This window comes from Lygodium microphyllum, chromosome 17 (genome assembly GCF_053477565.2).
Source record: "Lygodium microphyllum isolate KBCC chromosome 17, Lygodium_microphyllum_v1.1.10, whole genome shotgun sequence".
Taxonomy (NCBI): domain Eukaryota; kingdom Viridiplantae; phylum Streptophyta; class Polypodiopsida; order Schizaeales; family Lygodiaceae; genus Lygodium; species Lygodium microphyllum.
In genome coordinates, this window is record NC_141151.1 from 121074140 (window position 1) to 121650855 (window position 576716).

The window sequence follows — 576716 nt, forward strand, 5'->3', positions numbered from 1 at the left end:
AAACCCATATCTCACACCTAGTTTAGAAATCAACAAGAGGGATGGTTCAGAATGAGTATACTAGTGATGGTGCATTAGTGTGTCTCAACCCATCTAGCATAGATGCAAGAAGGAAGGCCAAGGAGCCTTGTAGTGAAGTGCACCAAATGGAGTGATGTGTGTGTAGTGATGGGGAGGCCTATCCCATGTGTGCATAAGAAAATGAAAATGTACCTAATGTTAATTGTCGTAAGGCTCCTCAATCCTCACCTTTCAATTGATGAAAGGGAAATCAATCATGCTCAATCCCCTCTCTATCTTACGCTCTGCTGATAGATATAGGAAGGCAATCAAGTTCCTCACATTCATTAATGTAATCCTCACTTCCACTTGTGCGAAGGTTGTATGCCTTATGTGCAATTGATGGAACAGTGCATTCCACTATGTGCCAATATATGTGTATGAAGGAAGGCTAGGGAGCCTTATAGTGTCGTGCACATGAACAGATTGTGTGTTGTGCATTGAGAGGCCTAGCCCATGTGTGCTGAATTTAAAGGGCAAAGACTGGTTATCAACCCTTTCTTTGTCTCGCACTCACTTGAAAAATACAAAGGGTAACCCAATGCTCACATCCCCATCCGATTAGGATAATAGTTTACATCACTCAAATGATTGGTGATGAAGATCGGCTTCATCTGGTTGAGGATATCAACTTGTATTGACTGATGAAAAGGCATACCCAAGGAGATAGCAAACAGATCTGGAACTTCGATTGTAGGTGAGAGATGTCATCTACTATAAGAGTTAGATACACTAATGGAGTTACAGGATACAACACACCAAGGGAGATGGCTTTAGAACTATATCCTAAAATTTCAACTAAGGAATCAATTGATTTATACTGTGGGTGTTGCCACCTTTTCCACAGCTAGCTTCCTATCCAAGGGTGTTTGCTATCTTTTCTTAGAACGAGACCTGTTATGACAAGGAATTTCTTCCTATTTTTCCATAACAAGTTTTGATTTTGTTTAGTTTTTTCTTCTTTTTTTCTCTACTCGTGAGGGTGTTTCCACCTTTTCTTGAAGAATAGGTCGGCATGATAGGGACCGAAGTCCTTTTCTCCCATGACTAATTTTTATTGTTGTTGTTTTTTTTTCCTTTTTTGTTTCTTTTTGTTCACAAGGCTAGAGCATTACTTATTAGAACCATCTATATCATCTCAATAGGATTGAATAGGAAGGTAATCAAAAAGAAGGCAAAGGTAGAGGTGAGGGGCTAACATAATGGTGCCACCCCATCAGACTGAGAATGATGGACATTGCATGAGAAGTAGGAAGAAGCGACGCCTTTGAAGGAGAGGAATTGTCAGCTATGATTGTCAAGATCCCCAAGGAGGGAAGTACTTCTTTAGGCAATAGCCATTAATTAGGAAGGGATCATCAAAGGTGTCCACGGCCTGTATCTGAAAGAAGCCATTAGGGTTGAAAGAAAGTACCTTATACAGGCCCATCCAACACTATTGTATTTTCCCTAGAAACTTGCCATATCTTGAATCATAGGCCAAGATTAAGTCACCTTCCTTAAATTCCTTATTATTAATGAAGCTCTTGTGATAAGCCTTCCATCAAGCCTATGTGGCTTCCATACACTCTAGAGCCCTTCAACAAGTCTCATCCAAACATTCCAAGTGTAGGAGATAGTGTTGTAGGTATTCATCATCACCTAGGTGTTCTTTCATAGCCATACACAAAGAGGGTAGCTCTAACTTGACAAGGAAGAGTACTTATGTACCGTACACCAACTAGAAGGGTGATTGTCTTATAGTAGCCTTATGGAGGAAGGTTTTGTATACCCAGAGGGCCTCTTAAGTTGATCATCTCAATCACGGTGATGTGTAATAATTGTCCTTGTTAGGATCAAACAAAGGCTGTGATCAGTAGCTTTGACTTGGTTGTTGGAATTGGGATCGTATGGTGTGGACTTACGATGGCGAATCTTATAAAGCCCTCTTAATTCTTTCATAAATTTGTTGAGAAAGTGAGTGCCTCTATCATTGACTAGTACTAGGAGACTGCCAAAATCGGTGATGATATACTCATATAAGAATAGGGCCATGTTGTTTCCATCATCCCGCTTCAAAGCTTTAGCTTTATACCACTTTGTGACATAATTTGTACAGACCAAAATGTATCAGTTTTGCTTCCTTTTGGTTGGCAGATCGATGGAGATAATGAAATCAATGCCCTACTTCTCGGATGGATTTAGGAGAGACTCCGAAGATGCATTTATCAAGGTTGAGATAGATCATATACTCTTGGCATCTATCAAAGCTGTTAACCCTCAGACAAACCCTCAAACAAACAATGTGGAAAATCAGAAAAATCTAAAGCAGAAAGATGAGGCCAAGGCAAAAGTGAAACGAAAGACGAAGACGTGCCAAGAAAAATATGGAAACACAAGAAGTGCAGAAAAGTCCTAAATCAAGGAGAAAGGTGCACAAGAAAAAGTGCAAATCAATACTTTTGTAAAAGAGCAAAAGGCGCACTATGATTTATTTTAAGAGTGCGTACAAATTGTAAAGGTAGATGGGCTGTAGGAAGGAAGGTAGGAAGATAAGAGGACAATGGAAAAAATGGCCTAGGCTATAGCCGGCCATATAAAAAGGGGATGACCACCCAAATGGGATTTAGGGCTTTGTATATAAAGTTAAAAAGATGAATGAGAGCTCATTCTTTGGTGTGTGGCAAAGTGAACTCTCTCTTCTCTTCTTCTTCTCTTCTCTTGCTTGCTTGTGACTGAGTGAGTGAGGAAGTGTGAGTGAAGGAGGGAGGGAGTGTGTGAGGGTGAGAGATCTTGAAGGTGAAGCCCTCCTCCTTCTCTTCTCTTCTTCTTCTATTCTCTTCTCTTGTCTCATGCAAGGCTATGGAGGATGGAGCTTGGAGATTGAGGTTTGAGGATGCTTGCGCTTGCATCAAGAATTGTAGAGCTATCGGAGTTCTTGAGAGAGGAAGCAACTCAATCGGGCATCAAGGTAGCTCACTACACTCGTAGAGAGGGATGGTTCATTGGCTATGTGAGAGGTAGCCATTAGTGCTTGCTTGAAATGCTTGATGGTCTATGGGTCTTGGCGGTAGAGCTTGTGCTTGTCTCTACAAAAGCACTGCTCCAGGTGTCGCCAGTGCTCATGGATTAGGCTATAGATACAAAAGTCATCTAGGTATACCTCAATAAAATCATACATGTGATTTTGGAATGCGACCATCATCACTCTTTGAAATGTAGCAAGAGCATTACAGAGTGCGAACGACATCACTCTGTAAATATAGGTCCCCTATTCTATTGTAAAAGTTGTTTTGGATTGATCTTCTTCTGCAATCTGGACTTTATTGTGTCCACTATTGAATTTGTTGAAGAGGAAATACTGTTCATATCTAGCCACTGTGTCCAATAATTGATCTATGAAAGGAATAGAGAAATGATCCTTTTTAGCCTTGGAGTCCAACTTGTGGAAGTCCACACATATTCACAGCTTTCCATTATTTTTGGGTACTACCACGATGGAAAAAACCCATTCACTATTGGCAACTGCTTAGATATACTCGGCTACAAGAAGTTTCAACAGTTCGACTTTCACTAGGGCTAAGTAATTTGTATTCATATGCCTTTTTCTTGGCCTCATAGACTTGGCATGAGGCTCTAAGTCGATGTGACGTTAATACACTATAGGATCAATCCACTTTAGATCTTTATATGACCATGCAAACACGTCCAGGTTCTCCTTTAAAAGGTCATGCATGACCAACAACTCCTCTTCTTGAAGACTGGTTACCACCTTCAGGTGATCTTAAATACCATCTATATCCACGAAAGTGACAAGAACCATCTGAGTTTTGTTTGGGTTGTAGGACTGGTAGTTATTGGCAAGGTGTATCATCATCATCCTTTCTTGAGAAGGGTAGATTAGGGCGACAAGAGCCACTACTAAAGGAAGACTAATTTTGATTAATCCATTTTTTATGGATATTTTGCATATAATGTAGTTCATTTACTAATCCAAAAGGTATCAAATTCATTTTGTCTAACAACATGGGCTCTTTATCTTTTGTAGCCTCTAGAACTTCACACTCATTTGTATCCTCTTTAGGCTAGATAGATTCTTCCAATGTGCTTTCATAATCTTCTTTTGTACTAGCATCATTGTCATCTTCAAACTCTGTCTTTGTCTCAGTAGGGGCTTTGCAAGAGAAGAATAGATTCTCTATTGTATCTTCTGATTTTGCTTCTATGTCTAACTCTACTTCTATCTCTGGCTTTGTTATGGCTATATAACAAGATAAACAATACATCCATACCTCTATCTCAATGTTAGAGGTGATTTCAAAAGTCACTCCTAGTTTAGGTAATAGGTATTAACCTATTGACAAGAACTTTGCTTCTTTCGAAACTTAGATTACAATGCCCATTGTCAGGGATTGTGCCTCTACTTTCTTGGGAAAAATATATTATTCATCTATTAATGTGCCATCTGTCACTTCGTTGGTGGAGGAGTCTGTTAAGTCTTTGATGGAAGTGGATCCTTTATCTTTTTGTGAGCCATACAACTTCAACACCACTTTTTTGGGTCATTTGGCTATGATTTTGTTAAAATATGTTGAGCTTGAATTGGCCTAATCTTGAGTTGTGAGGTATTAGAGAGGAGCTTCAAGAGTAGGGTTACACTTCTCCAGAAGAAATCTTGTCAAGATCTTGTCCGGTTGAAGAGATCTAAGAGCTTGAGGCAAGATAGGTGCAGGGTGGCTATGGCTGCCACAAGGTTAAATGGAGGAGAAGGAGTAGGAGATGAGCTCCTAGACTTAACCTAAGCTAGACTAAGCTCAATCTGAGCTAGAAGAGAGTAGAATGGAGCTCGAGAAGCAGTGCCATGCTCTGATACCATGTTAAAATATGCAGGATCTAGAGCATGGCTATGGTGGCTTGTAAGCATAGACTAAACTCATGATGACATTGACTGAAGACCACAACTATTACACAAGTGAATTAGGTTCCAAGATGGAAGCTTGGACTCATAAACACAATCTTGTGTAGGATTGACAAAGACAAGACACTTAATTGAAAGTAAAAAGCATCATGACATTGTATTCATTCTATATGAAAAGTGGTAGTCAAGTACAATGCTTTATAGTTGTTGGATGGCTACAGTTTTCCTCTCTATGCATATGGGATTCAATTTGCTTGCATGTCCTAAGCCCAGAACTTCCTCATAATACAAAGAGGCTACAATAGGTGTGATTGCAAATATCTCAACACCCCTCCTCAATCACAACCAGAAAGTACAAAGTGTGTAGAGACTTTAGTGAAAGTAGCACTTGCAAAGTGTGGGCACACCATAAACATGGCAAAACACCATAGGCTATTGCAGAAAAGGCTAAGTGTGGGTACACAAACATGATGGTCATCCAGAGGCTGTAGTAGGGGCCTTATAGAGGCTGTACTACAAGGCTACATGAGGAGTTTACAAGCTTATGATAAAGACATTTGGGCTAGGCAATACAAGGCTAAAAAAGTCAGTAAAAAATAGGATCAAGGATTGGGCCCTTGTGGTTTTTAGCATTTCTTTTGACATAGATCTTCAATTCATTGCAGTTCTTCTTGTCAAGCTTCTTGTACTTGTACTTCAATTTGTTGCCACTTCAAAGTCTTCATGATTTTTATGCTTCTTCTTCTTATTATTTTCTCTTTGATCTTTTGGTCCTCTTGATCTGCTTCTTCATTGACTTTGCTTGCACCAGTTGTATCAGTCTTTATGTCCATGTCCCCCTCAAGCAAAGGTATCATATTTTTTGAGGCAGCGGAAATGACTTCAAAATCTTGCACTATCTTCAAGGTAGAAGGCATTTCTACAAATAATGATAGCACTTTAATGCTCTCAACTTCATCATTCTCTACAAGTAAGACAAGCAATTCTTCCATATAGTGTTGATAAGAAACATGAGGCATGCTACTCTTCCTGAAGTGTATCCACATAGAAATATTCTTGCTTGTCATCGACATGACCCGAAATTAGTACCCACAACTAACAATGAGTTGATATTATTATGTGTCAAAAGACACAAGCCATGATAGTGTGAAAACACACTCTGTAGGTACTATGTTTGAATTAGATGTTAAGCTCAAATGTCTTGTTGCTTGCTTCAAGTCTACAAGATCTCTCCTTCTTACTGATTTGTTGATCTGGTTAGGCAGTAGACTTGAGTGGTAGGAGCTTCAGTGAGCTTGAGAAAGTGTAAAGGATGAAATTTGGAGCTTTGGCTATGGAGTCTGAATTAGGGTTTCTAACCTAGGCCTTTTTTTCTCTTCTGTGTGCACTGTAGGCTGAACTATTTCAAGAGCTTTTTTATATGGCAAGGAAGCTTAGGCGATAGGCTACCAAAGCCCTATCATGGCGGCTAGCACCGCATCGTGTAGAGAGAGCACGAAAGCGCATAATCGGACTTCGCCATTTTTCTTACAGCAATCGCGTGTTTGTGTAATGCTGGGCTGAAACGACGCCAATGTTGGGACATGATGTGCCATGGAGATGCGCCTGAAGATAAGAAATGATTGCTCAAAAGGGAGCATGAGGAATAAGGGCCTAGAAAGGGAGATCTAGATGCTCAAATTTGGTTGGGTTTGTCTAGCTATGGCACAATGTTGAGCTTGAAATGGCCTAATCTTGAGATGTGAGGTGACAGAGAGGAGCTCCAAGAGTAGGGCTACACTTCTCCAAAATAAATCTTTTCAAGAACTCATCTGGTTGAAGAGATCTAAGAGCTTGAGGTAGGATAGGTGCAGGGTGGCTATAGCTGCCACAAGGTCAAATGGAGGAGAAAGAGTAGGAGATGAGCTCCTAGACTTAACCTGAGCTAGACAAAGCTTAAGTTGAGCTAGATGAGAGTAGAATGGAGCTGGAGAAGCAGTGCCATGCTTGAATGCGCTTTGATACCATGTTAAAATATGCGGGATCTAGAGCATGGCTATGGCGGCTTGTAAGCATAGACTAAACTCATGATGGCATTGACTGAAAACCACAACTATTACACAAGTGAATTAGGTTTCAAGATGGAAGCTTGGACTCATAAACACAATCTTGTATAGGATTGAGAAAGACAAGACACTTAATTGAAAGTACAAAGCATCATGACATTGTATTCATTCTATATGAAAAGTGTAGTCAAGTACAATGCTTTATAGTTGTTGGATGGCTACAATTTTCCTCTCTGTGCATATGGGATTCAGTCTGCCTGCATGTCCTAAGCCTAGAACTTCCTCATACAAAGAGGGTACAATAGGTGTGATTGCAAATATCTCAACAGATTTAGGTTCCTTTGAACCAATCCATCCATGCTCTTGCTTCAAAAAGCCATGATCTTCCCAAAAGCAAAGGGTATGAGATCCCATAGGAGTTTGGTTTTACTACCAAATAGGTTAGCCAATAGTCTCTTCCTACCAGGGTTGTCTTCACATATGGGAGAATACCCAAAGGCTTGATTTTACTTTGGTTTGCTAGTCTTATAAGCCATTGTGTAGGTTGCATACCTTGTAAGCATAAATCTTTCATGATTACATCCATCATTATGCTCACTGATGAACCTCCATCAATTGATACATCCACAATAACATATCCTTCGATCCAAATGCCAACTTCTAGAGTATCAGGATCCAAGAATATGTTAGCCACATCCACTTCTTTTATAGGTTCTAGAGCTTCATTAGACTTGGGGATAGTTGTAGGAGCAACCCTTAGGCTTCTCCTTCTTCTCAATGTGCCTTTGAATTTCTTTCAGCCAACTAGGGGACAATATCAGCAACTATTAGAATGTTAGGTATGATTTAAAGGTATCTAGGTCTTTAAGCAAGTCATATTCTTTGATAGGATCCATGAGCTTCTTCAATGAGCTAGGGAATGCGGCAACACCCACTTTTATCTTTTCTTTTTCCTCTAAATGCAACAATATTTGCACTTCTTTCATCACTAGGGTAGTTTTGTATCCTCTATCTCTTGGACCTCTGATCCTATCTCTGTATCCTTCTATAGTATTGGATTGATGTGTATTGTACTGCTATGTTCTATATTGTTCGGTTTCTCTTTTGGAAGATTGAACTTCACCATTTTTTGGCAGAGGGGGTATGTTCTCTTTTGGAACTATGGATTCTCTTTTCTTGGCATGTGTTTTTGCGACAACTTCCAATTCCACCAAGTTGGAAGTAGGTTATTGGGTCTTCTGTTGTTAATGGTATTGGCTTTCACAGGAGCTAGATTGTGATAGTCTTTTGTAGTGTGGCCTTCTCCTTTGCATCAATTGCACAAGGGTTTGCAATCCATGGACCTTCTAGTGTTTGGGCAATTTGGTGAGATATGTCCCTTTTCTCCACATGTATAACACTTGACTTTTGATCTTTGGCCATTACCAGAGACTGTCGTCCTCTATAACCTTGAGAGAAACACCTTATTGGGAAAAAATTAGGACCAAAATCTCTAGGCTTTGGTTCAATATCTTGGGTTTCCATTTTGGATTCCAATAAGTTGAATCTTGCTTTCTCATCTTTTTTCCTTCTTTCATGCATCTCCTTTAGAGAGCTTATATCCTTTGTATGGTTCTTCCTTAAACAATACAAACAAAAGGCCCCAAGAACAATTGGTTTTTTAGTACATTTAGTGATTAAATATCCCACCTGATGGCACTTTTTGTATCATGTATTAGATCACATCACATCTCTTCCACCTCTTGCAGGACTGGATATGTTGGCAGTATTCACCTTCAATGTCTGTAGCTCTTCTCCAATCACATCCATCAACTCTTTCTTGATGCCTATGACTGAATTGAAAAAATATTCCTTCAAATTTTCTCCTCCTAGAGTACTCATAATAGGATTTTGCAAAGCCTCCGTAATCACTACATAGACTAGTTGGGTTGATCTAGAGGGTCCTTTGTTTTGATTTTGATTTAGAGCTCCTATTGAGACTAGCAATTGTTGGTTATAATTGGTAGGATTCTACTATTATTATTGAGTTGCCATTGGGAAAACTGTTTGATGCCATTATTATTATGATTAAGCCATCAATTGAGGTACTATGGTGGTCTGCGGCCCCACTATGGATTCTGTGCACTATAGTATGGTACTCTTTGCAATTGAGGATAGGGGTAGAAAATAGCCCCTGGGAATGCATTTGGTGGTTATACTATTCCTTGCATGGGAGGAGGTAAGACTCCACTTCCTAAGGTCATTGACAGCCTTACTTGAACTTCATCATACAGACTTGCACCTTCTACTACAGTTTGTAGGTTGAGTACTCTTCTCAGTTTCATAACCTTACAAACTTCTAATTATAGGACTAATTAAAAAATCCATTCTGAATGCCTTCGTCCAAGTGATGGTTAATCCATCTCTCTAGTATGAATTCCATTCTAGAGACATATACTTCCACCACCCATTCACTTTAGGACTGACTTAAGTTCATGAACTCCTCTCGCATCTGCTCTTCAAAACCTTCACACCTAAATTTAGTGAGGAAGGGCAACTTCAGGTCATCCCATGTGCCAAAAGTTCATGTTGCTTGTCTCTCATACCACTGAAATGCCATGCCTTTAAAAGTAGCAAAAAACATCACCAACCAATCCTTGGGGATTTTGGAATTGTTGGCTACACACATTACCATGAACTCAGCTATATGAAGATCAAGGCCTTCATTGTACTCTCCCTTAAAGATGGAAAATGGAACTACATTTGATGGCCTGTCCATCAATATTTCTAGGACGGATCTTACTAGGAAGGAACCTTGAGTCACCATGGGGACTTTTGCAAAGAGTGCAGCAAGGGCATCAAAGGAGGCTTCTATTGCTAGCTTATTCTCAGCTTTGATTTCTTCCTTCTCTTTTCTCAAGTACCTGTGGATGCATTCTAGTGCTTGCCTCTTGATCATGTCATTCATCAAGGAGTTAGCTCCACCCAATTTGACTATACTCAACAAAATAGAATCAGAAGGGCTTCATTTTGTGGAGGAGACTCTTGCCAACATTTCTTCTACTTCCTTCTTTTCAACATCTCTAAATTTGGCTTGCATTCCACTATAAAGAGGAAGATATTTAGTTCTCAAGGTACTAAAGCTCATTTTTCTTAGGATTGTCATAGTGCCATTGTCTTGATAATATCAACTTCAAAGGGATTCAATTGCAAAGGTTGTGAAGAACACTATCTACTAGCTTTTAGTGGGTTACCAATTGAACAAACAAAAGGTTATCAATGCACCAAGCATCCCACATATCTTGCTGTTGAGCATCTAGGAATAAATTGCAACTCTTTTCCTTCTTGTTTTTGTGAAGTTCAATTGACCATGACTCTTGAAGCTTTTTACAATCTCCCACTTGATGATGTTTGAAAATTCTCCAAACCAAATCTCCCATGGATGGTCATTTTCTCTATTTTTACTTTACTTTTCATCGTTGCAAGAAACAATTGGCTATTGTGATACAACTTTTTGTAGCTTCAAAAGACAGTGAAATCAGTCTCACATAGGGCTCACATCAAGATAGTGACATGCTTCCGCCATTGAGGGATGCCCTTCTTGTAGAAACTAGCTAAGGAAATGAAGATCTCCAATTCTTCAATAATTGCAGGGATTCTACAATCTTCCATTGGTTTTCTTTCTCTTCAACAATGCCAGTTGTTCCATTTTCAGCTTTTGTTGGTACTTGTTGATGGCAAATTTCCCGACTATGCACCAAAAACATGGAACTCCAAGAGAGACACCAAGAAAACGGAGAATCTATTGCAAGAAAATCTATTTGTCATCAACAAGCATTATCTTCATATTTTAATCAACCACGAGAAGAAAAACAATACCAATTTTTTCAAATCTTCACGCATCAACATATAGTATTTCTCCCACGAATTTATCACAACAGAACTTCAACACATTCTTCATATTCTTGATAGAATCCATCAAAAAACCAAGAGAACACAAAAGAAAACTCCACTTTGAATGGAATTTTATCACATAGATTTCATATTCAATTTCTTCATAGTATTCATAGTCTCTCTCATATAGATACAATGTTTCTCAAAGAAAATTAGCTGTCTCTCATACTCTATATCTCTCACATATGCTCTCTCTCAATAGTATATTGGAACAATGAAGAATAATCATCCATAATACTTCTTTGGTTGTGGATGTCCCTCCCAATAGATATGTTTGATATGAAGGGTCATTAGAGCCACTATAGTGTCCTTTTGTAGCTCAATAGTGTCACTATCACTTCAATCTTTACTTGAGTCTTCAGTAGCTACTTTTTCTACTTCTTTGAGCTATTTTGAGCTTGTATTCATCTCTTTCCAAGATTAGAAAACTTTCCCAAGCTACACATACATCCCGTAGAGAACACTTATAGAGGTATACAAAACAAAAACAGAACAGAGATAGAGGCTCTACTAAATGTCAACAGAGGGTTAATAGTACCATACAGAAGCTCATTAGAAAGCATTTAACTCAATTAAAACCATTTAAAATCATAAAGAATTATTCAGTACTCTTAAACTCCATCAATCATCATTTTAACCTCTCATATAGAAAGAAATCAAAATAAAACATAAGCTAAACAGAACCAATTAGAACCTATCAAGCACTCAATAGAACCTTTCAGCACATTATATCTCCACTCAAAAACATCATGAGCTTCCTAAACCTCTCAACCTTATCCAAAACTCTCTAAAAAACTTCCAAACCAATTAATCATCATTCAAATTATACAAAAATCACCAAAAAAATCAACCAAAAACAGCCAAAACATAGTCATATTAACCCTCAACAATTCAACTCTTGCTTGAGTTGAATATTTCGTGCTTTTGTCAAGGAAGTTCATCACATGGAACTTTCATGAAGGGTAGAGATTGGATTTTCAATGTTCTCTTCCATTATCACAAAAATGATACAAAACAATAAGCAAGTCTTCTGCAACCTTACATAACAAGTGCATAGCAATACACCAAGTGACCTTTTTGACTAATTGCTCAATAGTAAATGTATCATGCAACTTTTTTGCAGATAATACTTATGTTTTCTTCCTAGCAAACACCTCAAAAAGTAAAAATTCATAATCTACAACTTGTGCACCCAATTTCAATCAATACAGTCAAAATCGCAATATATCCTAAAATTGTTGTCCACAACCTTGTGACTCTAAAATGGGGCCTAAAATGACCTCAAATGCTCACACACAAAATCTCACAGCAATTTGATATTTTCACTCTTGCTTCTGATGCCTCCACAAACACTATCCAAGAAAAAGAGTGGAAGAATGGGAGAGCTTCCTACCCATTGCTTGGTTGCTCAAATATTTCCTTCTTCTCCTTCACTTTAGCCTTCAAAACTAGTTGCAATGGCGCTACTCTGATACCATGTCAAGGATCATATGGTGGGGAGGACTTGCTTGAGCTACTGCACCAAATACGCCATACACAAAAGAGGAACCTCACTCAATGACACAAGACGAGAGATGGATGTCAAAACGTTTCCTTACTCATTTTTTTTTTCTTCTTCCACACACAATACAATGTACACAAAGTATAGATAAGATATAACATAAATAAAGTGGCCTACTAAGTCAAACAATGTATAACTAACTATACTTATCGACTGGCAATATAACTATGCTAGCTACCTATAAGTAGATGCAACAACCTAAATATAATAAGTGATAAGTTAGTGGCATGTGAGGATCATAATGACCACTGACATGCTAAGTGTAGACATTGTCGCACGGAATATATGCGCAAGAGTTCGTAAAAGTTACTCAGACACTTTGTGAGATGGGAGCAAAGAATGATGAAGAGTACTCAACACGAGATAATTACTCAGAAGAAGAAGTTTAGATATAAGGTGAATGTGGAAACATACTCATTGATTAAAGATATGGTCAAGATACATGTTCAAAAGACTCATGGTCAAGGGGAGTTAAAGAATATGATCAAAAGACACATGAAGAATTCGAGATAGATCTTGTGATGAAAAATTGTTTATTGATATGGTGTCGGGTAGCAAAGACAAAGAGGTCGTTGTAGAGAAATTTTCCATGTTTCTTTTAAGCAGGCAAAGGATCACTGGCCAATCAAAAGAGAAGGTCGTGATCACGATTTGAAGAAGGTGGAATGTGATTGATGGAGAGAACTTTGAGAAGGGTGAGGAACTCAACGCTCAAACTCTATAGCCTCTCCCACAGAACTCGATGACAATCTTCAAGGAAGGCGAGGAGCTCAAAGCTCGAACTCAAGCCACTCTCATTGAATTTCATGACGAGTACTTCGAAGAGGGCGAGGAGCTTAAAGCTCAAACTCAAGAGTCTCTCTCCTAGAACTTGATGCGAGATCTTCAAGGAGGAAAGGAGCTCAAGCTCATACTCAAGCCATCCCCATGTGAGGTCTTCAAGGAGGTGAGGAGCTTATAGCTCAAACTCAAACCACTCTCATAGAACTTGATGGAGAGGCAAGGCTCCTAACGCCTCCCTTTTATAGATTTTCTCACATGTTCGTGCTTTTGCTTTCTTGAAAAAAAAAACAAGCCTAATATTTTTTTTTTTAATGTGTTGCTTTTATTTCAAGAATAAAAGTCTAAAACATTTGTCAAAAATTAAAGCCTCAAAGGCTTTTTAAAATGAATAGCCTTTACACTTTAAGGCTTTCAAGCCTCCACCATGTCACATAACATTTAGAACGCCACCTCTCAAGGGTCAATGAGCTACGCCATGTTGCATGTCTTCTGCAGCCATTTTTCTCGTCATTATCCAGTCATATTGCATGTCTAACGTGTCAACTTGATCAAATGTCATCAAGCCACAATTATCATTGTCTTCCCAACATCAATGGCAGTCAACACTACCTATGCTACCACCTTGGTTGTTCATCAATAGTGCCCTTGAATCCTCTGCGTCAACTGTGCACCAATACACCATCCTTATCCTACTTGCCATATGTGTCAGTCATTCAATAGCAAGGCAAATTGCACTACTATATTATCTTGTACTTTAGTGGCTCATTGTGAATTCTTTACGAGGACCATGGTACTCAACAGGGAAGCCATTTATGAAAAACTTTAGGGTTGGGTAACCACATATTTTGAAGCAAGCTTGGAGTATTTCTCAACGTTCACTTTTGCAAGAACAATTGGCGGAGTGTTATTCACAAGTTTGGTAGCTACATCATCCAACCTCCCTGAATTCTTGCAAAAAGAAAGTTATATAAGCATCTGCCTTCTCATCATTGAAGTCGTAAGCTTCAGAGCTCTTCAAAAGGTCCATAATACACTTCTTGTCCTCGATGACCTGGCTATTATGCTACAATAGTAGGACTTTTATCAAAATCAAAATGTTCCATAGTCAACTTTGAAATGGAGAACCTACTGAACATTAAGAATAATCAAGCTTTTCCTTACTCAATAATTGATTTGTAGTCCACCCAATCTTTAGATCTCTCCAAACCTTCTTTCTCAATGCTGAAATGGCACACCTAACAACAATCCTTCTAGCTTCTGATGTCTCAATCAGTTCTTTATTTTTGCTTGATTACTTTCATAGCAGTAACTCAAGAACAATACACACGAGCTTTGAGGTTGTTAACGCATAATCTGATATCAAGCCTATACCACAATATTCGACAACTACCACCAAATTCTAGCTCAAACCTTGAAACAAAACAAACTTGAGTCGACACTTGACACTTCAACAATAAGGCTCTTAATCTTCACAAAGAGCATGTCAAGCCTTCACTTTCACATATGTGTGTCCCTCTGCTTTGGGTTGATCACTTCAACAAGTGTTACAATGCAATGTGCTCTGTTAAAAAATATGCTATGAAATAGAACTTTGTGCTCATCCACTCATGATTAGAGAAAATATCCAATGTTTGATCTATGCAATATATTCAATCAAACAATGCTCACATGAAAATTATAAATGCATTAAAGAAAATGTGCATAGCCTATCTACATGTGCTCGTGCGTCATGCAAACAAAAAGACACACAAACGGGTGAACAAATTCCTAAATACGCTGACTAATGAGATCAAAATCCTGGCGAAAAACTTCGCCCTCAGGTTCACAGTGGCAGACGCGCAGCATCACGACATTCGCCCTCTCCAAACCTACACATCCTCCAGATGGGCCACAACTACCCATCCTCATCACTGCCAAACTCGATGGTTAATGTGATCTCCTCATCTTCTTTAAAAGCATCTGTAATATCCACATCCTCATCTACATCATCTCCTACCTCTCAAATCCATCATAAATTTCATCATCCAACTCCTCAACTGCATAGGATGCATCATCTCTTCTCTTGAACAACTTGATTCTCTTCCCTGCAATTGGAATCTGCAAGGCCGTACCATCAAGCTCTACTAAGGAATACATAGCATTGTCATGGACATGCTGCACCAAATAAGGCCCAAACCATGATCGTGAAACCTTGTGGATAGCACTATACTGGTTGTCTAGACTACTGTCATAGACCAACACCCAATCTCCCTCCTCAATCTCTCTAGGTCTCAATCTGTGTCTGCTATCAAATCGGTCTTTGTTGCAAATTTTGGCCTCTTTGAATTTCTGAAAAGCTCTCTCGATATCTTCAAATCTCCTCTCCAATTGATGAATACAAAGAGCCAAAATATCCTCTCTAGTCATCTCATCTTGCTACCATGGTAAAGCACTCCAAGTGAGTGTGCAAGTTTCTGTAGGCATGATTGGTTTTTATCTATACATAAACTCAGCTGGCATATATCCTGTAGTCACACTATGGGTAGTGTGATCAACCCATAAGGCGTAAGGCAACAATTTAGGCCACTCTTTGACCCCTGCCCTCCACATGCTTTGGCCAAGGCTTTCACAATCGGCAAATGACCTCTCTCGCTCTTGAAGTCTTCATTTGCACACATGTGTGTCCCTCTGCACACGTGTGTCCCTCTGCTTTGGGTTGATCACTTCAACAAGTGTTACAATGCAATGTGCCCTATTTAAAAATATACTACAAAATAGAACTTCGTGCTCATCCAGTCATGATTTGAGAAAATATGCAATGTTTGATCTATGTCATATAATCAATCAAACAAAAAGACTATGAATGCACTGAAGAAAATGTGCCTATCCTATCTACATGTGCTCATGCACCATGCAAACAAAAAGACACACACAATGGTAAACAAATTCCTAATGACACTAACTAATGAGATCAAAATCCCAGCGAAAAACTTTGCCCTCAGGTACGTAATGGTGGACGTGTAGCGTCATGACATCCATCCCCTCCAAACTTGCACATCCTCCGGATGGGCCACAACTACCCATCCTCATCACTGCCAACATATGGACCCATCCAACCAAGCAGTCTATCATCAACGTCCACACATGTTGAGCTTGCCATCTCAACAGTGTTGAGCTTTGCAGCAATTGTAGCTCTCATATTACAAAGTAGTGCTATATTAGCAGTACAAGCATAATGGATGGTTGATGAGATATTCTAAAAAGACCCAAAATCCTTTTTTTTCTCAATATAGTATATGATGAAAACGTATATTTTGGCCTTTGGATCCAATCTCTTTCTCCACTCATTATGCACATGAACATATGAAATACAACCAAACACTTTCAAGTGTGATACATTAGGTTTCTTGCCTATTAAAAAATCTTTGGGACTATACCATGAACTACAATTGTGGGAGTTCTATTCATAATATAGACAAATTAAAAATACTTGGATAGACCTCGAAACATGTATGCATAGATTTATGTAGGTTTCTTTGAAGTTGTGCCAATTACATCACCATAAAGGGAGGATATTTGGCAAATATATGGCACTCAACTACTTGCTTTGGGTTGTTTGTCAACCTCCACCTCTCTAGTTTTCTATCTAATTTGTCCTACTACGTTATCATCTTCACTATGCCCTCTTCAAAATGGTCCATGTGATAAGACTAAGGCTATCATCTGTACCTCTAGGTATCTATCGCATGAATCCATATGTAAAATGCATGCTCACCTCATTTTTTTGAGGTGCTCCTTAACATACCATATGGTATAAAAGGATGCACTCCTTCAAAAATTCCATCCTTACTCCCTTTGATATGGTTTATGTAACCAAACTTTCAATCATTTTGAGTTTGCAAACTCATTGTCACAATGAAGTTTGGAATCTTAACTAACTTGGCTTAGTCCATATTCTAATTCCAAGTTTTCCTTTGTGAAACAAAACCTCGTTTGAATTGATAATGCTACTTGTGATGTTGACCACCTCTCTACAAAAAATATACATAAATCAAGTAAGTATGCAATTAGGAATAACAAATTGAAAATCATGTAAAAGAATAAAAATTTTATTTTTTATGTGTACAACACTCTGATGGTGCTCCAATGTTGAACCATTCTAAAGTAGTGTTCACTTTTTAACTTCTCCCATAGTTAAAAGTGGTGTGCAACTCCTAAATATTGTATGATGGAGCAACACTTTTGTAAGTGTTGAAGCACCACTTTTCCATTAGTAGTGAATCACTTCAATCAACTTTGAAGTGCACCATCACATTATTTTAGTGGTTACAAACCATTTTGAATGGTTCTTCACCAGTTTTAAGTGGTGGAGAAAAACTATAAAAGATTTGATTGGTAGCACTAATATAAAGTGATATTGTACCACTAGCAAGTGGTGCTAGAAATATAAACTAAAATAGCACAACTTTAATAGAGCATTATAATGGTTATATATCACTTTCAAATGGATTTACTCCAATTTTTACTAGTGCATTACCACTAAAAAGTGGAATCTACCACTAGAAAGTGGCATAGTGGACAAACAAAGCTGAGTAACACACCAATTTATTTCAAAATGGTCATGATCATACACCACTTTCAAGTGGCAAACTTCTACTTTTTGTTAATATTTGACTAAAAAACTGAAAATCCACCACTTGAAAGTGGTCTTGGATGAATTTCAAACAATGGAGCACCACATATTTACATCATAATAGAGGTTGCACAGTAATCTATACTCCACTTTAGATTGGTAATCATGAAAAAAAGTTAAATTGCATAACTAAGAAGAAATAACACTACTTGAAAGTGGTAGTGTAAATTCAAAAAACCATTTTTTGATAGTGGAATACCACTTTCAAGTTGTATAAGACCACTTATAGTGTTGGATATGTCTTCCAAGTGATATGTGTACCCAGTTTTCAATTGTTTGGATCTCTCTTGTCCTTACTGTATCCATTTTGAGTACTAGAACCACTTTTTAGTAGTGAGAATCACTTTCTAGTGGTAAATTATTTCCTTTTACTGGTAAGTACCAATTTTCAGTGGTTTGAATCACTTTGGGATGCAGCAATTTTTAGTGATGGGACCAGCTTTAAGTAGTGAGTACCATTTTTGGTGGTAGACTACTCGTGTTTAGTTGTAAGTACAACTTAAATTGAGTATTAATTTTCATTGGGCCAAACCATTTATTAGTGAAGCACTTCTTAGTGATAGATCGCCATTTTTTGGTAGTAAGTACCACTTTCAGTGGTCATAACCAATTTTTAGTGACATGCATCACTTTTTTGTTGTATGCACCACTTTTTAGCTTGTTGGGTACCACCTTTAAGTGATAGCATACCACCTTTTAGTGGTACCACTTTTAACTAGTTCTCATCACTTTTTCTTGGATCAATTTTTAGTGGTGTGTGCCACTTTTAAGTGGAAGGTTACCAATTTTTATTGTATGTGATAAGTTTTTAGTTATTAAAGTCTAGTTTATAGTCATCAAACACCATTTCTGAGGGGTGTTGGGAATTAAATGTCACCACTTAGTAGTGGTTCTTCATGTTTGGACCATAATACTATTAAGCTATAGAACACCATTGGAAAGTGGAATTTTTTGCATTAACAAAGTAAAGTTTATATTTGGACATGCCTATTATATAGTCTTGAGACCCTACTATAGTCATTGTACATTGTCACCACTTAAAAGATATGTATAATGCACAATGATTTTTATGTGGTAACATAGCAAAGTTGAATTTGTACCTACCTATTCTATCGTCTTGAGATGTTACTATATTTACCTCTTCTATAGTCTTGACACCATACTATAGTCATCTTCCATCGTCACCACTTAAAATATACAATGTGTGATGATACTTTCTATGGTAACACAATTTTTTTTAAATTTGTGCATACATATTCTATAGCCTTGACACCTTACTATAGGGCTATAGAAGAGCCGTCACTGTTGAGAATCAGCAATCACACTCACTAAAACAGCCTCTTTGTATGGAACTTTAGGGTCAAGGACATGCAGGCTAACCTATCCCATATGCACAATGGTGCCTACTGTAGTTTCCTACTTTCCTATAAAGCATTGTACTTGCTTCCTTTTCTTAATGCAATGATAGTACTCTTTTCTTTTCAGTGAAGTGTCAATGTCATTGTCCACATACACAAGATTGTGTTTATGAGTCCAAGTCTCAATCTTGGAACCTAATTCACTTGTGTAACAAACAATGTCTTTGTCTTCTCCATCATGAGTCCACACTTCTCCTTTCATCCACCATAACTCACTGCCATGCTCTAGATCCCGCATTTCTCACATGGTATCAGAGCCCAATTGGGCATGGCATTGCTTCTCCAGCTTCTCTTGATTCCTCTCAACCTCAATCTAGCTCAATGTCAGCTCATGACTTCATCTCCCAACTCTACTCTCACTGAAGCTTCCATGGCAGCCATAGCCAGCAGCACCCTGTCAGATTGAGCTGCTTATATCCCACTCCACAGGTCAAATCTCTTGGAGCTTCCTTCTGGAAAAGTATTTTCCAACTCACAAAGCTTCCCTGTATCACATCAATCCATGACATTTGGCTATCTGAAGCTCAGCATTGTGAAAATTCTCAATCTTTGCTCTGTGTCTGCCATAGCCAGGCAGGACCTACCTCACTTGGAGCTTCAATAACTTCTCAACCAGGCCACTTCAGCTCTTGATTCCTTCTATGGGATTGTTCTTCTACTCAAGGCGCTTCACCCTGGCACATAAATCAACCACATTGTTGCGCCCTGACCCCGGCATTACAGAAATTCGTAATTGTTGTCATGAACTGCGCCGAATCTGATCAAGCTACCTGCGTGTGCCATACTGCCTGCAATCTAATCGATTTCCATAGGGTTTTGATAGCCCATGAAGTAAGCTTCCTAGGCATGTAAAATTTTTTAAAAATGATCAAGTATAGCTCCTGCAATCTAAGAAAAACCAGGCCCCTGTCTCAGAAACCCTAATTCCACCATAGCCAAAATCTCCCAAAACTCATTTTTTTCATTTTCTCTCTCCTAACACTCAACCCAAGCCTCTCTCACTCTAATCCATTGACCCAGCATCAAATCAAGGAGGGGAAGGACTTGAGAAGATTGAAGAACGACCGAACGATCCCGAACAAGAAGAATCAAGCTCAACATCAACATTGACATAGTGTGTTTTCACACTGTCACTAACTGTGTCTCTTGACACACTGCATTCTACTCTTCTACTGATAAAATCTCATAATTCTGGTGTTGATTTGCTGCTGATCTTGCAACCTCAACATGGGAAAAGACTCTCCAAATGCTCGATTCAAAGGAGTCGGGTTTCACACCTGGCAAACCCGCATCAAGCTCATCTTGATGAAAAAGGGTCTCTGGGCCATCATAAATGGCAAAGAGAAGAAACCTCGGGACACGGACCTTGCAACTACTTGGCAAAAGAATGATGACAGAGCCCAGGCCATTATCAAACTGGAGCTAGACGACAGTTATATCCACCATGTGGATAACTGTGAGACCTCACAGGATACATGGAAAAGACTTGACACCCTGTTCGGTGCACAATCTAAATCATCAAAGTATGGTCTCCTGATTGAGTTCTTCAGGCTTGAAATGAAGTCCAGCACATCACTTGCCACACATCTCAATTACATGGAAGGACTCCTAACCCAACTTGCAGGAATCAACATTAAAATGGATGAAGATGTTTGCATCAGTGTTCTACTTAAGAGTTTTCCTCCTGAATATAATAATGTATCAACAACTTTAATCAACATGCCAAATCCTGAACTTGTTGATATCCAAGCATCACTGTTAGAAGAGGAAAAGAAGCTAAAAACTAAGGAAGAACCAAGTATCTCTAGAGATGAGCATGCATTATATGTTGGCAATAGGTACAAAGGCAAGAAGGATCAGCTCTTCTGTGACTTCTGCAAAAGGACCGGACACACCGGGAAGTTCTGCCATGCAAGAAAGAGATCCCAAAAGGCCTATCTAGTCACAGTCAAAGAAGAAGAAGAAAATGGAGCAAAGGAAGAAGAAGATGAAGATGAAGACCACCAGGATCGGAAGGACAAGACTCATCAGTCCTTCTACTCTCATAACTCTGATAGACTGTTTTAAAAGCCTTGTATTTCCTTGCCCTAATGCTTCCTGCCATAAGCTTTGTAAACTCCTTATGTAACTTGCCATTACAGTCCCTGTACACTTTGTGAGGCCCCTGTTACAGCCTCTGGATATCCATCATGTTTTGGTGCCCACACTTAGCCTTTTCTGCAACAGCCTCTAGTGTCTACCATGTTTGTGGTGTGCCCACACTTTGCAGGTGGTTCTCATTACAGCCTCTACACACTTTGTGCCTTTCTAGTTGTGATTGAGGAGGGGTGTTGAGAATCAGCAACAATCACACTCACTAAAACAGCCTCTTTGTATGGAACTTTAGGGTCAAGGACATGCAGACTAACCTATCCCATATGCACAATGGTGACTATTGCAGTTTCCTACTTTCCTATAAAGCATCGTACTTGCTTCCTTTTCTTAATGCAATGATAGTACTCTTTTCTTTTCAGTGAAGTGTCAATGTCATTGTCCACATACACAAGATTGTGTTTATGAGTCCAAGTCTCAATCTTGGAACCTAATTCACTTGTGTAACAAACAGTGTCTTTGTCTTCTCCATCATGAGTCCACACTTCTCCTTTCATCCACCATAACTCACTGCCATGCTCTAGACCCCGCATTTCTCACAATCACAACTAGAGAAAAAGCTTGTATAAATGATGACTATAGCCCCAAAAATCCCATACCGTTTTATACCAAATTTAAGCACAAACTGATTTCAACATGTTTTCATACATGAATCTTGCCACATTTAAAGATACTGATTATGCATGTCTCTTTTATATTGCAAGGATACAAATTACGTAAATTTGCATACATGCAATAAACATTTCTTGCTAGGTGACCCTTGTGCAATGTTCTTTCTCTTCCAAGGTGCACCCTTTCCTAGATCTGAGGAAGAACCTTTTGTAGCTTGGTACTTCATCCTGAAGATAGTCACAAAATATAATATATTTATGATAAATGATGATTCCTATAATATTTGTATGATGAATGATTATTCATATAAATAATCATAGAAATACAATATCGTGAGAAAAACCCTTTTGAAACTTGAATGATAATTCTTCTAAGCATGCATGCAATTTGTAATATTTGCATGATGTAAATCTTCAAAACTATATGTAGTCACACATATACTGACTGTGTGTTATGCACAACAAAGGGCCAAAAATTTCAAGAAGTAGATCAAAGGATACTATCTCCTACTTCAAAGACGTTTCTTTAGATAGGAGAGATCTCTTAATGGAGAGAGAGAGAGAGAGAGAGAGAGAGAGAGAGAGAGAGAGAGAGAGAGAGAGAGAGAGAGAGAGAGAGAGAGAGTAATGAGTAGTTTCCCACCATGGGAGAGATAGAAATCCCAAAATACTATATGAGAGATATGGAAGAGAAGAGTGAGAGGGAGAGAGAGGTGGAGGTGGAGGTGATATATATATATGTATATATATATATATATATATATATATATATATATATATATATATATATATATATATATATATATATATATATATATATATATATATGAATATATGCACCCATTATGATATTGGTATCTGAGTTGTATTAAACACAGTGGCCTTTCTTTTACATAGTTTGAAATCTAGTGCTTTTCTTAAAGTAAGCTCATGTTTTGAGTGACCACTATTCATAATATGCCAAAAAATCAAATTTTCCACATCCCAACAAAGCTTAAAGCTTTTTGCATTTGATGGATCATACCTTTAAAGTTCTAAAAAGAGTAAGAACTTCACTAGCACAAAAAGTCAAGTAAATGCTATTTTGTTGCAACTACTCATGAGTTAGAGCCCTTTTGATGACTGTCCTAGCCCCATGAATACCCATCATGTTCTCCCTTCCTATCTACCAAGAAAAAAAATTCCAAGTCATTTTCATGCCATTTAGACCCCAATATCTAGCAACAAAGTAAAAGAATCGATTTGCTTTAAATTGTAAAGCTACACCATTTGACCAAGCCTAGTGAGATTACAAAGGATTAGACCCTTAAATGGTCATATTAACATGATTTCTAAACCACAAAAAACTTGAAAAGTGCATCCATAATCATGCAAGTTATTGTGTCAAGAAACTAGACGTGTATATTGTGAACATGAAGTGCAAATTTACTTGCTCTTTTGAATGCTTAAGTACTATAAATTTCAAGTTTTTATAAAAAATAAATATTTTATGAGATGATAAACTCACTAGCCACCCCACAGGAAAAAAAAGGGAGTTGCTAATTGCAAAACTATGCCTATAGTCACAATCCTACAACAGGTGGCTCCTTGGGTTTTTTAATTTGCCCCTATGGATGGGCATTATTTTCATGAATTGAACCCACATATTGTGAAAGTGAACACAAAACAAGATAGTTGAGACAATGAAATATTGAAAGACCAAATGATATTGCTCTTTACATTCAATATGTACATGAGTACAAATAAGGTTGTGAAAGCCAAGGTTTGGCTTGCATACAATATATGAGAACTCAAAACTCCCATATCCTAACTTGGATTATAGAATACAAGTTGAACAACCTAAGAAAGTAAGTATCATCCACCACCCTTGGCAAAATCATTCAATTGACTTCTACTAACTTTCAAGTTTCTATCTTTAATGTCTTCTACCTACACAAATTAGACATCTTACGTATCAGTATTAGAAAAAACAGCATAATGCAATTAATAAGTATACTATCTCAAATAATTCAAAACTATAGTTAAGAACCACAAGTGATCAATGTCACTTGATGTAAGAGTAAACTCTTCAAAATTTTCGAAGGGAACTAGTCAATCATTGATATGTTGCTATACCTTGATATCCAAGAAACGGGGGTAAGGACTTAACAATGTAATTTATTATTGCACGTGAGAGCCATATTTGGCTTAAACCCACCCAATGATATGCAAGAATAAAGTAAAGCACACTTCATCCACCATCACTCTTTGCAAAAATTTGAAGATGTGTTAGATCATCTTTCCAACCTGCTTGATAGAGCCAAATTGTACAAGTCTATGTACACTATATGCTTATCAAGGTCACACTTCCAAGTGTATCCCAAGCTACTCAATATAAGGAGATGGACATTACATAGAATCCCATAAATGATTGAACTTCACGTTCTCCATATTGCAATCCTTTAAAAAAAACAATAAATTTAACTCATGAAGTTACATCGTGTAATAAATAGATAAGTTCAATATGTACATACAAAATACTCTCAATTATAACCATAAGAATAAGTTATCCATAAGGCTACCCTACATAATAGTAATCATAACTTTCTAACAATGGCTTGGATCAAGATGATGTTTGAAGAAAAAGTAGATTTTATCATCTATTTTATAAATGTGTAGAGTAAGTGAGTCAAATTATGAGTGTAGATAGCCTAGATAGAGTTTTCATTAGATTGCTGATATTTTCTCTACACCCTAACTAGAAAATTGCCGATAATACTAACATAAACACTACAAGGGAATGGGGACATAGCGACACTGGTTTGCAACGCAAAATAGTGGCATCACTATTTTCATCGCAAATAGCATCACTAAATTGATTAGTGATGCTAATAGTGATGCAAATAGCGATGCCTCTTAGCGATACTAACTATGAAGTTGATAGCAACGCTAATTGCAATGCAAATAGCGACACCAGTGTGAGAAAAAAAAGCGATGAAAACTAGAGTGCGGCATTTGCCACGTACGTTTTTTAGAGAGAGTGAAAGAGAGAGCAAGAGAGTTCATTGCCGAGAGAGAGAGAGAGGAAGAGGGAAAGAGAGAGAAGAAGATCTCCTCACTGCTATTGCTATTGTATGCGAAGAAGAGGGAGAAGTATGCAAGGGAGAAAGAAGGGACATCGTGAAGAGGAGGTGGAAAATAATTCATCCTCGAACCTTTGTGGTAGGTACATTGCATCTTCTTACTTTGTTTTTGTGTTTTTTCCTTTCGTTTTGTTGTTTTTCTTTGTAATGAGATGCATTAAAAGAGAGAGAGAGAAAGAGAGGAAAGGAGAGCGGGAGAAGAAGGAAGGAAGAGGAAGAGAGAATGAGAGAGTGAAAAAGAGGAAAGGTAATAGAGAGAGAGAGAGAGAGAGAGAGAGAGAGAGAGAGAGAGAGAGAAACAAGATATGAAGGGAGAGGAAGGAAGAGGAAGAGAGAAAGAGAGAGAGAAAGGGGGAAAGGGTAACAAAGAGAGAGAGGAAGAGACAATTGAGAAATGAAGGGAGGGAGAAAGGAGAACAAGTGAGAGAAAAAATGAGGGGAGGAGAGAAACAAAGAGAGAGGCAACAAAGAAAGAGAAAGAGAGGAAGAAAGAGAGGGGGAGGGAAAGAGAAACAAAAAATGAAGAAAGAGGTGTAAGAAAAGGGTGGGTTAAGGAGAGGAAGGAGAGAAAAGAAAAGAGAAGGTGGGGGAGAAAAAGAGGCGAAGCTAGAGAGCAAATGAGAGATAGAGAGAACAATAAATAGAAAGTAAGAGAGAGGGAAAAAGAAAAACAAAAACACCAAGAGAATTAGAGAGAATGTAATGATAGTAAAATAAAGGGAGATACAAGGAGAGGTGGGGAGAGAGGTCTTTCAATGTCCTTGTTTGATAAGTTTTTTATTTTCTATCTTTCATTTTAATTGTAACAAGATGTGTTAATTGAGAGTGGAGAGGAAAAGAGAAAGAAAGAGAGAAGAAGGGAGGGAAAGAAAAAGATAGAAGAAGTGAGAGTGGGAGGGAAGATGGGGGAGAGAAAGAAATATTGAGAGAGAGGGGGATATATATATATATATATATATATATATATATATATATATATATATATATATATATATATATATATATATAGAGAGAGAGAGAGAGAGAAATTGGGGTGGAAAGAGAAACAAAGAAGGATGAAGGGAGCCAAATGGAAAAAGAGAGATGGATGAAGGGAAACAAATAAAATAAGGAAAGAAAAAGAGGAGTAGAGATTAAAACAGAGGAAGATAACCAATGAGGGAAACAAAATCTATTGTTTGTTGTAACATAGACCAAATGGAAAACGATGATGGTCGTGATGTCTAAGATTGTGAGATGTATCTTAATCAATGTGTTCTGTGTCCTTGCACTCAATGCAAGTTGGCAATCAGATGAAAGCATCATTTGTCCATAGAACACGTAGGATGATGCAATGAGTTTCAATCGAAGATCATTAATCGGGTGATCTTAAACTTTGAGCGAATGGTAAGAAAAGTGTGCATCAATCATGCTTTACATTCTCAAAGTAATTGAATATCATATACAAAAATATTAGACATACCCATGAAATTTGTACAAAGAGATGATGCTTCATCCTAAGGAATGCACCTATTGCCGCCCATTAGAAAAGTTTGTGGGCGTGCGATGGATGGATTTCTTGAGCCGATACACCAATTGGAGGGCACACCATAGATGATACCCTCGATACCAGAGGGGAAACAATGGGCCATTTGGACCTTTCTCTAATCTTGGAGCTAAGAAAGAGGGAATGATTGATGCATTAATGCCCATGGTCAAGGCCGAGTCATCTGATCCACTGAGAGAAGAAGCATCTATGCCATTATATGATGGGTGTTGAGTATCTCGCCTTGAAGTCACTACTTGTGCTCGTAAGTGTGCATGTAAAGTATGGGTGGAGTGATGTGAGTGTGACCGAGTTGTTCAAGTATATTGTATGCTTTGTTGATTTTTTAAACTCTATTATAAAATTAAAAACACTTCTTGTGCTCTTTAAGGCATCTTCTAATTTTTTTCAGATTGCTAAAGTATCATATATTACCATCTCAAAACATGATGCCTAAGTCTTGTGATGATGCACGATTTTTTGGTGCTACAAAAGCTTGGCATAGACTACAATAGCATATGTGCATGTGTCAATGATTGTGTGCTATTTTGAGGAGACTACATGACTATAAAGAAATCTCCAAAGTGCGGTGCTTACATATATTGACATGACTTGCAAGGGAAGACCATCCCTCCTCATAAGGTTTTCAGACACTTAGCCATGGCTAGCATTGAAGCTCCAAGCTCTAGGTCTTCAATCCGGGCTGAAGTAATGCCGAGCCAAGCTCCATGATCAAGCTCTAATCCAAAGCTCTGATACCAATTGAAAGGTAAGAAGGATCGAAGCTTGCTTCGAAGTGAGCTATAGCGGAGAGCAAGAGCAAGAAGAGAGAGAGACACAAATGGGAACTCCAATAGTCACAATGTGTGACCGGGCCTTCCTTTATTCAAACTATCATTAAAATAATATAGAATATAGTGATAGTGACGGGTGCCCGCCATCTGCAATGTGTAGTGGTGGGTACTATCATTGTAGTAATACACAAGCGGCTAGGTAGAGGCACCTTTACCCCCAATAGTTGTATTTGCAATAAAAAAAGAGTTCGTGTGAAGCAAATTATTAGGTCTATCCACATCCTATGGGTATGATGTGTTCCCTCAGGTGGTTTGCTTTCTCTAAAGATGACCAACTGTCAAGGATTTGACATAAGATATGCCAGGTTTGTCTTGATGTTGATTGCAAGTAGCCTCAATATTTCACTATTTATTGTCTACTCGATGTTCATAATGCTTTTCATTTGTGATAGTTTGTACTACCCATCGCGATTGCGGGGTGTCTCACTCTAGAAATACGTGAGGTGGTTTACAAATTGTCCACTTTAGTGCAATAGATCTCATAGAAGGAGTTCAAGACATCCTCTATTAAATCTGCAATGGGGGGAGTGGTGGAGATGGTCTATCTCTTTGAGAGGTACCTGCCCATAAGTATGCTCATGATATAAACTCGCCTCCTAGTGCATCTTGTAGATGAATTGGATTTTGTGGGACTCATCTATATGTGATGGATGTTCTTCTTGGAGTGCTTCAAGAAAACTTTGAAGGGCTTTGTGTGACAATGAGCTTGGTGGGAAGGTAGCATGGTTGAAGGTTGGCTAGTGTCGAAGGCATTAGTGCATATTTTAGAGTGGCCTACCAATGGTGGATTTAGACAACAATATGCTATGATCACTAAAGGACAATGATAGACTGATCGGAGATGTGGTGGTTGGAAATGAAGTAGAAAAAATGATGTATACTGCCATGGAGGAGAAAGTGAATTGTTTTTATATGCATCCATGGAGAAGTGGCTTGCTGGGTATGAGCAAACAAGAAAAGACTGAGAAGAAGTGCAATCAGAATTTCGATGTAGTATATGCCATCGATTGATTCGACATCCTAAGGGCATGGAGGAGATGCCATAGTTTATGTCTATGTGGTGGTTACATGGAGCTTTGATTGTAGCTTCTTCTAAAGGGGTAGAGGTCTCTACTGAGGAGTGTGAATTCTTAAGGAGATGTAGTTCAAAGATGACCACATGCTTTATTTGCTATTGTATCTAGATTTCATGTGTAACAACTAATCTAACCATTTTAGTCTACAATAAAAAATCTACAATGCGGTGTGATTGTGTGGGCAACATTTCTATGTTGAATGCATCGAAAAAATGCGCTCCACAACGAATTGTGGTGTCATGGCAAAGTTCAAGCAAGAGAGTCTATGGCAAGTTGAGGATCTGAATACTATGGTAGGTGAGATGGAGTATTATTAAAAACTTGCAAAGTGTTTATTTGAGTGGATTACCGTAGCTTCTCCATGATCATATTTGGCATACAATGATTTAAAGTGTTGTTGGAAGGAGCTGGGGCAACCATCCGACGAGGTCCATCTAGATTTCTAGAAATAGATTCCAAGAAAAGATGGACAGATCTATGCAACGTGTTTGTCTTGCTTGTCAGGTCATTTTGAACAATGCATGACCTATTTTTTAAATTTTACCAAGACACGAAACAATCCCAAATATTGATTCGCTCTTATATGTCATATTGAACAAGTAATCTTCTATCCAAATCCCCAATAACCTCGATGGTGGTATGTTGTGCCGTCAACTCCTCGGAGTGCACGAGTGTATGATGAAAGAAATATTCCTAGCATAGACAAGGAGAGTATGTAGGTGGAGTCGTTGATATTGCTAGGGGTGGAGGGCACAGAGGGCTTAGAGCATGTAGGGGAGGCACGCACGGGTAACGTAGATGAAAAGACAGGAGGCCAAGAATTTTTTGAGAATAAAGTGGAATCATCTTTCTATGGTGACCTGTCTAGACCTTCCAATATATGCCAAGTTGTACCAAGAGATTGACATGGGGCTATAGGCCAAGCAATATTTGCATCCGCTTACTGAATTCGTTGATGATTCACTTTTAAGGGTACTTTAGTATATACATTTTAATTAGTAGCATTTTTTTCAAAGTTATATTGTCGTGCTTTACCTAAATCTTTATATTGATTATGCTAACATCATTTTCTATCTATACAGGGTTACCCTTGACGATATCTAGAGAGAGCAAGATGAGTTGTAGGAGATATTCACATGTATATCTTCAGATCGAATGGTTTGATTTATAGGTATGGCAAACCAAGAGTCTTAAGTATCCTATTTACAATCCATAAGATTGCATGACACAGAATGCATCATAACTCTCTATGCATGTGTTCACATTATGCTAATGTTTGAAAGAAACCATGAAACTCATGTGTGCTCCCATAATTATTGAGAGTAATTAAAGTTCTAATTCTAAGTGCAGCAAGCCCAAAGAGAGCTCTCATAGGGCCAAAATCATTTTTCCAACACAATTCTCTAGAGAGCTAGTTCATCCTAAAGCATCTATAACTCCCGCATGCTGACACTAAATACTACCAACCTTGACAAGAGGCTTTACTAGACCTTAAAACCCTTCCCAACACTTACACATAATGAAGGTTACCACCAAGTTTGAAACGTTGCACAAAATTAAAGCAAGTTGATACACGGCTCTATAGCTATTAGCCCTCCATTGATTGAGTCTCCCTTTTCCATTTCCTTGTTTTGGAGAGGCAATTGCTATACTGTGTCAAGTTGGCCAAATGAAAGCAAGTTTGCACAAAAGAGGAAGCACTTGATCCACTATATCAAGTTGGTGGAAGGTTAATATGCATAGCTAGTGATGCACTCCACTGCAAAATTTGTGATGGAGGCAGTTGCTGCATTACATCAAGGTGATGACAAAATGGTATGAGAACATCTTGGAAGTTGGTGCACTGAATCAAGTAAGGCTCCTGATCCGGGTCTTTTACAACCCGGATTATTACCACAAAATTTGGCCAAAGCCCCTATCAAGAGCTTACCATATCACTTTGGGTTTACTCTTCAAGCACTAGGTATGCTACATTGCTTCTCGATTATGATAACTCTAGCAAATGGGGGGAACAAGTTCTTAGGAGGCATGTCAATGTAAAGGGTAAAAGGGATGGTTATCTTAGTGAAGTTGAAAATGGATTACACCTAGGAGTTGAGTGAGTGCATATATTTTTTCAAAGGACTAGCCTCCAACTACACATGGGCTCCGTCTGCATCACTAAGATTTGGAATCTATCACCATCATTAGAGGACACCTCACCCTAGCACACAAGTCAATATTCACATCATGGTATCACTTGGATCTTGCACAAAAGCTTACAAGCATGGACCCCTTTTGTTACATGCTTATATGCATTTATATATATATGGGGGACTAAAGTCAAAGCAGCTTTTGGAAGTCATTTTTTATCATCTCAATAACTCCCAAGAAAAAGCGAATTTCAAGAAAATTCCCACGTTGCCCGATCGGTTTCGACCTGGTCTACAAAGTTGCAGAAAAACTTTTTTCAGATTCTTCACGGATTTGAAGTTACGAAGGCGCAGATTACTGGCTATATGCAATTTGCTTTTCTCTTTCACCACACCAACTTTCCACTCTATCCTTCTTGTAAATATATTATAATAATGTGCTTTGGGCACCCACCTCTTGTAATCTAGCTTCATTTCTCTATTTTTTCTACCACCACTCTTGGCTTCTTGCATGATGACCAAGGTGGGGACTTGTCCCATCCACTATTCTCCATATTTTCAAAGATGCCATATATCATCTAGGATTATGTTAATCAAGAAGATTAGCTTAATCTAATCCCTCATGGAGGCTATATAAAGAGCCCATGGAGAATGAAGAGGGGGGAAGAAGGACAATGACAAGCCCATGAGAGCACTCTAGAATAACCTCATGCTAGTCCATCTCTTTGAGGTGAGCTATGAGTGAGTTCTTTTATTATGTAGCATAATGGCAAGCTTTCTCTACCTCTTCTCCTATTATCTCCCTCTCTTCTCATCTTCTCATTCCATGTAGCATAATGGCAAGCTTCCTCTATCTCTTCTCCTATTATCTTCCTCTCCTCTCATCTCTCTCTCATATTCTAATATGGTGTCTAGTACATATATTCTCACATGTAAATTTGCGTCTTGGTTCTCTTGATTCTCTTTGAGAAAAAGGATGTCCTAGCCCATCCTCCCTTTGGCTAGATGGTGCCCCTCTTTAGTTCTCTTAGTGAGGATTGGAGGTTGGATGGGTAAGAGGCAACCCGTTCATCATTTCAGCCCTCATTTTTTGTGCCCCCGCTGAGGACATTCTCAACCACAATTCTCTACCTCCGTATGTGGGACGATACAACACATGGTGGTGCATCCTCTACAACAAGTGCCCCAAGTGGCTCTTCTCCAACGCATTCACCAACTTTTTTTTAAGCTGGTCGAATTCCACAACTCCCACAATGGTCTCCCAAGGAAGCCCAAGAAAGGAAGTATGCCTATCGGATGACGGCACGTATGCAGGTAAAAGGTGTTCACCTTAGAAATTCCATTCTCTCACAACGGAAAAAATCATGTTGCCATCAATTGCTAGGTTCTCATAATTGTGTTGAGTGTTTTGCAAACAAAGTGAAGGCCCTTCCGAGAGGTCCTCGTCTCCAAATCATCAAATCCCTCTCTCTCTCTGGCCTAATCCACATCAAAGGAGGACAACTATGTATAAACTGTGTGGAGTTTTGTAGAAATGCAAAGTATGGAGACTACCTTCAACTTTTGTTAGCTCGAAGGTTGGGTGTGGTTGAAAAGGTGGCCATCACACCTTATGAAATATATGTCGCTGAGGATGGACACACTAAGGCAAGAACAATCACTGGTGAGCAAATTCTCTGTATAGCAAAGTTGGTGGGTTCCAGAAAGAAAAACTCTGGGGAAAATCCTTCATAATTCAAGAAAGTGCATTCCCTTTACTCCCTTAAGTAGTCTCCACTCATAAATAATAATAATGGCCCGAAATTCTACACCTTCCTCTCTGTACAAAACATCCGAGTTAATGTATGCATCAGTAGGAAGATTTTCTTCCAGCAGCATCTTGTCATGTACTTTGGGGCTGAAAGATTAAGGGAGATTCTTGTATCACCAGAACCTATAATCTTCCCAATGCTAGACTACAATGCATCCTTCAATGTACATGTCTTTATCTTATTATAATAGTTTCTCATGAATCACCATGAGTTGTATGGACCTATCCGTCCACTTGCTATGCAAACTGTGCATATTGTAGCTAGCACAAAGCTTAGATTCCAAGGCATTATTAGAAGCATACTGGGGCCTAGACGTCTTGCTGAAATCAATGCATCTGTGAACCCATTCATCTTTGTACTCTACTAAGGCAACATGGCATTTCCAAGTTTTTTTGGGCACAAAGGAGATAAAGCTCTAGACTTTTTGGATGACTTAGAAATGGCCTTCCTAGTCACAGGCCGGGATGATGAAGCAACCAAAGTACGGGCCTTCCCTTTAGTTCTAAAGGGTGATACTCGAGTGTGGTATCAAGCTCTCTCGGAGGCTACAAGGGGTAATTGGGAGGATCTCAAGACCGCATTCATGCACAAGTACCAAGATATAGAGCCACCTGAAGATATTTGGAGACAACTCTTAGATCTTCGCCAAACCGTAGCAGGAGAGTACCAAGCCTATGAAGGCATGTTTATAAAATTATGGGATAAATGGACAACCTCCTTAGCCGAGGGAGAAGGAGTACCTGATTGCCTTAAGAAAGATTGTTTTCTAGCCGGACTCCATCCTCTACTAAGGGAGAAGGTCAAAGGAAAGTTTCCCGCATCCTATGAAGAATCACTCACTTATGCCAGGGAGAAAGATAGAAAATTGAAGTATCAAGCCCAGTTGAAGGGGGGAGTTGAGCCCATGCAGGTTTTACCAACCATGCCAAGGCCTAGAGAAATAGCAGAGGCCCCACCTGAACCGGAGATGCCACAGCAAGAGCTCCTACAATGCATTACTAATCAACTTGAAAGCCTTTCATTAAATTTGGTGCAAGGAGTGCGGCCCCCTCCCCTCATAAATGAAGGCAATTGAGGTCCAAGGAGGCAAGAAAGAGAGTATGTTTGCTATAATTGTGGGAAGACTGGCCATGGTATGTACTTTTGCCCTCATCCTAGGTATTTTCCAGGAAATGGGTTCCAACCAAGAAGGAGGGGACAACAAGTGACACCACCTAGGGAAAGGTTTGTTCCACTGAATCTAAGGCCTCCACCGCCGATTCAAGTTCTCCAACATCCTCGACCACTTGCAGAGGTGCCGCCCTTTCCTGTCCAACCGCCAAAGAATCATGATGTTAGGATAATTAGTTTAGATGAGAGTGATGTCAAAGGGAAGGCCAAAGTAGTAGAGGTTGAAGCAATGCCCGTGAAAAAAGCCTGTAGAATTGAGAGAATGGAGCCTACACCACCAAAGGAGGTTGAAAATATGGAAGAGGAGGCAGAGTCATCAATGGCTGCAAAGACACGCAACAGTAAAAAGAGGAGGGCTCGCTCACGCTGACACATTAAGCCAGATGATTTTTCCATGGGTAAAGGTACTAGAGCTTATGACTTGCTTGCTGATGTGAGGAATCAAGGGCCAAAATTTTCATGGCCACAATTACTACATCTATCTCCAACAGTGCGACGACAATGGTCAAAGATGGTAAGCATTAGACCCATGAAGAATAGACATATGAATGCAATCCAGGCTAGAAAGATGAAAGATATTGTACCTCTAGTGGAAGCCAAAATCAATGGGCAGAGAGTGTCAAAGACATATGTGGATGGAGGTGCAGAGATTTGTGTCATGACGGAAAAGTTGATGCATCGTTTGGGATTAGAAGTAAATGAAACTACTAAATTTGGGGCCAAAATGGCTAACAATGTAGTAGTAAATTGTTTGGGAGTTATAAAGAAAGTCAAGGTAAAGGTGTGTGGAGTGCAATTGGAGCTTGACATGTATGTGATGCCAGTGAAGGGGGATGGCTATTCGCTCATTCTTGGGCGACCATGACTAATGGGAATGAAAGCATGACAAGATTGGGAGACAGGGGCTTTAGAGCAAAGGCCACAAAAGGGACTGCATAAAAAATGGAAGAGCACTATCTACAACATGAAGGAGGGCCGACAAGAGGATCTTGTGTTAGAGACCACCGCTGATGAATGGAGTTCCAGCGAGGGTTGGTCATCTATGACAGAGGGAGAGTCTTCTAATGAGGAGAAAGAAATCTCTCTAGAAGTGATGGGGATTACATTAAAAGGGCCTTCTAGTAGTGAAATTCCACAGCAGCTTCCAAAGGTCGAGAAGGAGGGGTTAGAAAAAATGTTGGCTAAGGATCTATCAGTTGAGGAGAAGGCAGCCTACATGGAAGTGGTGATAAAACACTCTACACTTTTTTTTTCTAATTATGAACACGTCACAGGTGTGATAGCAGTACAACATCACATTAATCTAAAAGAGGAAGCACGGCCAGTGGTGCAGCGACTACAATGATTGGGAGTAGTTCAACAAAACGCTCTACTCACTGAGGTGCAACAAATTTTGAAGGCAGGCTTCATCTATCCAATAGGGGACTTAGAGTGGGTTTCACCTGTGGTGGTGATACCCAAGAAGAATGGAAAATGGAGGATTTGTGTGGATTACAAGCCGCTAAATGCTGCAACTAAGAGAGATCACTTTCCTCTTCCCTTTCAGGATGAAATACTCAACGAGGTGGCCGAGCATGAGAGATACACTGTTTGTGATGGGTATTCAGGTTATTTCCAAATCCGAATAGTTGAGGAGGATCAACAGAAGACCACCTTCATTACACCTTGGGGTTGTTTTGCTTACAAAGTAATGCCATTTGGATTAACAAATGCCCCAGCTACCTTCCAACGATTCATGAATTATGTCTTCCAATCATATTTTGGAAAATCCATCAGGGTCTTTATTGATGATTTTTGTATTTATAGTTCTAAGGCTCTACATCTAGGGAAGGTGGATGAAGCTTTCAACCGACTCGCACAAATGGGGGGGCAGTTAAACCATGAGAAGTGTCGCATTGGCGAAAGCAATGTAACTTTATTAGGGCATGTCGTAAGTGAGAGGGGCATTGAAGCAGATCCAAACAAAGTTAAGGCCCTATTGGCAGTGCCATCACCATCTTCTGTGAAGCAACTAACCTCTTTCATTCAGAAGGTGCGATATATGGGACAGTTCATTCATCTCCTCTCCCAATTAATATTTCCACTGCAACAGTTAGCCCACTCTGAGGAGCTCCTGTGGAGTGATGAAAGCGAAAGGTGCTTTCACGAGGTGAAGAAGGCTCTTAGCACCCTTCCTATAATTTTACAACCTTGCTGAGATCAAGAGTTTTTTGTCAACCCGAGTTTTGGGGAAGATGCTCTAGGGGCAGCACTAATACAAAAGGATGCTAAAACTGGCCTAATGAGACCGGTTTACTTTTCTAGTAGAGTAATGACAGCATCAGAACGAGGGTACAAGATGGTCGAGGTGATGGTTTTGTCTCTAATGTTTGCTATAAGAAAGTTTCGTCCTTATCTTCTCCCTAGGCCATTCACAGTGATCACGATGGAAGAGCATTTTCCCTATGCCTTACAGCACATGGATGTTTCAGCCAAAATCGCTAAGTGGGTGATACAACTCCAAGAGTTTGACTACACCTTCAAGGTGGAGGATTCTACTCGAGCTTGCCTAGCTAATTTGTTGACCCATAGATGTCATCAAAAGAAGGAAAAAGTGAAGGAAAAGGTAAAAGAGGAGACATCTCCTTTTGAGGAGCCGCCACAGGTGGGGAATGCCCATGCCCTCTACTTTGATGGGGCATACAAGTGTATTAAAGACAAAGCGGCAGCAAGAATAGTGGTGTTCAGCCCCGAAGGTGACAAACTTTATGGAGAAGATATCAGCTTGGAGGATGTCCATTCTAACAATGAGGCAGAATATCAAGCCTTGCTTTTAGGTTTGAGGTGGTGTTTTTCACATGGTGTCACTCGACTTAATGTTTTTGGGGATTCTATGCTAATTGTTAAGCAAATGAAAGGAATCTGGGCTTGTAAAATTGATAACTTAGCAGTGAAAATGAGAGAAGCTAAAACTCTCACGAGAAAGCTACAGAAATCCCAAATCTATTTTGTGCCAAGGCGCACAAATGGTGATGCAGATGCTCTAGCAGCTGAAAATTTGAAAGAGGTAATGGTGGGCATCATTACAGTAAAGTTTCCCTTGTTTCAGGGTAAGTTTCAACTACAAGACGTGCTTTATTTTCTTGAGCATGGTGAGGCACCTACACATATGAGTAAGAGTGAGAAAAGGTGGCTGGCTACTAAGGCCACTAAATACCGCTTGATAAATGATGTGTTGTATTGCAAAGGAAAGGATGCAGTGCTTAGAAGGGTGCCAACAATAAAGGAGATTATGGATGTGATTAAGAGCTGCCATGAGGGGGTTTGTGGCAGACATTTTGCTCAAGAAATAACCAGCAAGAAGATTCTCCAAGCCGGTTTTGTGTGGCCTAGTCTACATCGAGATGTGCAACATTGGTGCCGCCCTTGTGACGATTGCCAAAAGGCCGGACCAAGGAAGCTAGTGCATGAGGAACAAAATCCCATAACTACATATGGCCCATTTGAGAAATGGGGGATTGATGCAATAGGGCCACTCCCATGAACTCAATCTGGCAAGGAGTACATCATAATGGGTGACTACATGACGAGGTGGGCAGAGGCTTCAGCAGCTAATAGGATCACAGCCCAAGAAGTGGAAAATTTTGTGTTTGAAAATATTTGTTGCAGATTTGGCACACCTTTGGAAATTATATTTGATCGGGGTCCTGGTTTTAGGGCGAACCTAGTAGGGTAGCTAATGGAAGGGCTAAAAATTAAGCACAGGCATTCTACTCCCTACTATCCACAGTGTAATGGTCTGGTCGAAAAAGTGAATGGGCTGATTTGTAAGATAATTACCAAGCAAGTACACATGCACCCCAAGCACTGGGATAAAAAATTGAGTGCAACTCTTTGGGCCTACAGGACTTCATTTAGAACCTCACTTGGCTATACTCCATTTCACCTCGTCTATGGCCAAGAGGCTTTGCTTCCTATAGAGATGGAACTGGCCAGTTTGCATGTTTTAGTAGCCAATCGAGAGAAGAATCAAGATAAGAAGTTAGAGGATAGGATCTTGGATCTAGAGAGGCTGAAGTTAGATAGAGAAGCAGCAGTCCAACACTATTCCATGCAGGCTGAAGAGAGGATGAAGACATTTAATAAGAAGTTGGCTAGCAAACACATAAGGGAAGGATCACTTGTGCTACGCTATGATAACCGCTTTGATAACAGAAAGGATGCTAAACTTTTGTTCAAGTGGGAAGGGCCATTCATGGTCATAAGGAGATATCCAAATGGCAGCTATAAGCTAGGTGACATGGATGGGAAGGTTCACAAGACAAGGGTAAATGGATGGTGACTGAAGCCTTATTCTCAAAGAAATATGAACACTTTGGAGCAGTCATTCAATGAAGAGCCACCAATGAGGGGGTGCAGTCCTCCTTGCTCTATTGGACCATCATTATCAAGCTAGAGGCATGAATACCTCTAGCCTAAGGGGAGGGCTAATGATCCGGGTTTTTTACAACCCGGATTATTACCACAAAATTTGGCCAAAGCCCCTATCAAGAGCTTATCATATCACTTTGGGTTTACTCTTCAAGCACTAGGTATGCTACATTGCTTCTCGATTATGATAACTCTAGCAAATGGGGGGAACAAGTTCTTAGGAGGCATGTCAATGTAAAGGGTAAAAGGGATGGTTATCTTAGTGAAGTTGAAAATGGATTACACCTAGGAGTTGAGTGAGTGTATATATTTTTTCAAAGGACTAGCCTCCAACTACACATGGGCTCCATCTGCATCACTAAGATTTGGAATCTATCACCATCATTAGAGGACACCTCACCCTAGCACACAAGTCAATATCCACATCATGGTATCACTTGGATCTTGCATAAAAGCTTACAAGCATGGACCCCTTTTGTCACATGTTTATATGCATTTATATATATATGGGAGATTAAAGTCAAAGCAGCTATTGGAAGCCATTTTTTATAATCTCAATAACTCCCAAGAAAAAGTGAATTTGAAGTTGCAGAAAAAACTTTTTTCAGATTCTTCACGGATTTGAAGTTACGAAGGCGCAAACTGCTAGCTATATGCAATTTGCTTCTCTCTTTCACCACATCAACTTTCCACTCTATCCTTCTTGTAAATATATTATAATAATGTGCTTTGGGCACCCATCTCTTGTAATCTAGCTTCATTTCTCTATTTTGTCTACCATCACCCTTGGCTTCTTGCATGATGACCAAGGTGGGGACTTGTCCCATCCACTATTCTCCATATTTTCAAAGATGCCATACATCATCTAGGATTATGTTAATCAAGAAGATTGGCTTAATCTAATCCCTCATGGAGGCTATATAAAGAGCCCATGGAGAATGAAGAGGGGGGAAGAAGGACAATGACAAGCCCATGAGAGCACTCTAGAATAACCTCATGCTAGTCCATCTCTTTGAGGTGAGCTATGAGTGAGTTCTTTTATTATGTAGCATAATGGCAAGCTTCCTCTACCTCTTCTCCTATTATCTCCCTCTCTTCTCATCTTCTCATTCCACGTAGCATAATGGCAAGCTTCCTCTATCTCTTCTCCTATTATCTCCCTCTCCTCTCATCTCTCTCTCATATTCTAATATGGTGACTAATACATATATTCTCTCTTGTAAATTTGTGTCTTGGTTCTCTTGATTCTCTTTGAGAAAAAGGATGTCCTAGCCCATCCTCCCTTTGGCTAGGTGGTGCCCCTCTTTAGTTCTCTTAGTGAGGATTGGAGGTTGGATGGGTAAGAGGTAACCCGTTCATCATTTCAACCCTCAACTCCAAATCGGTAGAAATATGCAGTGCATGAAGTAGGGGCCAAAGTTTGCACACTGTCCCGCTTAGAACCCAAAGAAGCCGAGTGGATCACCGGCTGATTTCTCTTTCTCAAATGCCTCAAAATACTGGTAGATGATAGTCACGGCGAGCAATATTCCGGTCCCGGAATCAATGGCTCCCATGAAGTCAGCCACCACTGTCAATAGATCGATACACATGCCACTGAACGACGCGGCTGTAGGGATGTAGCGATTGAGCTCTTTCTGCAGGTTGGACTTGCGATGGCCTGACATCACCATCTGCTGCTCCTTCAACTACTTGGCAACATCCCGCACGGAGGCTCCCCACACACAGGAACGGCTTGACGAGGTGAAGCACGCGGAAGCCGGCTCCCCCGCCACCAGGCCCAGATGCTCGTCCGGCCCCTTGTGTATTTATGTTAGACATACCTATGTCTAGCCACTCTATATCCTCTATCAGTCTGTTTGTATGAGGAGCCTATGCATATACCTTGCCTATATCACTAATCCAATCTAAACCTAAGCCTAAGCTTAAGCTCTATCTTACTACAAGCCTAGCCCTAACACTAACCTTTAATGTAGTATAAGCCTAGTATATATTGAGTCTAATTCTAATTTAAGGTAAAGAATATAGAGAGTAAGATAGGCTTATACATCATGTGTTACTTCTATAAAAATAAGTTGTATTTAGTCATTTTGTGGATTCTCATTAATTTTGGCCTATTTGTAGTACAATTCTAACTTTTTATATGTGTGATGATCATATTGTGCTAAACAAACGATAGTAGGCAAGTAATTTGTTTTGCTTTTGGTGAGCAAATAACTAGACAAGTATAGAGATGTAATGATTGTAATATTGATCACTAGTGGAGTGCAATGTGAAATTATTACTATTATGGAGATTGTTATCACATAAAGCTATTTATATGCTTTAGCTTTAAAGCGATTGTACTCATCTATTTAGAGTGCATTGTTGTCTCTATTTTCTTTTATGTTATTCATATTCATTAAATTTTTCATTGATTAATTGTAATTATAATATTAAAAATAAAAGATTAGAGCTAAGTTGAGGCTTATGTTAGAACTAATCATTTCGAGTGCGATTGAATCATCCTCATTTACACTATTTGCTAGTTATAATATGCTTTTGTAATTAATTCGGCTCAATTTTCCATTGCAATCATCACTCTGATACCATCAAGTTGATTCTTACACATGGTCTATGATCATAACAGCAAAGTAATGGTTGAAGTATTGGTGTAGTGAACCACTAAAATATTACACCATATACTTCATAGATTATCTTAAGGGACTGAGAATTAGCAAGATTAGTTGAAGAAGTTGATCTCTCACTTGTGCACAAGTAACTAGCTTATTGACGAGTGGAGTGTTGTTCCCATTGCATCGAGTAGCATTTTTCTCACTTGGCTATAGGTTGAGGTGTACATGGCATCTCCCCTACATCATAAGTACCTACATGAGTCTCATCTTGCAACATATCTGCAAGCTATCAATATTGTATGGGTATATATTTGCATCAACCATGGCTATGCATGAGCATTCACCACATTGGTTAGTACCCTTGAACCACACTATCTTTTCCCTCTTCATCATGCGGACCACACATTGCCTTTTTCACTCAACCACTTAAGCACCTTAGTCCACTCAACTACTATGTAGATAGGCCACATGATTGTTTAGCCACATTGGAGAACTCGATCACTTGAAGCACATCGTCCTAACTACTTGGAGCACTTTGGCCACATGTTTAATTAGACAAAAATTCAAGCACACTCTTCCACGTGCACATACTCAATCACATAGTCACATAGTTGCACTTTATTTCAATCACTTTACCATCTCCACTCTCTTACCCTTGATCACGAGGCACCCTCTGACCACATTGAGAACTTCATTTTTTTATGACAATAACCTCACTCAGCAATTTAGGCCACATTAGGCACTCATGAATCACTCTAGGTAGCATTAGCACATGATTATATAATACTTAGACACTATACCACCATCACACTCTACTACTTAGTGCTCATAACATAGTGATGTGGATGGTTTTGGGAATGGGAATGGGGATGTGGACTAGAATTGCCCTCCTTTGTCACCATCAAAGAGCGCTCTTATAAGTGGATGGGATTGGGATGTGTGTTGGTTTGAGGATAAGCTAGGTCTAGGATGGCAAGCTAGAAAATGGCTATCCCATGTCATTATGGCTCATAGCATTTTACTAAAAGAACACCTTAGCCACTCGATTACTTAGACATATTGAAGCACATGATTACCTTATGCACTTAGGTAATATATAAGGCCAAATTTTTACGATTCTTGGACAAGAGTGTAAACACATTCACACATTGTAGATGCGTTTGTACACACACTTTTTTAAAATCTGAACTCTTCTTCAAGCTTCTATCTGGTTCTTTGAATATGATATAGCTCTCTTATAGATTAGAAACCCTTCACATTAGCAAATGTTATAGGAAAAAAGATAGCATGCAATCTATTGATTTCAGGGGGGATTAGAAGAATAAGGGTATATAGCACATGAAAGACAACGTGGAACAAGAGGTTTTACTAATGGCTAGTAGGGTTTTGCATGTTTTCTACCTAATTAGCTATCAAGCCAAAGAAGCTTTGTAGGACCTCCATCGAGGCAACATGATGCATATAGATATCATCAAGATAAGGTTTCTTAAAAATGACATCTATGTTGGTATTGCCCAACTCTATGCATATTCCAAGTGTGTTGCACTCGCAAAAGGAAAAGAAGTGTTTGACAAGTTCCCAGAACCAAAACACAAACTCTTGGAGTGGCTTGATCACTAGAGATAGGCAAAGCATGGACATGGTGTTGAAGCTTTGAGATATTTTGGCATTTTAGAGGTGAGTGTCACTGTTTTCTACTCACCTCCTTCTCTTCTGTGATCATGGACATCACCCCCACATAAGCTTTTTGTGTCATCCTAAACAATCTCATTACCAGGGATTGCGCTTAATATTTCACAAACTTGATTCCTCTTTTGTCCATAAATTCATAAGGATCAACAAAATTGACCGCCTTATTAGCAATTGGTATAAATGTGATAGCTCACCCATAGCTAAAAGATCTTGATAATCCTTTTTAGAATAGTAGAAAGGCGATGCAAAAAACTACATCACTCTAGAGTATGCACAAATGCTCTAGAACATTAGAAAGGTGATGCCAAAAACTACATGACTCCAAAGTAAGCACAAAAGCTCCAAATTAAGCCAACAAACCAATACAAAATTTAATATTGCACTTGTTGGTTGCAGCTGCCAATTGGTTGCTCTTGCAACTGCCTAGTATATACTTCAATCCAATTCAAATCACACAAGCAGCTAGTATAAATGTGACAGTTCACCCATAACTAAAAGATATTGACAATACTTTTCAAAACAACAAAAAGTTGATGCCAAAAACTATACATATCTTCAAATACATCCATGTTGAGGTATAAACTTCAGAAACATATCTTCAATGTGTTTTACAAGAATGAAACACCGAAGAGTTGGAGAATAGATGACCTCCAAACACAAGTCTTCAGTCTTTAGGTACTTCTACAGTAAAAACATAGCAACTCCATCCTCCTCATTGTCCATCCTCCTCATTTTGTCTATGTCATTGGTCATGGCTTTCTTCCCCTTAGTCTTGCTTTTCTTAGGGAGAGGAAGGGTAGCCACACATTATTGGGTGCCACTACACGCTTCTTTGTTCCCCGAGAGATTGGAGGTCGTTGAGGTAATGGCACAATTGCCTCATGCTGGTCTAGATTGTAACCTTGGGTAGAGAAGGGTTGAACTCCTAGTAGATTGTGTAGCTTGAGGTGTTGACCTTGGTAGCTTGAGAGAGAGATGCACCGATTCACATTGTCATAGAGAGAATGCACCTAATTGAGAGAGAGAGAGAGGCGCCAGGACCGTTCCCATGGTCATGTGCCCCAAGGAGGTCAAGGGCCCCTAACCCCTGCCCCTGCCTGCCCTGTTCTACCTCCCCTCTCCTGTTTCCATGGCCGCAGATGGCAACACCTCCCAGCATCGTCATGGCCACGAGGAGGAGGACGATGCCCACCTCGACGAGTCCCCCCCTCCACCCTGGGGCGCGACACCGCTGCTTCCGTCCGTGTGTGCACGTGTGTGGCTGCAACAGTCACAAGCCATAGCCCGCCATCGTTGATTGTACCATCGGCCATTGGCTTGCATTTTCCGTTCCTTGATCCTTCACGGCATGCCACTCGCATCTGGAACAGTAGTGTAGGACTCCTCATGGATCGTCTTGTAGCATGGTCGTGGATCGCCTTCCTCCTGGATGGCCTTCCTCCTGGATCGCCTTCCTCCGTGGATCGCCTTCCTCCTGGATGCCGCAAGCTGCCATGAGAGCCCTAGCACTTGCGGCATTGGTTTTGCACAGGTGGATTCGCAGCAACTCGTAGCAAGCAACAGACCAAGTATCAAAATCAGTTATGGCGACGCAGCAGGAGTCACAGCGAAGGTGCAGAAAGAGAGGATCGACAATTCCCCGGTGCACGATGGTGGTATCACCAAGACGGCATCCAAGGGGCCTAGAAGAGTGGCCATATCCACTGTTTCCCTCCTCACCCTCGTCATGGCAAGGGCAACAAGTTTAGGTGCGTTGCCATTTTTCCTTATGGACTTGCAGGCACAATGGGCCAGGATATGCAATGGTATTGCTGCAAGTGTAATGCTAGCAGCTAGCTTCGACCTTGTCCAAGAAGGACAAAAGTATGGTGGAGGCACATGGGTTGTTATGGGCATCATTGCCGGAGGATTCTTCATTCTTTGTTGTCAAAAGTTTCTGGAAAGATATGGTGAGGTTAGCATGTTGGATCTCAAAGGAGCTGATGCAAAGAAGATGATGTTGGTTATTGGCGTCATGACACTGCACTCTTTTGGTGAGGGTTCAAGAGTGGGAGTCTCTTTTGCTGGCCCTAGAGGGCTTCCGCAGGGGATTATGGTTACACTTGCAATTGCAGTGCACAATATTCCAGAAGGATTGGCTGTGAGCATGGTTCTGGCATCTCGTGGCATTTCTGCTCAAAGTGCCATGCTTTGGAGTATTTTCACCTCTGCTCAAAGTGCCATGCTTTGGAGTATTTTCACCTCCTTACCTCAGCCTTTGGTGGCAATTCCTGCTTTCATGTGTGTGGAAGCATTTCTAAAATTCCTTCCATCGTGTATGGGGTTTGCAGCAGGCTGTATGATATGGATGGTTCTAGCTGAGGTTGTACCTGATAGCCTGAAGGAAGCAAAGCCTCAACAAGTAGCTTCAGCTACAACACTTTTTGTTGCATTTATGGACTCTTTAAGTGCTGCCATGGAGAACTTTGATGAAACCCCTAGCTTTGGTAATCCCGTTTTGGAAGAAGGGAAGCTTGGAAGGAGCGATGGCAGCGAAATCAAGACCTCTGCGAGCATACAGAGTAGATGATTAGCGACCAACGGAGAGGTTGAAGTGCGCATCTATGCATCTGCTTCCATTGTTTTGTCTTGTTCTAAAATGCTAATAGTTACTTACCACTAAACGCCAGGAAGGAATACTTTAAGGTAAAGTAAAGTTGATCCTCTAATATCTTTATATGTGTGCATTTCCTTTGGCTTACAGTTTGCCTCGTTTTGGTCATGTTTTGAGTTCAAGAGTAGTTTCTCAAGCTGATTGTTATCTATGGTAGTAATTCAGGGTACTCATTGTGAGAGTTTCTTAATGTATTGACTTTTACTCAAATTCATGATGATCGTCCTCGTTCGTTATTCCATTGATTAGCGTCTATATTCTAGCTGATGATACATTGCTTCGTTTATATTCTTTATTCTAGCTGATGATACATTGTTTCATTTATGTTCTTTCCAGCTGATGAGGGCATCAAGAGTGTATATCATCAAGAAATGGCTTCTCGTGGCATAGTTTATGATATGGATATTGATCCATACAACAAGATAGCACATTAGGAGAAATATGGACTCTCTTTTTTGCCCCTTAAGGGGTTTCTCTCACCTCTCTCTCTCTAAAAAGAGATTCCAAAATAATATTATAAAAAGAGATCTTCTACAATCAAGCAAATCTCATTTTTGTGTTCTCAATAGATTTCACCTATTATTTTATTCCCAAACTGCAGGATAAGGTCACTTTTTCTCAAAATCCTCATAACTAAAAAAATACAATTCTATTTTTTCTAAAAACGTAGCCAATCATTCTTTAATGCCCTCATGACTCTTTAATGCCCTCTTTAGTGCCCTCATGACTTTTCAATCATTCTCATTCTCGCTTCTTAAAAGGGCGGAAGTTAAAAAACGATATAAAATGACGTACACATCATATTTTAAGATTATTTTTTACCCAGAGACACCTTTTTGACTCGAGAGTTTCCTTGTAAATTTTCATCTTTTTTGGACAAGTATATACCTATTTCTGGGCATTTTTTCATTCCCTCAGAAAGCTCTAGTTTTGTCCCAAATTTTGTGCATTCTTCTCTTTCCCTCCAGAATATGGTTTCTTGCATACGAGTTCTTCTGAAGCAGCATTGAGGAGTAGTTTTGATACCATTTGTTGAAATCAAAGAATCTCTATCTACAACACACTCTACCCTGCTACAAGCCATCTTCCTCTTCAGAAATATGCAGTAAGAAATCTCCGTCTTCAACAGTCTATACTACAAGCAATCCAGTGATAATGGAGGTATCTTTATTTTTTTAATCTTTGTGATGTTATTATTCTTCACAGTTGTTGTTCAGTCCTTAAGCATCAATTCATAGAGAGAGAGAGGGGGGGAGAGAGAGAGAGAGAGAGGAGGGGAGAAGGGGGGACAGAGAGGACTGTGTGAGATGAACAAAGAAAATAAGTGATAGAGTGACAGATAGTAAATTAGGGTAGAAGATAAGATGGTGTTATTGTTTTCCACTAGCCAAGCTTCAGTATGAATGTGTTTAGGGTTTCCTTGATGAATTTTTGTTGAGAGAGAGAGAGAGAGAGAGAGAGAAAGAGAGAGAGAGAGAGAGAATATTTTGGATAGAACAGAAGATAAGATTTGATGCTAATTAGAGGTAGATTAAAAGCCAAGATTACAGGCTAATTAGGGGTTGATTAGGGTCTATCAAGACTAAAAGCAAGAGAAAGAGACAAGAACCAACTGGGTTTTAAAAAAAACACAGATATAGTGAATCAAAGGGGTGTAGTTCTGCGATTTGAATGTTAATCCAAGTTAACATTTGCATACTTTTTTTTTTGCAGAATGCAGGTGCAGGATATACCAAGAGAAAGAGAGATATTCACTTTCAATTGGAGGATGAATATGCACCAGTGTTCAAAAGAAGTGTGGAAAGAGATGATGCAATAAGATGCAGGATGCAACAAGAAAGAAATGCAGGGAAAAAAAATGTGGACCTTTGGGTTGATGGGTGCATTTATCCACCCGATCCACTCACTCGAAGGCCACCACAATTTGAAGGGCTTACATCATTTGTAAAGTTTGCTTGTGAAGGCAATGAAGGATTGTATGGATACACATGCAGACTTGTCACACAAGGATTAGAAGGGGCTCATCAAACCTTGACAAATATGCAGACAAGATTACAAGGGAATATGCAGTCTTTGATGGAAAAGGATAGATTATTGGCTGAGAAGGATAGAGAGAACTAGAACCTACAACAAGCAATGTCTGTCATTGAAGATGATATGCATGCTACACACGTGCAGAATATGGAGTTACAGTCTAAAGTCAATGACTTGGAGAAGGAGAATCGAAACATAGAGAGGAAGCTCACAAAAACTTTGGAGATTGGGCCCACTTTAAAAACCAAAGAGGCACGTTGGCGCATCCGATCCGTTAAACCAATTGGCCAATTAGCCAAAGGAAGTGGACAATATCATAGACGGATATATGCTCAATCTACTACAATGAGAAATATGTTTCCTCATGCAGAGAATGATACTATTGCCAAAGTCCTTAGCAAGAATATGGTCAAAAATGCATTGGAAAATCGTAAATTCAGGGACATTGTGGATGGTGTTGCTAGTGAACGTCTTAGGGGTGTGAGCAACTTGTTTACTGCTACAGATGCTCAGGGATTATGTGACAAGGTGGGAATGAGTTCTGAGTCATATAGTATGCTCTATCAACAATTGGATACAGGTTTTAAGCAAGTCTTCAATACTAAGCGAGTAATGCCTCTGCCAAAACCATTTCACGTGAAGAAGGCTCGAAAACAACTAAATGAGAAAGTTTTAGAACTAATTGGTGAGCCTACACATCTGGAACACACACACATATTGAAGTATGGTTCCAAAGAAGTTGCCTTTGTATTGAATGCATCCAACAACTTTGTATTGGATATATGTAGGGTTCAGATTGCTATGGTCAAGTTTTACAATATGTCTATGGAAGAATGTAGAGGCAAGCTTAAGTTTGTCCTCAAACTTGATGAGAGTGAAATTATCAAGGGGCAAAAACTTGAGCGTGTGAGTATAACACTTATGAATCGAGCATTGGATCCCAACATCGATGAAAAACATCCTTTATACTTCAGTGTACAATCGGAGAATGAAATATGGTGGCTTGCAGCATTTGAAGTACCAAAGGAGGACCATGAAGTAAAAGTTTTTTTTAACCTCACTAATATACCCAGTGTTATTCAATAGCAAAATAATGGAGCAGTTTTACACGTTGAGGGGTTTGGGGACTATCAAGTTGAATGGCATCTTGCAGGTGATTTAAAAACATTGAAGTGTATGTTTGGTTTATCAAATGCAGCAAATGCAAAATTTTCGTGCATATACTGCATGCAAACTAGGAAAAAAGGGAAAGAAAGAATGGCTTGACAAGGCAGGACAACAGGGTGCTCCGACACGTGATCAGAAAGTCATGAGAAATGGAATACTAATTCCAGTGGATCCAAACTGGCGCCCTATTTTGGAAATACCACTAACAAGGGTTCACTTTTGCACATTGCATTGTTTGGTTAGAATAATTGAGAAGCTAGTATATGAATATATATGCTTTGCATACAAGATGCAGCCCGTGTCAGAATCTGATGCTACATGCAAGAAGGTAGAACAAGTCCTCTCTAAAGTTGGATTGCACGGAGGCCAAGTAGAAATAAAAAAGGACGAGAAAAAATCGGGGAAGAGTGGAAATGTTCCTTATAAACCATGCTTTGGCGGACCCAAGGCTAGGAAGTTTTTATCTCCACCTCGAGATGAGGAAGGCAATATACTAGTAAAACAACCAGAGAAGTACGAAGCATGGAAAAAGTTGCACCTTGCTGTTTCAGATTGGAGCAATGGGGGATGAATGAGGATTGTGAAGGCAGAAGTGTGGATACACCTAGATAGATTAGCAGCTCTCTTACAGAAGTTGGGTTTTATGGATGGTGATGCCAATGCATTTAAAGAGACAGCTGCTAAATTTCATAAGTCCATGGTGGAGGCATGGACTACAAATAGCATAACACACTACATGGTCAGTATTATCACCATTGCAAAAAAAAATCATCATTTCGAATTACTTTGTGTTTCTAATCTCTTTTCTTGTGCAGCATATACTTGAAGCACATGGTCCATACTTTGCAGATCAAGGAAGTTTGGCAATATGGTCAACTCAAGGCATGGAAAGATCTCACTGGCAAGCTCACTGTGCTTTTCAAAAGGCAACTGATCATGGAGGTGGCATCAATGATTCCAATTCTATGAGGCAATTATTCCAATGGTGGTATAGGAGACTAGAGATATGATACGAGGAAAAAGAAAAGAAGTCCAAAACATCTCAAGCAGAATCTATAAGTAGGGCAATATATGAAGTGAGAAAAGCAAGATATGAAAACAGCACAGCTAGACAACGGCACGCAGAATGGTTGGCAACCCAAGAGAGAGATGGCAAAAAATGGAGACCTAGATAAAGATAATAATTTTGATGCATTTAGAGTCCACAAGAGAGCACAAGTCCCAAGGATATGACACATCAATACTCATATCTCTAGCATGAGATGTCTTATAAATTTTCTTTATAATTTCAAAGGTTTGTCACTATATTTTTCAAAGTCGATTTCGAACTTTGTTTTTTAATTATGAAAAGTCGATTTTGAAATCCTAAGACAAAGATATGAAAATTCTAAACATTGGAACATTCATTGGCCTAGAGAGAGAGGGAGGCCATGAGGGGGGTGTCAGGAGATAGAGAGAGGTAGGGATGGGGTGGAGAAATGAAATGAAATGATAAATTTAAAATTCATTTACACCACAGTAAGTTTGAAAGTTTCGTATTTAAGTCGTCTCTCCTTTCATTTTTTCCCATTGCTCTCCACTCTACCCTCCACCTTTCTATCCTTCATCATCACAGCCATGGCACGTTCCAAGCTTCCTATCAAAAAGGCGCCTGCGAGAGCAAGAGCTCAACACTCTTCCGAATCTAGCGAGCCTCTGTGAGTGACAAAGATCCCCTGGTGACCGATAACGGTGGCCCTACTGCAGCCAATAATGGTGGCGCTACTGTGGCCAACAATGGTGGCCCTAGTATGGTCGATAATGATGGTTCGCCATTGTCCAGAAATGGTGGTCCACATGCTTCAGCTCGTAATACACACCCTCCAACACATAAAAAGCGAAGATGGAGACCAGGCACAGCTGCGCTACGCAAGATAAGGAAATTCCAGAAGAGTGCCGACTTGATTATTTCTAAGGCACCATTCTCCAGGTTGGTGCGAGAAATACTGCAAGATCTACAGTCAGGGCATCATCACAAGTTCTTTTCGAGGAACCAGGCAAGGAATGTGGTGCGATGGTTAAGCCAAGCCTTGCTTGCTCTCCAAGAAGCAGTTGAAAGCTACTTGATTGATCTAATGAGTGATGGTCAACTTTTAGCCATTCATGCCCGACGTATCACTATTAAGCCCATAGATCTGGTTCTTGTTCACAGGCTCCGCAATAACAAGGATGCATTTAATCTTAATGTCAACAATATGCTTTGAGAAGCTACCTTGTAATTGGATCTATGTTTTTAGCTCAGGTTTGGTTGTAGATTGTAAGGAGCTTAGTTTTGGGTTATCTTTCCAGTAGACCTTCAAGTATTTGATAGTAGTGGCCTGCAAAATGGAGCTAAATTTTCCCTAGCTCTAGTTGTTCTTGGTGCGATGCACTATCTACCGTGTATTTCATAGTTTCGCAATGCTAAATCCAATATGTGATATTCTATTTTGACCATGTTTCTCATTGTGTGAATTTTCAAGTCTCCAATTTTGTAAGTAGTTTTGTTGAGGATAAATTCAATGTGCAACCACGTACACGTCGGTGATCAGTTGTACATGGGCCGATGCACTATATCCTTACTATATTTAGTGGTTTGGCAACAGTATATCCGATATGCGATACTCCATTTTACCCATGATTTATTTTTTGTCAATTTTTAAGTTTCCAATGTTTCGCATTGCGAGGTTGACAATACATTTAATCTGCAGTTGCACACACTCATTATCAATACATTTAATCTACAGTTGCGAGGTTGACAAAACATTATCAGTGCAGTATAATGCAGTTAACGCATTTTCAAAAAAAGATTGAACCGTCAAATTTATAAATCGGAATCTGGTGAAACTTCACCCTCATGCTGGGCATTAGAAAAACTCATTTATATTAAAAATTTGGCCCCATCAGAAGCCTCTGGGTCACCTGTCCGGAGGCTCGTGTCTGGGGCCTTGAATCTGGGGTTTCAGGGCCCCAGACGCGAGCCTCCGGACAGGTGATCCAGAGGCTTCTGTTGGGGCCAAAAAAAATTTGAGTGGTTTATGTGTCCTTGAGGAGCCTACAGGTAAAATTTCATGTGAATCGGAACACTGGTGATATTTTTCCTAAGCGTGGATTCATTAATTGAAATTTTAGGGTTTTTGAAAAGTTTGGCTATAAGTTTAAAGTTTCACCTCATTTTACACATTTCACTTTTGAGTTCTGAGTTCTCTCTCCTAGAAGACATGGTACGCACCAAGCAAGCGGCCCGGAGATACCCCCATGGAAATTCCATACGGCAGCCACGTCCTCCAGCTCCACCACCACCACCACGACGCTAGCATCGCAAGCGTCGATGGAAGCCAGGCACAGTGGCTCTTCGCGAGATCCGCCACTACCAGAAGACCACTCACCTCCTGATACCGAAGGCTCCATTCCAGAAGTTGGTGCGGGAGATCATGGAGGGCATACTGATCAGGAACAATAGGAACCAGTTTCCAGATACATCACGCGTGAAACAATCGAATCGCTGGACTGCCCAGGCCCTCCTCACACTAGAAGAAGCTGTTGAAGCCTACCTCATCGACTTATTTGGAGACTCAGTCTATGCAGTGGTGCATGCAAGGAGGGTCACTGTCACCGACAGGGATCTGCGGATAGTCAGGTTCTTTCGGCGATGGAAAGATAGTCCTCGCGGAGGTCAGCAAGGATAGAGGTGTACAACTCAAAAGCACATGGAATGTAGCTTCTGAAGACATTTTGTAAAGCCTTGGTTGTAATGGACCCCATGTAAAATTGTTATTAATACAAATACAAAGTTTTTGGCGCGTCTTATTTTTGTTTAGTCGCTTGATATTTATTTTATTTACATCGTTGAGTTATCGTTACATGCGTTCAAACAAATACATGTTGCGCACGAATTCGATAAAGCACTGTATATTAAATTTAGGGTACGAATCGTGTTACGTATAAATTCGACAAATAAACGTAACATTCAAGTTTAAAAAAACAGTAAATGACACGTATCACAAACTACATTGCACGCGAATCCAACAAACATCAGTTTTCATTACTTGAAGAGAAGATTACAAAGTGCAGTACATCAGTGATGCGATATCAGTAGGCAATAAGTACATCTATTCTCTCCTAGGCTTCGTGGAGCTAGGCTCCCCATGGTCAGAGCTATTCTTGATCATAGGCAACAATACATTTTGCTCCAATAGTTCCTGTCTAATGACAGTGGGGTCTTCAACACCGGCAACCATGCCACGGGCCACCATGGAGAAAAGTGGGCCAGACCTAGTACTCGTGAATAAGTAGAGAAGCTTCGAGCGTCGAAGCAACACTACTTTCTCCAGGCTGGAGTTGGTCGAGATGGTCTTGAAGGGCCCAGCCTTTGTAAGTGCCCGCAACTTCAAGAAGTTCTCGGCAAAAGCAGGGGAGCATGTCTTATGAAATACAATAATTTCGTTGACAAGCTGCCCAACATACTCCTTCAATGCCGAGTCTTGCACCCTTCCTTGGCTACCAGATCGGCCACCCTGCCTAGATGAAAACTCATCTATATAGACAATCTCCTGCAACACACAAGTTCAGTATCAGACTCACTATGCATGGAGTGTGCTAAAGATATATAAATCATATTCATATGAAACTTAACCAGTAGGGCCTCTAGGGCATCGGGAGCACACACATATGTTTTTGTCGGGATCGGGCCCCCAGATGTGCCCTGGCCGGAGGCTCGCATCTGGGGGCCTGAATCTGCGGCCAGGCTCGCGTCTGGGGGCCTGAATCTCCAGATTCAAGCCCCTAGACGCGAGCCTCTGGCCAGGGCACATCTGGGGGCCCGATCCCGACAACAACACATGTGTGTGCTCCCGATGCCCTAGAGGCCCTACTGGTTAAGTTTCATATGAAACCGAGAACATTACCTTCTCTGCATCATCTATCTGCCGCTGTAATGGAGCATCCAAGTCTGCTCCTGCCACTGGGCTGCCCTCGTCTCTCTCCTGGGTAGGCACTGCATAGTCGGGTCGAGGACCAAAAAGGCTTTCCTGCAATCGCTCGAACTCCTCATCAGAGATCTGATACTATGGCGCCGCATCCTCAATCTGCTCCTGGATGCTCACAATGGCAGAGATGTCATCGATGCTCGTGCCATCATAATGAGCCACCTCATCAACATGTGGTGGGGCATCCTGTAAATCAAAATCTATGAAATCACTAGGTGCATCACGCACCATGATACAGTATAGTTCTTCTTCCCTAAGCTCCAACAACTCTAGCACATCCTGCATGAGTAGATATTCCACCCCCTCGATGGTGATAGCATGGAGAGAAGAGAGGGGTGGCTCTTCGCTCGTGGGCATCTCATCAGGGCAGGGAGGTGGGTGCACAATGGCCAAGCTCTGTGCTGCCTCAACACTCAGATCGAGAGTGATCTCCTCAGGCTCCCTCTCAAAGTACTCAAATAGTGGCCAAGAGGGTGCGTCGATGTCCTCGTCACTGTCCTCTTGCACCTCAGTGCACATAACATATATGGCAAAGGCGGCATCCCTCTCAATGAGATCCATCGTGACGTGGTCCTGTGATGAGGTGGGCACTGCTGTAGTGCGGAGATGTTGCCCCACATGCACCAGGGCTCAACTTATCACCTTTGCATGGTTGGATCCGGCACACAAACTATACAAAAATCCATGGGAACCCACCTGAGAGTGGAGTCGGGAATAGAGCAAGTGAGAGGGTTCACTGCATCACAAAACGATGCTAGTATACTAGAGTCAGGGTCTACAGCGGAAAGCGAGCTCTCTAGACTCAAGGTCACGCAAAACCTAGGGTATATCTGGTCCCCTATGTGCGCGTAGCATGTGGAACTGATCCACGCGGCGAAGGCGGGAGTGGTAGCCATGGCACACAAAGAGAGAAGGAATGAGAGCACAAGTGTAGGGAAGTGGAGAATGAAAGTGAAAATGAGTTTGGAGTTATAGCTTTTATGTGTCTAGGGTTTTAAATAAAGGTTCTTTATAAAGTTATTAACTCTAAAGTTTCAAATTAAAACTCTTACCTTAGTTTCTTTATTTCAGTACTTTAAAGTCACTATTAAAATTACTCATACAGACAAACGCTTCGTTCTACATTATTATATCCTTGAATATGTTTGGGTCGCTGAGTATATTCAAGTCTAATGAGAGAAAATATATAATTTTTTAAAGAAAATAAATCTAAAAGGCCTTGAAATTCCCTTTGGATCCAATTTAATATTAAAATGTAAGAAACGAGCAGCAGAGATGCGCTACAATATATCATTGTGCAAAGACAATATTCTCTAGATTATAGACCTCTAACCTGCAATTTAATTATGATTTTTAACTGCACGATTGAGTAATTACAGTATGTATTATCGCACGCTTGGATCACAGTAAACTAAAATTTAAAGTACTCAGAAGTTCAAAAAAGGTATGTATTCGCTCTTTATAAAGTTTTTTTACAAGGATTCCACTATCTCAAGGATATGTGGAGAAGCACATTGTTTACATGTCATGGATTGCTCACTACGAGTCCTGACTTTTCTATTATCTAACTTGAAATAGAAGTTGTAGAGGGGCTCACTGGACATTAATTGGATTTCTTGTCTCAGAAAATAAATGGGCCAATGACTCTCTGCACTGACTACGAAAGGATTATGACCACTCCACAAGATTACCACATCTACGAGCGCTGTATGTGTGTCATCTCGGATATCTTGATCCAAGCTGATCCACTCCCCTCGCAAAAGTTGCCATCTTCTATATCGAAAGCGAATGCACAGAGTTTGTCTAGCAATGAAATACCTATAATAAAAACAAAAATAATGGTAAGTGATCAACGCGACTAACATAACAATTCATCTAAGCGAGACCTATGTCAATTAAATCAAGGTATGCAAAGTAGTAAAAAAGTTTTACCTGAATGTAATATCAGATTGGTTGACCCTGCACTCAATTGTCTCATTAAAATGTGTTCTTTTGACTTTCCAAGACTCACCCAATAGCTGACTCATCCATTCCTCGGATGGACACTTGCATTGATAAGTAATCTTTGTTTTCTTCAAAACATCACATGAACCAAACAAATGTGCAAACAATGAGAATGGAATAAACCAACTAAGATGCACATCTTTGGAGCCTGTGGTGGGTTTCATAGCACTATTGATGTCAGATTTTATCTTCGACTTGCAAGCTCCTGACAACTCCAAGCTACCAATGAACCATTCACCACTAGACTGTGGCGGCAATGGGACATGCTGCAATCTCTGGCTTTCTACCACATACAATGAATTATAAAAAAATATATTTTGAGTGGCAAGTTGACTTGTAGAGGTATTATCATAGATCAAAGAACCTATCTCTTCATGCCAAACATGTATCTTGCCGCTTAAACATTCCACATTCTACCATTCATGCAAAGTCGATGGATATAGAGCTGTCAATCAAACAAGACTGAATTAGAATATTGCAAAGACTTTTAAAAACAACTCTGATACAAAAGAATAATCAATGATAAAATTTAACAACTTACTGTTTTGTTTATAATTTGCAATGTTATTCTCGTCGTGTACAGAGATTTGTTTATGCGTATAAACATGTTGAATCAACACTTCTGTTACTGCACTTGTGCCATTAAACACTTTTCTGAACTCTAGAATTCTACCTTTCCAATGTTTGCTAGGGTTTGCAACATCCTTGCGCTTGACCTTGAAACTCCCTCGAGTACTTGGGTGCATCAAAATCCAATCCAACTTATAATACTTATCACAAATCCAATTACCGCCATTATCTTTCCTGTTGGAGACCTCCACTGCAAGTATGCTACTGATATTTTTCCTCCGTGAAGACATCTGTAACAACCAAATACAAAATTTACATATCAACATGTGTATAATTTGCAAATGTTCTCTCCAAATGAAATTAAATTTAAATGGATCAATTTAAAAAAGAAACATTGTACCTATAATTTCTTTCACAAAGATCCCTAGATATGTTGAACAAGAAGTTGACTTATAGCAAGACCATTGTTCCTTCACTGACAGATTCCTGTAGTACAAAAACAAAAGAAATATTGGGTCAACGCATACATATAGCTTATATAGGCTTTGTCCAAATGCGTTGAAATTTAACCATGGAACAGTAGTAAAAAATGGCAATATACTTGTGGCTTTCTCTGCAAAAAATCCCAAAGATGTTGTAGAAGTTGAGTTCTTAATAAATCATTGTTCTTCACCCTCGGAGATTCTTGGAGTAAAAAAACAAAGGAAAGCTCAGTATGCATGTAACTTGTATACATTTTGTCTAAACGAGATAAAATTTAACAGTGGAGCAACAAAAAAACAAGACAATATACATGTAACTTTGTTTACAGAGAAACCCTAAGATGTTGAAGAAGAAGTTGAGTGTTCAAAATCCCAAAGATGTTGTAGAAGTTGAGTTCTTAATAAATCATTGTTCTTCACCCTCGGAGATTCTTGGAGTAAAAAAACAAAGGAAAGCTCAGTATGCATGTAACTTGTATACATTTTGTCTAAACGAGATAAAATTTAACAGTGGAGCAACAAAAAAACAAGACAATATACCTGTAACTTTGTTTACAGAGAAACCCTAAGATGTTGAAGAAGAAGTTGAGTGTTCAAAATCCCAAAAATGTTGTAGAAGTTGAGTTCTTAATAAATCATTGTTCTTCACCCTCGGAGATTCTTGGAGTAAAAAAACAAAGGAAAGCTCAGTATGCATGTAACTTGTATACATTTTGTCTAAACGAGATAAAATTTAACAGTGGAGCAACAAAAAAACAAGACAATATACCTGTAACTTTGTTTACAGAGAAACCTAAGATGTTGAAGAAGAAGTTGAGTGTTCAAAATATCACTATTCTTGGCTGTAAGAGACTCCTAGAGCATCAAAACAAAAGAAATTACATGTCAGAGAATGCACATAACTTGCACAGGTTTTCTCCAAACGAGATAAAACTTTACCATAGAACATCTATGGAAGAGAAAAATATACCTGTAGAGTTTTGTGAAGAGAATCTTAGGGCTTTGGTAAAACAAGCTCTGCTCTCATAAAACACATGAAACTCTTTCTGTGCTTGTGCAAAGCAAATGAAATTTTACAGGGTTACAGATAGGGCAAGAAACAGTGAGGCTGTAAAATTTTGAAAGAAGAAGCGGGGAAAGAGATATGACAAATTTGAGTTCCGCCTAAGAAAGAGGGGGAAACTGAAAAGGGGAGAAAAGAAAAGTCAAACATAAAAAATAAGAAAATGAAAATTCGAGGCACAAACTTCCAAGAAGTGACAGCTTTGTACTCCCCTTTTCCCTTATTTTATTGCTGAGGGAAGATTTGGTCCAAGATATGGCTAGAAGATTCATGTTACATGAATCTGGAATCCCAGCTCTCTCATTGGTTAGGCCTATATTTGTTTATTCACTCCTTAAGGGGCAAAAAAGAGAGTCCATATTTCTCCTAATGAGTAACTGCTGGACAAGTTGGAAGTTCTTTTCATGGAAGGTTACCACAATTTTTATATCGAAACATGATTGGCTAATATGTTAAGTTATTTGTCTTGTATGGTTTCGAGATAAGAAGCTGAACATGCTCAATCTTGCTAGTGGAAAGTCTGTAAGATGCTTCAAACCAGAAGGAGAAGTTGGTGAGCCCATAAAAGTATGAACAATGAATTCCTTATTTTCACCTGCTCAATTTACTATCAGATGGTGTAAAGAACAGGGAAAAAAATTATGTGTGTTTTGATGTTTTATAAATGGTGCATAAGATTAAATTGATGTTGTTTTTACAAGGATTTCTACTCTCTTCAAATAAGAAAGCTCAATATAATAAGGATTGAACCTTGTTCTTCTTAAGGTTGACCACTTGAAGATAATTGGCAAAGCCATATCTCTTTATATCTCACTTTTTCTGTCTGCAGATTTGCTACTTTTGATCTTTAAGACATTGGGTTTGTGTACAATATTTGTCATCATAGTTTCTAATGTCTTTTGCCCCTTTCTGTGGTAGGTTCGCATTGATCCTAGTGGGTCATAAGTAGTCTGATCACATTCTGATAAGAGCATGCACATGTATTGCATATCAGATGGAAGCATTTTATCCCTAGGGCAAGGTCATGCTGAAGTAATAACAGGGATAGCTTTCATGCCTGATTGCAAGCGGCTAATATCGATAAGTTTAAGGTGGCCTTTAGAGTTGTATATATGCTGACCTTGGCTTCTTTACTATAACTTTTTCACTTGGTGAAGCTAATTTATGGTTTTCAAAGAGTTCAATGGAGAGAGTTGCATATTTGTTTGGAGGCTTCCTAATCTTCTGACTAAGATGATGTGGAAGTGCTGTAGTTTTGACTCAAAAGGGCAACTAAACAACACTTCTTCAAACCCCTTGAGACATGACAAGTCTCAGACACAAGAGTTGGATGCTTCTGGTACTCTTGTTGCTACAGGACCTCAGCTTGCAAGCAGTACAACTCCTGCATTTAAGTTCAGTGTGTCCATGTTGCCGCATTGGGCACAGGCCAAGGTTGCAGAGACCATTCTAGAAAATAATGAGGGTGAATCAGAAGATTTAAGTTTTTGTTCTTTTGAATCAATATGGGAGGCCAAAGTTTGTAGTGCAACATGTTTTTGAAATACTGACATCAACATATACGTTAATAGGAATAAATATGGAAACTCCAGCTAAATTTTTATGATGCCTTTGGTGCCCAAGAAAATATCTTGCTTCAGCTGGATTTCCATATGATGGTTTAGTTTGCCTCTGGGATTTCAAGTCTGCAGCATTGATAGCCAAAGTCAGAGCAACAACTATATCCATGCCAAAAAGTGGGATTCATGTTGCTTCAGATGGAAGTTTTTTTGTTACAGCAGGTGCTAATCACTTGAAACATTGGACTGTCAGGTCAAATGCAGGACATCAATGATCTGGAATAGGCTCAGGTCTTGTCCTAGATGGGAGAAATGTTCATATTGGTAGTCTGTGTGAAAATTCTTTTGCGGTAGTAACATCTTGAGAAGATTCACGAGATGGAGATGTCCAACCGGTTTATGCCTTGACCTGCACAGGCATGCCCAAGCAGGCTTTAACCAATTTTTTCTGTTTGGCGCTGTTCTCAATTCTGCTACTAATTTAGTATAATTAGTGAATTGAGGATTGTGGTTGACACATATGATGTTCAACAGGAATAGTATGCCTTCTACATTGTGAACTTGCATTGAAAAAATGGGTTAATCTTAAGGTATCCTTTGATATGCAAGCAAGGACCTCTCTGTGGTTGCCTATCTGCAAACATCAACAACAGTTTTAGCTACTTGTTGCACGTTCGACAAGGCCATGGTTTAGCCATTTCAAGTTTGCACATTGCTTTTGCATGCAGTGATGGTATTGTGCAGATTTTCATGCTTGAGTCTCTTGCATTTACTGCAACTTTTCCTTGACCAGCGCCATTTGGATTCCATGACTTGACAGATACAAACACATGCTCCTGAGTCCTACCTTGCTGCACATAATGTAAATGGGATCTCATATCCTGATGCTGTTGCTTGTCAGTTTTATTTTGAGATAGCATTAGTGAGTCCTTACATTGAGAAGAAACTTAAAGCTGTTAGGCATAAAGAGCTTCATTTTTTAGAATACATTAGTCAGGTTTCTCTTCAATCACTATTTTTACATCAAATATTTTGGTTCTTCCAGTTGTTGTATATGCCGATCATAGTTTCTTTGTTTGGGATATTGAGAACTTTTCAAAGGTCAGGACCTCTATTCTCCTATTGTTCAAGCCTATGCTTCTTAGAAGTTGTTAAGTTCTCTATTGAGTGGAAGACTAATGGTATCTGTAGCCTCTTTAACACTGTCTCTTTTGTGACCTTGGGAGGGTTTGTAGTGCTATTAAAGAACTTATAAGTAACAACTTAAAAATGCTTGGGGAATCAGAGGACATATTTGAATGCATTGCATGTATCCTCTTTGTCATAGGTTAGATCTAGCATGATACATAGCATGTATCACTTCTCTATTCTGAAGTATTTTTGAAAAAGGCCATGGTAGTTATGCATCGTAGTTCAAAAGAATCATACTCTATCCTCTGATATGGTCATGTGGGGAATCTCCCCTAGCACAATGTACCCCCCTCCCTTGTTGCTTATAGGCACATATCCCACTCATGTGCTAATGAGTCACCTTCTTCCTTGAAGGAAACAGGGAGTGGAAAGGAATCACCTCATATTTAGACCTAGTCCCACCCTCTCGATTGATCAATGCCAAGTTTGGATTAGTTTTGGGTTGCATGAAAGTGTATCTTCCATGTTGGGTTGTTTTTCGCCCATTTTGGGTTGTTTGGGGGCAGATTTGAAGGATAACTTAGTTGTGAGTAAGGGATAGGTGCTGAAGCTCTAGGATAGCAAGGCAACTTGATGTTGAGCAGATTCTAGGGCTACAAATGACAGGATGCCCTAAAAACGAGGTTATTGACAAGTGTTGGTGCAGAAATTAGGGTTTCAGATAGTAGAACCCTAATAACCAACAGGTGACCTTATTTTTTATCTTTGAAACAACAGAGGTTGCTGTTACTACACTTTCTTAGCAGCATATTGAATTTCTCTCTCTCCTCTACTATGTTCTGCCTCATCTTAGCAAATTTGAAGATATTCAACATTGTTTTGCTGAAATCAGGCCTTATTACTGCTGTAATTAGGGTTTTTCTGTTGTCTCAAGAAGTGCACCATTGAATATTGGTCATTCTCAGTTTTGCTCACCTGTTTGAAGGTGGACAACTCTTATATGCTCTTGGAGGTTCGGCAACAATGATGGGTCAGTGGCTTCTTTTGCTTGGCTGGCAAGCATTGGAGAAATATAATCTTCAAGTTGCACTTAGTGTACAGTGGCTCATGGTGCAAAAACAAGTTATAATAAAAGATACAGTCATTGGAAGTTTAAGCCTAGATAATGTTAATGTAGTAGAATAGGGACAATTTGGATTTCACATTATAGTTTGCTGCTTAATTGGCAAAAATTCTATTATTCACTTTTACTTTATTGAAATCACTTTTTAAATCAAGTATTTTTCTATTATTATTTATAGTAAAAAATATTAAAATGACATTCTATGAGATTTGATTATGTCATTATATGCCTCCTATATGCTAAGTTTATATGATAAAGTTACTACATAGATGTGATATGTCATAATTTCTTATATGGTAACTTTTTCGATGAAGTTACTATATAGATAATGTCTATTTCTCAAGTTACTATATAGTAATTTTTTTTATAAAGTTATTATATAGATAGTTATGATAATAAACTTCCTATATAGTAAGTTAACCAAAAAAAGCTTTCTATATGGTAAGTTAACTAGAAAAATGTTTCTATATTGGAAACTATGTTTCTAGATTGGCAATCTAGTAAAGTTTGATTTTTCCTATATTAGACTCTTTCTAGTTATGTGGAAATCTAACTGGAAAATTCTCTTTTTTTTCCTATATAACAAGTGGTTTAGAGTTTCTTGTGAAGAGGTTTGAGGAGCACCACAACTTTCCCCTTCTAGAAAAGCGCAGTCTCAATATGTCCTACGACCATATTCGTGTGTACATGTGTCTGGTCCAGACAGCACACAAGCAACCCTCGTAAGACGCCTGCCTACCTGAGACTACTGGAGCTTGCTGTGAGAGTACTGGGAGCCCCGACTGAGAAGAAACTGTAAAATCTCACATCAACCTCAACCACTCCTCCAAAAGGAGGACTGGAGTGGAGCTTGCTGCGTGACTGGCAGCCGGCCGAGTCCCGACCGACTGAGAGGAAACTTAGTGCCTGCCTTTTGGTGCGTTTGGACGCTAGGATGATCGCTCGCCTATTTAAGATCAGCTCATGCCGGCATTATGATTAGTACACCGCTTAAGCTTATACTGTTGACGTTGATCGCGAGCAGCAGCTGGAGTCGACTACCTACTGAACTGATTTATAAGGTCTTTTGCCTCGCTGTGCGCACTACGTCGAGTCCGTAATAATTATTATACGTAATACGTATGGACGACGTGGTTGATCAGCCCAGGTATCTACACTTATAACCATCCTTAAGAAGAATGAAACTTGCTTAATAATAAGGAAACTACTAGTTCTACTTTGTAGGTAGCTTTTAGATGCCTCAAGTAATACAAGCTTTCGCTCCCCTAGGTAAGAGCATGAGTAGGTGGCTCATAATTTGGTGTCCATGGAACCCAATACTGACACTACATTATAATTTAGCTTCTTGATTCTTGTGAGTTTAATTTTCAAGTAGGGTGGATGCCAATTGGGCATCTCTATCATCAAGGGGTGCACCTACAAGAAATCGTCTATATAACATGTGTTCACAGAGTATTCAGAAATAGCCTTTCCTCACATGCTATAAGGCCATAAAATGACCCCATTTAATGTATTAAATATACAATTGCTTTTCATATTGTAATTTCAAAAATCCTTTTGTAAATATAATCCAGTAATTTTACTAAATAAGATACCATTTCTTTTGAACTCACATGGTATCTTATATATCCTATAGGGTGTACCCCCGGATCTCTACTTGACAAATTAACCTATTGTTGAAATTACTTTTCAAGTAGATTGGGCTAAGGTGAATACTAGTTACTTGGGCATCTGTACTTGTCAAATTCATCTTCAAATAGACTCGTGTGCTTGAGAAACTCAATAAAATAGACCATGTAATATGTACAGTCCTATTTAGAATGCAAGAACCTATATTGTTTTTGTCAAAGAGATACAACGTAAATGGAATTGTGTGCTATTATTCAGTAATTGTTCAGTAATTTTTAAAGAACCTATTATTCAGTAATTGTATGCTTATTCGATAGAAGATGGAAGTCATTGTAGAATCAACTGAAGTAGCATTTTCATCAAGAGTAGAGGGTTTGAGGATAATCCTTCAAAAGTAGAAAACTCGGTATTGTACTTGAAGTGAACTTGATTTCATTGCATGCCTCGTCTCACTCAATGTGATTGCAAATGTCTCTCATATTCCTAAGTGCTTTGGTAGCCATTACAAAAGGTGGATTTATCTTGCTAGATTATAACATAATGCATAGAGAATGCTTGGGTAAAATAAAAATGGAGCCTTGGAAGGTCCACCTATAAGAAATCATCTATATAACATGTGTTCAAACAATATTAAGAAATACCCTTTCTTTAAATGCTATAAGGCCTGCAAATAACCCCTTTTACTTACTAAACTTTCAAAATTTTTCAAATTTTAATTTAATAATCCATTTTGTAAATATAATCCAGTAAATTTTACTAAATATGATACCCTTTCTTTTGAACTCACGTGGTATCTTACACCTTATATGTTCTATATGGTGGACACCCGTGAATGGAGCCCCAAATACACCTAGGACATGAGATATGTAGGTAATATCCTCCACATTGTGGCCTTTATGCAGTCATTCTAGGGTGAAGATGTGGAGATCGCACTAGCATGGTGCTGATGTGGCAACAAAGATGTAGGATGGTGATGCAAGTTGCACTTGTACTTGTGAAACTATTATGATAGGGTGTGTTTACCAAGGATGCACTATGTATAAATAATATGATTAATGCAAGGTTGAGTTGTATCTTTGACACGTTCTAGGCAAAACAATGTTTGAAGTCTATATGGTATATGCTAGGCATGATCACCATGTTAGAGCTTCTATCACATAAAGCCAACATAGATGAATCTTTTAGATTAGTTCTGGGTAGTGGATGGTACTCAAAAGCTTTGTTGCTTTATGAAAATAGATTTTATGTAACTAAAAAGGCTAAGTAAAAAAAGCTTAAAGGCCCCTCCCCTCAGTTATATAGATCCACCAAGAGGGGATTAGGTGATCATCCAATCTTCAAGGCCATTAATGCATGGAAGTTTAGAGTTGAAGAATTTAAGGAGAGCATGATGAGAGCTTTATGGAGTACAAACTAGTGCTAGAGAAAACACTCAATGGGCAGTGGTTTGAGGATTGAGGATGGAAGGTAGAGCCTTCCATTGGACATCATGATGTAAGATCTATATTAATCATTGAGTCTTCTGATCTATCACATTTTATTTCCCTATATCTTGATTTAATCACTTTATCTTGCCAGATAACAACATAATGCACATAGAATACTTGGGTAAAATTAAAATACAGCCTCAAATGCACTTAAGATATGACATATCCAAGTAATATCATGGGCAGCATAGCATTTACAAGGTCATTCTAGGATATTGAAGAGGTTGAGATGGCACTCATATGGCACTGATTGAAGCTACCTCCATGGCCACATTTACAAAGAGTTATGTCAAGTGATGCATGTGGAATCCACTTGATGCGATACATTACTCCATGCTTGCAATGGTTGACAAGCTTTCTAATGTGTCATTGAGGTCTAAAAGGATGAGCTCTTAATGCACTACATGGGCAATAAGCATGAGCAAAATGAGATGGTCTCGGCAACTTAAATGGCTATTGGTGTGGCAAGGAGGGATGTATCATGGTGTTGCATGTTACACTTGTAGTAGTGAAACTCTGATGATAGTATATTTGATGGATAAACATCAAGGAGACACTATGTACGAATAACAAAATTGTGTATTAATGCAAGGTTGAGTTGTATCTTTGGCATGTTCTGGGCCATACAATGCTTGAAGTCTATATGATGTCGGCTAGGCATGATCACCATGTTATAGCTTCTATCACATAAAGGCAATGTAGATGAATCTTATAGCTTAGTTCTGAGTAGTGCATGGTACTCAAAATCTTTAATTCTTTATGAAATTAATTTTATGTAACTATAAAATCTAAGTTAACGTAGCTTAAAGTTCATTTCCCTTAGTTATAAAGATCCACTACTGGGGGGTTAGGTGATCATCAAATCTTTGAAGCCATTAGAGCATGGAAATTCCTAATTGTAGCAATTCCAATTAAGTAGAACATGATGAGAGCTTTGTGGAGTACGAACTAGTGAGCCTAGAGAAAGCACTCAAGGGGCGGTGGATTGAGGATTGAGGATGGAAGAGGTAGAGCCTTTCATTGGACATCATGACATAGAATCTATATTAACATTGAGGCTTCTAATGATGTATTACATTTTTTTTCTCTTTTTTTGTCACATTATCTACTTTTACGTGGTTTCCTAGTATTAGCTATTTTATACTAAGAACAAAATGATTTTGCATCTTTTCCATGATGATTTATACATACATTTTGTTTGTTTTTCTCACCTTTGTGGTTAATGAGAATAAAAGGAGTGCTACCAGAGTCATAACCATTGGTCAATTGCCATTAATGGTTCTATAAGATACTAGTAGTGACCTCAACGGCCTTGTAAATCACTAGTATAAGCAATAACTAAAATAACTACACTTATAACCATACTTAAGAAGAATTAAAATTGCTTAATAATATAAAAACTACTAGTTCTACTTTGTAATTACCTTTTAGATGTCTCAAGTGATAGAAGCTTTGGATCCCCTAGGTAAGAGCATGAGTAGGTGGCTCGTAATTTGGTTTCCATGGTTCCAGACCATATATCCTCTATAACTTGATAGTCAAGAGCAATACATGGGGACTAATTTATCAAGTGTATGGCAATAGTAACTATCTCAACCCAAAAATAGTGTGGTAAGCCTGCCTAGTTAAGCATACTATGAACTCATTCCTGAATTGTTGTATTCATGCACTCAGCCATACCATTCTCGGATGGGGTGTATGAGGCAATCAACCGATGCTTAATACTCCTCTCGCAACAAAATTGCTAAAAAGCTTTAGAGACATACTCACCCCCATTATCTGGCCTTAGGTATTTTAGCCTATACCTAGATTGATTCTCAATGAAAGTAAGCCAACACTAAAATGTAGCCAAGACTTTCGATTTTTGCTTAATAGGATATTCACAGACCTTATGTGTATATTCATCAATGAAGGTAACAAAATATTTCACACCACCTAATGACTTGCAGGGCATGGGACCACATACATCCAAATGAATGAGAGCCAATGACTCACCCATGCGTGTCATACCAGACTTTTTATGCATATTACATGTCTGCCTACCATATAAACAATGAGCACAAGAGTAAAAGAACTTATAGTCAAAGGGTGGAAGATATTACAAATGGATAAATATTTTCATTCCTTTCAGGGGCATATGCTCAAGGTGACAATGCCAAAGAGATACATATGAAACTGCATTCACTACCAAAATATGGTCAGTTGATCCAGATACAAGCAGGGGGTAGAGAGTATTGGATTTAGCACCATCATGTGCAATGACAAGCTTGCCACGGGTAATCTTCCATGAAGAATCACCAAAAGAAACTACATAAGCTATGTCACCCAAAGTACCAGCAAAGATAAGGCTCTTTGTGAGAGTTAGTACATGATGTACATCATGAAGAGTAAACATGAAAAATGAACCAAATACCACCAATACCAACTATCTCCAAGTCCATATCATTACCCAAGTGGACATATCCAATCAGACTATGATAGGTGTGAAACCATCAGCCAACACTCAGCATACCTTGACAAAGCATCACTCATCTATGAAGTATCAAGAGAAGAAGCTACTATTATGAAATTATCATCGGAATTAGTCTACACAATATCAATCTCTTCAATCTTAATGCTTGACTTGCTAGAGACAATTTTGCAATTATCATTTTTGCCATGTACTTTACCATTCCTCTTTTCCTTGTGTTTGTCCTTGCATATTTTATGGCACTGTGGCCAAATATGTCTTGATTTTCCATAGTAATGGCAAGTAAATGAGGGTTGATGGCCAGGGGACCTACTATAAGACTATTTGCGTCATTGAGAGCGAGATTGTTTGAGAGTCTCTTCCACAACACACATTACTACTCCTACCATTATTGCCTCTTGTCAAAGTATGAGAGCTACGAGAAGCATCGACATTCTTTTTGTTAAACTCTTTAGTCAAGAGTACATCTTCTACATCATACAATTGTACTCCATCAGTAGGCATGTTGACACACATAGCAATACAAAATGTATCCCATGATTTAGTGTTGAGGGCTGAATTGACTTATTTTTTGGACTGATTTTTGTTGTTTTTGTGAGCTAAATGGTTGATGTTGAGGGCTTATTCATTGGTTTTTGTTGAGTTGAAAGTATTTTTGAATATTTTGGGATAGCTTGAGTATGTTTGAGAAGCTCATGATGGTTTTTGGTTGGGATATGATGTTTTCATAGGTTTTGTAATGAGTCTGTTTGGTTCTAATAGGGTATGTTTTGCCTCTATTTTGATATGATTTCTTTCTAATTGAGGGGTTGGGATTGCGAATAATTCTTTTAAGGAATGATTGAGAGTGTGTTGGATGGTTTGAAGTGGTTTTGGTTTGATCTGTACGGTTTTTATGCCTTTTTTCAACCTTCTCTAGTATTCTCTAGAGCTTCTATCTTTGTTCTGTAACCTTGTGTTTGCTTCTGTATCTATTTTGATGGATGGATGTTTAGCTTGGAAAATGTTTTTCAATCTTGGAAGCAGAAGAATAAAAGCTCAAAATAGCTCGAAGAAGCAAAAGAAGTAGTTGAAGAAGACTTGAAGTGAAGATTGAAGTGATAGTGACAATAGTGAGTTTTCAAGGGACATTGTAGTGGCTTTGGTGACTCTTCATATCAGACATACCTCTTGGGAGGAGCACCCACGATTAAGAGACAATTATTGAGGGTAATTCATTATGATTCCAATGTACTGTTGAGAGAGAGCTTATATGAGAGAGAGAGAGTATGAGGGATAGTCAGTTTCTATGAGAAACATTATATATATATAAGGAAGACTATGAAGATGATGAAAGATGAATACTATGTGATGAATTCCATTTAAAGTTTATCTTTCCTTTGTGTCATTATAGTTGTTTGATGGTTTCTATGTAGAATATGTTGAAGATTTGTTGTGATAAATCCATGGGAGAATTGATATATTTTGCTACGTGAAGATTTGTGAATATTAGTGTTGTTTTCCTTATTGTGGTTGATTAAAATATGAATAGCATGCTTGTTGGTGTGACAAGATATATTTTTTTGCAGTAGATCCCTTGTTTTTCTTGGTGTTTCTCTTGGGGATCCATGTTTTTTGTTAAAGTTGGGGAACATTGTCATCAACAACAAGTGCTAACAGGACTGAAAATGGAAGAAGTGGCACTATTGAAGAGGAATAAAGTAATGGAAGATTGTAGAATTCTTGCTACTGTTGAAAATTTGGAGATCTTCATTGTCAAAGCCAACATGCCCTTATGTAGACGGGATGGATTCTTATGTACAATTAGGCTCGCTTATTTATTTCAAATAATGTTTGAGTACATATGCTCAAGTTTGGTTTGCTTTGGTTCTTATTTCTTGTTTGTGTTAATTTGGTTTCGTCATATCCTTGTTGGTAACTCTAAGCACAATTGAGTGCTAACCTTTGTCTTGTGAGGCATAACTTGTCTAATTGAATTTATTTTCTCTCTAATTATTGTGAGCATCCAAAATAAGTTGTAGGCCACACTTGAAATGGGTGCAAAGTATTTCCTTTGGCAATATACTTGTGTAATAAAATTACCAATTTAGGTGGTAGAAATTAAACTTGACCCCCCCCCCCCTAACATGAGTATGACCTACTAATTATTATGGTTGTTATGAATGACTATCATATAGTAGTCTGGTAATCTAATTATTTTGATGCAATGATGATTAGTAAATGCTAAATGTTTGAAAGTAGGTAAAAATTATTGTAGCTCGCTCTTGTGATGCATATGTAATAATTACTATAGATAAAGTGATTCTTATGGTTATAGTTGAGACTATTTTGTATGAACATGTTGGACTAATCTTATAGATAAAGTGATTCTTATGGTTATAGATAAAGTGATTCTTATGGTTATAGTTGAGACTATTTTGTATGAACATTACTAGATATAACATCATGAGTGAAATTTAATTTTCTTTTTTAATAATTGCGATATGGAGAATGTGAAGTTTAAACATATATGGGATTCTCGTGTCAAGAAGAGGACAAGAGAGAGAGAAGAAGAGGAGAGAGGGAGTGCATAAGAGAGAGAAAGACTCTAGGAAGAGAGCGAAAGAGAGTGACAAGGAGAGAGAAATACTAGAAAAGGAGAGAGAATGACAGGAAGAGAGAGGAAGAAGCCATGAAAGCTTGGAGAGAGAGGTGAAGATGAAAAGAGACTTGTATTATTATCTGATGGTCAAAAATCAAGTCCCTAACACCTTATATACCAGCCACCAGTGTAGCTAGTATTTCCCCATTATTAAATCCCCCTCTCTTACATTCCATCCCCACCCGAAAGGTTTTTGCCATCAAAAACAATTTGGGCACTTGTGATAACTAGGCACAAGAGCAGATCGGAGTACTACTCTACTACATTATTACAGAGGTATACTAATGAATGAAGAGGTATTATTGTGTATGATGGGTCATTGGGTTATGTATGATACATGGGACTTATTGAGGAATTATAAAAATGAATTTTTGACCCAAATTTCTTGAGTAAATGCGAGCTGCAGACAATGGACATCAAGTTATTTACTACAGGGCCATGTTGTAGTAAATCTGCCATAACTTTCTGTAGGAGACTTCGATCAGGGTGCACCATATCTCAAAATAGAGCTCTTGAGGAGTACTTTCAGCCCATGTATGATGTCCATTGTTGTCCATAGTACAGAATAAAATCTAATTTGAAAGAAAAAGTTGTCTGCAATCAATCTGAGAGAAAACATGGCCATAGTTACCTAGATTTCAGCCAAATCTGCTTCTAGTAGGTATGGAAACTCTTCCAAAATTGAAGGTGGCCTCCAAGAAGCTTCCTCAAGTGGTAAGAATTTGCCACTTAATGAAGTATTCCCTGATGGAGGGAGAGCGAAGCTTCTTTTCTCTTTGTCCTATGACTTGCTCGAGTATGTATTGAATGATGCCTTCTTCATCTATCGGTGGTAGCTCCTCAACATAGTCCACTAATGATCCAATGAAGGGCTTCAATTGACTCACATGGAAGACATTATGAATCTTTGTGGATGGGAGCAATGCCAACCGACATGCCAAGTCTCCCACTCTTTTGACAATCCGGTATGGCCCATAGAACCTGTGAGCTAACTTGTTGCTGGACCCATCCTGAAGGGTGGCATATCTGGACTTGCGCACCTTAAAAACACCAAATCCCCTTCTTGGAACTCAACATCCCTTCTTTTTTCATCATCATAAAGCTTCATTTGATCCTGATATTTCTTCAAGTTGACTTTACAATGCTGAAGTAAGGCATGAATTCTATCCAACTTCTCCTTGCTTTGTGGGTTTATCTTATCATTGAAGATAATCGTAGGAAGGGGCGGGCACCTTATAGACGTACAACGCCTCAAAAGGTGAAACTCCAATGCTAGAGTGTGTAGAGTTATTATAAGCAAACTCAGCCAAATGCAACCATGAGTCCCAAGCATGCTGCACATCATGACAGAAATGCCTCAAGTAAGTTTCCAGTCACTTGTTAACCCTCTCTGTCTAGCCATCGGTCTGTGGGGATGGTAAGCAGTGGAAGGGGCTAACTAAGTGCCCATAGAGCTGAAAACTACATGCTAAAAGTTACTCATGAAATTAGCATCCTGGTCATGCATAATGACCTGTGGTAAGTCATGTAATCTGAAAACGTGTTCCATGAATTGGCTAGCTACTTGAGAAGCATTATATTGAGTCTTTGTAGGAATGAAATGGGCTGCCTTGGTGAGTCTATCCACAACTACATAGATGTTGTTCCATCCTTTTTTGGTCACTGGTAAGCCGGTAATGAAGTCCATAGTAATGTGTGTCCATTTGCCTTCGAGCATTGGCAATAGCTGAAGTAAACTAGTTGGTTTTAAGGTGTTGTCCTTGTTTTGCTGACATGGCACACAGCTCAAGACAAAATCTTTTATATCCTTCCATAGGTCCTTCCAGTGAAAGCTCTTAGCAATCTTGTCATAGGTTTTAAATATGCCCAAATGACCAGCTGTAGGTAAGGAATGCATCTCTTGCATGATCTTTTGCTTGAATGGAGAAGTGTATGGGATGGCAATCCTGCCCTAAAACCATAAGAGGCAATTCTTAAGCTGATATGGAGAATTTTCTTCCACATGCACTTGCTGTAATTTTTGGAAAATGTGGCTAAAATCAGCATCTAACAAATAGGCCTCCTGAAGCTCTTCTATCCAATCATTATGAAGTTCCATGGTGACCAAAACTTTACAGGCCCACATTCTAGATAACGAATCAGCAACTACATTATCTTTTCCCTGTGTATGTGTAATGTCAAATTCATAGTTCTGCAATGTAGCTACTCATCTGCGTTTTTTGGGGGTAAGATTAGATTGAGAGAGGAAATACTTGAGGACCCTATGGTTTCTCTTGACCCTAAATCTGCTTCCATACAAGTAGTAGTGCCATTTCTTAATGGTTTGAAGGATGGCTAGCATCTCTTGGTCATATGCATTCATGGTCATCTCATTTTCAGCAATTTTGTCTCAAATGCTATAATCCCATGCTCATGTAACAATACAGCCCCTATGCCTCTACCACTGGCATCACACTGAATGGTGAATTCTTTCAAAAAATCTGGGCAAACCAAGATGGGGGTTAAGGTAAGCAATTCCTTGAGCTGATTAAAGCTCTTATCAGCTATGACGTCCCAAAAAAATGCCTCTTTCTTAAGCCTATCAGTCAAGGGAGCTGCAATAGTGGCATAATACCTAATGCCTAATGAATCTGCAATAGAATGATGAGAGACCAAGAAATCCTCTAAGTGAAGTGGTATTTGCAGGTGTGGGCCAGTCTTTTATACACTGCACTTTCTTAGGATCAACCCTAATTCTATCTTCACTAACAATGTGCCCCAAGTATTCCACTTTTGTCTACATGAAAGAACATTTTGTCTCCTTGGCAAAGAGTCGATGCTACCTCAATACATCAAACACCTGCCTCATATGCCAAAGGTGATCCTTTAGTGATGTACTATAGATGAGGATGTCACCAAAGAAAACGAATATAAATCTAAAAAGAAAGAGCTGAAGTATTTTGTTCATTAAGCTCTGAAAGGTGGCTAGTGCATTAGTTAACCCAAAAGGCATAACCAAGAAATGATAAAGCCCTCGATCATTCTGAAATGTTGTTTTGACCTCATCCCCTATCCTCATGCGGGCTTGGTGACCTCAAATCTATCTTTGTAAAGTACTTATCCCCCTTGAGCTCATCTAGCAAGTCATCTATGTGTGGAATGGGGTACCTATTCTTCAAGGTGATCTTATTAAGATCCCTATAGTCTATGCAGATCTTAAAAGATCCATCATTCTTTTTTAACACTGGGGAAGCATATGGTGAAGAACTAGGCTCAATAAATCCCATGTCAAGTAATTCTTTGACTTTTTTACCTAGACAATCTGTAAGGTGGCTTGTTCACATGCTTTGACTGAGGCTCCAGATCTAAAGGATGATCAACCACCCTATTAGCAGGGGTAGTGCTGTAGGTACTTGGAAGAGATCCTTGTACTCTTCTAAAAGAGTTCTCAATGCTGAATTCTTTACTATTTTAGTGGATTGATCTGAATTTTCTTTATTTAATTGCACTACAAGGATTTGGAACCATCTCTTGAACTCTTTATTGAGTTGTTTGTTGGTAATGAGTTGAAATTCACTATTATTTTGAATTCCTTGCAAGTAAATGAGTTGTCCCGCATTGACAAACTCCATATATAGCAAGGAAAAATCCATGGTTCTAGTGCCCAAAATTTTCAGCCAATCACAACCCAAGACAACATCTATGGGTCCCATTTCCAGTGCAATTAAATCCATTTGCTGTCCAAAATTTTTGGTAAGCTAAATATGAACAGCAAGGCATACTTGAGTGCTAATTTCTTCATCCCCATTGGCAACTTGCACCTTCAATGGCTACTATAAATCAGTGGAAAACCACTTCATGCTATCCATGACTACTCTATTAATGAAACTATGAGTGCTACCACTGTCTACAAGTATAAACACATCCTTCCCATGAGTTTTGCACTCAATACGCAATGTATTAGGGCTTTGGGATCCTGTCTAAGCATCCATGGATATGATATAAATAGTGGCAGCCTGTATTTCAGCATGTGGTTCATTCTTTCCACCCATATCCCATGATACATGACCACCGGGGTCAAAAGGAAAAGAGTCAGCAGGGTCAAAGAACTCTTCTTGACCAAACTCTTCATCAGCATCATCCATTTTTAGTAGTCATCATAAAAGCATGTGCATCCTCAGGGTCCTCCTCTGAGTCCTCAAATACCAACATGCTGTGAATATGTGCCTTAGCATTTCTAAAAGTACATTTTGAGGCATGATCAGCTATATACTTCTCGTCACACTTGAAACAAATCCTTTTTTCCTTTCTTTCTTTATAGAAATCCATGGGAATGGACTTTGGACTACCAAAGGCTGAAGCATTTTTATTCTTGATGTCCCCTTGCCTATTATCCATTCTCAAGTTGTTTGATGTCCTGAAATTACTTTGTGGTCTTGAGGCATTAAAAGTGGGGTATGTGGGGATCTTAGGAGTGTTGAATGGCATATTACCACCACCATAACTTGCCCCAAACTGTCATGGCCCCTTACAATACCTCATTGCTACCCAAAATGTGATTGCATAGGTCCTATTTGCTGCCCAAACACTGGTTGAGATGCCCCTCTTTGTTGTCCATGCTGAAATGAAGCATCCCGGCAATACTTACAAGAGTACCTCTCAGCCAACTCAATAGCTTTGAACAAATCCGATGGATTTTGAGCTGAAACATCAGCCGTCGAGAGTTGGGGATCTAGCCCATACACATATTTTTGTAACTTGGCATAATCACTAATCGACTCAACATACATGGTAAGGTTGAGGAACTGATTTATGTATTCTCTAACAGTAAGACCACATTGTTCAAGGCCATACCATTAGTGGGCAAGCTTTTCTTTCTCCACTGGCAAGACAAATACTTGCACCATGAGTGCCTTGAATGCTGCCCACAAGTCTACTTTGCCGATTTTCTCTTTTAATGTACCTCCACCATGTATGTGCAAATCCTTCCAAGTGGATGGTTGCAAAATGGATCTTTTGGTCATCACTACGGGACAAGATGTCAAAATAATCATCAAGCGCCACTCTTCCAATTTAGCTGGAGATGACGATTGACCATTTAATTTTGAGAAAATAATCATTTCTCTCATCTCTCTTTCATGATTAGGTGGTTGTCCCATATATCCAAACTGAGGCTAATCCATGTGGCTACCCAAAAATGATCCATTGTTAGAGTAATTTCTACCAAAAGGTGGTTGAACTCGCGTAGATGGCATGGGCCCTTACGATGGCTGGAAATTACCCCTCATTGCATTGTTCATGGGCTCTTCTTGCCTATGTGAAGGCTCTCCCTGTTCAAAAGTGATATTAGGGATGCTCGCTCTCCCCAAAATACCTTGGGAGTTCATATTTGCTGCATTCACTAATGGGCCAGTCACTCTTTCAGCATTCATACCCAACCTATCCTCATATTCCTTCCCTTTCATTTGGAACTCCATCCACTTTGTGAGTTGGGTAGCAAGGGTGTCCAGAGTGGTCTTCATTTGACCAATGCCTTCCATTAATTCTCTATGCCTCTTAGCATGCCTTGTCAACTGAGGGTGTTAGTGAGCGCGTTGAGGCTCCCCACATCATGAGAGTAATCTTCATCTTCCACCTCAGGGTTAGTTTCAGTCCTCGGGACATGTGCATTCCTTATTTGTTGCTGGAGGTCATCATTTGCCTTAATTTTTCCCATGTTCCCTGCCATGGCTAAGTGTAGTCCCGTTAGACCCCCGCTCACTGTTTTGCTTGTAACTTGAGCTAGGGAGCTCCGATTGACCCATCTTTTGGTTCAAATTGGAGCTAAGGATCTCCTCTTCAAAGAAAGCACAAGCACGCTGTTACATTTTTATATAGAAAATTCTATAACAACAAATCTATAGTTGTTTTATGCAGTCCTGCACCCTATTTGAGAGCAGTAGGGGACTGTTTTGGCCTATAAGGAATGGGTAGTGCCCAACTAATAGGGGGGAGGGTTACTGAGGTTTGCAAACACTCTTTGGGGGACTGCTCTTCAATGCTAGTACTCACTCTTTACCTCTATAAAACCGATTGAAAATGTCTACATCACCCTCCTCTTGTAGGAATTCAAGAGAGATGAAATATGATCCCCCGTCTATTTGTATGTCTGCAACCACTTCTCCCATGGCACCATACATTGCTTCAGCATACATACACATGATCTACACCATAACATCACTACTGAGTATGAAAATGAGCATTCCCATGACCGTACCACTCACATATGAGCATCATACGTGCACTGTTTGTTGCATTCACTATCATAATTGCATACATGACTACATGTGTATCTAAATATACATATTAGCATTGATTCTTAGTCATACATCATTGAAAATACATCAGTGGTACATCAATATGCCATATACATTAGTGGCATAATCCCAAGTACATCAATATGTCATAGACATCAATGGCATCATCATGACATGCCAATTCTCACTGTCCCCAAAATATCTCTGCACCTGCAAATATGTTCGAGCTCTGGATCACTAGGAGGTAGGCAAAGTTCCCCCCGGGCTGGCAAGTTGTGCACCCCTTCAGGGTCTTTGATGGCAAGGGCAGGTCACACCTCTTTTGTCTTGCCACCTCGCCTAGCATCAGGCTTTTCCTCACCCAGAATATACATGGCAGGCATTTATTAATTAAATACCCAGCATGAGATGCATTTGAAAGTAGGAATTAAACATTTTCATGAAATGCATGGAATGGAAAATTTTGGTCAATGGTAGGGCTTACCAAGCAGTGACTCATTGCTATCTCACCTCATTTACAATGGATTTCAAAGATTAGTTCATGCTCAAACAATCATCACAAGTCAAGGGATTAGGGTGAGGCAATCACTAAATAGTAGTGAAAATTTTCAGCATAGAATGGACCATTTTCAATGCAAGAAAGCCTAAAAGAGGACTGAGATTAAATTGGTAGCATGTAAGAACTGAAACCTTCAATAAAATGCATGATTGACTACTTGAATCTCTCCCAATAATAGGCTTTTTGACTCAGCAATAGGATGGAAATAAAATAGAGTTCTAGAGTCAATTACCTGTTTGATTAGTGAAGAAGGGCTGAGAATCAGTGGCCAATATCCCAAGGTTGCTCTCCAATGCTCCAAATACAGGCTTCTTGATGCTTGCTTCTTCAAAGATTCTTGTAGGCACAAGCTCCTTAAGACAACATGTAGGCTAGGAGTGGCACATGGTTTTGTGGGACGTGAAGCCACTAATAACCCACTTTTAGATGAGAGCATTGCCAATGTGATCGCCAAAATGGCCAAATGTGGGTCCCCTTTAGGAAAGCAGGAGAGGCCAGGAAGTTCTCTTGAGATATGTACACAAGAGGGGAATACACAACATCCTAATGAAGCATCTGCTCTACTGGGATTAACTCCTCAGAAATAATATCTGCTGAGTCAAAATCTTACAACGAGTTTTTTGTTGAAGAACTTTGACAACGGATATTGCAAAACTTGGTGAAGCCGATCCAGTAAGACATGGGCAGAAAGAGGATCAGGATGTAACTGAGGCCAAAACAATGTTGCATACCCTTTCATGTTTTGTGCTTCCAGACCACCGAAGGCTTCAACTCGTACTCTGTGATTAATTTGTTCTCAGAGTTTCTCCTGGAGATGAAAGCACAAGTTTTATTTTTGCTTCAAAGATATGAGGAAGTTGTCCAGTTGTGTGAACAAAGTCTGATCTCTACAGAAAGAAATCATGGTATTGGTGTTATCGACCAGCAAGATGCTATTTCAAATGAGGCATCTTCAAGCATTGAGAATGCATTGCTTAAACTTTGGTGTTGGCGAATGATTGGCAAATCTTTGTTTCATTTGGGCAAGCCGGAGGAGCCGCAGAATGGCAAGGAGCCGTCCATTCAGTCCAGGGTTGGTCAACAAGATCATCCTTACTATTAGGAAGTTGCTTGCCTATTGCCTTCAAGAATAATTATTTTTCGTCTTCTCAAAGCGGCTGCTTTTTCTTCTTCTTCTTCTTCTTCTTCAACAAGCACGGAGGATGGCCAAAGATAAATCCCTTCCTCCACAAGTAGCCGAGAGAAAAGATAAAGCCGAAAGATGGAAGATGAACAAACACACGGATGTTTATTTCTTGTCTTCTTCTTCTTCCTTTCTTTCTATTCAAGGAGACAGAACCGTCTCTAGCAAAGTTGGAAGGTGTCCATAGTAATGTTGATAAGGTCCCGTCACTTTGTATGAGTAGTGCAGAAAATAAGCTTGTTGCATATAGGGAGATGGCTGGTGGAGCTTTCACATCATTGCAGAGTCAGTCAGGGATGACAAATGAGAATAGAACAAATGCTATCGAATTTTGGGTGGATTCATCCAATGAAACAATTGTGTTTGGACATGGCAATCATAATGCAAGAAATCTCTTCCATTTTCTCTGGTGTAGCTTCCTCCATTTTTACCTCCGGCTTCTAAAAATGTTGCATGTCTTCTTCTTGGAAATGTGTCTTCTTCTTTACCTGAAGTTCCTGGATTTGTGTGACTCAAAAGGAAGAACTTAAATGAAGTGTGGCTAACTGGATCAAGAACCTGAAATGCTCTGATACCACTTGTCAAAAAGAGGACAGGAGAGAGAGAAGAAGAGGAGAGAGGGAGTGCATAAGAGAGAGAAAGACTGCATGAAGAGAGAGAAAGAGAGTGTCAAGGAGAGAGAAATACTAGAAAAGGAGAGAGAAAGACAGAAAGAGAGAGGAAGAAGCCATGAAAGCTTGGAGAGAGAGGTGAAGATGAAAGGAGACTTGTATTATTATATGATGGTAAAAAATCAAGTCCCTAACACCTTATATACCAACAAATGTAGCTAGTATTTTCCCATAATTAAATCCCCCTCTCTTACATCTCCTCCATGTGATGACCACCTCCTTATATTTTGTAGCTTGGGGTACACTTGGAAGCTTAACCTTAATGACAATATAGTATACATAACTCTATTAACAAGTTGGAAAGATGGTTTGACATACCTTCAAATGCTTGCAAATAGGGATAGTGGATCAAGTGTGCTTTTCTTTTTTGAGGTATATCATTGGGTGGGTTTAAGCCAGTGGTGGGTTTCACCTGCAATAAGAAACTACGTTGTTAAGTCATTATTCCCTTCCTTGGACATCAAGATACATGAGCTTGTCAATTACTACTAGCCACTTCCCTTGGAGCCTAAACTTGCGAAAAAGTTTGAAAAGTTTACTCCTACACTAAGTGACATTGATATCAAATACCTACACAACTAGGGTGCGTAGTTTGTATTTCATGCACAAATATAGACAAACACTCTTAGTTCTAGTATAATTTGGTTCTTGGTTGCAATTTTGAAATATTTGAGATAGTATAATTATTAATTGCATTATGTTCTTTTTTATATTGTTGATATGCAGGGTGTTTCATTTATGTAGGTGTAGAAGACATTGAAGAGGGACACATAGAAGTTAGTAGAGTGAATAAAATGATTTTTCCAAGGATGATGGATGATACATACTATCTAAAGTTGAATAACATGTACTCTACAATCTAAGTTAGGATCTGCAAGCTTTAAGTTCCTATATATTGTATACAAGCCAAACATTTGCTTCAAAAATATTATGTGTACTCATATATATATGGAATACAAAAAACAATACCATTTAGTCTTTCAATGTTTCATTATCTTAACTATCTTATTGTGTATTCATCATTTGTGGATTCGATCCATGGAAATTATATCCATTTCAACACTATATGGGAAAATTAAAAAACCTAGGGAGTTACTTATTGCAGAATTGTGACTGCAAATACAATTCTATAATTAGTAGTATCTTTTTTTCCCCTTTATGATTAGTACTTTTATTATCCCATTAAATTGTTGAGATGGCAAGCTGAACATGCGTAGACATTGATGATGGACCATGTGGTTAGATGGGTCACATGTCTACACTTAGTATATTGGTGGTCATTATACCTCTAACATGGCCATTGACTTATCACTTACTATGCACTATTTGACTTACTAAACCACTTTCCTTTATATTGTATCTTATTGTGTGAAAAAGAAGAAGAAAAACCAATAAGAAAACATTATGGTTTCCATCTCTTCTTTTGTATTCTTTAGTGAGCTTTCTCTAAATGTGTGTATGGTGTGTGTTTGGTGCAATAGATCAAGTAAGTCTCAGGGGGATTACTTATGAATATATATATGTATCATGTCTGTTCAAAATAAGGGGTTCAAAAAACATCATTTTTATACATTTATTACATATATAAGGGTGTCATATAAAGGGGTTACTTACAGATTTAATAAAAAAGAATTGTGTTTTATTCAAGAAAAGCTCACAAATAAGGATATCTAGAAATTGACTTTGAATGCACGTGATATAGTGGATGCATACATAGTAAACCCCTTGAGAAGCAAGTCCCCCCAACCACGTGATTCCTAACATGGTATCAGAGTGGTGCCATTGAGAGAGGCTAGTTTTAAAGGCTAAACCAAAGCAGAAGAAGCAATGATTTGAGCAAGCAAGAAACATGTAAGAAGCTCTCAAAATATTCAACTCTTTTGATCTAAGGTCATTTCAAGTCCCGTTTTAGACCCGCAATGTTGCAGACAACAATTTCAAGGTATAGTACGATTTTAGTTGTGTTGACCAAAAGTGGGTGCATAGGTTACAAATTTAAAATTTGTAAGTTTTTAGGTGTTTGCTAAGAAGAAAAAATAAGTTTTATTTGCAAATAGGTTGCAGATTACATGTACTATTGAGCAATCAGTGAAAAATGTTGCTGAGTGTATTACTATGTACTTATGAAAGGTCATAGAAGACTTGCTTGCTATTTTATATCAATTTTGTGATATTAATGGCATAGAACAGTAGAAACCCCATCATTGAGAAGCTAGAAAGAACAACTACCCATCATGGAAGTTCAATGTGATAAACTTTCTTATTGAAAAATGCCTCTTTGAGTTTGTTTCAGGTCACAGAAAAGGAGCCAGAGTTGAGTGACCTTGCCATTATAAATGAATTAAAGGCATGGAAAAAATGAAATGCAAAAGACAAAATGGTGATGTATTGGTTATTTGCACTCATTGATAATCCTATGCTAGGCTATATCAAATATGCAAAAAGTTCACATGCAACATGGACCACATTTGAAAATATTTTTTTTGTGAATACAAAGGCATAGAAGATTCAGCTCAAGCAAGAGCTAAATACTTTGAAGAAAGGAAAAATGGCTGTCAATGAGTATGTTTTGAAGCTAAGAAGCATTGCAGATGGGTTGAAAGCAATTGATGCAATGCCTGATGATGATGATGATTTGGTATCATCTACTTTGGACAGTCTTAATAATGACAAGTCTTGGAAATCATTTGTTATTGTATGTATGAAAGCCATTTCCAGATTTTGATGAGTTAGTCTTTCTCATGATAACTGAAGAGATCAATATGCAAGTCGAATCATTAGAAAAAAGTGGTAAACATGTCCAACCATTCTATTGCAGTTTAAGGAGGGAATGTTGTAGGTCCTCTTCAAGATTCTGTGGTATGGGACATAGTAGTGATAACCAATAGAATAAGTTAAATCAACACTTTAGTAAACATGCAATTTTCAAGAGACCATGAAAACTTTAGAGGCAAGGGGAGCTCTAGAAAAAGAGACAGATGGTAGAACAGAGGTTCTATAAATTATGGTATTATTTTTCATTATTGTGGAAAATAATATTATATTATAGCCCATTGTTATGCTAAGAAGTATGATATCTTTAATGGTAAATTGCAACAAGGAAATTATGCATTATTTTCATAATACAATGAAGACAAAAATGAGCATATGTTTGTTATGCGGCATATGATGAATGTTGTTACAAGAAAGCAGACACATGATGATGTATAGTATGTTAATTTAGATACATCTAATCATATGACTAACCATGTTGAATGGTTTGGAGGGATCAACAAATCCATCAATAGCCGGACTTTCCTCAAAGTCCCAATAAGAATACCAAATTGATTAAAATCCATAGTGGGCTTAATCCCTTATAGTGTTTTGCACCTCTTCCTTTTGTTCCTTTCTCCTCTTTGTCTTCTCTTCCCCTATATCTCTCTCAATCCAAAGAAAAAATGTCAAAATACAAACTTTAATTACCCTAAATAGACATTTCATGTTTCACATACAAAGATATCTTAAACCAAAACCATGTAATCAAAGGAAAAAAAGAAATAGAAGGGTTTCTTAACTATCTTCTCTTGCTTGATGGCATTGAAATTGAGAAGAGAAAGGAAGTTTTGATCAAAGTGATTCGAAACTAGTGTCAATATATCCATCAATATAAGTACCAATGAATTTTTTATTTGTATCACTATCACCATCAATATACATACCTATTGTCGTGACACTATACATTTACTCTTGTAAAACCTTGGAAGGAGGACTCTTGTCAATTGATTAGCAAGAATAAAGTCAATGCCACTTTTACATGTTTTGGTTTTATTAGCAAAGTAGATCGTATCATACAGATGGATCGCTTGATTTTACTTTCTTCAATGAGATTGAATAAGAATATGAGGAAGAAGAACTTAACCACCATGAACTTTGAAATATGCTTGCATGCATGCGAAGGAGAAAAGAGACCATTGACTTAATCGACTTTTGATGGTATTAAAAAATGCAATCTAATTCATGTGCTTAATATTAAATATGTTCCAAATCCAACTAGAGAAGGAGATAGTTGTAGAGTTTAATAAAAATCAAGCTTACAAGCTGATTTTGGGACACACATGAGATTATTCAAGAAAGCCCTTATAGTTAGTTGATTTTCAATGCAGTAGATGGCATATAACATGAAGGAGTAGTGTATTCTTCTACATTTTAATCGTAGTAGGTGGTTTCTTCTTCCTTACTATGTCAGTGGCTTCTTCGTGAGACTCCTCTTTTGGGTGATCTAGACAATATATTTTGCCCTATTGCCTATATACCATATGTAGAGTGATCAACAACATTATTGTGAAGCTCACAAAGTATTGAAGGGTTATACATCTACACAATACATGCAACTTGTGTACTATAGCTAGTGTTTTAGAATCTTTAAAGAAGCTGAGAAAAAGCAAGCATGCTTTTTGGTAAATGGAGGTATGCTTTCAAAAAATGGCCTACTTTGGGTGGCATGGAGAAAAAACGTGGAAAGAGGAGGAAAACTGAGGCTGCCGCTATATTATTGTCAAAGGAAGGAGACAACAAACATAAACAAGGGTAGAGTACTACTAATTTTTTGATCATAGCAACCACTATAGTTCAAAAGTCTACAGCTCGTAGTCATTGATTGGAAGGAGGGAAGCTTGTACTAGCCATTGAAGGATTGTAGTTTCCATAGCTGAGAGAGTAGCCATGCATCCCTTTCTATACATCATGAGAAATTGAAAAATGATGATAGGCCTAATACATATCAAGTGATTGCATAAAATCGTGTGCAACCATGAACTAGACACTGATAGTCTTTTAAGGGATGTTTCTCCATCACCATCTCTTTCTCAATTAACATGTCAAATTTTATGATGAAGCTCCTTCATTAATCATCGTCATCAAAAAATCATGCTACAACCATTCTAAGCTCAAAGGAAGCAGACCATTAAGTGACAATGCTTGCAACAATCAATGCTGAAATCAAAGTTAACTTTGTATCTAATGAAGAAGGTGATGAAGGTGGCTATATGACAAGTGGAGTAAGAGAAGAGCTGGCATAAATTATCCTACAAAGGATGACATGAACCAAGAAGGAGCACACTATTGATAGGGGTTGGCAGTCATATTTCTACTGCATGAAGTAGTGCCATTTTCTTGAATTGATTATAGCATCAAAGCTTTAAATTCCCTTTTTTGATTCACAGGCAAAGAATAGGATAAATTTGTATCAACCATATTTCCAATACCACTATAGCGTGATTTCTTTGTGCCTTGGTTACTTATACATAAGCTTTCAAATGACTGAATTAAAGAGAAACATACATAATCATTCATTTCTTCTTTGCCTCCACTTTCATTCCCCTCATCACAAACAACCTTAGAAATATTTGTGCCTAAATCAATATTGAGTTCTATTTTTCCTCTTCTATCCATTAATCCAAATAGTTGCTATTACAATCATCCATTAAGTAGAGGGAGAATCATTACTAGAGAGAAGATTCATCATGAGCAAGGATAGTATAAAGCTTGAGCTTCTAAATTTTACAGGGACTCTCACTTGGAACTAATTGTAGTCTCACTTCTATCTTGCTTGACTTCTTATCCTCTATGTATATGTGGCTCAATGTGATTTCCCTTTGGCATTTCTCATAAACCTCACATGAAAGCCACATCTAGATTGTCATCAAGATGGGAGAACTTCCTCTATTAGCAAGTCCACTAAAATCCAGTGATGAGTTGAAGCAACTTCTATGGACTTTTAATGCACATATGCAACAACAAAAACAACATTAGTAGTAGAGTAGATGCTACAACAGATACTAAAATAGATGTAGCTACAAGCCAATGCGAAGTATGAGGTTGTGGTAGCTATCATGGCTATGGAACTTGCCCCTATTGCGATATGAGTCTCCATCACAATTATTATTTCCATTTCTACCATTTGTTCCTCTATTAGTTAATGCATGAGAAGTTCGTGTTGCATTAATATTCCTTTTGTTTACTTCTTCTATTGATAGAGCACTCTCTACATCACTATATTTAAAACCACCCACAAGGAGGGGGTTAGCACTCATAGCAGTGTAAAATGTATCCCATGATTTCAAGTGTGACAAGTAAGAATAAGTACTTTATATTATCCTCAAACTTGATGTCCTACAAAATAGGCTAGTTGAAAATAAAGTGGAACTCATTCAAATGAGTAGACATAAATGCCCTTCTTCATATAAAGGTTTAGAAGCTTCTTCAACCAATATAATTGAGATACAAGACTCTGCTTGTCATAAAGATTAAGGATCTTCTTCCATAAATCATATGCACCACCCTTAGTAAATGTAATGTTAAAGTGCGCCTACTTAGATAAAGATAGTATGATAGTGTACTTGCATAACTCATTAAGCTCATTCTTTGTCTTCAATGGCCTAACATGCTTCTTATGCACCAAAACTTGTCAATATCTATATCTTTCAATATTAGAAGTTTTTACCACCAAGCTTCTCAATGTTTAAGATAGAATTATCAATTGATGCATGAGAAATATTTGCCATAGTGATTGCAAATGATAAGACAATGGGCTACTATAAACATGGCCAAGCATCCCCAAAATTAATCCAAATGGATAAGAAAAAGGGTAGGAAAAAGTGAGGGTATAGATGTCCCACGAATTGCAAGCAAAAGAGTACCAAATCAAGTGTCTTCTCTCTAAAGGAATGCTCAAAATAGTAGTTATAGAATTGTTGTAATAAATGCAACAATGTATATCAATCCAATTGTGGGAAGATAAGCAAGATAGTAAGCTCCCATTGCTAGAGATATCCAGGTAGCAAGTAGGATATAAAGAATGTAGCTTGCAGTGAATAGACATAGATCATTAATACCAAAGATTGTCTCAAACTCAAAGTGTCAATAAAGCATACATCCCATAATAAGCATATATATCATGCATTAAAATATCTCAAGAGCAACCACAAAGATCTATCGAATGCACAATGGACGAAGCAAAGAGAAATGATACTTAGTATATAAGCAATATGCATGTATACATCATTGAAAAACTATTGAGAAAGATAAGTGATAGTGTCCAAAGCATATAAAATAAAATCAACCCACAAGCAAATGTAACTACATGAAATGGCATACATGAGAGCATAGACATAAATCAAAAGAGTCCCGCTATCGAAAAGAATCAAGCTCTACCAAGCAAAAGACAAGTTTCTCCCACTGGAAGCAAATTACGAATGATAAGTGAGTAGGCCACGCTCAAGCATATATATCAAATCAACTAGAAAGTCCAAGTGCATCAAAGATACATCTGGGAGTGCATGAGTATCCAATAAACCTTCAATGTCCATAAGTGAGAAATTAGTGAAGCTCAAACCAACTAACCAAAGAGCAAGTACATTAAATGTAGCTCAAATCTAGTCATAACCATATCTAGGATCAAACATTAATACCAAGTATTAACACATATATGTGGTATACCCAAATAACGTCAAGACACAATAGACATAATTTTTCATGTAAAATAGCTTGTTGTCCACACTATTACAACAATGAAAAAACCTATCAAGCCAAGCAAGCTCAAAACATCTCAAGAAGGAATCCAATACATCCTCCAATGATCCAACATAAAATGCATAAAATGAGTATAAATGAGTCCCAAATAGTGAAACTATCCTACCCAAGATCTATACATAGCAGGTTGCTCTATGTTTAGAGTTAATGATTGAAAAATGCCACTCAATAGGGAGATCAAATAGGTGCTTTCAATGTTGGGGAGGAAGCCAAAGGACTTACCAAGTGCTAGAGCTCAAGTATGAGCTAAGAAACATTGCAACAGCGGCTTGAAAAACACCCACAATTCATGATGATATGGCTAATGATCCTATTACACATCCCCTAGATGTGCCACATTATTTAGCCACCCTAATCAAACACCGATATGATCATCCAAAAACCAAATATATGCATATTCAACTACCCACCAGGATCATAAACCCAAATCACTAGCATTCTCAAGAATACATGGTAATCCCAATCACTTCTACCCAGATCATAAGGCACTGAAATAGGATGAAGATTCCATAGTAGGTGAGAAACAATTAATCTTATCATCAATGCAACAACTTCAAGATCTACACACCCATTCTCTTGCAGACACTCAACCATGTATCTCCAACATATCCATGAAACACTATCTTTTAGCAAGAAGTAAGAACTCTCCATTTCCAATCTTTAATTCTATTAATGTCTTTGTTGAAAACTTATTACCAACATTTGTAGGATCTCTCAAACTTGGCTACTTTGAATCCCTCTTCATCTACCCATCACTATTTGAAGGCAATGGATCTATAATTGGTTTCACTTTTATATCCACAATTTTGTACTTAGTATCAATCTTGGCCTCTCTATACTGCTTTGGAAAACTCAACTCTTGCTGCATATGCACAATACACAAATCTATTAAAATAGTCAATTGTTTACTCTTTTGACTACATAAAGACCATCCCTATACTCTCTTTACTAACTTAAAATCGACAATATACTTTGTTGGCCAAGATACGCTAGCCCTCAAGATCACTGGTAACTGAAAATGGACAACCATATTTTATATTTGGTGAAATACTTCAGCACCACTCAACTCTATTTGTTAAGATTCCTCAATCTCTAACTCTCTATGTTACATAAAATCTGTAATCACAAAATACATGTCCAGGAAATACACTAGTACAATACTAGAACTACTCAAATCCTCAAGTTTCAACATATCCTCAATCACTCTCGTAGTATTTTCACAAGTCAAACCATCATACATACCATCTATATGCTTATCATTATGCAATATGTATGTTTTTCTCGACTCCTCTTTTCTGCTTATGTATTGCCTAGTAACTCTAGGCAACTCTATAACTATCCAAAAAGAAACAGAGCTTTGTGTAGTGCCAATATGTGTGCAAGGCTATGTATAGTATATACATATATGTAGCTTATACATGTGTGTAGCCTATGCATAGTCTATGCAATACATACAATTATGCACATGAATATGTATAGCCTATGTGTACCTATGCATATGCATATATATAAGCATATACACACACATACTCATGCCTTTATACATAAAAATGCATGCATGCATATGCATTGTCTATGCATATGTATACATATACACACATATATATGCACACACACACGCACACATCCATACATATGCGCATGTGTAATCTATATATATGTATGTGTGTAGCCTATGCATGTGCGTAAGTTATGTATAGTATATGTATGTGTATGCTATGCTAGTCTATATGTGAAAGATAGAGTCCTAGTGGAAGCACACAAGTAGACACAAGAGCTGTGGCACAGAGAGAGAGAGAGAGAGAGAGAGAGAGAGAGAGAGAGAGAGAGAGAGAGAGAGAGAGAGAGAGATCATATACTGTGGGAACTCCAACAATCACAATGTGTGATTAGCCTTCCTTTATTCAATAGCCATTGAAAGAATAAAGAATAAAGTGATAGTGATGGACACATGCCACCTATAATGTACATGTGTGTGGTCATGATGTGTGAAGTAAATGTTGAGATTCAAGCTCTCAATTGTCTACCTTAGTTGAATAAGGTTAAGTCACACTGACTCAACCATGATTAGAATTAGGTCTATTGATCTTTTGTGTGTAGTACACATAGTTGACTTTTAGTGACTATGTTGATGAAATGAACTGACAAGGAGCATGTCTACTACCCTTCCTGCATGTGCTTTTGTCCATCTATCTCTCTGAATGCTAATATGGTATCAATCTATGCTTGCCACGAGGGACTTGCTTGTGATAAGCTCATCTGCTTTGCCCATACATTGCGTAGGAGCAGCATTATCAAACTTGAGCGTGTGGTGATCAGTGTTTGCCTGATCTCCCTCTGTGAACGATCAAATTTGAGGTCCTAGTCACATGGGAGGAATCTTTGTCAGCATGACTAGAAGCTGAGAGAGCTGAGTTGGACATAGAGTCAGAAGCTATGGGATCATCATCATCATGGCCAATGCCTCATTTTGGCATGCAAGCAGTCCAAGGAAAACAGCCACCAATGAAGTTGGACTCAGAAGGGCTCGTAATGAGAGCAGATGCATCGAGTATAGGCACATTAGGACCTACTGGGGCTGCTATACAATCCAATGGAAATTGGTCGTTGACCCGAAAAGGTGTCGTTAAATAGTCTATTCCACCAGCATTACTATGTAAGCAACAACTCCCTAGAGTGGTCATTGAAGTAGATGAGCCACAGCTACTGCTTCTGCAAGTCTACCACATATATTATACTTGGAGCTACTACTTGTAAACAGGGAGCAGGACTTGGCAACTTAAAGTAGAGGTAACTTGAGGTAGCACTCTGAATTGAAGAAACAGCACACTGTTGCTACACAAACAGATGTCAAGCCAATGATAGAGCTTAGACCTGCATAATCATGATGATATTAAAGCTCCAGCTTTCCTGAATTGTGATCTGAAACAATAAAATTCAAAATTGACTTTAAGCCTAGGCCAAAGTCGTTAATTGTAACTGTTGTAGCAATCTTGGAATTTGTGTCCACTTTGAGGCTATACTGGCTACAGACCCATTGTTGATGCATGTAAAAGCTTTGCTGGAGACAATTTATGCAGCAGTAGTGAATGTATCAAGTGAGGCTTGAAGATCTGTACTTGATGCTCTCTTATACACTGGCAGTGATTAATGGCAGCCCATTGCTGATGAATGGCATACTTGTGGAGAGTATGATGACTGAGTAAAGCTCTCATGGATAGGTCAGAAATGCTATGATAAATAAGAATGTATCTGAGCAATCAGTTGAAGGAATACTAAGTATCTATTTCCGACATGAATTGGATTTTATGCAGTCATATAAGCTGAAATCTGTGCAATTTCATAATTGAATATCTTTGTGGAGTTCAGGGGTGCTGATTGCAGATTGTTGTCAGTCATTGAATGATGTGTATGCCTACATGTCTACTGATCAGACAATGCTACTTGGTTGGAATGTTATTACATTTAGATGCTTTGCACATGTTTGGAAATGTATGATATTGTTGTGAGCTAAAATCTATTGGTTTTGCAAAGTTGTTGGAGGCAGTGTAACTGCAGTTCAATGGGAATAGAAGCACATGTACTCTCTAGAAATGCAATAGTGGTTATTGCTGCAGTTTTATAGTAAAAACCGGTTGCATTACAGGGTATTGGAGTACATTGCCTCTGCTGGTATTTTGGGAAATTGATTGGTTTAGTAAAGGTAGAATGTTGTGATCATTAAATGCTCAGTTTTGAATTGATTTACTATAATTTTTGCAATGGGGCTGACTATTAACAGTTTGTGGCAAGCATATGTGGCATTGTTGCCTATAGAGCTAGACAAACATTTGTGGCCACATGTTTGGAAATGTATGATATCGGTGTGAACTAAAATTTACTAGTTTTGCAAAGCTAAAGACCTTGAAAATGGCAAACACAAGAGATGGTGAAAAGCTGGACTACAACAATTTTGTTCTATGGAAATTCAGGATGTCTAATTTTTGATTTGGAAGAGGCTATTGGGACCTAGTCTCACAGGTCTTGAAGATGAGCCCAAGCTACTGGAGGATAGACCTCCAACATAGGATCAGTTAAAGACACACATGACTTGGTTGGAAAAAGCTAGCAAGGTCTTGCATTGGCTGTCATTATGTGTGTCAGACACAAAGGCTATGCAAATCACAAACTGTACTTCCCCAAAAGTTGCTTGGGACTTATTGATGAAGAATTATGGGCATGTCACTCATGCGAGAAAGACACAACTAAAGCAAAATTTTAGTCACATATCTAGGAATGGAAGGTCTATTGAAGACTATGTTAGTGAGATCAGATCCATTGCAAAACAACTAGGCTCAATTGGAGCTGAAGTTGAGGATGATGATTTGGTGGCTACTACCGTCCATGGACTTGGATAGAAATATAAGTAGTTTGACACTTCCATTTCAGTGCGTTAGGAGCAACCTGACTTTGATGAACTTGTAGCACTTATATTGCATGAAGAAGTGAAACTTGGACTCAATACAAGTTCTAATGGGTCTAAAAACAACAGGGACAGTGTCTTCTACTCCAATCAAAGGGGTAGAGGTGGAAGAGGAAGATCAAACTTTAGAGGAAGAGGTGCTAGAAATGCATATGCAACCCGTGGACAGCAAGCTACTGGATGGAAAATTAGGCAGCCTCAAGCAAATAGAGGTGCCTCAAATGCTCGTGGAAGAGGGGGTTATTCAACTAGAGGAAGAGGCACTTGGAAGCAGCCTCAAATGACTCATGGACAACAATCAAATGCAAATAAGGATTTCCATTACTGTGGCAAATACGGGCATGTAGCTAAGGATTGCTACAAGAAAAAGAATTATTAGAGAGCAAGAGGGAAGCAACATGGTAAGTATGCTTCTTCTAGTGGTATGCAGGAGGATGACAGGTTATATTCTATGCAACATGTGAAGAAAGGGTTGCCTACACAAGGCAAAGCAAATGATGTATGGTATATAGACTCAAGGGCATCTAACCACATGACTCCTCATGGAGAGTGGTTTGACACATTGGTAGAACATGCTGATGGATATGTTTGCATAGGGGATGATATGCAACATGACATTATGCATATAGGCATTGTTCCCTTGATGATGCATGGTGACAGAAAAAAGAGTCTCTACGATGTGTTACATGTACCTCCATAACCAAAAACTTGCTTTCTGTGGGACAAATGGATAAACAGAATCTACAAGTTAGATTCAATAGAGATGGATGCTATATTGAAGAGTATGGTCAAGGATGCAAACTCATTGCTAAAGGCAAAAGAAATGGCAGGATGTTTACATTGGATACGAAAATTCTAGCATTGAATGCTGCTATGTACTCACATGACAATGCCGCAATAAGGGACATTGAGATATGGCATAAAAAGATCGGTCATGTAAATGTTCAAAAGCTAAAGAATATGCAGCATAAGCAAGTTGTACTTGGACTTCCTAAGTTCAAGCATGTGGAATTGGGACATGTATGTCAGTCTTGTCAATTTGGGAAGCAATCAAGGCTTCCATTTATGAGGCATGTAAGCATTACTACTAGACCATTACAGCTTGTACATTCTGATGTATAGGGACCCTCATAGAATGCATCTCTTGGGGGATCACATTAATATGTGTCATTCATAGATGACTATAGTAGGTACACATGGTTGTATGTGCTAAAGCACAAGAGTGATGGCATGGATGCTTTTTAGGATTTCAAGAGATATGTGGAGAAAGAATTGGCTTGCTACATCTCATGCTTGAGATCTGATAGTGGTGGAGAATATGTTTCTAAAAACTTTGATCACTTCTTGGCAACTCATGGGATTAAAAGGCAATTGACATATAGGTACACACCACAACAAAATGGTGTGGTAGAAAGGAAAAATAGGGTGATCATGGAATTGGCAAGATCCATGTTGAATGAAAAAAGCCTACCAAATGCATATTGGACAGAGGCTGTAATGACTACAGTGTATGTCATGAATCATACACCAACAACAGGTATACACGAGGTGACTCCTCAATGAGAGGCTTTATGGGATAAAGCCGGATATTAGCCATCAAGTATTTGGATGCTTGGCATATGTACATGTTCCAGATGAAAAAAGGAACAAGCTTGATCCAAAGGCAAAAAATGCCATCTTTATTGGGTATACACAAGATAGGAAAGCATACAAATGCTACAATCCTTCTACTCATGAGACATTGGTCTCAAGAGATGTGGTATTTGATGAGTTGAAATCATGGCACGAGAAGAAGATCACCTTGCTGAATGATGATGATATTTGTCACGAGACTTATGTACATGCAGGTACAAATGAAAGTGCAAAAAATTTTGGGCCTTCTAAAGATGCTACTTCATCAATTAGTCCTTGGACAGGTAGGTTGAGGACTTCAACATCTTTGTCCATTGACACATGTATGTCAATGAGCGGGAGAAATGTGGATAAAGGCAAAGGCAAACTTGATTATGTTACAGGGCCACTCATTGGTTATGATTCACACTGAGAGCTTGGATAGTGAGTTTGATATTCCATCAGTTGTGACTCTTGGTGTAAGACATAGATATGTACCACCTCATGAGAGAGGAGAGTCTCATACTGCACCTCGGTTGAAGAGATCAAAAAGAGTCAAGAAGCTTGTGGATAGGCTTACATACAATGGTTATATAGTGAGGCACTATGCATATATGGCAAAAGTCACTAGCTTCAAGGAATCCACAAAGTTTTCTAAAGCTATCTTGGATTATCATTGGTGCAAGGGAATGGATGAGGAATATTCAGCATTGGCTAAAAATGACACTTGGGATTTGGTTGATTTGCTTGAAGGCAAAATGTCTATTGGTTGCAAATGGGTATACAAAGTGAAGTGCAAATCAAATGGCACATTGGAAAGATACAAGGCAAGACTTGTGGCAAAAGGGTATTCACAACAATATGGTCTTGATTATGAGAAAACCTTCAGTCCCATTGCTAAAGTGGCAACTATGAGGAAAGTGATTGCTTTGGCAGCATCTAGAGGATGGAGTATGTATCAAATGGATGTGAAGAATGCTTTTCTCAATGGTGATTTGGTTAAGGAAGTATACATGGATCATCCTGAGAGCTATGTACATCCAAATTTTCCTACACGTGTGTAGATTGAAAAAAGCATTATATAGGCTGAAGCAAGCACCTAGAGCTTTGAATGCTAAGATAACTGCATGCTTACAAACACTTGGTTTCACTATGGGTAAGGTTGATCATAGCCTATTTACAAAGAAGACAAGGGTTGGTTACATGGTATTAGTTATCTATGTGGATGACTTGATCGTTACAGGTGATGATGTCACAGGAATTGAAGAGATCAAGGAAATGTTACATGCTGAATTTCAGGTCAAAGATTTGGGTGAACTGAAATATTTCCTTGGGATTGAGGTTGTCTCTACATCTCATGGTACTTGGTTGTTGCAGAAGCAGTATGCACAAGACATGTTAACCAAGTATGGTATGTTGGATTGCAAGGCTTTGAGCACTCCATTGGAACAAAATGTTAAGCTACTTGTAGATGTTGGTCATTGAGAATGTCACTATGTATAGACAAATGGTGGGTAGTCTGATTTACCTTACCATTACTAGACCAGATATTAGCTATTCAGTTGGACTGATTAGCCAATTCATATAGAAGCCTATGAAGCCACACTTGGATGCAATGAGGAGGATCTTGAGATATGTGAAGGCTACATCAGATTATGCTCTATTCTATGAGCATGGTAAGCCTTTGGAGCTTATAAGATATACAAATGCTAACTGGGCAGGAAGTGCCTATGACTGGAGATCTACTAGTGCGTATGAATTTTCCCTTGGTAGTAGTATGGTCAGCTGGAGCAGTAAGAAGCAACCTACAGTTGCTCTCTCTAGTACCGAGGCAGAGTATAGAGGTGGTGCATTAGCTACATGTGAGGCAACATGGCTCATGAAGCTTCTTGATGATTTGGCCATGTAGGAAGTCAGGCCTGTGACACTCTATTGTGACAACATGCGTAGTGTGCTCCTAGCTAGTAACCCTATCTATCATGATAGGACTAAGCACATTGAGGTACACTATCACTTTATCATAGAAAAAGTGATTGTAGGTGACATTGATTTGGTCCATGTGAGGATAGAGGACCAAGTTGCAAATATATTTACCAAGTCATTGGGTAAATATAATTTTGTGCACTTTAGAGAGCTATTTGGAGTGAAACTTGAGCTTGAGGGGGAGTGTTGAGATTCAAGCTCACAGTTGTCTACCTTAGTTGAATAAAGTTAAGTCACACTGACTTAACCATGATTAGATTTAGGTCTATTAATATTTTGTGTGTAGTACACACAGTTGACTTTTACTGACTATGTTGATGAAATGAACTAACAGGGAGCATGTCTGCTATCCTTCTTGCATGTGCTTTTGTCCATCTTTCTCTTTGAATGCTAATAGCAAACACATGGCGGTATAGGCACATGTGCCTTTACCCCCAACAACGTCCTATCTAAAGACAAATGTGCCTTGAGTGAGGAGAGAACAAGAAAAAAAGTGACAAAGTATAACAAGATGAGGAATAGATGTCATCTCATCCTAGTTGAAAGGTAGAGCCTGAGTGGAAGCACACAAGTGAAAGCAAGTGCAAAGCAAGAGCTATGAAGGATAGAGCAAGAGAGCAAAGAGAGAGGCATCACATGTCAAAACTCCAATATTCACAATTTGTGATCGCCTTCCCTTATTCAATAGCCACTGAAAGAAAAGAAGAATAAGCAATAGTGATGGGCGCACTATGCATATACATGCATATACACATGCATAAATGTATGCATAACCTATGTGTATATATGTATATCTAATGTGTGTGTGCAGTATGTGCATGTGTAGGCTATGTGTAGTGCATGCATATGTGCATACTATTCATAGCCTATGTGATACACATGTTTATGCATATGCATAGCCTATGGGTATATGTGTGCATTGCGTATGTACCTATACATATGCTATGCATAGCTTATACGTACGCATATGCAAACATATATATGCATATGCATACATATATTCGCATATGTATATACACATGCATAGTTTATGTGTATGCATACACATATGCACATATACATGTATACATATACATACATGCATGTGTATGCATGTGCATAGCCTATGCATGCATATAGCCTATACCAATGCGTGAATGTAGCTTATTTGTATATATAGCCTGTGTGTAACCTATTCATATACGTACTCCATGTCATCCACAATACAGGATGTGTTTTATCAATGTATTTGATAATCTAGTTTCCAATGTTGATGTGGATGTGGGTATCATCTCAAAATCATGGCCCAATGTTGAGAGAGATAATGCAGCATGTGAGAAATACTTGGCATTAGAGGCATACGCTTTTTTTAGGCATCCCCATTTTGTGGCTAAGCTGTACCACTATATGACTAGCCTATGTCTTCTCAGCTACAAATAGCCTCATAATCTCCAGTTAACTACTCCATTGTCTCCACCATGGGAGCTATTGCTAGAGACTAGCAATAGCCATACATACAAGTGTAGAGGGAGGAGTTGGGGTGGGGGATATCTAGGATTTTTTTTTGGTGATGATCATTGCCCCCTATTCCAAGAGACTAGCAATAGCCATAGATACAAGTGTACAAGGAGGAGTTTAGGTAGGGATATCTAGGAAATTGTTTTGGTGATGATTGTAGCCCCCCCTCCACCACAGGTAGCCTAGCAACATGAAGACATACCAGCAAGCAAATTGAAGGAAAATGAGGTGTGCCTCTCTCCACAAGTAACCGAGCAACATGAATTCAAACCAGCAGCAACAAACACATTGAAGGAAGACTAGGTGTGTGCTACGATTTGGCTAGCAAGGGTAAGGCCAATAGAGATTTCTTTAAATAGTTCACCAAGTAGGACCCAACTAAGTTCCAAAAAATCATTACTATTGTGCATGAGAACTTTCCTAATCTTGTGCATTTGAGGTTTATGGACCACGTGGCATAAGAAAGGATATGAAAAACTGTTGCTAACAAGAGGTCCTTCCTTAAAGCAAGAGCAATCGAAAACACGAGGAAGGCAAAATGTTATGTACCAATAACAATTTCTATGTGTGGTCTAGAGTTGGGTTGAAGCACAAAATAGAGTGGATTGTACAAGCTTCAACCCACAATGCAGGGAGGTATCTAGATGGAGTAGTTTGGATTATTTGATTTCATATTAGGAGAGGCATCGATCTATGGGGGATGGAGTTTGGAAATATCTACATTTGTGATTGATTTTGTTGATACTTGTAGTATTTTTATTTTACAATTAAATGTTTAAGGTAGAAATCTCACTAGTTAATATCTAAAGGAGGAGAAGTGGCTTAAAAGCATCATCACACCATGTTTGATACATGGACACACTTATGTGAGGAAGGAAGGTGTCATTGTAGAGCAAAGAGTGTGAAATATGATTAATAGAATTTATTAGGTCATGTCCTTTGATATTCACATTAGAAAATCTTAATAATTTTAGTTGTTTCTAAGTTTCTATTTTCCACATCTATTGGGGCAGCAACATAAGGAGGTGCAAAGAGAAGAAGGGAGCCAAGAGGAGGTGATGGGGAGGGTGGTGTGCAGGGTCAAGAGGGGCGCGATGAGGAGGAGGATGAAGAGGGTGCTAAGCAAAGGGAATCGATGAGACATCCTTCCATGAGTTATGATCCATATATATAGTACAATACACAGGTTGCTCCATATTGGAAGCCACAATAGGTGATTTTGATCTAGTGTGAACATTTTCTTATACCCTTTTATATACTTATAGTAATATAAGAAAAATTATGACATTCTCATTCTTGTTTTATATTTTCATTGAATATTTTCTTGTGTCAAACAATGTTATTGTATATACTGTTTAATATAATTTTTTTTAACTTACATAAACAATGTCCAATGAGCACGCAAAAAGTAGGCAAAAAATGAGGGAATTGTCAGTTGCAAAAGTGGCTCGCAATTCTGCAACTAGTAACTCCTATGTGTTTTTACTTGTAACAATATGTGAAATTGTATGTGGAGCACATTTAAAAGACCATTTGAACTATCCTGAAAACTACAATTTGAATAGCATTTTAAAATGCTTTAAAAATCATGCTTACTATTCATAAAATATACATGGTTGTAGATGGTGGTGTTCTAACACGATATTTAGCACAATCTTATATGCACCCCCTAAGTTTTTTTTTTAAATTCAAGAAATATGTAAATGTGGTCTTCCAATTGCTTACTTCCCACCCATGCCCTAATCATTGAGAAAGTATAAAGCATGGTTCAATAAAGATGTGCAATAACAAAGTTTTGACAAGGGACCTAGTTCCCCTATATTAGCTCAAAGACCATAAACGATGCTAAAATTTAGAGGAATGGAACCCTACTAAGTTTGTACTATTAGCTAGACCAAAAATGTAGAGCTAGAGACCATAAAAGAGGACGCAATCGGATACTTTAATGAGTCTATGTCAAGAAATATTATCCCCCCAAGTTATCCAAGCCATGAATCACTCTTAGAATCCATCAAAAGCATGGCTACTAATAATATTCAATTAAAGCCCCAACAATAAGACCATATGAACCAATGCAAGCTTAGAAAATTATGATTGGATTTGTCATGTGATCATTAACTTAGATGAGGATAAGAAATGGATGGTACCACTAGTCTACCTCAAGATTAGGTTTGTCACAGTCAAGGAGACCATTGTCAATGTGTTCATTGATAAAGTCTTGGATTTTAACTTTCTAGCCTGCCAAAATTTTGAACCAAATAAGGGTATCCTTTGTTATTTTCCTCTAATGCCAAGCTCAATCCATATGGATGACAACCCTACATGGTATTGGGAAAATATAAATTGTTGGTGTCTATAGAAATGAGAGCATCTTCATGCTCTTCTACATTCTCTCAAGCAAGAAAGATATACATAAAATCTTCCTAGGTTGACCATCCAAATTTCAAACCAAATGTCAAGGTGACTATGTAGAAAAGCATGTGCACTTAACCTCTCTTAAGCCAGAGTGATATCTACCTTCAACAAGGAATATCTAGCCATCACATGTCCACCGTAGTGAAGAACACTCAACCACCCCCCTCTAGTAAACAAAATCAAACCTTAAGAGAGCAACTACTAATACCTAAGAAAAGAAACTTCAGGGAGCAAACCACCCCCATCCAGTAAACAAAAGCAAACCTTGAGGGAGAAACTACTAATAGTTTAAGAAAAGAACCTAGCACCCATGATCATTTCAAGAACCAATAGTCCAATCAAAGCTCATGCTAACCTTTAATTGCTCCCCAAACATGTAAAAATGCTCCAAACACCCCACCTAACACATGTAGGTGTCCATGGGGCACAAGCAAGACCATCTTAGGTGGTATGCCTTTGTTTCCATATAAGTGTCTGAGGCCCTCCTTGTGGCACACATGTACTACAAGGGCAATCATGTTTGAATACCCAAAGAAAATCACTCGTGCCCTCTAATCCCCTTGTTGCACAACACATGATGCAAGACATTGCAAAAGCACACCACCTCCACTAGGTAGCCTAGGCCCATAATGGAAAAAAAGAAACCTCAACATGCAATCCAGGTTTATAGACCTATGCCAAAATAATCTCTACCTAAGGTAGATCCATTATAATACAACTTCAAGGACCCATGCCCGTGCCACCCCCAAGAGGGTATATTACAACCAGCAAATCATATTGTAGAGTGAGATCCAATGCATCTAAACAAGAGAGTTGAACCCATGGAATGAACTCTCAAAACATGCTTCCAAGATGGCCATTATGCTAGCCCATGAGTTCATGAATTTTTTGAAAGAAAACCCACCCATAATCAACTTTACCAAACCATAGCCACTACCTCAACTAAATCCTCAAACTATGGAACAATCTATCTATCAAATGACAGCCTCCCTAATTGATTAAACTAATCTTTCAATGGCTAACTCCTTTTCCTAGTTGGATGCAATGCTTCGAATTCTTTGTCAAGCCTATGAGATTATGAATTTAAAAATTGATGTGAGGGCTAGATGGTCAAGCTAGTCTCATGATGGAAAACCACATAGGAAGAGCAAAAATATATCTTCTCCAAGAGCATATAAGAACTCCATGTTGAAGATACCCTTTCCTTGTGCAAGTTTGTAAAGATGACGAAAACTCACACACTGCATCATACATATCTTGTACAATTTCATGTTGAAGTTAACCTTTTGTTGACATACAATTTTGTAAAGATGTCAAAAAGCCACATACTCCATTGTGCATGCTATATATTAAAAGAAGACTTCAGGTTTTTGCAAGAAGAATTTCATGGTCTCTTGCAAGGATTTTATGTTCTTGGGTGATTTATGAGCTTTGGTTTTCACGGTTTAATGCTTCATTGTATGGGAAAATGGCTATAAAGGTTTGTACTACTTGTTTCTACTGACTTCAACATGGTTTGATGCCTCACTAAGGAACTCCACTCAACACTATAGTCCAGGAATCAGTGAGTTGTGTGTAGTAAATCATCAAGATGGCTCAATATTTTTCTTTATTCCATGGAAATTTTGAAGAAGATGCTAGCAAGTTTATTGACCAGTTAGATATTACTTGTCTTATAAAGAACAAACACGATCCCAAGTTTATGCCTAGGACTTGTTCCTATTGCAATTAAGGTGAAGCCAAGCAATGGCTAAAAGGTCATTGGACTAAAAAGCAAGGACATGAGTTGCCTTAAGAGGTCATATATGATGTTAAGAAAGGAAGATTTTTATAGCATTATAGGAAAGTGGAAGACTTGAGTGAGTTGTGGCATTATATTTTAAGTCTTTTAAAACAAAACTCTTTGCAATATTACATTCAACTCTTCAATAGAACTTGTGAGTATTGTCATCAAGCTCTAGGAAGAGGACAATCTCCTCATATGCTTAAAAAAGAAAGACTTATTATGAGACTTTCAATGACATCTCAAGGTTAAGTTGGAACCAAAACCAATTTCAACTTACTAAGAATCAATGAATTTGGAAAAAGAAAAGATTGAAAAGTTTCCCCCCGAAACAACTCAGAAGGAAGGTGTAACAAAGTAATCAAGAGAATGAGCAAAGCGTGATTTTATTTTATTTTTTGCAAAGGGTGATTTTTTTTCTTTTTTTCCAACTAGTCCAAAAAAATGTCCAATTAAGGAGAGAAATGCATGAAGTTGTTGCTATGTTTACATGTTTGAGTCTTAATATTTTAAGTGTTGGTGGTCAAGAATGAGTGAGAGGATGGCAACCACCCCATCTAAGACAAGTTCAAGAGCAGGGGAAGGTGAGAGGAGATCAAGGCCATGTCCTAGGAGGCTATCAACAATGATACAAGTTGTACCAATGTTTCAATTGTGGGGGAATGGAATCATACTAGACCTAACTCTAATAAGCCACTATGGCGGGAGTTGATATGTTCCCTCTTCCAAGAAATCTTACCAGGCATGCAAATGACTATAGTGCTTAATTAAAGATAACCCTAGCCTAAGTAGGTTTACCCCTGAAGAGAAAGGGAAGTAGAAATGGGTGAGACTCATCCAATTTTTGCATCCGTTCATTTAGAAGAACAAACGTGATGCCAATCAAAAGATCCAGTGACAAAAGTGACGGAAATGGACCAAGTCAAGTAAATAAGGGAAAGAAAAAAGAGGACCTAATCAACCAATAAAAAGAAAAGCAAACCTAGAAGATAATACAAAGCTAAAGACTTACCTTTGGGAGATGGCCAATCGAATTATTGTCTACAAAGTGATCGTATTGGTAGAAAGGATGATATTACCTATGATCAAGTGATGGATCTTTGTCGACATCTAAGGAGAGATTAGAAGATACTTGTCAATCCTCCCAAGGAAAAGAGAGGAATGGGGATGGTCAAGTTACATTCTGTTGTAGACATACTAGCCATTTTTCCTATTGTAGATGCTAGGCATGAGGGGCATTTTAGTGGTGAAGCCTATATAGGTAGGGGAGTTCAAGTTGGTGTTATGACTCAAAGCTTTTATGGAAAGTAGGGCTGGAGTTAAATAGGGAAATGGGTCATAGAATTTGCTTGGCTAACTACAAATCAAAATGCTTGGTATGAGAGGTAGGGGTGTCTTGTATAAATGCCAAAATAGATTGTCATGTGATATCAGCTAACTTGTGGCTTTTCTACTTATTTTGGGTAGACCTTGGTCAAGGGAATCAAGCTACAAGATTGAGATAAATGAAAAATAACCCTTGTGGATAAAAGAGGGGTGCTATTAAAATTTAATATAATCACAATGAGGAATGTGAAGGGTGAAGCAAGAGAAACAAGAGGGAATTACGAGTGTGGATGAGGAGAGTATTAAGGATGAAGATAGTGAATCTGTCAATAGTGAAGATGTAGGAATACTTTTTCTAGACAAGAATAAGGAAAACAATACGAGACAACTAGAAGTGATTGAGAAAAGGAGTATGGAAGAGATGGAGTCTTTCCTACATCCAAAAATTGACTCACAAGAAAAATTTGTGAAAAAATGTCATCTATTAACTTTGAGCAAGAAACTTCTCAAGAAGGCTAGCTAAGTGTCTTTAAATATTCATCACTTTGTATGAAGAGATTCGAGGTTTCAAAGGCGAGGATTTTTGCATCAATCTAAAAGAAAAAACGAACCCTATTTGTCAAATATTATGCCTTTAAGTATGGAGTAGCAACTTGCATCAAGGGAACAAATTGAAAAGCTACTAAAAGGAAACATCATTTACCCAATTGATAACTCTGAATAGGAAATTTTAGTTGTGATTCAATCCAAACCATTTGGGAGATGGTGAATATGTATTACAAGCCACTCAACACTACAACCAAAAGGGATCATTTTATCACACCATGGGGATGCTACTGCTATGGGGATGCTACTGCTATCGGCTACTACCCTTTAATCTCACAAATGACCCCATCTACACCAAAGGGGATCAAATTGAATATTTGCACAATTCCTTAATAAGTTTACTAAAGCCTTTATGGTTGATATTTGTGTATATTCCAAGTAGAGCCTTGCATTGTGGAAAACTTGAGTTGGTTTTACGCCCCCTTGTTATTTTAAAAGTATTGGTTTGGTCAATTATTCTTTGTCTCTATATCATACATACTTGGATATATCTTGTAGACCATTGAAAAATATAAATTTTTATTTGATGCATAATATTCTAATTATTAATTATTTTTTAAAGATATTCCAAATCTTAAGATATCCTTAAGTCAAATTTTACTTTGGCCACCCTTGTAGTTTTCTTTATTGTATCAATTGGAAACTATCATTTTTTAACTCCCACAAAATGTTCTAGAATTATGTTATCCATTGACTAAAATTCACTATGAAAATAAGATAATTTTTATTTTATTGTGGATTTTGTCTATTTGCCACATGATTTGTGACTTTGTGATACTAATTTCATTATGTGTGGTAGATACATGGAAGGATACTAATGTGCATTATGATGTGGTGAGCAGATTATTATATAATTAATCTTTAGGTGAAGCTATATAGTAATCATAATTTTTAATAATATGTATTTATATTATATTATGTATTAAAATTATTATTGTATTTGTGACTTATAAGCTTAAGCTTTTTTAATGGTGATTTTGAATAATATTTCTCTATGGAATGCTTTGCTATTTTCTTTATGTGGTTCAAGTTTTCTTGGCTTTCTTTAGAAAACTAGTAGAATCTTAGCCAAAACAATAGAACAAGGGAAAGACTTAGTTTTGTCGTGTCTCCCTCATCTAGGTTTGAAATTCAAAGCTCTTAGAGTCATTTTGGAGGTTTTAACATGTTATGAGGTTTTAGCATGTTATGAACGTGACAGTGATGTCAAAACATCAAGATTTGGTAAACAATTTTTTTTTTATCGACTATAGAAAGCTACATCGAATCCCTTAATATATAAAACTCTATAATTTGATTGATTTTAATTTTTTTTTGTAGCCACATATAAGATATGAATGTAATAGGTATATAATTAATATTTCATAACAGATGATGGCAAATCATGGCTTTTGTCACGGGAGAGGTTCGGCCATATCATGTGTTTTCTCTTATTCTTTCTAAATTTCTTAGCTTATTCAATTCTTTTATATTTCGTAATGTTGTTTGTATTTAATATTTGAGATATTAGATTTACCACATGGTCTATTTTGCAAAAAGTGTAACCCTCTAAGTTATATTTATATCAGTATAGTAAATACATATATCCTATTGTAAATCTTTAAATCAACAAAATCATTGATTATGTTGAGTTGTTCTTATAATTGTGCATATGTTGATGTGTGGGTTGCTCAATGACAAAATGTTGTGTTATTTTTGTATTCCTTAAAAGGTAGAATGTGCATAACATCTCCCTAAAAAAACCTAAATTATTAGCAATAATGAGGTCTAGAATGTAACTCGTTACAAAATGATTTTTCTTAATTAGAATAAAGAAAATTTTATTCTCAAAAAATAGAAAAAAAAGTATTATATTGCTTGCAGTTCTAAGTATAATAAGTGGTAATAGGGCCATCCCTCTATCTTCTTCTAATGTGGGACTATTTTTGTCTCTTCATTAAATATATCAAGGCTCATCTTCTCTCTTTTTGATTATTAGGATCTCTCTCTCTCTCTCTCTCTCTCTCTCTCTCTCTCTCTCTCTCTCTCTCTCTCTCTCTCTCTCTCTCTCTCTCTCTCTCTCTCTCTCTCTCTCTCTCTCTCTCTCTCTAAGCTACCAAGCTCTCTTCAATCACATGCAATGTATTTATTTAATTACCTATCCTTATATTCATTTCCTTCAAATTGAAAAGCTTACAAAAGTATCCTATTTTTTTAATGTATTATACAATTGGTTCATAGAATTTGCAAGATATGTTTTGAGACAAATCCTTTGATGCCAATGTTTCATATTTTGACTAGAGATATTAAGAAACATTTTGAAAAGTGAAACTATGCTTCCTCTTTTAGATGAAAGGACATCAAAGTAGGGTGATTAGGACTTGACCTTTTGATACAGTGTATACGTATGAAGGTTGGACCAACTTACTTGAACGTCATTGGTGACAACCTAGTTCCTCTACCATCATACACATACATGGACACATTTTGGATAGTACAATCCATGTAAGATTTTCTTTTTTTCTCACATATACACATATGTACATATAACTTGCAAGATTTCAATTCTCCATTTTTTATATCCATACACAAAATGCCCACATACGCATGCAATCAAAGAGTCCCCCGTTACCCTTCTTGTATGTGTTTTAATACTATGTTCGTATTAGAGGAAGATAAGAAAGTGTTCACCTTTTCTTTTTTCTGCAAAAGGCTCAACATTCAAGATGTGTACTCACCATTTTCATTTGCAAAACATGAAATTCAAAACACGAACTCACCATTTGCATGTACAAATGCATATTTGTGTGTAAGTTGGTTAGAAGTGCTATGCAAGTTTATCCCAATGTATTTTGTTACTTAAGATACATATTATCCTCAAAATTAGTGAAGGATCTATTATCACTTGACATTTGAAGTAGGCCCAAAAAAGGTAAATATTACTTTGGAAATTCACTTTTAACCATAATTCGATCATTTTCTCACCTTAAGAAAGTCTTTGAACCTTGCACTACTCTTATCTGAGCATGCCCTAGAGATAACATCATCTTGTTTAGAGATGGTAGCAAAGAATGGCTTCAACAACATTGTTAACAAGCCTCTTGCCAAGGTTGCCAAACAGCATAAAATGGATGCCACAACCCCATAGCCACTTCCAATCTTTAGAAACTATCATCCAATGTCCTCTTACCTACTCACAACCATACATGACATTGAATTAGGTTCATTCTTCTTTGCATCTACCCCAAGTGCTAGATCCCTTTTGACTGTGCCTATGTGATCAACCTTGGGACTTCTAGTTCGACAAAAGAGGATGTCATTAATTCAAGTATCCATTGTGTCCAATAGCTCTTATGAGTTCTCAAAATACAAGGAAGTATGGTGGATGGGGAACAAATGTTGAGACAATGAAGGTCTAAAATGAAGCCAACGGAGCAAGGCAAGCTAGGAATGTCTCAAAGTATCCCTTTACCAGTCAAATTAGCCATATCAAATGAGAGTTGGTGATTGAGTGGAAAAATTGATCCTGAAGATGATTGTTCCTCCTACAATAACAAAACTGGAACTTATGGGGGTGATTGTAAGTGGGGAGGATGGCTTTTCTTTAACAAGTATGACTACCATTATTATCTACTTCATATGTTACAAGAAATATATTGTAAGCTTGTGTCCAATATGACTTCACTCAAAGAAAAAGACAAATTAGTAATATAGTCTTCTCAAATCCCACCAATTTGTGGGACAATCAGGGGTCAACCTCATGGTTCTATGTGTTGGGTAAGGTTCATTATAAAATGAGAGCACACTCATTTTGAGATTGTGCCTTAAATTTTGATGTCTATGCAACAATATGGCTCCTCTACCTCATGTTCTATGAATGCCAGGAGCTAGCATTAACTCATAGCCCAATGTTTGCAACTTGCTTTTGTCTCAATCATCTACTTTACTAATATGGTCCTCCTAACACCTTCACTACAAAGTGACAAACAACATTTACTCATTTGGTAGGTTGCAGGAACCTCTTAGCTTATAGGCACTATCAATGTGCGCTCATAAAGTTTTAATTGTGAACTTTTTCGTATTGCTACCACATGTTCTAAACACAAACATCTAGAGTGGAAATGCCAACTCTTTTTTGTGAGAATTTTCAGTTTTCAATCCATTTCTTTGAGCTATTCTAGAAACCCGAAAAAAGAAATGCTGATGCAATTACCTAGGATCAATTTGCTTTTAAGATTTTCCCTACCGAAGTTGGTGCCTTTTTATATGATCTAAAAATATGTAGTGACTTATCAACTAGTATAATGCATGTAGTATGTTGCAAGAAAATGATTATACACTTTCCACACCATCAAATATATACATCTACACCATCAAGTATGTAGATAGGTGTGTTATGACCCTCATAGTATTTGAGGTAGGATCAACAAATCCGAATAGAAGAGGTAATCCCTAAATTTGCAAGTCACTAAAACAAAATGCTTTATTGTAGCCATCTAAGTCACATTGAATAATTAGAGTAAATGATGTGTTTTATCATAACCCTCTAAATCAACAAAAGCCTTAATTATGTTGAGTTGTTCTTATAATTGTACATATATTGATGTGTGGTTTGCTCAATGACAAAATTTAATGCCTTTTTTGTCTTCCCTAAAAGAGAGAGCATGCAAAACATCTCCCTAAACGAGCGAAAGTAATTAGCAACCTCACAACATTCTTCCTCTATAATCATACATACATGTATATATTTTGGATATTATGATTCATGTTTAGAATGCTTTTTTCTTCTCACACAAATATATATAGATAAATCACCAAATATATATGCACAAATACTTACAAATTAAATTATCATTTTTATATACCCATATACAAAACACCCTTGTATGCATGCACACGAAAAGTCTATGACATTTGTTGATCCTCCTTTACCTTTGTTATATGTGTTTAAATGCATTCTCGCCATTTGCATGTGCAAATGCATATGCGTTAAAGTTGGTTAGAAGTGTTTTGGAGGTCCTTCTCGATGCAATATATGTTACTAAAAGTACATATTATATTCAAAAGGTCCTAAGAGTGTAAATACTGTTTTTGCAATTCATCTTTATCCATAATCATATCATTTCTCTCCTTAAGTAGGTATTTGAACCTTACTCTACTCTTATCTTAGCATTCCCTTATTATAATAACATCTCCTTGTTTATCTACTGAATTTGGCTTGTCGTTCAACTCTCGAAAGTAACCCTCCTTTCTCATTGTGCATAACGCGGAACATGGTTTGCAAGGATTTCATGTTGTGTGAGTAAGTCGTTTGTGTGTGTTGTGGGACTTTGGATTGTTGTGGGTTCATTTGTTTTACACGCTACGTACATAGAGAGAGAGCTGAAGCTCAAAGAGAATGGAGCTAATTTGAAACCTTGAACCTATGGGGAGATACATTTCTAATCTGAAGGTGATTGACATATATTTGCACATATGTTTTAAGTATTGACTACAATGAGCGGTACCCAAGTTCAAGCTTAAGCATAGGTTCATAAGGTCTATACCCTATTTCTAGTGCTCCTTTCCCCTCAAGACTCCTGAGGTAGATAGAGCAATTAACATTCTTTAGTATTGCTTGTCACATTGAGAAATGACACTTTCAAATACCCCTGCCCTTTGCATCAATAAATAAGATACTCCTCATTTCTAAATGTCAAATGAGTAAATTGAGCCTATCCTCACATCTTCACTATCGTTCATAACTTAATAAATAGTGTACATTGTATGTGATCACCCTTTAAACAAAATATTTGGCCAAGATTGTAAATCACTTTACAAACATTACAATCACATTTGTCCCCTAGGGCATGCAAAGTCTACTTACTCTTCAAGACAAACCTTCCAATGACCTTGATTTCTTGTCCCCTAGGGCCTTACCTCACATTCCCAACGCAATGTACCATAAGGAGCCATCTTAAGTCAACCAGCATCCAATTCTTCGCATGCTTTTTAGGAGGCCTTGCAAGTTAACTTCTTTCTCGTGCATTCTAGACACGAGCTAATTTATAGAAGGTAAGCAGGCCAAACATTCCCACCACTACTCTTCAAGCAATCCCTTACATCTATCTCATCATTCATTGAACATAAGTAGTGAACCGTAACCTATGTTCAATAGCGAGCATCATGGAGGAGCACTAAAGTCCACATTAGCACTCATCACACGTGCAATGTTACTGGAAGGAAGCCTGAAGGGCTTAACCACGGGTCGGAGATCACGTGTAGAGATAGCCAGGGGAGCAGAAAGGATGAGGAGATGAGCCATGAAAGTGTAAGCGAGAATGGCATCCTAATGCAGAAGGCGAATCCAGAGGCAACAAGGAGCTCCATGTGGAACAACGAAAACACTGGAGTCAAGCTAGGCGCTGTTGAAAATAACAAACCAGGCGGGGACGGAGGATGGCAAGTGCTTTAAAACTCGGAAAGGCAATGCAACACTAGATAAGCAAAGGATTTGAAATCCCGAGGAGTACTTTGGCGAGGGCCCTTCAATGAAAAAGGATCGGTGGTGAAGCAAAGAGAGGCCTCTCTGCAAGGTAGGTTAATGGAGGAGGCTTGTGTGTTAGATTGATTCAGGAAAATAAAATGCATGCTCACAGCGGAAACACCTTCTCTCGTGGTGAATACTTGTGTTTTATAAGAGGATTGGAAGGGAGATTCTGCATGCACAATGATCATCAGGGCATGCTGGAACCCGAGAAAGGAACTTGGCTCACAAGATGGGAGATAATTTATAGTTATCATCAAATGGGAGAGGAAAGGAAGACATGCCATAAATGTATATGGGTACAGCAAGATCTGATTTAGGAAAACGCTTCGAGATGGACTAGCAAGGGCTGCTGTGCGCAAAGGAGTAATGGGAGGCGACTTTCAATACGGTGCTTGATGCAGTTGATGCCTCCACATTGGCAGCACAGCCAATTCGACAGGAAATGGATGCGAGCTGTGGAGAAAACGATTTTGCTAAATATAAAGGATTATTTGGAACCAAAGGAAGGGCAATTGACATTAAATTCATTGAGTCGCCCCCATTTATGACCGCTTAATCTTTGATACACTCGCCAATTAAACTAACTCTCAAATCCCTTGAATTGTGCAGAGTCCTAGAGCAGCACAAACGGCTTATTGCCACTGCAAGACATTTCAAACAAGTCACCTTTCCCTACATGATAGAAGGTGCAATTAATGTATTTAAGGAAGGTAAAGAAGCAGGAGAAGAGGACCCCTAGAAATGGTTCTTGGGAAAACCCCAACCATACAGTAGACTCCAAGATGTATAGATACGTGAAGCCGAAAGAAAGGAAATGGAATGGGTAAGGAAAGTGCTTGAAGCTATGCCTGAAAGTACTAAGGAAAAAATTAGTAGCACTAGAAGTGGACCTACTGCAAAGCGCAACCAATTAGACAAGCTACCTTGAAGAGGGAAATTGAGAAACTTGATCTCATTTATAGTAAAGGGACCTCATTTATAATCAAGGGCTGATCCGGATTCCACAATGCATATCTCATGAGTTCATCAAAAGCTTTAGTAGGCAAAGACTAAGGAAGAGCCTAGTAATTCTACAAGAAAATGGGTCATGGATAACAAATCAAAGGGAGGTAATCAAGAAGTGCAAGGGTTTCTTCTACTCTTTATACCAGCAAAAGGGAGGTATGGACAAACAGGATATGGAAAAGATACTAGGACTGGGAAGTGTAGTGTCCTAGGAAGACAGAGCAAGACTGATTTAGGACTTCCTTGTGAAGGAGCTACATTACACAATGAAAAGCCTGGGGACTAGAAAATCTCCAGGTTATGATGGTATCTCTACAAAAACGAAACATATTTGATGTGATATTAGAGCCTATATGGTTGAGCTGGAGAACAGTAGTTACTTGGAGAGCTCCCACAATCATGGACCAAAAGTGTAATCTCTCATATCCCCAAACAACAATAGTGCTCAAAGATGGGGCACAAGAGACCATATCCCTCATGGATACAGCATACTAGGTATCTGCAAGAGCGTTAGCAAGAAGACATGCATTAGAATCACTTACTTAAAGATTTTCAGTCAGTTTCGCTGGGTCATGGCGTGTATGAGGTATACAAGTTCGACAAAAAAGGAAAAGCAATGAATCGGCAAGCTGAGGCACTCTGTGGGAGAAAGCGAGGGTCACCCCCTTTTTAATTAAGGAAAGTCTCGAAATTCTCTTTCAATTATGAAGGTTCCTTTGCCCTAATAGCGCCATAGCTTCATCAAGGGCATGTCCTTAGTGGACAATATGCTAAAGGTAATCATGTCTTCCAAATGGGTAGCAATGTCTAGCCAAAACGTTGTGCATTTGCATATTGATTTTGAAACAGCTTTTGATAAAATTAGCTGGAGTAAAGGAAAACGAGTTTCCCCAAAAGCCCCATCCCAAAGGTACTTAGGTGAAGAAACATTTCATGGCTTGGGTGATTCGACTGTCATTGACAGTGGCATTTGGAAGGAAGGAAGCTTATGGTGCTAGCCAAGATGGGAACATACAAGGTTGAGAAATGGCTGGATGATAATAATAGTGCGATTCCAATCAAGCACAGCTTACGAAGGTAGGGTTTAACCAAATCATTTTAACCAAGCTGAGATTTTTTAGCAAGAAAAATCAAACCCAATTATGGAAGAACATGCCAGGATATCAATCTCAAGATCCTGCCCCTAGTGGGGGGAAAGGAATGCCATTTGGTTTAAATACAGAGACAATGAAACTGCTGCTAGGCACAAGGAAAGAAAAGGAACAGGAATGTAAACTGGAGGAAGTCCTGGTCACATGTAAACTGGAAGAAAGAGGCCTAACTAACGAGAACTATATATGTGGATCAAATAAATCAATGAGACATCTCTTCTAGGATGGATGTATTGCTACTGAAGAGGCATGATATCCTCCTGCACCTGAGTTTCAAGGTGCAAAATGCTAGAGGTATGCAGGCTTGCATCTTTGGATAAGCACTCATATGCAGGACAATCAAACAGATGGGGTTTTGCACGCTGAAAATCCCAGTGCTGCAAGAACCATGGGAAGCTAGGAATAAGCTTATTCATACACTGGATTCATACGCTGGTATTGGAGTATGGCTTGTATGCTAGGTAAGACGTACAGATAAATTGGATCTGGCTAGTCTATCTCAGATCTTACTCCAGGCTGGATCCTTATTTTGTATGTAACTGGTACATCTCCAAATCTTAAAGCAAGCATATCATAACTGGTAAGTTTGGACAACATATATCCAAAACTATACTTAAAAGTATCAAGATAACCTTCGTGCCATCTTGCTCACCCATACAAAAAATCACAACCACAACATCAGCCAAGACCTCCTTTTAGAATAGAAGCTTCTTTTAGGAAAAGACAGGTGTAGAATCAGGTCAAGTCCTTTTCCCTTCTAATACAGATTCTCTTGTGATATTTCTTGGCATACAGACCAGTAATCAGTTATGGCATGACAGTACAAAACTCCAAAGGCAATCAATATGAAAGATTACATTGCAAACAAGATTGTTCTAGCTAGACAACCATAAAAGGTGTTGTCAAGCAAAGCTTATCTAACAACCAACATGTAACAGGGTGTTGCATGGGATCTCATCATATGCAAAAAATAATTAAAAGTCAAAAGAACTCTACATGATCAACCAGCTACAGAGAAAAGATGTAATCATCTCCAACAAATTGAAGGGAAATTTTTCACGATCAAACTCACTGAAGGTTCCCTCCATTTAAACAAACTTTCAAAATGCTGCCATGAAAAAATAAGAGGATCTTTTGCGATCAAACAGACTCGAGCTTTCCTCCAGTTAAACAAACTTTTGAAATGCTGCAACAAAAGAAGAAAAGCATCTACCTAGAAAAACCAAGTGCTATCAACAAGATTTGCAAAAGCATCAATTAAACGAAGGTACAGACTTCGTACCAAAAATCTCCTTACCATCGAATATAATGTGAAGTATCTGTCTGTAAGCCTGAATTGTGGCATACATACACAAAAAGATCCCCCAATATTACATTTTAAAAGGCTTTAAAGGCCTGCTTCATGCCCAATGGTTCCAAACATTACCCGTTACTAGAAGGCATGGGAATCAAAGACGATCTTTGACACATCTAACAGTATGCATAAGATACAATCCTAATAAATTTCTGAATGTGATCATTCCCTGCTAATAAGAAATGTCATACATACTTGATGCTCATAAATATAAACGAATTCAGAAACATTTTCCTGTCTCACAATTATATGACAAAAATAGCATACTAGTTTACATCTACCAATGCCATCTGGCTCCCAAGAAAAATACCCTTCAGAAATATCTGCTAGAAATTCATTGTCTTCATACACGCATCTGAGAATATTTGGCTACTATTCATGCTTCACAAAAACAGTGAGAAAAATTCCCTTCAGATATCTGCTAGAAATGCATTGTCTTCATAATCATATCTGAGATTCCAAATAGAATCTGCCAGAAATGCAGCCCAACGCCATTGTATCATTAAAACTGCTTTTCAAATGAGCACCTTGCATAGGCATCATGTGCCCATTCATTTTGTCCCAGTCCCTCTATTTCCTCCACTTCATACCAATGCATATTAGATCCCAAAAACAGGAAATCAAACACACAACAGCAACCACAGATCAATGTTGAACGAGATTTTATTCATCATTCTGCATGGTATGAGTACACCACTACTGTTTCATCTCAGGTCTTTATTCCCTGGACTCGCCTTCACCTATCTGCTTCAGGCTGTCAAATGCAGAAGCAGCTTGAAAAATTAGGCATGAAATTAGACATACACAGCAGCTTCATAAACTAATTGTCACACGATCTCCTATACATCATGCCACATTATAGAAAAGTGATGGAAGCACATTCCCAACAATGCTACTTCATTGAAGCATCCAAGTTGTCAAAAAGAGACTCCTAACAATCATATAGTTATTCGAGTGTTCCTAGGTTTCCAGTAGTGTAATTATAAACCCTCAGTACATGCCTAAGAGAATGCTGTGAAAGGCAAAAAGGATTGAAAAGATGTGCATCATGTAATCCCTTCAAAAGCAATTAAGCCTTGATACAGTGTCAGAGATATTCACACCATGTGAACTCTTCTCTTTAGCCTGATTCAAAACTTTAGGGGACCATCATGAACCAATATACAGACTTTATTAATCAGATTCACATGGAGCTTGTGTATCCAGAACCTGTTTGCATCTTTCTTCATTAATCAGATTCACATGGAGCTTGTGTATGCAGAACCTGTTTGCATCTTTCATGTCTCCACTTTTGGAGAAGTCAACTGTCGCAAATTGTATTTGGCATACTCCTTGTATTTTGTCACCACTCCTATGGTACATATTGTCTGCAGCCAGAAAAGATTCTCTCTTTTTCCGTAATAAGAAATATTCTCTCTTTTTTTCATAATAGCAAAATTTCCTCTCTCTCTCTCTCTCTCTCTCTCTCTCTCTCTCTCTCTGTGTGTGTGTGTGTGTGTGTGTGTGTGTGAGAGAGAGAGAGAGAGAGAGAGGAGGATGAATGTCGGAAACAGTTTCTTACAGGTTAAGCAACAGCAAAAAACAAGTTTCACACAAAACAAGGTTAATCTAGCTTGAAACAAGTACAAAACCAGTTTACATGAAATATAAGGGGAGACGAGTCACTAAAGTAGGATTGATATTACGACAATCCGACCATATTATATAGATAAAAGAAAAGTTAAGCCTCTTCCTAATTTTTGAGCAGTTTATAGGCTCAACTTTCTTACCTCCAACAAGCTAGGTTTCTTTTCCCTTCTTTGAGACTTTAAAGTTTTGTTTGTAACACGTTTTGTTAAGCATAAAAAGCTTGTGTATGAGATGTTGTCCTATGTTTCAAATTGTAGAAAACATGTTTCTATGCAACATTTGTTAGCGATGTACAGATTATGGCTGGCCAGTCTCTTTATGGCCCCATTATTTGTTGTTGGCCGACCTGATTATCATTTTCTTTTATTCCATCTCGTTATCATCTTATACATGCACATTGCATCCTGCTAGAGGGACAGAGACTGGCAGCACTTTACTGGTTGCCCACAGCCCGTGCATTTCTACACACTCTTGTGCTTTGGTATAAGGGTTCCATTTCCTGAGTTCATTATTTTTGACTTCATGTGTTCTAGTTCTTTTGTTCTGGTTCTTCGTGTTTACAACAACTTCGTCTTTTTACTACTATTGTTCCACATTCATCAAACATGGTGTCAAATACTAAGTTCTTGGTTCCGCTGTTGTTCTGTGTTTCTAACTGCTGTTTCAGGTCTGGGCCTCTTCGCGACTGCTGTCAACTTTGCATTTTTCTGCTATTGACATCTGGCTGGCCTCGGCACCTCACCTGACAGCTGGGCAGCAGTTTTCAGCTGCTCAATGGCCTTGGAATTATAAGGACTCCTAGATTATATAATTGTTTGTATTAAGTGCCAAGTCTTCTCCAACCTTTGGAAATTTCTTTGGAAAAAGCAAGACAGCCTCCCCATAAATTTTATTGCTGGATTACCTAGAACAAAGAGGGGGCACAACTGCATACAAGTAATTATGGATAGGTCTGTTAGCCTGCTCTTTATCATTCTCAGTCTGTCATCTCCTGGTTGTGAGCTCCTGTCAGAGTCTGACAGGAGACAGAGGAGCTCTGTCAGTCATTTTAGTGGCTGTCCCGGTTAGCCAGCAGCCTGTGGGTGTCATACAGCCCAAACTGGGCTGTTTTTCTGCAGTCGGCCCATTTTCTGGGCAGGTCGGCCAGATCTGGCCAAAGTCGGCCAGATCTGGCTGGTCGGCCAAATCTGGCCAGGTCGGCCAGATTTGGCAGGTCGGCCAGTTTTCTGGCCTGGGGGCTATATATAGCAGCCCCCCCAGTCATTCCAGCATTGTGCTCTGCAGGTTCAGCACTGCCTCCGTCATCTCCGTCTCTGGCATTGGTGCTGCCATTGCTTCCAGTCTGTCCTGGTCCCCTCACTGACGCTCCGGGCTGCGTGCAGGGACTGCTCTGTCCATTTCAGTGTATTCAGCATTCATCTTAGTCAGTGCAGACTTTCTTCCTTCTTTCTCTGCTTTCTCTCTCCTCTCCTCTGTGTTCGTGTTCTCCTTCCGTTGAGCACTCTCACATGGTATCATCGCCTGATTGAGAGCACGGAGGACATACCCTCAGGAGTGAGATACCCTACTGCTGCTGCCAACTGATCAACAACTGCCAGGCGACTTCTACAAGAGGCCTTTCAGCCTGCGTTTTGCTGCCCACGCTGTCTGCAGAGGCTGCCACGTCATCCAGCGACGCAGAAACCTTGCGTTTTCCACCAGGCTGTCCCTCCTTCTGCTGGGCAACCTCCCTACAGGCTGCATTTTCCTGTTCTGCTGGTCGCTACCACTCCAGGCGGCACATTTCCTGCTGGCGACTTCTGTCCGGGCTGTTCCCTGGTGCTGGTGGTCTCTTTTCTGGTGCTCGACATCAGTTATCTTTGTGTTTTGCAGATCCAGGTGTTAGTAGGCATTCTTTGCCTGCGTCTTGGTGGTTGGTGACCACATTGCTGGTCATATTTCGGCATCGGCACAACTTTCTTTGGTATTTTGCAGATTGGAAGATGTCTTACCAGTTTTCAAGCTTTGATGACTCAGAGGATGAACTTCTTTCTCATCATTCCTCTGAGCAGAGGCGGGATTATCGTGAGGTTCGACGTCGGGAAGAACCTCCTCACACTCGTCCTTCTTCAGTCCATGCATCTCAGAGGATTCCATCTACCGCGAAGGTTTCTTCCGTGAAGACTGCTTCAGATGTGCGGATGCCTTCTTTGATTCCCTCTATTCAAGTGCCGATTCTCCCTTCCTTTCCGAAGGAAGATAAGTTGGATGGTTCCAACTACTCCCTCTGGTCATGCAAGGTGGCCTGCATCCTCGATACATTTGACCTTTGGGAGCTTGTTTCTTCACCCATCGACCGTCCCCCCGTGGATTCGTCCGATGGCACCTCTCTTGACCGTGCAGCCTTATTGGATCGGCTCAACTCTCGAGCTCGTTCCTTTCTTTTTATGAGTCTCCATGATTCTGTTCTTGTACATGTTCACACGTTACAGACCGCGGCGGAAGTGTGGACGAAGCTTGCGTTTTTGTATCAGCACAAGACATTTGCCCACAAGATTTCCTTGGAGAAGAAGTTGCGGATGCTCAGTCTTGATGGTTCTCCTTCCATGAAGGAGCACATCACGAAGATGGAGGATATGCGAGGCGAGCTAGCCTCTCTTGGTCGTCTGATATCGTCTAAGGATATGGCGATGATTCTGTTGACTCAGCTGCCATCACCCCGTTATGATGTCTTCTACACCAGCCTCATCACTTCGAGGACCCGTGAGACACTCCTATGGGAGGAGCTTTCCCCGCTTGTCTTGGAGCATGACGAGCGACTCAAAGAGGTGGGAGCCAATGGCTCCACCAAGGCATTTACGGCCGGCACAGGTGGTGGCAAGAAAAAGAAACAAAAGAAGGAGAAGGCCAAGGACAAGAACAAGAAGGATGCGAAGGAGAAGTAGCCCAAGTGTCCCCATTGTGGGAAGGGCACTCATCCCGAGGAGAAGTGTTGGCAGAAGTATCCCCATTTGAAGCCTAAGGAGAAGGACTCGAAGGCGGCCCCAGCCACAACAGAATCTGCATTTGTGCATGTCTTTGATGAGGAGGATACAGCCCTAGCTTCTACCACACAGGAGAAGCCTTGGCTCGTTGACAGTGGAGCATCTTCACATATGACCTTCCGTCAGGATTGGCTTCAGGATCTTCGTTCCAGAGGGGGTACTGTCACCATTGGTGACAATTCTCTTGTCCCTGTTCGAGGCGTGGGGACTTTACCTATGTTTTCTGACAGGCGGTCTTCCTCCGCCAAAGTTCTCTATGTCCCTGATTTGGGTTTTGACCTATTATCTGTGCATGGCCTTACTCAGTTAGGTACCCGAGTCATTTTTACACAGGATGCAGTCACAGTGGAGGATGCTTCTACAGGTGATGCTCTTTGGACAGGTACACAGGAGGGTGGGCTTTATACGCTCACAGCCTTGGCTGCGCGGACTTCCCACGAGCTTGGGCTGCTTTGGCATGCTCGGTATGGTCATTTGAACCTCGATTCTCTTCGCCGGGCTTCTAGGAGGAAGATGGTGGAGGGACTTCCTGATTTCCCTCCTCTTCACACTTTGTGCCCTAGCTGCTTGAGAGGCAAGCAGCACCAGCAGCCTCACCCTCAAGTTGCTTCTAGGAGGGCTACTTCTCCGCTTGAGTTGGTTCACACCGATCTTTGCGGACCTATGGGCACGGCCTCCCTTGGGAAGGCCAAGTATTTGATGCTGATTGTGGACGACTTTAGTCGTTATGTGTGGCCTTATTTCTTGGAGTACAAGAGCGGGGCGTACTCCCGTTTCTGTGAGTGGCAGGTGTTTGTGGAGACCCAAACGACTTCCAAGGTTCGTGGCGTTCGAGCTGATCACGGTGGCGAGTTCACTTCTCACCTTTTCTCTCAGTTTTGCAGGGATCATGGTATTCGGGTGGAGTATTCCCATCCGAACACACCATCAGAGAATGGTGTGGTGGAGCGTGCGAATCGGACCATGGTGGAGATGGCCCGATCTATGCTAGAGCATAGGAGTCTTCCTCATTTCCTTTGGGGTGAGGCGGTGGCTACAGCGGTACATATTCGCAACCGCTCTCCGACTTCGGCGTTACAGGACATGACTCCGTATGAGGCTTTCTTTGGGAAGAAGCCTTCTGTGTCCCATTTTCGCATCTTTGGGTGCGATGCTTTTGTCCATGTGGACAAGAAGAAGAGAAAGACGAAGTTCGACTCTAAGTCGAGAAAGCTTATCTTCGTTGGTTATAGTACGACCACGAAGGGATATCGGCTCTACGACCCGACCACGCAGAAGGTTGAGGTGAGCAGGGATGTGATCTTTGATGAGGCTTCGGCCTCTGAGGATCCGATTGATGGTTCCATTACAGATGTTTCTTCGTCTTCGACAGACCCCCCCCCCCCACCTTCTCTCCCTTCACTTCCTTCCAGGATGCCCCTTAGCAACCCCCCTATTCCTCCTCCTTCGGCTTCCCTTTCCCCTTTGGTGGATGTGACTCTGTCTTCTACAAGCTCTTCCACCGCCACTTCGGGATCTTCACGGGATACACAGCCTTCTTCAGATGCGGAGGATCTATCTTCACTCGGTGAGGGGGAGTCCCTCTCCGATTTGGGTGCTTTGCAGGTTCCGGAGAACCCCCGGTCTCCCTCACAGCAGCAGGAGTCTCTCAGGATTCCTTTATGGTATCGCCGGCTCATGCAGGATTCAGGTGTTACTCACTTTCCTGCTTCTTCTACAGGTCCACGTTGATCAGCACGTTAACAGGCCCAACGGGACAGTTCACTATGTGTGAACTATGCTCTTATGTCACAGATTCTTCACGATTCCGAGCCTTCCACTGTGGAGGAGGCTCTTGCACAGGATATTTGGAAACAGGCTATGCAGGCCGAGCTCGATTCCATCGAGCGAAACCATACGTGGGAGCTTGTTCCGCGTCCCGCGAAACGGAAGGTGATTGGTGTGAAATGGGTCTTTAAGACCAAGTATCTTGCAGATGGCTCCTTGGACAAGCATAAGGCTAGGCTTGTTGCCAAGGGTTTTGCACAGCGTGCAAGCTTGGACTACTTCAAGACTTTTGCTCCTACAGCCAGGATGTCCACTATACGAGTTCTTTTGGCTCTTTCTGCTCACCACCGTTGGCCTGTCTATCAGATGAACGTCAAGTCTACTTTTCTGAATGGCGTTCTTGAGGAGGAGATTTATGTTTCACAACCTCCTGGTTTTCTTGTGCAGGGGAAGGAGGATTATGTCTACAGGCTGCGGAAGGCTCTTTATGGCTTGAAGCAGGCTCCTCGTGCTTGGTACCAGCGGATTGACCGCTTCTTTCTACAGAGTGGCTTTGCGCGCTCCGCTTATGATCCCAACCTCTACTTACAGGTTGTGGATTCTCTTTCAGTGTTCCTTATCTTGTATGTGGATGATCTTATCATTACAGGGAGCGACACTCAGCAGGTGGAGCATACACGATCCATTCTTCAGCAGGAGTTCAACATGACGGATCTAGGGATCCTTCACTTCTTTCTAGGCCTGGAGATCTATCAGATGGCACAGGGCATTTTTATCTCGCAGCACAAGTACATTTCCGAGCCTCTTTCGGAGTTTGATATGGCTGAGTGTCGGCCTATCTCATGCCCCATGGACCCCGAGTCCAAGCTTTTGACAGCTGGAGTTCCCCTTCCAGATCCCACCCGTTACAAGTGCCTTGTTGACTCTCTTATCTGGCTGCTTCACACTCAGCCGGATATCTCTTTTGTGGTGACTTTATTGTCTTCTTTTATGCAGACTCCTACCCAAGTTCACTGCCAGGCAGCCTTGCGAGTTCTTCGCTATTTACAGGGGACTTTATTGTCTTCTTTTATGCAGACTCCTACCCAAGTTCACTGCCAGGCAGCCTTGCGAGTTCTTCGCTATTTACAGGGGACTCGATCCTTCGGGATCATGTATGGAGATGGGATTACCCTTTCTGGATGGAGTGATTCTGATTGGGCAGGTGATGTGGATTCGAGACGCTCCACTACAGGTTATGCTTTCACCCTTGGATCCGGTGTTGTCTCTTGGAGCAGCAAGAAGCAGCCTACTGTGGCACTTTCTTCTACAGAGGCTGAGTATCGGGCCCTATGTTCGACCGCTATGGAGGCAGTTTGGCTCCGTCGCTTACTCACGGAGATTGGCTTTCCCTAGACCGGACCTACGGAGCTGCGCGTGGATAACCAGAGTGCTCTTGCTCTGGCCAAGAACCCGGTGTTTCATGCTCGCACGAAGCACATTGAGGTTCAATATCACTATGTTCGAGAGTGGATCGTGGATTCGGAGCTGGTGGTGGTCTATTGTCCTACGGCGGACAATGCAGCTGATCTCTTTACGAAGCCTTTGCCTCAGGCTTCTTTGCTTCATCACATGCGGTTCTTGGGTCTTCAGACTCTCCCAGGATCTAAGAGGGGGTGTTAGCCTGCTCTTTATCATTCTCAGTCTGTCATCTCCTGGTTGTGAGCTCCTGTCAGAGTCTGACAGGAGACAGAGGAGCTCTGTCAGTCATTTTAGTGGCTGTCCTGGTTAGCCAGCAGCCTGTGGATGTCATACAGCCCAAATTGGGCTGTTTTTCTGCAGTCGGCCCATTTTCTGGGCAGGTTGGCCAGATCTGGCCAAAGTCGGCCAGATCTGGCTGGTCGGCCAAATCTGGCCAGGTCGGCCAGATTTGGCAGGTCGGCCAGTTTTCTGGCCTGGGGGCTATATATAGCAGCCCCCCCAGTCATTCCAGCATTGTGCTCTGCAGGTTCAGCACTGCCTCCGTCATCTCCGTCTCTGGCATTGGTGCTGCCATTGCTTCCAGTCTGTCCTGGTCCCCTCACTGACGCTCCGGGCTGCGTGCAGGGACTGCTCTGTCCATTTCAGTGTATTCAGCATTCATCTCAGTCAGTGCAGACTTCCTTCCTTCTTTCTCTACTTTCTCTCTCCTCTCCTCTGTGTTCGTGTTCTTCTTCCGTTGCGCACTCTCACAAGGTTGATCAAAATGGCTAGTTTTATTCTGAGTTCATCCAATTTTAACCACAAAACTGGCTAATTTAAACTTGGCATGAGTATGGCAAATCATCTGCAAACTAATGGGCAAATCAAAAAGGTTAACCAAGTCCTTGAAGATAAGCTTCATATGTCTGCAAGTAAAAGGCAAACTAATTGCGAAGAATACTTACCTGTAGTGGAGTTTGCATATAAGCGTGCCATGCACTCTTCTATCAGCTCATGCTGATGTAGGGGTTTCAGCCTAGAGCTCCCTTTGCAATTGCAAGGAGAAGGATCAAGCAACCAAAGATTTCTTAAATAGATATGAATGAAATGCTAAAACTAGCACAAAGGAGCAAAGGAAGGCACAAGATAGAGCAAGAACCTATGCTAACCTACATAGAAGACCTCTTGGAAGGAATACAAGAATATATCCAAAGGTGCTTCAGCAATCAAAACTGTGAAAACAAGACAATGTTCAAAGCTGTCTCATAGTATTGTGGTTCATTTACAATACTTAAGAAGAAGGTGAAGTGGCTTACAAGCTCCAAATTACTGCCACAAGTAAGATACATTTAGTTATTCACATCAGTAATTTGAGGAAAAGGTTGGGTAAAGCTGATAATCTTGTTTAAGGAATGAGATAGCGGAACTCCTTGACAAGCAATCCCTTCCACATAAGCTTAAAAGAATTTTAGATGTTAGTAGTAGACGAACTAGAAATGTTGTTTACCAAGAGTTTTTAGAAGAGAGTTCAATGGATTGTTCAAAAAAAGTTTCCAACTTCACAGTTAGACCTTTGCAGTTCTGTTTTGAGGATTTAAACAATTTTTAGGAGTGTGACGTTAATTAAAGTCCTAATATATTAATGTGATATGTACAAGGAAACACTTTAAGGAGTTGTGACCATACATACATACATACACGTGTATATATATATATATGTATATATATATATATATGTATATATATATGTATATATATATATATATATGTATATATATATGTATATATATATATATATATGTACATATATATATATGTATATATATATATATATATGTACATATATATATATGTACATATATATGTATATATATATATATATATATATATATATATATATATGTACATATATATATATATATGTACATATATATATATATATATATGTACATATATATATATATGTACATATATATATATATATATATGTACATATATATATATATATATGTACATATATATATATATATATATATGTACATATATATATATATATATATATATATATATATATATATGTACATATATATATATATGTATATATATATATATATATGTACATATATATATATATGTATATATATATGCATATGTATGCATATACATATGCATATGCATACGTATACATATGCATACGTATACATATGCATGTATATGTATATGCATATGCATATGCATATGCATATGCAATATGTGTGTGTGTGTGTGTGTGTGTGTGTGTGTGTACATATATATATATATAGATATATACATATATATGTATATATATATATATATATATGTATATGTATATGTATATGTATATGTATACGTATACATACATATACGTATATATATATATATATGTATATATATATATATATATATATATATATATATATATATATATATATATATATATATATATATATATATATATGTATACGTATATATACGTATATATACGTATATATATATATACATATATATACATATATATACATATATATATATACGTATATATACGTATACATATACATATATATATATATACATATATATATATATACATATATATATATATATATGTATATATATATATATATATACATATATATATATATATATATATATATATACATATATATATATATATATATATATATATATACATATATATATATATATGTATATATATGTATATATATATGTAAATATGTATAGATATATGTATATGTATACATATATATACATATATATACATATATGTATATATATCCACAAGGTCTAGCCAGATACAACTAACAACACACAAGGTCTAGCCAGGTACAACAACACACAGGAATGATACATGTGGCCAAGGGCTTAGGCAACTTAATACACAATCTCTAACCATTTAATGAGTATGCACAAGCTCTAGCCATTTAATGTGTGTGCACAAGGATTAGAGCCCAGTGGGTGATCTGGCAAGCATGCACCACACTTGCTAAGGATCAATGCAATTAATCACAAAAAGGGTCATGCCAAGGCTGAGAGGTGAATTATGCGACTCACACATTCTTTTCTCTCTATTCTCTCTATGCACAGATACTAACCTACAGATCAGACCAGCAAAAGGAAGCCAATAACACAACTTTTCTCTTGTCAGAGTTCATCATACAAACAAGGCCTGGCTGTCCAAGGGGCATCCATTGCCAATACAAGTAAAATCATTGCTCATAGAAGCTGGTTCATGATCAAGCTGATCCAAAATTCAATGATGATGACAACAGCCTAGACGGAGAGCTGTTGGTGGAGTTATTCCCAGACTGTGGGGAGCTGTCTAGGACTGAGCAGATGTATTGTCAGCTGTGCAAAGACAGATATCTGGCTGCTCAGCAAAGGTTATTTTTGCCTAGGCTAAGCTGTCTACAGCCAGGCAAAGCTGTTCTGGAGCTCTTTGAGCAGTTTTGGGACTCTTTCTAGCTGTTAAGCTGATGTTCCGAGCTTATTAGGGAGATCTGTCACAACAGATTTTGTTAGATCAGGTACTTCGGTCAGGCAGGTTGATTTCATGTGCCTGCGTGGAATCTCAGTCAATTTCATTCACATTTGGTGTTTCTGGTTTCAACTGGTGGGGAGGTTGGACGTAGACCCAAAAGGGCAGTAATAATGATAAAGAGATATCACAAGGGGCACCAAGCTTTGGGGCCACTCTATCTTTGTGTTCTGATGTAGGAGCATTCTAGCCCCACTACTTATTATTTTCTGTTTTTTCCTGAAAGTTTGTGTTTAAGACTGAGTGCTTGCACAGTTAAGATTCACTGCCCTTTGATTTACCCAGAGGCCTGTTTCAGCCAGCATGTTCAATTCAACCAGTATACATCATTCACACTAGGACCATTTCGACAAAACATGATGTCTTTCAAAAGGTAGCAGCACACAAACTTGAAGAAAACAAACCTTAACAATTTGGACTACAATGGTCTTGTCTGGATTCTTGAGATCAACTGAATGAGGCTGTTCCACTAATTTTGCAACTGCATTTATGATTTCCATCCTGTCTAAGCTTGTATTGGCACGAGCTTCATAAACAACTGCAAACTACATATATAGATCAGCCAATTAAAAGCTCTGCAAGAGAAAATCCATTTTAAAAACTCTTCCAACAGCTGTCTGCCTAGCATGCCTACCTTCAACGCTTGTACTTTTTCTCCACTGGGGAAATGCTGTAATAAGAAAGGCTTTGCTGCGTTTCTTACTTCATCTGCAGAAGCATAACAAGTCATCTCCACTGGTAGGAACCTTAAACAGAACCTGCAAAAATACAATATTTACTGTACAGAGTGAAAGCCTCAAACTCACTCTTTCACCAAGTGACAAAGTATTGTAATGGTCCTAGAAGTAAGTTAAGCTTACTCGTGCATAAGTGATTAATAATGGCTAAAAAAGTCATATTATGACAAGATGGACAAAGAACATGTCGGCCCACTCACATTCCTACATCAATCCAACAGGAAAGAGTTTACGTTCACAAACCTTGTGAGAGGTTTCCTGAACTTGGCACATTCCTGCATGATTTCTTCCACAACTTGATTTGGTCCCTTTGCATTAGCCTTGCCATCCTCTTCCTTCAGCATTCTTATGAATACTATACCAGAGCATCCAGTTTCAAGGCTGGCAAACTGAGCCTGTGAACATAATCAAGAAAAATTTTATTCCTCCTTGTATCACCAGAAAAAACTGCAATTCCTACGTTTATCACATAAAATTTACAATTCCTGCATTTATCACATGGCAAAGAACTACTTTTCACACCAACCAGTCACTGCATAGGATGATTTAGTAGCGAATGTTTTCACATAACATGATCTAGTAGCAAATGCTTTCATCATCAAAATTTTGATGACCACATACCCAGTGTTCGTTATCTGAATGTTAAGGGATCAGATAGATAGAATTTGAAAGAGACCAAAGTATTTGTTCCAAATATAGAAGTTCGTCCTGAAAAGAGACCTCAGAACTGGACCTGGTCCAAATGGAGTGTACCCAAAAATCTAAAACTGGAAACTGTTCTTGCAGACACAACCTAATCGCATAGCAAGCAACAAAACCTCTAGAAATCTTTAATATTTTGCTTGATTAAATGTTTGCCAAAACACTCACCCAAGTCACTCCATCGACCTGATTGAGGAGCAATGCTTTCACAGGTGCAGACTGTTGGAAGTGTGATAGGCTTGAGAGGTTGGGAGAAAGAGAGAGAGAGAGAGAGAGAGAGAGAGAGAGAGAGTGTGTGTGTGTGTGTGTGTGTTTACAACATCACAAGATCATGTACTTCATAACAAGACAATGTAAAGCATAAAACAAGTGCAATCAGGAAAAGTGGAAAGCAACTCAATAATGATGAAGATCGCAAAACAGCTACCCCAAAGCGAGCCATCAAGTACACTTGACAAATTGGAGTCAAGAGTGTGACCAAATGGTCTTGAGTTCAATTCCTAAATCCACACGATCATTTATATAGAAATAAAACAAGGAGATTTGAACCCAGATCAGCAGGTTTGACAAAACAAGTAGCTTACCACTGGGGTAGCCACTTGATTATGAAAAAAGAGAGTTCTTGCAAATATAGGAAACAAAGCTGAATAGCAGACAGATACAGTGATGTAAATATGTAAAGCTAGAGCCTCAATATATAGGCCATGGTACACACCCAAACCTTTGACCCTACCTTTTTTAATACTTGGTGGTGTAGAAGGTGTTCACACCTATACACACACAATAACACATAGTAGTATGTGTTCTCACATGGAGGCACAATATTCAATGTACCCCCTTCGGGTCATGGGTGGCTAAACCCATGACTCGAAACATATAAGAAATCGAAAGGTTTTACCTCACACAAAGCAATATCTGATCTCATATGACGAATTACTAATCTCATAATCCAAAGGTGCATGTGAAATGGCCAAGATACCATATGCTTCAGCTATTAGCAGTTTGATGTATGCATTGCTTTTGCAATGGGAGTGGTTAGCAGATACATGGCAACCCCTGGCAAGAAGCATTGGGATGCATTGAAAGGTATTATGAGATACCTCAAAGGCACAAAGGAGTTGTGCATCTGCTTTGGAAAGCAAAAGGCATCTGTTGTTGGCTTTACGGATGCAGACTATGCTGGTCATGCGGACTACAGGAAGTCCACTTCTCGGTATGTGTTTACTTTCACAGGAGGAGCAATCTCTTGGATCTCCAGGCTACAAAAGTGTGTTGCATTGTCTACTACAGAGGCAGAGTATGTGGCTGCCACTGAGGCATGCAAGGAGGCTTTATGGCTTTCACGTCTGGTGGGAGAGCTTGGCATCACAGTGTTGCCTGTTCTCCATTGTGATAGTCAGAGTGCTATCATGCTAGCACGGAATCCTCTCTTTCATGCAAAGACAAAGCACATACAGGTGAAGTACCACTTCATTAGAAATGTACTTGACAGCAAGAGCATTGAGCTTGTCAAAGTACATACAGATGATAATCCTGCAAACCTTCTCACGAAGGGTCTTCCAGCAGAGCAATTTACTCATTGCCGACAGATGATGGGAGTTGGATAGATATATTTATTTCAGCTTTGTACATACCTAGACTTAGCATATTCTTTTCTCCTCTTAAGGCACATTGCCTTTAGGTGAGAGGTTGTTGGGAATAAAGAGCCATCATACCTTTTATATGTGCACGGGTGTAAACACACCTTAGCACATTGTACTTTCATACATATATCTATCTAAAAAACCTAAAGTGGTACACTCGTCATTGTACCCACAAGTCGTGCTCACTCTTCTCACTACTCTGTACTCTCTCTCTCTGTCTCTACTGCTGTGTGTAAGCACTGCGTGTCTTGATCCTCGCGCCACCAAGCGTAATAGATGATACACACATGTAATAACAAGTCAACGTACATTGTTAACGCATGTCAATAGCACACACGTCAACACACAGCACTCAATCAAGTCAATGAGACAGGTATTGACAACCACAATGCTACCGATAACCTTCTAGGATAATCACAATGAGCAGACACACAAGCCAATAGACAACGCATATGACTAGTCACCAACAAAGTAGGTAACACAAGATCTCTATACAAATGCCACTAACTATCAACACAAGGATGCAAACATGTCGTGCATATCGCCTTCCATGAACCTAAACATCTAATACCATGTTAGAAGAGCAAAACACACAACAAAATAGTGAAAGACATAATATTGATGAAAGAGACAATACGCAAGATGTAACCGGAAATAGGAATCCACTATGACAAGAGTACACAATGGTTGAGTGCCAGTTCACACACTCCACAAGCTCCCTCTCTCAACACCAAGAATCTACAAGCACAAGTGTGATAATGAACCATGGCCACACTCCCTCCTTTTATGGACAAAAATAAAGGAGTTTTCCTACCACAAAATAGGCTAACCAATTACCAAATAAAGAACAAAGAGAGTGCCCATATTTTAGGCTATCGGCACCCGTGAAAATGTGGTATGGCCACTTTTAACAGCAACTTATTCTCTTGATAGTTAGAGTGATGATGCTAGCAGATTCTGATTTAATTGTATTTATTTTACATTTTTGAACATTGTATCTTCATCCGCATTCTCAGGATGACTTGATTGTAAAAGGGTGCTTGGGAAAGTGTACAATTCTCCTGCGAGGGCACTATCCAAGTGGCATCGTTGCATAGCATTTTGTGTGAGTATGACATCTTGCATCTCCCTTTGCATAATTCCAGTGCATTGGCATTTTGTTCATGTAAACGTACATCTGTGCACATTTATCCCGTTTCCATCACCTTGGAGTGGTTGTTCTTAACGAGATAAGAGAAAAATTCATACAACTCTAAATCCACCATATTCGTGGCATTCCCATGGCAATCTCTAAAGGCGGTTTCCTCTACTTGCTTGCTTGCTTTGCTTGTCTTGGTAGCTTATTGTCCTCTTTTTTTTGCCTCTCCACATACTCACCATATGTTTGTTACACACTCCACTGGCCTATTCCTTCATCATCAACATTCAATAGTGGTAGGGATAGCCTGTTCATTTTATGAGAGCCTTTGGGTCCAACTACTGGTCCCCCTTTAATTAACTACCACCTCCCTTTTTGAAACAATCCTCATCACCAATAAAAATTTAAAAAACGAAAAAAAAAAAGTTCATTGTGGTTCAATTCACCTTGGTAGGACTTGGTAGACCACTAGGCAACTGGCATGCGCCCTTTGTCCGATGCGTTGGCATCTCTAGAATGACCATTTGCACTTTTTTCAATACCCTAGCTAGTTTGGGGTGGGACGCCTTGAGGTAAAGCATATCAAACCCAAAAACACTCAAAAATTTGGATTGGCCTTCCTTTCTTGCCCAGTTTTTAGGCATGAGAGGGGGTGTTGAGCTAACATAAGCAGTACATGCTAAATTAGCTACTTAAACAGCCCCAAAAATGCTTAATTAATCAAAATCCTAAAATAGTGTGTAGTTCGAGAGAGTTTTAAAATGGTGTGTGGTATGAGGTCTCGAAACTTTCTACAAATAGATAGGCTTCCCTACATTCAATTCAATCTCGTTTTTGCAAGTTTCAAGCCCTCTAGCTTTGCTGCCCACACCCCCTTCCTGGCAAACATCTCATCCGAAGCTGCCCATTGCTGTCTACATCAATCTAGCGCCTATTACCAACCTCCAACCTACCGTTCTCTCACTTTCCAGACATCGCCTTGTTGATCTAGCCACATAGTTGCTATGTTTGCTACCTAGCAACCCCTATTTACAGTTGTCAATGGCTACTCGACCACTTTCTACTGCTAGCAATCATCCAAAGACTATCACCCTATTGTTTTTGTTGTCACTTGGCTAGGAGGACCACATTAGCATTTGCACTTGCAGTTTTTCTATTGTTGTCTAGTTTTTCTCTCTCCTCAGGTACCTACGTTTTGTCTTTCTCTCACCTCACTGCCCATCTACATCAAATCCAACTTCCATAGCTATGTTTGCTAGTGTTCGACCCTCGAAGGCTGCCTTACTATGTTTTCGAGATCCATTCGGAGTACAACACTCTCTCTACCTCATTACCTCTACCTTAGTCCTTAAGACACAAGAGTTCGAGGTTCAATATTCATTCACTACATAATGTGTTTGCTACATAAGCATTATATTTTTAGTAGGCATTCACTTCAATATGCTCTATGTTCATTGTCTCTGAGTTATCCCAACCCTAACTGTGTTCTATCAGTTTGTGCATTGCCATACAATTGGTTTTGTGTTTTCTATGTTCAAAGCATTTTTCACACTCCCACCATCAATCCCTCCCCTTCCTTCCAAGTTACCCCTTGGCACTCCTTCTTCGTCTACGACTCCCCCTCCTTCCTCTTCTTCCTCACCTTCTCCCCTTCCATCCTTGATGGCTTCTTCATCTACTAACACATCCTTGCATGTTTCTACCCCTTCCCCGTCTCCTCAAGTTTTCTCTGGGGAGGGATTTGTTGAGCTAAATTATGCATTACTTGCTGATTAGCCTCTTAAACAGCCCCAAAACACACTAAAAATGCTCTTTTAGAGTAAAACCCTAAAACGGGGAGTGGTTCGAGAGACTTCAATGGAAACCCTAAAACGAGGAGTGGTTCAAGAGAGTTTAGTGGAAAACCTAATTTTTGGGGCGCCCTTCCACATCCATAAATAGACAGGCTGCCCCCATTTAGCCATTATCCTTGTTTGCAGGTTACACCATCCCACACACCCTCTGCTGCTGTTGGCGACCAATTTCCAGCCTGCAACCTACCTCCATTTGCTGTCCAACCATCATCAACTGCAGCCACATTATCTTCAACCTGTCCATTGCTGTAGGCGACAGCTCTCAGCTACTGACGACTGCTCCAGACTATCCCAGATTGCTGTTCAGCCTGCTGTCCATCATCTCCAGGGTCAACCAGCCTACGTTTTCGGCATTACAGGTCCTAACACTCTCAGACACTATTTCAGCCTGTTGTATACAGCAGACTCTGCACAGTTTCCAGCCTCTGATCGGTGGTACACTGCTGCGTTTACCAGTTTCCAGCCTCTAGACTGCTACGTTTTGGTGACCAGCCTGCTGCCATTCACTACTCAGCACTCCTACACTAAGACTAGTGGTCACAGACTTGGGATCCGTCTTCGGTGGACATCACACTCCGACATTGCTCTGCCCTTGAGCACACTGTGCACTCTTACATTCATTTACAGCATTCATTCACTTCAAAGTTGTATCCTCTCTCCCTTCTTCTGTTTGTGTTTGAGCTTTTTAGTTTGAGTTTTGAGTTTTGCATTTAGGGTTTGAGTTTTTGAGTTTTGCGTTTAGGGTTTGAGTTTTTCCCTCTGTGTCTGTGTCTCTCTCTTTGTGTTTCTATCGTGGTCGTACACTCTGTGTGTCCTCAGTGCAAACCCTCGCAGTTTCCTTCACATGGTATCAAAGCTGGTGCTCTTGTAAAGAGTATTTTGCGGACATTGTGGAGAGCTAGTCTTTGTGCGACGCACACAAAACGACTCGTAACCGAATCACAATGTCCCAGACACCTTCTTCTCCAGTCCCTATGATGTCTTATCAAGCTTCTCCATCATTGGAGGTCCTAAGACAGCATTATGGACTCGGTGAGGAGGACGACACTCCACCTTCACCAGATTTCACTAACATGACAGAGGAGGACTTTGAGGAGTACTATCGCAACAAGTATGGTGATGTTTACACCCCTCCTACTAGTTTTGCTACCACATTCGGACCGGTTGGCGAGGCTGGCCACCTCTCTGATCATGGAGAACATATGGCATTCCGAACGTCTGGCAATCCATCTTTATCATCTTAGCCAGGTCCAATGTCAGGTTTTACAATTCTTTTGTGTTGCATGAATCAAAACCCTCGTCTGTTTTTTCTTTTGAGGTACAGGATCCGAATGGCTTTGCGTATGTGGACTTCAATAGAGGGGGCTCATGAAGTAGACGAAATTCAAGTACATCTACAACTTCTGTTTCATTTGAGCATGTCACACACACTTCTCACTTCCCTCCCATCCCACCCTCTTCTATATCACACCTCTCATCATCTTTCCAAAACCTTGGATTACATTCCACATCTGCATCACACACTCTAGTGGTTGGATCTTCCATCTCCGCTCCTAACACCTTTTCGTTCTCCATCCCATTCTCTACCTCTTTGCACCATGGTACTTCGTTAGGGAGAATGCCACCCTTTAACAGAGTGCCTCTCACCTTTCAGCACATGAGCACACCCATAATTCCTAGGACAACTATGATAGGCATCCCCCTCACTATCCCAGCTTCACATCTCCCATGACCAATCATACACAGGGGTTTCCATCCTCGGCTTATGGTGTGTCTTCACACTCTCCTTGGGTTCCACCTGCGCAAGGATTCCCATCTTCTACTCACCGTGTTCTCTCCCACCTCCTTGGGTTCCTCATGTGGCTACCATGAGCACACATAATTCCTAGGACATGAGCACACCCATAATTCCTAGGACAACTATGATAGGCATCCCCCTCACTATCCCAGCTTCACATCTCCCATGACCAATCATACACAGGGGTTTCCATCCTCAGCTTATGGTGTGTCTTCACACTCTCCTTGGGTTCCACCTGCGCAGGGATTCCCATCTTCTACTCACCGTGTTCTCTCCCACCTCCTTGGATTCCTCATGTGGCTACCATGCCCATGCCTAGTAAACCCATCCCTACCTATGGATCCACCTTGCACACTACACGCATGCTTGGTGGGCACTCTGGGGCCCATTCCCAAGTGTACTCCACTCCCCCATCCTACCCACACTACACTTTTTCACACTATCCATCTTCGAGCACTACCACTCTTGTTGCAACGGCCAAGAATGCCTTCACGGATAAGACACGTTTCAACGAATCACATTTCACAACTTGGTCTAATTTCATGCAACAAGTGCTTGAGTCTCAGGGTCTTTGAAACCTCGTCATTGGTCTAGAGCCTATGTCGAACCCTCGAATAGCTCACCCTGATTATATCCATCAATGGAGAGCCCGCAATGCCACAACCAATGTTGAGCTGATACAAGGATTGCTTCCTGAGTTTCACTCTCAATTGCAGCACTTCCATCTCGCGTTAGAGCGTTGGAGTCACCTTCTCAACCGCTATGCGGCTCGAGATCATACTCGGCCCATCAATCTCGACATTGAGCTTCAAGAGTTCTCTATTAAGAAAGGGGATGATCTGAAATTCAAGCTGTCTGAATATAGGCGGTTACTTGCCGAGTTCGCCACTATTGGCTCTCCAAAGTCAAATGACGATCAGGTTTCATTCTTCTTGAATAAGTTGCCCAACAAGTACTTCAATTTCATTCAACACATCATCTCCCAACCTAGATTGCCAAATTTCTATGAGTTTAAGTGCCGATTCTTGCGTTACGCAAGGCTGTATGCTCAAGTCCATAAAAAATCCTCATCACAACTTTATTCAGAGCAGAGAGGGTTGGTTGCCTCTTCTTCGGGAGAGACAACCACTAGTGGCAAGAACTTGCTAGATACGAAGGCAAGCCAATCAAAGGGTGACTGCTCTTCCTCAAATAAAACCAAAGAATCTAGACCTATCTGGCAGCATCTCCCTAAGAAAAACCGGTTTTGCACACATTGCCAGAGAGCAGGCCATGTGGACAAGGAGTGTCGCTCCAAGGCCCAAGGTCTTCCACCTAAAAAGCCTCAACATAACGCTGCGACTGCACAGTCCAATGGAGCTACACTCTCCGCTCTTGCTTCATCTGCTCCTTCAGCACCCGTTGTTGCTGTTGTTGGACATGTGGCTCGAGTACAGCCTTAGCGGCCCATCTCTTTCACTATCCCTGAGGGATTGGCTGATTGGTTTGCAACTTCCAATCTGGTTGCACTTCATGCATCCATCTCACCTTCCTCCCCACCTCATCAAGCATTCCCTTGGCAAAGCCCTACTATTCGACGTATGCGCTGGTGGCCACCTTCTTCGACTCGCATGCCTCTAGGTCTTTTTGGATATCCTAGGTCAGTCTAATATTCATTTTTCGCACTCTTAGACTCGAGCCCATAGGATTCATTATCCTTAGTTTTTTCCATTATTTTGTCTACCACTGCATTTACTCACAAACATACTCATTCATTGCATTTATTTTGTGTTTGATTTTCTTTCTGTTCTGTTTTGCTTCGGAGCATCTCACCACTAACCTCTGTGTTTACAAATTCACATCTCTTTTGCAGGGTTTTGTCTTTCAATGTAGGGCTAACTTGCAGATTGCTTTGATCCTCCCTGGGCTAGAGACGTTGGGATGCACACCATTCCTTTCATGGTTTCATCATCCTAGGAGTGCTTGCCCTTCTTCCAACATGGCAGTTTTTCCTCCCGAGGCGGATCGTGTAGCATCTCTCTCCATGCTATCATGGCGGTGACTTCTACCTTGCACTTCTACCGGGGTACTTCATCCACTTCATTTTCTTTCATTCCTTATGGTTCTCGGCACCATATGAAAACCGACATCAGGCTCTTCTTCCTTCTTCAGCATCTACATTCAGGTTGAGAGGGGGTTTCTACCCTTCTTGGTATTCTACAAGCTTCAGTACTTTGTCTTCAACATCGGCTTCTTCCCCCTATTGTACCTTACCCTTTGTATTGCATGATTACATCATCCTTGTACTAGGACACTTGGGCAAGTGAACAATTTTCCCACGAGGGACACTGTCCAAGTGGCACTTGCTGCATGAGCATTTTTCAATATGTAGCATACTTTGCATCTCATTGTGCAGAGCACCACTTATGCGAATCCTAAGTTGTTTCCACTGTCGGCTATTGTTACTGCACCACCATCCTTCTTCATCACATGGATACCTCATCACCTATTTTTCCTCGTCATCGACACCCTGAGTGGATGGATTACCTTGTACTGTTTTGTGATGTGTTGGGTGTACCCTCCCTACTCTCGTCTTCTCGGTCACTTTTACTCAATCGCGTCTTCTGGGTCACTTTTACTCAATCGGCCGCATCCCATCAAATTTACTTCACTTATTCAAAAAAAAAAAAACACCATGTAGTTCCATCCGCCTTTGTAGGGCTTTGTAGGCCACTGGGCAACCGACCTGAACCCTTTGTCCGATGCCTTGGCTGCTTTGGGGTGGGACGCCTTGGGGTACATAAACATCACAATGGCTAGACTAACTTTTCAGCTCAATTTTGGGCCTGAGAGGGGGTGTTGAGCTAAAATATGCATTACTTGCTAATTGGCCTCTTAAACAGCTCCAAAACACACTAAAACTGCTCTTTTAGAGTAAAACCCTAAAACGGGGAGCAGTTCGAGAGAGTTCAACGGAAACCCTAATTTTTGGGGCACCCTTCCACATCTATAAATAGACAGACTGCCCCCATTCAGCCATTATCCTTGTTTGCAAGTTACACCAGCCCACACACCCTCTGCTGCTGTTGGCGCCCAGTTTCCAGCCTGCAGCCCGCCTCCATCTGCTGTCCAGTCATCATTGACTGCAACCACATTATCTTCAGCCTGTCCATTGTTGTAGGCGATATCTCTCAACTGCTGGCGACTGCTCTACACTGTCCCAGATTGCTGTTCAGCCTACTGTCCATCATCTCCAAGGTCAATCAGGCTGCATTTTCAGCATTGTAGACCCTGACACTCTCAAACATTGTTTCAGCCTGCTGTTTACAGCAGACTTTGCACAATTTCCAACCTCCGATCGGCGGTACACTGCTGCATTTACCAGTTTCTAGCATCCAGACTGCTGCATTTTGGTGACCAGCCTGCTGCCATTCACAATTCAGTACTCCTACACTCCGACTAGTGGTCACAGACTTGGGATCCATCTTCGGTGGACGTCACACTCCGACACTGCTCTACCCTTGAGCACACTGTACACTCTTGCATTCATTTACAACATTCATTCACTTCAGAGTTGTATTCTTTTTTTTTCGTAAAAGGTAATTATATTAATTACGAAAAAAATACAAGATTACTGGATTACAAGATACATGATGACCCAAAGCCATCATGTGAAGAGGTTCTCTCTTTCTCTCTCTCTCTCTTTTTGCTGATTACAAGATACACGAGGGCCCTAGGCCAATGTGTGGGGAAGCCCCTTCAGAGTTGTATTCTCTCTCTCCCTTCTTCTATTTGTGTTTGAGTTTTGAGTTTTTGAGTTTTGCGTTTAGGGTTTGAGTTTTGCCCTCTGTGTCTGTGTTTGTCTCTGTGTTTCTGTCGTAGTCGTACACTCTGTGTGTCCGTGTTATCAGAGGCTCATACAGAACTTAAGAATCACTGAGTTCCCTGAGACACCTCTTGGTCCATGCAAATCAGCTAGGTTTTAGGCCCAATGAGATAATTCACTCTGCATGAACTATGCTCTTATGTCACAAATTCTCCAGGATAGAGAGACTACTACACTTGATAAGGCTCTTGCACAAGATATTTGGCATCATGCTATGCAAAGAGGAGCTCAATTCCATCAAGCAAAATCAAACTCCGGAGTTGGTTCTGTGTCCATGGAAGTGAAAGGTGATTGGTGTGAAGTGGGTCTTGAAGACCAAGTACCTTACTAATGGTTCCTTGGACAAGTACAAAGCTAGGCTTGTTACCAAGGGTTTTGCTTAGAGGGCAAGTTTGGATTACTTTAAGACGTTTGCACCTAAGACTCAGATATCCTTCATTTGAGCTATCTTGGCTCTTACAACCCATCATCACTGGTCTGTTTACCAAATGGACGTCAAGTTTGCCTTCTTGAATGGCACCCTTGAGGAGGAGATTTATGTTTCAAAGCCTCCAAGTTCTCTAGTGCAAGGGAAGGAGGACCATGTCTACAGATTGTGCAAGGCACTCTATGGCCTAAAGCAAGCTCCCAAGGCTTGGTACCAGAGGATTGATCAATTCTTCTTATAGAGTGGCTTTCATCGATCAGCTCATTACCCCAACCTTTATTACAAGGTTGAGGGTGACATGTGTTTTGATCATTTTGTATGTGGATGATTTTATCATCACAGGAAGCAATTCGCAAAAGGTTAATCAAACTCAAAAGATTTTGAGACAAGAGTTTGAGATGACAAACCTTGGGATCCTACACTACACTTCTTCCTTGGTTAGGAGATCTATCAAATAGTAGCAGGCATTTTCATTTCCAAGTACGGGTACATATCCAAGTTACTTATGGAGTTTGGTACGGCCACGTGTCGGCCTATTTCTTGCCCCATGGACCTAGAGTCCAAGCTTTTGGCAGCCGGCAATCCCCTTACAGATGCCACCTAATATAAGTGACTTGTTGGCTCACTGATCTGGCTCATTCACACTCGGCCGGATATTCCTTTTGTGGTGGCTTTGCTATCTTTTTTCATAAAGACTCCTACTCACAATCACTGGTGAGTAGCTTTGTACGTTCTTCATTATTTACAAGGGACTCTATCCTATGGGATCATGTATGGAGAGAGGGTTAATCTTTCTGGATGGAGTGACTCCTGGGCAAGTGATGTGGATCCAAGACAATCCATTGCAAGTTATACATTCTCCCTTGGATCAGGAGCTATCTCTTGGAGCAGTAAGAAACAGCCTAGTTTTGTTGATTATATTTTGTCTCCGACACTCTCCAACTTTGATGCTGCCATCATCATCATCATCCTAATTTGGTGCCCTTACTAACACTACAAGCTACGTGCAAGGACTGATCAATCCTCCCCTTGTATTCAGCACTCTTCTTCAGTCAGTGCAAATTTCCATCATCTATTGCCGTGTGTGTGTGTGTGTGTGTTTCATTTCTCACTCTCACAAACACCACAATATCAATAGGCTGAAGCAATAGCCACTGTTGTCCACATCCTTTATTAATTACCTACCTCATCCATCATTCGTATGATACTTTTTTATGCTTACTTTGGTCTCAAACCAGATGTGTTTTATTTCAAAGTGCTCAGGTGTGATATCTATATTCACATCCCGAAGAATCAAAGAAGTTTGAGCTAGCTTCCAAAAGACAAGTGTTCGTGGGATATAGCTCGATGTCATAGGAATACAAGCTTTATAATCCCATTTCATGGAAAATCTATACGAGTCGAGATGTTCAGTTCATAGAGTTTCTAACTACAAAGACAAGTGCTAAGCATCCCATTCTTAGAGATCCATGTGATAGTTGGGCACCCAAGCTAGTGCCTCTGGAGCCTATGCCACCTCTTGAGGCTCCACCATCAATGGAGGGAGAGATTGCATCACCACCAGATTCCCCCATTGAGACACTCTCAATGGATGTTTCAAAGACTTCATCAAAGACACTGACTAGTGCTCCGAATGGAGCATGAGCCGCCTCCTCATTCAGTGCATGATACACTTTATGATGCAGGAATTGAGGGAGTTTCTAAGAAGTGGCAGCTACAAAATGGCCCACGTCCATCTTGGAGGAACCAAGCCTATTCCACCAAGCTTGTTCATATTAACTATTGTTTGATGATTCTAGCATGTTCATAGGGAAGTGTTACATGTTAGCAAACAGGTCAACTCATGTGTGAGACTAAGCATGTATTGTGGGCTCGGCAGATTATGTAGATATTTTAGGTTAGGCATGTTTACTATATAGCATTTTATGCTTTATAGCATTTATTGCTGCCAATTGACCAACATTAATGCTGGCCGACCTAGCATATTTTATGGCATTATTCATGCATATATATTCTTGGTTCCTCCTCAATCAATCAGTTCACCACTTGGAGGTCCCGTGGAGAGAGGAGCTAGTGCCAATGCCCACGCAGCCAATGACTCACTATTGTATGCGACAATCTCGTGTCTGATATATGGATTCCATTTTCTGAGCATACATCTGAGTTCTCATTTGTATTGTGTTCTCTCTTTCTTTCTTTTCTTTTCTCATCTTGTGCTCAGCAGTCTATTTCAGCACATGTTTATGCTTCCATTGCTACACCACTTCTGACATGGTATCAAATTTCGGGATCTGCGCTCCTGCTGTATTTTCTTTGCTGATTTCAAGACTGTTTTGACCATTGCAGATTAGGCGACTGCAGCTCCAACCATGTGACCTGTTTTACCTACGTTTTTGCTGACGTTAACATCCATACAACCTGTTTCAGCCCCTCTACTGCCTATGTGTCAATTCCAGCCTGTGTTCTGGTGTTTGTGCATCTCCTCCTGGCTGGGCGACTGCATTCTCGGGCCGTTTTTGCTGTTTCAGGCAGTTTCTAGCTGATTTTTTTGCTTTTCACAACAATCTTCTTCTTGTTTTGGTCTGATTTTGGTGAATATTGCATGTGAACTCTCATTTTCTGCAGTCTGTGCTTGTGGTTTGGCTGTGTTCCCTCTCCAAATACCTTCTTTTCTCTACTTCTCTTCTAAATCCTCTACAAATGGCTCCTCCGTGCACATCCATTGATGATAAGTTACATGGATCTGATTATCTTACATGGAATGTTAGGATGAAGGCTTGGTCTATACAAAAGCGGTTATGGTATGTGGTTTGCGGAGCTATTGAATGTCGGCCTTCTCCTGTTCCAGCTGATTTTGATAAAGACAACCATGAGGAAGTAGTGCTTACATGGGATTCGAACGATGCTAGTGCTTACTTGGCCTTGCTTCGATGTATTTCCAAAGAAGTCCCACCGGTGGTTACCTCCTATAGGACATCTTCTAAAGTATGGACGAAGTTGTAAATGTTGTACATAGCACCTGCCACAATGAGGGCCGTTACTCTTTATGGACAACTCCAACAAATTCCATTTAAGACCAAAGATATCATCCAATCTTTTCTACTTCGTGTAACCCAAATCCAAGACCAACTTTGGTAAATGTAGTCTACCCTTCCAAGGCTCATATTATTGGACTCGTACTCTTCAAAATCCCTCTAGTGTTTAATGGACTGGCAAATGCTTTGAGAGTGCAGACATCATCGACTCTTGTCAGTTTTACACATATGACCTTCCTTTTTACAAGCCTTATCTAGTCCCCTAATGAATCCTCTTGTCTTTTGAAATTCACCTATTCCTTCCAATTTGACGATTATCTCAAGATATTCCTCCAGATATGTCAGCAGAGGTCTTCCCTTTTGTCTGACATAATCCCAATCTTCCCGATTTCTTTCCATTTCATTTTCAGGAAGGATTCAAATTGAGCCCAAGTTTCAGGTATTTTATTTGCCTCCTTTAAAGTTCGCCACCATTTACGCGCCTTTGGCCCCAAAGTTAAACTGACCTCCAATGCCTGGAGATGTGGTGGAGTATTTTTAAGTTTGTGCAAATCTTCCCATTTTTGGAGAAAATTAAAGACAGTGTCTTTATTTCTATCTTTTTCCTCCCCGTGAAACTGAGGGGGTTTCATATCTTTTAAAACTGGATTATCCCTCAACTTGTGGTGGGGTCAAATCTTCCCATTTTTGGAGAAAATTAAAGACAGTGTCTTTATTTCTATCTTTTTCCTCCCCGTGAAACTGAGGGGGTTTCATATCTTTTAAAACTGGATTATCCCTCAACTTGTGGTGGGGTTCCTTAGGATCTCGCATAGTCACATCCAAATCTTTCGATGAAGATGGGATATCCAAGGTTTCTATCTTATTTTTATCCCTTTCTAATAATAAAGTTAATTGAGATTTTATTTCGGTGAGTATTTGAGTTAAAAATTCCATTTGAACCCCCTGTGCTTGCACACGAGCAGTTAGATCATCAAATTGTTCTCGTGTGGCAAAAAATTCTTCCCACTGTTCTTATATCTCCGTTTCATGGGGATCTACTATAGGGTGGTCCCCAAAACTAGAACCCTCAATTACTCCCTCTCTCCCTTTCCCTTCCATTAATACACTGGAATTGGAAAGCAAATATAAGAAATTTGCGTACAAAGTGAAATACTTCCTTGGTTATAGTGATAGGGCAACTGTTGCTGGATTTTAATAATAACCCCGAAGAGTGAGGAATGATTTGTCTTTCCCGAACTGAACCGGTTATGCTGAAAATAAAGCTTATTGGTAGAAACACCTAGTAAGGAGGGGACTAAATACACCCCTTCTTAATGGTCACGTGAACCATCTGTACGCCTTCTACATGTGAGACTGGTCCGACTGGCTTCATCCGTGACGAGTTTGACTGCCGTCCAATTACTGCTCTCACGAAATCAATCGTGTATGACTTATTCCGGCCAGTATGACATATGACGTGTGACGTGTGGGGCACCGTCTTCACGTTGTATGACTCCCTACGGCCAATATGACGGATGACGAGTGACGTGTGACGACCGTCTTCATGGAAGACCCGTGTAATGTATGGGGTACCGTCTAGTCGCCTGACCCGTAACGTATGGGGTACCGTCTAGTCACCTAACCCGTATGACGCCGAAGAAAGCCTTCGTGAGAAACTGACGAAAGCAGGACCCGACGGCTGAAACAGGACCCAACGGCTCCGGCGACTGAAGCAGGACACGATGGCAGCTCTAATACCAATGATACGCTGAGCAAAAATGAAAACGTGGAAACAAGTTAAAACCAAACTCACTAAGAGTTGATTTCAAGATGAATAGTGACACGAGTCTCGTTTCTCCTCCCAACCTTGCCTAGATAGTTGCTGGCAACTCTCATCGTGATCCGACTGCCAGCCGTCAACCTTTAGTGAGTCCTACTATTCTTGGACTCTAGTTCATTCTAGGCTCCCCTAAACCCCGTTTAGGTGCCCAAGGCCCCCAAACAGTCATCCCTCGCGCCTGTTTCCCGTAATTTACCTTATTAATATAACACTGTAAGACAGCTTCATATGTATGGTCGAAGTTATAGTTGATGTACGAGGCTCCTTCCACCATGAGGGCTCTTACTCTCTATGGTAAGCTCTAGCAACTGCAATTTGAACCCAAGGATACGATCCAATCATTCCTACTTCGAGTTACCCAACTCCAGGACCAACTTCACACTATGCAGTCTGCCCTATCAGAGGCACATCTTGTTGGTACGGTACTCTACAAGCTTCCTCGGGAGTTTGATGGAGTGGCAAATGCCTTACGGGCGCAAACATCTACCACTCCTATCAGTTTTCTTCATATGTCCTTGATGCTACTTGAGCATAAGGCTACTTAGCAACTACAAGGGAGGCTTCCGTCACATTATGGAGGTTCCGGTGAGGCTCTTGCCGCTTCAGAGAGGGGTTTGAAGACAAAGAAGTCGAAGGCCCAATGTTACCACTATGGCAAGAAAGGTCATTTAAGGAAGGACTGCAAAGAGTTAGCGGCTTCCAGGAAGAAAAAGGAGTAAAAGACGAAGTAGGATGTGCACTCCTCTAACGAGTCATCATCTGCCTCAAATTCTAACTCACCTCCTCCAGCGAAGGTGCAGTCCAAGGCACGGAAGGCATCCTCTTCTTCGAATCGTGGGAAGGACTTAGTGGCCCCTTCCTCAACTGCTTTCTAGTGGTGGTAATACGGTCATCCCTCATGACTCTCCAGTGCCAGAGAGGGAGTGTGAGAGGGAGCTTTCTAGTGGTGGTAATGCGGTCATCCCTCGCGACTCTCCAGTGTCAGAGAGGGAGTGTGAGAGGGTGGTGAGATGGGGCAGCCGTGCTTCATCTATATTGCTATACAGATGCATAGGATCCAAAGAGGGACATCCCTAACGCATTGACCGAAGTCTGGCAGGTACAAATCCTAGAGCTAGGTTTGACATCCAAGTTCATGATGGGCTGGTTATTTGACACAGAGCAGGTGGCTTTCGTCCGGAGCTCATATGAGGGGACACTTTGGCGGTCTAGCCAAAGAAGGGGAATCCATGGTCACTTATGCGTTGCAGCATTGGTGACATGATGGTTACGTATGCTACATCAGAGGCATTGTTGACAGACATTGAGAGTTGCTATGATCTTCTCTATCTTCAAGAGCTGGTACAATCGACATCAACATCACGTTCTCTCCGAGGCACCTTGGTGGTGGCTTGCGCACCCACTACTTAGGTATCCATGGTTCTACTCTGATGGACATTGTTGTATGTACTATGATGCGACATTATCACTGTATATTGTATTGTATCAGATCACCCATAATCTGAGTGAGGGTGTTAGCAGATTAGTCACTTCATGGTTGAGTCTGTACTGATGGTACAGTAGGCTAGGCTCAGAGATTATTTAGGCATTTTATTTGCCATTGTTTATTGTGGTTTGGCATTATTTGCACCCAATTGGCCAGCATTTAATGCTGGCCGAGCAATCATATTTTAGGCATTTATTTGTCCTATATATTGTCAGAATCCCTCCTCCACATTCATTCATCACTTGCCAGTTCTTGGAGAGAGGGAGCATGTCCCAGTGCCTCCACAACCGGTGACTCACATTGCTTCTATACTATCTCATGTTTTGGTATATGGATTCCATTTCACGAGCATACATCTGAGTTCTCATCTGTATTGTGTTCTCTCTTTCTTTTCTTTTGTCATATGTTCAACACTTTATTTCAGCACATGCTTATGCTTCCATTGCTGCACCACTTCTGATAGTAAAGGCTCCTGATGTCCTCATCTAACTCAGACTAAGGCTCACAAGCAAGAGATGACCACACAAGACACACGACTGCTAACAACTCTAACATGGTATCAAAGTAGCATACAAGCACTACCTGATCATAGGCAAATCTGAAGGGGAGATTTCAACACAACACTGTGAAGGAAATTGCTAGGGTTTGCACTAAGGACACACAAAGTGTACGACCACGACAGAAACACAAAGAGATAGACACAGACACAGAGGGCAAAACTCAAACCCTAAATGCAAAACTTAAAACTCAAACACAAACAGAAGAAGGGAGAGAGAGAACACAACTCTGAAGTGAATGAATGCTGTAAATGAATGTAAGAGTGTACAGCGTGCTCAAGGGCAGAGCAATGTTGGAGTGTGACGTCCACCGAAGACGGATCCCAAGTTTGTGACCACCACTCGGAGTGTAGGAGTGCTGAATAGTGAATGGCAACAGGCTGGTCACCAAAACGCAGCAGTCTGGAGGCTGGAAACTGGTAAACGCAGCAATGTACCACCGATCGAAGGCTAGAAACTGTGCATAATCTGCTGTAAACAGCAAGCTGAAACAGTGTATGAGAGTGTCAGGGCCTGCAATGCTGAAAACGCAGGCTGGTTGACCATGGAAATGATGGACAACAAGCTGAACAGTAGTCTAGGACAGTCTTGAGCAGTCGCCAGTAGCTGAGAGCTGTCGCCTACAGCAATGGACAGGCTGAAGATAATGTGGCTGCAGTCGATGATGGCTGGACAACAAATGGAGGAGGGCTGCAAGCTGGAAACTGGGTGCCAACAGCAGCAGAGGGTGTCTGGGCTGGTGTAACCTGCAAACAAGGATAATGGCTGAATGGGGGCAGCCTGTCTATTTATAGATGTGGAAGGGCGCCCCAAAAATTAGGATTTCTACTAAACTCTCTCAAACCAGTCCCCGTTTTAGGGTTTCCACTGAAATCTCTCGAACCACTCCCCGTTTTAGGGTTTTACTCTAAAAGAGCATTCTTAGTGTGTTTTGGGGCTGTTTAAGAGACTAATCAGCAAGCAATGCATATTTTAGCTCAACACCCCCTCTCAGGCCCAAAATTGAGCTGAAAGGTTAGGCCAGCCATTGTGATGTGTATGTACCCCAAGGCGTCCCACCCCAAAGCAGCCAAGGCATCGGACAAAGGGTGCACATCGGCTGCCCAGTGGCCTACCAAGACTACAGAGGCAATGGTTATATTACTAAGGGAATCCAAGTAGTCACCCCAAAGAGGACAGGGTATTGGACAAAGGGTGCACGTCGACTGCCTAGTGGCCTACCAAGCCCTACAAAGGCGGATGGAACTGCCTGGATTTTTATTTTCTTTGAATAAGTAAAGTCAATTTGATGCGATGCGGCTGATTGAGTAAAAGTGACCCAAAAGATAGGAGTAGCAAGGGTACATCACAAAACTGTAAAAGCTAACCCATCCACTCAGGGTGTCGATGACGAGGAAAAATAGGTGATGAGGCATCCATATGATGAAAAAGGATGGTGGTGTGGTAACAACAGCCGCCAGTGGAAACAACTTAGGATCCGCGTAAGTGGTGCTCTACACAATGAGATGCAAAGTATGCTACATACTGAAAAATGCTCATGCAGCAAGTGCCACTTGGATAGTGTCCCTCGTGGAAAAATTGTTCACTTGCCCAAGCGTCCTAGTACAAGGATGCTGTGATCATGCAATACAAAGGGTAAGGTACAATAGGGGGAAGAAGCCGATGTCGAAGACAAAGTGCTGAAGCCTGTAGAATACCAAGAAGGGTAGAAACCCCTCTCAACTTGAATGTAGATGCTGAAGAAGGAAGAGGAGCCTGATGTCGGTTTTCATATGGTGCCGAGAACCATAAGGAATGAAAGAAAATGAAGTGGATGAAGTACCCCGGTAGAAGTGCAAGGTAGAAGTCACCGCCATGATAGCATGGAGAGAGATGCTACACGATCCGCCTCGGGAGGAAAAACTGCCATGTTGGAAGAAGGGCAAGCACTCCTAGGATGATGAAACCATGAAAGGAATGGTGTGCATCCCCACGTCTCTAGCCCAGGGAGGACCAAAGCAATCTGCAAGTTAGCCCTACACTGAAAGACAAAACCTTGCAAAAGAGATGAGAATCTGCAAACACAGAGACTAGTGGTGAGATGCTCCAAAACAAAACAGAACAGAAAGAAAATCTAACTCAAAATAAATGCAATGAATGTGTATGTGTGTGAGTAAATGCAACGAAAGACAAAAAAATAGAAAAACTAAGGATAATGAATCCTATGGGCCCGACTCTAAGAGTGCGAAAAATGAATGCTAGACTGACCTAGGGTATCCAAAAGGACCTAGAGGCATGCGAGTCGAAGAAGGTGGCTACCATCGCGTATGTCCAGTAGCAAAGCTCTGCCAAGGAAACGCCTGACGAGGTGGAGAGAAAGGTGAGATGGATGCATGAAGTGCAACAGGATCGAAACCTGCAGACCAATCAGACAAAGAGATGGGCTGGTGAGGCTGTACTCGAGCCACATGTCCAACAGCAGCAACAACGTGTACTGAAGGAGTAAATGAAGCAAGAGCGGAGAGCGTAGCCCCACTGGATTGTGCAGTCATAGCGGTCTGCTAAGGCTTTTTAGGTGAAAGACCTTGGGCCTTGGAGCGACACTCCTCGTCCACATGGTCTGCTTTCTGGCAATGTGTGCAAAACTGGTTTTTCTTAAGGAATTGATGCCAGATAGGTCTAGACTTTTTGGTTCCATCTGAGGAAGAGAAGTCACTCTTTGATTGGCTTGCCTTCGCATCTAGCGAGTTCTTGCCACTAGTGGTTGTCCCTCTCGAAGAAAAGGCAACCAACCCCCTCTGCTCTAAATAAGGCTGTGATGAGGATTTTTTGTGGACTTGATCATACAGCCTTGCGTAACGCAAGAACTGGCACTCAAACTCGTAGAAGGTTGGCAATCTAGATTGGGAGATGATGTGTTGAATGAAATTGAAGTACTTGTCAGGCAACTTATTCAAGAAGAATGTAACATGATCGTCATCTGACTTTAGAGAGCCAATAGTGGCGAACTCGACAAGTAACCACCTATATTCAGCCAGCTTGTTGACTTTCAAATCATCCCCTTTCTTAATAGAGAACTCTTGAAGCTCAAAGTTGAGATTGATGCGCCGAGTACGATCACAAGCCGCATAGCGGTCGAGAAGGTGACTCGAATGCTCTGACGCGAGCAGGAAGAGCTGCAACTAAGAGTGAAACTCAAGAAGCAATCTCTGTATCAGCTCAACATTGGTTGTGGCATTGCAGGCTCTCCATTGACGGATGTAATCATGGTGAGCTAGTCGAGGGTCTGGCATAGGCTCTAGACCAATGACGAGGTTCCAAAGACCCTGAGACTCAAGCACTTATTACATGAAATTAGACCAAGTGGTGAAATTTGACCCGTTAAAACGTCTCTTATCCGTGAAGGCATTTTTGGCCGTTGCAATAGAAGTGGTAGTGCTCGGAGATGGATAGTGTGAAAAAGTGTCGTGTGGGCAAGATGGGGGAGTGGAATACACTTGAGAATGGGCCCCAAAGTGCCCATCAGGCATGCGTGGAGTGTGCAAGGTGGATCCATACGTAGGGATGGGTTTACTAGGCATGGGCATGGTAGCCACATGAGAAACCCGAGGAGGTGGAACGAGAAAACGGTGAGTAGAAGATGGGAATCCCTGCGTAGGTGTAACCCAAGGAGAGTGTAAAGACGCATCATAAGCTGAGGATGAAAACCCTTGCGTATGAGTGGTTATGGGAGATGTGAAGCTGGGGATAGTGAGGAGGATGCCCATCACAGTCGTCCTAGGAGTTATGGGTGTGCTCATGTGCTGAAAGGTGAGAGGCACTTTGTTAAAGGGTGGCATTCTCCCTAACGAAGTACCATGGTGCAAAGATGTAGAGAATGGGATGGAGAAGGAAAAGATGCTAGGAGTGGAGATGGAAGATCCAACCCCTAGGGTGTGTGATGCAGATATGGAGTATAATCCAAGGTTTTGGAAAGATGATGAGAGTTGTGATATAGAAAAGGGTGGGATGGTAGGAAAGTGAGAAGTGTGTGTGATATGCTCAAATGAAACAGAAGCTGTAGATATACCTGAATTTCGTCTGCTTCGTAAGCCCCCTCTATTGAAGTTCACATACACAAAGCCATCCGGATCCTGTACCTCAAAAGAAGAAACAAGCGAGGGTTTTGATTCATGCAATACAAAAGAATTGTACAAACCTAACATTGGACCTGGCTGAGATGATGAAGATGGATCGCCAAACGTTCCGAATGCCATATGTCCTCCATGATCGGAGAGGTGGCCAGCCTCACCAATCGGTCCGGATGTGGTAGCAAAACTGATAGGAGGGGTGTAAACATCACCATACTTGTTGCGATACTACTCCTCAAAGTCCTTCTCTGTCATGTTAGTGAAATCCGGTGAAGGTGGAGTGTCGTCCTCCTCACCGAGTCCATAATGCCATCTCAGGGCCTCTAATGATGGAGAAGCCAGATAAGACATCATAGGAACTGGAGAATAAGATGTCTTGGACATTGTGATTCAGTTACGAGTCGTATTGTGTGCCTCGCACAAAGACTAGCTGTCCACAATATCCGCAGGATACTCTTTACAAGAGCATCGGCTCTGATACCATGTGAAGGAAACTGCTAGGGTTTGCACTGAGGACACACAGAGTGTATAACCACAACAAAAACACAAAGAGACAGACATAGACACAAAGGGCAAAACTCAAACCCTAAACACAAAACTCAAAAACTCAAACCCTAAATACAAAACTCAAAACTCAAACACAAACAAAAGAAGGGAGAGAGAACGCAACTCTGAAGTGAATGAATTCTGTAAATAAATGTAAGAGTATACAGTGTGCTCAAGGGTAGAGCAATATCGGAGTGCGACATCCACCGAGGACGAATCCCAAGTCTGTGACCACCAGTCGGTGTGTAGGAGTGCTGAATAGTGAATGGCAGCAGGCTGGTCACCAAAACATAGCAATCTGGAGACTAGAAACCGGTAAACGCAGCGGTGTACCACCGATCAGAGGCTGGAAACTATGCACAGTTTGCTGTAAACAGCAGGCTGAAAGTGCCTGAAAGTGTCAAGGCCTGCAATGCTGAAAACGCAAGCTGGCTGACCATGGAAATGATGGACAGCAGGCTGAACAGCAGTCTGGGATAGTCTGGAGCAGTCACCAGCACTGAGAGATGTCGCCTACAGCAATGGACAGACTGAAAATCATGTGGCTGCAGTCAATGATGGCTAGACAGCAGATGGAGACAAGCTGCATGCTGGAAATTGGGCGCCAACAGCAGCAAAGGGTGTGTGGGCTGGTATTACTTGCAAACAAGGATAATGGCTGAATGGGGGCAGCCTGTCTATTTATAGATGTGGAAGGGCGCCCCAAAAATTAGGGTTTCCACTAAACTCTTTGGAACCGCTCCCCGTTTTAGGGTTTTACTCTAAAAGAGCATTTTTAGTGTGTTTTGGGGCTGTTTGAGAGGCTAATCAGCAAGTAATGCATATTTTAGCTCAACAAACACAAGGCTGTATTTTCAGCGTTTGAGGCCGAGCAAGAGGGCTGCACATCAACATAAAGCTAAGGCGAGCATGGACATGGGGGAAAAGAGCATATTTGTTGAAGTTGTTGCCGATTTTTGGAAGGCTGTGTTTTGAGCTTTCAACTGCAGATTTTACCTTTTTACCACCTTTGGCAAGTGAAGAAGGAGCTGACAATGAGAGAAGAGCCCTAGTAGGCTGTGTTCGCACAATCAAAGGGCTTTCTTTTTATGTTTTTACAGGTATTATAGGTGTAGATGTCTTCTAAGGCAAACACAGAGTTTCAGAAGATTGTGGACCGGAAGGTACCCGCCATCCTATCAACTCTTCCATTAGATCAAAAGCTCAATGGTGAGAACTACTACATTTAGCATGTTATAATGCTTGCCATACTGGAGTCCTATGATTTGGCAAATCATGGAGTTGGCAAACTTTTTATTTCATTAAGATACGAGTTCAAACCTTCTAAAATAGACCCTTTGCAATTGGCAAAGGTTCAAGCACATTGGACAAATTGAATGTCCACATCCGTTCGTTTCTTTCTTTCATACACTACAATCATGATTGCCCATATAAAGCACCTGACGATGGCTAGGTATATATGGATAGAGCTTGATCAAATGTACAACAAAATGACCGTTATGAAACGTGTTTCCTTGGAGGTACAGATGAGAACCTTGAGCATCAACAAATCACCTTCTATACAAGAGCATGTGAACAAGCTAAGGCAGCTATAGATGCAAGTGCAGAACTTAGGGAAGGTGATTACTTGTGAAGACATGTCAATAACACTCCTTTCACAATTACCACCTAGATTCAGTGCATTTTACTCCGCTTTGATTGCTTCACGGCAAACAGAGACTCTTCGTCAGGAGGAGTTGGGTCCTATGGTTTTGGACGAGGAGGAGCAATTGAAAGGGCAAAATGCTTCCATATCAGAGGCATTGACAGGTCAATTCTCTCAGGAGGAGGGGAAGGACCAAAAGGAGAAGGAGGATGGCACACCTAACGACAAGGAAAAGTAGTCCACTTGTCACATCTGTGGCAAGTCAGATCATTGGAAGAAGGATAGCCCCAACAAGGAGAAGAAGGAGAAGTCTTCAAAGGATTCGGGAGCAATAGCTGCTCCCTCATCAACTACCTTCCTCCACTTTGAGGTGGTTGAGGCATCGACCCCTAGGGCTTTTAATGTTGCATTGACAACCCCACACCCTCGTGAGTGAATTGTTAACACTAGTGCCTCTCACCACATGAATCCTTCCACAGCAAGTGTTGCCCATTTGTGGACATGGGCAAATTCTCATTGGCGATTGCTCTTCTATCCTATTCAGAGGAGGGGTAACATGCAGCTTATTCCAGATAGATAGGATAGTACTCATATTTCAAAGGTGGTTTATGTGCCAAGCTTGGGTTACCATCTTCTTTTGGTGCACAAGGTTTGTGCCCTCTGCCTCTTGGTTGAGTTTGACAAGGATTTGTTTCACGAGAATGCAATCTACAAGTTAAGGTAACCTTCTGCCTTGACTTCTCTTCTTCTTACCTCCTAGACACAGCCCGAGCTGTGTTATGCTTAGTTTAACCACCTAAATTATGACTACCTTCAAAAGGCGTCTATCCAGGAGACAACTTATTCAAGGTATGCTCATTATTGTGGTGAGCCAGCAACCATGTGTCTCCTGCATTTGTGGAAAACAGCATCGTAATGCCATTCCTAGCAAGGCTTCGAGGTGGTCTTCACCACCCTTGGAGCTTGTTTCTATAGATCTTTGTGGACCCATATGGACGGAGTCCCTGAAGGGGAGCTTATATTTCATGATGATTGTGGACGATTTTAACAGGATGACATGGGCTTATTTTTTGCACCTGAAGTTAAACGCTTTCTCCCACTTCAAGGATTGGTTACTTTTTGAAGGGAACCAATCGGGCCGGAAACTTAAGACACTACAATCGAATGAGGAAGGAGAATTTGTTTCTAATGAGCTTGCTAGGTTTTGTGTAGATCATGTTAGCAGTCATGTTTGTCATGCCTTGTCATCTCCTACCTGTGAGCCTCGGTCTGAGTCAGACGAGGACATTAGGAGCTCTGACATGTCTGTCATGTGTTATGATGGGGGAGGATAGTCACTCTCGACTGGCTCTCTTAGGATGTGTATTTCTTTTTAGCCTCTTTTAGTGGGCAGCCACTGGCTGCCCGGCCACTTTTTGGTCACTGTTGTGGGGCACCCATTTTAGGGCATTTTTAGGGTTAGGGTTAGGGTTTGTCATTTTGCCTATTTATAGGCAGCCCCCCTTCCCACCTGATCACTTGTCTTCTTGCAAATTCCGACACTCCTCCCCCGTGGTGGTGCTGCCATCATCATCAACCTGATCTGGTGCCCTCACTGACGCTGTGGGCTGCGTGCAAGGACTGATCCTTCCGCCTTCTCGTTTGTATTCAGCATTCATTTCAGTTAGTGCAGATTTCTCTTCCTTATTTTCTGCTCTCTCTCTCTCTCCCCCCCTCCGTGTTCGTATCCCCTCTTCTGCAGCGTACTCTCACATGGTATCAGAGCCGAAGGAGAGTACACGGAGCTGAGATTTACGCAGGAAAACACCCACAACTTTGCGTTTGCTGCTGCCGTCTCTTCCCCAACAGCCAAGGCGGCCCTTCCAGGAGGTCACCATCCTTGCGTTTGCTGCAGGCGCCCCCCTCCAAAGGCTGCCACGTCATCACAAACCACTTCATGCTTGCGTTTTCAGTCAGGGCGGCCACTCCTACAGCTGGGCGACATTCCTCCAGGCTGCGTTTTGCTGATCTGGCTGTTATTCCATCTCCAGGCGGCTCTTCTCCTGCTAGCGACCTACTCCCAGGCTGCGTTTTGGTGCTGGCGGCTTCTGTCTTGGTGCTATTCATCAGACAACCTTGCGTTTTGCAGCTCCAGGTGTCTGTAGGCCTCCCCAGTCTGCGTTTTGGTGATTGGTGATCAAACTGCTGGTCATTCTTCGGCATCGGCAAAGTTTTCTTTGGTGTTTAGTGTTTTGCAGATTGGAAGATGTCTCATTAGTTTACGGGCTTTGATGACTCAGATGATGAGCTTTTGTCTCGACACTCATCTGAACGGAGGCGTGATTTCTATCACGAGGACCGTCGTCCAGAGTGTATTCCTCTTTCCCGTCCCCCTTCTATTCATGTATCTCGGCGAGCCCCTTTCAGTGGGCCGAAGATGCAGCCTTTGGTACCCCCTGTACAGGTACCCGTACATCCTCAGCTGCCCAAAGAGGACCGGTTGGATGGCTCCAACTTTTCTCTATGGTCCTGCAAGGTGGAGTGTATCTTGGACTCCTTCAATCTTTGGGAGCTTGTTTCTGTTCCTATTTCCCGGCCTAAGGTGGATCCTGCAGATGGGACATCTATGGATCGTGCAACCTTATGGGATTGGCTCAATTCTAGAGCCAGATCTTTCCTCTTTCTGAGTTTGCAGGATTCAGTCCTTGTTCATGTTCACAGGTTGAAGACTGCAGCAAACGTGTGGAGAAAGCTCGCGTCTCTCTATTAAGAGAAGACGTTGCCCACCGAATATCTCTCGAAAAGAAGTTGCAGATACTCGCTATTGATGATAGTCCTTCCATGAAGGACCACATCAATAGATTACACGATATGAGGGATGAGCTTGCATCCCTTAGTCGGACGATATCTTTTGAAGACATGGCTATGATTCTTTTGACTCAACTGCCATCACCTCGGTTTGACTCAGCTGCCATCCCTGCTTGTCTTGGAGCATGACGAGCGACTCAAAGAGGTCAGTGCTAGTAGATCCGACTCCACTAGAGCAACAAGAGAAACAATTATGCTTTCCGCTCTTCACATGCATTGACCGTTAGAGGTAACAGACATGGCAGGCATGATAATGATCATAAGGGCAGGGACTCTCAGAAGTCCAAGTCTAAGTCACGTGGTCGCAATAAGTCCCGTGGATGGAAGTCTGATCTTACCTGTTATTATTGTGGGAAAGCAGGACATATTAGGCCGCAGTGCCATAAGATGCGCGATGACAAGAGCAAGGAAAAGGGAAAAGAGAAGAGAAAGTGTAGGAAAAGTCTTTTGAGCATAGTATTATACCTGCAAAGTCCAGTGTGAAGATAGAAGAGGTTAATGTCATGCATACCACTAATTCAGATGATGATTACATACTTGTAGCTTCTTCATGTGATGCCTTACAAGCTTCTGAGATACATTCTATGTATGCACTGTGCTGGCTCTTGGATTCGGATGCGTCATTTCATGTGACACCCTATAGAGATTGGTTTCATATCTATCATACCATGTCTGGTTTTGTGCATCTTAGTGATGACAGGTCTCTTGACATTGTGGGCATTGGAGATGTTAGACTGCAATTTCCTTCTGGCAGTTCTTTTGTTTTGCATGATGTACGCCATATACCTGCGTTGACTCGCAACCTTATGTCAGCTGGACAACTTGATAATGCAGGGTATTTTGTATCTTTTGGAGACTCTGCATGGAGATTACTCGTGGCAGGCTTGTGCTTGCAAGAGGTGCCAATTCAGATAGCCTCTATCCTTTACTTGTCTCTAGAGCTACATTGGATCATGTTTTTGTCTGTGGGTTCTATTCCCCATGTATCCCTTTGGCATGCTCGTTTGGGGCATATGTCTCTTAAAGGAATGAAAATGCTCCATGCTTTGCAATATCTTGCGCCTTTTGACTCTTCGCATTTTGATTCTTGTGATCATTGTTTGTATGGCAAGCAGACTAGAAATACGCATAAAAAGTCGGGTAAAAAATAAATGGGTGAGCCCTTGGCTCTTGTGCACTCAGATCTATGTGGGTCCATGCCCTATCAGTCACTCGATGGGGCAAAGTACTTTGTTACTTTCATAGGTGATTACTCACGTAAGGTTTGGGCTTATCCCATAAAGAGAAAATCCGATATCTTAGACACATTTCAGCATTGGCTTGCATTGGCAGAAAACTAGTCTGGGAAAAGACTAAAATGCCTAAGGTCAAATATTGGGGGTGAGTATGTATTACGTGCTTTTGAGTAGTTTTGTGATGAGCAAGGTATTAAGCGTCAATTGACCGTCCCTTACAACCCTCCCCAGAATGGTATGACTCAACGTATGAATAGAACCATTCGGGAAAGGGTCCGTAGCATGCTTAGCCAGGCTGGCTTACCGCTGCACTTTTGGGTTGAGGCAATTACTACTGCAGTGCATCTCATTAACAAGTCGCCTAGCAGTGGCATTGACTTTCAAGTTGCAGAGGAGGTATGGGCAGGCAAGTCCCCCCTCTTATGATCATTTGCGTGTCTTTGGATGTGAGGCCTTCTGCCATGTGCCCAAGGACAAACGCAATAAGCTGGATCTTAAAAGTGTCAAATGCATTTTCATTGGCTATGGAGATGCAGGAGAGATGGGTTACCATCTATGGGATCCGCAAGTGCGAAAAGTGATCCGCAACCATGATGTCATCTTTCATGAGAACAAAACGCATATGCAGCCTGAGAAAGTGGTTAAGGTACGCAGAGTTATCTTTCAAGAGAAGCCACATGCTCCCGTTCAGCCCGCTCCACAGCCAGCTAGACAGCATGCAACATCCCCTGATGCTCATGGCCTAAATGTTAAACATGCTAATGTTAGACAGAATGTCAGTCAAGCAGTAGAGCTTGGGTTGAGGCATTCTACTAGAGATAGACGACCTCCTGACCGTTTTGCGCCCTCTATGGATTATGTACTGGTTACAGATGCGGGAGAGCCTCTCACTTATGATGAAGCTATGCACAGAGGTAATTGTCACTCTTGGGAGAGGACTATGCAGTCTGAGCTTGACTAATTGCATAAAAATCAAACTTGGGATTTGGTTTCCTTGCCTCAAGGTAAGAAAGCTTTGCCATGCAAGTGGGTGTACAAGCTGAAAAGTATCCCTTGCCATGCAAGTGGGTATACAAGCTGAAAAGTGGAAGAGGGCTATGCAGTCTGAGCTTGACTCATTGCATAAAAAATCAGACTTGGGATTTGGTTTCCTTGCCTCAAGGTAAGAAGGCTTTGCCATGCAAGTGGGTGTACAAGCTGAAAAGTACCCATGGACACCCTAAGCCGTTATACAAGGCTCGATTGGTTGCTAAGGGTTTTAAGCAGGAGCATGGTGTTGACTTTGATGAAGTCTTTTCTCCTGTGGTCAAGATAACCACCCTACGCTTAGTCTTGGCCTTGGTTGCACAGCTTGACCTAGACTTGTACCAGATGGATGTCAAGACGGCTTTTTTACATGGACACTTGCATGATGAGATTTACATGGAGTAGCCTAAGGACTTTACAAACCCTGATTATGCAAGACATGCAAATAGTAGGAAATCCACTTCTGGCTATGTGTTTACTTATGCTAGAGAGGCTATCTCTTGGATGTCCAGGGCGCAAAAGTATACAGCTCTTTCTACTACAGAGGCCGAGTATATTACAGCCACAGAGGCTTGCAAGGAGGTTATCTGGTTAGGCCATTTGATTGCAGACCTTGGTATGATAAATGTTATGCCTACACTAGATTCGGATTCTATGAGTGTCATTCAGTTGGCCAAGAATCTGGCCTTCCATACGAAGACGAAATATATTGAGATGAGGTATCACTTCATTCACAAGGTCGTTGAGGACAAGTCTGTTGACCTTGTCAAGATTCCGACTTAGCAAAATCCTACAGACTTGCTCACAAAGAGCCTCACTACCGAGTGCTTTGCCTTCCTCAGGAGATTGATGGGCATTGGATGAGATGACGTCTTTTTCCTCATCCTGTTGTACATATGTACATGTTGTACTATCTTTTCTTTTTTCTCTCTCACTGGAGTAGATTCGTCTTTAAGTGGAAGGTTGTTGGAGGTAAAGGTGCCTTCGCCTAGCCGCCCATGTATTACTACACTAACAATACCCGCCACTACACTGCAGGTGGCGGGCGCCCGTCACAGTTACTTATTCTTTATTTTTTTAGTGACAGTTTGAATAAAGGAAGGTTTGGCCACACATTGTGATCATTGGAGCTCCCACTTTGAGTTTCACTCTCTCTTGCTCTTGCTCTCCATCCGCCATAGCTCTTACCGCCAAGCTTCTTTCTCTTGGGTTACACTTCTCTTTCACTTTCATAACAACATTATTTGGTATAGACACTTAAATTACAAGTGCACAAGCAATTGACACTATAGATCCAAGTTGTATGGATCACTTGGATTTCTATTCAAGTATTGTTCAAATGCTTATATTCACTCACCATCCCGAGGTTAATATTGTATTTGAGGAAGCTATGCTTACTTCATCTCCTTGATTCATTCTATTTATACTAGTCCTACTTGAACAATGCATGATACTCTTTGTGATACTCAGTTTCAATGCATGTTCTTGTGGAGTTTCATAGAGACGTTCATAAGATTTCTCGCCCAATATTTAATAATTGTGTGGGGGATTCAAACATTACAAATATTCTTATTATATAGCAGGGTGACTACATTTCAATTAAAAAATTTTCCAAGATAGTACAATTTACGATTTACCTCACTATAAGATGAGACATAGACTATTTCAATGCATGACATTTCAATCTCATTGCATGGTACTCAAACTACAAAGGGGCCATTCTAGTCCCAAAGGAGGCCATCTAATCCACATTCCAAAATAGGCTACCCAATCCTTAAGTGGTCATTCTTGTCCCAATCTCAAATGGTAGAAGTAGGAACCCTCCTTGTCCCAAAAACTAGGAAAGATACTTGAAAGAAAACATTGTGGGATACTGAAGAGGGATGTTTAGATGACAACAAATAGCACTAGAGAAACATAACTAGGAGCCAATTGAACTCAATTTCAAACCCAAAAAGGACCTTAGAAACCATTACATTAAAATTATATGACTAAGTCATGTTTAGATCAGTAGTGTAAAGACAACTCAAAAATTATTGCTAGGTATCAACAAAACCATATCACAATGAAGTTCAACATCATTCAATTGATAAGGTATTTCTATTGACTAGATTTCTAAGATAAACAGGCGGACAGAATGTCATCTAAGAGTCTACCTCTTATTTTTTTCCAAGTGAGTTACATAAATGTTTTTTAATAGTCAAAGTATATATATCAAATGAAGCTCTTGAAAGAAAATTTGGGCATCTTGATAATGTTTATCACATAGGCATAGCTATAAATGACATGTTCACAAAAAAGTGACAATAAGGAGCCAATAGATTGACACTCAGGGATGCATTGTTTTAAGGTTTTACAACATTCAAAGTATAAAAAGATTTACACGGCTCAATTGTTTGACTCGCGTAAGCTTACATGTAATGTGAAAATTTTTGAATTAAGACTTTAAGTGGCTAAGGAGCAACATCATTTTTGCAAAATTTTCACAAAATTGGGATGGGGTGCCCTTTCCTTTTGGGGGGCATCAATTTTTTGGCCATTTACCCTAGCACTCAATTGGCTGATAAATGTGTACTTACTACAATAATCTAAAAATGGGAGATACCTTGATGAGCTCAAGATATAAACTACCTAGCAATAGCTAATCAGTCTTTTATTCAATAAACATATGAATGCACCTTGAAATGCCTCAATAGCTCCCATGTAAAAGTAGCAAGCAACATTAAAACACTTTGCATTAAAGAAATAAAACTATTTTGCCATAAAAGATACTCAATACCTGATTATTGTCTCTTAACTCATCAATCTCTTGTTCTAGCAAGGCATCAATGTTGCTGCCCTTTCCTGTTGACTGAGGTGGCTCATCAACATCTGTTTTTTCAGAAGTTTTGTCTTCAGCATTTGCTTCGGGTGAATCCCCAACATTTGTTTTCTCAACAACACCATCTCCCCTGTCTAGATCAGATCCATTGGAATTTGCAGGTGGTTTGTTACAAACAATATCTTGCACTTCTGTTTTCGAGACTGAAGTAGGAATCAAGTCATGTTTCTCTGTGCTTCCTTGCTCGTGCAATTTGGCATAAAACTGTTGTCCAACAGAGGAGACATTCAATGCTGGCTCACTTAACCAGTAACTCTTAATAGTGGCATTGGCCATAAAATTGTGCAATAACGAATAAAATACTCAAAAGGTGCTCGTTAGGACATTTCCAAATACAGCTTTACATATAACATTATTGGTTATGAGACATTGTGAGCCATAGCTGACGTTTAAACCCAATGCTGTAAGTTGTCTTTTGCCTTGCCATCCATCATCCACTCTTCAAGTTACAATTTGAGATATCATGAAGCCTCACTATTGAAGTCGATATGTGGATAGCAAACAAAATCAAATGCTCAATGCAGAGAGTTGAAGCCTATCAACATGACAAGTTCTCTAGCCATCCAAACTTGAAGTGCAAACAAGCACACGTCTCCGTCAAGTATCCCAACAAAATTGTCAAAAGTCCTAACAGCCAGCTTCCTGTGAGTTGCTCACTCGTTCAATAAGCGCAATGGCTTCTCTACAACTTTGACGCTCTCTTCCACCATCACAGGTGATGAGAAAGCCCTGCAAACCGGCATGAAGCTCCAATTCCTTCTTTCGCTTGGAAGAAGCCTGCACCAGAAGCGCTAAGCCGTTAGTGGAGAGAAGGGGGAATGATTGGGACGTTCATGGACACTTTGATAGGCAGGTCTCACATGAGCGAGGTACTTGGCAGAACGCTTCTTCCCACCTCGTCCCGCCTGCTTCTGCGCAGACGGAGCGGGGCTCGCCATAGCCTTTAGACGAGCAGAAGTTTAGCCAATTGCACCTACGGTGTTCTAGCTAATGATCTTCGCTTCGAACGGGACGATAGATTCAAAAATGGCCTTTTAAGGGTTTGTATAGCAAGGTTACAACGTTTGTTTTGTCATTGTTTTATGAAATGTAGGTGTGGTTACATGTCGAGCTATACTATTGCTAGGAAACATACTAGGGCATATTGAATGTGAGGGGCTTGTGATGCTTGTGATTTGTTGAGGCTTAAAAGTAATCTAAGCAAAATCATTTAAAAGTTAAACACAACCCTTGCAAACAATTGACTATAATGACATGAGAATTGAATGGGGGTGGCAATGAGGACAATGGCACTCATTCCAAGGTTGGTGTTCTCTCTCTCTCTCTCTCTCTCTCTCTCTCTCTCTCGTAGAGCACATGGGGAGGAGAATCTATATTGCTTTTTGGATTCTCACACTCTCTTATGTGGTGCCACAGGCCTATGGTATGCATTTGCATTGTCAACTCATTGGACTATTCCAAGCCTAGAGAGGGATGTCAAAGGAGATTATCAACACCATTGAGTTGAAGGTGGTTTGCCCACTCTCTCCAAGCTATCTATTGATGCGGTATCAAATTATGTTGATAGGTTGAGAGGAGATGCATCTGGTCTTAGGGATGTCAAAGGAGATTATCAACATTATTGAGGTAAAGGTGGTTTGCCCACTCTCTCCAAGCTATATATTGATGCGGTATCAAATTATGTTGATAGCTTGAGAGGAGATGCATCTGGTCTTAGGGGGATATGGATAGACCTTGATCAAATGTACAATAGAATGACCATTATGAAACATGTTGATAGCTTGAGATGAGATGCATCTGGTCTTAGGGGGATATGGATAGAGCTTGATCAAATGTACAACAGAATGACCATTATGAAACATGTTCCTTTGGAGGTACAAATGAGAACCTTGAGCATCAACAAATCACTTCTATGCGGGAGCATGTGAACAAGCTAAGGCAACTATATAGATGCAAGTGTAGAATGCAAGGAAGGTGATTACTTCTAAAGAAATTGTGATAATGCTCCTTTCACAATTACCGCCTAGATTCAGTGCATTTTACTCCGCTTTGATTGCTTTAGGGCGGACAAAGACTCTTTGTTGGGAGGGGTTGGGTCCTATGGTTTTGGACGAGGAGGAGAAATCGAAAGGGCAAAATGCTTCCATATTGTAGGCATATGGACAAGTCAATCCTCTCAAAAGAAGGGGAAGGACCAAAAGAAGGAGGAGGATGACAAACCTAAGGACAAGGAAAAGTGGTCCACTTGTCACATTTGTGGCAAGTTAGATCATTGGAAGAAGGATTTGCCCCGATAAGGAGAAGAAGGAGAAGTCTTCAAAGGATTCAGGAGCAGTGGCTACTCCCTCATCAACTACCTTCCTTCACTTAGAGGTGGTTGAGGCATCAACCCCTAAGGCTTCTAATGCTGTGTCGATAGCCCCACACCCTCGTGAGGTGATTGTTGACAGTGGTGCCTCTCACCACATGACTCCTTCCATAGTAAGTGTTGTGCATTTGTGGCCTTCACATGGGCAGATTCTTATTGGCAATAGCTCTTCTATCTTATTCAGAGGAGGGATAACATGCAGCTTATTCCAAATAAGCCAGATGGCACTCATACTTCAGAGGTGCTTTATGTGCTAGGCTTAGGTTACCATTTGCTTTCGATGCACAAGGTTTGTGCCCTCAACCTCTTGGTTGAGTTTGACGAGGATTTGTTTTAGATTCTTGATCATGGATTGAGGCAAGTGCTTACTTTCGGCTACACATACAATAGAGTCTATAAGTTAAGGTCTCCTTCAGCCTTCACTTCACTTCTTCTTACCTCTTAGACACAACATGAGCTCTTGCATGCTTAGTTTGGCCACCTAAATTATGATTACCTTCAGAAGGCATCTATCTAGGGGACAACTTATCCTAGGTGTGCCAAACATTGTGGTGAGCTAGCAACCACGTGTCTCCTCTTGCATCTATGGAAAACAACATCGTGATGCCATTCCCAACAAGGCTTCAAGGTGGTTTTCAAAAGCCTTGGAGCTTGTTTCTATAGATCTTTTTGAACCTATACAGACAGAATCCCTTAAGGGGAGCTTGTATTTCATGTTGATTGTGACCTTGTGCTTTTCTCAAATGCTCCACAATGTTGCAATGGCATCTAGGTGCATTCTATGACTTTTGTTAGAACAAGAACATTATGACAAACATTGAGAAGACTAAGGTTATGGTATTCATAATTCAACACCTCCACTAAGTGAATTAGACAATAGCTAGTTCCTTAGCTTAACTATGGTTGGGAAACGATCAAGTAGAATAGGTCTAGAATGTGCCAATTTGGGGACTACTTTTGCATAGCTAGAATTCAAGATGAGGAGAGCAACAAAGGATAAGCTAACTAGATGTAATGGTTCATTGGGAGCCATGGAGAACCACTATGCATAGATACAACTCAAAGAGCGTTGGAAAAAGCTCCATCCCCTTAATATATTACTTGCATAGACACTCCTATTTAAGAATTGAGCCTTTACTATAGGAGGAGGAGACCTACAATAGACTAGACATGGCCTTACAGGGGGAAGTTTATGATGGGTGATAGTAGATGGAGGGACCCCTAGTGATTATGATCTCTTGAATCAAGAGTGTTGTTGCATGAGATACTCACAATAGAGATAGGGAAACCTCCTATCATGACTAAGGTGTCAGAAGTGGTGTAGCAATGGAAGCATAAACAACATGCTGAAATAAACTGTTGAAACACAATACAAGAAAAAATAAACACAAATACAAATGAGATCTTAGATGTATGCCCGGGAAATAGAATCCATATCGAACACGAGACAATAGCATACAACAGTGAATCATCGGTTGTGTGGGCACCCTGGCACCGGCCCCTCTCTCCTTAGAAGAATCCACAAATGATGGTTGAAGCACACCGGAGGAGGAGGAGCCCTAGCAATATATAGGCATAAAATGGGAGCAATAAATGTAGTCGGCCGGCATTAAATGCTCCCTAGCCCTAAAAAGGGCACCAAAAAATGCTAGTAAAAAACTATATAAAGGCCACAGCCTCTGCAGCATAGACTCACCCTGAGCTGACTAATCTGCTAACACCCTCTCTCAGATCAGGGGTGAGCTGATACAATACAATAGTACAATGATGGGGAATCATAAACTATACAACAAAGAACCACCAGAAGAACCATGGATATCCAAGATGTGAGTGGCTAGCCCACCACTAAGATGCCTCAGAGAGTATCTGACGTCGATGTCGATCATAACATCACCGCTTGAAAATAGAGAAGAATCATAGTAACTCTTTGTGTTATGTCACATATGTCACTAAGGACATACAAGACCAATGTGCCAAACATGTCTTTGAACATGTGATCATGGAATCCCCGCCTTCAGCCAAAACTGCCAAAGTGTCCCCTCATGGGAGCTTAAGACGAAAGCCTCCCACTCTCTGTCAAGTAACCAGCCCATCATGAACATAGATGTCAATCCCAGCTCCAAGATTTGTCCCTACTAGACTTCGGTCGATGCATCAGGGATGTCCCTCGTTGGATCCTGTGCATCTATATAGACATATAGATGAGGCACAACTGCCCCATCTCACCACCCTCTCACACTCCCTCTCTGGCACAGGAGAGTCGTGAGGGATGTCCTCATCACCACCACTAGAAAGCAACTAAGGAAGGGGCCACAAAGCCCATCCCACGATTCGAAGATAAGAATCCCTTCCATGCCTTGGACTTTGCCTTGGCTAGAGGATCGGAATCGGAATCTGAAGCAGATGATGACTCGTCGGAGGAGTCCGCATCTCGCTTCGTCTTCTATTCCTTTTTCTTCCTGGAAGCCGCTAACTCTTTGCAGTCCTTCCTTAAATGACCCTTCTTCCCACAGTGGTAACACTGGGCCTTTGACTTCTTCATCTTTGAACCCCTCTTTGAAGCTGCAAGAGCCTCCCCTGAACCTCCATAATGTGACAGAAGCCGCCCCTGTAGTCGCAAAATAGCCTCATGCTCAAGTAGCATAGATGACATGTGAAGAAAACTGACAGGAGTCATAGATATCTATGCTTGTAAAGCATTTGCCACTCCATCAAATTCCCGAGGAAGCTTGTAGAGTACCATACCAACAAGATGTGCCTCTGATAGGGCAGACTGCATAGTGGGAAGCTGGTCCTGGAGTTGGGTAATACGAAGTAGGAAGGATTGAATCATATCTTTGGATTCAAACTTCTATTGTTGGAGCTGGCCATAGAGAGTAACGGCCCTCATGGTGGAAGGAGCCTCATACATCAGCTGTAACTTCAACCATACATCTGAAGCTATCGTACAGGAGGTGATTGCTGGTAGGACTTCTTTGGAAATACATCAAAGCAATGCTGAATAAGTTGAAAGGTGAGAAGAATCGAAGCTTGCACTCGAGAGCTATGGCGGGAGAGCAAGAGCAAGAAAGAGAGAGGCAAGAAATGGGAACTCCAACAGTCACAATGTGTGACCGGGCCTTCCACGAGCATCATCCGAATCCCATGTAAGCACAACCTCCTCATGGTTGTCTTCATCAAGATCAGATGGAACAGGAGAAGGTTGTTGAGGACGTGCCACAGTTCCGTTAACCACATACCATAACCGCTTCCAAATAAACCAAGCCTTCATCACCGCACTCCACGTGTAATAATCAGGTCTATGGAGCTTGTCATCAGTGGATGTGGATGGAGGAGCCATTTGGAGAGGATTAAGAAAAGAAGTAGAGAAAAGAAGGGATTGGGAGAGGGAACACAGCCAAACCACGAGCAAAAACTGCAAAAAGCAAGAGTTCACATGTAGTATAACCCAAAAACTAATCAATATAAGCCAAAATCTGCTACACAAAGTCAAAAAATTAGTGGAAATCTGCTAGAAACAGCAAAAACGGCCTATTTTGCCAGTCACCCAGCCCAAAATCGTGTTGTAAATAGCAAAACGCAGGTTGTGCACTGCCTAAACAGGTGTAGGGAACTGTTGCTAGCAGCTTGAGGAGGAAAACATAGGCAACAAGAGGTGTTGGACAGGCAGGTGATGCATATGCTGATCAAAACACAGAGTAGGGAAGCCAAAATCTGGTCACAATCAGGTTGACAGTAGTTGCCAGGGTAGCAGAGGGGTAAATCAGTCTTGGAATCGGCAATAAAACATAGCAGAAACACAAAACCTGAAAATTGATACCATGTCAGAAGTGGTGTAGCAATGGAAGCATAAACAACATGCTGAAATAAACTGTTGAAACACGAGACAAGAAAAAGTAAACACAAATACAAATGAGAACTTAGATGTATGCCCGGGAAATGGAATCCGTATCGAACACGAGACAACACCATACAACAATGAATCACTGGATGTGTGGGCACCTTGGCACTGGCTCCTCTCTCCTCAGAAGAATCCACAAATGATGGCTGAAGTACACCATAGGAGGAGGAGCTCTAGCAATATATAGGCATAAAATGAGGGGAGCAATAAATGCAATCGGTTAGCATTTAATGTTGGTTGACCAGCATTAAATGCTCCCCATCCCTAAAAAGAGCACCAACAAATGCCATAAAAAATACTATAAAAAGGCCACAACCTCTACACCACAGACTCACCCTGAGCTGACTAATATTCTAACATAAGGCCCATGTAAGGGCATAAATCCTTAGGACTCGAATTTTAATAGTTGCTTAGTTTTTTTACTTTGATGTACGGATATAGTTACTTGAGATCAACCTATCTAAAAGTGACCATAAAGGTCATGTGGTATGTTACCTATATTATAAGCAATTGTCTTGATATTCGAGCAATTATATCTCTTGAGATCAGATGAATGAAATCAAAGTAGGGAATGACAGCGCCATGCTTTGATGGTTGCTATTAGTGATTAATCTTTGATTTTGTGTATTGTTTCCTAATTATCAAGGTTATTCTTTATGCATTATGTGTTCATAAATATTCTCGGGTATGGCTGTTGGAATTTGCGTAGGAATTATGTCAGTGTGATGAAGTCTAGCATTTCATCATATTTTCGTGTTCTTGTATTTTGTGTTGTGGGTTGAATACCTAGAACACTTTGGTGATCCTGCCAGCTTCATGGGAAGCCTCCTTATGATTTAGGCATCATGCCTGGAATTGATTTTCTAAAAGATCAGGTTGTGGGTTTCTAGAATGCTAATGGCATTGAAGGTTTACGAGGCACCTTTTATGGGCAACATATATGTCACACAATTATCCATATCTATCAAACCCAATTTTGACAAGAAGCAAACCTCGGGAGATAAGGGAGGCATTAGCAAGGCAACATCAGTAGGAAGTTTTGTTGAATGATGCAGGAGTAATAGGAGGATTAGGCTGGCTAGATGATGAACAATTTGCAATTAATAGATAGGGTTATTAGGATGTGGGTCCCTTTGGGGGTACTGTGACGGTATATAATTCTCCTACTAGTTCTAAAGAATCTCCTCCAACTCCTCCAACTCCTCCAACCCCTACAAGTTCACCAAATGTTTCAAAGGATGAAGAACCATTATTACCACCTAAGGATCAGGATACTCCTCTTAAGTAGGCATTGAGAAATTGTAATTTCAAAAGCACAAATAATGAATCCAAATCAGCTTGTTACCCCAAAAGTGAGAGCTTCTAAGTTTTCAGGAAAGAAGAAGGAAGATCCTAATTATCATGTGACTCAATTGAGACAAGCTGGACATCCAATGGATTCAACCAAATGTATGGTGATCAGGTTAAGAAGTAGCAATTTGCAACCACATTGAAAAGCCATGGATTGGTTTAGTAGTTATGGTATGGGAGCATTTAATATATATCATACATTGAAAATTGAATTTTTAATCAGGTTTAGAAAGGATAAAGCCCTTGGAGATCATTTGAGGAAGATTAAGAAAATCAAATAGAACAATATGTTGGTTGAAGATTATGCTTGGAAGTTTAAGAACCTACTTAATAGGTTGGATGTTGCAGATGCACCATTAATAGATACTATGATAAGAGCTGCTATGAGGGTTGAAAAGAGGTTAGGTACTTCTAGGTCAAAGACTCGAAAGGATGATGACTCTTTGGATTTAGATTCAGATTCAGGATCAAAAAGTGATACTGCAGAGGAGGAGAGTGACCACAATTCATAATCAATGATTTTAGTGACTCAAATGATTATGAGTTTAGAAAGAAGAAGCACAATAAGAAGAAAAAGAAATCACTTTCAACCAAGGCTAAAAGTAAGAAGGAAAAATATAAAACTAAGGAAAAGACTGTGGAAAGTAAAATGGATAAGAAGAATAAGCAGATGTTGAAAGATTTAGGTCTTTCTAACACTAAGAAGAAAGAAAAATATCGTGAAATTTGCCAAAGGAATGGCCATGAGACTCGAAATTGTTGGTACAATGCTAATGTCAGGATGGCACAACAAATGCCAATGATACAGCCTATGCCTAGACCTATGCAACCAATTGCAGTTAATCAGGTTATGTTTGACATAGTACCTCAGAGGCCCTTTAGGGGACTAAGAAGAATGTAGGCAAGACAACCTTGGGGAAATTTTCAGGCACATCAACAAACTACTCAAATGGGAGCATGCCATTACTATGGAGGTCAAGGGCATTTTGTTGGACCTAACTCTGAGCTTTAGGCAAGGCATATGACTAAGAGAGGAATGCTAGTAGCAAGGTCTTGCAATGATGGAAGACCAGCAGGAGCATCTCATCCACAACTCCTACCTGCCCCTATTGCAATAGTCCTCATAGAGCTTCCTGACCAAAATGAGCAAAGGCAATCTCTGGAAGGTTAAGATATTGTTGGTTATGGTAAAACATATCCCGAAACAGCCCCCAAAGGGACAGAGGATGTGTTAAGAAAATTAAGTGCTATAATTTTTCATGTTGAATGTGATTGTTCTAATTGTATTAAGGTTGAGGACTACCTTGATGAAACTTTGGTATTAGCTATTACTCGAAGTCAAGTAGGTCCAAAGCTTGATTGGTAGGAACAAGAGAGGACAAGGAAAAAGGCCACAAGGCAAGTAAAGAAGTTGCAAAAACTTGCTAAAAAATAAGAATTTAAGCAATTTGATGATGAAAGTGATTCAAGAATTCAGATTCCTGAACAACAGGAGCATTTTCCTGAGCAACAAGAGTATTCTCTTGACCAGCAAGATCAGTTTCATGATCAGCAGGAATAGTTTTTTGAAAGTACAATTTTTGGAAAGTTACAACAAGGAGGTTCAGAAGAGCTATTTCAAGCTCTAGCAAAGCATTCTTTAGACTTAACTTTAGAACATATTTTGGATTTAATTCCAGGGTTTAAGGAAAAGCTGTTCTTGAAGATCAAGCAAAAACAATAAGAAGTGTTTAATAATAAAGCAGTTTAGGATCAGGTATTTCCTAACTATCAGCAGATAGTTATCCCAACTCAGCAAAAGAGGTGGCGGATTATCAAGTCCCTACAATTCAAGTGGAATATGCTAGAAGGAATAATGATGATGTATTGTTGGATGGTGGATGTAGGATTAACATACTGCCTGAGCATATATATTTGGCAACAAAGCAAGAGGAATTGTTTCTAGCCCCATTTTAGGTTAGAATGGTAGATCAGACAAGATTATAGCTTTTGGGTATTCTATGAAAGCAATTGTTTAAAGTGGCAGGTTTGAAGTTTAAGGTAGGTTTTATGGTTTTAAGGATGTCAGAAATTGGAGATTCTTATAAGATGCTTTTGGGCAGACCTTGGTTCAAGTTGTCCAAGTTGAAACATGACTGGGAAAATGATTATGTATGTATTCCTCAGGGGCTCAAGGAGATTTGATTATACACAATCAATAAAGTCATGCTGAAAAGTTCTACTAGACCTATGGTGGTTCCGACTATTAATGTGGTTGATGAGGTGGAAGATGGTGAAGAAGAATTATTTTTGCAAGCAAATCTCTTTGTAGTTCATGTCTTTGAGATTGATCTTGATGGCATCATTTGAGAATATCAAGAGTCTCCTATAACTTGGGGAAATGCAGTTTTGGACCAATAAACTAGTCAATCTGTAGTTCAAAATCTGTTTGGACAACGCTCATTCAGTTTTCTTGAAGCTTAGAAGAAACTTGAATTTTAGGAGAGGTTAGGGAATAAGGATAATAAATTGATTTGGGACTCAAGAATTGGTCTTCCTAAAAATAAGTTGGGAAAAGAATATGAAAATTAGCAATCTAAAGATGTTAAGGAGAAGGATGACTCTGATATGCATGAAGAGGAAGGACAGAAGGCTATTCTTCAAGCTAAGCAGAGGTATGAGCATACTATGAGAAGATCTGCAAGGGTAGTTGAAGATGAGGTTCAGGAGGTTAACTTAAATGAGCAGGGGGAAGGAAAACCCATCAAAATGAGTATTCATGTAGAGGAATCATTTAAACATGACCTTAGCAAATTATGTTAGGAGTTTCAGGATGTTTTTGCTTGGGACTATATAGACATGATAGGTTTTGATCTGGCAGTGTGTTAGCACAGGATAAACTTGAAAAATGATGCTAAGCCAATTATTCAAAAGCGGTATAGAATGAACCCCAATTATGCTAAGCAGGTTAAGGAGGAAATTGACAAGTTGTTGAGGGTTGGATTTATTAAGCTAGTCAATGAGGTGACTTAGTTGTCTCCCATTGTTGTAGTGCCTAAGAAGAATGGGAAGATCAAAGTTTGTGTGGATTGCAAAAAGTTGAATGCAGCTACAATTATTGACCCTTTTCCAATTCCTTTTACTAATTCCTTGCTTAATGATGTAGTAGACATGAAATGTATAATTTTCTAGATGGGTTTTCTGGTTATAATAAAATTAGGATGCATCCACATGGTATGAATAAGACTGCTTTTATTACAGAATGGGGAGCTTGTGTTAGTACAATGATGAACTTTGGCTTGAAAAATGGTCCTCTTGAGTTTCAAGGAGCTACTCACAAGACTTTTGAGCCCTATTTAATAACTTTTATGAGGGTCTTTATAAATGTTTTTTGTGTATTTGGAATGAAAAGGGATCATTTAAAGCATCTTATTTTATGTTTTGAAAGGTGTAGAAAATTTGGCATGTCTTTGAATCCTTTCAAATCAGTTTTTGCTGCAAAGCAGGGTGTACTTTTGGGACATATTCTTCCTAAGGAAGGTAAAGACTCCAACCAATGTGTAGGAGGTCACGAGATTTGTGAATCAAGTGAAATGGCATAGCGTGTATTTGAGATATTTGTCTCATATTTGGTTCCCTCTTACTAGATTGACTAAAAAAGGTATGCAATTTGTGTGGATGGTAGAATAGGACAAGGCTTTCAATGTTCTTAAGAAGATGCTTGTGGTGGCTCCGATGTTGCAACCTGTTTTATGGGATTTACCTTTTCATGTATTTGTTGATGCTTCCGATCTTGTAGTGGGAGCAATGCTTATGCAGGACAACGTACCTGGATGGTTTAGACCAATTTGTTATGCTAGCAAAAGATTGAATACTGTTGAAAGGAATTATTTAGTTATTACAAAAAAGAGAAGCACTTGGGATGGTTTTTTCTGCGCAGAAATTTAGACATTACTTGTTAGGAAATCAAGTAATCTTTCATGTGGATCATCAAGCATTGGTTTTTTTTATAAACAAACCTCAGTTAATAGGTAGGCTAGCTTGATGGATGTTGTTGTTGCAAGAGTTTGATTTCAAAGTTATTTATACTTGTGGTAAAGAGCATGTAGTGGGGCCAATTATTTAAGCAAATTGGAGAAAGATGACCCTGAAGTTGGAGTTTCCGATCAACTTCCGGATGCTAAAATTTTTGAATTTTAGGTTCTTGATCTTGAATCATATTATGATCAACTGTTGCATTTCTTGAAGGAATGGGTTATGCATGCACACCTTACACAACTGATCAAAGACAAAGGTTGACATTAAAGAGTAGATCATTTCAAGCCATTATGAATACTTTGTATAGAAGTAGATAATGTCTTGAGAAGATGTGTTCATGAATACAAATAGCTAATAGTCCTTCATGAGGCTCACTCTAGATTGTCAGATGGTCATTTTTTTTGTGAGATCACATGCAAAAAAATATTGCAAGTAGGTTTGTGGTGGCCTACTATCTTACAAGATGCTCATCAATATGCCAAAGAGAATGTTTGCAATGTTTGAAGGAGGGTTAGCCTCTTGATAGGGATATGATGCAAGATCATCCTGTATTGCCACTTGAGCCTTTTCAGAAGTGGGGAATTGATTTTCTTGGGCCAACTAAGCTAGTAGCAGCAAAAAGGACTAGAAACAAATATATTTTGGTTTGTACGAACTATTGTACTAAATGGGTTAAAGCTTAAGTATTGAAGGATAATAAAGTAGCTAGTGTGGCTAAGTTTTTATATTCTAACATTATGACATGATTTGGCTATCCTTTAGAGTTAATTTGTGATTGGGGAAAGCATTTCCTAAATTAAGTTATCCAAGTATTGACTATTAGGCATATGATATTACATAAGAAATCTACCCTGTATCATCCTTAGGCAAATGGGTAAGCAAAAAGTTCTAATCAAATTTTAATTCCAAATTTAAAGAAGATTGTTGAGGATAACAGGGAAGATTGGGATGCGAAGCTTGTGGGCTTTTAGAATTTCATATAAGGTGACAACACGACTCACACCCTTCAGACTGGTGTATGGATTAGAGGCTATGCTACGTATGGAATTTGTGGTGGTCTTAGAGGTATTTGGACCACTATCTAGAGTGATGAACATTCCATATTAATGTTATTATTGACTATTCATTTTCAAGTTTCATTGGTATAGAGAGCATCTAAAGCAATCCCAAGGGAGGCACCTTATGGATGTACAATATTACATTCTTACAATCTCTTTAGAAATACTACCACATCAAATACTTCAAAGCACACATAAGATTGAGATGTGGATCAAACATGGGGAACTAGCTTGGACAAACCACAAAGAGGCATAAATTGTGTAGCCCATGGCTTACTAGTTTCCATCCTCATTGAGATACCACTAAGGATATAGATTATGTTGGTATGCTCTTGAGCAACCCAACCTTGATGATTTAGCTTATTTGTGTTTGATAGAACCATGAGGGATGTCATGGGAGGATTTTGATATTCTTCTTCCCTCCACATCCTACAATATCATTCCACCATGTTTGCCATACATGTAGAATGTCTCTGGTAGCTATCTATTGCTCCCTAATTGCATGTTTCCTTTCAGTTATACATTCACTCTACTTGGGAAACATGGTAGGTCCATGTTTTGCAAGTAGAGGGGTGTGTGTGTGTGTGTACATGTTTGGATTAGTGTTGGGTGGCTGTCTAGTGGCAACATTGAAGCATGTTGGTGTGAGCTCATTAGCTACCTAGCAAGCTCTATCCACCCATCGAAAGCCTAATTCCTAAACCCCCAATCCCCAAATTGCTACCTCAAATCTCTCCCCTATCCCCTTTCAACCCAAAAATCGTAAATCACTCCCTAACTTAACCCCACATGAAGACCATGAGCCCCCTAAGTCCTAACACCCCAATCCCTTAAAGCACTAGACCCCCTCCCCTCAACAAACTATTAAACACCCCTTCCCTAAAGAGCCTAACCCACCCCCAAGCAACTGAACCCATCCCTTTTTAAAGACTTGGATGTGCCCCCCCTCTTCCAAACCTATCTTCTTGTGCCCAAATGCCTAACTTGTGTACCACTCCAAATACCCTAATCCTACAACCCTTGAACCTAAAACCCCACCACAAAACCCTAATACCAATTCTATTGCTTTCCCCACAGCAAAAAGACCTTAAGTTTGAATGTCCCAATGAGAGAGAGAGAGAGAGAGAGAGAGAGAGAGAGAGAGAGAGAGAGAGAGAGAGAGAGAGAGAGAGAGAGAGAGAGAGAGAGAGAGAGAGAGAGAGAGAGAGAGAGAGAGAGAGAGAGAGAGAGAGAGAGAGAGAGAGAGAGAGAGAGAGAGAGAGAGAGAGAGTCACCCCAAACACCCTAATTATGCATCCTTCTCAAACATAAATCCTCCATAAGATTACTCCCTCCTTTGTACCCTTTTTGTCCAAAACCAAAACCCCCCCACCCAAATGGATTGTCTAACTATACTCTAAGAATGTGACCCCTTTCACCCTCCATAACCAAAAATTATTTCCCTAAGCTTGCATCCCTCCTCCAACCACCCCAAAAACTCTGACCCTAAACCTTTCACCCCCTCCCCTTCACAAATGAAAGATTTGACCCCCAACCTAAAAAGCATAAGTATTTTCCAAGTCCTAATCACTTGGGCTCTGTGGATATGCATGGTCACGTAGATAATGAGTACCTTAATTTTGTAGGTTACTATAGAGATACATGGCCTTCAAAACTCCTAATCACTCTTAGGAAACACCCTCTTATCATGACTTACTTGTGGTATGATGTCTAGTCAATTGTTAACATCTTTTTTTTCTTGAATAGATGCTTTATGCCGATAATCTATTAACATTGAGCATCTTTTTTGTGGACACAAAGTGTTGATTGTAGCATTGATTTTGCATTGCATTTTTCCATTGTATTCATGTCATATTCCAATGGTATGAAATGCCATTTGGTTGCAAGAATGGGAGGAGGTGATCAACACCATTAGCTATAGAGATTAGAGGAGAAGGTTGGTAGGGAGATATGGAATGAAATGATTTGTTAACGTTGGAGGAAGGCACAATGACCTATGAGACCACAAGTTACAACTATCTGAAAAATGATACAATTGTGTAATGTTAATGAGGATGAGGATGATGCATGTGATAGCCACAAGGAATGGGGGCTTGGAAGTTGGGGATACGTTATAAAGGTTAATAACAGCAGACCTTGATAATTCTTAGCCGTCCGATTCAATCGTCGCCTTCTCCACCAACACCCTAATAAGCTTAGATGGATACCAAACTAGAAGGTGGCTCCATGAATACATCAAATTCTAATATCCCGTTGGACAAAACAATAATACGCTTACAATCTACAACAATGGACTCCTAGGTTCTTTCCATTGTGATTTGAGTCTCAATAGACAATTTTTCTTATTGATTATTGTTTTAACATCTATAGTAATACCTTAAGTAAACTTAGACTCAGTGGAGTCTTGCATGGATGATTCATGTATGGATGCTAACTAGTCCTTAGATCTACTTTGTGAACTTGACTAAGTAAATTGAAATTGAAAGCTAAATAGGGATGACATAACCCTAGTGTCCAACAAAGGAGGAAATATCAGGCATAGTTAACCTGTGTGGTACTAAGTGTACTCTTAGAAAACTCTAGAAAATTTATTCTCATAGGAAGGTGTTATGAGGATCGATTACCTTGGTATGATGACATTAGCTATCTTGGCCTCTTCCCTTGATAATGAAACTTTATAGGATTTATGTATTATGAACAAAATAATAAGATGCCACACTCTTTTAAAGAGAACTCATAAATTTCTTAGTTTGATTGAGAATGCACAAAAGGATTTTCTTGGAAGTGTTAAATTGCTATGTTGATAGCTTTGGAAAAGAGATGGCTTCTAGTGGAAAAATAGATTGTTTGCTTTACTTTTGTTTGAATCTCGAGAATCCCCTAAGGAGGAGAGTTGTACTTGCTTCGAGTGGTTGTCAAACAAGGATTTGATGCACAATGAATCACCTCCTTGATTGCACCACGAAAAGATAGAGCTACATGAAAATTATCTTAGGAAATATTGTAGAGCCCAACCTCGTGTCACTTTGGGGGGGTTGAGTTGAGACTTTGCCTCATGGGTAGACTTAAGTAAGCCTAGGCAATGATGCCTGTGATATTCCAAGGGAGTTTCAAACAATGTTGCCTAGGACCCAAATTGTGTCGTCAAGGGTAGGTTACAACAGAAAACCTAGTTGGTGGTATTATAAGTGGTAAAGTGGACCTAGAGGGCCAAAAAGGTACATATCATCTAAAGAAATTCTTGGTCAGTTGTTGAGAGATAGCCTCGATCTCATCCCATGTAGAGAAGAAGGTAGAGGGCCTTGCTCACAGCCAAGTAATAATTTATTAATGGATGGATGGATGGAGAGAGAGAGAGAGAGAGAGAGAGAGAGAGAGAGAGAGAGAGAGAGAGAGAGAGAGAGAGAGAGAGAGAGAGAGAGAGAGAGAGAGAGAGAGAGAGAGAGAGAGAGAGAGAGAGAGAGAGAGAGAGAGAGAGAGAGAGAGAGAGAGATTGTTAATTAAATTATATTTTCTTTATCATATTAACAAGGGGATGCACATCCATGTAAGGCAAGTTAGTAAACATACGATAATTATAGCTAAGAAACAAGTGGTTTGAAACAACATGTAAGATGTTTTTGAAATATGAATCCACCAGAGGAAATTAAATCATTTGACTTCCTACCAAAAGCTTGTATGGGATTTTACCTAAGATTGGCGATTCGTCATCACATAAGGAGGACCAGTTTGGCATTAGTTGTTATGTGAAAAATGGCAAGAGTGACAATATATCAAGGTTTAGCCTATATATTCTAGGGATGATGACGATGAGGATTAATATGTTGAAATCCATATGTTAAAGAAATATGGCCGACCTTCAAGGTCATGTATTGCATATTGAATAAGACAACATCAATTGATCTATAGTACTATATACCATTGTTAGCTTCATGAGAAACTAATGTGAGGGGTCTCAACTCAAGTCAACTTGAAAGTGTTTGTTTATTTAGTGTAATATACCCCCTTTGTAAGTAGATTTATCATGGAAATAAAACTTGTGAATATCTCCCCAAAAACACATGAACCTCATAAAACAAGTTAATTTGGCTAGTAAGAGTTAGCTATTTTGGTAATCAACTTAGTAAGTTAGTTGTTTAGTTTATTAGTTAGTTAAGTTAGAATAGTTATTAAACAAGCTATTCAAAAAAGAAAACTAGTCTTAAGGGTAAAATGCAAGGGATTCAATAGGTGGTGGTGGCTAGTAATGGCCATAGTTGGCCAACCTTCAAGATCATGTACCGCATATTGAATAAGTCAACATCGATCAATCTGCAGTATTATACACCATTGTTAACTTCATGAGAAATTGACATGAGGGATCTCAACTCAACTTGAAAGTTCTTGTTTATTTAGTGTAATATACCCTCTTTGTAACCAGATTCATCATGGAAATAAAACTTGTGAATATCCCCCCCAAAACATATGAACCTCGTAAAACAAGTTAGTATGGTTGGCAAGAGTTAGTTATAGTTATGTTGGTAACCAACTTAGTAAGTTATGTTGGTAACCTTCTCATCTTTCTATCTTTGTTTCTTGTGATGTATGTCATGGAGATGTGAGGATGTTGAAGGACCTTCCTCAAACATAATCAACAAATCCAAATGCACGAATGACATCTACAAGATCCAAGTTTTCCATGTGCAATTCTATTTGAAATATATTTAGGATTTTTATAAAAATATCATCGTAAATAGATCGAACAAAGGATGAGTTGAAATGGCAATGCCAATGTGTAAAGGCTAGATCTAGTTGACATCCTCTAGAATGCTAGGGCTAGCTAAGGATGAAGCCTACATATAATATGCATGTTTTCTTATGTAGCATATTGTGCTAGTGTAGACATATTAGGGTCTCATTAGGGTAGACACTAAGAAGGGAAAGATATGGTACTAAAGTGAAATGATGGGGAGGACTAGCTAATAGGTGGAAGTAAGGCTATTTCTAGATCATGATAATGACACCATTGTAAGATGCAATATGAAGATTAAAAGGTTTATACCTAGGTATAATTGAAATCACCCCAATGAATAGAAGATTGTCTTCAATATCACCCTAAGGCAAAAGCCTTGGAACTGTTGGGACTAAGTCTAATGAAAGGGGAAAAGACTGGAGGAAACTGCGTGGATGCATGCCAAAATGATATTACCTTATTAGGAAGTGAATTGTTTAGAGTTGTGCTTGATTTCCTAAGCTAGTGGGGATAGTCAAAATAGAAAGACAAATATGTAATGTTTTCTTGAACCATATCTTATGATTGCATAGAAACTTTGTCATTGATGATAGGGATTATGCATTGGTGTTGTTGGGATAGTCGATTTCTTGAACCATACCTATGTCTATATGGATATGTGGTTGGTAAAGATAGGGATCATGTGATGTTAGTTCAAATTGATGACCATTATTCATACATGAATGTGCACTTATTAAAGATAGGGATCATGCAATGGTATTCTATTCAAGACAGTCACGAGCAATACTCCACCACAAATTCAAGGTAGATTTAAGTATTGTCTTTATGAATAATAGTAGACAACCTATATACCCTATTTAGAATAGTCCACAATAGTCACAGAGAGCCTAGATCATTCCTCTAATACACATCAAGAGCTTTAGCCTATGATCTCTAGTCTTTTCTTGTGCTTTCTCCTTGATTCAACATGCAACACTTAGCCTTTTTCCTTAATGTTCTCTCCAATTTGAAGGTAGCCTATTGGCACTTGAAAAGTACGGTGCAAATCAAGGAAGTAGCCTTGGTGCATACACACTACAAACCATACTCAAATCTAGTCTAGGGTCATTAATCTTGTCCATTGAGCTACCTCGGAAAGGTACTTGAAACTTTTCACTCTCTAACTAACATGTAAAATCTACTTCAACTTCCTGATTGATATGAATAGATTATAGTGTGTATTCAACATGATATTGGTAAACCATTGGACATAAAAACACATGACATCCATCCCCTCTTAACCAACACATCCTTGCATCCTTGAGCATGTGCCATAGATCTTAGTCATGATCATAATTAAGATTATTGACAACATCCTCATTGTCCTCCTCTTTCTCTTTTGTACTATCTTGAGTAGTTTCAATGCCATACTCTTTTTCTTCGTAAGTGGTAGAATCTCTTCTCTTGAATAGTTTGGTCATTTTTCCAACTATAGGCATCTTCAACTCTATTCCATCAAGCTTGTTGTAGCATTATTATACACATATCATATTGTAAGGACCAAACCATCTCTTGGAGACCTTGATGATATTGTGCTAATTACCCAAACTATTGTCATACATAAGTACACAATCTCCTTCTGTAACTCTCGATCAATCTATGCCTCTTATCAAACCTGCCTTTGTTTGGTAGACTAGCATTCTTTAGTTTATTACAAGCTCTATATTCTCTAGTCTTCTCTCTAACTTACAAACTCTTAGAGCTAGCAACTCTTCTATTCATTCATATTTCCCATGGTAGGACATTCCATGTGACAGTCACTTCCTCTATTGGCATGATCAATCTATGCCTATACATAAACTCTATAGGCATATGTCCTGTTGTAGAACTATGAGTACATCGATCAATCCATAAAGCACACGAAAGTAACTGTGGCTACTTTTGTATCTTTTCTCTGTATGCCTTTGCTAATGCTTTGACAATCAGTGGGTGATCTTTTGCACTCTTTGTGTTCCCTTCAGGATCTTATGCCAATGTAAGTGCAAGCTCGAAATCCATTCTAGAGAAGAAATCTCTAGCCTCATCCACATTCAACTCTCCTTTGTCAGTTGTGAACTTACCTACACATTGATATATCACATTCTCTAATAAAAACCTATATATGTACCACTAGTTGCTTTTGTTCTCAAACCTTAGCCTTAAAGTTGATTTGTGAGGTCCTCTCGTGTAAGCATAATATATCTCATTTGTCATAATTTCATAAGTACGATCACTAGACTTACAACCCACTTGTGATGCATAAAGAGAGGATAAGTAGGATGCAAACCATCATGGCATCTCAAAAAAGAATACATCTAACACGTATTACAAGTCCCAATAAACTATAAGACATCTCTATATATGGCTTTCCACCAATCTCTCTCTTTAATCTTTTCAAATGTAGCCCAAACTCCTCTATGATAAGTCCATAGACTCTGATGAAACTTACATATAATATGTAGTTGAGTAGCCTTGTTTCACAAAATGAGTTTCTCTTTTATGCTTTGGGTACTTCCAAAGATAACCCTTCTTCAAGAAATAACTAGATACCTTTTTTTTGATCCTCTTGAAACATTCGTTTGACCATCCATCTCATCTAGTTAAGGTATTAAAATATTGTCCAATCTTCAACTAATTCCCATCATATAACTATTTTTAAAAAGTTTCTACAAAAGAGAGAATACATTTATGATCAAGTGCAAATCTTGTAATTTTAACCTCTTCATCATCAACCATCATATCCTCATTATCTTCATACCTTGCTCTAGATAACATTTCAACCACTAGTTATCCTTGCTACACGTCAAAATTTAGGATTCATGGATTTAAAGTAGACACTCCACTATAACTTATTTTTTTGATTGATTGCAAATACAAAAAGTGCATCCTTGTTCGTTGTTTCACACATTGGGTGAGAGAGATCCCCCTTCCAAAAGTGGGTAGAAGTTCACCTCTTTAGTAGGTAAATAATAGGTCATGTCATGTCCAATATATAAAGAATTATGAAAGCCCAACCCCTAAAGAAGTACTTTGCTTGGTTAATACTTGCAAAGTGGGCATATGCCATTTGGTGCATAAGCAAGTTGAGCTTTAATGAAAGAAACCACTACATTTGATGCAAAAAAGAAAAAACAAAGAATCCTCAAGCATACAATATTGAGATGAAATACATAGGAATTACCTTGATGGTATGGCTTGTCAGACCATCAAGTTTGATAGTACACTTTTTTACTTGAGGTTTCCTTTGTTGAGGGGGATTCTTACGTTGAACCTCATTGTAGTGATTGTGGCAACTTTCATGGGTTGAGGCTTTTGCAAGTCAAGAGAGGGCTATTAACAATGTGGATAAAGCAAAATGTCTAAGGTAGAAGAAAAGCAAAAACACACAACTCGTACCTTGAACATGCACAAAAAACAATAACGAAAGCTAAAATAGGCAATTCAATTATTACTTTTCCTCTAAAAAAATGAGAAAACTTGTAATAGGATTGCCAATCTACCATGCTGCTCTTTTCGAGAGTCCAAGCATACACCCTTTATACATGCGTGCATTTGCATGAAGAGAATCCACATATGCTGAAGAAAAATTCATAGCGTCTTGTTTTGGGAAGGCAACCTTAATAATCAATTTGCACTATAATCATTTATAGCATTTGACAACTTCACTTGTTTTAGGTACACCAATGATAAGACATATAAATTGGCACCATGATCTGCACTTGTGTGAGAAGAAATTTGCAGCCTGTAAATTGGCTGTACATAGACATATCGATGTAGCTTGTTGGCCTGCAGTACATGATCTCCATTTGTTATCAACTCTACATATGGGATGTGATTCTCAATTAAGAAGCTTGTTGGCCTGTAATGCATGATCTCCCCTGGTTATCAACTCTACATATGGGATGCGATTCTCGAGTTTTAAAAAAAAAAAACTTGGGCATCAAGATTTTAGGTCAAATTCGGTGTCGAGAGCTTGTTACAGACCCACTAATGCGATTATCTGGATGGAACAGGCGAGCGGCTACACGGCAGATATCCTTGGGGGTAACAGCTTCAACAAGTTCATTCTCTGTGAAGAGATTTTTGTAGCTCCCTGTTGTCGCCTCATATTTACAGAGCAACTTTGCCATGCCTCGACTGCTTCCAAATAACTCCTGGTGCAAAAAACGCACGATCAGCCCCACCCCACATGATCTGATCCCCACATTATACGATTCTTTCTTCTGGGACCACAGCATTTGCACGAAGGAAGAGATCCTAGCGCTTTCATAGCGGCGTCGCTATGCGTTTCTTGGGGCAGTGGCCTCAAGAAATCATGCTGGTTTAAAATCCCACACAGTCTTCCATCCCATTTCAATACTAATTTACCCTGAAACTGTTGCCTCGCTGACAAGCCTTCGATGGAGAACTTCTTACCAATAGACTTGCACGTGATGCTTTCTTAACACGGAAAAGTTCTTCTTGTGTCGTCTCGCAGGATGCAAGAAGCTCTAGTTGTTGATGCAGGATTCCAGCCAACGACTTCCCCTCAACGCCTGCTTTTTGATGCCCCGCAGACCATTGGAAAAATCCATAAGGCAAACGAGCGTGAGAAGAATATATCGATACATGAAACAACCAATCAAAAAGCCAACCAGTTACAACTGATTTTAGTGCATGAAGTATCCCTATGCATCATTGGACAACTCACAAGGCATAAAACAACAGCAATATGCAAGGAGACAACATTTATGTTGTCCTCTCGGACGTCTCCACGAGACCCTTGAGTGATGTAAACCCGACACATACCTTTGCCAATGCATTAGTAAAGAAAATCTCTCTCGTTAAACTTCCAAGATAGTATCGAGCCACTCTCACAAGGGCTGGGGTCAAGTTTTCCTGGGGTTGGTTGGTTTCTCGAATCTCCACTAATCTGAATTTCAGCAGATGGGAAAGATGGCCTTCTGTTTGGATGGGCTAAATTTTACATTTTTTGGCTGTCTTGACATCTTTGTAGCATCCTGTTTTTCATCTACAGCAGAAAGGCATGATTCTCCACCTGAATGCCTCACTCATACCTTCTCCTATGATGATATACATCAGTAGCAAATTAATGAAGTAGCTCTGCAACCAAAAAAAAGACGTGTTCAAGTAATTCTTAGTGCAAAAACATGCCATGGCTGGGAGCAAGTAACCTGTATCGAATATTAGATTCTCAACCGTGGATGTCCAAGGCAAGTCACATAGTTTTTCTAGCCAAAGTGTTGTCCTTTGTGTCAAGCATCTGAAGGATAGTAGAAGTCAAGAAAAAGAAAGAGGCAGACCAGCAGTAAGAAGTAACGAGGGATTTCTTCAAAGAGGGGACCGATGGTTAACCCAATTGCTGGAAATCCAGTGTTCAAAACTGCAAATGTGGTTTCTGGGAAGTCTCAATCCCATCAAGCAAATCAAATTGAAACACATTCAATAGGGCTTCTTTCTAGAGTCAAAAATGGAAGGAAAAAGCAAGGTTAAAGTCTAGACTATCCTCACCCTTTTCTCAATTTCTACATTCTCCCTTTTGGTGGGTTCAGGGCATTAAGGTGGTGCAGAGCAGCGTAGAACCACTGTGAATTCAGAAGGAAGAAATGAACTCCTTACATCTTTATAGTTGGCATTAAGCCTGTATCACCAAACATATTTTTTTACGTTTATGATTTGTGGCTGCATTAGTCTTCATCAGAATCTTCATTAGTATCACTCTGATCTTTGGATGCTTTACTTCCCTTCTTTTTGGAGGTCTTTGAGGGAATGCTTCCATCATACAAAACAGTTGAAACTAAACCTACAAAAATGGAACACGATACCAGGGCACCTATTCTATGTTGAGGATCTCAGGGTGAGGTCCTGCAGATTTGCGGGTCTAGACCTTTCTCAGCAGGACAGGCAGCTAGAGACTTGGATCAGAGCCTGCAGGAGATCAGCTGCTCCCTCAGAGAGGTCATGATGTGGAGAGGAGACATGGCCTTCTAGAGAAAGAGAGGACTGCCACAGCATTACCGGCAGCACTCTAGAGGGAGGAGGAGAGATGTCCAAGATGTCAGAATGACTAAGGCAGGGTGAACTAATAGTTGAGGAAGTCCTGCAGCTCGAGGATACTGCTCGTTATATTTCACTTGAATCTATATTGGTTTTTGACTATAGGACTAAACAATCCCGTTGGACCGTTTATCTTTGATATTTGGTCAAGTGGAAGAACCACCTAACGACGAAGGTTACTTAAGAGTTGGTACATTCATTGAAGAGTCATTTTCCCCACTTTGTTCTTAAAGATATTGCTGAGGACAGCAATCATTGATAAGAGGGGAAGTGTTACATCCTTGGACATTTGGATGGGTGCTGGTAGCATTGGTCACAGTGGTCATGGAGAGACTTGGTGTGAATGCACTAAGTACACTTTAGGGTTAGGGTAGTTGAGTCCTATTTATAGGACTCAAGGCCCTATTGTGCACATTATTGTATGATTACTAGTCTTGGATTCTTGACTCATAGGCCAATGCGTCCCTACATCAAGATGGTATGGGCATGGTTGTAATGCTGTTGTGTTGCCAGCTTCCAAGCTCGGGGATGGGCCAATTTGGCTCTATGGCTAGGAGGTAACTTTGATATCCAACCCCTGTATGTTCATGGATAGAGCTTGTGTGATGTCTCGCATGCAAGTTGGATCCTACGTGGATATTTCAGACTGATTGTGTGGCAGAGTACCAAGTGAGTGAAAGTATGAGTTTTTTTTTTTTTGGGGTAATGCGATTTTTATTCTCTTTGGAGAGAGATACCGTGAGGGTCTAGACTCTACTTGCAAGTTTTGAACTTAACACACCCACAGAACTCAACCCATGTACCCCACCATTGAGCTATGACCCCATTGGTATGAGTAGATATTTGATGATCCCCTTTTCAAAGGTGGAACTTGTGAAGGTTTTACTAGTGTTGCTCCTAGGAAAGTGGGCAGGTGATGATGGATTGGACAAGGCTTCTTCTTGAGCTCCTAGGACTTGGTCAGCACAAGGCTCCTTTAAGTGTTTTGAGGGATCATGACATCAAGAGCTTTGTCAGAGAGGTGGTCTAAGGGATCGATTCATCTCATCGGAAAGAAAGCAAAGACAAATTGGAGACTGGAGACCAATCACTTTGCTTTGAACTGCATATAAGATCACCACTAAAGCAATCAATCTTAGACTATCTCTTCTTATGTGAGAATGCATCCATCCTACCTAGACACTGGGTTTTTCACAAGTCTAGAATCTTGGACAATATTTTCATTGTCTAGAAAACCACAGCTATTGTGTGATCTAGGAGGCGAGACCTCATTGTGCTACTTCTAGATTCAAGAAGGCTTGTTGATTGGGAGTTCTAGAGGGCATCATGTTGAAGATGGGTTTTCTTGATGAGGTGCTTTACCTGGCTAGTGCATGACCTAGAGAACGCTGAACAAGAAGTGATATACCACATGGTTGCATAGAACTTGGGTTGGCAACCACTGCTCTTCCTTCTAATGAAGGTCTTGTTACCCTGCCTATTTTAGCATGTCAGTCTGTCATCTCCTGGTTGTGAGCTCCTGTCAGAGTCTGGTAGGAGACAGTGGAGCTTTGTCAGTTCATTCAGCATTTGTGTGTGTTTGTATTTCCTTCTCGGGTGGCAGACAGCCCATTTTAGGGCATTTTCTGCAGGTCAGCCAGATTTAGGGCCAGTTGGCCAGTTTTGGCTGGCTGCCAGCAGGTCGGCCAAATTTGGGGGGTGGGGGCTATGAATAGCAGCCCCCCCAATCACTCACACGCACTCTCTTCTGCAGATTTCGGCACTCTATCTCTTGTTCCTCTCTGACATTGGTGCTGCCATTAATTTCAGCCTGATCTGGTGCCCTCACTGACGCTCCGGGCTGCGTGCAGGGACTGATCAGTCCACATTATTGTATTCAGCATTCATTTCTCTCTCTCTTTTTTTTCGTGAAGATAATTGAATTAAGTAGTAAATATTTACATCAGACCATCAGGTCAGCATAGAAATAACAGACAAACTCTCGCGCTCTGGAGATATTTACGTCAAGCCTGCAGGCTATCAGAACAACCCAAACAACCTATTACATGAGTAGCACTAATAAATCACACAGAAAGGACAGCTGGAGTAGAGCTAACAATAGCCAGCCAGGGAGCAGCAATATCCGGAAGAACTAGGTTAGCTGACATCATAGAAGAGATTAGCCATAACACTAATCCACACACACGGGTCACATGCCCATGGATGCCCAAAGCTGAATAAAAAATAAAGGCATTCCGAGTACGCCATATATGCCACAAGGCTGTCCATCTAAGGAAACGGAAAAGCCAAGAATAATCTGAATGCAAAGAAGACAGAGGACATATTTCCCATAATCCATGAACGAGCTGGTATGTGGTGCTGAGTCACCAAGGACCACACTCGGGAAATGAAACTCTAGATTTGTCGCGCAACAAGGCAAGAGATAGAGAGGCGAAGCAATGTCTCATCACATGTAGTTCAGAAAACACAACGAGCTGCAGAGATCTTTCGGGCACAAAGCACATCTCCCGTTGGAAGACCTCCAATGAGCAGCCTCCACATGAATAGTTTACCTTGATACAGAACCTTAAAACTTCCAAAGTTGGATAAATATTTCCCGCCACTTCTTTTTGCTATCCCGAAGATGCCATAATTTATTAATTTTCCCAGTGACCCATCTCTTGGCTTCCACCATCTGATGATATATTTGATTAGCTAACCTTTTCTCAAAATCATTAGGAAGCACAAACATCCAGTCACGCCATGGATACAATGGCTGTAATGTAGGGAAAGGAGAGAACCTTTGAAGACTATCCTGTATGGATGATCAAATGTCACTATATCCATGAGGCACCCTAAGCACTGACGAATATGCTTGAAAGAATAAAGATGGGGCTGCCCAGGAATAACACCGTCAAGGATTGTCTTCAACCCCAACCGAGCCATCCAATTAAACTTGTCTTGTTGCAAATGTTTTTGTGGCCAATCCAACAACCTTGAGGAAGCCAGTATTTCTCCTTGTAGCGAATTTTCCTCCTTACGAATATCAGGAGGGTGCCAAATTGCAAAACGTAGCATCTCCTGCCAGGATGCAATCAAATGAGAAAGGAGAAAAGACTGGGAGACCTTAATAGGGCTCATGGCATTAAGCACATGCCACTAGGAACCATGAATAACTGTGCTACCATGAGAGATGCCTGTCTTTTCTATGAAGAATTTAGTAATATTTGACTAAGGATGACTCTAAATACATAGACTTTGGAAAAGGGATAGCCTCAAAGCGGCCATATGCAAATTAACATCCAACAAAGCTGCACCCACCATCCTTTTCAGAGTAGTCACATGCTGCCACGAAATCCATACTTGACCCAAACGATTGCCTTTATTTTTCCATAGCCTGAATCTGATAGGTCGAACCAAATCCAAAAGGGACTTTTTAGTCCAAGGAAGCAATGGCAGAAAGAACGAAATCATATTGATCATAATGCATTGAGTTACTTTTAGTCTAACGTGTAGAGGCCAGCTCTAAGATTTCTAGTACATGAACTTGTCATGAATCTAGGAGGCCATCCAATCCAGCAAGGCACGGGGAGCTACCTCCACACTAACGTGTCTGGTTATATTGCCCCTTGGGATCACAATTCCATTCCAGCCCAAGGCCTGTAGATCATTCTCTGTACATGAGAGAAGGGTAGATTTTTGAGTATCAATATGAAGACCTGATGCCAAAGCAAAAAGATTCCATGCCACCATTGCCCGATTGACATTAGTGTGATCAGCCTTGAGGAACATAGCAGCATCATTTGCCAAAGATTTGACCCACAAGCTGGTTACCGCAAAGAAGAGATAAGCCAAGTATCTCACCTTGAGCTGCCAACTGATCCAATAATGAGAGCATTGGGTGAGTTACCAAAGCAAATAGCAAGGGGCTGAGAGGATAGCCTTGCCGAAGAGACGGAGATAAGGCAATTTCCTCCATAATCCCTCCATCAAGAGCAATAGGAGCTACAACACCTTGACTAATGGTATCAACCAGAGAAATCATACGGGGACTGAAACCCATTGTAGACATTAATTGCCACAAAAATGACCAGCTAACATGATAAAATGCCTTCTCAATATCCAGTTGGAGCATAACAACCTGTTGGCTAGAAGCTTTGGCATAGTCAATTTCTAGTTGAACATTCAAACTGTTGTGCATGATATTTTGACCTTTAATGAAACCGTATTGATGTGGATGAACAAGGTGCAGAAATTGCAATTTGTTGGCAATAATTTTGGAAAAGATTTTAAATAACGACCCCATAATAGAAATGGGTCTCCATTATTTCAAAGAGGTTGGAGAGGGAACCTTGGGCAACAACCGAATGACAACAATCTTCCAATCTAAAGGTATCATATCAGAATTCCACACTTGTTGACACAGGCGAGTTAATGGGTCCTTAAGCAGTTCCACATGGGCTAAAAACAGCTCATTAGGAAGCCCATCCTAGCCAGGACTTTTCCTTTGAGGCAAGTGGAACATCACTTCTTCCACTTCATCTTCTGAAATATCAGCCTCCATTAAGTTCACCCATTCAAGTTTGACCTGATTACTAATCAGGTCACAAATATATCTTCGAGCAGAGAGAACAACATCGGAAAGAATCTCTTGCGGACCCAACAAGGACTTATGAAAGTCAACAGTCATCTGAATGATGGAGGCAGGATCAGTCACCATATCACCTTGCCCATTCTTTAAGCACATAATATTTTCCCAGGCATATTTCTGATGCAGACGAGCAAAAATTTGATGAGTTTGACAGTTATTATTATGTAAAGCTTCGGCTTTGGCCAACAATTTGTATTTTGCATATTCCTCTTCTTGAAGAGATTGAACCCTGCCTTTCAACCATTCAATACATGTGAGCAAGTCTCAATGGAATCCCTAGTCTGACACAGAGACAAGGAATGAGACAATAAAGATTGAGCATGTTGCAATTCAACTCACGGGTCTTTGGCTCATTTCCAAGACCAAAGGGTAATGATCTGACAAAACATGCTGTCTTTCCACCCACATATCAATGACTGTAGGAAGAAAAGAGTCACTCTGGCAAATGTAGATCCTATCTAGTCTAGCCTAGGTATTTGGATGCTGAAAAGAATGATAAGTATATCCGGCTTGTGATGGGTATGTCCAAGACCATATGTCCTGTTTCAAAAATACCGCTGTAAGAGCATTCCAAGCTTGTCGCTCAGGACCATCCATAACCGGATGCAGAGAAGTCTCCTGATCTCTAGATACACATGCATTAAAATCTCCAGATACACATGCATTAAAATCACCCATGACAAAGCCTGGACGGGCCATGGCAAGGCAGTGTAGGTCATCCCAAAGCTGATGACATTCCCTTGCAGTAAAAGGAGCATACACCCCTACAAACCACAAAACCTATCCCCCATAAATTATTTCCAAAATCACAAATAGGCCGCGAGGGTCCTGAGAAACCAATGATGGTTGCAAGGAGGATTTGACAACCAATATAACTCCCGATTTATGTGGAGCTCGACCACTAAAAGAAACTACATAATCCTTGTATACATAAGAAGATCTAGCCAAAGCGTGCTATTTATGCTCCACAACACAAAAAACATTCCAATTACCAGCTAACACAACTTTCCACAACGGATACTGCTTGCTGCCCGAAGAAATACCTTTCACATTCCACAGAGCAATTTTCATGATCAATCACAAATGAGAAAAACTATTGAACCACCGCTTTCCCTTTCCCTTTTACATCCATAGCCTTGGCAGCTTGGAATCTCTCCATTTCACTTCGGATAACATCTATAAGATCTGCCCTCTGCATACCTGCAATCGAAGCATGGGAAGGAAATTGAAATTGCTGGGAACGGAAAACATCGCGAGGAGGCACAAGCCTCCCATGCGCATCGAAGCGCAAAGCAGAATGAAAAGTCCTTTTATCTTCCACTGTCGAAGCACGCGGAGATTGAGGTTTCATATAAAATCCCCTACCTCTGCATTGAAAGGTCTGAGCGATTGGGGGTGGTGGAGGATGGCAAGGAGTTGAGCAAGAATCCTGTCTGGCATTACGATGAACCACAGTAACCCAAGAATCCTCTTGAGGAGACAAATTTTGCCCACCTTCGGACCATGTTAGGAGAGTTGCTCTGGATTAGCTCCTACGAGCTTCTGGATCATTTGCTCAGGGTGGTGGTCTTGCATTTCCATGTTTGGATCCATAGGGCATTGTACTACCTCCATATTTTTGTCGCATTCCAAAATGAAATGGCCCAACTGGCCACATCTGAAAAATGACCTGCAAAAGTACCCCATTTCAACTCAAACACCAACGTTTGTAACACTGAAACCTCAAAACAAATTTTTTTCGGGCAAGGTTTCCCTATATCCCAAAGCATACATGCCCTATTCCGATTGCGGGAAGCCAGCCAAGGTTCCACCAAAACCTCCCCAAGGGTTCTCAAAACCAAAGGGAGGAGTCTCCAAAGATGTGTAGGGAAATCAACCACCTCTACCCAAATTGGGCATGCCTATCTCAACACCTCCTGAAACTCAGCCATGGGCCTCCAAGGGACCACATGAACTATTTGCCCATCCATAAACAAAGGAATGCATTGTATAATAATAGCCCATACTTCCGCGGAATGAAAAAGAACCTCAAAGAACCCCTTCGGACTATCATAAATCTCTTCAACCAGGGAGACTTGCATACGCCCTAAAGCATCATCTGGGCATTGTTCAAAACTAACAAGCATGGATTGCAGCCAAGCACAAATTCTAGTGATCAAAGGATTCCTTCCAATAAAATAAAAGATGGCTGCCCTCTCATGGAAAGCAACAATCTCATGTAAGACCAAGTCGGTTCCCATGACTGCAACTACTTGATCCCCATCCGGTAATGAGTTAGCTTTATCCTCATTACAATGGACATAATCTGACATAAGATGATTGGCAGTGGTTAGCATGAACTAAAGAGACCCATCAGGTTGTGAGCACAAAACATGAACCTTGGCTGAGGCAAATTCGGGCCTAAGACCAGTTCTTCAACTAACATCCTCATCTCTCTCTCTCTCTCTCTCTCTCTCTCTCTCTCCATGGTGGCCTCCATGAGCTCCCAATCCAAACAATTATATGCCTTTTCAAAATAGAAGAAGCACATGAGGTCTTGGTTTGTGAAGCAAGAGTGGTGCTCTCTCTCTCTCTCTTTTTTTTTTTTCCGTAAAAGGTAATTGTATTAATTACGAAAAGGTACAAGTTTACATGATTACAAGATACACGATGGCTCTACCCCATCGTGTGTAAAGAACACACTGTCTCTCTACAAGAACTAGATGACCAAAGAGTTACAAAGTCATGGCAAAGACGCAGAGGAAATTGCCATATGCCAGGGACGTAAGTCCTCCCGAGAGAGCATGTCAGAGTGCCGGAGAAGATCTATCTGCCAATACAAGAGACCTTTAAGCCTAGCAATATGACACTGAACATTATAGGTGGAATAAAAAAGAAAAGCATTCTGAATGGTCCAGTTATGCCAAAAGCCCCAATATCGAAGAAAGTGAAACACGATCTTCATATGTGGCTGTGTCGGTGTGGGGTATTTGGGCTGCACAAAAACCCAATCAAACGAGCGTAGCAAGAACCAACCACCGCTCGCCAAACGGCTGACAAGAATGACCAGATTTTCTTAGCGATGGGGCAAGAAATAAATCGATGACGGGCAGATTCCACACTAGTGGTGCAAAAGAAACAGTTTCTGTTGGAGATTCGACGCTTGGAAAGAGCTGAAGCAAGTGGAAGACCACCAATCATCACCCTCCAAAGAAAGACCTTATATTTGAAGGGTGTCTTGTTCAACCAGCCCTCCATCACAGTTACCCTCCACCATGACCGGGATTTACGCAATCCCCATAGAGTATTAGCTTGAGTAACGAGCCATTGATGATCTTTAATCAGAAGATGATACACCTGGTTAGCTGAAGCCTTTTCTAAATTCATCCAGCCTGCAAAGTCCCAGTCCTGCCAGGGACGATCCGAAGCAAGGGCAAGAAAGGGTTGTTTGCTCTGGAGCACCATCAAAAGCTATTCCCATAAATGCATGTATCCACGCGGGATCCTGAAAAGCCTCCTGGCTGTACAAAACGATATCAACACATTGCGACTGGCAAGGGTGGCATCCGTGACTGAAGTTAAGCCCAAACGTGCCATGCGGTTGAATTTTGGTCGAAGCTCATGTTTACCTTCCCACGAAAGTAACCGCGAGACTGCCAACAATTCCAATTGAAAAGAATTAGTAGCTAAGCGATCCTCCACTGGATGCCACTGAGCCTTCCAGAGGACAAGTCTCCAGGAACATACCAAATGGGCAAGCAGAGATGAAGAAGAACTGGAGAACCGAGAATCGGCATTAAGAACATGCCACCAAGAACTCCGGATTTGGGTATTACCATGCAGAAGCCCGTGATCCTCAAGAAAATAACGGGCTATAACGACCCACGGATGATGATCTGAGCACATGGCGCGGAAAGGAGACCAACGGAGTGCCAGCATATGAGTTTGGGCATCTAAAATAGCCCCTCCACCCATGCGTTTGGGGGTGCACGCATGCGACCAAGAAATCCAAGAAATGCCTGCATGCAAGGAATCCTTCTTCCATAACATGAAACGAATAGATTGAGTAAGAGCATTCAGTGTAGTAGTAGTCCAGGGCAGCAATGGCAAGAAATATGTGAGCATTGGCAACATAATTGTCTGGGCTACTTTGAGGCGAACATGGAAGGGCCAGGCTTGAGACTTCCAATACAGAAACTTAGCCGCCAGTTTCTGTGAAATCCACTGTAGTAGTTGCTTTGGGGGAACATCAACACCCAAAGGGTACCCAAGATGCCTGACAATGGAGCCACGGGGAACAACCATTCCCTGCCAGTCCAATGACTGCAAATCCGACTCCGTGCAGCTGAGAATGGCTGATTTCAAAGCATTGATGCGAAGACCGGAAGCCTGACCAAAGAGAGCCCAAACATCTAATGCTTTGCGAAGGTTATCCTTGTCTACACGCAGAATCATAAAGCTGTCATCAGCCAAGGATTGACTAATGAAGTGCTGCCCAGAAGGAAGCGACAATCTAGCCAACTGAGTAGAAGCTGCCATATGAGATAACATCGAAAGAACTGGATGAGTCACAAGGGCAAAGAAGAGAGGACTCAAAGGGCACCCCTGTTTGACAGAGCAGGCAAGGACAAATGGCTCGGTAACGCCTCCATTCAGCATGACTCGCGAAGACGCCGCAACATTGATGGTGTAGATCAGACGAGACATCCGAGCACCAAAGCCCATAGTAGACATAAGTTTTGCAATGAAAGACTAGTCCAGATAATCAAAAGCCTTTTCCAGGTCCAATTGAATCAGTACGACCCCCTGATTAGAATGCCTTGCATAATTAATCGCCAGTTGTGCATTTAATACATTGTGCAGAATGTTTCGGCCCTTAATGAAACCATATTGGAGAGGATGCACAATGGCAGGAAGATGCTTATGGAGCCGATTCGCCATTACTTTGGAAAAGATTTTATACATAGAATCCATCAAAGAAATTGGGCGACAATGTTTCAACATAGACGGCGAAGGAACTTTTGGAAGCAGTTTAATAAGTCCTTTTTTCCATAAGGAAGGCATGATCCCCGTTTCCCACACCTGTTGAAACAAAGCCGTCAATGGTTTCGCCAATTGGGTAGCGAAAACCTCAAAGAACTCATTGGTGAGACCATCCCAGCCAGGACTTTTATCCTTGGGCAAGTGTAACAAAACATCCATAACCTCCGCCTCACAAATATCTGTCTCCATAGTAGCTTGCATGTCCTGTGGAACCTGATTGCGGACTAGATCATAAAAAACTGAATGGGCATGAGTAATTTGGCCTGAAGGTGGAGAAGTGGAACCAAGAAGGTCGAGGAAATAATTTCTACACATATTCACAATAGTCTGCGGATCAAGGACCATTTGACCTTCTGCATCCTGGAGTCTAGTCATATTCTCTCGAGCAGGAGAGGCATGGAGAGCTTGAAAGAACTTATGAGTCTGACAAGCACTATCTTGCAAAGTCTCTGTCAGATGTTGCAATTTGGCCTGCTGATAAGATTTCAACTGAAACTCTTTAATAAGATCAGCCACACGCATTGCCAGTGACAGCAGAAATACATCATCTGGAGTGTTCACCAGCAGAGAACGAACTAAAGCCAGCACGTCCTCCGCTGCTTGTTGACGCCGCTAACAAAGAGAGGCATGATGGATCCCATACTGCCGAGCAACCCGCTGCACATTAGAGAGCAATCGCTCAAACGAAGCAGTGCCCTGAGAGGAGAAGTCCAATAAGAATCTATCAATCAATTGCTGCATATAGCCCTGAAAGATTGCATGCTTCAAATAAGACGAGTTGAAATGCAAAGGGAGTCTATCCAGAAATTGCTTAAAAGGTGCAATGGGTTGTGCAAGTAGCTTAAGCTGTAGAGGGAAATGGTCCGACAAGGCATATTGTTGTAACGCTTTCATTTCGAGCATCTCAGGAAGGAAGTCATCATTCTACATGATGTATATGCGGTCCAACCGCGACCATGTTGTTGCATACTGGGCAGAATGGAAAGTAAACCTTGTAGAAGAAGGGTGTAGCCAAGACCAGAGATCTTGCTTAAGAATGGCAAGAGCCAACAAATGCCACATACGACTTTCCGGCGCATCCATTACCGAATGCTCTAATGTGGACTGCGAAGAATCAACACACATATTGAAATCCCCCATAAAAAAACCTCGTCTGCCAAGTGACAAGGAAGTCTGCAAAGTATGTCAAAGCTCCCGGCGAGATAAAGGATCATTCGGAGCATAGAGGCTAAGTAACCATAAGATCTCTCCTTCGAATAAAATTTCAATCACCACAAAGCGGCCATGTACATCATTTTTAATAAGAACATGCTGGTATTTTTCATGTACAATCATGAGCACACCAGAATAATGCATGGCATGTGTCCCTGCATAGAACAAACGAAAGCCATGGCAATCCACAACTTTTCCTGCTTCATCGTGACTCTTGTGCTCAACAGCACACAAGACATGCCACTGATTCTCATGCAGTACAGTCCACATGGCATGTTGCTTGTGGCGAGAACAAATTCCTCGCACATTCCACGTGGCTATTTTCATGTGTAGTCAAAAGAAAATTAGATACAAGGCACAACTTACCTCGATTTGACATTTTCTGCGAGAATGTCCAGGACTCCCTCACCCATTACGAGAGAGAGAGAGAGAGAGAGAGAGTATATTAAGGTCTCTAAAAGGCCAATGTGGCCTATGAGACCAAAGCAATACATACAATGATGGTGTGTTTCTCATCTGGAACGAGAAAAAGATGAAAAACATGCCTATAAGACTGAAAAAGAGAATGAAATAGTGTCCTATAAAAGGGAAACATGTCAGTGATTTGAAAGTGAGAGTAGAGAAAGGAAAACTCTCCATCAATGATATGTCTGTTCTCTAGGGAGGTGTATCTCTGCATGGTTCACGCGCCTCGGCATTTGTCTCTTGTGGCGCTCAATGATGGCTTTGGTACTTCGCTCGTATCATACGTGAGATCATCATGACCAGTGGTCTTTCCATATGCTCCCATCCGTCATAGTATTCCTTCTCTGGTCCATCCTGGTCTCCCAAAGGCTGTCTCCTCGTGTGAAAGAGACTCGGACCCCAAATAGCTGCCCCATATAGGAGTGTGGGTGTAACCAGGGTGTCAAAAAGCCATAGTTTGGTGCACGGCTCATGAAATTGTATGTGAGCACATTGCCTCTCCAATGCACCTAAGGCTGCATATGCTTTTGCCAAATGAGCCTCTGATGTCTCTCTCCAAGAGAACTGTGGTCCCTTCAATGTGACCCCCAAATAGACATACTGCCTAACCATCTCCATTGGCTCTCCATCAAAAGTAAACTGGTGCTCAGCTCTTGTCACCCAAGCAGCTGAAGTGTTAAATACCATAACTTTAGTTTTCCCAAGGTTCACCTTAAGATCTCTATCTCTGCAAAAAGCTGATAATGCATCCAAGTGTCTATTTAGTCCCTCAGGTGAGTCAGATATAAGTACAATATCATCGGCATAAAGCAGTAATGGTATCAGCACTCCATCTAGGCTGGCTCCGGCCCCACCAGTCCTATCCACATATTCTGAAATTTCATCTATATACAGCCCAAATAGTGTCGGTGAAAGTGGACAGCCTTGTTTCACCCCAATGGTGCTATTGACTGTATCTGAGATGCCCTCAGGTGTTCGTACTCTGCCTGTCACTATCTCATACAAGGCATAGATACTCCACTGTATCTCTACGGGCACATCAATGTTTTGCATTCTTCTCATGAGTCTAGCACGTGGCACAGTGTCAAAGGCCTTGCAAAAGTCCACAAAACAGCAATAGATCTTTTTCTTGAATGGTTGCCCTCAATGTAAAGATATGGTCTAGAGTTGTATATCCCCTCTTGAAGCCAGCCTGGCCTTTTGATCTCAGGCCATGCATCTCGGCCCATTCACTCAATGCTTGTTCCACGATAAAGCCATATATCTTGGCCACCATGTGTCCAATCATGATAGTTCGGTAGTTACTAGGTAGCGCAGGGTCTCCACTCTTAAAGAGCGGCACAATAATATGGTCTGACCAATAGGTTGGAAATCCCTCACAAACTGCCCTATTAAAGATGTGAGCCAGCGTTGGTGCCAGAATATCACACGCATGCGTGAAGTGTTCAGCCACTAAACCATCATGATCTTGGGCTCTTCCATTTTTCAGTTTCCATATGGCATTCCTCACTTTTTTTTCTGTGAAAAATCTGCAATTTGCTGGTCTTGAGGTTGAGGGGAGTGGCATAGGCTCTTGGCCAGGAATATCATAGAGTGTGCAAGCATATCCATGCCAATCATCCGGTCTAGTAATTTGTAGGGGTGGCTGGTTCTTGTGCATCTTTTTCCATGCTCTCTTGCTGTCCTGCCCCAAGAACATGGAATACATTTCTGTTTCTAGTTTGCTCAGGTATTCTCGCTTCTTTTTGCGTACCAACCGTTTGAAGAGTGTTCGAGCATGCTTATGTGTACATATGCCAAGTGCCATCTCTCGCTAAAAACGTGCTCGTGTCTCTCTGCACTCATCATCATACCAGCCATTCTGTGGGGCATTACCTCGTGGAGGTTTATCTGACGGTGTAGTGTGTGGGAAAGCGTATGCTGCTGAAGTGTGTATTATCTCGGCCAACTGTCCTGTAAACTCATCCAGAGAGGCCTGTGTGTCTAGCTCCCTCAATGCATCTCGCACAGTAGTGCTGTATATGTGTGAGGTCGCTTCCACAAAAGCATAGCGTGGTAATTTTGGTATGTGTGACTGTGCTTCATGTATATGCCCATATTGCATTGTGAAAGCTAGAATAGCATGATCTGCTATTAATCCAATTGGTCTGTTTGAGATTTCAAAGCTTTTTATGTCAGGTAGCAAGTTGGGTGATCCAATCAAATAGTCCACTGTGCTTGACCCTTTCTTGTTATTCCAACATGTGAAGCCATTAGATCTTGGCCACTTTGGTAGCCCGTTAAGGATGGCCATACCATGTGCACTTCCCAATGCCAGTAGGTGTGTTCCATATTTTGTTATCTCTCTATCTTGGGCTGATCTAACTAATCCCACTTCATCTAATGCAATATCTCTAAACATCTCATCACTAGTGTCAAAGAAAGCAGATTGGTTGTTTTCTGTGTGTGCATTAAAGTCTCCTGCTAGTAGAACATCCCCAATTCTCATGTATCCCATTATGTCCTCATATAGTGGTGTATATGGGGATGCCTCTTTAGGGGCAAACTTAGAGTATGCAGGGGGAAAATAGCATATGGCAATATACATGTCTCGAGTTCTGCTTGTACGTAACCTGATCCACATGTACCTTGGCTCTACATCTCTATGTACCACTTGGACTGTATCTCGGAGCTCTTCTCTAAATAGAATTGCCACACCTCCTGATCCCCTCGTCCCTCCAGGCCGCCTAGGCTAAGGGCGATATACACTTTCCCATCTATATCCATATACATCAGGTAGATGGTTGTCTTTACATTGATGTGTCTCAGTATACATAGCAATGTCTATCCCTTTGAAAGTATCCTCAAAATAACCTGCATCTGTCTTAAGGGAGCCATTGCAATTCCACAGTGTGAACTTCAGGGTCTTATAGGCCGCGCACGATCATGCCGTCCTTTTCTCTGTGATGATGACTCTTCCATCTCTGTATACAACCCATTTACCTGCTTTCCGTGCCTCTAGAACACGTGGCATATTTTCCCTCCTGTGGGCTAACTGGACCAGGGTGAGGTCTTCATCTAGGTAGATCTTTTCTCCTTTGAGAGCGATCCTCTTGGAGAGGAAGGCTCTCTTCTTTTCCAAGTCTCCAAACTTCAAGATGAGGACTTTTGTTTTTGTGTCAGCTTTCCCGACTCGCCAAGCCCCAATGATGGGTACATCTGTAGCCCCAATTTTGGTGGCAAGAGCTGTAGCATCTTCAATTGGGGAGCTTTTCTCATCTAGTCCAACCACTCTTACGTGGAGTGCGCGTGCCCATCTTTTTGCCTCTTCTTCCAAGGTGGCATTCATAACTTCCACTTTGTTGCCATGCATTCCTTTGTTTTTTTTTGCCACATCTATCCATTCTGCATTTTCTTTGACGGTATTCTCAAAATTCCCCATTTTCTTTTGGGTGCCTTTCACCACACTTGCATAGGTGTGCATATCCTTTTTTAAAACATCCATTTCTTTTTTGTAGTTCCAATGTGGTTTGTGGTTCCTTTTGTGCGTCCAGTTTCTTTTTGCATTCCTCTAGTTCTTCTTGTAGATTAGAGATCAATGAGTCTTTCTCTGCCATGTGTGCATCCAATGTTTGTTGCATCTCCTTTTTAGTTCTTCCATCATTTCAGCTCGAACCCGCTCTTGTATATTCTTTTCCATTTCCTTCCTCATGGTACGTATTTCAGCACGGAGTATGGTCAACATCTCCTCATATAGTGTTTCATTAATTTTGCGGGATGTCTTCCCATATCTACTCGACCCTGGAGAGACATTCCAATCTTGGGTTTTACGCCCATAGGTTTTGTATCTCGTGTTCTTTGGTAGTGTATGAAACATTGTCTCCATGGTTGGTTTTGTGATTCCTTCATTGTTAGTTTCTTCCATCATGATTATAGTATGTGCTATAGCATAAAACTGTTTACAGTCTGAGTAGAGTAGTAAACCAGTAACATAAACTATCACTCTAGCATGAACTGTCAGTATATCATAAACTGTCAATGTGACTGCATCATAAGATATGACTGTAGCATGAACTGTCCATGTAGCATAGAACTATCAATCTCACATAAACTGTCACTGTAGCATGAAATGTTAATGTGCGTTAGTCTGAAATCACGCAAGTCTCCAGTCCACACAACATGCAAGGTTCACATCAGTCTGAGTACATTTGCAATCTCAGTACATTTACAGTGTCTGCATTCATGTCAGTCTCAGAGAGTCTACAGATTTCTTATACAGTCACAATCACAACCTAAAACTGTCCCATTGGTCCTTGCGTATCTCTGCAGATACTGCTCACAAGACCCACAGGTACATCCCGTCACTGTTCATTTAGTGCTTATTTATCACTGCTGCCACAGTACATTGGTCATTGCTGCCACAGCACTCACTCGTCACTGCTGCCACAGTCCGTTCGTCACAGTGCATTCGTCAAACTACATTCGTTAGACTTCATTCGTCAAAGTACACTGCTCTGCCAGATACGTGTGCTGGTGTCACGTCTGTCTTGTCTGCATTCGGCTCATCACGCCTGTTGCGTCAGCATCCGTTCGTCGTGCCCGTCACACCAGTGCCACGCAGCTCATGATCCCGTCACACCCGTCTTGTCAGCGTCATGCCCGTCACGCCCGCCAGTGTCATGCCCACCACGTCACGCCCGTCATGCCAGCTCCCCGTCGCGCCAGAGAGACGTCATGCTAGCTCCCCGTCACGCCAGCTCCCCGTCGCGCCAGCTCTCCGTCGCGCCAGAGAGAGAGAGTATCAGAGAGAGAGAGAGAGAGAGAGAGAGAGAGAGAGAGAGAGAGAGAGAGAGAGAGAGAGAGATGGCGACTCTGCTTGTGATGGGACGTTCCTGCTGCGGCGATCTTCCCTGCACCCCCTGATCGTCTAGGGGAACGCCTCGACCCAGATTCGCTGCGCAAAACGTGCACACAGAGCGAGAGAGAGAGAGAGCAAGAGAGAGAGAGAGAGCAAGAGAGAGAGAGAGACAGGGATAGAGGATCATGGAGACGCGCGCCCGCCGCTTAAGCTTTTTTCTGACGCGTCTGGCCTTGCCATTGTCGGGGTCGCGTGCCCTTGCATGGGCGTGCGCCGCGGGGCCCTCTGCCCGTTGCGTGCCCTTCACTGGCCCGGCGACTGTCCTTGGCGTCACGCCTTGCCGCCTGTCTCTCCTGTACAATATGGCTGGTATGGATCTAGCTTTTATAGACCAAACGGTCGCAGCTGTTGATCCGGATTCTGATATCGAGGAACCAGAGGATTTGGTTCCGTGCACAGAGGAGATGCCCCTTGGTCCTGACTTCCAGCCTGTGGGAAAACGCACCAAGTATACTTCGGAAGAGACAATGGATCATCAGGATCGTTCCTATGCTCAGGTTGCTTCTGATTCTGTGGACTGTGAGGATGTTGACTGGGAGCATTTGCTGGAGTTTGCCAATACTTTGCTTGGCGATTATGTTCAACATAATTAGGAAGTCTTTTCTGACTCTGCAAAACTGAAGATGTTTTGGAAGCCACAGTGGACCCGGAAAATGTCTTGCCCTCCTTTTCAGTGTTTTATGAATGCGCTGTGATACTCTTCTTCACTGGTAGGATCCCACAACTTTCCCGTATTCGCCAGTGGCTGCACAGTCTGCTACAAGGGGAATGTGTTGAAGAGATTTTTGTTGGGCCCCGAGGCTTTTTTGAGGTGCTATTGAAATCTGAGACGCACCGTGCTGCTCTCCTATCTAAGCTGCCATTTTTCTTTGATCGCTGTTTGGTCCATGTTGTGCCATGGCGCCCAATGGCAGATTTTCAGTGCCTGCTGCAACGTGAATGGCCTGTGTGGATTGAAGTGGAAAACTGTCCGGCTGTCTATTGGCCACTGTTAAAGGACGCCATGGCCGCTGTGGGCACTGTTCTGGTCCCCCCAAGCCTAAGGGCCATGAATCGTAACCGTTTGTGTATGTTATGGGACACTGCTAGGAAAAGGTCTGCTTGGTTACGTCTTAATTGCTCTGGCATGCATCCTTTACACTTTTGTCGTTTGAAATGGGGCAACTTTACAGGACATTGCTTTTCGTGTGGAAAATTGGGGCATTTTATGGCCGAATGCCCAGAGAAGCACCACACTTCAGATACTGAGTATGTTGCGCTGCCCATGGAAGATATGGTGTGTGATGCTCCATCGCAGGATGCCACTCAGTCACCTAAAGTTTTGGATAAAGGTAAACAACAGGTTTCGGGTTTGGATTTCCGTGGCAATGACTGGGTCGATGTACGCGCAAAAAAGGCAACAGGCTTGTTGCTGGCATGGTGGATACTATGCCTACTGCCTCACAAGATTCCATGCGTACTTATATGCGCAGGAAAGAAATGTTGTCTTCAGAGCACTCTGCTCCTGCTATGGTTTCCTCTGCTCCCCGTCAACAGCCCACTAGGAGAGTGTATTCGGATGGTCCAAAGGGTCCACCTGCTAAGCTGGCTTTTGATACTAGAGGTAACGTCATACTCTCTCTCTCTCTCTCTCTCTATCCTCAACATGGTGTCCTCCATGAGCTCCCAATCCATACAATTATATGCCTTTTCAAAATAGAAGAAGCACATGAGGTCTTGGTTTGTGAAGAAAGAGTGGTGGACTCCCAGAAAGGTGAAGATTTTTTCCAAGATGCTATGCTCTCCAACAAAACCAATCTTAGTGGGATGAATAATGTCTCGCATCAATGGGGCTAACTTAAAGTCTAATCACCTTTGCAAGGATACTGTAGGCATCAACCTTTATTCTGTAATCTCCAATTTGTCCCCACCACCCTTAGGAATGAGATGAATCAATCCCTCAAATAGTCTCTCTAGCATATCTCCTCATGCCATAATCTTTTGAAAAGCTGTAACCACTAATAAAATTGCAATAGTTCAAGGACTGATCCAAACTATCTTCTCTTGGACACTTGCCTAGGGGTAGGGCCAGGAATGCCTTCTAACTCCTCTTCTGTAAAAAGAGCCAGCAACTGCATACTCATCCGGTCAAACCACTAATGGACTGCCCAAAACCTACCGAGACTACAAAGGTGATGGATATTGTTTTTCACATAGCCCTATTTAAAGGGTCTTTCTTTTTCTTTTTCATGGCTCTTATTGACAATAAGGGGCAATATTAAACATCCTCCATGAGCAAAATTTATGTAAATGCAAGGCTATGTTGATGAGGGAATAGCTGCCATGAAAACTCTATCATACTAGGCTACCTCAAAGTGAGATGTTGCAAATGTGTTGGATGTGAGTCAACTGGTCATTTGACAAAGTAAAAGGGAGGTATGCACAGATGCAAAGAGTTTTCATCCTTGGATGAGCACCTCCCTTTTACATGAACACACTGCCAATGCATGTGCAAGGGATAGAGCAAAATGTTATGCTCAAACAAAATTTTATGCAAGCTGTAGTGATACTAGTTGAGCAATGCCCTCAAAGGGGAATTATTCACTTGCTCAATTGCCCTTTTACAAGCATGAATCATCAACATGAAAACCGATGATGATACAAAGAGTATGAATAAGTCAATACAATATGACCAAGATCCTGTAAGCACCAAGGGGAGGATAACTCCCCCTCTCACCCAACATGTTGATGGCAATGGGGGGAGGAGAACCACCCAAAGAAGAAGAGTGACACACATGTGTAGCTGAAACCTATGAAATAAATAGCTGCCATGGTAGACTCAAGGAAGGTTGTAACTTGGCCTTGGAAGAATAAGCTTTCATGCTGGTAGCCCAACCAAAGAGCGCAACCAAGGTAGGAAGTCCCAAACTATCCAAGTTTCCCCTCTGAACAAAACGGTGATTTGAGTCTTGTGGAGGTTAGTTCCAAACTGAAAGCACAAATAAGTAGCATAACTACCACAAGAGACTGTACAACACACATACCTAAACTTCAATGAAAGTGATTTAGGTGCTTTTATAGGTGTGTATAGTTTGAGTTGTTGGTGTTTAGAAGGATCCCCATCCCCAAACCGAAAGCAAGCCAAAGATGTTAGGGTAAAGTGAAGGTGCACTATGGCTAGCCCTAGGTGTGTATGGTTTGTATTGTCGGGGTTTAGAAGGATCCCCACCCCCATAGAGAAGTTAGGCCAAAGAAGTTAGGATAAAGTGAAGGCACACTGAGGCTAGCCCTACTAATGTTAAGAGTGATGGGGTATTGAACGGTGTCACAAACATCTAAACCAAGTAAGCAAGGAGGCTATGCAAAGAGGGTCTTGAAAGCTCAACCATCATGTCGCGCTGTTGTCCCCCCGCCCCGATTACGCGCCATTCGACTGATCGCCCGTCCGATCGCGCTCCGACTGTTCGCCCGCTGTCCGATTGCTCGCCCCGCCCCGAGTGTTTGGCCTCTTGTCCCGACTGATCGTGGCCGTCCCAGCACTGTTCGCGCCTCCCAGTGCTGTTTGCGCGCCCTTGCCAACGTTGTGTAACGGCCGCCTGTCTGCCGTTTCCCCCTCCTACCTGGCTGTCCCCCTGGTTGGCCGTTTCCCCACCCCCCCTCCCCTCCCCAACACCCCCCCCCAACCCCCCCCCCCCCCCCCCCCCCCCCCCCGGCGCTTTCCCCCTCCCCTCCAGTTGCTCCCTCCCCTTGCAGCAACTCCCCATTCAGCAGCACAGCAACGTGATAGGTAGGTTCTCCCAGAAGGGACGGGCAATGGAAACCTTTGGTCAGACACCAGCGTACTCATCGAGTGCCCCCCAGTCGAACACCTTGCACGTAGTCCTCTCTGAGGAGCAACTCTTAGCCGTCCGAGCTAAGGAGCTGGAGCTAATGGAAACAACAATTTATGGTCAAGTAGTAGAACATTCCCCAGCTAGGGCCCAGCTTCGGGATTGGCTCCACTCCACGCTGAGCATCGGCACGGCGCAGATCATGGAGGCGGTCCTATTGGGCCAAGGGATCTTCATGGTCCGCCTCAGTTCAGCAGATGCAGCTCGCGAGCTACTCGCCAGTTCACGATATGCATCCACGAAGGGGGTCATATACATGGTCCCTTGGTACAGTGGCTTCACTGTGGAGGCGTTTGCACTCCACAACAGGTTTCTTCGGCACCCGGTCATACTCCTCTTCCCCGGCCTGCTGGCAATTGAGTACCGCCAGTTGGTGGAAGACTTTGGGAGGCTCTTTGGCACTATCCTTCCCCCCCTTGTCCGCCCCACCAGACAAGACCGATCCCCCCCATTTTCTCCACATGAGCCACAGACTGCCTCGTCGGAGCCCCCACAGGCCCCTTACCCGCCGCCCCCCCCCCCCCCCCCCCCCCCCCAAAACACCCACCATGCATCTCTAGCCATCCCACCATAGCTCGATCCACTCCACCCCCATCACCCCCCCTACTGAGCACCCCCCCTGATCCGCACCTAGGTTAGGTGAGCCCCCCCAGACCCACTCCCCCTCCTCCCACAAGAGGTGATGAGCCACACACACCTACCTCCTCTGCACACCAGCAGTCCCCCCTGTCCACACAGCCACCAGCTCATCTGCCCCTGCCACCCGCCATACTTTCCCGAGACAGGCACAGCTGCTGCCACAAGAGTTTTTTCACAGTGGCCCATGGTCTTACCCGCGAGTTGCGGAGCGCGGAGTGTTCCCACTACCTCTAGAGGTGGGGATCTTCGTGGTTCGTAAGTCAAGGAGGGGCAAGGTCCACCTATTTGCACCACCGGATGGACCAAACTACGCTTTCTTTTTTTAGTCATCCTTCTCAGAAGAGTGGACGACTATACAGATTGAGGAGGAATTGAAGAGTCAGGTGGCAGATCACATCTCCTAATGGAAGGGAGATGAAGGACTAGCACTGTTCGCACAACAGTGGCCAGGTTGCATGATGGACATTAACTGGTGGGTTGGCGTCGACGTCCCGCATTTGAGCATTATCTTTCGAGCCCCCCCACAGTGGGGAGCGCCGAGGGACGTGATTGAGTGGCCCCCGGCACAGGCAGCCCGCTTCTACCAGTGTACAGAGTCGCGGTTTTCAGCATGGCTGATAGATGCATTGATAGTACCACTTGGAGCATCTATCACCCCTATGGTCCGGCCGAGGGCCACCATGGGGGACTAGAGCTCACCATCCAGACCGGCGGCAAAACGTACCTGCATGCTTCGCAGTCTTTCTTCCTCATTTGCAGCTTCCACACCGAACCGATGCATGTTCGATCAGTCACAGGTTTCCCCATGAGCCTACATCTTGCATCCTGGAATGTGAACAGTCTCCACTATAGTGGGGCGCGTGGCTCGAGGAAGCTGATTGTCCGGTAGGAGCTGCAGCCTGCCCTCGCCGAACAGATAGACATCTTGCTACTACAGGAGCACAAGCTCACCCTCGCCCAGGCTTAGCGGGTTGGGAAGGTACTACCGGGTAGCTCGCATACTTATTGGGAGCAAGCCATAGGTGCCCAGGGCACGAGCGGAGGGGTATGCACCTCTATTGGCCCGAGTCTCACTATCTGTGTACGAGACCACGGGACGATAGTGGCAGGAAGGGCTCTATGGATCAGACTGGATATTGGGGACTCGTGTATTGGAGTCCTCAATGTCTATGCCCCTACGGAGGTTAGGACACGCAGCAGGTTCTGGGTGGAGACTGTAGATGGACTCCCAGAGGTGGATTCCTGGATTGTTGGAGGAGATTTCAACAATCTGGAGGCTTTGGAGGACCAGCAGAGCAGAGGAAGAAACTACCAGGGCATGGCTGGGGAGGAGCAGGAGGCATGGGAGGTCTTTTTGCTTGCAGTTGGAGCACGGGATGCCTGGAAAGACCCTGCCTTCCACAGGAGGGAGAGGTCATTGGACTTTTCTTGGGGTTACAGGTCGCTAGGCGGAGCCTTGCTAGAGCGGTTGGACAGGTTTTATGTGGGAGAGTAGGGAGGTTCTCGTGGAGGCCAGATTGAGCAGTTGGCAGGCACCACACTATTTGATCATTGCCCAGTTCTCTTGGCACTTGATGCCCCAACATCCGCCCTAGATACACGATCTAGAGGAGGCTTTCCATACACAGGATGGGCAAAAATGCCCGGGGGAGGATGGCCTCTCTAAGGCCTTCTTCACTACCTACTGGGAGGTGGTGAAGGATCCCCTACTGAGGGCTTTCCAGGAGATATTCAACTCAGGACAGATGCCAGGGAGGATCTCGACAGGCCTTATCAGTCTTCTCCCCAAAGGGGGAGACCGATTGGAGCTATCCCAATGGAGACCGATCACCTTATTGTTAGTGGCCTATAAGGCTCTAGCAAAGATGATTGGTAGACGATTACGCCATGTGCTTCCAGACATCATTCATGACACACAGACAGGCTTTGTCCAGGATAGGAGCATCCTAAACAATGTATTTACATTCTTTGAGGCGACAGAGTGGGCTCAGCACAGTGGGCAAAGACTGGCAGTACTACTATTGGACTTCAAGAAAGCATACGACAGGGTGGACTCGGATTTCCTAGAGGGTACCATGGTGAAGTTAAAATTCCCCCACGCTTGGATTCGCAGGGTCTGCGGCCTGTACAAATCAGCCACCAGCAGGGTTCTCATAGGCGGAAGGCGAGGGGAGGAGGTCCGACTGGAGAGATCGGTCCGATAGGGATTCCCCCTGGCCCCATACCTGTTCCTACTCTTCGCAGAGGCGATGTCTCACTTCCTTAGGTCATGTGTGAGTGGACTACGTGGCCTCCGACTTCCAGTGAGAGAGGAGACTGAGTTGTTAGACTCAGAGTACGCAGACGACATAGGACTCTACATAGAGGACGATGAGGTGATGCTAGAAAGAATGAGGCTGGCTCTTGAGGTGTTCTGTGTTGCAGCGGGTGCGAAAATCAACTCGCGAAAGTCGGTTGGTTTCCTCACAGACCCGGACTCCGGCACGGAGTGGGGAGTCCACTTGGGTTTTAGATGGGTGAGCAGAGGGCAGACCGTTTGATACCTGGGGTTCCAGGTGGGACTTGATATCACTCCTGCCCAGCAATTTCTTCTTGTTCTAGACTCTATTAGGAGGAAACTGACCTACTGGAGCATGGCTCGTCTCTCTCTAGCCGGTCGAGCCCTGGTGGTTAACCAGGTCCTCCTAGCGACGGCCTGGTACATCGCCTTGTGTTGGTGTTTCTCCTCATCGTGCGCAAGGCAGCTTCATCGCCTGGTGCGGAATTTCCTTTGGTCGGGTTCTGATGGCTCCAGAGACTCCAGGGCCAAGGTAGCGTGGGTGACCATCATACGACATCGATCAGAGGGAGGGCTTGGGATCATAGACCCAAAATATCAGAGTATGGCCCTCTTGGGCAAGCTAGTTGTCCGCGGTCTCACACTAGGCGGGCAGACCTGGAAGGTCTTACTGCAAGAGGGCCTTCAGGACTGCAAACCGAGGCTTGGCGGGGAGTGGAGGCCGTCCCTAAGATGGATCTTCACTTCAATCCAGATTACCCCGCCCAGATCACCTTTCCTGCGGAGCCTACTCCGCATGTGGTAGGGCCTCCGTAAGGCCCTACTCCAAAGCCCCTCGGGTTGCCAAGAGGAAATAGACCGTCAATCGGTGATTTGGAACCTCCAGGTCAAAGATAGGGAAGGGGCACAGATAGGTGAGCGTCCCCACATCCAGTGGGCTGGGTGGGAGGCCGGCCCGGCTCCTTCCATCAGGACATGGCGAGAGGTGTATAGGATGGTAGACAAGGAGGTGCTACAGCGAGTATCAGGGTGCACGAGAGGAGTGGAGTTGAGGAGAAGAGAGATAGACGCAGCAATACCTTTGGAGTGGCTTGCTCTCCCGATACGAGAACCAGTAGAGGCCGGGGAAGTATGGGCAGCCAGGTTCTCTCCAGCAGGCATCCCTCTTCAGGTGGCAGGTAGAGTGGGTGGCGCCCCCCAGGGGACCTTCTTTGATGTTCAGGAGGGGGGACGTCTGACCCTTGACAGAGGGCAACAGGATGAGGGGATTGCCACCCTTTCATGGAGGAGGATTCGGGTGGTGGGTCTTCAGGGGAAGACTTGGCGACTAGACCCCTATGTTTTTTGGATGGAGCTCAAGGAGTGGCGCCTTTGGATCTGGGAGGGTAGACCACTTGATGAGCTAGAGTGGGATCCAGGAGAGTGGCTGTGGCCGGCCTCTACGGTTGCAAAAAAACCACCCAGGTTCCTAGAATACACTGCCAAGATTGGCAGACATGTACTGATGCAGGAGGATATGGACTGGGCGCTGTCATGTAGCAGGCACTGGGCGGAGCACAGCATCACGGAGCCCTTCCGACTGATCTTCTGGCGCCGCCTATGGGATAGCTGGAGGCCGAGGAGGGTGTTGTATTTTTTATGGCTGGTGGCACATGGAGGATTAGCAGTGGGAAGCTGGCTTGCCCAGATGCAGAAGGCGGGAGGTTGTAAGCGCTGCACACAGCAGCTTCTAGAAACCCCAAAGCACTGCCTTTGGTCTTGTGAGGAGGCGCAGCTGGTGTGGAGAGGAGCATGCCGTATCCTTGGACGTATAGCCCCCAGCCTCGGGTATATTTCATGGGGAGCTTTCTGTTGGCAGGTAGTTAGCCAGGGCCGGCACCTTCTATATGAGGCCGGGATGCAGGACACGATCTTCATGATCAAGGAAGGGTCATGCGTAGTGGTTGGTGTGGAAGCCCTACCTATCCGACAGGTACTGGAGCCCACAGCAGACTGCTTAGAGATATGGGAGATCATAGGGAGTCTTACTGGATGGCATATCTGGAAGGCGCGTTGCCAGGTGGCCTTCGGCGGTGAGAGACTCTCAGCACCTGCGACCTTAGCAGAGCTATGGACCTCCATCATTCACTCCCTCCGCGGCCAATGGGGTCAGGTGCAGGGCGAGTCCAGGGCTCGTCAGGAGCTCCGTGGTCACTTCATACATACCTGGGGCGGCCAGGGCCTATTCTTCGTGATGTAGGCAGGCAGTCCCATTTGGCGATATACCCCTCTCCCATGGCTTCTTGCCCCCATCCCCCCTAGACCGCCTTGAGAGGCTTGTATACATGATGTAGTGGTGACTTTGCATCAGCTCGAGTTTAGTCTGTTGAGCATGAGCACTCTGTTGTAATCAGTTTTTTTTGAGTAAAATAATCAGCCACATTCTACAGGAAAAAAAAAAGGAGGCTATGCAATCCATTGGATCAGAGGGTCTTTTGAAAAAGTAGGCTCAATCACTTGTAGCTGTACACTAGATGTAGATGGAAATTCTGAAAGTAAAAAAGATGTTGCATCCAATCTATCCTCAAGGTAAACAAAGAGTTCTGAGGAAATGACCTGCTGCATAAAATTGAAATATTTAAGTGGAGCTTGTTCATGAACAAAGTGACTTGATTGTTGCCTCACTTTGGTGGGCTAGTTGTGACAAATTCAACGTGTAGATGTCGACACTCTAGCAACTTGACAATCAAATCATCCCTCTTAGTGATCCTTAACTCTTGGAGTTCATGGTCAAACTTGCTATGTTGGGTATGATTGCGAGCTGCATAGCAGTCAACTAGGTGTGCCCAACGCTCAAATGCAAGATCAAAGTGTCAAAGTTGTTAGTGAAACCAAAGAATAATGCCCTGCATGAGCTTGACTATGGCTATGGCATTTCTATTGTGCCAAGAGCAAGCTACCTTAGAGGAGAACCATCGGGGTTAGGTTGGGGTTCCCGCCATTGAACAAGTTCCTTAGGAATCCAAGACACGCTTCATCAAAATTGACCAAGCAGTAATGTTGGACCATCGAAATGAATCGTATCTATAAACACATTCTTGGTTGATGTACATGCACGGGTGGTTGTGTGAAGAGTTGGATAGGTGGGTGGCATAGAATAAAAGTGGAAGTGACTAGGTGCTACATGTAGTATGCAAGTGCCTACTATGGTGAATCTAGCTGTATGCCCCAAGGAAGGTGATTAACTAGATTGGCCCACTGGGTATTCATATACTGGCAAATTGTGTAGCCATTTGTGAGATGGGAGGGTTGGGTGGAGCTTGATGCGTGGGTGGGATACACTCATACAAGTCCCCATCGATGCCTTGGTTTAGGAGTGGAACTTCCACCATCGCTGCACTAGAACCAACCAGCTGAGTGATAGCAGTTTGACCTATGGCCCTATGGGATACATGCCTATTGGTGTGGTAAACCCTTGTGTGGTGAATTGTGGAATAGAGGAATGTGTGTACAAAGCTGAAAGATTTTATGAGATGTGGGTGATGGGTTGGAATTGTGAATTTTGAGTCTGAATTAATGATGATGAAGCGAGCATGATTCGCAGAGGTATTACTTGATCTCTTTCTATATTGGTGGCAGCAATCAGGACAACTTCTGGACAGTCTGTCTTGAGCAGAAATGCGGCATAAAACCAATCTACTAAATTGCAAAATACAACTGCTGGTATGCATGCGACAAGCTGGGGAAGGTCCAGAACAGCAAGGCGGAAACTGATGAAACACAGCAGCTGATCCACACAGGCTGCAGTCACCTACTGTATACTGAAGTCGCTTGCTGTAGACCGCCTCCAAAATCAGGTCATGGCAGACTGGACAGCTCTTGAATGCATGGAGCAACAGCCAGTGAAGATCCTCCACTATCTTGCAATGTCCTTTGAAAGGGTTGTAGGCAGCAATGTGACGGGGAGAGGCTGAAAGCTGAGGACTGAAAGTGAAAACGATTAGGATGAAGGATGCACAAACACAAGACTCCTATTTATAGGAGATTTTGGGGCATTGTCCTACTATCAAAAGTAAAGCAATTTATTTTTGGTAATTTTGCATTAATTACTTTTTGTGGCTGTTTTAAGGAGCCTAAATTAAGGATTGATGGGGAGGGGCTGAAAGCTGAGGGCTGAAAGTGAAAATGATTAGGATGAAGGATGCAGAAACACAGGACTCCTATTCATAGGAGATTTGGGGGCATTTGTCCTACTGTCAAAATAAAGCAATTTCTTTTTGGTAATTTTGCATAAATTGCTTTTTGGGGCTGTTTTAAGGAGACTAAATTAGGGATTAATGCACCATAATTATGTTTTAGTGCAAACCCCTAATATTAGTGGCTCAACAGGGGGTCTACTCGTGGATCCTAGCAAAGTTGTATAGTGCTTTGTAGCCACCTGCCTTGCCTCCTGAGGACCCTATGCTATGGATCCATCCACTCTCCTAAGTCTCCGCACTCCTTGCTTAGTGTCTAGGCCTGTAATATAAAAAAAGTCTCTATTATCTCTATCGTGTGACTAAGTTTAGAAGGAACCTCTCATTTGAAACCTGTATTATAATTAATATCCTTACTTCCTTCATGTTGTCGATTTCTGCCCTCGCAATATGCATTCTCTCAACTACTAATCTGCAGCCTGGATGTCTCTCCTCCTACTTCTGGAGTGCAGCCATGATGCTCAGGCAATCCTCTCCCTCTCTAGAAGGCCTATCTTTTGCTCATGGCCACCTGTCTAAAGGAGCTGATCTTGTGCAGCCCTTCATCCAAGTCTCTAGCTATGAAAGGTCTAGATCCCTAAATCCATGCGATGGAGTCTCTAAGATCGCCATTGTGATATAGGTGCTTTGGAATCATTACATTGGAGTGGGGTCCTCACTCTCTCAAAGAGAGCTAGCTGAACTGGTGATGATCCAAGAGAGTCGTACTAGGAATGATGTCCACTAGGCTACATTTGTTGCAAGCTTAGTCATCCACATAGAAACAGTCGATCTTGGAGAACATCCTAGCTTCTGCTGCCCAATCTCTCCTAGAGAACTCGAGTGAGTTTGTGGATCTGCCAAACATGATTGTGAACCAAGGATCCTCTCCTTTGAGCCAAGATATAAGCTCCTCCTAGGCAACCTACTCTGTTTCACTAAGAATCCTTGTGTAGAACTGCCTCTCCTATCCTCCAATGCCTCTACCATGTACCAACCTACTATCTGATGGGTGACTAGAGGTTAGGATTGATTAAGGGAAGTCGAGAATTGTCTCCTGTCTCATGGGTTTTTTAGGGTATAAATGATGAGCAGACCAATGAGTGCATCCACTCTCACAAAGACCCACATGGCGCACTCTGGAACCACACTGGCCTGCTCTTGTATTGTCTGTGTCCGAGAGCCATCTAGAACTCTATGCGACCCATAACTACTGCCTAGTAAGTGTAGCTTTGCCCTAGCAAAAGCTTCCCACAATATCAGAATATCCTTCCTATTGAGAGTTGGTGCTCTTATAACATGAGGAAACCCATCGATCCTCCCACTAGTGCTCTATTGAAGTCCTATCTCATGACGTCGTGCTGCTCTGGCCTTGCATGAAAAATCATCCTCTGAAGCCTTGTACATTCCATGAGAGGATCCACATGGGGTGCGTCCAAGTCTCTGGAACTGGCATGTCTCTGCAATCCGTGATTGTCTCCCCATCTCCTAGAGTACACTCTTCCAATCTCACCAAATAGTGCAAGACGTCTCACCATATTCTAGAATTGCTCTCATTAGTATTGTTCAAATTATGCAACTGGATAACAACCAAAAACATGGTGCTGAATATTTAAATGTTAAGCCCACCATACATCTATAGCCCAGTTGATATGGTACTTGGCAATGATATTTCATGTCACATTGAATCCTTGAAGCAAATGCCTGGTTCTGAAAAACCACCTGAACCATCACAAAACCCTCCCACGTTGAATTTTGTAATAGCCAAGGACTACAGGAAGAGACTTTGGCTGAAAGCTAAAACAACCAAAATTACCCTTGACCAACCTTTCACTGGTGGCAGATATGTTGGCGAAAAAGTTAGTAGGACCATGTAATGCACTGGACCCAACTTCTACATCATCCAACTGTTTCTCCACATTGACACAACCTCTCCTTGACGTTTAGCAACATGTAGGCCAATTGCCAATCTTTATACTGCAATCAACGTGGCACATGTGCACTCACCATGGCTCCTCATATGGGAGCTTTAGCACAATCTTCATTTTATTCTACTACCAGAGGCTAGGGCATTCAGCGCATATATACAGGACACTTATTCTTAACATAAATCTATTATGATCTGACTGCAAGCAATAAAAGACTTTATAATTAACAAATTGTAACTGTAAATTATATAACAATAATTTCTCCAATATTATTGATGAAGAAATCAAAGTATGCGCTGATCCTCTAGATTATCTTTTTACACCTTCCTTGTGGGACTATTCTGTGCAAAATCGTGTACAGAAGAATGAATGTAGGTTGAGATCTAAGGAAGAATGTACCCTACAAAAAGTCAAAAAGTAGATAGATACATGCTACCTGCTGCAGGTACTCCATAGACCAAAAAGAGGCAAGGTCTTTGATCACCAGGGTATGTGTCACTTGAAGTCGCCGATAACGCTTTGCCTTCCAAAATTAGATTCTGCATTTAAGATCAGACAGCATGAGTTTTTGTCTCAAAATACACTCACAATCAACCTGTTCACTTCAAATAAAGGAATAGTGCACATGCTGAATGGCCCATATACAACCTGATGGGCTGCAATATAATCAATGGGTTAGATGGGAAGAATGCTTGAATAAATAAGAATGATGGATGCGCAACCATTTTGCTTTGTTAAGCATTATTAGTTCAGGTTAATGTGCACTAGTAAATCAGCTTGTGACTCAGGTTGGCTACAGCTATATAAGCATTAGACGTGCATATCCATGGATTGGCAACTGTGTGTATGTTGATGGGTCTGTAACATCTGTACTACATTTCATTAGGTACTCACTCTGTAGAAGTGGCACAGACGGCCTCCACTTAGAAGCTCATCAATAATGGAAATAACAGGATCTTCATTCGAAGATGCAGCTGGCCTGTAATAACCTGTTATGAAACCAAGGGAATCAAAATTATGCACATTCACAACCCAACCCCACCCACCGCCCCGCGCCCCCAAAAAAAAAAAAAAAAAAAAAAACCTGTGCTGCACCGTGCAAAGAAGATAGAACATTATCCAAGATTCAAGCAACCAAACAGGAATTCCAATCTACTGCAAAATCAGGCACCTCAAAAGAACACTATCCAAGACCCAAGAAACCAACAGGAACTCCAATCTACTGCAAAATCAGGCAGTTCAAAGCAAGAGAGAGATGGAACAAGCATCAATGTTGATATTTATGAGACACACACAAACAATGGTAGCCTCTTATAGGTCAGAAACAGGGCACAGAATCACAAACTTTATGGCCAAGTTCAGTGGTTCACGGTGTACAAGCACCCACATTACAACTTTATGTTCAATTTGATGTCTACCAACCCAGAATAGCTCCTTGGCAGGGATATCTCTTCAGGAACAGTGAAAACAAAGCAGCTCTCCATATCTGATATGATGGCATCCTCATGGTCAAAGTCTTTGTCTAGAAACACCAAGCTCTCTATCCAAGGCTTGCACAACAAGAGCATCAAGATCACAATCCTTTGCAACTCCAAGCTATGTGGGCAAGTGGAACTCTTTGGATCAATTTTGGGGAGGTCTTACTCCATGATGCTTCCAAATGCAAGGCCTGACACTCCAGAAGTCACTTCCACACCTCCATGAATAGCTTGAAACTACAGGGCCTTTGATGTGAGCATGTACGGATTATGCAGCACCATCCAACAAGCAAACTCAACCACCACCTTGGCTTCACACTCTCCACCACAAAAAATGGCCAACACCTCAGCCTTTTCCTTCATAATCACTGACTTGGCTTCCAACAATGCAAGATCAGTGCCTCAACCACCTCCTCTCTCAATTTGCACCATCCCAGCCTCTTTCTGGTCAATGATGCCTCCATCTCTCCTTCCTTCACTGCCAAGACCCTCTCTACTTAATAATCACTCTTCTTATAAGCCTCACCAAGGTTAGTATGGCAGCCTATTCTTTCTTGCCTTCAATTGTGTTGATGATGCTTTTGTTTTGATGTTCTCTGTTTTTGTGTTTAGGGTCACCACCATAGTGCTTTTCCACCCATGTCTGCCAATTGGGACATCGGTGCTTTTCGTCACCTTGCCACCATAATAGGCATCAACGGCAAGTGTTAAGACTCCACCTCATCATTATCATAGGCTTCTGCTCTTTCAGCTCAGCACTGGGTGATGCTTTTAGGGGCATCATGCCTTTGCCGTGTACATCATTGCAGCTCCATGCCTCAAGGCTGCCACCTTGTCCACAATCTCAAATTATCCATCATGAACATATTTATCATGTCAATAGGCATTGATACAGCATGCCTTGCAGTCATCCCACTAATCAGGAAATTCACTTGAAGAACATGTCAATGTTGAGGATCTTCTCATCAACTACCCATGTCTCAATCACGTGAATCCATCATTGCCACTAGTGCTGACTAACATCATGCATACATTACCCCAAGCATACCAGCTTTGAAACCAACCAATGGGAATGATATTTGGACTTTCATGCTATCAAAAACCACCCCATGATAGTACACCTACTCCCAATGTCAAGACATCGAGGCTCCAATCACCAACCATAGTCTTGCATCAATTCAAATTCTTGGAATAGATACTTGTGGCTCCAAGAAAAGCCTTGCTAGTCATGGGAGAAAACCATGGAACTCTTCCCTACAATAGCACAAGGAAACTTGTTGCTAAAGACATCTAGATTCTTCTTGCCAAAAGGCACAAAACCTTGTGAGAGGTTGAGAGGATCGAAGCTCAACTAAGAGTGTAGTAGACAGTGTGGAGAGTGAAGCAGGACACCCAATGCAATAGACTACAAGAGTGTAAATTGAAAGTACAAAGTACAACCCTTAAACCTTAGGGTTGTAGGGGGTGTTCACACCTGAACACAATAAGTGCCCGTAAGTGTGTGACATAGGCACATACGAAAGAATAATATATAAAATTGGGGGGAAAAACCTCTCGTACTGAGAGTAAAAAGTGCCCCTGTGTCCTATTGATCACCGACACTCCTCTGTGAGTATAGGCATGAGTGAAACCCAACAAACCCTCCTGGAGTGAAGAGTGATCAAAAGTACAAGGATCATCCCCACCACCAAAGGAGATCAAATTTAAAGCATTGCGAAATGCTTCAAATTTGTCATGAGGAAGAGCTTTGGTGAAGATGTCTACCACATTATTGGTGGTAGGAAAATAGACAAGGCTGATTCCACCTGCACGTAGCCTCTCTCTGACAAAGTGATAATGTATCTCAATGCGTTTCGTGCGTGCATGAAACACTCGGTTTCGTGCTACTGCAATGGCCCTCTGACTGTCATTGAACAAAGGAGTAGGCTTCGTAATAGATACATCCAGATCAGCTAGCAAGTGCCTAATCCATAGGCATTCAACAATGGTAGTGAAAGCCACCTTGTATTCAGCTTCACATGATGATGTGGCAACATTGGATTGTTTCTTGCTAAGCCAAGATATGCAAGATGAGCCAAGAAAGAAACAATTGCCACTAGTGGAGTGATGTGAATCATAATCACCAGCCCAATCAAAATCACTGTAAGCACGTAACTGCAATGGTTCCCTCTTGGCATAAAGCAATCCAAGAGATCTAGTACCCTACAAGTAATGAAAGACACGCTTAACAACTTGCTAATGTGACATCTGTGGCTGATGCATATATCTCCCCAAGGCTGAAACTGCAAACTGTATGTCTGGCCTAGTGTTGCATAGGTAAATAAGGCATCCAACTACTGGAGCATATGTGTGTAGATCAAACAAATCACTGTCATCATGTAATGACAGCTTTAGTCCAGGTTCCATTGGTGTACAGACTAGCTTGCAATCCTGTAAGCCAAACTTCTCAAGAAGTTTACCAATGTATGTTGACTGTGATAAACCAATACCTCTAGCATCATGTATGAACTGAATGTCCAAGTAATAATGCAAAGACTCCAAGTCTGACATCTCAAAAGTTTGCTGCAAATTTTGTTTAAATGCTGAAATCTGATCAGCATGTGTCCCTGTAAGCAAAAGATCATCAACATATAGACAAATGATCAGCATGGATCCCCCCTCTTTACATATGTAAAGGGTAGACTCAGATGAGCTGTTTATAAAACCTTGGCTGAGTAAAAAGGCATCAATATTTGCATACCAGGCTCTAGGACTTGTTTCAAGCCATATAAAGCCTTTTTCAGCTTGCAAACCAAGTGTTCATATCCCTCAACTGCAAAACCAATGGCTGCTGTACATATACTTCCTCATGAAGTTCCCCATGTAAAAATGCAGTTTTAATATCTAACTGATGCACAGTCCATCCATAATGGGCAGCCAAAGCAACTATAGACCTGATGGTAGTCATTCGAGAGGTAGGAGAAAATGTCTCCTCATAGTCAATGCCTTTCTTCTGGGCATAGTCTTTGGCTACAAGCCTTGCCTTATATTTGTCAATGGATCCATTTGCGTTCCGTTTCAGCTTGTAGACCCATTTTGTTACAATGGCTTTCTTCCCAAAGGGCAAAGACATTAAATCCCATGTTTGATTCTTAATGATAGAATCAAATTCAGCTTGCATTGCTACCATCCAATGTACACTTTGTTGTGCATCCTCAAAACATTCAGGCTCCTCATCATCAACTATACCTGTTGCCATAACAAACTCTATGGTATGTGTAGTATCATGCATACGAGCTTGCCTTCTAGTACGACCAGCCATGGGTGCATCCAAATGACTATCTTTCATAGTCTCTAAATATCATCTAAGCATTTGTCTTGCCTGTTGACTTTGCATAAGCTCTTGCTGAATTTGAGTTTTAGCACTTTGCTGATTATTCAAATCAGCCAATGGCTGATTTCCTGCATTTTCCAATGGAGCAGTTGGCCGAACATTAAGTTCACTTGCTGAAACTCCAGTTGAATCACCAAGTGAAATGGGCAGCAGCCCTTCAAATACTTCATGGGCAGCCTGATATGTGTCAAAACCTTTGCTTTCACTACTATATCCCACAAAAATGCATTTGACAACCTTGTTATCCAACTTTTTTCTGAGTACCTGGGGAATGTGTGCATATGCAAGACACCCAAAGGTACGAAAGTGCCCAATATAAGGTTTCCGGCTGTTCCATGCCTCAAAAGGCATAATATTCTTCAATGCTCTGGTGGGGCATTTGTTTATGGCAAGTACAAATTACAGCTTCCATCCAAAAACTGTGTGGCAAGCTCTTTGCTTTCAGCATACATCTGGCCATCTCCATGAGTGACCGATTCTTCCTCTTTGCAACCCCATTTTGCTGTGGAGTATAAGCAGTAGTGAACTGATGAACAATGCCATTTTGCTTCAAAAAAGAATTCAGCAAAGAGGATATATATTCCACCCCTCGGTCCGAACGGAGAGTCTTTATTTTACAACCAGATTGGTTCTCAACAAGTGCTACAAAAGCCAAGAATGCATCATACACTTTACACTTTTTCACCAAAGAATAAACCCAGTAGAAGCGAGTAAAGTCATCAATAAAAGTCACAGAATAGTAACATCCACCCAATGACTTTGTCTGCATAGGCCCACATACATTTGAATACACTAATTGTAACATGGCTGTGGCTCTAAAACCAACACCATGGGGAAATGAAAATCGATACATTTTTCCCAAAATACATCTTTCGCACAAGTGCTCAGGAGGTCTCTCCAGTAGAGGTAATCCATCTAGCATCTGTGTATGTTGTAAAAGTATTAAGCTACCATAGTTCACATGCCCCATCCGAGCATGCCATAACTCTCCCTGTATCATAGCAGGAGTAAGAGTGGATGCCAAGTACGTTGACTGATCAATTGAAAGAGCATCCAACTCATATAACCCATGACATAAAGTGCCAGTCAAGACTAAAGTCGTGTTCCTTGTCTCTCACCATACATCTATCATCATCTTCAAAGGTGACCTGCAATCCACAACATGCCAAAGCAGAAATAGAGAGTAGATTCTTCTTTATACTTGGCACAAACACAACATCCTGTAGGCGGAGAATATAGCCATTAATGGTTGTGAACACAATCTCCCCAATACCTCTAACAAGATATGATGCATTGTTGGCACACTGTACATACTTGCCAACTAGAGTTGCACCAACAAAAGCAAATAAATCTCTGCAAGATGTAATGTGCCTAGAAGTACCACCATAAAAAAACCAAGTGCTTGCATCCTCAGTAGAGCTAAATGCTCGATCAGCCCAAGAAGAGTCATAATTGCATGTGTAAAAGCAATAGTCCCTGACTGCAACAAAGGACATTGACTCAGTAGCAGTGGAAGGAGCATAAAAAATAGACATCCTTGACTTCTTTTTCTTCTCCTTGGCGATGCGCTTTCTACACTTAGTGATGCAGTGGCCTGGCTTCTTGCAATAATGGCATTTTTTCTTCTTGGCTTGCGTGCCCCCTTGTTTTGTATTTCCCTGTGAGGTGCCTGGAGTCCCAGAGCTGTGCAGAGCATTCTTTACTTGGTTGCCTTTGCTCTTCTATCTAGCCATAAAAGCTTGCTCAAAGGCTATGACATCCACACCACTATTTCTTCTTGTTTGCTCCTCCTCTAGAAGTAAACTGACTAACTGAAGAAAGGAAATAGGCTGTGGGGCAATCCTCATTGTGAGGTTTAGGGTAGTATGAAAAGCCAAGTACGAAAGAGGTAATGAGTTCAATGTAGTAGATATCAGTTGTGTATCTAAATAGTACTCATCGACATTCATAAGTTGCTTACACAAGTGCTGAATTTTGTTCAAGTGATCCTGCATGGAATGAGCGTAGGCGTGAGTGAAACCCAACAAACTTGTCCTCCATCGCTCTCCATATATTGTCCATGTGTCAGTTTTCTATCCCTAGTCCCACTTACGGCCTTGGGAAAAAACCTCACACTCACATTGGTGGTTTGCTGCATTTGGATCCATTCTTGGAGGATGACACTCTCCAGCACTCTCTCAGCCCGCTCCCACAAGAGACAATTGGCTGTTGGACAGCCTCGTCTCCTTGAGCATCCTTCATTTGTATCATTTCCTTTTATCATTCATACATTTAACATCCATTCATTCATCAGATCTTCTCCTTTTTCATTCTTGTCTTAGTTCACTATGTGTTAGTCGTGTTCTTATGAAGTGATGATCTTATCTTTGTGAAATTCACTTCCTTAGGACAAGAGAAGTGTGCACTGTGACCACCACTTAACACCTCCACGAGCTCTTTCCTTGCTGTTGATAGTTACCTATCACAAAATGTGGCCCGCTTTGAGACCCTTTTTAGCAGAGCAAAAGCATGGAGAATTTAACAATGATTCCCACCATTCCACCAGCACTTTAAGTCTCAAAAAAGTGGAAATTCGCAAGCATGGCTACCTTCATTTCCTCTTCAGATCATCTGCGTATGGTTGATGGTTCCATTACAGGGGTGCATTCTAGGTTCAAGATAAAGCTACAGGTTATTTCATCAGTTGCTAACATCAGGTCCAGCTACAGCTGACCTACAGAACCTCCTCACATGAGGTCCAGGCCAAGATACACTTAGAGAGGGATAAGAGGAGACAAAATCTTAGAGATGCCAGATGGAGGTTGAGCTTGAGGAGCATAACACATTCAGATGCCCTAATTTTGGAGCTTCATGATTTTTCACTTAATTGGGTTTCTGAACATAATCAGAATACAAAAGGCTTGTTTAGAAACTAGGAGTCTCTTCTAATCAATTTACAGAACGCACACCCTTAATTACTTATCAGAAACTGGTGGGGCAATAATTTTTTTTAAATGCCTACGAATGCAAAATTTGTATACAACAATCCATTAGCCTCCAAAAGCAATGCATAGTATGGTTCTCAACTATGTAAAGCTTTGAAATGTTGTATAGACCTTCCATATAAAATGGTTGTGCAGGTAACTTCATACTAAAGAATCGCTGGCCATTTGTCCTGACAACAGTATCCCACTCATGTGCTTCATGCCATTGATTGACAACTGGTACTTGAGTATTTGAGTTTTTTCTGTTCAAACCCCAGCCACCAAAGTATTGTCTTGCCAATGATTCTACCTGCATTTGAAATTGATGTCAGTCAATAAATTGAACATCACTAGGTGGTTGTATACTTACATACTACCAAGAATCTCGAGCATAAAAGTGGATCTCAGTTATCAAAGCATGATTCAGCACAATGGCGCCATTTAAAATACATAAAGGGTTTGTAAGACAACTATTTCTTGCACTTGTAAGAAATGTGTGAGAAGAGCTAGAGCTACTGCTGCCCTCATGATCACCTTCATTGGCCCCTTTCATCTGTATCTTATCTAATGTCCTCTCTTCACTTAGCTATCCCCCTTACACATAGAGCAGGTCAGTCTTGCAGAGATTCACTCTTCCCAGTTTCTAGTCAAAGCATGAGAAGGGATCTCAAAAGGCAATTCTGACCTGCAGATATGGTAAAACATGCTAAAGAGGATCTCTGCTGTAAGTAAATTGTAGTGCTTAGGTGGCGACCTATGTGGTAGATGTAAGAAATATCATGACCTTGGTTTTCCCAAGGTTCAGATGAGGTCCTATGCCTCATAACAAGAATGCAATGCTTCTAGGCATTGTGGCATTTGACAGTTTCTGTAAATGGAAGACACTGGTGGAGAATCAGTCCATATATAGGGTTCAGGCTGAGAATTCTGATCTTGGTGGTGAGTTTGGCTCCTCAGCTTTTGAGAGCTATTGCAGGCAGCTCGATATTTTGATGGAGCTTGCCAATGCTGTTTCACCATTTGAGAACAGTTTTCTGAAGCTGCAAAATATGACCATGTTGGAGATGGTGTCATCCATGCTGGAGCACAAAGGGCTTCCTCATTCCCTTTGGGCTGATGCTATTGCCACTGTGGTTCACATCCAGAACACGTTTCCCACTCCTTATGTTCCTAGTAAGACCATGTATGAGACCTACTTTGGACACAAGCTCTTCATTGCTTATTTCAGAGTTGTTGAATGAGATGCCTATGTTCATGTGCCAAAGATAAGGAAGGGAAGTTGGATGCCGAACCCAAGTGGTGCATTCTTATTGGCTATAACCAGGAAATCCTGTGCTACAAGCTCTTTGACCTTGACACAAGAGAGGTGATCGTCAGTTTAGATGTTTGTTTCATGAGGATCCTTCCCGAGGATCCTTCCCTACCTTCCATCTCTTCTCCTTCAAATGGTGCATCTACTGCCAATAGTCCTTTCACTTCTTATCCATAGAATTCACTCTCCCACTGTTTATCAATGCCCCACCCCCCTTTCACATCATCCCACTGTCTCCCTACTCCATAGATTCTTCTTCACCTCCCGCAATTGTCTTCTTCTCTGGTAGTTCCTTGGATCCTCTACATGCTTCAAAGGGGGGTTCAAATTTTGGCATGGAGATTTTCCCTGATATAGGAGTTCCAGAGGTTCCAAAGGTTGATTCATCTTGTGGTTTTGATAGCTTGTTGCATTGGTTCCTTTCTAGAGACATACATATGTTGGATATGCTCAATAGCCCACCCTCGTAAGGCACCACCAATGATCCATGCTGTTCATAAGTCCCCATAATGAGGAGAAGCACATGTGAGCCCAAATATTGGTTGTCCTAAGCTCAATGTCAGATGAGCTCTATGTGATTGGATGCTAAACAAGTGACTTCGTATATCGCTCGTGCCCCCCTACCACCTTCGTTGGCTAGAAAAAGGTCCTCTAAGAACCATGATCCATCTATTTACCCTTTCATAGTTCATCCAGTAAGCTTAAAGCTCTTCACGTAGAATCCATCTAGATCGCCATCTAAGCTTCATTGTGGAAGCATATGATTGGACCCAACCATCATTATATCACTTTGTTTGGAAATAAAGAAATCTCACTTCTTCTATAACTTGTTGTGTGCTCCCTGTTCTTTATTCAAATTCTGTACACCATGGCATGTAATTTTATATGATATTACAGCCTAGGGGGCCATAATATTGAAGAGTCCAAGCGATGCAAGGGCTTCAACATAAAAAAGGAACAATACCTACATCAAAAAGGGATTCTGACATATAAGAACATAATGTTGTTGCACCAGGGGAGCCTGCGGAGTCCGGACTGGGATCGCGATTTGGACGTGATCAGCATGCTGGATAACCCAGCCCGAAATGGACCGCAAGATCCTGAAACGGCGGTCTGCCCTTTCCATTCCGGTCTGAAACGGCCGGCTGTTTCGGGGCTTCTGAAATGGTGTTTCGGGGTACACTGATGTCCACCAACCTGAATCAAAGGCAAGTTAGGTGGTGCAAATGTTGAGAAACCACTCCGTTAGTTTACACACTTCATTTACGGTTTCACATTGACAGCCCCAAAAAGCGCCGGTGTCCTCATTCTAGTAACTTTTTCAATAGGCACCCACACACTAGTGCGCCACCCTAGACAATTTACAGTTCGACATTGACAGCCCCAAAAAGGGCCGGTGTCCTCATTCTAGTAACTTTTTCAACAGCCGCCCACACATTAGTGCACCACCCTAGACAATTTATGCCTATAAATAAGCCGTCACTTCATTCATTCTACACCCACTTTAGTCGTTCTCGACCCCTCTTCCTTTGTCATCAAACACCCTTCCCTTCTCTCTCCAACCCTTTGACATTGTGGTTCGTGGTTCATGGCTTCCTTCCACCTTCTTCTCTCTCTACTTCAGACGCCTTGGTCCAACATTACATTTTGCATTTTGGAGCTTTCGCACATCATGGCATCAGTTTTACACATCAAGCGACACCATCTCTCACTTGGTGACCATCTAAAGGCCTACGTTTGCGACTTCTCCACTTGGCATCAGCATTCTCCACCTAGCAACAACATCCTCCTTGTTAGGTGTCTGTGTCCTCACCCCTTGCATCAGCCCTACACAACCCAAGTCTTTGCGTTTTGCAGCTTAGAGACATCCTCCATTATCTAGCATCATCATCTTGTATCTGGCGTTAGCATTGCCTAGAGACATCCTCCATTATCTAGTGTCATCATCTTGTACTTGGCATTAGCATTTAGGCAGCTCTCCTTGCGTTTGACAGCTTTGACACACTCTGGAATTTGCATTTGCTGCCCAAGCCATCTCCTTTGTATCGCAAGACTATAGTTCACTCCCTTGACAGCTGGTGATCATCTTCATTTTCAACGGCATTAGAGGATTGCAATTCACTCCCTCCACAGCTGTCCTTTACCTTCCAATGATTACTTCGATAGCCCACTGCTCGGAGGACTGCATTTTGCTTCCTTCACAGTGCAGATTCCTGTAGATATTGCTGCCTGAGTTAAACAAGACAGTGCAGTCATCTTTTGAGCTTCGGCTCCGCTATATCAGCTTTTCTTCTCATAGCATGATTTTGATATTAGATGTTTCTAAGTTTCTCTTCTCTCTTAGTGTTTGCCTTACACACATAGTGTTTCTCCCCACAAAACCTACAGTCTTTCTGCATTGTCGCATATCTTGACATGGTATCAGACCCCACCTATTATTTTGACATGGTATCAGAGCCAGAGGCACTCGGTAAGCCATGAAGATCCTCTGCATTAGAGAAGGCAAAGACAAGTTGTGGATTTAGTATCATCTACTGATTTTTCCCCTTCCATTGCATCACCAGGAGATAGAGATACCTTTCTCTTCCTCTCCCACCCACCGTCCCTTTTTACAGGTTGACACTCCGGTGCAATGAGTTTTCCACAGGCAAATGGACAGACCACTGGATACTCCTCTTTCAAGATCACAAGACCTCCACTGATGCTTGTTGATGTGGACCTTTGCTTCCTACATCCCCAGAGTATATGCATCTGCCTGCTTCCTACATTGCCAGAGTACATGCATCTACCCCTCGGCACTTATTGTGCCAGCTCTCTCTTTTAGGCCACAAAGTTTTTTCTGCACCAACTTTCAAATTTTTATACTCAAGGCATTAAGACGCATCCGATGCCCACTAAGTCCTCTCGAGCAAAAGGAGGATTGTCGGGTGCCATGACCTCCTTGCGAATAGTCACAATGTGCTATGAAGGTTGCTTCTACTTTTTCTAGGGTTTTAGGAATGCCACCTCGGCAACCTGCGGTTTTGCAATCGGCTCCATTGAGAGACGGTGTTTGTTGGATATCGTCCCCTTGATAGTCCGCTCCTTCGAAAGATAGTGGGTGTTTGATACCTTGCATAATCTTGGTTTCATAGTCCACTCCATTTAGAGACAATGACTATTGCCCACCCTTGGATCAACATGAGCCTATTCTTTCCCCACCCTTGACTTCTTAGGTTCAAGAGGCCACCTCTGGGAGTTCTTCAACATCCTTGACACCCCAGATACCTTCTTCGGCATGACTGATGGCACTTTGTTCGTCATCACATGATTCAAAGTCCGTGATCCATGAGTTTTTAGATTCCCTATCTCTCGTAGAGGGGGATTCCAAGGGGGATGTACTCTCTTTGCCCTTAGAGAAGGTTCCTACTTCTTCTTCAGCTTTAGAGGGGCCCCTTGCATCTCCAACCTTTGAGGGGGCACCTCCTCATCACAAAGTTTTTCATCCACCCTTTAGTCTTTGGGGATGGTTGCATTTGAGTAGTCATTTCTCCTATTGATACCTAGGATCTTCAGGACTTGGAGGTTCAACCGTGACTTGGTAACGAGGCTTTCGAATTCCTTTCAGCATGGAGTTACAGAGCTAGTGGCTTCTCTCCTTAGGTGGAGTTAGGTTTTACATTTCATCCAGTCTATTGTTTCTTACTATAGGTCACCTTTCAAATGGAAATCTTAGATCTCCCGGATACTCTACACCTTCTTTGTATCTCTTTTTGCTCCTCTTTCTTCATCCCTTTCTGGGCCTAAGAGGGGGCATTGAGAAACCACTCCTTCAATTTAGACATCTCATTTAGAGTTTCACATTGATAGCCCCAAAAAGGGCAAGTGTCGTCATTTTAGTCACTTTTCAATGGGTGCCCACACAATGGTGCACCACCCTAGACAGCTTATGCCTATCAATAGGCCATCCATTCTTTCATTCTACACCCACTTTAGTCATTCTCTACCCCCTCTTCCTTTGTCATGAGACACCCTTCCCTTCTTTTTTTCGTAAAAGGTAATTGTATTAATTACGAAAAAAATACAAGATCACTTGATTACAAGATACATGACGACAATCTAAGCCATCATGTGAAGAGGTTCTAAGTACTACAAGTTACAATGTCTTGGCAAAGACGCGGAGGAAATTGCCATATGCCAGGGACGTAAGTCCTCCCTAGAGAGCAAATCAGAATGGTGGAGAAGAGCTAACTGCCAATACAAGAGGCCCTTAAGCCTCGCAATATGCTGCTGAACATTATAGGCGGAGTCAAAAAGAAAAGCATTCCGAATGGTCCAGTTATGCCAACAGCCCCAATATCGAAGAAAGTGATACATGAGCTTCATATGTGGCTGTGCCGGAGTGGGGTATTTGGGCTGGCCAAAAACCCAATCAAAGGGGCGCAGGGTGAAACCAACCACCCCTTGCCAAACAGTCGACAAAAATAACCAGACTTTCTTAGCGATGGGGCAAGAAATAAATCGGTGGCGGGCGGATTCCACAGTAGTGGTGCAAAAGAAACAGGTGCCATTGGAGATTCGTCGCTTGGAAAGAGCTGAAGCAAGCGGAAGACCACCAATCATCACTCTCCAAAGAAAGACTTCATATTTAAAGGGTGTCTTGTTCAACCAGCCCTTCATCACAGTTGCCCTCCACCATGACCGGGATTTACGCAATCCCCATAAAGCATTCGCTTTAGTAACTAGCCATTGATGATCTTTAATCAGAAGATGATACACTTGGTTAGTAGAAGCTTTGCTTAAATTCAGCCAGCCTTGTAGGTTCCAATCCTGCCAGGGATGATCCGAAGCAAGGGCAGGAAAGGGTTGTCTGCTCTGGAGCACCCTCAAAAGCTGTTCCCATAAAGGCCTATATCCACGAGGGATCCTGAAAAGCCTCTTGGCTGTAGGAAACGATATAAGCACATTGCGACTGGCAAGGGTGGCATCCGCAACTGAAGACAAGCCCAAACGTGCCATCCGGTTGAATTGTGGTCTAAGCTCATGTTTATCTTCCCACGAAAGTAAACGCGAGACTGCCAGTAATTCCAATTGAAAAGAGTTATTAGCCAAGCGATCCTCCGTTGGGTGCCACTGAGCCTTTTGAAGGACGTGTTTCCAGGAACACACCAAATGAGTAAGCAGCGATGAAGAAGAACTGGAAAACCGCGAATCAGCATTAAGAACGTGCCACCAAGAACTCCGGAGTTGGGTATTGCCATGCCAAAGCCCATGGCCCTCGAGGAAATAACGGCGATAGCGACCCACGGATGATGATCATCGGAGCACATGGCACGGAAAAGGGACCAACGAAGTGCCTGCATGTGAGTTTGGGCATCTAAAATAGCTCCGCCGCCCATGCGTTTGGGGGTGCACACATGCGACCACGAGATCCAGGAAATACCTGCATGCAATGAGTCCTTCTTCCATAGCATGAAGCAAATAGACTGAGTGAGAGCATTCAGAGTCGTAGGAGTCCAGGGCAACAATGGCAAGAAATATGTGAGCATTGGAAACATAATTATCTGGGCTACTTTGAGGCGAACATGAAAGGGCCAGGCCTGAGACTTCCAATACATAAACTTGGCCACCATTTTCTGAGAAATCCACTGGAGAAGCTGCTTTGGGGGAACATCAACACCCAAAGGGTATCCAAGATGCCTGACAATGGAACCTCGAGGAACAACCAGACCCTGCCAGTCCAAGGACTGCAAATCCGACTCCGTGCAGCTTAGAATGGCTGATTTGAGCGCATTGATACGAAGGCCTGACGCCTGACCAAAGAGACCCCAAACATCCAATGCTTTTCGAAGGTTATCCTTGTCCGCACGCAAAATCATAAAAGTATCATCCGTTAGGGATTGGCCAATGAAGTATTGTCCTGTAGGAAGCGACAGTCCGGCCAACTGGGAAGAGGCGGCCATATGTGATAGCATGGAAAGAACTGGATGTGTCGCAAGGGCAAAGAATAAAGGGCTCAAAGAGCACCCCTGTCGGACAGAACGGGCAAGGACAAATGGCTCAGTAACACCTCCGTTTAGCATGACTCGCGAAGACGCCGCAGCACTAATGGTGTAGATCAGACGAGACATCCAAGCACCAAAGCCCATAGCAGACATAAGGTCAGCAACGAAAGACCAGTCCAGATAGTCAAAAGCCTTTTCCAGGTCCAGTTGAATCAGTACCACCTCCTGATTAGAATGCCGGGCATAATCAATTGCCAGTTGAGCATTCAATACATTGTGCAGAATATTTCGGTCCTTAATGAAACCATACTGGAGAGGGTGCACAAGGGCAGGGAGATGCTTATGGAGCCGATTCGCCATTACTTTGGAAAAGATTTTGTACATTGAACCCATCAAAGAAATTGGGCGCCACTGTGTCAACTTAGATGGCAAAGGAACTTTTGGAAGCAGTTTCATAAGTCCTTTCCATGAGGAAGGCATGATCCCCGTTTCCCACACCTACTGAAACAAAGCGTGCAATGGTTTCACCAGTTGGGTAGCAAAAGCTTCAAAGAACTCATTGGTGAGACCATCCCAACCCGGACTTTTATCCTTGGGCAAGTGTAACAAGTCGTCCATAACCTCTGCCTCACAAATATCTGACTCCATAGTAGCTTGCATGTCCTGCGGAAGTTGATTGCGGACCAGGTCATAAAAAACCGAACGGGCCTGAGTAATTTGGACTGAAGGTGGAGAAGTGGAACCGAGAAGGTCGCGGAAATAATTCCTGCACATATGCACAATAGCCTGTGGATCCAGGATAAGGTGGCCTTCTGCATCCTCGAGTCTGGTCATATTCTCTCGAGCAGGAGAGGCGTGGAGAGCTCGAAAGAACTTATGGGTCTGACATGCACTATCTTGCAAAGTCTCTGTTAGATGTTGCAATTTGGCCTGCTGATATGATTTCAACTGGAATTCTTTAATAAGTTCAGCCACCCGCATGGCCAGTGCGAGCAGAAATGCATCATCCGGAGTGTCCACCAGTAGAGAACGAACCAAAACCAGCAGGTACTCCGCTGCCTGTCGACGCCGCCGACAAAGAGAAGCATGATAGATCCCATACTGCCGAGCAACCCGCTGCACATTAGAGAGCAATCTTTCAAATGACGCAGTGCCCTGAGAGGAAAAGTCCAAGAAGAATCTATCATTGAATTGCTGCATATAGCCCTGAAAGATTGCATGCTTCAAGTAAGACGAGTTGAAACGCAAAGAGAGTCTCTCCAGAAATTGCTTGAAAGGTGCAATGGGTTGTGCAAGCAACTCGAGCTACAGAGGGAAATGGTTCGACAAGGCATATTGCTGCAACACTTTTATTTCGAGCATCTCAGGAAGAAAATCATCATTCTGTATGATATATATACGGTCCAACCGCGACCATGTTGTTGCATACTGGGCAGAATGGAAAGTAAACCCTGTAGAAGACGGGTGTAACCAAGACCAGAGATCTTGCTTAAGAACAGCAAGAGCCAACTCATGCCACATACGACTTTCCGGCGCATCCATTACCGAGTGCTCCGATGTGGACTGGGAAGAATCAACACACATATTGAATACACCCTTCCCTTCTCTCTCCAACCTTTCCACTACCCTCACACACCTTCCGAAGGACATTGTGGTCCGTGGTTCATTACTGCCTTCTACCTTCTTCTCTCTCTCTTTGCTTTAGGTGCCTTGTTCCATCATTAGGTTTTGCGTTTTGGAGCTTTCCTGCATCTTGGTGTCAGTCCTACATAGCTGGTGCAACACCCTTCCCTTCTCTCCTACTGATAGGCGACCACCCCAAACACTACATCTCCTAATGATAGGCGTTACCAAGGTACAATATCAAGAGGCATCACAATTGATAGAGCTACAACGCTACGTACAGCACGATGCCCAAGAGTACCTACTTGGCAACATAGGCGTGCCCATATGAGCCACATTCGCATCACGATTGCTCGTTACAGAGGCAAATTGGCACGGTGACTCAGTCGCAGGTAGCTTGTAGAGTCTTGGTGGGTTCCATAGATTGAGGGGGAGATACCCTATAGTCTTGATCTTTTTAAACTTAGTTTTTTCCAACTTTTTCAGTTTCCATACTTCTCATTCCAATATACCATGTAAACTTACACATAAATCTATCTCTTATTATCTAATGAGAGATGATTATACCGGTTGTCTTGGTTATGGTCTCATAGGCCACTCTAGCCTTTTAGAGACGTTAATAGATCTTTGCTGAGGCGAGTACAAGCTCAATCACCAAGACCCTCAGTCCGCTTATTGTTCAAGCATTTCAAGCGTGCACTAATGGCTATTTCTCACATAGCTGACGTGCTATCTATCTCTAGGAGTGTAGCGAGCTTACCTCCATGCCCGATCGAGTTGCCTCCTCTCTCGAGCACTTCGGTAGCTCCACGATCCAAGTGCAAGCTTCAAGTGAGCTTCATCCTCAAGCTCCACACTCCAAGCTCCATTGCCGTGAGCAAGACAAGAGAAGAGAAGAAGAAGAGAGGAAAAGATGGAGAGCTTCTCCAACATGGTCCCTCACCCTCACACACTCATTCCCTCACACTCTCACACTTCTTCTCTCAAGCACAAGCTCAAGCAAGCAAGAAGAAGAAGAAGAAGAAGAAGAAGTAGAGGAGAACTACTTTTAGCCACACACAAGAATGAGCTTCTTATCCACTTTTCAACTTTATATACAAAACCCTAAATCCCTTTTGGGCGGTCATCCCCTTTTTTACATGGCCTAGGCCCTTTTTCCCGTTGTCCTCCTATCTTCCTAGCTTCTTTTCCACCGCCCATCTACCTTTTCAATTTGCACGAGTGAGAGCCCGACACTCTTTAAATAAATCCTAGTGCGCCTTGCACTCTTTTACAAAAGTATTGACTTGTACGTCTTTCTTCTTGATTTGAGACTATTTTGTATTTCTTGTGTTCCGGATTCTTCTTTGGCGCGCCTTTTTCTTCCATTTCACTTTTGTCTTAGCTTTGTCTTCTGCATTAGATATTCCGGATTTTCCACCTTGTTTGTTTGAGGGTTAACATTACCTCCCTCCTAGATGAGTGCCAGTCCCATGGTACTCACCATCGTAGGTAGTAGGCTTTGGCATACATCGAAGACATGGGTGGAAGAGATATCTATGGTTGCCTTGGAGGAGTTTTGGTGGTGGTGCAGATGAAGGTCGTTGGGGGCATGTTATTGGCCTGGGTGGTTGGTGGTTGGGTTGTTGGAGTTGGGGATAGGACTGTTCGTTGTTAGGAATTGCACTGATGGCTAGCATAGGTGTTGGTTTGTGGGGATTCTGCATTGTCAAAAGATGACGTACCAACAAGATAGTAGGGTTTGCGGGGAGGAACACGGAGTGAACTCGGAAAACATGGAGAAGAGAAGAGAAGAGAGAAGAAACTTTGATGAATGAAATGATGAAGTTTTGAATCCTGGAGTGAATGTGATACAAGGGAATAAGGGTGCTGTAGCACAAGGAAGATGATGAAGACAGCCACGAACCACGAACCGCAATGTCCTCCTGAAGGGGTGTGAGGATAGTGGAGAGGTTGGAGAGAAGAGGTGATGGACTAAATGAATCAGCCGTGAGGAATGAATAAGAGAGTCGCCTATAAATAGACACAGTTAGTCTAGGATGGCGCCCCTTTTTGGGGCTGCAAACCCTAAACGCAAAATGTAGAAATGCAAAAATGCAAACTGCGGGTGAAGGGTTTCTCAACACCCCCTCTCAAGCCCAAAATGGGGAACAAGAGAAGAGTGAGGTGGAGATGCAATGCTACATGTTGAAGAATGCTCATGCAGAAGGTGCCACTTAGACAATGTCCCTCGTAGGAAAATTGTTCACTTGCCCAAGCGCCCTAGTACAAAGATGATGAAAATATGCAATGCATAAGGAATGTCGGACTTTGTGTGGTGCCGAGAACCATAAGGATATGCCTGTACTCGATCTCGGGAGGTGGCTCCATGCTAACCAAGTGACCAAGGCAAGAAGAGAAGAGGAGGAAGAAGATGTAGAGGATCCCTACGATCCAAGATTTCCAACGGAAAGGGAACCTGAAGTAAAGAACAATAGATAGAGTGAACTAGAGAACCTGAAACTCAACCTCGGGAGAGAAGCCACTAGCTCCGTGCATCCATGCTGGAAGGAATACGAAGGCCTCGTCACCAAGTTGCGGTTGAACCTTCAAGGTCCCGATCTAGGTGGTACCTGAAGATCCTGGGTATCAGTAGAAGAGATGACTAGTCAAAGACAGCCACTCCAAGAAAGCAGAGAATGGATGAAGAACTTCATGTGGAGTAGGTTTCCCCTCTGAGGTGGGAGGTGGAGGGGCCCCTGCTGAAGTCGAAGAAGAAGTAGATACCTCCTCTGAGGGCAAAGAAATAACATCCCCCTCTGAATCCCCTTCTGAAATAGATAGGGAATCCAAAAACTCATGGATCACGGACTCCGAAATATCTGATGACGAAGGAAGTGCCACTGATTGTGCTGAAGAAGGTATCTGGGGTGTCGAAGAGCTCCCAGAGGTAGCCTCTCGAACTTGAGTAGTCGAGGGTGGGAAAGGGCGGGGCTCAGAATGAGCAAGAGGTGGGCAACAGTCACTGTCTCTCAGTGGAGTGGACTGGGAAGCCGAAGAAGAGAAAGGAGTTGATCAGCCACTGTCTCTCAAAGGAGCAGACCGATGAGGAGACGGTATCAAACAATCATTGTCTCTCGATGGAGTGGACTGCAGATCCGTAGGTCATGGAAGCCACTGTACCTGCAAATAAGTGGGAGAAGACTGCCGCTCGCATTGTGACGGTCTCCTGGAGGTCGTAGTGTCAATTGATCCTCCATGTGCTGGAAAGGACTTAGTACCAATCGGATGTGTTTTATTGCCTTGAGTATAGTACTCTGATAGCTGATGCAGAACGATCTCTGTGGCCGAGAAAGGAGAGGTGGCACAAGGAGTGCCTGGTGAAAGATGCATGTACTTTGGAGGGATGGGGAGCAAAGGTCGAAGTCGGCAAGCATCTGTGGTGTGTCCGGTGATGCCACAGTAGGAGCACCCAATAGTCTGGATATCTGTTGGTAAAGAAGCCATGGATACCAGTGTGCCTTGCTGAAGAAGGAGAGGTCAGCCACCATGAACCACGAACCACAATGTCCACCTCAAGGGGTGTGCAGGTAGTGTGAAGCACGAACCGCAATGTCCCCCTCAAGGGGCTGGAGGACAGTGGAAGGATTGGAAGTGAGTTGCCAGTGGGAGGAGGATGCGGCTAGCAGTAAGAGACTGCAACCAATAGAAAAACGCATGTGAGGAGAGAGAAAGACTAAAAACGTAGGCAGGATAGCTTGCAGGAGAGAGAAAGACTAAAAACGCAGACAAGATAGCCTACAAGAGAGAGAAAGACTAAAAACGTAGGCTGTAAGAGAAAGAAAGACAAAACGTAGGCAGCAGGACTGTGATGACATGGCAGGCTATATGGCAGCAGGTCTCCATAGGAATAGCAGTCCCCCGGTTGGAATCACCTCCAAATTGTGTGAAGAGGGCTGGAAATCAGGTGCCAACTAATGGAGACAGCAATGGACAGCTTCGGTTGAGATGTCCTCTGCAAACGGGGTGTAGGCAGCAAGCTGAAACACCTGAAATCTGCAAAAACGAGATTTTGATGCAGCGGAAGAAAAAGAGAAGTGGATGCTGAACCCGCCACCGGTCTTTGTCTTCACTGGAGTGGAGGATCTTCGCTGCTAGGCGTGTAGATCCAACTCTGATACCATGTCAAAAGATGATGTACCAACGAGACAGTAGGGTTGGCGGGGAGGAACACGGAGTGAACTCGGCAAACATGGAGAAGAGAAGAGAAGAGAGAAGAAACTTTGATGAATGAAATGATGAAGTTCTGAATCATGGAGTGAATGTGATACAAGGGAACAAGGATGCCGTAGCACAAGGAAGATGATAAAGACAACCACGAACCACGAACCGCAATGTCCTCCTGAAGGGGTATGAGGGTAGTGGAGAGGTTGGAGAGAAGAGGTGATGGACTGAATGAATCAGCCGTGAGGAATGAATGAGAGAGTGGCCTATAAATAGACACAGTTAGTCTAGGATGGCGCCTCTTTTTGGGTCTGCAAACCCTAAATGCAAAACGCAGATATGCAAAAACGCAAACTGCGGGTGAAGGGTTTCTCAACAGCACATGACGATTCTTTGGTGGGCTTGTATGATGAGAAAGGACAAGAGTTCAGAGTTGAGTGTTGATGAAGAGCTGTTGGTACTTTCATTGGAATCGTTATTAATGCCTGCAATTGAAAATCTCTCATATGGTCTCTCCCTAGGGGTTGGTGCTAGTGTTCTTATTGTGTGCACAAGACGTAGTTTGATCAGTTTGGGAGACAGGTACGAACTCTAAGCAAGCTGAGAGTAATGGCCTGCACTTGAGGTCCCAAACTGTATATAGATTGTGGTTCAAATAGTATGTGAGTGCCCGTGTATACTTAGATATTACGTAGTTAGAAGATCGCTCGTTTGGTTCCTCGTAGCAATGTGTGGATGAAGCAAGGGTTCAATATGACGGAAAAAGTTGTCGATGTTGAGGAGAAGCACACATGAAGGTTTGTTGAGATATCATTTGTGATTTTGACAACACGATTAGCATAATTGAGATCATTGACACCTTAACTTTTGGTAGCTGGTGGCTACTTGTATTGTTCGAAGAGTACGGTGTACTTTCCATGGTCTTTCGTGCATTGCTTGCCACTATTGATTGTAATGGTATTGAGATGGATGAGAAAAAGGAGTCGTGCAAATGGGTCAGGGTGACAAGTCTAACCATTGACGAGACAAGCTCCCTAGGTATGTCCTGCCCTTGATGTGCCCTGAACAATTGTGGGGGATGGTTAAGGGGCTAGGGGACTAGGGACAAAGCTAGCCAACCAAGGTCACTGGATATATCTAATTTGAGAACCCCTAGGTGTTGTGTTGTGATTGTGGGGTTTTTTGTGATAGCAGGAATACAACCATTGCAATACGTTGAGACTAGCAACCTTTCATTTGGATTGGGAAATGTCGAGATCTGAAGGCTGTGAAGATGGATATTACAATGATGATTATGTTACTAGCCTCGATGCTAGAGGAACAATTGTTGAGATGGATAGATACACTTGAGATTTTGCAAACTTCTTTGTAACATGTGAGATATCGGTACAATTGAGGTAGCAATTGCAATGAGCCAAATATAGAGTTTGGCCAAGAAAGAGAGAGTAGCCACTGACTATGCTTTGGGCCATGCTCAAATGCAATGTGGGCGTTCTACAAGGGTAATTTTCTCTTTCAGCAGTGGGGCTTCCATCATGGCTCTTTGTTCTTGGTATTTCTGTTGCTTTTCTGTAATGGCTCTTTGTGGGGTTGGGTGGTCTTGCGGTAACTTTGACATTGAACGCTTTCGTACAGAGACCTGTGTCGTCCTGTATCCACTCGACAACTCGTGAGAGTACACGCAAGTCATACACTTCAACTATAATGAACAAGCACAACGCAAAGAGACATCACTTATCTGAATCCCATGGTGTTGACCTAGATGTATGTCACCTACGCTTGATTATCTTTTTTTGTTAAAGACGTGAAATGTATTAGAAGTAGGTACGGAAAGTTTGTATAGTCGGGGAATCTGTCCCTTTTAACTACTTAAAAAACAAAAAATCATGGCAAGATAGCACTTGGTAAGCATCTTATACAAAATAGGGGCTATTCTATTTGAATGAGGCGGGGTGAGTTCGGATGACCAGACAACTGAGGTACTGCATGCGAACCCTTGTCCTGATCCATTATGTGGGGGGCCAGAGTTTGAGCAATCGGGGAGAGTTGCACATCTTGATTCAGGCTAAGGGCAGTGGAGGCATCGGCCGGGATCCAAATGGTGTAGTCCCTGGCTGTTGCCGTATTCAGAATGCTCTGGAACAGTTCAACAATTTCATTCTTAATTTTTGCTTCTTTTTCCTCCTTCGAGCATTTGGTGCCCGAGCATCTGGGAAAGGTCTGCTCATCAGGGGTCACTATCCTCCGAGCATTCCTTTGAACCTTCATCTTCTTGGTTTGGGGAAGAGTTCTTGCGTTAGGCCTACATCCTGGGCATTTCTGCTTTGGGCCGCATCTCGACAAATACCACTTTAGGGTGGGCACGTAACATTCCAGTGGCGGAGCTTGCGCCATGTGCTCCCTTTTGCGGAGAAGAGCCTCCTTGCAAGCTAGTGGCATGGGGTGCTCCGTGACTGGTGACTGTTGAGGAACCTGCAAAATGTGGACCAAGGGTTAGACCCTGAGGCAGGACAGAGCTACTTGCATGAGCGGAATTAAATAGCGGGTTAACGTGTGCATATGACGAGGAGTGGAGCGAGGCATACAGTATTTGCTGTAGAGGGACGGCCCCTGTGATGATACTCGTCCTGCCTCAAGTGTGGGGTGGATTCCAGCCAGTAGCAAATCTTCGCTCATGCCAAGTTGTGTGGACTAGCCGTGATGGAATGGATGGAGTAGGGCTTGTCCCCAGAAGAATAGACCGAAAAGGGGAAAATCTTGTAGGAGGGTGTTGGGTATTTCATTCATGCCTCACTTACGCCTACGCTCACATAGGAGTGTTGGTGATTAGTAGGACACTAGGGCACTTTTTACTCTCGGTAGGAGAGGTTTTTTCCCCCATACTTATGGTATTATTTCGTATGTGCTTATGACACACTTACGGACACTTATTGTGTTCGGGTGTGAACACCCCCTACAACCCTAAGGTTTAAGGGTTGTACCTTGTACTTTCAGTTTAAACTCTTTCAGTCTATCGCATTGGGTGTCGTGCTTCACTCTCTATTGTTTACTGGTTTTCTGTGCTGAGCTTTGATCCTGTCCCATCTCACATTTGGTATTAGAGTAGCCTTGGCTCTGTTCAGTCTCTGCGGCAGCTCCTGCCCTTACTCTACTCGCCAGCACCAGTGTTGCCCGTCTCTAGCAGCTCCTCGCCCAACGCCACTGCCCCACCTACCCTCTGGCCATCGTACTTGTCACCTATAGTGCCCCGCCACCAGTCCTGATGCGACACCCCCTTCGCTACGTCAGTTGCTTCGCTCGTCGACTGTGCCCTTGCTTTGCCCCTCCCCTGCGCTGTTAGTCACTTCGCTCATCCATAGCTATGACGCCCGCCTGCTCGCTTGCGATGTTCCGCCCGACAATTCTCACATCACCGGTCGCACGCCCAACCAGTACTCGCCATATATCTCTTGTGCCGCCCGTCAATGGTCCACAACTGGTCTGCCTACCTAACACCAATCAACCCGCCGCACACATGCCGCCAGACAACTCGTAATTTTTTTGGTATATTAAAAAAAATTCCAATTGCAATTTCTAGAAGCAAGGGTTCCTATGCCATAGGCATAGCATTCAAAAATGTGTCTGGGACACATTGAATGCAATTTTTGGACACATTCATAAATTTGTTTTGGGGCTTTTATGTTTTCTGGAAATATTGGCATATGACTGCAGTTATAGTCATTGAAAGACAATTTTGACAAATCCGAGGCAAGAAATTTTGGGGATTTTGTTGGTATAGTGTTGTTGAACATTGATTACATGTTGGACTGCGTGCATAACAGACAGTTTTGACAGAGCGCACCTTTGTACACTAATTGCAAAAAGTTATTTCCTGCAATTTCTGGAAATTTTCAGATTTCCAGTATAGTCCTGCTTTGACATTGCTCCTTTGCATCTTTATTTGGTAATTGAAAATCATGGCAAATCAAGGAGGAGATGTTTTCACCTATGTATCCAAGGAGGACAGATTGGATGCAAATAGCTATTCACTTTGGTCCTTCATGATGAAGAATGTACTTATGGCAAAAAATCTTTGGGATTATGTCAGTGGAGAAGAAGCTAGACCTGGAGTTGTGGCTCCAACTACTCCTCCAGGAGGATGTGCACAACGGGCACCTCAGCTTGCTCCACTTCAACCACTTCCCCAAAGAACAGTAGCTTAAAAAGCATGGGATACACGGGATGCATAGGCTTTATCACTGATTGCATTGGCAGTTCAGCGATCAATCATCCACCACATTCGTTCAGCAGCTTCTTCATGAGAAGCTTGGCTAACTTTGGAGCAGATGTTTGCAGACAAGAATGAGACTCGCATCTCTTTCTTAAAGAAAGAGCTAGAGACATTGAAAATGGATGAAGGTGATTCTATTCAGGATCACTTGAATAAAATTCAGGACTTGCGAGAGCAACTCATGAATGTTGACGAGTACTATTCGGATGCATAGATGACATCTACCACTTTGAACTCATTACCTCCTTCGTACTTGGCTTTTCATACGGCCTTAAACCTCACCATGAGGATTGCCGCACAGTCAATCACTTTTCTTCAGTTAGTCAGTTTGCTTCTAGAGGAGGAGCAAACATGGAGGACTAGTGATGTGGATGGTATAGCCTCTGAGCAAACTTTTATGGCTAGATAGAAGGGTAGAGACAGCCAAGTAAAAAATGCTCCGTAGAGTTCTAGGACTTTTGGCACATCACAGACAAACAAAAAACAAGGGGGCACGCAAGCCAAAAAGGACAAATGCCATTATTGCAAGAAGCCAGGCCACTATATCACTGAGTGCAGAAAGTGCATTGCCAAAGAGAAGAAAAAGGAGTTGGGAATGTCTATTTCTGATGCTCCTTCCATTGCTACTGAGTTCGCGCCCTTTGTTGCAGACAGGGACTATTGTTTTTACACATGCGGTTATGACACCTCTTGGGCAGATCGAGCATTCAGCTCTACTAAGGATTCAAGCACTTGGTTTTTTGATAGTGGTGCTTCTAGGCATATTATATCTCGCAAAGATTTATTTGCTTCTGTTAGTGCAGCTCCATTTGGCAAGTCTATACAGTGTGCCAACAATGCATCATATCTTGTTCGAGGTATTGGGGAGATTGTACTCACAACCATTGATGGCTCTATTCTCCGCCTACTACAGGATGCTTTACTTGTGCCAGGCATAAAGAAGAAATTGCTCTCTTTCTCTTCTTTGGCACGTTGTGGATTGCAGGTCACATTTGATGATGACAGATGCATGGTGAGAGACAAAGAACACATGACTTTGGTCTTGACAGGTACTTTATGTCATGGGTTATACGATTTGAATGCTCTTTCAGTTGATCAGTCAGTGTATTTCACATCCACTCTTACTCCTGCTATGATACAGGCAGAGTTATGGTATACTAGTATGGGGCATGTGAACTTTGGCAGCTTGATGCTCTTGCAGCGTACGCAGATGCTAGATGGATTACCTCTACTGGAGAGACCTCCTGAGCACTTGTGCGAGAAAGATGTATTTTGGGAAAAATGCATCGTTTTTTGTTTTGCCGTGATGTTGCTTTTAGAGTAACAGCCACGTTGTAGTTAGTGCATTCAAATGTATGTGGACCTATGCAGACAAAGTCATTGGGAGGATGTTACTATTTTGTGACTTTTATTGATGACTTTACTCGATTTTGTTGGGTCTACTCTCTGGCCAAAAAGTCAGAAGTGTATGATGTATTCTTGGCTTTTATTGCACTTGTTGAAAACCAGTTTGATTATAAAATTAAGACTCTTCAATCGGACCGAGTGGGGGAATACATGTCCTCTATGCTGAATTCCTTTTTGAAGCAGAAGGGCATTGTCCATCAGTACACTACTACTTATACTCCATAGCAGAATGGGGTTGCAGAGAGAGAATCGATCACTCGTAGAGATGGCCAGATGTATGCTAAAGGCAAAGAGCTTGCCTCACAATTTTTGGATGGAAGTCATCATGTGTGCTGCCATGTTTTGAACAGATGCCCCACCAAAGCTTTGAAGAAAATTACACCTTTTAAGACTTGGAACAACCGGAAACCTTCTGTTGGACACTTTCGTACCTTTGGGTGCCTTGCATTAGCACATATTCCAAAGGTACTCAGGAAAAAGTTGGGTAACAAGGCTGTTAAATGCATTTTTGTGGGATATAGCAGTGAGAGCAAAGGCTATAGACTCTATGATCCTATTTCTAAAAAGGTGTTTGTCAGTAGGGATGTACTATTTGATGAAAAATCAGCATTGTCCCTAGCTGGTTTAGGCACATATCAAGCTGCCCAGGATGTATTTGAAGGGCTGCTGCCCATTACATTTGATGATTCAGATGGAGTTTCAGCAACAAGTGAACTCAATGTTCAGCCAGCTACTCCTTCTCAATGTTCAGCCAGCTACTCCTTTGGAAAATGCAGAAAATTAGCCATTGGCTGATCTGAATATTCAGCAAAGTGCTGAAACTGAAATTCAGTAAGAGCTTATGCACAGTTAGGAGGTAAGACAAATGCCTAGATGGCATTCACAGACTATGAAAGATAGTCATCTGGATGCACCCATGGCTGGTCGTACTAGAAGGCAAGCTCGTATGCATGATACTCCACATACCATGGAGTTCGTTATGGTAGCAAGCATCCTTGATGATGAGTAGCCTGCATGTTTTGAGGATGCACAATAGAGTGTGCATTGGATGGTAGCAATGAAAGTTGAATTGGATTCTATCACTAAGAATCAAACATGGGATTTGGTGTCTTTGCCATTTGGGAAGAAAGCCATTGGAACAAAATGGGTCTACAAGCTGAAACGGAATGTAGATGGATCCATTGACAAATACAAGACAAGGCTTGTAGCTAAAGGCTATGCACAGAAAAAAGGCATTGACTATGAGGAGACATTTTCTCCTACTTCCCGTATGACGACCATCAGGTCTATGGTTGCTTTGGCTGCTCATTATGGATGGATTGTGCATCAGTTGGATATTAAAACTGCATTTTTACATGGGGAACATCATGAGGAAGTATATGTACAGCAGCCCATTGGTTTTGCAGTTGAGGGCTTGGAACACTTGGTTTGCAAGCTGAAAAAATCTTTGTATGGTTTGAAACAAGCTCCTAGAGCTTGGTATGCAAAGATAGATGCTTTTTTGCTTAGCCAAGGGTTCATAAACATTGAGTCTACCCTTTACGTATGTAAAGAGGGGGGATCCATGCTGATCATTTGTCTTTATGTTGATGATCTCTTGCTTACAGGGACACATGCTGATCGGATTTCAGCATTCAAACAAAATTTACAGCAAACTTTTTACATGTCAGACTTGGGGTCTTTGCATTATTACTTGGGCATTTAGTTCATACATGATGCTAGAGGTATTGGGTTATCACAATCAAGATACATTGGTAAATGTCTTGAGAAGTTTGGCTCACAGGATTGCAAGCTAGTTTGTACACCAATGGAACTTGGACTTAAACTGTAATTACATGATGACAGTGATTTTTTTCATATACACACATATGCTCTAGCAGTTGGATGTTTTATTTACTTATGCAACACTAGGCCAAACATACAGTTTGCAATTTCAGCCCTAAGCAAATATATGCATCAGCCACGCATGTCACATTAGCAAGCTGTTAAGCGTGTCTTCCATTACTTGCAGGATACTAGATCTCTTGGATTGCTTTATGCCAAGGGAGGACCACTGCAGTTACATGCTTACAATGATTCTGATTGGGCTGGTGATTATAATTCACGTCACTCCACTAGTGGCAATTGTTTCTTTCTTGGCTCGTCTTGCATATCTTGGCTTAGCAAGAAACAGTCCACTGTTGCCACATTATCACATGAAGCTTAATACAAGGCAGCTTTCACTACCACAATTGAATGCGTATGGATTAGACACTTGCTAGCTGATCTGGATGTATTTGTTACGGAGCTTACATTATCACTTTGTCGGAGAGAGGCTACATGCAGGTGATATCAGCCTTGTCTATTGTCCTACCACCAGTAATGTGGCAGACATCTTCACTAAAGCTCTTCCTCATGAAAAATTTGAAGCATTTCGCCATGCTTTAGATTTGATCTCCTTTGGTGGCGGATGATCCTTGTACTCTTGATCACTCTTCACTCCAAGGGGGTTTGTTGGGTATTTCACTCATGCCTCAGTTACGCCTACGCTCACATAGGAGTGTCGGTGATCAATAGGACACTGGGGCACCTTTTACTCTCGGTAGGAGAGGTTTTTCCCCCCAGACTTATGGTATTATTTCGTATGTGCTTATGACACACACTTACGAGCACTTGCTGTGTTCAGGTGTGAATACCCCCTTACAACCCTAAGGTTTAAGGGTTGTACCTTGTGCTTTCAGTTTACACTCTTTCAGTCTATGGCATTGGGTGTCTTGCTTTACTCTCTACTGTCTACTGGTTTTCTATGTTGAGCTTCGATCCTGTCCCATCTCACAGAGGGGATAACGCCCCGTCTGCACCCTCAGAGGTGTTGGCCAAGGCTTCCAATGGCAGCAATGAGGGCTGCATGCCCTCCATTTGGAAGTGGAAATGGTTACACAACTTCTAGAAATATGGTGAGGGGAGGACCTGGGGAGCTCAGCTTGCCAAACCCAAAATTTTCTTCCTGCACTTGACTATCATTGTTGTGTGTGTTGGTATTACTTATACACAGTTACAAAACTCATTGTTTATTTATGTACACATTTATAAATCCATGTCACTTCGTGAAGATAAAAACCAGTTATAGAACTCACGATTGTACTGGAGTGTGGCACACGCATCCAGTACTCGTGGCAGCTTACTCAATATCAACAGATATTTCGCAACATCGAGTAGCGTGGTACATTGTCCGAGTTTACTTGCAACACATAGCTCCTCCTCAGTGAGAGTCTCATCAACCAGAGAGTTCTCTTGGCTAGTTCCGTCTAAGTCCATACCCTGAATGGCAGTCAGTACTCCGAAAGGAAGTTGGCACCACATAGGTTGGGTCTCTTTGAGATCGCCATTTGTCCAATCGCTCCTCTAAGACTATCATAATTTGGGCTCCAAGTTTGGCCATTGTAGTGTGGTTTTCAAACCAACGTTTTTCAAATTGACTTGGACCCTTTGATTGTCGCTTTAGTTACTCTATCTCTAAGAGATTTGGTTGGCAAAGCGCTTCGTTGAATGTCACAGTTGGGCGTAGTTTATCGGCCTCCTTGTCAGATATGAGTTGCATACGTTCATATAGGAGTTTGTCATAGTGGTCGTTAAGATATTCCTGCTCTTCCCAAGATAGAGGATATGGCAAGTATTCCTCAAGCTGCTTCTTAGGGAATGTACCCATGTCTGTAAGGACGTAGACACGTGCGAATAATTTGAGTTTAGTATCCAACTCAGTTAAGCATTCTGTGACACTTCTATGTTCAATGACGGCTTGCTCGGTTGCTATCTCATGCAAGGTTCTGGGAGTTTCCTTACGCTTAAGCATGGTTGGGGGCTCAGGCCTAGATGAGCAGGATTGGTCAATGCTAGGATTGCTTATGTTCTCGGGGTTTTCATGTTTCTCCTGAGGCTTTGCTGCTATTGTGTCATGGTTCTCCTCGGATGTGACTGGTATACTTTTGTCAACCTTTTGTGACAGTGCTGTATCCACTCTTGATTGGTCAATACAAGTTCTATTGCTGTCGGTGGATTGAGTATTGCAAGCAACCGTTGATGGTAATGGTTGCTTTGGCTTATCAGAACTCACGGATGTGTCTGAGGTTTCACCGCTGTTAGGAGAGATGGAAATGGGTTCATTCATGGGTGGACCCGATGCTTTATTCCTCAGCTCTTCAGTACTCTTGGTCTCAATCTTCTTGGTGTCTACAATCACGTGTAATTGCCATTGTTTTCGTTGTTTTCTCCTCTTTTTCTTGGGTAATTGAGGTGTATCCTTCAAAGATTCTGGACCTTGAACTAAGTCAACCGTTGATATGCTTGGTTAGGCCTCAACCCTCTCTTCCTCTAATGTGTCCTCATGGGATATAGCTGCGGTCTGCTAAACAGCCTTGCTAGGTTGTGAGGGTACAACTGCCTCTCTTTTTGGAGAGTCTAGCTCTTTAGTTAATTCCCCTCCGTTTAGCTCCTCATCTGATTGCATTGGAAGTTGCTCCTGGTCGGGCGTTTGCTCTAGGCTCTTGTCCTTACCCATTGTTGGAACATGCCTCCATGTGCAGGTGTTATGTTTAGAGCTGTTTTTCTCTTGCTCAGGAGGTTTAAGTGACTCTAGTGTAGAACCAAGAGACAGTTTAGGATTCTTGTCATGTAGGCTTGGACAGAACCAACTGAAGAAGTCAGGGTTGTATTGATGGGAAGCATAGAGATCTAGGATTACAGGGTCTTGAGTGAGGCAGAAGACATATGCGCTAACATCAAGAACCATACTTCCTACTCCTAACCTGCTAGCCACGTGTAGATCTTCTTCTAGAAGCAGTTTATCATACAAGGGATGTTTTTGGACAGAGACAGGAAGCTGGACGTCATGGATCATTGCCAACACTCGTAATGAGGTTGGGGCAACGTACGTGGGATCGGTTATTGATGTCCAAAGGGCTTTCCTTTGCTCAGCGAGTGTCATTAGTCGGTTGCCAATTTTGGCTGCCAAGTTAGAGTACCATTTCTACACAAAGTTACCTTGTCCTTTCCCTTTTCATTTGATTGATTCGAGCTCTTTCTTGTTTGTCTCACATTGAGCAGTATAGAGTGAGGGTATCAAGCGCAATTCTCTAGCTGTGGCTTTTGGGATGTTCTTTATGACTTCTTCAGCAACAGCTACATAGCGGGAGCAAACATGTTGTTGCTTGTCCCAAGTCAGGGCTTCGGCTATGAGATTTGTGTGCTCTGATGTTGGCCTTCCAATGTCCACATGGACGAACGCACGTGTGATGGTTGTCAGCCTGTGATCAAGCTTCATCAAGCACTTCATCTCTAGTTCATTGGTCAGATGCACCATCTCCTTGGCCAGATCTTCGAGAGATTTCTCCTCAAACCTAGGCTTCAAGTGCTTCAGCCGTACTGGAGGTGTCAAGGATGTTGGCTATGACACCTCTTCCACAGGTGAATTGCTAAGGACACGTTCCGCAAGAGGCATCATCACGACCAAAGGCTACGACTGCTGTGATTCCTGATTGGAAGTAGTAGCGGCTAGTTTAGTGGACTGGCCAATATTGGTAAACTGCAGTATTAAGTCCTTAAGTAAATCAGAAGTGACCGTGTCTTTTGTTGCCCTTTGTGCATTCACTTATGCAGATCGAGCATCAGTTGAGCTAGTCACAATGGATTGCATAGGCATATCCTCAGGCTGAGAGCTAAGGGTGGTGTCATGTCACGCATCTTGGACATTTGGAACCTCAGATGGAGATTGAGATAGGAATTGAGCAGGTGCACTTGACGATTGCTGTCGTGCCTCCTGTGTCCGTTTAGAAAAAGAGGGTGTAGGAGACTTGGGACTCCTAAGTGGACTTGACACTGGCTGGAAGATTTTCCCATTGTTTAACGATTGTGCCATTTACTTTGTTGAGCAATTAGCCTTATCATGAGCAACATTGTGCCCGTGGTGCTCATTATCTTCTTGGGATGTCAAAGGCTCCTTGGGCACTAGTGGCTTTTATTTACACTCTACAGTCACATCTGATATCCGCTTGTTAAGCACGCTTGGCTAAGGATCTACCTTTCATTTAGTCCTGTTTGGTTTCTTGATTTCAATCGTAAGGGGCTTAGTCACTCCAATGCTATTGACTCGAGACTTGGTTTTTCGTTTAGATTTCCTCCTGCGCTTCTTTGCTTTTGATACAGTCTGTAGTTCAGCTGACAGAGGTGGTTTAGCAGGGGGTTTTGACACCCAAATCCATCGGTTACCTGTGTAATACCCTTAAGCATGTAGCAATGCTTTGGATATCCATCGCGGCATTGTGTTGGCTCTCCATCTATTCCTTCGTTTGTAAGGCTTGGGCTTCTTTTGTGGTCTTCTACGATATTTGTAAGTCCAAAGCCTATCCTTGGCATTGTCGCCTGACCTTGTTTCAAGCATGGCCTCACTCACTAGTTCTCTTTGTTCAACATGCACTTGTATCAACTCTTTCAACAAGTCCTTGCTCTCATCACTAGCCGTATCATGAGAAACATTGTGCCTGTGGTGCTCATTATCTTCTTGGGAAGTCAAAGGATCCTTGGGCACTAGTGGCTTTTTTTTATACTCTACAGTCACATCTGATATCCGCTTGTTAAGCACGCTCGGCTGAGGATCTATCTTTCGAATAGTCGTGTTTGGTTTCTTGATTTCAATCGTAAGGGGCTTAGTCACTCCAATGCTGTTGACTCGAGACTTAGTTTTAGTTTTCCTCCTGTGCTTCTTCGCTTTTGATAGTTTGTAGTTCAGCTGACAGAGGTGGTTTAGCAGGGGGTTTTGGCACCCAAATCCATCGGTTACCTGTGTAATACCCTTGAGCATATAGCAATGCTTTGGATATCCATCGCGGCGTTGTGCTAGCTCTCCATCTATTCCTTCGTCTGTAAGGCTTGGGCTTCTTTTGTGGTCTTCTACGATATTTGTAAGTCCAAAGCCTATCGTTGGCATTGTCTCCTGACCTTGTTTCAAGTATGGCCTTGCTCACTAGTTCTCTTTGCTCAACATACACTTGTATCAACTCTTTCAACAAGTCCTTGCTCTCATCACTAGACTTACTTGGTATATCAGAATGTTTCTTGCCCTTCCCTCCAGGTTTGATGAGGTCACCCTTACTAAAGGTTGTGATTATCCTCACACCTAGTAGTGTCAAGTGTATCCTCTGTGCTACGTAATTAGCCTCACACTTTTTCACCCTTTTGAAGGGTCTTCCTAGGAGGGTTTCCTTTCCACAATCAGCACTATTTGGGGGAACATGGAATATGATAGGCAAGCTTTCAACCTCAATGGTTACAAGGATTTTGCACTTTCCGATAAGTGCTTGTAGGTGTCTCCCATAAGGATTAAGAGTTGCATCAGTTGGTATGAGCTCTGGTTGGCCTAGTAGGGTCCATGCTTCATAGGTCAAGATATTAAAATCAGCTCATTCTCGATGAGAACATCAACACAGTGCTCCCTTTTTGTAGTGAGTTTGACCCTAAGATAAGTAGGCGGTACTATGTCTTCATCTTTCGGGTCTTGGCTTATAAATTTAAGCCTTCTAATACATGCCCTTGAGTCCCCGACTGCACAACCCAATGTGGATTCTCTACTGATATCTTGGGTCGTCTGTGCAATGCCATTCAAGGTGCATCTATCGTTAGGATTGTCATTTCTAGTCATCCTCCCAGTTGTAGCTTGGCGTTGTTCCGTTCCGCTTTGACTAGATGCAGTCTGAATGCAACATATACATGCTTTTTTGGTGTGGCTTTTTGCCCTTGTTGGCTAGATTGGCCCATTGAGGTTCTAGGGTCTCTATTTGTCTTTGTTTGGGTATGGGCTTTTGGTTGCTATTTTATAAGTGAGAATCTATGTTTATGTAGAGACATCACTACACTAAGATCTAATTTGGAGGACCTTTCACAGCGCGCGTTTGCTCTCCAGTCTACTTGGGGGAGATGCAGAGGGGCAAACCCTCTGGCCCGCAAGGCCGTTACGCTAAATACTATATACGATTTGAAGGACCCGTTCAAGTTTTGAACTACTTGCTCTAGATCTCAGCCTAGTGATAGATCTATGATGTGCTTTTAGCTCTATATGGTCTTTATGTCGGTTTCAAAATCTACACATTAAAAATCCAAATTTGGCCCAACAGGTCCGAATCGCAAGGGCCAAATGTTCGATTCGGCCTGTCTGAATGGCCGAGGGCTGAATGAAAAAATAGCCAAATGCAATTGGGCCGAATGTCCGATTCGGCCAGTCCAAATGGCGGAGGGCCGAATGAAAAAATAGCTAAATGCAACTGGGCCAAATGTCCGATTCGGCCAGTCCGAATGTGGTTATTTGAGGGCCGAATGGCCGAACGGTAGTGGACCAAACACAAAGTTGGTCCGAATGGTTGACTCGAACGGGCCAAGAGGTGGGTGTCTGGGTCAGCTCGGTCGAGTTGTCAAGGCCGAGGGCCGAATATAAAGTTGGTCCGAATGGTTGATTTGGACGGCCCGAATGGTCGACTGAGTGGTTTGTCCAAATGGGTTTGGCCGAGTGATCGAATACCTCTTCAAACTCCCTCGCTTCCTACCTATCTACCTTAAGCACTGGTTCGGGAAAAACCCTACTTCGATGTTCGATTCGAAGCATGCAAATGCTCAAGGCTTGAATCCATTGGTTCTGGCAATAGAACAAAAATGTAGGGACAAGCACAAGCTCAATCACCAAGACCCACGGACCACTTATTGTTCAAGCGTTTCAAGCGAGCACTAATGACTACCTCTCACATAGCCGACGTGCTATCTATCTCTAGGAGTGTAGCGAGCTTACCTCCATGCCCAATCGAGTTGCCTCCTCTCCCGAGCACTTCGGTAGCTCCACGATCCAAGTGCAAGCTTCAAGCGAGCTCCATTCTCAAGCTCTATACTCCAAGCTCCATTGCCGCGAGCAAGAGAAGCGAAGAGTAGAAGAAGAGAGGAGAAGACGGAGAGCTTCTCCACCACGGTCCCTCACCCTCACACACTCACTCCCTCACACTCTCACACTCCCTCTCTCAAGCACAAGCTCAAGCAAGCAAGAAGAAGAAGAAGAAGAAGAGGAGAGCTACTTTTGGCCACACAAAAGAATGAGCTTCTTATTCACTTTTCAACTTTATATACAAAACCCTAAATCCCTTTTGGCTGGCCATCCCCTTATCTCCTTTTTTACATGGCCGGCTGGGCCCTTTTTCCCATTGTCCTCCTATCTTCCTAGCTTTCTTTCCACCGCCCATCTACCTTTACAATTTGCACGGGTGAGAGCCCGACGCTCCTAAAATAAATCTTGGTGCGCCTTGCGCTATTTTACAAAAGTATTGACTTGTGCTTTTTCTTGTGCGTCTTTCTCCTTGATTTGGGACTATTTTGTACTTCTTGTGTTCTGGATTCTTCTTTGGCGTGCCTTCGTCTTCCATTTCACTTTTATCTTAGCCTTGTCTTTTGCTTTAGATTTTTGGAAATTTCCACCTTGTTTGTTTGAGGGTTAACAATCTTTCTTTCTTTCTTTCTTTCTCTCCAACCTTTTCACTACTCTCACACACCTTCCAACAGACATTGTGATTTGTGCTTCATGACTGCCTTCCACCTTCTTCTCTCTCTGCTTTAGGCACCTTGTTTCATAATTAAGTTTTGTGTTTTTGAGCTTTTCCCCACATCTTGGTGTTAGTTCTACATAGCTAGCGACATCATCTTTCACCTAGCAACCATTAGACAACCTATGCTTGGGACTTCACCACCTAGCAATTAACATCCTCCTCATATGTCACTCTCCTCACCCCTGGTGTTGGCATGACACACTCTAGGTATTTACATTTTACACCCTAGGGAAGTTCTCCATCGTTTGCGTCATCATCTTGTACCTGGCATTAGCATCTGGGTTGCTCTCCTTGCGTTTGACAGCTCCAACACACTCCAAGATTTACGCTTGCTAACGAGGCCATCTCCTCGACATTGGAGGATTGTGGCTCGCTCCATCAACAATTGATGCTCATATTCTTCCTCTCCAACAGCATCATAGGATCGCGGTTCGCTCCCTCGACAATTATCCTTCAACTTCCAGTGATTACTTCGATAGCCAATTGCCCGGAGGACTACATTTCGCCCCCTTCACAGTGCAGATTTCTAGAGGTGTTGCCGCTTGATTCCAATAGGACAGTGCAATCATCTTTTGCACTTCAGTTCAACTATTTCAGCTTTCTTCTCATAGCATGATTCAATGCATTATCATCATCTTCTCATATTTCTGAGTTTCTCTTCTCTCTCACTATTTTCCGTACACACACTATGTTTCTCCCTGCAAACCCTACAATCTCTTTGCATCATTGCATATGTGAACATGGTATTAGAGCATATTTGTTATTTTGACACAAATGACACTACTTGGAAGTCCAAAACTACATCTATTCTTGATTCTTATAAATGCCGAAACCTATAGAATACCAAGAAAGGGTAGGAATCCCCTCTCAACCATGGATGTTGATGCTGAAGGAGGAAAAGGAACTTGATGTCGGTCTTTATGTGCTACCGAGAACCATGAAGAAGAATGTGGATGAATGCAAAGATAACTACAACGGGACCTAGAGAGTGGATATGGGGAGATCCATTCACAAAGACGCCTACAGATATTTCCTTTTTTGGACACACCACTAGATTAGGGATGATAAAAATGAGCAAAATTAAGGTGGTGCACATAATGACTCATCAATGGGCTGCACAAAGTATATCATTGTCTTTCCTTGTTGACTTTTGAAGGAGATTGGAGGACGGTTATAGACCAAGAAAATCTTACTCTTTCTTTGGTTACTAGGATATAGGAGTTCAGCAATTTGTACCTTGCTTGGCTATGGTAGAGACCATGCCCCTTGTGTTAGCAGCACAAGGAGCCAGAGGAGATAGAGACATTGCACTTGGGATTGCCCTAGAGCTAAGTGTTGGGTATTTGACTCACGCGTTACTTACGCCTACGCTCATATGGGAGTGTCGATGATCAGTAGGACACTGGGGCACTTTTTACTCTCGGTAGGAGAGGTTTTTTCCCCCAGACTTATGGTCTTATTGTTGTATGTACTTATGTGCTTATGTTACACACATTTGGGCACTTAGTGTGTGTCGGGTGTGAACACCCCCCTACAACCCTAAGGTTTAAGGGTTGTACTTTGTACTTTTAGATTACACTCATTCAGTCTATTCTCTTGGGTGTCGTGCTTCAACTCTATCTCTCACTCTCACACTGTCTACTGAATCTCTGCTGTACCTTGATCCTCTGTTCTCACATTAGGTATCAGAGCTCAGCTCTGAACTCAGCTTCAGTCTTCAGTCTGCAGTCTGCAGCACACGCTAGTTCAGCTCCAGGCCGTCAGCTCCAGCCGCCAGCACCAGACGACTCCTCTGCCCTGCGCGCTGCTCCAACAGTCAGCGCGCAGCACTGCCCTGCCCAGACGCCACCTGTACCTGCACGCGCCCTGCCCAGGCACTGTTCCTCTGAGTGCAGCCTTCGCACGAGTGTCCGCCTGTAGTCAAACTCTGTCAGTCTCGTCAGTCCGCCTGACATCAGTCTCGTCACGTCACGACTGACATCAGTCTCGCTCATGTCAGCAGCTCGCGCGCTGTTCGACAGCGCAGTCTTCGTCAGACGACGCCCGTTAGACCACGCGCAGCCTGCCTGCCCGCCTGCCGCCGTTTTAAAACGTTACGTCAGCAGCCCGTCGCCTGCCCAGTCCACGTCCCTCAACGAAAGCACTGCGACGACTGTCCTGCGCCCGCCAGTCAACGTCCTGCCCATCGTTTTGACCACGCGCAGCCTGCTCGTCTGACGACCACGTCAGGTAAAATTTTCAACAATTTTTTTTTAAATTTCAGCCCAGAACACAGTTCTGGAAGCGGAGGTTCACACGCGACAAGCACAGAACAAGTGGGGGGATAAATTCCATGCAAATTTCTGGACTGGATCGTCAGAAATTTTGGGGCTTTTGTGTATTTGGAGGACAGTTGCATTTGAACTGCTGATACAGTCACAGAAAGACTGTTTTTGACAGAAATTTCGGCAAAAATTTTGGGGATTTTGACATGATAGTGTTGCAGTGCACTATTTGCACCTTGGGAAGCGTGCATTAAAAGACAGTTTTCTGACAGAGTACGCCCTTGCACATTAATTGCAGAAACGTATTTGCTGCAATTTCTGGAAATTTGCAGATTTCCAGTTAATACTGCTTTGACATTGCTCATTTTGTCTTTGGAAATTTTGTCATCATGGCAAATCAGGGAGGTGATGTTTTTACGTATGTATCCAAGGAGGACAGACTGGACGGAAACAACTATTCCCTTTGGTCATTCATGATGAAAAATGTATTAGTGGCCAAGAATTTATGGGATTATGTCAGTGGAGAGGAAACTCAACTGGGAGTTGTAGCTCCCGCTACTCCTCCTCCCCATGGCGCACATGGACAACGGGGACCTCAGCCCGCTCCACCACAACCACTTCCTCCAAGAACTGTAGCTCAAAAAGTTTGGGATACCCGTGATGCACAGGCATTGTCGCTGATTGCTCTGGCAGTTCAGCGGTCCATCATACCTCATATCCGTTCGGCATCTTCTTCACGAGATGCATGGTTGACTTTGGAGCATATGTTTGCAGGAAAGAATGAGACTCAAATCTCTTTCTTGAAGAAAGAGTTGGAAACTCTGAAGATGCATGAAGGTGATTCTATGCAGGATCACTTAAACAAGATTCAGGACTTGAGGGAGCAGCTCATGAATGTAGATGAGTATTTTTCGGATGCACAGTTGATATCCACCACCTTGAATTCCTTACCTCCTTCGTACTGGTCTTTTCATACTGCATTGAACCTCACCATGAGGATTGCTGAGCACCCACTCACTTTTATTCAGCTGGTTAGCTTGCTTCTAGAGGAGGAGCAAACACGGAAAAATAGTGGTGTGGATGCTATAGTCTCTGAGCAGGCTTTTGTGGCAAGACAGAAAGGCAAGAACAGCAAGGTGAAAAATGCTCCACTGAGTTCTGGCACTTCGGGCACATCGCAGAATCAGTCACAAGGGGGGACGCAACCAAAGAAAGGAAAATGTCATTATTGTAAGAAGCCCGGCCACTATATCACTGAGTGCAGAAAACGCATCGCCAAAGAGAAGAAGAAGGAGTCAGGAATGTCTGTTTCTACTACTCCTTCCACTGCTAGTGAGTCCACGTCCTTTGTTGTGGACAGGGACTATTGTTTTTACACTTGCAGTTATGACATCTCTTGGGCCGATAGAGCACTTAGCTCTACAGAGGATGTTGACACTTGGTTCTTTGACAGTGGTGCTTCTAGACATATTACATCTCGCAGAGATTTGTTTGCTTCAGTTAGTGCACCTCCCGTTGGGAAATCGGTACAGTGTGCCAATAATGCATCATACCCTGTTCGTGGTATTGGGGAGAATCAGCTCACAGCCATTGATGGCTCTATTCTCCGCCTGCAGGATGCTTTGTTTGTGCCTGGAATAAAGAAGAATTTGCTTTCTATTTCTTCTTTGGCACGTTGTGGTATGCACGTCACTTTTGATGATGACCGTTGCATGGTTCAAGAAAAAGAATGCATGACATTGGTCTTGACAGGATCTTTGTGTCATGGTTTATATGAGTTGGATGCTCTTTCAGTAGATTAGTCAACATACTTGACATCCACTCTTACTCCTGCTATGATACAGATGGAGTTATGGCATGCTCGTTTAGGGCATGTAAACTTTGGCAGCTTGATGCTTTTACAGCGTACTCAGATGCTGGATGGCTTACCTCTCTTGGAGAGACCTCCTGAGCACTTATGCGAGGGATGCATTTTGGGGAAAATGCATCGGTTCTCATTTCCTCGTGATGTTGCTTTCAGAGCAACAACCAGATTGCAGTTGGTGCATTCGGATGTTTGTGGGCCTATGCAGACCATGTCATTGGGTGGTTGTTATTATTTTGTGACATTCATTGATGACTTCACACGTTTTTGTTGGGTCTATTGTTTGAAAAAGAAGTCAGAAGTGTATGATGCATTTTTGGCTTTCAGTGCACTTGTTGAAAACCAATCTGGATGCCACATTAAGACTCTCCGTTCGGACCGAGGGGGGGAATACATGTCCTCTATGCTGAATTCTTTTTTGCAGCAGAAGGGCATAGTACATCAGTATACTACAGCTTATACTCCACAGCAGAATGGGGTAGCAGAGAGGAAAAATCGGTCACTCATGGAGATGGCCAGATGTATGCTGAAGGCAAAGAGCTTGCCTCATAGTTTTTGGATGGAAGCAGTCATGTGTGCTTGCCATATTTTGAACAGATGCCCTACCAAAGCCTTGAAGACCATCACACCATTTGAGGCTTGGAACAGCCGTAAACCTTTGGTTGGTCACTTTCGTACCTTTGGGTGTCTTGCCTATGCCCATATTCCACAGGTACTTAGAAGAAAATTGGACAACAAGGCTGTTAAGTGCATTTTTATGGGATATAGCAATGAGAGCAAAGGCTACAGACTCTATGATCCCGTTACGAAGAAGGTTTTTGTCAGCAGGGATGTTGTTTTTGATGAAAAATCAGAATTATCCTTGGCTGGTTTGGACACATATCAGGCTGCCCGTGATGTTTTTGAAGGGCTGCTGCCCATTACTTTTGGTGATTCAGCTGGAGGTTCACAAAATGAACCTAATGTTCAGCCAGCTGCTCCTATGGAAAGTGCAGAAATTCAGCCATTGGCTGATCGGAATACTCAGCATCATGCTGAAACAGAAATTCAGCAAGAGCTTGTACACAACCAGGATGCTAGACAGCTACCTAGATGGTATTTGCAGACTATGCAAGATAGTCCTTTGGATGCACCCATGGCTGGTCGTACTAGAAGGTAAACTCGCTTGCATGATTCAGCACATACCATGGAGTTTATTATGGCAGCAAGTACTTTTGATAATGAAGAGCCTGAATGTTATGAGGATGCACAACACAGTGTGCATTGGATGGCAGCCATGCAAGCTGAATTAGATTCTATTACTAAGAATCAAACTTGGGATTTGGTGTCCTTGCCATTTGGGAAGAAAGCCATTGGAACAAAATGGGTCTACAAATTGAAAAGAAAAGCAGATGGATCCATTGATAATACAAGGCACGGCTGGTAGCTAAAGGCTACGCACAGAAAAAGGGCATTGATTATGAGGAGACATTTGCTCCTACTTCCCGTATGACGACCATCAGGTCTATGATTGCTTTGGCTGCACATTATGGTTGGACAGTACATCAGCTAGATATCAAGACTGCATTTTTACATGGGGAACTTCAGGAGGAAGTTTATTTACAGTAGCCCATTGGTTTTGCAGTTGAAGGCTCAGAACATTTGGTATGCAAGCTCAAAAAGGCACTATATGGTTTAAAACAAGCTCCTAGAGCTTGGTATGAAAAGATAGATGCTTTCTTGCTTGGTCAGGGGTTTCTAAACAGCTCATCTGAGTCTACCCTTTACGTATGTAAAGAAGGGGGATCTATGCTGATTTTATGTCTTTATGTTGATGACCTTTTGCTCACTGGAACACATGCTGATCAGATTTCAACATTCAAACAAAATTTGCAGCAAACTTTTGACATGTTTGACTTGGGAGTTTTGCATTACTACTTGGGCATCCAATTCATACATAATGCTCGAGGTATTGGGTTATCACAGTCAAGGTATATTGGGCAGCTTCTTGAGAAATTTGGCTTACAGGATTGCAAGCCAGTTAGTACTCCCATGGAACCTGGACTGAAACTGTCATTACATGATGACAGTGATTTGTTTGATATACATACATATGCTCCTGCAGTTGGATGTCTTATCTATCTATGCAATACTAGGCCGGACATACAGTTTGCAGTTTCAGCTTTGAGCAGGTATATGCATCAGCCACGTATGTCACATTGGCAAGCTGTCAAGCATATTTTTCGCTACTTGCAGGGTACTCGTTCTCTTGGGTTGCTTTATGCCAAGGGGGGACCACTGCATTTACATGCTTACAGTGATTCTGATTGGGCTGGTGATTATGATACACGTCACTCTACTAGTGGCAATTGTTTCTTTCTTGGCACTTCTTGCATTTCTTGGCTTAGCAAGAAACAATCCACTGTTGCCACATCGTCATGTGAAGCTGAATACAAGGCAGCTTTCACTACCACAGTTGAATGTGTATGGCTTAGACGCTTGCTAGCTGATTTGGATGTATCTGTTACTGAGCCTACTCCATTGTTCACTGACAGTCAGAGTGCCATTGCAGTGGCACGGAACCCAGTGTTTCATGCTCGCACGAAACACATTGAGATTCACTATCACTTTGTCAGAGAGAGGCTACATGCAAGTGATATTAGCCTTGTCTATTGTCCTACCACCAGTAATGTGGCAGACATCTTCACCAAAGCTCTTCCTCGTGACAAATTTGAAGCATTTCGCGATGCTTTAAATTTGATATCCTTTGGTGGCGGATGATCCTTGTACTCTTGATCACTCTTCACTCCAGGGGGGTTTGTTGGGTATTTGACTCACGCCTTACTTACGCTGTGTCGGTGATCAATAGGACACTGGGGCACTTTTTACTCTCGGTAGGAGAGGTTTTTTCCCCCAGACTTATGGTCTTATTGTCGTATGTACTTATGTGCTTATGTTACACACATTTGGGCACTTAGTGTGTGTCGGGTGTGAACATCCCCCTACAACCCTAAGGTTTAAGGGTTGTACTTCGTACTTTTAGATTACACTCATTCAGTCTATTCTCTTGGGTGTCGTGCTTCAACTCTGTCTCTCACTCTCACACTGTCTACTGAATCTCTGCTGTACCTTGATCCTCTGTTCTCACACTAAGGAGGTTTGGAGGAGAGCCCTTAAAATGGTGTTTCATGGTATTGTAAACTCTGTGGTCATTACATCGAGGACAATTGCTTGGGTCATAGTTAAAGACCCAGCTTAAGCATATAAGGATGTACATGGGTGTCTTGCTTATCTTGTCTCAAGGGAGCTTGTGAGTGAAATTGCCATGCCAAAATTCTCATAGATAATATGGACTCATGGGCATTGTCACATGTGGAAGCTCATAGCTAGCATTTTTGCTTGGTACATATGGACCATGAGATCCATGCCATAGATTTATTGAACATATCTATTGAAGAAACTCTCTCCAAGATTTGGAAAGGGATAGCTCTATTGGAGATGGGAGAGGATACAAGCAATTTGGAGATTGCGAGGAGGAGAGATGCTTTTCTCAGGACTTGGAATTCTAGCACTTTCTTCCATTGTCAATCCCATATGGTCTCATACTATAGACCTCTCAACTCATTATTCATTTAGACCTTGTAACAAATCTCATTAAGGCCTTGTAATGCACTTTCCTCATTGTATATCTTTTGGTAGGGAAGTCATTTACACAGTTGCTTTGTACTTTGTATATTGATTTGGGATACTTTGTTTCCAATAATTTATTAATAGACTTTTGTCTCCTTTGAAAATGAAAAGGTTTAAGAGCCAACTGTGTTGAGATGTCAACAACTAGAGTTACATCACCATTGCCAAAAATCTAGTGTTTTGTGTGTACCAATCATATAGAGATTCAGTTTTATTAGGTGTATGACTTGCCCGAGGATGCGATAATGGAGTCATGGTCTACAATCCAACACATGAGAATTGAGCAAATATCTTCAGCAAGACACTTATGAAGGATTTGCTGTAAGTCTATCTTCAAAAACTTGGCATTTGGTGAAGGAAGTACCTTACTTGCAAGTGGACATTAAGGAGGGTTGCTAGATATGATCAATGCCCTACCCTTGTAAGGTGGCACCAATGATCCCTGGTGCTCAAAGTTGTAAGGCCCCCATCATGAGGAGGAGCCATGTGTGAGCTCCCACATTGGTTGAGTCTTGACTTGTATGCTAGATAAGCTCTATGTGACCACATGGTAAAAAGGTGGCCTATGAGTCTAGCCTATGGGCTAAATGGAGCAATTAAGGTGGTAGCAACTCAATGCACATGGCATTGAGTTTCAAGGTGTGGAAGTTATCAAGGATCCCTATTTTGGGTGTTTGGGATTAGATTTCTTTAGGAGCAACCTATTCTACTATGGTGCAACAATTGTAAGTACTCTATCTAAGCCACGAGCGCATGTTTCATTGTTGAGTGCCCTCACCACCCTGTCCTTTTGACATTCATGCAAGGGATCGGTTCTTTGTGTTCTCTTCTTTTACTCTCTCATTTGTATTCTGCTTCCAAATGTGCACACATAATGATAACACATCAAAGATTGGAAAATTTTAAGCATAAAATGTATGAAGGCAACCACAAACACTTAAGTTGCACCATCTGGCATCTCAGAGTTACATAGATAAATCTTCAGCAAGCATTAAAGACTACTAGAGCCAATGAATATTGCACTATCTAAGTATACAATCATGCATACAGTCATGGCTGCACAACTAATATCCTGTTTGTGTAAAATTTGAACACTTAAGATGGACATCCATAGATACAGTTGTGAGGTTCCCCAAACCTCACAACACCCCAGCAACCTTTTGCTTTGAACCACAGATCTTGATTGTAGCATCACATCATCACCAAAGCATTGGCCCTTAATTCCTTTGGAATGAGTGTTTCTTCAGCTGCATTTTATACAAGTGTATAAATTGCGAAGAGGAAAATAATGTAATTATTTCTGGCTAGAAGAACAAGGAATTCAAGTCAGTCGAACTGCCAGAACAAGATGAACAAATAAAGAAAAAAACCTCTGCCGCATTGACATCCCCAACCTGTTGAGCAACAAAGACAAAAACCTCTTAGTCTCACACAGTGTAGTAACTTAAGTTGGGATCTCAAACATAAGAACAAGGACTGATAATGGACATTACCACTGCACACGTTAACATTTCTGGGGTGTAATTCTCCTTAAAAAACTGATTGACCTCTCTCCTGCCAATATTCTCAAAATCAGAAGCTGTGGCCAAAGGTCAAGGCATACATTATGGAATTCCCCAAAGCAAGAAGATAAACACTCTCTTGATATCCGTGATGGCAAAGGTCTTTACAGTCAAAAACATAGAATGCACTTAGCCAAAGCAGCAACTCATTCAGGAAAGTTCACTGCCAAGCTGTTTATACAAATTAATGGTTTCTTTCACCAACATGTTTTAGAGTTGAATTTTTGTTCACAAACAGCCTGTAACATTCTATCTACTTAATACCTCTAAAGTAAAGACCTGTAGCACCAAGCTCATGACTTACCCGGAATCAATCTCTGTGCTGAGAGGGTTGACCAGGTATGGGACCACTTGTAAAGTCCTATGAATACAAAGGAAAAGTGAAAAGATGAGAAACCCAAAGCTCCTAAACAGAGATGTAGTAATGCTTATAGAGGTATAAATCTTGTATATGCCTGATGTAATGTCTGCTCATCCCAACACCTCTTTCATAGGTCCTGAAACATCTGTTCCAACATAGAAAGACTCAAGTGTCTCAGAACGCATTTCCTAAACAGAGATGTAGTAATGCTTATAGAGGTATAAATCTTGTATATGCCTGATGTAATGTCTGCTCATCCCAACACCTCTTTCATAGGTCCTGAAACATCTGTTCCAACATAGAAAGACTCAAGTGTCTCAGAACGCATTTCCTATGGTGGGCAATCATGGCATAGATCAGTTGCTGATGTGGCCCATGGGAAACTCTGGTGCTAATCTATGGCATCACAAGGCTGGCCTGGCCTCAAGCATCCATCTCATGAGCTGCTGTAGATCTTCTCCCCCATGTGGGGAGTGAGGTATCTCAGTAGGTGTCACTTATGGAGGGTGATGATGGACTGGATCTGCCGGTGATAATGGCACTGTGGTTGTCTCTTAGGGATTTGGGGTATCTTGCCATCCTACAAAGAACTGTCACTCACTCCAAGGTAACATCTGTGATGAAGATATTGTCTAGCCTAGGGGTACAGTTGTGAGAATGGAGATGGAAGCTCTCACCTGAGAGTACACAGTAGACAATGGAGGGGGTGAGAGTGAAGACATGGCACGACACAAATGTTAAGGTATATTCACATCCGAAAGGTGTAAAGTACGGTAAGTGACCAACTGTGTGACATAAACATGCAAAATAGAGAATAATGTAACTGGGGGGAAAACCCTCTTGTTAGGAGAGTAAACAATACCCCAATGTCCTATTGTGGATCATCGACACTCCTTTGTCAACGTAGGTGCGAGTCAAACGTAACAAACCCCTCTGGAGTGAAAAGTGATTAAACAAGATCAAATTTAAAGCATTGCGAAATGGTCCAAGCTTGTCACGAGGAAGAGCTTTGGTGAAGATGTCTCCCACATGGTTGATGGTAGGACAGTAGATAAAGCTGATATCTCTTGCATGTAGCCTCTCTTTGATAAAGTGATAGTGGATCTCTATGTGTTTCGTGAATGCATGAAACATTGGGTTCCGTGTCACGACAAAGGCACTCTGACTATCAATAAACAAAGGAGAAGGCTCCGTGGCAGATACATCACAATCAGCCAACAAGCGTCTCAACCATACACATTCAACTATAGCAGCGAAAGCTGCCTTGTATTCCGCTTCACAAGACGATGTGGCAATAGAGGTTTGTTTCTTGCTAAGCCAAGAGATGCAAGATGAGCCAAGAAAGAAACAATTTCACTTGTAGAGTGACGTGAATCATAATCACCAACCCAATTTGAATCACTGTAAGCATGTAATTGCAGTGGTCCCCCCTTGGCATAAAGCAGTCCAAGAGTCATAGTACCCTACAAGTAACGAAAAACATGCTTCACAACTTGCCAATGTGACATGCGTGGGCTGTACATATATCTGCTCAAGGCTGAAACTACAAACTAAATATCCACGCTTGTGTTGTATAAATAAATGAGAAATCTAACTGTTGGAGTATATGTGCGAATGTCAAACATATCACTGTTATCATGCAAAGATAGCTTGAGTCCAGTTTCCATCCGTGTGCTAACTGGCTTGCAATCCTAGAAGCCAAATCTTCCGAGGAATTTACCAATATATCTCGACTGAGACAATCCAATGCCTCTAGTATCATGAATAAATTGAATGCCCAAATAGTAATGCAAAGACCCCAAATCTAACATTTCAAATGTTTGCTGCAAAATTTTCTTGAATATTGAAATCTGATCAGCATGTGTTCCTGTGAGCAGAAGATCATCTATATAAAGACAAATGACCAGCAAGGATTTCCCCTCTTTGCATACGTAAAGAGTAGACTCGGATCGGCTATTAATCAACCCTTGGTTGTGTAAACAGGCATCAATTTGTACATACCAAGCTCACAGAGCTTGCTTCAAACCGTACAAAGCCTTTTTCAGCTTACATACCAAATGTTCAAATCCCTTAACCACAAAACCAATGGGCTGCTGTACATACACTTCTTCTTGAAGTTCCCCATATAAAAATGCACTTTTAATATCAAGGTGGTGCATAATCCAACCATAATGAGCAGCCAAAGCAACCATACACCGGATGGTAGTTATATGGGATGTAGGAGCAAAGCCTTTGCCACAAGCTTAGCTTTGTACTTATCAATGGATCCATCCGCTTTTCTTTTAAGCTTATAGATCCATTGTGCCAATAGCTTTCTTTCCAACGGGCAATGTCACTAAATCCCAGATTCTTTATGATAGAAACAAATTTAGCTTGCGTTGCTACCATCCAATGCACACTCTATTGTGTATCCTCAAACCAATCAGGATTCTCATCATCAAGTGTGTGTGTTGGCATTAAAAAATCCATTGTATTAGCATGATCATGCAAACATGCTTGTCTATAGTGCAACCTGCTATAGGAGCATCCAAATGAATATCTTGCATAGTCTACAAGTACCTTCTAGGCATTTGCCTAGCTTCTTGATTATGTACAAGCTCTTGATGAACCTCCAATTTAGCATCTTGTTGAATATTCAGATCAGCCATAGGCTGAATTTCTGCATTGCTTAATGGAGTAGTTGGCTGAAGATTTTGTTCATTTGTTGAAACTCCAACTGTATCACCAAGAGAAATGGACAGTAACCCTTCAAATACATCATTTGCAGCTTGATACGTGTCAAAACTAGCGAGGGAGAATTCTGATTTTTCATCAAAAATCACATCCATACAGACAAACACTTTCTTGGAAATAGGGTCATATAGTCAATATCCTTTGCTCTCACTGTTGTACCCTACAAAAATGCATTTGATAGCCTTGTTGTCCAACTTCTTTCTTAGTACTATGAAAATATGAAAATAGCAGTAGTATACTAATAGGCAATGCCTTTCTGCTTCAAAAATCTATCTAGCAAGGAGGACATGTATTCCCCCCTCGGTCCAAATGGAGAGTCTTAATCCTACAGGCAGATTGATTTTCAACAAGTGCAACAAAAGCCAAAAATGCAATATACACCTCTAACTTTTTCATCAATGAGTAGACCTAACAAAAACGAGTAGCTCATCAATGAAAGTGACGAAATAATAACATCCACCAAATGACTTGTTTGCATAGGTCCACATACATCTGAATGCACAATCTGTAACCTGGTTGTTGCATTAAAAGAAACATCATGAGGAAAAGAGAATCAATGTATTTTTTCCAAAATGTATCTCTCACAAATATACTCAGGAGGTCTCTCCAAGAGAGGTAAGCCATCTAGCATCTGAGTACGTTGCATAAGCATCAAACTGCCATAGTCAACATGCCCCATTCGAGCATGCCATAACTTTGCCTCTGACATAGCAGTAGTAAAATTAGATGCTAAATAGATTGACTGATCAATCGAATAAGCATCTAACTCAAAGAGTCCATGATATAATATGCGAGTCAATAACAAAGTCAAGAATTCTTTATCCTTGACCATGCATTTGTCATCACCAAATGTGACCTATATACCACACTTTGCTAAAGAAGAAATTGACAATTCATTTTTCTGTCCCTGGCATATATGATACATCCTGCAAACAGAGAGTAGAACCATCAATGGCTTTCAAGAAAATCTTCCCGACACCTCTAACAGGGTAAGATACATTGTTGGCACATTGCACAAATTTACCAACATGAGCTGCAATAACAAAGGAAAACAAATCCCTATGGGATATAATGTGCTTAGAAGCACCATTGTCAAAGAACCGAGTTCTAGCATCCTCAGTAGAGCTAAATGATCTATCAACCTAAGAAAAATCATAACTGCAAGTGTAAAAACAATAGTCACAATCTATAATAAAAGACACGAACTCTGTAGCAATAGAAGATGCATAAAAAACAAATATCCCTGACTTCTTCCCCTTTGCAATGCGCTTCTTACATTCCATGATATAGTGACCTAGCTTCTTACAATAATGGCACTTGCCCTTCTTGGCTTGTGTACCCCCTATTTCTTGTTGCTCTGTGAAGTACCTGAACTTCAAGAACTCTGCGGAGCATTTCTAGACTGGCTGCCCTTGCCCTTCTATCTCATCATAAAAGCCAGTTCAGAGACTACAACATCCACCCCATTGTTTTTTCTTGTTTGCTCTTCTTCTAGGAGCAAACTAACCAATTGAAGAAAGGTAAGGGGCTACGGAGAAATTCTCATAGAGAGATTTAAGGCCATGTGAAATGCCAAATAAGAGGGTGGCAAGGAATTCAAAGTAATAGAGATCATCTGTGCATCAAAATAATACTCATGTACATTCATTAACTGCTCATGCAAGTCCTGAATGTTATTAGGATAATCGTACATGGCATCAACTTTATCCATCTTCACATTCTCAAGCTCCTTTTTCAAGAAAGAGATGCGCGTCTCGTTTTTTTCAGCAAACATCTCAAGTGTGAGCCATGCTTCTCGTAAAGAAGCATCAGACCTTATATGCGGGATTATAGACCGCTAAACTGCCAATGCAATCAGTAACAATGCTTGAGCATCCCGTGTGTCCCAAGCCTTTTATGTAGCTGATCTTTGGGGAAGTGGCTGAGCTGGAGTTGGCCTTTGACCACGTCCTCTTGGGGAAGGTGTTGCAAGAGCCACAACTCCGGGATGAACTTTTTCACCACTAACATAATCCCAAAGATTTTTTGCAATTAGCACATTCTTCATCATGAAGGAACATAGATAATAGTTATTGCCATCCAATCTATCCTCTTTGGATACATATGTGAATACATCACTCTGTCCTTGATTGGCAATGGTAAATGCCTCTGTTTCAAAGAACACAAAAGCAAGAACCAAAGCTGGAACAACCTGGAAATCTGCAAATTTCCAGAAATTACAGCATACACCAAGCTGTAATTAGCAGAACTGTATCACACTTGATTACAACTGTCCAATTTATATGCTGTCCATTGCACAAACAGTGCTCAGCAGCACAACAAATGCAAAAGCCCCAAATTTTTGCTGTCCAAAATGCACAATTTCAGTCTATTTCAGACTGAACCTGCAGTACATGTGCCAATGTCTGCTAGATACCCAAAAGCCCTAAATTTTCTGACCCACTCCCCAAAAAAAATCTACAATGTGTGTGCCGGAAAGCACATCCAAGAGCAAAGATGCACTCCTCGAGCAAAAGCCCCAATCTGTCGTTTAGATTTCTAAATAAAAAATAGATAAATATCTCCTTTTAGCTTCTATGTTGGCAGCCTAGTGGGGTAGGGGGATATTGGCATCCTAGAGGAGCGGGAGGTAGCAAGTGGGCCTGGCGGATAGGGGCATTGGCACTGATAGGAGAAAGGTGGGCCTGCAGGAGCACACAACAATGCACAAACAGGGGGCAAGTAGCGCTGTTGGGCGCTGGCACTGCACGGCGCTAATGCAGCACCGGAGGCGCTGGTGCTGCTGGCATAGAAGGCGGCGCGCGCCGCAGGTGGACCTAGGGGCCCCCACAACCAGACCAGGAGGGTAGAGCTGGTGCTGGTGGTGTGAGTTGCAACAGTTGGTGGCGAGGCTGCAGCAGTGGACTAGGAGCTACTAGCGAGCGAGCCTGCAGGGTGGTAGGCCTGGACTGTTGATAGGCTGAAGATAGAGGCTAACGAGCCTGGAGAGTTGGACCGTGCCAAGCCTGAGCTCTAATACCAAATGTGAGAATGGAGATGGAAGCTCTAAATTGAGAGTACACTGTAGAAAGTAGAGTGAGTGAAAGTGAAGACATAGCAAACATGCGATGCAATTCCCAAGTGTGTAAGTAAAAGTACAAAGTACAACCCTTAGACCTTAGGGTTGTTAAGGTACGTTCACACTTGAAAGGTGTAAAGTATGGTAAGTAACTGAACTGTGTGACATAAATACGCAAAATAGAGAATAATGTAACTTGGGGAAAAAACCTCTCGTAAGGAGAGTAAACAGTGCCCAAGTGTCCTACTGCGGATCACCAACACACCCCTATGAGTGTAGGCGTGAGTCAAACCCAACAACAACATTATGGAGGCAATGGGTTCTAGACACACTGCCCATCCCAATAAACAAGCCTGTTAGGGCTCTCTATCTAGGTGGATTTCCTCTCTTGAGTGTCTCTCTGTGTCACCAAAGATCCAATAGGTTTAGTCCTGAACATCTCTGGTCCTCAAGCTCCATGACCTGCCTTAGGGATCCAATAGGTTTAGTTCCGAACATCTCTGGTCCTCAAGCTCCATGACCTGCCTTAGGGATCCAAAGCCCTCCTATAAGAGGCAATAGTATCAAATCCGCAAATGTACGGCTTGTTGAGCTAAAAATCAATTAGCTTCTTTGAAACAACCCCAAAATATACATAATTAATCAAATTACCAAAACTGCCATTTTAAACAAACACCTTCCTACGGAGTTTCTATGCCCCATAAGCAAAACCACAATTTGGGAGGATCCTTTTACAACTATAAATAGACAGGTTGCCCACCATTCAGCCCATCCTTGTGTGCAGGTTTCTTACTCTACCATGCAGATTTCAGCCATCAGCCGCCTACCATTTGCTATCCAGCCATCAACAATTACAGCCCATCAACATCCAGCCCCAAGCAGCTTGTTCCAACCATCACCGTGATATTTGGAGGTCCCCATCTGCTATGTTTGCTGCTTTATTGCATGCGCCAGCTGTCCATGTCATCATAGCACTTATTGAGTGTGTATTTTCAGCATTTGGTGCCAGGCGACAAGCTGCTGCCGTCTTTCCCATTAGGTGACTACTGCAACACCTCTGTTTCGTTGTCTAGAAAATGCTTGTTGAGAAACCACTTTTTCACTTTACACAATTCATTTAGGGTTTCCCACTGGCATCCCCAAAAAGAGCCGATGTTCACATTTTGGTCACTTTTTCAGTGGGCGTCCACATAGTGGTGCACCACCCTAAACAACTTATGCCTATAAATAGGCAATCACTTCATTCATTCACACACCACTTCAGTTATTCTTCACCCCCCTTCCTCCGATACTCTTCCCTCTCCATGCCACTGCTACCCATATCCCTATCACAAGACATCACAGTTCTTGACCTTCTTCCACCATCTCCTACCTAGTGTCATCATTCCGGCATCTAGCAACACGTTCACCTATTCCACATCTTGTGTCACCATGGCATCTGCATTTAGTAATTTGGAAAGCTTCACACACCTTGGCAACCAACTTGGCGTCAGGTTTTTGCATTCAAGCATTAGTCTCCACCTACTGGCGTCATCATCCGCTTTGCATTTGCCATCATCAAGCATCACCTCCTCATCTGGCATCATCATCTCTCCCCTGACGTTATCATCTAGGCTGCTCTCTCTACGATTGAAAGCTCCGACACACTCTGGGATTTGCATTTTGCTACCTAGCCTCTCCTCTAGAAGTCTGCAAGGAAAGGCTTTGATATACCCTGGGCAATCCAATGTTGAGCTACAACTAGCACCACTTTGATCCTATTCATCTATATCCTACTCTCCAACCTAGTTGTATATGTCACAAGGACATGTTTTTTGAATGCTTTGCTTAGTATTTGGCTTAGGCATTAATCCAATGTGCACATATGAGGTGCACATGTAATGTGCAAAGCCAATTAAATCACAATGGTGGTCCAAGAACCTTGAATTTGTAGTGGGTGTGGTGTCTAAAGCAAAAGTTGTAATAAGTTATACAAGGTAGGTACTAGTGGGTGTTTGGTGTCCATTTTGGCCTCAGCATTTAATTGGTGTTGGCAGCAGTTACAACCCACCTCTTGTGACAGAAATCAGAAATTTCTCTCTCCCCCTCCTCTTCAAACAATTCATTTGCAGTTCTCAGCCATTCCAAGAAAATTTCAGCCATTGAAGGTGGATAGCAATAAGATTTGCTGCTGTAAACCCTAATTTACGATAGAATTTAGGGTTTACCAGCTACCTCAGGTCTCATGCCAAAAAATTGAAGGCCTAGTACTTGAAATCAGCAGCTGAAAATTGGGCATTTTCAGAGATTTCAAGAGGCCAGCCCATCCCAAATGAATTTGGGGCTAGATTTGACTAGCCAAGGGTTGATTGAAGGCAAGGTTGTCAAGTGCACATATTCTCTCTGCTTGTGGCTACCACTGCAAGAAGGATCTCTCATCTAGTGAAGAGCTCAATCCATGTCTACGAAGTATCTATGTCAATCTTCCATTTCTAGGTTACCACCTCCATAATGCTCTCCATTTTGGCTCTAGTCCCCCTTGATGTCTTGAAGTCTTTGTCTCTATACATCAGCCAACACCTCAAGAAAGGCAAATCACTTCCCCATTGTAGAAGCTACACCCGCAAGATGGGAGGATCCTCTCTCCAATGGTGTGGCCTTGTTGCTGAGCTGAAACTTCTTCCTCGACCCTCACAATGCTTGCACAAGGTAGAAAGAGAGAGGAAAGAGAACACACGAGACAATGAAGGAGAAACTAAATTTTCTTGTGACATGAGATATTATACACATAATAATATAGGTAGTTTGCACCCTTTGGCACCAGACAAGGGTGATTTCACTTTGCAAAACATGGTGTGCCCTTTCACCACCTAACACCTAGTGCGCATGAGGGATTAATTGTTTACAATTGAGAACCCACTATTCCTTTAATTGAATATCAAATGTCTTATCCCTTTAACTATGAAGTACATGCGATTACAAATAGTGGAGAATGATGAACAACAAAGATAGTAATCTTGATTTGGCATTGATTCACCAAAATATTCTTCAATAAGCTTGTCCAAGACCATGCTTCTTGCAGGCTCTGCATCTCTAGGTGGTACATTCGGTCTTCTCTTTGCATGGTATGCCCCCTTTCGATTACTTCGTCCTTGCAAAAGTCATCCTCTTGAATCTTCTTTAGAAGTACACCTTTTGATATCCATGCCTTGAGTCTCGATCCTCATTGATGATTCACTTTGCATCATGTTGGTTTAATCCTCTATTTGAATACACTTGATGATTGCATTTGGCAACTACATCTTGACATGGATAGAGTGATGGATGCGATGCGATAGATACAAAGATATAACTTATCTGATTTCTCGAAAAAATATGAGGACATTATGTTGATACTAAGGTACATAAGGATATATATGTATGTTTATATTATATGTGTGTGTGTGTGTGAGAACAGTAATTGTAATACTAAGGTTGATTAGGCTGTATATGTGTGCTGATGTATTGGATGGCATAAATGATGACAATAGCAATGTGTTTGATAAGGTTGACATTCGTGGGGCAGCCATGGATGACATTGGCAGATTCAATGTACGCGACAAGGTGGAGGACTGCTGGCAGATGATCGGCAGCCCCATGGACAGCTAGCTGGCTGGCTATTGAATAAGCAGGCCATAGATTGCCTGGCTAGTCATTGAACAAGGGTGCTAGGATGTAGATGGTTTGTTGACACCAATAAGGGTGTATTTGGAAGTAGATGTGCAAGATGACGCATGTGCTTGATGTCGGGCAAAGCATGTAATAAGAGACACAAGTGTGCTCTTCTTTGGATTGGAAATTCATAGGGATCAGCATATGTAGGATCACCATTGTTGTAGGGCCTTGCGGCCGAGTTAAGTGCTGTCAGTTCCTGTGGTTTTCTTGCATCGATGAGTATCGAATTTCAGCATATTTGACTTCTGGCTTTGACTAGCGAGGACATTTCAAATTGCTTTCGTGGTGCTAGATACACTTTATCTCTACCCTTTGGGGCTTAAAATTCACTACTTTGAGTGTGTCTATGTATGCTTGAGAGTGTGGATTCTGTGTATTTGGATGTTTATGCATGGTTTCAAAGAGGATTTGCTGACCTATTCAGCTTTGCACTTTTGTTTGAAATGTACAAAGAGGCTTGCTTTTGACATGTATACTTCTTGTGGATAGTACTTGTGCGGAAACATAGCAGTTTTCTGAAAGTACATTGTATTTACGCTTGCTTTGCTTTTGTTGGTTTGAATTATCAATCCAAAAAAAAAAACAAAACAAAACATCAATTAATTAATCATGTCAGGCACTAAAGATATGCCTTTGAATGACATTGATGTAGAGGAAGAACCTCTTATGCATGATGACAAATTGCCCTCTTCATCTAATGATGTGCATAATCGTCTTTCTAGTTTGGAAGGCACTATGCAAGTTTTGCTTGAACAAATGCAAATTTTAACTCGAAATGCTTTGGATAAAGGCAAGAGACCTTTAGATGAGAGTTTACCTGATGCATGTATGCATGACACACAAGTTATACATGACTCCTCCATAGTCGTTCCTCCGTTGCCAGACGCCAAGTGGCAGCTTAAAGACCTTAGGCCGCCTAAGTTCAATGGCATGGCGGCACAAAGGACTGCAAATGCGGTGGAACAGTGGCTCTCTAAATGGGAGCAGTGTTTTAAGTTATACCATATTCATGAGGATGCTTTAAAGATACAACAAGCTACATATAATCTCATGGATGCTGCTCACTGTTGGTGGCGGAAAATCAAGCAGGATCATGCAAAGCCATCTACTTGGATTGCATTTAAGACATTGTTTTATAATAATTTTGTCCCTCCAGATGAGCGGACAAGGGCTCTAGATGTGTGGTTCTTCATAGCTCAGAAGAGCTACTCTGTCCAGGAATATGCAGACAAGTATAGAGAGATTCTGTTAAGGTCCTTGAACATATTCCTGACTTTTTGCAAGTGCATAAATTTGTCATGGGCTTAAAAGAAACCTTAAGGCCACTTGTCAGGAAGGAGAGATGTAAACCTTGAATGAGGTAGTGAAGCTTACATTAGTCCTTGAAGATGGGAAGGCCCAGAGATTTCCTTGGACTAGAGGTGCACGCCTTGTCATTACTCCTGCAGTTGAACCTAGTGCTCCTCATGCGAACGACACTAGAGAAGTGCATATGATCAAGACTGTGACAGGTACCAAGAGGAAGGTATCTACTATGGCTGAGAGAGCTTACAATAAATCCATGCTCACTCCACAACAAAGGGAGAAAGCAATGAGAGAAGGACTCTATTACGGATGCCTGAGGCAACATAAATTTAAGGCTTGTCCCAAGAAGGCAAGAGTTAGTGCTCAAATGGTGCTTAATCCAATGCAGGATGTGGATAAGGCGAGAGATGACCTAGATGAGTCACCTCCACATGACTCTGGCTATCATGAACAGATCCTAGCCGTCATAGTAACAAAGAAAGTACCAACTGTGCCAGATGCAGTGTTATCACCTAAGGCACAAAAGGGGTACCAGTTTGTTGACACTGAGCTCATTGTAATGAAAAGCATAGTGGCAGGATGCCCTATGCGTATTTTGTTTGATACGGGCTCTTCACATAATGTTATTAGCTCTAATCTCGTCAAGAAGCTGAAGCTCAAGACTACCCCTTTAGAATATAGTTATTCGGTAGAGCTAGCTGACGAGATGGGTACAGAGACATGGGATCAGCGAGTTGTTGACCTCCCTATACAGACCCAGTCCTATGAGGACAGATTGGATTTTGAAATTACACAGCTTGCAAGATTCGACCTAGTGTTGAGCAAGCAGTGGCACGCAAAGAAGAAACCTATCATTGACTTCCCTTCTCATATTTATCAATTTGAGCACTAGGGCCGACGATTGTTGATTTGCGGAGAACTGGATCTCCAAGAAGCGAAGATTCTCTCGATGACCAAGGCGCTCAAGATTGACTGTAAGTCTCTTTACTTTTGTTATATTTTAAATATTTCTGAATGTCTGTCAAAGGATGACATGGATAAAGATGGACGTTCCACAAGTATCCCTTCAGCCTTGTCAAGTAAAATAAGATCCAAATTTTCTGATGTATTTAAATCTGATCTACCTCTTGGTTTATATCCTCGTAGGAACGTGGAGCATAGGATTGAGCTCGTCCCAGGAGCTGATCCAGTTGTTGCTAGACCCCCGTTCAAGATGAGTCTACAGGAGGAGAATGAAGTTCATAAGGTGGTGGATGAGTACTTAAGCAAAGGATTGATTAGACCTAGCTTTTCACCCCTTGCAGCCCCTGTTTTACTTGTAAAAAAGAAAGATGGTTCTTTTCGAATGTGTGTAGACTACAGGGCTTTAAATAAAATAATTGTCAAGCATAGATATCCTATGCCTCATATTGATGATCTCTTGGATACTCTAGGTGGTGTTCTATCTTCAGTAAGATTGATTTAAAAAGTGGTTATCACCAGATTAGAGTAAGAGATGAAGATATTTCTAAAACTGCTTTTAGAACAAGATTTGGTCAATATGAATATTTGATTATGCCTTTCGGTTTAACAAATGCTCCTACTACTTTTATGATGTTAATGAATGATTTACTAAGACCATACATGGGCAAGTTCGTTGTAGATTTTATTGACGATGTGCTTGTGTATAGTAAGAGTATCCATGAACATGAGTCACATTTGGTGACAGTCTTTGAAACTTTGCGGGAAGCAAAACTTTATGCTAACCCAGACAAGATGATTCTATGTTTAGCAGAGATAGAATATTTAGGTCATATTGTATTTGCCGATGGGATCAAGATGGACCCCAAGAAGGTTGTTGTGATACTTAACTGGCTGACACCCCAAAATGAAACAGCTCTTCGTTCCTTTTTGGGATTGTCAAGATCCTATAGGAGATTTATATATGCATACTCGTATATAGCTGCTCCTATGACAAATTTATTGCAAGATTGGGTGCCCTATGTGTGGACATCAGTGCAACAAGAAAGTTTTGAGGCTATGAAACAAGCAGTTTCTACTACCCCTATTCTCAAGATAGTTGATCTTGAGAAACCATTTGTTTTAGAAACAGATGCAAGTAGCATTGCGATAGGTGCAGTCCTTAGCCAAAAAGGCAAGCCTGTAGCTCTTGAAAGCAAGAGGCTTTTCCCAAGCCAACATAATTGGCTAGTTCATGAACAAGAGCTTCATGCTATTGTTCATTGCCTTAAAGTTTGGCGGCACTATTTATATGGTGTAGATTTTAAAGTTCATACAGATCACCATACCCTTAAGTATTTTTGTAGTCAACCAGATCTTCGAGGGCGCCAAGCTCGATGGGCTGAAATGATGCAAGAATTTCATATGGAAATTCTATACAAGAAGGGTAAGGATAATGTTGTTACTGACGCATTATCTCGTATAATGTATCAAATGAGCTTTACAATTTTAGAAAGCTCATTGCTTCAAGAAATAAAGGAAGCACAGTTAGAGGACTCTTATATGGCAAAAATTTATCAGGCCATAGAACGAGACTCTTTGATTAGGGATGGACCAGATACTTATGTTTTATTACCTACTGTTATTTCTGATAAGGCAAGTTCATTTAAAAACTTTTCAATTGAGAATGATTTTCTTAAACGAAAAGGCAAGATCTGTGTTCCTAGTGCACGGGAACTATGAAAGAAAGTTTTGTTTGATAACCATGATGTGCCTTGTGTAGGACATCCTGGTATTGATAAGACCATACAGCTTGTTAGGACATTTTGGTAGCCAAAGTTGGCCAAGGATGTGTGCCAATATGTCCAACAATGCTTTCAATGTCAAGTTAATAAAGCAGAAAGGGTGAAGCCACCAGGTCTGCTAATGCCATTACAAATTCTAGAATCTAATTGGAAAAGTATTTCCATGGATTTCATTGTCAGCTTACCTAGAACCCAGAGACAAAAAGACACTATCCTAGTGATAGTGGATCGCTTCAGTAAAATGGCTCATTTTATAGCCACTCACGAAAGTGTGGAAGCTCCACAAGTCGCAGATTTGTTTATTGATCATGTGTTTAGGTTGCATGGTCTTCCTACGTCCATTGTGTCTGATAGGGATGTCAGGTTTAACGGTCATTGTTGGCATCATGTCTTTGGTTGTTTAAAAGTATCTTTAAACATGTCAAGTGGTGATCACCCAGAAACTGATGGTCAAACAGAAAGGGTCAATCACATACTAAAAGACATGCTGAGAGCATATGTATCTGATAAACAAACAGATTGGGATATGCATTTGTCTTTGTTAGAATTTGCGTATAACAACAGACCTCATAAGGCGACAAGTTTGTCTCCTTTTGAAAAAATTATGGAATGAATCCAAGTTTTCCTAGTACAGTAAGATCATATGAGAAATGCCCAACTTCGGCAGAATTTCCTACTGACATAAGGCTAATATTAAAATTGCTCAAGCCAAGTTACAGCAAGCTGCTGATAGGGCTAAGCATTTTGCAGATAAGAAAATGTCAAGTAGAATCTTTGAATAAGACAAAAAAAAAATTATCCAAGTACCAACCAAGTCGTCTAGTTTATCAACTGGCAAATGTCCAAAGTTATCTCCAAGATATTGTGGACCGTGGAAAATTATTCAAAAGCTAAGTGATGTAGCTTACCGATTGGAACTTCCTCCTGGATGCCATGTTCATCCAGTGTTTCATGTTAGCAAATTAAGAAAGTATATCTCACGTGATGATAATCTAATTGATGGTATGGTACCTTTGCAGGAATAGGATTCAATTGTTGACCATGGACCGGACAAGATACTAGATCGGAAAGAGAAACGGTTGCGTAATCGTACTCTCCACGGGTATCTAGTTGCCTGGAAGGGTCTACCAATTACTGATGCTACATGGGAATCAAAAACTTGGATTCAACGACACTTCCCATCACTAATCATTGAGGACAAAGATTTTTGAAAGGGGGAGAGAATGTCAAACATAATAACCTTCGACCGGGCAAGTAGCCCAAGAAGGCCATTAATTAGTGTGTCCCGGACAAGGGCAAGAAGTGCCAAGGTCCGAAGCTCGGGGGATACCCTCAGATTTCTTGCTAAATTGGGCAAGACTTGTCTATTTGGGAACACCGGTCAGGTGCACCATGAAAACAGGCCCTAGAGACCCGATTAGAAGGTGGGAAGAGGGTATATTTGGTTGGGAGGTGAGTAAGACACACAGGAAATCTTCTTCTCTTTCTCACAGAGAAGCTGAATTTGCTTGTGAAATGAGATAACATACACATAACAATATAGGTAGTTTGCACCCTTTGGCACCATACAAGGGTGATTTCACATTGCAAAACGTGGTGTTACCTTTCACCACCTAACAAGCCTCTCTTTGTCTTGAGTAGCTAGTTGAAGAGAAGTAGCTGCCTCAACTTCTCTTCAATAGTGGTTGGGTCAATCTGGTGAAGGCCTGTACATACTGATCTCCATGCCCATATAAGAGATGCAGCAAATCTGATCTCCAAACTATTCCCAAGCCCTATAGCTCAGACGTGCAGAAATATCCAATGTGTGCTAGACTGCCATGGTTCTCTTTGAGCAAGAGCAATGGTCTCTAATCTCCATAGTAGTAGGCTCTTCTACAACTCCTCACCCAGAAGAAGGCCCCTCACAATGAGCTCCAGCTTCAATGCTGTGCTCTGACTGTCTGAATCAATAATCCCCAAACCGCCCCTAGATATCACCTGAACGATGACATCCCAAGCTACCTTAGACCTTGCAAGACTACCATCTTCACCAAACCAAATGAAATTCCTAATGAGTTGCTTAACCTGGTCAATGCATGACCTAGAGGTAATATACCACATGGTGGCTAGCAAAACTTGGTTTCCCACTACCACCCTCCCTGCTAGTGATAATCTCGTTGTGTTGCAATATGCCTTATCCTAAGTAGTAACTTTGCCAACTGCTGCTCTCAGGAAATATCCATGCCCATATGATAGTCTAAGTACCTCACTGAGAATTTAGATTTTCTTAAACTTACTATTTATTTCTCAAACAGTTGTATCATTTTACAAACAGTTGTAACTTATGGTCTCATAGGTCACTTTGGCCTTTGACAGACATTAATAAATCATTTCATTTCTCCCAAGCTATGGAGTTGGATGAATGATAAGAAGATAAAACAAGAAGGGCTCTCCAAAGTTTGCACAACCAAGAAAGAGCTCTTTGTTCATTTTTACATAATATACGGCAGGATGTATCCTCAAACTTTTAGTCCATCCCTTGTCCAGTTCCAATACCAAACTTTAGGCTAGACCTTCATGGCTTGCCACAGACTCTTAAAAAGCATGCACAAGATTCCTCCTTTTAGCCTGTGGGGTAGTTCAATAGACACATGCTTGCGGGACATTTTAGTTTCACCAGCAAGTTTACGATGTTTCATGGGGAGTGAGCTCAGCAGTTGGATTATACAATAAACATTCTATGCATGTTGTGGATTTTCTAAAATTAATTCTGAAATGTTATAGGCAGCTAGTCACAGAACTAAAAAAAATGAATAGAGATGGAAGTTAAAGAGACATCAGAGCCTCAAATATCTACAAAACTTATTCCATTAATGTTTTGCCTCCCGCCTTGATCTCTTCCTACTATTTTCAACACACGGCCTTACACATCAGAGCCTTAAACATCTACAAAACTTATTCCACTAATGTTTTGCCTCCCCCCTTGGTCTCTTCCTACTATTTTCAACATCTGGCCTTAACTTACTATTTTTTCGCAGTTGCTATCTTTGGCAGCTGTTATTGTTGGTAATTATTGAAATATGATAACAATTCACTTGGAAGATCTAGTGCCTAAAATGCCAAATAATCTTGGGAGGAGGGGAGCAGTCCAGTGGCTTCATAGATCTTGAGAGGGTGGCAGAGTATGCAGTATGCTGTTCAAATCAGCAGACACAACATGGAAATTTCTTACTCCAATGTGGCCACAAAAAAGGTTTTCCTTCCATTTAGAAGAGGTGTCCAACGTGTCGTTTCATCATGGCTGCTGTTTTCTAGATTTAATCAGATAGATCCTGTACTGTCTTTCAACTTTAATCAGATGGAGCCTTTATTTGCAACCAGAAAAAAAAACGCAAACAAGCCAGAAGACCAAATGCTGGAAGAGAGGACTAGCCTGCAGAGAAGACCAACCTTGGAACTGATTAGATTGCTTGAATCTGCTTACACAGTATTTACTAGCTTGAAAATACAACCTAAAGGAAAACTCTTAAAAATGATCCACAACATCTATCGTTGCATATTATTGGCAAAATTCAGCAGCTAGCCTATTCTATCCAACTACTAACATTGAGAGGTTTACGCACATGAATCTTTCTTGAACTTGGATGTATAAACTGCCATACATATGTTGCTTGTGGAAGTAAACAAGACCCTTCTGAAACCATAAAAGGTAAGAGTGCAACAATTCTGAATTCTTCACCCAAGAAAGCCTAGAATGTGAGATGAGGCCCAGATAGTTGTATGTGCATACAAAGGTTTATTGTCCCTTGTACACCCGTCAAAAAAGTATTTCACCTTTAGAGCTAGAGACTTCTTTTTTTTGCACGTAAAATGTGACTGATTATATTACTCAAAAAAACTGATTACAATGGAGTGCTCGTGCTCAACAGACTAGCTGGAGCTGATGCAGAGTCACAAGTACATCATGTATACAACCCTCTCAAGGCGGTCTGGGGGGGGATGGGGGCAAGAAGCCATGGAGGGGGGGTGTATCGCCATTTGGGGCTGTCTATCTGCATCACGAAAAACAAGCCCTTGCCGCCCCAAGTACGCATGAAGTGACAATGGAGCTCTTGACGAGCCTTGGACTCGCCCTGCACCTGCTCCCAATGGCCACGGAGGGAGTGGATGATGGAGGTCCAGAGCTTTGCTAAGGTCGCCTGTACTGAAAGTCTCTCTCCACCGAAAGCCTCTTGACACCGTGCCTTCCAGATATGCCATCCAGTAAGACTCCCTATGATCTCCCATACCTCAGAGCGGTCTGCTGTGGGCTCGAGTACCTGGCGGATGGGTAGAGCCTCCAAACCAACCACTGCGCATGACCCTACCTCGATGTTGAATATCATGTCCTGCATCCTAGCCTCATGCAGAAGGCGACGGCCCAGGCTGACTGCCTGCCAGCAGAAAGCTCCCCATGAGATACATCCAAGGCCGGGTGCTATACGACGAAGGATGTGGCATGCTCCTCTCCACACGAGCTGCGCCACCTCACAAGACTAGAGGCAGTGCTTTGGGGTTTCCAAGGACTGCTGTGTGCAATGCTTACAACCTCCCTCCTTCTACATTTGGGCAAGCCAACTTCCCACTGCCAAGCCTCCATGTGCCACCAGCCATAAGAAATACGATACCCTCCTCAGCCTCCAGCTATCCCATAGGCGGCGCCAGAAGGTGTATCGGAACGGCTCCGTGATGCTGTGCTCCACCCAGTGCCTGCTACGTGATGGCGCCCAATCCATATCCTCCTACATCAATTCATGTCTGTCAATCCTGGCAGTGTACTCCAAGAACTGCGGTGGCTTCTTGGTGACTGCAATGGCTGGCCATAGCCACTCTCCTAGATCCCATTCCAACTCATCAAGTGGTCTGCCCTCCCAAATCCAAAGGCGCTACTCCCTGAGCTCCTTCCACAAAACATAGAGGTCCAATCGCCATGTCTTCCCCTGAAGGCCCACCACCTGAATCCTCCTCCACCACAGGGCAGCTATCCCCTCATCCTATTGCCCTATGTCAAGGGCCAAACGCCCCCCCTCCTGAACTGTGAAGAAAGTCCCTTGCGGGGCGCCGCCCACTTTACCTACCACCTATAGGGGGATGCCTGCTGGTGAAAAGTTAAAACCTAGCGGTCGAAACTTCCCTGGGCTCTATCGGCTCTGGTATCAGGGGAGCAAGCCACTCCAAAGGTATTGCTGTGTCTATCTCCCTTCTCCTCAACTCCACTCCTCTCTGGCAGCCTGACACTTGCTACAGTACCTCCTCGTCCGTCATCATGTACACCTCCCGCAATGTCCTGATGGTAGGCCTTGCCACATGCGGAGTAAGCTGCGTAGGAAAGGTGATCTGGGGTGGGTGATCTAGGCTAACATGAAGATCCATCTCAGGGACGGCCTACACTCACTGCCAAGCCTCGGTCTGCAATCCTAAAGACCCTCCTGCAATAAAACCTTCCAGGGTTGCCCGCCTGGTGTGAGGCCATAGACAACTAGCTTGCCCAAGAGGGCCATACTCTGATACTATGGGTCTATGAGCCCAAGCCCTCCCTCTGACCGATGTCGTATGATGGTCGCCCATTCCACCTTGGCTCTGGAATCCCTGGAGCCATCTCACCCTAACCAAAGGAAGTTCCGCACTAGGCGGCGAAGCTGTACTACACAGGATGAGGAGAAGCACCAACACGAGGCAATATACCAGGCCGTCGCTAGGAGGATCCGGTTAACCACCAGGGCTCAGCTAGCTAGTGAGAGGCAAGCCGTGCTCCAGTAGGTCAGCTTCCTCCGAATAGAATCAAGGACGGGAAGAAACTGTTGGGCGGGCGTGATATCGAGTCCCACCTAGAACCCTAGGTACCGGATGGTTTGCGCTTTGCTCACCCATCTAAATCCCAGGTGGACACCCCACTCCGTGCTAGAGTCCGGGTCTATGAGGAAACTAACCGACTTTTGCCAGTTGATTTTCGCTCCCGCAGCAAGACAGAACACCTCAAGAGCCATCCTCACTCTCTCCAGCATCAGCTCATCCTCCTCTATGTAGAGTGTTGTGTCATCTGCATACTTTGAGTCTAACAGCTCAGTCTCCTCTCTCACTGGAAGTCGGAGGCCGCATAGTCCACTCACATGTGACCTGAAGAAATGGGACATCGCCTGTGCAAAAAGCAAGAACAGGTACCGGGCCAGGGGGCAGCCCTGCCCTACCGATCTCTCTAGCCGAAACCCCTCCCCACGCCTACCACCTATGAGAATCCTGCTGGTGGCCGATCTGTAAAGTGCGGAGACCCCGCGAATCCAAGCTTGAGGGAAACCCAACCTCGCCATGGTGCCCTCTAGGAAGTCCCAACCCACCCTGTCATAAGCTTTCTCAAAATCCAAGAGTAGTACGGCCAGTCTAGGATGATGTCAAAATCCAAGCTTTCTCAAAGAAGGTGAATACATTGTCTAGGATGCTCCTATCCTGGACAAAGCCTGTCTGTGTGTCATGGATGATGTCTGGAAGCACGGGGCGTAGTCATCTACCAATCATCTTTGCTAGTGCCTTATAGGCCACAGACAAAAGTGTGATTGGTCTCCAGTGGGAAAGCTCCAACCCGTCTCCCCCTTTGGAGAGAAGACTGATAAGGCCTGCCGAAAGACTCCCTATTATTTGTCCTAAAGTGAAGATCTCCTAGAAAGCCATCAGTAGGGGGTCCTTCACCACTTCCCAATAGGTAGTGAAGAAGGCTTTAGAGAGAGGCCTGCCGAAAGACTCCCTAGCATCTGTCCTAAAGTGAAGATCTCCTAGAAATCCATCAGTAGGGGGTCCTTCACCACTTCCCAATAGGTAGGGAAGAAGGCCTTAGAGAGGCCATCCTTTCCCGGGCATTTCTGCCCATCCTGTGTATGGAAAGCCTCCTCTAATTCCTTCTCTGTGAAGGGGACTAGGAGGAAGCGTCCCATCTTCTTTGAGACGAGGGACGAGATGTGATCCCAAACCTGCTATCTACATTGCTGCCCTCTAGTTGAGGCTGTCTCCTCCTCGAACAGGTGACTGTAGTAGTTAGTGGCAATCTCCATCACCTCGTCTAGGCTAGAACGAGTCCTCCCATACTGATCTCGAAGGCTGCATATCTGCTCTCCTGAGGAGCGAGGCTGGTGCACCTGGAAAAACTCCCTGCACATCGTATCTCCCTTCCGCACCCAAAAAGCTACTGAGGTGCAGAAAGAGAACTTCGAGCGCTTGTCCTCTAGGCCAGCAATGGCTGCTCGCGTGCACACATCCTGTGCATGGAGGGTGGGATCCCCTGGTGCCTCCTGAAATAATCTCTAGGTGGCTGCAAGGTCCCGCCAGAGTGCTCTCTCCTCCTCCCAGCTCTGCTACCTGGCTTGTATGGCTACCTCTTGCTAGATTTTGCTCGACTCGGCTAGGGCCTTTGCAACCTCCTCTGCGATTCGGTCCCTCTTGCCCCACTCCTTGGCCCAAACCTGCTCTATCTGTCTCGTCACCTCCTCCCTCCTATAGATCGAGTCGGGGATCCAACAGACTCGTGTGTCTAGGGCAAAGGCTAGGGGATCTAGTGTTAGGAGAACTAGGCAATGATCAGACAACGTAGTGCCTGCCAACTGCCCAATTTAGCCTCCACGAGAGTCACCCCATTCTCCAAAATACAACCTGTCCAACCGCTCCAGTAGGACTCCACCTAGCCGCCTGTATCCCCAAGAGAAGTCTAGCGACTTCTCCCTCCTGTGGAAGGCAAGGTCTCTCCAAGCATCATGTACTCCTACTACCACTAGAAAGACCTCCCATGCCTCCTGCTCCTCCCCAACCATGTCATGGTAGTTTTTGCCTCTGCCTTGTTGGTCCTCCAAAGCTTCCAAGTTGCTGAAATCTCCTCCAACGATCCAGGAGTCCACCTCTGGGAGTCCATCCGCAATCTCCACCCAGAACCCGTTGCGTGCCCTAACCTCCATAGGGGCATAGACATTGAGGACTCCAAGGCACAAGTCCCCAATATCCAATCTGATCCATAGAACCCTCCCTGCCACTATCGTCATGTGGTCTCAACACAGGCGGTGAGACTCGGGCCAATAGAGGTGCATACACCTCCACTCTTGCCGTTGGCACCTATGGCGTGCTCCCAGTAGGTGTGCTAGCTGCCCGGGAGTACCTTCCCTACCCATTGGGCCTGGGTGGGAGTGAGCTTGTGCTCCTGTAGAAGTAAGATGTCAATCCGTCTGGCAAGGGTAGGCTGCAGCACCTACCGAACAATCAACTTCCTGGAACTGCCCCACTGTAGTGAAGACTATTCACATTCCAGGATGCAAGGTGTAAGCTCATGGGGAAACCTGCAACTGACCAAACAAACATTTGTTCGGTGTGAAGGCTGCTGATGAGGAGGAAAACTATGGGCATACAAGTACGCTTTGCCACAAGTCTGGACAGTGAACTCAAGTCCCCCATGGTGGCCCTCGGCCAAACCAGAGGGGTGATAGATGCTCCAAGTGGTACTATCAATGCATCTATCAACCAAGCTGAGAGTCATGACTGTACACTGGTAGAAACGCGCCGCCTATGCTAGGAACCACTCGATCACATCCCTCGGAGCTCTCCACTGTGGGGGGGCTCGAAAGATCATGCTCAAGTGTGGTACCTCGGCTCCAGCCCACTAGTTAATGTCCATCATGCAACCAGGCCACTACTGTGCAAACAGTGCTAGTCCTTCGTCTCCCATCCACTGGGAGATGTGGTCCGCCACCTGACTCTTCAAATCCTCCTCAATCTATGTCATCGTCCAATCCTCTAAGTGAGAGGACTGAAGGAAAAAAGCGTAGTTAGGTCCATCCGGTGGTGCTAGTAGATGGACCTTGCCCCTCCTTGACTTATGAACCACGAAGATCCACACCTTTAGAGGTAGTGGGAACTCTCCATGCTCCACAACTCTCAGGTAGGACCATGGGCCACTGCGGAAGAACTCCTATGGCAACAACTATGCCTGTCTCGGGAAAGTGTGACGGGCGGCAGGGGCAGATGAGCTGGTGGTTGCATGGAACGGGAAACACTGTTGGTGCGAGGAGGATGTGGGCATGTGTGGCTCATCATCACCTGATGGAGGAGGGGGGGTGGGTCTGGGGGGGATCTCCTGAAACGGATACAGATCAGGGGCGGTGCTCGACAAGGGGGGTGGTGGGGGAAAAGAGGGGGATCGAGGGATGGAGGGACGGTCGCAGGTATGTGCTGGGTGTGGGTGGGGTGGGGAGGGGGGGGGCAGCTGTGGACCACGGTCAGTGGGAGGGGGGCGGGGGGGCATGGGAAATGGGGGAGGAGGGGTGTGGGAGCTGTGGGATCTCATGTGAGGTAGTCTCTGGTGCAGGTAATGGATGTGGGGGACTGCGGTCCTATCGGGTAGGGCGAGCTAGGAGGGGCTGCGAGGTGCTCTGCCGAGGGGGCGTTGCTTGCCCTCTTGCCCCCCTGCTGTTGAGGCTAGGTCTGAGGGGCTGTCTGCGGCCCCCCTGCCATCTCTCTCTCTGTCGTCTCTGGACCCATGTGAAGCCGTCAACGTCCACCTATGGGCCTGTCGACGGAGCTGTCTTGGCTCCGAAACGCGTACAATCTGCTGCCTGATGCCCATAGTCATAGCAGCACAAGCACTGCCCTAGTTTCCCAGTCACAATGACCTCTTGCCTAAAGGGGTGACCTCCAGCCTCAATCTCCAAGAACTTTGGTATGCTTTTTGTGTCTTTCACAGCCACTCGTACCTTTGGAACTCCTATAGCTGTCACTGCATCCGCGAAGGAAGCAAGAAGAACTGTGCCAAAGAGCCGACCAAAGTCCTCCACTAACTGCCGGTACTCTACTGCTAGTCTAGAGAAAAGTAGGGTGACTGGGTGTCCAAGAAAACTGTTGTGGAGCGCAAAAGACTCCACTGTGAAGCTGCTATACCAGGGAACCATGTAGATGACCCCCTTCGTGGAGGCATAGGGCAAGCTCTCCACTAACTCATGGGCTGCGTCCACAGAGGTGAGTCAAACCATGAAGATCCCTCAGCCCATGAGGACTGTCTCCCTAATCTGCGCTATGCCAATGCGCACCGTGGAGTGGAGCAGATCCCGCAACTGGGCCCTCAATGGGGAGTGTCCAACGACCTAACCAAAGATCGTTGTTTCTTTCAGCTCCAACTCTGTGGCTCAGATGGCCAAGAGCTATTCCTCAGAAAGGATGATGCAAAAGGTGTTTGACTAGGGGGCACTCGTGTATGCACCAGTGTTTGACCAAAGGTTTCCATCGCGCGTCCCTACTAAGGACCTACCACTCACTCTGTTGCACTGTCGGAGGTGGGGGGGATGTTGCTGTAGGGGAAGGGAGCAACAAGAGGGCTGATGGCAAGTTGGGGGGTTTGGGAGGGGGGGGGCGTGTGGTGGTGGTGGTGAGTGTTGGACACTGCTGTAGTCCAACTCCGTCTTGATGGCGTGTAGTTTTAGTTAAGCACCACTCAGTTTTTCCTTTTTCAGCCTATGACAGGAAGGCAGAGGGATCAAGCCAACAGGCGAAAGAAGAGGGGTGGGTTCAAGCGGGGGGGGGGGGGGGGGGGGGGGGTGGGGTGGGGGGTGGTGTGCGGGGGGGCCCACGCCAGGGAGCAGCACTCCCCAGGGAGGGGGAGTCGGTTGGGGGAGTAGACGGAGTAGAGGCGGGGGGGAGTAGACGGAGAAGATGCGGTGGAGAGTAGATAGAGTAGAGGCGGGGGAGGAGGCGGAGTAGAGGTGGGCGGGGGGGGGGTGTGCGGGGGGGCCCACGCCAGGGAGCAGCACTCCCCAGGGAGGGGGAGTCGGTTGGGGGAGTAGACGGAGCAGAGACGGGGGGGAGTAGACGGAGAAGATGCGGGGGAGAGTAGATAGAGTAGAGGCGGGGGAGGAGGCGGCGGGCAGTCTGTGCGGGGGAGTAGACAAGGCAGAGGCGGGGGAGTAGACGGAGCAGAGGCGGGGAGGAAGGCGGCGGCTAGTCAGTACGGGGGAGAGAGCGGGGGAGTAGACATGGCAGAGGCGGGGGACCATGAGCGGTAGGCGGGGGGGAGGGGAGGGCAGGAATGATGGCAGGCGGAGCAGCAGCAGCATACGCAACGGCAGGAGCTTACGTATCTATACATCCTCTATCAGCAATTGGGCAGCAAAACCATGGAAGTGGGAGCTAGAGACTTCTACTATCCTCAACAAGCAATAACACAGTGCTGCATCAAAAGTAACCAATATTTGTGCCCATGAAACTATTAGAGAGATTATGAAAGCTTGTAGTGCACCATGAGACAAAAGAAGAACAAGTTGCATTTCGTGTATACAAGAGGAAAGACATGTCTCAGCAATCAAAACACACAAAACAATCACATGAGAAATATTTTCTTTGGAAAACAGGAGAAATGGAACTTTGATAAAACCTAATCTAGACTTGAGCTTGTTTCAGTTAGATGTGTCTTTATGATTCGGCATACTACAAAAGCACGCAATTGTGATACTTATTAACCTTCAAAGCATAGTCAAATTCACTGATCACACTTTTCAAGGCTCTAAATTTGCAGGGATAATCAAAATGGATACGGTATCCTATTACTGGACGCCTATAGGGAAACCCTGGAAAACCCATCTCCAGAAATGTTTCTGTGAATCGACCATATGCAGCATTGTCAATTCGCAGCCTTCGCTCTTCTTTGATAACCTGAATGAGACAACTTTGAAATAAATCAGTCTCTCTCTCCCTCAACAGCATGATAACTTTATGTCTAGCATAGCTTTATCTCAGATGTCTTTTGACAAGGTCTGATAAAACTATTGGTTTTTCTCACAACTTATCCTTTTGTTATGTTTTTCATGTAAAATAATTGCACTTCTACATTTATGCTGGATGCTAGTTTCCTATTGGATTGCTAACATTGCCTAGTAGTGAGGTCCAGTCAATCAATGTGGCAAGGGAAAATGACCAGGAGTTCAAGATTCCTCTTTCTAAGTTTTAAAGCCTGCCACCTAACTTTTTCCTGCTTAAAATAATGACAGGTTTTCATTCTATCATCTGATCAGAATTTGAGAAACAAAAAGATTAAATTGGATGGTTTATGAAATGCCAAGGTCCACTATGTACCACTGCCTAGCAGCGGGAGGTGACGTTTGGATCAGAACATGTGTTTCTCCTTTGGCATTACAATGAAGAAACCAGTGCAGAAAATATTTACATGTGGAACAAATGAGCACGACATTGACCATAGTTAAGAGCATACAGGTGCTCTGGTGTCACACAGTAAGTACTACACTTCATCTGACATGGTCAGAGAAAATGACAGAACTCTACCTGCTCCACTATAGAAAGGACTAGATAGTTGGCACAGACCAGATAATAGAATGCTACCTTCTCTGTTATAGAAAAGACTAGGTAGTTGGCATGTGCAAATACCATTTGCCTTAAGTGGATAGAGCTCTAGCCTTGGTTAACTGAAGTGAACAGAGCTCTAGCCCCTAGATAACATACCTGGTTTGAAATCCTGTTGGGAGTTAATCTAAAGGCTCCAGTCATCCTAAATGAACCTAGGATGACTTACAAACCAAAAAGGTGCACGCTCACTGCACAGAGACATCAAGGACGTGTTGTCACATAACAAACAAATCTTTTCTCTGCTTTTCTCATCTTAGAAAATGCCAGGCAAGGAACATAGACTGTTTACACTTTTCATGTGTGCCCAATTCACAAAATGACAAGAAAGTCTATTATCGGAATAGATATTGACTCCAACTTACCAATCCCAGGCACACATACCCCATGCCACCACAGCATGGTGAATGCACCACAATCATAGATAAAACACCACATCCCAAATAGCCAGAATGTCACCAAAAATTTTAACTCCATAATAATCATCACATATCAACAAAACAAAACTGCAGAACAAAGTTGGCCTCCATAAATCACAATAAGCTCAACAGAAGAAAACTGAAAATAACTCAACAAAATTAAGAAGCAAAAGATACACATGAGCAATTGAGCCAAAAGAGAGAATAATAAAAATGTTGATCAGGTGTATGGTTTGAGCAAAAGGAATTAACCCATAGAGCTTCACAACAAATATATACTGATGAATAAAGTTGAGTCCCTAAATCACAGAGGCAATAAGCTCCATAAAAGAAACTACAAGCTTACATAGCTCAACAAATTGAGAAGCAAAAGAGATTGGCAATGATTCCAAAAGGGAAGGTGTTCTCTTTTGTTCTTTTCATAATAGGTAATTATATTAATTAGAAAAAATACAAGTACAAGAGTGCAAGAGTGCAAGATTACAAGATGCAGGATGGCTCTAGTCCATCGTGCATAAAAGATACAAAGTCATAGCAAAGGAACAGAAGAGATTGCCGTATGCCATGGAACTAAATCCTATCTGACCAAGATATCAACATGTTGTAGAAGGTCAAGATTGAGGAAGTCCCTCAAGCTTTGCAACACGATGCTAAATGCCCAAGGCAGTATCAAAATGATGTATTGCGAGTGACCCAAATATGCCAAACCCCCAAAATCTGAAAAAGTGAAACAAAATCTTCATGTGAGGCTATGGCAAACCATTGTATTTAGCTTTTTCAAAAACCCATTCAAGCGGACACATCCTTATGCCCATCTACTGCAAGCCAAATGTCCAATAGAAGGGTCCAAATCTTTCAAGCAAAAGAGCAGCAAATGAATATGTGACAGGAAGACTCCACTCCAATGGCATAGAAGAAACAATTCCCATTAGATATACCATATTATGTATACCTCTACAATGAGGGGCCGACACAAGGGGAAGGCCCCCCACCAAGATTCCCCAAATGAATACCTTGCATTTGAATGGCATCTTGTTGATCCATCCCTCCATTATTGTCAATTTCCACCAAGCTTTAGATTTGTGCAATCCCGAAAGAGAATTGGCTTTGGTGGTGATCCATGCACGGTCTCTCATCAAGAGATGATGGATCTAATTAACTGAAGAGAACTAAAGGGTCAAATGTCCTACAAGATCCCAATCCCACCAAGGGTAATAAGAATCCAGAACAAGAAAGGGCTGCTAGTCTTGCAAGAGCTCAGAGACTCTACCCCAGAGATCACTATAGCTAGGCGGTACCTAAAAGATTCTTCAGAAGCTGCGAAAGGACATCTAGGTGCCTCAGGGGAAAGAAAGGCGTTCTTTTTTTTTTCGTAATGGATGTTATATTTATAAAGTACTAAACGACAAAAGAGTTACAAAATGTCATGGCAAAGACGCAGAGGAAATTGCGATATGCCAGGGAAGTAAGTCCTCCAGAGGGAGTAAGTCAGAGTGCCGAATGAGATCTATCTGCCAGTGCAAGAGACCTTTAAGCCTAGCAATATGTCCCTGAACATTAGAGGCTGAATAAAAAAGAAAAGCATTATGAATGGTCCAATTGTGCCAACAGCCCGAGTATCTAATAAAGTGAAACAAGATCTTCATATGTGACTGTGCCGGTGTGGGATATTTGGGCCACACAAAAACCCAATCAAAAGGGCTTAGTGAGAAACCAACCACCGCTCGCCAAACAGCTGACAAGAGTGACCAGATTTTCTTAGCGAGAGGGCAAGAAATAAATTGATGACGGGCCAATTCCACACTGGTGGTGCAAAAGAAACAATTGCCATTGGAGATTCGATGCTTGGAAAGGGCTGAAGCAAGAGGAAGACCACCAATCATCACCCTCCAAAGAAAGACCTTGCATTTGAAAGGTGTCTTGTTCAACCAGCCCTCCATCACAGTTACCTTCCACCATGACTAAGATTTACGCAATCCCCATACAGTATTAGCTTTAGTAACTAGCCATTGATGATCTTTAATCAGAAGATGATACACCTGGTTAGCTGAGGCCTTTTCCAAATTCACCTGGCCTGCAAGGTCCCAGTCCTACCAGGGATGATCCGAAGCAAGGGAAGGAAAGGGTTGTTTGCTCTGAAGCACAATCAAAAGCTGTCCCCATAAATCACGGTATCCACGAGGGATCCTGAAAAGCCTCCTGGCTGTACGAAATGATATCAACACATTGCGACCAGCAAGGGTGGCATCTGCAACTGAAGTCAAGCCCAAACGTGCCATGTGGTTAAATTTTGGTCTGAGCTCATGTTTGCCTTCCCAAGAAAGTAATCACGAGGCTGCTAACAATTCCAATTGAAAAGAGTTAGTAGCTAAGCGGTCCTCCGCTGGATGCCACTGAGCCTTCTGGAAAACCAATTTCCAGGAACATACCAAATGAGCAAGCAGGGATGATGAAGGACTAGAAAACCGAGAGTCTGCATTAAGAACATGCCACTAGGAGCTCCGAATTTGGGTATTACCATGCATAAGCCCGTGATCCTCAAGAAAATAACGGGCTATCAAGACCCATGGGTGATGATCCAAGCACATGGCACGAAAAAGAGACCAACAGAGTGCCAGCATATGAGTTTCAGCATCCAAAATAGCCCCACCACCCATGCGTTCTCTCTCTATTTTTTTTTCGTAAAAGGTAATTGTATTAATTACGAAAAAAAATACAAGATTACTTGATTACAAGATACATGACGACAATCCAAGCCATCATGTGAAGAGGTGCTAAGTACTACAGGTTACAATGTCATGGCAAGGATGCGGAGGAAATTGCCATATGCCAAGGACAGAAGTCCTCCGTAGAGAGCAAATCAGAACGATGGAGAAGAGCTAACTGCCAATACAAGAGGCCCTTAAGCCTCACAATATGCCGCTGAACATTATGGGTGGAGTCAAACAGAAAAGCATTCCGAATGGTCCAGTTATGCCAACAGCCCCAGTATCGAAGAAAGTGATACATGAGCTTCATATGTGGCTGTGCGGGAGTAGGGTATTTGGGCTGGCCCAAAACCCAATCAAAGGGGCGCAGTGTGATACCAACCACCCCTCGCCAAACGGCCAACAAAAATAACCAGACTTTCTTAGCGACGGGGCAAGAAATAAATCGGTGGCGGGCGGATTCCATAGTAGTGGTCTAAAAGAAACAGGTGCCATTGGAGATTCGTCGCTTGGAAAGAGCCGAAGCAAGCGGAAGACCCCCAATCATCACTCTCCAAAGAAAGACTTTGTATTTAAAGGGTGTCTTGTTGACCCAGCCCTCCATCACAGTTGCCCTCCACCATGACCGGGATTTACGCAATCCCCATAAAGCATTCGCTTTAGTAACTAGCCATTGATTATCTTTAATCAGAAGATGATACACTTGGTTAGCAGAAGCTGTGCTCAAATGCAGCCGGCCTTGTAGGTCCCAATCCTGCCAGGGCTGATCCGAAGCAAGAGCAGGAAAGGGTTGTCTGCTCTGGAGCACCGTTAAAAGCTGTTCCCATAAAGGCCTATATCCACGAGGGATCCTGAAAAGCCTCCTAGCAATACGAAACGATATAAGCACATTGCGACTGGCAAGGGTGGCATCCGCAATTGAAGACAAGCCCAAACGTGCCATCCGGTTGAATTGTGGTCTAAGCTCATGTTTACCTTCCCACGAAAGTAAACGCGAGACTGCCAGTAATTCCAATTGAAAAGAGTTATTAGCCAAGCGATCCTCCGTTGGGTGCCACTGAGCCTTTTGAAGGACGTGTTTCCAGGAACACACCAAATGAGTAAGCAGCGATGAAGAAGAACTGGAAAACCGCGAATCAGCATTAAGAACGTGCCACCAAGAACTCCGGAGTTGGGTATTGCCATGCCAAAGCCCATGGCCCTCGAGGAAATAACGGCAATAGCGACCCACGGATGATGATCATCGGAGCACATGGCACGGAAAAGGGACCAACGAAGTGCCTGCATGTGAGTTTGGGCATCTAAAATAGCTCCGCCGCCCATGCGTTTGGGGGTGCACGCATGCGACCACGAGATCCAGGAAATACCTGCATGCAATGAGTCCTTCTTCCATAGCATGAAGCAAATAGACTGAGTGAGAGCATTCAGAGTCGTAGGAGTCCAGGGCAACAATGGCAAGAAATATGTGAGCATTGGAAACATAATTATCTGGGCTACTTTGAGGCGAACATGAAAGGGCCAGGCCTGAGACTTCCAATACATAAACTTGGCCACCATTTTTTGAGAAATCCACTACAGAAGCTGCTTTGGGGGAACATCAACACCCAAAGGGTATCCAAGATGCCTGACAATGGAACCTCGAGGAACAACCAGACCCTGCCAGTCCAAGGACTGCAAATCCGACTCCGTGCAGCTTAGAATGGCTGATTTGAGCGCATTGATACGAAGGCCTGACGCCTGACCAAAGAGACCCCAAACATCCAATGCTTTTCGAAGGTTATCCTTGTCCGCACGCAAAATCATAAAAGTATCATCCGCTAGGGATTGGCCAATGAAGTATTGTCCTGTAGGAAGCGACAGTCCGGCCAACTGGGAAGAGGCGGCCATATGTGATAGCATGGAAAGAACTGGATGTGTCGCAAGGGCAAAGAATAAAGGGCTCAAAGAGCACCCCTGTCGGACAGAACGGGCAAGGACAAATGGCTCAGTAACACCTCCGTTTAGCATGACTCGCGAAGACGCCGCAGCACTAATGGTGTAGATCAGACGAGACATCCAAGCACCAAAGCCCATAGCAGACATAAGGTCAGCAACGAAAGACCAGTCCAGATAGTCAAAAGCCTTTTCCAGGTCCAGTTGAATCAGTACCACCTCCTGATTAGAATGCCGGGCATAATCAATGGCCAATTGGGCATTCATAACATTGTGTAGAATATTTCGGCCCTTAATGAAACCATACTGGAGAGGGTGCACAAGGGCAGGGAGATGCTTATGGAGCCGATTCGCCATTACTTTGGAGAAGATTTTGTACATTGAACCCATCAAAGAAATTGGACGCCACTGTGTCAACTTAGATGGCGAAGGAACTTTTGGAAGCAGTTTAATAAGTCCTTGTTTCCATGAGGGAGGCATGATCCCTGTTTCCCACACCTGCTGATACAAAGCCTGCAATGGTTTCGCCAGTTGGGTAGCGAAAGCTTCAAAGAACTCATTGGTGAGACCATCCCAACCCGGACTTTTATCTTTGGGCAAGTGTAACAAGACATCCATAACCTCTGCTTCACCAATATCTGACTCCAGAGTAGCTTGCATGTCCTGCGGGAGCTGATTGCGGACCAGGTCATAAAAAACCGAACGGGCCTGAGTAATTTGGGCTGAAGGTGGAGAAGCAGAACCGAGAAGGTCACGGAAATAATTCCTACACATATGCACAATAGTCTGTGGATCCAGGATAAGGTGGCCTTCTGCATCCTCGAGTCTGGTCATATTCTCTCGAGCAGGAGAGGCATGGAGAGCTCGAAAGAACTTATGGGTTTGACATGCACTATCTTGCAAAGTCTCTGTCAGATGTTGCAATTTGGCCTGCTGATACGATTTTAACTGGAATTCTTTAATAAGATCGGCCACCCGCATGGCCAGTGCAAGCAGAAATGCATCATCCGAAGTGTCCACCAGCAGGGAGCGAACCAAAACCAGTAGATCCTCCGCTGCCTGTCGACGGCGCCGACAAAGAGAGGCATGATAGATCCCATATTGCTGAGCAACCCGCTGCACATTAGAGAGCAATCTTTCAAATGACGCAGTGCCTTGAGAGGAAAAGTCCAAGAAGAATCTGTCAAGCAATTGCTGCATATAGCCCTGAAAAATTGTATGCTTTAAGTAGGACGAGTTGAAACGCAAAGGGAGTCTCTCTAGAAATTGCTTGAAAGGGGCAATGGGTTGTGCAAGCAACTCGAACTGCAGAGGGAAATGGTCCAACAAGACATATTGCTGCAACACTTTTATTTCGAGCATCTCAGGCAGAAAATCATCATTCTGCATGATATATATACGGTCCAACCGCGACCATGTTGTGGCATACTGGGCCGAATGGAAAGTAAAGCCTGGAGAAGACGGGTGTAGCCAGGACCAAAGATCTTGCTTGAGAACAGCAAGAGCCAACTCGTGCCACATACGACTTTCCGGCGCATCCATGACTGAGTGCTCCGATGTAGACTGGGAAGAATCAACACACATATTGAAATCCCCCATGAAGAAGCCCCGTCTGCCAAGTGACAAGGAAGTCTGCAAAGTCTGCCAAAGCTCCCGGCGAGATAACGAATCATTCGGAGCATAAAGGCCAAGTAACCATAGGATTTCCCCTTCGAATAAGATTTCAACCACCAAAAAGCGGCCATGGAATGGCCACGCTTGCGACTTCCAATACATAAACTTCGCCGCCAGTTTTTGTGAAATCCACTCCAGCAGGTCCTTTGGCCGTACATCCATCCCCAATGGGTATCCAAGATGCCTGACAATGGAGCCACGGGAAACCACCTGGCCCTGCCAGCCTAATGACTGTAAATCAGGCTCCGTGCAACTGAGAATAGCTGACTTAAAGGCATTGATGCGAAGACCAGAGGCCTGAGCAAAGAGCGTCTAAACATCTAATGCCTTTCGAATGTTGTCCCTGTCCACCTGCAAAATCATAAAGGTGTCATCAGCCAAAGATTGGCTAATGAAGTGCTGCCCCAAAGGAAGAGACAACCCTGCCAGCTGAGAAGAAGCCGCCATGGAGGAGAACATTGAAAGGGCAGGGTGAGTCGCCAGGGCAAAGAATAGAGGACTCAAAGGGCAACCTTGTCTGACCGAGCGTGCAAGGACAAATGGCTCTGTAACCCCACCATTGAGCATAACTCTTGAAGAAGCCGCAGCACTAATGGTGAAGATCAATCGGGACATCCGGGTACCAAAGCCCATAGCAGACATGAGATCTGCAATGAAAGACCAGTCCACATAGTCAAACGCCTTTTCCAAGTCCAATTGAATCAATACCACTTCCTGACTGGAGTGCCGCGCATAGTCAATAGCCATTTGCACATTTAAGATATTATGCACAATGTTGCGGCCCTTAATGAAACCATATTGGAGAGGATGCACAATAGCTGGAAGGTGCTTGTGAAGCCGATTCGCCAGCACTTTGGAGAAGATTTTATACATCGAGCCCATCAAAGAAATTGGTCTCCAGTGTTGCAGCTTTGACGGCGAAGGGACCTTTGGAATCAATTTGATAAGGCCTTCTTTCCATAAGGAAGGCATGACCCCTGTTTCCCAAACCTGCTGAAACATGACCACCAATGGCTTCACCAACTGCGTGGCCGAGTTCTCAAAGAATTCATTAGTGAGACCATCCCAACCAGGACTTTTATCCTTAGGCAGATGCAACAAAACATCCATAACCTCCTCCTCGCAAATATCCGCCTCCAAAGTGGCTTGCATATCAAATGGAACCTGCTGGCAGACCAGATGATAGAAGACCGAGCGGGCATGCGTAACCTGGCTAGAAGGCGAGGAAGAAGAACCAAGAAGTTCCATAAAATAATTTCTGCACATATTGACAATGGTCTGTGGATCAGTGACCATGCGACCTTCCGAATCCTGGAGTCTAGTCATATTTTCGCGAGCCGGAGAAGCATGCAAGGCGCGAAAGAACTTATAAGACTGGCAGGCACTATCTTGCAATGTGTCAGTCAAGTTATGTAGCTTGGCCTGCTGATAAGATTTCAACTGAAACACTTGAATAAGATGGGCCAAACGCCTCTCCAGTGACAACAGTACATCATCATCTGGGGAATCCAGGAGCAAGGAACGGACCAAAGCCAGTAAGTCCTCTGCTGCATGTCGACGTCGGCGTCAAAGAGAGGCATGATGAATCCCATACTGCCGAGCAAACCGCTGCACATTAAAGAGCAGCCGTGCAAATGAAGCCAAGCCCTCAGAGGCGAAGTCCAATAAGAACCGCTCAATCAATTGCTGCATATAGCCTTGAAAAATTGGATGCTTCAAATAAGAGGAGTTGAAACGTAAAGGCAGCCTATCCAGCAACTGCATAAAAGGTGCAATAGATTGTGCCCGCATCTCAAGCTGGAGGGGGAAATGGTCCGACAACGCATATTGCTGCAAGACCTTCATTTCCAGCATCTCGGGAAGAAAATCATCCCCCTGCATGATATACATTCTGTCCAACCGCGACCAAGTAGTTGCATATTGTGCGGAATGAAAAGTAAACCCTGAAAAAGAAGGGTGAAGCCACGACCAAAGATCTTGCTTAAGTACGTGCAAAGCAAAGGAATTCCACACCCGGCTTTCCGGCGTATCCATTACCGAATGCCCTGAAGTGGACTGAGAAGAGTCAACACACATATTGAAATCTCCCATCAATAACCCCCTTCGGCCAAGTGACATGGAGCCCTGCAAAGTCGACCAAAGATCCCGTCGGGATGTGGAATCATTCAGAGCATAGAGGCCCAGCAACCATAAAATCTCTCCTTCAAATAAGACTTCGATTACCAGAAAGCGGCCCTGCACATCATTTTTAACAAGAACAGGCTGGTATTTCTCATGGACAATCATCAGCACGCCCGAATAGTGCGTAGCATGTGTCCCTGCATAAAACAGACGGAATCCATGACAATCCACAACTTTTCTGCTTCACCATAACTTTTGTGCTCAACTGCACACAATACATCCCAGTGGTTCTCATGCAAGACAGTCCACATGGCATGTTGCTTATGGCGAGAGCAAATTCCTCGCACATTCCACGTGGCTATCTTCATATATCTTCAAAAAAGGAAGTCAGGAACGAGGCGCCTGTTGCCTCGATTTCACCTTTTCCACAAGAGCATCCAAGACACCCTCATCCAGAAAATCAGCCAATACTGCAAACGAATTCTGGCGACCTGCTTTCGACGTAGAAGGAAAATCCACTGCCTTGGGAGTGGGGCGGGGATAACGCCGATCCCAGGGTGTAGTCACATTACCTTTTGTATCAAACGCCAGCTTAGCAGGTGGGCCCTTGGGGCCGTCTGTATAGACTTTCCTTGTAGATTGATTACGGGGGGCAGACGGGGCCATAGTACGCGCAGCATGCTGTGAAGTGACCATTTCTTTCCTGCGCGTATATGTGCGCACGGAATCCTGGGAAGCATTAGGCCCAGGATCCGCCAGGCCTGCATCCAAATTTTTACCTTTTTTTTGACGTGCCTCAATCCAATCAGTGCTACGGGAATCCAAACCCAGGACCTGTTGTTTGCCTTTATCCATGACATTAGGTGGCTGAAGGGCCTCCTGTGTCAGGGCATCAAGCACCATGTCATCCTTGGGCAACACAACCTGCGCATCCTCCGAAGACGGTTGCCTTTCAGGGCATTCAACCATAAAATGCCCCAATTTACCACATGAAAAGCAGTGTCCCGCAAAGTTGCCCCATTTCAAGCGAAAATGCAAAGGATTCATGCCACAACAATTGAGGCGAAGCCACGCAGGCCTTTTCCTGGCCGTGTCCCATAACATGCATAAACGGTTTCGGTTCATAGCCCTGAGGCTTGGGGGAACCAGCACTGTTCCCACAACCGCCATCACATCCTTCAACAATGGCCAATAGACCGCCGGACAATTTTCCACTTCCACCCACACTGGGCATTCTCGTTGAAGCAAACGCTGGAAGTCGCCCATAGGGCGCCATGGTACAACATGGACCAAGCGGCGATCAAAGAATAGTGGCAACTTGGACAGGAGCTCAGCTCGATGCGTTTCCGATTTCAACAGCACCTCATAAAAGCCGCGAGGTCCAAGGAAGATCTCCTCAACACACTCCCCTTGCAATAAATGGTGCATCCACTGGCGAATATATGAAAGCACTGGGAACCTGCCAGTGAAGAAAAGTATAACTGCACGGTCATAAAACACCGAGAAGGACCGCAAGACTGATTTCGGGTCCACCGTGGCTTCCAGCACATCATCCGTTCCCGCATCAGAAAAAGTTTCATTATTATGCTGAACATAATCGCCAAGCAAAGTATTGGCAAAGTCCAGCAAATGCTCCCAGTCAATTTCCTGCGAATCCACACGATCAGAGGCAACCTGCGCATAGGAACGTTCCTGAGGACCCATTGGCTCGTCAGAAGTATGCTTGGAGCGTTTGCCTGCAGGCGGCAGTTCAGAACCCGGAGGCAGCTCCTCCGTGCATGGCACCATATCCTCCAGCTCCTCTGTATCGGAATCAGGGCCAAGGGCTGCCACCGTCCGGTCTAGAAAATCCATATCCAGGCCAGCCATACTGTTGTCTTCTTGCTCTCGCTCTCCCCCCTCTCTCTCTCTCTCTCTCTCTCTCTCTCTCTCTCTCTCTCTCTCTCTCTCTGTGCAAGTCCCACAGACCTGCAAATCAGGGAACCACCCGGCTGCAGCAACAGGACTACAACGGGGCTCCTGTGGAGAACAGGACAGACACGCGCAGATGAACCGGGGCGCACAGTAACAGGTCAGACACAGGTGAGGCTTCAACGCAGCTGCATCAGCCCTGCACGTTGATGCAGAGCAGTCAACCACAGACGGAGTTCTCTGCACAGGTCAAACGTCGACGGGGCAGGCGTCACGGGGTCAGGCACATGGCAGGCGTCGAGGGGGCAGATTTGAAGGGCGCTGCTCACTGGTGCAGAAACAGCGACCAGCGGCGGATCTGGCGAGCAGATGTCGGGCGTCAACGGAGCCTTTCGATAGAGGGCGCAGGTTAGGGCGACGGCAGGGGGCACGATTCACAGGCCAAACGGGCAACGGTAGCAGGTCGGACAGGACTGGGCGACGTCAGGGGCCGTAGTCCACAGGTCAAACAGGCGGCAGCAGGGCAAGGCGCACAGGCGATGACACGGCTCCACGCACGCTCGCCATTCTCTCTCTCTCTCTCTCTCTCTCTCTCTCTCTCTCTCTCTCTCTCTCTTTTGTAAAAGGTAATTGTATTAATTACGAACAAAGGTACACGATTACATGATTACAAGATTACAAAAGGCACGAGGGCCCTAGGCCAACGTGTGGAAAATCCCAGTACTAATCAACGAAAAAGGTTACACCAATCATGGCAATGACCCAGAGGCAATTGCCATATGCCAGGGAAGTAAATCCTCCCGAGGGAGCAAGTCCGAGTGCCGAATGAGATCTATCTGCCAATGCAAGAGCCCTTTAAGCCGCGCAATGTGTCTCGGTACATTAGACGCCGAATCAAAGAATAAAGCATTGCGCGTGGTCCAAAAGTGCCAACATCCCCAGTATCTGAAAAATTGAAATAAGATCTTCATATGTAACTGTGGTGGTGTGGGGTACTTTGGGCACACAAAAACCCAATCGAAAGGAGTAAGGTCGGACCCCACCACTGCGCGCCAGACTTGCGACAAGAGTGACCAGATATTCTTGGCGAGCGCGCAAGAAAGAAATCGATGTCGGGCCGATTCCACAGTAGTGGTACAGAAGAAACAATTGCCATTGGAGATTCTACGCTTGGAAAGGACCGAGGCAAGAGGAAGACCACCAATCATTACCCGCCAAAGAAAGACCTTGCATTTGAAAGGTGTCTTATTCAGCCAGCCTTCCATCACAGTTGCCTTCCACCATGACTGCGATTTCCGCAGTCCCCAAACAGTATTAGCTTTCACACCCAGCCATTGATGATCTTCAATGAGAAGATGATACACCTGATTCGCAGAGGCCTTTTCCAGACTTAACCGGCCTGCAAGGTCCCAGTCCTGCCAAGGACGATCCACAGCTAGGGCAGGAAAGGGTTGCCTACCCTGAAGCTCTGACAAAAGCTGTTCCCATCAACCACGGTATCTACGCGAGATTCGAAAAAGTCTCCTAGCAGTCCGAAACGATGCGAGGACATTCTGAGTGGCAAGGGTAGCATCCGCAATCGAAGTCACACCTGAACGGGCCATGTGGTTAAATCTCGGTCTGAGCTGATGTTTGTCTTCCCATGAAAGTAATCTCGATACTGCCAACAACTCCAACTCAAAGGAGTTAGTATGCAAGCGGTCCCCCACTGGATGCCAACGGGCCTCTTGGAGCACCACTTTCCAAGAGCCGACCAAGTGCAGTAACAGAGAGGAAGAGGGACTGGAAAATCGAGAGTCAGCATTAAGAACATGCCACAAGGAGGCCCGAAGTCGTGTATTACCATGGCGTAGCCCGCTGTCCTCAAGAAAATAACGGGCTATAATGGTCCACAGGTGATGATCCACACACATGGCACGAAAAAGAGACCAACGAAGAGCCAACATATGAGTTTCAGCATCCAAAATAGCTCCACCACCCATGCGTTTAGGGGTACATGTATGTGACCATGAAATCCACGAAATACCTGCCTGCAGTGAATCCTTCTTCCATAACATAAAACGAATGGGGCGAGTGAGAGCCTTCAAAGTAGTAGGCGTCCACGCCAGCAATGGCAGGAAATACGTTAGCATTGGCAGCATAATTTTCTGAGCCACTTTGAGGCGGACATGGAATGCCCACGCTTGCGCCTTCCAATACATAAACTTCGCTGCCAGTTTTTGTGAAATCCACTCCAGTAGTGCCTTTGGCCGTACATCCACCCCCAATGGGTATCCAAGATGCCTTACAATGGAGCCACGGGAAACAATTTGGCCCTGCTAGCCTAATGACTGTAAATCAGGCTCTGTGCAATTGAGTATGGCTGATTTAAAGGCATTGATGCGAAGACCTGAAGCATGACCAAAGAGCGTCCAAACATCTAATGCCTTTCAAATGTTGTCCCTATCCGCCCGCAAAATCATAAAGGTGTCATCAGCCAAAGATTGGCTAATGAAGTGCTGCCCCAAAGAAAGAGACAATCCGGCCAGCTGAGCAGAAGCCGCCATTGAGGATAACATTGAAAGGACCGGGTGAGTCGCCAGGGCAAAGAAGAGAGGACTCAAAGGGCAACCCTGTCTGACCGAGCGTGCAAGGACAAATGGCTCTGTAACCCCACCATTGAGCATAACTCTTGAAGAAGCCGCAGCGCTAATGGTATAGATCAATCGGGACATCTGAGTACCAAAACCCATAGCAGACATGAGATCTACAATGAAAGACCAGTCTACATAGTCAAAAGCCTTTTCCAAATCCAATTGAATCAATACCACTTCCTGACTGGAGTGCCTCGCATAGTCAATAGCCATTTGCACATTTAAGATATTATGCAGAATGTTGCGGCCCTTAAAACAACCATATTAGAGAGGATGCACAATAGCTGGAAGGTGCTTATGAAGCCGATTTGCCAGCACTTTGGAGAAGATTTTATACATCGAGCCCATTAAAGAAATTGGTCTCCAGTGTTGCAGCATTGACGGCGAAGGGACCTTTGGAATCAGTTTGATAAGGCCTTCTTTCCATGAGGAAGGCATGACCCCTGTTTCCCAAACCTGCTGAAACATAACCGCCAATGGCTTCACCAGCTGGGTGGCCGAATTCTCAAAGAATTCATTAGTGAGACCATCCCAACCAGGACTTTTATCCTTAGGTAGGTGTAACAAAACATCCATAACCTCCTCCTCGCAAATATCCACCTCCAAAGTAGCTTGCATATCAAGTGGAACCTGCTAGCGGACCAGATGATAGAAGACCGAGCGTGCATGCGTACCTGGCTAGAAGGTGACGGGGAAGAACCAAGAAGTTCCATAATATAATTTCTGCACATATTGACAATGGTCTGCGGATCAGTGACCATGCGACCTTCCGAATCCTGGAGTCTAGTCATATTTTCGCGAGCAGGAGAAGCATGCAAGGCGCGAAAGAACTTATGAGACTGACAGGCACCGTCTTGCAATGTGTCAGTCAAGTTATGCAGCTTGGCCTGCTGATAGGATTTCAACTGAAACACTTGAATAAGATGGGCCAAACGCATCTCCAATGACAGCAGAAATTCATCATCTGGGGTGTCCACGAGCAATGAACGGACCAAAGCCAGTAAGTCCTCCATTGCATGTCGACGTCGCCGACAAAGAGAGGCATGATGGATCCCATACTGCCGAGCAACCCACTGCACATTAGAGAGCAGCTGCGCAAAGGAAGCCAAGCCCTCAGAGGCAAAGTCCAATAAGAACCGCTCAATCAATTGCTGCATATAGCCCTGAAAGATTGGATGCTTCAAATAAGTGGAGTTGAAACGTAAAGGGAGTCTATCCAGCAACTACATAAAAGGTTCAATAGGTTGTGCAAGCATCTCAAGCTGGAGGGGGAAATGGTCCGACAATGCATATTGTTGCAAGACCTTCATTTCCAGCATCTCGGGAAGAAAATCATCCCCCTGCATGATATACATTGGGTCCAACCACGACCAAGCAGTTGCATATTGTGCGGAATGAAAAGTAAACCCTGAAAAATAAGGGTCAAGCCAAGACCAAAGGTTTTGCTTAAGCACGTGCAAGGCAAAGGTATTCCACACCCAGCTTTTCGGTGCATCCATTACCGAATGCCCTGAAGTGGACTGAGAAAAGTCAACACACATATTGAAATCTCCCATCAATAAACCCCGTCGGCCAAGTAACATCGAGCTGTGCAAAGTCGACCAAAGATCCCGTTGGAATGCGGGATCATTCGGAGCATAGAGGCCCAGCAACCATAAAATCTCTCCTTCAAATAAGATTTTGATTACCAGAAAGCGGCCCTATACATCATTTTTCACAAGAACAAGCTGGTATTTCTCATGGACAATCATCAGCACGCCCGAATAGTGCGTAGCATGTGTCCCTGCATAAAACAAATGGAATCCATGACAATCCACAACTTTTCCTACTTCACCGTGACTTTTGTGCTCAACTGCACACAATACATCCCACTGGTTCTCATGCAAGACAGTCCACATGGCATGTTGCTTATGACGAGAGCAAATGCCTCGCACATTCCACGTGGCTATCTTCATATATCTTCAAAAAAAGGAAATCAGGAACAAGCCGCTTGTTGCCTCGATTTCACCTTTTCCGCGAGAACATCCAGGACACCCTCATCCAGAAAATCAGCCAATACTGCAAACAAATTCTGGCGGCTTGCTTTAGAGGTAAATGGAAAATCCACTGCCTTGGGAGTGGGGCGGGGATAACGCCAATCCCAGGGTGTAATCACATTACCTTTAGTATTAAACACCAGTTTAGCAGGTGGGCCCTTGGGACCGTCTGCATAGATTTTCCTCGTAGACTGATTACGGGGGGCAGACGGGGCCATAGTACGCGCCGCATGCTGAGAAGTGAACATTTCTTCCCTGCGCATATACGTGCGCACGGAATCTTGTGAAGCATTAGGCCCAAAATCCGCCAGGCCTACATCCAACTTTTTACCTTTTTTTTGACGTGCCTCAATCCAATCAGTGCTACGAGAATCCAAACCCAAGACCTGTTGTTTGCCTTTATCCACAACATTAGGTGGCTGAAGGACCTCCTGTGCCGGGGCATCAAGCACCATGTCATCCTTAGGCAGCACAACTTACGCGTCATCGGAAGACGGTTGTCTTTCTGGGCATTCGGCCATAAAGTGCCCCAATTTACCACATGAAAAGCAGTGTCCTGCAAAGTTGCCCCATTTCAAGCGAAAATGCAAAGGATGCATGCCAGAGCAATTGAGGCAAAGCCACGCAGGCCTTTTCCTGGCCGTGTCCCATAACATGTATAAACGGTTTCGATTCATAGCCCTTAGGCTTTGGGGAACCAGCACTGTTCCCACAACTGCCATCGCATCCTTTAACAATGGCCAATAGACCATCGGACAATTTTCCACTTCCACCCACACCGGGCATTCTCATTGAAGCAGGCGCTGGAAGTCTCCCATAGGGCGCCATAGTACAGCATGGACCAAGCGGCGATCAAAGAATAATGGCAACTTGGACAGGAGCTCAGCCCGGTGTCTTTCCGATTTCAACAGCACCTCATAAAAGCCGCGGAGTCCAAGGAAGACCTCCTCAACACACTCCCCTTGCAATAAATGGTGCATCCACTGGCGAATATGGGAAAGCACTGGGATCTTGCCAGTGAAGAAAAGTATAACGGCACGGTCATAAAACACCGAAAAAGACCGCAAGACTGATTTCGGGTCCACCGTGGCTTCCAGCACGTCATTAGTTCCCGAATTAGAAAAAGTTTCATTATTGTGCTGGACATAATTGCCAAGCAAGGTATTGGCAAAGTCCAACAAATGCTCCCAGTCAATCTCCTACGAATCCACAGGATCAGAGGCAACCTGCACATAGGAACATTCCTAAGGACCCATTTGCTCGGCAGAAGTATGCTTGGAGTGTTTGCCCGCAGGCGGAAATTCAGAACCCGACGGCATCTCCTCCGTGCATGGCACCATATCCTCCGGCTCCTCTGTATCAGAATCAGGGCCAAGGGCTGCCACCGTCCGGTCTAGAAAATCCATATCCAGGCCAGCCATACTGCTGTCTTCTCTCTCTATCAGGACACACAGCCAAGGGCAACTCTCTCTCTCTCTCTCTCTCTCTCTCTCTCTCTCTCTCTCTCTCTCTCTCTCTCTCTTTTTCGTAAAAGGTAATTGTATTAATTACGAAAAAAGGTACAAGATAACTTGATTACAAGATACATGACGCCAATCCAGGCCATCATGTAAAGAGGGGCTAAGTGCTACATGTTACAAAGTTATGGCAAGGGGGCAGATGAAATTGCCATAAGCCAGGGACGGAAGTCCTCCCTAGAGAGCAAATCAGAATGCCGGAGAAGATCTAACTGCCAATACAAAAGGCCCTTAAGCCTCGCAATATGTCGCTGAACATTATAGGCGGAGTCAAAAAGAAAAGCATTCTCTCTCTCTCTCTCTCTCTTTGTCTGTACAGGAGTACACAGGTCAGGTCAGGTCGATCCTGCGCAGGGTCGTTTTGCAAGGTCCAGCTGCAGGCAGGGTCCAGTCGAACCTGCGCTGCCCTGGGGAAATGGACCAAGTGACACGCAGGGCAGGGCGGCGCACACGGCAGGGCGGGGCGACGCGCAGGGCAGGGCAAGGCGGCGGGCAAGGCAGGGCAGGGCGACACGCAGGGCAGGGCGGCGCACAGGGGCCAACGAGGGGAAGCAGACGCAGACGAAGGAAGACAAGCACACGAAAGAGGCAGTCGCAGACGACACTGGGCTTAAACGTGGAGCCCCAGAGCTGCGACCTGCGCAACCACAGGCGGAATCCGCAGGGGCGACTATAGAAACCCTAGACGGGATCCCGTCGTATCCCCACCAGCATGCTCGCCATCTCCGCCATCGATTCTCTCTCTCTCTCTCTCTCTCTCTCTCTCTCTCTCTCTCTCTCTCTCTCTTTTTGTAAAAGGTAATTGTATTAATTACGAAAAAAGGTACAAGATTACATAATTACATGATTACAAGAGACACAAGGGCCCTAGGCCAACATGGGGGAAATCCCCGTACTCATCCACGAAAAAGGTTACACCAATCATGGCAACGACCCAGAGGCAATTGCCATATGCCAGGGATGCAAATCCTCCCGAGGGAGCAAGTCGGAGTGCCGAATCAGATCTAGCTGCCAATGCAAGAGCCCTTTAAACCTGGCAATATGTCTCGGTACATTAGAGGCCGAATCAAAGAGAAAAGCATTGCGCGTGGTCCAAATGTGCCAGCATCCCCAGTATCTGAAAAAGTGAAATAAGATCTTCATATGTAATTGTGGCGGTGTGGGGTACTTTGGGCGCACAAAAACCCAATCGAAAGGAGTTAGTGAGGACCCCACCACCGCGCGCCAGATTTGCGACAAGAGTAACCAGATATTCTTGGCGAGCGGGCAAGAAAGAAAACGATGTCGGGCCGATTCCGCAGTAGTGGTACAGAAGATACAATTGCCATTCGAGATTCGACGCTTGGAAAGGGCCGAGGCAAGAGGAAGACCACCAATCATTACCCGCCAAAGAAAGACCTTGCATTTGAAAGGTGCCTTATTCAGCCAGCCCTCCATCAGTGTTGCCTGCCATCATGACAGCAATTTCCGCAGTGCCCAAACAGTATTAGCTTTCACACCCAGCCATTGGTGATCTTGAATGAGAAGATGATACACCTGATTAGTAGAGGCCTTTTCCAGACTCAACCGGCCTGCAAGGTCCTAGTCCTGCCAAGGACGATCCACAGCCAGGGCAGGAAAGAGTTGCCTACCCTGAAGCTCCAACAAAAGCTTTTCCCATAAACCACGGTATCCGCGTGGGATCCTGAAAAGTCTCCTAGCAGTCCGAAACGATGCGAGGACATTGCGAGTGGCAAGGGTAGCATCCGCAATCGAAGTCACACCTAAACGGTCCATGCAGTTAAATCTCGGTCTGAGCTGATGTTTGTCTTCCCATGAAAGTAATCTGGATACTGCCAACAATTCCAGCTGAAAGAAGTTAGTCTGCAAGCGGTCCCCTACTGGATGCCAACGGGCCTTTTGGAGCACCACTTTCCAAGAGCCGACCAAGTGCAGTAACAAAGAGGAAGAGGGACTGGAAAATCGAGAGTCAGCATTAAGGACATGCCACCAAGAGGCCCGAAGCCGTGTGTTACCATGCGTAGCCCGCTGTCCTCAAGAAAATAACGGGCTATGATGGTCCACGAGTGATGATCCACACACATGGCACGAAAAAGAGACCAACGAAGAGCAAGCATATGAGTTTCTGCATCCAAAATAGCGCCACCACCCATGCGTTTAGGGGTACATGTATGTGACCATGAAATCCATGAAATGCTTGCCTGCAGTGAATCCTTCTTCCATAGCATGAAACGAATGGGGTGAGTGAGAGCCTTCAAAGTAGTAGGCGTCCACGGCAGCAATGGCAGGAAATACGTTAGCATTGGTAGCATAATTGTCTGAGCCACTTTGAGGCGCACATGGAATGGCCACGCTTGCGACTTCCAATACATAAACTTCGCCGCCAGTTTTTGTGAAATCCACTCCAGTAGATCCTTTGGCCGTACATCCACCCCCAACGGGTATCCAAGTTGCCTGACAATTGATCCACGGGAAACCACCTGGCCCTGCCAACCTAATGACTGTAAATCAGGCTCTATGCAACTGAGAATGGCTGACTTAAAGGCATTGATGCGAAGACCAGAGGCCTGACCAAAGAGCATCCAAAGATCTAATGCCTTTCGAATGTTGTCCCTGTCTGCCCGCAAAATCATAAAGGTGTCATCAGCCAAAGATTGGCTAATGAAGTGCTGCCCCAAAGGAAGAGACAATCCTGCGAGCTGAGCAGAAGTCGCCATTGAGGATAACATTGAAAGGACCGGGTGAGTCGCCAGGGCAAAGAAGAGAGGACTCAAAGGGCAACCCTGTCTGACCGAGCGTGCAAGGACAAATGGCTCTGTAACCCCACCATTGAGCATAACTCTTGAAGAAGCCGCAGCACTAATGGTGTAGATCAATCGGGACATCCGGGTACCAAAGCCCATAGCAGACATGAGATCTGCAATGAAAGACCAGTCCACATAGTCAAACGCCTTTTCCAAGTCCAATTGAATCAATACCACTTCCTGACTGGAGTGCCGCGCATAGTCAATAGCCATTTGCACATTTAAGATATTATGCACAATGTTGCGGCTCTTAATGAAACCATATTGGAGAGGATGCACAATAGCTGGAAGGTGCTTGTGAAGCCGATTCGCCAGCACTTTGGAGAAGATTTTATACATCGAGCCCATCAAAGAAATTGGTCTCCAGTGTTACGGCTTTGACGGCGAAGGGACCTTGGGAATCAGTTTGATAAGGCCTTCTTTCCATGAGGAAGGCATGACCCCTGTTTCCCAAACCTGCTGACACATGACCGCCAATGGCTTCACCAACTGCGTGGCCGAGTTCTCAAAGAATTCATTAGTGAGACCATCCCAACCAGGACTTTTATCCTTAGGCAGGTGCAACAAAACATCCATAACCTCCTCCTCGCAAATATCCGCCTCCAAAGTGGCTTGCATATCAAGTGGAACCTGCTGGCGGACCAGATGATAGAAGACCGAGCGAGCATGCGTAACTTGGCTAGAAGGCGAGGGAGAAGAACCAAGAAGTTCCATAAAATAATTTCTGCACATAGTGACAATGGTCTACGGATCAGTGACCATGCGACCTTCCGAATCCTGGAGTCTAGTCATATTTTCACGAGCCGGAGAAGCATGCAAGGCGCGAAAGAACTTATGAGACTGCTAGGCACTATCTTGCAATGTGTCAATCAAGTTATGCAGCTTGGCCTACTGATAAGTTTTCAACTGACATACTTGAATAAGATGGGCCAAACGCCTTTCCAGCGACAGGAGAAAATCATCATCTGGGGAATCCACGAGCAAGGAACGGACCAAAGCCAGTAAGTCCTCTGCTGCATATCGACGTCGCCGACAAAGAGAGGCATGATGAATGCCATACTGCCGAGCAACCCGCTGCACATTAGAGAGCAGCCGCGCAAATGCAGCCAAGATGTCAGTGGCGAAGTCCAATAAGAACCTCTCAATCAATTGCTGCATATAGCCCTGAAAAATTGGATGCTTCAAATAAGAGGAGTTGAAACGTAAAGGCAGCCTATCCAGCAACTGCATAAAAGGTGCAATAGATTGTGCCCGCATCTCAAGCTGGAGGGGGAAATGGCCCGACAACGCATATTGCTGCAAGACCTTCATTTCCAGCATCTCGGGAGGAAAATCATCCCCCTACATGATATACATTCGGTCCAACCGCGACCAAGTAGTTGCATATTGTGCGGAATGAAAAGTAAACCCTGAAAAAGAAGGGTGAAGCCACGACCAAAGATCTTGCTTAAGTACGTGCAAAGCAAAGGAATTCCACACCCGGCTTTCCCGCGTATCCATTACCGAATCCCCTGAAGTGGACTGAGAAGAGTCAACACACATATTGAAATCTCCCATCAAAAACCCCCTTCGGCCAAGTGACATGGAGCCCTGCAAAGTCGACCAAAGATCCCCTCGGGATGCGGGATCATTTGGAGCATAGAGGCCCAGCAACCATAAAATCTCTCCTTCAAATAAGACTTCGATTACCAGAAAGCGGCCCTGCATATCATTTTTAACAAGAACAGGCTGGTATTTCTCATGGACAATCATCAGCACGCCCGAATAGTGCGTAGCATGTGTCCCTGCATAAAACAGACGGAATCCATGACAATCCACCACTTTTCCTGCTTCACCGTGACTTTTGTGCTCAACTGCACACAATACATCCCACTGGTTCTCATGCAAGACAGTCCACATGGCACGCTGCTTATGGCGAGAGCAAATGCCTCGCACATTCCACGTGGCTATCTTCATATATCTTCAAAAAAAGGAAGTCAGGAACGAGGCGCCTGTTGCCTCGATTTCACCTTTTCCGCGAGAGCATCTAGGACACCCTCATCCAGAAAATCAGCCAATACTGCAAACGAATTCTGGCGACCTGCTTTAGAGGTAGAAGGAAAATCCACTGCCTTGGGAGTGGGGCGGGGATAACGCCGATCCCAGGGTGTAATCACATTACCTTTTGTATCAAACGCCAGCTTAGCAGGTGGGCCCTTGGGGCCGTCTGTATAGACTTTCCTTGTAGACTGATTACGGGGGGCAGACGGGGCCATAGTACGCGCAGCCGGCTGTGAAGTGAACATTTCTTTCCTGCACATATACGTGCGCACGAAATCCTGTGAAGTATTAGGCCCAGGATCCGCCAGGCCTGCATCCAACTTTTTATCTTTTTTTTATGTGCCTCAATCCAATCAGTGCTACAAGAATCCAAACCCAGGACCTGTTGTTTGCCTTTATCCACGACATTAGGTGGCTGAAGGGCCTCTTGTGTCGGGGCATCAAGCACCATGTCATCCTTAGGCAGCACAACCTGCGGATCCTCGGAAGACGGTTGCCTTTCAGGGCATTCGGCCATAAAATGCCCCAATTTACCACATGAAAAGCAGTGGCCTGCAAAGTTGCCCCATTTCAAGCGAAAATGCAAAGGATGCATGCCAGAACAATTGTGGCGAAGCCACGCAAGCCTTTTCCTGGCTGTGTCCCATAACATGCATAAACGGTTTCGATTCATAGCCCTAAGGCTTGGGGGCACCAGCACTGTTCCCACAACGGCCATCGCATCCTTCAACAATGGCCAATAGACCGCCGAACAATTTTCCACTTCCACCCATACCGGGCATTCTCGTTGAAGCAGACGCTGGAAATCGCCCATAGGGCGCCATGGTACAACATGGACCAAGCGGCGATCAAAGAATAATGGCAACTTGGACAGGATCTCAGCTCGATGTGTTTCCGATTTCAACAGCACCTCATAAAAGCCGCGAGGTCCAAGGAAGATCTCCTTAACACACTCCCCTTGCAATAAATGGTGCATCCACTGGCGAATATGTGAAAGCACTGGGATCCTGCCAGTGAAGAAAAGTATAACTGCACGGTCATAAAACACCGAGAAGAACCGCAAGACTGATTTCCGGTCCACCGTGGCTTCCAGCACATCATCAGTTCCAGTGTCAGAAAAAGTTTCATTATTGTGCTGGACATAATCGCCAAGCAGAGTATTGGCAAAGTCCAGCAAATGCTCCCAGTCAATCTCCTGCGAATCCACAGGATCAGAGGCAACCTGCGCATAGGAACGCTCCTGAGGACCCATTGGCTCGTCAGAAGTATGCTTGGAGCGTTTGCCCGCAGGCGGCAGTTCAGAACCCGGAGGCATCTCCTCCGTGCACTTTGGATAGAGCAGTGGCACTTAGCCGGTCTAGGCACCCACGTCCACCCGGACGAAGGCCTAGACATCCACACCACAGACAAATTAAAGCCATCATTGAGCGCCACAGGAGACAGATGCCAAGACGCCTTAGCTATGCAGAGATACACTTCCCTAGAGAACAGACATATCATTGATGGAGAGTTTTCCTTTCTCTACTCTCACTTTCAGATCACTGACATGTTTCCCTTTATGGGACACTATTTCATTTCATTTCATTTCCTTTTCAGTCTTATAGGCATGTTCTTCATCTTTCTTCTCGTTCTAGATGAGAAACACACCATCATCATTGTATGTACTGTTTTGGTCTCATAGGCCACATTGGCCTTTTAGAGACGTTAATATACTCTCTCTTTTTTTCGTAAAAGGTAATTGTATTAATTACGAAAAATACAAGATTACTTGATTACAAGATAGTTGATGACACTAAGCCATCAAGAGAAGAAGTTCTCTCGCTCTCTCTCTTTCTGATTACAAAAGGCACGAGGGCCCTAGGCCAACGTGGGGAAAATCCCAGTAGTAGTGTACTAAAAAGTTACACGAATCATGGCAACGACCCAGAGGCAATTGCCATATGCCAAGGAAGTAAATCCTCCCGAGGGAGCAAGTCAGCATGTCGGATGAGATCTAACTGCCAGTGCAAGAGGCCTTTAAGCCTGGCAACATGGCGCGGTACATTAGAGGCCGAATCAAAGAGAGAAGCATTGCGCGTGGTCCAAATGTGCCAGCATCCCCAGTATCTGAAGAAGTGAAATAGTATCTTCATATGCAACTGTGGCAGTGTGGGATACTTCGGGCGCCCAAAAACCCAGTCGAAAGGAGTTAGCGAGGAGCCCACCACAGTGCGCCACATGTGCGACAAGAGTAACCAGATATTCTTGGCGAGCGGGCAAGAAAGAAAACGATGTCGAGCTGATTCCGCCGTTGTGGTACAGAAGAAGCAAGTGCCATTGGAGATGCGACGCTTGGCAAGGGCCGAGGCAAGAGGAAGACCACCAATCATTACCCGCCAAAGAAAGACCTTGCATTTGAAAGGTGCCTTATTCAGCCAGCCCTCCATCAGCGTTGTCTGCCACCATGTCAGCGATTTCCGCAGTCCCCAAACAGTATTAGCTTTGTCACCTAGCCATTGGCGATCCTGAATAAGAAGATGGTAGACCTGATTAGTAGAGGCCTTTTCCAGACTCAATCGGCCTGCAAGGTCCCAGTCCTGCCAAGGGCGATCCATAGCCAGGGCAGGAAAGGGTTGCCTGCCCTGAAGCTCCGCCGACAGCTTTCCCCATAAATCACGGTATCCGCGCCGGATCTTGAAAAGTCGCCTAGCAGTCCGAAAGGATATGAGGACATTGCGCGTGGCAAGGGTAGCATCCGCAACCGACGTCACACCTAAACGGGCCATGCGGTTAAATCGCAGTCTGAGCTGATGTTTGTCTTCCCATGAAAGGAGTCTCGATACTGCCAACAATTCCAGCTGAAAGGAGTTAGTCTGCAAGCGGTCCCCTACCGGGTGCCACCGGGCCTTTTTGAGCACCACTTTCCAAGAGTCGACCAAGTGTTGTAACAAGGGGGAAGAGGAGCTGGAAAAACGGGAATCAGCATTAAGGACATGCCACCAGGAGGCCCGAAGCCGGGTGTTACCATGGCAGAGCCCGCCGTCCTCAAGGAAATAACGGGCTATGATAGTCCACGGGTGATGATCCACACACATGGCCCGAAAAAGGGACCAACGGAGAGCCAGCATATGATGTTCTGCATCCAAAAGAGCTCCACCACCCATGCGCTTAGGGGTACATGTATGCGACCATGAAATCCAAGAAATGCCTGCCTGCAGAGAATCCTTCTTCCATAGCATGAAACGGATGGGGTGAGTGAGAGGCTTCAAAGTAGTAGGCGTCCAGGGCAACAATGGCAAGAAATACGATAGCATTGGGAGCATAATTGACTGAGCCACTTTGAGGAGGACATGGAAAGGCCACGCTTGCGACTTCCAATACATAAACTTTGCCGCCAGTTTTTGTGAAATCCAGTCCAGCAGGTCCTTTGGCCGTACATCCACCCCCACTGGGTATCCAAGATGTCTGACAATAGAGCCACGGGAAACCACCTGGCCTTGCCAGCCTAATGACTGTAAATCAGGCTCCGTGCAACTGAGAATGGCGGACTTAAAGGCATTAATGCGAAGTCCAGAGGCTTGACCAAAAAGCGTCCACACATCTAATGCCTTGCGAATGTTGTCCCTGTCCGCCTGCAAAATCATAAAGGTGTCATCAGCCAAAGATTGGCTAATGAAGTGGTGGCCCAAAGGAAGAGACAGCCCTGCCAACTGAGCCGAATCTGCCATGGAGGATAACATTGAAAGGACCGGGTGCGTCGCCAGGGCAAAAAAGAGCGGACTCAGAGGACAACCCTGTCTGACTGAGCGTGCAAGGACAAAGGGCTCAGTAACCCCACCATTGAGCATAACTCTGGATGAAGCCCCAACACTGATGGTGTAGATCAATCGGGACATTCGGGTGCCAAAGCCCATAGCAAACATGAGATCTGCAATGAAAGACCAGTCCACATAATCAAACGCCTTTTCCAAGTCCAATTGAATCAATACCACTTCCTGACCGGAGTGTCGCGCATAGTCAATAGCCATTTGCACATTTAAGATATTATGCAGAATGTTGCGGCCCTTAATAAAACCATATTGGAGAGGATGCACAATAGCGGGAAGGTGCTTGTGAAGCCGATTCGCCAGCACTTTGGAGTAGATTTTGTACATGGAGCCCATCAAAGAGATTGGTCTCCAGTGTTGCATCTTTGACGGTGAAGGGACCTTTGGAATTAGTTTGATAAGGCCTTCTTTCCATGAGGAGGGCATAACCCCCGTTTCCCAAACCTGCAGAAACAAGACCACCAATGGCTTCACCAACTGAGTGGCTGAGCTCTGAAAGAATTCATTAGTGAGACCATCCCAGCCAGGACTTTTATCCGTCGGCAGGTGCAACAAAACATCCATGACCTCCTCCTCGCAAATATCCGCCTCCAAAGTGGCTTGCATATCCAATGGAACCTGCTGACGGACCAGATGATAGAAGACCGCGCGGGCATGCGTAACCTGGGTAGAAGGGGAGGGAGAAGAACCAAGGAGATCCATAAAATAATTTCTGCACATATTGACAATGGTCTGCGGGTCAGTGACCATGCGACCCTCCGGATCCTAGAGTCTGGTCATATTGTCACGCGCCGGAGACGCATGCAGGGCGCGAAAGAACTTATGAGACTGGCAGGCACTATCTTGCAATGTGTCAGTCAAGGTATGCAGCTTGGCTTGCTGATAAGATTTTAACTGAAATACTTGAAGAAGATGGGCCAAACGCCTCTCCAATGACAGCAGAAAATCATCATCTGGGGAATCCAGGAGCAAGGCGCGGACCAAAGCCAGTAGCTCCTCTGCTGCAGATCGACGACGGCGACAAAGCGATGCATGGTGGATCCCATACTGCCGAGCAAGACGCCGTACATTAGAGAGCAACCGAGCAAATGAAGGCAATCCCTCAGAGGCGAAGTCCAATAAGAACCTGTCGATCAATTGCTGCATATAGCCCTGAAATATGGGATGCTTCAAATAAGAGGAGTTGAAACGTAACGGGAGCCTATCCAGCAACTGCATAAAAGGTGCAATAGATTGTGCCCGCATCTCCAGCTGAAGGGGGAAATGATCCGACAACGCATACTGCTGCAAGACCTTCATTTCCAGCATCTCGGGAAGAAAATCGTCCCCCTGCATGATATACATTCTGTCCAGCCGCGACCAAGTAGTTGCATATTGTGCAGAATGAAAAGTAAACCCCGCAAAGGAAGGGTGAAGCCAGGACCAAAGATCCTGCTTAAGAACATGCAAAGCAAAGGAATTCCACACCCGGCTTTCCGGCGCATCCATGACCGAATGCGCTGAAGTGGACTGAGAAGAGTGAATGCACATATTGAAATCTCCCATCAAAAGCCCCCTTCGGCCACGTGACATGGAGGCCTGCAAAGTGGACCAAAGATCCCGTCGGGATGCGGGATCATTCGGCGCATAGAGGCCCAGTAACCATAAAATCTCGCCTTCAAATAAGACTTCGATAACCAGAAAGCAGCCCTGCACATCATTTTTAATAAGGACAGGCTGATATTTCTCATGGACAATCATCAGCACGCCCGAATAGCGCGTAGCATGGGTGCCTGCATAAAACAGACGGAATTCATGACAGTCCACAACTTTTCCTGCTTCACCGTGACTTTTGTGCTCAACTGCACACAATACATCCCACCGATTTTCATGCAAGACGGTCCACATGGCATGTTGCTTATGGCGAGAGCAAATGCCTCGCACATTCCATGTGGCTAGCTTCATATCTCTTCAAAAAAGAAAGTCAGGAACGAGGCACCTGTTGCCTCGATTTCACCTTTTCCGCGAGAGCATCCAGGACGCCCTCATCCAGAAAATCAGCCAATACTGCAAAGGAATTCTGGCGACCTGCTTTAGAGGTAGAGGGTAAATCCACTGCCTTGGGAGTGGGGCGGGGATAACGCCGATCCCAGGGAGTAATCACATTACCTTTGGTATCAAAAGCCAGCTTAGCAGGAGGGCCTTTGGGACCATCAGTATAGACTTTCCTTGGAGCCTGATTACGGGGGGCCGACGGGGCCGTAGTGCGCGGAGCCTGCTGTGAAGTGACCATTTCTTTTCTGCGCGTATACGTGCGCACGGAGTCGTGGGAAACAGGAGGCCCAGGATCTGCCAGGCCGGCATCCAACTTTTTACCTTTTTTGGAACGTGCCTCAATCCAGTCCATGCGACGGGAATCCAAACCCAGGACCTGTTGTTTGCCTTTATCCATGACTTCCTAGGGCGGAGCATCAAGCACCATGTCGTCCTTGGGCAGCATAACCTGTGCATCCTCCACAGACGGTTGCCTTTCAGGGCATTCAGCCATGAAATGTCCCAATTTCCCACATGAAAAGCAGTGCCCCGCAAAGTTGCCCCATTTCAAGCGAAAATGCAGCGGGTGCATGCCTGAACAACTGAGGCGAAGCCAGGCGGGCCTTTTCCTGGCCGTGTCCCATAACATGCATAAACGGTTCCGGTTCATTGCCCTGAGGCTTGGGGGGACCAGCACCGTGCCCACAACCGCCATGGCGTCCTTCAACATTGGCCAATAGACCGCCGGACAATTTTCCACCTCCACCCACACCGGGCATTCTCGTTGAAGCAGACGCTGGAAGTCAGCCATGGGACGCCATGGTACAACATGAACCACGCGGCGATCAAAGAATAGTGGCAACTTGGACAGGAGCTCAGCTCGATGCAGTTCTGATTTCAACAGCACCTCATAAAAGCCGCGGGGTCCAAGGAAGATCTCCTAAACACATTCCCCCTGCAATAAATGGTGCATCCACTGGCGAATATGTGACAGCACCGGGATCCTGCCAGTGAAGAAAAGGATAACTGCACGATCATAAAAAACCGAGAAAGATCTCAAGACTGATTTAGGGTCCACCGTAGCTTCCAGCACATCATCCGTTCCCGCTTCAGAAAAAGATTCAGTATTATGCTGGACATAGTCGCCAAGCAGGGTATTGGCAAAGTCTAGCAAATGCTCCCAGTCGATTTCCTGCGAATCCACAGGATCAGAGGCCACTTGCGCATAGGAACGTTCCTGAGGACCCATTGGCTCATCAGAAGTGTGCTTGGAGCGTTTGCCAGCAGGCGGCAGTTCAGAGCCTGGCAGATCAGAACCCGGAGGCAGCTCCTCCGTGCATGGCACCATATCCTCTGTCTCCTCTACATCGGAATCAGGGCCAAGGGCTGCCACCGTCTGGTCGAGAAAATCCATATCCAGGCCAGCCATACTGCTGTCGTCTCGTTCGCGCTCTCTCTCTCGCTCTTGCTCTCTTTCTTTCCTGTACAGCGGAGCTGTCCAAGGACAGATTCCACAAACACAGCCAATGAAACCGGAGCTTTACCTGTCAGCCTGAGTCGAGGCCTGTCCCAAGAACACGTGGGGCAGGGCGCAACCCTAACCGTGCGAGGGCCTGAGGGTGGAACACAGATCTGGCAGTCGATGGCAGCGCGGGATAATCGGGGGCACAGGGCAGGGGCCTCGCCAGCAGAAACCCTAAACACAGCGGGCAAACGAGCAAAGTGCTGGTGCAGAGCCCGCCACACAGGTAGACGACAGCAGGGCAGGGGCCGTTGACGTTGGGCTGTCCAGCAGCGGGGCGGGGGGCTCAGTCGCGCCCGACGGAGCGTGGAAGCTGCGGAACAGGGCGGCAAGGGCAGCCGCGGGCGACGGAACAACAGAGGCTGGCGACGGGCGGCAGTCGACGGAACAGCAGCAGCGGGCGACGGGCGACGGGCGACAGGCGACAGGACTGCAGCCGCGGGCGACAGGCGACGGAACGGCAGGGGCAGGCGACGGACGACGGCGAAACAGCGGCTGCAGGCGACGACGTGGACGGGCTATGGCGGCGCGACAGGCACAGGCGACGCGATCTCCATGGCGCGCTCTCATTCTCTCTCTCTCTCTCTCTCTCTCTCTCTCTCTCTCTCTCTCTCTCTCTCTCTCTCTCAACAAATTCAGGGAAAAAACACACACACAGACACACAGAATCGATGTCACTATCAATTAAACACTCGATCATCTAACCTGGCGAGCCATGAGATTGCAGCTGCTGCTAGGATGGAAATCCCTGCATTTTTGTCTCTAATATATACTCTCTCTCTCTCTTTCTCTCTCTCTCTCTCTCTCTCTCTCTCTCTCTCTCTCTCTCTCTCTCTCTCTCTCTCTCTCTCTCTCTCTCTCTCTCTCTCTCGATGTCTGTGGAAAGGCAAGGCTGCACTGTCTCCGTGTGCAGGTCGCAGAACCCAGAGGCGCAGGTTCAGCCACGAACAGAGGATACGGCCTCTCGCGGGGGCAACGACCACGGCGGCTGACTGGCGAGGGCAGCGTCCGACAGGCGAGGGTGGCGTCCGACAAACGAGGGCGGACAGCTCTGGCAGGCGATGGCGGCTATCAGACGATGGCGGCTGACAGGCGACAGGGTAGCAATCGTCAGGGGCGAGTGAGAGGACAGGCGACAGAGCAGGCAGTCGTCAGGGACAGCCGTTTCCTTGCAGTATCCCATAACATGCACAAGCGGTTATGATTCACAGCCCTGAGACTGGGAGGGACCAGAACCGTGCCCACAGCGGCCATAGCATCCTTCAATAGCGGCCAATAAACAGCCGGACAATTTTCCACTTCTACCCACACAGGGCATTCACGTTGCAGGAGGCGCTGGAAATCTGCCATCGGGCGCCATGGAACCACATGAACCAACCGACGATCAAAAAACAAAGGCAGTTTAGACAGGAGAGCAGCACGGTGCGTCTCTGTTTTCAAGAGGACCTCAAAAAAACCTCGGGATCCAACAAAAATCTCTTCAACACATTCCCCTTGTAGCAGACTCTGCAGCCATTGGCGAATACGGGAAAGCAGCGGGATGCGACCAGTGAAGAAGAGTATCACCGCGCGATCATAAAATACCGAAAAGGAGCGTAGGACAGCTTTTGGGTCAACGGTAGCTTCCAGAACATCGTCTGGAGCAGAGTCAGAGAAGGCTTCTTGATTATGTTGAACATATTCACCAAGCAGAGTGTTGGCAAATTCCAACAGATGCTCCCAGTCCACCTCCTGAGAGTCCACAAAATCCGAAGCAACCTGCGCATAGGAACGATCCTGAGTAACACCTATCTCTTCCGGGGTATGCTTGGTACGTTTACCCACAGGCTGGATGTCAGGACCCGGGGGCAATTCTTCAGTGCACGGAACCATATCCTCCGGTTCCTCAGCATCAGAATCCGGGCCAAGTGCTGCCACCATTTGGTCTATGAAATCCAGATCCAAACCAGCCATCTCTCTCGCTCTCTCTCTCTCTCTCGCTGCCAAGAACTCTCTCTCTCTCTCTCTCTGCCAATCGCTGCAGGAACAGGCGGCAGGCAGCTGAGATGCAAACGGGTGGCTCACAGGTCGCAGTCCCACAGGGGTGCAGTGTTACGCACGCTGGCCTTCGTCACACAAGCAGCACACGCGCAGGCGCACGGTCGCACTTTCGCTGTGTCTCTCTCTCGAACCAGGGCGACCCCAAAAGGAAGGTCGCAGTCAGCGAGCAACAGGGGTCGACGGGTAGTCACAGGACGACCAGCGCGTAACACTGTGGCGATGGGGCAAAACGGACCCGGCAGACGCCTGAGGAGAGAACTCAGGCAGGGCGCAGCTCGCGCTGACAGGTGACGGCAGGGTAAGGGGGGTTAACAGGCGACGACAGGGTTAGGGCGAACAGGCGATGCAGGGCGGACGGGCAGACAGGCGATGCAGGGCGACGGCAGGGTTAGGGCAAACAGGCGATGCAGGAAGGACGAGCGGACAGGTGACGGCCCAGATCTGACGGCAACAGGGCCGACGGGCGACGACCACACGCAGGTCAGACGGCCGGCGGCAGGGCGGAATCCACCGTCGCGTGCTCTCTCGCCATCGCGTTCGTCAGACGTTTCTTTCTTTCTCTCTCTAGGTCGTCGTCTCTCTCTCCGCCATCGCCTCCTCTCTCTCTCTCTCTCTCTCTCTCTTTTCGTAAAAGGTAATTGTATTAATTACGGAAAAAAGGTACAAGATTACATGATTACATGAGTACCAGAGACAGAAGGGCCCTAGGCCAACGTGTGGGAAATCCCCGTACTAATGCACTAAAAAGGTTACACCAATCATGGCAACGACCCAGAGGCAATTGCCATATGCCAGGGATGTAAATCCTCCCAAGGGAGCAAGTCGGAGTGCCAAATGAGATCTAGCTGCCAATGCAAGAGCCCTTTAAGCCTAGCAATATGTCTCGGTACATTAGAGGCCGAATCAAAGAGAAAAGCATTGCGCGTGGTCCAAATGTGCCAACATCCCCAGTATCTGAAAAAGTGAAATAAGATCTTCATATGCAACTGTGGCAGTGTGGGATACTTTGGGCGCACAAAAACCCAATCGAAAGGAGTTAGTGAGGACCCCACCACTGCGCGCCAGATTTGCGACAAGAGTGACCAGATATTCTTGGCGAGCGGGCAAGAAAGAAAACGATGTCGGGACGATTCCGCCGTAGTGGTACAGAAGAAACAATTGCCATTCGAGATTCGACGCTTGGAAAGGGCCGAGGCAAGAGGAAGACCACCAATCATTACCCGCCAAAGAAAGACCTTGCATTTGAAAGGTGCCTTATTCAGCCAGCCCTCCATTAGCGTTGACTGCCACCATGACAGCGATTTCCGCAGTCCCCAAACAGTATTAGCTTTCACACCCAGCCATTGGTGATCTTGAATGAGAAGATGATACACCTGATTAGTAGAGGCCTTTACCAGACTCAACCGGCCTGCAAGGTCCCAGTCCTGCCAAGGGCGATCCACAACCAGGGCAGGAAAGGGTTGCCTACCCTGAAGCTCCGACGAAAGCTTTCCCCATAAATCACAGTATCCGCGCGTGATCCTGAAAAGTCTCCTAGCAGTCCGAAACGATGAGAGGACATTGCGAGTGGCAAGGGTAGCATCCGCAATCGAAGTCACACCTAAACGGGCCATGCGGTTAAATCTCGGTCTGAGCTGATATTTATCTTCCCAAGAAAGTAATCTCGATACTGCCAACAATTCCAGCTGAAAGGAGTTAGTCTGCAAGCGGTCCCCTACTGGATGCCAACGGGCCTTTTGGAGCACCAGTTTCCAAGAGCCGACCAAGTGCAGTAACAAAGAGGAAGAGGGACTAGAAAATCGAGAGTCAGCATTAAGGACATGCCACCAGGAGGCCCGAAGCCGTGTGTTACCATGGCGGAGCCCGCTGTCCTCAAGAAAATAACGGGCTATGATGGTCCACGGGTGATGATCCACACACATGGCACGAAAAAGAGACCAACAAAGAGCCAGCATATGAGTTTCTGCATCCAAAATAGCTCCATCACCCATGGGCTTAGAGGTACATGTATGTGACCATGAAATCCACGAAATGCCTGCCTGCAGTGAATCCTTCTTCCATAGCATGAAACGAATGGGATGAGTGAGAGCCTTCAAAGTAGTAGGCGTCCATGGCAGCAATGGCAAGAAATACGTTAGCATTGGTAGCATAATTGTCTGAGCCACTTTGAGCCGGACATGGAATGGCCACGCTTGCGACTTCCAATACATAAACTTCGCCGCCAGTTTTTGTGAAATCCACTCCAGCAGGTCCTTTGGCCGTACATCCATCCCCAATGGGTATCCAAGATGCCTGACAATGGAGCCACGGGAAACCACCTGGCCCTGCCAGCCTAATGACTGTAAATCAGGCTCCGTGCAACTGAGAATAGCTGACTTAAAGGCATTGATGCGAAGACCAGAGGCCTGAGCAAAGAGCGTCTAAACATCTAATGCCTTTCGAATGTTGTCCCTGTCCACCTGCAAAATCATAAAGGTGTCATCAGCCAAAGATTGGCTAATGAAGTGCTGCCCCAAAGGAAGAGACAACCCTGCCAGCTGAGAAGAAGCCGCCATGGAGGAGAACATTGAAAGGGCAGGGTGAGTCGCCAGGGCAAAGAATAGAGGACTCAAAGGGCAACCTTGTCTGACCGAGCGTGCAAGGACAAATGGCTCTGTAACCCCACCATTGAGCATAACTCTTGAAGAAGCCGCAGCACTAATGGTGAAGATCAATCGGGACATCCGGGTACCAAAGCCCATAGCAGACATGAGATCTGCAATGAAAGACCAGTCCACATAGTCAAACGCCTTTTCCAAGTCCAATTGAATCAATACCACTTCCTGACTGGAGTGCCGCGCATAGTCAATAGCCATTTGCACATTTAAGATATTATGCACAATGTTGCGGCCCTTAATGAAACCATATTGGAGAGGATGCACAATAGCTGGAAGGTGCTTGTGAAGCCGATTCGCCAGCACTTTGGAGAAGATTTTATACATCGAGCCCATCAAAGAAATTGGTCTCCAGTGTTGCAGCTTTGACGGCGAAGGGACCTTTGGAATCAATTTGATAAGGCCTTCTTTCCATAAGGAAGGCATGACCCCTGTTTCCCAAACCTGCTGAAACATGACCACCAATGGCTTCACCAACTGCGTGGCCGAGTTCTCAAAGAATTCATTAGTGAGACCATCCCAACCAGGACTTTTATCCTTAGGCAGATGCAACAAAACATCCATAACCTCCTCCTCGCAAATATCCGCCTCCAAAGTGGCTTGCATATCAAATGGAACCTGCTGGCAGACCAGATGATAGAAGACCGAGCGGGCATGCGTAACCTGGCTAGAAGGCGAGGAAGAAGAACCAAGAAGTTCCATAAAATAATTTCTGCACATATTGACAATGGTCTGTGGATCAGTGACCATGCGACCTTCCGAATCCTGGAGTCTAGTCATATTTTCGCGAGCCGGAGAAGCATGCAAGGCGCGAAAGAACTTATAAGACTGGCAGGCACTATCTTGCAATGTGTCAGTCAAGTTATGTAGCTTGGCCTGCTGATAAGATTTCAACTGAAACACTTGAATAAGATGGGCCAAACGCCTCTCCAGTGACAACAGTACATCATCATCTGGGGAATCCAGGAGCAAGGAACGGACCAAAGCCAGTAAGTCCTCTGCTGCATGTCGACGTCGGCGTCAAAGAGAGGCATGATGAATCCCATACTGCCGAGCAAACCGCTGCACATTAAAGAGCAGCCGTGCAAATGAAGCCAAGCCCTCAGAGGCGAAGTCCAATAAGAACCGCTCAATCAATTGCTGCATATAGCCTTGAAAAATTGGATGCTTCAAATAAGAGGAGTTGAAACGTAAAGGCAGCCTATCCAGCAACTGCATAAAAGGTGCAATAGATTGTGCCCGCATCTCAAGCTGGAGGGGGAAATGGTCCGACAACGCATATTGCTGCAAGACCTTCATTTCCAGCATCTCGGGAAGAAAATCATCCCCCTGCATGATATACATTCTGTCCAACCGCGACCAAGTAGTTGCATATTGTGCGGAATGAAAAGTAAACCCTGAAAAAGAAGGGTGAAGCCACGACCAAAGATCTTGCTTAAGTACGTGCAAAGCAAAGGAATTCCACACCCGGCTTTCCGGCGTATCCATTACCGAATGCCCTGAAGTGGACTGAGAAGAGTCAACACACATATTGAAATCTCCCATCAATAACCCCCTTCGGCCAAGTGACATGGAGCCCTGCAAAGTCGACCAAAGATCCCGTCGGGATGTGGAATCATTCAGAGCATAGAGGCCCAGCAACCATAAAATCTCTCCTTCAAATAAGACTTCGATTACCAGAAAGCGGCCCTGCACATCATTTTTAACAAGAACAGGCTGGTATTTCTCATGGACAATCATCAGCACGCCCGAATAGTGCGTAGCATGTGTCCCTGCATAAAACAGACGGAATCCATGACAATCCACAACTTTTCTGCTTCACCATAACTTTTGTGCTCAACTGCACACAATACATCCCAGTGGTTCTCATGCAAGACAGTCCACATGGCATGTTGCTTATGGCGAGAGCAAATTCCTCGCACATTCCACGTGGCTATCTTCATATATCTTCAAAAAAGGAAGTCAGGAACGAGGCGCCTGTTGCCTCGATTTCACCTTTTCCACAAGAGCATCCAAGACACCCTCATCCAGAAAATCAGCCAATACTGCAAACGAATTCTGGCGACCTGCTTTCGACGTAGAAGGAAAATCCACTGCCTTGGGAGTGGGGCGGGGATAACGCCGATCCCAGGGTGTAGTCACATTACCTTTTGTATCAAACGCCAGCTTAGCAGGTGGGCCCTTGGGGCCGTCTGTATAGACTTTCCTTGTAGATTGATTACGGGGGGCAGACGGGGCCATAGTACGCGCAGCATGCTGTGAAGTGACCATTTCTTTCCTGCGCGTATATGTGCGCACGGAATCCTGGGAAGCATTAGGCCCAGGATCCGCCAGGCCTGCATCCAAATTTTTACCTTTTTTTTGACGTGCCTCAATCCAATCAGTGCTACGGGAATCCAAACCCAGGACCTGTTGTTTGCCTTTATCCATGACATTAGGTGGCTGAAGGGCCTCCTGTGTCAGGGCATCAAGCACCATGTCATCCTTGGGCAACACAACCTGCGCATCCTCCGAAGACGGTTGCCTTTCAGGGCATTCAACCATAAAATGCCCCAATTTACCACATGAAAAGCAGTGTCCCGCAAAGTTGCCCCATTTCAAGCGAAAATGCAAAGGATTCATGCCACAACAATTGAGGCGAAGCCACGCAGGCCTTTTCCTGGCCGTGTCCCATAACATGCATAAACGGTTTCGGTTCATAGCCCTGAGGCTTGGGGGAACCAGCACTGTTCCCACAACCGCCATCACATCCTTCAACAATGGCCAATAGACCGCCGGACAATTTTCCACTTCCACCCACACTGGGCATTCTCGTTGAAGCAAACGCTGGAAGTCGCCCATAGGGCGCCATGGTACAACATGGACCAAGCGGCGATCAAAGAATAGTGGCAACTTGGACAGGAGCTCAGCTCGATGCGTTTCCGATTTCAACAGCACCTCATAAAAGCCGCGAGGTCCAAGGAAGATCTCCTCAACACACTCCCCTTGCAATAAATGGTGCATCCACTGGCGAATATATGAAAGCACTGGGAACCTGCCAGTGAAGAAAAGTATAACTGCACGGTCATAAAACACCGAGAAGGACCGCAAGACTGATTTCGGGTCCACCGTGGCTTCCAGCACATCATCCGTTCCCGCATCAGAAAAAGTTTCATTATTATGCTGAACATAATCGCCAAGCAAAGTATTGGCAAAGTCCAGCAAATGCTCCCAGTCAATTTCCTGCGAATCCACACGATCAGAGGCAACCTGCGCATAGGAACGTTCCTGAGGACCCATTGGCTCGTCAGAAGTATGCTTGGAGCGTTTGCCTGCAGGCGGCAGTTCAGAACCCGGAGGCAGCTCCTCCGTGCATGGCACCATATCCTCCAGCTCCTCTGTATCGGAATCAGGGCCAAGGGCTGCCACCGTCCGGTCTAGAAAATCCATATCCAGGCCAGCCATACTGTTGTCTTCTTGCTCTCGCTCTCCCCCCTCTCTCTCTCTCTCTCTCTCTCTCTCTCTCTCTCTCTCTCTCTCTCTCTCTGTGCAAGTCCCACAGACCTGCAAATCAGGGAACCACCCGGCTGCAGCAACAGGACTACAACGGGGCTCCTGTGGAGAACAGGACAGACACGCGCAGATGAACCGGGGCGCACAGTAACAGGTCAGACACAGGTGAGGCTTCAACGCAGCTGCATCAGCCCTGCACGTTGATGCAGAGCAGTCAACCACAGACGGAGTTCTCTGCACAGGTCAAACGTCGACGGGGCAGGCGTCACGGGGTCAGGCACATGGCAGGCGTCGAGGGGGCAGATTTGAAGGGCGCTGCTCACTGGTGCAGAAACAGCGACCAGCGGCGGATCTGGCGAGCAGATGTCGGGCGTCAACGGAGCCTTTCGATAGAGGGCGCAGGTTAGGGCGACGGCAGGGGGCACGATTCACAGGCCAAACGGGCAACGGTAGCAGGTCGGACAGGACTGGGCGACGTCAGGGGCCGTAGTCCACAGGTCAAACAGGCGGCAGCAGGGCAAGGCGCACAGGCGATGACACGGCTCCACGCACGCTCGCCATTCTCTCTCTCTCTCTCTCTCTCTCTCTCTCTCTCTCTCTCTCTCTCTCTTTTGTAAAAGGTAATTGTATTAATTACGAACAAAGGTACACGATTACATGATTACAAGATTACAAAAGGCACGAGGGCCCTAGGCCAACGTGTGGAAAATCCCAGTACTAATCAACGAAAAAGGTTACACCAATCATGGCAATGACCCAGAGGCAATTGCCATATGCCAGGGAAGTAAATCCTCCCGAGGGAGCAAGTCCGAGTGCCGAATGAGATCTATCTGCCAATGCAAGAGCCCTTTAAGCCGCGCAATGTGTCTCGGTACATTAGACGCCGAATCAAAGAATAAAGCATTGCGCGTGGTCCAAAAGTGCCAACATCCCCAGTATCTGAAAAATTGAAATAAGATCTTCATATGTAACTGTGGTGGTGTGGGGTACTTTGGGCACACAAAAACCCAATCGAAAGGAGTAAGGTCGGACCCCACCACTGCGCGCCAGACTTGCGACAAGAGTGACCAGATATTCTTGGCGAGCGCGCAAGAAAGAAATCGATGTCGGGCCGATTCCACAGTAGTGGTACAGAAGAAACAATTGCCATTGGAGATTCTACGCTTGGAAAGGACCGAGGCAAGAGGAAGACCACCAATCATTACCCGCCAAAGAAAGACCTTGCATTTGAAAGGTGTCTTATTCAGCCAGCCTTCCATCACAGTTGCCTTCCACCATGACTGCGATTTCCGCAGTCCCCAAACAGTATTAGCTTTCACACCCAGCCATTGATGATCTTCAATGAGAAGATGATACACCTGATTCGCAGAGGCCTTTTCCAGACTTAACCGGCCTGCAAGGTCCCAGTCCTGCCAAGGACGATCCACAGCTAGGGCAGGAAAGGGTTGCCTACCCTGAAGCTCTGACAAAAGCTGTTCCCATCAACCACGGTATCTACGCGAGATTCGAAAAAGTCTCCTAGCAGTCCGAAACGATGCGAGGACATTCTGAGTGGCAAGGGTAGCATCCGCAATCGAAGTCACACCTGAACGGGCCATGTGGTTAAATCTCGGTCTGAGCTGATGTTTGTCTTCCCATGAAAGTAATCTCGATACTGCCAACAACTCCAACTCAAAGGAGTTAGTATGCAAGCGGTCCCCCACTGGATGCCAACGGGCCTCTTGGAGCACCACTTTCCAAGAGCCGACCAAGTGCAGTAACAGAGAGGAAGAGGGACTGGAAAATCGAGAGTCAGCATTAAGAACATGCCACAAGGAGGCCCGAAGTCGTGTATTACCATGGCGTAGCCCGCTGTCCTCAAGAAAATAACGGGCTATAATGGTCCACAGGTGATGATCCACACACATGGCACGAAAAAGAGACCAACGAAGAGCCAACATATGAGTTTCAGCATCCAAAATAGCTCCACCACCCATGCGTTTAGGGGTACATGTATGTGACCATGAAATCCACGAAATACCTGCCTGCAGTGAATCCTTCTTCCATAACATAAAACGAATGGGGCGAGTGAGAGCCTTCAAAGTAGTAGGCGTCCACGCCAGCAATGGCAGGAAATACGTTAGCATTGGCAGCATAATTTTCTGAGCCACTTTGAGGCGGACATGGAATGCCCACGCTTGCGCCTTCCAATACATAAACTTCGCTGCCAGTTTTTGTGAAATCCACTCCAGTAGTGCCTTTGGCCGTACATCCACCCCCAATGGGTATCCAAGATGCCTTACAATGGAGCCACGGGAAACAATTTGGCCCTGCTAGCCTAATGACTGTAAATCAGGCTCTGTGCAATTGAGTATGGCTGATTTAAAGGCATTGATGCGAAGACCTGAAGCATGACCAAAGAGCGTCCAAACATCTAATGCCTTTCAAATGTTGTCCCTATCCGCCCGCAAAATCATAAAGGTGTCATCAGCCAAAGATTGGCTAATGAAGTGCTGCCCCAAAGAAAGAGACAATCCGGCCAGCTGAGCAGAAGCCGCCATTGAGGATAACATTGAAAGGACCGGGTGAGTCGCCAGGGCAAAGAAGAGAGGACTCAAAGGGCAACCCTGTCTGACCGAGCGTGCAAGGACAAATGGCTCTGTAACCCCACCATTGAGCATAACTCTTGAAGAAGCCGCAGCGCTAATGGTATAGATCAATCGGGACATCTGAGTACCAAAACCCATAGCAGACATGAGATCTACAATGAAAGACCAGTCTACATAGTCAAAAGCCTTTTCCAAATCCAATTGAATCAATACCACTTCCTGACTGGAGTGCCTCGCATAGTCAATAGCCATTTGCACATTTAAGATATTATGCAGAATGTTGCGGCCCTTAAAACAACCATATTAGAGAGGATGCACAATAGCTGGAAGGTGCTTATGAAGCCGATTTGCCAGCACTTTGGAGAAGATTTTATACATCGAGCCCATTAAAGAAATTGGTCTCCAGTGTTGCAGCATTGACGGCGAAGGGACCTTTGGAATCAGTTTGATAAGGCCTTCTTTCCATGAGGAAGGCATGACCCCTGTTTCCCAAACCTGCTGAAACATAACCGCCAATGGCTTCACCAGCTGGGTGGCCGAATTCTCAAAGAATTCATTAGTGAGACCATCCCAACCAGGACTTTTATCCTTAGGTAGGTGTAACAAAACATCCATAACCTCCTCCTCGCAAATATCCACCTCCAAAGTAGCTTGCATATCAAGTGGAACCTGCTAGCGGACCAGATGATAGAAGACCGAGCGTGCATGCGTACCTGGCTAGAAGGTGACGGGGAAGAACCAAGAAGTTCCATAATATAATTTCTGCACATATTGACAATGGTCTGCGGATCAGTGACCATGCGACCTTCCGAATCCTGGAGTCTAGTCATATTTTCGCGAGCAGGAGAAGCATGCAAGGCGCGAAAGAACTTATGAGACTGACAGGCACCGTCTTGCAATGTGTCAGTCAAGTTATGCAGCTTGGCCTGCTGATAGGATTTCAACTGAAACACTTGAATAAGATGGGCCAAACGCATCTCCAATGACAGCAGAAATTCATCATCTGGGGTGTCCACGAGCAATGAACGGACCAAAGCCAGTAAGTCCTCCATTGCATGTCGACGTCGCCGACAAAGAGAGGCATGATGGATCCCATACTGCCGAGCAACCCACTGCACATTAGAGAGCAGCTGCGCAAAGGAAGCCAAGCCCTCAGAGGCAAAGTCCAATAAGAACCGCTCAATCAATTGCTGCATATAGCCCTGAAAGATTGGATGCTTCAAATAAGTGGAGTTGAAACGTAAAGGGAGTCTATCCAGCAACTACATAAAAGGTTCAATAGGTTGTGCAAGCATCTCAAGCTGGAGGGGGAAATGGTCCGACAATGCATATTGTTGCAAGACCTTCATTTCCAGCATCTCGGGAAGAAAATCATCCCCCTGCATGATATACATTGGGTCCAACCACGACCAAGCAGTTGCATATTGTGCGGAATGAAAAGTAAACCCTGAAAAATAAGGGTCAAGCCAAGACCAAAGGTTTTGCTTAAGCACGTGCAAGGCAAAGGTATTCCACACCCAGCTTTTCGGTGCATCCATTACCGAATGCCCTGAAGTGGACTGAGAAAAGTCAACACACATATTGAAATCTCCCATCAATAAACCCCGTCGGCCAAGTAACATCGAGCTGTGCAAAGTCGACCAAAGATCCCGTTGGAATGCGGGATCATTCGGAGCATAGAGGCCCAGCAACCATAAAATCTCTCCTTCAAATAAGATTTTGATTACCAGAAAGCGGCCCTATACATCATTTTTCACAAGAACAAGCTGGTATTTCTCATGGACAATCATCAGCACGCCCGAATAGTGCGTAGCATGTGTCCCTGCATAAAACAAATGGAATCCATGACAATCCACAACTTTTCCTACTTCACCGTGACTTTTGTGCTCAACTGCACACAATACATCCCACTGGTTCTCATGCAAGACAGTCCACATGGCATGTTGCTTATGACGAGAGCAAATGCCTCGCACATTCCACGTGGCTATCTTCATATATCTTCAAAAAAAGGAAATCAGGAACAAGCCGCTTGTTGCCTCGATTTCACATTTTCCGCGAGAACATCCAGGACACCCTCATCCAGAAAATCAGCCAATACTGCAAACAAATTCTGGCGGCTTGCTTTAGAGGTAAATGGAAAATCCACTGCCTTGGGAGTGGGGCGGGGATAACGCCAATCCCAGGGTGTAATCACATTACCTTTAGTATTAAACACCAGTTTAGCAGGTGGGCCCTTGGGACCGTCTGCATAGATTTTCCTCGTAGACTGATTACGGGGGGCAGACGGGGCCATAGTACGCGCCGCATGCTGAGAAGTGAACATTTCTTCCCTGCGCATATACGTGCGCACGGAATCTTGTGAAGCATTAGGCCCAAAATCCGCCAGGCCTACATCCAACTTTTTACCTTTTTTTTGACGTGCCTCAATCCAATCAGTGCTACGAGAATCCAAACCCAAGACCTGTTGTTTGCCTTTATCCACAACATTAGGTGGCTGAAGGACCTCCTGTGCCGGGGCATCAAGCACCATGTCATCCTTAGGCAGCACAACTTACGCGTCATCGGAAGACGGTTGTCTTTCTGGGCATTCGGCCATAAAGTGCCCCAATTTACCACATGAAAAGCAGTGTCCTGCAAAGTTGCCCCATTTCAAGCGAAAATGCAAAGGATGCATGCCAGAGCAATTGAGGCAAAGCCACGCAGGCCTTTTCCTGGCCGTGTCCCATAACATGTATAAACGGTTTCGATTCATAGCCCTTAGGCTTTGGGGAACCAGCACTGTTCCCACAACTGCCATCGCATCCTTTAACAATGGCCAATAGACCATCGGACAATTTTCCACTTCCACCCACACCGGGCATTCTCATTGAAGCAGGCGCTGGAAGTCTCCCATAGGGCGCCATAGTACAGCATGGACCAAGCGGCGATCAAAGAATAATGGCAACTTGGACAGGAGCTCAGCCCGGTGTCTTTCCGATTTCAACAGCACCTCATAAAAGCCGCGGAGTCCAAGGAAGACCTCCTCAACACACTCCCCTTGCAATAAATGGTGCATCCACTGGCGAATATGGGAAAGCACTGGGATCTTGCCAGTGAAGAAAAGTATAACGGCACGGTCATAAAACACCGAAAAAGACCGCAAGACTGATTTCGGGTCCACCGTGGCTTCCAGCACGTCATTAGTTCCCGAATTAGAAAAAGTTTCATTATTGTGCTGGACATAATTGCCAAGCAAGGTATTGGCAAAGTCCAACAAATGCTCCCAGTCAATCTCCTACGAATCCACAGGATCAGAGGCAACCTGCACATAGGAACATTCCTAAGGACCCATTTGCTCGGCAGAAGTATGCTTGGAGTGTTTGCCCGCAGGCGGAAATTCAGAACCCGACGGCATCTCCTCCGTGCATGGCACCATATCCTCCGGCTCCTCTGTATCAGAATCAGGGCCAAGGGCTGCCACCGTCCGGTCTAGAAAATCCATATCCAGGCCAGCCATACTGCTGTCTTCTCTCTCTATCAGGACACACAGCCAAGGGCAACTCTCTCTCTCTCTCTCTCTCTCTCTCTCTCTCTCTCTCTCTCTCTCTCTCTCTCTCTTTTCGTAAAAGGTAATTGTATTAATTACGAAAAAAGGTACAAGATAACTTGATTACAAGATACATGACGCCAATCCAGGCCATCATGTAAAGAGGGGCTAAGTGCTACATGTTACAAAGTTATGGCAAGGGGGCAGATGAAATTGCCATAAGCCAGGGACGGAAGTCCTCCCTAGAGAGCAAATCAGAATGCCGGAGAAGATCTAACTGCCAATACAAAAGGCCCTTAAGCCTCGCAATATGTCGCTGAACATTATAGGCGGAGTCAAAAAGAAAAGCATTCTCTCTCTCTCTCTCTCTCTTTGTCTGTACAGGAGTACACAGGTCAGGTCAGGTCGATCCTGCGCAGGGTCGTTTTGCAAGGTCCAGCTGCAGGCAGGGTCCAGTCGAACCTGCGCTGCCCTGGGGAAATGGACCAAGTGACACGCAGGGCAGGGCGGCGCACACGGCAGGGCGGGGCGACGCGCAGGGCAGGGCAAGGCGGCGGGCAAGGCAGGGCAGGGCGACACGCAGGGCAGGGCGGCGCACAGGGGCCAACGAGGGGAAGCAGACGCAGACGAAGGAAGACAAGCACACGAAAGAGGCAGTCGCAGACGACACTGGGCTTAAACGTGGAGCCCCAGAGCTGCGACCTGCGCAACCACAGGCGGAATCCGCAGGGGCGACTATAGAAACCCTAGACGGGATCCCGTCGTATCCCCACCAGCATGCTCGCCATCTCCGCCATCGATTCTCTCTCTCTCTCTCTCTCTCTCTCTCTCTCTCTCTCTCTCTCTCTCTCTTTTTGTAAAAGGTAATTGTATTAATTACGAAAAAAGGTACAAGATTACATAATTACATGATTACAAGAGACACAAGGGCCCTAGGCCAACATGGGGGAAATCCCCGTACTCATCCACGAAAAAGGTTACACCAATCATGGCAACGACCCAGAGGCAATTGCCATATGCCAGGGATGCAAATCCTCCCGAGGGAGCAAGTCGGAGTGCCGAATCAGATCTAGCTGCCAATGCAAGAGCCCTTTAAACCTGGCAATATGTCTCGGTACATTAGAGGCCGAATCAAAGAGAAAAGCATTGCGCGTGGTCCAAATGTGCCAGCATCCCCAGTATCTGAAAAAGTGAAATAAGATCTTCATATGTAATTGTGGCGGTGTGGGGTACTTTGGGCGCACAAAAACCCAATCGAAAGGAGTTAGTGAGGACCCCACCACCGCGCGCCAGATTTGCGACAAGAGTAACCAGATATTCTTGGCGAGCGGGCAAGAAAGAAAACGATGTCGGGCCGATTCCGCAGTAGTGGTACAGAAGATACAATTGCCATTCGAGATTCGACGCTTGGAAAGGGCCGAGGCAAGAGGAAGACCACCAATCATTACCCGCCAAAGAAAGACCTTGCATTTGAAAGGTGCCTTATTCAGCCAGCCCTCCATCAGTGTTGCCTGCCATCATGACAGCAATTTCCGCAGTGCCCAAACAGTATTAGCTTTCACACCCAGCCATTGGTGATCTTGAATGAGAAGATGATACACCTGATTAGTAGAGGCCTTTTCCAGACTCAACCGGCCTGCAAGGTCCTAGTCCTGCCAAGGACGATCCACAGCCAGGGCAGGAAAGAGTTGCCTACCCTGAAGCTCCAACAAAAGCTTTTCCCATAAACCACGGTATCCGCGTGGGATCCTGAAAAGTCTCCTAGCAGTCCGAAACGATGCGAGGACATTGCGAGTGGCAAGGGTAGCATCCGCAATCGAAGTCACACCTAAACGGTCCATGCAGTTAAATCTCGGTCTGAGCTGATGTTTGTCTTCCCATGAAAGTAATCTGGATACTGCCAACAATTCCAGCTGAAAGAAGTTAGTCTGCAAGCGGTCCCCTACTGGATGCCAACGGGCCTTTTGGAGCACCACTTTCCAAGAGCCGACCAAGTGCAGTAACAAAGAGGAAGAGGGACTGGAAAATCGAGAGTCAGCATTAAGGACATGCCACCAAGAGGCCCGAAGCCGTGTGTTACCATGCGTAGCCCGCTGTCCTCAAGAAAATAACGGGCTATGATGGTCCACGAGTGATGATCCACACACATGGCACGAAAAAGAGACCAACGAAGAGCAAGCATATGAGTTTCTGCATCCAAAATAGCGCCACCACCCATGCGTTTAGGGGTACATGTATGTGACCATGAAATCCATGAAATGCTTGCCTGCAGTGAATCCTTCTTCCATAGCATGAAACGAATGGGGTGAGTGAGAGCCTTCAAAGTAGTAGGCGTCCACGGCAGCAATGGCAGGAAATACGTTAGCATTGGTAGCATAATTGTCTGAGCCACTTTGAGGCGCACATGGAATGGCCACGCTTGCGACTTCCAATACATAAACTTCGCCGCCAGTTTTTGTGAAATCCACTCCAGTAGATCCTTTGGCCGTACATCCACCCCCAACGGGTATCCAAGTTGCCTGACAATTGATCCACGGGAAACCACCTGGCCCTGCCAACCTAATGACTGTAAATCAGGCTCTATGCAACTGAGAATGGCTGACTTAAAGGCATTGATGCGAAGACCAGAAGCCTGACCAAAGAGCGTCCAAAGATCTAATGCCTTTCGAATGTTGTCCCTGTCTGCCCGCAAAATCATAAAGGTGTCATCAGCCAAAGATTGGCTAATGAAGTGCTGCCCCAAAGGAAGAGACAATCCTGCGAGCTGAGCAGAAGTCGCCATTGAGGATAACATTGAAAGGACCGGGTGAGTCGCCAGGGCAAAGAAGAGAGGACTCAAAGGGCAACCCTGTCTGACCGAGCGTGCAAGGACAAATGGCTCTGTAACCCCACCATTGAGCATAACTCTTGAAGAAGCCGCAGCACTAATGGTGTAGATCAATCGGGACATCCGGGTACCAAAGCCCATAGCAGACATGAGATCTGCAATGAAAGACCAGTCCACATAGTCAAACGCCTTTTCCAAGTCCAATTGAATCAATACCACTTCCTGACTGGAGTGCCGCGCATAGTCAATAGCCATTTGCACATTCAAGATATTATGCAGAATGTTGCGGCTCTTAATGAAACCATATTGGAGAGGATGCACAATAGCTGGAAGGTGCTTGTGAAGCCGATTCGCCAGCACTTTGGAGAAGATTTTATACATCGAGCCCATCAAAGAAATTGGTCTCCAGTGTTACGGCTTTGACGGCGAAGGGACCTTGGGAATCAGTTTGATAAGGCCTTCTTTCCATGAGGAAGGCATGACCCCTGTTTCCCAAACCTGCTGACACATGACCGCCAATGGCTTCACCAACTGCGTGGCCGAGTTCTCAAAGAATTCATTAGTGAGACCATCCCAACCAGGACTTTTATCCTTAGGCAGGTGCAACAAAACATCCATAACCTCCTCCTCGCAAATATCCGCCTCCAAAGTGGCTTGCATATCAAGTGGAACCTGCTGGCGGACCAGATGATAGAAGACCGAGCGAGCATGCGTAACTTGGCTAGAAGGCGAGGGAGAAGAACCAAGAAGTTCCATAAAATAATTTCTGCACATAGTGACAATGGTCTACGGATCAGTGACCATGCGACCTTCCGAATCCTGGAGTCTAGTCATATTTTCACGAGCCGGAGAAGCATGCAAGGCGCGAAAGAACTTATGAGACTGCTAGGCACTATCTTGCAATGTGTCAATCAAGTTATGCAGCTTGGCCTACTGATAAGTTTTCAACTGACATACTTGAATAAGATGGGCCAAACGCCTTTCCAGCGACAGGAGAAAATCATCATCTGGGGAATCCACGAGCAAGGAACGGACCAAAGCCAGTAAGTCCTCTGCTGCATATCGACGTCGCCGACAAAGAGAGGCATGATGAATGCCATACTGCCGAGCAACCCGCTGCACATTAGAGAGCAGCCGCGCAAATGCAGCCAAGATGTCAGTGGCGAAGTCCAATAAGAACCTCTCAATCAATTGCTGCATATAGCCCTGAAAAATTGGATGCTTCAAATAAGAGGAGTTGAAACGTAAAGGCAGCCTATCCAGCAACTGCATAAAAGGTGCAATAGATTGTGCCCGCATCTCAAGCTGGAGGGGGAAATGGCCCGACAACGCATATTGCTGCAAGACCTTCATTTCCAGCATCTCGGGAGGAAAATCATCCCCCTACATGATATACATTCGGTCCAACCGCGACCAAGTAGTTGCATATTGTGCGGAATGAAAAGTAAACCCTGAAAAAGAAGGGTGAAGCCACGACCAAAGATCTTGCTTAAGTACGTGCAAAGCAAAGGAATTCCACACCCGGCTTTCCCGCGTATCCATTACCGAATCCCCTGAAGTGGACTGAGAAGAGTCAACACACATATTGAAATCTCCCATCAAAAACCCCCTTCGGCCAAGTGACATGGAGCCCTGCAAAGTCGACCAAAGATCCCCTCGGGATGCGGGATCATTTGGAGCATAGAGGCCCAGCAACCATAAAATCTCTCCTTCAAATAAGACTTCGATTACCAGAAAGCGGCCCTGCATATCATTTTTAACAAGAACAGGCTGGTATTTCTCATGGACAATCATCAGCACGCCCGAATAGTGCGTAGCATGTGTCCCTGCATAAAACAGACGGAATCCATGACAATCCACCACTTTTCCTGCTTCACCGTGACTTTTGTGCTCAACTGCACACAATACATCCCACTGGTTCTCATGCAAGACAGTCCACATGGCACGCTGCTTATGGCGAGAGCAAATGCCTCGCACATTCCACGTGGCTATCTTCATATATCTTCAAAAAAAGGAAGTCAGGAACGAGGCGCCTGTTGCCTCGATTTCACCTTTTCCGCGAGAGCATCTAGGACACCCTCATCCAGAAAATCAGCCAATACTGCAAACGAATTCTGGCGACCTGCTTTAGAGGTAGAAGGAAAATCCACTGCCTTGGGAGTGGGGCGGGGATAACGCCGATCCCAGGGTGTAATCACATTACCTTTTGTATCAAACGCCAGCTTAGCAGGTGGGCCCTTGGGGCCGTCTGTATAGACTTTCCTTGTAGACTGATTACGGGGGGCAGACGGGGCCATAGTACGCGCAGCCGGCTGTGAAGTGAACATTTCTTTCCTGCACATATACGTGCGCACGAAATCCTGTGAAGTATTAGGCCCAGGATCCGCCAGGCCTGCATCCAACTTTTTATCTTTTTTTTATGTGCCTCAATCCAATCAGTGCTACAAGAATCCAAACCCAGGACCTGTTGTTTGCCTTTATCCACGACATTAGGTGGCTGAAGGGCCTCTTGTGTCGGGGCATCAAGCACCATGTCATCCTTAGGCAGCACAACCTGCGGATCCTCGGAAGACGGTTGCCTTTCAGGGCATTCGGCCATAAAATGCCCCAATTTACCACATGAAAAGCAGTGGCCTGCAAAGTTGCCCCATTTCAAGCGAAAATGCAAAGGATGCATGCCAGAACAATTGTGGCGAAGCCACGCAAGCCTTTTCCTGGCTGTGTCCCATAACATGCATAAACGGTTTCGATTCATAGCCCTAAGGCTTGGGGGCACCAGCACTGTTCCCACAACGGCCATCGCATCCTTCAACAATGGCCAATAGACCGCCGAACAATTTTCCACTTCCACCCATACCGGGCATTCTCGTTGAAGCAGACGCTGGAAATCGCCCATAGGGCGCCATGGTACAACATGGACCAAGCGGCGATCAAAGAATAATGGCAACTTGGACAGGATCTCAGCTCGATGTGTTTCCGATTTCAACAGCACCTCATAAAAGCCGCGAGGTCCAAGGAAGATCTCCTTAACACACTCCCCTTGCAATAAATGGTGCATCCACTGGCGAATATGTGAAAGCACTGGGATCCTGCCAGTGAAGAAAAGTATAACTGCACGGTCATAAAACACCGAGAAGAACCGCAAGACTGATTTCCGGTCCACCGTGGCTTCCAGCACATCATCAGTTCCAGTGTCAGAAAAAGTTTCATTATTGTGCTGGACATAATCGCCAAGCAGAGTATTGGCAAAGTCCAGCAAATGCTCCCAGTCAATCTCCTGCGAATCCACAGGATCAGAGGCAACCTGCGCATAGGAACGCTCCTGAGGACCCATTGGCTCGTCAGAAGTATGCTTGGAGCGTTTGCCCGCAGGCGGCAGTTCAGAACCCGGAGGCATCTCCTCCGTGCACTTTGGATAGAGCAGTGGCACTTAGCCGGTCTAGGCGCCCACGTCCACCCGGACGAAGGCCTAGACATCCACACCACAGACAAATTAAAGCCATCATTGAGCGCCACAGGAGACAGATGCCAAGACGCCTTAGCTATGCAGAGATACACTTCCCTAGAGAACAGACATATCATTGATGGAGAGTTTTCCTTTCTCTACTCTCACTTTCAGATCACTGACATGTTTCCCTTTATGGGACACTATTTCATTTCATTTCATTTCCTTTTCAGTCTTATAGGCATGTTCTTCATCTTTCTTCTCGTTCTAGATGAGAAACACACCATCATCATTGTATGTACTGTTTTGGTCTCATAGGCCACATTGGCCTTTTAGAGACGTTAATATACTCTCTCTTTTTTTCGTAAAAGGTAATTGTATTAATTACGAAAAATACAAGATTACTTGATTACAAGATAGTTGATGACACTAAGCCATCAAGAGAAGAAGTTCTCTCGCTCTCTCTCTTTCTGATTACAAAAGGCACGAGGGCCCTAGGCCAACGTGGGGAAAATCCCAGTAGTAGTGTACTAAAAAGTTACACGAATCATGGCAACGACCCAGAGGCAATTGCCATATGCCAAGGAAGTAAATCCTCCCGAGGGAGCAAGTCAGCATGTCGGATGAGATCTAACTGCCAGTGCAAGAGGCCTTTAAGCCTGGCAACATGGCGCGGTACATTAGAGGCCGAATCAAAGAGAGAAGCATTGCGCGTGGTCCAAATGTGCCAGCATCCCCAGTATCTGAAGAAGTGAAATAGTATCTTCATATGCAACTGTGGCAGTGTGGGATACTTCGGGCGCCCAAAAACCCAGTCGAAAGGAGTTAGCGAGGAGCCCACCACAGTGCGCCACATGTGCGACAAGAGTAACCAGATATTCTTGGCGAGCGGGCAAGAAAGAAAACGATGTCGAGCTGATTCCGCCGTTGTGGTACAGAAGAAGCAAGTGCCATTGGAGATGCGACGCTTGGCAAGGGCCGAGGCAAGAGGAAGACCACCAATCATTACCCGCCAAAGAAAGACCTTGCATTTGAAAGGTGCCTTATTCAGCCAGCCCTCCATCAGCGTTGTCTGCCACCATGTCAGCGATTTCCGCAGTCCCCAAACAGTATTAGCTTTGTCACCTAGCCATTGGCGATCCTGAATAAGAAGATGGTAGACCTGATTAGTAGAGGCCTTTTCCAGACTCAATCGGCCTGCAAGGTCCCAGTCCTGCCAAGGGCGATCCATAGCCAGGGCAGGAAAGGGTTGCCTGCCCTGAAGCTCCGCCGACAGCTTTCCCCATAAATCACGGTATCCGCGCCGGATCTTGAAAAGTCGCCTAGCAGTCCGAAAGGATATGAGGACATTGCGCGTGGCAAGGGTAGCATCCGCAACCGACGTCACACCTAAACGGGCCATGCGGTTAAATCGCAGTCTGAGCTGATGTTTGTCTTCCCATGAAAGGAGTCTCGATACTGCCAACAATTCCAGCTGAAAGGAGTTAGTCTGCAAGCGGTCCCCTACCGGGTGCCACCGGGCCTTTTTGAGCACCACTTTCCAAGAGTCGACCAAGTGTTGTAACAAGGGGGAAGAGGAGCTGGAAAAACGGGAATCAGCATTAAGGACATGCCACCAGGAGGCCCGAAGCCGGGTGTTACCATGGCAGAGCCCGCCGTCCTCAAGGAAATAACGGGCTATGATAGTCCACGGGTGATGATCCACACACATGGCCCGAAAAAGGGACCAACGGAGAGCCAGCATATGATGTTCTGCATCCAAAAGAGCTCCACCACCCATGCGCTTAGGGGTACATGTATGCGACCATGAAATCCAAGAAATGCCTGCCTGCAGAGAATCCTTCTTCCATAGCATGAAACGGATGGGGTGAGTGAGAGGCTTCAAAGTAGTAGGCGTCCAGGGCAACAATGGCAAGAAATACGATAGCATTGGGAGCATAATTGACTGAGCCACTTTGAGGAGGACATGGAAAGGCCACGCTTGCGACTTCCAATACATAAACTTTGCCGCCAGTTTTTGTGAAATCCAGTCCAGCAGGTCCTTTGGCCGTACATCCACCCCCACTGGGTATCCAAGATGTCTGACAATAGAGCCACGGGAAACCACCTGGCCTTGCCAGCCTAATGACTGTAAATCAGGCTCCGTGCAACTGAGAATGGCGGACTTAAAGGCATTAATGCGAAGTCCAGAGGCTTGACCAAAAAGCGTCCACACATCTAATGCCTTGCGAATGTTGTCCCTGTCCGCCTGCAAAATCATAAAGGTGTCATCAGCCAAAGATTGGCTAATGAAGTGGTGGCCCAAAGGAAGAGACAGCCCTGCCAACTGAGCCGAATCTGCCATGGAGGATAACATTGAAAGGACCGGGTGCGTCGCCAGGGCAAAAAAGAGCGGACTCAGAGGACAACCCTGTCTGACTGAGCGTGCAAGGACAAAGGGCTCAGTAACCCCACCATTGAGCATAACTCTGGATGAAGCCCCAACACTGATGGTGTAGATCAATCGGGACATTCGGGTGCCAAAGCCCATAGCAAACATGAGATCTGCAATGAAAGACCAGTCCACATAATCAAACGCCTTTTCCAAGTCCAATTGAATCAATACCACTTCCTGACCGGAGTGTCGCGCATAGTCAATAGCCATTTGCACATTTAAGATATTATGCAGAATGTTGCGGCCCTTAATAAAACCATATTGGAGAGGATGCACAATAGCGGGAAGGTGCTTGTGAAGCCGATTCGCCAGCACTTTGGAGTAGATTTTGTACATGGAGCCCATCAAAGAGATTGGTCTCCAGTGTTGCATCTTTGACGGTGAAGGGACCTTTGGAATTAGTTTGATAAGGCCTTCTTTCCATGAGGAGGGCATAACCCCCGTTTCCCAAACCTGCAGAAACAAGACCACCAATGGCTTCACCAACTGAGTGGCTGAGCTCTGAAAGAATTCATTAGTGAGACCATCCCAGCCAGGACTTTTATCCGTCGGCAGGTGCAACAAAACATCCATGACCTCCTCCTCGCAAATATCCGCCTCCAAAGTGGCTTGCATATCCAATGGAACCTGCTGACGGACCAGATGATAGAAGACCGCGCGGGCATGCGTAACCTGGGTAGAAGGGGAGGGAGAAGAACCAAGGAGATCCATAAAATAATTTCTGCACATATTGACAATGGTCTGCGGGTCAGTGACCATGCGACCCTCCGGATCCTAGAGTCTGGTCATATTGTCACGCGCCGGAGACGCATGCAGGGCGCGAAAGAACTTATGAGACTGGCAGGCACTATCTTGCAATGTGTCAGTCAAGGTATGCAGCTTGGCTTGCTGATAAGATTTTAACTGAAATACTTGAAGAAGATGGGCCAAACGCCTCTCCAATGACAGCAGAAAATCATCATCTGGGGAATCCAGGAGCAAGGCGCGGACCAAAGCCAGTAGCTCCTCTGCTGCAGATCGACGACGGCGACAAAGCGATGCATGGTGGATCCCATACTGCCGAGCAAGACGCCGTACATTAGAGAGCAACCGAGCAAATGAAGGCAATCCCTCAGAGGCGAAGTCCAATAAGAACCTGTCGATCAATTGCTGCATATAGCCCTGAAATATGGGATGCTTCAAATAAGAGGAGTTGAAACGTAACGGGAGCCTATCCAGCAACTGCATAAAAGGTGCAATAGATTGTGCCCGCATCTCCAGCTGAAGGGGGAAATGATCCGACAACGCATACTGCTGCAAGACCTTCATTTCCAGCATCTCGGGAAGAAAATCGTCCCCCTGCATGATATACATTCTGTCCAGCCGCGACCAAGTAGTTGCATATTGTGCAGAATGAAAAGTAAACCCCGCAAAGGAAGGGTGAAGCCAGGACCAAAGATCCTGCTTAAGAACATGCAAAGCAAAGGAATTCCACACCCGGCTTTCCGGCGCATCCATGACCGAATGCGCTGAAGTGGACTGAGAAGAGTGAATGCACATATTGAAATCTCCCATCAAAAGCCCCCTTCGGCCACGTGACATGGAGGCCTGCAAAGTGGACCAAAGATCCCGTCGGGATGCGGGATCATTCGGCGCATAGAGGCCCAGTAACCATAAAATCTCGCCTTCAAATAAGACTTCGATAACCAGAAAGCAGCCCTGCACATCATTTTTAATAAGGACAGGCTGATATTTCTCATGGACAATCATCAGCACGCCCGAATAGCGCGTAGCATGGGTGCCTGCATAAAACAGACGGAATTCATGACAGTCCACAACTTTTCCTGCTTCACCGTGACTTTTGTGCTCAACTGCACACAATACATCCCACCGATTTTCATGCAAGACGGTCCACATGGCATGTTGCTTATGGCGAGAGCAAATGCCTCGCACATTCCATGTGGCTAGCTTCATATCTCTTCAAAAAAGAAAGTCAGGAACGAGGCACCTGTTGCCTCGATTTCACCTTTTCCGCGAGAGCATCCAGGACGCCCTCATCCAGAAAATCAGCCAATACTGCAAAGGAATTCTGGCGACCTGCTTTAGAGGTAGAGGGTAAATCCACTGCCTTGGGAGTGGGGCGGGGATAACGCCGATCCCAGGGAGTAATCACATTACCTTTGGTATCAAAAGCCAGCTTAGCAGGAGGGCCTTTGGGACCATCAGTATAGACTTTCCTTGGAGCCTGATTACGGGGGGCCGACGGGGCCGTAGTGCGCGGAGCCTGCTGTGAAGTGACCATTTCTTTTCTGCGCGTATACGTGCGCACGGAGTCGTGGGAAACAGGAGGCCCAGGATCTGCCAGGCCGGCATCCAACTTTTTACCTTTTTTGGAACGTGCCTCAATCCAGTCCATGCGACGGGAATCCAAACCCAGGACCTGTTGTTTGCCTTTATCCATGACTTCCTAGGGCGGAGCATCAAGCACCATGTCATCCTTGGGCAGCATAACCTGTGCATCCTCCACAGACGGTTGCCTTTCAGGGCATTCAGCCATGAAATGTCCCAATTTCCCACATGAAAAGCAGTGCCCCGCAAAGTTGCCCCATTTCAAGCGAAAATGCAGCGGGTGCATGCCTGAACAACTGAGGCGAAGCCAGGCGGGCCTTTTCCTGGCCGTGTCCCATAACATGCATAAACGGTTCCGGTTCATTGCCCTGAGGCTTGGGGGGACCAGCACCGTGCCCACAACCGCCATGGCGTCCTTCAACATTGGCCAATAGACCGCCGGACAATTTTCCACCTCCACCCACACCGGGCATTCTCGTTGAAGCAGACGCTGGAAGTCAGCCATGGGACGCCATGGTACAACATGAACCACGCGGCGATCAAAGAATAGTGGCAACTTGGACAGGAGCTCAGCTCGATGCAGTTCTGATTTCAACAGCACCTCATAAAAGCCGCGGGGTCCAAGGAAGATCTCCTAAACACATTCCCCCTGCAATAAATGGTGCATCCACTGGCGAATATGTGACAGCACCGGGATCCTGCCAGTGAAGAAAAGGATAACTGCACGATCATAAAAAACCGAGAAAGATCTCAAGACTGATTTAGGGTCCACCGTAGCTTCCAGCACATCATCCGTTCCCGCTTCAGAAAAAGATTCAGTATTATGCTGGACATAGTCGCCAAGCAGGGTATTGGCAAAGTCTAGCAAATGCTCCCAGTCGATTTCCTGCGAATCCACAGGATCAGAGGCCACTTGCGCATAGGAACGTTCCTGAGGACCCATTGGCTCATCAGAAGTGTGCTTGGAGCGTTTGCCAGCAGGCGGCAGTTCAGAGCCTGGCAGATCAGAACCCGGAGGCAGCTCCTCCGTGCATGGCACCATATCCTCTGTCTCCTCTACATCGGAATCAGGGCCAAGGGCTGCCACCGTCTGGTCGAGAAAATCCATATCCAGGCCAGCCATACTGCTGTCGTCTCGTTCGCGCTCTCTCTCTCGCTCTTGCTCTCTTTCTTTCCTGTACAGCGGAGCTGTCCAAGGACAGATTCCACAAACACAGCCAATGAAACCGGAGCTTTACCTGTCAGCCTGAGTCGAGGCCTGTCCCAAGAACACGTGGGGCAGGGCGCAACCCTAACCGTGCGAGGGCCTGAGGGTGGAACACAGATCTGGCAGTCGACGGCAGCGCGGGATAATCGGGGGCACAGGGCAGGGGCCTCGCCAGCAGAAACCCTAAACACAGCGGGCAAACGAGCAAAGTGCTGGTGCAGAGCCCGCCACACAGGTAGACGACAGCAGGGCAGGGGCCGTTGACGTTGGGCTGTCCAGCAGCGGGGCGGGGGGCTCAGTCGCGCCCGACGGAGCGTGGAAGCTGCGGAACAGGGCGGCAAGGGCAGCCGCGGGCAACGGAACAACAGAGGCTGGCGACGGGCGGCAGTCGACGGAACAGCAGCAGCGGGCGACGGGCGACGGGCGACAGGCGACAGGACTGCAGCCGCGGGCGACAGGCGACGGAACGGCAGGGGCAGGCGACGGACGACGGCGAAACAGCGGCTGCAGGCGACGACGTGGACGGGCTATGGCGGCGCGACAGGCACAGGCGACGCGATCTCCATGGCGCGCTCTCATTCTCTCTCTCTCTCTCTCTCTCTCTCTCTCTCTCTCTCTCTCTCTCTCTCTCTCTCTCTCTCTCTCTCTCTCTCTCTCTCTCTCTCTCTCTCTCTCTCTCTCTCTCTCTCTCTCTCTCTCTCTCTCTCTCTCTCTCTCTCTCTCTCAACAAATTCAGGGAAAAAACACACACACAGACACACAGAATCGATGTCACTATCAATTAAACACTCGATCATCTAACCTGGCGAGCCATGAGATTGCAGCTGCTGCTAGGATGGAAATCCCTGCATTTTTGTCTCTAATATATACTCTCTCTCTCTCTTTCTCTCTCTCTCTCTCTCTCTCTCTCTCTCTCTCTCTCTCTCTCTCTCTCTCTCTCTCTCTCTCTCTCTCTCTCTCTCTCTCTCTCTCTCTCTCTCTCTCTCTCTCTCTCTCTCTCTCTCTCTCTCTCTCTCGATGTCTGTGGAAAGGCAAGGCTGCACTGTCTCCGTGTGCAGGTCGCAGAACCCAGAGGCGCAGGTTCAGCCACGAACAGAGGATACGGCCTCTCGCGGGGGCGACGACCACGGCGGCTGACTGGCGAGGGCAGCGTCCGACAGGCGAGGGTGGCGTCCGACAAACGAGGGCGGACAGCTCTGGCAAGCGATGGCGGCTATCAGACGATGGCGGCTGACAGGCGACAGGGTAGCAATCGTCAGGGGCGAGTGAGAGGACAGGCGACAGAGCAGGCAGTCGTCAGGGGCGGGCGCGAGGACACGCGACAGGGGCAGGCAGTCGTCTAACAGGAAGGGCGTCTGACAGGCGGCAGGGGCAGGCAATCGTCTGACAGGCGACAGGCTTCCGATGGCGAACAGGACAGCGACCAGCAAGAGCCGCTGGTGTGACACGCGACAGCGAGCAGGAACGATGGCGGGCAGGGGCGACAGTCATCCTCTCTCTCTCTCTCTCTCTCTGTCTCTCTCTCTCTCTCTTTTTCGTAAAAGGTAATTGTATTAATTACGAAAAAAAGGTACAAGATTACATGATTACAAGAGACACGAGGGCCCTAGGCCAACGTGTGGGAAATCCCCGTACTAATGCACGAAAAAGGTTACACCAATCATGGCAACGACCCAGAGGCAATTGCCATATGCCAGGGAAGCAAATCCTCCCAAGGGAGCAAGTCGGAGTGCCGGATGAGATCTATCTGCCAATGCAAGAGCCCTTTAAGCCGGGCAATATGTCTCGGTACATTAGAGGCCGAATCAAAGAGAAAAGCATTGCGTGTGGTCCAAATGTGCCAGCAGCCCCAGTATCTGAAAAAGTGAAATAAGATCTTCATATGCAGCTGTGGCGGTGTGGGGTACTTTGGGCGCACAAAAACCCAATCGAAAGGAGTTAGTAAGGACTCCACCACTGCGCGCCAGATTTGCGACAAGAGTGACCAGATATTCTTGGCGAGTGGGCAAGAAAGAAATCGATGTCGGGCCGATTCCGCAGTAGTGGTACACAAGAAACAATTGCCATTCGAGATTCTACGCTTGGAAAGGGCCGAGGCAAGAGGAAGACCACCAATCATTACCCGCCAAAGAAAGACCTTGCATTTGAAAGGTGCCCTATTCAGCCAGCCCTCCATCACCGTTGCCTGCCACCATGACAACGATTTCCGCAGTCCCCAAACAGTATTAGCTTTCACACCCAGCCATTGGTGATCTTGAATGAGAAGATGATACACCTGATTAGTAGAGGCCTTTTCCAGACTCAACCGGCCCGCAAGGTCCTAGTCCTGCCAAGGACGATCCACAGCCAGGGCAGGAAAGGGTTGCCTACCCTGAAGCTCCAACAAAAGCTGTTCCCATAAACCACGGTATCCACGCGGGATCCTGAAAAGTCTCCTAGTAGTCCAAAACGATGCGAGGACATTGCGAGTGGCAAGGGTAGCATCCGCAATCGAAGTCACACCTAAACGGGCCATGCGGTTAAATCTCGGTCTGAGTTGATGTTTGTCTTCCCATGAAAGTAATCGTGATACTGCCAACAATTCCAGCTAAAAGGAGATAGTCTGCAAGCGGTCCCCCACTGGATGCCAACGGGCCTTTTGGAGCACCACTTTCCAAGAGCCAACCAAGTGCAGTAACAGCGAGGAAGAGGGACTGAAAAATCGAGAGTCAGCATTAAGGACATGCCACCAGGAGGCCCGAAGTCGTGTATTACCATGGCGTAGCCCGCTGTCCTCAAGAAAATAACGGGCTATAATGGTCCACAGGTGATGATCCACACACATGGCTCGAAAAAGAGACCAACGAAGAGCCAGCATATGAGTTTCTGCATCCAAAATAGCTCCACCACCCATGCGTTTAGGGGTACATGTATGTGACCAAGAAATCCACGAAATACCTGCCTGCAATGAATCCTTCTTCCATAGCATGAAACGAATGGAATGAGTGAGAGCCTTCAAAGTAGTAGGCGTCCACGGCAGCAATGGCAGGAAATACGTCAGCATTGTTAGCATAATTGTCTGAGCCACTTTGAGGCAAACATGGAATGGCCACGCTTGCGACTTCCAATACATAAACTTCGCCACCAGTTTTTGTGAAATCCACTCCAGTAGTTCCTTTGGCTGTACATCCACCCCCAATGGGTATCCAAGATGCCTAACAATGGAGCTACGGGAAACCACCTGGCCCTGCCAGCCTAATGACTGTAAATCAGGGTCCGTGCAACTAAGTATGGCTGATTTAAAGGCATTGATGCGAAGACCAGAGGCCTTACCAAAGAGCGTCCAAACATCTAATGCCTTTCGAATGTTGTCCCTGTCCGCCCGCAAAATCATAAAGGTGTCATCAGCCAAAGATTGGCTAATGAAGTGCTGCCCCAAAGGAAGAGACAATCCTGCCAGCTGAGCAGAAGCCCCCATTGAGGATAACATTGAAAGGACCGAGTGAGTCGCCAGGGCAAAGAAGAGAGGACTCAAAGGGCAACCCTGTCTAACCGAGCGTCCAAGGAGAAATGGCTCTGTAACCCCACTATTGAGCATAACTCTTGAAGAAGCCGCAGCACTAATGGTGTAAATCAATCGGGACATCCGAGTACCAAAACCCATAGCCCACATGAGATCTGCAATGAAAGACCAGTCCACATAGTCAAAAGCCTTTTCCAAGTCCAATTGAATCAATACCACTTCCTGACTGGAGTGGCGCGCATAGTCAATAGCCATTTGCACATTTAAGATATTATGCAGAATGTTGCGGCCCTTAATGAAACCATATTGGAGAGGATGCACAATAGCTGGAAGGTGCTTGTGAAGCCGATTCGCCAGCACTTTGGAGAAGATTTTATACATCGAGCCTATCAAAGAAATTGGTCTCCAGTGTTGCAGCTTTGACGGCGAAGGGACCTTTGGAATCAGTTTGATAAGGCCTTCTTTCCATGAGGAAGGCATGACCCCTGTTTCCCAAACCTGCTGAAACATAACCACCAATGGCTTCACCAGCTGCGTGGCCGAGTTCTCAAAGAATTCATTAGTGAGACCATCCCAACCAGGACTTTTATCCTTAGGCAGGTGTAACAAAACATCCATAACCTCCTCCTCGCAAATATCCGCCTCCAAAGTGGCTTGCATATCAAGTGGAACCTGCTGGCGGACCAGATGATAGAAGACCGAGCGGGCATGCGTAACCTGGCTAGAAGGCGAGGCAGAAGAACCAAGAAGTTTCATAAAATAATTTCTACACATATTGACAATGGTTTGCGGATCAGTGACCATGCGACCTTCCGAATCCTAGAGTCTAGTCATATTGTCACGAGCAGGAGAAGCATGCAAGGCGCGAAAGAACTTATGAGACTGGCAGGCACTATCTTGCAATGTGTCAGTCAAGTTATGCAGCTTGGCCTGCTGATAGGATTTCAACTGAAACACTTGAATAAGATGGGCCAAACGCATCTCCAGTGACAGCAGAAAATCATCATCTGGGGTATCCACGAGCAATGAACGGACCAAAGCCAGTAAGTCCTCTGCTGCATGTCGACGTCGCCGACAAAGAGAGGCATGATGGATCCCATACTACTGAGCAACCCGCTGCACATTAGAGAGCAGCCGTGCAAATGAAGCCAAGCCCTCAGAGGCGAAGTCCAATAAGAACCGCTCAATCAATTGCTGCATATAGCCCTGAAAAATTGGATGCTTCAAATAAGAGGAGTTGAAACGTAAAGGGAGCTTATCCAGCAACTGCATAAAAGGTGCAATAGGTTGTGCCCGCATCTCAAGCTGGAGGGGGAAATGGTCTGACAATGCATATTGCTGCAAGACCTTCATTTCCAGCATCTCGGGAAGAAAATCATCCCCCTGCATGATATACATTCGTTCCAACCGCGACCAAGTAGTTGCATATTGTGCGGAATGAAAAGTAAACCCTGAAAAAGAAGGGTGAAGCCATGACCAAAGATCTTGCTTAAGTACGCGCAAAGCAAAGGAATTCCACACCCGGCTTTCCAGCGCATGCATTACCGAATGGCCTGAAATGGACTGAGAAGAGTCAATACACATATTGAAATCTCCCATCAAAAACCCCCTTCAGCCAAGTGACGTCGAGCCCTGCAAAGTCGACCAAAGATCCCGTCAGGATGCGGGATCATTTGGAGCATAGAGGCCCAGCAACCATAAAATCTCTCCTTCAAATAAGACCAGAAAGCGGCCCTGCACATCATTTTTAACAAGAACAGGCTGGTATTGCTCATGGACAATCATCAGCACACCCGAATAGTGCGTAGCATGTGTCCCTGCATAAAACAGACGGAATCCATGACAATCCACCACTTTTCCTGCTTCACCGTGACTTTTGTGCTCAACTACACACAATACATCCCACTGGTTTTCATGCAAGTCAGTCCACATGGCATGTTGCTTATGGGGAGAGCAAATGCCTCGCACATTCCACGTGGCGATCTTCATATATCTTCAAAAAAAGGAAAGAAGTCAGGAACGAGGCGCCTGTTGCCTCAATTGTACCTTTTCCGCGAGAGCATCCAAGACACCCACATCCAGAAAATCAGCCAATACTGCAAACGAATTCTGGCGACCTGCTTTAGAGGTAGAAGGAAAATCCGCTGCCTTGGGAGTGGGGCGGGGATAACGCCGATCCCAGGGTGTAATCACATTACCTTTTGTATCAAACGCCAGCTTAGCAGGTGGGCCCTTGGGACCGTCTGTATAGACTTTCCTTGTAGACTGATTACAGGGGGCAGACGGGGCCATAGTACGCGCAACATGCTGTGAAGTGAACATTTCTTTCCTGCGCATATAAGTGCGCACGGAATCCTGTGAAGCATTAGGCCCAGGATCCGCCAGGCCCGCATCCAACTTTTTACCTTTTTTTTGACGTGCCTCAATCCAATCAGTGCTATGGGAATCCAAACCCAGGACCTGTTGTTTGCCTTTATCCACGACATTAGGTGGCTGAAGGGCCTCCTGTGCCGGGGCATCAAGCACCATGTCATCCTTAGGCAGCACAACATGCGCATCCTCGGACGACGGCTGTCTTTCGGGACATTCGGCCATAAAATGCCCCAATTTACCACATGAAAAGCAATGTCCAACAAAGTTGCCCCATTTCAAGCGAAAATGCAAAGGATGCATGCCAGAACAATTGAGGCGAAGCCACACAGGCCTTTTCCTGGCCGTGTCCCATAACATGCATAAACGGTTTCGATTCATAGCCCTTAGGCTTGGGGGAACCAGCACTGTTCCCACAACTGCCATCGCATCCTTCAACAATGGCCAATAGACCGCCGGACAATTTTCCACTTCCACCCACACCGGGCATTCTCGTTGAAGCAAACGCTGGAAGTCTCCCATAGGGCGCCATGGAACAACACTGATAAAAGCCGCGAGGTCCAAGGAAGATCTCCTCAACATACTCCCCTTGCAATAAATGGTGCATCCACTGGCGAATATGTGAAAGCACTGGGATCCTGCCAGTGAAGAAAAGTATAACGGCACGGTCATAAAACACCGAAAAAGACTGCAAGACTGATTTCGGGTCCAGCGTGGCTTCCAGCACGTCATCAATTCCCGCGTCAGAAAAAGTTTCATTATTATGCTGGACATAATCGCCAAGCAAAGTATTGGCAAAGTCCAACAAATGCTCCTAGTCAATCTCCTGCGAATCCACAGGATCAGAGGCAACCTGCGCATAGGAACGTTCCTGAGGACCCATTGGCTCGTCCGAAGTATGCTTGGAGCGTTTGCCCGCAGGCGGCAGTTCAGAACCCGGAGGCGTCTCCTCCGTGCACGGCACCATATCCTCCGGCTCCTCTGTATCAGAATCAGGGCCAAGGGTTGCCACTGTCCAGTCTAGAAAATCCATATCCAGGCCAGCCATACTGCTGTCTTCTCTCTCTGACGTGACCTGTCCTTGCAATCAGATTTCTCTATCCTTGCAGATGCCTGTATGCAAGCCTTTTGACCGCAGGTCTAAGCCTGTAAGTCTGGGGGCCTGTAACTATCTGCAGAAGGGCGCACAGGGACTGTGCTGAAGTTTGGGCTGCTCGCACAACAGGTCTGTACTTGACTGGCAGTGAGAAGGCTGTTCGTACAGGGGCAGGGCAGAACTGCACGGGCGTAAAGTCGTCTGTTGCAGTCGATTTGTCTCTCCTCAGCAAAGTCGTCCCTGATGGCGGGCAGGACGGATGGCAGATGACACGACGGGTCAGAGGGGGCAAACGGGCGGTGCAGACGCAGGGCAGGTCGATGTGCAGAAGCAGGCGAAGTCAGTCGACTGCAGCAGAAGGGTCACGCGACGGGTCAGAGGGGGCAGATCAGGGCGGCGCAGACGCAGGGAAGGTCATCGTCAAGTGCTCTCTCTCTCTCTCTCTGCACGTTCTGCACCGGGCTCTCTCTCTCTCTCTCTCTTTCTGAAGCGGCAGAAGACTGGTTACAAGCAGGCGTGCAAGTATGGCGAGCGAGACGTCAGGCCAGAAACAGCTGCGCGTAGGTGGAACAGGCGAGGGTCTGTGTCAAGACGGCCAGTGGCGACAGGTCGCCATCGAACCTGCAGATCGCTCGCTCTTCTCTCTCTCGGCACGTTGACACAGCGCAGGACACCGCAGGCTGCAGGCGTCGACGGGTACCACGGAAGGTCCTCTCTCTCTCTCTCTCTCTCTCTCTCTCTCTCTCTCTCTCTCTCTCTCTCTCTCTCTATATATATATATATATATATATATATATATATATATGTGTGTGTGTGTGTGTGTGTGTGTGTGTGTGTACATACATACATACATACATACATACATACATACATACATATATATATATATATATATATATATATATATATAGATGTATGACGGTCAATCTATGGGCAAGGTAGTGCAAGTCATCCCAAAGTTGATGACGTTCCCGAGCACTAAAAGCAGCATACATGCCCACCAGCCACAAAACCTCTCCCTCATATAGGATTTCCAGCATCAAAAATCTGCCACGAGGGTCTTGAGAAACCAAGAATAGTTGCAAGGACGATCTAACAACCAACATAGCTCCAGATTTATGTGGAACCTGACCACTAAAAAAAACTGTGCAATCCTTATATACATAAGAAGATCCTGCCAAAACATGTTGTTTGTGCTCCACGGCATAAAAAACATCCCAATTTCCAGCTAACACAACTTTCCACAACCGATACTACTTACTGCCCGAAGAAATGCATTTGACATTCCATAAAGCAAGTCTCATGATAAACCACTGAAGAGAAAACTACTTAATTATCACTTTCCCTTTCCCTTTAATATGAGTAGCTTTAGCTGCATGAAATCTCTCCATCTCACTATGGATCACATCTACAAGATCCGCCCTCTACAAACTAGCAATCAAAGAGCAAGAAGGGAACTGCTATTGCTGAGAACCAAAAACATCCCAAGGAGACACAAGCCTCCCACGCACATCAAAGTGCAAAGCAGAATCAAAAGCCCTTTTATCATCCACACCAACTGCAAGAACACGTGAAGATTGAGGTTTCATATAAACCCCCTTACCTCTGTGTTGAAAGTAATAGGGTGTGGAGATGGATAAGCAGGAGTCCAACAAGATTCCTATCTAGCATTACGTCCAATCACAATGACCTAAGAATCATCCTGAGGAGGCAAACTCCGACCAACCGAGAGCGATGCATCCTCAATACCAGCTTGGGGGACATCCTTCTTTCCATCATCATGTCCATGCAAGACAATAGGCACAGGATCAACTTCTTGCTACTAAGCTATCTCCTAGGGATGATGTTCTTGCATATCCATGTCAGGATCCAAGGAACATTGCAATACCTCAAGGCTTCTATCACATTCTGAAATAAAAATGGCCCAATTGGCCACACATCTAAAACAATGTCCAGCAAATGTGCCCAATTTAAGCTCAAAAACCAATGTTTGCAACCCAAGGACCTCAAAATGAATTTTGGTTGGGTGAGATTTCCCTGTGCCCCAAAGCATACAAGCCCTATTCCTATTGCGAGAGGGCAACCTAGGCTCCACCAACACCTCACCAAGGGTTCTCAAAACCAAAGAAACAATTCACCAAAGATGTGCAGGAAAATCAACCATACTAAAACTCAGTCATAGGCCTCCATGGGGACCATATGTACTAGTTGACCATCCATGAACAAAGGAATACGTTACATAATATGAGCATGCACTTCCAGGGAATGAAAAAGGACCTCAAAAGACCCTCGAGGTCCATCATAAATCTCTTCAACGAGAGGGACCTACACTTCCCCTAACACATCATCTTGACATACCTCAACACTGAAAAGCATGGACTGCAACCAAGCACAAATCTTAGTAATCAAAGGAGTCCTTCCCGTAAAGTAAAAGATGGCTTCCCTCTCATGGAAAGCAGCAATCTGCTGTAAAACCAAGTCAGTTCCCATGATAGCAATCACTTGATCCCCTTCCGGTAAAGAGCTCCCTTTACCCTCATTGGCATGAGCATAATCCAACATAAGATTGTTAGCAATGGCAAGCATAAACCCATCAGTCTGTGAGCATGAAGCACGAACATCTTGCTGAGGCAAATTCGGAGCACATAATACCGGTTCATCAACTGACATCTTACGATGTTTACCCATCTCATCCCCATCCATCAATTGCCAAGAATCCTCAACCAACGAGTCACCATCCGATTCTGCCAAATCTTTATCATCCCCATGCCCTATATGCTGGTCGAGAAAAGCCACATCAATACCATTTGACATCTACATATTCACCATAACAGAAATCTCTCTCTCTCTCTTTTTATCTCGTGAAGATAATTGAATTAAGTAGTAAATTTCTTTTTTTTCGTAAAGATAATTGAATTAAGTAGTAAATATTTACATCAGACCATCAAGTCAGCAATCTCTCTGTATCTTTTACTTTCTGTTACATCAGACCATCAAGTCATCCATGAAACTCTCTCTCTCTCTCTCTCTCTCTCTCTCTCTCTCTCTCTATACATTTTGTTACATCAGACCATCAGGTCCTCAAAGAAAGTGACGAAAGACTATTAGGACTATGACACAAAGAGGAAATCACACTGCTGGTGTAGAGCGAACAATCGCCAGCCAATGGGCAGCAATGTCAGGAAGAACCAGGTCAGCTGATATCATAGAAGAAAGCTGCCATAGCACTAAACCTCGAACACGGGCCACATGACCATGGATGCCTGAGACCGAATCAAAAAGAAAGGCATTCCGAGTTCGCCAAATATGCCATAAGGCAGTCCATCTAAGGAACTGGAACAGGCAGGAATAATCAGAATGCAAAGAAGGCACGAAGGGCAGCTTTCCCATAATCCATGACCGGGCTGTTATCCGAAGCTGTGTCGCTGAGAGCCAGACGCTAGAAATAAAACACCAAATCTGTCGCACCACTGGACAAAAGGCAAAAAGATGAAGCAACGTTTCATCACATGTAGTGCAAAATACACAACGACCAGTAGAGATCTTTTGGGCACGCAGCACCTCTCCAATTGGAAGACCACCAATCAGCAGTCTCCACAAGAAGACTTTTCCTTGATAGGGAACCTTAGACTTCCAAAGCTAAAGGAATCTTTCCTACCACTTCTTTTTGCTGTCCTTAATATGCCATGATTTATTCACCTTTGTAGTGACCCATCTCTTGGCCTCCACTATCTGATGGTATATCTAGTTAGCAGACCTCTTCTCAAAATCATCTGGAATCACAAACTTCTAGTCACGCCATGGATACAATGGTTGTAGCACTGGTAAAGGAGAGAACCTCTGAAGTGTGACCTGTATGGATGACCAGATATCACAATATCCACGGGTTACCTGAAAGTGTTGACGAATACGCTGAAAAGAGTAAAGACGGGACTGCCCAGGAATAACACCATCAAAAACTGTCTGCAACCCCAAACGAGCCATCCTATTAAACTTGAGTCTATGCAAATCTTTGTCCGGCCAATCCAACAACCTGGAGGAGGCTAAGGCCTCTCCTTGTAGTGAATTCGCCTCCTTGCGAATCTCAGGAGGGCGCCAAACTGAAAAACGTAAGATCTCCTGCCAAGATGCAATCAAATAAGAGGAGAAAAGACTCGGTGGTCTTAATTGGTCTTGAGGAGTTGAGCACATGCCACCAGGAGGCACAAATAACTGTATTACCATGAGAGATACCAGCCTTTTCAATGAAAAATTTTGCAATGTCCGACCAAGGATGACTCTGTACACATAACGCCTACAAAAGGGCCAACCTCAAGGCTTTCATATGCAAATTAACATCCAACAGGGCTGCTCCACCCAGTCATTTAGGCGTAGTCACATGCTGTCACGAAATCCAAACCTGACCCAACCGATTCCCCTTCTTTTTCCACAACATAAACCTGATAGACTGAACAAGTTCCAAAAGGGACTTATTAGTCCAGGGAAGGAGTAGCAAAAAGAACGATATCATACTAATCATAATACTTTGAGCACCTTTCAGTCTGACATGTAAAGGCTAGCCTTGAGAATTCCAATACATGAACCTGTCATGAATCCAAGAGGCCATCCATTCCAGTAAGGCCGGGGGTGCTACCTCCACCCCAATAGGATATCCCAAGTGTCTCTTTATATTTTCCTTTGGGATCACAATTCCATGCCAGCCCAAGGCCTACAGATCAGTCTCCGTACAAGAGAGAAATGTAGATTTATGCGTATTAATATGAAGACCAGATGCCAAAGCAAAATGATTCCATGCCACCATTGCCCGATAAACATTAGTGCAATCAGCCTTAAGGAACATAAAAGAATCATCTACCAAAGAGTGACCCACAAGTTGAGTACCACTGGGAAGAGTCAAGCCAACTATCTCGCCTTGATCAGCCAACTTGTCCGACAATGAGAGCATCGGGTGAGTGACCAAAGCAAACAGCAAAGGGCTGAGAGGGCAGCCTTGCCTAAGATATCGAGATAACGCAATTTCTTCCATGATCCCTCCATTAAGAGCAATACAAGCTACAGCTCCCTGACCAATAGTGTCAACAAGAGAAACCATGCGAGGGCCAAATCCCATTGTACACAATAATTGCTGCAAAAAAGGCCAGCTAACATGATCAAATGCCTTCTCAATATCGAGCTGAAGCATCACCACTTGCTATCCTGAAGCTTTAGCATAGTGAATCTTTTTTTTCGTAAAAGGTAATTGTATTAATTACGAAAAAAGGTACAAGTTTACATGATTACAAGATACATGATGGCTGTACGCCAGCGTGTGTCAACTGTCAGTACAAAACCTGGACAGAGATACAGAAGTCATGGCAAAGACACTGTGGAAATTGCCATATGCCAGGGAAGTAAGTCTTCTTGAGGGAGCAAGTCAGAGTGCCGAATGAGATCTATTTGCCAAAGCAAAAGGCCTTTAAGCCTGGCAATGTGTCTCGGAACATTAGATGCCAAATCAAAGAGAAAGGCATTCCGAGTGGTCCAATTGTGCCAGCATCCCCAGTATCTAAGAAAATGGAACAAGATCTTCATATGCAATTGTGCGAGTGTGGGGTATTTTGGGCGTACAAAAACCCAATCGAAAGGGCTCAGCGAGAAACCAACCACCGCTCACCAAACCGCTGACAAAAGCGACTAGATATGCTTAGCGAGAGGGCAGGAGATAAATCAATGACGGGCTGTTTCCACCATGGTGGTGCAGAAGAAACAATTGCCGTTAGAGATTCGTCGCTTGGAAAGGGCCGAGGCAAGAGGAAGACCACCAATCATCACCCTCCAAAGAAAGACCTTGCATTTGAAAGGTGTCTTGTTCACCCAACCCTCCATCACAGTTGCCTTCCACCATGACTGAGATTTCCGCAACCCCCATACAATATTGGCTTTAGTGACCAGCCATTGATGATCTTTAATCAGAAGATGGTACACCTAGTTAGCCGAGGCCTTTTCCAAATTCAACCGGCCTGCCAAGACCCAGTCCTGCCAAGGGCGATCCGCAGCAAGGGCAGGAAAGGGTTGCCTGCTCTGGAGGACTAACAAAAGCTGTTCCCACAAATCATGGTATCCCCGAGGGATTCAGAAAAGCCGCCTGGCAGTGCGAAACGATATGAAGACATCACGATTGGCAAGGGTGACATCTGCACAGAAGTCAAGCCCAATCGGGCCATGCTGTTAAATTTTGGCCTAAGCTCCTATTTGCCTTCCCATGAAAGTAATCTCGAGGCTGCCAACAATTCCAATTGAAAAGAGTTAGTATGTAAGCGGGCCTCCATTGGATGCCAACACGCCTTCTGGAGAACCAATTGCCAGGAGCCGACCAAGTGAACAAGCAGGGATGAAGAAGGACTCGAAAACCGAGAGTCTGCATTAAGAACATGGCACCAAGAGCTTCGAATTTGTGTATTACCATGCAGAAGCCCGCGGTCCTCAAGAAAATAACGGGCTATCACGGCCCAAGGGTGATGCTCCACACACATGGCACGAAAAAGAGACTACAAAGGGCCAGCATATGAGTTTTGGCATCCAAAATGGCCCCTCCACCCAGGTGTTTGGGAGTACATGTATGCGACCACAAAATCCACGAAATACCTGTATGCAATGAATCCTTCTTCCATAACATGAAACGAATGGGCCGCGTGAGAGCATTCAAAGTGGTAGGAGTCCAAGGCAGCAATGGCAAGAAATATGTGAGCATTGGCAGCATAATTATCTAGGCCACTTTGAGGCGAACATGGAAGGGCCAAGCTTGTGACTTCCAATACAGAAACTTCGCTGCCAATCCGCTGCACATTAGAGAGCAATCGTTCAAAGGAAGCAGTGCCCTCCGAGGCGAAGTCCAATAAGAATCTCTCAATCACTTGCTGCATATAACCTCGAAAGAGTGAATTCTTCAAATAAGAGGAGTTGAAACGTAAAGGGAGTCTATCCAGCAATTTCATAAAAGGTGCAATGGGTTGTGCAAGCATCTCAAGTTGGAGAGGGAAATGGTCCGACAAGGCATATTGCTGCAAGACTGTCATTTCCAGCATCTCAAGAAGAAAATCATCATCCTGCATAATGTACATGCGGTCCAACCGCGACCATGTAGTTGCATACTGTGCTGAGTGGAAAGTAAACCCTGTAGCAAAAGGGTGTAGCCAGGACCATAGGTCTTGCTTAAGTACAGTAAGAGCAAACTCATGCCATACCCGACTTTCCGGAGCGTCCATCACCGAATGCCCTAAAGTGGACTGCGAAGAATCAACACACATATTGAAATCTCCCATCAAAAAACCTGGTCTACCAAGTGACAAGGAGGTCTTCAAGGTATTCCAAAGATCCCGGCGGGAGAAAGGGTCATTCGGAGCATATAGGCCCAGTAACCATAAAATCTCTCCTTCAAATAAAACTTCAACCACCACAAAGCGGCCATGTACATCATTTTTAATAAGAACTAGCTGATATTTCTCATGTACAATCATAAGCACACCAGAATAATGCCTGGCGTGTATCCCTGCATAAAACAAGCAAAACCCATGGCAATCCACAACTTTTCCGGCTTCACTGTGACACTTGTGCTCTACCGCACACAAGACATCCCACTGATTCCCATGCAATATAGTCCACATGGCGTGTTGTTTATGGCGAGAACAAATGCCTCGCACATTCCACGTGGCTATCTTCATGTGTATTCAAAGAGAAGATTAGGAACGAAGCACCACTTACCTCGATTTAACCTTTTCTGCTAGAATATCAAGGACACCCTCATCCAAAAAATCAGCTAACACAGCAAAAGAGTTATGATGGCCAGCTTTAGAGGTAGACGGAATATCCACTGTCTTGGGGATGAAACGGGGATAACGACGATCCCATGGTGTAATCGCATTCCCTCGAGAATCAAAAGCCAACTTAGCGGGTGGGCCCTTTGGACCGTCGGTATAGACTGTCCTAGTAGACTGATTATGAGGAGCAGAAGAAACCATAGTACGCGCAGCGTGCTCCGAAGACACCATTTCTTTCCTACGCATATACGTGCGCATGGAATCTTGTGAAACATTAGGCCCAGTAGCCGCCAGGCCAGCATCAACCTTTTTACCTTTTTTGGGACGTGCCTCTACCCAGTCAGTGCCACGAGAATCCAAACCCAAAACCGGTTGTTTATCTTTTTCCAGAACTTCAGGTGGCTGGGTTGCATCCTGTGATGGAGCATCAAGCACCATGTCTTCCATAGGCAGCACAACATGCTCAGCATCTAAAGACGGTTGCTTCTCTGGGCATTCGGCTATAAAATGCCCCAATTTTCCACACGAAAAGCAGTGTCCTGCAAAGTTGCCCCATTTCAAACGAAAGTGCAAAGGATGCATGCCAGAGCAATTAATACGAAGCCAAGCAAGCCTTTTCCTAGCAATGTCCCATAACATACATAAACGGTTGCGATTCATGGCCCTTAGGCTCGGGGGGACCAGCACAGTTCCCACAGCGGCTATGGCATCCTTTAACAAAGGCCAACAGATAGCCGCGCAATTTTCCACTTCAACCCACACCGGGCATTCACGTTGAAGTAGGCGCTGAAAGTCTGCCATCGGGCGCCATGGCACAACATGGACCAAACGGCGATCAAAGAACAATGGCACTTTAGACAGAAGATCAGCCCGATGCTATTCAGATTTCAACAGCACCTCATAGAAGCCTCGGGGCCCAACAAAAATCTCCTAAACACACTCCGCATGTAGTAAATGGTGTAGCCACTGACGAATATGGGAAAGCACTAGAATCCTGCCAGTGAAGAAGAGAATAACTGCTTGGTCATAAAACACCGAAAAAGAACGCAAGACAGTTTTCGGGTCCACCGTGGCTTCCAGAACATCTTCAGTTCCAGAGTCTGAAAAAGCTTCATGGTTATGTTGGACATACTCGCCAAGCAGAGTGTTGGCAAACTCCAGCAAATGCTCCCAGTCAATGTCCTGAGAATCCATAGAGTCAAAGGCAACCTGAGCATAAGAATGTTCCTGATGACCCATTGTCTCTTCGGGCATATGCTTGGAGCGTTTGCCCGCAGGCTGAAAGTCAGGAGCAAGAGGCATCTCCTCTGTGCAAGGAACCATATCCTCCGGTTCCTCTATATCAGAATCCGGACCAAGGGCTGCCACCGTTTGGTCGATAAAAGCCATATCCAGGCCAGCCATGCTTCTCTCTTTTGTCACGAAACACTGATTCCCGCTGAGGCGAAGAAGAAATCTGTTTACCCTGCTCTGTCACACTTGATCTGTTACCTGAGCTTTCAGGGCTTCCTCCGCTCGTTCCTAACGAGTTTCAATTGTCAGAGAGCTAATGAATACTCAAAATATGCTCTCAAAGCCTATAAACGCAGCCTTTTCTTCTTCACCAACAGCAAAAACCCGAGTGATCCCTTTGGCTAAGCAGTGATGCCGAGTGAAGCGAGATGAACAGGCGCTTCGACGTAACAGAGGCCTGATAAAAGCTCTCATGATGGCAAAAGACGAATCAGCATAGTGAATCTCTTTTTTTTTTCGTAAAAGGTAATTGTATTAATTATGAAAAAAAGGACCATAGTGATCTCTCTCTCTCTCTCTCTCTCTCTCTCTCTCTCTCTCTCTCTCTCTCTCTCTCTCTCTCTCTCTCTCTCTCTCTCTCTCTCTCTCTCTCTCTCTCTCTTTTTTTTTCGTAAAAGGTAATTGTATTAATTACAAAAAAAAGTACAAGATAACTTGATTACAAGAAACATGACGCCAATTCCAGGCCATCATGTGAAAAGGGGCTAATTGCTACGAGTTACAAAGTTATGGCAAGGGGGCAGATGAAATTGCCATAAGCCAGGTACGGAAGTCCTCCCTAGAGAGCAAATCAGAATGTCGGAGAAGATCCAACTGCCAATACAAAAGGCCCTTAAGCCTTGCAATATGTCGCTGAACATTATAGGCGGAGTCAAAGAGAAAAGCATTCCTAATGGTCCAGTTATGCCAACAGCCCCAATATCGGAGAAAATGATACATGAGTTGCATCATTTTCTCTCTCTCTCTCTCTCTCTCTCTCTCTCTCTCTCTCTCTTTCTTTCTTTTTTTCTTTTCGTAAAGGGTAATTGTATTAATTACGAAAAAAGTACAAGTATACTTGATTACAAGATACATGATGGCACTGAGCCATCATGTGAAACGGTTCTAGTTCTAAGAGTTACAAGGTCATGGCAAAGATATAGAGGAAATTGCCATATGCCAAGGACGCAAGTCCTCCCGGGAAAGTAAGTCAGAATGTTGAAGAAGATCTATCTGCCAATACAAGAGACCCTTAAGCCTAGCAATATGCCGCTTAACATTACAGGCGGAATCAAAAAGAAAAGCATTCCGAATGGTCCAGTTATGCCAACAGCCCCAATATCGAAGAAAGTGAAACACGAGCTTCATATGTGGCTGTGCCGGTGTTGGGTATTTGGGCTGCACAAAGACCCAATCAAAGGGCCTTAGCGAGAAACCAACCACTGCTCTCCAAACGGCTGACAAGAACGACCATATTTTCTTAGCGATAGGGCAAGAAATAAATCGGTGACGGGCAGATTCGACACTGGCGGTGCAAAAGAAACAGTTGCCATTGGATATTCGTCGCTTGGAAAGAGCCGAAGCAAGCGGAAGACCCCCAATCATCACCCTCCAAAGAAAGACCTTATATTTGAAGGGTGTCTTGTTCAGCCACCCTTCCATCACAGTTGCCCTCCACCATGACCGGGATTTACGCAATCCCCATAGAACATTAGCTTTAGTGACCAGCCAGTGATGATCTTTAATCAGAAGATGATAGACCTGGTTAGCGGAAGCGTTGCCTAAACTCAGCCGGCCTTCGAAGTCCCAATCCTGCCATGGACGATCCGAAGCAAGGGCAGGAAAGGGTTGTCTGCTCTGGAGCACCATCAAAAGCTGTTCCCATAAATGCCTGTATCCACGAGGGATTCTAAAGATCCTCCTGGCTGTACGAAATGATATTAACACATTGCGACTGGCAAGGGTGGCATCCGCGACTGAAGTTAAGCCCAAACGTGCCATACGGTTGAATTGTGGTCAAAGCTCTTGTTTACCTTCCCATGAAAGTAACCGCGAGACTGCCAGCAATTCCACTTGAAAAGAATTAGCAACTAAGCGATCCTCCGTCGGATGCCACTGAGCCTTCCGGAGGACCAGTTTCCACGAACATACCAAATGGGTAAGCAGTGATGAAGAGGAACAAGAGAATCGGGAATCGGCATTAAGAACATGCCACCACGAACTCTGGATTTGGGTATTGCCATGCCGCAGCCCATGCTCCTCAAGGAAATAATGGGCTATAACGACCCACGGATGATGATCTGAGCACATGGCGCAGAAAAAAAGACCAACGGAGAGCCAGCATGTGAGTTTGGGCATCCAAAATAGCTCCTCCACCCATGCGTTTGGGGGCGCACGCATGCGACCAAGAAATCCAGGAAATGCCTGCATGCAAGGAATCTTTCTTCCATAACATGAAACGAATAAACTGAGTCAGAGCATTCAGAGTAGTAGTAGTCCAGGGCAGCAAGGGCAAGAAATATGTGAGCATCGGCAACATAATTGTCTGGGCTACTTTGAGGCGAACATGGAATGGCCAAGCCTGAGACTTCCAATACAGGAACTTAGCTGCCAGTTTCTGAGAAGTCCACTGTAGAAGCTGCTTTGGGGGAACATCAACGCCCAAGGGGTAGCCAAGATGCCTGACAATGGAGCCACGAGGCACAACGATACCCTGCCAGTTCAATGACTGCAAATCCGACTCCGTGTAGCTGAGAATGGCTGATTTCAACGCATTGATGTGAAGGCCGGAAGCCTGACCAAAGAGAGCCCAAACATCCAATGCTTTGCGAAGGTTATCCTTATCCGCCCGCAGAATCATAAAACTGTCATCAGCCAAGGATTGACTAATGAAATGTTGTCCAGAAGGAAGCGACAATCCAGCCAACTGAGTGGAAGCTGCCATATGAGATAACATCGAAAGAACCGGATGAGTCGCAAGGGCAAAGAAGAGCGGGCTCAATGGGCACCCCTGTCTGACAGACCAGGCAAGGGCAAATGGCTCGGTAACGCCTCCATTCAACATGACTCGCGAAGACGCCGCTGCACTGATGATGTAGATCAGTCGAGACATCCGATCACTAAAGCCCATAGCAGACATAAGCTCTGCAACAAAAGACCAGTCCAGATAGTCGAAAGCCTTTTCCAGGTCCAATTGAATCAGTACGACCTCCTGATTAGAATGCCGTGCATAATCAATCGCCAGTTGCGCATTTAATACATTGTGCAGAATGTTTCGGCCCTTAATGAAACCATATTGAAGAGGATGCACAATGGCAGGGAGATGCTTGTGGAGCCGATTCGCCATTACTTTGAAAAAGATTTTGTACATAGAACCCATTAAAGAAATTGGGCGCCAATGTTTCAACATAGACGGCGAAGGAACCTTCGGAAGCAATTTAATAAGTCCTTCTTTCCATGAGGAAGGCATAATCCCCGTTTCCCACACCTGCTGAAGCAAAGCCGTCAATGGTTTTGCCAATTGGGTAGCAAAAACCTCAAAGAACTCATTGGTGAGACCATCCCAGCCAGGACTTTTATCCTTGGGTAAGTGTAACAAAACATCCATAACCTCCACCTCACAAATATCTGACTCCATAGTGGCTTGCATGTCCTGCGGAACCTGATTACGAACCAGGTCATAAAAAACTGAACGGGCCTGAGTAGTTTGGGCTGAAGGTGGAGAAGTGGAACCAAGTAGGTCGATGAAATAATTCCTACACATATGCACAATAGTCTGCGGATCAAGGACCAGGTGCCCGTCTGCATCCAGAAGTCTAGTCATATTCTCTCTAGCAGGAGAGGCATGTAGGGCTCAAAAGAACTTATGAGTCTGACACGCATTATCTTGCAAAGTCTTCGTCAGATGCTGCAATTTGGCCTGCTGATACGATTTCAACTGAAACTCTTGAATAAGATGAGCCACACGCATTGCCAGTGCTAGTAGAAATGCATCATCTGGAGTGTCCATCAGCAGAGAACGGACCAAAGCCAGCAAGTCCTCCGCTGCTTGCCGACATTGTCGACAAAGAGAGGCATGATGGATTCCTTACTGCCGAGCAACCCGCTGCACATTAGAGAGCAATCGTTCAAACGAAGCAATGCCCTGAGAGGAGAAGTCCAGTAAGAATCTATCAATCAATTGCTGCATATAACCCTGAAAGATTGCATGCTTCAAATAAGACGAGTTAAAACGCAAAGGGAGCCGCTCCAGAAATCGCTTAAAAGGTGCAATGGGTTGTGCGAGCATCTCAAGCTGCAGAGGAAAATGGTCCAACAATGCATATTGCTGCAACACTTTCATTTCAAGCATCTCAGGGAGGAAATCATCATTCTGCATGATGTATATGCAGTCCAGCCGCGACCATGTTGTTGCATACTGAGCGGAATGGAAAGTAAACCCTGTAGAAGACGGGTGCAGCCAGGACCAAAGACCTTGCTTAAGAACAGCAAGAGCCAACTCATGCCACCTACGGCTTTCCGGCACGTCCATTACCGAATGCTCCGATGTGGACTGCGAAGAATCAACACACATATTGAAATCTCCCATGAAGAGGCCCCGTCTGCCAAGTAACAAAGAAGTCTGCAAAGTATGCCAAAGCTCCCGGCGCGATAAAGGATCATTCGGAGCATAGAGACCAAGTAACCATAAGATTTCTCCATCGAATAAAATTTCAATCACCACAAAGCGGCCATGCACATCATTTTTAATAAGAAGAGGTTGATATTTTTCGTGTACAATCATGAGCACACCAGAATAACGCCTGGCCTGTGTCCCTACATAGAACAGACAAAAGCCATGGCAATCTACAACTTTTCCAGCTTCACCGTGACTCTTGTGTTCAACAGCACACAAGACATCCCACTGATTCTCATGCAATACAGTCCACATAGCATGTTGCTTATGGCGAGAACAGATTCCTCGCACATTCCAAGTGGCTATTTTCATGTGTTTTTTATAAAAGAAAATCAGGTACGAGGCACAGCTTGCCTCGATTTGACCTTTTCTGCGAGAATGTCCAGGACTCCCTCATCCAAGAAATCAGCCAACACGGCAAAAGAGTTCTGCGGACCAGATTTGGAGGTAGACGGCATATCTGCTGGCTTGGGAATGGAACGGGGATAACGACGATCCCACGGGGTAATGATGTTGCCTTTGGTATCAAAAGCCAGCTTAGCTGGTGGACCCTTTGGACGATCCGAATACACTCTCCGAGTGGGCTGAGGACGGGGGGCAGAGGAAGCTATCGCAGGAGGAGAGTGCTCCGACGGCAACATTTCTTTCTTGCGCATATAAGTACGCATGGAATCTTGTGACGCAGAAGGCACAGAATTCTCCATGCCAGCAACCACCCTGTTTCCTTTTTTTGCGCGTACTTCAACCCAGTCTATGCCATGGGAATCTAAAACCGAAACCTGTTGTTTACCTTTATCCAGAGCTTTAGGTGGGTGAATAGCATCCTGCGATGGGACATCACATACCATATCTTCCATGGGTAGCGCAACATGCCCAACATCTGAAGTGTGTTGCTGTTCTCGGCATTTGGCCATGAAATGCCCTAATTTTCCACAGGAAAAGCAGTGTCCTGCAAAATTGCCCCATTTCAAACGAAAGTGTAAGGGATGCATGCCAGAGCAATTGAGACGTAACCACGCAGGCCTTTTCCTGGTAGTGTCCCATAACATACACAAGCGATTACGATTCACTGCCCTTAAACTTGGAGGGACCAGAACCGTGCCCACAACAGCCATGGCGTCCTTCAACAGTGGCCAATAAACAGCCGGGCAATTTTCCACTTCAACCCATACAGGGCACTCCCGTTGTAGCAGGCGTTGAAAATCTGCCATTGGGCGCCATGGTACAACATGGACCAAACGACGATCAAGAAACAGAGGCAGTTTAGACAGAAGAGCAACACGGTGCGTCTCAGATTTTAACAACACCTCAAAAAAACCTTGGGGCCCCACAAAAATCTCTTCAACACATTCCCCTTGTAGCAGACTGTGCAGCCACTGGCGAATACGGGAAAGCTGGGGGATTCTACCAGTGAAGAAGAGTATCACCGCGCGATCATAGAATACTGAAAAGGAGCGCAAGACAGATTTGGGGTCAACAGTGGCTTCCAAAACATCTTCCGGTGCAGAGTCAGAAAGGCTTCCTGATTATGTTGAACATAATCGCCAAGTAGAGTGTTGGCAAACTCTAGCAAATGCTCCCAGTCAACATCCTGAGAGTCTGCAGAGTCCGAAGCAACCTGAGCATAGGAACGATCCTGATGATCCATTGACTCCTCCGAAGTGTGCTTGGTGCGTTTGCCTGCACGCTGAAAGTCAGGAGCAGTGGGAATCTCTTCATTGCACGGAACCATATCATCGGGTTCCTCGGTATCAGAGTCCGGACCAAGCGCTGCCACCGTTTGGTCTATAAAATCCAGGTCCAAGCCAGCCATGGTGTATCACTGCGTATACCGGTCAGAGGCCGAACGAAGATCTCACGGGAGGCAGCAATGCACAGGCCGTTCTTCCTCTTTCTCAGGCAAAATGGACCCGGCACGGGACTGACCAAGAAGCTTGGGAAGCGCGTGCGCAGAAACAGACGGCCACTGTGCAGAGAAGGCACGTCCGCAGGCAGAGAAGGGCTCGTTCCCTTTGCTGGCTCACGCTGTCGCGCGCTCTGTGTGGCAACCTGGGTGTGACTGGCTGCTGGCCCTTGGTGGCAAAACGGGCAGATCAGGGCGCGCAGCAGGCAGGGGGCGACGGAACGTCCAGGCAGAGGGCGAGCTCTCTCTCTCTCTTTTTTTCGTAAAAGGTAATTGTATTAATTACGAAGAAAGTACAAGATTACATGATTACACGAGTACAAGAGGCACGAGGGCCATAGGCCAACGTGTGGGAAATCCCCGGACTAGGGTACTAAAAAGTTACACCAATCATGGCAAGGACCCAGAGGCAATTGCCAAATGCCAGGAATACAAATCCTCCCGAGGGAGCAAGTCAGAGTGCCTGATGAGATCTAGCTGCCAATGCAAGAGCCCTTTAAGCCTTGCAATATGTCGCGGTACATTAGAAGCCGAATCAAAGAGAAAAGCATTTCGGGTGGTCCAAATGTGCCAGCATCCCCAGTATCTGAAAAAATGGAATAAGATCTTCATATGTAACGGTGGTGGTGTGGGATACTTCGGGCGCACAAAAACCCAATCGAAGGGAGTCAGTGAAGACCCCACCACCGCGTGCCAGATTCGTGACAAGAGTGACCAGATATTCTTGGCGAGCGGGCAAGAAAGAAAACGATGTCGGGCCGATTCCGCCGAAGTGGTGCAGAAGAAGCAAGTGCCATTCGAGATTCGACGCTTGGAAAGGGCCGAGGCAAGAGGAAGACCACCAATCATTACCCGCCACAGAAAGACCTTGCATTTGAAAGGTGTCTTGTTCTGCCATCCCTCCATCAGCGTTGACTGCCACCATGACAGTGATTTCCGCAGGCCCCAAACAGCATTAACTTTCACGCCCAACCATTGGTGATCTTTAATGAGAAGATGATACACCTGATTAGTAGAGGCCTTTTCCAGACTCAACCGGCCTGCAAGGTCCCAGTCCTGCCAAGGGCGATCCATAGCCAGGGCAGGAAAGGGTTGCCTACCCTGAAGTTCCGAGGAAAGCTTCCCCCATAAATCACGGTATCCGCGCGGGATCCTGAAAAGTCTCCTAGCAGTCCGAAATGATGCAAGGACATTGCGAGTGGCAAGGGTAGCTCTCTCTCTCTCTCTCTCTCTCTCTCTCTCTCTCTCTCTCTCTCTCTCTCTCTCTCTCTCTCTCTCTCTCTCTCTCTCTCTCTTTCTCTCTCTCTCTGCGATGCGCACTGTAGGGCGACTAGTTGTTCGCAGACAGGCTGGGGTTGGAGTCGAGCCGCAGGTCGAACAAACCCCACGCGGGTCCAAGGGGCGAACGCAGGCAGCACGTGAGGCAGAGGAGCACGTCGGCGGGTCAGGAGAGGCGTCAAATCCTCTCGCTCTCTCTCTCGGACGGGCACCGACAACGGCGACGGCGACTGACGCGCACGGGCACAGGCGGGTGAGCACGGCGACTGTCGAGCACAGGCGGACGAGCACAGACGACGGTGACTGTCGCGGCGCAGACAGGCGACTGAGGCGGCGCACGCGATGGCGTGTCAGGCGACGGCGGCGACAGACGCGACGACGGCGTGTCAGGGTTTCAGTCCCGCTCCCGCCATTCTCTTTCTCTCTCTCACTCTCTCTCTCTCTCTCTTTTTTTTCGTAAAAGGTAATTATATTAATTACGAAAAAAAATACAAGGTTACTTGATTACAAGATACATGACGACAATCTAAGCCATCATGAGAAGAGGTTCTAAGTACTACAAGTTACAAGGTCAAGGCAACGGCGCAGAGGAAATTGCCATATGCCAGGGACGTAAGTCCTCCCTAGAGAGCAAATCAGAATGCTGGAGAAGATCTAGCTGCCAATACAAGAGGCCCTTAAGCCTCACAATATGTCGCTGAACATTACAGGCGGAGTCAAAAAGAAAAGCATTCCAAATGGTCCAGTTATGCCAACAGCTCCAATATCGAAGAAAGTGATACATGAGCTTCATATGGGGCTGTGCCGGAGTGTGGTATTTGGGCTGCCCAAAAACCCAATCAAAGGGACGCAGGGGGAAACCAACCACTCCTTGCCAAACAGCCGATAAAAATAACCAGACTTTCTTAGCGATGGGGCAAGAAATAAATCGGTGGCGGGCGGATTCCACAATTGTGGTGCAAAAGAAACAATTGCCATTGGAGATTCGTCGCTTGGAAAGAGCTGAAGCAAGCGGAAGACCACCAATCATCACTCTCCAAAGAAAGACTTTATATTTGAAGGGTGTCTTGTTCAACCAGCCCTCCATCACAGTTGCCCTCCACCATGACCGGGATTTACGCAATCCCCATAAAGCATTCGCTTTAGTAATTAGCCATTGATGATCTTTAATCAGAAGATGGTACACTTGGTTAGCAGAAGCTTTGCTTAAATGGAGCCGACCTTGTAGGTCCCAATCCTGCCAGGGATGATCCGAAGCAAGGGCAGGAAAGGGTTGTCTGCACTGGAGCTCCCTTAAAAGTTGTTCCCATAAAGGCCTATATCCATGAGGGATCCTGAAAAGCCTCCTAGCTGTACGAAATGATATAAGCACATTGCGACTGGCAAGGGTGGCATCCGCAACTAAAGACAAGCCCAAATGTGCCATCCGGTTAAATTGTGGTCTAAGCTCATGTTTACCTTCCCATGAAAGTAAATGCGAGACTGCCAACAATTCCAATTGAAAAGAGTTAGTAGCTAAGCGATCCTCCGCTGGATGCCACTGAGCCTTCTGGAGGACCACTTTCCAGGAACATACCAAATGAGTAAGCCGCGATGAAGACGAACTGGAGAACCGCGAATCAGCATTAAGAACATGCCACCAAGAACTCCGGATTTGGGTATTACCATGCAAAAGCCCATGGGCCTCAAGGAAATAACGGGCTATATCCACCCATGGATGATGATCCGAGCACATGGCGCGGAAAAGAGACCAACGGAGTGCCTGCATGTGATTTTGGGCATCTAAAAGAGCTCCGCCACCCATGCGTTTGGGGGTGCACGCATGTGACCAAGAGATCCAGGAAATACCTGTGTGCAATGAATCCTTCTTCCATAGCATAAAACGAATAGACTGAGTAAGAGCATTCAGAGTCGTAGTAGTCCAGGGCAACAATGGCAAGAAATATGTGAGCATTGGCAACATAATTGTCTGGGCTACTTTGAGGCGAACATGGAAGGGCCAGGCCTGAGACTTCCAATACATAAACTTGGCCACCATTTTCTGAGAAATCCACTGCAGAAGCTGCTTTGGGGGAACCTCAACACCCAAAGGGTACCCAAGATGCCTGACAATGGAGCGACGAGGAACAACCAGACCTTGCCAGTCTAGGGACTGCAAATCCGACTCCGTGCAGCTAAGAATGGCTGATTTGAGCGCATTGATACGAAGGCCAGATGCCTGACCAAAGAGACCCCAAACATCCAATGCTTTTCGAAGGTTATCCTTGTCCGCACGCAAAATCATAAAGCTATCATCCGCCAGGGATTGGCTAATGAAGTGCTGTCCTGTAGGAAGCGACAGTCCGGCCAACTGAGAAGAGGCTGCCATATGAGATAACATGGAAAGAACTGGATGTGTCGCAAGGGCAAAGAATAGAGGACTCAAAGGGCACCCCTGTCTGACAGAGCGGGCAAGGACAAATGGCTCAGTAACACCTCCGTTCAGCATGACTCGCGAAGACGCCGCAGTGCTAATGGTGTAGATTAGACGAGACATCCGAGCACCAAAGCCCATAGCAGACATAAGTTCAGCAACGAAAGACCAGTCCAGATAGTCAAAAGCCTTTTCCAGGTCCAGTTGAATCAGTACTACCTCCTGATGAGAATGCTTTGCATAATCAATTGCTAGTTGAGCATTCAATACATTGTGCAGAATATTGCGGCCCTTAATGAAACCATACTGGAGAGGGTGCACAATGGCAGGGAGATGCTTATGGAGCCGATTCGCCATTACTTTGGAAAAGATTTTGTACATTGAACCCATCAAAGAAGTTGGGCGCCACTGTGACAACTTAGATGGCGAAGGAACTTTTGGAAGCAGCTTAATAAGACCCCCTTTCCATGAGGAAGGCATGATCCCCGTTTCCCACACCTGCTGAAACAAAGCCTGCAATGGTTTCGCCAGTTGGGTAGCAAAAGCCTCAAAGAACTCATTAGTGAGACCATCCCAGCCCGGACTTTTATCCTTGGGCAAGTGTAAAAGGCATCCATAACCTCTGCCTCACAAATATCTGACTCCATAGTAGCTTGCATGTCCTGCGGAAGCTGATTGCAGACCAAGTCATAAAAAACCGAACGGGCCTGAGTAATTTGGGGTGAAGGTGGAGTAGAACCGAGAAGGTCACGGAAATAATTCCTGCACATATGCACAATAGTCTACGGATCCAGGATAAGGTGGCCTTCTGCATCCTCGAGTCTAGTCATATTCTCGCGAGCAGGAGAGGCGTGGAGAGCTCGAAAGAACTTATGGGTCTGACACGCACTATCTTGCAAAGTCTCCGTCAGATGTTGCAGTTTGGCCTGCTGATATGATCTCAACTGGAATTCTTTAATAAGATCAGCCACCCGCATGGCCAGTGCAAGCAGAAATGCATCATCCGGAGTGTCCACCAGCAGCGAACGGACCAAAACCAGCAGGTTCTCGGCGGCCTGTCGACGCCGCCGACAAAGAGATGCATGATAGATCCCATACTGCCGAGCAACCCGCTGCACATTAGAGAGCAATCGTTCAAATGACGCAATGCCCTGAGAGGAGAAGTCCAAGAGGAATCTGTCAATCAATTGCTGCATATAGCCCTGAAAGATGGCATGCTTCAAGTAAGACGAGTTGAAACGCAAAGGGAGTTTCCCCAGAAATTGCTTGAAAGGTGCAATGGGTTGGGCAAGCAGCTCAAGCTGCAGAGGGAAATGGTCCAACAAGGCATATTGCTGCAACACTTTTATTTCGAGCATCTCGGGAAGAAAATCATCGTTCTGCATTATATATATACGGTCCAACCGCGACCATGTTGTTGCATACTAGGCAGAATGGAAAGTAAACCCTGTAGAAGACGGATGTAGCCAGGACCAGAGATCTTGCTTAAGAATAGCAAGAGCCAACTCATGCCACATACGACTTTCCGGTGCATCCATTACCGAATGCTCCGATGTGGACTGGGAAGAATCAACACACATATTGAAATCCCCCATAAAGAAGCCCCGTCTGCCAAGTGACAAGGAGGTCTGCAAAGTCTGCCAAAGCTCCCGACGAGATGACGAATCATTCGGAGCATAGAGGCGAAGTAACCATAAGATTTCCCCTTCGAATAAAATTTCTATCACCAAAAAGCGGCCATGAACATCATTTTTAACAAGAACAGGCTGATATTTGACATGTACAATCATGAGCACACCCGAATAATGCATGGCCTGTGTCCCTGCATAGAACAAACGAAAGCCATGGCAATCCACAACTTTGCCGGCTTCACCGTGACTCTTGTGCTCAACAGCGCACAAGACATCCCACTGATTCTCATACAATACAGTCCACATGGTATGTTGCTTGTGTCGAGAACAAATGCCTCGCACATTCTAGGTGGCTATTTTCATGTGTATTCAAAAAGAAATCAGGTACGAGGCACAGCTTGCCGCGATTTGACTTTGTCGGCGAGAATATCCAGGACTCCCTCGTCCAAGAAATCTGCCAATACCGCAAAAGAGTTCTGAGGACCAGATTTGGAAGTAGACGGCATATCTGCTGGCTTGGGGTTGGAACGAGGATAACGACGGTCCCACGGGGTAATGACGTTGCCTCTGGTATCAAAAGCCAGCTTAGCAAGTGGACCCTTTGGACGATCCGAATACATTTTCCTAGCGGGCTGAGGACGGGGGGCCGAGGCAGCCAGAGCAGGAGTAGAGCGCTCAGAAGACAACATTTCCTTCCTGCGCATATATGTACGCATGGAATCTTGTGAAGTAGTAGGCACAGTATTCTCCATGCCCGCAACAACCCTGTTGCCTTTTTTTGCACGTACTTCAACCCAATCAGTGGCACAGGAATCCAGATCCGAAACCTGTTGTTTACCTTTGGCCAGAACTTGAGGCGGATGGAGAGTATCCAGCGACGGAGCATCACACACCATATCATCCATGGGCGGCGCAACATGGCCAACCTCTGAAGTGTGTTGCTGCTCCGGGCATTCGGCCATAAAATGCCCCAACTGTCCACAGGAAAAGCAATGTCCCGCAAAATTGCCCCATTTTAAACGAAAGTGTAACGGATGCATGCTAGAGCAATTGAGGCGTAACCAGGCAGGCCTTTTCCTTGCAGTATCCCATAACATACACAATCGGTTGCGATTCACAGTCCTAAGACTGGGAGGGACCAGAACACTTCCGATAGCGGCCATCGCATCCTTCAATAGTGGCCAATAAACAGCCGGATAATTTTCCACTTCTACCCACACAGGGCATTCACGTTGCAGCAGGCGCTGAAAATCTGCCATTGGGCACCAGGGAACCACATGAACCAACCGGCGATCAAAAAACAAAGGCAGTTTAGACAGGAGAGCAGCATGGTGCGTCTCAGATTTCAGCAGGACCTCAAAAAAACCCCGGGGCCCAACAAAAATCTCTTCAACACATTCCCCTTGTAGCAGACTGTGCAGCCACTGGCGAATACGGGAAAGCAACGGGATTCGGCCAGTGAAGAAGAGTATCACAACGTGATCATAAAACACGGAAAAGGAGCGTAGGACAGTTTTTGGGTCGACGGTGGCTTCCAGAACATCATCAGGTGCAGAGTCGGAAAAAACTTCCTGATTATGTTGAACATAATCACCAAGCAGAGTGTTGGCAAATTCCAACAAATGCTCCCAGTCAACATCCTGAGAGTCCACTGAATCTGAAGCAACCTGAACATAGGAACGATCCTGCTGAACACCTATCTCTTCCGAAGTATGTTCGGTACGTTTACCCGTAGGCTGGATGTCAGGACCAGGGGGCATCTCTTCGGTGCACGGAACCATATCCTCAGGTTCCTCAGCATCGGAATCCGGGCCAAGTGCTGCCACCGTTTGGTCGATAAAATCCAGATCCAAACCAGCCATCGTGGATCACGATCTGAGGGCGACGGAGGACTGACGCACAGTGGGCAGGTGGCGGGGCAGACGATGGGGCAGGCGCTGGGGCAAGCAAGGTCCACAGGGCCCAAGTCCAACGGCGACGGCAGGAGCCCTGACACACAGGGCGGACAGGCGACGAGCAAGAGCGGAGCCCGCAGATCTAACGGGCGACAGCAGGGCAAAGCACGCAGCTGGCGGGCCTCTTAGATACAGGCGACGCGCCTGCAGGAGAAGGCAACGGGACTGCAGATGACGGCAAGAGGAACAGGCAACAGGGCTACAGGCAATGGCTCCAGGGCGCAGGCGACTCCTCTGTCGCACTCTCTCTCTCTCACGGGCATGCGCAGAGGCAGACAGGCGAGGACGAGCACCTGCGGTCGCAGACGAGCAGAGGCGACGGCGACTGACGCGGCTCAGGCAAAGGACGGGGGCAATCAGTACGGGCGTGTCAGGCGACGGGGGAGACTGTTGCGTGCGTGTCAAACGACGGCGGCAACGGACCAAACAGGCGCTGAGAGGACGGGCCGACAGCAGGGGTTTCGTCCCGCTCCTGCCATCATCTCTCTCTCTCTCTCTCTCTCTCTCTCTCTCTCTCTCTCTCTCTCTCTCTCTCTCTCTCTCTCTCTCTCTCTCTCTCTCTCTCTCTCTCTCGTAAAAGGTAATTGTATTAATTACGAAAAAAGTACAAGATTACATGATTACACAAGTACAAGAGGCACGAGGGCCGTAGGCCAACGTGTGGGAAATCCCCGGACTAGGGTACTAAAAAGTTACACCAATCATGGCAAGGACCCAGAGGCAATTGCCAAATGCCAGGAATACAAATCCTCCCGAGGGAGCAAGTCAGAGTGCCTGATGAGATCTAGCTGCCAATGCAAGAGCCCTTTAAGCCTTGCAATATGTCGCGGTACATTAGAAGCCGAGTCAAAGAGAAAAGCATTTCGGGTGGTCCAAATGTGCCAGCATCCCCAGTATTTGAAAAAATGGAATAAGATCTTCATATGTAACGGTGGCGGTGTGGGATACTTCGGTCGCACAAAAACCCAATCGAAGGGAGTCAGTGAAGACCCCACCACTGCGTGCCAGATTTGTGACAAGAGTGACCAGATATTCTTGGCGAGCGGGCAAGAAACAAAACGATGTCGGGCCGATTCCGCCGAAGTGGTGCAGAAGAAGCAAGTGCCATTCGAGATTCGACGCTTGGAAAGGGCCGAGGCAAGAGGAAGACTACCAATCATTACCCGCCACAGAAAGACCTTACATTTGAAAGGTGTCTTATTCTGCCATCCCTCCATCAGTGTTGCCTGCCACCATGACAGTGATTTCCGCAGGCCCCAAACAGCATTAACTTTCACACCCAACCATTGGTGATCTTTAATGAGAAGATGATACACCTGATTAGTAGAGGCCTTTTCCAGACTCAACCGGCCTGCAAGGTCCCAGTCCTGCCAAGGGCGATCCATAGCCAGGGCAGGAAAGGGTTGCCTACCCTGAAGTTCCGAGGAAAGCTTCCCCCATAAATCACGGTATCCGCACGGGATCCTGAAAAGTCTCCTAGCAGTCCGAAATGATACAAGGACATTGCGAGTGGCAAGGGTAGCATCCGCAATCGAAGTCACAGCCAAACGGGCCATGCGATTAAATCTTGGTCTGAGCTGATGTTTATCTTCCCATGAAAGTAATGTGGATACCGCCAACAATTCCAGCTGAAAAGAATTTGTCTGCACGCGGTCCCCTACAGGATGCCAACGGGCCTTTTGGAGCACCACTTTCCAAGAGCCGACCAAATGCACTAACAAAGAGGAAGAGGGACTGGAGAATCGAGCGTCAGCATTAAGGACATGCCACCATGAGGCTCGAAGCCGTGTGTTACCCTGGCGGAGGCCGCTGTCCTCAAGAAAATAACGGGCTATGATGGTCCACGGGTGATGATCCACACACATGGCACGAAACAGAGACCAACGAAGAGCCAGCATATGAGTTTCTGCATCCAAAATAGCTCCACCACCCATGCGCTTAGGGGTACATGCATGTGACCATGAAATCCAGGAAATGCCTGCCTGCAGTGAATCCTTCTTCCATAGCATGAAACGAATGGGATGAGTAAGAGCCTTCAAAGTACTGGGCGTCCATGGCAGTAATGGCAGGAAATACGTCAGCATTGGTAGCATAATTGTCTGAGCCACTTTGAGGCGGACATGGAACGGCCAGGCTTGCGACTTCCAATACATAAGCTTCGCGGCCAGTTTGTGTGAAATCCACTCCAGCAGGGCCTTTGGCCGTACATCCACCCCCAATGGGTATCCAAGATGCCTGACAATCGAGCCACGAGAAACCACCTGGCCCTGCCAGCCTAATGACTCTAAATCAGGCTCCGTGCAACTGAGAATGGCTGACTTGAAGGCATTGATGCGAAGACCAGAAGCTTGACCAAAGAGCGTCCAAACATCTAATGCCTTGCGAATGTTATCCCTGTCCGCCTGCAAAATCATAAAGGAGTCATCAGCCAAAGATTGGCTAATGAAGTGCTGCCCCAAAGGAAGAGATAACCCTGCCAGCTGGGCAAAAGCCGCCATGGAGGATAACATTGAAAGGACCGGGTGAGTCGCCAAGGCAAAGAAGAGAGGACTCAAAGGGCAGCCCTGTTTGAGCGAGCGTGCAAGGAGAAATGGCTCTGTGACCCCACCATTAAGCATAACTCTTGAAGAAGCCTCAGTACTAATGGTGTAGATCAATCGGGACATGCGGATCCCAAAGCCCATAGCAGACATAAGATCTGCAAGGAAAGACCAGTCCACACAGTCGAACGCCTTTTCCAGGTCCAGTTGAATCAAGACCACTTGCTGATTGGAGTGCCTCGCATAATCAATAGCCATTTGCACATTCAAGATATTGTGCAAAATGTTGCGTCCCTTAATGAAACCATATTGGAGGGGGTGCACAAGAGCTGGAAGGTGCTTGTGAAGCCGATTTGCCAGCACTTTGGAAAAGATTTTATACATCACGCCCATCAACGAAATTGGTCTCCAGTGTTGCAGCTTTGACGGCGAAGGGACCTTGGGGATCAGTTTGATAAGGCCTTCTTTCCATGAAGAAGGCATGACCCCTGTTTCCCAAACCTGCTGGAACATGACCACTAAAGGCTTTACCAACTGCGTGGCTGAGTGCTCAAAAAATTCATTAGTGAGACCATCCCAACCAGGACTTTTATCCTTAGGCAGGTGCAACAAAACATCCATAACCTCCTCTTCGCAAATATCCGCCTCCAAAGAGGCTTGCATATCAAACGGAACCTGCTGGTGGACCAGCTGATAGAAGACCGAGCGGGCATGCGTAACCTGGCCAGACGGCAAGGAAGAAGAACCAAAAAGATCCATAAAATAATTTCTACACATATTGATAATGGTCTGCGGATCAGTGACCATGCGACCTTCCGAGTCCTGAAGTCGAGTCATATTTTCGCGAGCCGGAGAAGCATGCAAGGCGCGAAAGAACTTATGAGACTGGCAGGCATTATCTTGCAATGTGTCAGTCAAGTTATGCAGCTTGGCCTGCTGATAAGATTTCAAGCTAAAGACTTGAATAAGATGGGCCAAACGCCGCTCCAGTGACAGCAGAAAATCATCATCTGGGGAATCCAGGAGCAAGGAACGGACCAAGGCCAATAAGTCCCGCTGTGGTTTCCTGCTCAGGCGGCGCCTCCTGTGGCAGCCCGCTGCCCGGTCTGACAACCGGACCTGTTGCCCGCTGAAGAATAGGCCTGTCCCGCCGCGGTTTCCTGCTCAGGCCCTGTCACTCTGCTTGCGGGCGCCTCCTGTGGCAGCCCGCTACCCTGTCTGACAACCAGACCTGTTACTCGCTGAAGAACAGATTTGCCCCGCTGCCCCTGTTCTTCTGCACTAAGGTGCAGAGATAGACAGAGGACCAACGCCACTCAGACAGCCAGTGTTCCCGTCAACGTGACCTGCACACTGCCTACCTGGCCTGCCAACGCGACCTGCACACTGTCTACCTGTAACCGTGCTGCGCTGCATAGTGGAAGCCCTGACCAGAGAATCGCCAGGATCAAAGGGTGTGCTTGCAGAATACGTCCCTGCACAGGCCGGGACACGACAGTTTAGGGACAGGCAGATAGACATTTTACAAGGACAGATCTGTGCCTAGGAGGCAGCAGATTATTGAAGAGCAGAGACTGTAGACAGTACATCCTGCTGCTGCAGTGAGAGCGTGAGCGAAAGAGAGAAGACAGCAGTATGGCTGGCCTGGATATGGATTTTCTCGACCGGACGGTGGCAGCCCTTGGCCCTGATTCCGATACAGAGGAGCCGGAGGATATGGTGCCATGCACGGAGGAACCGCCTCCGGGTTCTGAACTGCCGCCGGCAGGCAAACGCTCTAAGCACACTTCAGACGAGCCAATGGGTCCTCAGGACCGTTCCTATGCGCAGGTTGCCTCCGAACCTGTGGATTCGCAGGAAATAGACTGGGAGCATTTGCTGGACTTTGCCAATACTCTGCTTGGCGATTATGTCCAGCATAATAATGAAACCTTCTCTGCTGCGGCTGCGGATGATGTGCTGGAAGCGACAGTGGACCCAAAATCAGTCTTGCGGTCCTTCTCGGTGTTCTATGACCGTGCAGTTATACTTTTTTTCACCGGCAGGATCCCAGTGCTCTCACATATTCGCCAGTGGTTGCACCATTTATTGCAAGGGGAGTATGTTGAGGAGATCTTCCTTGGACCTCGCGGCTTTTATGAGGTGCTGTTGAAATCGGAATCACATCGAGCTGACCTACTGTCCAAGTTGCCACTATTCTTAGACCGTCGCTTGGTCCATGTGGTACCATGGCGTCCTATGGCTGACTTCCAGCGTCTGCTTCAACGCGAATGCCCGGTGTGGGTGGAAGTGGAAAATTGTCCAGCGGTATATTGGCCATTGTTGAAGGACGCGATGGCGGTTGTGGGCACAGTGCTGGTTCCCCCAAGCCTCAGGGCTATGAACCGAAACCGTTTATGCATGTTATGGGATACGGCCAGGAAAAGGCCTGCGTGGCTTCGCCTCAATTGCTCTGGCATGCATCCTTTGCATTTTCGCCTGAAATGGGGCAATTTTGCCGGACACTGCTTTTCATGTGGTAAATTAGGGAATTTTGTAGCTGAATGCCCGGAACGGCAACTGTCTTCTGAGGAGGCGCAGGTTGTGCAGCCCAAGGATGACATGGTGCTTGATGCTCAGACACAGGAGACCCTTCAGCCACCTACTGTCATGGATAAAGGTAAACAACAGGTCCGAGCTTTGGATTCTCCTAGCTCTGATTGGATTGAGGCACGACAAAAAAAAGGTCAAAAGTTGGACGCAGGCCTGGTAGATCCTGGGCCTCATGTTTCCCTGGATTCCGTGCGCACGTACACGCGCAGGAAAGACATGGTCACCTCACAGCAGGTTGCGCGTACCATGGCCCCGTCAGCCCCCCGTCATCCGTCTTCAAGGAAAGTCTATTCCGAGGGCCCCAAGGGCCCACCTGCTAAGCTGGCGTTTGATGCGAAAGGCAATGTGATTACTCCTTGGGATAGGCGTTACCCCCGCCCTGCTCCCAAGGTAGTGGATTTCCCTTCTACCTCTAAAGCAGGTCGCCCGAATTCATTTGCAGTATTGGCTGATTTTCTGGATGAGGGTGTCCTGGATGCCCTCGCGGAAAAGATGCAATCGAGGCAACAGGCGCCTCGTTCCTGACTTCCTTTTTTTGAAAATATATGAAGATTGCCACGTGGAACGTGCGAGGCATTTGCTCTCGCCATAAGCAACATACCATGTGGTCTGTCTTGCATGAGAATCAGTGGGATGTATTATGTGCAGTGGAGCACAAAAGTCATGGTGAGGCAGGAAAGGTTGTGGATTGTCGTGGATTTCGTCTGTTTTATGCAGGGACACATGCTAAGCATTATTCGGGCGTGCTGATGATTGTTCATGAGAAATACCAGCCTGTTCTTGTTAAAAATGATGTGCACGGCCGCTTTCTGGTAATTGAAGTCCTATTTGAAGGCGAGATTTTATGGTTGCTGGGACTTTATGCTCTCAATGATCCCGCATCCCGACGGGATCTATGGTCGACTTTGCAGGGCTCCATGGCACTTGGCCGCAGAGGGTTTTTGATGGGAGATTTCAATATGTGTGTTGACTCTTCTCAGTCCACCTCAGGGCATTCGGTAATGGATACACCAGAAAGCCGGGTGTGGCACTCCTTTGCTTTGCACATACTTAAGCAAGACTCTCTCTCTCTCTCTCTCTCTCTCTCTCTCTCTCTCTCTCTCTCTCTCTCTCTCTTTTTCGTAAAAGGTAATTGAATTAATTACGAAAAAAATACAAGATTACAGGATTACAAGATACATGATGACACAAAGCCATCATGTGAAGAGGTTTTCTCTTTCTCTCTCTCTCTCTCTCTTTTCTGATTACAAGATACACGAGGGCCCTAGGCCAATGTGAGGGGAAGCCCCGTAGTAATGCACTGAAAAGGTTACACCAATCATGGCAACGACCCAGAGGCAATTGCCATATGCCACGGATGCAAATCCTCCCGAGGGAGCAAGTCGGAGTGTCGGATGATGTCGGGGTACATTAGAGGCCGAATCAAAGAGAAAAGCATTGCGTGTGGTCCAAATGTGCCAGCATCCCCAATATCTGAAAAAGTGAAATAAGATCTTCTCATGCAACTGTGGCAGTGCGGGATACTTCGGACGCACAAAAACCCAGTCGAAAGGAGTTAGCGAGGACCCCACCGCCGCGCGCCAAATGTGCGACAAGAGCGACCAGATATTCTTGGCGAGCGGGCAAGAGAGAAAACGATGTCGGGCCGATTCCGCCGGTGTGGTACAGAAGAAAAAATTGCCATTCGAGATGCGACGCTTGGCAAGGGCCGAGGCCAGAGGAAGTCCACCAATCATCACCCGCCAAAGAAAAACCTTGCATTTGAAAGGTGTCTTATTTAGCCAGCCCTCCATCAGCGTTTTCTGCCACCATAACAGCGATTTCCGCAGTCCCCAAACAGTATTAGCTTTCTCTCCCAGCCATTGGTGATCTTGAACAAGAAGATGATACACCTGATTAGTAGAGGCCTTTTCCAGACTCAGGCGGCCTGCAAGGTCCCAGTCCTGCCAAGGGCGATCCACAGTCAAGGCCGGAAAGGGTTGCCGACCCTGAAGCTTCGACGAAAGCTGCTCCCATAAAGCACGGTATCCACGCGGGATCTTGAAGAGTCGCCGAGCAGTCCGAAATGATAGGAGGACATTGCGAGTGGTAAGGGTAGCATCTGCAACCGACGTCACACCTAAACGGGCCATGCGATTAAATCTTGGTCTGAGTTGATGTTTATCTTCCCATGAAAGGAATCTCGATACTGCCAACAATTCCAGCTGAAAGGAGTTAGTCTGCAAGCGGTCCCCTACTGGGTGCCAACGGGCCTTTTGAAGCACCGCTTTCCAAGAGCCGACCAAGTGCAGTAACAAAGAGGAAGAGGGACTAGAAATACGAGAGTCAGCATTAAGGACATGCCACCAGGAGGCCCGAAGCCGTGTGTTGCCATGGCGGAGCCCGTTGTCCTCAAGAAAATAACGGGCTATGATGGTCCATGGGTGATGGTCCACACACATGGCACGAAAAAGGGACCAACGGAGAGCTAACATATGAGTGTGTGCATCCAAAATAGCTCCTCCACCCATGCGCTTAGGGGTTCATGCGTGTGACCATGAAATCCAGGAAATGCCGGCCTGCAGTGAGTCCTTCTTCCACAGCATGAAACGGATGGGATGAGTGAGGGCCTTCAAAGTAGTAGGCGTCCATGGCAACAAAGGCAGGAAATATGTTAGCATTGGAAGCATGATTGTCTGGCCACTTTGAGGCGGACATGGAATGGCCACGCTTGCGACTTCCAATACATAAACTTCGCCGCCAGTTTTTGTGAAATCCACTCCAGCAGGTCTTTTGGCCGTACATCCACCCCCAACAGGTATCCAAGATGCCTGACAATGGAGCCACGGGAAACCACCTGGCCTTGCCAGCCTAAGGACTGTAGATCAGGCTCCGTACAACTGAGAATGGCTGACTTAAGGGCATTGATGCGAAGGCCAGAGGCCTGACCAAAGAGCGTCCAAACATCTAATGCCCTGCGAATGTTGTCCCTGTCTGCCTGCAAAATCATAAAGGTGTCATCAGCCAAAGATTGGCTAACGAAGTGCTGACCCAACGGAAGAGACACGCCGGCCAGCTGAGCAGATGCTGCCATGGAGGATAACATTGAAAGCACCGGGTGAGTCGCCAGGGCGAAGAAGAGAGGGCTCAAAGGACAACCCTGTCTGACCGAGCGTGCAAGGACAAATGGCTCTGTAACTCCACCATTAAGCATAACTCTGGAAGAAGCCTCAGCACTAATGGTGTAGATCAATCGGGACATGCGGGTACCAAAGCCCATAGCCGACATGAGGTCTGCAATGAAAGACCAGTCCACATAATCAAACGCCTTTTCCAGGTCCAATTGGATCAATACCACTTCCTGACCGGAGTGCCGCGCATAGTCAATAGCCATTTGCACATTTAAGATATTATGCAGAATGTTGCGGCCCTTAATGAAACCATATTGGAGAGGATGCACAATAGCTGGAAGGTGCTTGTGAAGCCGATTCGCCAGCACTTTGGAGTAGATTTTATACATGGAGCCCATCAAAGAGATTGGTCTCCCGTGTTGCAACTTTGACGGCGAAGGGACCTTTGGAATTAGTTTGATAAGGCCTTCTTTCCATGAGGAGGGCATGACCCCCGTTTCCCACACTTGCTGAAACATGGCCACCAATGGCTTCACCAACTGCGTGGCCGAGGTCTGAAAGAATTCATTAGTGAGACCATCCCAGCCAGGACTTTTATCATTCGACAGGCGCAACAAAACGTCCATAACCTCGTCCTCGCAAATATCGGTCTCCAAAGCGGCTTGCATATCAACTGGAACCTGCTGGCGGACCAGATGATAGAAGACCGAGCGGGCATGCGTAACCTGGCTAGAAGGCGAGGAAGAGGAACCAAGAAGTTCCATAAAATAATTTCGGCACATAGTGACAATGGTCTGCGGATCCGTGACCATGCGACCTTCCGAATCCTGGAGTCTGGTCATATTTTCGCGGGCGGGAGACGCATGCAAGGCGCGAAAGAACTTATGAGACTGGCAGGCGCTATCTTGCATTGTGTCCGTCAAGTTGTGCAGCTTAGCCTGTTGATAAGACTTCAACTGAAACACTTGAATAAGATGGGCCAACCGCCTCTCCAAAGACAGCAGAAAATCATCATCAGGGGAATCCAGGAGCAAGGAACGGACCAAAGCCAATAAGTCTTCTGCTGCATGTCGACGTCGGCGGCAAAGCGAGGCATGATGGATCCCATACTGGCGAGCAACTCGCTGCACATTAGAGAGCAGCCGTGCAAATGAAGGCAAGCCCTCAGAGGCGAAGTCCAATAAGAACCTCTCAATCAGCTGCTGCATATAGCCCTGGAAAATTGAATGCTTCAAATAAGAGGAGTTGAAACGTAAAGGGAGCCTATCCAAGAATTGCACAAAAGGGGCAATAGAGTGTGCCCGCATCTCAAGCTGGAGGGGGAAATGGTCCGACAACGCATATTGCCGCAAGACCTTCATTTCCAACATCTCGGGAAGAAAATCATCGCCCTACATGATATACATTCTGTCCAGTCGCGACCAGGTAGTTGCATATTGTGCGGAATGAAAAGTAAACCCTGGAAAAGAAGGGTGAAGCCACGACCAAAGATCTTGCTTGAGCACGTGCAAAGCAAAGGAACTCCACACCTGGCTTTCCGGCGTATCCATTACCGAATGCCCTGAAGTGGACTGAGAAGAGTCAACACACATATTGAAATCTCCCATCAAGAACCCCCTTCGGCCAAGTGACATGGAGCCCTGCAAAGTGGACCAAAGATCCCGTCGGGATGCGGGATCATTCGGAGCATAGAGGCCCAACAGCCATAAAATCTCTCCTTCAAAGAAGACTTCGATCACCAGAAAACGGCCCTGCACATCATTTTTAACAAGGACAGGCTGATATTTCTCATGGACAATCATCAGCACGCCCGAATAGTGCGTAGCATGGGTCCCTGCATAAAAGAGACGGAATCCATGACAATCTATCACTTTTCCTGCCTCACCGTGAGTTTTGTGCTCAACTGCACACAATACATCCCACTGGTTCTCCTGCAAGACGGTCCACATGGCATGTTGCTTATGGCGAGAGCAAATGCCTCGCACATTCCACATGGCTATCTGCATGTATCCTCAAAGAAGGAAGTCAGGAACGAGGCGCCTGCTGCCTCGATTTCACCTTTTCTGCGAGAGCATCCAGGACACCCTCATCCAGAAAATCAGCCAATACTGCGAAAGAATTCTGGCGACCTGCTTTGGAGGTAGAAGGGAAATCCACTGCCTTGGGAGAGGGGCGGGGATAACGCCGATCCCAGGGTGTAATAACATTTCCTTGGGCATCGAACGCCAGCTTGGCAGGTGGGCCTCTGGGGCCGTCTGTATAGGCTCTCCTTGGAGACTGATTGCGGGGGCCCGACGGGGCCGTAGGACGCGCAGCCTGCTGTGAAGTGGCCATTTCTTTCCGGCGCATATACGTGCGCACGGAATCCTGGGAAGCGGGAGGCCCAGGATCCGCCAGGCCTGCATCCAACTTTTTACCTTTTTTAGGACGTGCCTCAATCCAGTCAGTGCGACGGGAATCCACACTCAGGACCTGTTGTTTGCCTTTATCCATGACATGAGGAGACTGAAAGGCTTCCTGGGGCGTGGCATCAAGCACCATGTCATCCTTGGGCAGCACAACCTGCGCATCCTCCGAAGACGTTTGCTTTTCAGGGCATTCGGCCATGAAATGCCCCAGTTTACCACATGAAAAGCAGTGGCCCGCAAAGTTGCCCCATTTTAAGCGAAAATACAAAGGATGCATGCCCGAACAATTGAGGCGAAGCCACGCGGGCCTTTTCCTGGCCGTGTCCCAAAGCAAGCATAAACGGTTGCGGTTCATCGCCCTGAGGCTTGGGGGAACCAGCACTGTTCCCACAACTGCCATCGCATCCTTCAACATGGGGCAATAGACCGCCGGACAGTTTTCCACCTCCACCCACACCGGGCATTCGCATTGAAGCAGACGCTGGAAGTCGGCCATGGGGCGCCATGGCACCACATGGACCAAGCGGCGATCAAAGAATAGCGGCAACTTGGACAGGAGCTCAGCGCGATGCGTTTCTGATTTCAGCAGGACCTCATAAAACCCGCGAGGTCCAAGGAAGATCTCCTCAACAGACTGCCCTTGCAATAGATGGTGCAACCACTGGCGAATGTGCGAAAGCACTGGGATCCTGCCAGTGAAGAAAAGTATAACTGCACGGTCATAGAACACCGAGAAGGATCGCAAGACTGATTTGGGGTCCACCGTGGCTTCCAGCACATCATCCGTTCCCGCAACAGAAAAAGATTCGGTATTATGCTGGACATAATCACCAAGCAGAGTATTAGCGAAGTCCAGCAAATGCTCCCAGTCAATTTCCTGCGAATCCGCAGGATCAGAGGCCACTTGCGCATAGGAGCGTTCCGGAGGACTCATTGGCTCATCAGGCGTATGTTTGGAGCGTTTGCCGGCAGGTGGCTGTTCAGAACTCGGCGGTAACTCCTCCGTGAATGGCACCATATCTTCCGGCTCCTCTGCATCGGAATCAGGGCCAAGGGCTGCCACCGTCCGGTCAAGAAAATCCAAATCCAAGGCAGCCATACTGCTGTCTTCACACGCGTCCTGGCAGAGGACGAGCTAGGTTAGGTGAGGTCGATCCTACGGAGGGACGTATTGCTGGTCCCCAGCTTCGCGCAGGATCCAATCAAGCCTGCGCTGCCCTGGAGGAAGGGGCCAGGCGGCGCGCAGGGCAGGAAGGCGAAGAAATCACAGGGCAGGGCGGCGCAACACGCAAGCGGGTCAAAGACGAAAGGCGCGCAGGGGGACGACGAAGGGGCACAGGGGGTAGCGACAGGCGAGAGGGCAGGGCAGCGCACAGGGCGGCGCCAAGCCCGCAGGTCAGAGGGGGGCGGCAGGAGGGCCAGACGGGCGCAGGAGGGCAGACGGGCGTAGGAGGGCCAGACGGGCGCACGCAGGGCCAGACGGGCGCAGGCTCGCAGGCGCAGGGTCAGACGTACTGGCAGGGCCCAGGACGAAGCGGAGGGCGAAACGGGCAGGTCAGACGACCTTCTGCAGCTCGTCAGACACAGGCGGCGCCAGCGCAAACGAAGTCCCCGCCATCGCGATCAGCTTCAGCGTCCTCGCGCGCGCCGTTCGTCCTCTCTCTCTCTCTCTCTCTCCAAAATTTCACTCTCTCTCTCTCTCTCTCTCTCTCTCTCTCTCTCTCTCGTAAAAGGTAATTGTATTAATTACGAAAAAATCTCTCTTTTTTTTTCGTAAAAGGTAATTGTATTAATTACGAAAAAAATCTCTCTCTCTCTCTCTCTCTCTCTCTCTCTCTCTCTCTCTCTCTCTCTCTCTCTCTCTCTCTCTCTCTCTCTCTCTCTCTCTCTCTCTCTCTCTCTCTCTCTCTCTCTCTCTCTCTCTCTCTCTCTCTCTCTTTTCGTAAAAGGTAATTGTATTAATTACGAAAAAAGTACAAGATTACATGATTACACGAGTACAAGAGACACGAGGGCCGTAGGCCAACGTGTGCGAAATCCCCGGACTAGTATACTAAAAAGGCTACACCAATCATGGCAAGGACCCAGAGGCAATTGCCAAATGCCAGGAATGCAAATCCTCCCAAGGGAGCAAGTCAGAGTGCCTGATGAGATCTAGCTGCCAATGCAAGAGCCCTTTAAGCCTTGCAATATGTCGCGGTACATTAGAGGCCGAATCAAAGAGAAAAGCATTTCGGGTGGTCCAAATGTGCCAGCATCCCCAGTATCTGAAAAAGGGAAATAAGATCTTCATATGTAACGGTGGCGGCGTGGGATAGTTTGGGCGCACAAAAACCCAATCGAAAGGAGTCAGTGAGGACCCCACCACTGTGCGCCAGATTTGGGACAAGAGAGACCAGATATTCTTGGCGAGCGGGCAGGAAAGAAAACGATGTCGGGCCGATTCCGCCGTAGTGGTGCAGAAGAAACAATTGCCATTGGAGATTCGACGCTTGGAAAGGGCCGAGGAAAGAGGAAGACCACAAATCATCACCCGCCAAAGAAAGACCTTGCATTTGAAAGGTGCCCTATTCTGCCATCCCTCCATCAGCGTTGCCTGCCACCATGACAGAGATTTCCGCAGGCCCCAAACAGTATTAGCTTTCACACCCAGCCATTGGTGATCTTTAATAAGAAGATGATACACCTGATTAGTAGAGGCCTTTTCCAGACTCAACCGGCCGGCAAGGTCCCAGTCCTGCCAAGGGTGATCCATAGCCAGGGCAGGAAAGGGTTGCCTACCCTGAAGTTCCGACAAAAGCTTCCCCCATAAATCACGGTATCCGCGCGGGATCCTGAAAAGTCTCCTAGCAGTCCGAAACGATGCGAGGACATTGCGAGTAGCAAGGGTAGCATCCGCAATCGAAGTCACACCCAAACGGGCCATGCGGTTAAATCTTGGTCTGAGCTGATGTTTATCTTCCCATGAAAGTAATTTGAATACTGCCAACAATTCCAGCTGGAAAGATTTAGTTTGCAAGCGGTCTCCTACAGGATGCCAACGGGTCTTTTGGAGCACCACTTTCCAAGAGCCGACCAAGTGCAGTAACAAAGAGGAAGAGGGACTGGAAAATCGAGAGTCAGCATTAAGGACATGCCACCATGAGGCCCGAAGCCGTGTGTTACCCTGGCGGAGCCCGCTGTCCTCAAGAAAATAACGGGCTATGATGGTCCACGGGTGATGATCCACACACATGGCACGAAAAAGAGACCAACGAAGAGCCAGCATATGAGTTTATGCATCCAAAATAGCTCCACCACCCATGCGCTTAGGGGTACATGCATGTGACCATGAAATCCAGGAAATGCCTGCCTGCAGTGAATCTTTCTTCCATAGCATGAAACGAATGGGATGGGTGAGAGCCTTCAAAGTAGTGGGCGTCCATGGCAGTAGTGGCAGGAAATACGTCAGCATTGGTAGCATAATTGTCTGAGCCACTTTGAGGCGGACATGGAACGGCCAGGCTTGCGACTTCCAATACATAAACTTTGCGGCCAGTTTTTGTGAAATCCACTCCAGCAGGTCCTTTGGCCGTACATCCACCCCCAATGGGTATCCAAGATGCCTGACAATGGAGCCACGGGAAACCACCTGGCCCTGCCAGCCTAACGACTGTAAATCCGGCTCCGTGCAACTGAGAATGGCTGACTTAAAGGCATTGATGCGAAGACCAGAGGCTTGACCAAAGAGCGTCCAAACATCTAATGCCTTGCGAATGTTGTCCCTGTCCGCCTGCAAAATCATAAAGGAGTCATCAGCCAAAGATTGACTAATGAAGTGCTGCCCCAAAGGAAGAGATAACCCTGCCAGCTGGGCAGAAGCCGCCATGGAGGATAACATTGAAAGGAGCAGGTGAGTCGCCAGGGCAAAGAAGAGAGGGCTCAAAGGGCAACCCTGTCTGACCGAGCGTGCAAGGACAAATGGCTCTGTAACCCCACCATTAAGCATAACACTTGAAGAAGCCTCAGTACTAATGGTGTAGATCAATCAGGACATCCGGATACCAAAGCCCATGGCAGACATAAGATCTGCAAGGAAAGACCAGTCCACACAATCAAACGCCTTTTCCAGGTCCAATTGAATCAAGACCACTTGCTGATTGGAGTGCCGCGCATAGTCAATAGCCATTTGCACATTTAAGATATTATGAAAAATGTTGCGGCCCTTAATGAAACCATACTGGAGAGGGTGCACAATAGCTGGAAGGTGCTTGTGAAGCCTATTTGCCAGCACTTTGGAAAAGATTTTATACATCGCGCCCATCAACGAAATTGGTCTCCAGTGTTGCAGCTTTGACGGCGAAGGGACCTTGGGAATCAGTTTGATAAGGCCTTCTTTCCATGAAGAAGGCATGACCCCTGTTTCCCAAACCTGCTGAAACATGACCACCAATGGCTTTACCAACTGCGTGGCCAAGTGCTCAAAAAATTCATTAGTGAGACCATCCCAACCAGGACTTTTATCCTTAGGCAGGTGCAACAAGACATCCATAACCTCCTCTTCGCAAATATCCGCCTCCAAAGTGGCTTGCATATCAAATGGAACCTGCTGGTGGACCAGATGATAGAAGACCGAGCGGGCATGCGTAACCTGGCTAGACGGCAAGGAAGAAGAACCAAAAAGATCCATAAAATAATTTCTGCACATATTGATAATGGTCTGCGGATCAGTGACCATGCGACCTTCCGAATCCTGGAGTCGAGTCATATTTTCGCGAGCCGGAGAAGCATGCAAGGCGCGAAAGAACTTATGAGACTGGCAGGCACTATCTTGCAATGTGTCAGTCAAGTTTGCAGCTTGGCCTGCTGATAAGATTTCAAGCTAAATACTTGAATAAGATGGGCCAAACGCCGCTCCAGGGACAGCAGAAAATCATCATCGGGGGAGTCCAGGAGCAAGGAACGGACCAAGGCCAATAAGTCCTCTGCTGCATGTCGACGACGGCGACAAAGAGAGGCATTATGAATCCCATACTGCCGAGCAACCCGCTACACATTAGAGAGCAGGCGTGCGAACGAAGCCAAGCCCTCAGAGGCGAAGTCCAATAAGAACCTCTCAATCAATTGCTGCATATAACCCTGAAAATTTGGATGCTTCAAATAAGAGGAATTGAAGCCTAAAGGGAGCTTATTCAGCAACTGCATAAAAGGTGCAATGGATTGTGCCCGCATCTCAAGCTGGAGGGGGAAATGATCCGACAACGCATATTGCTGCAAGACGTTCATCTCCAACATCTCGGGAAGAAAATCATCCCCCTGCATGATATACATTCTGTCCAATCGCGACCAAGTGGTTGCATATTGTGCGGAATGAAAAGTGAAACCTGAAACAGAAGGGTGAAGCCACGACCAAAGATCTTGCTTAAGTACGTGCAAAGCAAAGGAGTTCCACACCCGGCTTTCTGGCGTATCCATGACCGAATGCCCTGAGGTGAACTGAGAAGAGTCAACACACATATTGAAATCTCCCATCAAAAACCCCCTGCGGCCAAGTGCCATGGAGCCCTGCAAAGTCGACCATAGATCCCGTCGGGATGCGGGATCATTCGGAGCATAGAGTCCCAGCAACCATAAAATCTCTCCTTCAAATAAGACTTCGATTACCAGAAATCGGCCCTGCACATCATTTTTAACAAGAACAGGGTGGTATTTCTCATGGACAATCATCAGCACGCCCGAGTAGTGCTTAGCAGGTGTCCCTGCATAAAACAGACGGAATCCATGGCAATCCACAACTTTTCCTGCCTCACCGTGACTTTTGTGCTCCACTGCACACAATACATCCCACTGGTTCTCATGCAAGACAAACCACATGGTATGTTGCTTATGGTGAGAGCAAATGCCTCGCACATTCCACGTGGCAATCTTCATATATTTTCAAAAAAGGAAGTCAGGAACGAGGCGCCTGTTGCCTCGATTGCACCTTTTCCGCGAGGGCATCCAGGACACCCTTATCCAGAAAATCAGCCAATACTACAAACGAATTCGGGCAACCTGCTTTAGAGGTAGAAGGGAAATCCACTGCCTTGGGAGTAGGGCGGGGATAACGCCTATCCCAAGGTGTAATCACATTACCTTTTGCATCAAATGCCAGCTTAGTAGGTGGGCCCTTGGGGCCCTCTGAATAGACTTTCCTTGAAGACGGATGACGGGGGGCGGACGGGGCCATAGTACGCGCATCCTGCTGTGAGGCGACCATGTCTTTCCTGCGCGTGTACGTGCGCACGGAATCCAGAGAAGCATTAGGCCCAGGATCTGCCAGGCCTGCGTCCAACTTTTTACCTTTTTTTTGTCGTGCCTCAATCCAGTCAGTGTTAGGAGAATCCAAACCCCGGACCTGTTGTTTGCCTTTATCCATGATAGTAGGTGGCTGAAGGGTCTCCTGTGCCGGGGCATCGAGGACCATGTCATCCTTGGGCTGCACAACCTGTGCCTCCTCAGAAGACGGTTGCCGTTCCGGGCATTCGGCCACAAAATGCCCTAATTTACCACATGAAAAGCAGTGTCCGGCAAAATTGCCCCATTTCAGGCGAAAATGCAAAGGATGCATGCCTGAACAAGTGAGGCGAAGCCACGCAGGCCTTTTCCTGGCCGTATCCCATAGCATGCATAAACGGTTTCGGTTCATAGCCCTAAGGCTCGGGGGAACCAGCACTGTGCCCACAACCGCCATCGCATCCTTCAACAATGGCCAGTATACCGCTGGACAGTTTTCCACTTCCACCCACACCGGGCATTCTCGTTGAAGCAGACGCTGGAAGTCAGCCATAGGGCGCCATGGTACCACATGGACTAAGCGGCGATCAAAGAATAGTGGCAACTTGGACAGGAGCTCAGCTCGATGCGATTCCGATTTCAACAGCACCTCATAAAAGCCGCGAGGTCCAAGGAAGATCTCCTCAACACACTCCCCTTGCAGTAAATGGTGCATCCATTGGCGAATATGTGAGAGCACTGGGATCCTGCCGGTGAAAAAAAGTACAACTGCACGGTCATAAAACACCGAGAAGGACCGCAAGACTGATTTTGGGTCCACCGAGGCTTCCAGCACATCATCCGCAGCCGCAGCAGAGAAGGTTTCATTATTATGCTGGACATAATCGCCAAGTAGAGTATTGGCAAAGTCCAGCAGATGTTCCTAGTCAATTTCCTGCGAATCCACAGGTTCGGAGGCAACCTGCGCATAGGAACGGTCCTGAGGACCCATTGGCTCGTCTGAAGTGTGCTTAGAGCGTTTGCCTGCCGGCGGCAATTCAGAACCCGGAGGCGGCTCCTCCGTGCATGGCACCATATCCTCCGGCTCCTCTGTATCGGAATCAGGGCCAAAGGCTGCCACCGTCCGGTCGAGAAAATCCATATCCAGGCCAGCCATACTGCTGTCTTCTCACTTTCGCTCGCTCCCTCACTCTCTCTCTTTCTCTCTCTGTGCAAGGCCCGGAGGGCTCTCTCTCTCTCTGTGCAAGGCACGGAAAGCAGGTAAATGGGCTGTATACAGAGATGGAAGAGTCATCATCACAGAGAAAAGGACGGCATGACGGTGCGCGGTCTATGAGACCCGGAAGTTCACACTGTGGAATTGCAATGGCTCCCTTAAGACAGATGTAGGTTATTTTGAGGATACTTTCAAAGGTATAGACATTGCTATGTATACTGAGACACATCAATGTAAAGACAGCCGTTTACCTGATGTATATGGATACAGATGGGAAAGTGTATATCGCCCTCAGCCTAGACGGCCTGGAGGGACGAGGGGATCAGGAGGTGTGGCAATTCTATTTAGAGAAGAGCTCCGAGATACAGTCCAAGTGGTACATAGAGATGTAGAGGCAAGATACATGTGGATCAGGTTACGTACAAGCAGAACTCGCGACATGTATATTGCCATATGCTATTTTCCCCCTGCATACTCTAAGTTTGCCCCTAAAGAGGCATCCCCGTATACACCACTATATGAGGACATAATGGGATACATGAGAATTGGGGATGTTCTACTAGCAGGAGACTTTAATGCACGCACAGGAAACAACCAATCTGCTTTCTTTGACACTAGTGATGAAATGTTCAGAGATATTGCATTAGATGAAGTGGGATTAGTTAGATCAGCCCAAGATAGAGAGATAACAGAATATGGAACACACCTACTGGCACTAGGAAGTGCACATGGTTTGGCCATCCTTAATGGGCTACCACAGTGGCCAAGATCTAATGGCTTCACATGTTGGAATAACAAGAAGGGGTCAAGCACAGTGGACTATTTGATTGGATCACCCAACTTGCTACCTGACATAAAAAGTTTTGAAATCTCGGACAGACCAATTGGATTAGTAGCAGACCATGCTATTCTAGCTTTCACAATGCAATATGGGCATATACATGAAGCACAGTCACATATACCAAAATTACCACGCTATGATTTTGTGGAAGCGACCTCACACATATACAGCATTACTGTGCGAGATGCATTGAGGGAGCTAGACACACAGGCCTCTCTGGATGAGTTTACAGGACAATTGGCCGAGATAATACACACTTCAGCAGCATACGCTTTCCCACACACTACACCGTCAGATAAACCTCCACGAGGTAATGCTCCACAGAATGGCTGGTATGATGATGAGTGCAGAGAGACACGAGCACGTTTTCAGCAAGAGCTGGCACTTGGTATATGCACCCATAAGCATGCTCGAACACTCTTCAGACGGTTGGTACGCAAAAAGAAGCAGGAATACCTGAGCAGACTAGAAACAGAAATGTATTCCATGTTCTTGGGGCAGGACAGCAAGAGAGCGTGGAAAAAGATGCATGAGAGCCAGCCACCCCTACAAATTACTAGACCGGATGATTGGCATGGATATGCTTGCACACTCTATGATATCCCTGGCCAAGAGCCTATGCCACTCCCCTCAACCTCAAGACCAGCAAATTGCAGATTTTTCACAGAAAAAAAAGTGAGGAATGCCATATGGAAGCTGAAAAATGGAAGAGCCCAAGACCATGAGGGTTTAGTGGCTGAACACTTCACGCATGCCTGTGATATTCTGGCACCAACGCTGGCTCACATCTTTAATAGGGCAGTTTGTGAGGGATTTCCAACCTGTTGGTCAGACCATATTATTGTGCCGCTCTTTAAGAGTGGAGACCCCGCGCTACCTAGTAACTACCGAACTATCATGATTGGACACATGCTGGCCAAGATATATGGCTCTATCGTGGAACAAGCGTTGAGTGAATGGGCCGAGATGCATGGCCTGAGGTCAAAAGGCCAGGCTGGCTTCAGGAGGGGACATACAACTCTAGACCATATCTTTACGTTGAGGGCAATCATTGAAGAAGGCAAGGCATTCAAGAAAAAGATCTATTGCTGTTTTGTGGACTTTCGCAAGGCCTTTGACACAGTGCCACGTGCTAGACTCATGAAAAGAATGCAAAACATTGATGTGCCCGTAGAGATACAGTGGAGTATCTATGCCCTATATGAGACAGTGACAGGCAGAGTACGAACACCTGAGGGCATCTCAGATACAGTCAATAGCACCATTGGGGTGAAACAAGGCTGTCCACTTTCACCGACACTTTTTGGGCTGTATATAGATGAAATTTCAGAATATGTGGATAGGACAGGTGGGGCTGGAGCCAGCCTAGCTGGAGTGCTGATACCATTACTGCTTTATGCCGATGATATTGTACTTATATCTGACTCACCTGAGGGACTAAATAGACACTTGGATGCATTATCAGCTTTTTGCAGAGATAGAGATCTTAAGGTGAACCTTGGGAAAACTAAAGTTATGGTATTTAACACTTCAGCTGCTTGGGTGACAAGAGCTGAGCACCAGTTTACTTTTGACGGAGAGCCAGTGGAGATGGTTAGGCAGTATGTTTATTTGGGGGTCACATTGAAGGGACCACAGTTCTCTTGGAGAGAGACATCAGAGGCTCGTTTGGCAAAAGCATATGCAGCCTTAGGGGCATTGGAGAGGCAATGTGCTCACATACAATTTCATGAGCCGCGCACCAAACTGTGGCTTTTTGACACCTTGGTTACACCCACACTCCTATATGGGGCAGCTATTTGGGGTCCGAGTCTGTTTCACACGAGGAGACAGCCTTTGGGAGACCAGGATGGACCAGAGAAGAAATACTATGATGGATGGGAGCATATGGAAAGACCACTGGTCATGATGATCTCACGCATGATACGAGCGAAGAGCTCGACCCCACATGAGATTATCAGAGCTGAGTTGGGGGCATCACCCATGGTGGCTGAGGCCTTGGTTCAGGCAGTGACTTTCATACATAGACTATGGGAGCTCCCCCAAGATAGATACCCACGGCTAGCCCTGGCCTCTTCTAGACAACTAGCAGCAGACGGTGACAGACACTGTTGGTATGCTCAGATGAGCACATGGATGCGTCTACATGGTCTGCAGATTGACAGACTACCCCCCTTTGACTATAGCCTGGATTGCCCTACACTTGACCTAAGCCGATCAGAGCTAAACCATGTGATCAGAGCAGACATACTGAAGTTAGATACGGAGAAGACCTGGATCCGACCCCCCTCGCCCCATGGCACGAGGATGGCACACTACCAGACCCACTTCCTCCAGGTATCTGAGGATGGTTTCATCACCCGACCCAATTACATGGACACACAGCTGCCTCATGGACTACGCACAGCTATTGGTCAGATCCGCACCTCATCCCACCACCTGAGGATTGAGACAGGCAGATGGGAGGGTATACAGACAGAAGAACGCATATGCCCACTATGCGACAGAGAGCCAGAGACAGAGGAACACTACATCTGCCGATGCACTGTATATTACGACATACGAGGTAGATACCACTGTCTGTTTCGAGAGGGTTTTGGACCCCTGAGACGGATCATGCAGTATGAGGATCAGAGATGCTTGGGATTTTTCCTCTTGGAGCTCCAGAGGCGCAGAGCAACAATTCTACGGAGTAGGAGGCCCCCACAGCTCGGCTCACATAAACAGAGAGCAGTCACTGACTTTTTCATGGATACACGACAGAGTATGGCAGATACCACTACTACTGCCACACAGCCTACAGGAATACATCATCATTGGACCTCATCTTCTGTAGGTGTCCCTTTGGATAGAGCAGTGGCACTTAGCCGGTCTAGGCGCCCACGTCCACCCGGACGAAGGCCTAGACATCCACACCACAGACAAATTAAAGCCATCATTGAGCGCCACAGGAGACAGATGCCAAGACGCCTTAGCTATGCAGAGATACACTTCCCTAGAGAACAGACATATCATTGATGGAGAGTTTTCCTTTCTCTACTCTCACTTTCAGATCACTGACATGTTTCCCTTTATGGGACACTATTTCATTTCATTTCATTTCCTTTTCAGTCTTATAGGCATGTTCTTCATCTTTCTTCTCGTTCTAGATGAGAAACACACCATCATCATTGTATGTACTGTTTTGGTCTCATAGGCCACATTGGCCTTTTAGAGACGTTAATATACTCTCTCTCTCTCTCTCTCTCTCTCTCTCTCTCTCTCTCTCTCTCTCTCTCTCTCTCTCTCTCTCTCTCTCTCTCTCTTTGTACAAGAGCAGATCAAATCTCGGAGCTGAGCAGGGTTGCAGTCACGTGCTGTCAGGTTAGGGTTCCCTTTTCTCTGTCACGGCACCGCAAGATGCAGAGGGCAGGCACCCGCGGGCAGCAGACGTAGAGCAGAGGGCGGACAGGACAACTGACGAAGGGGCTGAACTCGCTCGCTCGCTCGACTCCTCTCTGTCGAGCTCTGTCTCGCTCACGGGCACGCGCAGAGGTATCCAGGCGAAGACGCGTACCTGCAGACGCAGACGAGCCGACGGCGACTGACGTAACGCGGGCAGACGACGGGGGCTCAGGCGACGGTGGCGCAGACGACGGGGGCTCTGACAGACGACGGGGGCCCAGGCGACGGGGGCACAGACGACGGGGGCTCAGGCAGACGACGGGGGCTCAAGCAGCCAACGATCCATCGCCGGGCTCTCTCTCTCTCTCTCTCTCTCTCTCTCTCTCTCTCTCTCTCTCTCTCTCTCTCTCTCTCTCTCTCTCTCTCTCTCTCTCTCTCTCTCTCTCTCTCTCTCTCTCTCTCTCTCTCTCTCTCTCTCTCTCTCTCTCTCTCTCTCTCTCTCTCTCTCTCTCTCTCTCTCTCTCTAGATGCTTTAGCATAGTAAATCTAGATGCTTTGCACATCTTCTGTAGAGATAAAGACCTCACAGTGAACCTTAGGAAGACCAAAACCATGGTTTTCAATACTTCAACAGCATGGGTGACTAGATCTATGTACCAGTTCACATTTGGGGAAGAAATACTGGAGCATGTGAGGAAATATGTCTATTAGGAAGTCACCTTCTCTGACCCACGTTTTTCGTTGAGAGGGGCATCAGAGGCACGTCTGGCATGTGGATATGCAGCACTAGGGGCACTCGAGAGTCAATGTGCTCACATACAGTTCCAGGAGCCCCGCACCAAACTCTGGTTGTTTGACACCCTAGTCACACCTACATTACTATATGGAGCAGAGGTATGGGGTTGCAGCTTGTACCATAGGCGTCTTAGCCCACTCACTGATCAGATTGGAATAGAGAGGGATTATTATGATGGTTGGGATAGCGTGGAAAGGCCATTGATCATGATGATAGCACGCATGATTAGGAGTAAGCCCTCCACCCAACATCCCATTGTCAAAGCAGAGTTAGGGCAACACCTATAGTTACGGAGGCACTCTTCAGGGCAGTGACCTTTTGGCACAGACTATGGGAACTTCCACTCCACAGATACTCTAGATTGGCACTAACCTCATCTAGACAACTAGCAACTAGAGGCGAGAAGAACTGTTGGTTTTCACAGATGATTATTTGGATGAGCCTACATGGTTTGGATATTGACTATCTTCCACCTTTGGATTATAGCCTTGACTGCCCTACACTTTCTCTCAACCGTTCAGAGTTGAACCAGGTGAGCAGAGCTAATATCTTGAGGATTGAAACAGCAAGGACATGGATCCATCCACCACTCCCTCTAGGATCGAGGATGGAGTTCCACAGGAGTCATTTCTTGTGTCTCTCTGAAGATGGTTTCACTATTTGGCCAGCATATATGGACACCCATCTCTCCCATAGTGTACCGGTTGCTATTGGACAGATTTCCACCTCCTCACATAGGCTTCAAATGGAGACAGGCAGATGGACAAATATCCTAGCAGAGGATAGGACTTGTCAGCTCTGTGGTCGAGAGCCTGAGACGGAGGAGCACTACATATGCAAATGCACATTATACTATGGCATACAAGGACGGTACCACTGCCTCTTTCGTGATGGATTTGAACCCCTTCGTCGCGTCATGGAGTATGAGGACCAGAGATGCCTAGGTCTTTTCCTCCTGGAGCTCGAGAGGCGCCAAACTGCACTACTGCAAGACAGGAGGCCGGCTCACCCAGAGGAACACACACAGAGAGCAGTGCCAGACTTCTTCTATAGAGCCGACCCTACTGACACTACCAACCTAGCAGAGACAGAGCCACCCCGCTAGACACCTTACATGCCACACCATGGTGTCACATTGGATAGAGCCACTTCCCTTTGTCGAGCACGACGACCCGTCTACCAGGACCATGTTCGAGGAGGCCACACCATAGTTGGATTAGTGCCATTATCATGAGACACCGCAGACTCACCACCAGGCATATGCCAAATGTTTGATAGAAGATCCCAAATCTTCTGAGTAAAAGGGTAAGAAATGAATTTGTGATAGGAAGACTCCATTGTAGTGGTACGGAAGAAACAATTCCCATTAGATATACCTCTAAACGAAGGGCCGACGCAAGAGGGAGGCCCCCCACCAGCATCCTCCATATGAATACCTGGCATTTGAATGGCATCTTATTGATCCATCCCTCCATTATTGTCACTTTCCACCAAGCTTTATACTTGTGCAATCCCTAAAGAGAAATGGCTTTGGTGGTGATCCATACATGGTCTCTGATCATGAGATGATAGATCTACTTAGCTAAAGAGGATTGAAGGATCTAACCCCCTGCAAGATCCCACTCCTATCAAGGTCAACAAGAATCCAAAACAAGAAAGGATTGTCAATCCTGCAAGAGATCAAAGACTCTACCCCAGAGAACACTATAGCTACGTAGCACCTGAAAGACTCTTCTAATGGTGCGAAAGAACTGTTGGGTTTGACTCACGCCTACGCTCACAAAGGAGTGTTGGTGATCTGTAGTAGGATACCGAGGCACTTTTTACTCTCCGTACAAGAGGTTTTTCCCCCCAGTTACATTATTTTCTATTTTGTGTGTTGATGTTACACAGTGCGGTCACTTACCGTACTTTACACCTTTCAGGTCTGAACGCACCTTAACAACTGTCTAAGAGTTGTACTTTGTACTTTCACTTACACACTTGGGAATTGCAAACAAGAAAGAATAGTGGGGTGGGCGTTGTAGCCTCTGAACAGGCTTTTATGGTGAGACAGAAGGGCAAGGGCAACCAATGTAGAAATGCTCTAAGAATTCTTGAAGTTTAGGTACTTCACAAAGCAACAAGAAGCAAGGGGCACACAAGCCAAGAAGGGCAAGTGCCAGTATTGTAAAAAGCCAGGTCACTATATCACGGAATGTATGAAGTGCATTGCAAAGGAGGAGTCAAGGATGTTTGTTTTTTATGCACCTTCTACTACTATAGAGTCCGAGTCTTTTGTTGTAGACCGTGATTACTGTTTTTACACTTAAAGCTTTATGATTCTTCCTGGGCTAATAGAGCATTTAGCTCTACTGAGAATGCTAGCACTTGGATCTTTGATAGTAGTGCTTCTAAGCACATTATATCCCGCAGGGATTTGTTTTCCTCTCTTATTGCAGCTCATGTTAGCAAATCTGTGCAATATGCCAACAATGCATCTTACCCTGTTAGAGGCAACGAGGAGATTGTCCTAAAAACCATTGATGGCTCTACTCTCCGTTTGCAAGATGCATTATATTTGCCAAGGATAAATAAGAATGAGTTGTCTATTTCTTATTTACCAAAGTGTGGTATGCATGTCACATTTGATGATGACAAATACATGGTCAGGGATAAGGAATTCTTGACTTTGGTATTGATTGGCACATTATGTCATGGACTCTATGAGTTAGATGCTTATTTGATTGATCTGTCAATCTATTTGGCATCTACTCTTACTCTTGCTATGTCGCAGACAAAGTTATGGTATGCTTACATGAGGCATGTTAACTATGGCAATTTGATGCTCACACAACTAACTCAAATGCCAGATGGCATACCTCTCTTGGAGAGACCTCCTGAGCATATTTGTGAGGGATGCATTTTGGGAAAAAATGCATGAATTCTCTTTTCCTTGTGATGTTGCTTTTAAGGCAATAGCTAGAATACAAATTGTGCATTCAGGTGTATGTGGACCTATGCAAACTTTTTAAAGCAAGAGCCCATCAATACACTATTGCATCTACTCCACAGCAAAATGGGGTTGCAAAAAGGAAGAATTGGTCACTCATGGAGATGGCCAAATGTATGTTGAAAGCTAAGAATCTGCCACATGGCTTTTGGATGGAAGCAGTTATGTGTGCTTATCATGTTTTGAATAGGTGCCCTACCAAGGCATTGAAAAATGTCATGCCTTTTGAGGCTTGGAATAGCCGGAAATCTTTAAATGGCCACTTTCGTACTTTTGAGTGTCTTGCATATGCTCATATTCTCAAAGTATTGAGAAAGAAGTTGGACAACAAGGCTATCAAGTGCATTTTTGTAGGATACAGCAGTGAGAGCAAAGAGTACAAATATATAATCTTGTTTCCAAGAAAAAATTTGTCAATAGGGATGTGATTTTTAATGAAAAATCAGAATTTGATCTTGCTGGTTTTGACACATATCAGGCTGCAAATGATGTATTTGAAGGGCTGCTGCCCATTTCTTTTGGTGATACAACTGGAGTTTCAGTAAATAAACAAAATGTTCAATCAGTTGCTCCATTAACCAATGCAAAAATTCAGATATGACTAATCTGAATATTCAGCAAAATGTTGAATTTGAGGTTCAGCAGGAGCATGTACATAATCAAGAGGCTAGGCAAATGCCTAGATGGTAATTGCAAACTATAAAAGACAATCATTTGGATGCTCCTCTCACTGATCATACTAGAAGACAAGCACGTCTATGTGATCATGCTAATACAATGGAGTTTGTTATGGCAGCACACACACTTGATGATGAGGAGCTTGATTGTTTTGAGGATGCACAACAAAGTGTGCATTGGATGGCAGCAATGCAAGCTGAATTTGATTTTATTATGAAGATCTAAAACGCATGCATACCAAACCATAGAAGCATGAGACTCATGCAAAAGAAGTTTGGATCAATTTTGCTTGTAAAACTCATCGCACATAGGGCTTGACTCATAATCAACTATTCATACCTGCCTATCTCATGTCAATTAAGCATCTTTTCTCAGTGACATTTCTTGGTGGGTATTACATATGTCTACCTACTATATAGAAGGAAAAATGACTGAAATTGGGAATGGAAGATCAGCATGAAATTTCTTCTTAGTGACCTCTTTTGCATGTGACCTTCAAAAACCTTTCGAACATGTTCCTTATATGTATTTTGTCCCTTAACTCTTGAGTCAATATATTCTGTTCAGAACTCTGGCAGTGTAGTTTGATAAGATACATGATAACTAACACTCATTATCCATGAAGACAAAATTCATCATTTGTGTGCTCAAATACAACTTTTGCACATAATCTGGAACACAGGTATAATTTTCAAAAAATATTGTGGGAAGAGACAGACAGCAAATCTGCCAAGAAAGAAACCTCTTTTTCTGAGTACAGCTCCCGGAAGACAGGAGCAAGAAATCTTCCACTTTCCAAAGCCATCCAAAGTTCTAACTTGTTTACAGGCAGTGAAACAAAGTATTCTGGACAGTCCAAAAGCAGATAAAGAAACTGTATTAGCCAGACTGTCGGTAAGACAGCATTGGTTTACTACTTCCACACAGGACTAATTTTTGGATAAACCTGTAGAATCCTGTGAGGTTTGAGCATTCAAACCAATCCCACCCTGTCGAGCCATCAGGGCCCCATATTCATTTGGAATCACTAAAGCAGCTGCTTTGGCTTGCAACTCTATCTGCATAAAATTTGTTATAAGTAAAATAAAATACACAATTCTCCTTAAGCATCTAAAGTAGAAGTCCCTTGTCACTCAAAAGTCGTGTTTACAGGAATGTAAGAATGACAGAAAACACCTACATGCAGTTATTGTTACTTTAGAACACCAAGACAAACGGCAGTCTTCCGAAAAAAGAACACCTTGTACTTCTCAAAGACAAATGGTTTGAGTCCCAACTATGAAATTGCGAAGGTCAATAAGCATTGGGTAATCTGGATCTTGGAGTGCTCGCATAACTGAAGCATCCCCTCCCAAACTACTGTCGCTGCCTCCTCCAGCCCTTGCCTCACCACCTGCGTCCTCTCCCGTCACCATCAATGTTCCTATCACCATTGCATCAGCCTCTCACCCCAGCAGCTGCTGTCATTGCAGCTGCCTGCCACCATTGCCACCATTGCTCTCGACCTGCTGCCATTGCAAGTGTCGCCTGGCCCTGCCAGGTGCTACTGCTGTACCACTGCTGTGCACCACTGCTGCTTGCAATGCCTGCCTGGCTGATCATGCCAGCACCTTCCACCACCTCCCTTGCCAGCTCACTATCCATTTTCTGCCATTCTTTCTCTTCACCCCACCATGTCACTTTATCTGACTGAATAATTACTGCTCCCTCTCTTTGTAGCAATCTTTCCCCCTTCAGTCGACAAGCAGCTCACTCAGAAGGTCCTCAGAGAAAGCACACAATGGAAACCTCTGGTTAACCCACAGGTGCTCCCCAATCATATGCCTCATTAATAGTCCTCTCCAAGGAATAGCTACAAGCAGTTCACACCACGAAGGACGAATTCAAGGAGACTGCAATGAGGATTATCTACATGGTTCCGTAGTACACCTTTACAATCTCCTCCTTTGGGTCTCTTCACAAGTTCCCCAGGCATCCAGTCATCCTCCACTTCCCAAGTCTCGCAATAGAGTACTGCCAGCTGGTGGAGAACTTTGGTTGACTCTCTGGCACAATATTTCTAGCTTTGTTTGCTGATGCAATGACAGGAGCAGGGGTTCCAAAGGTGCGCATCTCAATGGAGAATGTCAAGAAAATACCCAAAGTAATGCAAACGGAGGCCAAAAAATCCCTCATTAGTCACCAAATCATAGTTAGTCACAAGGCAACCTTGACAATGCCTCAGATACCATACCTTCACACATCAACTTCAGAGCATATGCGTTTTGGGGTAAAGGCCACTCTATGAGAGCCACTCATTGGACAGAGACAAACCATCTACAAACAAGGATGGCTTCCCCAAAGTTGAAGAGGAAAGTATACAGTAGCATTTTTGCCCCAAGGATTAGCTTTTAACAGAAAGAGATTGATTAAGATGAGAATTTTGCACCTACTTCATGTATGGCTACCATTTGATCTCTTGCATTGGCTGCACATTATGAATGGAATGTACTTTAATCTAACATTAAAACTAGTTTTCTCAATGATGACTTGCATAAGGAGATATATGTTTCACAACCACCTAGTTTTGCTATAGGGACGTGAAGGAACAACATGCAAGTTGAGAAACGCTCCTTAGGGTCTAAAGCAAGCACCTCAATCTTTGTGCAAAGGCTCACTTTTGGCCATCAATTTATATATGGATAATTTGTTGTGCATTAGTTTGGATAATGCTACAATTTCAGCCACCAAAGCTAAATTTTACACAGCAAAAGGATGGCATTGTTATGTAGCTGTCAACATACAATCAAAAATTGTTGACAATTTTGGTCTTTATGCATATAAGCCTATGGCTACTTCTAAAGGACCTAGCATATGTCTTACACTTGAAGAGCTAAGTGATCCAAAGCTATTGGGTGTCTTCTTTATGTTTGCCGCACTTTTGTGGGAGTGCAGTTTGCAATACCAAATGTGAGCAAGTTTCTGCATAGCCTAGATTCAAAGCACTAGCAAGCTGTGAATAGAATCTTTTGATCCTTGAGGGGCACACATGATTATGCTTTGTTCTATTCACATGGTGCGGATCCATAGTTATACACTTTTGTGATCATGATTGGGCAAGTTATTATGACACTAGAATTCACACTAGTGGGTTTAGCTTTCATCTCAGATGCAACCAGCTATGGCCACTTCTAACTATAAAGCTGAGTACAAGGCAACCTTCATAGCTATTATTGTGTGGTTCAAACAACTTGTTACCAACTTGCCCATTGATTTTTCATTCCCTACTATCTACATTGATAGTCAAAGTGCTTTGGTAGTTACAGAAATCTGATCATCCACGTCAGCAAATTAGTCAGCTTTTGATTGAGTCTGTGCAAGTGAATTTGTCAACATATTAGTTAGCTGATGAATGAGTCTATGCATGCGAATTTGTGGGTTGGGCATAGGAGATTATTTTAGGCATGTTTGTAGTGCCTATTTTTTATGGTTTTTGGGACTTTTTGGTTGGTTAACTTTATTTTTAGGCTCTTTGTGCCCCAGAGGGTGGGGTTCCATTCTCTCTCAACGAGTCATTTCTCCCCAAGCCTGATTCCAATGTTAATCATTTCTTCCACCACCATGATCGACAGAAACTTGTGCAAATTGGCGAGGAATTGGAAGTTTGGATGAAAGGGGTTTCTAGAAGTTTCCTATTTCCTTTGTTCTTATGTTTTCTCTCTCTCTCTCTCTCCTCTCTTATGTTAGTGCGGTCTATTACAACAGTCTTCTATGCTTCCATCACTACACTCACTTCTGGCATGGTATCAAACATCCATCTTCAGTCTTGGATTGCTATTTTCTGCTGATGTTGATCCAGCCATCTGAACCCTGTTTTCAAGTCAGCTGTTTGTGTTTCTATTTTCCTACAGTATTTTATTCAGCGACTACCGCATTTAATGCTCATACTGATTGCATTTTGCTGTCCAACATCTGCATTTTCAGATTGTTTTTCATTTTGCAGGCTACATGACTGTTTTTTCGGGCTCTATTGGCTGTTTTTGAACAGATTTTCTTTGCTAAAGCAATTGTTCCATGATCAATTGTCTTTTAGGCCGGCACCTATATCTGTCACAATGTTGTCACTGATGTATGCACCTTGATTGGCTATGTATTGAGCTTCCGTTACTTTGCTCAATCTATTGTGCCTTTGGTTGGTCTCTCTGTTACTCATGAGACCTACTCTGTGCATGATGGTTATGCCGATGGGATGTATCTCAGTCTGACACTAACCCTTTGACAGTTCTCGGTACCAGTCGCATATTCACTCACTGCTAGTTGGAGCTATTCCTTGGCAGCTGCAATTTGTCTTGTATCAGTGATTGCCCCTCTTTGGCATTGATTTCTTACTGTTGTACTTCATTTTCAGCATGTTGTAATTGCAGGTTACTGCCCTATTTATGCGAGCAGTCACCTCCATTTTACAGTCTTTTGCATTGAGTTTGTGGACAGCTCATTACTTGGTCACTATCCCTTGTTTTCAGCTTGACCTGGCAGAGGTTTTGGGGTTGATTTGCACCTTATTACAAAAGCCTATTTTGCCCTTTTGTGCATTTTCTTAGTCTCAATATAGCTGGCAGTTCAAATGATAGTGCTATCTTTTAAGATTGACAAGTTGGATGGCACCAACTACAACTATTGGAAGGCCCAAATCTGGCAAGTTCTAGTGCAGAAAATGCAAATGAAGCCTTTGAAACATGAGGGTGTCAAGCCTGAATGTATTGATGCAAAGAATTGGGCTAAATTAGATGAGCTATATAAGTCCACCATCATTTTGTCCCTCTCTAAGCAAGTGTTCTATAATGTTGTCTCTGATGGGCAATTAGCATAGGACTTACAGGATAAGATTTGCAATGTCTATGACAAGTAAAGCTCCACTTCTCAAATGTATTGGCTGAAGCTGTTAGCAGATATTAGTCAGCTCATGGTGTGAGTCTGTGCGCAGAGGCTGGGCATTTTATGTAGCATTTTATGCAGTATTTTATGGCACATTTTAGTGGCCATTTATGATGTATTATTTAGCATTTGTTGCTGGCCGACCAGCATTAAATGCTGGCCAGCCTGCATTTTATGCTCCCCACTTTTGTGGCTATTTATAGGGCTCCTCCTCCACAGTCTTCTGTACTTCATCCATCAGTGGAGATCCTTCTGGGAGAGAGGAGCCGGTGCTGAGGAGCCCACGCAGCCAGTGACTCACCGTCGTATGCTGTTGTCTCGTGTTCGATATGGATTCCATTTCCCGAGCATACATCTGAGTTCTCATCTGTCTACTGTGTTCATTCTTTCTTCTGTCTTGTGTTTCAGCATTTATTTCAGCATATTCTTTACGCTTCCATTGCTGCACCACTTCTGACATGGTATCAGATTTCAGGTTGCAACCTATTTGTGCTGTGTTTTCTTGCTGATTTCAGGATTTACACCCTTCTTGCTGATCAGGCGGCTGTCCTTCCTGCTGGCGACTGCTGATTTGCTGCTGGTGACAGTGTTTCAGCATTTGCGTTTTGCGTTTTTCTGGACAGATTTGCGTTTACTGCTGTTCCACTCTTTGCTGCCCGTGTTTCCTTCATCAAACTGCTGGCAACAGTCTTTAGCCCCTGTTTCTTCAGTTTGCAGCCTGCGTTTTGCTGTTTACAGCATTATTTTTGCCTGTTTTTCTGATTATTCAGGCCGTTTTTGCTGTTTTTGACAGTTTTAACCTGATTTTTTCACTTTGTGCAGCAGCTTTTGGCTTATTTTGGTCAGCCTTTGGGTTATATTGCATGTGAACTCACTATTTTTGGTGTTTTTGGTTGCGTTTTGGCTGTGCTCACTCTCCAAACGACCTTCTTTTCTTCTACTTCTCTTTTCTACCTCCTCCAGATGGCCCCTCCGTGCACATCAAGTGAAGATAAGCTACAGGGACGGCTTCCGTCACAGTATGGAGGGTCAGGTGAGGCTCTTGGAGCTTCAGAGAGGGGTTCGAAGAAGAAGAAGTCGCAGCCACAGTGTTACCATTGTGGGAAGAAGGGTCATCTATGGAAGGATTGTATAAAGTTAGCGGCGTCCAAGAAGCAGGAGAAGAAGTCGAAGCGGGATGCGGACTCCTCCGATGGGTCATCATCTGCCTCTGATTCTAACTCCGATCCTCCAGCCTCGGCCACGGCCAAGACGCGGAAGGGATCGTCTTCGACAGATCGTGGGAAGGGATTGATGGCCCCTTCCGCAGCTGCTTTCTAATGATGGCATGATGTCATCCCTCACGACTCCTCGGTGCCAGAGAGGGAGTGTGAGCGGGTGTTGATGGGGCTGCAGTGCCTCATCTATATTTTGATACAGGTGCACAGGTTCCAGAGAGGGACGTCCCTGACACATCGACGGTATCTGGCAGTGAAATCCTAGAGACTGGTGTTGATTTCTAGGTTCATGATGAGCTGTTCTTCTTGACAGAGAGCGAGAGGCTTTCGTCTGGAGCTCACATGAGGGGACACTTTGGTGGTTTGGCCAAAGGCGGGGAATCCATGGTCACATGTTCAGAGACATGTTTGGCAGATTGGCTTTGTATGTCCTGAGTGACATAGGTGACATTACACAGAGAGCTGCTATGAGTCTTCTCTATTTTCAGGTGTTGTTGGTACGATCGACATCGACATCAGATACTCTCCGAGGGATCTTGGTGGTGGGCTGGCCACTCACCGCTTGGACATCCATGGTCCATCTGGTGTTTCTTTGTTGTGTAGTTTATGATTCTCCATCATTGTACTATTTCATTGTATCCGATCACACATGATCTAAGAGAGGGTGTTAGCAGATATTAGTCAGCTCATGGTGTGAGTCTGTGCGCAGAGGCTGGGCATTTTATGTAGCATTTTATGCAGTATTTTATGGCACATTTTAGTGGCCATTTATGATGTATTATTTAGCATTTGTTGCTGGCCGACCAGCATTAAATGCTGGCCAACCTGCATTTTATGCTCCCCACTTTTGTGGCTATTTATAGGGCTCCTCCTCCACAGTCTTCTGTACTTCATCCATCAGTGGAGATCCTTCTGGGAGAGAGGAGCCGGTGCTGAGGAGCCCACGCAGCGAGTGACTCACCGTTGTATGCTGTTGTCTCGTGTTCGATATGGATTCCATTTCCCGATCATACATCTGAGTTCTCATCTGTCTACTGTGTTCATTCTTTCTTCTGTCTTGTGTTTCAGCATTTATTTCAGCATATTCTTTACGCTTCCATTGCTGCACCACTTCTGACAGAAGCAACTCGTGGACCTTCACAAGAAGAAGGACACTTCCATATCAGCCCACTTAAATGAGTTTCATTCTATTCTCAACTATTTGTCTTCACAAAGGATTGGATTCAAGGGTAATCCTTCCCCTTTGTTCCTCTTGGTTACACTACCTAAATCATGGGATACATTTTGTACTACTATGTGTGTAAACACGCCTACTAATGGGCAGAAGTTACAAGATGTAGAGGGTGCACTCTTGAATAAAGAGGTTAACAGATAGAATGTTGATGCTTCCCGTACCTCTCATGCTTTGATAGTTAGAGACAATAATGATAGAAGCAGTAACCGCCGTGGGAGAGACTCTTAGCAATCTCATTTTCAGTCACATGGACAGTCTCGCAGTAAGTCCCGTGGCCATAAGTCCTGATTGGCTTGTCATTATCATGGGCAAGAAGGACATATTCGACCACATTGCCATAAAATGCATGAGGACAAGCGCAAGGAAAATGGCAAGGGTAAAGTACATGACAAGAATGATGATTGCAACATTGTCCCTAGCAAGTTCAGCGTTAAGATTAAAGAGATTAATGTCGTGCAAACTAATTCTAATGATGATTTCATTCTTGCAACTTCTTCTCTTGATACTTCACAGTTGACCAATGCTTTGTCAGGATATACTCAATGTTGACTAATAGATTCAAGGGCTTCCTTTCATGTGACCCTTCATAAAGAGTGATTCCAATCCTATCTTAGTTTGACTAGATCTGTCCATTTGGGTAATGACCTGGCATTAGAGATCGTTCATATTGCTGATGTCCAACTGTAGTTTGGTTCAAGTAGCGCATTTACTCTTCATAATGTATGTCATGTACCAGCTCTCACGAAGAGCCTTATCTCTGCTGGCACTTTGGATGATCCAGGTTATGTAGTTTCTTTTGGTGATTCCTCATGGAAGATTACCAATGGGAATCTTGTCATTGTACGTCATGCTAAGTCCAATACTCTCTATTCCTTGCTTGTATCTGGGTTAGTTGACCATGTTTTGGCAATGGATGCAGTTCCATATGTATGTATTTGGCATCATCGCCTTGGGCATGTATCCTTGAAAGGAATGAAAATGCTTACTCACTTGCAATATCTTCTACCCCTTGACTATAAGTACTTTGAGTCTTATGATCATTATTTATATGGCAGGCAAACAGGTAATACACATAAAAAGTCTGGTATGACATGCATGGGTGAGCCTTTGGCTCTTGTTCATTTCGTTACCTTCATTGATGACCATACACATAAGATCTAGGTATACCCTATTAAGTTGAAATTAGGAGTCTTAGCTACCTTTCAGCGTTGGCTTACTTTGGTTGAGAACCAATCTAGGTATAGGCTGAAATGCCTCAAGTCAAGTAATGGGGTGAGTATGTCTCTAAAGCCTTTGAGCAGTTTTGTGATGAAAGGAGTCTTAAGCGTTAGTTGACCGTCCCGTACACCCCACCCTAGAATGGTATGGTTAAGCGAATGAATAGGACAATTCAGGAAAAGTCTGCAATACGCTTAGCCAAACAAGCTTACCACAGCATTTTTGGACTGAGGCGGTTACTACTACTGTACACTTCATAAATCAGTCTCCATATATTGCTCTTCACTATCAGGTCGAAGAGAAGATGTGGTCTGGAAAACCTCCCTTATATACTCATTTGCGTATCTTTGGTGAGGCTTTCTGCCATGTTTCTAAGGATTGACGCAATAAGCTAGATCCTAAGTCTAGGAACTATATCTTTCTTGGTTATGGAGATGCGAGTGAGATAGGCTATCTCCTATGGGATCCGCATGCTTGGAAGGTTATCCACAGTCATGATGTTGTTTTCCATGAGAAGAAAATGTATAAGCAGCCTGAGCATGTCATTGAGGTACGCAGGGTGATATTTCAGGAGGAGCCTCCTGCTATTGTACAGCCAACTAGACAGCCTACAGCAACGGTTGATGCTCCAATGGCAAAAGTCCCTGATACTCCACAAGATGTACAGGCCCCATAGCTTGTTTTGAGGCGCTCTACTAGAGATAGATGACGGCATGTGCAGTTTGAGCCCTCTATGGATTATGTTATGGTGATAGATGCTAGTGAATCTTTTACTTATGATGAGGCCATGTGCAAAGGTGATAGTCACTCTTGGGAGAGGGCCATGCAGTCAAATATGACTCACTGCAAGAAAATCACATATGGGATTTGATTCCCTTGTCTAGTGGAAAGCATACTTTGCCATGAAAGTGGGTGTATAAGTTGAAAAGTACTCCTGGATACCTGAAGCCGGCATACAAGGCCAGATTGTTTGCTAAGGGCTTCAAGCAAGAACATGGTGTGGACTTTGATGAAGTCTTTTCTCCTGTTGTGAAGATGACTACCCTACGCTTTATACTAGCTTTGGTTGCTCAACTTGACTTGGATCTTTATCAGATGAATGTCAAGACGGCTTTTCTTCATGGAGACTTGCATAATGAGATTTACATGGAATAGCCTAAGGGCTTTGCAAAACCTAGCAATGACCACCTAAAGTGCAAATTGAGAAAGAACTCTCTTTTAGGCATTCACAGATATATTTCTGTAGTGATATGGATCCATGTTTATACACAAAGAAGGCTCGCGATGGCAGCCTTACGATTTTGATACTCTACGTGGATGATATGTTGATTGCTAGAAAAACTCATGATGAGATAGATACCTTGAAAGGTCAACTCAAGAAGAGCTTTGAGATGTGACTCTAATTATGCAGGACATACAGACAATAGGAAGTCCACCTCTGACTATGTCTTTACCTCTTTTGGAGGTGGTGTTTCTTGGATGTCCAAAATGTAGAAATGTACGACCCTATCTACTACAGAGGCAGAGTATTTTGCAACCACTAAGGCTTGCAAAGAGGCTCTCTGCTTAGGTCTTCTGGAGGCAAACCTTGGCATTACTAATGAGGTACCTACACTGCATTTGGATTCTATGAGTGCTATTCAATTGGCCAAGAATCAAAACAAAGCACATTGAGATACATTACCCCCTTATTTGAGAAATCGTTGAGGACACCATTGAGCTTATCAAGATCTCAATTGACCAAAATCCTACTGATTTGCTCACTAAAAGTCTCTCAACATAGCTATTTTCCTTCCTTAGAAAGTTGATGGGTATTGGATGAGATGATATAGAAAGTTGATGGACGTTGGATGGCATGATGTCTTTCCTCATCCTCATGTACTTATGTACATTTGTACTTTGTCACTTTTATCTTATTCTCTCCTCACTAGGGACACATTCACTTTTAAGTGGGAGGTTGTTGGGGGTAAAGGCGCCTGTGCCTAGCCGCTCATGTATTCGTTACACTGATAGTGTAAAAAAATACCCTAACACAGAAACACAAATAACAATCGTACGACAAAGCACAGAATGATAAAATAACACAGTTAGGGTTAGGAAACTCAGGGACAATGAACACAGAAAATAAATGAAGTGATATAACTATTGAATATACAATGCTCATACAGCAAACACACTATGTAGTGAATGAATATTGAACCTCAAACTCCTGTATCTCAAGGACCAGGGCAGGGATAATGAGCTGGAGAGTGTGTCGTGCTCCGAACAGATCTCGAATCGCTGCAAGGCAGCCTCCGGATGTCAAACACCAGCAAACATAGCAATGAGAAGCTGGATTTGATGCAAACGGCTGTGAGGAGAGAGAATGTGCAATAAACGCAGGCTGAGGATAGAGAAAACAGTCAAATGCAGGCAGCAAATGGTGGGCGACACAGCTGAGGAGAGAGAAAAACTATCAAATGCAGCTGAGGACAGCTAGACGACAACCTGCAGGAGATGGCGGCAGCTGGAGGAGAGAGAAAACTGTCAGTACAACAGCTGCAGCATCAAACACAGGTGTTGTGATGACGTAGCAGGTTGTACGACAACAGGTCAGTGCAGAAACAACAATCGCCTGGCTAGGATCAGCTCCAAATAGAGTGAGGAAGGCTGGAAAACAGGCGCCAACTGATGTAGACAGCAATGAAAGCTTTGGCTGAGATGTCCTCCATAAATGAGATGTGGGCAGCAAGCTAAAGCACCTGAAAACTGCAAAAACGAGATTTAGGGCTGAATGGAGGGAAACATACTTATTTATAGAAAGTTTGGGCCCTCCCAATTGGATAAGTAAAAGTTACCACCATGATAGCATCAAGAGAGATGTTGTATAATCCACCTCAGGAGGGGAAGCCCCCATGCTAGTAGAGGAGCAAAACTCCTAGGAAGATGAAACCATGAATGGAATAGTGCACATCCCATGTCTCTAGCCCAGGTAGGACTAGACAAACCTACATGTTAGCCTTCCATTGAAAACAAAGTCTACAAAAGAGAGCAAGATCTACAATCACAAAGGTCAGTAGTGAGATGCTCTAAAAAAGAAAAGCAAAACTGAAATGGAAAATTAACTAAAGGAACAAGTGTAATGATGCTAGAATGTATTTGTGTGTAAATGCACCGAAAGACTTAAAAATAAAATAAAAAAAGACGACGCCGATGGCCCCAACTCTATAGCCTAAAGTCCTAAGAGTGGAACAATGAGAAAAAGCTAAGAGGGTGGCCACCAGTGCGTACACCCACTAGAAGGTAACTGCCAGTGAAATGCCTGATAAGATGGTGAGGTAGTCCTAAAGGAAGGCAAATGAGATATGGATGCATAAAGTGCAATGAAACCAGTGCTAGCAAACCAATCAGCCAACCCCTCAGGAGTAGAGAAGGATGGCTGCTACTGAGGCTATCCATATACCACATGTCCAGCAGCCATGGGGGCTGAAGGAGCAAATGGGGTAGCAGCAAGAGATGTAGTTCCACTAGATTGTGTAGTCATAGTAGTTTGTTGTGGTTTTCTAGGTGGTAAACCTTGGGCCTTGGTATGACACTCCTCATCCACATGACCCGACTTCTAGCAATGTGTGCAAAACGTATTTCTCTTAGGAATTTGCTGCCAAAGAGATCGTGTTTCTTTGTTTCCATCAAAGGAAGTGGTGTCACCCTTGTTTTGGCTTGCCTTCGCATCTGGCGAGTTCTTGCCACTATTGATTTTTGCTCCCGAAGAAGAGGCAACCAACCCTTGCCCCTCTAAAAGGATGGGTGTGGAGGACTTCTTGTGAACTTGATCATGCAGGCTCGCATAACGCAAGAACTAATACTCAAACTTGTAGAAGGTTGGTAATCTAGATAGTGAGATAATGTGTTGGATAAAATGAAAGTATTTGTCGAGCAACTCGTTCAAGAAGAATGTGACCTGATCATCGTCTGACTTCAGAGGGCCAGTAGTGGCAAACTCGGCTAGTAACCACCAATATTCGGCTAACATGACTTTCAAATCATCCCCTTCCTCAATGGAAAACTACTGAAGCTCAAAGTCGATGTTTATACGCTGAATATGATCTCTGGCCGCATAGCGATCGGTGAGATAACTCCAAGGTTCCGATGCAAGAGGAAAGTGTTGTAACTAAGAGTGAAACTCAAGAAGCAAACCCTACATTAGCTCAACATTGGCTATGGCATTGCGAGCTCTCCATCGATGGATGTAATCAGGGTGGGGTAGGTGAGGGTCAGACATAGGCTCAAGACCAACAACGAGGTCCCAAAGACCCTGAGACTAGTACTTGCTGCATATAGTTCGACCAAGTGGTGAAATTTGACTCGTTGAAACGAGTCTTGTCCGTGAAGGCATTCTTGGCCGATGCATTAGAAGTGGTAGTGGTCGAATAAGATATATAGAGTGGGTAATATAGTGGAAAGGAGTACACTTGGGAATGGGTCCCAAAGTGCCCACTAGGCATACAAGAAGTGCACACAGTGGATCCAAATGTTTGCATGTGATGACTAGGCATGGGCATCGTCGCCGCATGAGTACCCCATGGTGGACAAATAGGGACACGTGGAGCAAAGGATGGAAATCCCTGCATGGAAGTGACCCATGGAAAGTGTGAAGATGCACCATAAGAAAAGGATAGAAATCCCTATGTCTAAGAGGACATGGTGTGTATGTAACTGGGGATAGTGAGGGAAATGGCCATCACAGCCGGGGATGGCCGGCCCACTGGGAAAAGATGTGCCTACAGAAGGAAAGGTAGAGGGAACTACGTTAGAGGGTGGCATTCCCTATAACAAAGCCCCATAGTGCAAAGTGGCTTCTGGGAAAGGGTAGGTGACAGTGTCAAGAGGTGGGATGTCCCCTAACGAGGCACCATGATGTGAATATGGAATAGAGAATGAGAATGTACTAGGAGCAGAGACAAAAGGTCCAACTCCCAGTGTAGTAAAGGTGGATGTGGAATGTAAGCCGAGGTTTTGAAATGAGTGTGATATGGCTTTAACAGAAGAGGGTGAGAGGGAGGAAAAGAAGAAGAAAATTTGACTTGCTCAAAATAAATAGAAGATGTAGGTATACCTAATGATGAATGTTTGCTTCTTGAGACCCTTCTATTAAGATTTGCATGCATTTGACCATCCGGATCCTACACACCAAAAGGCAAAATAGGAGAGGGTTTTGATTTGAATGACTCAACAGGATTGTACGAACCTCACACAGGGCTTGGCCAAGATGATGAAGATGGATTGCCAATTGTCCCAAATGTCGTATTGCCTTCATGATTAGAAAGGTGGCCAACCTCACCAATCGGTCCGAAAGGAGTAGCAAAACTAGAAGAAGGGATGCATTTTGGTCCATACTTAATGTGTAAATACTCCTCGAACTCCTCCTCTGTGAGGCTAATGAAATCAGAAATATTTGGCATAGGTGTAAACATAGAGGGTGAATGCGGAGTGTCGTCTTCTCGTCGAGTCCATAATGCCTCCTCAAGGCCTCCGATGATGGAGAAGCTTGATAAGACATCAGAGTCATGAGAAGAAGGTTTCTATGACATTGTGATTCGGTTACAAGTCGTATTGTGTGCCTCATGCAAAGACTAGAGCGCCACAATATCCGCAGGATACTCTTTATAAGAAAGCCAGCTCTAATACCATGTGAAGAAGTCTGTGGAGTCACTGCTAGGGTTTGCACTGAGGAAACACAATGTACAACCATGACAGAAGCACAAGGAGACAAACATAGATAGAGAAAGTAAAACTCAAATCCTAAATGTAAAGCTCAAAACTCAAACACAAAAACTCATACACAAACAGAAGAAGGGATAGAAAGAACACAACTCTAAAGTGAATGAATCCTGTAAATGAAAGAGTATACAGTCTGCCAAAGGGCAAAGAAATGTGTTAGAGAGTGACGTCTACTAGAGACGGATCCCAAGTCTTTGACCACCAGTCACAGTGCAGGAAGAAGATGCTGCAAAACGATGATGCCAGAAGGGCCTGGAGCACCAAACGCAAGCAAGAGAGAGTATGGAAGAGGGCTAGCAACAGTCAAAGGCTGTAAATGTCACAAGACTGTGACAACTAGTACCTTTTTGTTGATTTCTTTATTACATATTTTATTTGGTTTTTCTTTTTGGAAGGATCCCTCTTGAAATCTAAACGCCTGAGTTGCATGGCCAGTATGTGAAATGGACAGGAATGTCTAGTGAGTCAAGACTGGACAGTTAAGGTCCAATATAAGTCTGGAAGAGACTGATGGCACTGTACATTGACAAGCCTGGAAGAGACTTGTGAAAGTGTATATGGACAAGTGTGTTGAAGAACTAGCCTGGAAGAGACTAGTTCAAAGTGAAGATGGACAAATCTTCAAGAGATTAGTCCATGTGGGGTCATCAGTGGAAATTCACTTTCAGTTGAGCTACATTACAGATTTGGATGTAGCCATAGACTGCAAAGATGGTCCAAAGACTAGTGGGGATGCAATGGAAGCAACTCCTAAAATTTAGGGAGTTACTATTTTTGGACCTCAGAATCTATTCGTGTCATTATCTTCGTTTTTGTACGAGGATTAATCCTCTGGTCTGTGCCGAGGTCAAATTTTGAAACGAGATGGAGAATTTTAGACCGAAAGGTTTAAACAGGAAAATTGTTACATGTATGCCATGTGTCACAATTTGGGCATAAATTCCCAAAAGAGAGAGAGAGGGCAGCACAAAAACGAGTTTCAATGCATGGGGGGACTCATTTTGTGAAAGGGAGATGGATTGCTGCAGATGGAGAGCTCTTGAGAGCTGGTCTACCTTGTCTATGATGCACAGAGGGCTGAGCTTGCTTCCTACTCTCTCTCTTTCTCTCCCTGACAATATGGTTATGCTGCAGAATCAAGGGCCTTTCTTCTGGTTCAAGTACAGCTGTGTGGAATAGGCTGATTTTGCATGAGGCAAGAGCCTCCTTTCTCCAGGAACAGGAGCAGTTATATGCTATCCCAGCAGGGATAGCTGAGGGTGGTAATCTCACCAAGTAAGTGTCTGAAATAACACTGAATCAGTACTATTTTTGGACTGTTCAGAGGTTGTTTCAGAGCCCAATTGATGTCAGAATCAAGGGGCACTGGCCCAGATGATGCAGGACAGTGCAGGGAACAATATGAGCTGGAAATAGGTGTCAGAACAGGTCTGAACCAGTAATTACAGTGGGCTGAATAGTACAGGGAACAGTAAGAGTTGTAAACAGGTTTCAGAACAGGTCTGAACCAGTAAATACAGCAGGCTGAAATGGTCAATTCTGCACTCCAACCAGAAGATTCAGACTTGGGCAGAGTTTCCCCTCCCGGTCAACTTGATTTGGGTCAGTAAATGTGCTGTTATGCTGTCAAATTTCACCCAGAATAGGTGAAAGACAGCCCATTGTACTTCCTCCTTTTTAAAAATAAAGAAATACCGCAAGGGGCGCCTAACTTAGGGGCCAACAGGGTGTCTGTGTGGCAACAGGAGCATTTTAGCTTCCTGTTTTTCTTCTTGATTCTGTGTCTTTAAGTTCAGGTAAAGTGGACGACTGTAAATTGGGTGAAAGCATTTATATATTTTGGTTGTACACTACCGCCCTTTCCAGTGAACAGGCCGGTTTCAGTAAACGCAGCCAATGAGGAGCTTCTTGATGGAGGGAAGCTGCCACCTAATGAGAAGAGGCTATCGCAAGCTGTGGGAGGTTGATGCAAGTTGTGTATGCAATCACCAAGGTGTGGCGGCTCCAAACACAAGCAGTTGAGGGTTAGAAAAACGTCACCAATGTTGACGAGGAGCGCTAGATGCAGAGGAAGGTGTGGCAACAATCGTTGGGGCTAGACAACCACGTGTGTGTAAACTGATGGCTGAAATCTGCACTCATGGGTGAGAAACCTGCACATAAAGAAATTGAGACTAAATGGGGGCAGCCTATCTATTTATAGATGAGGATGGACCCTCCCAAATTAGGGTTTCACTAAACTCTCTCAAACCACACCCCGTTTTAGGGTTCATTAAATTAAGCTCGTTTTGGGGCTGTTTAAGTGGCTAATCAGCACCGAACGCATTTCTTAGCTCAACAAAGACAACCTTTGGGAGACCACGATGGACTAGAGAAGGAATATTATGAGGAGTGGGAGCATATGGAAAGACCACTGGTCATGATGATCTCACGTATGATACAAGCGAAGAGCTCAACCCCACATGAGATTATCAAAGCTAAGTTGGGAGCATCACCCATGGTGGTTGAGGCCTTGGTCAGTATGGGAGCTCCCCCAAGAAAGATACCCACGGCTAGCCCTAGCCTCTTCTAGACAACTAGCAACAAATGGCGATAGACATTGTTGGTATGCTCAAATGAGTACATGGATGAGTTTACATGGGCTGTAGATTGAAAGAATACCCCCCTCCCCCCCCTTTGACTATAGCTTGGATTGCCCTACACATAACCTAAGCCAACCAAAGCTTAACCATGTGATCAGCACAAACCTTCAAAAGTTGGATATGGAGAAGACTTGGATCTGACCCCCCTCCCCACATGGCACGAGGATGGCACACTACAAGACCCACTTCCTTCAAGTATCTGAGGATGGTTTCATCACCTGACCCAATTACATGGATACACAACTGCCTCATGGATTACGCACAATTATTGGTCAGATCTACACCTCAACACCACATGAGGATTGAGATAGGCAAATGGGAGGGCATACAGACAGAGGAACGAATATGCCCACTATACGACAGAGAACCAAAGATAGAGGAATACTACATATGCCGATGCACCGTATATTATTATATACGAGGCAGATACCACTGTTTGTTTCAAGAGGGACCCTTGAGACGAATCCGCAATTTGAGAATCACATAAGCTTGGGTTTCTTCCTCTTGGAGCTCCAAAGGTGCAAAGCAACTATTCAATGGAGTAGGAGGCCCCCACAGCTCTTGGCTCACATAGACAAAGAGCGGTCACTAACTTTTTCAATCCTACATGATCGAGTATGGCACATGCCACTACTACTACCACATAGCCTACAAGAGTACATCATCATTGGACCTCATCTTCTGTAGGTGTCCCTTTGGATAGAGCACTGGCACTCAGCCGGTCTAGGCGCCCACATCCACCTAGACGAAGGCCTAGACATCCATGCCGTAGACAAATTAGAGCCATTATTAAGCACCACGGGAGACAAATGCCAAGACGCTTCAGCCATGTAGAGATACATCTCCATAGAGAACAGACATCTCATTGATGGAGAGTTTCCTTTTTCTACTTTTACTTTTAAATCATTGACATGTTTTCTTTTTATAGGACACTATTTCACTTTTCACTCTTATAGGCATGTTTTTCTTCTTTTCTCGTTCCAAATGAGAAACACACCATCATTGTATATATTCTTTGGTCTCATAGGCCACATTAACCTTTTAGAGATATTAATATACTCTTTCTCCTTCTGCTTGTGTTTGTTTATGTGTTTGAGTTTTGAGTTTTGCTTTTCGGGTTTTGAGTTTGCACATCTATGTTTGTATCGTTGTGTTTCTATCGTGGTCGTACACTTGTGTTTCCTCAATCATCAATGCAAACCATAATAGTTACTCCATAGTTTCCTTCACATGAGGCTCCATCAACTATGTGTGCAATTACCCTCTATGGACAGCTCTAGCAAATGAACTTTGAGCCTGAAGATATTATTCAATCTTTCTTGCTTCGTGTTACACATACAAGATCAACTTCAACACACGCAATCCACACTTCCAAAGGCTTAGACATCATCAATGCCAGTCAGTTTCACAATTATGTCTTCAATGTTGCTCGAGCATGAGGTGTCATTGAGATTATAGGGGACTCAAGAGGATTCCATCTTAGTATGGTGGCCATGCTAAGGCATTTGTAGCTTCAAAGAGGGGTAACAAGAAGAAGTTGAACGTCATTGCTATCATTGTGATAAGAAGGTACATTTGCACAAGGACTGCAAGGAGCTAGCAACTTAAGAAGCAGGATATGAACTCTTCCGACAAGTCATCTTCATCCTCCTCCGACTCTGACAGGATCCTTTGGCCAAGGCGAAGGCCAAAGCGCAAAAGGGGTCATCTTCTTCAAAAAAGGGGAACAAACTGGCTGCCCTTCCGTTCGTTGCTTTCTAGTGCAGGTGATGTGGTCCTTGCTCACGACTCTCTAGTGCCACAAAGGGAGTGTGAGAGGGTGGTGAGGTGGGGATGGTGAGCCTTCATCTATACACGTATACAAGTACACAAGATCCAAAGAGGGACTTCCTTGACTCATTGACTAAAGTCTAGCAAGTTTTGAAATCCTGGAGTTGGGATTGGCATCCCAGTTCATGATGTACCGTTTCTTGACAAAAAGCGGGATTGACTTCTAGTTCAAGTTCACATAAGAGGACACTTATGCTACTGCAAGGCATTGTTGGTAGACATAAAGACCATCTATGATTTCTTCTTTGTTTTCAAGAGTTAGTACAATCAACATCCATATCAGGTTCTCTTGAAGGCACTTTGGCAGGCTGACCACTCATTGCTAGGTTTCCATGGCTCTATTCTAATGGTCATTGCTGTATGCTGAGTCATTATCATTGTATATTGTACTATACCAAATCACACATGATCTGAGAAAGGGTGTTAGCAAATTAGTTAGCTCATGAGTGAATCTGTGCATGTGTATTTGTGAGCTCGACACTAAAGATTACTTTCAGCCTTTTTTTTACCTATTTTTATTGTTTCAAGAATTTTTGGCCTGGCCAACTTCATTTTTAGGCCATCATGATACTGAGCAACCTAATGCGTTTTAGGCTTTTCTTTTTTTGCCTCTTCACTAGCCAATTTTGATAAAACTAGAAACTCTACAAAGCAGCTAGCTAGGGATGTGGTCTAGCTTATGTTTCTAAAGAGGCCACTGGTGTTGATAGTTGTTTCCACCACCTCCTCTAGATAGACTAGCCCAACTCTTGAATAGATTACGCAATCCCCAAAGCTAATTCTTGTGTTCACTAGCCAATTTTGATAAAACTAGAAACTCTGCAAAGCAGCCAGCTAGGGATGTGGTCTAGCTTATGTTTCTAGAGAGGCCACTGGTGTTGATAGCTTCTAGGATGATAAGCAGCAAACCATCTCTGCCACACAAGATTGTACAAGCAGAGCTAGGTGCTGCCCCCATGGCAGTTGAACCTCTCTTCCAAACAGTGACATATATTCATAGATTACAAGAGTTGACTCCAGATAGGTAACCCTATTTTGGTGCTACTCTCTTCACAGCATCTTGCAGCAAGAGGAGACGTGATGTGTTGGTTTGCACAAACTATTGCATGGCTCAGGGACTACCGCAATCAGATTGATGCCCTACCACCATTCCAGTAAAGTCTAGATGCACCCACCATGCAACTCAGCACACTGAGCTTAACCATGTCATCTAGATGGACATCATGCAGCTAGACACTAAGAGGACATGGATTCCCCCAGATCCACCACCTCATACAAAGACGGACTTCTACAAGGACCTCATCTTCTTCAGCTTTCTGAGGATGGCTTCATCATTATGCCAAGATACATGGATGCGCATATGTTGCTTGAGATGTGGTGTAGGAGACCTCACACCAGCTTCGAGTTGAGATAGGCAGATACTCTGAAGAGGCACAAGAGGACATGATATGTCGAAGATGCCTGTTGAACTGGAGACAGATGAGCATTACATATGTAGATGTCCTGCCTACTATGAGATATGAGGGCACTATCACTGCCTTTTCCATGAGGGTTTGGCCTCCTTTATTGAATTATGGCCTTTCCCCAGCAAAGATGCCCTGGACTTTATCTTCATGAACTTTACAAATACCGAGATTCACTAACCCACGCTTGAGCAGTAGCCACAAGTATATGTGGCAATAGACAGCAAACACTGACAAACTTCTTATCCCAGATCCCACAACAACCAGTAGAGGCTTCACCACCCCCCCACCAAGTAAAGGCCCATCTAGGATGACCCTTGACAGAGCCACATAGTTGTGCAGAGCCAAGAGGTCCCAGGCACCCTAGCACTAGACATCACCTACAGGATAATCTGTGGGTAGGGACCATCATTTCCCACTATCGCAGACATTTTCAGACATCCTCAGCTCAGAAGATGTCACCATGGATATAGATCCCTACATAGTAGCCCTATGCCAGATATATTAGATAAAAGGAGAGCCAGAAGCTATTGTACACATATGTGTCCGCTTGCTCATTGTTTACTTATTTGAGGATACAGGCCACCATTTCCTACCATCATCAGACATTTTCAGAGAGCCTCACCTTAGGAGATGCCATCATGGATATAGATCCCTCCATAGTAGCCCTATGCTAGACATATTAGATAATAGAAGAGCCAAGGTCTCTTGTACACATATGTGTCTACTTTCTTGTTGTTTATTTATTTTCTCCATGACAAGACATACTGTGGATTCTTTCTTGGGGGAAAAAAGACATACCATGGATTCACTGTATTTCTTTCTGCTCTGCAAATGCTTTTTCATCTGAACACTGTACATTGTTCTCTTAACTAATACAAGAATACACTTTCAACTATAATGTTTGTGCCGTATTTTCCTAACTAATGCATGGAGCATTTTTGCAAAAATGAAGACAACATCACTGTATGTTATAAATGTGTTCACAATATTGTCTTTTCATACACTAGAAATAGAACATAATAGAATGTATCTGACTAAGGGGGGACATAATTAAGAGAGTTGCTCATGATAGCACTGACCAGAAAAATCTAACTCATCTGATCACCATAGGAAAATTGAAAATCTAAACCGTAAGGAGCAAACTTCTTTCTTTAGATAGCATTACGAGGACAAGTACAACATGTCTGATCATCGACTTTCCAGTAATTCCTAATCAAATGGATGAATTTGAATGCTAAACTCAGGGAAAACTTACAAACTTCTTCTCGAGAACACCAACTTTGTAACTGTTTCCTGCTTGCTTTGCATCTTGTAAAGAGTAGAATACTGCACTCACCTATCATTTATCAAATGAGATTAAGATTTTCGATGTTCCAAAACACTGCAAGTGAACATTCATATCTTCAGAACATAATGTAGCCAGCAGAATGAATGAGTCGGGTAATCATCCCTATGTGGGCACCTTTTTAATGAAGAAAGCTTCCTCCTACTAGTTTAAAGTACGAAACACAGCACTGAAATACTACACTCCAGACAGGTGCCCCAGAGCGGTACACAAATTAGATGCAAAAGCCAAAAGCCTATAAATAAGAAAAGAGAGAAACTAGCCATTACAGACGATGCTAATCTCAATATGTGATGCTCCCAGTATCCCGTACCAATGACACAGAGAGTATGAATACAATATCTAGCAGACCGTATCTACTGAAGTGATATGCTGATGATTGGTTTTTCACTATGGCATGGGACATAACCAGTTTAAATTTTCACCCAGGCTAGAGCCCTAGCCTATTTCTGGTCCTCAACTATTAATAGTAATGGCTTGACCTGAACCCTTAACCTTGCATATTCTCCACCTAACCTATAAGGGATCTGTAATACCAGTGTTCTGCTCCATATGGTAGAAAGTCCGCAACATGAAGAGGAGTTAGATGACCTCCACAACCCCTTTGTCAATCAAAACGAAGGACAGTGTTTTATGTGATTGGAAACTGATGGAGGTGTATGCTTTTAAACTAGGTGCTGGTAGGGCCAAAAGAACTTTGTTAAGGAGAGAGGATGATATGCTATATAAATGTCCACAACTCAGCCATAAAGCTGTTAGTTGTCATTAACAAGAGCCCAATGGCCAAAAAGGTGATGTCCTACTCAAAATTTTTTGAATACAAGCCCTATCAGATGGCAAGACAGTGCCAATCAATGTCATTACAAGAGCCCAACATACTGGCATCCCTGGTCATTAGAGGCTGCTAAAGCAGGACAAGAAATGCTAAAAAGTGGAGAGACAAGTGGGCTGGGAAGGCTAAGCTGAGAGCAGAGGACCAAGTTCAAACGACGCCACCTCAAGGAGAATAAACCCAGTTTCACATCAAAGACGGACCTCCAACAAATCATCCTCTATTTAGCTTGTCAGATATTAGTAGAAAAGTAGGGAAACCTCCACCCTTTGATAGAACTCTTAAGTTAGAAAGAGTTTAAATGGACCCCTATTCATAAGCATTGCCTCAAGAATAACAATCAAGTGCTCAAACAATACTAAGGCCCTTAGAAATCAAGAAGGAAATCATGAGGTTGAAGATATTGAAATAGGTCCTTGTCATGCAGAGGAGGAGATTGTAGAAGAAATTAAGTGTGATGATACATGGCCAGAACTATTGAATGAGAAGCTGGTTGTGCTGAGAAACACGAATGTGAGCTGAGATAAGCTTTTCATTACTTGTATAGTAGGATAAAGAAAATCTCATAAGTCACTCAAATGCCCACCCTTCAACTACTCATTTATGCTCTAAGTGCCCAATATTGTAAGGCCCCAAATGAGGAGAAATCATGAAAGGCATTGGATATTAGTTAAGTTCTAAGTTTCTAACCTTGTAGACCAAATGGTTTGTGAGATGGCCTATGTGGACTTTGGCCATTGGATCAAGTGAGAAAGAGTCAATGAATGTAGTGGAGTATACACCCGAGATACTTTACATTCACTTGTGGCAAGTCATATACATGAATGGTGGCCGGTAGTCAATCCAACCACATGGACAGTAAGTCAACAAACCCTCAAGTGCATCTATGTTTACTCGTAGCCTCCAACATTATATATGTAGAAAATGAACCTCCAATATATTTAGTGTCAAAAGTTTGAATAGATTGCACAAGACAAGAGAGATGAAAGAGAGAAGGAATATTGCAAAGAGAGAACTCATAAGAATGCTCAAGAAATGGAATCCATATACCAAGACATGAGACAGCTGAATACAATAGTGAGTCACTACAACACTGGCCTCCCACTCTCCAACACAACCTGCAAGTAACAGAGTATACCAACGATGAGTCTAAGGAGGAGGAAGCTTGACTAGAAACAGCAAAAGATCTAGATCAGGTCCGCTAGCATCTGAAGAGTCATTAAAGGCAGTCGACCAGCCATAAAATGCCAAGCCACTAGAAAACTAAGCAAAAGAAACTAGCACCACTAAAAAAGAAGTGCATAGCCCATTGAAACACATCCACACTCGCACATGGATTGACTAATCTGCTAACACCCTCTCAAATCATGGGTGATCTCATACAATACATTATACAATGATAATGACACATCAAAGTGCATACAACAATGACCATCAGAATGGACCGTGGATACTGAAGCAGTGGGTGATCAAGCCACCACCAAGGTGCCTCTGAGAGAACCTAATGTCAATGTTGACCATACCAGCTCTTGAAAATAGAGAAGAATCAAAGTAGCTCTCTACGACAATCAACAACCCCTCTCAAGTAGCATATGTGACCATCCTATCAACAGTGCCTCTAAGCAAACATGATCATGGATTCCCCATCTTCCGCCAGAGGACCAAAGTGTCCCCTCATGTGAGCTCGAACTAGGAGCCAATCCCACTCTGTCAAAAAACAGCCCATCATGGACCTGGATGTGAATCCCACCTCCGAGGTTTCACAACTTGCTAGACTTCAATCGATGCATCAAGGAATATCCCTCTCTAGATCCTATGCACCTGTATACCTGTATAGATAAGGATCAATTGTCCCACCTCACCATTCTCTTGCACTCTCTCTAGCACTGGAGAGTCGTAATTAAGGGTTGATCACATCACCAGCACTAGAAAGGAGGAGGAGGAGGAGGAGGGGCAACCATGCCCTTTCCCTTCTTGATAAAAGACCCCTTTTGGGCCTTCCCCTTCACCTTCACCAAAGGATCTGAATCAAAGTCAAAGTCGAAGGAGAATGACAACTCATTAGACAAGTCTGTATCCTGCTTGTTCTACTTCTCCTCCTTACACGATGCCACTAGCTCCTTGCAATCCTTGCATAAGTGGCCTTGTTTGCAATAGTGAGAGCACTGAGCCTTTGCCTTCTTCTTCCTACACCTCTCTCCAAAGCTATAAATGCCTCATCATGGCCATCGTGCCAAGATGGATGCCTCCGCTGGAGCCTCAAGCACACCTCATGTTCAAGAAGCATAGAGGACATACGAGTGAAGCTCACTAGCATTGATGATGTCTGGGCCTATAAAGCATTGGCGACTCCATCAAACTCTGGAAGGAGCTTGTAGAGTACAATCCCACAAGATGCACCTCGAGAAGTGCACACTGCATGTGCCAAAGTTGATCTTGTACCTATGTAATATGACATAAGAATGATTGGATAGTATCTTTACGCTCAAATTTCATCTATTGGAACTAACCATACAAGGACATAGCACACATGGTTGACAGAGCCTTGTACAACATCTGTAGCTTCTCCCACACCTCAAAAGCTATGTTGCAAGAGGTAACCACTTGTATAACCTCTGTAGAAATGCATTGGAGAAGAGCGAGAATAACTTTCTCATATTTGTCACGGTCCCAATCATCTAGAAGAGGAGTTGGAATCTATGGTCATGCAATAGCTCCTAAAACCACATACCACAAGTGCTTCTGCACAAACCAAGCTTTTATGACGGCACTCCAAGTTATGTAATTAGGACCATGACGTTTATCATCAGCTGAGCAGTAGGGAGGTGCCATTTGGATAGGATGAGAAAATAAAGCAAAGAAGAGAAATAGAGAGAGTACAATGGCCAGAACACAGCAGAGGCTGCACTATCAGGAGTTCACATGCAATACAGAGAGCTGATCACAACAATGACTGCTGAAACAGTGAAAATCTGATTGAAGGCAGCCAACAGAGCCTGAAAAATCAATCCCCCAGCTGTCAGGATGAGAAGAACTGAAAACACAGATGCTATAAGGCCAAGCACAGTGATTAGAAGCATAAAATGCAATCCGTACAGTAATAACATATTGCAGAAATGCAAGACGCAGGCAGCTGATGTCAAAACACCAGGGAGCAGGGCCTGGAAAACAGGCCGTTTTGATCCAAAAACAGGCCGTCTGGGCAGCAACAGTCAAGAAAAGGCTAAACAGCACCAAAAAGCTGTGAGGGAAGACTTGCAGCAGCAGAAAACAGCACTAAGATCCCGAACACGGATATGCGATACCATATCAAAGTAGGTGCAGCGACAGAAGCACATGAAAGTATTGTAATATACTGCACAACACGAGAGATGAAAGACAAAAGGAACACTGCAAAGAGACAACTCAAAAGAAGGTATGTGGATTCCATTTCCTAAGCAAAGACATAAGATAATTGAATACAACAGTAAGCCACCAGCTGAGTGGGCATTGGCACCAGCTCCCTCTCTCCAATAGGACTTGTGAGTAATAGAGTATGTTGACGATGTGTCTAAAGAGGAGGAAGCATCGCTATAAATAGCCAAAGTTCTAGATCAGATCAGCTAACATCTGAACAGCTATAAAATGCAGTCAGCCAGCCATAAAATGCCAAGCAGCCACAGAAATGGGCAAAATAAACTAGTGCTACTAAATCAGAAATGCACAACCCATTGAAACATGTCCAAACTCACACATGGACTGACTAATCTCCTAACACATAGCTATTGAGCACCCACACCTATACTAACTGTCCTCCATCCAGCATCTACCTAGATCACCATCAAAGCTCAACGAAGTGTGTGGTTGGATAGAGCCTTCAACAATCCATTGTATCAGTTTACTTTAACCGAAAATTTTAATCTCTCCTATTCTCCCTCTTATACTTATGTTCATTGTTATCTTCTGCTATGCCATATTTTCTTTATAATATCACAGTGCTACACACTTTTAGTAACATCTTAGGACAAACAAAATTAGTTTTTTGTAGCAAAAAAGACTAGAAGTGATGTTGACAAGTGGCAACACTAGCAAAGAAAGCAGCAATGTGGTTGCACCAATGCAGGCCTTGTGAATTCATCCAACAACATTCACACAAAGTAAATGTCTTTCAACTCTCGTACCCCTAATTTGGACTGTATTGTCACCTTTCTATTCAAAAATTCCTTATCATTCATGATTAGCAATCTGATTTGCAGTCCCCTACTAGTTTCCATAAAGTGCAACATTGACAAGATAGTGTTTATGAGTACATTCTTCATATAGGTAAGGGCTTTGATCTGCCAACACATCAGGATAGAATAGCTGGTGCAATTTTTCTTTTAAAAAGAGATTACCTTCTATTTGAGTTTTTGCTTCTTGTAACCCGGAAGCAACATTGGTTACTTCCATTAAGAGTGTGAACATGAATCATGAGATTTGCTGTTCCTGTTTTCTTGATAATGCATTCTTGTATCCCATCACCAACAAATGATTGAGGGTTACTTCCATTAAGAGCATGAACATGAAGCATGAGATTTTCTGTTCCTGTTTTCTTGATAATGCATTCTTGTATCCCATCACCAACAAATGATTGAGGGTTGTAATAGGATATGGAGGGGAATGTGAGCTAACAAGGTCCGTTTTGGGCAAGAGATACATGTTTATTTGGGAGTAAGACATTGTTTTGCCAGAGCATGGAGGTGGACAGCAAGGCATTATTCGCAGTAGGATGGGGTAATTTTTCATGGAGTACAAAGGTTCTTGAAGATTCATAATCTTTTCAAAGAAAGCATGGTGGCTGGTATGATGCCATAGAAATGGCATATATAAAAGCAAAGGCATAAGAAAAACAAGAAGCTCTTGAAGCTTCTCGAAGTCTTCTAAAGGAAGCATGACAAACTCTGTTTCTTTTTGTTATCTCATTTTTGTGGGTCACAGCTCTTAGCTAGTGTTTGGCTGGCTTTTGCAAAGCTTAATTTAGCTGAAAGGAGCATGCCAGAGGCTTCTCTTTGATGGCACTCTGATATGCATTGATAGCATCAGTTTAAAATCCTACATAAAGCTCTTGATAAGGAATTTCTTTTCAATCACAGTATAGTTTTCTTAATTTAAGAAAGCATGCTATCAAAGCCTACAAAAGTAAGCACACATGCCCCAAGATGAAAAGGGAGAGAAGGGTTAAACTTTGCCATGTACATGATGATGAAGCCTTAGCCCAGATATACTATCCCTTACGTATCAAGCCCTCTATCATCATCAAGATCTCTCTCTCAGCTCAATCATCTATTTCTCTCCAATATCTCAGTTTGTCCAGGTGTATTCATGTATGCTTGATGATTAGGTATGCCTACTGGATTTTTCGGTTTCCTGTTTATATGTCTTCTTACTTCTTTCTCTTCCTTTGCCTTTGTAAGTGGATGGTCAATTGGGACCTTGTCATTGACTTCAAGGCCCACTTTCATCACTATATCTGCAAGAATGATTTTTCTCAAGTAGTCATGCAGTAAAATAAAGTTCTTCTTATACTTGTGGCCTAGGTTAGATTCAATAGCACTTGATAAATCTCTTCACCCAAAGCTTGAACATGTACTTATTTTAAATGAGTTCCCTTGTCAAGTAGAGACTTACTTGTCCTTTGCAATGAACCGTTGTTAGTCTCATGAATCCAAAAAGGGTTATGGATCAAGTCAATGTGATCCAAAGATTGTCTTCTACTCCCAATGTATAGTTTGTCTAGGTGGTTTGAATCAACAAGGTAATACTAGAGATGGTGTAGGCTATCCCAAATTAGACAGTGTTACAATTTTTTTTTGGAAAAGAAGGAAGCCTCTTGTCTATGTTGCAAATACTTTAGGTTTTGTGTAGAGTATAGATGGATGTGTGTGTATCCATGCCTATTTGTAGACAAACCCATCATTTGATGCAGTCGATGCATCATATCTCATTGGGAGCTTCTCTTGTGCCACACAATCAAGGTGGTGATCTTAAAGGTCATAGTCGCTTGATTTGCTTCACTTAAGCCTTGCAACAAGGGCTTACAAAACAACTTTAACCAACACAAGCGTGTCCCCCTATTCCCACAAAGAGTAGCACCCTCCTTGTAAAACAACTGCAACCAACCTAGCAAGAGACAAAACTTGTGGCAACTCTTGAGGCCTTTGTCATACCACCACTTTGTGAAATCAAAATTGTCATCATTTCCCAGATTCTTGGCCCTTGTGGCATTGCATCTTGACACATGATTCAACATCATACACAAGCATATAACACAAAAACTTGTTTGGCAGGTGAAGTGAGAGAGAGGACCAACAGGCTGCCAACATGCCACACAAAGCTTCTTCTCTTTCTCCTTATTCAATTGAGAAGATACAATTATCTGGTTCTTAAAAATTAAGCCTTAGGCTTGGATTTAATGCTTATGCAACTTATAAACTCATTCACATGGGTAAACACACTCTCCTAATCTACATACTTTTTAAACCTACCATTTGAAGCTCAAAGAGGATGGACCCATCAAAGACATTTATGAAGATGAACCATTGACTCAAAGACTTAGTGTATCCAAAGGCTCGTCACAAGGCATAAAAGCAAGGAGTCCCTTTTGCTTTTAATAATATTTTGGATTGCATCTCTTGAATACTTTCTTGATCTTTCTTGAAGGTTGTGACTCATGATGAGGCTGAACCATTGAAGACTAATGGAAAAAGGCTTGTCCTACTACTATAAGATCTTATAAACCCATCCTAAGGTCCCTTGTGGCCTTGTAAAAAATAATTTTTATGTTGTATGTGGTGTGTTTGGAGTTATGGATGAAGAGTGTTCATGTGGTCAACAATCCTTTTGAACTTTTATATGAAATAGCCACTCTTTTTGAGGAGTTTTTTGTGTTGTATATCCCTACCAAAATTGTAATTCCTTCCAGATTTCCCGAGGGCATCATTGACATCCTACCCTATCCAAAAACTACTTAAGTTGTATCATTGTTCATGGCATGGTATTTTGTTTTGTCACTATCACCTACAGTTGCAACCGTAATCATGCGTGGCTGCCCTTACACTGAGGTTATATCAATACCCTTCTCAGATGAGTGGATGCTCATCTTAGAACTACTTGCTTGTGTGCAGAGTGTGAGGATTCTAGATGAACTACCTGATGTTGTATATGCTGTTGAGGTTGTAGCAGAAGAGGGCTTTGCCCTCTGAATGGTTTTTGTGTTGTGTTGCTATTTTGAAAATGGGTTGCCATGCTTCTCTCCCTTGTAACAAACCATGATGGAAAAGAAGACTTGCAGTGCGGGACTTCGGTCCCTTGTAAAGAAAGCTAAGTTTATATAGTGTTTTGGGTTTGGGTTTTTGTGCTTATACTTCTCCATGTACAGGTGTATGGCTATAGGGGTACAAGTTTCTTGCCTCTACCGACTACTACAATGGCTCTAGATTCGGTCACTTAGGTGGGATTCTAGAGAATTGCTCATGAAGTCACTCCTGAGCTAACACACACACACACTTAAGCAATTTTAGCCCTGTCTGATGGATTTTTCTCCTATGACTGAATAGGTCCATCACACTCTGAGTGGTCTAAGATCAGTGTATAAGCTATGTGAAAACACTACAGGTGGAGTACTGATGACTAATCACATTCTTTTGGCAACCATGTAGTACATTGCTTCATGTTGAGTTCTCTAGAACTTGCACTGGCCAAGTAAGCATCTAATCAACAACTCATTTGGTCAAGTTAGTGATGGAAGCTTGTCAAGCTCATTGTTAGTGGCCTTCATGCAAATACAACCATGTATAAGCTCTGTGAAAACACTACAGGTGTAGTACTGATGACTAATCACATTCTTTTGGCAACCATGTAGTACATTGCTTCATGTTGAGTTCTCTAGAACTTGAACTGGCCAAGTAAGTATCTAATCAACAACTCATTTGGTCAAGTTAGTGATGGAAGCTTGTCAAGCTCATTGTTAGCAGCCTTCGTGCAAATACAACCAGATTAGGGAGAGCTTAAGTGACCAGATTAGGGCCCACATTAGCGAGGACTCAAATGACCAGGATCAGGGAAGATCCCATTAGAAAACAACTAGATTACAGATGAGACTACCAATGATCAAGATCAAGGCAATCCCAGCAGCTCCACAACATTGGTAGAGATAGGTCTACCAGCCTTTAAAGTTAATTGACAAACCTCGAGGGAGACACTTAGGCCTAGTAAGATCACACTCTTTCTTTAGCTTATAGTACATAAGCATCTGCAGAGAGGCACTTGGCTTGGCTTGCATGCTCAACAACCCCAAAGCAACAGAGATGCAGACCCACAATGAGTGGACTGTTAAGACACAGTCACAGATTGAAGCTCATTTCTAGCATCATCGCCTAGTACCCATGGATAGTGAGATGCAATGAGGTTGCAAAGCAGCAGCATACTGTGACCAAAAAGTCTCGAGTGATCTCCACACAGCTCATTCATACCCTTGGGAGGCACATGAGAGAGATTGTAGAGAGATTTACAATGCATAAGGAAAAGGTGAGAAGCCTTTCTAGCCACTTGGGATTGAGGGCTTAGCAGTTCCACACATAATTCAGTACTGTGGACCACCAGACTGGTTATTTTGATAACCCTTGTATTAGACATCCCCATTTGAAACCCAGATTTGAAAGCAACTAGGAGATGTCTTATGAGTATTCTTTGTGCCTCAGTAATGATTATTGCTGAGGATTTTAAACAAAATTATTTTTCTTGGTACAAAAATATGTGACTCCTAATAAAAACTCAAACCAGATTATGATCCAATATCATTATACTAGAATAAACAAAAACACATTAAAAGAATTAACTTGAAGCAGATCAAAATATTTTCAACAATTTAACTAGTCACCACACCAAAAAGAGCTTTGAAAAGCTGGATAACAATAAAAAATCACAACAAAGATGGCACAGCAATCATTTAAAATAGCCAAATTATTGTTAAATGACTAAATGAAGATGTTAAAAAGAATAAGTTTTGGAGATGGTTTCGTCTCCATGATTTATCTGTAGTACTGATTCAGGAACACAAGCTTCACAGTAGGAGTGGCTCAATCTTCACATATAGGGACTGTCTACTTTTTGGGAGGTGTGAAAGCCTCAGATTCTGGATGCATCACTGCTGTCAAAAGCCGCAGAAAACCTAATCTCAAATTTAATTGTAGAAACAGCAGGATACTCATGGCTTTCACTGACTGGAGAGATGATTCTTTGGACATCATTAACACCTATGGATACTATGACTCAAGGATGAGGAAGAGTCTATGGCTTACTTCGGGCATCTGCGCACTTCAAGAGGCTTATTAGGTGCAGATTTTAACATGGTTAGAAGGGATTGGATGATTCATCAACAGCTTCCAGATTCCAAGTGAGGAGCAGCATGGGATGGGCCTCACTGCAATTACGGTTCATCAACATCAAAGACCATCTTCTACGTAATCAAGGTCCCCTCACCTTCAGCTCACTCAGTCACCCTGGATACTGCACAAGACTTCACAGCTGGTACTCAATTGGAGATGGAGAATGGCTTCTTCTTATTGTTTCAATCAAAACTGATTTTCATGGACCTGTTTTACTATCTTTGAACTCTTTTGAGATACAAAGATGCGAAGGAATCCACAAGCTGCTGGTGGCTAGTGCAAGGCACTTGAAACAAATGGAGTTCAAGTACATAATGGAAGGTGCCATCTGGTCATTAGAAGAAAATGCTGTAGGTGACTCTGACGATCTCTGGGATTAGTTCTCTGACATCAGTCAGCAATGCATTAGACTCCAAGGGATTTGGCTCTGCACTAAAGAAAGAGAAGAATTAAAATGGGCAGAGAATACTTTCAAAATGGTTGCTGAGAAGGCAAAAGGCAGACATCTTGAGACAAAAGGCATTCATCTTCTGCAGAGAGCAAAAGCTATAAGACAGGTTGCCCTAGGAAGAGAAATGGAAAAAATCTGTTTATTGATAAACGATTGATAAAACACCTACAGTGCATATCCCCTAACTTTATCAGAAGTCTAAAAAGAAAAAGGCTTACAGAAAGTCTCACTATCCTTCAAGCACAGGATAGAACTTGGGTTATGTATCAAGCAGAAGTTTTGACATCATGTAAAAGATACCTTAGCTCCTTTATGAAAACAAGGGGACTTGCTCTATCCCTCTTACTTGAACCAGTAAGGAAGGTCATAATCAAAGAAGAAAATGAGTTCCTACTGAAGGATTTTTCAGAAGGGAAACTCTCAGCAGCTCTTAAAAGTCTGGGTATCAGAAAATTTCCCAGCTTTGAAGGGATGACAACAGAACTGATGCAACATTTCTGGCCAAATCTGAAAATCTGGTTACCAATCTGACATATAAATATTGGACCAAAGGAGAGATCCCTGAACCTTGGTGTAAGAGTGTCATATGTCTTCTCCCTTAGAAAGCTCAATGAAAATAGCCAAGTCACTAGAGACGCATTTCTTTGATGAGTGCAGTCTACAAAATCTTCTCTAAAGCACTTGTTACGAGATTGGCCCAGTCCTGCAAAGACATATGAAATAAGTATCAATTGGTTTTATAAAAGGAAGACTTTTGTTGGACGATGTTGTGAATGTTATCATGGCATTGGAATGAGCAAACTCTAAGGGTAGAAAATATTCCTTCAGCTGTACATTGAGAAGGCTTTTGATAAAGTCAATTGGCTCTATATTAAAGTAGTGATGACTAAAATGGGCTTTGGCCAACCTTCCTTTCATGCTTGCAAGTCTGTCTCGCACAAATGTTTTCAGCTAATGGATCTCTTCTTGAACCCTTTCATATTCTAAGAGAACGTTGTCGGGATTTCCCTTTAAGCCCATTACTTTTTGCAATCGCTACTCATCCTCTGCTCTGATTATGATAAGCTAGCTGCTGAAATGAAGCTGAAAGGAGTCAAATATAGGGGAAAACAAGTGATTGGTCGAGGCTTCGCAGAAGCCCTGCTGATGATGCTGAATGCCCACAGGGACAACTTGGAGAAGCCAATTCAAGTACGAGAGCTGTATGAGCAAGAAGCAGGCTTTAAAATCACACATGAGAAATCCTCATTGATAAGTGTCTCAGAAGATCTCCTAAATCTGGGCTGGAAAGGGAAAGTGGTCAAGAAGGGACAAATCTATAGGTATTTGGGATTTCCATTAGAAACTGGAATCTCAGAATCAGCTAGATGCAAATGGGTCTTGGAGAAAAATGGGTCTTGGAGAATCGTAAGGAAAATTGGCTTGTACAGCTTGGCCTTTTCTGTCAAACTCAAAACTTTGAAACTGCTGTAAAGCTTTATCTTTCCCTTGATTAGTTGAAAACACTGGCATGAGGAAGAATTCGGATTTTTATGGTCAAATATTCCTCTGGGGCAAGCCAAAAGATGAGATTTTTGGCACCCATTGCTATGGAATGTTTGGACTAGTGGATTGGGGGATACACAGCTCCTGAATTTGGATTATGAAGCTAATGCGTTAAGGCCAAAATTACTGAAAAGATGCTTGGAACAAGAACTGCTTTGGGCCCAAATGCTGGTGGACATAGTGCATATTGAAAACAGGAAACTTTGCCATGCCTGGGGATTAGTTAACACTGACAATATAGGGGCTTGTAGGAGTGGGGGAGTCAATAATTATAAAAGAGACATGTAGCTTGTAGGAATAGGGGAATCATTAATTATAAAGAAGACATGTGGCTTGTAGGAGGAGGGAGTCACTCGTCATAAAAAAGACATGTAACCTTTCGTAACTTGACAAAATGCAGTTTTCCAAAACAGTTAAAGCTATTGGCTAACTTTATCCCTTCCTTTGTACATAAGCCTATTTATGAATATTAATACAAGATCATTTCGTGTCTAAAAAGTGCTTCATTCAGATTATACCTTCATCAAGTTGATCAAGCAAAGTGGCTTCTTTGTTTGCATCTCTTGTCCCAAGAAGCCTTGTTCCCTTGAAAGCAAGATGTTCCTGATTTTTAAAAAAAGAGTGGTTGATATCAACATTGTGAACTTACTTCTTACACAAAATCTCTGTTGATTCTATATACAACCAAAAGACAAAAAGTGAATGATTTAGATAAAAATAGCATAGCATTGATTAGCCATACAACTGTTGGCCTGCATACTAGGGTATATGTGTGCATGCAACTGCAAATCCACAAGCAAACAATTTACATTGGTGAAAAAACATGCTTATGTAAGATACTTGTCTCCTTAAGTTAACAACTCAAGAAAAGCAAGAGAATCCAAAGGGGAAAGGATCCACTTACTTCTATTTAGAGCAGTGGTTATGAAATACACAAGGGAAAATGGTTGACCTCTGTAAATCCCTACAGTAAACAGCAAGAAACAACTGCAATCTTCCACACAAACCTTCTACACTAATACCCCGCATTGTCCTGGACAGGTCTATTAGCCTGCATTTTGTCAATCTGTCATCTCCTGGTTGTGAGCTTTATTAGAGTCTAACAAAGACATAGGAGCTTTGACTGTTTTAGCCCATTCTGTTCGTGTGCATTTCTTTTTCAGTGAGTTCGGGGTGTGTTTTGTTAGCAGTCGTGTGTCTTGCACAATCATCTCCTGCCTGTGAGCCTCAATCTGAGTCAGATGGGGACATTAGGAGCTCTGACACTCAGTCTGTCATGTGTTTTGACAAAGGAGTCAGCTCTATTTAGAGCATGCATTTCTTTTTGAGTTGGTTTTAGGTGTGTTCACACTAGCTAGTTATTTCCCAACCCAATGCATTTCTTTTTCAGTGGCTCTCGACTGCGTTCACAATGGCTAGGATGGGAGCAACCACCATTTATGATGGCGATCAGCATTTTCTTGATTATTCTAATTCAGTGGCTCTCGACTGCGTTCACAATGGCTAGGATGGGAGCAACCAGCATTTATGATGGCAATCAGCATTTTCTTGATTATTCTGTTGATGATTTGCAGTCAGCCAGCATTTATGGCTCCTCCTAGATCAAGTCAGCCAGTTTTTGACATTTCTGGCTATTTATAGCCAAACCCCTCAGTTGGCTAACTATTCAACTTCACAGGTTTCAGCACACTCCAACATTCAAAGATTCTCCTCTGTCCTCTGGTGCTACCTTCCATCATCATTCCGATACGGTGCCCTCGCTAACACTTTGGGCTGGCTGCATGGACTAATCAGTTTTCTCTGTATTCAGCATTCTTTTGGAGTTCAGTGCAGGTATTCTTCTTCCATTCTCTTCTTTCTCTCTCTTTCCTTCCCTCTCTATGTTCATGTTCCTTTTCCATTGTGCACTCTCACATGTTATTATCGCCAAAGTGAGAACTCGGAGATTCTACGAAGAGAAGACCACACTTGGCTTCTGTTTGGGATCAGCTCAACTCTCAAGCTCAATCTTTTCTCTTCATAAGCCTCCAAGAATCAATGCTTATTCTTGTTCAACAAATCTTAACCACAAGGGAGGTACTCGATTAGGTTCGAAAGTAAGGTCGCTACATTCGTGTGTGGAAAAGTGCGCACGGCTATGTGAGAGGTAGCCATAGCTCTCAACTTGAAACACTTGAAGCAATAAGCAATCGGTGGGTCTTAGTGGTTTGCTTGCGAGGGCAATAACATTTTGGTTCCATTGTTGCTGGGACCTACGGATTCAAGCTTGAGTGCTTGTGTGCTCCAAATTGAGTGACAAAGTAAGAGCTCGTTTCCAAAACAACATTCGGTTTTAGGTAGGAAGCAAGAGAGTCAAAGGTTATTCGATCTCTTTTATGGATTAGTTTAGGTTTATGAAGCTTTTTGTGTATTGGTTAGAGTAGAAGTTATGTATTTTGATTAGATTTGATACATTAAGGTTTGGAAAATAAGGAAAAAGACAACTCCTTAGATAACCAGGAAACAAGGGAACAAGTTAAGAAAGAAAAGAGCTTTTTTATATTCAGGAAGGAAAACAAAGTGTGAGGGGAGAAAGAGAGAACACAAAAGGTGAAAAAGGGGAAAAGAGAGCTCATTTGCACTCAGTGAGATTGAGAGAGAGACAAGGAGTGACAAGTCTATAGATAATGACTCTCCTTCCATGAAGAACCTCATCAACAAGATGAGCTTGCATCCCTCAAGAGGACAATATCATCCAAAGATATGGCAATGATTCTCATTGCTCATCTCCCATCTCCAAAGTATGATGTCTTGTACACTAGTTTACTCACCTCCACAATTCAAGACACTATTCTTTGGGAGGAGCTTGCCCCACTTGTTGGAATAGGAAGCATGATTCAAGGACTGGAACTCATGGATCCATATCCATGAAAGCTTTCACTGTAGGTTTGGGAGGGGGCAACAAGAAGGACAAGCAGACCAACAAATAGGTTAAGCAATTAAAGTCATTTTCAAACTCTAATATCGGTTCAGAGAGGAAGCAAAAAGGATCTCCCAAACGTCCACACTATGGGAAGACCTCACATCCCAAGGAGAAGTGTTGAAAGGGATACCCTTACCCTTAGAGAGAGAAGGATGTAGCTACATCACCAAAGCCTCCCTCTCCCTCTACCCCTAACTATTATTATGAGTCCATGATCCTTCACATCCATGAAATGGAAGAGCCTTCTTCCTCAATTGTCTCATCTTCAAAGAGGCCTTGGCTCATTGACAATAGTGCTTCGAGTCATATGACTCAAGGATATTGGCTCCACAGTCTTTGTCCATCAAAGGATACTATTACTATAGGTGACATTTTATCGATGCATGTTTGTGGTGTTGGTACTTTGCCTCTATTGCCTAAGCATCCATCAAGCTCCCTCTCGGAAGTCCTACATGTTTCAAACTTGGGCTTCCATCTCCTCTCACAATATAGCCTTACTAAACTCTGTACCCAGATTGTCTTCATTGAGCAAGCTGTCTTTGTTAAGGATTCTTCTACAAGAGCCATTCTTACAATAGATTGGCAAGAGGGCGCTATACAAGGTCCATTCCCCTTTCATTGTGCAAGGCCCTCTAAAGCAACTTTTCATTGCCACATCCGTTCCCATTTGTCCACCATCTATTCCATAGGTTCTATACCATCCCCCACCGTCTCTTGTGGTGGTTCCCTTGTATCCCCCCATTCCTTTCAAAGGGGATGATATTGGTGATGCAGTTGTGGATTTCCTAGCTCTTTGTATTTCAAAGAGGGATTCCTAGGATTGTGAGAAGATTCTTCAGAGCTTCCTTCCTCAATGGACTCTCGCACTCCTACTTCCTCCGGATCCATTCCATCTTCTTTAGCATTTAACCCCATCCAGGATCTAAGAGGAGGTGTTAGCAAACATTTGTGTCATGCACATTTATCTCTTGCCTGTGAACCACAGTTTGAGTCAAATGAGGACATAAGGAGCTCCAACATTTTATATGTCTACTCTTGTGACACCCTTGCATTACAGCTTTAGATTGTTTACGTGTGTGTTCACACTAGCTTGTTATTTTAGGCTATGCATTATAGTTTTTAGGCTTTCCAATGCTTGTGTTCGCACTATGGAGTTGGTGATCTTCTTTTTGGCTATTTTATGCTGGTGACCAGCACAAAATGCTGGTTGGCCAGATTTAGTGCATACTCTTACAGCTGGTCTAGTTAGGTTTGGGGCTGCTTATCTATTTAAATCAGTCTTCACACACTTGGCTAGTCATTCTCTCTTTCAGCCTTTGCAGGTCCAACACACTCCATCATCTGGTGGATACTCTCCATCATTTGGTGCATTCTTCATCATCATCTTGATCCGGTGCTCTCATTAACACATTCAAGGGCCTAGTCCAACATCGTCTTTAGCATTGTATGCAGTCCAAATGTCATCATCAATATTCAGGTTTTGCATTCTTGAAGAACTTTGTGGGTCTAGCCTTTTGGTCAAATAAAGTAGTTAAGTCAGTAGCAACTCGAGGCACCCTATTTTGTCTCCCAAGGGCTGCAAAGATCGCCCTTGGTTACAAAGTCAGAGGGGCAACGGCCTCTTTGGCGAGGGGGTTCAAGGGTAGTGCCCCTAACCTGACAATAAAGGAAATATTTCATGGACAACTAGCAAAAGTTTATAATATGGTAGGTTGGTCAAGTCGACATGACCACTTTTACGGGCTATAAAAAGGAGTACTACTCAAAATCATGATCATCTATCTTTCACGCGGTTAAATTTCTTCCGGCTAGCATTAAGCTCTATGTAGCAATCTATTTGCAATGAAATTAATCTTCATCATTCTCTAATTTGTTGTGTACTCTCTATTCCTTAGATTCTATACATTAGATTCTATACACTACGCTATCTAATTTCTATAGTACCCTCCTGCTATCCTTACCAACAAAGCCCCCTACTTGCTTCCTGATGTGCCATCTCTTCTTCCTGCCACAACCTCCCACCATGCCACCCTACTTACTACTTCATCCAGCCTCTCCCCTCTACTAGCACCTTGCCACTGTGCTGATTCCTGCCTCACCCAACCTCCCACCTCTCTTCCCTGCTGCCACTGCCCTATTTTTGTCTGCCGCAGCCTCCTAACCCCTGAGCTCCGATCATGCCTGCCTACCACATCACCAGCCTGTCCCTAATCCTGGCAAGTCATTATTGAGCAATCGGAATCACATGTAGATTGTTGTTTGCAAGTCATCAGGAGAGCTTCCCCAAGACTAATTGAGCCATCGGAATCACATGTGGTGAATGATGTTGGTGATAAAGAGTTCTGGACTGATGTTTCATCATAGGTCTTGCAAAGGTGAGTCACTGCTTGAAATAGTCCAACTCGAGTTGTATGTGACCATCGTAGCATTTATTAATATGGAGCACTTTTACGGTAGAAGCGAAGGATTAAATCCGGTTGCTCTAAGTATCTGAGGGTTAGAAAATACACAGAACACATTAAGGGAAGCAAATTACCAGAAGGTGAGCCACGCCGGTGCATCCATCAGCTTCCAAAGCAGCTCCGACATTGGCAAAGGTGTGACAAGCCACAACAGGAGCATTATGGCGCTCAAGGACAATCCATCTCATCCCATTATCCAATGAGAAAGCCGAAATCCTGCTCTCCAATCCGGCCACTGCACTGTTCGTGGCCATTCGCATCTCCCTCTCCTGGCCTGTCTGAACAAGGGCTCTAGACATGTGCTTTGTCCCATTGGAGGATGGAATGAATCTTGTGCTGTTGCAATCAATGAGAGCTGCAGCAAGGGTTGCAGTAACCAGGCCTCTTCTGCCACTACTAGGGGTGCTTTGTACGCCTTCTTCTTTGTCTTCTTCTTCTTCTTGATGTTCTCCCTGTTGTTGCCTTTGTTCTTGCGCGTTGGCGTGAGGCTGGAGATTGGGATGCGATGCTCTAGTGGCTGAAACTCTGCTGTGAAATGGAGGGTGCGAGGGGTAAGGACATGCCAGCTGATGATGAACAGAATTGGAGGTCGGGGAAAGGAAGATGCTCCCCATGATTAGTACATGCTGTGTTTGCAAGCCACGTAAAATAGGTGATCAAAGAATTTGTGCATGCGGAGAGTGTCGAGTTGCCTATATTTATGATTTGGGTTGGTGGGACGAGGTGAAAGCTTCGTGAAGGCCTTGCTTATCAACATTCATGGGTGTGACTTCTTAGGGAACGCACACTAAGGCTGTTTACACACTACCATTGCCCGCTTAATCTGCACCCAGTTGGTGGGCATAAGAAAAGTTGACTTGGGCAGTCACTTGTCCGTCACCTGCTTACACACTAGGCGACAAATACTTTTTATGGTCAATAAAGGTTTGTCCATCTTCCGTCCGCAATTGTTTACACATTGGCCACCGTTTGTGCACCAGACACTTCTTGAATCACATGTGAATGAAGGGACGCTATGGATGTTGATCATTATTAACATTATATTTATTATTTGAATACCTGATTAAACACAATCATTGATGCTAGATTTTAAAAAAACAACTAATGATCAATCTCCAATTCTTGATCAATGATTAGAATGATTATCAATCTCCAATCCCTAATCAATGATTAGAATGATCAATCAGCTCCATGATTAGATCTTGGATTAGAATGATTAGAATGAACAATCTCCAATCCGTGATCAATGATTAGAACGATGAAACTCCAATCCCCAATCAATCTCCAATCAGAGCCAACCAATTCATGCAAGGGGGAGACCAATCTCCAACCAGATCAAACACCCTTCGTGTGTCATTAGTCTGATCATGGAATCCTCAAATGAGTCCATGCATGAGGGAGACCATTGTTCGAGGGAAGGAGAAGGAGCTCCGAAGCAAGGGAAGGGGAAGGAGCTCATGCAGGGGGGAAGAGCTCATCGAACCAGAAATATATCTCATCCACCACTCATCCATCACAAATGGCCCTCATCCACCACAAATAGCAACCATGCTTAAAGTTAAGACAAAGCTTTTAACAAAGTCATTATATTGATCAGAGAAATTGATAACCCATGCTCGTGCAACAGTTGACTATACACATGGGAGAGAGAGAGAGAGCACACCTTGCAGTCGAAACACAGCAGATACCTTGGCCTTGATGACTGTGATGATGGGGCTTTCACAGATACTAGGCAAGAAATGGGAACAATTCATCAACAAGCGGGAGCAGGAGATCGATCTACCTACATATGAAGATAGGGGAACACGGTTAGTGCAACGGGAAAACCCACTCAAGGCCCGTTGCTTGCGAATGTCGATTGGATACACATGATGGTGCATGTAGCAGGGCGAGGGAGCTCCCCACCCTGTTCAAGCCTGAAATAAGGCAGGGAAGGCATTAAATGTTCCCTAAGGCAGGCCTGTTTGGCCACAAGGAGTGTGTAAAGGGCTAGCTGCCCTTTTTTGGTATCCAGGAGTGAGATTGGCCCGCGTCACACACACTCGGCATCAAGGACTTGGTGTGTAATGGGCCTAATATAGAGTCAGAGTCCCCCAAACCAAAATAATAGACTACAGGGAAACAGTCATTGTAAAGGTGCCTTGGCGAAGTGGTTGTGCTGATGTATAATTCCCCCAACTAAACTAGTGGCTAAATACTACTCTATGTCTCAAAATAATGATAAGTCAATGCGAACTTACGACCACATGATTTATTGCAAGATTGTCCATGCGATTGAAAACGACACCTTTGAGAGTCTCTCCCACAGTAGTCATTATCGCTCTTAGTAATATTGTCTCTAACTATCAAAGCATGAAAGCTATGGGAAGTAGTCAACCTCTTCATTCAATAGTGCACCCTCTACATATTGCAATTTTAGCTCATCAACAAGTATATTTGCATACATGGCAATAGGAAGATGTTCCATGACGACTTAAGAAATGCAACCGACAAGAATAAGGGGAAAAGATTATCCTTAAATTCGATCCCCTGCGAAGACAAATTGTTAAAAATAGGATGAAACTCATTCGAGTGGATGGACATGAAACTCCCCTCTCTCATATAAAGATCCATGAGTTGCTTCACCTAATACATTTGAGAGACAGGGCTCTACTTGTCATAGACATTAAGAATCTTATCCTTTAACTCCCAACGGTTTGCCCTTTAGAGACAACATTATAGAAAACTTGCTTAAAGAGTGCGAAAATAATTGTAGATTTACTGATGACAAGCGTGAGAAAAAGGGAAAGAGCAAAGTGTAGAAAAAGAATGATAATAGCAACATTGCCCCTAGCAAGTCTAGCATTAAGATTGAAGATATTAATATCATACATACTGATTTTAATGATAATTACATACTTATTGTTTCTTCTCTTGATGTTTCATAGTTGACTGATGTCTCAACCACCTATGCTTAATGTTGGTTGATTGATTAAGGGGCTTTATTTCATGTTGCCTCTCATCGTATCACACCATAACAAGATCTATCAAATTGGATAATGATTTGGCATTGGATATTGTTGGTATTGGACATGTTCAGTTTTAGTTTACTTTAAACATTATGTTTACTTTTGCATGATGTACCCTATGTTTCGACTTTGACTAAAAGTCTACTTTCTAATAGATAGTTAGATATGGAGGTTATATTGTATCCTTTGGAGATTTCTCATGGAAGATTACTTGTATGAATCTTGTCTTGGCACGAGGTGCCAAGTCTGGCAATCTTTATCCCATATAAGATTGACCATGTTTTGATAATGATTGCAATATCACACGTATCGTTATGGCATCATCACCTTAGGCATATGTCATTAAAGGGAATGAAAATGCTTACCCATTTGTAGTATCTTTCGCCCCTTGACTATAAATGTTTTGATTTTTGTGATTATTGTCTTTATGGTAGTGAGACATGTAGTTCATATAAGAAGTCTAGTATTACATGCATGGGTGAGCCTCTAGCTCTTGTTCATTCTCATATTTGTGGACCTATGCCCTACAAGTCCTTAGTAGGTGGCATGAAGTGTTTCATTACTTTCATTTTTTATTATTGCTCACATAAGGTTTGGTCATACCCCATCAAGTAGAAATCAAAAGTATTTGCTATATTTCAGCACTGGCTTACTTTTATTGAGAACCAATTTGGGTATAGGTTAAGATGCCTACAATCTAACAATGGAGGAGAGTATATATCTAAAGCATAGTTTTGTGATAAGATGGATATTAAGCATCAATTGATCGCCTTATACACTCCACTCCAGAGTGGTATGGTTGAGCACATAAACATGACGATTCAAGAGCAAATATATAGTATGCTTAGCCACGCAGGCTTACCATACCAATTCTGGTCTAAGGTAATTACTATTGCCCTACATTTGATTAATTGATCCCCATGCACTACTCTTGACTATATGGTTGTAGAGAAGTTATGGTTTGAAAAACCTCCATTATATGTTCATTTACATATCTTTGGTTGTGAGTCATTTTGCCATGTTCCCAAGAACAAGTGCAATAAGTTGAATCCTAAGTCTGTGAAATGCATCTTTCTCAGTTATGGGGATGTAGGTGAGATGGACTATTGCCTATAAGATTAGTAGGCTCAGAAAGTCATCCTAGCTATGATGTTGTTTTTCATGAGGAGAAAATGCATAAGCAACCTGAGCAGGTTGTTGAGGTACGTAGGGTGATATTTTAGGAGAAGTCTCATGTTATTGTATAGCTAGCTAGACAACCTATATCAGCTAATGCTTCGGTGGCCATGACTATGATATTAAACAGGATGTACAAGCCCCACAGCTTTTTTTGAGGTGGTTTACTAGAGATAGACATCAATTTGATTGATTTGCAACCTCCATGGATTATGTTATGGTGATAGATGCTGGTGAGCCTATTACCTATAGGATGAGGCCATGCACAGATGTGATAGTCATTGTTGGAAGAGGGACATGTAGCTAGAGTCTGACTCACAATAGAGATATCATACATGGGATATAATTCCTTTGCCAAGTGGAAAGTATACTTTGCCATGAAAGTGGGTGTACAAGTTGAAAAGTATCCCTAGACACCCCAAGGTAGCCTACAAGGTGAGATTTGTTGCTAAGGATTTTAAGCAAGAGCATGGTGTTGGCTTCAATGAAGTCTTCTCTTCTCTAGTTGAGACGACTACCGTGTGCTTCATTTTGGCTTTGGTTGCATAATTAGATTTAGATCTCTATCAAATGGATGTCAAGAAGATTTTCTTATTTAAGAACTTGCATGATGAGATTTATATTCAACAACCTAAGGGCTTTGAGAAAAAAGGTAGGAAACACCTAGTGTGCAAGTTGAGTAAGAGACTTTATAGCCTTAAGCAAGCACCTAGGGAATGGTACCACAAGTTCGATACTTTTATGCATTCATAGGGATATACACATTCTGATATGGATCTATGTCTACACATGAAAAAGGTCCATGATGGCAACCTTACGATTTTGGTACTTTGTGTAGATGATATGTTCATTGCTAGGAACACTTATGATGAGCTAAATGGCTTGAAAAGTCAACTTGAGAAGATCATTGAGATGAATGACATGGGATAGGCCTTACATATTCTTGGGATACACATCATGTACGATTGTTCTACGGGGCTCCTTTATTTGTCACACAAGGAATACATTAAGAAGATCCTTGAGCAAGTTCATATGCAAGATATTAAGCCTATTGGTTGTCCCTTACCTTCTTATGTGAAGGTTATAGTTAGGTTGACTATCCATAGTCTAATGAGCAAAGTCGAGATGACTAAGATTCCTTACATATCCACAGTGGGCAATTTGATGTATGCCATGATAGCCACTCGTCCTAACATAGCATTTACAATGGGAGTTGTGATATGCTATATAGCTACGCCTAGCAAGTAGCATTGGGATGGCATGAAGGATATCACGAGGTACCTTAAATGCACTATAGATATGTGCATATATTATCGTGGCTATTATAGAGGAGTCATGAGGCACATTGACTCTGATTATGCAAGACATGCAGATAGTAGGAAGTCCACCTCTAGTTGTGTCTTCATCTTTGTTGGAGGTGACGTTTCTTAGAGGTCGAGGATGCAAAAATGCATAGCCCTATCTATTAGAGAGGGAGTGTATATTGCACCCACTGAGGCTTGTAAGGAGGCTCTTTGGTTAGGCCATCTAGTCATAGACCATGATACTACTAATGTGGTCCCTATACAGCATTTGGATTCTATGAGTACTATTTAGTTGGCCAAGAATCTAGTCTTCCATGTGAAGTCTAAGCACATTGAGGTGAGTTTCTAACTTTATCAAAGAGGTCATTGAGGACAAGTCCATCGAACTTGTTAAGATCTCAATTGACCAAAATCCTACAGATTTACTCACTCAAGTCTCTTAGCAAAGTGTTTTGCCTTCCTTAGGAAATTAACAGGCATTGGATGACATGACATCTTTCCTTGTATTTTTACACTTTTTTATGTACATATGTACTTTGCCGCTCTTTTCTCATTCTCTCCTCACTAGGGGGACATTCGCCTTTAAGTGGGAGGTTGTTGGGGGTAAAGAGGTCATAGAGGACAAGTCCATCGAGCTTATTAAGATCTCAAATGACCAAAATCCTATAGATGTACTCACTAAAAGTCTCTCAACGGAGTGTTTTGCCTTCCTTAGGAAGCTAACAAGCATTAGATGAGATATCATCTTTCTTCATATTGTTGTACTTTATGTACGTTTGTACTTTGTCACTCTTTTCTCATTCTCTCCTCACTAGGGACACATTCACCTTTAAGTGGAGGGTTGTTGGGGGTAAAGGCACATGTGCTTATGCCGCTCTTGTATTCACTATAGTGACAATACTTGCATATCTATAAACTATATTTGGTGGGAACCCATCACTATCACTCAATGCTTTATTATTTCAATAACATAGAATAAGGAAGTCCACTTACACATTGTGACCATTAGAGTTTCTACATCTTGTTTCTCTCTCTCTTGCTCTCTTGCTCCATTCACCATAGCTCACACTTCCAATGCTTTTGCTTGCTTATGCTCTCACTTGAGTTTCTCCCTTCATGATAATCACAAAGGTCCTAATGGTATGGTCAAGCTCAAGGTTCCCATTGGTATTGAAGAATCTAATGACAATCAATTTGCTCTCAAATAGCATAGTGGCACTAGTGTCAAATGATGATTATGATGATTTGTAGGCTTTTGTCCCTCCCCAAAGGCCTCATTCATATGGCAAAAGGTGGGGATATTACAATAAAATCCTTCAAAAAGCTAAAAAACTAAAGATGTTTTGGGTATATACATGGAATGTGGTGGGAGAATGACTTTCTCTAGGTAGTTGTGGTGGGAGGATGACTTTCTCCAGGTAGTTGTCCTATAGTGGTTGGGTGGACTTGATTAATTGAGTGGCTTCTCAACGACTAGAACATTAGCTTTCTTTAGATCCAAATCTTAAATCTTGACATAGCATTGTTTTAGAAGACCAATGTGAGACTATGCCTTATGCACAAAGGAGTTGATGTTCACTCCCCCTTATTTCTCACTCTTCTTGAATGAAGTGTGGTATTTTTAGCTTTGATTTTGATTGATCACACAAGTTGCTTTCTTAACTTGATGCTAGAATGCTATTAGTGTTTGTAGTTGGTCATTAGGAACCTCAAGTCGAGATCCTTATGGGTTAAGTTGGATGCTCCCTTTATGATTTACCTAGAAACAACCTAACCATCTAAGCCCATATGTTCCATGGGATCTAGGTGGTGGCACTTAGGACAAGTGATTGGGTGACTACCCAAACTTCCTTTCTAAGTTCCACAAGTGGGTATTCAAAAGGTGTGGTACATAGTAATCAAAATGAATGGAATGAGTCTAGAGTGAAAACAAGAGATATGGTGAAAGGAGCAAGAGAAAGAGAGAGAGACACACAAGACGTGGGAACTCCAATGGTCACAAAGTGTGACCACTGGCCTTTCATCATTCAAATGTTATTGAAAGAATAAAGAATGAAGTGATAGACCACCTCCAATGTACATATATGCATGTATTATCATTGTAACTAATATACGGGCGGCTAACTGTGAGTGCTTTTACCTCCAATAACCTCTCACTGAAAGGCAAATGTATCATTAGTGAGAAGAGAACAAGAAAAAAGTGACAAAGTACAAATGTACATAAGTACAACAGGATGAGAAATGACGTCATCTCATCCAATGCCCATCATCATCCTAAGAAAGGCAAAACCCTCCATTAAGAGACTTTTTACGAGAATATATGTGGGATTTTGGTTAGTCTAGATCTTGAAAAGGTTGACAGACCTATTCTCAATGACCTCTTTGATGAAGTGGTAATGCATCTCAATGTGTTTCATCTTCGTATGGAAGACTGAATACTTTGCTAACTGAATAGCATTCATAGAATCCAACTGCAGTGTAGGAACCACATCAGTCATACCAACGTCTACCACTAAACAGCTTAATCAAAGAGCCTCCTCACAAAAGCCTCAGTGGTTGCAACATACTCAACCTCAATAATAGAGAGGGTCATGCATCTTTACACCTTGGACATCCAATAAATAGTACCTCCAGCGAAGGCGAAGACATAGCTAGAGGTGGACTTCCTACTATATGCATGTCCTATACAATCAGAGTTAGTATACCCCACGACTCATGTATCTTGGCCACCATTACATATGCACATAGCTGCACTGTCCTTTAGGTATCTCATGATATCCTTTATGGCTTCCCAATGTCGTCTCTAAGGTATAGCCATATAGAGTGCCACAACTCCCATTGCAAATGCTATGTTAGGACGAGTGGCTATCATGGCATATATCAAAATGCCCATGCAGATGCATAAGCAATCTTGGCCCTCTCGGCCTTCTACTCATTAGACTACGGACAATCGACCTGATTAACCTTCGCATGAGAAGGTAGAGGATAGCCAATAGGATTACCATCCTGCATATGAAACTACTCAATGACTTTCTTGATATACTCCTTTTGTGAATAGATAAAGGAGCTCCTTAGAGTGATCATGTGTGATACGCATCCCAAGAATATGCAAGGCTTGTCCCATGCCCTTCATCTTAAAGCTCTTCTTGAGCCGAGTTTTCAAGGCATCCACCTCATCATGAGCTCTTCCAACAATAAGCATATCATTTACATAGTGTACAAAAATCATAAGGCTACCATCATGCGCCTTCTTCATGTATAAACACGAATCTGTAATACTACATCTATATCTATGGGAATGCATAAAAGCATCAACCTTGTGGTACCATTCCCTAGGTACCTGCTTAAGGCCATAAAGGCTCTTTTTCAACTTGCACACTAGGTGTTCCATGTGTTTTTCTTCAAAGCCCTTAGCCTGTTGCATATAGATCTCATCATCAAGTTCCCATGTAAAAAAGTCATCTTTACATCCAGCTAATAAAGGTCTCGATATAGCTAAGAAACTAATGCTAGTACCAAGCATAGGGCCATCATTTAACCATAGGAGAAAAGACTTTGTCAAAGTCAAAGTTACTATGTGTATCCCCATAACCAAGGAAGATGCATTTCATGGACTTAGAATCTAGCTTATTGCACTTGTCCTAGGGAACACGGCAAATTTCCTCGCAACCAAAGACGCACAAATGAACATATGATGGAGGTTTCTCAATCCACACTTTCTCTACAACTTGGCAATCAATAGCAGTGCAAGGGAACCTATTAATCAAGTGTATGTTAGTAATAACTGCCTTAGCCCAAAAGTGTTGTGGTAAGCTACTTGGCTAAGCATACTACGAACTCTCTCATGAATCATCATATTCATGTGTTCAGAAATATCATTCTAGAGAGGGGTGTAGGGAGCAATCAACTAACGCATAATATCCCGCTCATCACAAAACGGCTCAAAAGCTTTCAAGACATACTCACCCCCATTATCTATCCATAGGTATTTTAGCCTATACCCAAACTAGTTTTCAATAAGAGCAAGCCAATGTTGAAAGGTAGAGAGGACATCCGATTTATACTTAATAGGGTAAGCCCAGACCTTATCTGAATAATCATCAATGAAGGTGATAAAGTAATTCGTACCACCTAGCAATTGATAAGGCATGGGACCACATACATTCGAATAAACAAGAGCCAAAGGCTCACCCATGCACTTCATGCCAGACTTCGTATGCACACTACGTATCTACCTACCATATAAACAATTATCACAAGACTAAAAACACTTATAGTTTAGGGGCAAAAGATAGTGCAAATTGGTAAGCATATTCATTTCTTTCAAAGATATGTGCCCAAGGCGACAATGCCAAAGAGATACATATGGAACTATAGTCATAACCAAAATATGGTCAATTGACCTAGATATAAGCAAGGGATAGAGGCTACTAGACTTAGTACCACATGCAATAACAAGATTCCCATGGGTAATCTTTCATGAGAAATCACCAAAAAAGACAACATAACCTACATCATCCAAGGTGCCAATAAAGATAATACTCTTTGTGAGAGCCGTTATATGACATACATCATAGAGAGTAAATATGCTGCCCGAACCAAACAACTGGACATCACCAAGACCAACTATCTCCTATGCTAGATCACTACCCAAATGGATAGATCTAGTCACACAGTGATAGGAGTGAAATCACTGTCTATGAGAGGTCACATGAAAGGAAGTCTCTAAATCTATCAATCAACACTAAGTATATCATGACAAGGCATCAATTAGCTATGAAGCATCCAAGGAAGAGATTGTCAAGATGAGATCATCTAACACATCAAGCTACACCACATTAATCTTTTCAAACTTGATGCAAGAGTTGCTAGGCACAATATTGCAATCATCATTCTTGTCGTGCACTTTACCTTTCCCTTTTCCTTATGCTTGTCTCTTCACACATTTTATAGCACTATGGCTAGATATGACTTGCTTTCCCACAATAATGACAAGTAAGGTCAGACTTAGGTCCATGGAACTTATTGCAAGATTGTTCATGTGTCTTAGATTGAGACTTTTGAGAGTCTCTACCATGGCTATTTCCATCTTGTCAGCCTCTCATGGTCATCTACATTCTTTTGTTCACCTCTTCTATCAAGAGGGCACTCTCAATATCTTGTAATTTCAGCCCATCCTTAGTATATAGAGTTGTATGGAAAGTGTCCCACGACTCAGATAGAGTGCTAAACAAAAATAAAAGATGCAAAGGATCCTTGAACTCAATCTCCTATAAAGCTAAATAGCTGATGATGGAGTAAAACTCATTCAAATGTGCAAACATAGAAGTCCCTTCCTTCATGTGAAGGTCCACCAACTAATTTAGCCAATACATTTGAGATGTAGAACTCTATTTGTCATTAAAATTCTTAATCTATGTCCAAAGCTCATATGTAGTCTAATGGTCAATCACAACATTGTAGTGAATGTGTTTAGAGCATGATAAAATGATTGTAGACTTGTATAGCTCATCTAGATCAACCCAATCCTTGGCCATAATGTTTTCATGTTTGGCACCCTCATTTTTAGTGCAATTTTTGCACTAAAACTTGTCATATCTGTGTCTTCCAATAGCTATAGTTAGTCCCATCCAAATTTTCAATATTGAATATAACACTGTTGTAAGAACCACTAGCCACAATGAGACCAAGCAAGTGCACAAAAGGGCAAAACAGGCTATCGTAATTTCTTGCAAATCAACCCCAAAACCACTATCAAATCAATCGAAACACAAGAGATACTACCATAATAATAAGTTATCCACAAACTATAAGCAAAAGACTATCAAAAGGAGGTGATTGCTCTCATAAACAATGCAATAGATTGCAATTATAACATGCTAAAAATAAAGTACAACAATAACACATCAAAGCCAAGTATGAGCTATTACTAATAAAATGCAAACTGCAACTACGAGGGACGAACTGCAACTAGTAGTAGCTAATTATGCAACCAACATAGAGAACCATCAAAGGTCAATGTGTCAGAATGAGATGGATTCCATAGGCATAACCATCATGAATATAGTAGATCTCACAGATGATGGAAGAGACATGCCAAAGGCACAACTGATTAAGTGATGACAACATAATCTCAATACATAGCCATGTAAGATGAATACATCACTGACAACAACATGATAGAGATAGGTGCTGGTCGAAAACAAATATCAAATCAACCCACTAGGCAAGAGCTGCATCCATATAGTATCAAGAAAGCATAAGCATGAAGTAAGTATCCCACTATCTCAATGAAATGAGCTCAAGCTCAACAGCATAAACCCAAGTGATCAATATATCAAGTGAATAGCATCTAGACATCCAAGATACATGTAGTATAAGTCGAGAGCATCAAACCCAATAAAGATACTCAAGCTCATAAATGTAGTATCCAATGAAATCAATGACTCCTAATGTCAAAGCATCCAAGCTCCAATTTCAACTTAGGAGCATGTCATAAATATATCCATGGGCATACATGACAACCAAAGTGTCAATACATCCAATGTGTGGTACTCGAGGTGCTTCAAAGCATAATAAGCATAATCTTTGCCATACAACTGCTTGTTGTCCACTATGAACAATAGTGATATGACAATAAAAAATGAGCTAATGAGAGCTCAATCCAAGCTCAAAAGCCTTGCATTGCATAGCAAAGTAGGTAACATCAATGTCATACATTAGTGCATCCAATAGTGTGCCTTTAGAATATCAGAGAGCAATATGCATAAGTTGACACACACAAGTGCTTGTTGTATACTTATTACAATAGTAAAATGACAGTCAAAACTGAGCGAATGTAAGGGCAATTGAAGCCCAAAAGTATCCTCAAGCATTGAGCTAACATTGAGGCGTCAATGTCAAGCTTGAGGAGCATCACATAAGTATGTGATGCTCAATACTTGATGTCCACAATTATTATACAATAAACTATACAATATACACAATAAATGGCTAAAATGGGGAAGCTTAAATCCAATGCCAAGAGCTTATAACAAATGTGAGGGTGCCAAGGATGATTGCCCAAAGATCCAACCAAGTGTTAGATACCATACAGGGGGGAGGTAGAAGAGGCGTCAAAGCAACCAAGGGTAAGTGCTGCCTAAACAAATGCAAACATGCCTGCTGATGATGGAGAGTTGCAGCCTATGCTACCCATAAGAGGGCCCAAGATAATGCTCAATGTGTCTAGGGGAAGACTTGGAGCAAGCCTAACAAGCCTTTTCTTTTGATTCCTGAAAGAGAGAAGAGCACCAACTCATACCTCTCCAAGCTGAGCCACGATTTTCCTTGAAACCTTGACCTATAGGTACTCAAAATTGACCTCAATGGCGATACAATGGCTCTAATACTAGTTGAAGGAAGTGAGCCCAGAGTGGAAGCACACAAGCAAAAGCTGGAGCTATGGTGGAAGGAGCAAGAGCAAGAGCAAGAGAGAGCGACACAAGATGTGAGAACTCCAATAGTCACAATGTGTAACCGGCCTTCCCTAATTCAAATGTCACTAAAAGAATAAAGAATGAAGTGACAATGATAGGTGCCCACCATGTGTAGTGTACAGGTGTATAGATATTGTTAGTGTAACTAATACACGGGCGGCTAGGCACACACACCTTTACCTTCAAAACAGAATAGATAAGGTAGGTGATTCCGTGTGAAACAAGAGGATGTGTGTGAAATAGGTGAGTCCACAATGATTGGAGCAAGATAGAATTTCTATTTTGATAGAAGACCATTGTGGTTGAAATTGTTAACCAAGTCCCCATCCATCAATGTGCCAACTTTAGCCAATTACTTTTGTGACTTAGCTAGTATCCACACATCACAAGATCTATAGTTACACAAAGCCTTACTTCCACGCCAATACACATGCCTTCACAAAAATAACAGATTTTCATTTCTTTTGTTATTGAGAATAGATACTATGTATGTGAGAGAATTGAATGTGTTCATGGAACAAGACAAGTGTTGTCATGGGAGCACTAGATTGTGCTCGAGAGACTAAACTAGATGCAAGATTTGTTACAAGAATTTTGACTACAAGATAATCCCACATAGGGGCAAAACATGCAATGATAACTTAATAAGATACGGAAATTCCCACCACTCAGGATCATAGGTATGGATACAAGATATTAGAATTACAAGGTCTCCCCCTATACGGATGAATAAGATACAATATAGTACTAGACAAGATCTCGTACTACGAGATTACAAGGTGACAACATGCGTATAATGGAAGACAAGACAAGACTAGATACCATGATTAGATAAGAACTAGAACTGAAACTCGAAGTTACTTACTTGGAGGTCTCAACTCCTTGAGGTCCCAAGGCTGGCATTGGCAAGACTGAGGAGCTCTATGGCAAGTCCCTCCTTTTATAGGTGTTGGAGGGTGGCTAAAGATCTTCTAGAATGTTCCATGATGACATCATTAATGATGCAGGTGACATGGAATATCTTCTAAATGGTTCTATAATGACATCGCAAGGATGGATTTTCATTGTTGGCTCAAGGATGTTCTATTAAGGGTGCATTCGCATGGGGTGTGGATTCATATGGCATGAGTAAGAATTAGTTCATACACTTGATCCTAGCATGTCCATTCTTTTCCAAGATTGAGATGAATCATGATAAAGCTTAACCACAAAGCAAAGTCCCAATGAATCCCACCTTGGAAGCATCACCTAGATACCTATCTGGCTGCATGCAGATTAAGTAACTTCGAGTTCTAGTTCTAGTTCTTGTCTAGTCATGGTATCTAGTCTTGTATTGTCTTCCATTATACTCCTCTTGTCTTATCACCTTGTAATTTTGTACTACGAGATCTTATATAGTACTGTCTTGTATATTGTTCATCCCCATTGAGGGAGATCTTGTAATTCTGATATCTTGTATCCATACCTACGCTCTCAAATTGTGGGATCCTTCATATCTTATCGAGTCTTATTGTGTACACCTACTATCCTGGGATGTGGAATTTTCCGTATCTTGTTAAGTTATCGTTATAACTTGTGCCCCTACATGGAATTATCTTAAAATCAGAATTCTTGCAACAAATCTTGCACCTAGTCTAGACTCTCAAGCACAGTCTAGTGCTCCTATAATAGTTTAGCAAGACTACTTTCTAGTCCTACTGAGCACCATGGAAGCGACCCTTGAAAGAATTGTGGCCTCCCTTCAAAACCTCCAACAACAAATTCAACACTTGAATGAACAACAAGCGCAACTTCAAATAGAACACCTTATGCATCTAGGCCTTGCGCTTCAAAAGATGCAAGACCAGATTTGAGACTTGTAGAACAATAGAGGAAGTGGTTAGATAATTCTGCATGTTTTTCAATCTCCAATAAGAGAACCCAAGATCAGCATGCTAGAAAAGTTCAATAGTGATCGTTTGAAGTTTAGGGGGATTCTTGCAACAAGTAAAGGTCTATATTTGCATTGCAATCAGATAGGTATCTAGATGATGCTTCCAAGGTGGGATTCATTGGGACTTTGCTTTGTGGTCAAGCTTTATTATGGTTTGCCCCAATCTTGGAAAATAATATGTCAGTACTTCATAATTATGAGGCATTTCTTTGTGAGCTCACTTCCACATTTGGAGATGTAGACATTGGTTCAATAGTAGAAACAAAACTTTGAAAGCTATGACAAGGTAACCACCTTACATCTACTTATGCATTTGAATTTAGGATATTAATCTGTGACCTCACTTGGCATGAGAAGTATTTTATCAACCAATTCAGATGGGGTCTTCGAGATGACATTAAGGACCTCATGTTCACTACGCATGAGGCAAAAACACTCAATGATTACATCGTGCAAGACATCTAGTGCGATAATAGATTGTTCGAGAGGAATTAAGAAAAGCGAGAAGAATTAAGGTCTCACCAATGGAACCCAACCCCAATCAGAGAACCCAACCCCAATCAGACAAGAAACCAAGCCCAAACTGATGCAAATAGATAATACCAAATTCCAGCCCTTGACCCCATAAGAAAAGCAAAGATGAAGAGAGAATCATCTATGCCTATATTGTGGACACCCATGACACATCGCCCTAAATTGCCCAAATAAGAGGACAAGAACCCCAAGAGTTGTTGCAACCATCCTCAAGCATGAAAAGGTGGATCTCTCGTGCTATAGAACTCCATGAGGAGGCTCAACCACCTTTTAGACCCGTTTATAGGTTATCCCATGATGAACTACCTGAACTACACAAGAACATTGATGAGAACTTAGCCAAGGGGTTCATTATGCATTCAAAGTCTCATGTTGGAACCCCAATTCTATTCGTGAAGAAGAAAGATGGGTCACTTTGAATGTGTATGGATTATTAAGGACTCAATAAGATAATAGTCAATAATCGATACCCTTTGGCATAGATATTAGAGCTCTTGGAATGCCTTGGAAAAACCAAGATCTTCACAAAGATTGATCTATGAGGGGCTTCCAATCTTGTACGGATCAAAGAAGGAAACGAATGGAAGACAGCCTTCTATACAAGCTATTGTAGTGCTTCAATATATGATGAATGAAATCTTGCGAGAGCATATAGATGATTTTGTAGTAATATATTTGAATGATATCTTGATATTCTCAAAATATCCAAAGGAGTATGAGCACCATGTAAATTTAGTTTTGAAAAAGCTCAAAGAAAAAGGACTATATGCAAAACTTAAAAAGTGTTTCTTCCATTAGACAAAAGTGGAATTCTTGGGGTACAATGTCTCCTAGAGAGGAATCTTCATGGACCCCAAGAAGATTGAGACTATTTTCGACTAGCAGACACCCACATGTGTCTACAATGTCCAATGCTTCCTTGGCTTTGCCAACTTCTATACGATATTTATCAAGGGTTACTCAAAGATAGTCACACCACTCACTAGACTCATAAGAGACTCAAAGTTCTCATGGACCCTAGAAGTCGAGAAGGCCTTCCAGACCTTGAAGACCGCTTTCGTCAACACTACCCCAATCCTAGTCCATGCAACTTCTACCGAGCCATTTTTCTTGGAGACCGATGCATCTGACTATGCCTTAGGAACCATCTTGTCCCAGCATAGAGATGATGGTCATATGCATCTGCTGACATTTCACTCAAGGAAGTTCTCCCCTTGAGAGATAAACTATGAGATCCATGATAAAGAACTCCTTACCATTGTAGATGCCTTTGATACTTCTTGGCATCATTATCTAGAGGGTGTAGCCCATAAAGTTATTGTCTATATAGATCACAAAAATCTAGAATACTTTATGACAACCTCCATCCTCAATCGAAGACAATCCCACTAGAGTAACTTCTTATATAGGTTTGACTTTATCATCACCTATCGCCCAAGACGCTAACAATGCCAATCAGATGCTTTATCAAGAAGATCCTGCTTGGCACCTAAAAAGGGAAAAGAAGCTTCTGATCAACAATGAGCAGTACTACTCAAGCCAGAGCACCTCCAACTAGCAACCATCTCTAGTTGTCACCAAGACGACCCTACCTTGATCCAATTAATCCATGAGGCCCTATCCGTGATGATTTGGCCAACAATGTCAAGAGAAAAAATTAAAAGGGAAAATGAAATGAAGTTTGTGAGTTTCAAGAAACTAATGGATTGTTATACTATAAGGATCTACTTTACATCCCTCTATGAAAGTCGAGACTCTAGGTACTTCAACGACTCCATGGCACCCCAACAACAAGACACTTTGGAGTTAATAAGACCTTAGAGCTCAAGCAACATATCCAAAAGGTTCAGAATCAAAACAAGCACTATGTGGGCTAGCATCGTCTTCAACATCTAGCATACAAAGTTGGTGATAAAGTATGGTTACTCAAGCATAACCTCTAGACAACAAGGCCCTCCACGAAGCTAGACCACCAGAGATTTGGGTGCTTCACTATCGTAGCCCAAATCAACCCACTTTGCTTACTGAATCCAACTCCCCAACATCGTGAAAGTCTACCTAGTCTTCCATGTTTCCTTGCTTGAACCATACCACAGCTTACCATTGAGGGGGGTGAGATCTAATCCCCTACCACGTGTCTAGATTGAAGATTATGAAGAATTCGAGGTCGAGTATGTCTTAGATTGGAGGATCTCCCGAGGTTGATTGGAATACCTTGTTCATTGGAAAGGATATGACATCAATGATTGCACTTGGGAACCTGTAAAATATCTCCAAAGAGCATCTCTCAAAGTTTAAGAATTTCACAAGAAGAATCAAATGGAACTTGGACCAAACCACCAAGCCACTCCTTGTGGAACTCATTGCTAGAGGAGGGGGTGATGTCATGGACATGCCATGATCAAGTGTACGGATTAACTCAGGCATGATCAAGTGTACGGATTAACTCTTGCATTAGCATGGAGCATAGATTCATATGGCATGAGCAAGAGTTAATCCATACACTTGAGCATGGCATGTCCGTGATATGTGTGACCCATATTCTACAGTTACAAGGAGCCTCATTTGCCATGCCCATATCCATTCCTTTGAAGGAATAAGAGATTTTCACTTCTTCCATGATTGAGAGTAGATTAAGACATCCATTAGAAATAAGAGTGATGATGGAGGGTGTATAGTATTTCCATAAGATAAGTAGGTGTTATGGCAATGGAGGTGGAAGACTTTACCATTACATATGTAGACTATGTCATTGTGTGTGGGGCTTACATAATCTCTCCATTTGTCATTAAGCATCCATGAGGTCTAGATGATAGGACATTAATCAAGCCACTGATGGCCATTGTGCATGATGGTTACTTTGGATAGGCCCCACCATAAGAGAACCAATACTTTTGGGAAGATCATTTTTCTTTTCGTCTTTAACAATAGTGAGACTTCTTGAGCTTAATAAAAGTGTGATACTAGATAACCAATGGGTGATCCATGAACTATGGTTATTAGGAGTAGCTCCCCTACAACAAGAGGACCTTCATGGTCTTGTTTTTCCACACTTTTGGTGATGCAATCACTTGATAATAAGATGTGACCATGATGGGTATTCTTACCTAGAGGGATATTCTTCTAAATGAATCTTGTAGTCTATCCACTCCTATTTTGAATTGGATCTTGCTACATTTGGCATGTCTAAAACGAATGGCTATGCGAGATTTGGACTAAAATATACCTCTTTGTCTCACGTGGCCCTCAAAAAGGAGGAGTTAATCAGTAGTCCTTTGAAGGTCTATAAGAAACAAGGACAAAAAAACCAGGAATATTAAGTGTAGAAGAAGACTAAAAAGGTTGAAGTTGAGAAGGAACATATGGTTGGTGAAACACTAATTTACTTGAAGAAGGCATATTTGGCACTTTGATTAAAGATCGATCTTTCTTCACGAGGATGATTTGCCTTAATGGTCAAAGCAACAATAAATCAAGACTCTAGGTTGTTATGGTGTTGGAGTTCTATGTTTTACCCATGTTGAATAGGATTGTGGGTTGCAAGCTCAATAAAACTCTATTTAGATTCTGTATATTTCCTCAAGGATTCAAACACATTGTAATGGCTCTGGGAGGGCAATTTGAATGACAACATGTGACTGGTTTGTTGAGAATCCTGATTTTGTCCATCTTCTGGCTCGACAGTGTGACTAATTTTTTTTAATGAAGTAGGCTGATTGTAGCCTTCATCAATTGAGGCGAGAACAATTTTGCTACTTCCCTCCCTCCATCTTCATGATAGTAGCAAAAGTTGAAAAGATCGACCATGGACATTTTCCAACAAGGTAGAAATATGATTACATTCCTCTACCCTAGGGTGTTGTTTAGAGTGTTATTACCGGTTAAGACTATTTTCCTACACCGAAGTGCTTAAAAACTTAGGGTTTTAACAGTTTCTGATCTTTCTCTCGCTCTGTGCGTGTGTTCTCCCAGCGCGGAAGGGATCTCGCGACGATATCCTCTCTCCCTTGCTGCAGGTTCTTCAAGGAAAGGGGAAAGACCATGCCTGTGTTCACATTCATCTGCCATCTTAATGGCGGCACTTGGTCAGCCAAGCAGCACGGCGGCGACGCCGGTCTCGAGGGCTCCGCCTCTTCCTCCTTCGACCTGCAGAGGCATCTGACGAATCTCGCGCTCTCGCACGCTGGATCTGGGGCCGTCTCCTCCTTCTTCTCCCCCATCACGCCTTCCTCTGCTGTTTACGAGGTGCGTGTGTGCCCCCATTCTTACTGTCTTGATAGTGCTTGTCTGTGCGATTAGCTTCCACTGCCTGACATTAAACTATGTACTAAGTCTCGAAGGTATTGTAATCATGACAAGTGCAGCTATCTGTTGCATTTCGTCGTAGAAAGTATTGAATGGAAAAGCTTGTCGGAGACTTAGAAGAAAACCTAGAATTGAAATAAAGAGACTGACGGCCGAGGCAGGAAGACGAATCGATACTCCATCCAGTGTCCATGGAATACATATTTGGTAGCAAATAGAAGAACCTTTAACTCAGCTCGGAGGAACCTTGGAATCAAATTACATGAATTTGCCATATTGATAAGTAAATTCTGTAAACTTAAAGGATTTAACCGTTATTCTACATTTTGACGGTTGATTTTAACTTTTTTGAGTTCACTTTACATTAAACGTTGGTTTTTCTCTTGAATACTGACTTCATTCAATCTCCCCAGTGAAGTTATTCCTGTATTAGTGTGGATAGGGGGGCTAGCAGGGTAAATCTCACACTAAACGGTTTCTTTATTTAAGCTTGCGTTTATAGATTCATGAACATGGTCATACTATTGGCATGGTTTGGCTGTTTGTAGTTGTCCCTACTTCAGTAGGGTATTACATGTAATGCTTTTAACGGGATACATCTGCCTCCCCTTGCCAACTATCTGCTTGATGATTGTATTCAGGTTATCGTAGGTGGTGGTGGTGGAGGTGGTTTCTTTACTGGCTCAGCAGGAGGTGCTGCTCCTGCAAGTGGTGGAGGTGCTACTCCAGCTGCAGCTGAGGAAAAGAAGGAAGAAGAAAAGAAAGAAGAGGAGGAGAGTGATGACGATATGGGATTCTCCCTGTTTGATTAGTTTTTGTAGGGTGTTTTAGCATCATTGCCACTGCCTTGATAGAGACTCTTGAATAAGAGTCCTGAAGACTTTCTGTTACAATCATTTTTGTATACGCAGAGAAATATTCAAGAGTAAGCGTTCAAAAAAAGTTGTTGCTTTGCTTTGTCTTGAAAATATGTAACCAGGTCAAGTATTAAGCATGATGACCGAAGCACTACCTAGGGATATTGATAAGTCTCAGGGTGCTGTGACTAGCACCCTGTTCTTGTGTGGGCTGTCAGCTGTTTGCTGTTGGCTTCAGGTGGGTAGATTGCATCCTTACCCAGTAAGAGATTGAGCGAACCTTTGATTGCATGAAACATGCATGCAAGGGAAATGGTGGGATCACTGTTTTTGAAGCTGCAGGTCAGGTGGTTGAGCTTAGTTAGCATTTCTTTTTGCTTGTTATTGTTGAATTTTCTCTTCCTACCTTTACCTGGGTAATAAGCAGGTGCCACACTAAAGTGCACTTCAGGATCTAACTGCGGGCCCCTATTTAGATAACTTGCAAGTCTATGGGTTTCCAGTTAAATGACCAGTTGATTGAAATGGCACCCAAACATTTTGCTAACAGGGAACTGACTGTGGCCTTATTTGTAATTAGATGGATGGGACGATGGACCTAGCAGCCAGGGAGGCCTTCATGCGTTGTACTGTTAGGTTGTTGTGCCAGTACAATAAGTTATTTTTTATCCTCATAGTAATAATAATCTCTGCAGCCCCCTTCTGTCAGAGCAGGACCTCCATGATGGTAGTACTTTGATGCCTTGTCAAACCCTCTATCAGAGAATGGACCTGTTTAAGTCCATGGAGTTGGAGTCAAGGTTTGCAGATGGGCAGCTATTTCTAAAACTCTCTGAAGAAAGAGACGTCAAATCAATGCAATAAAATGAGGATATTCCTGTATGGTGTACCTGTTCAAGTTTTCAAGCTGAGCTATGTTAGATCTCTCCTCTCTCTCCAATTTAGCTTCTGTGTCCAGGAGGACTTGACTTGTGCGTGGGCAGGCAGTAGTTACATCAACCCTTTACATGATCAAAACCCGAAGAATATTTCCCTGTGAAAGAAGTGGCTCTGATTCTGCTCCCTTGTGCTAGTAAACCTCTTCGAGTTTGCATGTTTACATTATTTCTGTAAGTCTAAAACTTAGCTTTTGATTCGATTTAACTCTGGTCTTATGGGTTGAGTTTTTTGCACGTTCTTAACCTTGTATGTCATACCCTAATGCAACGAGATCTGATTTCAAGTATGATGAAGATACTTTATTGCATTGTTTACTATGAACTTCTTCCAAGTGACCCTTTACAGTATAAGTCAATCAACCAAAGTGTGTTTGTTGGGGTTGGGTGTCCCCCCCATGTCTCCTCTCTCCTAAGGGCATGGCCTGTCATGTAGATGATGAACAGGTAAGTCCCTCGCCTACTTATGGATGGGGAGCCTCCCCACTTTTTGCATGGATTGTCAAGGTTGTGAGCATCCATGGGTCTAAGCTTTACATGTTTAGATATAAAACCCAAGTTCTTCTAGGCATCAAAGGGAGCATTAGATTCATGTTGGGACAATATCAAAGCAATGAGATGTATATGGGGGTGATGAAAAGATCATGAGCGTACCTAGAAGCAAGCAGCATGTTTGCGTTATATGTTGATAAAGGATATGTACTCGAAGTTACCACGACTTAAGTTTATCAATGAATTTGATGTCTTGTCCTAAGATGTATTGACATATTTTTATTGATTTGTACTGAATATACTTTTAAATAAAGTGAGGAAAACACAAGGGCTTGACTAATATGTACAACTGAGTAGCATCACTACAAGGAGAGGGTGCTTTTAGATCCAAGAAAATTTGAGTTGGATTGCATGAACTTACATGGAAGCATGCCTCTTGGCAATAAGGACCACCTTGTCTGGAAGTTGTTGCAACTCAATTTGCAAAGGTTTGGTAAAGTCGCCAACTCAATTGGAGAAAATTGTTATTACTCAATTAAAACCAACCCTTAAAATAAGGTTGATGCACCAACTGAACGTCACAAGAATCAGAAACCTACTAGTTGCACGTGGTAATATAGCTTGTGAAGTGGGCATGCCATGTCTTTCACAACCACTTCTATCTTAAGCATGCACCTACACACCCCCAAACACACACGTTAGATGTGCTTAATAAGGGGTTTGGAGATTATATAAGTATGGCATAAGCTTGATCTCATGCAACAATTTACAAGGTTTTGTTTCACTACGGGAAGCAATCTACAAGACCTATGCCTGAACATGGCCTCCTTGTCTATATGTATATATGGAAGGCAATGGTAATGGAACCGTAAGTTAGCTGCTGCAATGATGTAAGATGACTCTATTTCACTATGGGAAGCTATATACAAGACCTATGCTCGAACATCCTCTTGGTCTATATATGCGGAAGGCAATGGTGATGGAACCACAAATTAGCCATTGCACTGACATCAAGATGACCCTATTTTCTACAAAACAATGATCCGTATTGACTTTCTAGTGTTGTTAAAATGGTAACTGATAATGGTTGCAGGCACCCTCAACACAAAAGCTGTAACAGGGATGCCAATTGAGTTGCAAGGGTACCCTTTCTCGCAGCACCATTGATCATTCTTCCCTGGTAGCATGATCAATGGCAATACAGATTTGCTCATCGTGTCAAGGCTGGTTGCAGATATAAAGTCAGTCATAGCTAATGACTCTGATCCAGCTTTGTAACTGAGAGTACTAGTATGAAGCTCCATTGCATCAGCCGCCATACCTTAAAGTACCCCATGATTTTGGAGCAGCCTGTCCTAGAATTGAGAGATCTATGATGTTGAGATGTATGAAACAGAGTTGCAAACACCCAATCACTGCCTAGAATGTGACCGGCCTCCCTTTAGAAATGGGCATAGAGACCACTCCTTTAAACACGAAAAAGATACTGTTGATAGCAATTATTCACATTTTTTTGATTAGCTATATGGTGCAAAAAGTGCACCTTGCCCGTCACTTGGAAGAGGAGGCAGGGGAGTGTTTCCCCGTTTAGGTTGCATTACTTCAAGCTAAAGAATTGTTCTCTTCTTTTTGAATGCATATTTGGAAAAATGCCTTGCCTTTTTGTTTCCAAATGATTGTTATGATTCATTTGCAAATCAATTGTGATGAAGGGCATTGGTTATGTGTTCATTGAAGAGTTGATGCACATCTTGAGAGCTACTGACTTTTTGTATCTTTATTGTGAATCCTCTTTGTTGGAAATTTTCCGTTTTAATATTGTGTTCTTGCAAGCCACACAAACTAGAAAAGAAGGTATCCCCTCTATTGGATCCCAAAGCATTAGCCAAATCCTATGATGTATTTGAGCATTTTATGAGCTCATATTGTTGGCTTAATAGCTTGTCTAGTGCTTATTGCCAAAAATCTAGCTAGGGAGTGCCTATGGTTCTATTGATTCTAGTTGGAATAGCCACCTCATATTCAAACTTTTAGGTTTTTGAAGTGAATTGATAACCCCTACTCCACCCATGAGATATCATATTATTGCTCTTTGCCAAATGGAGTTTACATGTTTTCATATTCTCTTCCACTTTGTTTCAAAAGGATGAATTGAGTGGAAGCACAACAATGATATTTCATTCATGATTGCAAAGAATACCTAGTTCGAATACCAAGATACCTAACAATTTGATAGTGTTATATTGCAATAGCTCCAAAATTTCTAACCACCTTGTCATTGCCAACTAAATTTAGATGCAAAATTGATGTATTGCTTGTGTTATTTTTATGAACTTCAGACATTTGAAAACAATTAATAAGCAATCAATGTATTATAATTGTGGCCATGACTATAATAAGGGAACTAAAGGGCATCCTTGCCTTTTGAGGATACAAAGTTTGAATGGAGAATACATTCAACCTCAATTAAAGGGTTATAGGGGGGCTTCTAAGCAATACAACAAACATTTTGACAAATCTATTCTTGAAGCTCATCTTGTGTGAGTAATAATGTTCCAACTAATTATGATATGCTCTATCCATATCTACGTTTACTACGCCAATGATTTTCCTCTCAACATTGTGTAATAACTAGTTATCAACTATTTTGCACTGGCTCATGCAATTACTCTTATACACTCCCTCTAATGGCGAAACTATTGGTGCACATTACTATGCACCAAGCTTCAATGATTAGATGTTGGGGTGTTGAAAGCTTTGCCAACAACAACCTTTGGTGTTCTCAATGTGAGATGGGACCAAGACCTTGCGATGTAAGATGGGAGATGAGCATATTGAAGTGATTGTGCTCACATCATTGCAAACTACCATATCACCAAGTACAATTTACTCTATCAAAGCTCAACCACTTACCTCAAAGGTATTGTTGCTTTGTTGATAAGCTCCAAGCTTGAATTCCTTCACATGATTTGCTATCTCAATCCTTGCTCCACACCTACATGTGAGCTCCCATGCACATGTCTAAGCTTCAATGAATACCTAAAGGAGGAGGAGAGCAAGGGAGAAAAGGCCTCACACCTCATTTAGTCCTCTCCCACACAGTCACTCTCACACTCCACTCTCACTTAAGCTCAAAGAAAGAGAGAGTGGTTACTAGATGTAGCATACTTGTTCTTGCATTAGTTAAGAAGAAATGGCAAAAGAGTACAAATGGTGAAGCTCCTAACCCCATAACCATGACCTAAGCCTAAAATTTCACACCCATTTAGCCTCCCAGTTAAGTCATAGCTAGGCTAGGGTGGAGGTCATCTGATCCGTATGATAGATGCATGATATAATACACAAGTGATTTGATATGGTGAGGGTTTGGGTTAACTTAGCTCGACCCCAGTTATATGCCAATAATTGAATGGGCCAATGGATGTAACAAAAAAAGGAGGAGAAAAGGAATGAATTCAAATTTGGCTTATATGTTGTCTTCTTCTTTTTCTTCTTCTCACTCACTCACTCTCTCATTCTCTCTCTCTCTCACACACACACACACACACACACACACACACACACACACACACACACACACACACACACACACACACACACACACACACACACACACACACACACACACACACACACACACACACACACACACACACACACACACACACACACACACACACACACACACACACACACACACACACACACACACACACACACACACACACACACACACACACACACACACACACACACACACACACACACACACACACACACACACACACACACACACACACACAATCTCTCTCTCTCTATGTCAGACGTTAGTTGCACATTACATCTAGTGGAGATGATGCCAAGATCTTTGTTAAGCCCACACAATCCGCATGCAACCCAACTAGATGAGACAATGTATCAACAACCAGAACCACCCAACTATGTTGAGTAGATGATGCAAGCTGTGAGTTCCATGCTTAGATGCCTTAAGCAAAAGTGTACCGACCATAAATCAAACACAAGGATCGAGAGAACAATGCACACACAATTGCTAGAAACCCCATATTAGATAGCATTATCACAAATGACTGATCTAACACTTATTGAAATAATAGGACCTCTGCAAAGGCTCGAAATACACACATATCAACAAAGATACATGGTCCAAAATAAAGTGTTACATAATGTGCAACAAGACAAGACACCCCCACATTTATATCCCTAAAAAATTCCAACATGTAGACATGGACTATCATCATAGTCACCCCCTATTTGGGCATGTTGGTGAAAAGAAATTGTTACAGCTCTTAAGAACAAGATACTATTTGCCCTTAATGAGATACACAATAAATTCATATATGAAATATTGTCAACAATGTCAAAGATATAAAAGCCCTACTCATAAAAAAGATGGCCATCTCCAATGAATTGAAGTGTAGGGACCATTTCAAATAATCGATTGCTCATGATCTCATTGGACCATTTCCAAAAAGTAGAAATGAAAATAAATATCTAATGTTGTTAATAGAGAATTTAACAAGGTGGGCTAAAGCAAAAGCAATACCTAAAGCCATAGCAAATCATGTTAGCACATTTTTAATTGAAGAAGTAATCTTAAGGCATTCATGTTTGGACCAAATTTTATTAGACCATGGGAAATAGTTTACATCAAAAATCATAAAATTGATTAGTAAGACCGTGGGAATATAAAGGATTTTTGCATCACCCAATCACCCACAAACAATGGGTTAATAGAAAGATTAAACAAAACCATCAAGGGAATGCTAACCATGTATGTAGATCCAAAACATGAAGATTGGGATAGATATCTGCCTTACATCCTCCATACATATTGAACTATAGTTCAGGTGTTAACAAAAATCAATCCCTTTAGGGCCCTTTGTGGTTGAGATCCCACATTTCTTGCAATTATCAACACAACTAAATATATGTTAGCAGTCATGTGTGTCTTGTGTAGTCATCTCTTGCATGTGAGCATCAGTTTGAGGCGGCTGATGAGGAGATTAGGAGCTCTAACATTGTATTTATCTGCCATTTTATGTGTTTTAGACAATTTAGATGGATGACACATTAGTGCAACTCTTTTTGTGTAAATTTTTAGGGGGTTTGACTATATTTAGTTTTTTCCCTTTTTTTTTTTTGCATATATATATATATAGGCAGCCTACCCTCCCACTTTCATTATCCATTTTCCATCATTGATCCTTTGTGATCAGCCAACCCTTCTCATTCTTGCATCCCCCTACTACCGTCCGGTGGCCGCACTGACATGTAGAGTTGTGTGTTGGGGTCGGCCGACTATTGCAGCCTTGTACCTTCAGTCATTGCAATCACATTCTTCCTTCTCTCTCTTGTGTTCTCTCTTTGTCTCCTTCTTCCCTCCATGTTTGCATAATCTCACATGGTATCAGAGCCATGTGTGGGAGCCAAAGATATCGAAGAGGAGCATATTGTCTACGACAAAACTTGCCACGGGTCATGCCGACATGTTGCAGACCTTGTGCTTTGTGTCAAACAAGGTAGATCAACACATTTCTGGCCCATTTTTAGGTTGCATTTAGAAGGGCAGATTTGCATTTTGCTCCTAGGTGCCCTTTATCAAGCTAGACAACACCATTACTACACTTGAGAAACGTCAAATAAGATGAGCAGCCATTTTATTGATTGGGGGACATAAAAACAAAGCTATGTTTTCTACACACAACCCCCAATACACATGCTGCAAAATGAGGCCCTATATCACATGTGTTTGGGTGCTAGGTGGCTTCCATTGGGTCCACATAAGGGCAAAGTTGCATTTATTGTAGGGACTCCATTTTTAGGCACTCCTAATCCTTTACCAACCCTTAGATTGGTACATTTCTAGGTTGATTCCATGTTTTCCTCTGTATTTACCACTTGCTCTCTCTACTCGGCATTATGTGTTCCCTTTAGCAAGGATACTCCCCATCTACCTTGCCCCAACAAGTAGACTTCTTCTATACCATGGCTTAACAGACCTCGATTATCTCGAGAACACCTCTTATTGTTCACCTTTATTCCAGTGGCAACATCTTCTTTTGTCTTCTTGCTGGGGGATGGGATCATTCAGATCAACCATCATCTTATTTCTCTTTCCCATTATATTCTTCTAGGGCTTCTAGTCCCTGATTGGCAATGATGCCATCCTCTGAGCAGGTGCTAGTCCTACCCTCTCTCTCCGCATCCAACAAGATGGATGGGACCAACTACCCTCTATGGTCGTGCTGCATGCTGTGTCTCCTCGGCAACCATGTCCTTCAACAATTTGTGACAATCCCTATACCTCGATCTACCATGGATCCTCATGATGGAGTGATGATGGATTCAGAAGCTTTATGGGATCAGTTACATGCAAGAGCCCGTTCTTTTCTCCTTTTAAGTTTTACAAAGTGTGTGCTCGTATAAGTTAGATGTATCCACACCTTTACAAAGGTTTGGAGGAGATTGGCATCTCTCTTTCGAATCCAAACATTGAAGTGTCGAATATCTCTTGAGTTGAAGGCTACATCAACTTTTTATCACAGATTTCCCTATGATGAGATATCACATCCATAGGATGGAGGAGATTCGAGATGACCTTTCATTCCTCGGTATGCACATTTCTTTGGAGAACCTAGTTGTGACACTTCTCTCACATCTTCTATCACCAACATATGATGTGTTCTACACCGATCTTCTCACTTCTCGTAGCCAAGAGAGACTCACTTGGGAGGAGCTAGTCCAAATGATGCTTGAGTAGCATGCACTTCTTAACGAGTCAAATTTTTGTGGAGCCCATGCACATGGCCATGCTTATGTAGCCTTATACATAGATATAGGACAAACCAAGCAGAAGAAAAGGGAAGAAGAAAAAGTTAGAGTCATCTTTTGACTTTGATACAGATTTTGTGGGAAATTATGGAGGATATCCCAAGTGTCCTACTTGTGGGAAGACCTCATACCTCGATAATAAATATTAGAGGATATACCCTCACCTTTGTCCAGGAGTCAAGGAGGGTGAATCTACCTTCATCTATCTCTAATTCATCACCCGTTATTTCCACTTCTCAGGTGGAGGAGCCTTCTTTGACTATTTGGTCTTCTAAGCAGCCTTGGCTCATTGCAAGTGGTGCATCATCCTATGACTCCCCGAGGTGCTTTGCTAAAGGTTCTTCATCCGTCAGTGAGTATCATCACTACTGGTAACATTTATTTGATGCTTATTTGTGGTTTGGCACCTTGCCTCTATTGTCTGACCATCCATTGAGCTCCATTTCTAAGGCCTTACTTGTTCCTGACTTTGGTTTCTGTCTCTTCTCAATTTATGGCCTTCCTAGACTCAGGACCCACATTGTCTTCACCAAGTCAACCATCTTTGTTGAGGATTATTCTACAAGATCCCCTTTTGTGACAATTTGGTAGAAGAGGGGCTATCTATGCTCCATTTCTCTTCCATTATGCAGGACCCTCCATGATAGTTTTCTATTGCTACACTTGTTCCTGATTGTGCACCATTTTTCCACAAGTTCCATCCCATTCTCCACCATCTTTTCTAGTGGTTTCCTCATACCTCCCATCCCTTTCAGAGGGAAACGATATTGGTGATGTGATTGTGGATTTCCTTGCCCTTTGTGCTTGAGAGGGGGTTTCCAAGGATCATGTAGAGTCTCTTTAGGGTTTTATTCTATTTTGGGCCTTCTTTTTTGTGGCTACCCCTTTTCTTCATCTTCGAGTCACCATCCCCTGCCATTTGGCCCTTGGTCTGTGTTGTTGCTATGGCACCTTTGATAGTTCCTCACTATTGTCTTATAGTTGGGTTAGAGTCTTGGCTCACCCATCCACAACTGGAGTTTTTTGGAGTGATCTAGTTGAGGCCTCTCCATTTCCATTGCCCTTTTCTGGCCTTCCATTTGATTGGGCTATTTATATGGAAAGGGGATCTTGCTTATTTACTATTTTTCTTCATCGATGAACTACATCGGCATTGCACTCTTTCTGCCACCCTTGGATCCACATCTCCTACGCTTGACCGAACCTCAGCCCATAATGATGTCAAGCCTTCAAAGGAATTTCCATACAACACAACCAAAACCAAAAAAAAAAAAAGATGATGGTAGGGACACACCTGAATACAAAGCAACATTTAAGAAAGTTAGTGTTTATTACCCCATTAGACGAAAAGGATTGGTGCAGTCTATGATGTATTGATGGGTCAGGCCATACAAGATAGTGAGACAACTCAAAAGTATATCTTACCTGCTGCAACATGAGCATAAGCATACAAAGACTGTAGCTTATGTACCACGTATCAAACCATACCCTGATGGTTAAAGAAGCATTTTCGAGCCTCGAGTAACAGTTGGAACATACTATTGATGAAGCGTGAAGTCAAATGGGTGATAAGGTAAAAGAAATAAAAGAAAGCCAATCATGACATGAGTACAATAGTACACATAGTGAAACAACTTCCAACCTTCTACCACTCACCATTGTCACAAACAAAGCACAAAGGTATGGAATAGATATAACTCATCATGACATCACAACCTAAAAGTAAACAATTCACATCAGCACCACCAAAGATAACGATTGACATAAGCTACAAACAAGAAATTGACTTTGGAAACAAATAATGTAACAACTCGGGAATAGATCACCAAAATACAATGAAGCAGCAAGGTGTCATCCAGAAGCAACAAGGCATGGTCCATACTAGCAAAATAGTGTATATAACAACTCATAGGCAGCAAAAAGTCGTAGCCAAATACTCCCACAATGAAAAGCCTTCAAGAAATATGGCCATGCAACCATCCCAAAGACCTAAAAAAGTAGGACCCCATGTGGAAGGCATGAACATCCACATTAACAAGTGGGGAGGGTAGGGAAGAATGTGAGGGTATCAGTTAACTTAAGCTAACCCTAGTTACATGCAAGAACTAAATGGGCCAAAGGATGTAACTAGAAACAAGAGGAGAAAATGAAGGAATTCAGTTTTGGCTCATTTGCTATCTTCTTCTTCTTCTTCCTTTGTCTCTGTCTCTGTCTCTCTCTGTCTCTCTCTCTCAATGTTAAACCTTAGCAGTGCATTACAATATACACATTAAATACGGTACAACGGGTCTAGAAACTTAGACGGGTCCTTCATATGAGCTTCATTGTTGTTTGATCTTTACTAACACCCATCTTCTACTGCACACTGGATAGCTTAACTTCTCATGTTTCTACCATCGATGTTGTGTTACATAGTCCTCCTTAGCATTGCCATGGCGTTGTTGGAAGACCAACCTGACAACACTCTCCTCCTAATATTACATATCCTACAAAAAGGAACTTGTATGTGCCCTAAAAGGGTTTCATGAACTTGGATGTGGACTTGACATGATCTTTTCTTGTTTTAGTTGTAGATGCATCCATCTTCTACTGCACACTTCTTAGTTTTTAGTTGCTCATGCTTCTACCATTGCCATTTTGCTTTGTTCATGGTTCTTAACTTCTCATGTTATGGCCTTCATCCTTCTGCCACATTCTTCTCCTTAACACCACCATCCTCTTTCCTCACATAAGCCTATTTTGACCAAGTGTTTTCCTCTCCTATCTAGCAGTTTGGCTAGCAAAGGTGTAAAGGCCTACTCCTTGGAGACATTTGCTCCCATATCTAGATCTTTATTCACTCTCTTTGATGATTGTTTTTCAAGAGACTTTTGCCATGAGTGGATTATTTTTGCAACTAGTCCTTTTTGCCTTTACATAGAAGATAGCTTGGGTATGTATTTCTTCGATAGGATCCAATCCCTAGGCTTTGCATAATCTCCTAATTGTTGCATGCACGAGGTCCATGGGTCCACGGTTCTTCTTAGTGCCAAGATTTCATGACCAAATTTTATCTTAATGCATGTGTTCCAATTTTTAATATCAAACTTGTAGCCCGCCTAGTGCCTAATCTTTCTTTAAGTTTCCAAACCCAAGGGCAGTTAGCTGTATCGGTAGGGGGAGCTTTAGAGATGAATGATAGAATAGAGGTTCTAGCATGTATAATTATTATGGAAGAGTAGGTCATATTACAACCCATTATTACGACAAACAAAGATGCCATCAAAAGTGGTAAATTGTAGCATGAAAATTATACATAATCTACAAGGTAGAATGATGATAAGAAGGAGTGCTTATTTGTCATCTAGCATATAATGAATACTATTGTTAGAAAGATAACATGTACTCATGGTACATTGAGTCACATGATGATTCTTTTTACTCAATTTTACACATTGAGAAAGTTTCATTGTCATCATATGATCATTAAACGAAATGTTTGTTGATGAGATCATAGAGCAAGGATTGGAAGTCAAATTTAGTGCAAAGGGCTATATTGTAGAGGACTTCAATAATGAGTAGATTAATTACAAAAGGAAGCATAGTTGGTCGCATATTTACTATGGATGCTAGTATGTTTGCTATTAATGCTGCTATGTATGCTTAAGGCAAAGATTTAGTTGTAAATATTAAAATCTAGCAAAAACATATTGATTGTGTGAATGTACCAAGACTAAAACCAATGCAATCAAAATCATTGGTTTTAGGTTTGCATGTATTTAGAGTTGCAAAATTGCATAAAGTTTGTGAATCGTGTTACTTTGGGAAATATGTAAGATAATCTTTTTCACATGTTACTTGGGGAAGCAAGCCTACTACTTTGGAAAGGTTATATTCATACTTTGGAAACCTTTCTATTTAGTAGGGTTACATTGTAAAAATGGCACGAGCCTTGACGGTGGTTGAAAAAGATTTATTGGCATTTTTGTCTAAGCATATTCATGCTGTTTTTTATATTATGAACAAAACTTCTATAGCTGTATAGTTCATGATGCTCCTTGAAGAATGCTTTATAGGCAGGAAGCTTAATGTATCACATTTGAAATTATTTTGTTGTATTGCAAATATTCATATGCTCGATGAGTTGAGGAAGAAACATGATCGGAAGAAACTTGATCCAAACCCTAAAAGATATATATTCATTGGATACTCTACTAAATAGAAAGGTTATTGTTGTTATAACCCTATCATGGTGAGTTTAGAGTGAGCAAGAATGTCATATTCAATGAGATGAGTATTTAAGATGAATCTAATGGTGATGCATTAGAGGATGATGATGATCATAGTAGTCATGTCCAACCAAAAAAGAAAACTCACACATTGTTAGTGGGGCAGAGACTATCTACAATCAACCCTTGGTTTGGGAGATTAAGAAGCAACCTCACATCTTTAGGTGCATCTAGCCATGTTGCAGGTAATGAAAAAAAGCCAACCACTTTTAATAAAGAGAAGAGGAAACCTTCATATGGTAATGATAGATCTACTAGTCATTTATGTCTTGATGGAGATTCAAGTGGCTTAGAGAGTTTGAAAGATGAGCTTGGTATTAGTTTTGTCAAGACACCAAGTGTACAAAAAGCATCCTGCACCTATGTGTAGATTGAACAAGATGCTCTTTGGGTTATAGCAAGTACCTAGAGCATGGTTTGACAAGATCAGAGAGTATCTTATCAACATTGGATTTTATGTTTTTGATACATGTCACTCACTTTATGTGAGAAATGAGCATACATATTTCGTCATCATAATCATATATGTGAATGACTTGATTATTATAGGTGGTATTGACAATGGGATTGAAGGGAGGTGAGCCCTGAAGTGGAAGGAAGGATAGCGGGAGCAAGAGCTATAGTGGAAGGAGCAGAAGCATGAGAGAGAGAGAGAGAGAGAGAGAGAGAGAGAGAGAGAGAGAGAGAGAGAGAGAGAGAGAGAGAGAGAGAGAGAGAGAGAGCTCTAACAGTCACAATGTGTGATCGGCATTCCCTTTATTCAAATGTCGCTGAAAGAATAAAGAATGAAGTGAAAGTGATGGACGCCCGCTGCTTGCAGTGTGCATGCATGGGCATTGTTAGTGTAGTAATATACGGGGGGTGGTTAGGCATAGATGACTTTACCCCCAACAACCCCCCACTTAAAGGTGAATATACGCCTCAATGAGGAGGGAAAAAAGAAAAAGTACAAGTGTACATAGGTACAACAAGATGAGGGAAGATGTCATCTCATCCTATGCCCATCATCGTCCTAAGGAAGGAAAAATGCTCCACTGAGAGACTTTTCATAAGCAAGTCTGTAGGATTCTGGTTAGTCAAGATCTTGACAAGATCAACAAGCCTGTCCTCAATGACCTCATGAAAGAAGTGATACTTCACCTCAAGGTGTGTCATCTTCACATGGAAGACTAGATTCTTGGCTAAGTGGATAGCACTCAGAGAATCCAAATACAGTGTAGGGATAGCATCTATCATACCAAGGTCGGCAACCAAATGGCCTAACCAGATGGATTCCTTGCAAGCCTTAGTGGTTGTAACAAACTCGGCCTCTATAGCAGAGGGCTATGCATTTTTGTATTGTGGACATGCATGAAACATCACCTCTAGCAAAAGTGAATACATAGCCAGAAGTGGACTTCCTACTGTCTACATGTCTTGGATAGTTAGAGTCAGTGTACTCGACGACTCCTCTATCATGGCTACCATAACGAATGCACATATTAGCAATGCCCTTCAGGTACCTCATGATGCCTTTCACAGTATCCCAAAGCCTCTTCCTAGGTGTAGCCATATAATGTGCCACAACAGAACTGCAAAAGCAATATCTGGACTGGTGGCTATCATGGCTATAAGATTGTCCACTGCGGATGCATAGGGAATCTTGGCCATCTTGGCCTTCTACTCATCTATTTGCAGACAATCAACCTATGATACCTTCACATGAGAAGGCAATGGATATCCAATAGGCTTCACAGCCTGCATACAGAAGTGCTCAAGGACTTTACGAATATACTCCTTCTTTGATAGATAGAGTAGTCCTTGAGACCTATCACGCGTAATGTGCATACCAAATATATGAGAGGCTTGTCCTGGGCCTTTCATCTCAAAGCTCTTTTTGAGCGAAGTATTAAGAGCATCTAGCTCTTCATGAGCTTTCCATGCCAAAAGCATGTCATCCACATAGAGTACCAAAACCAACAATGAACCATCACCGGCTTTTTTAGTGTACAAGCACAGATCCATAGCACTATGACTGTAGCCCACTGACTGCATAAAAGCATCAAACTTGCGGTACCATTCCCTAGGTGCCTACTTTAGATTATAAATACTTTTCCTCATTCTGCACACCAGGTGTTCTTTACCAGGCTCTGCAAAACCCTTAGACTGCTCCATGGATATCTCATCATGCAAGTCCCCATGTAAGAAAGCCATCTTAACATCCAATTGATAAAGATCTAAGTTAGGATGGGCAACCAAAGCTAGGAATAAGCATAGGGTAGTCATCTTGACCATAAGAGAAAAGAGTTTACTAAAGTCAACACCATTTCCTTGCTTAAAACCCTTAGCAACAAGTCTGGCCTTGTATGCCACCTAGCCACATTTCAACTTGTACACCCACTTGCAAGGCAAATCCTTCTTGCCACTAGGCAAGGAAGGTCCCACATATGATTCTTATGCAATGAGTCAATCTCAAATTGCATAGCCCTCTCTTAAGAGGAGTGAGAGTCAATCTCAAATTGCATAGCCCTCTCTTAAGTGGAGTGAGAGCCACCCTTGTGCATAGCCTCATCATAGGTGAGAGACTCTCCTACATCTGTAACTAAGACATAATCCATGGAGAGTGTATAATAGTCAAGAGGTCATCAATCTCTAGTAGAATACCTCAAGTAGGATGTGCTACCTATCTAACATATTGTCTAACATCCTGGCCATGAGCATCAGCTCTGCTAGTGTAGGCTGTGTAGCTAGTTGTGTGGGAGTAGGGGGCTCCTCCTGAAAGATAACTCTACATATCTCAACCACTTTCTTAGGTTGCATATGCATCTTGTCTTCATGAAAGACTACATCATGGATGCGGATGACTTTCCATGCATGCGGATCCCAAAGATGGTAACCCATCTCACCTCCATCTCCATAGCAAAGGAAAATGCATTTTCCACTTTTCGAATTCAGCATATTGCATTGGTCCTTGGGCATATGGAAGAAGGCCTCACATGCAAAGACATGCGAATGAGCATATGAGGGAGGCTTTCCTATCCATACCTCCTCTGCAACCTGGAAGTCAATACCATTGCAAGGTGACCTATTAATGAGATGCACAACAATAGAGACTGCCTCAACCCAAAAATTCTATGGTAAGCCTACCTGGCTAAGCATATTGTAGATCCTCTCCTGGATAGTCCTATTTATGCGCTCAGCCATATCATTCTCAGGAGGAGTGTAAGGAGCAATTAACTAATGCTTAATACCCCACTTGTCAAAAAATTGCTCAAAGGCAGATGAGATGTACTCACCCCCATTATCTCTCCTTTGGCCTTTTAGCCTATGCCTAGACTAATTCTCTGCGAGAGCAAGCCAGCACTGAAACATGGCCAAGTCATCAGATTTTTGCTTTATAGGATAAGCCCAAACCTTACATGAATAATCATCAATAAATGTGACAAAGTACTTTGCATCCCCTAATGACTAATAGGGCATGTGTCCATATACATCTAAATGCACAAAAGCCAAAGGCTCACCCATACACGGAATACCAAACTTTTTATGTGAATTCCTAGTCTACCTGCCATATAAATAGTGATTGTAGGACTCAAAGTGTGAGCGGTTAAAAGACAGAAGATACTCCAAAAGCACTAAGCATTTTCATTCCCTTAAGTGAAATATGCCAAGATAAGCATGCTGTCAGAGAGATACATGTGGGATAGAACCCACTAACAAAGCATGGCCAATAGTACCACACACAACCAGGGGATAGAGGCTACTAGACACTTGGCACCTTGTGCAAGAACAAGCCTACCACGAGTTATCTTCCATGCAGAATCACCAAAGTATATATAATAACTTGCATCATCAAGCTACGCAACAAATATAAGGCTTGTAGTCAATGTGGGTACATGAGGTACATTGCACATAATGAAAGTGCTACCAACGAAAAACTATAGAGTAACATTACCAATGCCAACAATAGCAAGAGACTGATCATCACCTAAGCACAAAGAACTAGGTGCATTGCGATAGGTATGAATCCACTCACGATAGGGGGTCACATGAAAGTACACACCCGAATCCAAGAGCCAACATTGTGCATGCATAGACTGAGCCTCGATCAGTTGTGAGAGGCATCACATGAAGAGACTGCTAATATGCAGTCACCATAGTACTCCTTAGGTTGCATGACATTTATCTCCTCAATCTTTACGCTGGACTTTGCAAGTATAATATTGCAATCATTGGATTTCTCTTACACTTTCTCTTTCCCCTTTTCTTTGTGCTTGTCATCTTGCATCTTATGGCATTGCAATCGTATGTGTCTTGCTTTCCCACAATAATGGTATGTAAGATTAGACTTACGTCCATGGGCTTACTGCATCCAGGTGACTTAGACCAAGACTTTTGAGAGTCCTTCCTGTGATGATCATTTTTCTTATTGCCACTTCCACCACCTCTAACAGATATAGCATGTGAACTGCGGGAAGCATCATTGTTTTCCATGTTAATTTCTTCAATCAAAAGAGCACTCTCTACAATCTTTCAACTTTAGTCCATCAAGTTTGTTGGTACAAATCACGGTGTAAAATACATCCCAAGACTCAGGCAAAGTGCCAAGCAAAAACAAAGGATGTAGATTATCTTGAAACTCAATGCCCTGTTGAAGCATATTCTTCATGATAGAGTGAAACTGGCTAAAATGAGCAAACAATGGGTTTCCCTTCTTCATACAGAGATCCATCAATGGTTTAAGCCAATACATCTGCAAAGCAAGACTTTGCTTTGTAGAAAGTTCTTGAATCTTTTTCCATAGATTCCATGTACTGTGATCTTCATCTTCAACAACATTATTGTGGACCTCATTAGAGAGTGATAAAATGATAGTGGACTTCCATAGTGCATCTATATTAGCCCAATCATTATTGTCCATGTTCTTGGGTTTAATACCCTTGTTTCTTAGTGGTTTAATATGTAAATTTTGCACACCAAAACCTGCCATATTTGAGACTTCCAATAGCCATAGTTAGCGCCATCCAACTTGGCAATGTTAAATAAATTTGTATCTTTGAGATGACCAGCCATAATGAGTCAAATAGAGGCAAACTATGCAAAAAACAACATTTTGTAATTAGTAATAAATATGCCAAAACCATTGCCAAAACAAGTTGAAAATAAGAGAAATTACTAGAATGACGAATTGTCCACCAAATAGTACCAAAAGTACATCAAAATGACTCAGGTAAAGTGCCAAGTAGAAACAAAGGATGCATATTATCTTGAAACCCAATACCCTATTGAAGCAGATTCTTCATGATAGAATGAAACTGGCTAAAGTGAGTAGACAATGGGGTCCCCTCCTTCATATGGAGATCCGTCAACTATTTAAGCCAATACATCTATGAAGCAGGGCTCTGCTTTGCATAAAGTTCTCGAATCTTTTCCCATAGATTCCATACACTGTGATCTTTATCTTTAACAACATTATTGTGGATCTCTCCAGAGAGTGATAAAATGATAGTGAACTTGCATAGTGCATCTAAATGAGCCCAATCATCATCGTCCATGTTCTTGGATTCAATACCCTTGTTTCTTAGTGGCTTAATCTATAATATTTGCACAGCAAAACTTGCCATATTTGAGACTTTCAGTAGCCATAGTTGGTGCCATTCAACTTGGCAATGTTAAATAAAGTCATATCTTTGAGATGACCAGCCATAATGAGTTAAACATAGGCAAACTATGCAAAAAAAACGTGTTGTAATTAGTAGTAAACAAGCCAAAAGCACTGCCTAAACAAGCTGAAAATAAGAGAAATTGCTAAAATGACTAGTTGTCCACCAAAAAATACCAAAAGTACATCAAAATGACTCAGGTAAAGTGCCAAGTAGAAAGAAAGTATATAGATTATCTTGAGACTCAATACCCTATTGAAGTAGATTCTTCATGATAGAATGAAACGAGCTAAAGTGAGCAGACAATGGGGTCCCTTACTTCATGCGGAGATTCGTCAACTGTTTAAGCCAATACATCTTTTCCCATAGATTCCATTGCACTGTGATCTTCATCTTCAACAACATTATTGTGGACCTTGCTAGAGAGTAATAAAATGATAGTGGACTTGCATAGTGCATCTAAATCAATCCACTCATTATCATCCATGTTCTTGGGTTTAATACCCCTTTTTTCTTAGTGGCTTAGTCTACAATTTTTGCACCAAAACTTGCCATATTTGACACTTCTAGTAGCCATAGTTGGTGCCATCCAACTTGGCAATGTTAAACAAAGTCGTATCTTTGAGATGACCAATCATAATGAGTCAAACATAGAGGCAGACTATGCAGAAAACAACCTGTTGTAATTAGCAGTAAACAAGCCAAAACCACTACCAAAACAAGTTGAAAATAAGAGAAATTTCTTAAATGACCAATTGTCCACCAAGTCTGACCAAACGGGTGTCAAACAATAATGCTTGCCCTTAGTAAATGCTCACAGTTTGCAATTTACAGCTTGTTGTAATAAATCACAACAGTAGGTAAAAGAAGTCAAAAGCAGAGCTGTCATTGATTCATGACCAACTGCAACTGCCATGAAGCAAATACATCTAACAGTGAGTGAAAGAGAGCAATGGGCACTAAGAACTGTCAATCAAGGAGGGTGTCAGGACAAGATACATCTCATAGACATGAAAGTCATGCATGTAACAAGTCTCGAGGTAACAAAAGAGACCAAGCACAGACACAATTGATATAGCAATGTAAGTAAAGCTTAATAGAGAGCCATTCAAGATGCATCCATAATTGACAACACCATGATAGAGATAGGTGCATGCCCAAGGGTAGGTATGAACTACATACATGAAGCACAGAGAGAGCAAATACATGTCAATGTCCCATGATCTCAAGCTCAACTACAAAGTCAAAGCTCTATGTACATCCAAATAGGCTAGAATCTCCCATTGGAAGGAAAGTGAGATGGAGACAGAGCAAGCACTGCTCAAATACATCAAGTATATATTATCAAACATCCGACATCCAAGTAGGATACATTTGGAGCATAAATCCCAAAGTAGCTCAAGCTCGTAAAGCATAAAGTATTATAGCTTCCAAAGTCAAATAACTGGCAACCAAATAGAGTGTCCAAGATATCCAAAATTCTCAAATGCAATCATGGATGAAGCCTCAAATGTCGATCAGACATAGACATTCCAAGTAGCATCCATTTTTTACATAAGCATCAAAGCATGAAGCCTAGATGTCAAGCATACTCAATAGGCATAAGCTGTCACAAAAATGCAAATTGTAGTCCAATACCACTTAGTGTAGACCAGAATAGAGCTTAATCACTACTCAAGCATTGCAAAACAAAAATAAAACATTTTCCAACCTCCATATACATCCATTTGGTCAAATGAATCACTCGGGAAACACTTGTAAGCAATACATAGACCATACACTAACCAAATAGGCTTCAGCCCTGGTTATTACAACAATAAATTCATTGTCAAAACTAAGTAAATCATTCCTCAAATCAAGCTCAAAGCCACCTCAAATCATGGACATATGATATACCAGTGTACTAGCATCAATGGTACACATTAGTAGTGCATATAGAACACTCAAATCATAGCTAGGAGCAATAGGCATATAAAATCTTTGTTAAAAGAGGTTCAACTCTACTATATGCAATAGTGAATACACTATCAAACCAAGCTATTTGAGTATCACAATTAGCTCCAAATCCAACTAGAACACAGGCATAGCATTTATGTACATGTAGACGTCACCCCAGCATAACTGGGCATCATAACCAACAAAGCTAGCCATAGAAGCATCAAACAAGGTGTTGCCCTGTATTTCCAACCAACAAACCTTAGCTAAAATAGAGTAAATGAAGTGGTTAAATCAGTCCAAAATCAACCCCAAGCAATGAAATAGCATCCCTGAATATATAAGCATCAACTGGGCATAACCAGGTATCATCCAACCAATATCAATGAGTATAGACATCAAAGATAAGTGTTGCCTTATTTTATGATAGTCTATGGATTGTTATAATAGTCCAAATCTGAAGCTTAATGCTCAAATTGAATGCCAAGAGTGAAAGGATCAATGTCAAGCATCAAAACTGTGTATAAGTGCTTGTATAGATGCCCAATGAAGAATATATGCTATAGGAGATGAAAAATGTGAGCTGCTGCTAAAAAAGGCATGTTTCATGCAACATGATGCTGCACTAGCAGGATGAGAGGATGAGCACTATGGGGGGTTGCTCAAAGAGTGCCCAAGAAGAATGCAATCGATAGTCAGCTCAAATAGAGTGGCTATGGCTGCCAACAAAGAGATGACTAATGTAGGTATTCGAATGGAGGCTGAGAGTGTGAGGAACCAAGCTCAAGCTCATGAAGAAGAAGGCTCTAATACCTATTGAAGGGAGGTGAGCCCAGAAGTTGAAGCACGAGTAGGAGCAAGGGAGAGAGAGATTCCAAATGTGGGAACTCCAACACTCACAATGTGTGATCGGCCTTCCCTTTATTCAAATGTCATTGAAAGAATAAAGAATGAAGTGATAGTGATGGGCGCCCACTGCATGTAGTGTGCAAGCATGGGTACTATTAGTTTAGTAATACACAAGTGCCTAGGCAGAGGAACCTTTATCCACAACAAGGATTGTTGATGTCACATGCCTTATGAAGCTAAAATTTGGGACGAAGGATCTTGGTAGTTGAGGTACTTTCTTAGCATTGGGATGATTAGATGTGCTAATGGTATTGGTTATCCAAAAGACAATATAGCTTGGATATGTCGTTCAAGTATGATATGATGAGTGTAAGCTTCTACCATTGGAACACAATGTAGAGTTGAATGCTAATGTTGCAAATGAGATAGAAAACCCTACTATGTTTGGACAGATTGTAGAGGGTTTGATTTACATACAATCATATATTGTTGGGCTTGTGAGTTAGTCTATACACGTATATAAGAAACCTCATTTAGATATAATCTGATGTATACTAAGATATATGAAGTCCACTTTGCACTTTGGACTTTTCTATGAGGCAAGTAAGGATATATATGTATTTGAATATATAGATGCATATTTCATTATAGTATATTGGATAAAAGATCTATGTGCTAATTCATTTTTTAATTTGGTTGTGCAATAGTGCACTGATCATCATTGGGCTTGATTGCAGCCATAGAAGCCAAAGATGAAGACATTTATGAAGCGGAAACTGAAGAAGCCATTATGGTAAGGACTTCTCAATCTAAAGTGCAGCCCATGTTTAAGAAAGAAGCTCATCTTCACAACATGCAAGAAGAAAGTGATGCTCACTTTATTCCTAGTAGTCACTACTCCCGTACCCATTGGGCAAGGGCAGCTACTGAAACCGTTGTTAAGATCGGAGAAAAAGAGACTCCATACATTGCCCTTATAGACCATGGCTCGGAGATTAATGTCATGTCCAGAAGTCTCTACGAGAATGGCAGATGGCCCATTGATGTGGACCCAGGATGGCACATGAAGGCAGCCAATAACTCTTCTGGCGATCTTTATGCAGCATGTCCTTATGTACAAGTTACTATTGGTAATGTAAAAGATGAATTTCATTTCTTTATTCAAGATTCATGCAGCTATCCTAGTTATTGGAATACATGCCATGTTGCATCACGTGATTTTACCTACTGTCAAAATGTTTTTTTATGGCTGCTAATTAGGACAATAATCACTACTTGAGTGATTTACAGCTTGCATACAACTTTGGAAGGTTTTTTTATGATCGGGCATTTGTCCTCTATAATGTAAAAACTTTCTTCTCTTGTATCCAACTATGGATTTGATATCTATTTTGTTTGCTGCTAAAATATAAGATGAGTATGCAAGGAAGTATCCAGCCCTAGAGGTAGAGAAGCCGGGACCATAACCAAATATTTGAATGGCTGCTGTCTTTTCCAAAAACATAACTTTGTGTGCATCGTATTGCAAACCTGAGTATCCAAGAAGCCTTGTAAGTGCTTTAACACAAACAATTGGCCATGAGGCCTCCTCTGAGAAAGTGCTATGCAAAACCAACAAAATATTGGGATCAATCCTCGATATGTGATGCCCAAGTGCAACATCCTTTAGGGAACTTCCACCAACTCTCGATCCTTTGGCTCTTCCCAAGAAATTATCCTCATCTACAATCTCCAACTGTAAAAGCAATAGTTAGAATGAAAAAAATGAAAATATGTATGTGATTCCACAAAAAAATGCATTACCATTTGATTTTCACGACCCTCAAGTTTGCTTGGATTTCATAAGTTGATTGATGTCTCCTTGATATCATTGAGCTCCTTTACATATTCTGACTCCTCCCTTCCAAAATTGGAGATTTCAAGCTTCTCTTGAAATTGGTCAAACTCTTTGTCAACATCTAGTAACTCTCTCTCAGCATCTTTAACATTGCGTAAACATAAGGATAAAGCATTTGATGCATCTATAAACATATCATCGGACATTTGAGTATCTAATTTAAGTAAGTCCTCCTTGGACTCATTTTCAACATCCACTATGCCTTTTGCATCTACAAATGCCTTTGCAATAACTGCCAAGCAATAATCTTCTCTCAAATTGAAAAGAGTTTGGAGATCAAACAATAATATATATTCCTTCTCTTTAATTGGGAAAGTAGGAAAAGATGGAACAATAAGGCTTGAAGGATTGTCAGATGGCTCATCAACCTCTATAGTGGTTTCTTCAATTACAGTCTCTGCTTTAAATTCACATCCAAGTCCTTTGAAACTAGTGCTTCCATCTGGGTTTCTAGTTGCTCCTCAACATCAACTTCATCTACTTTTTTTTCCTTATTTTGAAAGGTACTTTTTTCAACATTCTATCTCTTGATGATTTGTCTTTAGGGTTATTATTGCTCACTTGTGTTTTGGTTTGCACAGGTCACTAGAGCCTAATCTATATCGACATTCCTGCAAGAGAGGTCATTTTTATAAATTCTCTTTCAGGAATCCATGGCCAATCAAAGATGTATTATCAATAAACACTCTTTATTTTATCTTTATTGGATAAAGTTTATAATATTCGCTAATAAGTTAATATGTGTAGTGCTACTAGACTTGTTACTACCCACTTGGACACTAGCTTTGAAAGTATTGCTGATCCTCAGAGACCTTTCAAGTTTCTGCTTCAAGAGGTCCCATTGCAAAATGACGTACATAGTTGTGGTTGGAGAGTGGTTTCAAATGCTTTAAGGATAATAGATTCAAAGTTACTAAATGTAGAGGGGGTGAATGTAAGTCTCCTATGCTTTATTCTTTTTATAGTGAAAGTCTCTTGCTACTTCAAATAACTTGTGTGCTTTGTTACAGTGCAGAGACTACCCTGAGGCATACATGTGGTGGATATGGGAGAGGTGTATTGAACTAGTTTTGGATAGGGCAATTACACCGATGGACCCATATTCCCCTCTCCCGGTAGCTAAAAATTCCAAAGGACAGGCAGCAATGAAGGGCAAAGGCAAGAACATGGCAACCACTAAGAAAAGGAAGTCTCCAAGGTCCAAACAAAAGGGGCACAAAATGGAGGGCATGCCTAAGCTTTCCCCATTGAAATTCAGTCCATCTCCTCTAAAGCCTAAGGAGAAAAGAGTGCATGAGGTAATTTAGTTCTTCGAGCAATGAAAGAAAACACATAACAGGAAACTAGTGATGACGGATGAAGGAGAAAAGTCTTAAGGATGGAGAAGCTAAAGAATAGCCTTATAATTATCAATTTGTCTATTTGTACTGAAATAACATTCCCCTTGTATATACATCTATAGTGCAATATTCTGACTCAAAATGTAATGATATGTCATATTGATCTTACCCATGAAAGATGATTTTTTGTTCATAGAATCATAGAGAATTATAAAACTTGTACCAAGTCTTTCCTATTAAATTGTACTGCAATTTTGTAACTCATGATATAATGAAATCATTTTGGTCCACAAACGATGATTTGTTATTCATAGAATCATTGCAAAGCTTATACTAAGATTTTTTTAAATAGTACTTCTCAATGTGAATAATTCCATGTTTCTGGCAACAATATGTGTGAGCAAAAGAAAGATTCAAAATTATTTGTACATGCATATTTATGGTCTGAAACTCACAACACTAGGAGGCGAACAATTCATACATGATACAGAGCTCTACCATTTACCTTGAACTTATATCCAGGAGTAACATTGTCTAGAAGCTCCAAGGTGTCTCTTATATCCTTAAGACTCCACTTTGAAGTAATCTTCACCTCTTTTACTTCTTGTGCGGTAACTTGTAGTGTAAATTTCAATGTTTTACAATCAATATCTGAAACTCCAAGGTGTCTCTTACATCCTTAAGACTCCACTTTGAAGTAATGTTCACCTCTTTTACTTCTTGTGCGGTAACTTGCAGTGTAAATTTCAATGTCTTACAATCAATATCTGAATCTAAGGGGACCCAAGCACCCAATCTAAGTTTGTATCTTCTATAATGAAAACCTATGATAAGAGATTGTCGATATATATTATAGGATAAACCAAATGATTGAGGGCACACATTATACCTTATAAAGTCACCTTTGTGGTCAAATTCCTTGACTTTCCAACATAGACCTAAAATTTTGTCCAAATCTTTCTCTGAAAAATTTCTGTTTAGCCATGAAACCTTCGTCCATTGTAAACATGTTGTTTTAAAGCAAGCTACAAAAACATGAAAGGGTAAAAACCACGATAAGCATACTCTTCTGGAGATCCTTCTAGGAGTCATAGCCTTTTGAATATCTTGAGCGATTTTGAGTTTAAAACTCTCCATTGTTGCTTTACCAGGCATCTCCCAAACCAAAGATGAGAGACTTGGTAACTGCAGATCGTCACGGTATCCATACACGCGTGCTCTTGAAGGAACCACATATTGTGCATAATGCACAAAAAATCCACTTTCATGAAAAAACCTCGTGGTCTGATTAGCATAAATAATGTCTGCAAATTCTTTATGAATGGCATGGAATGTTCTGCTGAGGCTCTCCATAGGTTTCCACTCGAAACTTGTTGATGAAAAGATATCTACAACCAATAGTCCATTATTTAGCATATCCTTCAAACAAAACCATATACTCACGTATATTTTACAACTCAAACTTACAATGTAATTGTTGGGAAAAACATTCTCATGGATCCAAGTGCATATCTCTAGCCATGTAAACATGTTGCACCAAAGCAAACCAACCTTAAGGCGTGGATTTGAAGGCAAATATACGTCCCTTCCAATGATATTTGATATCCCCTTGTTTTGTTTTTTTCACTCTGTGAGAACCCCTACAAGATGGTAGCATTGTAACCCAATCATTTATAGTAAATGTTTTGGGCTCCCATTCTCCATTTGCGCTCTTGCTATACATGGTGGAAGAGTTTATAGAATGAGAAGGATGTCTTGTGGATGCCATGTAATAGACGACGAGTATGCAGAAAATGTGCAGAGAAAGAAACCTAAAGAGAGAGGTCAAGGAAATAGATTAAAAATACTACGAGCACCAAGAACTTTGAAAATTCTCCAGAGAAGGACATCTTGTGGATGCCATGTGAAAGACAATGAGTATGCAAACAATGTGCAGAGAAAGGAACCTAAAGAGAGAGGTCAAGGAGATAGATTAAAAATACTACGAGCGCCAAGAACTTTGAAAATTCTCTAGATTCTCAAAATGATCTTGATTAACTTAACTTTTCCATGTCTTTATCAGAGGTTTTGTCAACTTTTATTAGTTAATAGGGGCCGTTGGGACTGCCAAAACTTGTCAGGGTTTGAAGATTTTGGCTAAATAGGAGGGGAGAACCACAAAATGAACTCTACTATGTCAAAAGTAGAGGAGACAAGAATACCATATTTTTGTCCATGTGGCAAAATCTCTTTGGCCCTTTCCTTAATCCACGAATTAACAAAAGTGCCGTTTTTAATGTTTTTCAGCCCTAATGACATAATAAAATATTATCCAAAACACTTTCAAACACTTTCAAAATAACCAATCATCACTCAAAATCCATCAAAAATCAACCATTCAGGCCTCAAAAACAACAAAAATCAATAAAAAATTCAAACTTTTTCCACTCTCAACATATCCCCGCACTTAGAAAGGAAGCATCCTTCCGACCTAATGAAAAGAAGAATATAAGTTCAATAAAAAGCTCACTTCAAAATTTTTTAGTATCTTTAATAATCACCCCAACCACGACCCCAACTTTGTCACCTGTATCTAAGAAAGAATACAACTAAAGGAAAACACCGTTATTCAGTAACACATCTTATAAACAATAGAAAGTCATAACAAATTTGTAAAGGATATAAGAAGTTCTTCAGCTTTGCATAATAGACTTTTCATCCACCATCACCATCAGTGTCAATAGTCGAAAAGAGAGTTCTTGAACAAATCCATTATTCAACCAGCATGAACTCATCACATAAAAATTAATGCAACACAAACACAAAACAACCATCTGAATGGCACCTCCAAAAGAGAGATATAGCATTAAGAAGCGTAAAAGTTACAGCCAAGGGTATCAGTGAAGATGATCCCTCTTGAAAGCTTGATGATTACGAAAATGATCCATGGATAAGGATTCATCTACAAAAGATTTTGGAGGATTCTGAAAGAATTGAAGGCAGCACATCCTTTCTAGCAAAACAAGATATCTGTTAGGTAGACAAAGGGCATGAAAATATAGGACATCCAGTTGTTGGGAATAAATATTCACATTGACATTCATACAAAGCTTTGGGATGGTCTTTTGATTGTTATGGGAATGCCTATGCATATATGCTAAGTACCAAGCAAAATGGGATGTCAATCTCACTGAAGGATCTAGAGATTGTGAATATTGTTGGGAAAAATGGAGATAATTTTGGTACGCTTGACTAGTAGTTGTCCAGTCCCCTGGAATTAATGGCCAATTAATTTGTGGTCCTGTAAGAGAATCAGTTGAGCTCCATCCTATTCTCCTTGGAATCTGCTAATCAAATCTTTCATACCCACTAACCAATTGAGGGGGTTGAGAAATAGAAGTGGTAGGAGATGGAAGAGGAATGAATAAAAGAGGATGAATAGATGGGTAGGCAAAATCATAAAATGAGGAATAAGCTAAAGAATGATTAGCTGAAAATTTAGGCGAATCAGTTAAGAAAGGTGTTAATTGATAAGCAGGAAAAGTGGAAGGTATATATATGGATAGATGGGGAAGGACAATGCGGAGAAGGGGAAAAAATTCAATCTTCAATGAAAGAACAGTAGGTAAATATTGGAATTTGAGGAGCACCCTGAGGTTGGAAAAGGAGAGGTAAGATGGTTGCTAAGTTGGATTGATAAAGGGAAAAATAAGCATCATAGCGATGGGCCATTTATTGATAATAAAATAAGCTAGGAATAGAGATACCTAAAACAGATAATTGATGGTAGGAATCAAAGAACGATGAATCAAAGGGATAGTTCTTGGAAAGATAAGCTAAAAGATCCACCCTCATTTGGTTAGTGTTCTGCGCATGAGTAGAGGTTGTATTCTGTCGTTGGTTCAAGACTATAGAATCAATCATTGAATGCCATAAAGTGTCAGGGCAAGCAGCCACTTTAGAAGAATAGCAATGGAATATTTCATCTATCCTCAACTCCAAATGGTTAACATATAAGGCAACTTGTAAGACCACATCCCCTACATACCAAGCCAGATCTACATCTTCTGGAATTAACAGATCACCTCGTAGATATATATAAGACAACAACATTGTATCCAACGTCACAAAATCTTCAAAGACCATATGGACAACTTCTATCAGTAAATCAAAAAACCAGGCTCCACTCCAACCATCTTCTAGAAGAGATAGATCCATCGTTGAGAGATTAATATAGAAAGCCAACTTCTGCAGCTAATAGTGGACAAAAAAGGAATGGTGGGAGGAACATACTCCTAAAATTGCTCAAATTTAGACCATAATAAATCCATCCTGGATTGCAATCTTTCCACTTTAGCTTGAAACAACGGACATAATGTGGCCTATCTTTGGAGAACTGCCAAGTCCGCAAGGGTCAAAGAATGATCTGGTTGCACAATAGGGCTTTGTGAAGAAGAACATGACTGGACTAGTTGCTTGTTAAGGTGTTGAATTTGGTTTCGGCTCTGCTCTATGGTGGTATTGGCTATCTTAAGCTCCTTTGTCTGGGTGGCTAGCAAAGCTTGAAGCTCGTGAGATTCTTTCAACAATGTATCTCGTTCCTCATCAGTTACATTAACCACTTGAGTGTTAGGGTCAACCAACTAAGTGTGCAAACTAGAAATTTCCATTTTTAGAGCATCAATGATCTTAGTATGCTGCTCTATTTGGGTACAAAGATCAGAAAAATGTTCATGAGTAGAAGCTAGCTCTGCATTTGCCTTTGTCAGCTCTTCTTTGATTTGTTGTACTTCATCATAGCAAGAGGAATAGAGCTGTTGGATACATGCAGTCACTAAGAGCTCAATAGAATGTTGAACATCTTGACATAGGAAGGGAATTGCATCTCCGGTTACCAAGTGTTGCACTGAAGGGATGGAAATCTCTAGAGTACCCTCACGATGTGCTCTGAAAAGATTCGGTGTTGTGAGGAAAACTCGTAGGTGACTACTAGATTGATCAGGAAGGGAGATTGGAGGAGGAGATGGAGTTGATTCAGCCACTCATTTTAAGTGTTTCCTCTGAACTACCACATGAGGGATAGGATCAAGATCCTCAATGACGACATCAGAGTGTTCAGCAAGGGGAGGAGCATCTAGTGGATCAACTATCAAGGTAGGAACTTCCTTCGAAGGGGTGACATATGCCAAAAAGAAAGAAAGATAGGATCCAAATGTAACATTAGTGACATTACCCGTGGTAGCTCTGACAAAGTGTTGATCCATTTTGGACAGAAGGTAGGAACTCCAATCAATCGTTATGCCTTTTAACACGATTCTAGAAGCTGTAAACAACTCCTTTGAAAGGTAATTAGAGGGTGTCTTGGCAGGCATAAACCTGTCCTGAAGGAATTGACATAATTGCTTCCACACAGGATTGGAGATCATGGAGACACAGATGCCAGAAGTGGTAAGAACTTTCTTGGGATCCAATACATCTTGTGTCTGCTTTTGCAACAATTTAAGAATATCCTCATTCGAGAACAATTGTCTAGCAATAGGGAAAGAGTCTCCCCGATAGGGTAATGATAGAGCCTTGCCCAAACTTTTAGGCGTCAATTGGGCAACTATTCCTCTGACAGGACCAGGCCTCTTACTGTAAGAGGCTAGAAACTGATCACAAGTATCTGTATCCTTTGGAATGAGTGGTAATGAGAGTGCGATGAACTTTGTTAAGCCTACTTTGCTAATAAGTTCAAACTCCAGCAATAAAGAATAATCAAGAGAGACAAATGGGACGTACTAGACTGGAGGAGAAGCTTGAGGCACCATTCAGATAGATTACACACACACCAAACACATAGACAATCACATGGAATGCCTGCAAAACAATAGAATATCCATTAAAAGAAATTGACCAGAATAAGAACACACAAACGTGACTAACTGACTGACCACCCCAAACAATCCACATCCTAGAGAAAATTCGGCATGACCTTTACACATATGCCATCGAAAGCTTCATGCTACGCAACAAACATGCACCCGAGACCCTGTATTAGGCAAAAAAGAAAACTACAGACCGCACCCATAATCGTATCATATAATCAAACCATAATACCTCATAACCCACTCAGGACATAACCAGAACTTCGATAAGCAATGACAACTCAAAAGACTGCACGTGCCCATCCCACGAAGCACATTTATTGAAAAGGAAAAAAAATGAAGTGAGGGGAATGATTTTAGTGAAGGGTTCGTTTTAATAAATTATTAAAAATGTGTGAAGTTTTATTAGATTGTAAACCTTAATAAGAAAATATCAATTCCTTATTACAATATTAATTACAAATTATTAGAGTGAAACGGTGCTTTTAACGGATCCCGGACTTCGATACCTAGACTCAGGTCTCTAAATGCATATTCATTGATTAAAAATTAAGTGTGTGTTTAGCACTTTTTGTGTAATGCATGCACTTGTGACGGCGGGTTCATTTTTAATAAACTTAGATGTGTCAGGTAGCGCATGAAGCGCGTGCTAAGTGAACGGTTGGTTCATTTTTATTTGTTAAAAAAAACGCGTGTTTGACGCGAGTGCGCTTGGAAAAGTGGGTGATTTAAGTTCATTTTAACCATTAATTTGGTTAAGGGGTGACCAGAAAAATAAATAAATCAAAAAATATAAATACTTGATAGGGGTGTGTATGCAAGAGACCGAGGGCGCACGGATGGATCCCAAGATGCAATGAGTCCAATAAAAGAAGCTACTGCTGAAAAAAAATGAAACACCTTATTCGTTTAAAAAAAAATGAAGGCGAGGTTAGTTGTGTCATATTTGGTTTAGTTAAATCAGATTAGTATTTGGGTCTTATTATCATTATTATTATTATTTATATATTTTTTAAATGTTTGATTTATTATGATTTTTTAAAACAAATTTAATAACTAGCTTTTCGCAATCAACCCTGAGTGAGATTTGAAGCATTAGGCTTCAATAATGGATTTTTATTTTTCAGTAAATTTTCAATCTATTTTTGGAAATTAAAATAAAATTTCTATGAATTTAGGTAAAAATTTAACATTTTGGCCTGAAAATAATAGGGTGATCATGTTTCAAGGCTTTTTCAGCTTATAAAAATATTCCAAAAGTAGTCAAATGCATTGATGGAATTTTCTATGATTTTTCTAAAGTTAATTTTGATTTTCATGGATTTTTATTGATTTTTTCTTAATTTTCAATGAGTTTTGAAGGATTTAAATTTTCTGCAATTAATTATCTGTATTATAACCAGCAAGATAAACCAAAAAATTTTCCAATTTAGTAAGGAAGATTTCATCGATTGTTTTTGTTTATTCATTGAATTTTTATGAAAATTTTAATGATTTTTTAAGGGTTTTAGGTTTTCTTTTTAATTTTCGGGTATTAATGGGTTTTGTTTAAACAATAAAAAATAAAAGAAGTTACTCGAACTGCATGTGAACAGCAGCGTGTGCTTAGATGGTACGCACCACCGTGCAAAGAAGACCAGACGCGCGTCCTCACGCGTGAAGACTCACGAAGCAGCGCACAGATGTGAACACGAACACGCACACGCGATAAACACACCCGCGACACGTGCAAACACCCTCACGGACACTCGCAAGCGGGGTGGGGGAAGGAATTGTCGATGCCGAGGGTGACTATGAGGTGTTGCAGGGGGGGCGATTCGATGAGGGTCGGGGGGGGGGGACGAGGGCCAAAAAGGGGGTGTCTTCGGGGAGTAGCGGGTGGGAAGAGGGGCTTAGGATGGGTGGGAAGGGGGGGATTGGGGTGGTGGGAAGGGGGGCTAAGGGAAAGGGTAGGGGGGTTGAGTTTAGTTGGGTGGGGGCTAGGTCTAGTTGGGGGAAAATAGGTTTAGTGGGGGGGAGGGGGAGGTAAGGTCTAGTTGGGGGGAAGGAGGTAATGGGGGGGGGGGGGATGGGTAGGGTGGGTTGGGCAGGGGGGTTGGATGGGTGGCGGGTGGGCCCGGGGGGTGAAGGGAGGGAGGGGAGCATGGCTGGTGTGGTGGCCGAAGGCGCAACGGCAGCGGCGAGCGGGGCGGCGAAAGTCGCAGGCGGCAGCAAGCCAGGGGTAGGCGGAGATGGCCATGGGTGCAGCGACCCATGAAAGAAGAAGAAGGGGAGGAAGGAGAAGATCAAAGAAGATAGCGAGGAGAGAGAAAGAAGAAGAGAGAGAGAAGAAGGGTAGGGGGAGAGAAAACCGTAAGGGGGAAGGGGGGTTTGATTTTTTTTGTTTTTTGGTTTTTTGTTCTTTTTTTTTAAAAAAATTGATTTGTTGGGGTTGTTGTTTTATTTTGTTGTGATGCTGCTTGTTTTTTTTTCCTTTGTCTTTTTTTTTTTGTTTTTTTTTTTGTAGTTTGTTTGTTTTTGTGTGTTTTTTTTTCTGTTGTTGTTGTTTTTTTTGTGGTGGTTGTTTCTGTGTGCTTGGGTTTTTTTAAAAAGAGCTATAAATAAAGGAAAAAAAATGAATGAATGGAGGCCGCCCCGTCCCGCGCGCGTGCATAGGGCGGAGGTAAAAAAGAAATTGCAGTGACAAAAAGCAACAGGGGTCGGGACATTGATGGGGAAGGTGCTGATGCCACGGAGTGGCGTGAGGCGCGTAAAAGCAAAAACACGCGCGTCCACGCGCTAGGCGAGGCGCGTGGGGACATTATAAAACAAAGAAAATTTAATAACATGCAAACTGTGAGCCAGAACACAATACAAAAAAAAGTAAAATGGTGCTGAAAGTCGAGGGAAGACAATGGAAAAGGGCAACGGGGTGTCCGAGAACAATTTAGGCGGTTCACATGCGAAAAACACAAAAATCGGGCCCAAAAATGCATACAACAATTAATATTGAAAAATCCGTTTGCCAAATTGAAACGTGGAAAAAAGAAAAGTTGTGAGAAAAGTCATGCTAGACAAGCCTATCATGTCAGAACACCGTTTCGACGGAGATAAGACCCATTCACCTAGAAAAAACAAAAAAGAACCCCCGAAACGAGACGCGAAAATTAATATAAAAAAATTCGGGCACCATAATGAAGGGTAGTAAAAAGGAAAAATGTCAGCGGAAAGGGGATTTACAAGGTGAGCACAATAAAATGAATATCCAGAGGCAGAAGTAGGGGTTCCCATGCAAAAAAGGTGAAAATCGATCCCGAAAATACATACGAGAATTAATATCGAAAAACCCATTAGTCGGAACAAAGTGAGGAAAGAAGAAAAAATGTGCAAAAAGTTGTGCCCAAAAATCCTATCACATCAGAACATATTGCCGAGCAAAAGAACCCCCGTTCACATGGAAAAACACAAAAATCATATCTGAAACGGGATTCGAAAATTATAGCAAATGATTCGTGCACCAGAATGAAGGGCATGAAAACAAAAAAATAGCAAGACATATAAAATATTTAGGTCCACCGTCACATCAAATCTCAGTTGGCATGGGGTTAGGCAGCATTCACATGGAAAACACTAGAAAATTGATCTAAAAAACACCAATAAAAATTAATAACAGAAAATCCAGAGGGCAAAACAAGCGGAGGAAAAAGGAGAATTGTGCAGGAGAGGTGTCTGGACAAGACTATCTAATCAGAATTGAATTTGGAATAGAATAGGGCAGGTTCACATGGAAGAAGGACAAAAATACACACGAAAAATGTATGAAAAACCCGCAAAGATTAATAACGGAACCGTACAGTGGAATAATAGGCGGGTAAAATGAAAAATATCAAGGGGAAGGCGTAGGACAAGGTTGGCATATCAGATCACTGTTCTGAAGCGATAAGGGTATGTTCGCATGGAAAGACATCTAAGTGTTGGGAATTGCTTCAAAATTAATAACACAAAAACAGTAAGTTGAAATAGGGGGTGTAAAAATGAAAAGTGTGTCATTCGAAGGTAAGAACAGGGTTATAAGGTTGGATCGGGGAGTTTGGTGAACGTAGGATATGTTCACATAGAAAAGGGAAAATTTGCGCAATAAAAGAAACCACAAGGGAAACGACCTCGACGACAGGGGGTATGAGGGTGGGTGGGTGAGGAAGGGACCCCATTAGGGCAAAACAAGTAGGTGGTAGACACGTATGATTGGGTAATTACATATGTAAGGGATATGCACATCAGACGTGCAGGGACACGTCCCTACACTTAAGACCTTACAGATTAGGGTAGATTGATCGGCATGGCCGCGAACTTGTCAACCGACTGGACGCTGGCGTCCCTACACTTAAGACATACCATGCACTTGCAAACAGAAAAGTAGGGTTAGGAACACTTGGCCCATTTCATAGATGGTTGAAGGGAACCGTTGTTGTTGATGCAAAAAGAGTGAAACCGTCATCGGGTGGCAAGAGGGACCAAGGCGCGCCATAGAACACGTCCAACATGGCATGGACCATGCAACAACACCCAAGGAGGTAGCTTTGTCGATAAAGTCTATCGATTCAAGTGTCGATGACGAAGAATAGAACTCTGAGCTCGTGGGCACTCAAGAAGATGATAGAACAGTCACTCACCCCATGACGCACATCGCTCAATGAATAAGCATGAAATCCCATAACTCACGACCGGTGTAGAACGGAATAAGGGGAAAGTAATTGGGAGGGAGTATGCCAATGTGTACAATTGATGGTGCATTCGTGTGTTCCATGCATCTGGCATAGGTGCAAGCAAGAAGGCGAGGGAGCCTTATCATGCAGTGTACAGAATAGGGTGGCATGGCTTGTGATGGTGGCAGAAACTCGACCCTTGTGTGCAGAGGGAAATGGAAACGTACCTGGCTCCAATTGTCGTAACATCCCTCAATCTCACCTCTCGGAATTGATTGAGGAGAAACACCAGTCACACTCGGCCCACCCTCTGTCTCATGCTCTATGGAAAGATATAGAGGGCAGCCCATTCCTGAAACCCATTGATGTAATCCTCACATTCACTTGTGCAAAGGTTGTATGCCTTGTGTGCATTTGATGGTGCAATCGCGCATCCCACCATGTGCCAGCATACGGTGGGCGAAGGAAGGCTAGGAAGGCTTATAGTGCACAAAAACAGATCGTGCTTTGTGCATTGAGAGGCCCAACCCGTGCATGCAACACTCCATTCACACATCGCACCTCTCAATTGAATTAAAGGGAAAGGACTGGTCACTTACCCCACCTTGTGTCTCACACTTATTGATAGATACAGAGGGCAAACCATACTCACATCCCCATCCGGTTAGGATGAAAAATCACATCACTCAGGGGGTTGTCGATCAAGTTCCCTTCGTCCATTGATGAAGAGGCATATCCATGGAGGTAGCCAATACATCGGAATTGTGCATCGGATATAGAACATATCATATGCTAGAAGATCGCCAGACGCTTGGCAGAGAGGCGCATGACACAATGCACCAAGGGAGGCAGCTTCAGAATTGGGTCTTGGAGATGTCAACTGATGGATCAACTTTCTGGACTGCTAGGTGTTACCACATTTTCCATAGCTAGCTTCCCGCCCAAGGGTGTTTGCCACCTTTTCTTAGAACAAGGCCTGCTATGATAGAGAATCGCTTCCTTTTCTCCCATAATAGTTTTTTTTCTTATTTTTTTCATATTATTATTTTTCTTTTAATAAAGAGTATGGTAGGAATACCATGTGGCAAGACCATCCACATTACCACTGCTAGATTAGATGAGAGGAGAACATTGTAAGGATGGGAGGTGTCTCGGAGGGGCTAGTAGAACAAGACTGCCTCATGAGGAAGATCATAAGGACTATCAAAAGCACAAGGAGAAGGAGAGTGCAATGCCCACAAGGGAAAGGATGCGTCGACTGTGATTGTTAGGATCCCTAGGGAGGGAAGTACTTCTTTAGGCGACGGCTTCAAGAAGCTTCAATAATTCAGCCTTTACCAGAGCTGAATAATTAGGATTCATATGCATTTGTCTCTGCCTCACACGTTTGGCATCAGGCTCTAGGTCAATATGATGTTGGCATACTGTGGGATCAATCCCTTTTAGATCTTTATACGACCAAGCAAACGCGTCTAAGTTCTCCTTTAATAAGTCTCGCAGGACCACTAGTTCTTCTTCTAGAAGATTGAGACCCACTTTTAGGTGACGTTCAATACCGTCAGTATCTAGGAATGTCACTTACTTTTCACCTTCCACTTCGCTGATAAATGTCCCACGGATTGCTTCTGGATAGAGGTATGACTCCTTCAAGGGAGTACTATCCTCGTCTGATGTTCCACTAGAACTAGTGTCCTCCTTCTGAACGATTGACTTATTTATTTGGTGAGATTGCTGGAAGGGTATCAGAGCTTTGTTTGTTTCTGTGTGAGTGGTGATTTCTTTTGGACTTATGGATTCATCTTCAAATGATGCGTCTAGGAATGTCACATAGCACGGACCTTCTATAAGCCATGGCTCTAATGGCTTTGGATTTTATGACAAGGGGCATCATCATCATATTTTCTCCAGAATAAATGGTCAGGGTGACAAGAGCCACTGGTGAACTTAATTTTTATACCTTTGATCCATTGCTTATGCAGATTTTGCATACTTTGTGGTCCATTGGTCAACCCAAATGGAACCACGGTCATTACATCCAACACCCGGAGATCTTTGGCCTCTGAGGTCTCTATAGGGACATCAACATGATCGTCTGCTACCAGAGGAACTTCTTCATCTGCACTTCCATAACCTGCTTCTTTTTCATCATTTTCATCCTCTTCCTCTGGAGGCCCTATCTGTGCTTTTGTAGAGGCTCTACAGGAGAAGAATAGGTCCTTCATCTCTCTGTGTCTGCTTTTGCCTTTGTCTCTAGCTCTATCCTTGTCTTTGACTCTACTTCTATCTCAGCGACTGCCATGTAACAGGGAGAACAATATATCCATGCTTCTATTTCCCTGTCAGAGGTGATTTCAGAAGTCAATTCGAGTTGATGCATGAGGTATTCTCCCATGGACAAAGACTTTGCTTCTCTCAGTAGTTGGCCTGTAGTGCCCATTGTCAGGGACTATGCCTCTATTTTCTTGGGAAAGAGCCTCTTTGTCTCCTAATGTACCATATGTTACTTCATTGGAGGAGTCTGTTATGACTTCGATGGATGTGGATCCATTACCTTTTTACGATCCATACAATTTCAACACCACCTTATTGGGTCCTCTGCCTAGGGTTGGGGTGCCTTTGAACAAGTTCGTCCTGGATCTTGCTTCAAAAATCCAAGATCTTCCCAATAGTAGAGGGTATGAGGTCCCATAATAATTTGGTTTGACCACCAAATATGTCAGCCAATAGTCTCTTCCTGCCAAGGTTGTTTTTATGTATGGGAGGATGCGCAACGGTTTAATTCTGCTTTGGTCTGCCAATCTGATAAGCCACTGTATAGGTTGAATTCCTTGCAAATCTAGATCCTTCATTGTTACATCCATCATTATGTTTACTGATAAGCCTCCATCAATCGATGCATCTGAAATAAAGCATCCTTCTTTATTCATATACTAGTCTTTGGGGTTCCAGGATCTAGGAAGGCATTAGCCACATCCACTTCCTTCACAAGTTCTGAGGCTCTATTGAACTTTGTTGTTGTTGGGTGAGCAATCCTTAGGCCGTGTCTTCTTGTCAAGATGCTTTTAAATCTCTTTCAGCAACAACTGGGAGACATCATCAGCAACAACTGTTGGAATGTTAGGTTTGGTTTAAAGGTGTCTAGGTCTTTGACCAAATCATACTCTTTGATAGGATCCACAATATTTTCCAATCAACTAGGAAATGGGGCCACATCCACTTTGATCTTTCCTTTTTTTTCCAGGAGTGGCAACATCTGCGCTTCTTCTTCATGAGGAGGTACTTTTGCATCCTCTATTTCCTGGACCTTGGGTCCTGTCTCTGCAACTGCCTCTGTAGCTCTTTGTGGCTCTGTGGTGCTCTGTACTTTCTTATTTTGGATTGCATTGTTCTGTTTTTCCCGAGGGAGACTGAACTTCACCATCTTGGCAGAAGGAACGTTCTCTTTTGGAACTACGGGTTCTCCTTTCTTTGCTCGCGTTATTGCAGTCACTTCTAATTCCACCAAATTGAAAGAAGGTTCTTGGATCTTTTGTTGGGTATTAGAAGTAGATTTCACAGGGACTGGACTTGGATAATCTTTTATAGTGTGGCCTTCTCCTTTGCATCAGCTGCATAAGGGCTTGTAATCCACAGATCTTCTAGGGTTTGGATAATTCAGTGAGATATGACCCTTTCCTCCACATCTGTAACATTCCACCTCAGATCTCTGACCACCACCAGACTGTCATCCTCTATAACTTTGAGAGGGAAACCTCCTTGGACCGATATTAGGACCAAACTCCCTAGCCTTTGGTCCAATATCCTACATTGTCATTTTGGATTCTAGTAAGTTGAATCTTGTATTTTCATCTTTCTGTCTTCATTCATTCATCTCTTTCAGAGAGCAAATATCCTCTGTATGGTTCTTTCTCAAATAGTATGAATAGAAGGCTCCAGGAATGGTTGGTTTTCGGATACATTCAATGGCTAAATGTCTTGCTTGATGGCACTTTCTACACCATGTATTATAATGCATCACATCTCTCCCACCTCCCGCAGGAGTAGATATATTGGTGGTATTCACCTTTAGCGTCTGTAGTTGCACCGTAATCACATCCATAAGCTCTTTCTTGATACTTGCGACTGAGTTGGATAAGTAGTCCTTCAGATTTTCACCTCTTGGAGTACTTGTAGTAAGGTTTTGACAAGCTTCTGTTATTACTGCATACACTGGTTGGGTTGATCCAGAGGGTCCTCTGTTCTGGTTCTGATTCAGAGCTCCTATTGAGACTTGAGGTTGTTGGTTCTAGTTGGTAGGGTTCCACTATTGTTGAGTCACCATTGGAGAAACTGTTTGAGGCCACTATTGTTGTGGTTGAACCATCATTTGAGGCATTGTTGTTTGCGACCATTGTGGATTAGGTGCATTTTATTGCGACATTATTTGCATCTAGGTATAGGGGTAGGGAACCATCCCTAGAACTACATTTGGTGGGTATACCATTCCTGGCATGGGAGGAGATAAGACTCCTCTTCCTAGGGTCATTGACAACCTTGCTTCAACTTCATCATACAATCTTGCACCTTCCACTGCAACTTGCAGATTGACTGGTCTTCTCAGTTCCACGAACTTGCAAACTTTTGGTTGGTACATGTCCTGCACCAAGCTGGCTTGCACTACTTTAAACTCTTGGGTGCCAACTGTGGCATGCTTTGCTGAGTCTATGGCATCTCGAAGAGTTATGAGTGCACCATCTACGTGTTTTAGTGTGGAGTTTCTGTACTTCGTAGATAAATCATCATATATGTGGGGGAAGTCATTGGTGATTGCCAACATCGACCATACCTCATCCTTCCTCACTCTAAAAAAATTATCCACATCATGGAGAAACACAAATACTTTGTCATCAATGAAGACTTCACTCATGCTATCTATGTGACAATCTGCATGGATGGTAGAGGGTGTAACCTCCTACTCACATGAGCCACCTCCTAAGGTGCTATCCACAGCAACTATAACTTTGTTGATCATAAGGTCTAGAGATTTTACCTCTTATGTGTTGGGATAAAGGCGCCTCTGCCGTGCCACCCCGTGTATTACTACATTGACAGTACCCGCCACTGCACACTACAGGTGGCGGGCGCCCGTCATGTCACTTTATTCTTTACATTCATTTTAGTGACTAGTAAATAAAGGAAGGCCCGGTCACACATTGTGACTCTTGGAGTTCCCATTTCTTGTCTCTCTCTTTCTTGCTCTTACTCTCCCACCATAGCTCACGTGCAAGCTTCGATCCTTTTTACCTTTCAACTGGTATCAGAGCTTGGCTTCCTCTTGCTTGAGCTCAACTCGGTGCTTCTCTACCTTTGCATCGACTCCCTTCACGCATTGGGTCTCCATCTCGGCAGCCATAGCCGATCTCCCGAGCTTCTGACACTCCCCAGCTTTCCGAGCTCCCTCCCGACATTGTTGGGCTTCTTCAGGGCCTTACCCTTGAGGTATTGCATCAAAGTTTGAAGGATTTTACTTCACTTCTCAGTTTTAAACAGGTGGAAGAAGAGGGGCAGCCATCATTTGAAGCTTCAAAGCTCCATATCTCCCTTGCCCTTTGCTTTGGGCATTCATGACTTTGTGTATGCCCTCTTTGGGGCCTCTTTGAGGACCCAGGATAGCTTGCACTGAATTTGCGCCAGATTTCTGCTTGCCTACTCATCACATTTTCAGCCTATATGTCTTGGCTCCTAAATGAGCACTTAAACAATGGTTTCTAGAAGGCATTTGAGCTACTTTGAAAGCCTCTTTAGGCCTTGTGCTTGGCATTGAAGCTTTGGGGCTGACATTCTCTGATTTGGGACTGTCATTTACTGTTATACAGTGCTGGAAATAGGGCAGCCACACTTGGCATTGGCATTTGATGCTTATACTCTACTCCGGTTACCTTGTTTGATGCCCGTATGCAGCCTACATGATGCCTAGTGCCTTGGGAATGTATGCACATGATTATGCCATGATTTTGGCCTGAAATATTGGCTGAAATTTCTCAGTTTTGACAGTCAAACTTGGCTGTAATAATAGTGGGCTGAAGGAACTTTGGATGCTTTGTCACTTACCTATTGGTACAATATGTATGCTTTGGGATTTGCCATCATGTATCTGACATTTGGGGACGACTTTGAGCTCATGTTTGAGTCTATGTAATGTATTTGAGCTACGCATACGCTCTGTCTTGGTTGGTATTCACTGGCATTTGGACCGACTTGGCATGCTCTTGGACCGCTTATGCCTCATGTCTATGCTTGACAGTTAGGCTTCATACATTACATGCTTTGGTTCGTGATATATGCGGCTTGGTTCGTCTATGCTTTACCAACATTGGGAGCTTTGCCTTGGATGTATTTGAGCATTTCCGACTCAGTTTGATCATTTACTTGGTTGCTATCGGATGTCATTGAGTTGACAAGATCTTATTTTGGGATTATGTATTGCTCGTTGGTTGCTTCCATCAGTTGCTTCATGTATGTCATGCTCTTAGGATGTGTATGACGCATTGACTTGGTCACTTGTCACTGGTACTTTGTCTTGGGTTGCTTGAGCCCTTGAGCTCGTTTGTACACCTTTTGTGCCAGTGGGAGCATCTTGCATGCTTACTTGACCTTGAGCATGGATTACATGCGATTGGAGGAGTTACATGTATTGGAGCAGTCTATGTCATTGAGCAGTTACAGATGTATTGAGACTTTGGGATTATACTCCGACAATTGGATGTTGCATTGAGTATATGTCTTGGTTCATAGGATGCTTATGAGCTGAGTCTCAGTTTTGGATCTGCTTTCTTTTGAGCAGACACCTATTTGTGTCAGGTTTTGACAGTTGCAGGTACATTTTACCTAGATTGTCTGGGGGTGTGCCTCTTACTGGCAGATGCTATTTGACATCTCTCGGTGTTATGCTCATGTATTTTCATTGTCATTTGGCTTTGCTTTGTCCTCTTTATGCCGGCTTTGGACGTAGCATTGTTTAGTTGACATTAGATCCAGTTTTGGGACAGTTTGCTCTCATTATTGCAGTTATGAAATTTATTTCAGCAAGCATTTATTGGTGGACTGAGCAGTATTTTTTATGCTGACATATCCTGATTTGGTGTACCGCACCTAGTAATAAGTGGGCAGCATCTTTTGACATACTTTTCTCGCCATTTTGAGCTCATTTAAGTGGATTTTGGGCATTTTCTGGAGTAAAACAACAAGTAGTTTTAGACTGCCTGTGCATTTCCAGCATGCATTATGGCGTCCTCTTCGACTGATAATGCCATATTTAACATCACAAAGTTGGATGGTACCAACTACTCTTATTGGAAGAGTCAAATTTGGCAGGTCTTGGTGCAGAAATCTCAGATTAAGCCACTTCGGTTGAGCGGGCAGCAGCCTGCAACTATGAACAATGACGACTGGCTTGAACTTGATGAGCTATGCAAGTCCACGATTGTATTGTCTCTCACTGAACAGGTACATTATAATGTATTTGAGGAAGCACAGAGTGCATGGGATCTATGGAATAATATCAAGAATCTTTATGATAAGAAAAGTCCGGCGAGTCAGATGTACTGGTTGAAGCAGCTTATGGATTTGCGCATGAAGGATAATGCGACTATGTCTGCTCACTTGAGCTAGTTCCATGCTATACTGAAGAACCTGACTTCGTAGGATATCACCTTTGGAGAGGAAGTAACTCCTCTTTTCTTGCTTGGGACTTTGAATGAGTCATGGAATGTATTCCGCATTGCCCTATGTGCCTCTAGTGCTACTGTGAAATTGAATGATGTTGAGAGTGCTCTTCTGCAGGAAAAGGTTAATCGCAAAAAATTGGATGCCTCTCGTGTTTCACATGCTTTGACAGTTAGAGGCAGGAATGACAGGAATGATCGTGGTTATGGCCGTGGCCGTGACTCGCAGAAGGGTCGGTCTAAATCTCATGGAAAGTCGCGTAGTAAGTCGCGTGGGCGCAACGCTAATGTCAGTTGTCATCATTGTGGGAAAAAGGGCCATATCAGACCACAGTGTCATGAGTTGCGCAATGAGAAGCGCAAGGATAAGGAGAAAGAGAAAGTGTAGGAGAAGTCCTCTGATCGCAGCATAGTACTTACGAAGTCCAGCGTCAAGATTGAGGAAATTAATGTCACGCAGACCGAGGATTCCGATGGTGGTGATGAGTTCATACTTGCAGCTAGTTCTTCTGATGCCTCACACTTGACTGAGACACCTAGTATGTATGCACAGTGTTGGTTATTGGATTCAGGTGGGTCCTTCCATGTGACGCCTTACTGTGAGTGGTTTCACTCTTACCGTACTGTACCTGGATCAGTCAGACTTGGAGATGACAGGTCTCTTGATATTGTGGGCTGTGGAGATATTCAGTTGCAGTTTTCCACTAGCAGTTCCTTTTTACTCAAGGATGTATGTCATGTACCTGTGCTTACGCGCAATCTTATGTCTGCAGGACAGTTGGATGATGTAAGGTTTCATGTCTGTTTTGGGGATTCTGCCTGGAAGATTACCAGAGGCAGACTTGTGCTTGCTAGAGGCGCCAAGGGAATGAAAATGTTATCTGGTTTGCAGTATCTTCCGCCTTTGGACTATGCATGTTTTGACTCATGTGATCATTGTCTTTATGGTAAGCAGAATAGGTCTACGCATAAGAAATCGGGTAGGCCATGCATGAGTGAGCCCTTGGCTTTGGTGCATTCAGATGTTTGTGGGCCCATGCCGTGTATGTCTATGGGTGGCGCGAAGTACTTTATTACCTTCATTGATGATTTTTCTAGGAAAGTGTGGGCTTATTCCATAAAGCAAAAGTTCGATGTCTTGTGTTGAGTGTTGAAATGACTTGTTTTTTGGCTGATTTTTGTTGTTTTTGAGAGCTGAATGGTTGATTTTATGAGATGATTGATTGGTTTGGAAGTGGTTTGAGAGTGTTTTGGATGATATTGATTGTGTTTTGGAAGTTCATGATGTTTATCAGTGGTTCTGTGATGTTCTGATAGGTTCCGATTGGTTATGTATACCTTCTGTATAGCTTCTATTTTGTTCTGTTTTGTTCTAATTGTCTTCTGTAAGGAGGGATGGAGTATTGATTGATGAAGATTGAGATATTGTGAAAGCTTATTGAATGGTTTGTGAGAGTTTGAAATGGTTTGAGTATGAATTATGTGGTTTTGATGACCTTCTGTAACCTTTTGTAGGTCTTCTGTCTCTGTTCTGTTTTGTACTGTAGCTGTTCTGGTACTGTATTGTGACTGTTCTGTATGCTTCTGTATGTGTTCTGATGGATGAGAGTGTAGCTTGGGAAAGTTTTCTAGCCTTGGAAAGAGGTCTTCTGTCTCTGTTCTGTTCTGTATGCTTCTGTATGTTGAGTGTTGAAATGACTTGTTTTTTGGCTGATTTTTGTTGTTTTTGAGAGCTGAATGGTTGATTTTATGAGATGATTGATTGGTTTGGAAGTGGTTTGAGAGTGTTTTGGATGATATTGATTGTGTTTTGGAAGTTCATGATGTTTATCAGTGGTTTTGTGATGTTCTGATAGGCACATCAAGCCCTTCCTCCTCCTGCTGGAGATCCACTTCCAAGCCAGATCCGTCCTGGAAATATTGATGACACGCCAGTGAATGTAGTTCCATTGCCAGTTTTTAAGGGAGAGTACAATGAAGACCCTGATCTTCATGTAGCAGAGTTTATGGTAGCATGTGTGGCTAACAATGCCAGAACCCTTGAGCATTGGTTGGCAATATTCCCCGCCACTTTCAAGGGCGCGGCGTTTCAGTGGTATGAGCGACAAGCAGTAGGAACTTTTGGCACATGGGACGACCTGAAGTTGGCCTTCCTCACTAAATTCAGGCGTGAAGGTTTTGAAGAGCGGATGCAAGAGGAATTTATGAACCTAAGTCAGTCCTCTGGAGAAAGAGTAGAAGCTTATGTCTCACGAATGGAATCCATCTTGAAGAGATGGACTAACCATAATCTAGATGATGACATTCAGAAGGGAGTGTTTCTCAGAGGATTACAACCGAAAGTCCGTAAGTTTGTGGAGCTGCAAAGACTAGCCACATTGCAAGCTGGAACAGAAGGTGCAAGACTGTACGATGAAGTAGAAGCTAGATTGGTGATGAATCCAGGAAGAGGAGTCTTACCTCCTCTGATGCCAGGAATGATGTACCCACCAAATGCAGTTCCGGGGACAGTCCCCTACCCTTACCCACAGATGCCCCTAGTATCACAGTACAATGCACCAAATCCACAGTGGCCACAATCAATGCCTCAAATGATGGTTCAACCACAACAACAATGGTCCCAACCAATTTTCTCAATGCCAAATCAGCAGCAACAGTGGAACCCTACCAATTGGAGCCAACATCCAACAGTTCAAATAGGAGCTCTGAATCAGAATCAGAACAGAGACCCTTCTGCACCAGCCCAACCTGTTTATGCAGTGATTACAGAGACTCCTCAAAACCCTAATGTCAGTATCTCAGGAGGAGAAAGCTTGAAGGATTACTTATCCAACTCAGTTGCAAATATAAAAAAGGAGTTGATGGATGTGATTACAGAGCAGCTACAGACGCTGAAAGTGAATACCGCTAGTATATCCAACGTTGCAGGAGCAAGAAGAGATGTGATGCGGTCAAATACTTGGTGTGGTAAGTGTCATTAAGCAGGTCATTTAGCCACTGAATGTACACGAAAACCAACCATCCCTGGAGCTTTCTATTCCTACTGTTTGCGGAAGAACCATACAGAGGACATTTGCTCTCTGAAGGAGATGCATGATAGGAGAAGGAAGGAAGAGGATGCAAGATTCAACTTGCTGGAATCCAAAATGACAACACAGGATATTGGACCCAAGCCTAGAGAGTTTGGTCCTAATTTCGGACCTAGAAGATTTCCCTCCCAAAGTTACAGAGGAAGATAGTCTGGCGGTGGTCAGAGATCAGAAGTGGAGTGTTACAGATGTGGAGAAAAGGGACACATTTTCCCAAATTGTCCAAATCCCAGAAGGTCAGTGGATTACAAGCCCTTATGCAGTCATTGCAAAGGAGAAGGCCACACTGCAAAAGACTGTCCAAGCCCAGTCCTAGTGAAAAACAGTGCTACTGATAGTCCTGCCAAGGCCCAAGAGCCTACCTCCAATTTAGTGGAATTGGAAGTTGCTGCCATCACGCGTGCAAAGAAGAAGGAACCGCCTATCCAGAAAGAAAACAATCCTCTTGCCAGAACAGTGAAGTTCAATCTTCCACCAGAAGGACAGAACAGAACAGAGCCTGACAGTGCCGTACAGAGCACTACAGTGCCACAGAGAGTTACAGAGACAGTTCCATAGACAGGACCAGAGGTCCAAGAGATAGAAAAGGAGGAAGTGCCACAAGTGGCAGAATAAGTTCCCATGATGCCCCTGTTGGAAGAAAGAGGGAAGATGAAAATGGGTGTTGTCCAATTCCCTAACCAGCTAGAGAAGCCAGTGGATCCTATTAAGGAATACGATCTGGTCAGAGATCTAGATACCTTTAAACCAAACCTCACATTCCGACAATTATTGATGTTGTCTCCCAGTTGCCGAAAAAGGTTCAAAAGTATACTGACAAGAAGACGTGGATTTAGGATTGCTCCCTCAACAGCGACAAAATCCGACAAAGCTCCAGAGTCTGTAAAAGAAGTGGACGTGGCTAACGCCTTTCTAGATCCGGGTACCCCAGACTGGCGTGTGGATAGAAGGCTGCTTCATTGCAAATGCACTGATTGATGGAGGTTCATCAGTGAACATTATGACGAATGTAACAATGAAGGATCTAGGCCTGCAAGGTGTGCAGCCAACCCAATGGCTCATCAGGCTGGCGGATCAGAGCAGAATCAAGCCTTTAGGCATTCTCCCATATGTGAAGACTACAGTGGCTGGGAAAGATTATTGACTAACCTATCTGGTGGTGAAGCCAAACTCTTATGGTACATCCTACCCTCTGTGGGCAGACCATGGCTTTTTGAAGCCCGAGCAAGGACGGATTGGTTCAAAGGAACCTTGACCTTGGGTAGAGGACCTAATAAAGTGGTGCTGAAGCTCTATGGTGCTCAAAAAGGACATGGATCCACCTCCTTGGAATTATCTTCTGACTCCCCTAATGAGGCTATAGATGGAACATCAGTAGCAGCAGACGAAGATGCTGTCAAATAGATCCTTCCCAAGAAAACAGTGGCACGTTCCTTAACAGTGGATACTGTAAGCCAACTCCCAAAAGATGCAAAGCCGTTATCAATGGGTGAATACTTCCTGCCTGAACCAGGAACGATTTTTGAAATCACTTCTGACAGTGAGATAGAAGCATGGATGTACTGCTCTCCCTACTACATGGCCATAGCAGAGCCAGAGACAGAGGCAAAAGATGAAACAGAGAACTTGTTCTTCTCTTACAGAGCTCCTACAGAGACAGAGGCAGAGACAAAGACAGAAGCAAAGACAGAAATAGAGACAAAAGAGGATGGAGATGATATGGACGAAGAAGGTTATGAAAGCGCGATGGAAGAGTCTATTCCACCCGAAGAGGATATATATGAAGAAGAAGGTCCAGAAGCATCAGAAGCAGACGAGCTCATGCTATGGGACAGAATGGCGATGGTACCATTTGGCCTGGTACACGGATCTTCTCATATGCAAAATCTTTATAAGAAATGGATTAAGAAGAATAAGCCGTCTTTCAGCAGTCGCTCTTGCCATCCTAACCCATCCTTGCCAAGAAAAGATGATGATGATGCACCGTGCCAACAAGCACCAGTCTCACAATTCCAACAGGCATCAGAGGGTCCCTGTTATGTGACGTTCCTAGATGTGTCATCAGAAGATGAGTCTTCAAGCCAAGAGGTAACTAATCTTGAAATCAAATCCGAAACGGCTCTAATCCCATTTCAATATCTCCAGGAGCAACCTAAGTCTCCACCAAGAGAAGAGGTTGGTTCTAGTGGGACATCAGAAGAGGACACCACTCCCTTAAAGGATTCGGATCTGTATCCAGAAGCAGTCCGTGGGACCTTAATCAGTGAAGTAGAAGGTGAAAGACAGTTAACTTTTGTGGATGCAGATGGCACTGAACGCCACTTGAAGGTGGGTAGCAGCCTCCCAGAAGAGGAGTTGTCAACCTTGTACAACTTGTTGAAAGAAAATTTGGACGTGTTTGCGTGGTCCTACAAAGACCTAAAGGGAATTGATCCCACAATATGTCAACATCATATTGACTTGGAGCCTAATGCCAAGCCAGTACGGCAATGACAGAGGCGAATGAACCCGAATTATTCCACATTGGTGAAAGCAGAGCTGCTGAAGCTTCTGGAAGCTGAGTTCATCTATCCAGTGGCAAATAGTGAATGGGTCTCACCCATCGTGGTCATACCCAAGAAGAATGGCAAGCTTCGAATATGTGTGGATTTCTGCAAGCTCAATTCGAAGACGAAGAAGGATCACTTTCCTATCCCTTTCACAGACCAATTGTTGGAGACAGTGGCAGGACATGAGCTTTATTCCCTGCTGGATGGATTCAGCGGATACAACCAAGTGCAGATCGCAGAAGAAGACCAGTCCAAAACAACCTTCACCATCGAATGGGGGACCTATGCTTACCGAGTGATGCCATTTGGACTCTGCAATGCCCCTGCTACTTTTCAACGAGTCATGATGGCCGCATTCCAAAATCATTTGCACGACTTTATTGAGGTATATTTGGATGACTTCTGTGTCTATAGTTTGATCCGTGAACACTAGGGACATTTGGAACAATGCTTTGACCGATGCCGGGAGTTTGGGATTTCCCTCAACCCCTGCAAATGCATCTTTGGGGTCTCTTTTGGAGTTCTGTTGGGCCACATTGTCTCTGCACAAGGGATATCAACAGACCCTGCAAAGATCGAAAAGATCGCAGCTCTGACATCACCCACAAACCTCAAACAGTTGAGGGGATTCCTAGGCCATGTGGGTTACTACAGAAGGTTCATAGCCCATTTCGCAACAAAGGCAACCTCCTTGCACAAGCTTCTGAGGAAAGATGCAGAGTTTACTTGGACGGAAGAATGTGACAAAGCCTTCAATATTCTGAAGCAGTGTCTGATTGAGGCACCCATTCTGCAGCCTCCTGATTGGACGAAGGAGTTTCATGTACATATTGATGCATCTATTGAAGGCTTAGATACTGTCCTATGCCAAAAGGGCTCCTCGAAGCTGGATCAACCGATCTATTATGCAATCCGGAAAGTCACTAATAGAGAACGGAACTACACAGTGACAGAGCTGGAGTGCGTGGCAATGGTGTTTGCCCTAGAGAAGTTTCGCCACTACCTCCTATCCACCCACTTTAAATTTTATGTGGATCATGAGGCCCTGTCCTTCGTAATGAACAAAGCAAACGTGAAAGGACAAATGATGAGATGGCTCCTTCTATTCCAGGAGTTTGACTTTGAGGTAATTACCAAACTTGGTCGTTCCCATGTTCTGGCTGATCATCTGTCGCGTATCCCACAAACTGTAGACGAGGAGCAAGATGATCCAGATCTCCTTGATGCTTCCTTCTTCCTGGTAGAAACTGTAACCCCCTGGTATGCAGACATTGCCAATCTGCTGGCAACCCAACAATACCCTCCTGGTATTTCTAGTTGAGAGAGGAAGAAGCTTATGTTAGAATCAGCCCCCTACACCCTGCTAGGCGACGCACTGTACAAGAAAGGCAAAGATGAAGTGCTCAGAAGATGTGTTGCAGGAGATGAGATTGGGATTGTTCTAAAGGTTTGCCATGACGAGCCATGTGGAGGCCACTTTGCAGGAGAAGCTACAGCCAGGAAGGCTCTGCTATCAGGATACTAGTGGCCTACCATTCACAAGGATGCCTATGATTACTGTAAAATATGTGATGCTTGTCAAAGAATGGGGAAACCCACGAAGACAAGTGCCATGCCACTTCAACCTATCCTTCCTTTGAAGCCTTTTGAGAAGTGAGGCATCGACTTTGTAGGCCCAATCGATCCTCCTACCTGAAGGAAACAGAACCGATACATCCTTGTATGTACAGATTATGTCACAAAGTGGTGTGAAGCTAAAGCCCTAAAGCGGGACGATGGTAGCAGCGTGGCCTTGTTCATGTACGAGAATATCATCACCCGTTTTGGCAGTCCCCTAGAGCTGGTAAGTGACAGAGGCACTCATTTCATTAATAGAGTCATGGAAGAGTTGACAGAGTTGTATAAGATTCACCATCACAAGTCCACTCCTTATTACCCCAGAGCCAACGGCCAAGTCGAAGTCACCAATCGCATCCTCTGCTCGATTCTGACAAGAACAATTGCTGCACATCATCTGATTGGGATGATCGACTTACAGAGGCCCTCTGGGCGTACATAACCTCCCATAAAGCAGCAACAGGAGAGACACCTTTCCAGCTGGTGTATGGTACAGAAGCTGTTTTCCCTGTTGAACTGGAATTACCCTCTTTGAGAGTGGCTATCAAAGAGCGTTTGGGGGACGATGATTCACTGCAACGCCGTCTCCTGCACCTGGAATGTTTGGATGAAATTCGTAGGATGGCTCTACAGTGTATGGAAGCCACGCAAGCTCGACGTAAGGCTTACCATGACAGCTTCATCAAGCACAAGGAGTTCAATGAAGGTGATTTGGTCCTAGCCTATGATTCACGATTTGGCAAGTTTCCTGGCAAGCTCCAGCAGCGGTGGATGGGCCCATATAAGGTACTTGCCATCAATCCTAATGGCTCTGTCCAAGTGCAGACCGTTGATGCCTCTGATGATCCCTTCCTGATTAATGGATATCGCCTGAAGAAGTACTTTCCTCCTTGGGGATCTTGACAATCACGGTCACCTGATCCTTTCCCTCGTTGGCGTGGCACTGTACTTCTTATGATGCTACTTCTGATAGCCGTTCTTCAGCTACTTCTGATGAGGTGGATGCAACCCTCTGTCCCCTCAACCCCACTTTCCAGCCTTGATATCTTATCCTCTATTTTCCACCAGCAAGACAGTGGCGAGGTTGGTTCTGATACATGGTCTTTCTACCATTCCTTTGCTTGATTCGAAAAAAAAAACAAAAAAAGGAAAAAAATATACATATCGGTCATGGGAGAACAGGACTTAGGTGCCTATCATGCCGACCTATTCTTTGAGAAAAGGTGGAAACACCCTCAGGAATAGGGGAAAAAAAAGAAACAAAAACAAGCTAAGAAAAACAAATCTGTTATGGGAGAAAAGGAAGAAATTCCCTGTCATAGCAGGCCTCATTCCAAGAAAAGATGGCAAACACCCTTGGGCGAGAAGCTGGCTGTGGAAAATGTGGTAACACCCAGCAGTCCAGAAAGTGGATTCATTAATTGATATTCCCAAGATCCAGTTCCAAAGCTGCCTCCCTTGGTACGCCGTGTCCTGGGTCTCTCTGCAGAGCGTCTAACTGTCCTCTAGCAAATGACATGTCCTATCCAACACAACGTTCAATTTGATGGCTACCTCCCTGGGTACGTCTCTTCAACAAACTGACGATGTCATCTTCATCGACAAACAATCGAGTGACGTAAGCTTTCATCCTAACCGGATGGGAAAGTGAGTATGGGTTGCCCTCTGTAATTATCAACAGAGTGTGAGACAGAGGGTGGGGCGAGAGACCAGTCTTTTCCCTTCAAATCAAATGCGAGGTGAGAAGTGTGAATGGAGTGTTGTACGCACGGGATGGGCCTCTCAATGCACAAAGCACAATTTGTTTCTGTGCACTGCACCATAAGGCTCCCTGGCCTTCCTTCTCGCACCGTATGCCAGCACAGCGCAGGATGCACAGTTGCACCATCCCATGCGCACAAGGCATACAACCTTTGCACACGTGACTGTGAGGATTACATCAATGGGTTTCAGGACATGGCTGCCCTCGTGTATCTATTAACAGAGCGTGAGACAGAGGGTGGGCTGAGTGTGACTGGAGTTTCTTCAATCAATTACCGAGAGGTGAGATTGAGGGACATTACGACTTGGAGTTAGTCTCCCTATGCACCCACGGGATGGGTCTCTACTGTCATCACAGGACACATCACCCTGTTCTGTACACTGCACTGTAAGGCTCCCTTGCCTTCCTCCTTGCACTTATGCCAGACGGGTTGGACGCGCTAATGCACCATCAACTGTGCACCCTGGCATACTTCTTCTGCACCATCCCCTTGTCGATTCCTAAATTGGATACAAGTTATGGGTTTCAATCCTTATTCCTCGAGTGATATTAGTCATGGGGCAAGTGACAATTCTTTCCTTTCATTTGAGTGACTGTGAATTGAGTGTAATATCCCTCATCATCGACCAATTTCCTGCGATTCCTTCAACCAGCTACCTCCCTGGGTGCTGCCGCGTGGTCCCTACCATGACGGATGTGCGTTGTGAAGATGCCTTGGTACCTCCAGCAGCCGACAACGACACAGGAAGTGCCATTGACAATCAACCTTGATCCTCAACAATATGGGCCAAGTTTTTCTAACCCTACAACTTCTGTTTCTTAGTGACGTTCATGTTTTAAGTGTGGGGACGTTAGTGGATGGTCTGTTATGTGGTTTTAGGACCCTGTTGCTTAGTTACCCCTGTCCGTTAAGGTTTTAAGTGTGGGGACGCGTCCCTGCGTGTCTATATTACATACCCTTCTGCATATGCCTCAACTTGCTAATGCATCTATGCCATGACCTTTTTTTACCCTAATGGGGTCCCTTCCCACCCATTCGTTCATGTTCGACCCACCCTTGGGACTGTTCCCTTGCAGTATTCCTTTATTTTCTGATTTTGCGGTCCTGCCATGTGAACGCATCCTACATTCACCGAAGTCCAAATCTAACCTTATAACCCTGTTCCTCCCTCTGAACTAACCATTTTTCCTTTTTACCTACCCTATTCCAGTGCACGGTTTTTGAGTTATTAAATTTTGAAGCATTTTACGCAAATTAGCCGGTTTTCCATATGAATGCGCTTTGCTTGCTTCGGAACCGTGATCTGACATCATAGCCCTGACAACCACTTATTCCCTGACATTTTTCCTTTTTACTCCGAGTCATTCCGATGCACGGTTTGTCCAATATTAATTTTCCGGTTTTTTTAAGACTTTTTCGTGCGTCTTTTTGACCTTTTTCCATGTAAACCTGCCCTGTTTCCATCGGAGTCCCAATTTGATTTGATAGCCATGTCCCTTGTGCCTTCCCCCACCTTTTTCCTTTTTCCTCCACCCTCTTTCGCCTTCTGGATTTTTTATTATTAATTTTTAAATGCGTTTTGGGCGTATTTTTAGTGTTTTTTGCATGTGAACCCCTCCTCCTTCCACCGGAACTGCATTTTGACATGACAAACCTGTGCCATCCCTTTTTGCAGGAATTTTTCCTTCTTACTGCATGTCATTCCGGCGAACGGTTCGTCCAATATTAATTTTCGATCCCATTTTCGGGTCTGTTTATTGGATTTTTCCTATGTGAACGCGTCTTATCTTAGTCGGAACTATGTTTTGATGTGATAGGATTGTCGGGCACATCTTTTTGCACATTTTTTCTTTTTCTTGCACCTCGTTTCGATTCACGGATCTTCCAATATTAATTTTTAATTGCGTTTTTGATTCATTTTTTGTGTTTTTTGCACGTGACCGTCCTTTACTCCCCCCGGAACCTCCGTTGCACATTTTTCCTGTCTTCCCCCTGCCGTTCTTCCCACTTTTTGTTTTTACGCCATTTCGGTTTGACGTCCGGATTGGGAGTTATTAATTTTTCTTTATTTTTATGTGCCCGTCCTGCGCGTGAACGCGCCCGTTTTTGATTTTACGCGTCTTAACGCACGCCGGTCGCATCCGCGTGCCTCGTCCCCGCATCCAGGCGCCCTTTCAATCCCATCACGGTAAATTTTTTTGCCCCCGCCCCGCGCACGCGCGCGGGACGGGGGGTACGCCTCCTTTTTGGGCCCTCCCCCTACCCTACCCCTTGGGCACCCACCCCTATAACCCTACCACTAACCCTACCACTAACCCTAACCCTACCCCTATCCCCTACCCCGCCCACTACCCCTCACCCTTTCCCCTAGCCCATCCCTCCCCAGCATAACCGTTTCCCTCCCTCCCTTTGCCCTCCTCCTCTGCGTCCTCCTCTCCCCCCTACCCTCATCCCCTCCTCCTCTGCATCCTCCTCTCCCACCTACCCTCATCCCCTCCTCTTCTGCTCCTTTCCTCTTCCCCTCCTTCCCCTCCACCTTCTCCCTCCCTCCCCCTTTGCCCACCCTGCCTGTGGCCCCCTGGGCTGCCCCGCCGCCCCCAGGTCGCGACGCCGTTTGCCGTCAGCGCCATCCTCCTGCAGCGCCCTGCTCTTGCCAGCCTCGTCGCCCAGGTCGTCCGAAGCCCCGCCTCTGCGCGCCCCTTGTCAGCGCCACGTCGCCTGCCATGCAGCGTTCGACGCCCTGCTCTCGCCAGCCTCGTCGCCCCTTCGCCCGACGCCAAGGTCGCGCCCTCCAGCCGATGCTCCTGTGCCCCGACTGCCATCCTCCTGCAGCGCCCCTCCTGCCCGTTGACCTCCCGCCCATTGACCTCCCGCCCGTTGGCCTCACACACTTTCCCCCAGAAAACACACTTTCTCCCCCCACCCCCAACCTAACCCCCATTCACCCCCAGAAAACACACTTTCCCCCCCCACCCCCAACCTAGCCCCCATTCCCCCCCAGCAAACCTACACACCTCTCCACCTAAACCCCTGTTCCCCCCATCACTTACCTTTCCCCCCCACTAACACACCCCCCACACAAGCCCCCTTTCCCACCATCACCACCCCATCCCCACCCAAGCCCCCGGTCCTCCTCACCAAACCCCCCTCCCCCCTGTCAGCCCCCTGTCCCATGTTGCAGCCCCGCTGCACGGCTGAACCACAGCAACCCCCTCCCTAAACCCCCGTCCCACCCGTCGACACCCTCGTGGCATCGACACGCGCGCAGGTGTGTACGCACGTGGCTGTTTGTGCGAGTGTGATTGTTCGTGATTGATCGTGCGCGGGTGCGGGACTTTGTTCGTCCGTAGTTGCCACACAGCTTATTTCTGGGTATTTTCCCAGATTTTTAATTCAAACACTCGAACCTTTAAAACACTTAAAAAAAAAAACACACACAAACCAACCTTTAAATTTCTGAAAAAAATACAGAAAAATCTAGAAAAATTTCTATTATTTCTGCAACCTGTGGCCATATTTTTCGAAACCTGTAAATTTCAGAAAAAACATTTATGACCATTTTACAATTCCAAAATCTTTTAAAAATACCAAAAAATATGAAAAAAATTCATTAAAAATGCTAAAAAAATTCTAAATTAATTTCCAAAAAATTTCTAACACTTCCATTAACATTTTTCCTTATTTTTGACATATTTTTCTCAGCTGTCACAATATTTCATTTCACACCTAAATTCCTTAAAAATACAACAAAAAATAAACATTCTTTTTCATCCAAACACAAACTAAACATCTAGAAAAAAAATCCATATATTTTTGGATTGAGGAGAGCACATTCTTTGCATTTCCATATACCCACTACCAGGTATTTTTCCTTTTTATTTTTTATTTTTTTCAGCTACCCCAAAACCCACGGTTAATTCAAAAATAAAAAACAAACAACACACCAAAGAAAAAAAAAACAAACAAACAAATACTAAAAATAATGAACCCTAACCACCACCATGGCACGCGCATTCGCGCTAAACACACCATTTTTTTCAATAAAAATAAACCAGCCGTTCACTTAGCACCCGCTAAGTGCGCTAAAGAGGCACTTTAATATTTTTAATTAAAATGAACCAGCTGTCACAAGAGCACGCGCTGACAAAAAAGCGCTCCACATCACCTTAATTTGTAATCAATGAAATTGCATTTAGAGACCCAGTCTGAGTATCGAAGTCCGGGATTCGAATTAAAGCACCGCTTTCACCTAATAATTGGTAATTAAAATTTTAAGAAGGAACCGTCGTTTTCTTGCTAAGGTTTATCACTTAATAAAAATTCACCCATTCTTAATAATTTATTAAAATGAACCTTTCATTAAATTAATTCCCCCTCACTGCATTTTATTTCCCCTTTTTAATGAACCGGTTTCGTGGGATGGGTATGCGCAGTCTTTGGAGTTATTTCCATGGTCAAACACTGGTTTATCACTGATGTGGTCTTGATGTGTGTAGGTTGTGGTGATGTTTTGGTTCAGTGTCTTTGTTACGGTTAAGGATACGGTGTGTAGTTTTTTTCTTTTATTGCCTGATACGGGGATTTTGGGTGTTTGTATGTTGCATAGCATGAAGCTTTCGGTTGTATATGTCTCAAGGTCATGTCGAATTTTTTCTAGGCTGTGGTTTGCTTGGGGATAGTTGGTCGAGTCACGTTTTATTGTTTTGGTTGTTTTCTTATCCTTGGTTTTTTGTCTGTTGCTTTGCAGGCATTCTCCTTGATTGTCTGTGTTTGTGGTGTGTGTGTAACCATCTGAATGGCGCCTTCTCACACTTCTCCCCCTATCCAGTATGTCCCACTAGTTAGTAGGGATTACTCTTCCCTACTCACTTTTGAGCCCCTCACGAAGGCGGGACTCGCTGCTTTTGTGGCTACCTCCTTTCCATTTCTTCCAGAGGATCCATCGTTGTGTGATGAGTTTCTGGCCTCCTACAGCAAGAAGTCGGGACTGGTCCAGGGTATTTCTATGACTTTGATACCTCGAGGCCTAGGGAAGGCTCTTTCTCTTCCCTCCAAAGGTGAACCCTTTGTTACCACTCGCCAGCTTTTCTCTAATGAAGAGATTTTGAAGCTGTTACAAAAACAGACAAGGGAAATGCTGGATGTTAAGAAGGTGATCAACTCTTCAGGAGTTTCCTTTTCCATGATCACTGATCCTATGTGGAAGATGGTCTGTCAGTTTCTCCAGGACAGGTTTATGCCTGCCAAAACGCCATCCCAGTACTTGTCCAAAGAGCTTTTCACAGCTTCAAGGATGGTGTTGAAAGGAGTCGCTATTGACTGGAGCACTTACCTACTCACTAAAATGGATCAACATTTCGTCAAAGTCACCAGGGGTAATGTTACCAATGTCACCTATGGATCGTACTTGTCTGCCTTCTTGACCTACTCAGGTTTACAAAAGAGTGTGCCTCCACCTCCTCCATCAGATCCATTACCTCCTCCTCCCCCTTCAGATGAGTCAGAACCCATTGATATAGAGGATGATGATTCTCCGCCTCCCCTGGTCATATAGCGCAAACGCTCGAAGCGGGTAGCGGATAAAGCTCCTTCGGTTCTTCCTTTAGTGCCCATTCCTGCTATCTCTGGCAGTGATCTCCCTGGGTATCTCACTTGTAATAACCTGTTCAGAGCACATCGCAAAGGTTCGTTGGATATATCAATTCCCTCACTGAACAGTCTAGTCTCAGGAGATGCAATTCCTTTCCTCTGTAAAGACATTCAGAGTTCCATTGAATTGTCAGTGTGACAGCCTGTGTTCAACAGCTGTACGCTTCCTTTTATGAAGAGTTGATGCAGTCTAAGGACCAGTTGCATAAGGCAACATCCGAGTTAGCCTCTGCTAAGGATACCCTAGCAGATTTGTTTAAGCAGATGGAGCAACAAACCCAACTGGTTGCAACCCAAAGAGATGAGATATCTTCTTTGAAGATTCAGTTAATAGAGGCTCAATCAGAGGTTACTAGCCTTTCAGAGGAGAAGGAGAGGATATCCAGAGAAGCGCAGGAGTTCCAAACTCTCTTAGATGCCAAACTTTCAGCCTTACAGACTGCTAATGACACAGTGGAATCCCAAGCTTCCCAAATCAAGCAGTTGCAAGATCAACTGGCAAAGTCACGGTTTGTTCCTCCAAGCCCTAATGTTCCCTTGATCCCTTCTCTCTCACAGCAGGACTTGGCTGCTCTTCAGAGACAAGCTACCTTGTGTCCTCTATTCCAAGATAAATTGGAAAGATTGCAATCCAGAATGGATTTGTTATGGTCTACATTTGAGCAGTTTCAGGAATATGTTCCACCAGACCATTCTTTCTTTGTCCACTACCACTTACAGAAGTTAGCCTTCTACATGAAGCTTTCCACGATGGATTTACCTCTTCCAGAGGATGGATGGAGTGGGGCTTGGTCTGCTGAGTTGTTGACAGAGGTGGTCAGGATGGTGTTTGAAGATTCTGTCACGACAGATACCATGTTGATGTCCTACATGTATCTACGAGGAGACTTGTTGATTCCAGATGAGGTGGATATGGCATGATACAGGTTATAAGTTGGGGTCTTGGTTGGATGGATTGTTTTTGAAGAGATATTGAAGATCAAAGTTGAGCTTTTGAATGAACTTGTATTCCCTTTTTCTTGGGTCGCGAGGACGCTTCCTTATTAAGTGTGGGGATATGTTGAGTGTTGAAATGGCTTATTTTTTGGCTGATTTTTGTTGTTTTTGAGAGTTGAATGGTTGATTTTATGAGATGATTGATTGGTTTGGAAGTGGTTTGAGAGTGTTTTGGATGATATTGATTGTGTTTTGGAAGTTCATGATGTTTATCAGTGGTTCTGTGATATTCTGATAGGTTTTGATTGGTTCTGTATACCTTCTGTATAGCTTCTGTTTTGTTTTGTTTTGTTCTGATTGTCTTCTGTAAGGAGGGATGGAGTATTGATTGATGAAGATTGAGATATTGTGAAATCTTATTGAATGGTTTGTGAGAGTTTGGAATGGTTTGAGTATGAGTTATGTGGTTTTGATGACCTTCTGTAACCTTCTGTAGGTCTTATGTCTCTGTTCTGTTCTGTATTGTAGCTGTTTTGGTACTGTACTGTGACTGTTCTGTATGCTTCTGTATGTGTTCTGATGGATGAGAGTGTAGCTTGGGAAAGTTTTCTAGCCTTGGAAAGAGGTGAATACAAGTGCAAAGGAGCTGAAAGAAGTAGCTGCCTGCTGAAGACTCAAGTGAAGACTGGAGTGAAGTGACAATAGTGAGCTATGAAAGGACACTGTAGTGGCTCTGGTGACTCTTCATATCAGACATACCTCTTGGGAGGGGTATCCATGACCTAAGAAGGATTATTGAGAGTGATTTTTGAGAGATTGTAGTGAGGATATGATGTATTATTGATGGAGAGAGAGAGAGAGAGTCAGAGATAGCCAATTCTACTGAACAGAGTGATTGTATGTGAGAGATTGAGAGAGAAGACTATGAAGATATTGAAGATGAAGACTATGTGATGTATTTCCATTCAAAGATGGTGTATTCCTTTGCTTTCTTTGTTATATTGATGGATGCTGTGAAGATATTGAAGAATATGGTTGATTCTATCAAATCCGTGGGAGATCTACATGATGCTGCACGAAGATTTGTTGTGCCTGGTGTTCTTTTCTTCATTGTGATCTTATAAAACATAATAAAAAAAGCTTGTTGATGTTACAAGATAGATTTTATTGCAAGAGAATTCCCTTTTCCTTGGTGTTCTTCTTGGAGCTCCATCTTGGCAGTCTTTCAGCGTTGGCTTGCTCTTGTTGAGAATCAGACTGGGTATAGGCTGAAATGCCTTAGGACTGACAATGGGGGAGAATATGTCTCACATGCTTTTGAGCAATTTTGTGATGATAGGGGTATTAAGCGTCAGTTGACCACCCCTTACACCCCACCCCAGAATGGTTTGGCTGAGCGCATGAATAGGACTATTCAGGAGTGTGTCCGCTCTATGCTTAGCCATGCAGGCCTACCATAGAGCTTTTGGGCTGAGGCAGTTAGTACGGCAGTCCATGTCATAAACCGATCGCCTTCTAGTGGATTGGATTTCCAGGTTGCAGAGGAAGTTTGGGCTGGTAAGCCACCCTCTTATGCGCATCTCCGTGTCTGTGAATGTGAGGCATTCTGCCATGTGCCCAAGGACAAGAGGAGTAAGTTGGATCCAAAGAGCATTAAATGCATCTTTCTTGGTTATGGTGATTCAAGAGAGATGGGCTATCGCCTATGGGATCCGCAGGCGCGGAAAATAGTACGCAGCCATGATGTAGTCTTCCATGAAGACAAGATGCACAGGCAGCCTGAGAAGGTGGTTGAGATCCGCAGAGTGATCTTTTAGGAGGAGCCTAGAGCTCCTGCATAGCCAGTTGGATAGCCTATAGCTGCAGCAGATGCTCATGGTCAGGGTGTTGGATAGGCATCTGGGCAAGCAGTAGAGCCTGCAGTGAGACGGTCTGCTAGAGACAGACATCCACCTGATAGATTTCGGCCCTCTATGCATTATGTTTTGGTTACAGATACAGGAGAGCCTTTCACTTATGATGAGGCTATGCGTAGGGGTGACAGTCACTCCTGGGAGAGGGCTATGCAGTATGAGATCGACTCCTTGCATAAGAATGAGACTTGAGATTTTGTTGCCTTGCCTAAGGGAAAGAAGGCTTTGCCATGCAAGTGGGTGTACAAGCTGAAAAGTACCCCTGGACACCCCAAGCCGGCATACAAGGCTAGATTGGCAGCAAAGGGTTTTAAGTAGGAGCATGGTGTAGACTTTGATGAGATCTTTTCTCCTGTGGTTAAGATGACCACCCTGCGCTTGGTCTTGGCTTTGGTTGCTCAGCTTGACTTAGATCTATTGCAGATAGATGTCAAGATGGATTTCTTACATGGGGACTTGCATGATGAGATCTATATGGAGCAGCCTAAGGGCTTTGCAAAACCTGGCAGGGAGCACCTAGTGTGCAAGTTGAAGAAAAGTCTTTATGGCTTGAAGTAGGCACCTAGGGAATGGTATCATAAGTTTGATGCCTTTATGCAGTCACAGGGCTACAACAGGAGTGCTATGGATCCGTGTCTTTACATGAAGAAAGCCCATGATGGTTCATTGCTTATTTTGGTACTCTATGTGGATGATATGCTGATAGCAGGGAAAGCTCATGATGAGCTAGATGCTCTTAAATCTCAGCTGAAGAAGAGCTTTGAGATGAAGGATTTGGGACAGGCCTCTCACATACTTGGTATGCTCATTAGACGCGACAGGCATCAGGGACTCCTCTACTTTTCACAGAGGGAGTATATTCATAAAGTCCTTGAGCGCTTTCGCATGCAGAATGTAAAGCCTATTGGCTTTCCATTGCCTTCTTATGTGAAGGTATCACATGCCGATTGTCCGCAGACAGATGAGTAGAGGGTAGGAAACATTGGGATGCTGTGAAGGGTATCATGAGGTACCTGAAGGGCACAACAGATATGTTGATTTTTCTATGGCAGCTGGATACAGGGGTCGTGGGGTACACTGACTCCGATTATGCAGGACATGCAGATAGTAGGAAGTCCACTTCTGGCTATGTATTCACCTATGCTGGAGGTGTTGTCTCTTGGATGTCCAGGGTTTAGAAGTGTACGGCTTTGTCTACCACTGAGGCCGAGTATGTTGCAGCCACTGAGGCTTGCAAGGAGGCCATATGGCTAGGCCGTCTAGTTTCCGGTCTTCCATGCGAAGACGAAACACATTGAGGTGAGGTATCACTTCATACGTGATGTCGTGGAGGACAAGTCTGTTGACCTTGTCAAGATCTCCACTGACGAGAATCTTGCAGATCTACTCATGAAAAGCCTCACTACTGAGCGCTTTGCCTTCCTCAGGAGATTGATAGGCATTGGATGAGATGTTGCCTTTCCTCATCCCTTGTACCTATGTACAGTTGTACTGTCTTTTTCTTTTCTTTTCTCTCTCACTGGGGCACATTCGCCTTTAAGTGGGAGGTTGTTGGGATAAAGGCGCCTCCGCCGTGCCGCCCCGTGTATTACTACACTGACAGTACCCGCCACTGCACACTGCAGGTGGTGGACGCCCGTCATGTCACTTTATTCTTTACATTCATTTTAGTGACTAGTAAATAAAGGAAGGGCCGGTCACACATTGTGATTGTTGAAGTTTCCATTTCTTGCGTCTCTCTTTCTTGCTCTTGCTCTCCTGCCATAGCTCGCGTGCTGCAAGCTTCGATCCTTCTCAGCTTTCATTATGTAGCCTATGCTTCCTCTTTAGCATTGTCCATTGGTGAAGGCTTGAACACTCCTTTTTGGATGCCTTCATCCAAATGATGGTTGGTCCATCTCTTCAGGATGGATTCCATTCGCGAGACATAAGCTTCTACTCTTTCTCTAGAGGACTGGCTTAGGTTCATGAACTCCTCTCGCATCTGCTCTTCAAAACCTTCACTCTTGAATCTAGTGAGGAAGGCCAATCGTCCCATGTGCCAAAAGTTCATGCTGTTTGTCTTTCATACCATTGAAACGCCACGCCCTTGAAAGTGGCAGGGAATATCACTAACCAATGTTCAGGGGTTTTGGCATTGTTAGCCACACATGCTACCATAAATTCTTCTACATGAAGATTAGGGTCCTCATTGTACTCTCCCTTAAAAATTGGCAATGGGACTACATTTACTAGCCTATCATTAATATTTCTAGGACGAATCTGACTAGGAAGGGGACCTTGAGTCACCATGGGGACTTTTGTAAAGAGTAATTTTAGGGCGTCAAAGGAGGCTTTTGCTGCAAGCTCGTTCTCAGCCTTGATTCTTGCCTTCTCTCTTCTCACATATCTCTGGACTCGTTCTAACGCTTGCCTCTTGATTGTGTCATTCATTAGGGGGTTTTCTCCAAACAGGTGGTCTGTACTCAATAGAATAGAATCAAAGAGGGCTTCAGTCTCTGGAGGATTCTCTGGCCAACATCTCTTCTACTTCCTTCTTTTCAACATCTCTGAATTTAGCTTTCAAACCACTATAGAGAGGGAGATATTCCATTCTGAAAGTATCAAAACTCATTCTTCTTAGGATCATTGTTGTGCCATCATTATAATAATGCCATCTTCTGAGGGTTTCAATAGTGTATGTTGTGAAAAAACTCTGTCTATCAACTTCCAGTGGGTTGCTAATTGGACAAATAGAAGATTGTTAGAACACCAAACATCCCACGTATCTTGCTGTTGAGCATCCACAAACAAATTCCAACTCTTTTCTTTCTTGTTTTCGTGAACCTCCACTGATCACAACTCCTGAAACTTCTTCATAATCTCCCACTTGATGATGTCTAGAAACTTCTCAATGAATGCCAAATCTTCCATGGATGGTCATTCTCTCTGTTTCTATCCTTTAGTTTGTTCCCAAACAATGCCACCAAGATGCAAGTTTCTGATGCTTCAACATGAAGAGGAAATAGTCTACAACATAGAGCTTGCATCATGATGGTAATATGTTTCCGCCATTGTGTGATGAACTTCTTGTAGAAAGTGGCTTTGATAATGAGAATCTCCAACTCTTCAGTGGAAGAAGGAACTTTGCAAACATCCATTGAATTCTTCTCTTCTTGGTAATGCCATTTCCTTCATTTTCAGGCTCTTCTGATGCTTGTTGATGGCAAACTTCCTCGGTTGTGCACAAAAAACATGGATCCCCAAGAGGAACACCAAGGAAAAGGGGTTTCTACTGCAAGAAAATCTATCTTGTAACACCAACAAGCTTTTGTTTCATCCTTTAGAGAACCACAACAAGGAAAAGAACCACTCTTCACGCAGCATCATAGTAGATATCTCCCACGGATTTGATAGAATCAACCATAATCTTCAACATCTTCACAGAATCCATCAATAGAACAAGAAACACAAAGTAATACAGTAGTTTTGAATGAAAATAATCACATATGTTTCATCTTCATTGTCTTCATAGTTCTCTCTCTCAATCTCTCATAGATGGACACATTGTTTTGATAGAATTGGCTATCTATGACTCTCTCTCTCTCTCTCTCTCTCTCTCTCTCTCTCTCTCTCTCTCTCTCTCAATCAATCAATCAATCAATCAATAGTACATCATATCCTCTCTAGAATACTCAATAATCACTTATAATAATCCTTCTTATGTCGTGGATCACCTCCCAAGAGGCATGGGAGGTACGAAAGGGCACCAGAGCCACTATAGTGTCTCTTCATATCTCACTATTGTCTCTGTCACTCCAGTATGCTCTTCAGCCTTTAGCAGCTGCTTCTTCCATTTGTTTTAGCTCTTTTGAACTTAGATTCATACTTTTCAAAATGTAGAAAAATTTACCAAAGTCACACCCTCATTCCACAGAACACTTACAGAAGATCTACAGAACAGAAACAGAGCAGAGACAGAAGCTCTATAGAAGGTCTACAGAGGGTTCCAAAAGGTCATCAGAGAACATCAAAATCTCATAACTCATACTAAAACCATTCCAAACTATAAAAAATTATTCAATAAGCTTTCAAAAGACCTCAACCTTCAACAGAAAGTATCAAAACCAATCAAAACCTCAACATAACCTATCAAAACATCACAGAGTCTCATATTTCTACTAAAATTCATTATGAGCTTCCAAAACATAAAAAATATCATCAAAAGAACTTTCAAACACTTTCCAAACAACCAATCATCACTCAAAATCCATCAAAAATCAACCATTCAGGCCTCAAAAACAACAAAAATCAATAAAAAATTCAATCTTTTTGCACTCTTAAGAACAATCATATCCTTTGCTTCTTCATCTTCCATATCTTCTTGGATAGCTATTATATCATAGCCACTATTTTCTTCCAATTCTAGCAACTCATAGGCAATAGATTCCTACCTCTTGAATAATTTTCTTTTTCCTGCTATGAAATGTTTTAGGGCTGTCTCATCCAGCTCATTTAATGCATAAGTAGGGTCCGAACCAAATACTCTATGTTTAGCTTATCACATAGGGTCCAAACCAAATACCATATTAGAGAATTTGGGAATCTCCCAAGTTCCACTTTCAAACAAGGAGTAAATATTTGACTAAGTGGTTAAATATTAACCCCATATTTGAGAGTGAGACTTGGGAAGATTGCTTATATAGTATTTAGGAAAACTTTTACCTTCAAGTAAGGGGATAAGATTTGACCATGTGTTCAAATATTAATCACATTAAGAATTCCCAAACTTTATAAAAATTCCCAAATTCTTGAATATGTGATTACCATCGTTTAGAGACTTTACGCATGTCACTATGCTGGTTGTCTAAACTATTGTCATAAACTAGCACATACTCCCCATCTTGTATGCTTCGTGGCCTCAATTTATGTCTTCTGTCAAATGGTTTCTTCTTTTGTATCTTTGCTTCCTTAACTTTGCAAAACTGTTGCCTCTATGTCTTTTAACTTTCTTTCCAATTGTCTAATATGTAAGGCCAACAACTCCTCTTGATTCAACTCCTCTTCCCAAGGTGGTACACTCTATGTGATTGTCACCTCTTCTATTGGCATGATAGGTTTTTGAGTGTACATCAATTCAACAACCATATATCTTGTAACAACACTATGAGTTGTTCTCGCAACCCATGAAGCATAAGGGAGAAATCATGGCCACTCTTTTACCTTCTCTCCACATGCTTTTGCCAACACCTTCACAATAGGTGGATGACCTCTTTCACTTTTTCCATTTCCTTTAGGATTATAAGTTGAAGTTAAAGTAAGCTTTATCCCAATTGTGCTAAGAAATCATGGGCTTCATTGGCATCCAGCTCAACCCTATTTGCTATAAATTTTCCCACATAGCCATACTAACAAAAGATCTATTTTAAGAGAAAAGTACAAACTACATTTGTTTTCTTGGTACATAGAGCTCTCCCTTCCACTTGATTAGTCAAGTCGTGATGGGGAAATATATGAGATATCTCATTTGCCAAGACCTGTAGGAAACGTGACTAAATCCACCACCCACTTAAAATGAAGAGACAAAGGATATGCAGGCTACAATCTATCTCGATGTCTGACAGATGAATACATTTGACATGTTGTACATGCTTCCACAAAGTGAGAAACATCCTTATATATGCTCTGCCACCAATATCTTTCTTTGATCTTTGGAAAAATACCCCAAACACCTCTATGTCTAGTCCATAAGCTTTCTTGAAATTCTTGCATGACATTTACTCATGAAGCTCTATCACCTAGAACTCGCAATGGCATATCGTATTTCGTCTTAACATGTTTCCACAAGTACCCATCTTTTAAGAAAAACTCATAGGCTTTCCTCTTGATTTTCTCAAACTCGTCATTCAACCACTCATCTCTTTTTGTTAATGTGGCGAGGTATTGACCAATTCTCAACCACTCTCTTGCATATTTGTCTTCCAAAAATAGTTCTACACAAGATACATAGTATCTAAAGTGTTTTTTCTTTGTTGTCCAAGCTTCTGTTAGTGTTGTAGAAACTCCTTGCATTGCCAAATTCACTCTTACAACACTTGTACTTAATAAAACGGCTCATGTATTTACTACATTTAATGTTTATCTTGCATTCATGAGAGTTGTACCTATAGTTATGATGGCTATGAATTTAGTTTCACCAATCAAAACATCATTTTTAGCTGCAAGAAATTCATATTCTTTCTACTCATCCATCATCCCATATTCATTCTCATAACATGCTTGAGATAACATGTCTGCCACTAGGTCATCTCCTCCTGCGATATGTTGAAATTCAGGGTTCAAAGATTTGATGCATGTAATCCACCAAAGCATAGCAATGTCTAGGGTAGTATAACTAGTAATCATACCCAATACCGGCAAGTAATCACTCTCAATGACTATACAAGCACCCATAAAGTACTCCTTATCACATTTAAGGGCTGCCATAATTTCCCATAGTTCTCTTTTTACCTGTGGATACCTTTCTATCATTCGATCAATACTTTAGCACTAAATCAAATTGCATATCTTTGCCCCTCCTCATCATCTTGCCCAATTTCGCATCCAATCCCAATTGGGATTGTATCAATACTAATAATGATAGGTTTTCCATGTGAATAATTAGCCTTTCTCAATGTAGGAGCGAATTTCAAGAGCTGCTTCAATTTCTTCATTGCTTTTTGATGCTTTCTTTCCCATTAAAACCTTTGACCTTTCCTCAAGAGATGATATAGAGCATCAACTACATGTGCAAAGTGAGGGATCCATTTCAAATAGAGCACACATGCACCCAAGAATATACTCATCTCAAATACATTCATGCATACATCTTGCATTCTATCAATCTCATCTATTCTCACGGGTGATGGTCTTTGTCCATAGAGCCCACACATATGCCCAACAATCAAAACCTCTTCAACTCCAAAGACTAACTTTTGTCCAGAAAGAGTTAAATGCATCTCTTCTAGATGCATCAAAATTCTCTCACAATGAACAATTTGATCTACAACAAATTGTCTGCACCCATGAGCATCCATCTCTTCATTCTTTTCATCCACTACACAACATCATACAAGAAGGGAATTGTCAATTGTGGTATAAAATCCCTAAGTACCGTATTCATAGCATTTGTCATGTGTGCCACTGAGTTCATTGCACCTTGCGGGAGAGTACACATCCGTACTAACACCAAGGAAGTCTTCGTGGTTGTAATATCCCTACTCTCAACTACAAGTTGAAATTGATCATACCCGGAGTAAAGGTCACCCAAAGAATAGATCGTTTTTTTTGTAAAGGCCTCTGCGAATTCATCAACCATAGGACCTGCACCCACATTTCTTATGGTCACTTTATTGACCAACTACATGTCTTGAATAAATCTCAAAGCCCATTATTTTTGGGCACACTAAACCAATGGCTTGAGTATAGGGCTAAAGAGAACTCCAAGATCTTCATGCAAATCTTTTCATTTGGCAAATCCATTAGCTTTGACAAGTAAGCTTTAGGCAGCAGTGGAATAGGCCTTAAGTTCCATGCTACATGTGGCATAGTAAATATTACCGAGACAACATTCAGATTCACATAACCTATCTGAGCTAGTTGAAATGCAAATGCTTTTCCATGCCTAGCCAACATCCGCATAAAACAATCTCTTTCAATAGGCAAAAGAAACCCTTTTGTAATGTTTCAGCTGTAAACTATTGACCTATATTTTTAGGATCTCATAAACTTGGCTGCCTTGACACTTTCTCATACAGACCCTCACTGTTTGGTGGAAGGGCAAAGCGACTGGTTTCACCTTTTTGTCAACTGTCTTATACTTTGTCTCCAAAACTACTTCAGCCCACTATGATCCTTCTTGCCGAGCAAACAATTCTATAACATCATACATGTCCAAAGATCATACAAACAACACTCTACTTTTAGCCTTATTTTCTGCATGTATAGTTGCTAAAATTTCACCCATAGTGTTAATAATATTCAGCCCATAAAAGAGACCCAAAATGACTTCATTTTAAGTTAACAACCCCAATGCTCTCAATTCCTTAGTAGACGATTTCATAGATATGCATTCATAGCCTTGGATATAGCTTTCATAGGCTTAAACCAACATGAACTGTTTGCTATAACTAAGAATGACCACTAGTAAGTACATGCTTCATTCCATCAAGAGGTGAGTACATCCTCTGAATAACACTATTGTAGCCCCACATTACAACATTGCTCAATGAAAATATGTGTCTTTTAATTCCCTTGCATTTTTTGAGCAAAGGAGACTCTCAAAGCATATCCCAATTCCTAGGATGATTAACACAAATGGTAAGAAATTGGAAATCTTTCCTCCCATCCTTACTTCTAAGTCTTACATAAGTAGAACCATCATCAAGCACCTTTGTTTCCATACATACTCCCATAATATAGGACTTTCTCAAAATCACTACATATGATGAACTATCTTGCACAAAGAAGTGCTACTCTTCTTGTACATCACCAATCATCGCTTTTACATTAGGACATGTAGCATAGAGCTCACCTGAAGAATTATTTGTAGCCCTCATCCTCCAACCATGATCAGTGTCCACAGATCATGCATCATTCTCATACAATCCAGGCTCAATGACATTAATCTCGGACCCATGGTCAAGCAAGCAACACAAGGAGTTTCACACCCCTATTTTCACTACCGTTTTAGTGGTAGTCCTTCCCTAGTGACTTCTTGTGCAATGTCTCCGAGGAATAAATCCTAGAGTCTCTTCCCCATATTGTTCCATGTGCCTTACTCCACCATGTGTATTGCTATAAGACAAAGCATTTCAACCACTTTCTTCTCTTTTCTACATTTTGTCTACTGATTAGCAACATTCTCTATAGAAAACCCGGCATTTACATCATGCTCATATTCAACCCAAATTCCCAACAAAGGAGTTTCTTCTTTAAATTGTAGCAATGCACTAGTGGTATCACCAAGAAACTGATACTTCCTCTTAATTATGTCAATGATTTCATCATGAAATTCTTGCTTGGCTATGCCAAGCACCTCTCCCAAGGTGAGTTCCACTCGACTATTTAAAATTTGTTCTTCAAGAACCTTCTTAAGATCCATGGCTATCTCAATACATTAGACTACAACTTATATCCCGACTGCTTGCCCTTCTTTTTGCACTCTTATTTGCTAATCTATTTTTGCTCCTGCCCAACCTCTTCCATAACATGCTTGGGAGGTGGCTGATTTGCAGCTTTAGACTAATCCACACTTCTTCTTGTCACTCTTTTAGATGTCCCTGCATTATTTTCATCTCTCTTTCCTTTCTCTTCCACAAGTACATCCATGTTTTACACCTTTGCTAAATATGCATACAGTGAATATACATCTACCGGCGATTCCGAGTCAGTTATGTCACGAATGTCTTGTCCTAGATGAGACATTTCACTATCAGTAACTTTTCTCTTTCTAGTTGCATGGAAAGCATGTGTCCATATTGTAGCCTTCGGACTTGGCTAGGTACTCTATCCAACTGTAGACTGAAAGTAGAAGCATGTACAACTACATAAGCATTTTGGACAGACAAGTCTTCCAACAGCTTTTGCATATTTTTCTTTCCAAATTCAAAGCTGTTGAGATTGCAAGCTCATTATCTTGTGTGTGACCAACAGTGTCTTAGATGTGTCCAATTGTACATGTGTGGGACATTTAATAAGTCGGGCTAGTTGGTGTGACCTAACCAAAATTAATCTTGGTTAGTAAAACCTAGTGTATAACTTTACTCTTTAGTCAGTGAAGAAGTATAATGGAATAATGAATAGAAGGAAGAGAGCATGACCGAGCTCTCTCTTGACTTTCCTCTCTCTCTTGACTTTCCTCTCTCTCTCTCTCTCTCTCTCTCTCTCTCTCTCTCTCTCTCTCTCTCTCTCTCTCTCTCTCTCTCTCTCTCTCTCTCAACATGGTATCCGAGCCATCTTGGATGGGCTCTCTGCAGTCTATCAAAGTGAAGAAGACCTGAAGATTGAAGAGATAGGATCTATGTGAAGAGGAGCAGGTTGCCATTGTCCATGCTGAGTAAGTATCAGGTCATTTATGTTTCTCTTTGCTATTGGAGTGTGCCTAGGTCCTGTCTAGAGCACTTGGAGGCTTCATTGACCACATTAGAGAGAGCACTGATCATCAGTGGGCTGGAGATTTGCTGGAATACATCCTAGGATGTGTCACATGATTGCACCTACTATCCAAATTGTTCCCGTGGGCAGCTAATCAATAAAATAATCATTAGTCAAGTGATCTACAACTTGCATACACACTTTGGAAGGTACTTGAAGGACCTGGCACAGCAATGCATTAATGGAAGCTAAGTTTGAAGGTTATGCACATACACAGGCCTAGAATAGAGAATGAACTATTGTAAACAATGAATATACAACATACGCTAGAATCATTGAAGCTATCTGGATCTTGGTTGAAGCATTGAAGCTATCTGACATGCATTTCTGGCTCCATTGAAGTGTAGATACATCTTGGAAGACATATGTATTATGAATTATACATTTGAGTTACAATTTCTTGAAGAAAATACTCAAATCTGGAAGTATATGATGGGCTGAAAATGGTCATAAAATCGTGGACATCAAGCACTCATTGGTCCTGAAGTATTACATAACACTCGATAGCTTCTGTCAAGTGTATGCCATGGCATATGTCTTCTAAAGGTTTGGAGGACTAAGATGAGCATTGAATGCTCATGAAAGCTAAAGTTTGAAACTAAAAATAAATGTATTAACATTGTCTACACTTGATAGCATATGTATGAAGTAATTTGAGGATAATTTGGAGTTGAATAAATTTGGTTTGACAGAGTATTAGCTGACTGTAGCTTGCAAGCAAGGTATTTAACACTTGTACTTGATGTATATGCATTGAATTGTGCCAACATGATCATGTATGGACTCCTACATGCACTAGCAAGTGTCTGAGAGTTTTTGGAGCATGTATGACATGTATATATATTAGATTTGGCTTTGAAAGAGGTTTTGGTCATTGATAGTCTGCAGATTTTAGATTGCATGTTTGGTTGACTGTACTAAGGTTGCATGATATAGAGTTATAGCAACTACATGGTCTACGTGTAGACTCATGTACCTACAAGTTATGGCACATGTTTGTGGATGGTCTTGAGAAGTTAATGGGCTAAAATACCCTAATTACACCAGACAGTTAATTGCAAAAAACTATCATAAATAGTCAAAGACTGAAGTTAGTTAGTTAGACTTGTTAGCTTGCAGGAAGTCAAGCATTGACTAGCCATTGTTTATTACAATATGGCAAACGCAGATAGGATCGACAACATAACCTAGATAGTGGGAGAAAAGCTTGATAGCAATAATTATGCCATATGAAAGTTCTGCATGGAGAACTTCTTGATAGGTAAATGATACTGGGACTTGGTGATAGGTGCTGAAGCTAAACCTAAAATCCCAGAGAGGAATCCTACAGCTGATCAAAGATGAGAATGCAATGAGCTTGGTTGGAAAGAGTTGACAGGGTGCTACATTGGTTATCTTTGTGTCTCTCGGATGTTATGGTAATGCAAATCATGATCTGCAAAGTGACTAGAAGATGTATGGAACACATTGGTTAGGTATTATGGCACAACTACCAGTGCCAGGAAGATACAATTAAAGCAAAAATTCAACAACATGGAGAGAAAAGGCAGATCTATATAGAATTATGTCATAGAGATTAAGATGATTGCAGATCAGTTGGCACCCATTGGCATACAGGTTGAAGATGAAGACATGGTTGCAGTGACATTAAATAGTTTGGGATTTGAATATAAGTCATTTGATACTTCCATCTCTGTGTGGGTTGAAATGCCAAGTTTCAATGAGCTTGTTGCAATTGCTCATTCATGAAGAGATTAAACTGGGATTGGCTATAGGCTCTAGTAGTTCCAAGAGAAAGGATGTTGTCTTTTATTCGCATCAATGTGACCGCGGCAACCATGGTAGAGGTTATGGTTCTCGGAGAGGAGGCCAACAAAATGTATCTTATGGTCATAATAGCCAGCAGAGTTCAAATGCAAGAGGAGGTAGAAATTTCAGAGGCAGGGGTAGATCTAGCCCTAGAGGTAGAGGCTCTTGGTAATAGCAGCATCCATCTGACAATCCTAATAAGGATAAAGATTGTCACTAATGTGGAAAGTACGGTCATATTTCCAAGGACCACTGGAAGAAGCATGGCAATCCAAAGGGCAAGTAGCATAGACATTATGCATCGTCCAGTCAGACAGATGATGCTTTTGGGGATAGATTGTTTGCCATGACATATGTGAAAGATAGGGCTACTGAGAAGTCTACTTAGGATGTTGTTTGGTATATTGATTCGGGGGCATCAAATCACATGTCCTCTCATAGTGATTGGTTTATTGACATGGTGTCTGAGAGGAATGGTTATGTATGCACAAGGGATGACACGTAGCATACCACTGAACATAAAGGCAAAGTGCCTTTGGTAATCCATGATGGCAGGGAGAAGAACTTACATGATGCATTTCATGTTTCGTTAATGTCTAAAAATCTATCGTCTGTGGGCCAAATGACTAAGTAGAATTTGCAAGTTAAGTTTAATAAGCATGGTTTCTTCATTGAGGAGTTTGGTAATGGCTGCAAACTAATTGCTCATGGTCATAGGAATGGCAGGATGTTTACTCTTGATGCCACTTTTCCACAGTTAAAATCAGCCATGTTTGCCCATGGCTCTGGGGAACAGTTAGAGATTTGGAAATATGGCATACGAGAGTGGGACATGTTAATCTTCAGTGGCTGCAAATGATGCAGAAGAAACAACTTGTTATAGGTCTACCCAAGTTTGCCTACACGGATATCAGTCATATCTACGATGCTTGTCAATTTGATAAATAGTCAAGGTTGCCATTTGTCAAGCATGTAAGAAATAGTAAGTGACTGTTGGTGTTAGTTCACCCTGATGTGTGGGGGCCAGCCCATAATGCATCTATGGTAGGCTCTAAGTACTATGTGACATTCATTGATGACTTTAGTTGCTATACTTGGGTTTATATACTGAAAACAAAGGATGAGGTATTTGTTGTTTTTCAAAAATTTAAGCAGCATGTTGAAAAGGAATTTGATTGCTACATCTCTTGTTTGAGATCTAACAGTGGTGGGGAGTATGTGTCAAATGAGTTTGACAGTTTTTTGGCTGAAAATGGAATACATGGGCAGCTTACATATGCTACACTCCATAACAGAATGGGATAGCTGAATGGAAGAACAGGGTCTTAATGGAAGTTGCATGTGCAATGATGAATGAGAAGAAGATGCCACTCTATTATTGGGCTGAGGCTATTATGACAGCCATGTATATCTTGAACAAGACTCCCACTACACATATTCATGATATGACACCATTTGAGAAGTTGTATGGCTACAAGACTGATATCAGTCACATGAAGGTATTTGGTTGTCTTTCTTATGTGCACATCCCTAATGAGAAGAGGAAGAATTTAGATCCGAAAGCACACGTGTGTCTTTTTTGGTTGTTCGTAGGAGAAGAAGGCATATAAATGCTATGATCCCTCTACTCGGGAGACACTAGTCAGCAGAGATGTTATCTTTGATGAGGTGGCTTCTTGCTATGCATCACCAACTACAGTGCCATCAGATATGCCTTCTACACATGTTTCTATAGTTGATTCACAACAAAGTACTACAATGACAAGTCCTAGTGGTACAGCGATATCTCCATGGATAGGGAGATTGCAGAGCTCTGTCTCACCGTCCACTAACACCAATATGTTAGTGAGGGGGAGATATGATGTGGTGGATAGCAAAGAGAAAGAAAAAGTCCTTGATGATACATCTGGGGTGATGACACTTGGCAAGATGACTTCAGGCTATGACTCAGCTGATAGTCTAGACAATGAGCTTGGTATTCAGACTGTGTATATGCCTGGCACTAGGCAAAATAGGTATATTCCGCCTCATGAGAGAGGAGAATCGAGTAGTGCACCACAACTTAGATACTAATAGAGAGTCAGGTACCCTATGGATAGGTTGACTTACAGTGGTTATTATGTGAAGCATTATTCTTATATCATGAAGGCTATGGAAGTTAAGGAACCTGCTACTTATGCTGGAGCAGTGATGGATAAGAATTGGTGCACAACTATGGATGAGAAAATAGATGCCTTGACTAAAAATAGTACTTGGAATCTTATTCCACTGCCAGAAGGAAAGAATACCATTGGCTGCAACTGGGTCTACAAGATTAAATTCAAGTCGCATGGCAATATAGAGAGGTACAAAGCTAAGCTGGTTGCTAAGGGTTATTCCCAACAGTATGGGTTAGATTATGAGGAAACATTTAGCCTTGTTGTCTCAAGATGGCAACCATATAAACAGTGATCACATTGGCTGCTGCTAAAGGCTAGAAATTGCAGTAGATGGATGTTAAGAATGCATTTCTCCATGGTGATTTAGCAAAGGATGTTTATATGGATCAACCTGAAGGATATGTACACCCTGATTTTTAGCATTACGTATGCAAATTGAAAAAAGCATTGTATGGGCTAAAGCAAGCTCCAAGAGCCTAGCATACAAAGATCAATAATTACTTGCAGAGTTTAGGATTCACTGTTGGTGGGGCTGATCATAGTTTGTTTACGAAAAAGATAGACAAAGGTTTGGTAGTGTTGGTTATCTATGTTGATGATTTGATAATCACAAGTGATGATGACTTGGGGATACATCATGTTATGCATCTGTTGAAATCTGAATTTGATATGAAGGACTTAGGTGAGCTTAAGTACTTCTTGGGTATTGAGGTGATCAAGGCTGAATATGATTTATGGCTGATGTAGAAACACTATGCCATGGAAGTGCTGAAGAAATATGACATGACTGAATGTAAACCACTGGATACACCTCTTGATCAGAATGTCAAGTTGGACATTAGCACTAGAGCTAAAATTGATGATGTGACTATGTACAAGAAGATGTTTGGAAGTCTGATCTAGTTGACCATCACTAGTCCTAACTTGAGCTATGTTGTTGGGCTCATAAGTCAGTTCATGAAGAAGCCTAGAAAGCCACACTTGGATGTTGTTAGAAGGATTATGCAGTATGTAAAGTCCAGTGTAGAGGATGGGTTGTTCTACAAGAAGGATAAGGCCCTAAAACTCATTGGATACACGGATGCAGATTGGGCAGGATTCTCATATGATCGTAGATCTACAAGTGGTTATGCCTTTGGATTTGGAAGTGGAATGATAAGCTGGAGTAACAAGAAGTAACCTACAGTTGCATTGTCTAGCACTGAGGCAGAGTACAGGGGTGCTACATTGGCAGCATGTGAGATTGCATGGCTGCTCAAGCTTATGGATGATTTGGACATAGAGGTGGATGCCCTTGTGACTTTATTTTGTGACAATCTCAGTAGTGTACTTCTGGCAACGAATCTAGTATACCATGCCACAACTAAACACATTGAAGTACACTATCATTTCATCCATGAGATGGTTCTTGCAGGTAGAGTGAATCTTATGCATGTGAAGACTGATGAGCAGGTAGCAAATATCTTTACCAAGTATCTGAGTAAAGATAAGGTCAGTCAAGTTTGATAGCTACTTGGTGTGTAGGTTTTATCTTGAGCTTGAGGGGGAGTGTTGAGACTTCAAGCTGATTATCTTGTGTGTGACCGAGAGTGTCTTAGCTGTGTCCAGCTGTACATGTGTGGGACATTTAATAAGTCAAGTTAGTTGGTGTGACCTAACCAAAGTTAATCTTGATTAGTGAAACTTAGTGTATAACTTGTTAGAAATCAAGCTCACCGTCAGTGTGTCTTCATCTATGACTGACATCTATGACAGCTAGTGTGTACAGCTGTCTACATGTGACTACATTAAATAAGTCGGGTTAGTAGTCAGTCAATGACCTGACTAGAGTTAGTCAGTCTAGTCTACAGTTACACTAGGTCACTTTATCTTGTAGTGTGTGGGTGCTTTTCAGTAGAGTGTGTGGAAATGAAGGAATGAGCTTGAGAGCCTGAAGGCTCATGGATATGGAGTTTTTCCCTTTCTCTCTCTCTACTCTTTGAACATGGTATCAGAGCTTCATCCATGAGGCTGTGGGAGAATGGGCATGACAACTTGCAGTGCAAAGGAGATGGAAGTAAGGAATTAGGAAAAATCGTGGACTGCCTCCTGAGTCTGAAAATCGTGGACTGCCTCCTGAGTCTGAAAATCATGGACTGCAACCTATGTCTGAAAATTGTGGACTGCTGATCTGAATGGACAGCAACCTGTATCTGAAAATCTGCGCCTGCTGATCTGAATGGACAGCAACCTGTATCTGAAAATCTGCGCCTGCTGATCTGAATGGACAGCAACCTGTATCTGAAAATCTACGCGCGCCTGCTGATCTGAATGGACAGCAACCTGTATCTGAAAATCTGCGCCTGCTGATCTGAGTGGACAGCAACCTGTCAATCTTCAGTGGGACACCTGGACAAGGTTCATAGAGCATGTATGCTCACTATTGAAGGTATTTGAAGTGTGCAAGAAGTAAATGCTTGTGTGGGAGCTCTGTTATGAGTTGGAGTGACAGACACAGACCTGTAATCATTTCTGAACTGCTGTAAACATGAATGGATAGCATGCATTCAGTCATTACTGACACACAGGAGCCTTGTACTACACTTAGAAAGCATCTTTGGAGCACAAGAATGTGTCAAAGCATGTATACATTGGATCAAATGTCTTGGAGCTGAGATCTCTTGCTCAGAATACTCAGGTCTGAAAATCTGAAAACTGTCATACACAGTCAATGACAGAATACTCAGATCTGAAAATCAATGACAGACTGAAAACTGTCATACACAGTCAATGACAGAATACTCAGATCTGAAAATCAATGACAGGCTGAAAACTGTCATACACAGTCAATGACAAGTACTGTGCATTACTGAAGCAATACAGGTCATCTTGGGGGTTCCATCATCTATGTGAACTGGCCTATACATGTTGAATGCATGGAGAATTGAAGCAAGCAATGAGCATCATTGAAAACTGAATTTTGAAGCTGAAGTAAATGCAGTTACACTGTCCTAGTTAATTACAAACAGCTCATGAGGTTTATGCCATTGGTCAATGAAGACAGGTTGTCTATGCCTGCTCAGATGCTCATGTATTGAACTTGCCACTACAGAGTAAATGTATGACATGGTCAAAAGACATTTTGGAGCTGCTTGGAGCTTGGTATGCTAAATTCTGGTTGACTGCAACCTGAAACTGAATTTGTTGACACACTCAGTTTTGGACTTGAAATTGCTGCTGGTTACTCACAGTTTACAGTTTTCAGACTGCATGTATGTACCCTGGCAGTGAGGTTACATAAGCTTAAGCTGAAGCAAACACATAGCTTATGTACTGACAGTTATATCTACAGTTGAGACCACTTGTTTGAGGGTTGTTTTGGGGTGTCAGTGGGCTGAAATACCCTGGTTTTTTTCTGCAATTTAGTGCAAAAAACTGTCATAAACTGTTACGGACTGAACTTAGTCAGTCATACTTATTGGACTACAGGGAGTCAGGCACTTGATAGACAGTCTATTGCATCATGGCTAATGCACATGGGACTGACAATATCACTCAGATAGTTGAAGAGAAGTTGGATAATAAGAACTTTACGTTATGGAAATTCAGAATGAAAAACTTTCTGGTTGGCAGAGGTTATTGGGATTTATGTACAGGAGATGAAGTTGCTCCTGAGTTGCCTGCACACAATCCAACAAATGAACAGAAAAGAGCCTACAGGCTATGGAATGAAAGAGCATGCAAGGTGCTGCATTGGTTTTCCTTATGTATATCTGATGCTATGGTAATTCAAATCACTGGATGTGAGACTACGAAGGATGCTTGGGATATACTGATGAAAAATTATGGAACCATGACACATGCAAGAAAGATCCAGTTGAAACAGTAGTTCAACAACATGTCTAGGAATGGCAAGAGCATCCAGGTATATACCACAGAGATCAAGACCATAGCTGATCAGTTAGCCACTATTGGCTCAAGTATATCAGAAGATGATATGATTGCTGTTTCTTTGAATGGCTTAGGCAAAGAGTACAAAGCTTTTGACACTTCCATTTCTGTCAGAGAAGAGCCCCCTAGCTGGGAAGACCTAGTTGCTTTGTTGCTGCATGAGGAAGTCAAACTTGGTTTGAATACAGGTTCTAGTGCATCTCAGAGTAGAGACATTGTGTTGTACTCTAGCCAGCGTGGCAGAGGATCTAGAGGTCGTGGTTCGTTTCGAGGTCGTGGTGACACTCGTAATACTTATGGACAGCAGCAGCAGCAGAGTAATTGGCATGGTGCAAATACACAAGGCCAGCGTGGATCTGGTGGGTTTAGAGGTAGGGGGAGATCACCCCGAGGTAGAGGTGGTGGTTCTGGTTCATGGCAGTCGTCTGATCAGTCCAACAGGGACAAGGACTGCCATTATTGTGGCCGGTATGGGCATATTGCAAAGGATTGTTACAAGAAGCAAGGAGATATGAAGGCAAAGGGCAGACAACATGGGCACTATTCATCTTGCAGTGGTGCTCATGATGAGTCAATTGATAGACTCTTTGCCATGCAGCATGTATCTAAAAATGCATTGAGACATGATAGAGATGACAGATGGTACATTGACTCTGGTGCGTCAAACCACATGATCCCGCATGGAGAGTGGTTTGATGAGATGGTTGTAGGTACACATGGTCATGTATGTACTGGGGATGATACCCAACATGACATAAAGCATAAAGGGATTGTTCCATTGATGATGCCTGATGGCAAGAAGAAAGGCCTGCATGATGTCTTACATGTACCGACCATAACAAAGAATCTGTTGTCTGTAGGTCAAATGGCAGAACAAAATTTGCAAGTGAGGTTTAAAAAGGATGGATGTTTCATTGAGGAGTATGGAAATGGATGCAAGCTAATTGCCAAGGGCAGAAGGGATGGCAGGATGTTTACTTTGGAAGCGACCATTCCTGAACTTAAAGCAGCTATGTTTGCTCATGATGAGAGTGCCATCAGAGATGTAGAGATCTGGCACAAGAGACTCGGACATGTCAATGTACAAAAGCTGAAATCTATGCAGCAAAAAGAAGTAGTACTTGGATTACCTAAATTCAAGTATAATGATTTTGGTCATGTATGCCCTACATGTCAGTTTGGGAAGCAGGCACGGTTTCCTTTCATGAGACATGTAAAAAACAGCACTAGGCCTTTACAGTTGGTACACTCTGATGTCTGGGGTCCTTCACATAATGCTTCCTTTGGCGGTGCACGATATTATGTCTCATTTATTGATGATTTCAGCAGGTACACTTGGCTTTATATCTTGAAACATAAGGATGATGTGTTTGATGCATTCAAAGACTTCAAGAAACATGCTGAAAATGAATTGGACTGTTACATATCATGTTTGAGATCAGATGGAGGAGGTGAATATGTCTCAAACTACTTTGATAGGTATCTTGCTAAACATGGGATCAGAAGACAGCACACATGCAGTTATACACCGCAGCAAAATGGTGTTGCAGAGAGGAAAAATAGGGTTTTGATGGAGTCAGCTAGAGCTATGCTGAATGAAAAATGTCTGCCAAATGGTAATTGGGCTGAAGCAGTGGTGACTGCTGTATATGTGCTGAATCGAACCCCTATAGCAGGGATTCATGATGTCACTCCGTATGAACGGCTGTATGGTCATAAACCTGATATTTCACACTTGAAGGTATTTGGAAGCATTGCATATGTGCATATACCGGATGAGAAAAGGAAGAAATTGGATCCTAAGGCAGTGAAAAGTGTGTTTATTGGATATGCACCGGAACGGAAAGCTTATAAGTGTTATGTACCTTCTATGCATGAGACAGTCATAAGCAGAGATGTGGTATTTGATAAGTTAGCATCTTGGTATGGGAATCCTGTTGCAGTGCCTACTGATGGCTCACCCAGTATGAGTCATGCTGAAAATACTCCTGCAGAGAGTACTTCCATGACTGGTCAGATAGGTGATGTATTATCTACAGTGAGTCCTTGGACAGGACGATTACGGAGTCGCACTACTGCATCCACTGACACGGATATGTCAGTGAGGGGGAGAATAGATAAGGGAAAAGAAAAGGTTTTTGAAAATGTAACAGGTCCACTCACTGCAGGTTATGATTCATCTAGCAGTGACAGCTTAGATAGTGAATTGGGGATTCCATCTGTTATGACGCCAAGTGCTAGGCAGAGCCGTTATGTGCCGCCTCATGAGAGGCAAGCTCACAGTGAGCCACAGCTCAGGAGATCAGAGAGGGTCAGATGACCTATTGACAGGTATACTTACACTGGATATTCAGCCCGTCATTATGCTTATATGACGAAAGTAACAGGTTTTAGAGAACCAAGTTTGATGAGGCAGTTTCAAATGAGAATTGGCGTGCTACTATGGATGAGGAATATTCAGCTTTGGCTACAAATTATACATGGGATTTGGTACAATTGCCTGAGGGCAAAACACCTATTGGATGCAAGTGGGTGTATAAGGTAAAATGTAAATCAGATGGATCATTGGAAAGATATAAGGCCAGGCTGGTTGCAAAAGGGTATGCGCAGCAGTATGGTCTTGATTATGAGGAGACTTTCAGCCCTGTAGCAAAGATGGCTACAGTTAGAACTGTGATTGCTTTGGCAGCAGCTAGAGGCTGGAAACTATGGTAGATGGATGTAAAGAATGCATTTCTCAATGGAGAATTACAGGAAGAGGTTTACATGGAACAGCCTGAAGGCTATGTACATCCAGAATTTCCAGCACATGTATGTCGGCTGAAAAAGGCATTATATGGGTTGAAACAGGCACCCAGGGCATGGAATGCTCGCATCAACAGTTATTTACAGCAACATGGTTTCCGATTGGGAGATGCTGATCATAGTTTGTTTGCGAAGAAGACAGATAGTGGCTATGTTTTTCTAGTTGACTATGTTGATGACTTAATCATTACAGGAGATGATGAAAATGGGATTGCAGAAATAAAGACATGTTTACAGGCTGAGTTTAAGGTCAAGGATATTGGAGAGCTGAAATATTTTTTGGGGATTGAGGTTGTCTCTACACCTCGAGGCATATGGCTGCTACAAAAGCAGTATGCTCATGACATGTTACAGAAATATGGTATGGCTGATTGCAAGCCTATGGATACGCCTTTGGAGCAGAATGTCAAGCTGCAGATTGATGTTGGGATGGAGATTGAGAATGTTACTATGTACAGACAGATGGTAGGCAGCTTGATCTATCTCACGATCACTAGACCTAACTTGAGTTATGCTGTGGGGCTGATCAACCAGTTCATGCAAAAGCCTCGCAAACCACACTTGGATGCAGTCAGAAGAATTCTGAGATATGTAAAAAGTACCACAGATCATGGGCTGTTTTATGCATATGGGAAACCCCTTGACTTGATGGGGTACAGTGATGCTGACTGGGCTGGTTGCACATATGACAGGAGGTCAACCAGTGGCTATGCATTTAGATTGGGTAGTAGCATGATCAGTTGGCAGAGTAAGAAACAGCCTACAGTTGCATTGTCTAGTACGGAAGCAGAGTATCGTGGTGCGGCCTTAGCGGCCTGTAAAGCTAAGTGGTTATAGAAGTTACTGAATGACTTGGGAGTACACTTGGACAGCAAAGTCAAGCTGTACTGTAACAATTTGAGTAGTGTTATGTTAGCAAGCAATCCTGTTTATCATGCAAGATCAAAACACATTGAGGTTCACTACCATTTCATCAGGGAAATGGTTTTAGCAGATCAGATTGACTTGGAGCATGTGAAGACTGAAGACCAGGTAGCAGACATCTTTACCAAATCACTTGGTAAAGTTAAGTTCATTCACTTTAGACAGCTACTTGGAGTGATGCAGATGATTTGAGTTTTGTTTTTGAGCTTGAGGGGGAGTGTTAGAAATCAAGCTCACCATCAGTGTGTCTTCATCTATGACCGACATCTATGACAGCTAATGTGTACAGCTGTCTACATGTGACTACATTAAATAAGTCGGGTTAGTAGTCAGTCAGTGACCTGACTAGAGTTAGTCAGTCTAGTCTACAGTTACACTAGGTCACTTTATCTTGTAGTGTGTGGGTGCTTTTCAGTAGAGTGTGTGGAAATGAAGGAATGAGCTTGAGAGCCTGAAGGCTCATGGATATGGAGTTTTTCCTTTCTCTCTCTCTACTCTTTGAACATAACTTACTCTTTAGTAAGTGAAGAAGTACACTGGAATAATGAATAGAAGAATGAGAGCATGACTGAGCTCTCTCTTGGCTTTCCTATATATATATATATATATATATATATATATATATATATATATATATATATATATATATATATATATATATATATGTATGTATGTATGTATGTATGTATGTATGTATGTATGTATGTATGTATGTATGTATGTATGTATGTATGTATGTATATGTATATATATACCAAAGCAAGAGGAAATTCCATTTCTTGTGTATGGATCTTACCATCTTTCTAAAATATGAGATATCATGCCAAGGCCTCCTCTTAATAAGCAGCACAATCCTTCCTTTCATGTTGCAAACTATCACACCACATACATCTTTTCCCTGGTTTAGGGGTTGATGCCCATCCCCTTTCCTCTTATCCTTTCTCATCCAATTTTGCAACCTTCAACTGAAGATCTCACATGCCTTTAACCAATTCATCTAATACATCTTTCCTAATAGTAGGAACAACAGGTATAGCCATAGGGTTAGCCACGAAAGTGGGTGGTTTACTGGATACATAAACTATTTTGCCCATAACAATGGGCAAGCTAGATACATGTAATCTTTCTCTCCTTCTACACTTTTTCACCAGTGCAGTAATAGCTTCCTTAAAATGCCTCCACTCTATTTTAAGCCATATCTCTATAGTCTAATCCTCTAACAAATCATTAAGCTTCTCTTGAAGCTTAGGATGTGCTGCTTGTAGAAACAATTCAATTTTCTAACTTGCAAGAGCTTGTTGTTTAGCAAGATTTAACTGCTCAAACCAACTTTCAAATTCTTCTAATAACTTTGCAGAACCCACTAATGGAAAGTCTTGTGGTTAATCAAACCAGTGTCTTCAACGTAAAATTCTTCCCTAAAGTATCTTCTTGAAAGCTACCCAGTCAACATTCTGCATGTATAATTTAGTAACTCGGGCTTTCAATTCATATACATAGTGACCCGCACAAAATATTGGCTTCATGCAAGTTGAGCCATCCCAAAGAATTCTGTTAATCCTTAGACGAATAAGGTGGAGAATATAGAAAATATAAAGCAGAAGACAAGGCCAAGGAAAGAGTGGGATGAAGGAAGAAGGCACGCCAAGAAAAATCGGGAAACACAAGAAGTGTGAAAAAGTCCTAAATCAAGGAGAGGCACAAAAGAAAAAGCGCAAGTCAATACTTTCGTAAAAGAGCGCAAGGCGCACCTTGATTTATTTTAAGAGCACCAGGCTCTGACCTATGCAAATTATAAAGGTAGATGAGCAGTAGAAAGGAAGCTAGGAAGATATGAGAACAGTGGAAAAAAGGGCCTAGGCTATGGCCAGCCATGTAAAAAGGGGATACCCACCCAAAGGGGATTTAAGGCTTTGTATATAAAGTTAAAAAGATGAATGAGAGCTCATTCTTTGGTGTGTGGCAACAAGAGACTCACCTTCTTCTCTTATTCTATTCTCTTTGCTTGCTTATGTGTGCTTTAGTAAGATAGTGTGAGAGTGTGAGAGTGTGAGGAAGTGAGTGTGTGAGAGTGAGGGATCAAGGAGGTGAAGCTCTCCACCATCTCCTCTCTTCTTCTTCTCTTCTCTCATCTTCTCTTCTCTTGTCTCGCATGTGGCTATGGAGGATGGAGCTTGGAGGTGGATATTTGAGAATGCTTGAGCTTGCATCAATAATCGTGGAGCTATTGGAGTGCTTGAGAGAGGAAGCAACTCAATTGGGCATCAAGGTAAGCTCACTACACTCATAGAGAGGGATGGTGCATTGACTATGTGAGAGGTAGCCATTAGTGCTTGCTTGAAACGCTTGAACAATAAGCAGTCCGTGGGTCTTGGCAGTTGAGCTTGTGCTCACCTCTACATTTTGGTTCCGTTGCCCAGGACCAACGGATTCAAGCTTGAGCAGCCCTGTGCGCTTCAAATTGAGCATCGAAGTAAGGGTTTCATCCCCGAATTGGAGCTTGAGGTAGATAGGTGGTTTTGGGTTTTAATCTATGCTATAAGTAAGTATTTTTGGTTTTTGATGATTGGTTGAGTAGAAGAATTCAATTCAGTACCTTGCTTATGATTTTGTCGCATTTAGAGTAGGATAGAAAGGAGAAATCAGAGTGGGAATCTTACAATTTACTGCTGTAAATAGCCATGCATAGGGAAATAATAGGGAAAATGGGAAAAAGAGAGGGCTCAGATGTCTCAGAGTCGCAGGTGGAGTGATTGAGAGGGCTCTCCAGCTAGGGTTTAAGGTCCTGGGTGACCAGGGAAAACCTCTTTTGCACTCCTAGTTTTGAGAGAGAGAGAGAGAGAGAGAGAGAGAGAGAGAGAGAGATTGCAAGTCGAGGCCTACGTCAGATCGATCGGAGCATGTCAGAGCTTTTAGTGAGATCCAGGTATAGGATGCCCTTGGCCTACACTCCTTCTTGATTCCTAGAAGTCTTTGTAGGTGCTAACAGCATTTAAGTAAGGATTTTTGGCGAAAACGTGATCGAAATGCACTTTGGCCCCGATAGAATCGGACGCTCCCCATAGTGTCTGATTCCCAGAATTGGACCAAGCGACCCGTTTGATTCCCAAAATTGGACAACATATCCCTCCGATTCCCAAAATTGGACTCGGACATACCCACTCGGTCCAATTGGATACACTTGACCACGATTGTGAAAATCAGACCAACTCCAAAAGAGATTCACCACTTCCATCCGATTCCAAGAATTGGATGAGAAGAAATGAGATACCACTTTGTCCGATCGGATGCTCGATCTGTCCAATCAATCAGACCAATAGACTTGTCCGATCAAACATAACTTTGAATCGGACCAAGCACCCCTGCGTGATTTTGAGAATTGGACATACCCCAATCGGACCAACTTGAGTTGTCCAATTGGACACACATGTACAATTGTGATAATCGGACTGAATGAGCCAAATGGGATAGCGCAGCAAACAAACCCGAGAATCTGATGAGGACAACTAGGAACCAAACACACTGTTAGAATATCAAGCTCTCGTTGCTCTTCAGTCAGTCTATCTTTATGTTTATGAACGAAATTAGCTGGATACATCTGTACACGTGTATGACATTCAATATGTCGGCGTAGTCAATTACTTAACCATAGTTAGTCTTGGTTAGTCAAACCTATGTATGTAAGTCTCTTTCAGTGAGTATGATGGAAGAATAATGGAAGAAGAATAACAATGAGCTAAGGCTCATCTTCCGCTCCACTCTGTCTCTCTCTCTCTCTCTTCCAGCATGCTATTAGAGCTTGAATGCCTAAATCCTGAAGGCTTGGCAGTGGCCATTTGACAACAAGCCATCAAATCTAAAGAAAACGTCATCAAAGGAGACTGTGTTTGCAGCCTTTTTTTTTTGCAAAAGTTATATCTTGCTACATAAATGGTTTTTGGAGAAACAACCTTATTTTCTTGACTGTTTCCACGTGATCTACAACTTTGCAAAAGAAAGTTTTTTCAAATTCCTCATAGATTTTGAGATATTCAGCACAGACTTGTGCAGACTGGCTATTTACTGTAGTAAACAACAGGTGATTCCAGGGCACCGGTGGCTTTCATCCTAACAATGTATATGCCCTTATTATTGTCAAGATTGTGGGAGAGAAGGAAGAAGTCTCACTTGTAGCTTTCTTGCTTGCACAATGGGGGAATACACACAAGGGTGGAGGCTGAAAACAGTTTTCCTCTTCTTAGTTGTGGAAGCCAAAAGAACTCAAGTACAAAGAAATAGAAGAACCCTAGATATAGGTCTCAAACCAAACTCAACTAACTAAGGTGGCATACTAACTGAGCCACGAACTATAGTAGATAAGGATAGCTATCATGTAGCTATTATTCAGGGGCGGTGTACCAACCGCATCTACAACTGACAAGTCGGTGACATAAATGCACAACGGTCACCCTGGCGTATCACGAGTGGAGCTCGATATCTCAACACTCCCCCTCGAGCTCAATCCCAATTCCTGCACACCAAGCAGGTCTCTGAACTTGCGCAGCTTCTCTGCGCCCAATGCCTTCGTGAATATGTCAGCTACCTGATCCTCTGTGCTGACATAAACTAGATCAATAAGACCTAGTAAAACCCTCTCTCGCATATAGTGATAATGCACCTCAATGTGCTTTGTTCTAGCATGATAGACTGGGTTATTTGCCAAGTGTATACTACTCATGTTGTCACAATAAATGACAACTGGCCCATCTGTAGACTGATGCATATCATAAAGTAGCTTATGCAACCAAGCTACCTCACATGCAGCCATTGCTGCACCCCTGTACTCAGCCTCTGTGCTCGACAAGGCAACTGTAGGCTGTTTCTTGCTGCTCCAAGTGACTGCAGCACTCCCAAAAGAGAACACATATCCACTGGTAGATCGTCTATCAGAAATACTGCCAGCCCAATCAGCATCAGTGTATCCATGTAGCTGTATCTGAATCCCAGTCTCATAAAATAGTCCATACTGCAATGTGGACTTCACATACCTGAGTATGCGTCTAGCCGCATCCAAATGTGGTTTCCTTGGAGCCTGCATTAACTGACTTACCAATCCAACAGCATAGCTCAAATCTGGCCTGGTAATAGTCATATAAATCAAACTTCCTACTATGCGTCTATACATAGTAGGGTCTTCTAGAAGCTCACCTGCATCTGTGCTCAGCTTCACATTCTGCTCCAAAGGAACTGAAATAGGCTTACAGCCTGTCATCCCATATTTGGACAGCATGTCCAATCCATACTGCCGCTGCAAGAGATGTATCCCACTTGGTGATCTAATCACCTCAATGCCCAAGAAATAACGCAGCTCTCCCAAATCCTTCATCTCAAACTTCTGCTTCAATAGCATTTTCACATGAAGGATATCTTCATCACTGTCACCTGTCATAATCAAATCATCAACATAAATGACAAGTAGCATAATACCTTTCTCTGTTTTTCTCACATAAAGTGAGAAATCTGCCTTGGAAATCTGAAAGCCAATAGTGACAAGATACTGTCCTATCTTGTCAGACCATGCTCTAGGTGCTTGCTTCAAGCCATACAAGGCTTTCTTCAACCTACAAACAAACTCAGGATGAACAGCATGCACATAACCTGGTGGCTGCTCCATATAGACCTCTTCTTGCAAATCACCGTGCAAGAAGGCATTCTTTACATCCATTTGATGTAAAGACCATCCCTTTGATGCAGCCATAGCAATGACTGCTCTTACGGTTGCCATCCTTGCAACCGGACTGAATGTTTCTTCATAGTCAATGCCATATGTTTGTGCATACCCCTTGACTACTAATCTTGCCTTGTATCTGTTCACAGAACCATCTGCATTGTGCTTCACCTTATAAACCCACTTACAGCCAATTGCATTCTTACCTTTAGGCAAAGGTACCAATTCCCATGTAGCATTTGCTTCCAAGGCATCCATTTCTTCATCCATGGCTTTCTCCCATTTTTCTTTTCCCATGGCTTCCTCAAAAGAAGTGGGTTCTGGTTCCTGTATCACTTTAACCATATATGCATAGTGAATGGCTGTAAATCCATCATATTTCAGCCTATCCACAGGATACCTAGCTCTGGTAGACCTGCGCAAAGTAGGTTCACTCCCAGGTGCTCTCAAAACATCCCTGGTCTTCCTTACTCCAGGTGTAACAATAGAAGGAATACCCAACTCATCATCAATGCTCTGTTCTGAGCCACTGGATTCACCATCCACATAAAAGTGACCTGCATTCACATCAAACATGGGCTGATCAACCTTCTCTTTTCCTTTTCGTGATACCTGCATACCACTATCTGCATTGCTTTGAGAAGATTCTCCTGATCTCAATCTGCCTGTCCATGGCGAAGAATGTGAACCACTGCTAGAGGACGCTCCAGGTCCACTAATATTTTGTGACTGCTGCTGTGAATTCTGTGTAGCATTACCATTTTGTGCATCTACATCATCAATCACATTTACTGGTTTATACCAGCTACTCATCTCATCAAAAACAACATCTCTGCTCACTGTAAACTTACGAGTAGAAGGGTTATAGCATCTATACCCTTTTTGCTGCAGAGAGTAACCAATAAAGATGCACTTCTCAGCTTTTGGATCCAACTTGGATCTCAACTCATCTGGCACATGTACATAGGCAATGCAACCAAAAATTTTCAAATGAGAAATATCTGGTTTCCTACCAGTATACCTCTCCTCTGGAGTCATTCCATGTATTGCTGCAGTGGGAGTCCTGTTCATTATGTAGACTGCTGTAGCAACTGCTTCAGCCCAATAAAAATCTGGCAAGTCTTTTTCATTGAGCATGGCACGAGATACCTCTCCAATATGCCTGTTTTTCCTTTCTGCAATTCCATTTTGTTGTGGGGTATAACTGCATGAATATTGCTGCTTTATGCCATGCTCCTGCAGGAACCTTGCAAACTCATTTGAGAGGTACTCTCCCCCTCCATCTGACCTTAGGCATTTTATTTGCAAACCTGTTTCTTTTTCAGCCATAGCTTTAAGGGTTTTGAAATGCCCAAAAACTTCACTTTTCTTTTTCATAAAATACACCCAAACTTTTCTGCTATAGTCATCAATAAAAGTGACAAAATAATGACAGCCTCCAAGAGATGCAGCTTTAGTTGTCCACACATCAGAGTGGATTAATTCCAATGGCTTCTCACTCTCTTGAACATGTCTAGGAAATGGTTTCCTTGCCTGTTTTCCAAACTGACAGGCTTCACATACCTTATGCATTTCTGCAACCTTGAATTTGGGCAATCCTGCAACAATATTTTGGGCCTGCATTGATTTAAGTCGCTGTACATTAACATGACCAATGCGTTTATGCCAGATATCAATATCTGCAACTACACCGGTCCCATGTGCAAACATTGTTGCACTCAATTCAGACATGTCTGCATCCAATGTAAACATTCTGCCCTTCTTCTTTCCTTTTGCTATCAAGCGACCTTTATTTTTCATATCCTCAACAAAGCATCCATGAGGATTAAATCTGACCTGCAAGCCCTGCTCAACCATTTGACCAACAGAAACTAGATTCTTGGTGATATTCGGGACATGAAATACATCGGACAGGTATTTCTTTTTCCCATCCTGCATAGACAAAGGAATTTTTCCAATCTGCACAATAGGATGTGCAGTATCATCACCAGTCTCCACAAATCCTGGTTTTTCCATTTTTCTTGCATCTTCCATCCATTCTACATGACCTGTCATGTGGTTTGATGCACCTGAGTCAACATACCATACATCATTGCTTTCTTCTGCACTTGTCACAGAATTGTTCATGTGCTGCACCATAAACAAATGCTCATTTCTGTCATCACCCTGTCTACTAGAAGATGCATAATTCCCTTGTTGCAATTTCCCATTCATGATGTCATTCTGCTTTTTATAGCAGTCTTTAGCCATATGATCCATTTTACCACAGTAGTAGCATTCAACATTACTGTTTGCATTTTGGCCTCTCTGCCATCCACCACGACCTCTTTGGCTCCCCGTGCCTCTAGAGTTACCACGTCCTCCTCCATAGGACTGGTTTTCTTGAGTTTGCTGCATATTCTGATTTCTACCACGGCCTCCAAATCGGCCTCCTCTACCTCTGCCTCTACCTCTTCCAGCATTTGAGTAGAAGACAGCTTCTTTTGAAGTTCCTCCTGAAGAAGATGCACCACCATTTCTCTGCTCCTCAGAGATTAGAAGAGCAATCAACTCCTCAAAATCAGGAAATCTTTCACGGACGGAAATGGATGTCCGAAACTGCGCATAATCCTTTCCTAGACCATTCAAGGTCACAGAAACTAAATCATCATCTTCCACTGGCGACCCAATGGAAGCAAGTGCATCTGCAATCTTTTTCACCTTCATGTGGTAGTCATTGATGCTCATATTTTCTCTTTGCACATTGTGCAACTCTTGCTTGAGCTGCATTTTCCTGGCTTGCGTATTTGTGCTATACATCTTTGACATAGTATCCCATGCCTCCTTTGGCGTACTTGCATCCTGAATATGCACAATCATAGAGTCTGAAATACTGATAGACAGCCAGTACATAACTTTCCTGGCTCTCTCATGCCATGCTTTGAATGCCTGCATTTGCTGTTGATTGGGAACATCAGGAAGAACTGGTTCTTCTTCATTTCCTGCAACAAATTCCCAATATCCTTTTCCCATAAGGAAATTCGTCATTCTAAACTTCCATGCTTGGAAGTTGTTCTTGTCAAGCTTTTCAGTGACAATCTGTGAGAGAGAATCAGATGCCATTACAGAATACTGCAAAAAATTCTGTCACTGCAAAAAACACAGCTTCACCCTCACAAGGGAAAATCTGCAAAACTGGCGAAAGTGGTATTTGACCACACAGTCACTTCCTAGTGACGATTTTGCATCAACAGGCAACAGGAATGATTCTGTAACTCCCAATGTCTCTGCGCACAAGCATACAATGCAATTTTTACAGTAACTATTCACCGACCTGTAGAATAGTGGCTGCACAGCATAAAACTGGGCCTTTTCCTGAGTGCGTGCAGAAAACTTCCGCCTCCAAAACAGGCCCCGAAATGGCCTCAAATCAAAAAAACAAGGTCGCATATACTGCCCTCTTGCTTCACCGCGAAGGGCGTCTCAACCTGAGACAATGCACTCCTGCAATTTCCAGCTGTGCTACCTGCAGAGATCTGCTCCCAAAACAGAAAATGAAAGCAACACTGCTCCTCTTACCAGAACACCGCGAGCTTGGCTTGCTTTCTTGAGCTCCTTACCACGAACAAGGCTCTGATACCATGTCAAGATTGTGGGAGAGAAGGAAGGAGTCTCACTTGTAGCTTTCTTGCTTGCACAATGGGGGAATACACACAAGGGTGGAGGCTGAAAACAGTTTTCCTTTTCTTAGTTGTGGAAGCCAAAAGAACTCAAGTACAAAGAAATAGAAGAACCCTAGATATAGGTCTCAAACCAAACTCAACTAACTAAGGTGGCATACTAACTGAGCCACGAACTAGAGTAGATAAGGATAGCTATCATGTAGCTATTATTCAGGGGCAGTGTACCAACCGCATCTACAACTGACAAGTCGGTGACATAAATGCACAACGGTCACCCTGGCGTATCACGAGTGGAGCTCGATATCTCAACAATTATCATGCATTTGAGCATGATATTGAAGTGTTAAAAGCTCAGTTTTGGAGCATATTTGCAAGCTAGAAATAGTGAACTGGTTGATGTCCTGAATTTGGAAACAATATACCTACAGGGTTGAAGTATCTATGATGCTTATTTGCTAGTGACAAATGCTTGGATCATACCACTTGAGTGGTAGATGCTTTTTGGGATATTGTGAGTGTTGAAAGTCCAAAGTTTGGACTGATTTGTTGCTGGTTATACCAAGATATTGTCTGGTTATTTTTGTAGGAAGGATACCTATCATCTTCTCTCGACATACATGCAATATATTCTGACAGATTGGACATGTATCAACTCCTGCATAGAGTGGAAACTAAATGAGATGTTTTGGGGCTGTTTTGAGGTGTGAATACTCTTGTTTTAACAAAGAAAATACTACTGGTTATAGAAGTGGGCTTGATGTATTTGGTACTGCTAATTGCATACAGTACAAACGTTGATACTTGTATGGACATAGTTTATTACTGGGATGTTTTGCCACTACCATAGAATGTTTTGAACTTATTTGAGCTTGGTTTATTCTCAGTTGACTGTATTTTTTCAATGTTGGAATACAGTTTATAGCAAGCAAGTTGTCAGGAAAACTGTCCTGAATTGCAGGAAATTGTCATGAATAGCAGGAAACTGATCTTGAACTGTAAGAAAAGGAGTCAGATACTTACAGGTTGTATACATCAATGAATACCTAAGCTGCAACTATAGAAAATGCTCAAGGCACTGACACAATATCACTCAAATTGTGGGAGAAAAGCTAGACAACAAAAAGTTTTCTTTATGGAAGTTTAATATGAAGAATTTTTTGGTTGGTAGAGGTTATTGGGACTTATGTACAGGTGATGAGGCTGAACCTAAAATACATGAAAGGAATCCAAAAAATGATAAAAAAAAGGGCTCATAAGCTATGGACTGAGAGAGCATGCAAGGTGTTACATTGGTTTTTCTTATGTATATCAGATACTATGGTTATACAGATTACTGGATGTAGTTCCCCAAAGGATGTATGGGACATACTCATGAAGAATTATGGAAATGTAACACATGCAAGAAAGATTCAGTTAAAGCAATAGTTCAATAACATGTCTAGGAATGGCAAAAGCATTCAGGCCTACACTACAGAGATCAAGAACATAGTGGATCAGCTTGCCACCATTGGATCTTCAATGTCTGAGGATGATATGATTGTAATGACAAAGAATGGACTTGGCAAAGAGTATAAAGCATTAGATACGTCTATTTCTATGAGAGCTAAATCCCCTGATTAGGATGAGCTAATTGCTTTGTTGCTTCATGAGGAAGTTAGACTTGGGTTGAATACAAGTTCTAGTGCATCTCAAAGTAGAGACATTGTTTTTTACTCTAGCTAGCATGGTAGAGGCAGCCAGAGGCCATGGCTCTTTTCGAGGTCAAGGAGACACTTGAAACACTTATGGACATCATCAACAGAATGCCTGGCATGGCACAAATACATAGGGCCAGCATGGATCTAGTGGCTTTAGAGGTAGGGGGAGATCACCCCATGTCGGAGGTGGATTTGGTTCATGGTAGTCAAATGATCAGTCAAACAAAGATAAGGACTATCATTATTACGGCAGATATGGACACATTCCACATGATTGTTACAAGAAGCAGGGAGATATGAAGGCAAAGGGCGAACAACATGGGCAATATACATCTTCTAGCACTGCTCATGATGAGCAGGTTGACAAATTGTTTGCCATGCAGCATGTGTCTAAGAATGCATCTAGGCAGAACAGAGATGAGAGATGGTACATCGATTCAGAGGCTTCAAATCATATGACACCCCATGGAGAATGGTTTGATGGGATGGTTGCAGGTTCACATGGTTATGTGTGTACTGGGGATGACACCCAACATGACATTCAACACACAAGAATTGTTCCGTTGTTGATGCCTAATGGCAAGAAAAAGAGCCTACATGATGTACTACATGTACCTACAATAACCAAGAATATTTTGTCAGTTGGATAGATGGCAGAACAGAATTTGCAAGTGGGATTTAATAGAGATGGATGCTTTGTTGAAGAATATGGTAATGGTTGCAAATTGATTGCTAGAGGCCGAAGAGATGGCAGAATGTTTACTCTTGATGCGTCAATTCCAGAATTGAAAGCAGTCATGTTTGCATTTGGTGATGGTGCTATACAGGATGTTGAGATATGGTATAAGCGGATTGGCCATGTGAATGTACAAAAGCTAAAATCTATGCAGTAGAAGAAGATTGTGCTTGGACTACCTAAGTTCAAGTATCATGACTTTGGACATGTATGTGATGCATGTCAGTTTGGAAAGCAAGCATGGTTTCCATTTATGAGACATGTACAAAATAGCTCACAACCCTTGCAGTTGGTACATTCAGATGTATGGGGTCTGTCTCATAATGCTTCGTTTGGTGGTGCTTGTCACTATGTATCCTTCATTTATGATTTCAGCAGGTACACTTGGCTTTACATACTAAAACATAAGGATGATCTGTTTGATGCATTCAAGGACTTCAAGAAGCATGGCAAAAATGAGTTGAGTTGTAAACTTTCATGTCTTAGATTAGATGGAGGTGAAGAATATGTCTCTAATTACTTTGACATGTACCTTGCTAAACATGGGATCAGAAGACAAGTAATTTGCAACTATACACCACAACAAAATGGTGTAGCAGAAAGGAAAAATAGGGTACTGATGGAATAGGAAAGAGCTATGTTGAATGAGAAGAGTTTGCCAAATGGTTATTGGGCTGAAGCAGTAGTGACTACTATCTATGTGCTAAATAGAACCCCTACAGCAGGGATTCATGATGTAACTCCATATGAGAGGTTGTATGGTCATAAGCCTAACATTTCACACTTGAAGGTATTTGGCAGCATTGCATACGTGCATGTTCCTAATGAAAAGAGGAAGAATTTGGATCCTAAAGCTATCAAGAGTGTGTTCCTTGGTTATGCACAAGAACGGAAAGCTTACAAGTGTTATGTACTGTCTACACATGAGACCAGAGATGTTGTTTTTTATGAGCTGGAATCATGGTATGGTAATCGTATTGCAGTGGCTATTGATGGATCAGCTCACATTAGTAATGTTGAAAATACACCTACAATGAATACATCTATGAGTGGTCCTACACGTGATGGGTAACCTATAGTAAGTCCTTGGTCAGGACGCTTGCAAAGTCATACTCCTACATCCACTGATACAAATATGTCAGTGAGGGGGAGAAAATTGGATAAAGGAAAAGAAAATATGCTTATGGATGTGACAAGTCCACTTACAGCATGCTATGAGTCATCTAACAGTGACAGTTTGGATAGTGAGTTGGGCATTCCGTCTATTATGACGCGTGGAGCAAGGCAGAGTCACTATGTACCGCCTCATGAGAGGCAATCTCAGAGAGAGCCATAGTTACAGAGATCTGAAAGAGTAAGAAAACTAGTTGATAGGTTTACATACACTTGTTATTCAACCTACCATTATGCATATATGGCTAGTATTAAGGTTGGGGAGTACCCCAACCCAAAGCATCAACTCGAAGCCATCAAGAAGGTGAAAGAATGGGTGAAGGAGGCCCAAGAGAACCTAAAAGACACTGAGCCCATACTAGAAGATGAGATCAATGATCTCTCAAGCATGAGTGCATCGATCTCTCTATCATGACCAAAATCAAGAGAGGTAGTAACACCACAAGTAGAGCCAACTAGACAAAGGCTAAATGCTTCGAGCTGGCAAAACAGTCAAGGCCATTGGCCAAAAACCACAGACTTAGGAGAGAGGCAAGTGACTAGCAACCTCCTCAATACACTAGTGACCACCGTGTAACTCTAAGCTTGGGCGACCTGCTTAGGCAGCATTCAATGCTATGGCTACAACTGAAACAGTGGGTCAAAGAACCAAACAAGCCAATCACCACAGACTTGCCTGAGCACGACACAGAAACTCAAATACCGAGTCTGATGCTACATTCCATGCCTAAATTCTTACACATCAATGCTTTTTTGGGAAGGCACAAAAATGCATGCAGTATTGCTAGTCCTAGCTCTGGGGGATGTCACAAGAAGCGGATTGTAGAGACAAGGGGTAGGAGTGAGTCTGCTAAGCCATGTAGTGCTCTAGACCTGGGGTAACCCCCCGGTCGACACTACTAGGTTCAACATCACATTGGCTAAGACAATGAAGGTGAAACCATTCGGAGTGTTGAAAATTTGGATAGTGAAGATTGCAGGAATCCAATTCTCGGTTGACTTCATAGTCATGAAGGGACTCGACTACAACATCCTACTAGGCCAACCATGGATGCACAACGTGAGAGTTGTAGAAGACTAGGGCAACGGTCTCATCTTCTTCGGCAATCGAACAGAGGCTGCAAGAGTAGAGATGGTCACTTGGAAGACTATGCCACTCGACCTAGATACCATCTCCACCATGTTGAAGGGCAATAGATAACAGACCAAGGAATCCTATGGGACCCTTACCAAGTATATCCCATGTCCTAAGGATGAGCAAGATTGGATGCATGTTCTTACTACCATCGATCTGCCATTCTCAAACACTGAGGAGTACGAACATGCCATCAAGGCAACTAGTAAGCTCAAGGACACACCTTCAGTGCTAGTCTACATGATGATCACGAACCTACGTGGAAGACCCAATCATGTTGCATTCTAAGTCCCAAAAAATAGACAAGAGCTCCTAGAGATTCTAGGGTACTTGATTGACAAGTCGACTGGCAATCTAGGCTGGCAATCCAACAATAAATCTTAAGCCGCTCCAATACCTCTTGGACGAGCCTAAATGGCGATGGTCCAAGATATACGATTTAAACTTGAGATACAATTGGGCTTTAAACAAGAGGAGAATTGTCAGAACCAGGAGAATGAGGAACGAATGGACAAGGATGGCTCTGATGATGAATATGAGGATTGATGTTTCTTCAGTGATGAGAGCAGAAAGGAAATCGATACTCTAGAGTACGACATTGGGGGGCGTATAATCAAACAAATACAAGTAGACCCCAGACCATGCAAGCAAAGTGCACTTAGAGTAGCGAAAGAAGTCTAGCACACAAATTATGATCGAACTTGGTTGGAGCACTCTAGTGCAATCAATTACAAGCAGGCATGCCTAGCCCACCAATTGAGTAACACACTACTGTTGCAAATGGACTCACCTTCTGAGCTATGACCACCAAGAGAGAGCCCCTCTTCTAGAAAAGACAGAGAGTTTGGTTCAGAATCGGAAGTTAGCTTAGATAGTGATCGTGAAACACCTCGGCCTCGCAAGATTGGACACACTAATGGGGACTTGTCCATCCACCTACGATCCCGATGGGTAAGGGAGAAACGACGGATGCTGAGCAACGAAACGTGGACACAAGAATAGCAAAAACTGCAAGACCTTCCAAAATGATTCATGAAGTTCAAAAAGGGAGATAGGGTGGTGATCTTGCTGGGAGCCAAACGATAGGGGCAAGCAAGCAAACCAATTGAGGGACCCGCCAAGGTCAAAGAGGTCAATTTAACTAGGGAGGGGGAGACCCTAGGATCTATCTTTATAATCGATGACTTGGCTGAGCAAGTTGAAGAAAGTCTCATTTCTCTCTTGCAAGAGTATGTGGACATCTTTGCTTGGTCCCTAGAAGAGCTCAAAGGGGTAGACTCGAGTGTGGTGACTCACAACATACCCATGATACTTGACGCAACACCGATCAAACAACGACCATATCCCATGAATCCAAAGCATGCCCATGCTGTCAAAGAAGAAATCGACAAGCTAATGAGAGTAGGATTCATCTACGAAATTGAACACGTGGATTGGGTTTCCCCCAAAGTTATTGTATTAAAGAAGAATGGAAAGGTTAGAGTGTGTGTCAATTACAAGAAGGCAAACACAGCTACAAAGAGAGATAATTATCCACTACCATACACCAAGCATATGCTCAAGAGAGTGGCTCGCAAAGAGGCCTACAGTTTTCTGGACGGTTTCTCTAGATACAATTAGGTGAAAGTGCACCCTAACAATAGGCATAAGACCGCATTCGCCACTGAATGGGGAGTCTTTGCCTACATAGTCATGCCTTTTGGATTGACTAATGCACCAGCCACTTTCTAACAACTAATGTGTACAATATTCAAAGACATGCTGAGGAAGGAGTTAGAGGTCTTTGTGAATGACTTGTGTGTTCACTCTACTTGGCAAGAACACTTAGACAAGCTCCGAGCGGTCGTTGAAAAGTGTTGGCTATATTGTCTCTCATTGAACCCCTTGAAGTGGCAATTCTGGGTGAAGCATGGATGTATCCTATGACATATGGTGTCAAAGAATGGCACTGCCACAAATTTCTCAAAGATCAAGGTCATTATGGATCTTCCACCCCCAACTGATTACAAGGGTGCTCGGTGCTTTTTAGGACATACAGGGTATTATTGACGGCTTGTGTTAAACTATGCATTGATTGCTAGACCTCTATACAAGCTATTGATTATATTCGAATGGAACGAGGAATGCCAAAGTGCTTATGAGGAACTAAAAAATTCTCTAACCACAGCATCAATACTATGAGCTCCAGATTGGACACTGATGTTTCATGTGCACATCGACACTTTGAAATTCACTGTAGGAGCTATGTTGTGCCAACTTGGTGAACACAACGTGGACTATCCGGTGAGCTTTGCTAGCTGACAACTCACTGAGACTGAAATAAATTACTCTACAAGAGAGAGAGAGGGCTTGGCCATGGTGTTTGCCGTAAAGAAATTTTGGCATTATCCCCTGGCTATGCCTTCTACTTTCTTTGTTGACCATCAAGCCTTGTTGTATCTAGTTAACAAACCATGTGCTACAAGATGCATTGCTAGATGGCTTCTTCTGCTTTTGGAGTTTGATTTCTCTGTGATGGGGTGTAAAGGGAAACAACATTGTATGGCTGACCATTTGTCTCACATCCTCACGGGAGAAGAGACTGGACAAGGCATTGTGGACAAACTACTAGACGCACATCTATTCCGCTTATCCAGCGAAAAAGATTTATTTAGAGCTGACATGACACCATATTGGGCAAATGACATTGTTCAAGTGCTTAAACACGGACTACTAGAACGACCAATAGAAAAGGCCTGACTCAAGCAGCTTAAACTAAAAATCCAATCCTATGATAGATGGCCAACTTTATAGGCTGGGGCAAGATGGGTTATTGCTTAGATGCATGTGTGAGCACGAGATGCATGATGTGCTGACAAAGGCACATGGTGGAATTGCAAGAGGACGTTTTAGTGGAGATGCAATAGCCCGAAAGGTGCTACAATCCCAGCTATTGTGGCCCATCCTCTTCCAAGATACGGCACGACTTGTGAAACATTATGATGAGTGCCAAAGAACTAAAGCTCCAATTCATAAGGATCACATGGAGCTAACCCCAATTATTGCACGGATGACAACCCTTTGAGAAATGGGGAATTGACTTCATTGGACCCATTAGTCCTGCAACACAATATTCACAAGCCAAGTACATCATTGTGGCTATCGATTATCTGAAAAAATGGGCAAAAGTGCAAGCTACGAGAAAGAATGAAGCTCGGATCACTACTAAGTTCCTAAGGGAGCAAGTGATATCACAATTCGACTCCCCCATCGAAGTAATTAGCAACTAAGGCACACACTTCATCAACAAAGGGATAGCTCACCTCATGTCCTCCTTCCTAATCATCCATTGGAAATCCTCATCTTATTACCCACATGCAAATGGTCAAGCTGAATCAACAAATAAAATCCTAGTAAATGTCATGACCAAAGTCATCTTTGCTTCATGCAGCAGTGATTGGGATAACAAGCTAATGGCGGCCTTGTGGGCCTACCGCGCACGGCTTACAAGATGACTGTAGGGGATGGACCCCCTTTAGATTGACATATGGTACATAGGCAATCCTTCCCTTGGAATTCTTCATACGAAGCCTCAAGATAGCCCTTCAAGAAAGATGGGATGGGAAGGGGGCATGGATGAAACGCTTGATTGAACTCAAACACTTAATGGAAACCTGGCTTTTAGCCACCCATGCACTCATATGTGAGAAGGCAAGACACAAAAGCAAGTTTAACAAGCATGTCAAGTAGTGTAGCTTCAAATAGGGTGACGTAGTACTTCTATACTCAGTCATAGGACATAAGCAAAAACTGAAGTTTTGGGGGCTAGGACCTTTTAAGGTCTTAACCATCATCGAAAGTGGCAACATAGAACTCGAAACCCTAGAGGGTGAGGGCATAGGCTTCTTTAATGGTAGCCACATAAAGAAGTATCCCTCCCACCCACCCATTGCATGAGCCCCCAATGCTAGCACCCCCTGTCCATGTACGAGTAGCCACTATCACTGAGGTGGATGGTGAGGATGAGGAAGTAGTACCACCAGCTTACCTATGCATGACGGTCACTGCTAAACACACATGCACCATCAACACATTGATCAATGAAGGAGCTAATTTTAATATATTCACTCATGACCATTGGACCCAAATTGGCAACCTGTAGCTGCCCACTAATGCTAATCTCACCCCTTATGGAGGCTAACCCTACACACTATTAGGAAAGTGCAAAGTTGGAGTTTCTATCAAGTCTAAAAGCGTGACGATAATCTTCTATGTGTTGCCCAACACTAAGAATGCAGGCATAGAATCGTTGTTAGGAAAAACTTTCAAGAAGCAAGCTCATTGGAATGTCGACTATCAGTCGCAGTGTATCCACCTAGTTGTGGGCATCATTCACATTGTTACAACTTTCAGCAAGGGCGGCATGACTCTTTCCAAGATCGCAAAGCCACCGATAGAGGAACCCACCATCAAGACTAAGGAGAGGGGTTGTGGCTCATCGCAACCTATCAAGCCTCGACACCAGAAACCCACTGGAACCAATGCTGAAGCCCATGAATCCTAGTTCAAATGGGTACCTAAACACAGAACACTGCCTAGGAATAGCAACCCACAGCCTGGCCAAGCTAATGATCCCACTCAAAACCTTGGATGCCAAGACAAAACTATAAACACTGACGTGCTGTCAAGTCGCAATGGGTCTCCAAGGCCTTATTGCAAGTGCAAGGCTATTATGCGGGTAACACTTGGATTTGGATGCCTAAGACCAAAGCAACCAAAGACCCTACACAAACGCCACCCTCAAGCTTGACCACACAAAACATCATGCCAGAGACACTCACAATACAAGAGAATCAGCACATAAATCCACAGAATCTCCAACTCCAAGCTCAATAGGGCCTGAACCAATCTATTGTCCAAAATCGCAGCTTGCTACTAAAAAAATGCCAGTTCTAGTGCTGATGATACCCCTCAAATCTTAAATGCATCTAGTAGCATGACAACTGCAACTACCACCAAACCCATGGAATGTGAGCCCAAGCTCCAACCTAAAGAGCAAACCAAGTTGCGACCATTAGCTACTGAATTATCTAGTCCTGTTAAGCCTCAACCATCCACCGACCTTCGACCCTCTTATGAGCAATTATCAATTCTGTCTTGGCAATGGACTTAGCTGGAAATACAGGGGATGACTTGGTTGCTTACTTCCAATACTTGGATGCTACTTTCATGACCTTGGCTAAAAGCTACGATAGGTCTCTTGGAAGAACCTATAGCAACAGAAGTACAAACACTCCCTTGCTCTTGGGAGGAGTCAAAATTTTTATTTATTAAGGATTTTGAAGAAGCTCAAGAGTTAATTGCTACTAAGATATCCCAGGAGCAAGCAATCAAGTAGTGTCTCATTACATCATATAACAAGAATACAATCATGGCCACAAACCAAGAAATTGAGAAGTTGAAACAGCTTACCAACCATGAATCCTCCTTCTTGTAGAAATGGTACGCTTTACACCTGCAATGGAAGCTAGATGGATGTCAAATAATGACCAAAATTGAACAGTGACTTGCAATCAAGGCATCTAAATATGACCCAACCTACGTCGCTCCAACTTCCTATACAGTGTTGGCTTCCATTCGTAACCGACCCCTGGAAGAACATATTGAGGGACATCCTTATTTAGATCACATCCTCAGTGGGGAGAAGTTGCATGTCATGTGACTTCTTGCTTGATGTCCTCACTTACATTACGCACATAGGCATCCCACCCTTTTGACATGGATATCTATGCTAATTTTGAGTATAATCCAAATTTCTACGCCTGGCTCATGCGAAGGTAAAGCACTAAGATTATGTGTTGAACGCCCTTCATTCTCTAACCCTTGAACCCTAAGAAGGATTCTTCTCAATTCAAAGAGGGGGAGGTAAGGTGAATCAAACCAAACACATAAGAAAAACCATAAAGGAAAATTACACATGAGGGACCTCAATGTTAGGATGAAACAACTTGTGACTGAGGAATTGACAATAAAATTTGAAATCAATAGACTACTAGGAGGAGAAAGTCTACTTCTGCACTCAAGCATTTAAGTTCACCAAGTCAATAGTCATTTCCTATTGCTTGTAATTATTCTAAAAAACACTAATGGTGAATACGGCTTCATGACAAGCACCCATCATGGCAAGCCAATAAAAGGCTGGCAAATTGCAAGGACTCACCGACATCCCAATTCAATGGTGTTGGATTCCATACATGGCAAACTAGGATCAAATTGATCCTAATGAAGAAAGGCTTGTGTTCAATCACAAGTGGTTCAAGAAAAGAAACCAAGGGAAGCTACACTTTCAGTCATATGGGATAAAAATGATGATAAGGCTCATGCTATTATCAAGCTTGAACTTGATGATAGCTATATTCATCATGTTGATGACTGTGAAACCTCTTATGCGACATGGGATTGATTAGAAACCCTGTTTGGAGCTCATTCAAAATCCTCCAAATATGGCTTACTGATTGAATACTTTCTCTCTAGCACTAATGACATTGAAAAGAGTATAGTGTGCCATCTTACCACCTCCTTGGATACATGCTCATGGAAATACGGTTTGGAGAGTCGAAAAATCTCTCGAATGGATCTTCTTTGGCATTGTATGGAAACAATAGATTTCTTGCTTAAGCTTTTAGGGCAGCTACGAGCAAAGTTCTCATCAACATTGTTTGCCACATCTTTTTGGATATCTGGATGCATCATAACATCCATTACATGCTACTCTGTGTTTATGCATTGTATTAGATATTGGGCTTTTTGGTCACTTTAGATGAGCAAAAATGTGGCTTTCACTACTACAAACAGTTTGGACATCTATCCTTATTTTTTACCTTCTTTGCAATGCTCCATATATGACTGTTGCAAACTTCGAGATGTGGACGTATCTTGCTTGGATTTATTTAGTCAATGCTTCTAATTAGATAGATTGAGCTCTCCTCTGACATTGTATCTCTAGTTTGAAATATGGTTGTTTTAAATATATAGATATGAAGAGTGACCACATGTGTAAAGTGAAGTTGGCGATCATCAGTACTTTGCTACGAGACACTGGACTTTCTGGAGATACATTGTCAGAGGCCATGGCAGATTATGAGAAGATGGATGATGTTGATTTAGACAACGTGATCGAGATTCTTGGGAGATTCGGTATGCCCATACGTCCTAGAGAGGGTACATCCTCTCAGTCACATCTAGGAGTGGAGACTTCTTCTCATGCACACACTGTAGCGCATTGGTAAGCTGCTCGATTGATAAAATAGTAATGTCATCCTTTTTGTACATATAGAATTCTTAATATGTATATCCTTTTGATGTCTTTTTTTGCTTAGGACTCCTATCCCAAGTACATCACATCACAAGAGTCAACAACTCACTCCTGATGTACCTCCTCCTACTCAAGTGTGACACTTGATTCACAGGCTAGTGGCTATCAGTCTCGTAGGTATATCTTTATGGCAATTATGGATTAAATATCAAGTAGTTTTTTATAACTCACATCTCAATGTATCATATGTTTGGATGGGAATTGCTTATCGGTAAGAACAAGCATCTCAATGTATCATATGATCAATAACAAGCAAACATGTTTAGAATGTAACAAAAAAAATATGTTAGATTATTACATACTTCAAAAGTGCTGAAATGGATAGATTACTCCATCAAAAATGGTTTTGAAGATTAAGAATGAGTAAGCTTGCACTTAGTCATGTCAATTGGCTTCCTATGTAGATACGCTTTAGAGCTTCTTCTCAAAGATACTTCTCATTGTTAGGAATATCACTCGCACTATCATTTTGATACCAATCCTCAATAAAATCAGACATGCCATCGTTGTTATCAAAGGTATCATCACACCTGTTAAAGTCCTTAGAATATTTTTTCTTTAGTCTTGCATATGCATTAGAATCACTCTTGGATAGGATCCTCATGCACTCTATTGAAATGTGGGATACCTCATGTGAACGTTGATTTGTGACATTATTGATGCCATCATCCGGATTCTACATATTCGAAGGTAAAGAAGATTGTATCAATAGCATGCTTCTATATAAAAGGAAAGAGAGATGTGCATGGAATTCAATAATTATCACAGATACAAAACATTTAGACACAATAAAAGACAATTATCAAATTAAATTAGAGACAATAGAGAAAGTGGTGCAAATTAAATTGTAGAATTAGGGTACAAGAGACCAAAATAGTATCAGGAATTGTATACAATGAAGCTCTCAACCCTCATTTGTTAAGGGTGCTCATGGAGGTCTACGCTATCCATAATTGAGTAGCAATTCATCACCAACACGTAATGATCTAATAGCACTGACAACTATGTATCTTTGTACATCCCTACTCATATGTTCTAGTTCATGACTATTCTCACACTCCATAAATGCACAATTGGTTCTTGCACTCATCCCTCAAATACTATTGATTAAACCTGCTATGTTTACTTGAGAGTAAGGTCTTCAATCAACATAGACTCTTTGTCCTTCTACATGCGTAATCCCTCTATCAGAAAGAGAGGTTGTATTGAGACATAACCCATAAATATTCGTGCTCTGAATGTAGCAAGTAAGTTGATGCCATAGACCCCATCTATATATAGGTCCACTAAAAGACATAAGGGTGACCTTTGAATGAGGGGGGACATGCAAATCCTATGCAATAAAGAGGCCTTGTCCTGCTCCACTAATGGTAGATGGAGCAATCATGTAGCGATTGCCATAGAAGCTAAAAAACACTCCATCTAAAGGAAGTGATCCTCTCTTCCATCCTCCGTATCATCTTCGATCATATGTCTATAATAGAGAATGCAAACGACTAGGAAACAAATGATCTCCACCCGTCTTAGCCTCCAAAGCAGGAGGTAGAGGATGTTGAGAAACCTCAAGCTGCAACTAACAAATGACTTCTTTGCATCGTGTGCGAGGGACATGTACACCACTGATAGTGAGGTCATCCTCGTCATCAAGGGAATATACCCACATATATAATATGGTTGCATTATATATGATCCTTTGATTTATAAAATAACCAATAATAAAACTAAGGGATAAAAATCGTATACCATGGGTCGATGTCGCTCCTCAGGTGGTGGTGCTCGCTCAAAAGTACCATGAGTCATCTCATGTGAAAAGCACTCCCATTGTGGCCTCTGATATGTGCGAAGACAACGAGTGCACCAGCATATAATAGACTCATCGTAGTAGAAATCATTGTAAACGGGTTCATGTGTAGTATTGGGACTCTGTGCACCCTAACCATCACTAGTAGGAGGTGGTGATGTACCCTCTAATTGGTCCAAATCTGATTTTCAAGTACCATAAAAACATGAGACATTTATCAAATGATCAAAGTTAAAAAATCAACAAAGTAACAAAACATTGAAATCTAACAAGTTCTTTGGTATATTCTAATTCTTATTGTAATATGAAAAATAAACAAACGCTATTGCATGGTGGAGACAAAGAAAAGGAGGTCTGATATGTGCATGGAGACATAGCAATACTTCTGCAAGGAGAGACGCCTATGCATCAGTTTTCCTCAGCAAAAGGTGTGTGCCTTTGCTAACATATATTAGAATTAATATGAACTTTCCTAGATTGATTCTAACTATTCTCTAATCTATGTTATTTTGTTTAATCAAATTTACATAGGAGGCAGCACAAAAGAGAGTGATAGCTGGCCACACATCTAGGCTAGGCCAACGAATGGGACGAGATGGATTTGTGGCCACATTTGTGAGTATAGACCATTCAAATTTTAACTTTCAAAGGTAATATTATTGAATGAAGAAATCAATAATTATTTGGTTCTGCCTTGATGCAGACCAAAGACTATGGTCATGTACCTACGGCGTAGGAGATGGAGAGTGCCACATACTACGGCTATTGTACTTTGCAGGGGACACTTACTGACAGGCCAAATCCACTTGTGAGTATCATTGTTTTGTTTTATAGTTTATTTTCATGTTAACTATAATATACATTCTTATTTGATTTCACTAACTAATGTAGGAGCATTATGGCAAGGACGACATGATAGAGGTGGCTCGACAGGAGACCGAGGGGGGTGATGCCGAGAGGCTAAGAGGAGCGGCGGCTAGATCATTGGCCATGGTGGTGGTGATTGTGTGGAGATGGGGGCAATGCTGGTGTTGTGGTGGGGGCAGGTGTGGTGGCATTGGTGGTGGTGATCATGAGTCTCATACTAGTGAATCATATAGTGATGACTCATATAGTGATCGTGCCTAGGGATCTCTTATGTATATTTGAGGATGAGACTTGTATTGTATGTGTGAGGATTCATCACTATTCATTGTATAGACATATGTGATGATGAAACTTGTTTTATATATGTGAGGATTGATCACCAAACACTCTAGACACATGTACATATATTTACTAATAATGTATAATGACATATGTTCGTTGCATCATTGAATTTGTCTATTGTCAAACAATTAATTATTCATCTATTGTCTATTGTCTATTGTCTATTGGAAAGCTAGATAGAGACAAATCAGGATTTTTATCACAGTTCAATGTTTTTCTATGTTAGGCTCTAATATTAACAAGCTTTTGATTTCCATAGTTTCTGTAGAGGTCCCAAATTCTATGCTATGTATCAACTCAAGCTAAATTTTAAGCTCAAAGATCCAAACTATGAAGTTTCAAAGCACATGATTTCAAAGTATCAAGCTCACCATAAGCTATTACGGTTACAATACCCGATTTCAATTTATGTACCATGTACCATGTACCAATTGCAAGTATGAGGTTTCATTATGAAACCTGATACCAAATCAAGTACCAAGTACCAAGTACCAAATCTAACACAAAAGGTTTCTTTGTTTCCATGTTTATTGGTTAATGTACCTCAAAGTTAGACCAACCAATCAAGTACCAACAAGCACTGAATCTATACTAAGTATCAAATCAAGTACCGAGCACTAAATCAAGCAACAAGCACTGAATCTAGTACCAAGTACCAACTTATACCAAATCAAGTATCAAGCACCGAATTTAGAACCAAGTACCATGTACCATGTACCAATTGCAAAAACAAAGTTTCATTATGAAACCTAATATCAAATCAAGTACCAAGTACCAAGTACCAAATATAACACTAAAATGTTTTCTTCGTTTGCACGTTTATTAGTTAAGGTACCGCAAAGTTACACCGACATGTACCAAGTCGTACAAAATAGGGAAAAAAAGGTTGAACCTAGGTATGATACTTAATGTCTTATGATTTTCAATATTTATATTTTTCTTGTTTTTCTTTTTGGCTCATAATTTAGCAAGCTAATGTATCGGATGGTAAGTCACTACTACAATGACCCCCCTATAGCGAGGCATAAAGCGACAGATTGTCATCACATGAATGACGTAAAAAGCCATTGCTTTCCTTTTCGCTACTGTACATTATTTATGTGATGCAGATAACGAGGATATTAGCAACGAAAAAGTGTCGCATAAGCAGTTTAAAAATGTTAACATGGCTTTAGTCGCTTAAGCTATGGTGTCACCTAAGCGACGAAGGAATATTTTTAAAAAAATCATCTCTTAAGCAACAATACCCTACGGACAAACCCGAGCTATCCGTTTTCGTCTCCCCTATTTCTCCCTGACCATTTTCTGCTACACCCCCCTCTCTCCCTCTCTTTCTCTATCGTGCATCTCTCTCTCAATCTCTCTTGTGGTTACACACAAACACACACTCACTCACTCGCTCACTCACACACACACACACACACACACTCTCTCTCTCTCTCTCTCTCTCTCTCTCTCTCTCTCTCTCTCTCTCTCTCTCTCTCTCTCTCTCTCTCTCTCTCTCTCTCTCTCTCTCTCTCTCTCTCTCTCATTTGTTATTCCCTCTAGACTCAATTCTCTCTCTCTCTCTCTCTCTCTCTCTCTCTCTCTCTCTCTCTCTCTCTCTCTCTCTCTCTCTCTCTCTCTCTCTCTCTCTCTCTCTCTCTCTCTCTCTCTCTCTCTCTCTCTCTCTCTCTCTCTCTCATTTGTTATTCCCTCTAGACTCAATTCTCTCTCTCTCTCTCTCTCTCTCTCTCTCTCTCTCTCTCTCTCTCTCTCTCTCTCTCTCTCTCTCTCTCTCTCTCTCTCTCTCTCTCTCTCTCTCTCTCTCTCTCTCTCTCTCTCTCTCTCTCTCTCTCTCTCTCTCTCTCTCTCTCTCTCTCTCTCTCTCTCTCTCTCTCTCTCTCTCTCTCTCTCTCTCTCTCTCTCTCTCTGTGTTTTTTGGAAATGCCTTCTTTGCACTCGCTCTAGACATTTACTTCGGTTTGATCTATGCATAGATGATTCTTTTTAAGATTTTTGGGTTGATCACGAACATGCCTTATGATAAATAGCTATCTCTATTTTCATGATAATTTATAAAATAAAATTATTAAATAGAATGAAAAATGAGTTTTTGTGTTTGTTTTATTGATAATTTTAAAAATACCATAATCGAATAAGATAAAAAATAGATTTTTGTACTTGTTTTAATGATCACAAGTCTTAATATGTGTATATCTATATAAAGAGAGAGGGGGGCTTGCCAAGAAGTCTTGAATAATGATCATAAGTCTTAATATGCGTATATGTATATAAAGAGAGAGGGGGGCTTGCCAGGAAGTCTTGAATTACCTTGAAAAGATTTTATTTTTCTAAGTCTTGAATTACTTTTAAGATTCATTAAGTTGTTGTATACATTCACGAAGTGAATTTGAGAGGTAGGACTCATGATGCTTGTGCTATTTTTCTCAACCTATTGCTGCCTGTAAAGATTGTTGTTGCATCTAATAGTTCTTCAAGCATTTTTATGAAGGAGAGTGTGGTGTTTAGTGAAGAAGAAGCAATAATATGTTAAGAATAGTGCAAAACCATGAGGTTTTTTCCAAAGAATTGGGTATTTGTGTGATCCTTCTTGGGTGCATATGAGATTCGAACTAGTTGTTTGGTATAGAGTGGGTTCCTTGTAGCTTGATGTTTATATGATTTAGTATATTGTCTAGTTATCTTTTCCCATTGGCTACATAAGTGGCTCTCTTTTGGAATCTTAAAAGAAAAAAAGTAATTCATGTGAAGCGTCTAGGGTCTTCTTAACTCTTTGCAATTGGTGAAGGAAAACACAAGAGGGGAGTCAAAGCGCTTGAAAATTCTTGGAACTCTTAATTGGGTGGATCATTTCCTAATGTTGATATTTGGAATGGTCTTAAGTCAGGATAATGATAAGGGTCTTAGGCTAGGACATCATCCCTAAGTTGACAAAAAGTACCCTTTGATTGTGAGTCTGTATGGTTGGGTATTGAGGTAAAATGGCCATGCATAACGAGACATATTGAGACCCTAAGTTATAGTCAATTTTGACCTACACGACCCTCTCTCACCAATCCATCTTGCCTCTAACCTCAAGATTTCTAACATGTAATGGTTTCCCCAATGTAATGGTGTGCATGCTCATTGAGGGTGCTCACTCATCAGTATACATGCAATTAAAGGTTATAAAAGACATTACTCTTTTGAAGAGTAATCTATGTTGTTATCATGAGGCATAACCTTTTTATCTCCTAGATACCCATCTTTTTGGTAGCCCATAATATGTCCTAAACACCCATCTTCTCGACACGCTATACAATAATCAAAATTATAATAAGAAAACTCAATTAATGACTTAATGCTCTACCTTGATACTTGGGTACGAGGTACTTTGGAACGAGTTGATGCATAGCATTGAATCTAGTATCTTGGTGGAAAACATGGAAACCACAAACTTATTGACATTATCGCCCAACATGGAAAACCACAAAGTTGTCAACATAGGATATATACTTGTTAACTTACCAACAAATAAATAAATTTTGGATATATAGTGCTCTCAACAATAAAAAATTCAAATATATATTATTAACTTACCAACAAACTAAATAACTGTTCAACAATAAACAAATTCAAATATGAAACCAACAAAGGTCAATGTATACCATCAAGAAGTATCTACAAATGTGTATATACAAAGCATGCATGTCTAAGTGTAGTAACATCATCCCTCCCCTATACAAAATAGACAAATAGACATCAATGCATATCATTAATAAATCTATACAAATGTGTGCATACAATATAGGTCATGTCAAATGTAAGCCATTTATTGCACATACCCTGTGCTCAGGAAAGCTAATTCATAGGCATCTCTCCCTGCAAAAGTGTTGCCACGTCTCCATGCACATATCAGCCTTCCTATAGTAGTGCCTATTTTTTTGCCACACTAAATTAAGCATTAATTCCATAATATCAATTAATGCTTATTCTAGTATGAAAAAAATAACACGGGCTACTGTATAGTACAGACAAACAAAAGGAGGATTGCATGCACAAGCACACACATAGTATATATATATATATATATATATATATATATATATATATATATATATATATATATATATATATATATATATATATATATATATAGTTTTCTCTTCACAGAATAAGCACTATAAGATATTGTTGGGGGTAAAGGCGCCTCCGCCTAGTCACCCATGTATTACTACATTGATAGTACTCGCCACTGCACACTACAGGTGGCGGGCACCCATCACGGTCACTTATTCTTTATTCTTTTAGTGACAGTTTGAATAAAGGAAGGCCTGGCCACACATTATGGTTGTTAGAGTTCCTCTCTCTCTTGGCTCTTACTCTTCATCCGCCATAGCTCTCACCGCCAAGCTTCTTCCTCTTAGGTTCCACTTCCCTTTCAACTGGTATTAGAGCAAAGGCATTGGAGCTTGTCCGACATTCTCTTGAGCACGGATTTGAAGAGCTTCAACCCGAGCTTCAATGGTAGCCATGGCACCTTCATTTGCAGGTATTTTCGATCTCCTACCTCCTCCCCGAGCTTCCGGAACTTCATCGCCTGGGCTGCATTAGATCCCCCGCGACATTGCCAAGTGTCCCCGAGGGCTGTTGAAGACCCCCCATCCCCCACGAACAGCCAGTGCAATTTTCGGTGCATTTTTAGGGGGCTAAGCTGACCTGCTCCTAGCATTTCCCTGCTCTTCCTTGGCTTGCCGACACTCTTGGCAACCTTCACGAGCATTGTTGGATTCCCCGGCATTAGTGCTTGGCTCTCCGTGATCGATTTGAGTGCTTCCCCCTTCAACCCTTTGCTATATACACAGTCCCAGGACTGTCAAAATAGGGCAGCATTTGACATTTACTATTTAATGCTTCTTGGCATTGTATGTTTGATGTCTATTGATGCCCAGTGATGCCCGGATGCTATGTCTATTCTTTGGGACTGATTTGAAGAAGATTTGAGCACCATTTGAGCTTCATTTAATAGTAAATTGCTTACTGTAATATAGTGGGCTGAAGCTCGTTTACTTGGTGTATGCATTGGTTCATGGATACGGGGTGCTTACTGGAGGTTTGAATGATCATACCGATGTATTTGGAGGTTGTCAAATGCTTCTTCTTGGTTTCGAAATGCTTTTGATCTTGGATTAGGCTCTAACTTGGTCATTCTTCACTAGCATTTGGCTTCAAATGGCATGCTTTGGACCAGTTTATGCCTATTGTCACTGCTTGACATTTAGGCTTCTTGTCTGTATGCTTTGGTCAGATATGGATGCCACTTGGTTTGCCCATGCTTGACAATTACTTGGATCTTCCTCTTCAGATGTATTTGAGCATTTTGGTTCTACTGGGCATTACATTTGGTTGTCAGTTACATGCTCTTTGAATGCTTTCAGGCTTATGCTTTATGGGTCTGAGATAGATTGGGATTTATGCTCCGAATGTACCCTACTGGGACTTGGCATGTCTGATGCTAGGTATTCGCTATATTAGAGCATTGCTTGCTCTCTTTGCATCTGACTTTACTTCCAGTGGGATTTTCTTGGTATATTTGGATGTGAAAAGAGTCTTATTTACACTTGAGCTTGAGCTTGTGGGACAGTTACATGCATTTGCTCTCTTGAGAGCTTTATGTCTGCAGTTAGTCTATATTGGGCTGATTTGATACACCTATTGGGGCAAGCACCTATCTATGCCACATGTTTGTCAGTTTTGTATGCATCTTGGCCGGTTATGTATTGAGATTCTTGCTCTATCAGTTGTGCTTGTGATTGGTCTCTTCTCTTACCCCGAGATCCATTACATGCATAACTTCTAGACCTATGAGATGTCTCTTGCCTGACAGGTGATTGGTTTGATAGTTCTTGGTACCTTCTTCCCCCTGGACAATCACTATTAGATGTATCTTGCTACTTGGTAGTTGCAGTGACATATGTATCAGTGATTGCTTCATTTTGGGACAGTTTTACATACTGCTGTCATTTATTACAGCAAGCTAAAATCTGCAGATTTTGAGCACTTCTATGAGGGTAATGCTTACTATTTGATGTTATATTGGTCATATTTGGTGGAGAGGTGCTTCTCTTAGTGAAATCCACCCTTTCAGCCAGTTTTAGCCAGTGGTTTTAGCGCATTTTCTACTAATTACAGCAACCTGCAATTTTGCATTTTTGCTTTGATTTTTGGGACAGTATGGCTAGTCATGTGAAAGATACATCTCTCTTTAACATTGCCAAGTTGGATGATACCAACTATGGGTATTGGAAGTCCCAAATATGGCAGGTTTTGGTGCAGAAGTTACAGATTAAACCCTTGTGTTTCAAGGGTGTTAAACCTAAGGATATGGATGATGATGTTTGGATGGAAGTTGATGAGCAATGCAAGTCTACCATTATTTTGTCACTCTCAAAAGAGGTCCATCATAATGTTGTTGAAGATGAAAATCAGAGTGCATGTGATCTATGGGAGAAGATTCAGGAGCTTTATGCGCAGCATAGTCCTACGTCACAGATGTATTAGCTGAAGCAGTTAATGGACCTTCGCATGAAGGAGGGGATCTCCCTTTCATCTCATTTTAGTCATTTTCATGCTATCATGAAGAGTCTGTTGTCACAGGGTATTGAATTCAAAGACAACTTGCACCCGTTGTTTCTGCTTGGCACATTGCCTGAATCATGGGATGTCTTCCGTACTACCATATGCACCAAGCTTGATGGGCTAAAAATCAAAGATGTTGAGAGTGCTTTATTGACTGAGGAAATCAATAAGAGAAACAATGATGCTTCCTGTTGTTCACATGCATTGATCGTTAGAGGTGGCAGACATGGTAGGCATGATAATGATCATAAGAGCAGGGACTCTCAGAAGTCCAGATCTAAGTCATGTGGTCAGGAAGTGGACGGAAGTCTGATCTTACCTGTCATTATTGTGGAAAAGTAGGACATGTTAGGCAGCAGTGTCATAAAATGCGCGATGATAAGTACAAGGAAAAGGGAAAAGAAAAAGTGCAGAAAAATTCTTCTGAGCGCAGTATTGTACCTGCAAAGTCTAGTGTGAAGATAGAAGAGGTTAATGTCATCCAGGCCATTGATTTAGATGATGACTACATACTTGCAGCTTCTTCATGCAATGCCTTACATGCTTCTGAGATACATTCTATGTATGCGCAATGCTGGCTCTTGGATTTGGGTGCATTATTTCATGTGACACCCTGTAGAGATTGGTTTCATACCTATCGTACTATGTCTAGTTTTGTGTGTCTTGGTGATGACAGGTCTCTTAACATTGTGGGCATTGGAGATGTTAAGATGTAGTTTCCTTATGGCAGTTCTTTTGTTTTGCATGATGTATGCCATGTACCTGCATTGACACGTAGCCTTATGTCAGCTAGACAGCTCGATGATGCAGGGTATTTTGTGTCTTTTGGAGACTCTACATGGAATATTACTCATGGCAGGCTTGTGCTTGTAAGAGGTGCCAAGTCTGGCAGCCTCTACCCCTTACTTATATCTAGAGCTACATTGGATCATCTTTTGTCTGTGGGTTCTATTCCCCATGTATCCCTTTAACATGATCATTTGGGACATATGTCTCTTAAAGGAATGAAAATGCTATGTGATTTGCAATATCTTCCGCCTTTTGACTCTTCACATTTTGATTCTTGTGATCATTGTTTGTATGGCAGGTAGACTAGAAATATGCATAAAAAGTCTGGTAAGAAATGCATGGGTGATCCTTTGGCTCTTGTGCACTCAAATGTATGTGGGCCCATGCCCTGTCAGTCACTTGATGGGGCAAAGTACTTTGCTACTTTCATAGATGATTACTCACGTAAGGTTTGGGCTTATCCCATAAAGAGAAAATCCGATGTCTTAGACACATTTCAGCATTGGCTTGCATTGGCAAAGAACCAGTTTGGATAAATGCTAAAATGCCTAAGGTCAAATAATGGGGGTGAATACGTCTCACGTGCTTTTGAGCAGTTTTGTGATGAGCGGGGTATTAAGCGTCAGTTGACCGCCCCTTACACTCCTCCCCAGAATGGTCTGGTTGAATGCATGAATAGAACCATTTAGGAAAGGGTCCGTAGCATGCTTACCCAGGCTGGCTTACCGTAGCACTTTTGGGCTGAGGTAGTTACTACTGCAATGCATCTCATTAATAGGTCGCCTAGCAGTGGCATTGACTTTCAGGTTGCAAAGGAGGTATGGGCAGTCAAGTCCCCCCTCTTATGATCATTTGTATGTCTTTGGATGTGAGGCATTCTACCATGTGCCCAAGGACAAATGCAATAAGTTGGATCCTAAAAGTTTCAAATGCATTTTCATTGGCTATGGAGATGCAGGAGAGATGGGTTACCGTCTATGGGATCCGCAGGCACGGAAAGTGATTCTCAGCCATGATGTCATCTTTCATGAGGAAAAAATGCATATGCAGCCTGAGAAAGTGGTTGAGGTACACAGAGTTATCTTTCAAGAGGAGCCACCTACTCCCGTTCAGCCTAATCCACGGCCAGCTAGATAGCATGCGGCATCACCTGATACTCATGACCCAAATGCTAGACATGCTGATGTTAGACAGGATGTCGGTCAAGCAGCAGAGCCTGGGTTGAGGCGTTCTACTAGAGATAGACGACCTCCTGACCATTTTGCACCCTCTATGGATTATGTACTGGTTATAGATACATGGTTACATATGCAGGAGAGCCTCTCACTTATGATGAGGCTATGCATAGAGGTGATTGTCACTCTTGGGAGAGGACTATGCAGTCTGAGCTTGACTCATTGCATAAGAATCAAACTTGGAATTTGGTCTCCTTGCCTGAGGGTAAGAAGGCTTTGCCATGCAAGTGGGTGTACAAGCTGAAAAAGTACCCCTGGACACCCCAAGCCGGCATATAAGGCTCGATTGGTTACTAAGGGTTTTAAGTAGGAGCATGGTGTTGACTTTGATGAAGTCTTTTCTCCTGTGGTCAAGATGACCACCCTATGCTTAGTCTTGACCTTGGTTGCATAGCTTGACCTGGACTTATACCAGATGGATGTCAAGATGGCTTTTTTACATGGGGACTTGCATGATGAGATTTACATGGAGCAGCCTAAGAGATTTGCAGACCCTGTGGTAGGGAACACCTAGTATGCGAGCTAAATAAGAGTCTATATGGCTTGAAGCAGGCACCTAGGGAATGGTACCATAAGTTTGATGCATACATGCAGTCACAGGGCTACAGCCGCAGTGCTATGGATCCGTGCTTGTACACGAAGAAAGCCCGTGATGGTTCTTTACTAATTTTGGTACTCTATGTGGATGACGTGCTTTTAGTAGGGACAGCTCATGAGGAGCTAGATGCTCTTAAGGCTCAGCTCAAGAAGAGCTTTGAGATTAAACATTTGGGACAGGCCTCTCATATACTTGGTATGCGCATTACATGCGATAGATCTCAGGGACTACTCTATCTATCACAGAGGGAGTACATTTATAAAGTCCTTGAGCACTTCCGCATGCAGGATGTTAAGCCTATTGGCTGTCCATTACCTTTTCATGTGAAGATTTCATAGGCCAATTGTCTGTAGACAAATGAGCAGAGGGTTGAGATGGCCGAGATTCCCTTAGCATCAGCCGTGGAAAATCTTATGTATGCCATGATAGCCACCCGTCTAGATATAGCTTTTGCAGTTGGGGTTGTTACATGTTATATGGCTACACCTGGCAAGAAACATTGGGATGTCGTGAAGGGTATCATGAGGTACCTAAAGGGCACAATAGATATGTATCTTTGTTATGGCAGCCAAGATACAGAAGTTATGGGGTACATTGACTCTGATTATGCAAGACATGCAGATAGTAGGAAGTCCACTTCTGGCTATGTGTTCACTTATGCTGGAGGGGCTATCTCTTGGATGCCCGAAGCATAAAAGTGTATGGCCCTTTCTACTACAGAGGCCGAGTATATTGTAGCCACAGAGGCTTGCAAGGAGACTATCTACTTCGGCCGTTTGATTGATGGTATGACAGATGTTATGCCTACACTGCATTCAGATTCTATGAGTGCCATTTAGTTGGCCAAGAATCCGGTCTTCCATGCGAAGACGAAACATATTGAGGTGAGATATCACTTCATTCGTGAGGTCGTTGAGGACAGGTCTGTTGATCTTATCAAGATTGTGACTGAGCAGAATCCTGCAGACTTGCTCACGAAGAGCCTCACTATCGAGCGCTTTGCCTTCCTCAGGAGATTGATGGGCATTGGATGAGATGACGTATTTTTCCTCATCCTATTGTACATGTCTACATGTTGTACTGTCTTTTCTTTTTTCTCTCTCACTAGAGCAGATTGACCTTTAAGTGGGAGGTTGTTGGGGGCAAAGGTACCTCCGCCTAGCCGCCCATGTATTACTACACTGACAGTACCCGCCACACTGCACACTGTAGCTGGCGGATGCATGTCACAGTCACTTATTCTTTATTCTTTTAGTGACAATTTGAATAAAGGAAGGCTCAGCCACACATTGTGGTTGTTGGAGTTCCCACTTTTGAGTCTCTCTCTCTCTTGGCTCTTGCTCCGCCATATCTCTCACCGCCAAGCTTCTTCCTCTTGGGTTCCACTTCCCTTTCAGATATCACAAAACCTGTTAGATTTCGTTGTTATACTAGTATTATGGTTCTTTACTATACTTGATCCTTTAATAAATGTCTTATATTTTTGTGATTCTTGATAAGCAGATTCGGATAGGTGAGAGGGTACACCGCCACCTCTTATATCGGTGATGGCTAGGGTGGACAAAGTTCCAATTTTGCACATTGACCTACATATGATGATTTTTACTATGAGGAGCATGTGATATGTTTGTGTGATCATTGTCGAGGCACGTATTGGAGGCCACGACGAGAGTGCCATTCACATCAGATGCAGTACGGTATTTATGATCGAGCGCCAGCACCTAAGGAGTGACATGAACCTATGGTATGTGGCTGATCTTTGTTACTTTCATTATTAGTTTTTGTAATGAGCATTGACTTATATATGTGATGCAAACTACGTTATATATGTAGGGGCCCTCACTTGACAAGGAGGATGACTATATTATTGGTGGGGCACATGTCCCTCACACACGGCATGGACAAGCCATTGGTCAGTTGCAGTTTGAGGTTTCTCTACGACCTCTTGCCCTTGGTCTCTGGAGGTTGAGATGGCTAGAGATCATCCATTGCCTACTCATTTGCATACTCTAGTATAGACGTAATCGCAAAGGATAAGGAAGATGGCAAAGGGGATCACTTCCATCAAATGGAGAGGTTTTCAGCTTTTGGGGCAACCAGTACATTATTGCTCCATCCACTATCAATGAAGCAGGAGGAGGTCTATTTATTGCATAGGATTTACATGTGCCCCATCATTCAGAGGTCACTCTTATGTCCTTTTGTGGATCTATATATGGGTGGGGACCATGGCATCAGCTTTCTTTGCTACATTCAGAGCATGAGTACGTATGGGTAGTGTCTCAATGCAGCCTCTCTTTCTGAGAGAGGCATCACACATGCAAAGGGGCAAAGAATCTATATTGATGGGAGAACCTACTCTCAAGGAAACATAGCAAGTTTGATCAATAAGAGCTGAGGAAGAAGTGCAAGAACCAATTGCACATTTGTAGAGATTGAAAATAGTCATGAACCAGGACATATGAGTAGAGATGTACCAAGATACATAATTGTGTATGCTATTACATCATTGTGTGCTAGCGATGAATTGTTAGTTAACTATGGTTGGTATAGGCCTCCACGAGCACCATTTATAGATGAGGATTAGGAGCTCTAGTGTATACAGATAATATATTTTTCTAGAACCTTGTACTACAATTTTGGACCTCTGTACTACAGTCTCGTAATGTTATAATCTTTTTGGGAAATCTTTGAAAGCTTTGTATATGTACAATAAAGTATGGCTCTAATTATTCTTAAACTTGCAACCATTGAATTGTGTGTGCTTGCATGTGTCTCTCTCTCTCCTTTTATGGTCAAAGCATGTCATTGATGTATGTCTTCTTTGCCTTCAAATATGCAGCATCCGGATCACGACATTGATGATTTCATAAATCAACCTTCACATGGCACATTGTAGAGGGAGCTCACGCTCAACCGCCAAGACCCACGGACCACTTATTGTTTCAAGTGTTTCAAGAAGTTCTAATGGCTATCTCTCACCTAGCCTAATGCACCGTCAATCCTACAAGTGTGGTGGGCTTACCTTGATGCCAATATGAGTTGACTCCTCTCTCACACACAATGGTAGCTCCACGATCCTAGATGCTAGCTCAAGCATCTTGCCTCCTCCATCTCCAAGCTCCATCCACCATAGCTACGCGTGCAAGAGAGAAGAGAAGAAGAGAAGAGGAGATGGTGAAGAGCTTCACCCTCTTGATCCCTCACTCCCACACACTCACTCTCTCACACTCTCACACTCCCTCTCTCAAGAGCACACACAAACAAGGAGAAGAGAAAAAGAGAAGAAGAAGAGAACTCTTGTTACCCACACACCAAAGAATGAACTTCCATTCACTTTTTGAACTTTATATACAAGCCCTAAAATCCCATGGGCACCCATCCCTTTTTTTACATGACTAACCATTGTGGCAAGGTCCTTTCTCTATTTCCTCTTTTAGCCTTATGCCTCTAGTCTACACCCGTCTAATATTTTACAATTAGCATAGGAGGGAGTCTAGCACTCTTTTACACGAGTTTTTGGAGTTTTTTTAGGTGCCTTCTTTCATTTAAATTTACCCTTTTGGCCCTAGCTTAGCTTTAGAGGCCGCCTGCGTGTCTTTGCTCTTTTTCCATCCTTTTTTTGCTTTTTTTCATTCACTTTTCCGCCTTCTTGACTTGAGGTTAACATTACCCCCCTCCGAGATGGGTGCCAGTCCCATGGCACTTTTGGCTGCTGTTGGGGTTTAATAGGCAGTTGGCAAAGTAGTTTGTGAGGGTAGGGCCACATGTAAACTCAAATGCTTATGGAAGCTTGGTAGTGATGTTTGTTGGAGAAGCCAAATGGATAGCAAGTGGATGATGGGGGCCTCCAAAGTCGGTGGTTTGTCGCCTTTGTGATACCTAAAAGGAAAAGGTGCAGTTCTCTATCTAAGGGGGGTTTCTACCTTATTGTGTAGTGCATTGTGCTCGTGCCGGTGGAACGGGGAGTTGAGTCTAACCACAGGCTAGCCTGGGTGATGTCCCACACTTGAGGACCCCATTCATGCAAAGGGAGGTGCGGTGCAAGTAGCTTAGGGTGACAGGTCTAACCATAGGCAAGTGTTATCTCCCTAGGTATGTCCTGCCCTTGATGGGCCCTAAGTGTGAAGTGGGGGAGCAAAAAGGGCTAGGGGTGTTGAGATATCGAGCTCCACTCGTGATATGCCAGGGTGACCGTTGTGCATTTATGTCACCGACTTGTCAGTTGAGATGCGGTTGGTACACCGCCCATGAATAATAGCTAGATGACAGCTATCCTTATCTACTCTAGTTCGTGGCTCAGTTAGTATGCCACCTTAGTTATTTGAGTTTGGTTTGAGACCCATATATAGGGTTCTATTTCTTTGTATGAGAGTTCTTTTGGCTTACACAACTAAGAAGAGGAAAACTGTTTTCAGCCTCCACCCTTGTGTGTATTCCCCCATTGTGCAAGCAAGAAAGCTACAAGTGAGACTCCTTCCTTCTCTCCCACAATCTTGACATGGTATCAGTGCCTTGTTCGTGGTAAGGAGCTCAAGAAAGCAAGCCAAGCTCGCGGTGTTCTGGTAAGAGGAGCAGTGTTTCTTTCATTTTCTATTTTGGGAGCAGATCTCTGCAGGTAGCACAGCCGGAAATTGCAAGAGTGCATTGTCTCAGGTTGAGACGCCCTTCGCGGTGAAGCAAGAGGGCAGTATATGCTGCGGGACACGGCTTTAGCCCTTGGCGACCCTATTTTTTTGATTTGAGGCCATTTCGGGGCCTGTTTTGGAGGCGAAAGTTTTCTGCATGCACTCAGGAAAAAGCCTTGTTTTATGCTGTGCGACCACTGTTCTACAAGTTGGTGAAAAGTTACCACAGATATTGCATCGTATGCTCGTGTGCAGAGACATTGGGAGTTACAGAATCATCCTTGGTTCGTATATATGCAAAATCGTCACTAGGAAGTGACTGTGTGGTCAAATACCACTTTCGCCAGTTTTGCAGATTTGCCCTTGTGAGGGTGAAGCTGTGTTCTTTGCAGTGACAGAATTTTTTGCAGTGTTCTGTAATGGCGTCTAATTCTCTTTCACATATTGTCACTGAAAAGCTTGACAAGAACAACTTCCAAGCATGGAAGTTTAGAATGACGAATTTCCTTATGGGAAATGGATATTGGGAATTTGTTGCAGGAAATGAAGAAGAACCAGTTCTTCCTGATGTTTCCAATCAACAGCAAATGCAGGCATTTAAAGCATGGCATGAGAGAGCCAAGAAAGTTATGTACTGGCTGTCTATCAGCATTTCAGACTCTATGATTGTGCATATTCAAGATGCAAGTACGCCAAAGGAGGCATGGGATACTTTCTCAAAAATGTATAGCACAAATACGCAAGCCAGGAAAATGCAGCTCGAGCAAGAGTTGCATAATGTGCAAAGAGAAAGTATGAGCATCAATGCTACCACATGAAGGTGAAGAAGATTGCAGATGCACTTGCTTCCATTGGGTCGCCAATGGAAGATGATGATTTAGTTTCTGTGACCTTGAATGGTCTAGGAAAGGATTATGCACAGTTTCGGACATCCATTTCAGTTTGTGAAAGATTTCCTGATTTTGAGGAGTTGATTGCTCTTCTAATTTCTAAGGAACAGAGAAATGGTGGTGCATCTTCTTCAGGAGGAACTTCAAAAGAAACTGTCTTCTACTCAAATACTGGAAGAGGTAGAGGCAGAGGTAGAGGAGGCCAATTTGGAGGCCGTGGTAGAAATCAGAATATGCAGCAAACTCAAGAAAACCAGTCCTATGGAGGAGGACATGGTAACTCTAGAGGCAGGGGGAGCCAAAGAGGTCGTGGTGGATGGCAAAGAGGCCAAAATGCAAACAGTAATGTTGAATGCTACTACTGTGGTAAAATGGGTCATATGGCTAAAGACAGCTATAAAAAGCAGAATGACATCATGAATGAAAAACTGCAACAAGGGAATTATGCATCTTCTAGTAGACAGGGTGATGATAGAAATGAGCATTTGTTTATGGTGCAGCACATGAACAATTCTGTGACAACTGTAGAAGAAAGCAATGATGTATGGTATGTTGACTCAGGTGCATCAAACCACATGACAGGTCATGCAGAATGGATGGAGGATGCAAGGAAAATGGAAAAACCAGGATTTGTGGAGACTGGTGATGATATTGCACATCCTATTGTGCAGATTGGAAAAATTCCTTTGTCTATGCAAGATGGGAAAAAGAAATACATATCCGATGTATTTCATGTCCCGAATATCACCAAGAATCTGGTTTCTGTTGGTCAAATGGTTGAGCAGGGCTTGCAGGTTAGATTTAATCCTCATGGATGCTTTGTTGAGGATATGAAAAATAAAGGTTGCTTGAAAGCAAAAGGAAAGAAGAAGGGCCGAATGTTTACGTTGGATGCAGACATGTCTGAATTGAGTGCAGCAATGTTTGCATACGGGACCGGCGTAGTTGCAGATATTGATATCTGGCATAAACACATTGGTCATGTTAATGTACGGCGACTTAAATCAATGCAGGCCCAAAATATTGTTGCAGGATTGCCTAGATTCAAGGTTGCAGAAATGCACAAGGTATGTGAAGCCTGTCAGTTTGGAAAACAGGCAAGGAAACCATTTCCTAGACATGTTTAAGAGAGTAAGAAGCCATTGGAATTAATCCACTCTGATGTGTGGACTACTAAAGCTGCATCTCTTGGAGGCTGTCATTATTTTGTCACTTTTATTGATGACTATAGCAGAAAAGTTTGGGTGTATTTTATGAAAAAGAAAAGTGAAGTTTTTGGGCATTTCAAAAATCTTAAAGCTATGGTTGAAAAAGAAACAGGCCTGCAAATAAAATGCCTAAGGTCAGATGGAGGGGGAGAGTACCTCTCAAATGAGTTTGCAAGGTTCTTGCAGGAGCATGGCATAAAGCAGCAATATTCATGCAGTCATACCCCACAACAAAATGGAATTGCAGAAAGGAAAAATAGGCATATTGGAGAGGTATCTCGTGCCATGCTCAACGAAAAAGACCTGCCAGATTTTTATTGGGCTGAAGCAGTTGCTACAGCAGTCTACATAATGAACAGGACTCCCACTGCAGCAATACATGGGATGACTCCAGAGGAGAGGTATACTCGTAGGAAACCAGATATTTCTCATTTGAAAATTTTTTGTTGCATTGCCTATGTACATGTGCCAGATGAGTTGAGATCCAAGTTGGATCCAAAAGCTGAGAAGTGCATCTTTATTGGTTACTCTCTGCGGCAAAAAGGGTATAGATGCTATAACCCTTCTACTCATAAGTTTACAATGAGCAGAGATGTTGTTTTTTATGAGATGAGTAGCTGGTATAAACTAGTAAATGTGATTGATGATGTAGATGCACAAAATGGTAATGCTGCATAGAATTCACAGCAGCAGTCACAAAATATTAGTGGATCTGGAGTGTCCTCTTGCAGTGGTTTACATTCTTCGCCATGGACAGGCAGATTGAGATCAAGAGAATCTTCTCAAAGCAATACACATAGTGGTATGCAGGTTTCACGAAAAGGAAAAGAGAAGGTAGATCAGCCCATGTTTGATGTGAATGCAGGTCACTCTTATGTGGATGGTGAATCCACTGGCTCAGAACAGAGCATTGATGATGAGTTGGGTATCCCCTCTATTGTTACACCTGGAGTAAGGAAGACCAGGGATGTTTTGAGAGCCCCTGGAAGTGAGACTACTTTGCGTAGGTCTACCAGAGCTAGGTATCCTGTGGATAGGCTGAAATATGATGGATTTACAGCCATTCACTATGCATATATGGTCAAAGTGATACAGGAACCAGAACCCACTTCTTTTGAGCAAGCCATGGAAAAAGAAAAATGGGAGAAAGCCATAGATGAAGAAATGGATGCCTTGGAAGCAAATGCTACATGGGAGTTGGTACCTTTGCCTAAAGGTAAGAATGCAATTGGCTGTAAGTGGGTTTATAAGGTAAAGCACAATGCAGATGGTTCTGTGAACAGATACAAGGCAAGATTAGTAGTCAAGGGGTATGCACAAACATATGGCATTGACTATGAAGAAACATTCAGTCCGGTTGCAAGGATGGCAACCGTAAGAGCAGTCATTGCTATGGCTGCATCAAAGGGATGGTCTTTACATCAG

General features: G+C 43.1%; 3 protein-coding genes across 10 annotated transcripts; 1 reads left to right on the top strand and 2 right to left on the bottom strand.

Annotated features, from left to right (window-relative positions):
• Nucleotides 1–111505: 111505 nt before the first annotated feature.
• Nucleotides 111506–157325, bottom strand: LOC148022309 (THUMP domain-containing protein). Of its 3 annotated transcripts, none has more exons than XR_015694482.1 (8): nt 157164–157325; nt 156961–157080; nt 156202–156507; nt 123932–124083; nt 123586–123709; nt 123356–123496; nt 112725–112882; nt 111506–112269 (listed from the first exon to the last, which is right to left on the bottom strand). XR_015694482.1 is itself a non-coding variant. In XM_087697946.1 (8 exons), exons 1-7 carry the CDS (start codon nt 157239–157241, stop codon nt 112793–112795), a joined length of 1011 nt encoding a protein of 336 aa, XP_087554072.1. In that variant the 5' UTR covers nt 157242–157325; the 3' UTR covers nt 111508–112269; nt 112780–112792. The 3 variants fall into 3 exon arrangements, 2 of the variants coding, with proteins under 2 accessions (XP_087554072.1, XP_087554071.1); XM_087697946.1 differs by having other exon boundaries at nt 111508–112269; nt 112780–112882; XM_087697945.1 differs by lacking the exon at nt 111506–112269 and having other exon boundaries at nt 112430–112882.
• Nucleotides 157326–177351: 20026 nt separating this feature from the next.
• On the bottom strand, nt 177352–433275 carry LOC148022310 (uncharacterized). Of its 6 annotated transcripts, none has more exons than XM_087697947.1 (14): nt 432568–433275; nt 427588–427672; nt 414748–414818; nt 394158–394269; nt 393954–394057; nt 346129–346254; nt 280009–280126; nt 254473–254558; nt 254350–254373; nt 216905–217082; nt 209853–209947; nt 209395–209497; nt 178164–178285; nt 177352–177901 (listed from the first exon to the last, which is right to left on the bottom strand). In XM_087697947.1, the coding sequence occupies exons 1-14, from the start codon at nt 433105–433107 to the stop codon at nt 177701–177703; spliced, it is 1965 nt and encodes a 654-aa protein (XP_087554073.1). In that variant the 5' UTR covers nt 433108–433275; the 3' UTR covers nt 177352–177700. The 6 variants fall into 6 exon arrangements, with proteins under 6 accessions (XP_087554073.1, XP_087554074.1, XP_087554078.1 ...); XM_087697948.1 differs by having other exon boundaries at nt 178164–178282; nt 432568–433273; XM_087697952.1 differs by having other exon boundaries at nt 414748–414828; nt 432568–432804.
• An 18562-nt stretch (nt 433276–451837) lies between these two features.
• Nucleotides 451838–453480, top strand: LOC148022311 (large ribosomal subunit protein P3z-like). Its single transcript, XM_087697953.1, has 2 exons — nt 451838–452171; nt 452873–453480. Exons 1-2 carry the CDS (start codon nt 451968–451970, stop codon nt 453041–453043), a joined length of 375 nt encoding a protein of 124 aa, XP_087554079.1. The 5' UTR covers nt 451838–451967; the 3' UTR covers nt 453044–453480.
• Nucleotides 453481–576716: the final 123236 nt, after the last annotated feature.

Bases quoted from the DNA above. Each gene is read 5' to 3' on its own strand.
- LOC148022309 (XM_087697946.1), bottom strand. From the start codon at position 157,241: ATGGCGAGCCCCGCTCCGTCTGCGCAGAAGCAGGCGGGACGAGGTGGG. The intron at 124,084-156,201 runs GTATTGAGTATC...TTATGTTCACAG, and splicing joins AGTTAAGAGACAATAATCAG to GCTCAGTTTGCCAGCCTTGA. The intron at 112,883-123,355 runs GTTTGTTTTCTT...TTCTGGCTGCAG, and splicing joins TTGTAGTCCAAATTGTTAAG to ACAATATGTACCATAGGAGT.
- LOC148022310 (XM_087697947.1), bottom strand. From the start codon at position 433,107: ATGGGGAGCATCTTCCTTTCCCCGACCTCCAATTCTGTTCATCATCAG. The intron at 178,286-209,394 runs GTAGCATGTATC...GGCATCAAAAAG, and splicing joins CTATGGAGTACCTGCAGCAG to CAGGCGTTGAGGGGAAGTCG. The intron at 177,902-178,163 runs GTAAGAAGTTCT...TTTTTGCACCAG, and splicing joins CATCACGTGCAAGTCTATTG to GAGTTATTTGGAAGCAGTCG.
- LOC148022311 (XM_087697953.1), top strand. From the start codon at position 451,968: ATGCCTGTGTTCACATTCATCTGCCATCTTAATGGCGGCACTTGGTCA. The intron at 452,172-452,872 runs GTGCGTGTGTGC...GATTGTATTCAG, and splicing joins CTTCCTCTGCTGTTTACGAG to GTTATCGTAGGTGGTGGTGG.